The 452,345-nt window shown below is 41.8% G+C and overlaps 1 protein-coding gene and 1 pseudogene across 3 annotated transcripts; both read right to left on the reverse strand.

Annotated features, from left to right (window-relative positions):
- Nucleotides 1–121,945: 121,945 nt before the first annotated feature.
- On the reverse strand, nucleotides 121,946–450,148 carry Fer (FER tyrosine kinase). 3 transcript variants are annotated; one of them, XM_075952223.1, is made up of 20 exons: nucleotides 449,251–449,381; nucleotides 437,604–437,748; nucleotides 406,449–406,714; nucleotides 396,107–396,280; nucleotides 387,604–387,703; nucleotides 375,937–376,120; nucleotides 374,343–374,480; nucleotides 373,622–373,741; nucleotides 357,119–357,241; nucleotides 343,071–343,260; nucleotides 310,033–310,125; nucleotides 300,764–300,967; nucleotides 292,497–292,619; nucleotides 235,876–235,932; nucleotides 230,247–230,362; nucleotides 228,063–228,157; nucleotides 194,663–194,786; nucleotides 134,036–134,190; nucleotides 129,790–129,912; nucleotides 121,946–129,083 (listed from the first exon to the last, which is right to left on the reverse strand). In XM_075952223.1, exons 3-20 carry the CDS (start codon nucleotides 406,653–406,655, stop codon nucleotides 128,941–128,943), a joined length of 2,469 nt encoding a protein of 822 aa, XP_075808338.1. In that variant the 5' UTR covers nucleotides 406,656–406,714; nucleotides 437,604–437,748; nucleotides 449,251–449,381; the 3' UTR covers nucleotides 121,946–128,940. The 3 variants fall into 3 exon arrangements, with proteins under 3 accessions (XP_075808338.1, XP_075808339.1, XP_075808340.1); XM_075952224.1 differs by lacking the exon at nucleotides 437,604–437,748 and having other exon boundaries at nucleotides 126,916–129,083; nucleotides 449,251–449,332; XM_075952225.1 differs by lacking the exons at nucleotides 437,604–437,748; nucleotides 449,251–449,381 and adding an exon at nucleotides 450,082–450,148 and having other exon boundaries at nucleotides 128,796–129,083.
- LOC142836789 (nucleoside diphosphate kinase B pseudogene) lies at nucleotides 154,981–155,591 on the reverse strand (annotated as a pseudogene).
- Nucleotides 450,149–452,345: the final 2,197 nt, after the last annotated feature.

Consider the following 452,345-nt stretch of genomic DNA (forward strand, 5'->3'; position numbering starts at 1 on the left):
ATTTAATTTTACTAAAAGACCCGGATAATGCACTAAAAGTAATAGGAATTTGACCACTTGTTACGTGTTCTCATAGTCAGTTTTAATTTTTATAGTGAAAATTGGAGAAGAGGTTTTTTTATTTTTAAAAGGAAACTGAGCTGGTAGTGGTGCATGCCTTTAATCTCAGCACTCAGGAGGCAGAGGCAGGCAGACCTTTCTGAGTTCAAGGCCAGCCTGGTCTACAGCGTGAGTTCTAGGACAGGCTCCAAAGCTACACAGAGAAACCCTGTCTCAGAAAACCAAAAATAGACAGGGAAATTGCTCTTAAACTCATTGTCAGCAAGAGAAGGTTTGCCAGTCAATACAATTTCTTTTAACAGCATTTATTTATGACTCATTTTAAGCCCACTTTGCATTCTAACAGCTCGTGTTTACAACATACTACTGTTAGCCCGCGTGTAGACCTGTTGTTAATATTAACTGTTAGTAAGCCCGTGTGTAGCCCTGTTGTTAATATTAACTGTTAGTAAGCCCGTGTGTAGCCCTGTTGTTAATATTAACTGTTAGTAAGCCCGTGTGTAGCCCTGTTGTTAATATTAACTGTTAGTAAGCCCGTGTGTAGCCCTGTTGTTAATATTAACTGTTAGTAAGCCCGTGTGTAGCCCTGTTGTTAATATTAACTGTTAGTAAGCCCGTGTGTAGCCCTGTTGTTAATATTAACTGTTAGTAAGCCCGTGTGTAGCCCTGTTGTTAATACTTAACTGTTAGTAAGCCGGTGGGTAGCGTTGCTATCAATCTGAAAGGTTGGTGTTATTGTCGCCACCTTATAAACAAGTCCCAGAGAAGATCTAAGAGCCCTGGGTTTTCTACTTCACACCACTCCCTAGTCAGTGTTGGTTACTTAATTTTGTGAGATGTGAGCTGATTGGTTTTTTAATAAAATATTCTTACAAGGAAATATATCTTTACTGAGCCTTCTGATGGCTAGTCCTTGAAGTTACATTGCAATAAGTATAATGTAGAGATGATTAGAGATGCATGTAAATCATATACAGAGACTCTACTATGTTTTATGGAAGAGTTGAGCAGCTGAAGAATTTGGTATCCAGAGGCTGTCTTCTGTAGATAGAGAGATGACTGCATAACGCTAGTGCTGTGGCCATTTTTATACTGCTAACTAAAATTTTAGTGATGTCCTGGTTCATAAACCACATTTCTTGGTCACTTGAACGCTGGTGAGAACTTCCTGTTACCTAATAGCTGGGACTCAGTGTATTCCTTAGAGACTGTCTCTGGCCAAAGATGTGTAGCATCCTGTTGTCCGGTTAGCCAACCTGACTGAAAAAGAACACAGTAAACCTACCCCTTGAGTCGAGACTAAGGCCAGTCAGTAAGTGTGCTAACATACACTACAAATGGGACAGATGTCGGTGTGACCTGGGATGTTTTTTACAAGTTTCCCCATTTTCGTATATGTCGTATGTCTGTGTGCGGGCATGTGTGTCGCTGCACATGCACGCCCTCCACAGTTGCTCTCCCGTCTTTCTCATTGCAGCAGGGTCTCCTGTCAAACCCAGAGCTTGCTCGGTGGGAAGTCCATTCTTCAGCTGGAGGCGGGAACTCCAAGCCTGGTAGTTCAGTGTTCTGGGTTTGTTTTTCTTGAATCTCAGAGGTTTGGTTTAGTTTAGATTCACACTTAAAGTTAGTAGGGAGTGGGGAGCTTTCAAAGTCAGTCTTGTCTGGAAAGCAAAGTATTGTCTCAGCTGTGATCGTGTTGGAGAAAAGCAAAAATGGGATTTGGTTGCCACCCACATCTAAATTAAATAGCACCTGAAACATGTCTAGACTTTTAAAGTAATAGGTTTGTGGAAATAAAACATAGAACATGTCAAACGTCACCAAAGCCAACAGATTATTTGCATAACCTTACCTGAGTCATTTACTATATATGTACTGCATGCCTCGTCCATTGTTGGGAGAGGACTGCATGTAGCCCCAGCTCTTGGCCCCATGTAGTAGGATTTCATCTGTAAAAATTCTATTTTAGGGGGCTGGAGCACTGGCTGCTCTCTCAGAAGACCTAGGTTCAATTCCCAGCACCCACATGGCAGCTCACAACTGTATAACTCCAGGATCCAACACTGTCACACAGATGTGCATACGGCCCAAAACGTTAATGCACATAAAATTAAATAAATCAAAGAATTCTGTCTTGGTACCTAGTACTCAGGGCCTTAGAGGACGTTGTGTGGTTACCTGAGCTAGAAACAGCCGAAGTAGGGAGAGCAATTAAATGCTGTTTCTTTCCCCCAGGGGATGTTAACTACCAGCATACCTGCAGCTAAAGGACCCACTGCTAGGCCGGAGAGCTCTGGGGAGTTCCCATACACCCTCCACGAGCTGTGATGTCTCACAGCCCCAACGCGTAAAAAGATTTTATATTTTGGCAATGCAACAGAGAGAGGCCAGGGTTTCTTTTTATCTGGTGTGCCTTATTTTTTACTTTTCCCACTCCCCTTTGCTCTAAGACATTTTCATGTAAGCTAGACAGTATTCCTCTGGTGGGAACTGTGCAAGTTTGGGTGACCACAATCAGCAGTTCCCTACAGAGTGCCTCACCTAAAGGAGTAAACGCCTCTGAAATGGCTAGACTTCCTCCTCTGTGACTCTCACAGAGGGCCCAGGAAGCTGTATGGACACACACTGAGCCCCAGAGGAACTGATTGTGCAAGTGCATAGTCAGACTAGGACAGCCCCTGCTTGCTTCAGCCAAGCGCATCCCACAATGCAGTCAGAGTGGTCCTGTCAGCACGACCCTACAAAACCACAATGTTTCCACACATTACAGCCACAAGCCTTCTGCTTCAGTGAGGTCTCCCTTCCCCTGTCAGGAGCTCTGAAGGGTCCTAGATTCTAACAGAATATGTAAGACACTCGGACCAGTGACTGGTGACTGACTTCTCCGTCGCCTTTACCCCATCTGATCTCAAGGATGATGTCAAGCTTGTTGGCAGGAAGTGCTATCCTGTGCTTGCGTCACAACTGAGGAAATCATCTTAGGAAACCCCATTTTTCTGAGCTAGTTACTGACAAACATGCCCTAGAACATGGCATTATCGGCCTCTTCTAGATCAGGAAACAGATCTGTCGTCTGACCTAGGGGGAACAATGCATGCCTTTAAGACTGCTTCTACAAGGGTATCTTTGAAAGGACAGTACAGAACACAGCTACCCATGCTTGTTGCTCAGAAGACATCAAGAAACAAACCCCTGAGCAGGGATTCCCCAGTCACCAAACGCTACTAATGCAACAAAGGCCACAAGACCTACTGCAAGGGTGCTTGTCCAGGCAAGCCATAGTGAGAGAGGAACTGAGGCTGCGGGGATGGAGCTAGCCAAAAACGGACATCCTTATTATGACCCTTGCCTAAATCATTACCAGAAAGGATGGCCGAGTCTCGCTTAACTGTTTGATTGTTAAGAGCAGGAAAGTTGATAAAAATTACTTGTCATTAACATGGGGTGTATACACTGAGAATATTTTGGCATCATTTTTACATGTGTCGTCTTAGTTAATCCTAACAAAAATTTTTATATGTAGACTATCAGATGATCTCCAGAATGAACCAACAGATTATAGCAGTAGTCAATCAGTTATGTAGCCCTTGAAGGATTCCATCCTGGGCCGGTAACTTTTGTTGTATTTGTCTTCTGCCCCAGAAATCCACTCTGCCTGTCTCTATCCCAGGCAGCTTCTTCCTTGGTTAATGGATGTCCAGGGCCTCCTTGTCTCCAATAGCAGATACTAGGGGAGCCTGTGAGAGTTGCCAAAGCCGCTTGGCAGAAGGCATTTGTGTATTCTTGGACAGCTTTGTGCTTAGAACCAGTAAAAAATTAAGGACATAAATCACTGCTTCATTTTCTACTTTATGAAGGCAACAGTGGCTTGCTTGCCTAAGATCAGAGTCACAGAAAATTCTGGGTCTGGGACTTGAAACTGCAGCCTCTGACTGCAGTCATGTCTCTTAACACTGTCAAAAGCCCTCTGTACCCATTGGCATCCTCTGAGGAGTCTAGCGCCGCTGAGGTTAGGTCGGAAAAACAGAAGGGCTGCGGTCGGAGCTTGCACTCCTCCCACCCGTTCTGAGCTGAATTGGGAAGACGGACCGCACAGGAAGTCCCAGGTGATCGCTTTTTCTGCTTCCTTTCAGGTGTGTGTGTGGGGGCGGGGGGTAGCTTTAAGTTCAGAAGCTTGGGCGCGGAAACAAAGCCATTTCTCTCTAAGCGCTCGCTATTCAGCTGGCCCCTTATGGAAACAGAGGCACAGGATGGAATTTCAAGCTCTTTAAAAGACGACAACACTGATTAGTAATCCCTGGGAACTGTGATTGCTTCACAGTCCTGAAGTAGGAGCCCTGCTGAGTTGTTGTTGTTTTTTTTTTAAGAGACCAGGAAAGGAACTGTTTGCCTTGTAAGTTGCCTAGCAGCGTTCTCCAGAGTCCAGTTAACGTCGAGCTGCACCCACCCAAGGAGAATCTTCTTTTTACAAGGAGAAATGCAAATTAAGGGTTGTTCTGCAGGTCTGGGTTACAGGGGCGGGGCTAAAGGATCCTGCCAGCTGTTGGCTTCTTTCCCTCCTTCCCTCCTTCTACCCTTCACCAGCCTAACGTGCTGAGCCTCAATCCTAGCTATGCCTCTACTCAGGCCCCTGTGCCTGTTGCCTCCCCCAGGACAACAGGGACAGAAGGGATGTGTGTTTTCGGATTGTGAGGACTGTTATATGGACAATGTTCTTAGGAGTCTACCCAGGCTGGGGACACTTCCCTCCCTTAGGTTTCCTGTGATGGGACAGGGACACTTAGCCTACCCCTCATCTTCTGGGAAGCGGCCGACTTTGACAAGCACTGGAAGGCACACACCACCATGCTTGTCCCAGGTTCTCCTCCGCTCTCCCGAAGAGTGAGCCAGTGCCTCTGCCTCACAGTTTAGCCTGGCTGGAAATTCCAGAGCTTAATGTTGACCCATTTCCACCCTGACCACAGAGTTCTTGGGGCCTGGAATTGCTTCCTGCCCAGGGCGAGGGACCCACTGGGACGTCTGGGAGACAAATAGATAGGTCCCCTGGTCTGTCTCCCCTCAGGGTGTTCTTCATGCAGGATGACTTATCTCTGTTAACTCCAGCCCTCTCCTGTGCTGACGACACACGTGGGGAAGCCAGGGGCAGCCCACATGGGGAAGGATCACATGCTGTGAGATTCAGACCTGCACACTTAGCAAGTAGAGTATGAATAATTGCTCACATTTTCCTGCATAGTATGGATAAGGCTTGCAGAGGCAGCCATTATCAGCAAAGCACAGCGCACCTTCGATGGAGTCGTGGAAGCCGTTACTCAAAGGTAACGGTGATGTGGGGCTGTGAGTGATGATGTAGCCAGCATTAAATTGTCACACGACTGCAAGGGCAAGAAGGCTCGTGGTATTCCAAGATGAAGTGCACTTTTCTAAATTCACTGTGGGAAGTAGGAAATTAATCAGGAACTGTGCACCTAATAAAAAACATAAATAAATGGCACCTGGATTCCTGAGAGCAAGTGATGATAGCCTGGCCAGCATGAGAGCTCCTCCCATGTGCTGAGTCCGTAAATACAGCCACACAAACAGGAAGAAGTGTGGAGACACAAAGAGTGTGGAATGCCCTGAGGGGAGGAGCAGACACACAATAAACAGGGGCCCTGTAGTTAGAGCTCCTACGAGTAGCTAAGCAAAAGATGAGTGATGTGGGGTTCCCCTCTGTATGGTGTGGATACCATTGGTGAATAAAGAATCTGCTTTGAGCTTATAGCAGAGCAGGGCAGAACAGAGGTAGGCGGGGAAAACTAAACTGAATGCTGGGCTTAAAAAGGAGGAGTCAGGAAAAGCCAGTAGCCCCACTGGAGCCAGCTGGAATTTTAGCCGGTAAGCCACAGCCACGTGGCGATACACAGATTACTAGAAATGGGTTAAATTAAAATGTAAGAGTAGCCGATAAGAAGTTCGAGCTAATAGGCCAAGCAGTGATTTATGATACAGTTTCTGTGCAATTATTTCGGGTCTGAGCTGCTGGGCAGCCAAGAAACGAACAAGCAGTCTTATTACAACAGATGAGGTTAAAACAGCTGGATTAACAGCAGGTTTGGATTATGACATTTGCTGCTGTAATGGTTCTGTAGGTTTTTATCCTTTCCAGAGGAAGCGTGGTCTACCTTTAAACAGACATCCGGTTCACACCGCTGCCCAGCAGTGCTGGCTGGTCTCTTCTGTGCTGCCCCCCCCACCCCCCAATATGCTAAGTGGGCATTCTGAACAGGCTCTAGAAATGAGGCTCAGAAGTCTGCATTCAAATCAGGTTCCTGAAAGATTCTTATACACACTACAGTTTGGAGGAAGAGTGCTTAATTTCTCTGCCAAAGTCATTAGAAAACCTCCTCGGGATATGTGTGATCTTTCTTATTACTTGAAACAATCCACTGCAGTTATGCCGTGTGTTTGTATTTCAAAGACTCTAAACACAATAGGCTTTTTTTTTTTGGTCTAGAAATTTTCACTAATAGTTTGCTAAATTTTTTTTATAAGACACCCTAATAGACGTAGGCTGCCCTGTCAGGATTCTGAGTTTGTCCCCCACGTCCACCCCTTTGAATCCTGCCAGATTTGGGGCTTGGTGGTCTGAAAAGTCACTTTTCACTTCCTTGATCAGGGTGAGACAAAGTACAAGTGCTGGGTCTGTATAAAGGTTTTCAGTTTTCCTAAATCCTGAACACCCGGTTAGGATGTCAAAGTAACAGGACCCTCAGGGCGGCTGGGGATCTGCGCTAGAGAGATGGACTAGAGAGGCAGGACCCCTGAGATCCAGAGAATGCCCTGCCCTCCAGAATTCCACTCAGAGAAGAAACCAGGAGCTCAGACTTTGTCCCAGCCTCGGTTCATTTTACCTGGTTTCAAGATCTGTTTTTTAGAAGTCAAGAAATTGCCTGATCTTTTAGAAAAATAAGTAGGTTTCTAAACAATCAGGGTGTTCCAGCCTCCAGGCCAGGACACAGCTCCTTGGTTGCCTTTTTTTGGGGCTGGTGGGGGAGGTCATCAGGCTGGGACAAGTTTGACTTAGGAGAACCATGTCCCTCCCTGCTGTGCAGTCAGTGCCTGCTGTTGGTGTACCAGTCTCTGCTAAACCGGAACTCACAGCCCACGAACACAAACTTCTTTCACCCCCGCCCCCAGCCTGCGAGTAAACATAATTTATTTTAAGCAATAGATGAAGTACAAGTAAACATACTTTTTTAAATCTCGTGTTTTCCTTCATAATCATTTAAAATTTCTGCCCAGGATAAAATCATCACCCAGATTCTCACAGAACTCATGAATAACATTTAAATCCACTCTCCTAAGCAGCAGGGCCCCTGTTTAGCTAGTCCTCTAAACGCAAGCACACATTTATTTTCAAAGCTCTGAAAATGAATGATGGAGCAGCCTATGAGGTTGTCTTTTATGCAGCAGAGGAGAAAGACCTTTGAGGGTGAAGTTGCTCATGCTGCAAAGAGAGTCGAATTCACACGTAGGAGACCAAGGGCCCCATGAGGCTGGCTGCATGCGGCCATTCACAATGGGATGGTGTAATTGGTGTTGAGGTCCCAGCCTGGTCCTTCAATTGTGCCTAGACTAGCCAATAGAAGTCCTTCCTCAGGCTACTGATTCCCTCTCCCATTAAGGAAAGTCACTCCTACTAGACAACAATCTACTTTAAGGCATACAAGATCCCATAATCCCTTGCTGAGAAGCAGGGGTACAAAAGAGCACCGGGCCATTGGCCAGAAAACCTCTCCTTTTCTGTCTTTACAGAGCGTGACTTGTAACCCACACCAAATCTATGTCTATTTATTTATTTATTTATTTATTATGTATACAATATTCTGCCTCCATGTGTGCCTGCAGGCCAGAAGAGGGTGCCAGATTTCATTACAGATGGTTGTGAGCCACCATGTGGTTGCTGGGAATTGAACTCAGGACCTTTGGAAGAGCAGGCAATGCTCTTAACCACTGAGCCATCTCTCCAGCCCCAAATCTATGTCTTAAATTTACTTTAAAAATCTTTCCTTCCCGAACACTTTAGTGCCAAAATAAAGCCACCAAGAAGAGCAGCATGGCAGGAATGCAAGCCAGCGCAAGAGGCGTCCCCAGCTGGAGCTGGCACCCAGGCAGGGTGAGAAGATCCACAGGAGAGGTGCTTAGTATTCAAGCCCCCGCAGAGAGCGGCCTGCCACCGGGTGAGAAGGGCAATCGTTCCTGGGGCAGCCGGGTGGGTGCAAAGCCAAGGCTGGACTGAGGAACGTTCAGGCGAGCGCCTGGGGGAGGCAGAGGTTTAGGGCTGGCACAGTGCAGGGGTTTGATGAAATGCATGAATGTATTAATAATGATGTAGAATAGCGATTTTTTTTTCATTATCAGTCTCAGGTGTTGCAAATGCGGAGCAGGAGAAAACTAGAATAAGCCTTGGGGTGTTGAGATGGAAATAAATCGGTGTGAATTCATGATTTTCAGTAATATATATGCAAATATAGATTGTGTGTGTATGCGCGCGCACACACACACACACACACACACACACACACACACACACACGGAGTGTCTGCCTATGTTCACCGCGTTGCCTGGAGGCTGTGATGATTATAGCCTCTCAGAACCGTCTTCCATTGAACGGATTCAGGGTTTATTGAAGAAAAAGATGATTACACAGCTGGGTCAAGAAAACAAACCTGAACTTAACACTTCTTGGACTAGAAAAGGAAATGACCAAAGAATGAACTCTCATGCCATGAAGATAGCAAAAGTAGAGTTTGCAGACCAAGCTAAACAGTTAACAATAAACCATTAAAATAAAATAGTAGTCTATGCAGATATAGATGAATAAGTGGATAAATTAAGTTTAATGAATGAGATACTAAAACAATTTTTTAAAATTTCCCCTTCCACGCTCACCAGTTTCATAAGCATAAAGATAAACTTTACAACAAGAAGACCTGGCAGACATCCGCTGTGGTGCTCTGAATGAGAACGGCCCCATTAGAGAATGTATTTGGATGCTGGTGCTGGAAGAATTAGGAGGTGTGGCCTTGTTAGAGGTGATATGTCACTGGGGATGGGCTTTTCAGGTTTCCAAATCCCACACCGTTCCCAGTTAGCGCCGTCTCAGCTTCCAACTTGCAGGGAAGATGCACGCTCTCCGCTCCTGCTCCAGCACCACGCCTGCCACCTGCTGCCAGGCTCCTTGCCGTAATGGTCATGGACCAACCCCTGACACTGGAAGCAAGCCTCCAATTAAATGCTTTCTTTTATAAGTTGCCTTGGTCACAGTGTCTCTGTATACTTGAAGAATGATTAATAAAAACCCAAGAGACAGATATTGGGGTTCAACCTGAAGACCAGAAAAGCAAAGCAGTCAACCACTGGATCCTGCCTTCGGGAATCTCAGAATGAGACTGAGAGCTGTCTTCTCCTGTTTTATAATCCTCTCTAGGGGTGGGATTAAGGGTGTGCACCACTACCGCTTGGTTTCTATGGCAAACTAGTGTGGCGTCCGGGGTTAAAGGTGTGTGCCATTGATGCCTGGTCTGTAAGGCTGGCCACTGTGGTGGTTTACTTTTCTGACCTTCAGGCAAGCTTTCTTTATTAAAACACCAATGGAATGCCACTACACGTTCTCACGTGGTCACAGTGAAGAAGCACCGCAGTGAGACACTCAGAAATCCTGAGCCATGTGGTAGGGGCTGGCATGCAGCAAGGACTCTTGACCTTTCTGCTTAAGCCACACCATGGCCGTGTAACTATGAAGGAAACTGCAGGAAGTTCCAGCCCGAGGAAAGCCCTACAGGATGGCTGCCCTGGAATAAGAAATGGCATCAGACCAAAGGGACCCCAGCAACCGGAAACCCAGCGTGTGATTTGGAGCTGGACTCTTTGGCTCTGAAACCACGGTTGGGAGAATTGGTGCTCAGAGGGCTGAGGGTTCAATGCTAGGGTTGGACCAGCGGTGACTTCCCGATCGCTGACACTTGTGCTGTGGTTGTGTTGCTGAACGCCCCCATCTATTGGAAATGTGCACTTAAAAACATTCAGGAAGAATAGGACGGTTGGAAGTTACAAGTAGATCTAGACGGCCGGGCAATCTATGATGTACTCATACCTTTTGTGATTGACTCAAAGTTTGGAAATTAACAAAAAGTCTTTTTATCAATTCTCAACTTATCTTTAGCCATGTTTGACTGGACCACATTTAAAATTCAGAGAGGATATGTCACATCCTCGTGGAGGTTATTGGTATCATATTATTACTGAATAGCACAACCTCAAAGGGCTGGGATAGGGCTCAGGGCTAGAGTATTTGCCTAGAATCTTCGAGGTTCTGGGGCTGATTCTAATCCCCACAAAAAAGTTAAACATGTAAAACCGGATTACCAAACAGGGAAGAGCAGCCTAGCCACACTTTTCGTAATCCCACTTTTCCGAACTCTTGGCTGAAATTCAGAGTTCTCACACCACTTAAAAGCAAAGAGGAGTTGGGAGGCTGGAGAGATGTCTCTGTGGAGAAGATCAGGGTTCAGTTCCCAGCACACACGTTAGGCAACTCACACCCACCTGGTCTTTCACATCCATGGATCCAATTTGGCTTTCACCAGCACCCACGTGCACACACCACCCCTTGGCGCATTCACAAATTTAAAATATCAGCAGAACCCGATTTACACAGCAATTCAAGGGCTACAGTTTTAATCAAGATGTTTAGTAGGCTTTATTTCCCATAAATGTGCTCACCCTCCTGAGCGCCTTCCTAACTACCTCCCTAGCTCCCTGAGACTTTGGAAATGGTGACTAAAAAGATGGCTTTTGTGTAAATAAGAATGCATGTCCAGCTCTGCATGCCCAGCTCTGCATGCTTACCTCTGCATGTCCACCTCTGCACGCCTACCTCTGCCTACCTGTCTTTATCTGCCCACTCTGCATGCCCAGCTCTGCATGTCCACCTCTGCATGCTCACCTCTGCATGTCCACCTCTGCCTACCCGTCTTTATCTGCCCACTCTGCGTGCCCAGCTCTGCATGTCCACCTCTGCATGCTCACCTCTGCATGCTCACCTCTGCATGCTCACCTCTGCCTACCCTCCTCCATCTGCCCACTCTGCATGCCCAGCTCTGCATGCCCAGCTCTGCATGCTCACCTCTGCCTACCTGTCTTTATCTGCCCACTCTGCATGCCCAGCTCTGCATGCCCAGCTCTGCATGCCTAGCTCTGCATGTTCACCTCTGCATGCCCACCTCTGCATGTCCACCTCTGCCTACCTGTCTTTATCTGCCCACTCTGCATGCCCAGCTCTGCATGCCCAGCTCTGCATGCCCAGCTCTGCATGCCCAGCTCTGCATGCCCAGCTCTGCATGCCCACCTCTGCACGCCTACCTCTGCCTACCTGTCTTTATCTGCCCACTCTGCATGTCCACCTCTGCATGCTCACCTCTGCCTACCCTCCTCCATCTGCCCACCTCTGCATGCCCACCTCTGCTGGCACTGAACACAAGTCGATGCAAATGTGTTCCCTTGAACGATGAGACTTTTTCAACTTTATGTTAGGCGAGTATCATAAATTTGTTTAATATAGCTGCTGGCTCAGCATCTATTTTTAGACCTGACAGGAGTTATTTGAAACCCAGCCACACCTGGCCCCTTTGCCCCCCTGGAAACACCCGCTCCCTGAATGCAGATTTGGAATTGTGCCTGTCTGTGCCTCATCTCAGCCCCCAGCCAGCACACTCCACAGCTGTGGATCATGACAAGCCTAACGGCAGCACCAGAGCCTTGTTGAATAAACAGCTCCTCCTTTGGTCTGTGTTCTCCTGTCCCAGCTAATCCACAAGCCTGGGAAGCCTGAGGCGTGTGGATGCAAGGACAGGGACAGACATGGTTCCGGGGACCCTCCTATGCTCCCCACTATTGTGTGAGCTCCTTGTTGCCTGGACTCCTCATCAGTCCACAGTGGTACCCCCATTTCCTCTGGATCTCTAAGTGATAATTCTTGTCATTCCATGTATTTTGTTGTGATCCTCTGCCTGTGCAGACTAACACACTCACATCCAAATTCTCCCGGTCACAGCTCTCCTAAAGGAGCTAGTTTGGTATCTGAACTGGTCAGACAAGATCTGCAAAGGTGTGTACCCCTGTAAACAAGCTTCCTGAAACCGGAGTAAAGCTCAGGGATCCAGTACTTGCCTAGCCTGAGCATGGCCCTGGGTTCAAAACCAGCCTCAAGCAGGTTAATGGGTATTCCACACTAAGTTCGGTTAGCCTAAGGAACTGTCCAGTGGAAGGCACAAATGTCCAGAAGCATTTCCTGTTGGTGTGCAGGAGAGAGTATAGCCAGTCTTTAGTGAGAGACATCAAGACCAAATTAGAGAACAACCACAAAGAGAAACAGATGTGCTGGTACTGAAAGTGGTGGTGGTAGCTACTGGATACCCCCAGGAGGAAGGTGGAAATGGGTTAACTCTCGGATGTAATAAGAGAAACACGGGCTTGGGGGCGCAGAACAGGGTTTATTTGTTTGATTTGGGTTTGGGGCTTTTGGTGGTTGTTTTTTTCCTACCTTTGGATTGTCAATTAATTGTCCCTTAGCTGTGAAGATTCTGGTCATTGCCTCTAGTATCCACTCACCGTGTGTGTGTGTGTGTGTGTGTGTGTGACATGCTAGTGTCTATGCAAGTGTGTGGAGACCTGATGTCAACATTGCATGTCATTCCTTAGCCATCTGCCTCTTGTCTTTGAGACAGGGTCTCCTGATGGGACCGCATAATAGGCAGGCTAGCGAGTGAGTCCCAAGGACCACCATGCCTCTGCTTCCCCAGGACTAGAATTCTAAGCCCATGGCAACACCCCAGCTTCTTATGTGGGTGCTGGGGAACATACTCAGGTCCTCTTGCTTATGTGACAAGCATTTTACCAACTGAGCCATCTCTCCAGCCATTGGCACTTCCTTCCTGAGGACAGAAGCTCAATTTGTGCAGGGTGTACCGCTCCTAGTCTCTTTACCTCTGAGGTTATCACAAGGCATGAACAAGCACCTGCCTGTGAGAGCCGCTGAAGCTACACAGCAGTTGATGCTGTGGCATGAGTATTTTAAAGGACTGGACTGCCTGCTAGACGGTGGAAGCAAAGCTTGGACACATGGCACTTTCTCACTTACACCTCTGGCCCACATTTTGCCCCTAAACATTCTCCTCCCACTGTCTGAACTTCATGTTCTGTCAAAGGAGCCGGCTGAGTCACCTTTGGGTGTGGCTAATAAATAACCTGTTGGGTTGTCAGCACGGAGGAACCCAAGTGATTTTAATGAGAATGGGCTTATACTTTGTGGGAAGTGTAGGGGAGGAGTTAGAAATTCATTGGAAATTCTAGAAGCCCCTGGCCAGATCTGACCATCACAGTGGCCCCAGATTCCCAGACATCCCTGAGATCAGAAGGTGCAGCAAGTTTTCCCAGCTTACCAATGAGGAACAATCTTGTGAGACTCTAATTAATCTTTTAGGAATAAGCTCGGTTATCAACATTCTGCATCTTTAACACCATATAAAGCAAAGCTATCTGTGTTATCAAACAGTGAGTCCTTAATCTAAAAATCAATATTTGTAATAGATTTAATGAAAAATGTCTCTCAAGTTTATAAAAACACAATTAAAGCTTTCCTCCTGGCTGCTGGTCTGCGTTGACTGGGAATAGTGCCAGGATGAAATCTTCATGAGATCATTTTCCTCCAAACCCATCTAAGTTCATTTCCAGGTTGGATTTGCAGGTGGAGCCTACGTTTAACATCAGCAGGGTCCTTTGGAAAATTTCTCTTCCAAAGTCTCATTGCCCGGCACTAGGTCCCAGAGAGCAAGGGCGTAGAGCGCAAGGGCGTACACTCTTCAATCAAGTTCAAGGGCAGCAAATCATTGTTCAGTAGTCTCTGAGGGGTGCCCCGAGGTCAGGTGATTCAGCCAGCTGTGCAGGTGGTTTGTTATTTGCATCTGGTTTTTTTTTTTTTTGTTTTTGTTTTTGAAATTGAGCAAAGAGCAGCTGCCTGGTGCTCTTGGCCTGAAGTGTCTTCTCCAGAATCCCCGCAGCAGCTCTAAGCAAGGCGCCTGCAATTAGCATAGTTTAGCTCCAAGCAGCTCTAAACCAGGTGCTGTAATTAGCGGGCATAGTTTAGCTCCAAGCGCTTGGACGATGAGTCCAAGATGGCCATTAGCGGGACACACAGGCTTAGGTAGTGGGGTGGCCCGGGACCAGCTTGCTCCAGGAATAGCTGAGTCTAAGGCTTAGTGACGGCTCTAGAATTCAGTTTTCAGCTGTGTTTCTTCGCAGGCTCTTTCAAATGGCTATCAACTATCTGTTCCCTCCTCGAGATAACATCTACAGCTTCACCCTCACCACCCTTGTGAGGTTGAATTGAAAAAAGTTCAGCCATCTTCACCTAAGTCAGTAGGGTCACGGTCTGCTTTGGTCACATCCGGTCCCTTCCGAGGCATAGTGACTAAAGAGTGCTGTGACTCACGCTGTCCTGTGTTCACTCTAGGACAGAGTTCTATACACTGACAGTGGGGAAGGGACCCATTCAGTGGAAGACTCTGGCTATTGAACAAGGTGAATACTGGAAAGAAGCAAAGTACTCATTATCCACCATTATAAGATACCAAGAATCTGCAAATTTCCCCTGAGATTGTTAACTTCACTCTGATGTGATTTTTAATAAAAAAATATTATTTAGATTTATTTATTTTACTTTTGTAGGGCAAAAAGTCCAAGCTTATTTCTGGGTTCTGAAGACCCACCAATCTCTGAGCTTAAGAAAACCACCAACCCTTGAGCTTGAAAACCTTCCAGTCTCTAAGCCTGTACAAGCTCAGGACTTGAGATACTACCGATTCCCACCCTGGAAATCTCCACCCCCAGAAATGTTAAGTAAGCCTGCTCCCACTCAGCCTGGCATTGCACATCTATAATCCCAGCTCTCAGGAGGCTGAGGCAGGAGGATCATAAGTTCAAGGCCAGCCTGAGCTACATAGTAAAAGCCTGTCTCAAATCCCTCCTCACAAAAACAGCAGCTCATGAGTCAGGGCTTCTTAGTGCAGTGCTGTTGCGTGGATTTCCCACCATCCCATTTCTCACGAATTCATGAGTTTGAGATCTCTTGCGTCTATCAGATTCTAAAGACCCAGGGAAATGGACGGGATCCGTCCAAACAGCTTTTCTTTACTCCTCATCTGTTTGCGATTGTAAGAATGTCACAGTAAGGTTTCTGAGGAGCTGCTTCAGCACTTAGTGGTCAATGCACTTGCAGCTATGGTGATTTCAAAGTTCAGAAATCAATGGGTCTGCTCTTCACAGGAAACCGACTTGCTCTGTCCATATGTGTCGCTTCCTTTCCACCATGATACTTGCCATGATTCGATCACTACCGATTGCTAATACAGTATAGTAATAACTTAGTGGTGCTTCAAACCCTAAGCTTGAATAGTTTCTGCCATGCTCAGTGTCTCTGTCATAATCCACAGTTGAACACATATCATTAGATCTTGAGTACAGCCTTTGCCTCTCCTGAAGTGAGAAACAAACAAACAAACAAACAAAAAAACTTTAGTTTTTCCCAAAACAAGTTTCAAGGAGCTTCTGGGAAGTAGGCTGCCTGATAAAGCACAGGTATTTATTGATTTTAGCTTTGGCCATAGGTAATAGTTTGCAATCGTTTCCCTTTAGTCTGAGCCGATCTTCTATTTTGATTCCCAATGAGCAATCGGGGTGTGAACGCTAGAAGCAACATTAGAAACCTCATGAGTGTGTGCTTAGAAAGTGTGCACAGAGTCTGGCTCCCTGAAAGTTTTCTTAGGTTGGCATGTCAAAGACCGTCAAGGCCATAGAACTAGTTGGTGGCTTTGAGAGTCAGCCTTGGAGTGAGCTATGCCCTCCAAAAGAATGCTTAGAGGTCAGAGTTTGAAGAAAATTTCTTAAGGAGGCCCATGAAGTGCTGACATCTTTCTATTGAGCATAACACTCTTTATAACTGAGTTACAGTTTACATACATCAGATACACAGTTATTACCAAGGGGATCCTTGCTACTCAGGGTCCATTATCTAAGGTCTTTATTGACATGGTGAGGAGGTTGCTAAAAGAAAGATATTATCTAATGGGCCAATCATAATAGTATTCTCCAATAGCATAGTTTTATTGGTGTTGGTTCTCACAAATTAAATGAGTGGTTTTGTTTAGACTCCCAGAGTTCGTTAAAATAGCCACATGAAAATGACTGGCAAGCAAAACCATAAATTGTGTGACAGATGCAGGATTTCATGAGGTTTATGGATGTGGTGTTGGAGAGCTGCTCAAAACCACAGTGCTGAGCCCCTAACAAGCTGTTCCCTGCTAGAGTCTGACCAGAGATTGACTCGGGGCATGGGGACGTGAAAGCTTATAAGTTCCTGCTCCAAAAGCATATTCCCATGAGAAGGTTTTTAGGGAGGCCAGTGAGGGCAGGACACATTTCTGTTGCCTGTGATGCCCCCGATGTTCATGTTGTGAAGTCAAATATCAAGTGACACAGTTTTGTTTTTGTTGTTGTTGTTGAAATATAGTTTTGTTTTAAAGTGATGCCAAAATCTAAATGGGTTTTAATTTCATTATGCCATATCAAACTGTTTTGTTTTTATCATTTACTAAAAAATTCTGCTTTATATTTTAAAATGTATTTAAGTGGCCTTTTCTTTTTATCTTAGAGAGCATATTTTGTTTCATTCCAACTTTAAGAACCAGCCAACTGTTTGGTGTTGATTTTCAATTCTGTCTGGTTCTAAACCTTCAAGTTGCTTGAGGATTGCTGTTTTACAAATCTGCCTGTAGGACATATTTGGTCAGGATCAAAAAGATGTGTCGATAGTGACCCTTGGGGAGTAGAATTGTTGTGCTACAAATTGAGTAAATTTTGATTAACAGGAAACTTTTCTAAAAGTCCATGTATAGAAGAACTCAATATAATTTTTGAAAAATGGGAATGTCATTGAAACCAAAGGGCACAGGCATGAAATAGATGAGTTCCGGGTTATTTATGGAATGCCTCTTACAGATTGAATTTTATAAAGTCTTTTGTGGCTTGAATAATTTGTGACTATGTGGGTTTCTGTTCCTGGATATTTTAATCATTGATGAATCTGTAACATAAAACACTACTTGAGACATTTTCCTGCTATTCGTTCATTTAGGAAGGAATTATCAAATTAACCTTGACTCCTAGATTGTTGGGTTTATCCAGAGGAAGGGAGTGATTGTTCATTTGAACTTGGGATGTTGAGCAGTTTCTCACAGGCCTTTCCAGTGGCAATCAGACTCAAGGGTAGCCTTTAGCCACACTTCCTGCTCAGCTGGTCTGTCAACATCTCCACACTTTTTACCCCAAATGTTTCTTACTTTGAGTACCAGTGAAACAGGCATGTTGTCAGGGTGATCATGTAACTTACCCAAATTAGGATTCTTGAGATGGGCTCTTCTAATGATTGTCTTAGCAAACAAAGATCTGTGGCCATTGGAGGGGCTGTTGTTGGTCAGAGATTTTGGCTATTGTTGCTTTATTGCATGCACACTGGCCCTGAAGGCATCTTTGCCAACGGCTCACCCAGTACACACAGAAGAGTTGAGCTGAGTCCTTCGGAAACCAGACAGATCCCCAGCGCCTGGGCACTTATGTCTACTTATTCCATGTCCTTGGTGGTTAAAATATCTCCAAGAGGTCAAGAGTAAATGACATTCCAATGATGAAAAATGGGGTAAAGACTGTCTAAACAGGTGCATATGTGTGATCCAATGAAATAAGTGATCAAATGGGGACTTTAGCCATCTTGCAGCAAGTTTTGCTCCTTCATTAATAGTGAGGACCATTTCACTAAGACTGATGAGAAGGGAATGAAGCTTCCTGGTCCCCCATTTCTCCACACATAAAGATGATAATGGCCTTTCTCTGCTGGGGTTGCCACAAAGACCGAGACTGCTGATGTACCCACATTTAGTGCTAAAATTTGCTGTTTTAATGTGCACGTATTCTCTAAACTAGCTATTACATATGTCAGCTCTTCTTCACTAACACTTTGAGGGTGGGTCACAACACTTCCAGATCATAAAGTCTCAGGGGCTGGCTCCCCTTTCTCCTTTCTGCTTATCTAGGAAGTTCCAAGAGTTTCATCTGTGCTAACGTGAAAGGAAAGAGCATTTGTCTTATATTTCAGCCTCTCCATGAGGCCTCGGAATCACAACCATAAATTACACCAGCTATAATGGTGGTTTGAAAACTCACTGGACACGGAGTCGGAGGTGTGTATTTTATTTCTGCTTTGTTGGTGGAACAACTTGAATTTCTTTTTTTTCTGTAGTGAAATGTAAGTGAAAATAATACTTAGATGAGTTTGATGACTATTCAATACTATCCAGCTGATTTCTTCTGAGCCGGGGTTCATCCTTCCCACTTCATTCATTCCTTTGGTAACCATTTAAGCAGGCAATGGTCAAAGTATGGAATGACCCAGCATCTCATAAAATCATCAGAGGGTTCAACTCTCATGTAGAGAGAGTAAGTAACCAAGAGGAAGGGTCCTATAAGGAGGCTGGACAATGGATACAATACCGGTTGTCTTAGTTAGGGTTCCTATTGCTGTGAAGAGACACCATGACCACGAAACTCTTATAAAGGAAAATATTTAACTGGGACTGGTTTACAGCTTCAGAGTTTAGTCTGTTATTGTCATGGTGGAGGAATGGTGGCACATAGGCAGACAACAATGCTGGAGGAGCTTACACTTCTACATCCGGATACACCGGCAGCAGTAAGTGAATGTCATACAAGGCCTGGATTGGAACATTTTTTTACCTCAAAACCTGCCCCCTAGTGACACGCTTCTTCAATAAAGTCACACGTACTCCAGCAAGACCACACCTCCTAATAGTGCTGCTCCCTGTCAGCCTGTGGGGGCCATTTTTGCTCAAACTATCACACCAGGCAAGGCATTGGAGGTACCCGAGGCACTCCCTGTGTATGGAAATGTGGGGGGGCAGGCATTACAGGACACAGTCAGAAAATGATTCTCTGACAGAACAAGGCCTAATTTATGGAATCTAGGGGAAAAGGATACTAGACCAAGGGAACACATAACTTAACCTTAGGCAAAAGGAATAACCGTTAAAGAACAGAAGAAAATATCTAGCATAGTTGAAGAATAAGAAAGTGATCAGTCCTAAGAGGTCAACTGAAAGGGAAGAGTGGCCAGGTCATTTTCCTAATAATTTATGGAAATCATTAAAGAGTCTTAAACATGGATGGCATAAAGGTAGCACCCAACACAGACTCTCCCAACTGCAGACTCCATAGCAAGATACAGACGGCTCTTGTGAAAACACAGACCTGTTTTACAGCTCAGGCAGTATTAACTTCTGGTCATCTGGTAACACACGGGGATAGCACTGAAAAGTCTGCTCTAACCAGTGGGTGCCATTGCTAAATCCTTCAACGTTCTTACAATTGGCTTTTGGATTTTTTTTTCCCTTGAGACATTGTCTCTAGTTGAAGCTAATTTTGAAGACCTTCACTAACTATACAATCAAGGATGATCTTGAACTTCTGGTTTTCTTGTTTCTACCTCCTGGGGGTATACCACCACCCCCAGTTTATGTGATTGTGGGCATCAAATATGAGCCTCAAACATTGGGATTGTGTACATTAGGCAAACACTGTACCTACTCATATCAATCCATGTTCTTACAAGTAGAGCAATGGTTTTAAATCATAGATCTTCTACCACTGGATCTGTGATCTTCAATAGGATACTCCACCTTTTAGAATTTGATTTTCATACATAAAATGGGAAACCTAATACTCAGCAAAGTTTTATGGCTTCAGTGAGGTATATGTGATGTGCCTGACACATTGTAAATAAGCTATAAAAGTGGTATGTGTACTTAAACTTAGTATATAGTCCTGGAATTCATTGGGGAAAACAAAACCAACTTGCTATCCCAGTTGAGTCTTCCTGATTTCCCTATCTTGCAGATCGATCTTAAGTTCCACATGCAGTAGGCTCAGCCTGGCCTGGCCACTCGTGCCTGTGCTTCGGCCAACCTCTAGACTTCCACTAGGATCCACCATGCCTGCCATCACCAACAAGTCCCCATTGTGTCTCCTCCGACCCTTCCCCTGCTCAAACTTGCCACCTCTGCTCCAGGTCTACCCTGACCTAACCTACCTACATATCCTCTCTTCTTTCCCAAAATGCTTTGCTCAATCAGATGTAGAACTAACAGAAGTCCACATGTCCACATGTTACAGTACACTGAGGACACAAGCAACAACATCAAAATCAACAACACAATGACCACAGTTAACACATACTTTACAATAATAACTGTAAATACCAGTGATCTCAATTCTCCAACCCAAAGGTATAGTCTGGCTGAAAGGATCAAAAATCCATCTATCTGTTGTGTACAAGAAAAACACCTTTTCTTTAAAGATAGACACAGCTTTAGAGTAAAAGGATAAATTAAAGTATTCAAGTCAAATAGGACCAGGAAGCAAGTGAGCATCACTACTCTGAAAGCTGACAAATTAGACTTCAAAGAAAAACTAATAAGAGGAGGTAAAAATGGGCAATTCACTTGAATCAAGAGAACAATTAACCAAGAAGACATAACTATCCTAAACATATGTGCACTTAACCTCAGGGTGCCCAATTTCATAAAAATATACTACTTGATTTGAAGAAACTAATAAATCCAATAATAGTAGGTGATTCCAGGAGCACATTTTCCAATACACAGGTCATGTAGAGAAACAAAACAATAACAAAAATCAGAATTAATTGACCAAATAGAGTTAGACTTAACAGATATCTACAGAATATTCTATCCAAACACCAGCGGATACACATTCTACTTAGCAGCACATGGAACCTTTTTTTTTTATCACCTTCTAGGAGACAAAATTTTTTTTTTACAAATTTAAAAAAATTGAAATTACTCTTTGTATCCTATTTGACTGCAATGCAAGAAAACTTAAAAGCCATGACAGCAAACACATCTTTAGTCAATACACAAACTCATGGATGTTAAATAACACATTATTGGATAATGGATAAATAGGGTAAAGAAGAAATCAAGAAAGAAAGAAGAACTTCCTGGAACTAAATGAAAATAAAAATACATCACAACAAAAACCTCTGGAACTCATTAAAAGTAGTCCTATTAGGGAAATTTATGGCTCTTAGTGCTTACATTAAAAATTAAAAAAGAAATTGGTCAGTGGTGGCACACGTCATTAATCCCAACATTGGGGAGGCAGACGCAGGCAGGTCTCTGTAAATTCGAAGCCAGCTGGTCTACAGAATGAGTTCCAGGACAGCCAGGGCTACACAGAGAAATCCTGTCTTGAAAAACAAAGCAAAACAACAAAAATCAGAAAGAGTAAAAATAAATGACTTAATGATGTAACAAAGTTAGAAAATCAAAAATCTCTGTGGCTTTTCAGGAGTAATCTGTAATCACCAACAAGGCGATTTTCTTACTTCTTCAAACATTTTTTCGTAAGTTTCTACATTTGAATCAGATAGTAAAATGTCATCCATGTAATAGTAAACTGTAGATCAGGAAATTGCTTACACAGCATTTCCAATGGCTGATCTGCAAAGTAATAACACAGGATGGGGCTATTTAGTATTCTCTGTGGGAGAATCTTCTGTTGATATCTCTTAGCTGGCTGAGAATTATTACAAGTAGGTATTGTGAAGGCAAATTTTACTCTCTTTTTCTTGTAAAGGTATAGCGAAGAAACAATCTTTTAAAACAATAAGAGGACATCCTTCAGGCAAAGATAAGACAAAAGAATTCCAGACTGTAGAGAGTCCATTGGCTGAATCACCTTATTAACAGCTCTTAGATCTGTTACCATTCTCCATTTTCCAGATTTCTTTTTAACAACAAATACATGAGAACTCCAAGGGCTGGTTGGTTCTTCAATATGCTGAGTGTCTAGTTGCTTCTGTACCAGCTGTTCTAAAACCTGCAGTTTCTAGGTTGTCAAAGGCTACTACACAACCAATACAGGTTTGTCTATCAGCTATTTTAAAGGTAGGGCTGTTGTTACCTTTGAAAGATCAGCAAATGTTGTGCCCTGCTCTTGTACAACCTGAGTAGTTGATGACTGTTCTTTATATCTTGTAATATTTTCCCCAGAAACATATCCTAATTTATTGTTTGTTTCTGCGATTGGGGAATGTTAATCTAAGTATTCCATTGCTGTAACAAATTATATCCCTGAAAATTAACAGCTATGTTAGCCACATATGGTTTTACTATTCCTCTCTGTTCTTCTGTCCCTGCACATTCAACCCATCTCACACTCTGCTTTACCTGAAATAAAGTTCTGATACCTAAAGCCTGAACATCTACTGAAGAGGTCAATTTGGATGCCAAGATTTTGGTGAAATTAGTGTTACATCTACACCCATGACTACCAGACCTTCAATGACAGCATTATTTATTCTTATTTTTAATTTTGACCTTTGTTCATTTATACAAGTTTGCCAAAATATTCACTTTATGGTTTCTCCTAAATTTTGTATTCTTTCTTTTATAGCCATTCTATTTTCCAGAGCAGCATGGTTTCTTACAGTAGTTATTAGGTTCTTTAATTGATCAGGGAAGAAGTTTCCTCTATGATGGCAAAAAATGACTGAACTGGATTTGGCATACGGGCCTGTAAGTGGCTCCTCAAGGAGTTTGCTGATGAATATCCCTTGTTGACTTACATTCTTTAGTCCAATGCCTGCCTTCCCATACCTTCTTTATAATACAGAAGGGAGAGATTCTAAATGCATTATTCTTAGAAAAAAACATTGTTTCTAGAAATGACTTGTCTCCAGTCCCTTTTAAAGGGACCTTGTTTGCCACAATTGAAATACTTAACATTTTGATTTTTCTTGAAACCTCTGGGAATCACCTATTCTATCCAAGTGTCATCATGGTCATAATATTCGATATTAATTGTATTTCAGATCCCATCCTCCAAAGGTGGGATCTTGCCTTTAATGGCCTAATTATACTATTGCATTGAGAATTTGCATTTTCAAAATCCAGAGATTCAGTTATTATTTGTCTAGCTTCTGAATTTGGTATCATTCTGTTTACTGCTGCTCTCAACCTTTGTAAGAAATCTGTGGTTTCTTTTGGGCCCTGTGTGACTTTAGTAAATGACTCAATCTTTTTTCCTGCTTCTTCAATTCTGTTCAAGCATTCAAAGCTGCTGCACAGCATAAAGCCAGGTTGTGACCATCATATAGAGATTGCCTTTCTATAGTCCAGGAAGTTGATCTTGGGAATTTCCCTATCTCTAGCTATACTCTGTTATCCAATAGTCTTAGCACCTTCTCTGAATCAGGTACTCTACTGTAATTGTGGACCAGACTAATAAAACAGCTTTAACCAAGTCTATCCAGTCTTTATGCCATTTTTACAGGTGTAAGACAGAATCTCAGGGTTGACTTTAATTTGCATTTCTCTGATAGCTAAGGATGTTAAGCATTTCCTTAAGTGTCTTTCAGCCATTTTAGATTCCTCTGTTGAGAGTTCTCTATTTAGGTCTGTACTTCATTTTTTATTGGATTATTTGTTCTTTTGATGACCAATTTCTTCAGTTTTTTGTATATTTTGGAGATCAGCCTTTTGTCCAATGTGGGGTTGGTGAAGATCTTTTCCCATTCTGTAGGCTGCTGTTTTGTCTTGTTGACTGTGTCCTTTGCTTTACAGAAGCTTTTCAGTTTTAGGAGGTCCCATTTATTAATTGTTTCTCTCAGTGTCTGTACTATTGAAGTTATATTTAGGAAGTGGTCTCCTGTGTCAATGCATTCAAGTGTATTTCCCACTTTCTCTTCTATAAGGTTCATTGTGGCTGGCTTTATGTTGATGTCTTTGATTCATTTAGACTTGAGTTTGGTGCATGGTGATAGATATGGGTCTATTTTCATTCTTTTACATGTTGATATCCAGTTTTGCCAGAACCATTTGTTAAATATGCTTTCTTTTTTCCATTTTATATTTTTTTGCTTCTTTGTCAAAAATTAGGGGTTCATAGGTGTGTGGTTTAATATCTGGGTTTTTTATTCTGTTCCATTGGTCCTCCTGTCTGTTTTTATGCCAACACCAGGCTGTTTTCAGTAATGTAGCTCTGTAGTAGACTTTGAAGTCAGGGATTGTGATGCCTCCAAAAGTTCCTTTATTGTACAGGATTGTATTGGCTATCCTGTGTGTTTTGCTTTTCCATATGAAGTTGAGTATTGTTCTTTCAAGGTCTGTGAAGAATTTTGCTGGGATTTTGATGGGCATTGCATTGAATCTGTAGATTGCTTTTGATAAGATTGCCATTTTTACTATGTTAATTTTTCCTATCTGAGAGCATGGGAGATCTTTTCATTTTCTGGTATTGTCTTCAATTTCTTTCTTCAAACATTTAAAGTTCTTGTCATACAGGTCTTCCACTTGCTTGATTAGAGTTACTCCAAGATATTTTGTGCTATTTATGGCTATTGTAAAGGGTGATGTTTCTCTGATTTCCTTCTCAGCTCCTTTCTCATCCGTGTAAAGGAGGGCCTACTGTTTTTTGTTTTGTTTTGTTTTTTGTTGTTGTTGTTTTTTAGTTAATCTTCTATCCTGCTACATTACTGAAAGTGCTTATGAATTGTAGAAGTTTCTTGGTAGAATTTTTGGGGTTGCTTATGTAAACTATCATATTATCAGCAAATAGTGAGAGTTTGATTTTTTTCTGATTTGTATCCCCTTGATCTCCTTTTGTTGTCTTATTGCTCTAGCTAGGACCTCAAGAGCTATATTGAATAGATATGGAGAGAGTGAAAAACCTTGTCTTCTTCCTGATTTCAGTGGGATCACTGTGAGTTTCTGTCCATTTAGTTTGATGCTGGCTTGCTGTATATTGCCTTTATTATGTTTAGGTATGTCCCTTGTATCCCTGCTCTCTCTAAGACATTTATCATAAAGGGATGTTGTAGTTTGTCAAAGGATTTTACAGCATCTCATGAGATGATCATGAGTTTTTTGGGTTTTTTGTTTGTTTATATGGTGGATTACATTGACAGATTTTTGTATGTTGAACCATCCCTGCATCTCTGGGATGAAGCTGACTTGATCCTGGTGAATGATTTTTCTTATATGTTCTTGTATTCGATTTGCTAGTATTTTATTGAGTATTTTTGCATCAATATTCACGAGTGAGATTGGTCTGTAATTCTCTTTCTTAGTAATGTCTTTATGTAGTTTGGGTATTGGGGTAATTGTAGCTTCATAAAAAGAGTTTGGTAATGTTCCTTCTGTTTCTATTGTATGGAACAATTTGAGTAGTATTGGTATTAGTTCTTTTTCAGAAATCTTGTAGAATTCTGAGCTAAAACTATCTGGTACTAGGCTTTTTTTTGGTTGTGAGACTTTTGATGACTGTTTCTATTTGTTTAGCAGTTATAGGTCTATTTAATTTTCTTACCTGGCCTTGGTTTAATTTTGGTAAGTGATATTTATACAGAAAGTTGTCCATTTTCTTTATGTTTTCCAATTCTGTGAAGTACAGGTTTGTGAAGCATGACCTGATGATTCTCTGGATTTCCTGCATGTCTATTGTGTCCCTCCTTTTCATTTCTGATTTTGTGAATTTGGATATTCTCTCTCTGCCTTTCGGTTAGTCTGGTAAAGGCTTGTCTATTTTGTTGACTTTCTTGAAGATCCAACTCTTTGTCTCATTTATTCTTTGTATTGAAAAGCTCTCTCTTTCAACTAATTTCTTACTTGATGAATTCCCGATTTTCTCACCAAATCTGCCGCCAGTGATGGTGAAGACGTGAAGCTTATGACTGCTGTGTAGAACAGTAAAAGGCTGAATGGATTTGAAGGCAGCTACCCGAGTTTGGCAGCAGCCGGAGAAGTGGGTTCAGGGAAAGCCCGCCAGGAGAGAAGAAAGAAAAACCTAGCTGGTAGAACGGTAACTCCAGCCTATGCCGGTGGCTGTAAGGTCACAGGCAAATGGCTCTTTCATGAATTTGTACCACAAACTTTGGGTGCCAGATTTAGCATGAATAATAAAAACCCAGACATTGATATTGGGGTTCAATTGAAGATCAGAAAAAACAAAGCAGCCAGCTCTTATTTCTACCTCAGACTGAAATGGGCGATCCTGCCTCCACGAATGCTCAGACTGAGACTGAGACCTTTCTCCTACCACCTTTTATTCCTCTCTAGTGTTGGAATTAAAGGCGTGCACAACCACCGCCCGGCATCTCTCGTGTGACTGCTGGGATTATAGGTGTGTGCCACCGCTGCCTGGCTTGTATGACTGATTAGTGTGGCTGCTTCGTATTCAGATCTTTGGGAAAGCTTTATTTATTAAAACACAAATACTATACCACGATAGCTCCATTCAGAATAGCTAGGAAATAGAAACAACCTAAATATTATCTAACCGATGAATGTATAATGAAGAAGTGGTACATATGCATTATGAAATACTATTCAGCTGCAAAAAAAAATGAAGTCATGAAAACTGCAGGTAACCATATGAGACTAGAAAAGATTATATCAAGAGAGTGAGGTAACCCAGACTCAGAGAGAAAAATTACACATGTTCTATCTTATTGGAGGTTTCTAGCTCCAAATCTTTAGTCACTACAGACACCAGGAAAATAAAAAGGAATCGTTGCTGGGGAAGGGGAACTGGGAACATTTCCCATCCAACTCACCATAGTATCAAGAGGGTTAGTATGCACTGAGGTCAGTTTCTTTTCTGATGAAGCAAATTCTGAATTATTTGCATTATGAAGTCCAGCCTTCATAATATATAGGTGTATAGGTGGATTTGGATTTGCAAGCATGCACACATGCATGCATTCAGCCCCCCCCCAACACACACACGGATTAAACTACGACCATGCATGTGCTAATAGGCACTCTACCCCTGAGATACATCCCTAGAACCCCAGTGCACTTTTAACACACGAAAAGCATCTTTACCGATGTGTGTCGAGTCCATAAAGCAACAGGACCCAACTCGGAAGTTATTTACAGACATAAAAGAACACGGTGCTCTGGAAAGAACTGTAAATGCTTCACCGAGTTTCAGGAGAACGCTTTCTCTGGGAAATAAAATGTGATGTCTAACACAGCCACACAGCAATCCCAGACACGAAACATTCATCCCGGCGCTGTCGGTATGACCACGTAGCTGGCGTCCTTACTGGAAATGCAATGAGAACCCCAGACGGCGGCACCCAGACTTCAAGACTTCCCTCGTCACTCAGCAGGGTCTGACATGAACGTCTAACACATTATTGCCGTGGGAACATTTGGTTCCCCCAGGGCTGGGGACTTGTTCTCATGGCCTGATGTCTACTGGAGGATCCTGTGTGCATTCTCTCTTCTCTGCGAGACCCATTAGTGGAAAATTCCCAGCTCCTGCTCTTGGCCAGCGTTCACTCTATGACGGAATGGTTGCTCAACGCTGGGAATGCTTGGCGCTCCATCATTCTGGCGTGCAGCGTATGCTTTTGGCTCCGGTCTTTGTTGACCCTCTTAAAAGTACAGATTTCTGCGTCTGGGTCAGACTAATTTATGCCTCTGTAAACGTCTTACTTGGAGAAGCTGCTTGTTTTTTTAAAACAATTAAAGGTGGAGCAAACGTGATCGATCTTTAGGGGAAAGGAGTCCCTGGGCTAATGAAAATCAATCGGACAATGTTAATGTGGAAATGATTTCCAAAAATGGCCAGAGTGCTCTATCATATTAGACACCGACCTCGGAGGACATTAAGAAAATGTTACACACGTATGAGAGCACGGGGAGTCTTTTCTCAACCATGTTATTTTAGATGCAGACGAGCCGTCATTTCTCTTAGATTTATTTAATGACCCTAGTGCTCAGTATCCTACTTAATGGTGCTTATAGTTTCTGAGGGTGACAGGGCCACCAGAAATAGCCTCCTGGCCTGGATCCCTGGATCTCAGCGATGGGCCAAAGGGCCAGGCTGAGATCATTTGTCATCTTGCAGAAACCCCGCTGCTGGAATTGGAACCTCCCACTAGTCAGAAGAGAGGCCTCTTCCCTCTCCGGCCTCACCAGCCTGTGTCTTGCAAATGACACCTTCCCACGCGCGCAGGCCTCTTCTGACTTCAAAGTCCGCTATCTTCTTCTCACAGTTAAATTTCTCAGTCCTTTACCTTGCAATCAGTCCCTCAGCCCCAAAGCAGCCTGTGACCAGGCTCCACAGCCGCTCTTGTCCTTCTCCCTCCGATCCAACACCTGCTTCCAGGTCCCTGTGTCCCTTGAGGTCGCAACAACTTTTGCTGCGGCTGTCCCTTCCCCTCCTAGTTCGGGATTCCACCAGGAGGGTGCAGAAGCCGGCAGAGGTGAGAGGGTGAAGGTGAGAGATGCCACAGGAGGGAGAACCAGAGCAGAGGAAGGATTCAGAGGCCCAGGGCCCATCGCACTCCTCGCAATTCCGCCCAGGCGGATGCCCAGGGCTTCTTGCTACAGGGAGGACCAAGACTAGTTTTGCGGCTCCTCTCTGACCCCATTCACCTCCTCCAAGTTCTCAGTCAGAAAGGACGGCTTTCAAGGAACAGATGCAAAGAAAGACATTGTGCGTCCCTCTAAACGTCTGGAAAATCTCTCCCGTGTGATATTCTAAATCGGACGTAAGCTGTGTGGAGGTCAGGGTCAACCCCGGGTATCCTCTGCTCTCATTGTCTGCCTTGTCATTTGGAACGGTTCACATGACTTAGAACCTGGAGCTCACTGATGCTCCGCTAGCTGGCCAATTCCCGGTGGTTCTTCTGTCTCTGCGGTCAGTGCTGGGACTACAGGCATGTGCCCACCAAGACAGGTTTTTATGTGGGTACAAAAGATCCAGCCAAACTCAGGTCGTCATTTTTGTAGAGCAAGCCCATCACCAGGTAGACACCGAGCCGTCTCCCTAGACATATTGGTGATCTTTTTCAAACCAGTGGGATGGGGATGGGTCACTAGCTTTAGTGTTCTCCTTTCCCTTCACCCTGGATGAAGATCTAGGATCTTTCTACCTCACCACCCACACTGCTAGGACTGTATGTAAACGGTTAGAACCTTTGACTTAAAGGGGTTGTCTTGGCCTTGCTGGGATATTTTTCTGTACTGGGACACAGGAGTCACAGCTTCTATCCAACCAGCTTTTATGGTGCCTGCTGAGTCGCTGCTGTAGATTTGCTTGCTTCACAGTTTTCTGTTATTTCCCCCACAGAGCCTCTGGCATCTGTGGTCTGTCTCCACCCTGCTTTCTCCTAAGCCCTTTAGGAAGCTGTCTGTGACCGACCATTCCTGCCAGTGAGCAGAATGCTGTCCGTGAACAGATCTGTCCAGCGAGAGCTTTCCTCTCACATAGTCAAGCTCAGTCAGCATAGTTGAACCTCCAACCCGTCCTCACTCTGGTAAATTTCATTTTTCTTTCCTTGCTCTGCCTTCCGGGGTTGCACAGTGCACCTGCACAGTCCCCGAGAGTGGGGAGCATTCCACATGGCTGTCTTCGGTACCTGTGAGGGTTTCACAGGCCATCCATGGCAACCATCTCCAAATACGCCCTTTTCTTTCACAGTGAGAAAAACTAATTTTCCTCTTACTGAGAAAATCCTCAAGTCTTCTGTTGTGTACAGTGGCTCAAGTCCCGCCCTCCCCAGAGTCGCTGCCCACACTCTGCCTACACTCCTTTTTCTCAGGAGTGAAAAAGCCTCTGACCCTCCTCACAGTTCACAAGTTCCCCTTGAGGAATCTTGGCTCTGCTTCCCCAGTTCCCCCTGGGCTCACTCTTCCACTCTGCTCAAATGTTACCTGAGCCCCGACAGCCTTCGCGATCTGTCCCTGAATTCCCAGTGCCCCCAACCCTCGCTCTGTCCTCTTGCTCACACTGCTCATGATTCCATACTTCACCTACTGACTCTACTTCTTGGCTGTCGTTTCTACAGGGCAGGGGTCCGGATAACTTGGTGTATCCCAAGAGCCAAGAGAATTCGGAGTACATAAAAGGGGTCCCATCTATTCATTGCTGTATGAATAAATGAATAAAAGGACATAAGAACAGTTGTGCTCCCTGTAAGTAAAGGGAATGTTTCAGTGCCCAATGAGGTCTTTCCAGCTCTGTTTATCTTCCTGGTGATTTTCAAAGATCAGAGGAAAAGCTTGCGAGGGGGTGGTACAGGGGTTCAACTGTGAGAAATGTAACTGGGCCAAGATCACGGGGTGAGGTGGTCGTGGAGAGGAGGCCTTCACGATAGCCCCGGGACAGAAAATCAGTTGTGGGGGGTGTGGCTAAGGGGGCAGCATGCTTATATACGGTCCTACCAAGGAATTCTAAGGGAACTATCATCTCAAGCTCTAGGACTCTGAGCAGGCAACATGGATGCTGCTGCTGCTGCTGACCTTAGCTTAGCTGTGTGATTTTTCTTTTTTTATCTTGTCAGGAGAGCCCGAGCAAAAGATACAGGAGACCTCATAAATGTCCTTGATTCATAGAGGAGTCCACCTCAGGGAAAGAAAGAGCCAGTACAGTGCTAAGTGCAGCTGGAGACACAGGCGCGGAGACACAGGCGCGGCTCGGAACTGCTCTCCTGTTACAGTAAGCATGAGCGTCAGAGGCTTGTCCTCAGCGTGGTCCGGGCTGGAATTCCTCCTGGTCAGCTTTGCAAAGCTGGAATCAGGAGCAGTGGATTAAGCCCAGCATTCTAGAGCAGCCTCTCTGTGGTGCAGCTTCTTCTCTGTGCAGGTCTGTGCTACAGGGTGTGGGATGCCAGAACAGGGGACATGGTGATTGCCCTGACGCAGTTGCTAGGCTAGCGAGGAAGTCGGTATGTAATTAGAGAGTCTATTGACTATCCCTAAAGATGGCAAGAAGACCTACGCAATGAGAAATATTTTATTTGCTATGCCAAAGAAGCCCTATCAGAGATCAAACCAAATAGGTAAAAAGTTAGACTCTTAGTAGGGTGTGTAAGATTCGTTCCCAAGAGGAAGTCACACAGGCAATGTGATGGTTGGAACATGAAGGACCGGCCATAGACTCTGCATTGGGGACTTGGTAGCCAGCTGGCTGGCTTTGGGGAAGCGGCTGGATTCTGACTGCTCTAATCTAACGGGTAGGTTAATATCTTGATGGATCCATGACAGAATTATGTCACTGGGTGCTGATAGCAAGACTGTATCTGGAGGAAGTCAGTTGCCAGGGGCAGACCCATTGGGGGCTTTATCTTGTCCTGGCTCTTTCTGTATTCCCCTCTGTTTTTTGACCACCAGGGGGACATCATCCTCCCTAACCCCGCCTCCCTCTCCCCCCTCCCCCCCAGCCTCCAAGTTGTTTCTGTTGGTACTTTATCAGGATTGCAAGGTCTGGTACAAGCAAGACAAGAAGATCTTAGGACAAAAGAGAGAGAGAGAGAGAGAGAGAGAGAGAGAGAGAGAGAGAGAGAGAGAGAGAGAGAGAGAGATTTTCCATTTGGTTAAAGACCTAGAAACATATGTCAAGATCTGTAGGAGATAATGACAGAGAAAAATGTACGCTCAAACTAGGGAGGGCTTCGATGGAGACCCAGGCGTGAGGGTTTTTCCCCCTAGAAGCAGTGACAAGTTACTGGATGTTTATGAGCAAGCATATAAATGGTGCAGTTGTCTCCCAGCTACGGAGAAGTGAGGGGTTAGGGAGCCCTTCTGCTGTGAGGAAATAGTTCGGAATTCTTCTCAGGGCTCAACTACCATGCTGGGCATTGACATCTGAAGGAGAAATTGAATAGCACAGAACCCTGGCGACTCTTCCCTCCGCTTCAGCCTGCGTCATGTTTGGACCCCTCTAGACTCCCCTACGGCAGGGCGTGGCAGACTGCAGAGATGAAGAAAGCATCCCTTAGCCCAGGGGAAAAAGTCCAGTGTGTCAATTTATATTCCCTGAACAGGTTTCTCACCTTAAGTCATTCCTGAGCTTTCCAATTTATTTTGTGTTTGTTTTACATTAAGTCAAATGGCAAAAAAAAAAATCCACCCACAAAAAACCACAACTTTTAAAAAGAATAGACCAGTGAGTTAAAAAAAAAAACCTGAAGGGAACCTTCAATTATATTAAATATGACTAAAGGTGTTAAGTATGAAGACGCAATGATGGCGTCCTTTTGGGAACATGACATAGGGTATTATCTAATGTCTGGGACTCTTTGGAAACTAAATACAGGTGGTGACAACTTCGCTTCTGTGTGTGTCAGCCTAAGCCTGGTTCCTGCAGGGTACAAGGACGCGAGAGGAAAAAGCACTTTATAACTAATCCTCCATCATTTTTCAATTTCCAAATAAAAATTGGCTTTGGGCTCAGAAAGTAACATCGGAGAGATAAATCATTTTTAAGAAACATGGAATAGCTATTCATTTTTCCTTCCTTAATGTGGCAGACAATCTCGCTTTTAAAAGTGTATGTATAGTTTACAATTAAATTGTAGTGAGAACATTTGCTCTGCCCACGCTGACAGGAAAACGTGTTTCAGGGAACATGACATCTGTTTCCCTGGCCTTAATCCCCGTGGTTCCCTCTTCCCTCAGACAGCTCTACACACCTTGATGTAAGCCATGTGTTAATAACAGTGTGGCCCACGCCATCTTTCTGTCACTTACGGAACCATGTGGCGAATGTATTTAGCTATTCTTTGACTGCTCCGCCTCATATTAAACAACCAATCTATTCTCTGTCTGGTAAGAGCCACAGAACCGGCCCTCCTCTCTTAGCGTTACCTGGGACACAGGCTGCGGAGCTGTGTTTGAACAACATGAAGGTGTGGTTGCTGTGACTGACCTATCTACTACTTTGCTCTTGTTTTAACAGGTATTCTTAAAATTTTCTATATATTTTAATAAACTGTTGTGTATCCAGAAATATTTCATTCTTAAAAAGAATCCCATGTGCAATGCACACGTGTCTTTCCATCTACACACCAAGATGCGGAGATGACCATATTTCTCTGAAGACATTTAAATAGCACCTAGAACCCAGAACTTGGGCTGCACAGCAATCCGTCTCTGTGTCTATGTCCGTGTCAGAAGCTCCACCCGATTCCAAGCATGCACTCCCTTCTCTTCCCACGGAATGTCTTTGGAACGCTTCCACAAAGGCAGAAAGCAATGGTAACAGGCCCGAGCTCCGGTACAGTTTGCAGATACAAGCACAGCCTGTGTCCGTTGCTGAGAATTTATGGACTTGTTTTGACAGCTCTGTTCCTCTATAATGTGCAGGACATCCTTTATGTCATTATCACTGGACTCAGCTTTCCAGCACACTGCTCATGCATTAATTAGTCTACATCGAAGGCTCTGTTTACCCATCACCGTGGCTCTGACCTTCTATACGAATACTTTGGTGAGCGTACCGTAACCTGTATCCGAGAGGCATTTCTCCTGCCTCTCTTTCAGCTCTCACGTATTTTCTTGTTTCTTCTCTGTACTAGGACTTGAACAACCACCCCTGGGGCAGTAACATAACCAGCGATGTAGCCAGGAAGTGGAAATATTGATGTCTTCATCTCAGGATGCTGGAGAGAAGGGATTCAGGACAACAGGACACCCTGGGGGTGTGATGCTAGGGATGTATGCAGATACCTTCTATGTTTCACAGCAAGCTTGGCTCCGAGGAACCATATTGTAGATGCCCTTCAGCATCTAGGTAGCATCGAAAAGTTCTGCTGTCGAGAGAGAAGAGGAGCCTTTCCTGTGTCTGCTTACTAAAGGGAATGACCAAGGAAAAAGAGGGTGAAACGCGTCCTGCGTGGCCCATGGGAGTGGAATGTAAGCAAAGCCAAGCCCAAGAAACCAACACACCCGCTCCCCACCCCAGCAACAAGATGCAAGTCGCATCTGGAGCTGCCTGCCAGGATGAATGCCTTGAGGAGCTCGGGGGCAAACCATGGGCTTATTTTGTTTGGAAGCCAGATGCAGTTTAGAATCGCTTGGGGAAAATTCTAAGGACTGAAGATTCCTGGGCCTCACAGATTTAACTAATCATAATATCTAAGGTCAAACAGGCACTAAATTTGCCCTTTAAAAACTCCCCAGAGGGTTTAGCTATGGAACAGCGGGAACTACTTGGAACATAGAATTCTAAGAGTTTTGAAAGAGCCCAGAAGGTGTGGCCTGGTGGCAGAGCTTTTCTTAGCATTCATGAGACTCTGGTTTTAAGATTCCTGGGACAGCCACAGTAGCGCCTTTGTCCCCAGCTGCATCTGTTTTCCTAACTAAGGCTTTTTATTAGTTTGTTGTTTGCCTACATTTTGTTTTAAGTCAGGATCTCCCCACAGAGCGATCTCAATTCCTCCTGAGTCAACACAAAATAAATTTTGTTTAGCTGCAAAGCTAAGTCCCTTGTCACCGGAAGTTGTTTCATTTCAACGACACTGTTAGAAAAATAAACCTTCCTTGCAGGGACCTCCAGGACTGGGTGGCTTCCCATGTACTCTGAGTGCTCGGGCCTGATCCGAAACTCTCGGCTAACTACACCTGCCATCTCAACCGCTCTCCCAGCTCCGGCTTCACATCTCCAAGACAGAGCGAGTCTGGAAGCAGAGGCTAGTGAAGGCGGTCAAGCCTAGAGGGGTTCCAGCGCGCACACTTTGTTTCTGCCGTCGTTTGGTGTTGTCTACTCACCCCAGATGACAGATCAAAGTATAGATGCCACCCGAGTCCAACTTGCTGACCCGTGAGTTTTATTGGGTCAGGTAGGAGGATATGTGTGGGGGGTCACTTACAGGTGCAGAAATAACTCGCAGACAGCTGCGTCACCAAAACCCACCCCAGTAGAGGTGACAGCTCACCAAAGCTGGGAACTGGACTGAAACCTACAGACAGCTCCAACAGGCTGGAGAGCACCCCGTCTAGGGATGTTGGTTGAGCCATTCCCAGGCAGCTCAGCGGGACTTGGTGCCTTCCAGGCTGTTCCGTGGGTCTCTGCTCTTTCTGACAGCTAGGCTTGTCTCCTAGCCACTCTCTGCAGTCTTTACTGTTCATATACTTTTAGGGAGGGAGGGGCCTAGCAAATATGGTCAGTTTCAGGGACTTCCTGATGCTATTTTGAGTTATTTGCTTCCTGTCTTAAGTGTCTCACCTCCTTGGAAACATTCTGTCCTAACAAGTTTCCCTCCTAAGTGGAAGGTTTTATTCCAGGTGGACTGGCTCCACAACTGTATTTCTTTGAGAGGAAGGAATAGGAAGGGATTGATCTCTGTTTCGTTTATGCATTTGTTAACCACTGTCCCTCTCCAGAATGGGGCAGAATTGCCCTTGACTGACTCATGTAGCCACAATTAAAATCAGGAAAGTAATTGACTGTAAATGCCACTGATGAGCAAGAGATGCCCATGATCCCTTCTGGTGCTTTTCCTGTTCTCTGCAGAGACTTTGACAGTGAGGGAGGGAATGATCCATCCACCTGTCTGAGCTCAAGGTCCCTGCCCATCAAAGTGATGAGCCTTCAAGGGAGTGTGCAGTCTGGGAGCTGGGCTTGCCTGGGGAGACTGATTTGGTTTAGCCTCTTCTTGAAGCCTCAGAACCCCACCTGACTGCCTCAGCAGGAGATGGGGGGGGGTGTTGGAAGAGGACTGGGAAGGGGTTGGGAGTGATGGAGAGAATGAGTTGGTCAGAGTGCCAGCTGAGGAGGGCAGCTCACGGCCCCAAAACAACAGGTTCCCAGCGGCGGCCTGGGCGTCTTGCTTCTAGATCTGGGAACTGAAGACCCACCTGTACCAAACTGGCGACGGAGAGAAGCCTGGGCACCCCAAATCCTCCTCCGTGTGCCTTTGCCCCGATCTTAACTACCGACGTTCTCCTCTGTAGGCAAGTCACGTTTGCAAATGAAAACATCCCCTGGCTTTTGACTATAAAAATTCAATTTTTTGATCAGTTCCACAGTGGTACTTGACAGGGAATGTCCTATGTTCATGGACGTCGTTAGCCAATGATCAAGGTGGTGACCCGAAGCCAGGGGCAGAGAAGGAGCTGGGGGTACCAGGCTAGAGCTAGGCTGCCAGGTGGCCTTGACTAGGCCAGTCAAAAGCTTTTGGATCTGACATTCTAATCCAGACTTCAACAAGAGACAGTGGAGTGAATTTGAATGTCGCCCCCCCTCCCCGTCACCGCCACCTACCATCTAAATATGACAGACCAAATCTGAAGAGTTTTCAACACCCACAGCCTGGCAACCCAGAGTAAAAAAAAAAAAATACAAAAACCCTCCTGCACAATACACACTTAAAGGTATTATTTTTAGTTTCTCCCTTGAAGTGACATTTTCCTTTACTCATTAGAAACACTTAACTGTCAGCTGAGGTCCATGCCTGCGACAGTCTGTAGCTGCTACGAAACGGCTTGCTGAGCTAGCTCTTTGAGACAGAGGAGAGCCCCCATCCGAATGTGTTTGCCGGGAATGTAGGGAGCGGCACTGAAACACAGGGTGGGCCAAGCAGAACCTGCTCTCCTCGAGCATGCCGTGAGTTTCTGTGCTAGGCTGGCAGGCGCATAAATTCGTCTGATAAAGATACATTGTGCACCGTGAAGCTCATTGGTGTCTGTGGAGGGAAATGGCAGATCCAAACCAGATAACTTGAGTCGATTTAAAAAGGAAGATTTTATTTTTATGTGTACCAGTGTGTACTGCCTGCACAGTGTACATTTATGTGCACCATGTGTGCCTAGTAGAACCCTCGGGAGCCTGGCTCCTCTGCTAGAGCAGCACATATTTTAAATTGCAGAGCCATCAGCCCCCAGGGACGTCCGCTGTTTTGCAGATGTATTTATGACTGTACAGACAGTACTGGGAACGAGCAGGGAAAGCGTTTAGGGTAACCAGCCAGACCGAGGCCTGAGGTCAAATGGAGCAGATGTTGGAACTCAGGAGGCATCCCAAAGAGTATCCCCTAGCCGGGAGTTCCCTCTCTGCCCATCTTCCCATCTCCCACGTGTGCCTTTCATTGGCCTAATGCCACCAGAAGCCCAAAGGCAAGCATGGTGGCCTCAGCACCCTATCTCAGCACAAATGGCACAGATCCAAGTTTGTACAGGACGGGGATCCTACAGCTTTAGGAAGACATGCATCTAGCTGGCAAGGAGAATCTAGGAGCTGGGTGGTGGGCTGCTCTCGGTCATCTCGTGCTTCATCTCATCACTCGGCAAATGAGAGCGCTCAGGGAGCTGGGACAAAGCTTAAATGAAACATCAAAATAAAAGCTGAGCTGTGCGGAGCACGGCAGAGTGCCGCTGCGGCGGGAGCACGGAGGAGCAAGTCTCCAGGTATACTGCTCTGGAGAACGCGGGCTCCGGAGGAGAGAACCAAAGGATGTTAAGAAACCGGAGTGGAGAACTTCATGGCCATCCTGAAGTCTCACGTCCCACCAGCACCAGCCAAGGGAGGTGGTTTTTGTTTGGTTTGTTTGGTTTGGTCTTTTTCATTTGTTTGTTTTTAATTCTGACATTACCTGGAGGTAATCTCAGAGCAAATGCCCTGAGCCTTTAGCCTTTACAAGGGTCCCACCCCCTCTTCTACAGTGTTCTATAGTCTTGGGGGTGGCATGTTCTATAGATGTATCCATCCGCTACTGGGCTCCACAAGTCTTCGTCTTGACTTATTATAGTTTCCTGTAATGGTCTCCATCTAGAGGAGTCCTCTTGATAAGGGGTGAGGTCTACATTGATCTGTGGAAATAAGGGCAAATATTTAGAATGTAATTAGGGCTTATGCTGGTTTGGTCAAGTAGGGGATGTAGATTTTCCTCCAGGATCCATGACTTCACTAGCCCTGAGCAGTTGGCTAGGTTTCCAGTACCAGGCCTGGTTTCCCTCTTGTTGAGAAGGTCAGACATCCAATTAGAGATCTGTCTGTTACAGCCAAGGTATGCATGCCGCTACTGCACTGTTCGGGTCATTGTGCCATCGTGCTGGTCATTGTCGTGGTTCGTCTGTGTCAGAGCTGTGCAGGATGGTTGGTTATTTTCCTGTCTCATGCTCTCTCTGCACAATGTCAGCTGTGGATCTGTGGATTTGTTCCTGTCTGATGCGAAAAGAAGCTTCTCTGATGATGGCTGAGCTAAGGGACAGATCCATGAGGATAGCAAAAATACCATCAGGCGTCATTTTATTGCTACAGTTTTTTTTGTATGTTGTTTGCGTAAGCATTACAGCTCAGAAGGAAAGGTTTCCTGGCAGCCAGAAACCAAGAAATACCACAAAGTCACACCACGCAATAAACCTCACACAAGAGATTAATTGGAAGGGGAAAATTCAGGAGGTAGCTGCTGCCTCTGCGTGGGTGAGAAACAGCAGCAAACTGGCCAAAATACAGGGCTTATATAGAGTTCCTTGGGAAGTGGGTAGAACTTTTCAGGGTGGAGCTTTCTAGGGTGGAGATTAGTGGGGTGTCATGTCCAGAGATTAGATTTTTTTTACTCTGTAGGATGGGGACTGGGCCCAGCAAGTAGGGCAGTTAGAGTATTCTATGTGCGTTACCTGGTAGAAGACCTTGGGGGAAGAGGCTGGCCACTTGTGTAACTTGAGGGACTTACTGTTTGTTTTTGATTTATTTTTTGGTTTGGCTTTGATGTCTGGTTTTACCCTAGGTCTCCGAGCTACCTAATGTCTGGCTTCTAGTCACCCACACAGTGTCAGGTACGGATTCCATTTTGTGGAGTGGGCCTTAAGTCAAATCAAATATTGGCTGGTTATTCCCACAAGCCACCCTGGCAGCGGCATATCTTGTAGGCAGGTACCATTGTAGATGAAAGGGTTTGTAGATGGGTTGGTGTTTTTGTTTCTTCTTTGGTGGTATGCACCTCCTTGTACCAAAGACACTAAGTAGCACATAGGGATGAAGACTGTATGTAGGCATCAGGTCACCTTCTCCATGCTCAGTGAGTTGTGCAGGTGACGTCTTCAGCAATGGGTCCTTACTGTCAGTTTGTGGAGAGCAACCTATAGTATTGGCATCAACCTGGGTTGTTTGGGGGTTCCCATGGGACCACTTTGGCCAAGATTTCAACTGGATGTAGCTCGATCCTGCCCTGGAAGCTTCATTTGATGAAAAGAGATGGCCAGTTGGGGCTTTGTCTCTATCATTGCTCAACCTGGGTTGTTTGGGGGTTCCCATGGGACCACTTTGGCCAAGATTTCAATTGGATGTAGCTCGATCCTGCCCTGGAAGCTTCATTTGATGAAAAGAGATGGCCAGTTGGGGCTTTGTCTCTATCATTGCTTGGCAATTTCATTTAGATCACCTTCATATATGTACCATGCATTCTACTGTATTAGCTTTCCATATCACCCCTCAAATAACTGTTAACTTTAGCTGTCTTTTCCATAGTCCCTCATTTGTTCCCCTCTTCCCTCCCTCTCTCCACTTGGTCCTCTATTCCAGTCCCCTATCTATCTAAAGCTATTTATTCTATTTCCCTTTCCAAGGGAGATCTACCTGTCCCTCCTTCTCCAGTCCCTTATTCTATAGCTAACACCTGTGGTTCTGTGGCTTATGCCTGTAGGTGTTACAGCTCTGGAGGGAAAGGTGTCCTGGCCATCAGAAGCCAGGTGTTACCTAAAGCTCCGTTCTGGTGGGAGGTGGTTTCCATGCAGGAAAAAGTTGTTACTTCTCTGCCCTGCTCCACTCCAATGAAAGAAGGTCATTACCCAAACTACATTCAAGAGATTTCTTGGGAGGGAGGAATCCAGGAGAGTAACTTCCTTTTCCAGAGTAGAAAAAGGCAGCTCCCAGCTGAACAGGTACAGGGCTTGTGTAGGGCTTCTTACAGATGGAGTTTTTTCATGGTGGAGGTTTTCGGGGTGGGAATTGGTTAGATTTCAATTCCTGAGATTGACTGGATTTCATGCTCAGGGATTGGTTGGTTTCATGTTCAGGGACTGGCTGGTTTTCATGCTCAGAAATTAGTTGGTTTTTGTGCTAAGTTGATCAGGGGCAGGGTATGCTTCTTTGACTCTGGTTTCAGGACCAAAGTGTGGTTTTTTGGCTATCCCTTTTATCCTACAATAACTTAATTATCATTGACTAAGCAGCTGATATCCACATATAAAAAATACATACCATTTTTTTTCTGGGTTTGGGATACGTAACTCAAAATTTGTTGTTGTTGTTGTTGTTACATCCATTTTCCTGAGAATTTCTTTTCTTTTGGTTTTTCATTTTTTTAAAGACTGGGTTTCTCTGTGTAGCCCTGGCTGTCCTGGAACTTGCTCTGTAGACCATCCTGGCCTCAAACTTACAGAAGTCTGCCTGCCTCCCAAGTGATGGGTTTAAAGGTGTGTGCCACCACTCCCTGAATGAATTTCATTTTTTTAATGGCTAATTAATACTCCAATGTATAAATTAACGACAGTTTCTTTATCAGCTCATCTATAGAAGCCTGTTTCCAATTTTCTGGCTATTCTGAACAAAGCAGCAAAGAACATGGTTGAGCAAGTATCTCTGTGGTAGGATGGAATATTTTGAATTACGCCAAAGAGGAAATAGTTGGATCTTGAGGTAGATCAATTCCTATTTTCCTGAGATACCAACCACATTGATTTTCATAATGGCTATATAAATCTGCACTCCCACCAGCAATGGATGAGTGTTCCCCTTACTCCACATCATCTCCAGCATGAGCTGTCTGCCAATTGTTTTATTGGTCTTAGCCATTCTGATGGGTGTAAGGTGAAATCTCAGAGTAGTTTTGATTTGCATTTCCCTAATGACTAAGAATATTGAGCATTTCTTTAAGGGTTTCTTGGTCATTTGTGCTTCCTCTTTTGAGACCTCTCTGTTTAGATATTAGCCCTCTATTGAATGTTAACTGGGTAAAAAAAATATTTTCCTATTCTGGAGGCTACCACTTGCCTTGAATGATGGTGTCCTTTGCTGTGTACAAGGTTTTTGGTTTCACGAGGTCTTATTTATTAATCATTGATGTTAGTGCCAGCGTCGTGTTCTCTTCATAAAGTCTTTTCCTGTGCTAGTCAGTTCAAGGCTGCCTTCCACTCTCTCCTCTGTCAGGTTCAGTGCATGTGGTTTAATGTTGAGATCTTTGATTCATTTAGAGTTGAATTTTGTACAGGGTGATGAGTACAGATATATTTATTTTTTCAGGATTGTTTTTAACTATCCTGGGTTTTTGAACTTTCATGTGAAGCTAAAATTGTCCTTTCAAAATCTTTTTTTTTTCTGTGAAGAAGTATGTTAGAATTTTAATGAGGACTCTGTTGAATCTGTAGATTGCTTTTCTTAAGATGGCCATTTTTGCTATGTTAATCCTATCAATCCATGAGCGTGGGGGATCTTTCTATCTTCTTATATCTAAATCAATTTATTTCTTTAAGGACTTGAGTTTCTATCATACAAGTCTTTTACTTTCTTGGTTAAAATCACCAAAGGTTATACTTATCCCAAGATATTTTTTTATTATTTGAAGCTATTATGAAAGGTGTTGTTTCTTTCTCAGTTTATCATTTGTATGTAAGAGGGTTACTTTTTGTTTGTCTGTTTGTTTTTAGTTAATGTTGTATCCAGCTACTTTGATGAAAGTATTTATCAGCTGTAGGAGTTCCCCTGGTAAAATTTTTAGGCTCATTTAAGTAAACTATCAAATCTGCAAATAAATATACTTTAATATACTCCTTTCTAATTTATATCCCATTGATCTCCTTTAGCTGTCTTATTGCTGTAGCTAAGACTTCAAGTACTATATTGAGTAGATATGGACAGAGTGTACAAACTTTTTTGTTCCTGATTTTAGTGGACTTTCTTTGAATTCCTTTCCATTTAAATTGATGTTGGCTATGGGCTTGCTGTAAACCACCTTTAATATGTTGAAGTATACCCCTTGTACACCTATTCTCTCTGGGACTTTTATCATAAAGGGATGTTGGATTTTTTTCACTTTTTCTGCATCTAATGAGATGATTATGTGGTTTTTGTTTTACAATTTGTTTATATGATAGATTACACTTATCAATTTATGTGTGTTAAACCGTTTCTGCATCTCTAGGATGAAATCTACTCATCGTGGAGGATTCAGTTTGCAGTTATTTTATTGAGAATTTTTCCATCTATGTTCATAAGGGGAATTGTTCTGTAATTCTTCATTGTTGGGTTTTTATGTGGTTTGGGTATCAGAGTAATTGTGGCCTCATAAAATGAACCAGGCAATGTTACTTCTGTTTCTATGTTATGGGAGAGTTTGAGGAGTATTGGCATTAACTATCCTTTGAAAGTGTGGTAGAATTCTATGCTAAAATCATTTGACCCTGTTTTTTGGTTGTTGTATTTTGTTTCTTTTTATTTCTTTTTGCATGGGAACTTTTAATTACTGATTCTATTTCACCACAAGCTATAATTCTGTTTAAATTGCTTGTATGATCTTAGTTTAACTTTGGTAAGTGGTAAGTATTGAGAAAACTATCCATTTCCTTGGTATCTGTTCTTTTCATCTCTAATTTTGATATTCTCTATCCTATTTGCTTTCTAGTTAATTTGGATAAGGATTTGTCTGTCTTATTGAGATTTTCAAAGAACCAACTCTCTGCTTCATTGATTCTTTCTGGTTTTTTTGTTTGTTTGTTTGTTTCTATTTTATAGATTTCATCCCTGAGTTTGATTATTTGCTATATACTTATTTTTGGGTGTGATTTCTTCTCTTGTTCTAGAGCCTTCAGGTGTGCTGTTTAGTTACTAGTATGAGATCATGCCATTTTTTATGTAGACACTTAGTGCTATGAACTTACCTCTTAGAATCTCCTTCATTGTGCCCCAGAGGAGTGGGTATGCTGTGTATTCACTTTTATTTAATTCTAGAAAGTCTTTGATTTCTTTGTTAGTTTCTGTCTTTCTGTGTTTCTGCTGTTGTTAATATCTAGCTTTAATCCATGGTGGCCAGATAGAATGAAGAGTATTATTTCATTTTTTTTTATATCTTTTGAGACTTCTCTATGTCTGAGTATGTGGTCAGTCTTGGAGGAAGTTTCTTGAGGTGAGGTGCTGGAAAGAATATATATTCTTTTGTGTTTGAGTGAAATGTTCTATAAATGTCTGTTAGGTCTATTTGGTTTATAATGCCAGTTAACTACAGCATTTCTCTGTTTACAAACTTGGAGCCCTTGTGTTTGGTGTGTAGTTGTTTAGAATTGCAATGTCCTCTTGGTGGATTTTTTTTCTTTGATGAATATGTAGTGTTTTTCTTTATCTCTTCTGATTAGTTTTGGTTTGAAGTCTATTTTGTCGGATATTAAAATGGCTACACCAGCTTACTTCTTAGGTCTATCATCTTGAAATATCTTTTTCCATCTTTATTCTGATATAATATCTATCCTTGATGTTAAGGTATATTTCTTTAAACAGAAGGATGGATTCTGTTTTCACATCCATTTTGTTAGCCTGTGTCTTTTAATTGGGAAATTGAGACATTGATATTGAGAGATATCAATGAGCAGTGTTTTTTGATTGCTATTATTTTAGCTGATGCAGTGGTTGTAGTGGTGGTCCTCTCTCTCTCTCTCTCTCTCTCTCTCTCTCTCTCTCTCTCTCTCTCGTGTGTGTGTGTGTGTGTGTGTGTGTGTGTGTGGTATGTTTCCCATCTTTTGATTGGCTGGTCTGTGATTATTTATCCCTTGTTTTCCTGGATGTAGTTAATCTCCTTAGGTTGGAATTTTCCTTCTAGCACCTGGACTGGTTTTGTAGATAGATATTGCCTAAATCTTGTTTTATCATGGAATGTCTTATTTTCTCCACCAGTGCTGGCTAATTCCATCCAACTTAATACAGGCTAGAATCATCTGAGAGGAGGGAACCACAACCGAGAAAATGCCTCCACAGGATCAGGCTATAGGCAAACCTAAAGAGCATTTTCTTAATTAGTGGTTGATAAGTGAGTGTCCAGCCCACTGTGGGTGTTGCCATCCTTAGGCTGGTGGTCTTAGGTTCTATAAGAAAGCAGACTGAACAAGCCAGTAAGCAGCACCCCTCCCTGGCCTCTGCATAAGCTCCTGCCTCCAGGATCCTGCCCTGTTTGAGTTCTTGTCCTGATTTCCTTCAGTGATAGGCTACAGATGTGGAAACAGAAGCCAAATAAATCCCTTTTTCCCTGACGTGCTTTTGGTCATGGTGTTTTAAAGAAGCAAAAGTAACCCAAAATAAGACACCATCTATTGTGACTAAAATTTTTGCTGGGTATTGTAATCTGGGTTGGCTGGCATCTGTAGTCTTTTAGAGTCTGTAGCACATCTGTCTAAGCCCTTCTGGCTCTTAGTGGCTCCATTGAGAAATCAAGTGTTATTCTCGTCAGTCGGCCATATATTATTTGCTCTTTTCCCTTTCAGCGTTTAGTATTCTTTCTTGTTCTGTTTAGGGCTTTGATTATTATCTGCTGAGTGGACTTTCTTTTCTGGTCTGAACTTATTTTCCTTCCTCTGTTCTTACTATTCTTAGATTTGGTCTTTTCCTAGTGTTCCAGGTTTTTGTTTTTTTTTCAAATTTAACTTTTTTTTTGACCAATGTACCTACTTTTTCTATCATGTCTTTACTGCATCTCTTGTGTTCTGTTGGTGAGGGGTGAGGCTTGCCTTTGAGGTTCCCGCTTGTGTTCCTAAATCTTTCCTTTCCAGATTTTTCTAGGTTTGGGTTTTCTTTATTGATTCTATTTCTGCTTTCAGGTCTTGAGATGTTTTATTCATTTCCTTCCATGGTTTTTGTTTTCATAGGTTTCTTTAAGGAATTTACTCATTTCCTCTTTAAGGATCTTTCTCATATTCATAAAGACTATTTTAAGGTCTTTGTTTTGGGCTTCAACTGCTTTGCAGCTGTGGGAGGGTGCTGGACTTTCTTGGGGACATACTGTTCTGGCTGAGACTAGTCATGTTTTTACACTGGCATTTAAGCATCTGGGTTTGGGAAGATTGCAATTCTAGGTGCTGATACCTAGTCTTGTCTTTGTTGAGTGGGGGTTTTATTTCTTGGTTTCTTTTGCCCTCTCTGGTTCTAAGAGTGTGGTGTCTGTGTGCTGCCTGGCAAGAAATTCTTCTTGGACCCTGGTAGGTGTGGCCTTTGGGGATTCTGGATGAAATGTGTTTCTAGATACTGGGAGCTGACAAAATTCTGGAGGAATTTTCTCGATGGAGGCTGCCTCCTCTCTGATGACTCTAGCTTGTGCAAAGTTAACATAAAATGAGTCAGCACACTACAGGAGATCTGTGTCTCAACTACATTTTGAGTGTTTTCACCATAAAGAGGTGATCGGTGTTTGAGAATACTAATCTGTCTACTTTGACCATAAAAATGTATGTATGTTCAGAGGGCACCCTATTTGTTCCTGAAAATTTTTGTATTTATCAGCTAAGCATAACCACAAAATAAAGAAGTGGTGCAGTTCATTGAAAAACAAACTACAAGCCATTATTGGGTGCTTACTACATGTAAGATCCTTTGGGCTTATAATATGAAATTCTGCTTATCTCTTTAGTGTTTCCCGCTAAAGTAGGTATGACAAAGCATTTAAAAAAAATTCTCAAGGTGCCAAAGAACAAACTGGTGGTTATAGTAGTAGATTTTTAAGAAATAATATTTTCTAAAGCTTGCCATGAATGGGGTGGAGTGGAAAGAAAATTCTAGAAACAGCAAACAGGTTAGTGTTTGCCGGGGTAAGGAAATAGGAACTGGTGTGATTCTCAAGTAATGAGGTTCACAGCGATTTGTTCTGCTTCTTAATCTTGTTGGTGGTATTTACTTGGTTCTATGAATTTCTCAGAATTTATTCATCTGACTGTTAAAAGATTTAATTTTCCTGTAAGCAAATTATGCCTCAGTAAGCTTGCTTTAATGAAAGATGGAGGTTTGAGGTAGGGGGTAGGAGTGGAGGGTCAGAGGTTCATTAAGCAAGAAAATCCCCATACAGCCTCACCTGCAGGCCAGTCTGGTAGAAGCGATTTTCTTCAAATGAGGTTCTCTCCTAGATGACCATAGCGTGTGTCCCCATTGAGGAACGCTAACTAGCACAAATGTGGGCCAAAATGCAGGTTCACCCCTTTGGTTTTCTCTACAGTGATTTTGAGCTATTCCCTCCAAGTCATTCCTGTCACTGACAGGAAACAAATGGGAAAAAGTAAGTCATCTGAGTGCAACAGGAAGTCCCAGGTGTACTCAAATTGCTCTAGCCACTGCTGTGAGTGGATATGTCCCTCAGCTCTGCCCTACCTCAGACCTAGACCTAAGTTATGGGAGAAATATAAAATTTTATAGCAGTAATTCCCAACAAAAGTGCCAAGGCAGGTAGGCAAGCCAGCCAGGCAAGCCGTGGGCAGCAAGCCAGGAGGCCGCACCCCTCCGTGGCCTCTTCCCATGGGTTCATTTAGTCTGAAGTGTAGTTGAAGAGGGGCTCCTCCATTGATTTTTCTCTGTGGACAGTCTGTTTATTGCTGCGAGGGTATTAAGAAAGCCCTTATCTGGAACAATTGAAGAAAATTGCTCTAATACAGATCTCTTTTTTTTTTTTATTCATTTTGCCTTATCCGCTCAGGTGCTCCGAGGTTGGGCATGTTTCTATTAACAATTGCTGCATCCGTTTGGCGAACTGCCCTTCTATCATGGTACAATGACTGCTTTGTCTTCATGGAGTTTTACTTAAAGTCAACATATGTCAAATCCTTCCTGCTCTCTTTCTGTTTACATCTGCGTGGAATATCTGCTCCTTTGCTGTGTCCGTCTTTGTGTGGATAGAGTCCCTTCTAGACAGCATGCGTGATTGGGCACGCCATGCGTTTCAATCCATTCATCTACTCTGGTCTTAATAGAGTTGACGTGTAAGGAAATCATCAGCAGTAAGAACTTATATCTGCCGTTTTGCTAATTATTTGGGGATTATTTTGTAAATCATTTATTCCTTGATTATTCTCCTGTGTCTTTTTTATACGTAGATGATTTTATTGAAAATATGACTCAAGTCCTTGCTTTTTATTTTTTTGTATTTCTATTTTAGGCTTTTGCCTTGTTGCCACAAAGCTGCATAAACAGTTGAGTGGTCTATTTTATGTTAAGAACTTAACTTTGATTATACATAACTCTATATATCCACTTCATTCTGTCACACATTCTACATTTTGATACCACAGTTTACATATTCATACTGTATAACCCACGAAAATGTACTGTCTTAAAATATTTATTATTTTAAACATGTGTGTCACCTGCATGTATGTATATGCACCGCATGCATGCAGCACCCAAAGCAGTCAGAAAGGGCATCAGATCTCCTGAAATTGGAGTTATAGATGGTTGTGAGCCACCATGTGGGTGCTGGGAATGGAACCCTGGTCCTCTGCAAGAGCAGCAAGTCCCCTAAACACTGAGCCATCTCTCCAGCCCCCACAACAAATTATTGTAGCAATCATTTTTAGTAGCTTTATACTAGAGATGTGGGATTTGTATAGTATTATTGCTGTATTTGGGTATTCCAGCTCTGGCTGTGTTCTTAATACAGGAAAGTATGAAATTCATCGGGAAATGTCTTCATTTTACTAATTAGCATCCTTCTAATTAATTTTACTAATTAGAATCCATACAGAATTTCCCGAAGAGCCATTTTTATTTGCACATCTTTAGCCGTCCATTCCTTCTGAAGGCCGGGCTTGTGTCTCCTTCCTTCAGCACGGCGCTAGTCGCTTTTGTTGCTGTGACACACTTACAGGAAGAGAAGTTTATTTCATCTTCTGGTTTCAGAGCTGTTTCACCAAACCTGGGAAGGTGTGGTGGATGGCCCCATCCACTAAGGTGTGTGCGGCCATGGCTGTTCACATCCCAGTGGACCAGTGAGTAATGACTGGCTGGGACTGGATGCCAGACTTTGACTTTCACAGGGACTTCTACCCCTGTGATGTCATCTACCACATGGGCTTCTGCCCCTGTGATGTCATCCTAGCACCTGGGCTTCTGCTCCATGATGTCATCCTACCATCTGGGCTTCTGTCCCCATGATGGTGATGTCATCTACCACCTGGGCTTCTTCCCCCATGATGTCATCTACCACATGGGCTTCTGCCCCTGTGATGTCATCCTAGCACCTGGGCTTCTGCTCCATGATGTCATCCTACCATCTGGGCTTCTGTCCCCATGATGGTGATGTCATCTACCACCTGGGCTTCTTCCCCCATGATGTCATCCTAGCACCTGGGCTTCTGCCCCCATGATGTCATCTACCACCTGGGCTTCTTCCCCCATGATGTCATTTACCACCTGGGCATCTGCCCCCGTGATGTCATCTACCACCTGGGCATCTGCCCCCGTGATGTCATCTACCACCTGGGCTTCTGCCCCTGTGATGTCATCTACCACCTGGGCTTCTGCCCCTGTGATGTCATCTACCACCTGACCTCCATCCTTTCCCAGATAGTGCACCTGTCTTGGAAACAAGCTTCCAAAACACCAGCCTTGGCCAGGCAGTGGTGGTACAAGTCTTTAATCCCAGAACTCAGGTGGAAGAGGCAGGCTGATCTGAGTTAGAGGCCAGCATGGTCTACAGAGCAAGTTCCACGACAGCTAGGGCTGTTACACAAAGAAATCCTTTCTCAAAAACAAAACAAAACAAAACTATCACTAAGCTTGTGCATCCTCCATACATATGACTTGATGTTTTCCCTCGTGCGTATTTCAGGGTTTATTCTTATTGATTTTTAGGAGTTTGACTGCACTAAGGCTTGGTATAGTCTTTACTTGAAGTGAATCTATTTGAAGGCCTTTAACCTTTCATTTGTGGTTATTTTAAGCTTGCCCAAATTTAGATAGTTTTTCTACTCCTATTTTTAAAACGAACTTCTCCTGATTTCCCCCCAACACATTGACCTATTACTTGGATATTTGCATTTTTTATTGGGTCCCATAAATCTAATCTGCAGGCTTTCTTCATTTTTGTGTCTGATTCCACCTATATGTGTTTTCAAATAACCTGTTTTTGAGTGCTCAAATTCTATTGTGTGGTGGTTAATAGTGATTGTCAACTAATGAGATTTGGGGTCACCATAGAAGAGAATCTCTGGACGAGTAGTTTAGCTGAGGTGGGAAGGCACCCTCAGTGTGGCGGTGGCGCTCTTGGGCGACGGACCTGGACTGAAGAGAAGGAGAAAGCAGCTGAGCACCCGTGGCTCACTCCTCACTGCTTCCTGACTGCTGACGCAGTGTGAACAGCCACTTCCTGCTCCTTCCACCGTACCCCACTGCTTCAGTCAGGGTTTCTCCCGCGGCAACGAAACGCCATGGCCAAAAGCAAGTCAGAGAGCAAAGGATTGATTCAGCTTATGCTTCCACATGACTGTTCATCACTGAAGGAAGTCAGGACAGGAACTTAAACAGGGCAGGAACCTGGCAGTAGGAGCTGATGCAGAGGCCATGGAGGGGTGCTGCTTACTGCCTTGCTTCCTCATGGGCTTGCTCAGCCTGTTTTCTTATAGTAACCCAGGACCAGGGATGGCCCCACCCACAGTGGGCTGGGCCCTCTCCCATCAACCTAAGAAAATGCTCCACAGGTTTGCCTGCGGCACTGTTTTATGGAGGTATTTTCTCAGTTGAGGTTCTCTCCTCTCACGTGACTGTGACTTGCGTTAGTTCGTCATGGCACAAGCGATGGACTTAGCTTGTGTCAAATGTGCCATCCAGCACACTCACCAAAGAGCAAAGCGAGATACGAGTGCCACAGTTCGTTTCCTGCCTCGTATGGCTGCAGAGATCTATCGGTCTAATTGACCAGATCCGGCACTCGGGGCTTGCAATGCTGACTCTGTCCTGGGACAGACCTAAAGAGGAAACGTGTGGGCTAAACTGGCTATGGGCTGACTTGGAGCCTGGGATCACGGGCTTACCTGCTGTGGGTGGGTCTGTAGTCCTTGTCCACAGAAGCAGCCTGGAGCCAGGGTTGGGCATAAAAGGGGCTTCCATGTTGAGCTGTGTGTTAGGGTGTGCCTGAAGCCTGAAGCTGTAGATTTGGGGAGAGGTTGGGGTGTAAGGCCTCTGGATCCTGAACAGGGTCAAAGCCTGGACTGCTGGGATTGGCCTGGCTGTGGAATAGACTCAGCCCAAGTCTCCTGAGACTATGGGGTCTAGACAAGAAGCACGGCAAGCATTGGGGTTCAGTCCTAAGCCAAGGACCTGGAAGCTGGAGTTGTGAGGATTAGTCTGTGATTGTAGGGACGAGCCTTTTGAAAACTGAGATTCTGATACCTTGCATGGTGCGCAGGACAAGCTTAAGGTTAAAGGCTTAGCGTTGTCCTAGTTTTACTAGGGGTGAGCGTGAAAATGGAGAAGACCCGGAAACCAAGTGAGACAGATGTGACTGAAGTCTGGAGAGAAGTCCGGAGCACCAGGCTGGAGTCTGGAGAGAAGTCCGGAGCACCAGGCTGGAGTCTGGAGAGATGTCCGGAGCACCAGGCTGGAGTCTGGAGAGAAGTCCGGAGCACCAGGCTGGAGTCTGGAGAGAAGTCCGGAGCACCAGGCTGGAGTCTGGAGAGAAGTCCGGAGCACCAGGCTGGAGTCTGGAGAGAAGTCCGGAGCACCAGGCTGGAGTCTGGAGAGAAGTCCGGAGCACCAGGCTGGAGTCTGGAGAGAAGTCCGGAGCACCAGGCTGGAGTCTGGAGAGAAGTCCGCAGCACCAGGCTGGAGTCTGGAGAGATGTCCGGAGCACCAGGCTGGAGTCTGGAGAGAAGTCCGGAGCACCAGGCTGGAGTCTGGAGAGATGTCTGGAGCACCAGGCTGGAGTCTGGAGAGGAGTCTGGAGCACCAGGCTGGAGTCTGGAGAGAAGTCCGGAGCACCAGGCTGGAGTCTGGAGAGAAGTCTGGAGCACCAGGCTGGAGTCTGGAGAGAAGTCCGGAGCACCAGGCTGGAGTCTGGAGAGAAGTCCGGAGCACCAGGCTGGAGTCTGGAGAGATGTCCGGAGCACCAGGCTGGAGTCTGGAGAGAAGTCCGGAGCACCAGGCTGGAGTCTGGTGTCATGGAGTCCTGCCTGGTGTGGCATGACTCTGCCCGGGTGCTGGCCTCTACATCAGCTTATGCCTCCAGGTGTCTATGGGCACCCACTGCCTTCTCCCTCCTCCACCCAGAAGTTCTCTCACAATGTGCTGCACGGGCTCGGATAAGGGGAGCTAGGAAACTCCACCCCCCCCCCCACCTCTTATTTGTGCATCTTTTATTTTTTTCTGTGTAACATCTTGCTCTTGTAATTTTTGCCAAGTTCATATTAAGGTATTTTTGTAAACACAGTTGTGCAATTTGGTGTTTTTATGGGATGATACATATAGAAAATTCCTACTCCACCATTTTCTTGCTGGTTTTGCCCCAAACAGGTATTTGATTGAATAATTATAGACAACGCTAGCAAGGTTGATGTATTAAAAAAAAATCGAAGTTCATACATACTTCATCAGTCATTGTAAGGATTGATTGACAGATGACTTCCACGGTTTCTGGGACATAGTAAATAATACATATTAATGTTTAGAAGTATTATGTACCAATTAGGTGTCCTTGATCCAATCTTGAGTGCTCCTCTTTCACTTTAATATGTGAAATGGGGCTTTGGAGTAGAAAGCTGCTATTTCCTCTTCGTCCTCTCAAAGCCTGTGACTTTAGTCAGTATTAGTAAAAAATTAGACTAAGTGAGTGAGCTAAATCTAAGTAAAAAATAAACGAGATCGAGAAAATGAAAGAGGTCTATAAGAAGAAGGCAACAACTAGAAAACTTCCAGGCCCTTACCAAACCCCTCCCAAGTCAACTGGCTGTCTCACCTACTACTGAATAGAAGATCATCCTGTGTCCTTGGTTGTCTCCGACCCCTGGCTGGCACTGGAGAAGTCTAGTCAGACTGTAGTAAGAGTGTGTGCCAACTGCAGGTTAGACCAGCTCTAACACAGCCTAAGCCAAAGCCACACCCAGAAGCGGGTCCCATTTCCCCCTTAGAAGGCCATACTCCTCTCTGAATGTTGTCGGCTTCTCTCCAATGCACCCTCATGTCTTATACACCTACCTGGGAACTGTGGGCAACTAAGGACTTACATTCCCATTAAAGGTAGCACATGACATCAGTCTTGAAAGATGACATCAGTTAGTATTTTAGTACAGATCTTGATATTTAGTCAGATTGACAAGAAAGGAGGTGCACTATCTGCCTGCAGAAAGAAGTAGCTAGAAAGCAGTTAAAGTGGTTAGGACTTGCCGGTCTGTTTCCTGAGTAAAGCCTATAAGTTATGGAGACTCGAGACCCAGGAAGTCCTTGTCACACTCTAAGATAGAGATATGGACAGTTCAGAGAAGGAAGGAAAAGTGACAATCATATTTCTAACTGCAAACTCAGTGCTCAAAAATGGAATGAGAAGCATTTTTGCTTTGTTTTTTAAATAAAGTCAATGTATTCATGTGTGTCTGAAAAATAGAACTTTGAAGCAATAGAGAGCAAGCTGCTTTGTCCTGGCTGGGTCCTTCCAGCGGATGTTCTGCCTAAGCCAGTGCTCATGACCCTGAAGCTGTGGAAGACTAGGGCTCCAGTTCCCTTACAAGAGAGAAGTGTTCTCCATTCAGTGAGGTGCTGTCAGGAAGTTAGCCACCACCCTCCTGCTGGACAATGCCAGCGCCTACAGTCCCCTTTCCTGTCCCTTTATGACACAGGATAGTAATAACCCACATACTTGTCCATGACCTTTGTGCCACTGTTCCTAGAGTGTATACCCCAGGAACATGCCAGTCATTTCTGATGAATCTCTGCTAGGTATCTCACATGTGTCTAAATGTAAGGCTAAGCCGCAGGCAAGGAACGCACTGGGGAGGGGAACGCACTGGGGAGGCTTACTGAACTGTTTGGTGAACATGATTCACTAGACAGATGAGGCTTAAATATCTGTGAATTTAATAACAGCAGCGTTACCAACCTCATGACATCTGGACACCGCTGGCAGCAAAGTGAGGCTATGTTCCTAGAGAAGCTAGACATTCACCCAGGGGACACAAGAGCCCCACTGAAGCCCTAGGGTTGGCTCTAGGTGTGTGACACCAAGGACTTCAGGGAGAAACTGACCGATGCTGATTCAAGGACTAGAGATTGTATCTCCTGGCTTTGACTCACCTCATCAAGTACCTGCCAACTGCCACACTGCTTGCACTGAGATTGTAGCTTCTATTGTGTGTGTGTGTGTGTGTGTGTCTGTGTGTGAGTGTGTGTGTATCGGGAAGGGGTGTATGTCTTAAAATCCACTGGCCATAGAATGTGAGATTCATCTCCCTCGTAACATTTTATTTTGGCCTGTGAAGACGCTCTCTGCTGTTCTCTGGCCTGTGTCTTCTGATAAGAAGCCAGCCCGTAATTGGGTTGTTGTTCCTCTGGGTGTAGTTGTCATTTTCCTCCTGACCATGTCAAGATTTGCTCTTTATCTTTGGCTTTCAATGCTTGGAAGATTTGCCCCGAGGAAGTGGCCTGACAATATAATCCCCAGCGTTGTATTAAAGCACAAACCGCTGCCTCTTCCAGATAGGATAGACAAAAGGTCTGCCAGGCAAAGAAGTTTACAGAACACAGCCGTAAATCCTGGGCATATATACAAAGGGAGTGTGTGCCCATAGCGGCGGGAGCGGAAGCCGGGGGACTCTGCAAAGGACGTGAAGTCAGAGAGTCACGCGAGTAAGCCTCAGATGAGACTCAGTTGCAGGAAGACCGAGTGCCTACAACCAAATGAGAGACCTGAATGGGAACCACGCTAAAGAAAACACTGAGATGGCCAATAGGTACATGAAGGTGATCCATAGCCCTAGTCAAAAGTAGTGACCACATCAACAGTAAAATGTCCATTTCTAGGCAGATATTAAAACCAGGTTGGTACTGTGAGGCAACACCTAGTTTAAATGACGCTCAAGACACAGAACAATACAGTTTGCATTTTGTTGTTGTTGTTTAAGTTTAAAAGCTGGTAAAAAAAAAAAAAGGTTGGCAATACTAAATATCAGCTAGAGGTCCTCTCGCAGCTGCTGACGGGAGTGTGTAATGGAGACCACAGCAAGGCAGTGTTTTAAGGAGGTAAGTGAGCACTCGCCTTATGGCTCAGTCATTCGGCGACAGTTCCCACCCAAAAGAAACAACATACAACACGCATCCTGTGAAGCCATGTTTAAAAAAAAAAATAAGTGTTACTGCAGATAGTGGAAACTAGATACACCCTAAATAAGTGTCCCACAGGAAGCAGAAGACCACCTGTGGCATATCCATGTTCTGGAACGCTAGCAAGTACTAAGAGATAAAAATATTACTACATACAACAGCTTTAATGTGTTTTAAAAACTTGCTAAGTGAAAGAAGGCAAATACAGTCAGTCGCAAACACGGGAGTCCATTTATATGAAAACCTAGATAAGACAAAAGTGTGATGTCAGGATTAGGTCAGTGTTTGATGGGGCAGGGACAGGAAGAAGGTAGCTTGTCACTTGTATGTTGGTGTGTATGCATACGTGCACACAATGTGTGGAAACCCTAGACTGACATCTGGAACCTTCTAATTGCTCATTTTGTGAGGCAGGGTCTCTTGAGAAAACCCAGAGCTTGCTCAGGAGACCACACTGGTTAGCCAGTCTGTTTGAGGAGTCCCCTGTCTGCCTTATGGGACTGGAATTACAGGGCTGCTGCCCCAGCGTTTGGACTCTGTGGATCTGAACCCCAGTTCTGTTGTGTTCTGCTGTGTGCATGGCAAGCCCTTTAATCCCTGAGCTGTCTGCATAGCTCCCAAAGATCTTACATGGTCATCAGCAGAACACTAGTTTGGCTTTAGGCTCCATGGGTCCTAGTTTAGGCATGGCCAAGTATGAGCGTTGGCCTGCCTTGTTGCCTTTTTTAACCCTATTTTTCCAACAGTGAGAGAAGAGGACGTTATTCCACGCTCACTGGGTTGCTTAGAATTAGTCGCTGTAACGAACAGGCATGCTCTCGTCTCCTGTTATCTCTTAAGTCTTTTTTATTCTAGGAGAAATGAATTCTGTTGCTCCCTCTAGAGCCTTACCCTTGAGTGGTAGCCAGTGCTTCGGCTGGATAATTCTATCCGAAAGTGCACTTGTCTCTGTCTTAGGAAATTATAAGCCCTGAAGATACCACTGAATAACTGAGCTTTGGGTATTCGAAATAGAGCCAGATCGGTGTCTACTTGGTCGTCTGAAGATTTTGGATTTTTTACTTCTAGTGGGGGAAGCCCCAGGCACGACCATCAATATTTAGGGTCGTTTTTCTCAAAGCTGTGCTACTGGCTTAGAAAAGCGGAGCCCGGAAGTCCCTTGCCTTGTTCTTTGCCTATATTCCCATTTTATTCATTACCTTTTACACCTACTTCTTCTTTGTTATATAATACTCTCACAGGAAGAAAACAGTTACCTAATTTTTTGATAGATAATTTTAAGGGTATGTTTATATTACTTTCAATTTGAGATAGGAAAGCTAATATGTTTTATCTGAATCCAGCTAACATTGTGTGTTAGTACAATAAAGTACTATAAAGGCCATAAGCAAATTTAAATAAAGCCACAAAGCATTTGCTGGTTCTCTGGGCATCCACGTCTTGCAGAGCAGATTGTTTCGGGGGCTGGGCTCTTGGTGCAGCTGCCTGGATGTCCAGGCAGGAGATCTGTCTCCCCTCCCAGCAGGACCTGGGAGGCGTCTTATTTCTTATTTGCACTCAGATGCTTTTACTTCTGGCTGCAAGCCTAAGGCAGCTCCACAAAAATTCAAATTGGCATCACATTCTCCTACTCCTGTATGCAGCATGAGGTGTTGGACATACTTTTGATTTCTACTTAGAATTTCAGAATTGTTATTGCAATGAGTTAAATTGCATTTTCTCCTTTTGCAAGGTTGAGGTGAAAACTAATGACTTAGATAACAGGTTTCCTCCCCTCTGGTAATTAGAAAGACTTTAGCTTCATTATTTAATCTCCGGGGACAGGGTAAGTGATTGCACGGTATAAGTGAATACCAGTTTACAGGTCCACTTTAATTAAAAATTTTTACAGTATGAATGATTTGTTAAACAAATATTAACAACATAAATGCTTGAGGATGCAGGAACTGTTTTCGCCTTCTGCAAGATTAGTGCTGTGGCCCATGGAAATTCATCTTCTATCAAATCCAGACAAGGGGACATTGGTTTCTTTTTGGTGATGCCTGCATTCTCCTCTTCCTACCAATGAGGTCATTAGATGTGTTAGCAAAACACCCATCTGATGGGCATCCCACTTCGGTTTTGGCTCAAGAGAGTGAGAACTGACAGGTGCCGATGGGGCAAATGTATGCCACTGTCAGCCAGGAGTCTGATGTTTCCGGGGTCAGTCTATCATGAAATCCTCTAAGCACTTGGAGATAGATGGGTGTGCACCTGAACCGCCCCATTATTGAGCCTTGCCGCTGACAATTCTCTCAGGCGTGGGACTCTTGTGACTTCTGAGGACCTTGGAGAGAGGAAGGAGATTCCATCTAGCGTTGGTTTCAGTCAAGCATTTTAATCAGACCCAGGCAGATTAAATCTGTTCTGTGGGAGAGGAGGGTGCCAATTTAGCTGTTACTGGATCGATGAAGCCAGTCAGATTTTGAAAGGTTGCGCGTCTCCGATTAGAGAGCTGGTAATTGGGTAACTGTCTATGAGCAGGACAAGCCGGAGATGTATCGATCAAGAAAGGAAAAAGTCCGACTTGATTAACCTTCCAGGTGTCAATAAACCAAGGGCTGGTTTTAAGCGTAATTTCACTTGTGTTCTTCAGGAAGAGGCCAGCAATAGCCCAGACGGGGCCATGGATGAAGCGAGTTTTCCTAAACCAGGAACTTACCTTGACGCTCAGGAAAAGCGGGAAAGGATCAGGGTTTTCACCTCAGGCAAACGATGTTTCCTTCTGGAAGCAAATGTGCACAGACAGCGACGCGGGTCTCATACCCAGAAACACCTCACACCGCTCTCTCACTTTGTGGGGGCTTTCAGAACACTTCCTCAGCCCCAGGTCATCGGCGCCAGGCCTTCTACAAACTACACAGGGCAGAGCAGGCTGCCTGTCACACAGGCCCCAGCTGGGTGCCTCTGGGTTAGAAATAACAAGCGTGCACTTTTATTATCCAGTCTGCATTTTTTCTTTGATGCAGAGACTCTTTCTACACTGCCCCAGCTGTCCTGGAACTCACTCTGTAGACCAGGCTGGCCTCAGTCTCGCAGAGATCCGCCTGCCTCTGCCTCCTGAGTGCTGGGATTGACGGTGTACACCACCACATTTGGCCCAATGGATGTTTTTCAATTAACTCAGAAAGGAAATGGTTAGCATAGAAGTTTTTCATACAGGCTTCATTTTGGTCATTCTAGCCCACACATTCCCTCCCAGACTTTTCACTTGCTCTTCCTTGCTGTGTGTTTGGCACCTCTTCATCCCCACCCCCAGTGTCTTGGCTCTATTCCCCTCCTCACACCCCATGTCTTGGCTCTGTTGCCCTTCTCACCCCCTCCCTTAAAAAATCTCTCTTTTTCTAGTCTTGTGCTGGGAAACTCAGGTTCCCTTTTTTCAGGGTTCTTAGTCTTATTGATAAAATAAATTGGAAATTAACTCAGAAGGAAGCTTGAGACAATTTTACTAGCATTGGGGAGGAAAAATCACAGCACAGGTTAGGTGAAAATCCCAGCAGCTACCGGATGGAAAAGCCACGCCTTCTAAGTGAGGCATAGAATGAAACTGACGTCTTTATAACAAGGGGAAAGCGGGTTACCCCAATCCATGGCCCACATGCAAACCCACAAACAAGCCTCCTTCCAAACCCAAGGCCTGTGAGCCCACTTTGTGAACAGGCCACCAGTCCTGGATGAGCGTAGTTACCAGCCTGGTCAAAAAAGCCTCTCTTCACAGCACACAGAGACCACCACAGCTGGCTACAACTGGAAACAATGCAGAGATCAGATCATAGGGAGCCTGGCCCCAACACAGCTGTATCACAGCTCTGCAGCTCTGGCTTAGGGAACACTGAGGAAGAGGGGTGGAAAAACTCTAAGCGTCAAGAAGTCTACTGCGAAAGTCTTTCATAGAAATGGCTGCATGAACGAGACTGGAACAAGGGCAATATCAGTGCCCATGCTAACGTGGGAGGAGGAAAAGCTGCACCAGGTCTCGGAAAATTAACCTCTCCCCGGGGAGGAGTTCCCTTACTCGGTTTACAGTGCAAGGTTTCAGCCTTGAAATCATACGCACACAACCCAAATAGACTCAGCATGTTGTATGATATGTATGTATGTATCTATCTATCTATCTACATACATACATATATTTGTGAATACATATACAAGCATAGTTATACCTACCTGTGTGTGTATGTATGCACCAATAATGAGAAAGAGCCTATGGACTGGAGAGTATAGTGGAAAATGGGAGGGGCTGAGGTAGAGCGGGTGGTAGGGCCTGGAAGGAGGAAAAGGAGGGGAACGTGGTGCAACTGTATTTCAATTAAAGACACTTGATTTGTTTGTTTTTTAAGGGAAAGGAAGAGGTACTTCCAGGAATAGAAGTGGGCTAGGGAGCTGAGGAGCGAACCCTAAAAGCATCTGTCATACAACATATGATCTTTTACAGCCCCTCACACCCTCTTCCTGTTCGAACTTAAAAGGCCTTAGGGGGCAAGCTCTGTTTGTTAGATGATGCCAGGGTAAGGAAGCACTTCCGGTCTTCCCCTGCAAACTGGCATTGTTTGGGTTCATCTTGATGTAGCATTCTTCAATTCCTACTCTACTGCCACCATCTCATGGGCCCCTCCAAGTTTCCTGCTCAGTGCCCACATTCACTCGACCTAGACACAAATATGTAGCCTTTAGTGACTAGGGACTGCGCACGAGAGAGAATATATGTCTTGGTCTTTCCTCCTCGTTTGCATGCATCTGACAGAGGGCAGGAATGGAGAGAGAACCTATAGAATTGCCAGGTTGACAGGGCTTGGGGGTTCATAAGCCTCGAGTCCATCGATAGTCACCCCGTTCTGTGTGATCCTAGGTGACTGAAGGGAGAACACGAGTTTATTTCCATCGAAGTCCTGGGGACCCACCGGCCTGTGCTTGGCGAGGGCTTTCTTGCTGACCAAGGCCCCAAGCGGCACAGGAAGTGGAGCCATGCATCTCATTATTCTCTCTCAGGAGGCTTCACCTTGGCGACTCTTCTAACCATAAATACTTCCCAGAGGCCCTGCCTCTCAACCCTGCAGCTACGCGTCCACTCTCTTCAAACCTCACAGTGGGGATTAGCTCTTAACATGGGAACCCTTGGAGACTCCCTGAAGCTGGGAGGCAGCAGCAGTTAACTGTTTTCCATCGGGCAACTTGGTTGGCATTTTATTTTGACCCAAGACATAAAGACTTGGCCAGCACTTAGGGAAGCCCTCTCAGGCATCTGCCATTTGCCAGGGTACATTCTTGCACAGCTGAGTCCACAGACACAGCCATCTGGGATAGCAGCCATGCCCTTACCTCTGTTTACCATGGCCACCCCCAATCACTTCGATCCCAGTGGAGAATACAGCGATGGAGCTGAATGGTCACCGCCCACACAGCGCAGTCTCAAGTCCTGTGCCTTCAGGATGAGCCAGCTGCTCCCTGTGGATCACCCTGGCACTGTGAGGAGCTTGACCACAGTTCCTGACACCCGTGTTAAGTATTTTTCAGGGTCTTTTCTCTGTGGATCAAGCCTGCACAGCCCAGAACAAGGATACTGAGTGTCCCCACTGATACAACCTTTTCTAGAAAACCATTTTAAGTTTGTGTGCGTGGGTGCACACATCAATATTGCGTAGAAAGCAGCCAGATGAAAGCCAGTATGTACAACAGCTTCCATTCCTTCTCCCAGATGAGCCATTTCAGCTTCTGCTTATAAAACCCAGCCCTTTTAAGAAAAGCCTCAGGAATTTCTGGTACCCATTATAATTAGGTAATATGCTACATTCGTGACTCCAAGACTTGTGACCTCCGACTCTCAGGAGGTCCGGCATGCAGGAGAAGGCAGCTACCGGGAGAGGGTAGCTCCCCTGGCCGTCTGTGTAGAGAAGGGGTGTTCAGCCCTCCCATCTCTGGCCAATTCTTATGTTTGGGCTCAGAACCAATAGCACTGTCCAAGAATCATCGGGAAGCTGGTCTGGCTGCTGGATCAGGAGGAGATGGGGAAATGGGGACATGACTGCAGGAGAAGGAAGGTAGTCACAGGTGTCTGCGAAGTTCACCGGGGCACAGTTTGAGTCTGTCTAGTGATGAGCTCAGGCAAACACGATTTAGGAGCACGCCACCCACCGGAAGGGGTAGACGTGGAAGCCTAACTTCTATGCACTTGGCTCAGCAGTTATGGTTGAGTTGCCTCCCCAGCCCTCCCCAGCAAGACAGAGAACAGAATCCAAACATTCGTGGCCCTTCTTCTTGTAGAGCAGCTGTGACCTGTGTTGTCACTGAACTAGGTGCCAGTACCAACGGTAGGGGGGTTGGATGGACGCACGTTGTATGTCGTCAAAAACCAGGGAGCCGGCAGCTGACTCTGAGGCAGGCACTCTTCCAGGAGGTGCTTGCCTACCTGTGACAGCAGTCGTCTTGTGTCCTTTCCGTTCTCCTAGCAAATGTCACCAGCAGACTTTGGGAGCACCGTCCCTGTCATGTCTCCAAGGAGTTTTCCTTGGTTTGGGGGATGACTTTTCCTGTCCCTGAAGAGGGGATGGCTTATAGAAGAAGCGTTTTAAAATATTTGGGAGGCAGGAGTATCTGGAAGCTTCCTTACAGCTTCAGTAATGCAGGTTGAAGACCCTTCTTAATGCCGTAGGTCTTTGGAACTGAGAGAGATGAACTCCAAGGTTTTCGTCATTTTGTGTCTGTTCAAGCTCAGCTGTAGCAGCTTCTCATTGTGGCTATAACTTAAAGACTTAACGCTTTAACTGAGCTTCAGCTTCTCCCACGGTAAAATGGGCAGGTTTCACCAGCTACAGTTAAAGATGATGTCATATGTCACATGACACTCAACCACGTGACAGACACCCTGCATCTAACTCAGTCTCATCAGTCCTATGAAGTAGGTGTCCTTGCACCCCCATCAACTACAGAATAAAAAAGCAGAGTGAATTGTAGAAAGCAGGTATTTGGTGTTTCTCAAATAGTTACTATACTAAGCACCCAGAAGAAAATGCTGTCTTCATTGGTCCATCTGATAAGTGATGTGAACACTGCTCTCCGGGTTTTGTCAGGCAGGAGACTCATCCCTGGTCCCAGGGAACAACACAGCAAGGTCAGATCTGAGGTGGGTTGGGGTGGGAAAGGCAGTCAGCTTGGAGCGGCGGCTGGGGGTGTCTGAGTAGCTGCCTCGTGGCAAATAGTGTGCGCTCAGGCCTTGCGGTCCTTTGCTTTGGCTGGCTGGGGAGGGAATCTTTCTTTCTAACAGGGCATTGGCTCTGATTGATGGAGAGAGCCGCCTCTGCTAGGAGAAGCTGACAAAGGCAATTTACCGAAGGGTGCGCACAGGAGGAATTGAGCCATGCGCTGACAAGGCGCAGTCCCCGGGCCACTGCTGCATGGCAGACACTTGTCAGCTCACGGTGTAAATGTAGCAGCCACGTCGTTCCACTCTTCAGCTGGGCCCGAGATGGATGGTGAGCTCTGTGGAGGCCATCCATCACACAGGGAGAAAGCTATGTGGCACGAGTTTTCTGATCCTGCCAACACACTCCCTGGAGGAGTCGGGATGTGGGGTGTGCCAGTCAGCGCTCAGACAGTGGGACGTCCTTGGCTGTACCGAATGGTTCTTTACCCAGCATCCTCTGCTGCTTCTCTGAAGGGCAAGAAATGCTGAAGAGACTGACTCACTCACTAAAGAGATGGCCTCACTGACGTCAGGCCTCCTGGGAGCAGGGTCTGCCCTTTCTTCCCAACACGAGCATGAATCTATATGAAGAACAAACTCGAAAAGCTCATGGTCTCTCCTATACCCTGGTGCAGAGGTTTCCATCCCTATTGCCAGGGATGTAGAGACCACCGGTGAGGGAGCCTGAGGTCTGGGGGCCACCATGCCAGCTCCCTCAGTCCTCACGTTGGCTCAACCAGCAGACTCAAGGCTCACTGGAAGTATCTTTCCCATAGGACGTCAGAACACCTCCAAACACGTCTGAAGCAAATTTTGAATGAAGCAACAACCTTCCTGGTGCCACGCCTATAATATCCCTCCTGGTGCCACGCCTGGTGCCACGCCCCTCCTGGTGCCACGCCTACAATATCCCTCCTGGTGCCACGCCTACAATATCCCTCCTGGTGCCACGCCTACAATATCCCTCCTGGTGCCACGCCTACAATATCCCTCCTGGTGCCACGCCTGCAACGCCCCTCCTGGTGCCACGCCTGGTGCCACGCCTACAACGCCCCTCCTGGTGCCAATCCTGCAATACCCCTCCTAGTTCCACGCCTCTGGGAAGTTTTATTTAGTTTTGCTTCATTAGAGAAATTCTAGCCTTGACTCACAAAATAAAGGTTATTGTTTCTAAATGATCAAAACTCACCGTTTGAAAAACATTCTCCTACCGACCTTCTAGATCTAGTCTGCTGTATCTGTCTCCAGTGCCACCTGGCTGGCTCAAGAACTGGTCATCTTCTCCCTGGACAACCACACTGCCCACCCCAAGTCACTCTTTTCTTCCTATATCCCCAGGGGTGGCAGACGATGAGATTTTCTGTTAACCACGTGGACCTAACTGCACTGCTTAGATGCTCCGAATTCTCAAGTGACTCAGACGGTTTTTACAGCACCTCTGGGCCACCAAGGGAATGGCCTTCACTTCCCAGGCTTTGTCCCCAGCCGTTTCTTCTTTCCTTTCTTTAAGACAGTCCCACTTAAGGTCCAGGTCCTCGAATGTGTTGCACTCCATGTTGGACCGGGTCTTGTGTGTCATTCTTGTCTCTGTTTGAAGTCCCCCTTTCTTTCCTGTGCCTTTAGCAAGATGTCCCCAGTGAGAAGGAACAGTGCGGTATCAGAAATGCTTGGTACAACGCAGGAAGACTCCAAACGCTTAGCGTGTAGGAAGGAATATTGGAGGGACATTTTCACAGGCTCATGACTCACGTGCCCCACGTGCCTTAAGAGAGTGGAGAACACACGTCTTCACGGTAGGGTGGGTCTATACGTAGATGCTTCTGCCCAGTATCAAGTCTACGACTTCATGAGGCCTGAGCACCAAGCATTTAGCTGCCGAGAGCTAGCCTTTCCCTCTTCCATAGGACAGTCCTTTGCCAAAGTGGGGGCATTTACCTGAAACACCCCAGCAGCTGATCACTCTCCTCATCAGTCAGAGCCAATGACTGACTGAGAGGACTTCAGAGCCTCAGAGTGGCCCACCCTGCAGTTCCATCCATACTGGACATTCTCTGGACACCAAGCTCAATCCGGGGCTCAACCAACACTGTCTCTCTTCTGGCTCTCTGTCCTCTGCCCTCGCTGTCCTCTTGCGAGCATTTCCCAGTAAGCTAGTTCCTCAAGTAAGCTCACACAGGCTCTACAGCTAGGTCATGCGAACCCTGGCAGTTCAAGGCTCTAAAATGTACAAAGGAGACTGCCCTCTGAGGGCTGGTATGTAGGTAGGAGTCCCTGCCATTGAAGTGGCCTTCTTGGTATAAATGTGGATATTTACATAACTGGGTGATAGAGACTAAGGAGCTGCACTTACCCAAAGGCAAGGCTGGCATGATTTTTGTTATAGGCAAATAACAGACGGTCTAGCTTCATGTCAGAACATTGGGTTTCTTGTTGATGGCCGATTGGTCTAGCCTCTTGTCAGACCTTTGGGCTCCTTGTTGGTGGCCAATTGGTCTAGCCTCTTGTCAGACCTTTGGGCTCCTTGTTGGTGGCCAATTGGTCTAGCCTCTTGTCAGACCTTTGGGCTCCTTGTTGGTGGCCTATTGGTCTAACCTCTTGTCAGACCTTTGGGCTCCTTGTTGGTGGCAGAGTGGTTCTAGCTTCCTAGTTTCCTGGTACTACAATGAGCAGTCAACCCACAACAGCACTGTTGAGTTAATTAGCTGAACACACTCTGAACCTCCCAGACAGATGGTCGATTTACATTACCAGATCCACGGTCAAGGGCCCTCACTGATTCCTGTCTCTGGGATGGTTCATCCATCCAGTCTTCTATATGAGCAGATGTGGTACCTACTGGAGCAAGGACCTGATCATAAAATTCTAAGAATACCTTATACATTCTGCTCCTAACCATCTCCTAAGAGCCCGGCAGCTATTCACAAGATTAACTACACCGGAAGGGGGATGTGCCCAACCACTTAGTGAATTACTGGTCTTTGGCTCCCAGAATGGACTGCAGTCTGCGAATCAGAATGTGGCCATCAGCGGAAAAGGATGATTTGGCACACTTTCCTGTTTTGGTCCACCTCCATCTCACAGAGCATCTGATCACTCCATCCTGTTTCCAGGGTCGAATCGCGTGGTTCGAATAGATGCAATTAGTCAGAATGACTGTGCTGGCTCTGTCTGGTCAAGTAAGCTTAATTTTTTTTCAGATGGGACTAGAAAAAGGCCTCAGAATTGTCCCCAATTCACCAAAAATAAAAACAAAACAAGCCGGGCGTGCCTGTAACAGCACAGGGGAGGCATAAGCAGGAAGATTGTCAGTCTGAGACCACTCCGTCTTGAAGCATCTTGAAAATTAAATCAACGAAAATAGCAAAAAGTGGTGGTTCTGGAACACCAGCCATTTTAAGTGATATTGCCTGCCTCTGTGTGATCACAGTTGTTAGCTTTAGGCTCATCCCACAGATGAAAACCTCAAGTTGCAAAGAGGGTAGAAAGTGTGGTTCTGGAAAGCTCTCAGATCTAAGCCTTCATCGTCCTTCCCAGATATGTCTAGCAGCCAGGCTCTGGCTGTGGTGTGTGTGTGTGTGTATGTGTGTGTGCGCGCGCACGCGCGCGCATGTGTCTGGCCATGGAATAACTGTTTGTCAATCCCCAGCAGACAGTCCCTCAAGTATTTTACCCTGATTAGATTTCTAACAAGAGTACTGTTGAGGACTCCTCCCCCTAATCGACATCATTATCGTGGGACATTCTATTCCGCACTTGCCTTCTGCTTGAAGACTGATTATGGGGCCGGCAATGAATTGTGGCATAATCTTCGCTAATGCATAATTAATACATGCTGATTCAATTAGTCAGAACACCCCACACACAGTTTTTCTTGCTAAAAATTTACATTTATATTAGAAAATTTATAACGCTGTGAGAAGGGAATAAAAAAACAAAATCCCCCGGAGCTCTGGCAGCCCACTTCCCTTCCTCTTATCTGGTGTGTTGTCTCTAGGCACCTGATGGCTTCTCAGCTCTCAAGTGCTGCAGGGTGGAGACAGAGGCCCTGACTGCGGTGACTTGGCAAAGAGCTCATTTCTGGCAATTCAGCAATGAGCCTGTCCACCCAGACAGCCCTCGTTCACGCCCGTGCCCAAGGAGCTCTCTTGTCACGTTTCCAGTTCTTCCTGAGTGTCTCCTTGGCATGGCGTTTTCTTCTCTCACACACAGGGCACTCACCTCATACTCAGAGGTACAAGGCTGCCTGATCCATCTTTTAAAATCTTAATTGGCGGCCCCATTTCTGTGTAAGTTCTTTGACAATGTCATGTGTGTGTATATTGTATTCTGTTGCTCTTTCCCATACCCTATCTTCTTCTCCTCCCGCCATCAGCTTCTCCTGCCTACCGGGACCTCTTCCAGACTCATACTTGTTTTTATGCTGTGACTCATTTAGTTTAACCAAGCCCATCAGTGTGACCATGAGATTGGATGCATCCATTGGAACCTGGTAGGGTCACCAGTTGATGGCGGAGAGATTGGATGCTTAAAAGAAATCCCACACTAGCTCAGAAATGAGAGATAGATATTTGTTTAGGGGGAAAACTTACAAATCAGGATTCTCTGCTTGAACGGTAGATGGAGATGGGATCCAAAACAAACCAAACAAGCAAACGGGAATCGGGAGAGAAGAGAAGGGCATGACGTGCTTTGGTATCCGGGTAAATAGTGTATTCAGCCAAGCTGAATTCGGCAGGTAATTACAACCTTCCTGCACAACCAGTAGTATAGTTCTGAAGGAAACCCCTTCCCCTTCTTTCCCTGCCTTTATCAGTAGTAAATAGTTCAACGTTGAGGAATGGGATCCCAGAGGCCGTCCTCCACCTGTGCCCGGCAGATGGGCCATTATTGCTGGACTCGCTGCAGTCATCTGCAAATCTACTTGGTGTTCAAAGCATTTTCGCCTTGCCCAGAAGAGGGGGTTCCAGAGCCCTTCTCCCTGTCCTCCAGCTTTTACATGCTTTCTGTCCTCTCTTTCACAGTGTCCCCAAGCTTTGGAGTGGATGGTATACATGTCATGTCTAAGGATGACCACTCAACGGTCACCTATTCTCAGTACCTTGTGCAACTGAGTCTCTTCATTCGCTGCAGTTCATTGGGAAGACAGGATTCTCAGACTAACACGGAGTGGTGACTGTCTGTGGCTATAAATTTACCTGCTTAGAAGGTGGTTTGGGGCTAACATCAATTTAGATAAGCAACAGAATTAAGAGACCCCCTAGGGACTGTGACTTTCCAAACTACGGGTTTGTTTGAGTGAGTTTACAGTTCCGGCATGAATCTCCTCTTGTAGAGTCAGCCTCAAATCCAATCAGAAATGTGTCCAGCCAGAAATCTGTCCAGCCCATCCTTCTTGTTTCTGTTTCCTTCTTCCCACTTGCTATCTCCAGTTTTGTCAGCACCCGTTGTCTTAAAGCAGTCACTAGCACAGGCCGTAACAGAGAACTTGGGGTGCTCCCTATCATGACCCTTTGAAACTGTAGGCTGCCAGTCAAGCTTTTCTTCATAAATTGCTACGGTCATGCTGTCTTATCTCAGCAACAGAAAAATAATGAATACAGAAACTGGGACCAGGAGTGGGGTATTGTCATGACAGGCCGGATTATGTTGTTTTAAGTGGGGGCCTGTAGCACGAATTCTAATTGGCATTAATAATAAAAACCCAGAGTCAGATATAGGGGTTAATGCTGAAGATCAGAGAAGCAAAGCAGCCAACCACCAGAGAGTTCTTTCACCTCTACCAATACTCAGACCGAAGGGGCGATCCTGTCTCCAGACCGTCTCTTCAGGCTTCATCCTCAGACTGTCTCCACTAAACCTCAGACTGCAATGAGTTCCTGTCTCCTCCAGCCTTATATTCCTCTCTCTGCCCAGCCACATCACTCCTGTCTCCACCTCCCTGGTGCTGGGATTAAATGCGTGCTCCACCACTGCCCAGCTGTCTCCCAAATCCTGGGATTAAAAGGTGTGAGCCACCACTCCCTGGCCTCTAGTGGCTTGGCTCTGCACTCTGATCTTCAGACAAACTTTACTTGTTAAAACACAAACAAAATATCACTACAGGGGACATGGAAGGCTTTGGGACTTGGTCTAGAAAAGTGTTTGAACATTTTCTACGGGCTAAATGGGCCATCCTGGTATGAGCTTGGAAGAAAGTAGTGCTGTGAGCAATGCGGACTGTGGAGGACCAGCTCAAGGAGTTTTAGAGAGACACAGGGTTAGCACCCGGGCTGGAGACTGTTTTGTGATATTTTGGCAAACAATGTAGCTGCTTTCTGCCTTTGTCTTAAAGCTTTGACCAAGGCAAAATTGAAAAACAACAGGTTAGTAGGTGGAACAGATCTCAAGACAGCCTAATACTGGCTTTTTTTTTTTAGATCTATAATAAAAAAGAGCATTTAGGACACAAAGAAATACAAAGTGTCGGGGCTGGAGAGATGGCTCAGATGTTAAGAGCGCTAGCTGCTCTTTCAGAGGTCCTGAGTTCAATTCCCAGCACCCACATGGTGCCTCACAGCCATCTGTAATGAGATCTGGTGCCCTCTTCTGGCCTGCAGGCATACATGCAGGCAGACCACTATATACATAATAAATAAATAAATCATTTAAAAAAAAAAAGAAAAAGAAATACAAAGTATTTAGTTTTGAGCCAAAAAGAACTCTGGGAGATTTTAATGTTGTAGTCAAAGCTTGGGCTAAAATGATAGGAGAGACCCTGAGAAATGGATTAAAGGAAGGTGTACCCTCAGGTGAGACCCTACACAACTGCACTGCCAACTTGAAATAAGGAAATGCCTGAGGAAAAGCAACAACAAAGGAAAGTTTATGCAAATATGATTCAAGAAAGGGGGAGGGGGACTGCACTTGGCTGTTGATTCTGGTTTGGGAATCAGGAAGGATATGCAAATAAAGGGGTTGTGGAATCTTCCTCTGTGATTAAAGAGAGTTGTTGGGGCCAGGATGTGGCAGCTGGATCCCTCCATGAAGGCCCTGAGAGGCCATTGTGCGAGACTGTCCAAGTGAAACCTGGCTTGCACTGGAGACACCAGGACATTGGAGGCGCAGAGTCATGAGACAACTGTCAAAAAGGCCTGAAGAGAGAAACCCTGTCTCAAAAAACCAAAAAAAAAAACAAAAGAACAAAAAGGCCTGAAGACAGGGAGTGGAACCCAACTCCAGAAGGCTGGAGCTAGCAGACGTGTCTGACATCAGACATGGAGCCGCAGGATTTGGAGTTCCCCTGCTGGGTTCAGGTCTTAGCTTTGGTCCAGTATTTTCTCACTATATCCCCAGTCCTCCTTTTGGAATGGTAATGTATATTCTGAGACATTATATATATATATATATACATATATATATGTATATATATATATATGTTTTTTATTTTGTTTTTACTGAGCAGCAGGGCGTGGGTTTACAATTAAGAGAGTCCTGATGTGGGAGTGTCATATATCAATCTGTTGATTTCATTGGTTAAGCAATAAAGAAACTGCTTGGCCCTCATAGGTTAAAACATAGGTGGGTGGAGTAAACAGAACAGACTGCTGGGAGGAAGAGGAAGTGAGCTCAGACTCAACAGCTCTCCTCTCGGGAGCAGAGACACCATGCTCCCGCCATGCTCCCCCCTCACCTGGGCAGACACACGCGATGAAGCTCCGACCCAGGATGGATGTAGGCTAGAATCTTCCTGGTAAGTGCACCTAGCGGTGCTATGAAGATGATTAGAAATGGGCTAAATTAATATGTGAGAATTAGCCTAGAAGAGGCTGGATAGAAATGGGCCAAGCAGTGTTTAAAAGAATACAGTTTGTGTGTTGTTATTTCGGGTAAAGCTAGCCATGCGGGCAGCCGGGATGCTGGGGACGCAGCCACGCCACCCTTATTACTGCAGAGTGCCTTGGGTCTCAGAAGAGAGACTTTGGACTTTTAACTATGTTGGCACTGAAAGACTAGTGGGACTTTTGAAATTGCACTAAACACATTTTGCATTATGTTATGCCCACGGGCCTTTGGGGGGCAGGGAGTGGAATGTGGTAGCTGACAGGTAATGGCCCCTATAGGTCCCTAGTCTGTGGACTATTTGGGAAAGATTAGTAGGTGTGTCCTTGTTGGATGAGGTACATCACTAGGAACTGTACTTCCACCAGTAGCCTCTCAAAGGCTCTCTTTACTGTGCCAAGTCTCAATTTCTTTGCATGACCCCTTCAGTTCTGGGCCTTCAACTGCCAAGGAGGTTGCATTTTCACCAATGGCATCTCACAATGGCCAAGCCTCAGCTGATCTCCATGACTGTTTTATGCCTTCAAAACCGGTACAAAGTTCAGCTGCCAGCACAAAGAACAGCCTTGGCTCCATCTGGAACAAAGCTTGTGTGTGCTGCCAAGAGCAAACACTTCCTGGAAGATTTCACCTCAACAATGCTGGTCTCTTCTCAACCACTGCTAATTTCTTAGCTCCAGCTAACCAGCATCAAATGTCCCGGTAATGAAAAGATTTCACTTCAGTGTTGCCGATCTCGTATGAATTATGGCTGGCCCTTCATCCCAAGCTGACATAAATAACAAAATTTCAATTCAAATTTACAAACTTCACCAGGAGGTGGTGGCACATGCCTTTAATCCCAGGACTCAGGAGGCAGAGGCAGGCAGATGTCTGTGAGTTCAAAGTCAGCCTGGTCAACAGAGTGAGTTCCAGGACAGGCTCCAAAACTACACAGAGAAACCCTGTCTCGAAATACCAACCAACCAATCAAACAAAGAAACAAAAGAACAAAATAGCAAACAGGCACAATAGAATCTTTAAACTTCCCTCTGAAACTTCACAATCCAGGCCCCCATCTTCTTAATTGCTCTCCACATTCTTATCTTCCAGCCTCCTACTGGATAGCTCACTGAATTCTCAATACTTAATGGCATTTCTATCTCAAACTTCCAAAGTTCTTCCACAATCCATCCAAAGACATGGTCAGGTCACAGCAATACCTCACTCCTGGTACCAAGCTATCTTAGGGTTCCTTTTGCTGTGACAAAAACACCATGACCTAAAAACAAGTTAGGAGAAAAGTGTTTATTTATTGATATTGCTGTCTATCACTGAAGGAAGTCAGGACAGGAACTTAGACAGGGCAGGAATCTGGAGGCAGGAGCTGATATAGAAGCCATGGAGGGGTGTTGCTAACTGGCTTGCTCATCATGGCTTACTCAGCCTGCATTCTCCTAGAACCCAGGACCACCAGCCCAGGGGTGTTCTTACCCACAATGGGCTGTAGTACAACAATGACACAAAAAAATTTTATGTTGAACTAGGTTGAGAAATATTTTTATTATTTTATTGTTTTTTAAGTAACATACACACACACTTTAAGGAGCTTACAGAATAGCAGCTTTTATTCCAAAAATCCCTGGGCGGTTCCCCAAGCAGCTAGCGGCAGGGAAATGCCGGCGAGCCCCCAGTGGGCTCACAGAGCAATGGGGCAGTGTCGCCCCGGAGCTGCTGACGGCTGGTACTGGGTCCGCCACCTGAGCAGCGGCGGGCACGTGGGTAGGGACATGTGACAGACACATAGTATGAATCAGAACTGAACCTTTATTGCTTAGAGGAGAGAGAGAAAGAGAGAGACAGACAGAGACAGAGAGAGACACGTGTGTGCATGCCAAGAGGGGACAGTGAGAGAGATTCAAGATGGTGATGAGAGGTCAGGGGTCGCGGGAGGAGTAGGCATGGCTTGTCCCTTAAAGGGACCAGAGGCCAAAAGAATAACAGCAGCTATCATGGAGATAGCTGCTATCATATCATGCTAACTATGAATTTAGGAATAATTCTTGGATTAGTTGTTTTCATTTTATTGTGACAAAATTAACCAACAAAAGCAAACTTAAGGAAAGACAGGGTTTTTTTGCTGAGATTTCAATCTGTAGTGATGGGGAAAGCAAAGTCAATATTAATTAAGCAAATGCCTTATTTATTTCCTCAATTGAGGTTTCTTTCTTTCAGACAGCTATAGCATGTGTCAAGTTGGCATAAGACTAGCCAGCACAGTTATACTTAGCATAGGTTACATGTGATAGCATCCATGTACTAAATTTTCTGTAAGACTTTGGGCATGGGAACAGCTCGTTAGCCACCCTACAGAATGAGATCTAGAACATCTCAGAAGTTCCTGGAGCTTCCACCAGCCAGTTTCTCTTCTCCGTGGGTGACCACTTTCCAGTCTCTGTCACCATAAGTGATACTGTATGATGAAGGATGGTTCTCCATCTGTGATGTACACCGTCTTCTAACCAAGACTTTTGTATACAGCATATTGATACATGATGGATGGTTCCCCATCTGTGATGTACACCGTCTTCTAACCAAGACTTTTGTATACAGCATATTGATACATAATGGATGGTTCTCCATCTGTGATGTACACCGTCTTCTAACCAAGACTTTTGTATACAGCATATTGATACATAGTGAAGGATGGTTCTCCATCTGTGATGTACACCGTCTTCTAACCAAGACTTTTGTATACAGCATATTGAAGGATGGTTCTCCATCTGTGATGTACACCGTCTTCTAACCAAGACTTTTGTATACAGCATATTGATACATAGTGAAGGATGGTTCTCCATCTGTGATGTACACCGTCTTCTAACCAAGACTTTTGTATACAGCATATTGATACATAGTGAAGGATGGTTCTCCATCTGTGATGTACACCGTCTTCTAACCAAGACTTTTGTATACAGCATATTGATACATAGTGAAGGATGGTTCTCCATCTGTGATGTACACCGTCTTCTAACCAAGACTTTTGTATACAGCATATTGATACATAGTGAAGGATGGTTCTCCATCTGTGATGTACACCGTCTTCTAACCAAGACTTTTGTATACAGCATATTGATACAACTAGGGGGTCTCTTTGGTCATGGACCCTGTATTGATTTTCTATTAGAGTTGTAACAATTTGACATGAATTCAGTGGTGTAAGACAAGAAATCAGATATATACAGTCAGTCTTAGGGCTATGTTCCTTCCAGGAAGAATCTGTATTCTGCCCAGATTCTAACATATGCTATATTGTTCACAGTCCTTTCTTCTCTGTTAAAGGCTTTCTGGGTCTGTGTGTGTGGTTTTTTTATATATATAAGAACATCTATGTTTTAAGAACTCATAATTATATTGGACCCAGTAGGTAATCCAAAATAATCTTTCCATCACAATGCTGTAATTCTTAATTTCGAGTCCTTTTTAAATTTTACTCTTTTGCCACACAAGGTAACAAATTCACAGGCTCCGAGAATTAAATTGAAGACATCTCTGGGAGAGCATTACTCAGCTGAACGTAGCCTTTCCCTATTCCCTGTCATAAAGCTGTCCTCCTCATCTCCCTATTCCCTGTTATAAAGCTGTCCTCCTCATCTCCCTATTCCCTGTTATAAAGCTGTCCTCCTCATCTCCCTATTCCCTGTCATAAAGCTGTCCTCCTCATCTCCCTATTCCCTGTTATAAAGCTGTCCTCCTCATCTCCCTATTCCCTGTTATAAAGCTGTCCTCCTCATCTCCCTATTCCCTGTCATAAAGCTGTCCTCCTCATCTCCCTATTCCCTGTTATAAAGCTGTCCTCCTCATCTCCCTATTCCCTGTCATAAAGCTGTCCTCCTCATCTCCCTATTCCCTGTTATAAAGCTGTCCTCCTCATCTCCCTATTCCCTGTTATAAAGCTGTCCTCCTCGTCTGCGAACATTTTTTTTCCTGCAGGGGCTATTTGACAATATCTAGAGACATTTTTGACCGTCCCAATTGATGATGCTGAGGACAAGACTGCTGGTACACAGTCCTTAGTGTACAAGACAGCATCACACAATGAAGGATTATCCATCCCAAACGCCAGCAAGGCTGAGACCGAGAAACTCCTTTAAACTGAGCGCCTCGATCTTAAGGAGGTTTATGAATTGGCCGATAGGGAACACAGCTTTTGTCCTTAGGTGGATGTCTTCTCAAGGCTGTCTTTAGAGTCCTGAAGGGAAACGAATTTGGCCCTAGAGTTAATGCCAGCTAAACCAGAGGGGGAGGGGGTGAAAAGTGTGGGGGGAGGTGTGTGTGTGTGGTACAGGAGCAAGGTGGCCTCTCCTCCTCTACTCTTACATGTAAAGACTCTTTGGGACGGAGCTCCGAAAGAGCATCAGGGCATTCCAGAGACGAGGCAGTCGCATATGATTCGGGGCGTGTGAATCAAGCTAGAGAAAGACAATGAAAACAAATCCCCTAGACCCGGATGCACACAGACTCCTCACCCCACCACACAGGTTCAAGAATCATGAGCTAGAGATCAGCTGTAAATACGTAAAGCCGTGTGAATATTATTTAAAGTTTTGTCAAAGGTCACCAGAGCTATAAAATCAGAAACAGAACAAGGAGGAGAAAGCATTTTGTGCCCTGGTGTGATTCTGGTAGATTCTTTTTATTTCGGACTGGTGAACGTATTTGTAAATACTAAAACTGATTTAAAATATTTAAAAGATCCCAAATCCCTGTGATTGTCACTGTCCAGTACATCTTTATAAATGAGTCTCCCTTGCTTATAATTCTAGGAAAAGCTGAAGGCAACCCACATGTCAACAGCAGAGGACTTTAAGTACATTATGATATATCTGAGCCGCTGCATACTTATTAAAATAATGGCCTTATTGAAAACTAATGTAGAAATACAAAAAATGTGAGAAAATAATGTCAAATAAAACGTATGTATGCTTCATAAAATTACTGCTATTGAAAAAGGAGATCTCAAAAGGGTTACCCCAGTGACAATATCCCTTGTGTTAGCACCACGGGGACGCAGAAGATGCTTAATAACTGTTTCTATTCCCTTCGCCACCTCCCCTCTGCTCCACTTGTAAAGGCAGTGTTACGCTGGGAAGGCAGTTTCTCTTAAAAAGGGTAGGAATCCATTAGTTTTAGATGCCTGAGGAATGTGGAGGCTCACAGCCCTGGCTGCTGCTGTTTGGAGAGAGGCCTCTGAGGCTTCCGAAGCAGGAGATGGGAATTTACACAGGAGCAGCTTCTCAGCTTATCTTTCTTAATGGAAGGAAAGAAAGAAACTTAGATAAAACGTAGATGCTCCTGTGTGTGTGTGTGACTGTCTGTCTTTCTGTCTTTTATGTGAGTGCTGGTGTTACACAGTAGAATGTTACCACATTCAGGAAGATCAGTGTGGCACCGGCTACCAAGAGAAACTGAAGACCACTTGATCTGAACAAAGTCTAGGCTCTGACAGCCCTGTAATGGATTTGACAGAATAAAGACCAAAGATAATTAAACATAAGAATGAAAAAAAATCCACATTGATAATTCTTTTTATCAATGAAGGGCGAATATCAGACACTGAAGACTGATCCAGGACCAACCGTGCCTCCTGTCGTGTCTCTTGGTTTGATCTTACACTTGCTCATCTTGAGACAATGATGAGGCTTGGTGTCTGCCACTCCACTTCCTGAGCACCTGGTTAGGTTATCCTTTAGGAAACCAGCCTAGGTGAAAAGCCAAGCTGCCAGATTTGTCAAATATAGAGTAGCCCTTGAGGAAATCTTCAAAGAAATTAAATTGTTCATATTTGAATCTGGGCCCAAATTGTGGAGAATCCCAAAGAGAACAGGGTGAACTCACGGGCAAGGACTCAAGTGACATCAACGAGAGCACCTTGTGTGTCCCCACCAGGGAGCAGTGGCTGCAAGGCTGGACCCGATTGGGTCTGCCCTCCCGTGGACGTGGGACTTGACTGGGACCCTCTCCTTTGAAAGGAGGAGCCGCTGACCAGCTGTCACACACAGCAGTGGTCATTGCGTGTGAGTTGTCTGGAAAGCGGCATTTTCTTCCTCCCTTTGGGCTTTGTTCAGGTTTATTCGGGGAAACTACAAAAGAAGTGAACCACAGAATTTAGTGGTGATTATACAGGTCAAGGTAAAAAACCATTGTGGTAGCTGGTGGAGAGAGTCCTGTGCAGAGTTCAGAGGGGCCATAGACAGGACCCAGGAGGAAAGGGGTGGAGTAGGAGACCAGCCAACTGCAGGAGGATCCTGGGGGAGCGGGGACAGTTAGGATGAGAGGTATGCAGAGCTGGGAAGGAATTCAAATGGAGAGAACTCTAGCAAAGCATACCCAGCATTGTCTCCTACTGCCTGGCTACCAGCCCTGCCTGTGTGGACTGGATGCTGCCGGGTAAATACCTTCAAAATATCACTGAATGCCATCCCATCCATCCTGTATCTCCTGTCGTGTCTGACCTTTCCCCCCACTCAGACAGTAACTGGATCACTTGGGAGTGTTTGTCTCAGACAAGGGTTATTGCGGCAGAAAAAAGATAGGGAAGAAATACGGTTTAAAAATGAAGCTTCAGACACTTGGGTTCCAGAGGCAATCAGGAACTGAAAACTGGAGCTGAAGCTAAATGCTGGGAGTGTGTGGGCAATCATCAGGTACCACCCCTGCATCACGAGTGGGGACACAATACAGGTGTTTAGTGCAGGATGTTGGAGGGAGTCCTGGGCTGTTCCGCCAATCCTCTCCAAGAGGCAGTATGATAGAAACCTGTGTAACCGAGAGCATTTGAGGGCTTGGGGCCCTGCGCACCCCAGGCAGCTCTCGTGAATTTGTTGTGGCTCAGGAGACAATCCAGGGTATTGAGGGGGAACAGGCAGGTACAGTGTAATAACTGTTTGTATTTGTTTCATGTTGACACATTCAACAGCTTAAAATGCTGCTTGTTCACTAGCTCACAGTTCTGTTTTCTTGAGGCCTGGTACGGTCAGAGCTGGATGCTAGGCCCAACATCATGAGACAGATTTAAAGGGCCAGATGGCTAGGATGAGCCATTGCCTTGAGGCTCTGGGAGACACATACCCAGGCATTCTTGGCATATGCATGTGCGTTGTTGTAGTGCCTGATGTCATAGGACTACGGTCCAGAATGTTCCTTCTGGTGACCAGCCAGCGACCCTCTCAGGCCAGCCTTGAGGTCATTCCTGTTCCTTACAATGCATTCTCTTCCATTTTAACACTCTCAAATTCTACTTCTTTATCTGTGATGGATGGGTTTTCCGACAACAAAGCTGGTGCCCACTCGAAAGCCAGTTTGTTTGGGATGTCTGGTCTCCAGGATGCCTTTGCTGACTTTGTTTTGAGACAGGATGTCACACAGTCCAGGCAGACCTTGAACTTATACTATGTATCCAGGCAGACCTTGAACTTACTATGTATCCAAGGCTGGCATTACCACCTGATCTTCCTGCCTCCACCTGCCAAGTATTGGGATTACAATCGTGTGCCACCACACTGGCCTTATGCCATGTTAAGGATCAAACTCAGGGCCTAGGCATGCCAGCAAGCACTCTACCAGTGGAGCTTCATCTCCCAGCTCTCAGAGGGTCTTTATAGTAGCCCCAGGATGGGTATTTACTTGACTAACTAGGAGAAGGGGTGTGTGTGTGTGTGTATGTGTGTGTGTGTGTGCGTGTGTGCGTGCGCTCATGTAAGGAGCAGAGTATCCTAGGCCATCCTCCTCTTTAAGAATTCTGCCTCTCAAACTACAATTCTGGAGGACAGTCACATAATATTGATGCCATGAGCCCCTAAGAAGCATTGCAGGACAAAGGAAGAACACTGATCCCGTTCCTTCTATGTCATGGCCCCAGGAAGCAGGCACAGGGCATGCTAAGGTCATCTAGTCAGCTGAAACTGCCCCAAGAACAACATCTCTAGAATCTAGGGTCTCTGGGCTGTCCTCCTCTCCGCTGGGTCCTGGGCACCCTGCACCCAGTATGCAGAACTTCCCACAGTCCATCAGGCTCCTGGGGAAACTCGGGGCTCAAAGCCAGACTTTTGGGCGGGGCAGTGAAGGCCGCAGCTCTTCTAGGCTGCCTCTGGGCCCAGACCACAGGCAGAAATCAGACAAACGGTGCATGAGTCTCCACTTTCCTAGACAGGGGTCCTTCAGGGTATCACATCAAGGGGGTTCAGTTTTGTAAGGAGAGCTGTGCCAGGACGCAAGTGGTGCTCCTGGTCCCCCCCCCCCCCCCGACTTCTGCCCATTGCTCAGCTGGCAGCATCTCAGGACAGCCCCATCAGGTCTTTCTGGGCACTGGCTGCTAGCGCCAGCGTAGGGACTTGCAGCACATCTGCGTCTTCTTGCCAGCACTACAGGTCCAGGAGGTCCAAGCACCTGGAGATGGCACCAGGCTTGCCCGAGGGGAGGTGTCACCGGGACCGGCATGATGACTTTGCACGTTGTTGAGAAAAACTGTAGAGGTATATGAAAAATTCTGATGAAGGCCAGCCCTGCGAGCAGCTGTAACGCTTTCAGTGAAACCGAAACGCGAGCTTACTTTAAAAGTAAGTAATAGTATACCAAGATGCCCTGGGTCTCCGCGTCTGCTCCCTGCTTTCCCCTGAGTGAGCAGTCTGTGGAGGGGAAACTGGAGAGATTCACGGCCCCCAGGCGCTCTGGAGATGTAAGGAGCCTGAGCGGTGGAGGCCAGCCAGTGTTTGTTATCTTGTCATCAGAACTGATCCCAGATCCAGCGTCTTCCCTCCGTCTTCACTGCACCCTTCCGAAGCCAGGTGCTCCTGCAGTGATCCGCTGTACTTCTTACTTCCTTTCTGCCTATATTCTAATCATCCATCCATCTCCTGTAGCAGCTGTAAGATACATAAAACAGATCGCACAGCCCCAACAGCCCCCATAGACGCAACAGATCGGACCCTCTCCTGCCTTCTTCCCAGAGGATATAATCTGTCTCTACTATCTTGCATTGGGCTACTTTGATTGTTCCAAACCATGAACTGAACCTCTTTCTAGTAGCGCAATTTCTAATTAGTCTTAATAATAAAAACCTGGAGTGAGATATTAAGGGGTTAAAGCTGAAAGATAAGAGAAGCAGAGAAGCCAGTCACTAGTTCTCACCTCTACAAAATCCTCAGACCAAATGGGGTATCCTGTCTCTACAAGTCCTCAGACTGAATCCTGAGCTCCTGTCTCCTCCTGCCTTATACTCCTCTCTCTGCCCAGTGGTATCACTTCCTGTCTCCACCTGCCTAGCGCTGGGATTAAAAGTGTGAACCACCACCACTTAGCTTTGCTTCTCTTTTAGACTAAATCAATCTCGTATAGCCCAGAGTGGCCTTGAACTCACAGAGATCTATCTGCCTCTGTCTCCCGAGTACTAGGATTAAAGGCGTGTGCCACCATCATCTGGCCTTTATGGCTAACTAGTATGGCTCGCTCTGCACTCTGATCTTCAGGCAAGCTTTATTTGTTAAAGCACAAACAAAACATCACCATACTTTCTCACTCACGCTGCTATACCTTACTGTCTTCAACAATGTTTTTCTGCATATAGAAGCACAGTTTACACACAGTAAAATTATTTTGTCTCCTTAGATGCATATTTTAATTAATTTTGACAAATACATACTTACATAACCAATACTTCATGAGGTGTAAAATATTCTCATTATTTGCAAATGTCTCTCATACCAGGCTCCTCCCTTCTTGCTCTCTTTCCTTCCCTATAACAACAAATACTTTTGTCTTAAGTATTTTCTTTGCTTCTTTCACTTAGCACAATGCTCTAGAAAGAAAGCCATCCTTGCTTTCTATGCACCGCCTCTCATTCCCTTTTGTTAGAGTAGTAACCCATTAACACATGTGCCAAATTCACCATTCACTTTAAAGGGACGTTACAGCTGCTTCTAGTTTTCATTTTTATTAATATAAGGGTATAACTTTTCAGTATGACATTGAGGGAACATGCAATTTCATTTCTCTTGAATAAAAACTCTTATGGGCATCATTGCTGAAAATTATGATATGTGTAAATTTAGCATATTTTCTTAGGTGACGTACTAATTTTCATTGCTGCTAGCGGCGTTCACAGTTTTCAGTTGTTAGAAATTTCTGCTAGTCCTTTAAATTGCATATTGGAGTCTTAGATTTTTTTTGTTTGTATGAATGGGTGGGGACATGCATTCATGTGGAGGCCAGAGGACAGCTTTGAGCAGCTGCTTATTTCCTGCTGTATTTATGTCCATATTAGGATTCAAACTCAGGTTGTCGGGCAAGTGATTTACCTGCTGGGCCATCTCATTGGCCCTGGGAGTTGATAGGTTGTCTTCTATAGGTTGGTGTTGAGCTAGCTAGTTTTATGTCAACTTGACACAAGCTAAAGTTATCCCAGGGGAGGGAACCTCAATTGAGAAAATGCCTCCAGATTGGGTTGTATGCAGGCAATTTTCTTAATTAGTGATTGGTGAGGGGTGGTCCAGCCCTTTGTGTGTGGGGACATCCTTGGTCTGGTGGTCCTGGGTTTTATACAAAAATCAGGCTAAGCAAGCTTGAGAAACAAACCACTAAGCACCACCCTTCCATAGCCTCTGCATCAGGCCCTGCCCCCAGGTTCCTACCCTGCTTGGGTTCCTGTTCTGACTACCTGGGAGCACAAACCAACTAAACCCTTCCCTCCCCAAGTCGTCTTTGGTCCTAATGTTTCATCACAGCATTAGAAACCCCACGTCGGGTGTATATTTTACTTCATTTCCTTAATGACTGTTGATGTGGGTCTTGTCATTGGTTAAGTATCTCTTCAAATGTTTTACTCATATTTAGTGTGAGTATTGAATTATGAGGGCTCTTTGTGTATTCTGCAATATATCATTCATCTGGTGATCATTTCCCAAGTTCCTGTATCCTATGCTATCTGCTAGAAATTTAAATTTTACATTTTTACACCTACACACTGACTCCACTGTGAGCTGATTTGTGTGACTGAGGTAAGAGCTGCTGTTTATGGGACTTTTATTTGTTTGCAAACGGACGTTTACTTGCTGGCATCATTTACTGGGAGGCTGTTGTTTCCGTAATGAGTTCATGACATCATCGCTGAAAATTCAGTTAAGCTTGTGCGTGTGTGTGGGGCTCTCTCTAGACGCTAATCAGTCTACCCTATCCCATGGTTGTGATTAATGTTGCTGTGAAGGAGGACCTGGCAACCCACAGCGAGAGTGGCGTGATTTGTTCTCCATACAGAGCTGTTTTTGCTATTGTCAGTCCTGAGTTTTCGCATACAAATTTTATTCTCAATTCGTGGATCTTTCCCAGGAACGTCCCGTTGAGAGAGTGATTGAAGTTGTGTTAAATCCGTTAGGAAATGGAGTCTGTAGTTAAAATCCTCCCATAAAGAAAGACTTCAGGTCTAAATGACTTTGATGGTGAAATTTAACAAGCATTTTTTTTTAAAGTCATCAATTGAAAGCAGGATTTCCCAGAATATAAAAGAGGAGGGAATAGGTTCACACTCACCAAAAGGATGCCTAGTATTCAAAAACCACAATATTATAGAAGATAAAGGAAGCGAAGGGCCGATAGTCCTCAATGTAGACACAGAAACCCTTAATCAAATAGACGGTTTAATCTGGCCTTGAATCCTATTGTTTTCCCAAAGTGTCCTGAAGTGGGTGCAAATACCAGTGAGGGTCACCTCAAGACAGCTGGACAGCGGGGGTCCTGGTCAGTCCCTCAGGACTACAGCGGTCTCCATTTACTGCTCCTCACCTGTCAACTCTTCCAATATCACTGGGTGCGGAGTTAGGAAAGATGACTTAGAAGGTCACATCACACCATCCAATGTCAGTCACATTCCTTCCCTTTGTGCCTCTTCCTGACCCCCACCCTACTCTTTCCCATTCTTCACTTTTCATGTCAACTGCCCCACACTCCCTTCCCTTTACTATCTGCCAACTTCCTCCAGCTCCGTTCAGCCCGCCACTTCCCACGTGGCTGTCTCTTTCAAGGCCAGGAGCCTTGCTGGCTCACGTCTTAGACAACAAATATGTATATGTGTGTATGCATATATATAAATTATTGTATATGATTATATATTATATTATATGAAATATAATAATATGTATATATACTTCTCTATGTTAAAAGTTACCTTTTAACACTTCATCCAACACTCCCCTCCAGCCCCAGCCTGTGAGTGGTACTTGGTGCTCCCCTGATAGGAAAAACTGAGGCTGTGTTGGCTAACCTTATGTCAGCTTGACACAAGCTAGAATCACTTGAAAGGAAGAACCCTCAATTGAGAAAAATCCCTTCATAAGATCCAGCTGTAGGGCATTTTCTTCATTAATGATTGATGGGGGAGGGTTCAACCCATGGTGGATGGTGCTGTCCTTGGGCTGGTGGTCCTGGGTTCTATAGGAAAGCAGACTGAGCAAACCATGAGGAGCAAGCCAGTAAGCAGCTCCCCCGCCCCCCATGGGCTCTGCATCAGCACCTGCCTCCAGGTGCCTGCCCTGTTTGAGTTCCTGTCCTGACTTCCTTCACTGATGAACAGTAACTTGCTTTTTTGTCATGGTGTTCTATTGCAGTGATAGGAACCCTGACTAAGAGAGAGGCCATTAGGCAATCTTGCTGGAACGACTTCCTCAACTGGCCACAAGTTCGATGATGTTGGGACGCACAATCTCTGGAGGCAACAGTAGACATTCAGATCTGAACAATTTTCAACAAAGATCGGAATCTCTCTTCCATCATAGGTTAATGAAAACAAAGGCCGACCAGTGTAGTTCCCTTGTGACAGAGGGAACGCCTCTTCCTGGACGGTAGGACAGGTGGGTTTTCCAGAAACCCTTCAGCAAGAACAGGATTCCGGTGGTGGCGTATGCCTTTAATCCCAGCAGTTGGAGGCGGATCTCTGTGAGTTCGAGACCAGCCTGGTCTACAAGAGCTAGTTCCACGACAGGCTCCAAAACCACAGAGAAACCCTGTCTGGGGGGGAAAAAAAAGCAGGATTCACCAACCTCGGAGCGCCTTTCTCCGCCCACGCTGCCACTGTCAGTTATAACGAGCTGGTTTTCTTGGCTCTTACCTTAGAAGCTTGCGTTTTCTGCTAGCGTTGGGGAATATGAAAGCTGACTCGTTAGCTCACACTCGAGAAAGGGGGTGCATTATGAGGCAAGTACAGCTTTCCCCTTCTCAGCCTGAGGGGCTTCATGCTCCCTTCCCACCTCCCTTCATAGAGCTCCGCCCCTTTGGGCTTTTTGTTCTCTGAGCCCACCCGCCCTTCTTTCCCACCCCTGTTCCTAGCAGCACTGTAAAATCCCTCCTAGTTTAACTGAACGTTTCCCCTTTGCAGCCTTCTTTCTGCCCCTCACCACGCCAGCATCTGGAAAGACAAGCTTCCGTTCCTGTCCTCATGTCCTTAGCTCCTCCTGACTCCCAGGACCCTGGGCTTACTGACTTCGCACTGATACACTCTGGTGTTGTCCCTCAGGGCTTCCCGTTCTCAGAGTTGGGTGATGTTTTGGTTAATTTAGTGCCATAACTGGAGCTGGCCATGGTAGTTGAAGATCCTTGGTTTGGATGTCCTTTCTGGGTGCCTAGAAGATGGGGCTTTAGGTTTCTGCTGTGAGTGGATGTCAAGCAAGCTCAATGTCTGAATAAAAAGGCCAAGCAAGAGAGACACTACTCTGTGCTCTAAAAGCAGTGGGCTTGGACACGCTAGACTCTACACTCCCCCCCCCCCCTTCTGGATTTCAGGGTTTGGACTCAAAGAATAACTATGCCCATGGCTCTCTTTGGTTTCCAGCTGGCTGGCTGCAGCTCTGGCACTGAGCCTTTGTATATGAGCCAGCTCTCCATTGTAACTCTCTTGCTTGCCTCCTCTCTTGACTCTAGAGGGTGAATCTCCTTTCTTTCCTATGGCATACACCCGGACACGCAGATGTACTCACGCACACAGACACATATAAACACATACATACACAAAACACACATGCAGAGACACACAGACACTCACACATATACAGACAGACAGAAACACAGGCAGTAAAACACATATGCAGACAGACACACATATACACAGACATACAGACCTCTACATATTCAGACACAAATGCACTTAGGCATACATACAAAAGCATTCATGTGGATAGATACACATAGTCATACACAGACACAAACACAAGCAGATAGATGCAGACATACAAACACGTACATATACAGTCAGACACAGCCACACACAAATACAAAAATGCATGCGGAGAGACACAAACATGGGCAGGCACATAGGCCCAGAGACATACGCATACAGTCACATGTAGACACACACAGAGAATCACTAATTTGTTTGTTCGACTTCTCTGGAATATCTAAACTAATCTGGACAGGATCTGCATCCGTCAGAGCCTGCTGTGGTTTCTCCAGGTCCTGGAGTCCCTCCGCCTCAGTTTCCAGTCCCTCACCCAGATATAAGGGGCACTTTCAGCTACCACTGCGATAATTTTCTGTGTTAGTGGATAGGATACTCTCCCCAGGAGCTGTTCTTTCATTCTTCCCTCACTCCCACATTCCATCAAACCCCAGGTCAGTATCCCTGGCAGAAGAAGCCTTGCCAGCCTCTGGCTCAGTCAGGTTCCTAAGATCCCTCAGAGTCATTGAGTATTGTTAGTTCTTTCTTGTCCAGCTCAACATTGAAATTTTTTTTTTTAATGATGAGGACTTTTGCTGCAAGTTTTTCTCTCCCTAGCATCTAGGGCAGACCTTGGCTCATGTGGAGTGTCTGCAGTTCTTGGTTCAGTGAGGGAATAGTTGGTGATATTTCAGTCACTGAGAGAACATGGAGATGAGCTAATGCCCACAAAGAGAGGTGGGAAGAAACGTCAAGGGTCCTACATCCTCTGGTTTCTTTTTGCTAATCTATCTTTTAGCCTGTGGTGGGGCTGGTATTTTTGAAGAGAGAATAGTCATCTAAATTGTCTCCCTTGGGTGGGCTATGCTAAGGAACATTTGGAACCTGAAACCTCTCTAACCCACTGTACTGACTCCAGACTCCCTAGTCTCTAAGCCCCGGTGAGTTGTCTGTTAAGTTCCAGATCCTCAGACATCCTGAATCTACCAGAAAATGCAGTTCAAACTAGAGCTGATGCCTGAGCCCTCCTGGAGAGGCAGTTTGGGTCCTGGCCACAGACAGAAGGTTAGGAGGGCCCCAGTGTTTACGTTAGCTCCGTCTCTGGGCCGTGTTCTTTAGCATGCTGTGTAATCTCTCTATCTTCTTTGCCGCCTGCATAACCACGAAGTCACTGAATCCTATGACTAACCCACTCCCTTTATGACTGAGGATGGACAAAGCGCCCACGATGGCAGTCTTTGGGCTGTCTGGATGCTGAGAATTAATTCACAGTGAAATAGTTCTGTATTTCAGCAGTATGACATTTCTGGATTGCATTGCTAAGATCGGTGAGCAATACTATCTTCCTTCCCTTTCACATGGGCTTTCTGGAGCCCTCCTGTCCTCAACCCCAGGGGACTGCATGCCACCTAACTCAGTGGATCCCAGTTGTCATAAGCCCAACACTACAGATTGAAGCAGTCAGAAGAAGGGGGCACAGTGGTGGTGGTGGTGGTGGGGTTCCAGCAAAGCTGTGACTTGGGATTGGTGACCATACCTCTCAATCCTGCTACCTCAGCTTGGTCACACACGGTTCTCTCTTCATTGTCACCACCTCATAGGCTTCCTTCCCCTGCTTTGGTGCTGATGAGGCCATGATCTGAAGGTGTGGGTTCACTTAGGGACACAGACGTAAAGTAGGGTGACTCTTGTGGGTGTCAGCCCAGCACCTTGAAGACTCAGAAACAAGGTGTGTCCGTGAGAGTCTCCTGGGCTGGAACTGCTTCATCTAGATGGGGTAGGGTCTTAAGATTTGCCTCAAGCTGTATTGATATAAAACATTCCAATGATTTATTACTAGAAAGAGCATAAAAACTTAAACTCTATTCATTAAGTGAATTCATTAAAAAAAAAGCAGTGTTAGAAATTGAAGCCCGGGCTCTCAAGAAAAAGGTAGGGCACACCCTTTCCCTCAGAACTCCCCTGCACGCACCCCTCCCAGGACTTACAGAACATTCCAGTTGCTTTCCCTCAGAACCCCTCTGCACACACCCCTCCCAGGACTTATAGAACATTCCAGTTGCTTTCCCTCAGAACCCCTCTGCACTCACCCCTCCCGGAACCTGCAGAACATTCCAGTTGCTTTCCCTCAGAACCCCTCTGCACTCACCCCTCCCAGAACCTGCAGAACATTCCAGTTGCTTTCCCTCAGAACCCCTCTGCACTCACCCCTCCCAGAACCTGCAGAACATTCCAGTTGCTTTCCCTCAGAACCCCTCTGCACTCACCCCTCCCGGGACTTACAGAACATTCCAGTTGCTTTCCCTCAGAACCCCTCTGCACTCACCCCTCCCGGGACTTACAGAACATTCCAGTTGCTTTCCCTCAGAACCCCTCTGCACTCACCCCTCCCGGGACTTACAGAACATTCCAGTTGCTTTCCCTCAGAACCCCTCTGCACTCACCCCTCCCGGGACTTACAGAACATTCCAGTTGCTTTCCCTCAGAACCCCTCTGCACTCACCCTTCCCGGAACCTGCAGAACATTCCAGTTGCTTTCCCTCAGAACCCCTCTGCACTCACCCTTCCCGGAACCTGCAGAACATTCCAGTTGCTTTCCCTCAGAACCCCTCTGCACGCACCCCTCCCGGAACCTGCAGAACATTCCAGTTGTGAGCTGCGGTAGTTTTTCCTCTACTCCTTTTCTAGCTTCTGAGTGCCCAAAAAGAGAAAAGAGGAGGTAGGAAGTTTCCAGCATGCCTTCCCCCACCAGAGGAGATAGACGCGCTCCCCACACTTTCCTACTGCACCCCGTCCTTCTAACTTGGAGCGCACTTTGCTTTGATTCCTAAGCAAGCACTGGCTGTTGCGGCTTTACAAGCTGTATGTTTACTTCCGCTCAATATATGTCCGTCATATCTCCTGACGCTGGGCACTAACACATCTGAGATGACAAGCTTACGTGTCCCTTTCTATCACCCTGTTTATCTCATGTACACTTGTGTATGGTGATGGCATTACCCAACCCTTCTGGCTGTCTGAAACTATGGGGGTCTCCTAGACTTGCTAAGGGGGCACTCCTTCGGAGGGATACCGAGGTCAAAAGCAAGACCCAATTTTTTAACCTCATAATCTGAATTGCTAAAGTGTTTTCAAGTTGAAAGTATCCCATTCATAACAGATCTAAAAATGCAAATTTTATCTTAAAATGTGAAAATAAATCAAGAAAGTGAAATATGGTTCTGTCCAGAGCCTGAGGACAATGTTGAGTCAGCAAGAGGGGCCCGTGAGTATGTGCGACACAGACAGAGATTTGATGATGTCCAGTGTAAGGATGCAATCTGTCTTTATGTTCTTCCCACTGTGTGTGTGTGTGTGTGTGTGCTCGCGAGTGTGTGAGGGTGTGTGTGTATATGGTGTATGTCAACATAGCATATGGATGTACATATGTAGAGGTCAGAACAGAATTTCAAGGGTCTTCCTCTCTCTCTCTCTCTCTCTCTCTCTCTCTCTCCCTCCCTCCCTCCCTCCCTCCCTCCCTCCCTCCCTCCCTCCCTCTCTCTCTCTGACTTGTTGAGAGACAGGGCCCCGCATTGAGCTGGAATGTCAGTTTGGCTAGGTTGTCTGGCCAACAAGTTCCTGGGAGCCCCCTATCTCCACCTCCCAATGCTGGGGTGACAGGCATGCTCAGTGATGGCTAGATTCATACATGGGTGCTGGGAATTCAAACTGAAATTGTCTGAACCACCTTACACACAGAGCTATTTCAAAAGTCCCAGGACTTTTAAGTAGAGTGATGTGTCAATGAACGGAGAGTCAAGAGTTGTATCAGGCAACATACTGCCGGTTCTTGTGTGCCTTTGAGGAAAACAGCCTGTGCTTGATGGTTAGTGGGAAGACTATTTTTAAAATCTCAACACAAGGCCTTCCTGATCTTCATACTTTAATCTGTAGTAGGGTTCTTGACTGAGGATAAACAAGGCAGAGTTCTTATGAAATAGCTGATCCGCAGTCAAGCAGAAGGGGCAAGGACCTGGTTAAGGAGTTTGGTAGTTCTGAGACATTTCTCCTAGTGTGTGCACTATGCACTGCAGAAGTCGAGGTGATCTGAGGTGGGCTATGTGCAAGCTGACTCAAAAGAGGGACTCTGTTCATACAACATTCCAGAAAGTGAGGACGAAGGGGAAAGTGGCCTGGGGTGCCCAAATGACAGGCATTTGCATCCGGTCCGGATGGTGTTGCCATAGTCACAACCACTGGCTTAGTACTCATTTACTGTAAAATAGAAATTATTTTGTGAGTTTTATGGACTAGTTGCATTTTTATTACTACATGGTAAAATAAATACATACCTATAAGAATGATGAGCCATCTCAGTAGCTCTGTGTGACCAAGAGGCTCACACAGCACTGAGAGAAAATAGGAAATATTCCAAGAAGGCAGCAGGGGAGTACTGGGTGGCAGCAGCTTTAATATTTATGTATATATTTTAATATATAATTATAAGTACATATAAATATATTATATGTCCTAAGGTTTTTATTGCTGTGAAGAGATACCATGACCATGGCAACTCTTATGAATGAAGACATTTAATTGGGTGACTTATAGTTCAGAGGTTCAGTTCATCATGGTAGGCTGTGTGTAGGTAGATACAGTGCCGGAGAAGTAGCAGAAAGTTCTACATCTTGTAGGCAACAGGAAGTCAACTGAGATATTGGGTGTTATTCTGAGCATAGGAAACCTCAAAGCCTGCCCCACAGTGACACACTTGTAAGTGGAGACTGTGTTTTTATTTCCCAGCCACCCAGACCTGAATAATCACACAAAATTATATATATTAATTACAATATTTTTGGCCAATGGCTCAGGCATAGTCCTAGCTAGCTCTTACATCTAAACTTAACTCATTTCTATTATTTTATATTTTACCGCAAGGTTTGTGGTTTGTTACCTCACATTTTGCTTCTTGGGAGACTACATGGTGTCTCTCTGACTCTGCCTTCTTTCTCCCCGCATTCAGTTTAGTTTTCCTGTCATAGGTCAAAGTAGCTTCTTTATTAACAATGATAATAAAACATATTCATAGCATACAGAGGGAAACCCATGTCATCTCTCCTTTTCTGTCTAAATAAAAAGGAAAGTTTTAACTTTAACATAGTAAAATTGCATATAACAAAACAGGTATCAAACAAGAATTACAGTTATAATACTTAATCTATTTGTATCTGACAAAATTAAAGAAAGTATTCTATAATCTATTTTATCTTTGTGAGTCTAAAGTTTCAATCTAATTCATCTTTTATCATAACTAAGGAAAACTATAACTACAACTATCTGTCTTCAACTCCATCAAAGACCCCAGAAGGATATAATATTACCAAAGTAAGCAGAAAGTGTATTGTAAACAACTTCCAATTGCTTTGACAGAGCCATCTCACTGCCTGGAGACAGTCACCTGTCACCCAAAGTTCTTCTGCAACCTTGTGGCATCTGTCTTCAGACTACAGGCTGATAGTATCCAGCAGACTTTTCCATGAAGCAGGAAATTTGGAAAACTGTTTTGCCTATATTGACAGTTTATCTGTCACTTTCTTCTGTGTCCTGCAGAATATTTGGCAGGCTCTTTTATAAAGCAGGAACCCTGAAATACTGTCTCACCTTCTTTTGGCTAGCTCAGTAGTCATTTTTCTTTGGGTCCTGCATGTCCAGTTTATATGGCATACCATCAAGCAGTCCAGGCAAGAACAGTTTCTTGCCTAAAAGGCTTGCAAACTCCATAAGAGACTCTTTAATGCCCATCATCCTTTTGAAGTAGATTGGTGCTGCCAGGAATAGACATGTCTCACTGTCAAGAAAAGTCTAAGTTCTTAAAAATTTTAAATGAGCCAGGTGGTGGTGGCACATGCCTTTAATCCTAGTACTCAGGAGGCAGAGGCAGATAGATCTTTGTGAGTTTGAGGCCAGTCTGGTCTACAAGAGCTAGTTCTAGGACAGGCTTCAAAGATACAGAAAAACCCTTTCTCAAAAAAAAAACATTTTAAATGCCATATTCTGTACATCTTTGAAGTGATGAAGATTATCTGTCTAACTGAAATATCTCTGTATATCTAGAAAACCTAACTAACATGATTATAAGTTTGACTATTATAAATGACTATTTATTAATTTGCAAGTTTTAATTATACAATACATTTTTTTAACATTTTTTTATTGATAAAAGAAGAATAAAGAAAAAAAAACAAATTTCCACCTCCTCCCAGCCTCCCCTTTCCCTCCCCCTCCTCCCACTCTTCTCCCTCTCCTCCCACTCTTCTCCCTCTCCTCCCACCCCTCTCCCCTTCCCCCCACTCCTCTACCCCTCTCTCTCCAGTCCAAAGAGCAGTCAGGGTTCCCTGCCCTGTGGAAAGTCCTAGGTCCTCCCCCCTCCGTCCATATCTAGGAAGGTGAACATCCAGACTGGCTAGGCTCCCACCAAGCCAGCAGATTGCGAAGGATCAAAACTGCGTGCCATTGTCCTTGGCGTCTCATCAGCCCTCATTGTTCGTCATGATCAGAGAGTTCAGTTTTATCCCATGCTTTTTTTGGTAATAGTCCAGCTGGCCTTGGTGAGCTCCCAGTAGATCAGCTCCACTGTCTCAGTGGGTGGGTGCACCCCTCGTGGTCCTGACTTCCTTGCTCATGTTCTCCCTCCTTCTGCTCCTCATTGGGACCTTGGGAGCTCAGTCCAGTGCTCCAGTGTGGGTCTCTGTCTCTATCTCCATCCCTCGCCAGATGAAAGTTCTAAGATGATATGCAAGATATTCGTCAGTATTGCTCTAGGATGGGGTCATTTCAGGTTCCATATCCTCAGCTGCCCAAGGAACTAACTGGGGACCTCAGCTTGGGCTCCTGGGAGCCCCTCTAGGGTCAATTCTCCTGCCCACCCTAAAGTGGGTCCCTTAACTAAGGATTGTGGTTCCGTGCTCCCCTATCCAACCTTCCTTTGTCCCGATCCTCCTATTTCCCCAAGTCCCCCCTCCTTCCCTTCTACCTTTTCTCTCCCCATCTCCCCTTACCCCCTTCCCACCCCACCCCCAAGATCCCACTTTTCTCCCCGGCAATTTTGTCTACTTCCCTTATCCAAGAGGATAACGATAAGTTTTTCCTTGTGTTCACCTTCTTACTTAGCTTCTTTAGGTTCGCCAATTGTAGATTCTGTGACCCCTATTTATGGCTAGAAACCAATTACGAGTGAGTACATCCCATGTTCTTCTTTTTGGGCCTGGGATACCTCACTCAGGATAGTGTTTTCTATTTCCATCCATTTGCATGCAAAATTCGAGAAGTCATTGTTTTTTACCGCAGCGTAGTACTCTAGTGTGTATATATTCCATACTTTCTTCATCCATTCTTCCATTGAAGGGGATCTAGGTTGTTTCCAGGTTCTGGCTATTACAAATAATACTGCTATGAACATAGTTGAACAAATGCTTTTGACATGTGATAGAGCATCTCTTGGGTAAATTCCCAAGAGTGGTATTGCTGGGTCCAGGGGTAGGTTGATCCCGAATTTCCTGAGAAACCGAAACACTGACTTCCACAGTGGTTGCACAAGATTGCATTCCCACCAGCAATGGATGAGGGTACCCCTTCCTCCACAGCCTCTCCAGCAAAGGCTATCCTTGTTGTTTTTGACTTTAGCCATTCTGACAGGTGTAAGATGGTATCTCAAAGTTGTTTTGATTTGCATTTCCCTGATTGCTAAGGAAATTGAGCACGACCTTAAGTATCTTTTGGCCATTTGAACTTCTTCTGTTGAGAATTCTCTGTTCAGTTCAGTGCCCCATTTTTTAATTGGGTTAATTAGCATTTTAAAGTCTAGTTTCTTGAGTTCTCTATATATTTTGGAGATCAGACCTTTGTCTGTTGCGGGGTTGGTGAAGATCTTCTCCCAGTCAGTAGGTTCCCTTTGTGTCTTAGTGACAGTGTCCTTTGCTTTACAGAAGCTTCTCAGTTTTAGTAGGTCCCATTTATTCAGTGTTGCCCTTAATGCCTGTGCTTCTGGGGTTATACCTAAGAAGCGATCACCTGTGCCCATCTGTTGTAGGGTATTTCCCACTTTCTCTTCTATCAGGTTCAGTGTTTTCGGGCTGATAATGAGGTCTTTAATCCATTTGGACTTGAGTTTTGTGCACGGTGATAGATATGGGTCTATTTTCATTCTTCTACAGGTTGACATCCAGTTGTGCCAGCACCATTTGTTGAAGATGCTTTCTTTCTTCCATTGTATACTTTTAGCTCCTTTATCGAAAATGAGGTGTTCATAGGTTTGTGGGGTAAAATCCGGGTCTTCTATACGATTCCATTGGTCGACTTCTCTGTTTTTATGCCAGTACCACCCTGTTTTCATTACTGTAGCTCTGTAATAGAGTTTGAAGTCAGGGATGGTAATGCCTCCAGAATATCCTTTATTGTATAGGATTGTTTTGGCTATCCTGGGTTTTTTGTTTTTCCATATAAAGTTGATTATTGTCCTCTCCAGATCTGTAAAGAATTTTGATGGGATCTTGATGGGGATTGCATTGAATCTATAAATTGCCTTAGGTAGAATTGCCATTTTTACTATGTTGATCCTCCCAATCCAAGAGCAAGGGATGACCATCCATTTTTTGGTATCCTCATCAATTTCTTTCTTCAATGCCTTAAAGTTCTTGTCAAATAGATCTTTCACTTCCTTGGTTAGGTTTACCCCAAGATATTTTATGCTGTTTGTGGCTATCGTGAATGGAGAAGCTTCTCTGATTTCCCTCTCTGCTTCCATATCCTTTGTGTATAAGAGGGCGACTGATTTTTTGGAGTTGATCTTGTATCCTGCCACATTACTAAAGCTGTTTATCAGCTGTAAAAGTTCTTTGGTGGAGTTTTGGGGGTCGCTTATGTACACTATCATATCATCTGCGAATAACGAAAGTTTAACTTCTTCCTTTCCAATTCGAATCCCCTTGATCCCATTATGTTGTCTTATTGCTATTGCTAGAACTTCCAGCACTATATTGAAGAGGTATGGCGAAAGTGGACAGCCTTGTCGTGTTCCTGAGTTAAGCGGGATGGCTTTGAGTTTCTCTCCGTTTAATTTGATGTTAGCTGTCGGCTTGCTGTATATAGCTTTTATTATATTTAGGTATGACCCTTGTATCCCTAATCTCTCCAAGACTTTTAACATAAATGGATGTTGAATTTTGTCAAATGCTTTTTCAGCATCTAATGAAATGATCATATGGTTTTTTTCTTTCAGTTTATTTATATGCTGGATTACATTGATAGATTTTCGTATGTTGAACCAGCCCTGCATCTCAGGAATGAAGCCTACTTGATCATAGTGGATAATTTTTCGGATGTGTTCTTGGATTCGGTTTGCCAGTATTTTGTTGAGGATTTTTGCATCAATATTCATGAGTGAGATCGGCCTGTAATTCTCTTTCCTGGTTGAGTCTTTGTGTGGTTTTGGTATCAGAGTAACTGTAGCTTCATAAAAGGAATTTGGTAATGACCCTTCTGTTTCTATATTGTGAAATACATTAAGGAGTATAGGTATTAGGTCTTCTTGGAAGTTCTGGTAGAATTCCGCGTTGAAACCATCTGGTCCTGGGCTTTTTTTGGTAGGGAGGTTTTTGATAACCTCTTCTAATTCTTCGCGACTAACAGGTCTATTTAGATTGTTCACCTGGTCCTGATTTAACTTTGGTAAATGATATTTATCTAAGAAAGTATCCATTTCCTTTACATTTTCCAGTTTTGTGGCATATAGGCTTTTGTAGTAAGATCTAATGATTCTCTGAATTTCCTCTATGTCTGTGGTTATGTCCCCCTTTTCATTTCTGATCTTATTAATTTGCAAATTCCCTCTCTGCCGTTTGATTAGTTTGGATAGGGGTTTGTCAATCTTATTGATTTTCTCCAGGAACCAGCTTTTTGTTTCATTGATTCTTTGGATTGTTCTCTGTGTTTCTATTTTATTGATTTCAGCCCTCAGTTTGATTATTTCCAGTCTCCTACTCCTCCTAGGTGAGTCTGCTTCTTTTTTTTCTAGAGCTTTCAGGTGGGCTGTTAAGTCTCCAATGTGAGCTTTCTCTGTTTTCTTTAAGTGGGCACTAAGTGCTATGAACTTTCCTCTTAGGACTGCTTTCATAGTGTCCCATAAATTTGAGTATGTTGTTTCTTTATTTTCATTGAATTCCAGGAAGACTTTAATTTCTTTCTTTATTTCTTCCTTAATCCAGGTATGGTTCAGTAGTTGGCTGTTCAGTTTCCATGACTTTGTGGGCTTTCCGGGGGTAGCCTTGTTGTTGAATTCTAACTTTACTCCATGGTGATCTGATAAGACACAGGTGGTTAGTAATACTTTTTTGTAACTGTGGATGTTTGCTTTGTTACCAACTATGTGGTCAATTTTCGAGAAGGTTCCATGAGCTGCAGAGAAGAAGGTGTATTCTTTCCTATTTGGGTGGAATGTTCTATAGATGTCTGTTAAGTCCATTTGTTTCATTACCTCCATTAATTGTCTCATTTCTCTGCTAGGTTTCTGTCTGATTGACCTGTCCATTGGTGAGAGAGGAGTGTTGAAGTCTCCTACTATTAGTGTGTGCGGTTTGATGGCTGCCTTGAATTTTAGCAATGTTTCTTTTATGTACGTGGGTGCTTTTATATTAGGGGCATAGATGTTCAGGATTGAGACTTCATCCTGATGAACTGTTCCTGTTATGAATATAAAATGCCCCTCTCCATCTCTTCTGATTGATTTAAGTTTGAAGTCAACTTTGTTAGAGATTAGTATGGCCACACCTGCTTGTTTCTTAGGTCCATTTGCTTGATAGGCCTTTTCCCAACCCTTTACTCTGAGTAGGTGCCTGTCTTTGTGGTTGAGGTGTGTTTCTTGTAAACAGCAGAATGTTGGATCCTGTTTTCTTATCCAATCTCTTAGCCTGTGCCTTTTTATAGGTGAGTTGAGACCATTGACATTAAGTGATATTAATGACCAGTGGTTGTTAACTCCGGTCATTTTTTTTTAGTCGTAGAGTTTGTGTGTATCCCTTCTTTGGTTTGTGTTGATGAAGGGTCTCTAGATGCCTGAGTTATTGTGGTCATTATTGGACTCCTTGGTTAGTGGTTTTCCTTCTATTACTTTCTGTAAGGCTGGATTTGTGGCTGCATATTGTTTGAATTTGTTTTTATCCTGGAAAATTTTATTTTCTCCATTTATAGTGAACGAAAGCTTGGCTGGGTATAGTAATCTGGGCTTGCATCCATGGTCTCTCAGTTTCTGCAGTACATCTATCCAGGACCTTCTGGCTTTCATGGTTTCCATGGAAAAGTCAGGTGTAAGTCTGATAGGTTTACCTTTGTAAGTAATTTGGCCTTTTTCCTTTGCCGCTCTTAATATTTTTTCCTTATTCTGAATGCTTTGTGTTTTGATAATTATATGGCGAGGGGATGTTTTTTTTTGATCCAGCCTATTTGGTGTTCTGTATGCTTCTTGCACCTTCATAGGTATATCTTTCTTTAGGTTGGGAAAGTTTTCTTCTATAATTTTATTAAATATATTTTCTGAACCATTGAGCTGCACTTCTTCTCCTTCTTCTACTCCTATTATTCTTAGGTTTGGTCTTTTTATTGTGTCCCATATTTCCTGAATGTTTTGTGATGAGAGTTTGTTGGACTTGCTGTTTTCTTTGATCAGTGTGTTTATTTTCTCTATGGTATCTTCAGAATCTGAGAGTCTTTCTTCTATCTCTTGTATTCTGCTGGTTATGCTTGTTTCTGTAGTCTCTATTCGTTTACCTAGATTTTCCATGTCCAGCCGGCCCTCTGTTTGTGTTTTCTTCTTTGCCTCCATTTCAGTTTTCAAGTCTTGAACTGTTTCCATTATCTGTTTGATTGTTTTTCCTTGGTTTTCTAAGGTATCACTCACTGATTTATTCAATTCTTCAAACTTTCTGTTATATTTCTCATCCATTTCTATAAGGGCATTTTTTACATGCTGTTTAAGGGCGTCAATAACTTTCATGAAGTCAATCTTTTCTCCTTCTTGATTAAGGTGTTCATGTCCTTCCGTTGTGAGGTCGCTGGTTTCTGGTAGCTTCATGTTGCTTTTCAGTTTGTTGGGCGAATTCTTGCCTTGGCGTCTGCCCATCTCTTCTTCCAAATACTCCCTTATGGATCTTCTTTTACCAGATCAGGTCTCCTTGCCTACCCAACGCGGCCTCCCCAATGTTGGCTCTCCTGGCACCAAGGGATCAGGTCTCCGTGCCCAACCCTGGCTCGTCCCAATGCTGATTCTCCCCACTGCTGGTTCTCCTGGGGCCGAGAGATCAGGCCTCCATGCTGGTTGGGCAGCTCGCAAACAAAGCGCCTACCCTGCTGGGTGCAGGCAGGCCACAGAAGCAAAGGAACTGCAGCCCGCCTGGACGCAGAAGAGGGGGGGGGCGAAGGGGGGGGCTCTGGACGGAAGCTGGGTGGGCCAGGAAGAAAGAGGCAGTACCCAGGGAATATAGGTCCTGCAGAGAGCCCAAGAAAGACAGGAGGCCAAGGGGCCCCCTGAAATCCCTGTCCCTGGCTGGCGCAGCGGGCCAGAAACTCACCCCAACGCTGGTTCTCCTGGGGCCGAGAGATCAGGCCTCCGTGCTGGTTGGGCAGCTCGCAAACAAAGCGCCTACCCTCCTTGGTGCAGGCAGGCCACCGAAACAAAGGAAGTGCAGCCCGCCCGGCCGCCCCGAGGACTGGGACCCCGCTCCCAATGCCACGCGCCAAAAGAGGGCGGGGGGGGCAAGTGGGGAGGGCTCTGGACGGAAGCTGGGTGGGCCAGGAAGAAAGAGGCAGTAACCAGGGAATAGAGGTCCTGCAGAGAGCCCAAGAAAGACAGGAGGCCAAGGGACCCCCGAGATCCCTGTCCCTGGCTGGCGCCGCGGGCCAGAAACTCACCCCAACGCTGGTTCTCCTGGGGCCGAGAGATCAGGCCTCCGTGCTGGTTGGGCAGCTCGCAAACAAAGCGCCTACCCTCCTTGGTGCAGGCAGGCCACCGAAACAAAGGAAGTGCAGCCCGCCCGGCCGCCCCGAGGACTGGGACCCAGCTCCCAATGCCACGCGCCAAAAGAGGGCGGGGGGGGGCCAAGTGGGGAGGGCTCTGGACGGAAGCTGGGTGGGCCAGGAAGAAAGAGGCAGTAACCAGGGAATAGAGGTCCTGCAGAGAGCCCAAGAAAGACAGGAGGCCAAGGGACCCCCGAGATCCCTGTCCCTGGCTGGCGCCGCGGGCCAGAAACTCACCCCAAAGCTGGTTCTCCTGGCGCCGAGAGATCAGGCCTCCGTGCTGGTTGGGCAGCTCGCAAACAAAGCCACAATACATTTTTAAATGAGCTGTATAAACATAATACCTTAAACAAGAGTAGAAATATACATATAACAAAATTGACCTTAAATTTGTATTGTATCACTACAACAAGGTCTATATTCATTTCTATATCATATACCCCCACCTTTGTTTAGAAAGAGATTGACTGTGACCATTAAGCACTGATAATCAACTCCCTTTAAATGAAAATAAACATTTATAAATAACCTTTTTGGGAATTTGGGCATAGTTTCCTCCAAACTGATTCCTGCTGTTTGTTGGATAAAGTATTTTTAGGGCTCATGAAGACCTTTCTGGGACTCTTGTTCCATCAAACCACATTAGCCTGGAAGGAATCCACAGGTTCTCATCTTCTGTGAAAACAAACAGAACTTGTTTTCCAAAGTAACATATCCTTAGACTCAAATTTTGAAATCATGATACCTTTAAAATATGTGTGGTGGTTTAGTTTAGCAGTTCCCAGAATCAAATGTCTCTCTGTAGTCAAAAAAATTTAAAGAAAACACAATAACATACAGTATCTAGACTCTCTGTGTATTTTCCATCTTAATGTGGCCTCCCCCCCCCCCAGATTTCTCTTGTTTTTTTTTTTAATTTTTTGAGAAAGGGTTTCTTTCTGTGTATCTTTGACCATCCTGGAACGCACTCTGTAGACCAGGCTGGCCTTGAACTCACAGAGATCTACCTGCTTCTGCCTGCCAAGTTCTGGGATTAAAGGTGTGTGCCTGGCTACTCTATTTCTTTTTTAAGGACTTTATTCTTTTTCTTTTCTCTCCCAAGTCTACATATATTTTTAAACACACTGTAAATTTAGAGGTTTTTTTTTCATCTGAATCTGTCTTTACTGTATATCTCGATCTTTTTTTGAGCATATGAATCTTTAATCTGCTAAACGGCATGGCTAGGATTAAAGCAGCAGCTTTGGCAGCTGCTCTGCTCATTCCTTAGCTTTCTGAGAGTCTAGCTTCATTTCAGAGGTACTGGTGGGAACTGCTTTGCCATAACTCTGTGGAGTTTGTAGGTCCATGGCACCACCAAGAAGCCTGATGCTGGTTGCTCATAAACATTTAAGTGTTTAATGGCAGAGCCTCCTAAAAGACCTGTGAGGTTTTTGCTGCTAAAACTGAGCCAGGATGCCTCTCTTAAAGGAGCCACACCTCTGCTTGCTGCCAGCACATAGAGTCTACCAAAGGAAAGATGATTACCAAGAAGCTACACTTGACTTTGTTCTTGTCTTATAGAAAAAAAGTGTTCTCAGGCTTTATGTGGAAATTCTTGTCAAAGGTTTAGGTGCCATTTGTAGACGAAGACTGCACTTTAATTTCCCAGCCACCCAGACCCGAATAATCACACAAAAATCATATTAATTACAACACTGTTTGGCCAATGCCTCGGGCATATTCCTAGCTAGTTCTTACATATTAAATTAACCCATTTCTATTATTTTATATTTTACCACAAGGGTTGTGGTTTGTTACCTCACATTTTGCTTCCTGGGCAGCTACATGGTGTCTCCCTGAGTCTACCGTGTTTCTTCCTACATTCAGTTACATTTTCATGCCTAGCTATATTCTGCCTTGCCACAGGCCAAAGCAGCTTCTTTATTAACCAATCACGTTTCCTCCAACAAGGCCATACCCACCCCAACAAAGCCACACCTCTTAATAGTGTCTCTCCCTATGAGATTATGGTGCCAACTACATTCAAATTACCATATTACACACACACACACACACACACACACACACACACACACTCACACACACTGTGGACCATCCTCAGCAAAAGTACTTCTTGACAGGGTAGGAGGGCATGAGAATCTAGAAATATAAGTAAAGAATACAGAGATGCTTGAAGAATAACAGAACAGAAACCATAGAATAATACTGGGAGGGCATTTCAGCGATTGTTGAAATCGCCCACATTTATTTTTTTTTATAGCTCCTATACCCAATGTAAATGGGTTGAGAAGATAACAAAGGACTTTATTAACATGATACAAAGGATAATTCATACAGCCAATCACTTTATCACTCTGATATATCAAATCATTAGCATTTTGTTGTTCAGGTAGCCAAACTGGTCTAGATCACATATCCCGAGGGCTGCCCCTTCCCCAGGTGACCTCATAGTTACAAAAGAAGGAGCAGAAGTAGTTTGCATATCCTGACCATCTGTTAGGATTGAATGGAGCTATTTTAATGCCAAAGGTATTAAGCTATTACATTTTGAGTTGGGACTCCAAAATATTCTGGCCAATCATTTGAGTAACCTCCAACTCTCTGATGTCAGACAAGGTAGAAATGGGCCTACATTTTTGGAAAACAAAGTTTACTTTTCTCCATACCTATTTTTGTCTATATTATCTTTCATTAAATATATGTCTTTATAAATAATGCTTAAGCTTTCCACAATAAAACATAAATTTTCCTGAAGTAATCTTTAAAATTTCCAGGAAGAAGATGGGGCCCCACATCAATAATTCCACCTGTTTGGCATGATGTCATAATTCTGATAGCACTACTATCAGACTGGTTTTGGGTAGCAGCTGCTCAAGATGGATCCAACTTGGTTAGCTAAAATGGTACACTGTCTTACAATGTTCTGGCCAGAACTTCAAATAAAAACTTAAAAAAAAAACCTATTGACAACTCAGAGACAATTTACAATTATACCAGACAGTAATCTTAAAACTTAACCATCCTTTTAGTTTTACAAGGTCCCATAAAAAGAGCATTGTCCCCATGACAACTAAAAGTAATTTTAAAAGATGACATCCCCTTTCCCAACAAAGTTTGTCCTCAGGGTTAGAAACATCAATGAGGGGTTGATTATAAGTGATATAGGGTTGGGGATTGAGGTGAAAATTTTGTAGGCTCAGGGACCTCACTACAAAAAAGAAGAAATTGAATGGGATAATAGGTAGACTAGTGTGAACTTACTCACACTAATAATAATAGTGAGTAATAGAGTGAATACTTGTGAGCTATTATTTATAGACAATTTATGTTTGTATAAATTCTTGTATATTGATACAAATTCAAATTACATTTGCTATATTAAATATGTTCCTATTTCTCTTTATAATATTTGCACACCTGTAAAAAGTTATTTTGCCATATTGTATGCATGCATGTTTCTATCTCTGTTTAAGACATTTTGTATATTGATGTAATTTTAGGATATATTTATCATATTGCATTATACATTTCTACCTCTGATCAAGATACTTATGCATTGTTTAAATTTTGAGCCCATTGTTCTTATTTGCTGCATAGTTGTTTAAAGATTTTTTAATATTCTAATATAAAGTCTTAGTCTTTAAGTTATACAAGTATTAAGTATTATGGGTCAATAGTCATCCATGTTTGTCATACTAATAGTTAGACTAAATAGGTTCTTTAGATACATAGAGATTGTTTTCTGCATAGACATAGGTAATCTTCAAAGACTTCAAAGAACTGTAGGATATGGCATTTAAATAATTTAGGGTTCTGTTGACATAAGACACAGTTTTTCCTGGCAGCACTGATCTATTCCTGATAGAATGTTGAGCACCAAAGACACTCCACTTAGGGCTTGTTTTCTTCTTGGCAAAACTGGCCATTGGGCAAGAAGCTGCCCATGCCTCCACCACTGACAAATTACATGGTGTCTGGACAGGACAAGCAGGATACCAGAAACAAGACTGTCAAACCTTGCCAAGACAGAGTAAGACAGTTCTAAAAAATTTTCTTGCCTCTTAAAATGGTCTGTACTTTAGGCCTTAGCCAAAGTTGGTTGCTCCAATGTTGCAAATGAGACTTTGTGTGATTGCCCAGGTAGCCAGTTATCTCTGTCATTTATTATATATTTTGGAAGCTACTTGATTGTACTTCCTATTCACTCAAGTAATAATATTTCCCTTCTCAGGTCTTCAGTGGGGTTAAAGACTAGATAATAGTAGTTACTTTCCTCTCATGGTTTAGCCAAGCCATTTCTAATACAAGACTTAGACTCCTTAGGATAGAATGATTATTAAACTATTTAGCATATGTTTCTTAATATTGTTTACTCTGGTTATAATTCTAATTTTTATACTTGATATTGAGTCTTTTCATATATAGTTTTGTTTTGGATTTAAAACTTTCTCATTTAGACAAAAGGAGGAGTTTATGGGGAACTTCCTTCAGCCAATAGCCTTTGAGAGGTTGGACCAGGTTGTATGTGGCCATGTGGCCTGGTACCAAAAGTGCGCATGTGCCTGCTCTCTCTCTCTCTCTCTCTCTCTCTCTCTCTCTCTCTCTCTCTCTCTCTCTCTCTCTCTCTCCTCTCACCTGGATACTGGATTTGGTTCCTGTTCCTTGTTTGTAAAACAGGACTGTGATCGGTTAGTTTTCCCTGAATTATTACACTTCATCCTGAGTTAGTGTGGGATTAATTTATTTGTGTTCACGTACACACACACACACACACACACACACACACACAATACACAGTGCATTCAGCATATACTGTCTGGCTGTCTGGCCCTGTCCCAAATCATTAACACCGTGCTTGCTTAGAATGCTATCAGCTCAGGTATAACAGTGTTGCCTTCCTTGGAAGACCAATTGAGGATTCAAAGAACAAACAAACAAACAAACAAACAAAAACAAACACAAACCATGTGCAGCTCATCAGGATGGATATAGTCTTTCAAAACATATGTATTCTGGACTAATGAAAATATGGGTTCACATACTGGAAAGTTTAACAGTCACCTACAGATTTAAAAAAAATGCCAGCTTCAGAGAGTTTGGCTCATGAAGTGTGCTACTCCCCTTCCCCTGTCTGAGGACTCCACCAGTTCCCAGTCTATTTCTTCAGAGCAGGAGCACTCCCCAGGGACCAGAGATGGAGCTATAGGCTAGTGAATGGGCTGTGTAGCCATAGCTTAATTCAAATGACAGCATTTGCGTCCACTGTGGGTCTTTGGGAAGTGGTGTGTATGAACCATTTGGAAGGATATTCCTTATTCCTCATCCCTATTCAGGGTCAGTAAGGTACCTGAATGACAGAAACTGTTTAAGATTGTTTAATAAATCAAGAAAGAATAAATGAGAAGGGGAGGTGTTTCCAATATGCCACACATCACTCTCTATATTTTCTCTATACGATAAAGCCAGCATGATAGTCCTGTCACCCCCCCCCCCCCCCGAGCAAATGTCTTCTGAGGGTGTTACAGACGGCAGATCTGGGAACTTGAACATTGTCATATAGGAATCAGTGGACACCCTGAGCCTAGTTTGTCTAAGGGATCTTCAAGGACACAATAAATACAACCCACGATGGCCACCAGATCATCCTGTTTTGTAATAGCACCCTCTATGATACAGTGGGTAGATGCTATGACTTGAATATGGTTTTAAAAAAATGGGCTACCACTCTCTTCATTAGCTTCCTATGGAAAATGCCACCCCTGCTTTCAACTCATCTCTTAAGACTGTCCTCCCAGACTTGAGAGACACTGTCGCATTGACCAGCAGGAACCTGCTGTCTCTGGGAACTATGGGTGGCCCCAAGGCCACAGCCAGCAAAAGAGTGGGACCTCAGCGTTAGGACTCCAAGAAGATGAATTCTCCCCCCCCCGCCCCGCCCAGCTGCCCCAACCTGGGACTGCATCTTCTCCAGCTTCCTCTGACCTCACAGTCCTGGCTGACCTGAATGGAGGGAAGCCAGAAAGCCGCTGAGGTCAGGTCTCCTGGTAGAACATCGAGCTGATCAATGTGTGCTGTGTAAAGCCTTGGCGTTGACAGTAACTTGTAATGCAGTGATAAGAATGAGTAGAAAGGCCTTTACGCCAGGGCTGAAGCCAGACAGTTAAAATCTCCTTTAATTTTCACAGGACCCATCTGACTTAGACCCATAATTGACCCAGTTTTATAGACGTAGAAATGAATAGGAGGCTTGATCCCAGATACAGGTCAAGTCACTGCTTAGGACCAGGTTGGAGGCTCTGAGTTGTGTACTGTGAACCACATTGTCACAGAGCGTACATCAGGGTTTCTTAGCTTTTGAGAGACATTAGATATGGTGTGCACTGCTGGAATGATGTAATTGAGAGATGCAGGTGCGATCGTGCTGCAGTCTGCTTGGGGGCACATCTTCGGGTAGCTGGATTTGCAGTGGTTGTTGCCATGAAAGTGAATCCTGAACAAGAATCTATCACTGCCATGAGGACCAGCCTCCAGAAGCTCAGGGATTGGGGGGATCCCATGGAGTCAGCAAACTAATCTCTCAACTTGGCTTTTTTATCTGAGGGAGTAAAACTTAACTCTTTGTAACTGGTAAGGGGGCTAAATTTAGCTCTCTGAGACTGGCAAAAAAGGGAACACACGCATGCACGCAGGCTCACCCACACATACACACTCTTTCTCTCTTAGGGTCTATTCTCTATTTTCTGTTTTCTTTTCTTTTCTTACATCTATACAGATGTACCCCTTCTGTCTCTCTTGATGTCTTCCCTCTAACTAACTTTATTTTTCCCCTTACAGCTTATATACCTCAGCAAAATCTTCCAAGCAATACAAAAATTACAATGTGGTTACATTCAATTTTTCAAGTGAATGATTACAATGAATACAAGTAAAAAACAGCCTGTTTTCCATCTCCCTTACATGATTAAACGTTTTATGCATTACAGGTAAAAAAACAAGTTGTCTCAAGAACCCACATGCATTCATGTCCAAGCAACTTGTAGATTAGCAGAGTGTAAGAAAGCAAGGTACTTTCTTTCCTCAGCCAGTTCTTTTGCTGGTAGGCTGCATTTTGCAGTTACAAAGAAAGACCAATCATTGTATTACTTATCTCAAAAGGTAATCTTAGAAGAATCACAAACCTAAACTTTCATACATGAAAAACAAACAGCCATCTCTATTTTAAATCCTCAAGTGCATATCCACTCATCAATAGTTTTATATATATCAGGAAAGCAGGGCAGAACTGGGTACAAGGAATTAACCATCATCTTTGATCACCCACCAATCCTAGCAAGAAAGGCACACCAGCTAATAATAACTGGGCCGCTGTGTGTTTGTTCCCGGGCCTTGATGAGTCCCTCACTATGTGCCTATCTAAACTTCAGATACTTTCCCAAGGTTTTTCATCTCAAAGATATTAACACAAACATCTTAATCTAACCTTAAGTCATTTTTAAAGCTTTGTTTTAGCTATGATGCACATTGAAACCTATGTACACAACTCTAAACATGATTAAAACACTTGAGCCAGTTGGGCTTCTGGGACTCAACTGTTTCTCTTAATCATTAGCCTGAGCTATTGCCTGGTCCTCAAGAGAAATTCATGTATTCCAGTTATGTGACACTTCCTTGTTATCTTCTGTCCTCTGCAGCCACTGCTTTATCAAGGGTGGGACAACATCACATATTGCTTTTATGTATATTGGTTTTACCACTAAGCTAACCTTTATCATAATCTCTTACTATATTTATGAAAGACTCCTGATCATCAAAATTCTATTTAAACTAACACCATTATTGTTTAACTCATTGCATCAGTTAAATAGTACATCTGAGGAGGAAATCATCTTCATAATAATCCACAGGTAAAAATGCCCAGCAGAACAGAATATTTCCATGAGATAATAACATTATATTAAAGGCAGTGGGGATCTCCCTGCACCCATTCACACCAAGCCAGAGACTAGAGGAAAATGGTAGCAGCAAACATATAAAGACACAGCACATCAGCAGTAAGAGATGCTCTGGGGCCAAAGCCCTTGGAGCCGCTGGGAATTCACCCACCAGTGACTTCCATGCTGGTGTGCCAGTTCTCTGAAGTCAGCTGCTACTTGCTGCTCCTCTGGCATGGCCACCTGTAAGCAGAAGTTTTTGTTCCACCCTATCCTGCAGTCATTGAGTCCCAAAGAAACACACAGAGGCTTACCTTAATTACAAACTGTTGGCCTATTAGCTCAGGATTATTATTAACTAGCTCTTATAACTTAAATTAACCAGTAATTTATATCTATGTTTAGTCATGTGACTTGGTATCTTTTCTCAATGCAGCATTCTCATCTTGCTTCCTCTGCATCTGGTTAATATCTACAGACTGAGCCTTTCCTTTTCCCAGGATTCCCCTCATCTGGTGGCCCCGCCTATACTTCCTGCCTGGCTACTGGCCAATCAGTGTTTTATTAAACCAATACAAGTGACAAATCTTTACAGAGTAAAAGAGCATTTTCACACAGCAGCCACCAGCAAGACTCATCATGGACTAAGTAAAGGGTGGTCAGCTCTAAGTTCATTCCAAGATTGGAGTGAATGTGCCATGTCCACCCCCACCCCCTCACCACACACACTAGTTAGTGATTACAGTGATTTAGGGACAAAAGGCTAAGATCAATTGTTCTTTTCAATAATGTGCAATGTTTCAAGTAGGCATTATGATGTGCGGGCATAAGTACTTCTCCAGTTAGTGAACTATAAATACCTAACAGAGGCACCTGGTGCTTCTGATGGCCCTCAGGTTTCTGTGACAGCCATGAGACCACTAGAACTCTGGGGCACCTCTGTAGCCAGTGCTGGAAGGGCTGACTGATTCACCTTGCTCTTGAGGGCTGGGACAGGATCACAGGGCAGAGTTTTAGGAGGTCGGCCAAGTCACTCGAGGACTGTCTGCTTGTGGTCCCAACCCCATCTGTGACCATGGCCATGGGAAACTAGGCCTCTCAAGTGGTGAGGTCTTTGTTGAGGGAGATGACCCAGCAGAGGCTGGTCACTTGTGAACTACATGCCTTGGACAGCTTCTGTACTTGCATCAGGTAGGATCAGAAATGAAAGGGTCACCAAGAGCCCCACAGGCTCCCAGGACCCTGGGCCTCCACGTGTGGTCTCTAAGAGCCTGTACCTGAAGTTCAGCCCTCTCTGTTTGTCCTACAGGACTCTGGAGAACCTGAGAGCTGAAGACATTTTTAAACTTTTTCTTTCTTTACTCTTTGTGTCTTTCACATCATGCATCTCCATCCCATTCATTTCCTGTCCCTTCGTATCCCCCTTCTGTCCTTGCAACGTCCCCCCAAAATAAAATAAAATTTAGGAGAAAAGAAAAAGAAAAATCAATCTTGTCATGGAAGCTGGCGTGTGACACAGTGAGTCGTGCAGTAAATCCTCTTGTCCATACATTTTACTTCTGAGTGTTCATTGCAACGTCATCGATCTGGTTCGAGGCCCCTGGTTTCTGCTGTACGATCAATGCTGGGCTCTCGCTGGACTCCCTTTGGTTATCCGGCTGTCGCCCTGGGTCATGCAGATCCTTCAGCCTTGGGTCTGCAGGACCAGCTCTTTCACGTGCTTCAGTAGATCACAAATGGGCTGGATGTTGGGGTGGGCCAATTCATAGCCCTGGTTCTGGTTCTGGGTAGTGAGTTCCAGGCATTCTCAAGAGAATAGCCATGTTTACCCAAGTGCTGCCACTATTGGGAGGACCATCTACAGGATTTTGATGTAGCTGCTGGGGACCCAGACTTAGTCCTCGTGCCCCCCCTCCCCCCAGCCATTCCTTAGCCATTCTCAGCAAGTGCCTTTCACCCCTGTGGAAGGATGCGGTTCTATGCGTCATCTCCCAGTCACTGATACGGCATCGTTCTGGTAGGGTCTCCATTAGAAGGCTTACAGCGAGTTTATTCTTACAGCTCTAGAGGTTCAACATTTGGGGCTAAGGTGAAGCAGGTCATTCTTTCCAGCAGCGAAAGACAGTAGTCCTCGGAGAAGGTTCTTCCCACCTCATTTCAACCTAATTGTTCCTTTAAAGCCTCTGTCTCCAAAAACACCCAGGTTCTGAGATGATGATCTCAGGTCTAGTTAACACACCCTATAGTCTCCCTTTACATCCCACTCTCCGAAGGGGGCACAAGTCAGCCAGAGCAAAGCAGGCATGGAAGGACACTCACTTTCTGCCTCGGAGCCACACACAGTCCCAGAAAACTGATGTAACGCAAGACAGTGAAAGACCAAAAATGCTTCTGCCAGATCCCGTCAATCCTAAAATTCCCCAGGTAGAAGCGCTTAAAGAAACCAGTGCTGGCCAGGCCACGGTGGTGCACGCCTTTAACTCGGGAGTTAGAGGCAGGTGGATCTCTGTGAGTTCAAGGCCAGTCTGGTCTACAAGAGCTAGTTCCCGGACAGACTCCAAAGCTACAGAGAAACCCTGTCACAGAAAAACAAAACAAAACAAGAAACCAGTGCTGGAGACCTAGAGGAGAGCCCTGCCTCGATCCTCTGAGAACTCACCAGAGGTGCCTATTCAGTAAACAAAATTAAACATAGGCATCCACTTGTATATACAGTGGAAATCTTGGGGGAATCTGAGGAAGGAGAATGGGTACATTTCTGGAGCCTTGTGGGTGCCAAGTGCTCCCTCTGCCATTTTTACCCCATCAGGTAGATTTTGCAGATGGAGGCTCCAAGACCAGAATGCTGCTGGGTTCTGTGTCCAGTACTCCACAGAATGTGACAGAGTCATGATCTGAACGCAGATCTGCTCGCTCTGAAGGAGGGACACCTGCTCACGGTTTCCACCCAGAGCTGGCACTGGTTCCCCAAGCCTTGCTGGCTTTGCTGAGATCGCAGGCCCTCACAGCACTGCTAAAAGGGGAGGCCGGTGCAGGATGGGGGTGGTGGTCCTTGGGCCACAGGTGAGGGCTCAAACACCAGACCGCAGCAAGCTGGCCCTCTGTGGGGACAGTCCAAGCACTGCAGCGGCTTCTGCCCCTGCAAGGGACCTATGGCAACCCCTGGTGTGGTAAAAAGGCTCTTGGCAGGCCTTATTTGTGTTTGCGTTTTCTTTCTCTCCTAGTGATCTCTCTCCCTGAGGAAGCGGAGCCAGGATGGCGGTGTCAAGACCGGCTGATTCATTTTAAACACCTCGTTCTCCCTGGCAACCGGTTTCTAAACGCAGTCCCACTCAACGCCCCTTCTATTCCTGAAGTTTCCTCACTCCTTTCCACAGAGATTCAGTTTCATTAGTGATGTGAGCCGATAAAGACAGACAGCCCATCCGTGATTTTAAACTCGATGCTCTAATTTAATCTCTCCTTTGATGCCTGTCGTTTCCAGGCAGGGGAATCAGCTGGGTTGGCTTGGCGGCTGTTCATAGCTCTGATGTTTAGCTCGGGGGTCAACGTCTTTGCCCTTCCCCAACCTTTCCCGGGAGAAACCTATCAAAGCAACCATTCCTCTACCTGAGACAAATGCCTGCTCCGTACCCTTCAGATATTCTCATTTGGTAAATCTGTCAGCTTTCCTCAGACCTGCTCTGCAACAGACCTCGCGTAGCCCGGGTAGAGGGCACGCGCAGGCTGTGCCAGTCCAGGTGTGCGCCTCCCACCTCACGCTCCCTGTGTCGGCTGCAGGGCTGGGCAGCCTTTGAGGCTCTGTGTAGGTACTGGGGGAAGTTACCGGGGCAAATTAGTGTTATGACGTCACTCTCCACATCCTGTCATTGCTTCAGTTAGGCAAGTTCAGGTAAATTCTACAAGTTAGAAGTTCGTTCTTTCTTTCTTTCTTTCTTTCTTTCTTTCTTTCTTTCTTTCTTTCTTTCTTTCTTTCTCTTTCTTTTTTTGTGAGGAGTGCGTTTCGAGACAGGGTTTTTCTGTGTAACAATCCTAGCTGTCCAAGAAATAGTTCTGTAGACCAGGCTGGCCTTGAACTCAAGAGAGATTCGCCTGCCCCCGCCTCCTTAGTGCACGCGCCACCACCGCCCAGCATAAATTCTAGAAATTTCTAAGAAAGGTTTTTCACAGCAGCACTCTCGAAGATGGTTCTGGTGGGAGAAACCATCGGATAGCTGAAGGCAGGAAGCTCTTACATGAAAGTGTGTGCACATGACCCCGGCTATCCTGTGAAACTGTGGACCTTGCCCTAGGTGGGCACAGGGACCCTCTAGAGACGGCTTCCAGGTCATTCAGCACCGTCAGTCCTATTGACTGAGTGTTGGGGAAGGTTATGGCAAGGTTAGGAGCAGGCTCACTGGAGGCCTGTGTCACCAGGTTACAGGTGGGGAAGGAGTTCTGTCAGTTTGTTGTTAGACTTTCTCTCTCTCTCTCTCTCTCTCTCTCTCTCTCTCTCTCTCTCTCTCTCTCTCTCTCTCCCTTTCTTTCTTTTTGAGATAAGGGTTTCTCTGGAGCTTTGGAGCCTGTCCTGGAACTAGCTCTTGTAGACCAGGTTGACCTTGAACTCACAGAGATCCGCCTGCCTCTGCCTCCTGAGGGCTGGGATTAAAGGCAGTGTGCCAACACTGCTCGCTCCAGACAAATTTCTAAGGAGCTCAGACCCTTTGCCTTCTGTCCTAAGGCTTAAGGATGCACTCCCATCCTGGAACACAGGGAAAATGGAGAATGACGTCATCAGACTGTGAGCTTTCATTTCTTTATTGGGCCAAGGACTTGTCTTCTCTACAATTTGTTTTAAATATGGTGGTTGTGTCTAGGTATTGACATGAGCCTATGTATTCCTGCCCATATTTATCTTTCCAACATTTGTTTTGAACAATGTGGGCAACAACAAAAGTGTAGCCTTGAAGAAAAGAGGGAACACTTGTTCTTTTTCTCTTTTTTTATTAAGAATTTTTAAATATAATCTTTTCTCATTTTACATAGCTATGCCCTTTCCCACTCCCTCCCCTTCTCCCCATTCTTCCACCTTCCCCCCACCCCATCTCCCCATCCACTCCTCAGAAAGGTAAGGCTTCTCTTGGGGAGTCATCAAAGTCTGACACTTCACTTCGAGGCAAGAGCAAGCCCCATCCCCACCCCCCATATCTAGGCTGAGCAAGGTATCCCGCCAAAGAGAATGCTCTCCTATGTGCCAGTTCAAGCCCTAGCGATAAATACTGGCCTCACTGCCAGTGGCCCCACAGACTGTCCAAGCCTCACAGATGTCCCCTACATTCACCCACATTCAGTGGGCCTAATTTGGTCCTATGCAGGTTCACCTGCTACCAGTCCAGAGTCAGTGAGCTCTCACCAGCTCAGGTCAGCTGTTTCTGTGGGTATCACCATCATGGTCCTGACCCCTTTGCATGGTCCTGACCCCTTTGCTCATATTATCTCTCCTCCCTCTCTTGGGCTGGTCTCAGGTAGCTTGGCCCAGTGCTTCACTGTAGGTCTCTGTATCTGCTTCAATGGTTGCTGGAGGAAGGTTCTATGATAACAATTACAGGGGAAGGCCAATTTAGGTGTCCTCTCCTCTGCTTAGAGTCTTAGCTGGGGTCATCCTTGAGAATTTCTGAGAATTTCCCTAGTGTTGTTTCTCGATAGCCCTTTAATGGCTCCCTCAGTCAAGATATCTCTTTCCTTTCTCTCCCTCACTGTCCTTCATCTTTTTGAGCATCCCATTCCCTCATGTTCTCCTTTTCCTGCCCTTCCTCCCCTCCCCCTCCAAGCTTTCTTCTCCCCCCTCCTAATTTTTTTTTAGAGCAATAAGACAACGAAAGGAGAACAAAGGGATACAAGTTGGAAAAGAAGTCAAACTTCACTATTTGTAGATGATATGTTAGTATACATGTGACCCCAAAATTTCAATGAGGGAATGCCTATAGCTGATAAACAGTTTCAGGAATGTGGCAGGATACAGGATCTACTCAAAAAAAAAAAAAAATCAGGCCGGGCGATGGTGGCGCACACCTTTAATCCCAGCACTCGGGAGGCAGAGGCAGGCAGATCTCTGTGAGTTCGAGACCAGCCTGGTCTATAGAGCTAGTTCCAGGACAGTCTCCAAAGCCACAGAGAAACCCTGTCTCGAAAAAAACCAAAAAAAAAAAAAAAAAAAAGAGATCAGTAGCCTTCCTATATACAAATGACAAAGGTGCTGAGAAAGAAATCAGAGAAAGATCGCCCTTCACAATAGCTACAAATAACATAAAATATCTCAGGGTAACACTAGCCACAGAAGTGAAAGACCTGTTTGACAAGAACTTTAAGTCTCTGAAGAAAGAAATTGCAGAAGATATCAGGAAATGGAAAGATCTCCCATGCTCTTGGATAGGTAGGATAAACATAGTAAAAATGGCAATCCTACCAAAAGCAATCTACAGATTCAGGTCAATCTCTATCAAAATCCCAGGACAATTCTCCACAGACCTGGAAAGAGCAGTACTCAACTCCATATGGAAAAACAAAAAACTCAGACTAGTCTTTCATTTTCCTCTTGGTAGACACCTGGCATCCAGTATTTGTTCAATATAACACTCTGTAAACACTTGCTTCTTTTGGTTGATACATATTTTTATTAGTCTTAAGCAGATACCCAGGAGTGCAGCTGCTGGACTGTGCAGCTGGTGTGTATTTACTCTTACTCAGCACAGTCGAGTGTTTTCTAGCTTGGTCGCACACGTTTTTACAAGGCTACTGTCAAGGCCTGAGAGTTCCAGTTGCTTCACAGTCTTGCCAACATTTGATACTATCAAACATATTTATTTTTAGCATTCTGTTGACTATATGGTAGAATTTAATGATGGCCTTAATTTGTATGGCCTAATAAATAATGCTGAGGAGTATCTTTTTCATGATTTTGCCATTCACATTTATCTTTCTCTGCGAGTTATTCAGATCTTCCGTTTGGATCTCACCATTTAAAAAACTGGATTGTCTTGCATTATTGGGTATAGGACTTTATTTTACATGTAAGTTTTTAGATGTGTGTTTTGTTGTTTTGTGTTTTTTTCCTTCCGTTTTATGCTGTTTTATTCTTTTTTATTTTTTTCTTCCTTTTTGATTTTTCAAGACAAGATTTCTCTGTGTAGCACCAGCTGTCTTAGAACTCACTCTGTAGATCAGGCTGGCCTTGAACTCACAGAGATCCTCCTGCCTGAGTGCTTCCTTCCACTTTAATGGGTGGATTTGGCTAACTTGGATGGAATCAAATGCTCAATTTGTTAGTGTTGTATTTTGTATCTTGAATATTTGGACTGTTCCCCGATTCACAAACTTGTGTTTGCTTTTAAAATGTCTCTGTTTTCAGCTGTTACCTTAAAAGTATGATCATCTTAATTTTTTGAGTATCAGATGCAACAGCTGTCAAGTTCCTCTCTTTCTGTCATTTGTTTCCCTGTTTCTATTTCAGCAATTTCTTTTTGCATTTTATTATTTTGGTTCTTTGTTCAAAAAAATCAATTGAGTATGTAAGTTGTATCCACTTCTAGGCTCCATCACCATTGTCGGCTTTTCAGTCCCTATGCCAAGACTGCTACTGCAGGCTGGAGCTTCCTTTTTATCTCCTATGGGGTTGCTTTGGCTACTCCAGGACCTTTGGATTGCCATGCATATTCTGGCTTCCTGGTAGTGCTGTTCTGATACTTCAGAAAAGTGCAGGGAACCGCATGTGGGGGTTTAAATCAAAATATTCCCCACAGGCCCATAGGGTTAACATTATTAGAAAAGTGTGGCCTTGTTGGAGGAAGTGTGTCACTGGGGGGAGGGAGCATTGACTTTGAGGTCTCAGATGCTCAAGACCAGGCCCAGTGGCTCACTGTCTCTTCCTGCTACCCATAGCCCCAGATGCAGAACACTATCTCTCCAGCACCATGCCTGCCTGCATGCAGCCATGCCTCCTGCCATGATGATAATGGACTAAATCTCTGAACGGTAAGCCAGCCCCAATTAAATGTTGTCCTTTATAAGAGTTGCCGTGGTCATGATGTCTCTTCACAGCAATAGAAACCCTGACTAAGACAAGGGATCCGGTCAATTCATAGGAGAAAGTGTTCATAAGAGGTCTAGACACCGCATATCCATGGTCCATCCACTCTTCAGCCACTGCCCAGCCACTGCCAGGCCACTGATTGAAATCAGTCCAACCTTTTTAAATTTAGCTCTAGTCAGATTCTTGGGACAGAGGAAAAGCAGTCAGATTCTCTGTCAAAATATCATAAGAATGATCTCTGACTCAATTGCTAATATTGTTCCCCTCTGGAACCTCTTGAGCTCCGTCTCCCCAATCCACATTTCTCTCAGCACTGTCTTCCAAGCTCCTTGAGCTGTTAGAAACTGAAGACCAGAAAAGCAAAGCAGCCAGGCACTGGCTTTTAGCTCGACCTCAGTCCAAAAATGGTGATCCTGCCTCTGGGAAACCTCAGAATGAGACTGAGAGCTGTCTCCTCCCATTTTATAATCCTCTCTAGTTCTAGGATTAAGAGTATGCACCACTACTGCCTGGTTTCTATGGCAAGCTAGTGTGGCTACTGGAATTAAAGATGTGTGTCTTTGCTGCCTGGTCTGTAAGGCTGGCCAGTGTGGCTGTTTTACTTTTCTGATCCTCAGGCAAGCTTTATTTATTAAAATACAAATGAAATGCCACTATAGTTTCAGGCTCTAATCTAGGGTCCCATCTTGCATTTATCTGTCATTAGGTTTTATTATCTCTCACCAAAACCCTTTGTTATGATGAGTATAAGCTCTCTACACCAAATTTCATCAGGGTTTTGTTTTTAAATAAAGGGATATTGAATTGTATCAAACATTATTTTCTGCATCCTTTCAGATGATCTTTTGATTTTTCTGCATGTTTTGAGATGATTTTTATCCTTCATTTTATTTATTCATTATATATAATTATTTACATATATTTTATAATATATTGTCATATATTATATTTATCTACTCATTTGAAACAACCCTGAGACAGATACAAGTTGATCATGGTGAATATTCTGCTAGTATTTTGTTGAGGATCGTTTCATCTGTGTTCATCGAGTATATTTTCTTCTGTATTGTTCCTTTGAGGGTTTTTGTTGTTGTTGCTGTTTGTTTGGTAATTGATGATATTGGGCATTTTTGTGCCTTATTGGTCATTTGTAACTTTTTGACAAAATTTTGATTCAGATTCTTTTTTGTTTGTTTTTAAAGTTGGCTTGTTGGTATGACTAAAGAGGTCTAGAAGTTCTCTAGATATTCTAGAATCCAGACAAATGCTAAGTAGTTGTTTGTGAACACTTCCATCTTATCACTAGTTCAGTTTACTACAGGTGTCCTGCACAGAACAAATGTCTTAAATTTCAAGAGAATCCAAATTATACTTTTCTTTATGGATTGTAATTTTTGGCCCAATTCTATTTTCTTTTTTTGTCTAATCCAAGAGTACATTATTTTTTTCTATTTTTTTTTTCAAGACAGGGTTTCTCTATAGCTTTGGAGCCTGTCCTGGAACTAGCTCTTGTAGACCAGGCTGGCCTCGAACTCACAGAGATCTGCCTGCCTCTGCCTCCCGAGTGCTGGGATGAAAGGTGTGCGCCATCACCGTCCAGCTTCTTTTAGAATTTTTATGGTCTTTCTATATTATAATTCAATCTATAGTCCATTTGCATTTATCTTTACTTGGCAAATTGTAATGGCCAAAGGCAAAGGTTTTTGTATTAAGACACCCACCTTTTCTGGCTCAATTGTGATTGGTTATAGTTATACATGATGGGCTATTTTGAAATCAGAGCTTGGCCACACTGACCTGTTTTAGTTTTTATGAAAATGCAGTATGGTTTGGCTACTGCTATTGTAAGGTAAGTAGTACAAATCTTCTTTATTCCCTCTCAGAATATTTGGCTGTGCTGAGCCCACTGACTTTACACTGAAGATCTCTTCAGATTTTTATTGGAATTGAAACAAATCTATAGATCATCCAAGTTGAGGTGATATCTAGATAAGGAGAATTTTAACCCATAGGCATCCACTTTTCTTCATTAATTTCTCTTGGCAGTAGCCATTTTTTTTACTGTACCCTTTGTGTATATTTTTACATATTTTATTTATATATTTAACTAAAGAGTACAATGTTGGGGTACTACTACTATAATTAAAAAAAATTCTCCAGTTGTTGCTAGTATGCAGAACTCAGTTGATTGGTATGTTGTCCTTTCATCCTGCAACCCTGTCTAACTCTAATTATTTTAGAATCCTTTGGCAGGATGGGGAGTGTGGGGGGAGAATTTCTCAGTGCCTTTCACGTGGAGGACCAGTTGATGAGGTGATTTACTTCCGTCCCCCTCTCTTTATGACACCACTGTAGGGCAATGAGAGATTAGAACAGTGAGCGCAGGCTCTTGATCTTGGTGTGGGAAGCGTTCACTTTTATCACTAAACACCACGAGAGCTGTTCACAGGTGTGCTTCTTCAGCTGACGGCAGTGCTTCCTATTACTGTTTGATGATGTTCTCATCAAGGGGTGGTAAGCTTTGCCAAATATCTTATGGACCAATTTTCAACTGAAGCCCCCTTCCCTTCCCCCGCTCTAGTGACTGGGGCTTACGTAAACTGATGTAAAACTAGCAAAACTGACCTCTTGTCACCTTGACACAAACGCATCACTATTAAGTCACCTTTCCTTTCTTATTAATTCCCAAGGTCTCACATTAATGTGAAAACAATATAAAATATTCCAAATTTTAAAAGTCCCACAGTATTTAAAAATTCAAACACTTTAAAGTTAAGTTTTTTCGAATATTCAAACTTTCTTTTAAAATCCAAACTTTCGGAGTTGTGAAACTCCAAAATCTCTTTAAAATTTTAAAGTCTCTCAATTGAGCTCCTATTTCCCAGATAGAGTGGACTTTTTTATTTTTTATTATTTTGTGAGACAGGATTTCTCTTGTGTATTATCCTGGAACTCACTCTGTAGACCAGACTAGCCTCGAACTCACAGAGATCTGCCTGCCTCTGCCTCCCGAGTACTGGGATTAAGGTGTGTATCACCACTGCCTGGCCAGAATGGATATTTTATATATTTTATTAATTATCAGATTTAGTTTGTCTTTACTTTGGGGAAAGTTCATCTACAGTCATAGTGAAGATGAATTTGTAATTTCTTACCATTTCTTGTCTGACGTTCATCCATACTTTCTCATTAGATTGACTGGAGAGTCTTTCTCCTTTGCTTCTCCCTGGAAGGGGAACAACTGCCCCTGCAGAGTTCTACTGTGTATGTTTAGGTCTGGGAGTATTTGGTGGAAATATCTTTATTTTCTTATATTTATGTTTTAAACTTTCTACTCTAAAAGAGATAAAGATGTGCAAGAGCTTATGTGGGAGGAACTGGACAGGGTCATCCTGGGTGGGTTTGCATCACTTCTCTCGGAATCTGCTGAGACAGTCCTTAGAGCAGGCTCAGATTCCATTGCTTCCTCATGCATCCATGTGTGGTAGTATTTTATCATGTGCTCCAGCCTGCTAGTACCGAACTGCAGCATGGTCAAACTCCCACACATCCCAGACACCAGCTCCATCATTTCTGTGATGTAGTTGGAAGTTTCTGTCCTGCCCGATCCCGCAGCCGTTCAGTCCAATGGAAACAGACAGAGGCTTATATTAATTAAAAACTATTTGGCCTATTAGCTCAGGCTTATCAACTAGTTCTTACAACTTAAATTAACCCATAATTCTTATCTGTTTAAACTAGCCACATGGCTCGGTACCTTTTCTCAGTGAGGCTTTCTCATCTTACTTCCTCTGTGTTTGGTTGGTGACTTGTGCCTCTTCCTTTCTTCATCCCAGAATTTTCTTAGTCTGGTTGCCTGCCCATACTTCCTGCCTGGCTACTGTCCAATCATCATTTAATTAAACCAATACGAGTGACAAATCTTTACAGTGTACACAAGGATTAACCCACAGCAGTGTGACTTCCGTCAAGTGAAATCAGTGTGCATGCAACATTGGCCTTTTCACTGAACACACTTTCCTTGAGGCTTATATCAATTGTGTATCACTATTTTGCTCTTTTTATTTTTAGGGGGTAGGGGATGAATGAACAATGGTTGTCTTGACTGTTTACCTGTTGATGACATTTGCATGATTCTAGTTTGGGGTTATGGGGAAAAACCTGCTATAAACATTTGTTTAGAGTTCCGGCATGAGAAGAAATCTCTAGCTCCCTGGAAGACCGAAGGTTTTCTTACACTTACATGTCTGCATGTGTCTTGGTGCCTGTGCGTGGGTGTCAGGGGACAACTCACAAGAGTCATTGCTTTTCCGTCATTGGGTCCCACCGGTATTGGAGTTAGGCATCTGCCTTGCTGCCCTCAGGAAGATTTTAAACACCTGGCTTCAGTCCTACTCTCTGGAGTGTCTACTTCTTCTTGATTTTGCTTTGGTACATTAAGGTTTTTCTAGGACGTTGTCAATTCTGTTAAGCTTTTCATATTTGTCAGCATGAAGATTATAATCACTCATTTGTTCAATTGCTGTTTGTGTATTTGAATTGACCTTTTCATGATGAATATGGCTCATCCTTCTTCCTTCTTAGGAAATTTCATCAGGGGATGATTTTAAATGTGATATTTTAAGTCTCATCAGGACTCAGCTTTCTCCATCCTGTCGCTTGTTTCTGTGTCACCCTTATGCCAATTTATGGAAAATAGAACACATTTTAAACCTTTTTGTCCCCCACTGTACCTTTAAAATCTGTACAGTGACGTCTCCCAGTGACCTTGCTCTAGGATGGATATTCAGATACAACACAGGGCTCTCAGCAAGGGCACTATTGGCTTCTGAGGTCAGATAATTCTTTAATGGAAGGTTCTGGGATGTGTCCTGTAATCTGCTGAGCAGCATTCCTGGGCTGTGCCTAAGTTGCTAGCCAGTCAGTTCCCAGTTACAACACTGCCAAACATTCTAGGAGAGGGAGACAAAGCTGTTCATGACTCCAAAATTCATTGTTAGGAAACATTAAGCCCCAGAATCGCCATTTTTCTAATGGGTTCATTTGAATGCTCAGCTCATGCATTTTCAGCTTCATTTTCTATTGTAACCCTTTTGTTGTTTATTAAGTTTGGGATGTCATGAGATTTGGTGAAATTTATTTGCTAAACTAGCAAATTTCAGGTATCAGGTGTTTTTCCTGCTGCCCTTTTCAGTCGACCCTCTGCTCTACTATACCTGCTGATCGATCCTGTGACTTCTGGGCCTTCTAGCACAGCATCTGAAGAATGCGCATTTACAGCAGATGCAAGGTCACACTCACCTTCCTGGAACATCTGCTCTCCATAAGAAATTGTGGGGTGACTGAGGAAGGACCACAAGAAAGGGTGTGTAGGAGGGAGAAGGAAGGAATGGGAAGAGACCAAGGAAGGAAGAAAAGTGGTCTACTATTTCTGTGGTTACCAGAGCCACAAAGGGGAAGGCTGAATTTGATGTGGTTTATTTTTAGAAGCCCATGGAGTGACCTGGCTGGGGTTGATGGCAGTCCCTTCTCTTACTTGGTTGCCACTAGAGAAAGTTGCAGCCTAACACTGAGTTGTTCTGTGCAACATTGAGTTGTTCCCTGGGAGGCTAAGGCTATATGCAGCTCTCAATTGGGAGCTGCTTGTATCTAGGTCTGTCTGACCTGTTTGAAGTCCCTAAGACTATGACATACATATGACATGTCATACTATGACATCATTGACCAAATCCCCTCCTGCCTACTTCCTTTCATGAGACACTGATGTCCTGCTGTCTTCCTCAGTGTCATTTGGGCTACAGGAATGCATCATTGCTCTGATATTTGTCGGGGGGCACACGGGGAAGGGTGGGCAGACGCAGGGGTCACAAGGGGCTGCTGAGAGACAAGTGTGTTGTTAGAACCTATAGGTGTAAATCATTTATTGGCTTTTACTCAGTTCTCGAGGAAACATCTGGTAGGCTTTTAAGTGTTTTCAGGAGGAAGGCAAAAATCTCTGGATGTGGGATAAGATGAAGACCCACTGACAACTGGGACAGGTGGGCTAGAAGAATCTCTTCTAAAGCCACCAGCGCCTTAGCTCCCTGTGACATTTATTTTTCTACTGATTCTGATATTTGTATTCCATGGTAGATCAATTGGCCATTAACAATGTCTTCTCTATTGATCTTATCACCTCCCTGCCCAATGTCATCACTGCTTACCAGAGAGAGACTACAAAAGAAACAGATACCGGAACTACCTGATCCCTGAGCTGAGAATAGGCAAAAGGCTTAAAGTGAGCCACCAGCAACTCATTACAGGGTGTTTCTGTGTCTCAGCACTTCTGAATGGCCCTGGGTGAATGGCCGGCCTCCAGCTCTCTCACTACTAGGAGGTGGGGCTTAGTGGAAAGCAGTTAGGTCACCAGGGTATGAGTTTGAAGGAGTATGAGGACCCTAGATGATCATCTTTCTTGTTGCCATGATGTGATCAGGCCTTCTCTGCCAGACTTCTGTGATGATGTCCTGTGTCACAACAAGGCCAAGTCACCTGGGCCAAGTGACCACAGTAAAGGCTCTGAACAATGAACACAATAACCCTCTTTAGAGTTGCATCTCTTGACGTTTGTCAGAAAGCTGGCCCAGCAATAAGCAAAGGGTCAGAACTCACGCTGTAGAGCAATGATGGTTCAGGAATTCACCCCCACCCCCAAATGACCTCAGACTTTAGAGATCAGAGAATCTCAATGCTAGAAGGGGCCTTTGAGATCAGTGTTGTCAGGAGGCAACAGAAATGGAAAACTGTTGACAGAGGTGAAAGGGATTAGTTAGAAGGCCATCATGAGGCCATGTAGGGAGGTGAGCACCACAGCCAACAGAAGCTAGAGAACAAGGCTTGTGGATGGCAAAACCCAGGGCTGTAGAGCGCGCAGGAGCAGGAATCATAGGAAACGTTCTGTCCTGGAGACTGTGTGCTGCTGTCCTGCCTGTCAAGACTCAGTCTTGGGTTTCTGAGCTTTTTTAAAGTGCGGTGGGTGCTTGGAACTCCATTCTGATCAGAATTGTACCAGTTCCTGAGGTGGAAATTCCCAGGAGAATGTGCCAGCATAGATGGCGGGGAAATACCTGCTGAGGTTCATGGGGAGAGATGTCACACGATTTCAGGAATGCTCTTAATAGAAACGAGTTCTTGCTCCTGTATTTTCTACGAGCAACATCACAGCTGCCGAAGAGATCACTAGCCAAAGGGAGGGCACGGTGATGTGTAGGCTTCAAGTGCCACGGAAGCTCGGGATTTCCAGAGATGCTGCTCTTTCCTTATGGGGAATGGGATTCAGTCAGGAAGCCAGAGTGACAGGTGCACCTGGTCCTAACGAAGTCAAGAAAGGCAGAGCTGGTCCAGGATTCAGACAGAGATGCTGGGCAAGCAACTCAACTCCCACACAGACTGTGATGGGCTGTCAGAAGGTGCTCCAATCCAGAAACACCCAGAAGGCACTGGGTGCTGTAAGAGCAGTGAGGTCAGATGGGATGGGTGCTGTGCTTATCATAGAACACGGGCTGGCTTTATGTCAACTCAACACAAGTTAGAGAGAAACCTCAACTGAGGGAGTGCACCCACAAGATCAGGTTGCAGGCAGGGTATTTTCTTATTAATGGTTGATGGTCGAGAGGCCAGCTCATTGTGGTGGGGCCATCCCGGAACTGGTTGTCCTAGGTTCTATAAGACAGCAGGCTCAGCAAGCCATAGGCAACGAGTTTCCATGGCCTCTGCATCAGCTCCTGCCTCCAGGTCCTGCCCTGTTTGAACTCCTGTCCTGGCTCCCTTGCATGATGAACAGTGATGTGGAAGTGTAAGCCAAACAAACCCTTGCCTCCCAAGTTACCTTCGGTCATGGTGTTCCACTCCAGTTAATAGTAACACAAACTAAGACACCTAAGAAGCTGTGGGTTGCCCTGGGAACACAAAAGCAGTTACTTGGGGTAACTATTCAAGCTCAGGACTTAGGAGACAGGGCTTGGCTTAATGCAGACAAAGTAAGCGACAGAGAAAATATGGGATCAACCAAAACCTAGGTAAATAACAGGATGCAGTATTGAGATGGGCATGCAGAAGCCAAGCCCCGCACCAGAGCAAGCATGATGGACAGGTAGGTACCTGAGCTTCCTGCACTTCAGCGTGGTTCCAAGTATCGGCTCCAGCCACCTTTTCCCCCTAAATTCTCATGTTACAGCTAAACAAGTCATGTTGTAAAAAACAAAACAAAATCCCCCACAATACATTTAAGAAAATCCTGGCAAACTCCCGAAGCACACAGAAAACTCGGATTGCATTTCAATCTTGAGATCTCTACAGAAAGAGACGATTGGACTGGGGCAGCAGAGCCATCATCATCAGGACTGATGCGCTTAATTACGAGAAACCCAAAGCTAATAATTTCATGCAGTGCTACAGCCAGAGGAGCCTGGTTACCATGGAAACCTCACTTTCATTTTCTTCTTTCCTGAGCATATTTATGTGGTAGAGGAAGAGAAATGTAAACACGGCAGAAAGATCAAACAAGACACGGCACAGTTTGCTGTAAATATTTTACATTATTACAAGAACACAGTGAACAGGCCCTGCAGACCAATGGATGGGAACTGATCTCTGGCAGGAGAAAAGAAGGCTGTTCCCCTAAAATGGCCCAACTTTACAAAAATGGCGAGTCTGTTTTAAAAAAAATGTAGAAGGCAATTTTCAGAACATTCTGTAATATTAGCCAAAATTCAAAGTGTATTTCTTCTGAATGCAAAATATAACAAATAAATACATGTTAAAGACAGATGAGAGATACAAACGACCAAAGGTAGACAACCAACTGCTATACGCAAAGGTAGACAACCAACTGCTATACGCAAAGGTAGACAACCAACTGCTATACGCATAGCTGTCATCCACTTTCAGAATTGTTTACAAAGCCAGAAAAGCCACTGTGGCCCCTGAACATGTTTTATACTTGATATTTTCAGAAGCACCCTATTTCCAGTGTTTCTTTTATCCACTTCACAAATATATTATTTTTAAACAAAAAAGAGATTAAAGGTGCTTTAACCTGGTATTAAAATGGCCATACACTGGTGCCCAAGAAAACTGCGAACCGACCACAAAGCAGGGGTGCTTGGTTCACAATGACGCTTGCAGACAGGACACTTAGACAGCAGGTAGCTGAGGGCAGCCCTGCTCTCTCAACACTGAGTTCATCTCCAAGTAACAAGCAGAGAAAGCAACTCAGGAAACTGTATTTCTGCTCCTGCTCTCTGTGCTCCTGTGCAGGGAAAATGGGGGAGGAGGTTGAAAGCCCACAGTAGTTGCATGGCCCGGGCACCCATTGAGTGTGATGGTTTTTTTTTTTTTTTGTGCTCAGTTTGCTTGGATTCCTGAAGAAGTCAGAGTATTTGTGTGTCTCTGATGCTAACTTCCATTCTCTTGTATTCTCTTTAAACTTGATGTGGTTGCATAGTTAAGCTTTTGGAGAGTTCTGGCATTCTAGAGCACTTACCAAAGCACTCAGACCAGACTAAAATACTCAGGCACAAACTATGGCTCAAAGTCAACAGAGTGTGCACCAGCGTTCGTCCCCACTGTCCCCAGTTGCTCAGTCCTTTACACACCGAAACACAAACCTAAAACCTATGGGCAGTTAAACGTCTAGAGGTGTTTGAAGCAAGAAGCTGATTTGGCAGTCAGTCTTGGTGGTCTATGAAGGAGGATGGAGCTGTCCCACAAGAACTGTGCCCACAAGGACAGCTTGTATCATGTGATAAAGCTGGGCAACAGACACTATGTTAATGAAGTGAAATTCCAGCAGACAAAGGGTATTTTTTGTCTCTGGCCACTCTGACCCTGAATTTGAACTAAATGAGCTTCTTTTATGTTTGATTTGATGCTCGGAGTCACTTGGTTGTGAAGCCTACCTATAGTAGTAGCCTGTTGAAGCTGGAGGAGACTATCCCACTGGCAGTAAATAAAAAGCGAGTTCCGTTGGGATGTGTCCACATCCTGGGTACTGTGTCTGTGCAAGGCCCAGGGTCTGAGGAGTGATGGGAAATTCTCTCACAGTGGAACTGTGCTGTGCTTCGTGTTGCTCTTCTGATTTCTAGCATGGGACGTGCCCCGCAGCACCCCGTGGCTGATTTACCACAGCCCTCTGTGCTCTGGGTGAGGATCAAGCCTGCTACTGTGTTTGTACACGCTAACAAGTCCAGCATTATCTGAGGAGCTGGCAAGCAAGTTTTCCCCACCAAATTCTTTCTAAGAGGAAAACCCTTAGAAAAGAAGGGGCAGGGAATGGTGAGCTAACACAGAGTATCAATAACAGCTGTCTGAGTCCTCTTAGCCCTTAAGGGTTTGAACACAGGGGCTCACTGTTTGCCCTGCAGTGATTGTCAGGAAACTCCAACACCTCAGGGTGATTTCACAAGTGCTCCACAAGGAAAACAGGAACGGGGACTTAGACTTCCGGGCAACTTCTCTTTTCATTCTTGGGTTCTTGCTACGCTCACAGGTGCCTGAGGCGTGTCTCTTAAGGGGTTCTGTTGTTTGCTCTGGTGGCTACAGGCAGACACCTGGCTTCTTACGGGGCCAGTCTAGCATCTGCTGGGTGGCATTTACAGCCTACTTATCTGATGCTACAGAAATTCCTAACAGACAGGGAAAGTGGCAATGCCTGGTTTTCCAGGAAGGGAGGTCCTCTGGGAAGCTACGAGGAGAACTGATGTCTTCGTACAGTGTTCTGGGATATCTAGTAAGGCGCACTGGCTTACTTTGAACCCTCATTGTGCCCTCTTAGTTGAAGCTTTGGAAGACCACTTAACATGATGTAACTTGACTAACTTAGCTATTGCTCTTAAGAAGGATGCAGAGGACACCAAGTGAATTAGCCTGGAGTAGCGTGTGGATGTCCAGGGCGTTACTGTGGAGTATTCTGTTCCACTATTTCTTTGGGGGCAGGAGGTCAGCTTGCTAGCTCAAGACAATAAGGAACCTGGACATGCCCACAGTGGTCTTAATGTCCTTAGAAAAAGTCCCCAAGCCTTTGCCGGCAAGGCCGCTCATACAGCATACCTGCCGCCTAACGACGCCATCTCCACAGGTCGCCTCCTCTCATAGGCTCACTGTGCTTGGGCTTCTCAAAAGAGGCCTGCACTTCCTGTTAGGCAGGGAAGCCCTGAGAAGAACTCTTGGGTTTATAAGCCAACAATTAAGGCTTTTCTGTTCTGGTAAAGAGAAACATTGCAAAGCTGAAGATGAGAAAGGATAGTAGCCGGCAGTCAAAACCGAGTACGGCAAGCCGCAGCTCTTAGCCTTCCTGAGCCTGGCATGGCAGGAGGGAGGGGAAATATTCCGTGGCAGGTCTTTTGCTGTCACCCAGCACTCCAGGCCTCTGTGGAACGCCTGCATCTTACTGGCTAAACAGATGTTTGGGCACATAATCCTGAAGTTCAAAGAGAGATCTCGGTAGATATTTCTGCTTGAGGATTCTTACAAGTAAGGAAGCTAAACCTGCTATGTTACAGTTTTCTATTACTAAAGTGAAACCCAGAGACATCTGACAGTTTCCTGTAGACCCCACACTGAGCTGTGTGTGCTGTACACTCAGTTTCCCCATGCTTAGGAAATGGGCTCAATGCCCACCTCTGTAGCTTTGCAGGGAAAGCTGAGACCTGGGAGTGGGGCTGGGGCACAAGACAGACCAGAGTCTCCTGAAGCCCTTGGAGAAACTGTTCTAGAGGCTGAAGGGGTGTTATGTTTGGGACTGTCCATTAGGAGGCGGGTTCCCTGTTGCCTGGTCTTTGGGCATTTCCATGGGTCTCTGATGTTTTCACTACCCTCTGTCTTCCCAGATGCCTTTGCTGGATGCCCACTCCCTTACCCCACTGCACTGTGCTCGGCCTCAGAATGTTTCTATTTTTCTCCTTCCCTTAATTGTTACTAGTGTAAAGTCAACAAACATGGCTACTTTTCCAGCTTCCCCCACTGCTTTGTTTCCCTTCATACAGCCCAGCACAGCAGGGCCCCTCAGCAGGGAACTCCAGGAACCAGGGAGTTACTTACTAGTGGTCAAAGGTGTCACAAGATGACTTAAGCATGTTCTCATTTAGGACTTAGCTTCTACTGCATTAAAAAGCTATCTAATGAGACGTGAAGAACCCGTGGCCTTCGCCACGGATGTTTGAGCATTGATAACTAGTGCAAATGTAGAGGCTTTGGCTCCTCCCCCTCAGGACCCAGCACAGGGCAGCACGTGGAACGTCACGTGGCCAAGCAGTTCCTGCTGCAGGGAGTGGCCCTGGCTCTTTTGCAGCTTTGGGGCCGTTGATCTGTTCTAGGTTTGGTGGGAACAGTTTGACACCTGGCGGTTTCCTCAGGCTTCAAGGGGCATTGTCGGTCCTGTCCACTTTCTCCCGCTGCTCCAGGGAACTGGTTTTTTCCTGTTTTGCCTCCCTGCATGTCTAGGCAGCTCACTTACAGACCTGCTGCGCCCTGCTCATTGCTCTTGGGCACAGGTGTCTCGCCCGCCCCCCCCACTGTCCCAGAATCTTCACGCCTGTCAGGATAGAGTGGTTCTAATGCTAGTCCTGAATTTAATCTTTGAATCAGTAGAGGGCAGTGGGGTGGCTTGTGGAGGTGACAGTCATTTCTCAAACTGACTTAGGGCAGTGATATATAGTTGACTGACCATCTGTATTAGAATGTGACTTTCAAAGGGACATTTTACAGGAGCTTAATTTAAGTCTGTATCAGTAACTCACTGCAGGGTGAGCTTGCTGGCTTTTCAATCAGTTTCTTATACAGAAATGAGTGATACATAGTATACAGTCACACTTGACATGAAACTAGTAAGTCCAGAAAAATATAAAGTAAAAAAAAATCTGATTTAAAATAGTGATATTTAGAGTAAATCCGTTAATAAGAGGTAATAATTTTAATAGTAAACTCTCACGCCGCTTTAAGATGGATTTCATGTCATATGAAAGCTTTGATATCATCTACTGATGATAATGGCACATTAAGCGTCTCTGCAGCTCTCTCAGTTCTGTGCTAGTTTGTATGAGGGCTTGGATCTTCGTGACAATCGCATCTGCTGTCAAGAGACATGGAGGATGTCGACGGCGTGACAGGAGGGGGCTGGGAGGAAGAGGGCTCAGGCAGACAGCCCCTTTCAGATGTCACTCTTGCGTCAAGGACACACGGGATTAGGGGACCATGAAGGGTTATGCCTCACACTCCTCTGACCACGACACACTCCACAGATCTGTGCCTACAGCCGGTTTGCTCGCTCCCTGAGTCCCAGGGTGCAGCAAATATTGCAACTAAAATGCTTGCTTAACAACAGTCTTGGTCCCAGCACTGTAGAGTTGGTCAGGGGGGCTAGTGAACAGAAATGGGGCTCAGAAGGAAACTAATACAATCTCAGTCATAAAAATTCTGTTTCCCAAACAACCGTGCAGTGGAACCGCCTGTGAGATGCCCACTGCTGGCTCCGGGCTGTACTGATGTCTGTGAGGTGCCAGCTGTGATGGGAACTAACTCTACTGTCCCTGTTGTCTTGGAAAAAGGAGGAAGAAATCACAGGGCGCACGTCCCTGTGGACCTTGAAGCAGGAGGGGCTGGAAGAAAGCATCACATCACTTATGGTTTTCCCAAAAAAATGGCTTTGAGAAGAGAGCTTAGGCCACACAGGACATACAAGGATGCTGATTTGGCAGAAAAGTTCCCTTCTTTAAAAAACAGTGAACTACTCATTTCTTATGAAGGCTTCTTGTGATTCAAGGTAGGAAAAGGCAGGCAGAAAGTCAGCCTGCTCGGGTTTATGGCCTTCTCCTTCACGCCCAGACGGCCACACTGAAGGAGAGCAGGGTTACCAGCAACTCTTGGATAATCCATTAGTAAAATAAAGGCTTGAGGCCAGGCTCAAGCGTATCCACACTAGTGGGTAATTTTGGGCAGCACTGTTTACTATTATTATTTAACGAGACAAATCCTAGAATTTTGTGCATGTCTACAGCCTCTTTTCCCTAAATCAACTTGCAAATCAGAACTGTATTTATATGTGCACTTTTTCGGTATGGATTAGCCTCCTAAAGTACATAATTCCAATAATTATCAGTGACAGAAGGGATGAATAAATTATGCTTCGAGCATAACAAAATTAACAGTAAGAATGTTTTGCATAAGCTTTTCTTAATGCATGCGCCTATGTTAAATTTAATATTCTATACGACTGACATGATCCTGAAAGGCTCCCAGTGAGTTAATCTTAAACTGTACCTCTGCCTGTTCTGGGACAAAGAAGAAAATAGAATTTAAATGCTGCAGATGTCAAGATGTTTTGAAAAGCTTTTTTAATTTAAGCAAAGAGTTATGATGTGAATTGCAAATCCCAACAGCCTAGATGAGTGAAATTATCAATGCCATGTTCTCTTTCCAGCAGAATGCAAGGATTAAGCTTCGGGTCTTGTTCACAGAGTTAGAGCCAAGCCAGTCTCCTTTCCCTGGCTGGGAGAGCAGTGCTGAGAGGTGCTCCTTTCCTTTTCATAGACAAGAATTGTATTATAGGCGGATTGACTTGGAAATCCTGAAAGGGAACCTCTTATCTCCTTCTGAGGGCCGGCAGATGCCTGGAGAGCACAGCGCCGACTCTGAATTCTGGAGTCTGTGCTTGGTTTTCCATGGTGGGTGCCATTAAAAGCGAGCTCTGCTTTAGCAGTGTTTGACCTGCGGGACGCCGTGCTGTGCCAGGGCTGCTCTGTGTGGGGCAGCGTACTGCTGTGGGCAGGCGCACACGGCCTCTACTCTAGTCTGCGTATTTGAACTTTAAATGTGTAGAAAGTGAGCGAGGAGGCTGGAATGATGGGGACAGTCACACTCCTCTGCAGCGGCCTCCTCTGGAAGTTAGAGTCTGCTCTATGCTCTACGCTGCCCGGAAGGGAAGGGAGGGACTTGTCATCTCACAAGCTCTTCAACACAGGCCAAGGAACCCCTAAGGTGACGTCTGTCTGAACAGAGGCCTGAGGGCTTAGTGAAGACTTCTGCGCCACATCTTCCCCTGAGTGAGAGCACCTCCCAGACACACTGATCCTGAGACAACTGTGGACAGATCATGGGGCCGTTCCCTGGACACAGTTGAGATTCAGTTCAACCAAATCCTAGTTTTAACTGCTGTACACTTGATAGGTCAGAGAGACCTTTAATGATGAGCCTGCTTGCATACCTGTGAGCTATTAGGTTTCCGGGCACTGCCTTTAGGGCAAAGAGGAGACGGAAGTGTGGGCATCCCTAGGGCTTTTCTTCATCAAAAGTCCTTGATTTCTGACCCATCTATTTCATTCCTAGCCACAGTACTCTTCAGTAGGTGTATGCGGATGTGTCTGTGCATATGAACCATGGGTTCTGAAGGTTCAGAAACTGGTACAAAGAAAGGGACCTCCATTCTGGGACTGTCCCCTAGGACGAAGACACACGGTTATTATCAAGCTCCCCCTTCTGTGACTTCAGTATCTCTAAGAAAGCTTCCACTGGGCTCTAGGAGCTCCTGACACATTTCTTAGCCCTTGTTGGGAAATTCAGACCACAGACACAGTGTATTATAAAGGTGCAAATCTGGAAGGAAGGCCGGCTGTTTTGTCTTCTCCCTGTTGGGCACTGGCTAGTTGCTATTTTCCCAGCCTGCCATCCTGGTCACACATGTCTCTTGCCATCCCTGTCCTCTGCAGTCTCCTGCAGAAGCAGCTGCCTCCATCTTGCGTGCTCTCTGGGAATTTTCCACGCACTACTTTCTGCATCCTGGACTGAGGAGGGAAAAGACAATATAACACAGGGGTGTGATGCTCTCACTGGGCTTGTTCTGACAGGAAAGAAAAGAAAAACCCTAGGAGGTCCAAGTAATTCCCAATATATGATTATATTTATAGATACAATCTCGCCTTGGCAGAGGAGAAAGCCCACTGTGGTGGGAAGGCATCATGCGAGCGTGCGCTACCAACGCTGTTTATAGCACCGACTGAGGAGGGCCTGCGGCAGAAGCCCACGGGCTGTGCCTCAAGAAGACCTTGGAGGGACACCAATGGTCCTGGGCAGCAAAACACAGGCCTGTTATCTTCTCAGTTAGGCCTGTGCTTTTCTCTGCACAGTGGCCTCAAACGGTAGGGTTTTGTGTTAGCTAAGACGGCCCTGGGTAGGACTGTTTATTTCTTGAATAAATTTGCCTTTAACATATTTAAAGTGGAACAGACTTTTAAAAACCCAGTTAATAAAAACCATAACCTTCAAAGATGGCTGCAGTAAGGTGGTATAAAGTCAGGGTGGCTGAGGACAGAGTCCCATAGGTGGAGTCTGGCCCTTGCTGGCACTATGTGATTTTCTTCTTGATGGCAGTGAGCTCTTTGTGAAGGTCGCTGAACTTAGGGCGGTTCTCAGGCTTATAATCCCAACACTTCATCATGATTTTAAAAATCTCTTCTGGACAGTTCTGTGGGGCCGACATCCGGTATCCTGAAGATTCAGAAGAGGAGAGAACTCAGAGCCGGGGAAGATATGAACACTCACACAGGGCATTACGCTGTGTAACTGCCACCTGGGCCTGCCTGCCTCCGTCAGGGGGACCACGGCACTTCTTCAGAGCACAGCCTCTCTAAATCCCTTCTGGAAACTGAAGCCTTTCCCCTGGGGTACCACAGGGAACACAACACCACTCTAAGGCAGCCTGCCTTCCGTCACCTCAGTGGGGCAGGACAAAAGTGGTGTTCTCTCTCTCTCTAAAGTGGAGGGGCCCTGCCCACGGACACGATCTCATAAACTGTGATCGTGCAGGACTGGTATCTACAGAGTTCACACTGGAGAACTGCAATTAAGTTACAAAAACAAACTGCAAAAGAAAATAATGCTTTAAATAAGTTCACAGTTGTGTTGGCCATGTTCATAGATACACGTTCATGTTCATAGATACATGTTCACAGGTACATAGATACACCTATGGGACATGGGCTGGCTCGCAAGGCTCTGCCCTGTTCTACGGGAGCCATAGCACCCATGGTGTTTGGAAACAGACTACTCTGACATGTTCCTCCCTACAGCATTGCGACCCTTCCCTCCCAGATCTGGTGGCGGACACGCCATGGGCACCGCTGTCCTGGTGCCCATGAACCCAGATCATTGAGGCTGGTGGACATGAATGTGACACACCCAGGCCTTGGCTTACCTCTTTCCACCTGTTCCCGGGCCTGCTGGTTCGTCATTCCAGGGTACGGACAGACTCCTAGGCTGAAGGTCTCCCACAGGAGGACGCCAAAGCTCCACACGTCACTTTCAGAGCTGTATCTCCCTGAGAGGGAGGAAATGGTCATAGCCAGGTGAGTCAGCGGAACAGGAGGATAAGGGCTCGGCTCTGAGTGTCAACTGCATGCTAGCACAGCTAAGCCTCCAAAGGAATGTCACAGGTGCATCCATTCTTGGTACTTGTGTTAATTCCATGCCGAGCAATGTTAAGAATTAAATGGAGTCTTCAGGAGGCTGGTTTAATCAAATGACCTATAAAATGATTTTCTTCTTTTCCAAAAACAAAAATTCAGCCAGCATGCAGGTTTACTTCCCCTATGGTATCTGAATGAGGTGGTTGGTTTATATATAAAAATATAAATTTGCACACATCAGTCCCTAGGAAATTAAATAAGATGGAGCCCTACAATTTGGCCTTCTGCCTGCATCATTTTTTTCCCAATAAAATTACAAACAAACTTAAAGCAATAAGGAAAGTTTCTTAACTTCAATTTTTTTAAACTTATCACTGTTTACAGATATTCTTACATGTTTAAAGGTCTCATTTTCTCCACTGATAGTTTCATTTGCAGAAAATGCATTTCTCTGTGAGGTTTGAATAGAGCGGAAATTAACATAGCTGACTGATAAGAACAACTTCTATTACATGTTGCCTTGTTTTGTCAGAATATCATGCTGCACCTGTGGTGAGCTACGTGAGCTGAACTCTTAGATTTTTTGCCCTTTTGGTAGCCTTCAGTAGAAGCACAGAGATAAAATCCCACCAAAGATGCCTCTGGAGATGGATATGATATCAGGGAGGAGAAGCAGAAACATCCCTCCCCGTCTCCAAGACAATATGCACTTGTCCAACACTACATATGCGCACTGCCACAACCAAACTCCACCTGCAGTAATGATAAGGTTTTTTTGCTTTTTTAAAATAAGGTCACATGTAGCCTAGGCTTGCCATGTAGCTTAAGGCTGGCCTTCAAGTCCCGATCTCCCATGTCTACCTCTCCAGTGCTGGGATTACAGGCGGGTGTCACCATGTGCAGCTTGAGGGTTTCTTGACTCAGCATTTTCTCTCCCCCTGCTACCCCAGGATTTACAAATGCCACTCCTGGAAAATTGTAATCTTCCTCTAAACAGAGCGGCCTCTTCCGATCCTGAAGAAGGCAGATGGCTGGAACGTGCCTGTGCTGGGGTGGCTCTCAGACTGGACTCACTGAGCAGCTTCCCACTTCGGAGAAGGCCATTGTGGACATCCCTGTTCTGTTGGGTAGGAAAATTACTTTTCTTCTCTACACATCAAGTCTTTTCATGAAACTCATTCAGCGGCTAAAGGTTACGGCTAATTTGTAAAGAAGTGAAGATCTGGAGACACGTAGCTTATGTTGTCTCGTGGAGATCAAGAAAGGTGCTCTGTGTGTACACAGACCACACTTCAGAAAGCCTACGGAACCTGCCTGACATTCGAATCTGGTTTGGTGGATCATTTCAACACCACGGAGCGAGTCAGGGCAACATTTTGCTGCTGTCTTGCTGCACTGACCTCACAGTGCCTGTCTGGAGCAGAGGCACTACAGTTTGCACGACCACAGATGGGGAGACAGCTTGCCCAGGTCCTGTCGCTGAAAACATAACTAAGGAGAAAATGCATCTCCCTCTCATTCCAGACTCTCGGGAGTTCTATCACACCGAGAAGAGTTTCTCCTAGTTAAGCCGTGAGCTCCGCCATCACCCTAAACAATCAGGTGGCAAGTGGTTAACTTTTAAAATAATTTCTGAGACTATAATTACAGCATTTCTCCCTCTTTCCTTCACCCACACCTTCCTATATGCCTCCCCACTCCTCACCAGATTCAGGGCCTCTTTTCTCACTGTTATTGCATGCACATCTGTATGTGCACATACATCCATCTTCCTTAGTATGTCCCTGTTCAGTATATTATTATGTCACATGGATGCATGCTTTAGGGCTGACCATTTCACACTGGACAACCAATTGGTGTGCTCTTTTCTGGGGAAGACCCTCTCTCCCACTCCTTGCTGGAAAACTTTCCCAATAACTGGTAAGTAGGTGATGTTATTTCTTAGATAAGACGAGTATACTGCCTTTTCTTTATAAGCCTAGTACTTCTGTTGAAAACCAGACTGAGGACGGAGGAGTACAGTGTGAGTATGCTAGCATTTGATTGCTGGGGAGTGTTACGATTTGACTGTGAGATGTGCCTATAGGCCCATGTGTGATCCATTAGTCCCTGAGTGGCGGTGCTATTTGGGAAGGTAATCAATGAGGCCTTGTTGGAGGAAGTAGGTCACTGCGGGCAGCTGCTGTTGATTTAAAGTCAGGCCCTACTTTCCGTTCAATGTAACTACCGTGTCTTCCCTGCCATGACAGACTATGTCGCTCTATAAATACAAGTCAGAAATAAACTCCTCCTCCCATCGGTTCCTGTTGTCAAGGTGTCTGACCAAGCAATGAGAAAGTAACTAATCTAGACTGTCACAGATACACCGCTGAGAGGCGTTTGAGAACAAGACGAGAGCACAGAAAAAGTATCTGTCTCTGAAAGGAGAGTATATGGCTAGAGACAGGTGTGGGTAAGGGGCCTTTAACAATGCCTGATTCTTAAAAACATTTTAAATTAAGTAACAATAATGGCACAGCTGAATCCAACAGACCTAAGCCAAAGCTGCAAGAGGATCGCTTTGACCTTCCTGACTCTCCCTGGGAGATGGGAGCGCTATTGCAGCAGCCTGCAGCGAGAGCGAGGGAGGGACCAGTGAAGAGGAAGGGCTCCTAGGCATGAAGTAAGGAAAAACTTGAGGTGTAACAAGAAAGAAGGACTTTCATGAGATAACCCCCAGTCTGAGAACTAACAGAGCAATCAGGGTCGTCCTGAGGCTGTCTTTTTCGGGCATCTCCTGCTGGACTGGACACTAACTACTAACCTGCACTGTCGTTCACCTGTACAGTGTCTTCCTCCTCCCCACCCAACGGCATCGTACAGAATCTGTATCAAAGGCAAATGCTACCTCAGAGTCAACCTGAAGGCTTCCTACCTGTCCTTTTCACTTGAAATCCATCTGTCTGGCCCAAGTATCTGGAGCTAGTCCTCAGACTCCTAAGTACTTTAGTGAGGTCAGTATTCACTAAAGCACACTGTGACCAAGAGGTGGATTTTTACTCTCATAAGCACTCAAGCACAAGAAGAAAATCCAGGCACAAGGGCTTTTCACAAATATTTTGCACCTAACGAAAGACTCTGTACACATACGAATGTTATAGTCTTATCTTTCGTCCAGTGGTTTTTCCATGAGGAACAGCACCCAGCTCTGCGAAGACGCCTGTGGGAATGATGGGGTCCCTGAACTCTAAAGCTGGTGTAGATGACTAGGAAGCTCACAAGAGCTCCTCGTGCTGGCATGAGGCAACTGCCTCAGCCATGACAAATATCCAAGACAATTACACTCAAATCTTTACCTAGAAAAAAATCTGGTGGCTCCTCAAGACGTTAAACTAGTTCACACTCACATCCTGGGCTACTGGGTGCAGAAAACACTGTTCTGTGAAGTATAGTACCAACCATGACAGACACACTGACAACTTGCGGGCTGCCATGGACGGCCTTCCACACATTCACACGCATGTGTGCACTTCTCACAACAGAGATATGGAAAACTTTTCAGTGGACAAAAATAATAATAATTAAATAAATAAATGCCTGCTTTCATAGGAGACAATACCCACGTCTCTCTTTGCTCAAGATTTATGTAAACTCCAGGGACAGAGGCTGAGACCAGAATCCTGCGGAGGTAGATTGACACTATTTAACCTTAGATGAGATTATTGAACCAGTTATAAGACATTCAAACTAGCAGACCAGACCCTGCAACACTTCATGCAAGTATAAAAGTGTGCACATGCAATGTGCAGTGTTCTGAGGAACGGTGCATAACAAAGGGAATCGTTCTTTGAACACTCATTGGCTACTGAAACCTAGCAATCGCACAGGTATGAACCCTGGGGTCTGTGACTAAGAACAAGGTAAGAACATACACTGAATCTGGGTTGCCCTTCAAGCTCCAGGCTGGATTCTGTTCTACCCCAACCATGCCGTGGGTGCTTTGTGCTGATGCAGCCCACCTTCACTACCAACAGGAAAACTGGAGTCCGTTCATACCATAATTAAGAGCCTCGGGTGCTGTCCATTTAATCGGAATCTGCTTCAAGCCGGAAGATGAATATATTCCGCCGTCTTCTTGCCGAGACATTCCGAAATCACTGATTTTCAGAGTATTATTTTCCCCTACCAGGCAGTTTCTTGCAGCCAGGTCCCTGGGTTATAACAAGACACAGAGAACGCCCATTAAAACAAGTTGAGAGCCGCTTTCACATTTTGACTTCCACACTTTGCATTTTCACATCTGCAGTGTATCTATAATGAGGTTAAGAACGCTCGCGATTTACCAGGCTTCCCATCAATTCTGTCACAGGTAAAAATCACCCAGGAGAACATTTGCATATGGAGCAGGCCACATGCTAGTTTTCTAGGCATCAGCCAGATTTCCATTTAAATAGAAAAACTCAGATTCTCTGTTAAAAGAGGAAGCCACAGAGGTGAGGCTAAGAGAATCTGACATTGTTTTTATGTTGACCAGCTTCCCTAGGGCAGCACTGCCCAAGGGCTGCTGGGATAATGGACTGTTACCTGCTGTCCACAAAAGCAACTTGGTCACATGTGCTGCTGAGTGTGTGCAGCGTGGCTAGCGTGCCTGAGAAGTAGTGGCAGGTGGCTGCGGTAAAAGGCCATCTCCAGAGGTTCCCCGAAGAGGGGGAAAGGCTAAGGTGGTAAGAAAGTGGGCGAACCATTCTACTGCACCCGGGACAAACCAAACTGCATGGTGGCTCGGCTCGCTCTCCCTCATAGCTCTACTCTATCCACGGGATGTATCAGAGCTAACAGTGAAGTCCCTTCCCCAAGTCTAGTGAGGAGGGCATGCAGCAATCAGATCATATAGAAAGTCATGAGTGTTATCACCATAGGACAGGATCTATGGTGCGCGGATGTCAACGTGTGTAAAGGGACAGACTCACAAGAGGGAATCCTAGGTTAGACAGGCTTGTCCAAGGCCTCTTTGGTATTTACTCAAAGACCTGGAGAGTGTGTGTCAGTTAGGTACGGTCTGAAGGAAGGGTGTGTGTCACGTAGGTGTGGTCTGAAGGAAGGGTGTGTGTCAGTCAAGTTTGACGAAGACTTTCCTCCTAACATCCATTTCTTCCACTTTAGTACAGGAACCTAGAGTTTAGCTGAATGTCTGGCCATGTGGTTTAAAACATGAAGCTTTATAGTGTCTCCGGCAGTTAGGCGTGGCTGTGCTTTAGGTGCTGGCTGATGAAGTGGCAGCATAGGAATTCTCCACAGCGTTCACACAATTGTTTGAAAGCAAGGAGAGAGACTGTAGCTCTCTCCCCCTCCTTCTGCTAGCCTGAGCAGGGACAGGAAGAAAGGTGTGAGCAGAGAAGACCAGGAGCCTGGGATCACTTACGAGTTCCAGAGAGTTGCCAGCCATATTCTGTGCTTGGATTTGCTACATAGGAGAATTATTATGCTATTTAAATGGTTTTCATTTCTTAACTTTGTGTGTCGGTGTGTGTGTGTGTGTGTGTGTGTGTGTGTGTGTGTGTGTGTGTGTGAGATTATAAGCAAAATACAGTGGTGAACCTGGATTTAGATACCTTGAGTTGGAGAGATCTATGGGATGTCTCAGTGGAGGAGGGAGTAAGCAGCTGGCATATCAATTCTGAAGTCACAAGAGATATCAAAGAGACAGCTGTAGTTTTTAGATGGCATTTGAAGGTATGGGATTAGAAAAGCATGCACGGCCAGTGTAGAGAGACGGAAGGCAGCATCCAAAGATGACACCCTGGTCTAGGGAAGGGCCAAAAACAAAGGGGGCAGCACAGAGGCAGAGAAAGCCCTACCTCTCTGTTCAGTGGGGACTGCATTTCAAGGGGCAGTCGGCCGCTGTGGGTAATTCCAGGGCAGACTGTGAGCTGGTTACTGACTGGTCAACATGGACTAGGGCAATCTTAGAGACGCGGTGGCTGTAATAAGAGCGTGACCACAGCGGACAACGGAAGGGAGAAAAAGCAGCTAAAAGCTCTGCTGAGTACATCTGCCGTAGAGAGACAGAAGTAGAGAGGTCTACAGAAGGGCTTCAGCATGAGGGATGCCCCACCCTGCCCAGTGCAGAAGCCAGTGTATGTGTGCAGGCTGGGATATGATGCAGGGAAACGTGGCCGTCACAGATGCGAAGATCTTTCAAACCACACATGAATCCAGACACCTCTTGCATTCTCGATGTAGATTCCTAACGTTGAGACGTGTGTGGGACACAGGATGCTCAGAAACACTCTATGAGTGGGTACCCTCTCATATAAATGGTCCAGGATAAAGGCATCCCTTCTGGCTTTTCATTTTAAATTATCGTCTCCTGAGCAAATAGTTGGTTTTCTTTTCAACTGGTTCTTATATATGTGTTTTTGGAACACATATATAAGAATTAATTTTTGGAAGTCTTGAGTCATATTTAAAGTTGTTTTTTGAAATGAGGTCTCACTGGGCCCTGGCTGGCTTTGAAGCCATTTAGATCCTCCTGCCCCAGCATCCCAAGGTCAGTCCAGGCATACACTATCACGCCAGGTAAGTCTAATTTGCATCTTTAGCAAGAGACACATAAACATCCCACTGGTACCTAACAGTACCCAATTAACCTTACAATTACAGGCCACAATTATGACCAGAGAAATAGCATTTCCATTTTGGTAGGGAACTTGGCTGGCTGTCCTTACAGCCATTCACAAAGAAACGGGAAGCATTTCGCTCTGCTGATTTGCTGCGACTACTTTTATTCATCGGATCAAGACTCACAAGGAGAACCATGGAGGAAGCCCAAGTTAAAAACTGAATCTGACTCACTGCCCGGCTTTTAAATGTGGCAGCTCACCATGTGCTCCCACAGGGGGAGTTTCCTGCCAAAGCAAGTGACAGTGAATGGCTGGTTTATAATTCACTGCATCTGTAGTCACGATCTAGGCATGCTGTCCTGGGAACTCCAGGGCTTACCCACGGTTGGCTATAATACACCCCAGTCCACTACCTGTCTGTGTGGCCTTGGCATACTTGGCTGTGCTTTCCTCATCTAACAAACAGAACTTGGCAGGGCTAGGAGGGGTAACGCATACAAAGTGGCAGCATACGGTAAACACAGCATCAACTTTCAATAAGACACTTGGTATTGCCCTTGCTCATGAGTCAGTACTGCTACTGTTGAAACTACTGCTCTTACACGAGGCCCGGAACAACATGTGGAAATCATTCTGCAACCATGTCAATGTCAGAGTCTGTCATGGTCACAAAGGAATAGGGGCACTCCTGGAAACACAACTGGAGGAGACTATAGAACCACGGTGCAGAGATCTAATCAATGACGTTTCCACACTTTCACATCCTCTTGAGACAATGAAGAGTAAGAATGCCGAATCTCTCATGTGGGTGCAGGCCTGGCTCATCTGGTTTGGAAGGTGGCACTGTGGGTGTGCTGTCTCTGCAAGGCGTCCAGGCTGCACTGTGACGCTGCACACAGAGGAGGATCCAGAAGGGAACTGGAGCTTCGCTACTAACCAGGTTCAGATCAGGCCATGTTACGTCACTGCATCAGATCTCATGGCTCTCTCCTTTCCCTTTATCCTCTTCTGGGGATGAGGAGGACATGTTTTCTAGTACCTTCCTAACGGTCATCAGAAACAGTCTGTGGTTAGTAACACGGGATGATGTGTTGGAGATTTCTGAAAGGCTGTGGCTACCTTTAATTCAGGGGATTTACTGCAAACAACACAGCCTTTAAATCTGGATCCAGACAGTCTTCAAAACCCACACTTGTAACTTTGGTTCTGTCAAGGCAGTAAGCCCATAATGCAATGCATGCTGGTTATAACTAAAGCCTCCAGGTGAGCCAGACAAACACAAAGAGTTTTCGAGATTCATGCATACGGATTCCAGAGTGTGACAGAAACTTGGAAAGGCAGCACAGGAGTTCCCTCTCCGTTCTGTTGCTCTTCAGTGCATTTGCAGCATCCCTCAAAACAGGCACAGAGGAGGCACCTGAACTAGTTTCATAAACTCCACAGACGCCCATCTTTCTACCTAGATAAACTTGACAGCTACCAGGTAGCGCGCAGGGAAATGAGTGAAAAACCAGAGAGGCTCTCCTGACCCATGTGTGAGTGTGCATGCCTCAGCTGAAACCCTGAGTATCTGCTTTTGTGGGACATACCCACACTCACTGAAACTAAGGCTGATAGGCTTGGCTGCCTTAACAGCAACTGAAGGCAAAAGTTTCGTCTGAAGCAAACGATGTTTTGTGGCAATCATTTTGTTCTGCAGCATGCTATGGCACCACTACCACTCAGCTTCTTTCCTTTTTTAATTTTTTTAAAAGATATGTATCTTTTTTAAAAACATTAATTTATTATGCATATAGTGTTCTGTGTGCCTGCAAGCCAGAAAGGGGCATTGGCTCTCAGCTATACGTTAGCTCAGATTATGAGCTAACCCATGGTTGCTGGGAATTAAACTCAGGACCTCCAGAAGAACAGTCAATGCTCTTAACCTCTGAGCCATAAGACATAAGACATAAAAACAAAAGCAGAAAGGGTTAACCTTCAGAAAATATTAAAACAATCTCTACTCATGGACATATTTTCTTTAAACACAGAAGACTTCTGGTAACTTCTATGCCAGCAGATTTAAGCAGTACACTAATTTAGCAAGGTTTGGGTTACAGAAAGTATTCTATGCTGGTAACATAAATGCCACCCAATGCTTTTAACACAAAAACATCGTGATGGAAGGAGATCACCCAAATCTGCCGTAAATTTTGCACATGACAGTAGACACAAACTCATGAGCTGTTTCTTAGAGCAAACCAGGAAACAGGTGGACAAGGAGGGATGTCTCAGGATGTACGGGTGGCATCGGGGACCCATTCTGTTCCTGTCTGTACCAAAGGCCAGATTTAGATGGAAGAGATGGGTCAGCAACTGGCCAAAGAGGAGACACAACAGCTGTCGGGAAACACAGCCAAGTCCTCTCTTCACACAGGCAGGCGATGGGGATCCACAGCGGGACAGCAGGAGACGCTAGCTGGACAGCACAGCTGCAAACTCCATGCATTCTCCTTAGGAAACCACATTCCCACGGGGCTGTGGAGTCCCACAGCTCAGGAGGCAGGTGGATCTCTGTGAACTGGAGGCCAGTCTGGTCTACAAAATGAGTTTCAGGGCAGTCAGAGCTGTTACACAGAGAAACCCTGTCTCAAAAATCAAAACAAGAAAACCACATTCTTTAGTAGTTAAGAAGAACTGAAGATAGATGCTGGAAAAGCATCAGAATCAAATTTTCATAATCACTAATTTATCCCAAAGAGGGGAGAAGGGCCTGTCCTTGCATTTAGTTAGCTACTGTAGTTAATCTGGGAGGCTGAAGCTGTAGGAAATGGGCTCTCTGTGTAGACAGTGCGAGCTGTTTCCCATCATCTGTGCATGCACTGTGAAGGAACACTGGCTCTCTAGAGGTTATCTCTGGCATAAGGTTTAAACAAACTCTGACTGATGATTAAACCCCTTAATAGTCTAGTCCAGATGAAGAGGGGGAGTATTAAAAGGCATTGGTGAGGAGACAATGTTTAAATCCCTTTAGTTCACAGATACGCCAGATTTCCAAGGGTAATACCACGGAAATGTTTTAAGACATGCATTAGGGCCAGAAGCTATGGGAGGCTAGAATAACGGCGCTGTGAGGGCCATCTCCCCTGGTCACTTCAGCAAGTGTGACAGGGACTTCTATTTCTAAAACACACTTGGGAAGGAGATTTAAAACCTGCACTTCCCTCTTCTGAGACGGTAGAGGGAAATAGAACTTACTTTCTTAGGTAACAAAAACACAAATACCAGAATCAAACACAGTGTTAATCATTCACTAACAACAGAATTTAAACCGCTACCCAGAGCAGCACTGAAAAAAGTGACAAGACCATTCCTAACTGAGCAGCCACCATGGTAATGGCAGTCATTTATTTTGTGCTTTGTAACGTGACGGGTATCTCTGTCAACACTCAACTTCATGCATACTATGCTACATGCTAAATCCATTTTACAAACTTTTCCCCCAAAGCAATGATTTACTGTTAGGACTTCCAGATTAGGAGTTTGGAGAGTGGACATCTCATCCAGTGTTTTCCTAAATAAGTTGTTTAAGTTTATCTGTTACACATTATTCCCCTGGACTTTGGTGTAGTGATATTTTGTTTGTGTTTTAACTAATAAAAGCTTGCCTGAGATCTGAGTGCAGAGCTAAGCCACTAGAGGCCAGGGAGTGGTGGCACACACCTTTAATCCCCCGAACTCGGGGGACAGAGGCAGAGGGATAGCTCTTAGTTCAAGGCCACCCCTGGCTACACAAGAATTAATCTGTCTAAAAGAGAAACAGAGCTCACACAAAGGTGATCCCAGCAGCTGGGATCCCACACCTTTAATCCCAGCACTAGGGATGTGAAGACAGGAATGATATGGCTGAGCAAAGAGAGGAACATAAGGCGGGAGGAGACAGGAGCTGAGTGCAGTCTGAGGACAGGATCGCCCTTTTGGTCTGAGGATTCGGTAGAGGTAAAAGGTCTCTCTAGTGGCTGCCTGCACTGTTTCTCTGATCACTCAGATTTCATCCCGACTTTGGGTTTTATTATTAAGAACAATTAGAACTCGTGCTATGCTTTGGAGCTGAAAGCACCATTCTTTCCTGAGCACAAGACCACTGTGTAAAGGAAATTCTTTGCCCAACATCTATGTGGGCATGAGAGCCATATATTTTATGATGGTTGACAGAGGGCCATATATTTTATGATGGTTGACAGAAAGAGCATAACATGGTGGAAAGGCATTAAAAATCCAACAATATTTTGAAACTGATTTGTAATCTAGCAATGACAACAGTAAAACAGGTCGGCGTTTACATATATGTAAGCCACGCTATCTCAGATGCTGCTTCATGTACTCGTGGAAGATAAGCAGTGACTGGAGGGGTCAGAGGCTGGGGGTCCATTAGTGAGGACCAGGCTAAGGACACCATCTTCCCGTAACTGGGATGGTGTAGCAGACAGAAATGAGGGAAAGGTTTCCAGGTTACCAGTGCAATGAGCATCACAACCCAGCAAATGCCAGTCACTCTGGGGAGGCTGCGGTACAAGAAGGCCAAGAAACAGTGTTCATCTGCTCCCTGCCCTCCACTAAGCCTTCTCCAATCTCCCCGTCAGCACTGCAGCAGCCTCTTTCCACACTACCTCCATCTTTGCCGCTTGGTGTGGACTCAGCTTGGCTCTTTCTATCCCACCCCCACAGCCTTCCCTTCTAGTCCATCTCCATTTTGTGTGTGAGTATCTCACTTGTTGATATGTAGAAACACTTTCTACCAGAGACCCGTAGTGGACACACCAGGCAGGTGATTTCTCACTATCCTTCCTGTCCCCCATTAGGCTCTGTCCAGACTTTAGGTCCTGTAGCAGTCTGTTTGATGGAGCTCCTCCCCCTTCACCCCAACTCCATTCACGGGAGACTCCACTTCTTGGTGCAGACCCAGAGTCCCCACCTTTTCCATCCCTGTTTCTGAGACTCATTCTCTGTCCTGCTGTTGCCTCCACTCCCTAGGGACTCTGCCTCTTGGTGCCAACCCAACCCTTAGTTTGCTCCCGCAGCCCTGCAGCCTCTCCTCCACGTGCATCTCTATTCTGTTTCTGTCACCTGCAACAGCACTCTCTGCCAGAGACTTCACAACCACCACACTTTCCCAGGATCCAAGGGCAAAGAGCAACCAACAATGGAGCATACACCCAATACAGACAAGACCAGAGAGCAGAATCCAAGAACTCCATCATCATAACTGCAGATGCCTAGACCATGGGGCAAAAACACAAGCACGAACAGTCAAGACACTATAATTACCCTACTACAGGGCCCTGGGACGTGCCATAGATCGGAAGCCTAAGACAAGGATGTGAAAATAATGATTATGAATATGTTGAAGGACCTTAAAGGGAATATGAACAAACCACTTAAGACAATGAAAACACAAAGAAATAGTTCAATAAGATAATGAAGACAGTTTAAGATATGAAAGTAGAAATGAAATCACTACAGAAAGCCAAAATAAAACTGGAAATGAGAAATTCAGAAAGTCAAGCAAAAGCCTCAGAGGTTAGCCTATCCAAGAGCAGAAAACATGGAAACAAGTAGAAGAAATGGATACCTCAGTTATAGAAAACATTAAATCTAAAAAAACGTTAGGCATAAAACATAAAGGAAATCTAGGATAGTATGAAAAGCCAAATCTACAAATAATGGGGACACAGGAAAGAGAAGAAACCCAGGTCAAAAGCACAGAAATCAGTTTTAACAAAATAATAGAGAAAAATTTCCCAACCTAAAGAACAAGATGCCTATCATGGTATAAGAAGCATACGGAACGCCAAATAGAGAAGAGCAACAACAAAACCAAATCCATGCAGGTCGTATCCTTTGGTCTTTAGTGAAATTTACTTTTGCCAACTTTGAGGTCACAGTTATAAAAAGTGTTGAAAAGGCTTAAGGTGGACAACATGATTTTATGTTGCCTAAAGGATTTCCAAGAATTAGCAAAACTAATGACACCCAAACCACAAGATAAAACATTGTTGAATTCATGGTAGCATTCCACAGAAGTGCAGGGCTATGGTGGCCGACTACACAGTCACCACAGTGGCCAGGCAGATTTGGGAAGAACTCAGTAACAATACGCAATACCAAATCATTTTGGAACTATCAACTAGCATTAGGTCATTATTTAAAGGTGATGGTATTTCAAGCAAAGCGGATACATTTGCGAGGAAACTTCTGTTCTTGTGACTTTACTTTGGAATATATGTTCACAAGTCTGACATTACACATGCACGACACAAGACAACTGGAACAGACTATGAAGCCAGATGATGACAATGAGAAGTCATTGCTGGCTATGTGATTCGGGAATTCAAGAAGGAAACACTGGGTGATCTCTATGACTCTGAAGGCTTGAAGAATACTGAATACTGTGATTTCCTTGATATACACTAGAACCACTGAGCACACACTTCCAATTTACTTTGTGCCATTTCCATTAACTTTTTTAAAAAATATTTATTTATTGTGTATACAATATTCTGTCTGTATGCCTGAAGGCCAGAAGAGGGCGCCAGACCTCTTTACAGATGGTTGTGAGCCACCATGTGGTTGCTGGGAATTGAACTCAGGACCTTTGGAAGAGCAGGCAATGCTCTTAACCGCTGAGCCATCTCTCCAGCCCCCTTCCATTAACTTTTTAATCATAGAATTTAATCTCTATGTACACAACACAAGGCCCACATGAGTGTGGGGACGCATCAACAGATTACCCCATTACTCTGTGCTAGGTCCTTTGCTATACACTGCGCACAGGTAAGTTAATTCTCCCTTTCAAGGAGTTGCTTCTGTAAGAGGAAAAAAACTTGACTGCATCCATTACAAGCCTAGAAGTTACATGTTTGGAGGTAAGGTTGACAGGTAGACCCTTAAGAAAAGCACAGCATGGGAACCATGGCCAAGCAGTTTGTGAAGGATGTGACAAGAGAGTCCTTCAAGGCTCTGGACTCCAGGGTACCCTGTAGCTTCCACGTTTGTCTTCCTGAACACACAGATACCATGCAATGAAGTCTAAGGCATGTATGAATGTGTGTGTCTAATCCCTAACTTTCAGCCAGCATAAAGGTTCTAGTCAGTAGAACAGCCTTCATTATTATACTCTCCAGTGCAGCGGAGCCATGTTGACTCTGGAGAACAGGCCTAGCTAAGCTATTGACCCCGAATGGCAGAATAATAAGAATGGAAGTCGCTGTGGTGAACTGCTATGTTTTGGGGTGACAGGTCATGTAGTAATGAAGAATGAGACCATCTATTAATTAACAGCCGCAATTTCTACCACTTAGCAGGAACAGGCATGGCAGAGCTGGTGGCCAGAGAAATACCACTGCTCAAAAGGGGCCTTCCTTCTGTCTCAGCCGTACTACTGGCAAGTGGGCAGACATCTTTTCATGGTCCCACACTTCCTTTCTTATCTGGTTTCATCATGGGGTACATGATGGCTTTCTCTGCTCTAAACTCTACCAGCTATTAAAGCGTGACTTTTTGTAGACATACTGGCTGGAGCAGCTCTGTCCCAGCAAATGATACTCTGAGGGCATTTCTCCTTGTCTCACAGTCCTTCAGGACAAGTGATATAAAGAAAAAAAAAGAATATGTTATGTTTACACTTAACATAGAGAAGCCAGGTAATTTAGAACTAGACTCCTTAGAGGGAACTTTGGGGAATTTTGTTATCAGATTAAAACATATCACAATAGAGGACATGAAACAAGTCATCAATAAATGTTAATTATTGCATGCACATAGTTGGTAGCAAAAAAACCTGGAAAACAAACACTTCATAATAACTTCATGAAGAGATTTAGGGTTTTCAGGGGGCAAGGACAAAGAACTAGCTTTAGTGCATTCCTTCAAAAACTCACGTTTATTTGCTAGGCAGGGCAGGGAACAAAAGCAGACACAGAACAAAAGAGTTCACAGTCCTCGTCTGCGAGTTGGCGAATGAAGCACCATTAAGTATTACACAGAGGAGTTATTCAAGGACACGTTCCTTTTAATATAAAGAGGGAATCTGAAAAAGGGCCAGAGGAGAGAAGCAAAAAACCAGGAGCAAACAAGAGGATGCGATAGTCCTGCCTGCATTTGTTGGAAATGGTTCTGTGCTAGATGACTTCAGTAGCAGGAATGGGGGAGGGTTATGGAGTATGATGAACATGTCAAACTTGTTTCCTACTCACAAAGAGACAAAATTAGTACAGACTGTGGCAATATTACTTTCAGACAGCAGAACTTGAGGGAACCAAACCAAGCAAAATAAAAAGTACTGTTCTGTAATTCTAGAATGTAGAATTCACTACACAAGACATGCTAATGAGTTTAAGGAGAAATGCGGCAAAGAGTGAGAACAAGACCCAGGCACATCTGCACGAAGGTGAGAGAAAAGCAGTGCAGTCAGCACATGCATGCGATGCATGAACTGCTTCAGGAGGGGCATGCACAGGCCATGAACTGCTTCAGGAGGGGCATGCACAGGCCATGAACTGCTTCAGGAGGGGCATGCACAGGCCATGAACTGCTTCAGGAGGGGCATGCACAGGCCATGAACTGGCATGTTGGCCATAGCTCACAGATGAAGACAGTCTCAGAAGCGGGACAGTGGGGGCCAGAGACCTGCTTAGAGGCAAGGAGTAACTCAAATATCAGCGATGAAGGAACATGGAGGCCGCCTTTGAGTGTTTTATGAGGTCCTTCATATTAGGCCTGCGTTGAAACAGTCAGAGTAATCGCAGAACTACACTGCACCAGTGCCGTCTGATCATCCTGCAGGCAGCAGCAGCATTCTGAGTAGAAGTTCAGTTTACTTCACTGCTCAGTTTCTTTGAAACAGGAAACAGGCCTTAGGAGCAGATGTGTCTTTGAGAGAGAATGGGGGAGTTCTTCTAGCCTTTTCAGCTATTTTCTCGAAACCAATTATCTTTTTAAGGCTAGCTTGGGCAAGGTTAACACAGTGTAGATATACTGTGACTATTATTACAGGACCAAGTAAACAGCTGTTATGCAGGTAAGCCCCTGGCTTTACCACAGAGAGCCACTGTGACTCATTCTGTTTGCGATATAGCAATGCAAATATTACCAGACTACCATGAAATTATTGTCTATACCATATCAGGCACCTGGAACAGTATGTAATGGTTTTCCCTAAATTCTGAGTCATATTTATGAAAGGGTATAAAAAATAGTAAATGGAGTTAACATTTTAAAATTATTCATTGGTTAAAATAAAATGTAACTATATGCACCCAACTTTATTCTTTCTTTCAACAGTAAGAGAGCAGATGCTTATATTTATTCCACATCTCTCTAAAAACCATCTTCCAAAAAAAAAAGTCAGCAAAGACTTCACCCATAGTAACTAGTAATAACTCAGGAAGAGGAATAATGCTTTAGTTTTTCATAAAAATGAAAGGCTTCCTATTCTTAAGGTACTGTGACAAAGAAAAACTCCAAATCAAAAGAATCACACTTCTAAAAGGTAAAAAGCAAGAATTGGGTATGTAAATGCCCAGAGAGAATTTAGTTATCAGAGAACCAGCTGATAACTAAATACTTTTAGCTAGTCTGTTTCTGATTGCTATAGACTGATGTGTCTCCTGCCTGTGTATAAATGCTGATGTCCCAGCCCCCTGCACTGACAGCATGAGAGGACAGTCTTGGAGACACAACTGGGTCACAAGTGTGGAACCCTTATGAATGGAGTCAGTGCCCTTATAAAGACAGGGGACACAGTTTTTTTTTCTTTCTCTGCTCTCTACCTGAGAAGATGGTCACTTGGAAACCAGGAAGTGGGTCCTCACAGAGAGCAGACTTGCTGGGTACTCTGATCTCCGAATACTCACCTTATAAATGTGAGAAATTAATTTCTGGGATTTGAAACCCACCCAAGTCTATGGTCTTTGTTTCTGGCAGCCCAAACTAAGTCAGAGATTAAGAAAAGCAAGAAAATTCTGAAAAAAAAAGTCACAAAAATGGAGCAAGAAGTCATGAAAGGGGGACAGGACATAGAGGGGAAGAGAAAGCATTAAAAATGCTGGGCGTAGTTCATAGAGAGTGGGGTGACAATAATCAGAATGTATCATGTACAAGTACAAGACTGTCAAAGAATAAATTTAATAAAGGCTTTCAAAACCATGGGTCTACACTATATAGCAGGTAAGGGCAGAGTTCTTGCCCATAGGACATGTCAGTAAGGGTGAGCTCACAGACCCAGCAAGAATCCCCGGGCTTGTAAGATGCAGAGGAATGGCATGAGTTATAATTGGGAAGCACAGGTTCCTGCCCTTAGGTGGCTTACCTGTCCAAGGAAAAGATACCATGAGTCCACAGAGGGCGTGGGAGAAGGGGGTAAAGGGCAGGAAAACTTCCTGCTTGAGAAGAACCTTCCTGGCCTTAATATTCAGAACAGCTAACTGCAGAAGCAGTCTCTAGTCATGAGCAGAAAGCTGTAACCAAGCGAACACTTAACCCCTCAGAAACAACACAGTTGAAAGGGGAACTCAGGTCCAGGCAGCATGATGAACATGAGGTAGCCGCTCCTATTAGAGACTTACAAATTTTTATCTGTGCATTTGCTGTTTGGTGTTTCTGAGTTACAGATACCCCAAAGTCTCTAGAGACCCTAAAGAGACAGCACCGGTATGCACAAAATGCAAGGATAAAATAAGAGTCCATGATGGGTTTGCCTAGCTTCCACACATTGCCTTTATCAGTTTGAGCCCACTCCGAAATGGAAGTTCAGCTACTGCAGGCTTATTTTTATTTTAAACTCAGTCTGTCCAGAAAAATTCTCAGTGCTTTTATAGCTAAACAACTGGTCTGCCCTGAAACGTTTCTCTCTGCTGTCCTCTGTGATCCAGACAGGCAGCATCCTGGTTACAAAGACACTTTCAGAGGGTGCAGTGTGGCTCAAGAGCTACCAACCTTTGTCTCCACTGGCTTTAAAGAGAGGTAACATTAAAGGCAACAGAGACGAGCATAAACTGTCAAGACACAGAGATGATAGGAAGGACAGCTTAAGCCATGATTTTATTGAATTCATTTCACACAGAGAAGCAAGATTTAACAGCTCTGGCTGTGAATAGGTGAATTAGAGAAGGAATTCTGTACAGGGGCTGGTATTGTGCAGAGCAAGTGATTGTGTACTTCCAGAAGAGCACTCCTCTTCAGAAACATTTACGGAAAATGTTTGAAATTATCATGCACACGATGTTCCTTTAACTAAAGCTATATTTAGATCCCCAAACAGAGAGGAGGGAAAAGTGGACTGAACTGGCTCTGCTAATACCCAGCAGGCTCACAAATCCCTTCTCCGTGGGGCTGGAAGACACAATGTCTGCTAGGCACTCCGCAGTCCCACTGCTAACCTTTAACTTTAGGGGAGTCTACCCATGATGCCTCGTTTCCTGTTATCACAGTGACAGGAGCACGTGACGATACCAACTAATCATTAAATGTGTGATTTGAGGCAGAAAGATGCCACTCCTCCATTTCTTCCCTCTTGAGCTAGAACAAAGGGAAAATACTCATTCTATTTAATATTAATACACATTAATAACAGCCATGAGGAAATAAAAAGGCAGGTGAACGGGAAGAAGCCAAAGAGCTGCTAAGGTACAGATGATCTGCTCTGTGGATTAGTGGAACATCTACTTCTGTGCAGAGCCAGGATCAAAGGACTGAGGGAAGAGACAAGTCTAGGCTACTCACTATCTCTAGCCCATGACTTTCATTCATAATTTTGGCCTTCAAATGCCACTGAAGCTTGTATCTAAGTAAATGTGCTACTTTCAACAGCTTCCGTTTCAGTCATAATCCTTGCATTGCATTTTAGGAAAGAGGAATCTATGGGCAGGCTTTAGACTCTCTAGTGTTAACAACATTGTTGATTATACAACACTCCCTTCCTGACAATTCTTATCCTATGCTTTGGAAGTCAACGTCCATCTCTCCCTTGACACACCGTCTCCCTAATACGATGATGAGCTCTTTACAGGGAACAGCTGTGCACTTTGAGAATGACCATCAGCACTCATTCGCCCAGGAACCACTGTGATTTCTGTGTGTGCACAGGAGCTAGCCACGTGGGGTTTGATACATACGATTAAAATGTAAGGAAGAATGTGATAATGGGTTATAAAAGAAGAACAAGGTCCTGGCAGCAGGGCATATGAAGCTTATTCTCGAGGCTACTGTGGGTCACACCTGTAATTCTAATGCTGCGACTGAAGCAAGAGGATTGGCAGGACTTCGGGGCTATCCTGGGCTATGCAGTGAGTTCCAGGTCCATTTATGCTATAGGGTGCAACCCTGTCTCAAACATACAAAAGCACAGTCCAAAACTATTTCTGGTTGGTGAGTAGCAAGCAATCTATGAAGCAAGGAATAAGTTGAACATCTTGAAGGAAGAATATAGTTTAAAAAACTACTTTAGAAGTTAAAATAAATTTAAAATGGTTGAAATGATTCCAACTACTTTTTTTTTTTTTTTTTTTTTTTTTTTTTTTGTCATAGAAGCTCCACAAGTCTACTGTGAAAAAACTTGTAAATCCAAAACCGGGCAAAAAGTGAGGACAAAGAGGACAAAGGACAGCTCTCATGTAACTAGCTAGAAATAATGGCTGTTAATACTATGATGGGTGTGCCTGAGTTGTTTCTTCTACAGTTTGTCTTTTAAACTGTTTTAAAACAAGCATTCAGCACTGTCTGTTTACCCAGCAATATATTAACTCACATTTTCATAAGAACCATTCACCCAATAGTTACTGTTAATGCCATTTGGGGATTAATTTTGTAACTAAATTTTAGTGAGTATATTGGAATTCATGGACATATCCACATTTATTACAGGTATTTTTCATGGTAGCTTTTAATCTGAATATACCCAAAGGACTCTTTACCCTGCAGAAATACATTCATATTTAATTCTACTCCATTCACAATAGTATGGAAATAGAATCATCTTACATATCTATCAACAGGTAACTGGATAATGAAATTGTCATACACATATTCAATGAAATTTTATTTAGCTAAAAGGCAGTGGTTCTCAACCTGTGGGTCATGACCCCTTTGGGGGGAATCAAACACCCTTTCTAACACCAATAGGGGTTGCATACTGGATATCCTGCATATTGGATATTTACATTATGATTCATAACAGCAACAAAATTACAGTTATAAAACATCAATGAAACAATTTATAGTTGGGGGGTCACTACAACATGAGGAGCTGCATTAAAGTGTCTCAGCGTTAGGAAGGCTGAGAACCGCCACTGAAGTCATGAAACTTTGCAGGAAATGGGTGCAAGTGGGAGATACTATGTTAAGTGAAGTAACCCAGGTTCAGAGAGACAGTGCATGCTCTCTCTCACAAGCAGATCTGATCTTCTGATTTTTATATATGTGTATTTATGGGGGAGCCAATGTGGTGAAGGTCACAAGCTAGAAGGGGCCCACGAGAGGGGACGCCATGTTTTACAGGAAGGCTAGGATGAAATATTCATGCCATGAAGTGGAAGGAGGGACACTGAGGGCAGACCAAGAGTGAGACAGGGAGACAGGGGAGAGTAGATCAGCAAGCAGGGTCAACTGAAACAATGGACACATGAAAACATCACCGAGGAACATAGAACAGGCAGGATTTGAACCAGGTAAGAGAAGGTGAGGATACATGTGTGCAGATGGAATGTGGAGCCTCAGGCAAAGTGGGTACTCCAGCTTTGAGGGGGCCAGTGACGGCTCAAGCTGCCTGGAGACTGTGGAACACCAGCTGTTGTCAGAGGCACTCCAGCAGAACTGAGACGGAGAACACACTGAAGTGCAAGAACATGGTCGACTGAAGATGAACAGAGGCCATACATCTACCCGCCCAGAGATCTTCAGTCAAGTAGATCTGCCAACATTTTGTTTTCTAGTATGTTTCAGACTCACCTGTGTCTTTCTGTAAAATATAGGCTATTTGACAGAGAATGTTCTTTTAACTTTACCTTTACTTTCTGTCTTACTCTAGCTAGATTGTACCCACCCCCAAAGACTGATCCCAGCACCACTGCCTTTGCGAGCCCTCCTAGCTGCGTCACCACTGCACGCTGCAGCATTATCTCTCATGAACCTTTTGGATCTAGAACCTCAAGGCCTAAGCACATGACATGGTAGCTCTTAATTCACGCTTCATGAATAGATGCATGAGTTCCCAAGTTCCCAGCTTCCAAATGTCACCCAAATTAGGAACTAAAGGGAAATGAACCTAATACTAGAAAAATTCTCAGTAGGAACTAAAATCCATGATTTAATATAATGAAATTCCATAGAAACAAAGAGTCACTAAGGAAACGAGTCGATTGTTTCTAGAAGCCCAGTCTCGCAGTGGAAAATCTATCAAAGCTAACAGTACTGGGGCTCATTGGAGGACTCATTAGGGAGCTGTTTGAGATGCACGATATCAGGAAGAGAATAGCAGAACTCACTGCCTGTGATCAAATAAAACCACGAGCACTGTCCACTCCAGCAGAAGACTCCAGTGAGAAGATAAATGGTTTGCAAAATTACAGTTCAGACGTGACAGATCAAGGGGGACCGAATTTAAAACAGTGGAAATCTTACAGCCTTTTTCTATTGCTGATCATAGCAGTGAATCACATTTAAAATGTTTTCACAGAAATGGTTACTAAGAAAATCTATTTAGTACTGAACTGCCAGTAGATTTAAAAACCATAACAACATCTCAGAAGATAATAAAGACCTGATTTAATCTAATTGTGTGTATATTTTCAAGAGATTGAAGAATAGGAGGCCTATTGTACTGACTGGCTTGCACATGGAGGCAGTCTATACCAAGAGTCCTCTATTGTGACACAGTGTGCGCATACACAGCTCGGTCCTGTCTCCGTCCAGTGTAATTTACACACTCAATGTGTGGTCTAGTCTTGTCTTTTCAACTGACATTTCCCATATCAGCTGAACACAGAGGTCCTGCCTGAGTCCTGATTCCACTGCACAGACCACTTTTTATCTCCTCTCCTGATGTACTGTGATTTGATTTTGTCTTGTCTTCCTGTTATACACAGTCCTGGCCTGTAGGTAGCAGTTGGCTCTGATCTCCAAAACCCTTTCTGTAGTCTCTGAGGCATCAGGCCACTTTGACAATGTACTTTTGGTTTCTTTGGCCCAGATTTCTTGAAATATAATGTTGCATGAATTTTGGTCATGTTCTTTCTTCTGACTATAGGGGATGCATGTGCGATCTTGTACAGTGGTTGTTCTCAACTTTCCTAATGCTGCGACCCTTTAATACAGTTCCTCCTGTTGTGGTGACCCCAACTATAAGATTATTTTCATTGCTACTTCATAACTGTAATTTTGCTACTGTTGTGGACTGTAATGCAAATTGTTTTTTGAGACAGAGGTTTGCCAACGGGGTCGTGACCCACGGGTTGAGAACCACTGATGGGCTCCCTAATGGCTCTGCCTATCACCAACATGCTCATGTCTCCTAATTCTCTAGCGCTCACCGTGTGTTTATTTTACTCCATTCAACCTCACTTTGTGCCTTTTGGCTTATTTCTAAAGTGAGCTTCCTTCAGTCTGTGTCCATATTATAGAAAAAGCGATTCTTCTAAAATGTGAGTAACTTGATTATTGTAACTATAACATTAAATCCCTTAAAATATTTAAAGGAATTCTCATCATTTGGCTCAGTTTTTCATTACTTATTTTAAAAATATTATTATGTTGGTGTGTGTGTGTCTACAGGCATGCACATGCCATGGAGGTCAGACAATAACTGTCAGGGGTCACTCTCCCCTCTCCTAGGTGGCTCCAGGGCTGACCTCAGACTTGCCCATCTTCCCAGCTCACTGACTGGTTTACTTCTCCATTTCATTTGTCTTTTTTTAAAAATTTCTTCTATCCTCCACTAATTATAAATCCTGTTAACTGGATTGCCAACTAGAGTCTTTTTCATTATCTGGAAGAGAAGATTATAATGAGAAATGTCTTCAAATACTTAGGTAAATCTGGAATAAGCACAGCTTTTCTCCACTCTACCCACACAGGCACTCCCTCTCAAGATAGTGCACCACCCAACTCACAAAGATTCCCTTGACAAGATAGTGCACCACCCAACTCACAAAGACTCCCTTGACACATGCTTTCCCTCCTGTGGATTCCCACGTGATCAACAGTCCATTTTAGTGTTTTGTAAGAGTATCATCAGCCCAAGTTTTCAGGCTCTATGTCTTTACTCTCGCGACAAATCAATTATTTGCAGATTCCAATCCTCCCCAAGTCTTTAGATTTCTCAGAAGATTCCTGTCCTCTGGGTTATACTCTTCACATCAGTTAAGAAGCTCACTTCAAGTTCTTATGCTGTACCTACTATTCCTGAGCTCCAAGAACCTTAGTGATGTCGAGCGTCACCTCCCATGGACTGCTTCCCCCTCCCAATGTGCTTCCTCTCTCATTTCTGAGTCCACGGAGTCTTTACACTTTTACACCCTGACAGCAGTTTCCCTTCAACACACTGGAGCTGGAGATCTGCACTGGCAACAGGAGGGTGAGAACCATGACCTCGGAAGGGTTCCCCTGTTCTTCGGTTGTCAATATTTGGGTTAGTTCAGAAATGTTACAGCTGCCCCTGATACCTGCCGTGAAGGATAATGACAAAGCGTGTTTGTAGTTCCAATGGGAGCTTTTCAGGAAACCCGACTCTGACATAGATGACCCATTCTCGCAGGAGTATGTCTTAATTCTGATGAAAGGGAACCCATTCTTGTAGGGTTTTGCATTGTCCCCAAATACAGGTGTTTGTGTTCAACAGCTGTGCTCTTCCTAGTGTCTCAGACAATGGTTGTGAGAAAACATTTGTCAAAGTCATCAAGAAAAATCCCCACGGAAGAATGATCACTGGTCCCTGACTCTTGATTCTACTGTTTCCAGGTTAACTGTCCAAAACATTTAAAATGGGGAAGAGGAGGTTGTGACAGCAAAAGCAACTTTCCCAAGTCAAGAGCCAGCAGCTACTGGTTAAAAGCAGACCCTGGTCTGGGTCGGATACACATTCTCATTTAGGGGGCCACCTCGAGCCTCCTTTCCTTGTCTGTAACAAGGACAGCAGTGCTAACCTGCCGCAGAGTGAACTCGAAGTGGATATAATCCAGAGTCCCACTGGTAGACGGTGACTGTGGAGAGTCTCTGTGCATCATGCACTGCACCAATGATGCAGTTAGAAATGCAAGGGAACCTGGCGCTCTCTCCACTACCAACCCTGGGTCTTGAAGCAGATATGGATGGTATCCTGGACGGGCTAGCATATTTTATCAGCAAAAATACAACCATAAATCCAAACTTTGTTTGTTTTTATAAGGCATGTTTAAGATAAAAAAAAATCTCATGAAATCCTCTCCCATTCCAACTCAAATACCTCCCCCTAAGTATACACCCCAAGAAAATGTAACTAAATAATATTAGCGATCTCATTATAGGCAACCTTTAATTTATTTATTATCATTTTCATTTGTTTATTTTTTGAGACAATATCTTTCTATAGAGTTCTGTTAGCTCTGGAACTTGCTCTGTAGATCACGCTGGTCTCAAACTCACAGAGACCCACTTGCCTCTGCGTCCCACCCCCCAGCACTGGGATTAAAGAAGTATGCCATCATGCCTGGTTGGGCAAACATTTCCAATGAAATCTCAAACAGACGCCAGAATTTGTGGTTTTACTATAAAATCTGGTTCAATAATTCAGTTGAGAAATGTCTCATCAAATCTCTCCCCTCAGGGAAACTGGCAGAAAGAAGACCCAGAGGGGAAGTAGGACACCAGGGAAACAAAGTCTTCTATACTCAGCAGGACTGATACATGTATGAGCTCACAGAGAACGTGGCACCATGCACAGGGCTGTGTGAATCTGCACCAGGCGAGGTTCCAGCACTGAGAAGAGAAGTGGACAAGCCCCTGCCCCTAATCCAGAAGCTATGTCTAGTTGGTAACCACATGCATGAAAGGTCAGTTCTCTCCAATGGAGTCTCATTGGGGATGCAAACCACACTTAAAGGCGGGCCCCATGCCCTGCAGGAGATGGCAAAAGAAACTCAGGGGTGTCTTTGGAAGTTCTTTGTCTCACAAGAGTTTGAAACACCTTCTTTTTTTTAACCTTACAGGTTCTTTGCATATATAATATGGCTTCCAGTTTTGAGTTTTTAAGGGGATTCCCGTGTGTATGAGCATATGTCTATATGAACATGTGTATCTACATCTACATGCATATCTCATGCATTTTCTCTGGCTCTTTTTCTTCTGTTTCTTTGTTTTGTTCTATTCTAGTTTGTTTGTTTTGTTTAATTTAATTTTTTTTCCAGTTCCAAAGTCTTTATTGTTTTAGAAAAGATGATCCATTCTGTGGAATGAAGAGTTGTGCCCAGGGATCCATCAATAATGCTGAGAACTATCCATCTCTACTCATATACCCAGTCATGAGCACAAGACTTGCAGTCAACCAGTTCTTCAGGCTGAAACCATTTTCTGCACTTTGCACTGAATCACTGCCATGAATGATGTTCCTGCCAACTTGAATGCAAAAATCCCCTCGAATGGTGCCTGGCTTAGAGTCAGCTGGATTGGTCTCTCCCAGCATCATTTGGCCTGTCTTCACCACATTGAGCCCCTCCCAGACCATGGCCACCACGGGCCCCGAGTTCATGTACTTCACCAGCCCTGGGAAGAAAGGAAGGTCTTTCAGGTCAATGTAGTGCTGCTTCAGGAGTTCCTCAGAAGCCCGAAGGAACCCCTTCTGCTCGAAGCGCCTGATGATCTTGCCCACCAGGCCGCGCTGCACGCCATCTGGCTTGATGGCAATGAAGGTACGCTCGAGGTTGGCCATGGTCCGAAAGTTAGTTGGCTGGATGGCCGGTGTGGGCGATGAGCGATGGGAAGAAAGAGCCTGTTTAATTTAATTTTTAAAAAATTCTTTGAGATGCCTGTTTGTTACTAATAAGAGAGATAGAAAGGGTGGATTCTGATGAGAGGGAAGGTGGAAGGAATCTCAGAGGAGTTGGAAGAGGGGAAAGCATAATTAGAATATAATGTATGAAAACAATCTCTTTTCAATAAAAGAAAAAACACCCATGCCTACTGGACCATCTCTAAAGCATGAGAAAGAGGACCCTGTGAGCGATGTCACGCTACATCAGAGGATGCTTCCACAGCTCTTGAGACTACAATCTAGTCCTACTTCCATTGCTGGAGCCATCTCTCCTGGAGTCAAGCTCTTCAGTGATTTTCTGCCACAGCAAATGTCGCAATTTGCCAATGAAGGAAAATACAACCATTAATGGAAGCAAGGGAGAAATCACGCACTTCGCTGCACGTCCAAACTTAGCCTTTCTTCCCTTGTACCTGGGGTGGGGATCTGTAGTTTTTGTAGCAGTTTTCAGATTTACTAATCTATACATTTTCTTATTAGGCAGGCTCAGTTTTCATTGGTTTCTGCAGTGACAGAGCTCAGTATAACAATATGTAAAATAGAAAACCAAATTTTACATTTGAATTGAGTTGTTCTGCAACTGAGTCTAGCCTTCTATTTGACAGTGATATGAGAAAATGTTGCCTTGACACTGAAAATACAGATGTATGATTTTTAAAAATCTAAAACTTACATCAAAAATATCACACAGCAGAAAATAATTATTTCGTGAATTACAATAATTTTTTATTCGGCAAGACTATTTTAAACTATTTCAGACTATTTCCACCATCAAAGAGACAAAGAACTAGCTGAAGATAAGTTCTTCAAAATATTTATCTATAGTTTATTATTTTAGAGCTCATTACTTTGCATATATGATTATAGTTTATAAAATGCCATCTGGTTACTGAGCAATAATAATTCATGCTGTGAGTCTGGTAAGGATTTACCTGTACCAGAGAAATTTTCAACAAGTTCTACTTTTAAACATTTTAAAATATCACACACAAATGACTACTCCAACACCAGCAATACAACCAAGAAACTTCATCTTTAATCATGCCTCAGGTAATTTACAGGGCATGAGAATACTGAGGATGAGTGTGTGTACCGGGGCAGCAATCCCTTTAAGGAGATACTGGCTTCTCAGACCCTAAAATATATACTTATTATTTAAGAATTAGCCAGCAGACATTAAGAACGTCTATGCAGCGTTTGCTTGTCTTCTACTTAACAAACCAGGCTCATTCAGGCTAGTATGCATACTCTGGAGAGTGTTGTAAGTCTATGGTGAGGGGTAAAGGACATCAAATAAGCTTAATTTAGTGTCATAATAAGGTGATAAGATAGTAAGACGGGTGATCAAGCTCAGCCGAGAAACAGGGTTCCCTGGAGGAAATGTGACTGGTGACAGCAAGGTCCAGCCCAAGTGAAGACACACTTAAGGAGAAAGGATGGATGAGAGAAGCCTGCCCCTGGGAGATGAGGGACGGGCTGAACCACTGAACACAGCCAAGCTGGTCAGTCTCTTAGGTTCAGGGACTGTCTCACACACACTGTCTCAGGGACAGACTTTGGGCATTTGCCTCAAATTTAGGCATTATTAATGAGGTTATACATACTGTCGCATAGACAGCCTGCTGAGATTAAGGAATAAACATGTCACAACATTTATGCCCTTCCTTTTCTTTAAATACACAAGTAAAAAGAGAAAGTGATCTATTTAATTTATGTTGGCTTTTCGAGACCCTGACTGACCTTGGCTAGGTGGCATTCTTACCAATGGGTAAAACAGCCCCACCATGGGCTATCCTGTCTCCTAGGTCACACAACTTAATAAAACTTGGCCTTTCTCATCTTAGCATCTCAAAGCCATCTCATGTGGCTGCTGCTTCTCTGGTGTTGACACTTCCACCTACCAGAACACAGGAAGTGGACAATTAAGGAGGCAGCAGAGATCCACTTTAAGTATTTTGGCGAAGATAAAGGTGTAGTTACCTTAATGAAAAACTTGGTAAAACTCTGTTACACTTTTGGACACCTTTAAGCAGAGTGAAAGCAAGGTCACATGTTCCCCATGATTTAAGGAAATCACAGTGAGGACAACAAGGTGGTCTATGAGAGAGACGCCCGAGGGACTGTCTCGGCAGACTCTACTTACACTCACCTCAGAACTTGCCCCTTTCCTTCACTGCTGTTCCTGCTTCCAAGTCTCCTGTCTCCTCTCCCTGGTCTACACCCCCTCAACTTCTCTACTTTTCTTTTTCTTTATTTTTTTAATTATTTTTTATTTTTTGTTTTTTGTTTTTCGAGACAAGGTTTCTCTGTAGCTTTGGTGCCTGTCCTGGCTTCTAGCTCTTGTAGACCAGGCTGGCCTCGAACTCACAGAGATCCGCCTGCCTCTGCCTCCCGAGTGCTGGGATTAAAGGCGTGCGCCACCATCGCCCAGCTTCTCTAATTTTCTAATTCAAATCTGAGAACCTAAAAACCCAATTTATGAGACTTAAACTTGAAGTCAAAATAAAAATGCCTAAATGTTTCTTTACGCAAACTATCAGGGTGTCAGCGGGTGGCTTTTACGGCTTTATTTAGGTTTCAGCTATCTTTCACACATCTTTCCTATTTGTGTGTGTGTTTGAATGTGGGCGTGCACACAGGCAGCACACGTGCAGATGTCGGAGCACAAGCTCAGGTACCAGCCTTGTCTCCCACTCTGTTAGAGACAGGGCCTTGTATTTATTTGTTGTTGTGCATATCAGGCCTGCTGAGTCCTGAGTTTTTTGGGCATCTCCAGCCTCCAACTCCATCATTCAGAAAGAAAACCTGTGGAGGCCCAAAAATGTAACCCAATTTCCACTTTGTCTGAAGGTCAGAGAGTTTGAGGTTGCTCAAAGTTGTTGACAACAACCAGGGCTCCACAGCCTGACCTAGGGTGTAGTTACTTGGTCTTGGTCCTTTTGACATTAAGATGGTGCATACAGGTAGACCCACTACCCCCTGACCAAAGGTCAGAGAATTCAAGCATACTTCTGCTCCTACTTTTGAAATAAGAGGTTTGACTTTGGGAGTGGCTGCCTTCAAGGGTACCTGGTCTAGATAAAATGCCTTTTTTTTTTTATCATGGATTAATTGCTTGATGGCTCAAAGTACTGAAGCAAGTAGCTGTTCTAGTTGTTCTTTGTATCATGTTAAGGCAGTCTTTTGTCTTCTTCCCCCTGATGTATTGGGATATAAAAGAGCATGGATTTCAGTATTCACTGGAACTCCCTCCCTGTGTCCTGTGTTTCTATTTTATTATTTTCATCCACATCTTCTTACTCTTTCTTATTTTCTGATCCCCATGCCCCTACTCTGGTAAGTGGTATTTCTGTCAAAGCTGGTCTCCAACAGACACCAGGACTGCAGGTGTGTGCAACTGTATCTGGCTCTATGTGGGTTCTGGGGTCTCGAATCACGTCCTCCTGCTTGGACGGCAAGCACTTTACCCACCGGCCTATATCCCAGTGCTGATTTCTTCATTATTCTCCTGAGAGCTGGAGCTGCTAGAAAATTACCTTTCTGGTAAATTATATACTCTAAAACCTAAGTGCACCCAGTTATGGATTTCTCCATCATGCATATCATGCATTTCAACAACTATATGCACAACATGAAACCCTTTTAATACATAATTAAAGATGGATTGACTTTGTAATTAAAGATTTTATTTTCTTTTTGTATCACTAGGATTGAACACCTGGTCTTGTAAATATATGCAATTATTTACCTGGAATCTAAAAATAGATATGACTTTTGATATTTTGGAATTCCAAAATTTTCTCTCTAAAAACATATAAATTATCTATGTAGAATATACATGGCTGTGTGTACAAATTTATAAGATGCAAAATATCAAGAAAGTGGTATCTTATCTGAAAATTGCCTTGTCTTTTTCAGTTAAGACTAAAGTACGAAAATTTATCTTGCCAACAAATATTCTTACATTACAGGACTCCATTACTGAACAGACCATAATTTAAATAAAACACTTAATTCTTCTTTTATGAATAATGTTGCAATAGACATCTGTTCACACGTATCTTTTCATGTAGTTATCAGTTTTATAAAATAGATTCCTAGAAATAAAACAACGCAACAAAGTAGACACAAAGTTATGATTTCTGAGAATTACAGTATTAAGTGATTGCCAAAGAGGCTGCAGCTGGCACTGCAGTACTGGCGTATGTGCAGCTACTTTCCTTCTCGTCCACTGATTCATGCTATTCTTTTTCATTTTTATCATCTGCAGTTTTTTTAAAAAAAGATACCCAGTTTTTTAAAAAAAATTCGCATTTCTCTAATGACTTTTGGACTTAGCATGTTTCAAATATAATGTTATCTATATTAAATTCATGTTTATAAAGTTATACAATTATTTTTCCATGCACTAACCACACTGATTTATAAATCCTTATGAATCATAATTGTCATTTGCCACATACATTATATATTTCTCTAATATATTTTCTGAATTTCTTCATGGTGGTGTTGAAAACCTGTTTGTCTTTAATTATTCCTTTGCATATCACTGAATCTTCTGGTAACCTACCGGTTTCCCTCCTGACTCACCAGCTCTGAGGTAATGGTGCATACAGCATGGCAGCCTTTGTGCCAGTGCCACAGCTGCCATATGGGCCAGCACTGCACACACCACGGCTCACTCTGTCAATCCCGCATCTACTTCATGTAGACTCTAAGTCATTATCCAGTGTGTCACTTTTGAGAAAGACTCTCCGGCTCTAATTAGGCACAGATTGGGAAAATACCAAAAATTCATATTTTCGAGATTCTGAAAGAATGAAATTTACTGTTTATAGAAAGAACAAGGCAGGTAAAGTGATTATCATCCAAAATCTGGCTACAATAATAGAAATTCTGTCAATAATAAAGATTAGTAGTCAATAGTAGTATGGAAGTCAGTGACCTGGAAAGAAGGTATTTATTATCTCTGATGGCAGCTGGATTAGATCAGAGAATTTCTCATTGTGGTCCTGTGTGTAAAAGATCTGATCTCAGGTTTGAACCTCATTGCTAAGAAACATTTGGAAGCCAGTAAAAGATACTGAATTGGAAACCAATAAGAGATACTAAAAACAAAATTTATTTCACTATAAAATTCCAGTCTTCCTTTCTTGTTTAAACTCAAGTAAGGTAGAAAATTATGATTTACATTTTTCATAATTTTATTAAAATCCATTATTTAGTTCTGGTTAGCTAGTATGCCAACTGTACATGACTTAAAAATATATACCAAGATGTAAGTTTGCTTAATTTTCACTGTTATTTATAACAAGTTCTGTTTTATTTTAAAATAATCACATGCAGTTTATAAAATGTAGGGTCTATTTTCTAGCAATCAAATAGCTTTAATATTCAGCCCATCCAACTCAAGGCCTTAAAAAGCAAGAGGAAAACATTAACATACATTTCCTGAGCAATGCAGCATCAGTGACAGTAATAAAGTCCAGTAAGAACATCCTCTACGTACATGGACTTCCTTCCACAAATCTGGCCCTCCTGAGTAATCCCAGAAGTTTTATCTCACTGAACAAGGCCCTCCTAAGAAATCCCCCGGGTCTGAGTGGTAGATCTGCTTCCATGGAGAGATAGGTAAAGCTCAGATGGGTGGCTTAATCAGGAGGCTGGCATGTGAGGTGGGGGTGGGGGCTGGAGGGTGAGGCAAGTTCCTTCCAACTGATGGAAGGAAAAACTTTGAGAACACCAGGCACTGAAGCACTTGGCTGAAAGGTAAATTTAAGATCCCCAAATGAGATGAAATTTATAAGCTTTTCTTTTTCAAGCTATTGTTATAGAACTCGGCCAAGAGGAGGTTTTCACGGTCGAGAGATTTCAGTTGATTTCCTTTGGAGCCCTGGCGCAGGTCACCTTGTCCTCTAGAACACACCGAAGTGTCAGTGACTTCATACACATTCAACCCTAGAGTTGTCAGAAAGCTCACACGCAGGCAAAGGAAAAGGAGGCCTCTGTATATAGTTTCCTATAGTGGAGTTTGTGACATAGTTTTCAAACATTATCTAGGGGCTGGAGAGATGGCAGTGGTTGAGAACATGTCCATTCTTGCAGCATATCTGAGTTCAATCCTAGCACCCATGTCAGGTGGCTCACATCAGCTTGAAACTGTAGCTACAAGAGGGACCCAATGCCTCTGGCCTCCTATTCTGAGTATGTGCCCTGCTAATTCTGAGTATGTACATATACCCTTGTGGTCTTTTATCCTTCATCAGACCCCTAACGTAGGCTATGTGGCAATACGACATTGGTTTGTGGCTTTGTTCATTTTTTCCTATAGCACTAACCAGAACAAGAGTCATTTGGTATTCACCAGGTTGTCACGGGGTACAGTGAAATAACTCTGCATGTACACAGTACATCCAGATCGAAACAGGAGTTAGCATCACTGCTCCCTGAAGCGCTGTTAAAGTGTATAGTGATGCATATTTATGGGGGTGGTGTGATGCAGTACATGCATATAACATGCATGGGTCAGATCAACCTGTCCCCAGCATTCCTTTGTGTTTGGAGCAGCTGATTGCCTCTCCTTCCCTGTCTGCCTGTGCTTGGGTATTCCTGACTAACTTCCTCTGCCCCCTTTGGTCTTCTCAGGCTCCAGTCCTCACTCTTCTATTCAGAAACACCCAGTGTTGGAAATGATGTGGGATACTGTCTTTGTGGGGGGTAAATGTGCACACAAGTGCAGGTGACTAGAGACAGGCAGGCAGGATGGAGTCTACCTGGATGACAGACAGATGGGCTGTGGAGGGAGTGAACTCTGAGCTGAGGGAAAGATCTTTGAATTGACATGTTAGGAAGGTAATTTTTCTGGGATGAAATGTAGGTCAAATTTAAAAAGTTTTTATATTAGATATTTGTTAGGACTGATCTCAAATGTTTTGCCTATCCGTCCTTTAACTCGATACTCACAGGTTCGTTGGAGAAGGCATCTCCATCCCCTAGACTGGCGAAAAGAGAACTACATGTCTATACTGAGGCTCTCTGTTGCACAGGATAAACTTTATTTGTTCACTTTTCCGTGACTGTGGGTGGCTCTGGCTAGAGTAGCCAGCATCTCATTCCTTAATGAAACTCTTCCTGATATCCTGAGAAGGTTCCAAGTGCTGACTCTGGCTGTTCGGGGTATTTAGTGGAATGGCAGAGCTCCTAGAATTTGTCCTGACTGGGACCTCAGTCTTAATGAAAGGGGAGCATGTCACCCAGCATAGACAGATTCTTGCCTACAGCAGAGTGCCAGAAGTAATGCAATGTCACTGACTTAAAATCATCGCATTCTACCTTCAGTGACAGGACAACCCTATCCCACCCCACAAAACAAACAACAAATAAACAAAACCCCTCAACAATCCATTTCATTATCTGGCAATCAACTCACATAACATTAAAAAGACAAATATTTTAGGGTCTCATTATCTGGAACAGACTACAATCTATAATTCTAATATACTACATTTTTTTACTTTAAAACCAAACAATCAAATAAACGAACCTGAAACCCAATACTAGACTTCATAAAAGAGGCCAAGTAGAAAGGACAAAAGGACACCATGGCTGAGGACCACAGTGACAACAAGAACTTGCCTCCCCTCTCTTCTCCAACTGAATTTGCCTTCCGATTCCATAGGCTGACTCTTTCTCCAGCCCCCACTACCTGTAACACAGTGTGTGTTTGCCTGGAGTGTTCAGCAGTCTGCTGCACAGCACTAGCTCAGTGAACACTCATAAAGCTGTGTCATTCTTTGCAGAATCCTCAAGCATGGCTCTTTTAATTTCTTAAATAAATTTTATAATCCCTAAAACCACATTTATTCCATAAAACATCCTAGATCAGAGCCTGATTCTTTATGTAATTCCTACCCATATTTGCTCAGTAATTCAGCAGTCAAGCAATATATTCATCCTTGTCATTCACTGATGCCATAAAGAGAAGGGAGCTGGGTCATATTATTAGGCAAGCAGATATGGATCGGGTTTTTCAAATGCTCTAACACTAGTGATGCTCTTGCCACAGTTTTTAATCTGTTGGTAATTCCAGTATCAAGCATGAATTCCACGACCACCCAAAACAAAACAAGACCTTACTATGTAAATGACAGAACAAAAACAGATTGTATAGCTGTTGCTGGCATTCTATCTTCAATCTCCTAAAAAAGATCAAGGATGCTGTTTCTAAAACTATAGAGGAGGTGATAATTTTCAGTAGTAACAAATCAAGAAAAATGAACATTGGCCTCCAACTTCTGGTTGACATACTGAAGAGATGGCCATGAGGTTCAAGGCCTCTCCAGCTGATGTGCTTGGAGACATTTATGGTTTTAAAACCATAAATAAACTAAGAAGTAATGCACTCATCGCTGGAGTAGCACATAAAGGAACTGGTGTGATAGCTATGCCACAGGTCACAAACATATGGTGCTGTGCCTTGTAGGAGGATTCATCCTTACTGTTCTATACACAGGCATGGTTATGGAACACGATCTGGTCAGTGAAATGTGAGCTAGTCATAACTGTCACTTCTAGAAAACAGTTTTTAGGAGCTAGCATGTAGACTAGCAAGTTCTCTACCTCTGTTTATGGGAGAGATGGAGAGCGGTTTTTCTGTGTTCCTAAGTGAGTTCTGTGAAAGCTGGGCTTGGGAACCACACCTATAACCCAGTACCCAAGAGCGTCATTTTCATAGAGCAGCAGGCCAGAGGAGCTGAGCTCACACGAGACCCCTCTTCAACAGACAGACAACGAAGTACAGCTGGAAGCAAAGCTTCCTCCCAGCACACGGAGGAACAAAGGCCAACTACAAAGACTCTCAACACCAAAGATTTCATGCTATTTACTAATGAGTAAAAAATGATGACATTCTAATACAAAGTCAAAGCTTTTCTACCTTCTGGTATGGTTAGAGAATGGCGTCGCTTCCAGTTAGTCTATAGTACCAACTGTGGTTGTTCAGTTTTGTCATCAAAATCTTCAAATATTTTATAAAACTTGAAACTCTTATGAGGTTTTTCGTTCCTAATAAACAATCCTAATGCACGAAAAAGGGCATCACTAATATGGCTTATGAAAATTAAGAAAAGCGAAATTTGTATTATAAACTATAAATTGCTTACTCCTCCCCAGTGTCAGGGAGAATTCTCCACGTTACCTCTACAGACCACCCATCTGTCCTGGTTATGTTCCCTCCATTAGGTGTTATCCTTGAACAGACTTTGGTCTGCTCATAGCAACCACCAGACCCTACAACTTTTTCCAAGTCAGGAGAGGTGACATCACAGAGGTCCAGGGGTCCATGATGTTTTCTGTGCAAGCTAGAGGGCAAAGACGGGTTTTGAGAAGGGTGCTTTACCCTTAAGTCTCCACTTACTACAGCATACGGGACTTTTATGTTGGCCATGTGACAATCTCTTCCTTCCAATTCATTCTACCATCGGAGGGCTGGGATTCAAAGAGGCTCTGCTGGTCTATTATCCAGTGTCTTATGTTCGAAGATACATCTGAACTCTAAGACTGCCAGAGGGGCAGCACTGGACACCAAACCATTTGAACAAAGGTTTTAGTGTTTATATTTTCTTTCTGCTTGCTTAAAAATCATTAATAATTTTCTGATGGAAAATTAAAGGACCATGTTTGGTAGTTGCATGGTATTCTTGTTTTTTTGTTTTTTGTTTTTGTATTTAAAACAATGTCTGGGCTCTAGTAAAGAACTATATAATCCTACAAAGCTCTTTCCCATGTAATTTGAATAACATATTTGACCAAATGAAGCATAAGGAAGGTGACCTTCCAAGTGACAGCCTCGTTAGTTCCGCTCAAGACGCCACGATGTTGCTTCAGAGAATGTATTTTCTTTTCTGTCTTTATTTGTATTTGTGTAATTATCCAATATAATAGGAAGGCATACATAATTTTAGTCTATTACAGTAAAAAGTCTGTTATATTTCAGTCTACCCATTCTTTTCTGTCTAAAGCTTTATTGAAAACATTAAGAGCCATGAAAAGAATTCATTGCTTTTTAATGTAATATGCACATGGTTCTTTTGTGTGCACAGAAGAAAATATAGACTTACAATGTTAGTAACAAAACCCAGGCACTCTCACTGTCTACCCCACCAGCTCACATTTATAACAGAAATGTCTTGCTTCCTGTGCACTACAGATGTGTGCACTATAGACGAGTGCAACGTGAGCCTTTGCAGGGAGCAAGAGAAAAGTAATTTAGCCTTTATTTCTGATATGATTCGATTATACACTCACCAGCGAGCTAATGACTGACAGCTGCCTTCCCTCTTTAATTCAGTTTGTACACTGCAATCTACCCAGCACTGTGCAGGCCCTGTCCTTCAACTGGTTTCCCATCATCCTAACTGATATTCACTCTAGCCATTGTAATATGGAGAAGTTTTCAATCGATTTCTATCCCCGGGCCAATTCATCAGAATACTAAGCTTGAGAACACGTCAGCAAAATGTTTGTTCCCATGACAACGCAGCATACCAGAAGAACACTAGAGGTTTGCTTTCGTAATAAGGCATAGAGTTACCACGATTTTTATGCTGACTTACCAGAAAACTTCTAAATTGTAATAGGAGAAAACAGTGAAATAAGAACCAGTTCTGACATCTGAAAATGGAATAACAGTCAAGCTGTATTTCCTTAAAAATGCTACCTTGGTGATGTCTAATAGGACTATTTCTCTCTTTTAGCAAGCTTTCTGGGCTGTGAAGAATGAGAAGCTTTTGAAATGAGGTTGCAATAGGAACCTTCTGTAGGGTTGAAAGCAAGACAGAGATTCAGAAAATAACCCAAAGGGGGCCTGAAAGAGATTGTCGTTATGTTGAGAGAAAGCCTGGGCCTACTGGGTCCCTTTAAGTCCAATTTTTCACTGGCTCCCCTCTTTACAGATGCTGCTCTGGCCTCAGCCCTCACCCACTTACACCTACAAATCTCATCCTTTCCAGTGGATTCAATGGCCACCTAAGTATTGGCCAGTCTCTTTTATAGATTTCACCCCCACCCCAATATTTTATCTGGAGTCCATTCCTTTTCCTAGATGTTCTAGTAGGCACACCAGCTCAAGTACATCCTTCTGGTCCTGCTGCTGCTGACCCTCTCTGAGGTCCTCTAACACCCCAGGTCCCTCAGTCATGTTAACAAGATCTTCCCTCAGAGTCTGTGTGAGGCCTTTCCTCTCCTTTGCCCCAGTTCCCTAGGAACCTGCATTCACTTCTGATACAGTCCTGGAGGGCGACCACTTAGTCCTTCCTGAAACTCACGATGTGCCTGTCATAGGTCAGGCCAACTCTGAAGGGGCACGTGACCCCACAGCACCCAGTCTGTGAACATCAAGTGGAGCCTTCACAGGAAGGAACAACTGGAGAAATGAATAATTTTGACAGCAACATTAATTCAAGCAATAAAAATGAGTTTAGTGGAAAACTAAATCTAAGGCTTATAGTTGACAACAAGATCTTCAGTGAATGTTTCCTTTTCTTTCATTTAAAAATTAACGGACAAAAACAGAATGTAATGAAATAATTTAATATGCACTGTGTAAGGATTATCACCAAATAATTGCATGCTCTTCATCTTCTAGGCTACACCTTAGATACCCAGAGATTTTTATCTTGTTACTGGAAGTTGTACCTTCTTCCATGCCTATGGATTTCTCCTCTAACATCTTTTTACTCTCTTTGCTAATGTTTATATCAAGAAACATAAAACTACTAACACATAATACGGACTATGGAAATCTTAAGACCTGCAAGTGCCCCACGGTAACTCAGAGAGTGTTTTCCTTCCTCACCGAGCAGAAGTAGAGTTGTTCCCCCCCTCCCCATCTCTGGACTCCTTCCTTCCCCTGTGTGTGCTCTGCACTCGCTCCTCACCTGACATGCTTCCCTGTCCTCTCTGCATGTGGAGACACGCTTCCCCCTTCCCGGGGGACAGTGAGGATGCAGAGAACTAGTAAGGGGCACATCGATTAGGGTCTCCCCAGGGTTAAGGGTATCAGTTCGCCTTCAGAAGATGCTAGGCCACATCCTTCCCACGTTAGACAATTCACTAGCTACTAGAGCAGAGCCCAGACCACATGGGAAAGAGAACCAAACAGCCTTTGAGTCCCCATAAAACAGCAGTGGAATTAAAAACTGGCTTTGTTCATCTTCTGGGCTGCAGCCACAGGATAGCTCTAAAACTTGCCTTTTATGGGTCTCTAACCTCTCCACCACCATTATTTCTATTTTTGTTTGTGGCTCTTTTCTATCAGATGAGTTCTTCCTTCTGTGGATGAGAGAGTCACTACACTTCATGACAATTTTGAGGTCCTCCAGGGCCTTATTCTTTACAGTTAGAAGTTAGCCTTGTCTTAACCCTGATCCTTTCCCAAAAGCTAGGCCAAGGGTGACAACTTAGGAGAGGCTTTAGACATGAGCACAGAGAACGAGGTCTGGCAGGCAGACTCATCAGGACAACCCCAGTAAATCCCAGGGAGAGCATCCACTGAGAGGTGTTGAGCAATATTTGTACACTGTATGAAGACGTATTGCTGTGATTGGTAAAATAAAAAGCTGAACAGCTGATAGTGATATAGGAAGGATTGGCGGGATTTCTGGGGAGAGGGAGGAAGAGGAGGAATCTAGGCTGGTGAATCACACCAGCAAGATGTCAGAAAGACATGGGGGGAGTCAGACATACAGAAATGAAAGAAAGGTAAAAAGCCACACAGCAAAACAGATGATTAGAAACAGGTAAATTAAAGTTTTAAGAGCTAGTGGGACAAGCCTAAGCTAAGGTCAAGCTCTCATGATTAATAATAAGCCTCTGTGTTGTTTGTGAGCTGCTGGCCCAAAGCAAAATCTGACTACACATGGGCACACTGGTGCCTAGCCACAGAGTGAGAGATCGGTTTCGGTGCATTTCCTTTCCTTCTCCCAGACCTCCCCCATACATAAATGTACATGCACTTATGCACACGTGTGTGCACGCACACACACACAGTGTACATGCACTCACACACAAACTCAAACACACACACACACACACACACACACACACACACACACACACACACGCAAATTAGAATTAAAGTTAGCATGCCCAATTCTGCTGTGGAGAAAACATCCCTGCATGACCTAAGCTGGAATAAAAGGCTTCCTTCCGTCCCCATGTCTCTTTCCTTTACAAAGGCTCAAGAGAGCCTCAGTGAGCAGACTAGGCAATCTGCTTGTAGAAGACACAATTTACTTTCAAGGAAATGAAGGCTTTGCAAACAGTAGTTTTAAATAGACAGGTTGTACAGTCTGCATTACCTAATATTATATTAGGATTCCTTTTTGCTTCATATCGATGTCAAAATTATTTTACAATGATGACAAGTTCTTGAGGAAGTAATATTTATACAAATGTCACAGCGGTAACTGAGTTAAAGCTTGGACTAAAATCCATGTGTTTCCAGTATTATTGAAATACAATTTGATATATGCATAAACATGATTACAAGGAGAAAAAAAGGATCAGACTTGGAAGTCGATATTGAGGTCAAAGCCCTGGAAACACATGTTTTCTTACTCAAATTGTGTTCTTTCACTTACGCAACAGTGATGATTGCTTCCCTTGACTACTGTCAGAATCAGATGACAATCTACATATGAGAATAAACTGCAAGCTATAACCAGGTAAATTCAACTCTATCATTACTTTTGAGATCATTTTCTAGAGAAAATGTCTCAGACAGTAATACAATGAAACATTCCTGCTTTACATGTGATATGTATGTGTTACTGTCTTTCCATATATTTCCAAAACAGGAGGAAAGGCAGAATTAGAATACCTTTTAAAAACGTATATACCTTTTAAAACACTCACTTATAACGCTATCCTGCTCCCAGTTTACCTCAGTGTGGTTTGTGGTTGACAGGGATGCCCAGGCCACACAGCAGAGCTTCAGACATCTTCACATTCTTTTCCACGTTTGAGTGCATATTGTTTGCCTCTCTGTGCAGCAACAGAGAAAACCAGAAGGGAAAGGCAGAAGCAGAAACCCTGGGACAGCAGAAGCCCAGTGAGTCCCAGTGGTGAAAAATCAGACTAGTTTATAAAGGAAGGCATAAGCCAGGCTTGCAGTAGAACTGTCCCGAGCAATTCTGAAGAACAGCTCTAGAGTGCCCTTCTCAGAGTTCTTAAAAGGAATTATGAAGATCCTGTAGCTCATTGGCCCAAAGCTCTTGTTTCCCTCGCTCCAATCCTTTTCAAGATCGCACCTCCATCAAGGACACCCAAGCTCTTTCACAGGCTGTGAGTCTGAGCCACCTGGAATTGCCAAGACCAATCCCTTAAGGACTCACCCGCTGTGACAGTCACTTGGTGGTACTATGACTAGGCAGATGTTCATAATTAAGATGGAAGCCCCTGCTCTGTGAACCACACTATAAATCCTGAGCACTGTTTATATCTTCATACCTCTATTCTGCTCTAAGAGGAGTACTCTGAAATGAAGGCTAGGTGACTACAGACTTTTCTTTTACTGTTGATTGCAAATTAACAATTTACTTACAAGATAAAGAACTCCTTTCCAACAACATAGCTATTTCCTTTCCAGCAAAATCAGAACACATAAAAACTTACACTGTACATGCCCTCTGCAAATGAGTTAGATGGAAATCATTTTACAGATTATGTAATAATGAACATGGAAGATAAATGGATAGCTCTCCCCTGGGCTGTATTTATTTCATGCTATTGGTCTTTTTCAGTCAATGTCCCTATGCACCATGTACTAACTGAGGCTTCTGGAATTACAATGTTACCTGAGTTGGACTCAAGGGACCTATCTCCTGTGAATGGGGGCAATGGGGTTTTGTCCTTTTGCTCTACCTTGGGGTTTGGTGTTTTACAGGTCTAAGGAGAGCTGACTCCCTTGCTGGGGCACCAGAAGCTTCTATTACTCCTCCAACCTGTCCTTGATGCCTGATGGAGTTAAGGCCAGGACCTGGAATTCCACTGGAATAAAGAAGAATATGAGGCAGGAAGTATACTCTGTTACAGTCTAATCCCCCACCTATGAGAAGAGCAACTGCTATGTGATGAGCATGCAGGGGCTTAATCAAGCAAGGGCCTAAGCATGCAGGAGAGAATCTAAGCATGCAAGTGCCTAAGCATCCAGGAGAGAATCTAAGCCTGCAGGAGAGAATCTAAGCCTGCAGGAAAGAATCTAAGCCTGCAGGAGAGAATCTAAGCCTGCAGGAGAGAATCTAAGCCTGCAGGAGAGAATCTAAGCCTGCAGGAGAGAATCTAAGCCTGCAGGAGAGAATCTAAGCATGCAAGCATGCTTAAGGAAATGAATGATAAATATACTCCTATGGTAGCAACTTATTTATTTACTTTGTCTCCTTTACAAAAAGAAAAATAATTCTCACTTTGTTATAGCTTTCCTTTAGGTAAAGACTGAGGTGTCACATTCCATAACACCAAATGCAGCATTTGAGTTGGTATCAGGTGATAACTTTGATTTCTGGGTCTTTGCTAATTTTTAAGTTTCTAAAGTGGCCTGGCCTTGGCTCTCAATGTTGACAGCAGCATGCTGGGTTCAATCTTCAGAGAAGACTTAAATAATAGCAGCAACAACTATGCCAATTTCTGTATATTCACTGTGGACACATGCTTTAGTTAGGCACATTTGTTTCAGGTAATGCTTGGAATTACTTTATGACATTGGCAACACACTGAAAACTGAAGATGCTGGACAAGAAACAGAACCTGAATTCTAACTGGTCTGTGGCTCTGTCTTTCAGCCAAGCCATCTCAGTTTATACACTCTACTAAGTAGTGCCCATGACACTAACCAGCTCAACAAGTTCTTCAGCACTGACTAAAATACAACTAAGCTAAGTGTGTATCAGTTGCTTTTAGCAACTAAGACTATTTTTGTTTATTTATGGCATGTTTATTTTTCATACACATGTAGGATCATTTTGTAAAGCTCCCAATCCAAATTTTTCTTTCGATTTTGATAGAAAGCATATTAACAGTGTGATCCATGTGCTAATACAAACAGTACAGACCATTTTAGCCTGTACAATGTGAACTTTAGTACACTGGCATGTAAATACTCTGGTAGTTTACAATTAATTAGCCCATGGAAACTGCTTAATATTAACATGGGCACCTTATCACTTGCAGTCCCAACTCTGGAACACCCCACTCGAGCCTGAACAGTGTAAAATGGATGCTGTCTATAGGAAGGCAGGCACCACAAGTATGACAATGATTACGCTTTCTTTCTTGATTTTAATTCAGTAATTCTCAAATAGAAAGCAGAAAAGCATCACATTATTAATGAAACCAGGGAAAACAGATTAGAATCCCATACTGACATTTAAAGTGTTTACAAGGAGTGCCTTAATTAAGAAAAGTCTGTTGTTTTATATCCTCCCCAAAGCCACCTGGAAATAGTCAAAGATATTTTTAATCATGATTACAAGTAAAGATGTAGTTTGACTATGTAGTCACTTATAAACTTCCTGATTTAAGAATTGTATGCATGGCAGTTTTTCACGATAGTACAGTAAATACGTATGTGACCATGAGTGGGGAAAGAGGGGTGAGGCAGAGAGCGCTCCACTCATACTCAAGGCCGGGCTGGGGTGAGGCAGAGCGCGCTCCACTCATACTCAAGGCCAGGCTGGGGTGAGGCAGAGCACACTCCACTCATATTCAAGGCCAGGCTGGGGTGGGGCAGAGAGTGCTCCACTCATACTCAAGGCCGGGCTGGGGTGAGGCAGAGTGCTCCACTCATACTCAAGGCCGGGCTGGGGTGAGGCAGAGAGTGCTCCACTCATACTCAAGGCCAGGCTGGGGTGAGGCAGAGAGTGCTCCACTCATACTCAAGGCCAGGCTGGGGTGAGGCAGAGAGTGCTCCACTCATACTCAAGGCCAGGCTGGGGTGAGGCAGAGAGTGCTCCACTCATACTCAAGGCCGGGCTGGGGTGAGGCAGAGCGCTCTCCACTCATACTCAAGGCTGGGCTGGGGTGAGGCAGAGGCAGAGCGCGCTCCACTCATACTCAAGGCCGGGCTGGGGTGAGGCAGAGAGTGCTCCATTCATACTCAAGGCCAGGCTGGGGTGAGGCAGAGAGTGCTCCACTCATACTCAAGGTCGGGCTGCAGCCACTGCTGCTACTAGGATGCTCTTAGGGTTCACAGCAGCTTCAATGGCAAACTGCAGACCTGTGAAAACGTATTTACAGCATTGTTTATAAAACTAGGGAAGGTTAAAATAAAGCACAGAGGAAGTGGTACCGTTAAAGGCAGCGGTAGATATAGGAGGGTCTTCTATCTATCTGTGGCTTTCATTGGTTAATTAATAAAGAAAACTGCTTGGCCTGATAGGTTAGAACATAGGTAGGCAAGGAAGACAGAACAGAATTGTGGGAGAAAGAAAGCAGAGACAGGCAGATGCCATGAAGCTCTGGCCTGAGATGGACGTAGGTTAGAATCTTCCCGGTAAGCCACCACTTTATGGTGCCACACAGATTATTATAAACGGGTTAATCAAGATGTGAGAATTAGCCAATAAGAGGCTGGAACTAATGGGCCAGGCAGTGTTTAAATGAATACAGTTTCCGTGTAATTATTTCTGGGGCTAAGCTAGCCATGAGGGAGCCGGGCAGGACAAAAAGAGGCCTGCTCACCCTATCACTACAAGGGATGGTGATGGAGAGATGGCTCAGTAGTTAAGAGCACTGGCTGCTCTTCCAGAGGTCCGGGATCATTCTCAGCACTCTCAGGGCAGTTTTCAACTCCTGTTCCTAGGGAATTCACACCCTCACACAGACATACGTGCAGGCAAAACACCAAGGCACATAAAATAAATAAATTATAAAAAAATAAATGTTAAAAGGGGGGATGAGATGGTTGTATAAAATGTTATTTCCTCCTGCTGGCAATGGCCATTCATGACACTCAGTGACATATAAAATTACTAATAATTCTCAGCAACAAAAAATGCATGAATAATCTCCTTGAAATATAGCAACAATAGACAGGTACCACACATGAATCATTTTGGCATCCGTAGCTTTGGCACCCAACAGTTCCTTGTACACAGTACAGACTTAGGTACTCAATTATGATGGCTCTACCATGACATGGACTCTACTGCTAAGGGTCAAAAGTTGAAAAAAAGAGAAGCAAAGTTAGCAAGCACATAACTGGTACATAAAGATGAAGAGTTTAAAAATATTTCACACCTGGAGTTTCATACTATTATTAAACCATGCACTGACAATGACCTACAGTTTCCCAGAATGCCTATGTCTATGCTGGAAGGCAATGCACAACTAAAGCACATACAATTAATGCCACCAATAATGTCTACCACATCAAGAGAGATCACCTTAGGATTTCTCCATCATGGGAATGCAGTAGGCACCAACTGGCTTCCGTGTTGGAAGCCTCAAGACCTGCTAGGCTGGAACAGAATTGTTAGGGCCTTCCTTCTGTGCTGAGCACCATGGCAGCCCAGTCACACGGCTAACTCTTTGAGTTCTTACTGACATGACGACACTGGGCTATGTGAGACTTTCTTACTTGTATCCTGCTTGCTTCTACCCCAGCATGCGCCATATTAGTGGATATCAATTTGGTTCTTTACCTGACTTTATCTGTGTCCTCTACCCGACTATAAATCATACAACGATACGTGTAACACCTAGTGCTGTGCTTGGCACAACATAAACAGTTCAGTGAGAACCTGTTAGGTGGCTGATGGAGATCAGGGTTGAAAAAGTCTGTCCTTGCGCATGTGAGGAAGCACAGGCAATACATTCTTATTCATTAACCAGTCCTTCTGTAGATAGATGAAAAAGACAATTCAGCCTACAACTTTTTGTTGCTATCCGTGTTTGAGCTTTAAGAGGAACAGCGTGCAAAGCAACATGTCAAACTCCCATTTCCAAGCAGCGTGGTGTCTCCAGAAGCAGGCAGGAGACTCATCCTGTTCGTTTCAGCCCTTCCAAGAGGAATGGAAACTAAACCACACAAAGATTGAGCATGGAGACCATAGCCTCCACCCTCAATGCACATAAAATGGGGCATCGGTGACTGGGGAGGAGGAAGGTGAATGCCCTCTGTGTGTAAGCAGCCACCGCCAATTGCAACAGGAGTATTTAAAGACAACAGATGTGATTATCTCCAGGAGCATAACTGCAGTTTTCTGCAGAGAATCTGCTACAGGTCAAGGAGTAGAACCCAAAGTATCGTTTTGGAACCAACCCAATTACTGGAGGCAGCAGTAAAGAAGAACACTGAGAAAGGTATGAATTCTGAACACTGCAAAGGAAAAGAGCTGCCCCTGAGAGCTGTGGTGTCAGCCCTGACTGCTGCTCCTTTCCAGGGAGCCAGGGGTCCTGGAGAAAAGCAGACAATGCCTCAGAAACAGGCCTGGCTTAGGAGCAAAGCTGTGGTGTGCCGAGAATGCTGTCACTCTGAAACTCCTACCCTTAAGTAACAGAGTCATACAAGAGATTTACAAATGAAACATCGAGCATTTTAGAAGGATTAGAGAAAAAAAATTCAGTCTTCTGTTACTTAAACATTCTAGAACCACTGTTGTTACTGCTGCTGCTAAAATTGACTTAAGTTTCTAGACTGAGGCTGGCTAGACAGGGCAGTTAGGAAGGGCTTTCTAGCCAAACACGAGAAAGTAAAATACAGTGGTGTAAATCTATAATCCAAGTGCTCAGGCGGTAGAGATGGCAGATCCTGGGAACTCTGGCCAACCAGCACACCCTAAGCAGTAAGGCCCAGGTCCCTTGTCTCATAGAACAAGGCAGATGGTACCTGAGGGGAATAATGAGTTTGTCTTCTTGCCTCCACACGTGAGCAGATACACTCTCCTTCATATACACGCTGACACAGACACAGAAACACACACACAGACACACACACAACATTTGCACTGATTTTCATAGACGCTACAACGTGCTAGGCACCGTGCTGAGCACTTTACATTCAGTCTTCGCCAATAGTCTGCTCCCATCCTAATTATGCATGGGTTTGAGAAAGGGGAAGGAATGGGCTGAAATTCTCACTGAAAGTACAACCACCATAGGACGGAGTAAACTCAGTCCCTCAGGAAAACTCAGTAGACAGGGCTGGAGAGACGGCTCACCAGTTAAGAGCATATAATGGTCCTGCAGGAGACTCAGGCTCAGCTCCCAGCACCCATGTCTGGTGGCTAGTAACTGCTTCTAACTCCAGCGCCAGGAGACCCAAGGCCTCTGGTCTCGGTGAGCACATGAACTCATGTGACCACACACATGTAATTAAAAATAAAAGTACATCTTTAAGAGTTCTAGTAGACAGACTCATGTCTGTATGTATATAAACTGACTTTTTAATCATAATTTTTTTAGTGACTACATTATGATTGCATAATTATCCAGCAAATAGCTGACAATACACTTCAGTCCACCATATTATGTAAAGAGATCTAAAAATATGTAAGAGAAAAAGTACAGATAGTATTTCCAAACCTTGAGTTCCTGGGGGGGGGGGGCTGGGTCTTCAGGGTAAGAGAGGAATCCATTGCTATGGTGTGGGTCTGCAAGAGGAACACTTGGGAGGAGGAGATAGGAGGATCAGGAGTTCAAGTTCATCCTTGAGTATCTAATAAGCCTGGGCTGCACGGGAATTTTTACCAAAACAACAGTAGCAGCAACAACAGCAAAACTCAAAACACAACAATAAAGGTTTTTATGCTGTTCCAGGCCTCCCAGCTGAGAGCTCAGTTAGGAGCTTTTTATCTTTCAAGAATTTTAGAATTATTTTTAACTATGTGTATGTCTGTATGTGGATCTGTGCACGTGACTATAGTGCCTATAGACTGTGTGGGTCTGTGCATGCGAGTGTGCCGTCTCCAGAGCATGTGGGTTTGTGCAGGTGAGTGTACCATCTCCAGAGTGTGTGGGTTTGTGCAGGTGAGTGTACCATCTCCAGAATGTGTGGGTTTGTGCATGCGAGTGTACCATCTCCAGAGTGTGTGGGTTTGTGCAGGTGAGTGTGGTGTCTTCAGAAGCCATAGTCACCCCCTGAAGCTGGAGTTACAGGCAGTGGTGAGCTGCCTGACATGGGTGCTGGGAACTGATTGTGGATCCTCTGGAAGAGCAGTGCCCATTCTTAGCTACTAAATGAGCCATCTCCCAGGCCCTGGTTTCTGTTCTTCTTGGCCTTATATTTCTTTGCTAACACTGAGTTTTTAGGACCCAGACACTGGGATGTTTAATACATAGGTTAAGAATCTGAAACAAAGCAGCGGAGATAAGAATGTGAATTCAGCTCTCCCCTCCAACCCTTGAGTATTGAAGCTTCCGTCTCGACATGATGGAGCTGCACCATGAGCTGGGGAGCATCAGTAATGCTCACAGTCCCTCAAATAAAGGTAAAGACCCCATCTGTTAAGATGAAATGAAAGCTGGATGCTGGGACAAATTGTCTCACAGTAGGTCCCCTTCCAAGATCTCTGGTATTTATGACAGAAAGTAGCAAAATACTTTTTATCGTAAGCCTCCAAATTCCGCTCTCTTCTGTTCTTTGACCTTTGAGAAGAAAGCATCGTAACACACAGGGTTCTTACTGCTATTATTCGCTCTGCTTTAGTACTCTGACCTAATGAACAGTTTTTTACACACAAGAAGTAGAAAATGACATTATCCTTACAATTCTATTTGTCTGCACTCAAACTACGCGTTTGTCTTTACTTACAAAGGCAGTGCAAGAGCTCATGCAGGCAGCTACACGGGTAGCAATGATCACAGAAGGCTGGCAGCCTGCAGTCACAGCCATCGGTAGGGCAGGATACACACAGCTATTTCTCTGAGCGAGGCAGGCAGCAGCGTTTAAACACACGGTCATGCTGATGGGCAGTCTTAGAACTAGGAGTCTAATGCATTTGTGAACACTCTGGATGACAAACTGTCAAGTTGTGCTCACAGAGAGAATCAGAGTAATCCACGGACACCATCATTTTGTTTTGATCACCTTACAGAATTTCCCTTAAAAGGGGGAAACTGAAAACTCTGTGACGCGACAGGAACAGAGGAGCCTTCCACCAAGGTCACAGATCAAACGATTCTGGTATAGCTCTAAGTGGGCTCAGAAAGATGCTACTTATCAGCATCTACTAGTAAAGAAACTGGCAACAAATAACTTCACGGGTTCCCACCTCCCTAGTGAAGGCTAGACATTTTGGAAGTGTGAAGACCTCCCCAGAACACAGCTGCGGTCAGACTGAGGCGGTCAGGGGAACAGACGGTAACTCCTACAGGCCCAGGCAGACTATATTCTCTCATTTTTCGGACCATCCGAAGACATGTTTTCCTAAACTAAACCACTGCATCTAATTTCTTTGGCTTCTCAGTTTGCTCCATGTCACAGTCTGGGTGTCTTGGTGTGCCTCATATCTTCTTTTGGATGAAAGCCCTCTTGATGAAATTTTTTATACCAGAAATAAAATATGCTAATCACAAAGATGTTTAACATGGCTTGAAAAAAGAAGAGTGTGTGGGAAAAAAGGAAAAGACTTCACTAAAAAGTCTTCATTTTTTTTAATAAGAAAGGAAAAGTGACTAAAAATTTTAATAATTAGAGTATCAGAAATCAGTCATCAGAAGCTGACACTTCTGATTTTTCAAAAAAGAGCAGAGGACTCTTTCCTGGAAGAAGAATCCTACAAAATCTGTGTGGTTGAGCACTAATATGAAACTTACTGGCAGAAATGCTTGAAGGGCCAACAAGATAGCTTACTAGGTAAAAGAGTGTGCTGCCAACACTGATAACCCGACTTTAATCCCTGGATTCCACAGTGGAAGACAAGGAGAAGATGGGCTCTTGAACATTGCTCTATGATCTCCAGATATGATATGTGCTCATATCATCACACATGTGCCCATATCATCACACACGTGCCCATATCATCACACATGTGCCCATATCATCACACATGTGACCATATCATCACACATGTGCCCATATCATCACACATGTGCCCATATCATCACACATGTGCCCATATCATCACACATGTGCCCATATCATCACACATGTGCCCATATCATCACACATGTGCTCATATCATCACACACATACCCATATCATCACACATGTGCCCATATCATCACACATGTGCCCATATCATCACACATGTGCCCATATCATCACACATGTACCCATATCCATCACACATGTGCCCATATCATCACACATGTACCCATATCATCACATGTGCCCATATCATCACACATGTGCCCATAACATCACACATGTACCCATATCCATCACACATGTGCCCATAACATCACACATGTACCCATATCCATCACATACATACCCATATCCATCACACATGTGCCCATATCATCACACATGTACCCATATCATCACACATGTACCCATATCATCACACATGTGCCCATAACATCACACATGTACCCATATCATCACACACATACCCATATCCATCACACATGTGCCCATATCATCACACATGTGCTCATATCATCACACACATACCCATATCATCACACACGTGCCCATATCATCACACATGTACCCATATCATCACACATGTACCCATATCCATCACAAATGTACCCATATCATCACACATGTGCCCATATCATCACACACGTGCCCATATCATCACACATGTACCCATATCATCACACATGTACCCATATCCATCACACACGTACCCATATCCATCACACATGTACCCATATCATCACACATGTGCCCATAACATCACACATGTGCCCATATCATCACACATGTGCCCATATCATCACACATGTGCCCATATCATCACACATGTGCCCATATCATCACACATGTGCCCATATCATCACACATGTGCCCATATCATCACACATGTGCCCATACCCATCACACATGTGCCCATACCCATCACACATGTGCCCATATCATCACACATATGTCCATATCCATCACACATGTGCCCATATCATCACACATGTGCCCATATCATCACACATGTGCCCATATCATCACACATGTGACCATATCCATCACACATGTGCCATATCCATCACACATGTGCCCATATCCATCACACATGTGCCCATATCCATCACACATGTGCCCATATCCATCACACACGTGCCCATATCATCACACATGTGCCATATCCATCACACATGTGCCCATATCATCACACATGTGCCATATCCATCACACATGTGCCCATATCATCACACATGTGCCCATATCATCACACATGTGCCCATATCATCACACATGTACCCATATCATCACACATGTGCCCATATCATCACACATGTACCCATATCATCACACATGTGCCCATATCCATCACACATGTACCCATATACATCACACACGTGCCCATATCATCACACATGTACCCATATACATCACACATGAGCCCATGGACATCATACGTGTGCCCATAGTCATCACACACAGCTCCCATAGTCATCACACACATACCCATAGCCGTCACATGCATGTCCATAGCCATCACACATGTGCCCATAGTCATCACACAAGCACACACAAGCACACAAATAATAATTAAAATTTAAAAAAGAAATTCCTTCAAATAACTTTAATCTGACAGTTCTAAATTGGATAACCCAACATTTAAAAAACCCACCTTTATCACAAGTCTCAAAAAGCTCACAGACTGAGGAGCGTTTCCTATACCACTTGTTACTCAAATGTCACTCACTGCGTCGGGCCCAGACAAGTCCTTTTCCATGCATGACTATTCCGTACAGTTGAGTTTGGAGTTCGGGAGCCCAGGAGTCACCCCCACTCACCTTAGACAACTCATTAGTAACTGAGCCGATTCTACCAAACAATAATCTCAAATGAATGGATACCGTGATAGAACCCAGAACTTAAAATAATTCTTCACAGCATATTTTATATTTACCTCCTGGTTCGCCTGGATCGTAGGACTCTATCACTTCCCCTCTTCTCACTATGGAGCAGCCATGAAGGAGCTGCCTGGCATGATGCGGCATCTTGCCACAGACCCATGTGCAACAGTGCCATGGGCCGGAACCTCAAACTGTGAGCTCAAAGTACTTTCTTCTTTATAAGTGACTACGTCAGGTTTCTGCTGTGACTATGGCAAGATGACCAATACCAAAGACACAGAACACAGAAGCAACGGGGATGCAGCCCGTGGAGTAGGACTTGAGCGTAGTCTCAGGAAAATTAGATCCAATGCTTGAGAAGAGGCCATGATCCTCCTTTAAATGCTTCTAGTTCTCTTTCAGAACTTGTCATCTGACGGTATTTTAGGTGAGTGGCAGAGGGAAGACCTTGTGAAGCACAGACCTAGAATAGCTCAGCTCTGGCCCTGAAGATGAAGTTCTAGAGCAGGGATCCAGATGTCCACCTATTCTCTTCAGAGGCTTCAAGTGAAGCTCTATCTGTCCTCAGAAGCCACCAACTCTTGACATTCCCACATGAAAAACGGGAAACCAGCATTATTAAATGTTACCATTTTAATAAAGTTTACCTTTATACGCTGATATATCTGCAGTGCTATAATGATCCAGACAGGGTAAATGGAAACCAGTGAATGACAGCACTGGGAAACTCAAAAGAATTACCAATGTCAGTTTTAGTCTTCTGTGCGCTAAATGGCTTCTCAAAACTTTTTAAAAGATATATCTTTATGTGTATGAGTGTTTTGTCTGCATGTGTGTCTGGAGCCCATGGAGTTCAGAAGAGGACATCAGATGCCCTGAAATTGGATTTACAGATGATGTGAGCCACCATGTGAGTGCTGGGAACTGAACCAGGGTCTTTGGCAAGAGCAGCAGGTGCTCTAACTGCTGAGTCACCTCTCCAACCTGCCCACTGGCGTCTTCTCACTGCATCCACAGCAAATTACAAAAGACAAGGCCTTTCCTGGTCCACTGCATAGCAAGTCTCTGTATATTAGAGACAGTGGGAGGTAACATGTGAAGAATGCCACTCATGACTATGCACATACAGATCACTCTGCAGGGACAAACACTTTCATTCTTAGAACGTCACCTTCACTTAAGACACCACCAGGTGCCATTCTTAGGACTTATATATGTATATATTCTTTTTTTGGTATCTTGTTTAATTTATTCTCCAAGGTTTTCCTCTTGCATATTAAGGCATCCACCGCTTTAATAGCAGATCATATTTTGAGCATATTTTCTGGAGCAAACCAGGCAGATTTATTTTCCTTCCATATATCATAAAACATAAATATTAAGATCAAGATTCTTTTATGCTTAACCCTCATTTAATTGTCTGATGCATGAGTTACTACATGCCAGGCACTGTGCTTGGCAACAAGGATGTTCTTCAACATGAAGAGATCATGGTTCCGCCTCAAGAGGCTCGCAGGATGGACACAGAAAACCACAGTTTGAAGCACCTTAGAAGCAGTCCAGAGACAAGAGTTTCAGTAACATTCTTGGGTACATCTGAGCTGCACCCAGGGTTGAGAATGGGATCTCTTTTAACAGTGTTTGGAATTGGATCTCAGAATCTTTTTACAGACTATAAAAACTTCCCAAACTACCCAAAGCTTCATATTTTCTTGTTTTTTTTTTTTGTGTTTTGTTTTTTTTTTTTTTTTAGAAAATGAGAAAGGAATATATTTTGGTGGGCTTCTGTGATTGAAGGTCTGCTGACATTCTCATATGATAACTATACAGCAGGGGAACTTGGAACTGATCAAGACAAACAGCAGAAGACAGCACTCATTCTAGCAGAGGCAAATAGTCTGAAGCTGTTAACTGGGAAGATGAATCCTCGGAGTGTGATGTGGGAAGGTCATATGTCAATCTGTTGATTTCATTGGTTAATAAGAAACTGCCTTGGCCCATTTGATAGGCCAGCCCTTAGGTGGGTGGAGTAAACAGAACAGAATGCTGGGAGGAAATGAGGCAGATGCCATGCTGCTCCTCTCCAGGGCAGATGCGATGAAGCTCCAGCCCAAAATGGACATACACTAGAATCTTCCTGGTAAGCAACTACCTTGTGGTGCTACACAGATTATTAGATATGGGTTAAAGCAAGATATGAGAGTTAGCCAGTAAGAGACTAGAGCTAATGGGCCAAGCAGTGTTTAAATGAATACAATTTGTGTGTTGTTATTTCTGGGGCTAAGCTAGCCAAGTGGGAGCTGGGTGGGATGAAAAGCAGGCCTGCCCGCAGCTCCTTCTACAAGGCAGCATCACTGCAGAGCATCACAGGCACCCTCTTACCTCCCAGATACCACCCCCCCCATGGCTGCCTTTGAATGTTTGATCAGATGACTTCAGTTGAGCTCTGAAATGGCGATGCCATAAAAACACACTGGGGAAAAGTGAATTCTCCCTTTCCATAAAGAAATCTAGCAGGCACAGGCATGTCTGAAAAGGATTTTTCAACAACATAGCCTGTTTCTTCTAAGTAAATAAAGCCCTGCAAATGGAGATATAGAAATGTAAGAGTGAATGTATAAGCAGCCAAAAAGCTCTGGCATATGATCGGCCTGGGCCTGCTGGGCGGCCGCAGCCAAGGAAGGCCCTGAGTTGGCTGGCGTTGCTGCCAACCCAAGTTTCTGCCACAGTGACTGAGAGGGTGGGTGTCTGGAGAGGATACAGGAGGCCACACTCTTCTTACTTAAGCATGGTTCTCGTCTACACTTTCAATACATTATTCAAGTATTTTTTTTAAAACTAGAATATCTTTAGGCAAGTTTGTTCCTGTTCAAAATGTTTTCATTTTCCATCTTTTAAGATGCCCTGGCATCCAATCCTTCCTTGATGCCTGAATAGTGACTGAATGCTATAATCAATTAGATTTTGGAAAGACTTTTATGCCTCTTATTATGATTAAACCTGACAAGCACTAACTATAAGGTAGGTATTAGCAATCCTCTTAACAGATGACTAGAAAAACCTATGGAAGAAAGAAATATACTTTTTTTTCTTATTTCCTGATAAGTTTGTTTCTAAATTTGTTTTGTTATTATAGAAAAAAGGGAAAATGTTTCTATTTTAGAAAAACCAATATATGCTTCTCGAGATGTGGGAAAAAAAAATAGCCGGGGGCTGGAGAGATGGCTCAGAGGTTAAAAGCATTTACTGCTCTTCCAGAGGTCCTGAGTTCAATTCCCAGCAGCTACATGGTGGCTCACAACCATCTATAATAAGATCTGATGCTCTCTTTTGGTGTGCAAGAAATCATTCAGATAGAACACTGTATACATAATAAATAAAATAAATTTAAAAAAAAGAAAAAATAGCCATATAATCTACTGTTTTCCAGTTCTTGGTGCTGGAGAGGAGAATCAAGCAGCTCACTTATCTCATTGCTAGCTTGTTTCAAAGGTCACCAGGAGTTCTGGTGAAATACAACAAAGGTTTCAAAAAAGAATGATGTTAGTCTCTAGGTTTTTTCCTATGCCCCTCCCCCATACATTGATTTCTATGCATGGAACTTCTACAAATCTGTTTTTCTTAAATAATTCATTGGAATGGAATCTGAAAAATTTCTGAAGGCCATAAAATACATTTCCCTTTTGTTATTGAGGTGTTGTTCTTGTGGGAGTGGGAACTTACCAATACTAATACGATTTGTTTTAGGGCTCTAAAGGAAGCACTCAGCCATCAGAATGGTGATTTAAATAAGTCACATAAACATCATTATTTTGCTATCTGTAGACTGGTGGTACACTATCATCCTAAATTAAAAGTAATTTGATGCTGATTTTTTTTTAATTCTGAAGGCAAAATTAACTGTGAACTACAAAAATCATATGTCCACTTCTCATGGATTATCCTAGCATGTGTTCGTCTTTAAACTTGTCTTTCACTGACTAACTCAAAGCTTTGCTGCCTCAGTCCGCCATATGGTTCCCACTATTTTCACATGGCTACATCTAAATTAGACTTTCCCCCTGATATATATATATATATGGGTTATAAATATATATTTATATAGAAAAATATATACATAATATAAACTTGCACAACTAATAGCTTCAAATGTATTTTATGGGCATTCCACGTTCAACGTGTTACAAGTTAAACCTTAAACACAATGCTCTCTTGCCCACAAACAAAACATTGTCTTGTAGAGTTTCTAATAGAGCCCAAGTACTCAGCTGTACAACCCAGGGTATTGATTCCACTGTCGCTGTGTCTGTGAAAGCTTCCTTGCCTGCTGTGGAACAATGGTCTTTTATCCTGTCACTTGTATCACTTTTAATAAAACGCTGACTGGACAGTAGTCAGGCAGGAAGTATAGGTGGGGCCACCAGGAGAGGCAGGGCAACAAGAATTCTGGGAAGAGGGACGTGCAGTCGGCCATAGTGACCCAGCCACAGAGGAAGCAAGATGTGACTGCCTCACAGAATAAGGTACTGAGCCACGTGGCTAACATACACAAGCATAATGGGCTAATGTAAGTTATAAGAATTAGTAAATAAGAAGGCTGAGCTAATGGGCCAATCATTTTATAACTAATGTAGACCTTTGTGTCATTTCTTTGGGACTTAACGACTGTGGAAACCAGGCAGGACAGAAAACTCAGTCAACACTTGCCCAGTCATATCTCCCTTCAGCGTGGTCTTGGTTCTTCTAGGCCACAGTGATTTACAATAAACATGAATTCCCCTTTTGGAACACTACAGTGACTTCCCTAGCTCTGAGGGTCAAGACCAACTCTATGAACCGGCTCTATTTCATAGTTTCATGCTGCAAACCTTCAGATCAGATCTCAAGTCAGCAGTCAATCCAGTTCAGTCTGCTGCTCCTGTCCTCAGAGGCCAGGCTCCCCCTTCCCCTTCCCTCCCTGTAAGTTCCCTTCCCCTAATAAAATCCCTCCACGTGAACTCTGTCTCATGGTGTCTTTCTCTCGTGCCACTTTCTTCTAAATTACAACAGTGTGTACATACATACAGGCAGGCAAAGCACTCATATACATAAATTAGATAAATCTAAAACTTTTAATTAAAAAACACATGGATTTTTATTGGTATCATCTATGGAACTTTAGAAATCACAAAGAAAGACAAGAAAAAAGAATTTCATCAGTAAGAGTATATGATATCATAAAAGAAATACAGAAAGCTCAACATTCTGTTTGCATTAGAATATGTATTTGAGTATATATTTTTCATGAAAATTTTAATTTTCTTTACTTCACATGGTATACATTTGAGAAGAACCATATCTTATAATATGGGGAACTAGTGAGATGGCTCCGTCAGTAAACTGCCATGAGGACCTGAGTTTGGATTGCCAGTGCCCACTGAAAGCCATGCACTATGGTGTCCACCTGTAATCTATACCTGGTGATGCTGGCCAGCCAGTCTAGCTAATTAGTAGCTCTAGGTTCCCTGAAAGAGCCTGTCTCAAAAACCAAGCTAAGAGTAATAGAGGAAGACATCCAAACACCAACCTACAGCTTCCACATGCATCAACACCTACATTAAAACAACACATGCACACATGCATCCCAATATCACACATTCCAAGTTTTATAATAAAAAAATCGTAAGATAGCACAAGGCCATTTTTAAAAATGAGAAAATATTAAATTTCACATGAAGTATGTTTCATTTGGTTATAGACATTTGTAGATTATGTTAATGTCTTGCCTGTGATTTTTATAGGTCTTAAAATCACAGGTACAATTATTTTATCCATTTATTAAATTATGAGTAACTAGGAGTCTAATTTTAAAGAGGCAAAATGTAAAATTTAAGAATTTTACCCAGTGGGGACTAACATTCCTCATAGGCTTCTCTCATTGGTAAGGAACTAAGTTCTCTGTTTGAGCCACTGCTGCCTCCATAGGGAATGGGCTGGTCTCACATGGTCAGAGACTCAACGATGGTGCCTCCTATGCCACACTACACAACATCACATCTGCTCCTTAACAATTCTTTCAAAATACATGTCAGAAATGAACACTCTGGGAAAATTCTCAACTGCTGCCGCTTTCTCCATTGTGTAGCGACCATGGTCCCAGAGCACAGAGGACACAGCACACCCTATGCATCGCTGCTTTCTCCAGTGCACAACGACCTTGGTCCCAGAGCACAGAGGACACAGCACACACTATGCACAGCTGTAAAGCCTAGAGGCTATGTGCACCTTTGGTGACAGGATTTGGAGGAAGGCATGGACACTGTCATCTTATAAGTCTGGAATGATCACATTCAAACAATAAAAAATAAATAAATCTCATTGGCATTCCAAAAAGACATTTGGACTATGTGTGTATAATCTATACAGCTTGCCATTGGATAAGATTAATTCTTTCATCATCTACACAGTGTAAAGAAATGAAAAAAATACAACTGAAAGGTTAACATTTGTGAGTTAAACAATTATTTTATAGAGTCCTCAGTCATCTGATATCAATACTTTGGAACTTTTATTGACCAATTCATCCATCATATGTCAAAGTTTATTCCTATTCTGCTATATGAAAAGTGCTCATTTAAAATGTGCAAAGAACAAAAAACTAATAACCCAATACAAAATATTTAAAATTATCATCAAATGTCCGGGCTAGATAGTCATAAATGTGTACTCAGCTACTGTTTATCACACATCTCCTGTCAATCCTGTAGTTTTAGTTAACAAGAAGAGCAGAGGAAGGCCTCTAAACAACAGAGCGCAGAATGAAAGGAATTCAAGTTCTAGCTACTCAGAGCCGCAGTAACAAAGCGCCACGGCCCTGAGCATCTCTCTAAGATCCCACTGCACAGGCGTCTGCTGCTCTCGGCAGATCTAAGCCAGAGCATCCGACAAAGCGCCAATTGGCCTTTCGCCTCCCGTCTCTTATTGATCAAAGACCCTTTCCATAGAAGCCAGGAAAGTCTCACACAGACCTGTGAGACCAAGGACAAAACCAGAGCCGAAACTCACTATGAATCCATTCTTTAACCTCTAAGTGCCAGACGCTGTTGCAGGGTTTTGTATTTGTTTTTTGTTTGTTTTTTCTTTTTTAATCAGCTGAGAACACAAGTAAAAAATAAGGAAGTTTTCACTACATATTCTTATTACAGTTGTTGTTACATGTTTGCTGTTAGCACTACAGGTGCTAATTTCAATTTCCACACATGACCTCATGTTCCAGGCTGCTTTCAAAGCAAGGTATGCTGAAAGCATTGTATGAAATACCTCAGGTATTACATTTAAGTGTATATGAGATGCAAAAAGTTCTGTGCTTAGACATGGGTCTCACTTCAAGATATCCCAGCATGTATATGTACATAGTACAAAGTCTGCAGTACTCAGATCATGTGGACATGCTACGAAGTCTACAGTACTCAGATCATGTATATGTACATATTACAAAGTCCGCAGTACTCAGAACATGTATATGTACATATTACAAAGCCCGCAGTACTCAGAACATGTATCTGTACATATTACAAACCCTACAGTACTCAGAACATGTGGACATGCTACAAAGTCTGCAGTATCCAGGACATGTATATGAACACATTATGAAGTCTGCAGACAGAACATGTCTGGTACCCAGCCTTCCAAGGAATATTCAACTTGTCCAAAGCCTACTAAATACAACAAAAAAACAAACACAGTCACTGGAGTGATACGCACTCTGTCCAGGTAAAACACTAACTGTGTAGACTGTAGCTTCTTAAACTGATTCCACAAGCTTAGGGTATTTTAAATGACTATGGTGATAAAATAGTGCATATTATTATAATTAACATATTATATATCTATTATGCATACAAATATCAAATATTTACTGATAGTTCATAAAGAAGTTTATTTTTAAATACTTAGCATATGAATATCACAATTTTTAAAAATTAAGTAAAACTTTTACACTGAGAAAGATATTCTTGTTTATTTTTATTTTTAGTAATTAAATTTAATTAAGATTTACCAAGAATTAAATTTTTGCTGGGTGATAGTGGCATATGCTTTTTATCCCAGCACTTAGAAGGCAGAGGCAGGTGGATCTCTGTGAGTTCAGGGCTAGCCTGGTCAACAGAGTTCCAGGACAGCCAGGAACACACACAGAGAAACCCTGTCTCAAAAACCAAACCAAACCACAACAAAAAGAATTAAATCCTAGTTGAATGATTGATACTAAAGGACAACATTTTCATAGTTCATTGATGCTGTGATTTTGTCAATGATGAGAATATTGCTTCAAATAGATACAAAATGGAAGAAGTATGTTTAGAACAACTTCAAATATTTTAGAAGTGCTAACTCCAAGTAAAAATTCACATAGTAAATTTAAAATGCTACTCAAGCAGCAAATCAAGGAGCAATTTTTAAAAATCAAACATTCTAATGTAATCCAATCCAAAGATTAGCTAATTTGATCTTTCTAGGCTGAGAATGACAGTACGAAAAGTCAATATCTTTGTTTTCTGTAATTAAACCATTATGTTTCTAAATATATGTACGGTAAAAAGAGGATATTCATGACACAAGTCTTGAATCTGAGTCAAAGTGCTCCACACATTTGTTGTTGGTATGTGATGTGATGATGCGTGCAGTTCCAAATGTGTATATTGTGTGTTGAAGCCACCAGAGACGAAGACTCCAGAATGCATCTGACTTTGAACCGGGCTGTGCTGCTCCGGCTCAGTGACCTCCCACTGCTGTCACATTCTCAGTCGTTCCCACATTCGGCTCCATCCAAGAGGAAGTCAGAATGACCTTTATCTATCCTTTCCTGAACTGTTATTTAAAGGGCCTCTACTGAGCACAGGGTCATGGGGTGTGTGATGGGGCAGGTGCAATGTTATGTGTGCAGTGCTGATGGGGCCAGAAGAGCGTGTCCTATGCTCTGGAATTTGAGTTACAGATGGTTGGTGAGGTGGCGGTGGAAACTGAACTCTGGTCCTCTGAACCTGAGCAACAAGCAAGTCCTCATAACCACTGAGCCATCTCTCCTGCCTCCTAACTCTTCTTCAGGTAGACTATGCTCCCTCCTAGCCAGCAATAGATTATCACACCTCAGGGAGGTGGGAAGCTCTGCAGAGCTTTCCTGGTTATCCCAATACCACACAGTCCCCAAACAAACACCAACAGGTCATAGTATACATTCTTCATAACCCTTTCAAAGAACCTTGTGCATATCATCACAAGGTTGATTTTCTCTTTGCGTCATTATTTTGTTGTTACACCATCTGGAGTCAGGGACCACAACTGTCCCGTTGCACCACTGCACAGGTTAAGTGCCTCCATCTGTAAAGTACATTTTGCATCTTCCTTATTGAAAATTGGATAAGGTATTTTAGATTTCATAATTTTAGCATTTGAATATACATAATGGAGTATCTTGGGGGATAGGATCTAAATCTAAATGCAATATATTTTATATTTAACATATACCTTAATATATATTGCATGATAATAATTTTATAAATACATAAAACAAAGTTTCAAATGTGGGATTTTCCCACTGTGTCACTATGACGGTGCTCAAAGTTGTCCCGATTTGGAGCATTTTAGATCTCAGGTCCCCAGAGTAGGAAGACAACTGTACTGGAGACAAAGGGTGCGAGAAACCTGTCAGGAGTCCTAGGCATGGCCTGTCAGACTAATTTATAGAGCTGTTGCTTCATAACAAAAACCTTGCCTCAAAAAAACCAAAAAAAAAGGAAAGAAAAAAAGAATTACAATCATTTTAAATCACCCTTTTATTACTGATGATGATGAAATGGAATTAAGTAATATTCTCATACCTGTATGTAGATAAGATTTTTAACTAAAGCATGTAACAACAGAGGCTTATCCCTTCTAAATGTTCACAAATATCCAAGAATGGCAACGGTCAGCCAACTTTTAGGAATAAGTCAAAATAAAATCTTACAGTGAGGCCATCAGAAATAAAATCTGACAGTCCATTGCTGCTTATGTCGACTATGTCTTTAGTGACGTCACTTCTGGGTGAGTCATGGCTAATACCCTTTATGACATGGACAATGATCTGATAGCACCGTTCCTCAGTGGAGTTCAGACACAGCAGAAAAGAATTTCACACTGGCTTATGAAGTTATTAAAAAGAAAGTTGAATGATTAAAATCAGGCCCAAACAAACATGTTCAAGTCCCTATTGATGAGCAGAAACTGCTACAGCTAAAAACAGACTATCAAGAGAACTGTTGCAGAAGTTCATGGAAACCAAGGCAAACAAATTCCAAAGGCAGGCCATGTCTGAATGCTCTCTTACTTTCTCCACTGGATTTACAAACTTACTTTTCGTTCATGAAATATTATTTTGTGTTTTTTTTTGTAGCAACAAAGAAAGAGAGAGAGAGAGAGAGAGAGAGAGAGAGAGAGAGAGAGAGAGAGAGAGAGAGAGAGAGAGAGAGAAGGAGGGAAGGAGGGAGGGAGAGAAAAAGGGAAGGAAGAAAATATGTTGCTCAAATGTTAAAGAGAAATATTTGGCAGAGAGACAATTAGAAATACATTCATGTTCTGAGTTCTAACTTAGTCAATGAATCAGTGAACATGTAAACATTTGTTAAGTCATACAATTTGAAGCATATTGTGACTGTGGATGCCTTTCAGCACTGCCTTCTTGGCTTTCAAGGCCTTCGCTTTAGCTTCGGCTTTGGGAGGGGCAGGAGCTTCCTTCTTCGAGTGCTGAAAAGGCAGGCGTCCACAGCCACAAAAAGAAGATCCGCACATCACCCACTTTTCGGTGGCCCAAGACCCTGCGGCTACTAAGGCAGCCTAAATACCCCCGGAAGAGCGCGCCCAGGAGGAACAAGCTTGACCACTACCCATCATCAAATTCCCCCTGACCACCAAGTCAGCCATGAAGAAGATAGAAGACAACACACTTGTGTTCATTGTGGACGTCAAGGCCAACAAGCACCAGATCAAAGAGGCTGTGAAGAAACTCTACGACATTGATGTGGCCAAAGTCAACACCCTCATAAGGACCAATGGAGAGAAGGACTATGTTCGGTTGGCTCCTGATTATGATGCTCTGGATGTTGCCAACAAAATTGGGATCATCTAAACTGAGCCCAGCAGGCTAATTCTAAATATACACTTTTTCACCATAAAAAAAAAAAACAATTTGAAGCATATTATAAATTGCTGCTTGGATTTTATAATCTTCAATATGTATTTATTTTACCAATTTTTAAGATGTTAAAAATAATGAAAAAAGTTTTCATCATGGTTTATATTGCTTAAATTAATTTTTAAAATACCACGATTAGAAATTATTACAAAGGTAAAAACCCTTTATTGAAGTAAATACAACATATTTTGGGTATCTTTGATAATATGTACTGACTGCATTTTTAAGTATAAAGCAAGTTGATTCCACTGTAATACTACTTCTCCTGGAGAAATAGCTCTACACAAAGAATGATTTATTCTCTCAATACAATGCCATATATTGCTCTATTAAAATGAAAAGAAAAAGGAGTACATCTAAGTTTAAGAAGGAACCAAAACCATCTGCTGTGGATATGAAATTCTTCTAGTTCTCATGATAAGCATGGGAAATAAGAGATATATTAGAAGAATTCAATGGCTGTGATCACAGAAAAGTAATACACTGTTTCTGTATTATAGCTAGTGAAAATCATGTCAAAGACTAAGCATTAGAAATATATTTATGAGAATAAAAACAGAAGGTTACTGAATGCCAAGAATGACAAAATTGGGGCTTTTATGTTAATGATTATTATACATGGCTAATCAATTACCAATCTTTGTAGCAGATCCTGGATTTCTTCTTAACACATAGCCCAGAGAGCCAATGTAAATCACTGAAGTTTGGATTTAACTCTGAGACCTATTTATTACTCCGGCTCTCAGTGACATTGTTCAAGATGCTTGAGAGTGAAATCTTATCAGCTAGCGAACACATACCACTGCTATGACGAGTCATGCAGAGAATGGCTTTCAAAAACATGCAAAAATATGAAGCATATTAAAAGGGAAAAGGAAAAATAATATTACATCATATAATGATATGATTTAGACAGATGAACAAAATTAAATGCCATTGCCATCTGCAGTCTAGGATGGTTTTGATATGATGATTAACAAGCCATCCTCTTTCAGGGTAAGTCATCACTGCAAATAATATGAAATTAAAGCAATGGTTCCCTTAAATGCAGCATACCAAAAATTAAAGATCATTATAGGGCAAAGAGATTATAAGTTTATGGTCTGCTTGAATAACATGTTTCATTCAAGGCTACCCTGGAAAACAGTCAGACCCTGTTTCAAAATAAACAGTAGAAAGTAGTTGGGGATTTAACTCAGGGAAAGAGCACTTGTCTAGCACATGGGAGGCCTAGGTTTAACCCCCAGGATTGGTGGTGGGAGAAGAAGGACACAGCATATTACAAATGGTTCACAAATTATTAAAATAATATAATAATGTGTATTACTTAAGTCTTACTGCCATATATGCCTAACAGAGAAAACCCTAAGAGCCGCTACTGAAGAGAATGTGAAGAAATGTTTGATACATAAAATACCTAAAAATCTCAGAAAAAAATTGCAAATTTTCTCAAACTGTAAGAGCAAGACCTTTTATGATTTTAGACTTAGAGCTTGATTAATCTCTAGCTTGTCTAAACTTAAATGTTTGTTAGGGTTTATAAATTTCTACAGTGTGAGTTGGTACATATTTACATGAAGTTAGGCAGAAGCATAGAGGTATGGCTTAGTCATAGTCATCTTAGTTACTAAAAAAATATTGTCCACCCTGACATTTTTAAAGAGTAAATGCAATTGTTGAACAGTATTAAAACAGTGCTGTAGAGGTGAGTTTGGTGTAATTCCGTATTTTACAACCTCCCCACAATGTGGAATCAGCACTTGTAACACAGCACCAAGTCAAAGGCCGTGTAATGAGAGATTTCAGCCATAAGTGCAGCACAATAAAGGAACCAACAAGTAATGGTGTGGCAGCAGACCCCCCAGCTCACACAGTGTGGCGCACTGCTTCCTGCAGCTAAAACCTGCACGCACCAGCTCTCGACATCATTTTCCTCCTGCCCGCTTAACCACATCTGAGAAGTGGCACAGATTTTTCAACAGCTCTCAAGGTGTGCTACGTTCCATATTAAAGGTCACTCTCGGCTACAAACAGTTGAAACCAAAATCTAGGGGCAGCAGAGATGGCTCATGGGTCAAGAGCTTTACTGCTTTTATAGAGTTCCCAGCACATACGGTGGCTCGAAAACACTTGTAATTCAGCCCCAGGGGACTGGACACCCTCTTCTTACATGTAAAATAAAATTTAAAAAAACTTTAAAAAATAAAATAAAACCATAATCAGTAAAGTGGGAGGACCAAGCCACTACACAAAATTCAGAGATAAGTTTTCTAAAATTTCCTTTGAAATAATCATAAATATTTTGCCCTTGGCCAACTTTACAGTTAAGAATTATTGTTATAGCCTGATGTGGTGGCTCACCCCTTTAATTCCAGCACTCAGGAGGCAGAAGCAGGTGGTTTTCTACGAGTTTGAGGCTAATCTGGTCTACATGGCAAGGTCCTGGACAGCTGGGGTTACAGAGACCCTGTCTCAAACAAATAAGAACAAGAAAACAGCAATAGGAAGGAAAGAAATATTCTTAGAGAATTATGCTATTCCATGATTTTAGAAAATGGCAGCAACACATGAAACCACTTTCTGACTTCAGTGTAGGCCATGTCAGGCTATTTACAATTACAATAAAGCAAATGCTAACTACGAAGTTCAACCATTTTCTAATTAAGTACTTACCTCTAGTAAGGGATGAATCAAGTGTTTCTGGAAAACTGTCAAAGAAGGTTTCCACACAAAATGTAAAAAGCCACACATAGACTTTATGAAAGGAATTGACTGTAGTATGACAGAAAATGTGTTAGTTTTGCAGGGTTGTGGTAACAACAGTGAAACTTTCTCTAACAACTCCTTACCTGTGTATACAGTTTTTGCTCTCCAGATACAACATGCCAGCAGCGACATCCAAGGAAAACCTCACGAGCTGCTTGAGCTTCAGTTCATCCTTCCTCTTCCTCAGAAAGGACAGGAAATCACCTCCTGGAGAAATTGATGAAGAGAGACGAGATGAACTGTGACAAGAGTCATATGCCACATTTATTAGGAGGCTTGACAGCATGAGAAGCTTTTGTCCCAGTTTCTTATGTGAGGACAAAAGAAACGTGGAAACATCACATCCTGGGAAGCAGGTGCCATCACTCCTCTAGACACATCAAGTACCTTAAGTGTCTCAGTCAGGAACCACCAAACACATAAACGCAGTCAAAGACAAACTTATCCCTTTGCCACTGTGTGCACTGATTTACTTTATTGACATTTTAAAAAAAATTTTATCTGATACAATAACCAAAAAGCCTAAACAAAAACTCAAATGATATTAATTACTAGATTCAGGGACCTCTAAAAACTAAAACTTTAAAAACTAAGCCATGTTGTGAAACATCGCTTTATACTGTGTGAGTATATGCCTCAGTGAGCTGGACAGGATAAGGTTAGGTGTGAGAATGCTGGGAGGAAGAAGGGCAGGCAGATGCAGAGAGAGAGAGAGAGAGAGAGAGAGAGAGAGAGAGAGAGAGAGAGAGAGAGAGACAGAAAGACAGAGAGAGAGAGAGAGAGAGAGAGAGAGAGAGAGAGAGAGAGAGAAGCAAGATGGGCATGCTGTAATGAGAAAAGGTACCAAGACACAGGGCAAGCATAGATAAGAAATATGGGTTAATTTAAATGTAAGAGTTAGCTAGTATCAAGCCTGAGCATTTATAATTAATATTAAGGCTCCGAGTAGTTACTTGGGAGCAGCTTGGGGGACAGAAACTTCCGCCAACAAATGGCATTCCGACATGGGGCAGGAATTTCCACCTAAGACCTGACAAAGCTTCAAATCGGAATCTAAAAACACAAAAATGGAGTCACACTCAGTTTCTTGGTGTTACCAAGGTAGGCGCTGTTTGCTAGCAGCATGCAGAGGTGCAGCTCTTTTAAAAGAGAGCTTCTTGGCTCACTGCTAGCTGCAAAAAACAGGTGGCTATTTTAAGAAGACCTGCTACCAAATGCTTAAATAATGTTTATGAGCAGTGGGAGAAAGACTACTTGGTGGCTACAAGGGACCCAACATTTCCCAAGAGTTGGGGTAGTAAATGTGGCTCTTGTTGGTACCTGTATAATGAAGCTCAGCTCTCAGAGAACCAAGCAGGTCAGAGCCAGCAACCAAAACAGAGGTCCTAGCCATGCCTCTTACCAGTATAAAAGCTCATAGGTTCAGAAAAAGATTACAGATAAGTAGTAAAGTCAGATTCAGAACAACAACAAAAAGAAATCTCTAAATGGGCCACAGTGTGTTTAAAAATAAATAAAGATATGGTAGTTTTGGGAGAAAGAAGAGAAAGAGTATATACAGTCTTAGGTTAAAAAATATAGTTTTAAAATAATAAAATCCTTGCAAAAGTAACAATAAAAAATGAAGCCACATAAAGACAGAAAATACAGAGTCTGGATTCTGTATGCTATTGTGCTGTCTTTAGATTTTCTGATTGCTAATAAAGGAATGACAGCTGCTAAGACACACCGAATTATGAAAACTGCTGGATTAAAATACGTCTTGACTTCAAAATGTAAGTCAAAAGATATGTTACTTTGGAGAAGAAGTTATGCTTTTATTTCCATAGGAAATTAGATTTGTGGATTTTGTAGATTTGTTCAAAGTTAAAGATGATCAGGTTTGATCAAGGAAGACCCCCTCAAATACTGGCTACAGCCATAAAGAAATAACCTAGAAAAACTACAAAACAAGTAATACATATTTTATCTGCTGAAATATAAAACAAAAAAGCATTTTTGGCTGACTTGTGTATAACACACCGTCTATACTTATTTTAATACTGATATGGATATCACCTTTATGTATTTTTGATGGAGGAAGGTCATTTGGTTAAGTAATAAAGAAACTGATTGGCCTCATAGGTTAAAACATAGGTGGGAGGAGTAAACAGAAGAGAATGCTGGGAGGAAGAGGAAGTGAGCTCAGAGGTCATGCTCCTCTCTCCCAGGCAGACGCCATGAAGCAAGCTGCCACGTCAGACATGCTGAATCTTTCCCAGTAAGACTGATGCTACACAGATTATTAGAGATGGGTTGATCGGGATATGAGAATTAGCCTGTAAGGGCTAGAGTTAGTGGGCCAGGCAGAGTTTAAAAGAATACAGTTTCTGTGTAATTATTTTGGGGCATAAGCTAGCCATGTGGGTGGCCGGGTGCCGGGGACGCAGCCCGCCGCTCCTAACACAACAGAGGTTGGGGGCCAATTGAAGGCATAAGTCACAAACAATGCCACACCAGTTTGGAATTATGATTAATAGGGTGGTATTTATTTAAAGGGGAAAAAACTTACAGATCACCGTCCCAGACAACAGCCCTCTGCACAACCAGGAAGGGAGTCTAGTCGCCGGCAGAGCAGGAAGTGAAGAGAGAGGGGAGAGGGAAGTGGCTGCTTTTTTAAAGGGAGAGAGACCATGCCCCAATGGGCTGGTATCTCAGCGGCTATAGGCTGGAGCAGAAGGACCTCCCGCAACATATTTTAAGGTTAAGTATTTTATGAACAAGGGTACAAGACACCAATAATAATGGATCATCTAGGTGACCCAGTAGCACCAACATGAGGCAACTACGTCCACAAAAAAACTGAGAAAACTTCTAAAGAAATTCTAAATACAAAAGAACAAAGTTAAGCACAGCTTCTTAGTTCCTTCCTTTTTTCAGATAGGCTCTGTTTGCTGGCAGGAACACCTTTACGAAAAGACTTACTGACTCAGCATAAGAAACAGCAGCTTCCCAGTTTGGGCAGCATAAACTTTGGCTCTTGTAGGAGATCAAGCACTTGAAAGGGATTTGAGGGCAGTATGCTTCAAATTACTTGGTGGAAGCATGGTCAACTGGTTATCAGAGTTGAGGTGGTGAGGACAGCTCCCACCCAGAAGTCTCAGAGGCAGTGAATGGACCTCCAACATGTTGTACTGGGCAGAGTTGAAAGGCAAAGAAAGCAGCCTTAGTCCTAGCCATGCCACTTAGCATTTTAAGAAGCAGTCCTGGCCAGAAAAGGATTACAGATATTTAGTAAAGACAGATCCAGATGGAATTGACCTCTAAATGGGTCACAGTGTTAGATAAATGCACACTGGCTTGACAGAGAGAAGAAAAAGAGAACTGGCAGTTATGATATACAGATAGGCATAGGTTAAAGGGGTAAAGATAATAAAATAAATATTAAATTTGTAGGAAAAGTAATAGAGTAAAAAATAAGCCACTTAAAGATAGAATATACACAGAGAATCTGGATTATGTATATTATTGTGTTTTCTTTGAATTTTTTTGACTGTGAATGAGCTAAGAACAAAGAGACATTTCATTGTATGGGCTGCTAAACTGAAACAACATATATATTTTAAAGGTATCTTGACTTAAAAATTTGGGTCTAAGGATGTGCTGCATTGGAAAAGAGGTTCTGCTTTTATTTCCACAAAGGATAAGAACCTGCAAATTTCTTCCAGGCTAATGTGCTTTGATGAACCAAGACCTCCTCTAAGGTCTCCTTGAACCCCCAAAATTACTTTGCCTAACAAATGGCATGAAACAGTTTGGAGAAAACTATGCCTAAGTTCCCAAAATGATTGTTTATAAATGTTTGTTTACATTTAAAAAGGGATATGCTATAGAGATAAATATTTTGAATTGGTATGGATCTTGGTATACTGATACAAATTTAAGATCAATTTTGTTATATGTATATTTCTGCTCTTGATTAAGGTATTGTGTTTGTGCAGCTTATTTAAAATTGAAATGTATAATTAGGAAATACAGGTTAATAGTCATCTATACTAGTCAAGCTTATAGTCATGTTAGCTAAGTTTTCTAGATGCACAGAGATATATTTCAGATGGATAGTTATTCTTCAAATCTTTCAAAGAGCAACAGAATATGGCATTTAAAATTTTTTAGAACTCAGGACTTTTCATGACAATGAGACACATCTGCTCATGGCAGCACCAATCTACTTCAAGAAGATCATGGATATAGAAGAGGCTCATTATAAAGTCTGTTAGCCATTTGGGCAAGAAACTCCTCTTGCCTGAACTGCTTGGTGTTATTCTATATGAACTGGACATGCAGGACCCACAGAAATATGACTGCTAACTTGATTAAAAGCAAGACCATCCTTCTGGGTTCCTGCTTCATGAAAAGAGTCTGCTAGACATTCTGCAGGACACAGAAGAAAGCAACTGATGGACTTTGCCTGTATAGGGCAGAACAGATCTTCAAATTTCCTGTTTCAAGGAAAAGTCTACTGGATACTGTGGGCCTATAGGTTGAAGATTAGATACTCCAATGCTGCACTGGAACTTTGGGTGACTGTCCAGGAAGCAAAATGTCTGCCAATTCTAGAGTTTAAGGAAGTTGCTTACAATTGCACTTTCTATTAACTTAGGTAATAGTATATCTTTCTGGGATCTTTGATTAAGTTAAAGAACAGATAGTTATTGTTACTCATTTCCTTAGTTATGATGAAATATAGATTAGATATAAAACTTTAGACTCACAAAGAATAAATGATAAAGTATTTTCCTTAATTTGCCAAATATAAATAAACGATAACTGTATTGTTGTATGTAATCTTGCTATGTTAAAGTTAAAACCTTCCTTTTTATTTGTACAGAGAAGGAGAAATGGTGTGGGAAGTCCTTCTGTGTATGTGTTGCTTTTATTGGCGAAAGAATAAAGCTACTTTGGCCTACAGCAGGACAGCATAGGGTAATGTGGGAATTCCAAGCAGATAGAGGAGGAAAGAAGGTGGAGTCAGGGAGACGCCACATAACCTCCAAAGGAGACTGACATCAAGAAACCTTACAGGTAAAACACGAGCCTCTGGTAAAATATAAAATAATAGAAGTGGGTTAATTTAAAGTGTAAGAGTTAGTTAATATGAAGCCTAAGCTAATAGGCTAAGCAGTGCTGAGATTAATACAGTTTCTGTGTGATTATTCTGGATCTGGGTGACCAGGAAATGAACAAGCAGGCTCCGCCTATAATCCAGTATCCAGAACAGCTGCAAGGCACTAACTGAGATGATCCAGGCTCACAGACTACTCCAGCCAAGACCTAACAACTTGACTTTCTAAAGGTTCCCCAAAAGATTCTAGTACCCATGGACAACAGGAAGTTATCTAAAGAACCATGCCCACATTTCCAAAATATTGGCTATAAATGTTTGTTATTACTTAAGAGGAACTGGTTACAAGTTGTTATTGATAATGTTCAAAAAAACTAAACAAAGGAGATTATATTTCAAGCATTTCATTTGGAAAAAAAGAGGAATATAGAAATGATAGGATAAAACAGTAGATTACTGAATCTACTTTTAAACCAAAAAAAAAAACAACTACTAGTCTTACATATTTCACATTGGTATGTATTTTAGTATATTGATACAAATCTAAAGTTAATTTTGTTATACTGCTTGGGTATTTCTACTCTTGTTTGGAGTATTGTTTATATAACTCATTTAAAAATGCAATATACAATTAAATACAAATTAATAGTCATCTATAATAGTCAAACTTAGTCATATTAGGTATGTTTCCAAGCTTATACACAGATATATTTAGATATATAGATGGTCTTCAAATACTTCAAAGACCTACAGAATATGACATTTAATATGCTTAATAACCTAAGGCTTTTCATGACAATAAGCCACACCTACTCTGCTGTACCAATTTACTTCAGAGACGATAATGGGCACTGAAGAAACTTCATATGAGTTTGCTTTCCTTATGACCAAAACTAGCTATTCGGGCAAAAAAAAAAAAAACTACCCTTTCCTCAATTGCTGATAGTATACTGTTCAAATTGGACCAGGAGGACACAAAAGAAAGTGACTGCGAGACTTTGCTAAGGCAAGGTAGGACTGTCCTTCAAAATTCCCTGTTTCTTGAAAAAGTCTGTCAGAATCCCAGGCCTGCTGGCCAAAGTTGGATGCCCTAATGTTACAAAAGAGCTTTGAGTGACTGTCCAGGCAGCCAGATGCCCCTGTTATTAAGTAACATTTCACCCTTCTGGGGTTGACAGAATTGAAGACTAGAATAGTCATAGTTAAGTTTTCCTTAATTATGATGAAAGGTAAATTATGTATAAAACTTTAGAGTCATAAGGATAAGATTGATAATAGAATATTTCTCTAATTTGCCAAATACAAAAGGACTAGATATTTTAACTGCAATTCTTACTTGGTAATTCTTTTTGTTGTATATAATTTTACTATGTTAAAATAAAACCTTCCTTTTTAATTAGACAAAAGGGGGGAAATGCTGTGGAATAGTCCTTTACACTGTGTGGATATATGTCATTGTGATTGATTTAATAAAGAAGCTGACTGGCCAATAGCTGAACAAGATAATGTTCAGAGGAAGATACAAACAGAATGCTGGGAGGAAGAAGGGTGGAATATGCAGCTGTGAGCAGATGCAGAGAGAAGATAGGCATGCCATAATAAGAAAAGGTATCAAGCCATATGGCAAAGCATAGATAAGAAGTATGGGTTAATTTAAATATAAGAGTTAGCTAGTAACAAGCATGAGCTATTGGCTGAGCATTTGTAATTAATATTAAGCTTCTTAGAGGTTACTTTGGAATGGTTGGTGGGACAGAAACTTCTGCCAACATCATGTCTGTAAGAACAGGCATACACATAGACACAGATGTGTGCGCGCGCGCACGCACACACACACACAACACATATGCACACATGCTTACACACATGTACATACATACACAGCAGGCTCTGATTCTGACATGACTTTGTTATTCACCTACTATGCATGTTTTCATATCAAACAGATCCCACTGATCTTTCTGGCTGTTGGCCCAGCCTCCAACAGCTGAGCCATGTCTCCAGCCTCCACTGATGTCTTAGAAAAGCTTTTTAACCATCACAGTCTAAGACAAACATACTATGATCCAAACAGCAATTTAAAACTTAAAATCAATCTTATTTTATAAGTTAGAAAAAAGTTAAAGTGTTTTAACAATATATTTCCCTTATCTCAATAAATCTGAAATCTTTGAAATATGATAGTTTATAAGCAAATTTTTCTTTTAAATATTTAGTCAGAGCTGCAGAACTGCATTTGCTGAAGCAGAGCCAGGTTATCTCTTTCCTCTTCTCCTTCTGCTCTACCTGACAAATCGTTTCCCTGTAGACAAACGCAGTGTCTTGCACCTGCCAGGCAAATGCTCAGGCCCCACTCATTCTCAAGAGATGGCTAACATCGGTGGCTTCTTCTTTACTCTCTCTCTCTTTTCTTTCTCCTTTTTGTGAGGATTGTTTATAGTTTATGGCAATAAGCAGAACGTAAACTATGTTCGAACACATGATCTTGAAAACAACCATTTGCTTCCTCTCAGGCCTCTGTATTAAAGTCCAAATTGTAAGAAGGATTACTCCCTGGTTGCCCTTTCCTGGACCCCCTTCACACTCTGCTAAAGATTTAGATTTCCTTAAATAGAAAAACACTACAAGAGAAGAGTTAATGTTTTTTTTTCCTTTGGTGTGAACAACTGGAAAATAAACACCCACCTAAATCTTCTTAAAATTCCCCCTTTCTTATCTTAGTCACAAATTAAGTGTTACACATGTTTGGTGGGCCACTTAGAAATCAACAGGCTTTTTGTCTTTTAAAAAATAAACTTAAAAGGTAGATAATTCACCTTTTTTGTTCATTTTAAAAATTTGTTTGTATTATTTTAAGAATATATATTATTGTATATAATGCATAGCCACAGGCTACACAAATATCAAGTAAGATGAAGGGTTTGGTTTGCTCAGCAGTGGAGAGGAATCCCACTTTGTCACTCTGTTACGGTTAAGCACAGGGTCAGGGAGGAGCTGGGCACCATCTAGACAGAACCTATTATTTGAGATTGAGCTGTAGAGACTAAGAACTGGGAACCCCAAGAGAGGAGTCTTAGTTTTACCTGCATCAGTGCCAGAACAAGAGACTCCTAGGAGGAAGCTGAGGAACACAAGTGGAACAGAGATTAACACTGAAGCTGAAAAGTACAGGCTGTGGGAGGCTCTACTCAGCCTCCAAATGACATATTACAGCAAAGATGTCAACACTATAAAGCAAAGAACCCAATTAGAAGCTGTAACAGAAAAACACCAACTTACTCACGAAGGTAAATAAGTCAAAATAACCTCTCTCATCGATACTCTAAATGCAATACATCCATTTATTTCAAGTCCTGAAAGTAACAGCGAAGGATAAACAGCACAGACTTCTAAAAAAGTCATATGGAAGCCTACTATTTAGCTGGGGGCTTCACACCAGCTCCTGGCATGAGCTCTCTCCCCTGGGAGCTGCCTCAGTCCAAACTCCACCCCTGAGAATGCCAGCCAAATGGTGACCCCTCCCCGAGGAGGGTCAAGACCACTCTCACAGGCTATTTAAACTGTCCCTCAGAGAATGAACATGTGGTCTCAGGGTTTTGCGTGGTCTCCCCTTCTCTCTCTTTCTCTATCCATGTTTTCCCAGGGGCTACCCAGGGGCATCTTTTAATTCGATCTGATTTGGTTTGATTGGGGTTATTTGTGTCAGTGCAGAGGTTTGTTGGCCAGAAGAAAATACTTAACACCTACTACTGTAAAAGTTCCCTAAAATATACCTATATACATACATAAAAACAATTAAAACAGAGTTATTATGTAACAGGACAACATCATCTATACTAGACACCAGACACTAACAAATAAAAAGCACATATCTGAAGGTGATGAATGCAGAAAGGTGGCTAGGAGCAGGGAGAAGAGATGTCAAGGGACCAAGGGACGGGAGAGGAAAAGTAATGCAGTATCTGTGACAAAAGAGATGGGATATTTAAGAGGTAGATATGGGATGAACAAGAGAGAGGCAAGAAGGATGGGGGCCAGTTGTGGGAGGGTGATGAATTACAGCTGCAGAAAATGGTGAGCATGCATGAAAATGCCCCAAAGAAACCTACTACTTGATATGTTAACTAGGGAGAGAAAGAGGAGGGGGAGGGCTGGAGAGATGGCTCAGCAGCAGCTGCTCTTCCAGAGGACCTGGGTTAAATCCCCAGACCCAAATGAAGTTCATAACTCCAGTTCCAGGGGATCCAACACCCTCACAGAAATAAACTCAGGAAAAACACCAAATGCACAGGAAAAGAAAGAAGGAAAGGAGAGAGGGAAGGAAGGAGGAAGGAGGGAAGGAAGGAAGAGAAAGAAAGAGAGAAAAAAGAAATAGAAAAGAGCACTCAAAAGGAAAAAAGAGCCCTGAATTAGAAGGTAAACTCCCATGGAGCAGACCATGGTACTGAAGTTAGGGTAATCATAAAGCAGTTCAGTCTTGGGCCATATAATTCTTTCCTTGCACACTACTTACTTCTGCTAGTAAATAAGGAACCTGACACTTGCACAGTTTTTAGCTTTTACTGAGTATGTGTAGTACAGTATGTGGAGTTGCTTTATTATCATTTTCACTGAGTACAGAGTTCCAAAACCCTTTTAGATTTTGTGACATATACACACAATATTCATACATGTATTGTGATATATGTATATGATAGTGTACAGGGTGTGACATGTGTACATGTACTTACATATTTATACCTGAGTGCACATGGCATAGAGTACCACATTCTATGTAGTATACTGCATGTGATATATGTGTATACACGTACTTACATATTTACATCTGAATGCGCATGGCATAGAGTAACCACATTTATGGATGGAACATGACAGATGTGTGTTCATGTATTTACATATTTATATCTGAATGCACATGGCACAGAGGACCATACTTTATGGATGCAGCAAACATCTTGTGCTCAAAGTGGGCAAAAGAGGGTAAATAACTTCCATTTTACAGTTCTGTTATAGAAAGCTTGTGACTGCACTGCACAGTAAAGCAAGAGAGGATTATCTTCTTGAACTGGACAGTGATAATGAACTTATAAGAATATTTAATGAGTTTTCAACAGCAATGTTGTCTTACTCTGGAGGGACCGTGGCATGAAGAAATGGATGGATACTGAAATCACATTGTCTAGGTTTCATTAACCCATACAGCCTTGAGTACTCTACAATCTCTCTAAACTTTTACAAAATAGGCATCTAATACCATCTATTAATGAGAAAGAACTTACAGCAGCAAGCATGTCCTAGGATGCAGAACATACTAATAGTGGCTTACATTATTTTCATAAAGGAGCATGGAGCCACAGCAGCTGCACTGTGGGTTATGCATTTCCTCATTCACTGACATGTCCTTTTGTGAACCATGCCATCCTGTTTTAGATGGAATTAACCTCATCTTCAGCCATGATGGCAGTCTTAGACTGTAACCCATCCAATGATGTTTGTGCATCTTCCGAAGTGACTGACTAGTCCAGAGATTGGAGCACAGGTTCATCCAGCCCACTGAGAATCCAGACTGAGCTTAGAAGACAGAAACTGTTTTTGTTTTTGTTTTATTTCTAAAGAACCATCAGAAGTTTCAATAAAGTAATGCATAATCCAAAACTTTAGGATAAAGCATCTGGCATCTAAAATGTGTTACAGGAGCCAGGTGTATCAGCACACATGTGATTTTAGCAGAAAAAAGATAAGAATTAAGTATGAGACCCAACAGGGACACACAGTGACAGACTGTCTTGAAAAGGGAAGGGAAGTAGGAGAGAGAAGGGAAGAGGTGGGAAGGGAAGGGATGGAGAAGAGGCGTACAGAAGGGAGGGGAAAAGAAATAAAAGGAAGGATGGGAAAGGATAGGAGGGGAGGGAGGGGAAGGGAAGAAAAGGGAAGGGAAGTAGGAGAGTGATGTGGGAAGTCCTTCTGTCTGTGTATTGCTTTTATTGGTTAATGAATGAAGAAACTGCCTTGGCTTGTTGATAGGGGAAAACTAAACTGAATGCTGGGAGAAAGAAGGACAGAGTCAGAGAGATGCCATGTAGCCCTGCTGGAGACAGACACCAGAACTTTAGCAGATAAGCCACAGTCACATGGCAATACAGATTAACAGAAATGGGTTAAGTTAATATGTAAGAGTTAGCCAATAAGAAGCTAGAGCTAATGGGCCAAGAACTGACTTAATTAATACAGTTTCCCTGCGATTATTTCATGGCTAATAGGCTGGGAACAAACTAGCAGCATCCTTACTACAAATTGTGCTTGGTCAACAGAATGGTGCTCAATGTGTGGACAGCTACATTCACATAAAACCTGTGAGAACTTGGGAAGTAAGACACAAAATAACATTATTAAGCATGGCTTCTTGATAACAGCACTTTCTCAGGTGGGCTCTGCTTGCTAGAGGCAAGCACTCTCATTTAAGAGAGGCTTCCTGACTCTGCTTTAGCTGCAAAACCTTTCAGCTCTTTTAAGAGGTCCTGCCATGAGACACTTTAATGGTGTTGATGAAAAGCTGACTGCATACTTTTTGGTGGTAGCAGGGACCCTGAAACGCCATAGAGTTGTGGCAATAAACATGGCTCCAGTCAGTACCTCCAACATGAGGCTGGAATCTCAGAAAGCTAAGAAATGGGGTGGATCCAGCCATCAAAGTCGCGGCTTTAATCCTAGCCATATTGCTTAGCAAATTAAAAACTCATGTGGTCAGAAAAAGAGAGATAAAAAGTAAAGAGAGATTCAAAGATGAAAAATACCTCTAAATGGTTTACAGTGTGTTAAAGATATATGTAGGCTTGGGAGAGAAAAGAAAAAAAAAAGGAAAAAGTCCTTAAAATAAAACAGACAGTAGTTGGGTGTGATGGCACATACCTTTAATCCCAATGCTTGGGAGACAGAGGCAGGTAGATCTCAGTGAGTTCAAGGTGTGATAGTGCACAACTTTAAACCTAGCACGTGGGAGGCAGAGGCAGGTAGATCTCTGTGAGTTCAAGGACAGCCTGGTTTACAGAGTGAGTTCTAGGACAGCCAAAGATACACAGAGAAACTCTGTCTCAAAAAGCCAAAAAAAGGGGGCTAGAGAGATGACTCAGAGGTTAAGAGCATTGCCTGCTCTTCCAAAGGTCCTGAGTTCAATTCCCAGCAACTACATGGTGGCTCACAACCATCTGTAATGAGGTCTGGTGCCCTCTTCTGGCCTGCAGGCATACACACAAACGGAATAGTGTATACATAATAAATTAATTAAAAAATAAAAATAAGAGTTTAAAATAAAGCCACATAAAGATGAAAAATACAGAGAGTCTGGATACTGTGTGTTATTATGTTCTCTTTGAATTATTTGAATGCTGAGAAAGGAGCAACAGCTGCTAAAATATATTTGTTTATAAATGCTGCTGAATTAATCCAAGATAGATATTTTGAAAATACCTTGACATCAAAATTGAAGTCAAAAGGCATGTTACTTTGGAGAAGAGGTTTTGTTTTTGTTTCCACAGGAAATAAGGGGTTGTGGATTCATTCCGGGTTAAGCAAAATCAGGTTTGATCAAAGAAGATCCCCTGAGAAATCTCCAATAGGAGTGGATGGCCCAGATGTCTGAGTTTTATATCTAGAATAGACTCAAGATTGCTTCCTGAGATGATAAAGTATCTCAAGACTTGATCATAATTCAAAGTTTTATCTAGGTCCCCTTAAGATTATCAGTACCCCCAAACAGCAGAAAGTAGCCTGGAAAACTACGCTCACATTCCCCAAAAAATGGACTATGGATAATTTCCTTTGTTTAGAATATTGGTTACAAGTTGTTATGGATAATGGTCAGTAGAAAAGCCAAACAATGGATATGATTCAGAGTTTTCTTTTTTAAAGGGAGGAAGTACTGTGGGGCAATAGTCTTTTATCTTGTCACTTGTATTATTTTTAATAACATACCGATTGACCAGTAGCCAGGCAGGAAGTATAGGTGGGGCAATGGCAACCAGGCAGGAAGTTTAGGTGAGTTGACCAGGCAGGAAATAGAGGCGGGGCAATGAGAATGCTGGGAAGAGGGAAGTACAGTCTGTAGTTGTAACCCAGACACAGAGGAAGCAAGATGTGACTGCCTTTCCGAAAAAGGCACCTAGCCACATAGCGAACACAGACAAGAATTGTGGACTAATATAAGTTATAAGAATTAATAAGAAGCCTGAGATACTAGGCCATTCAGTTTATAATTAATGTAGATGTCTGTTTAATTTCTTTGGGAATTAACAACTGTGGGAACTGGGCAGGACAGAAAATTCAATCAACAGCAGAGGGGAGGGAAGGGAGGGGAGGAGAGAAGAGGGAGGGAGGGAGGGGAAAGAAGGGAAGGGAAGCGTAAAGCTAAAGAAAAAAAGAGAAAAAGGAAAGGAGAGGAAAGAAAACCAAATAAAAGACCATCCAACCACGCCACCAACCACAATTCAGAGTGCATTGAAGAAAGAGACTTTCTGACAAACTGAAGTCATTAGATCACATACTGTCTAGGAATCTCCCTGTCCCCTACAGATTTTGCAATAAAGGGATCTAAAAAATAGAGTTCTATAGTTCTGTACTATTAACTTAAAGGTGTTTAATGGGTACAATGACTTCATATTAGAAGGGTTATTCGACAATTAATGACAAAACATTCAACGCTTTGGACAAATAGAGCACTCAATCAAACAACTGCACACAAGGCTAGCATTTTCAGCATTATTCACAAGTATTTATAACACTCCATGACACAAAACTTGGATCTTACTGTTTTTCTGTTTGATGGAGCTCTGAGAAACTGACCATAATTAACCTAAACTCAGATCTTGTCAACAAGAATAACTTATCAGCCAGGCATGGTGGCATACACGGTTAACAGCAGCAGAGTCAGGCAGATCTCTGTGAATTCGAGGCCAGTCTGGTCTACAAAGAGGGTTTCAAAACAGCAAAGCTATACAGAGAAACCCTGTCTCAAACCCCTCACCCCAAAAGAATGACTTAATTTGTAATTGGAGAAGAAGGATTATCAAGGTGAGGCATTACCACTAATGACTAGTCAGGGAATCACAGAGAGATCTTAATTTTTTATCTGCAATTAACTTCAATGATTATTGCAGTTAATAGGTCAAATTCTAGGACAGTGAGGGATACACAGAGAAACCATGCCTTGAAAACTGAAACAAAATAAAAATAAAATCATTACTCAAGGCAAATATTAAATTGCAGAAGTATTTTGGGGGCTCTAATTAAGTGTGTGTGTGTCTGTGTGTGTGTGTGTGTAGGTCAGAGGTTGAAATGTGGTGCTTTCCTCTGTTGCTTCCTACCTTATTTTTGGAGGGAGTCTCCCTACCCCTGGAGCTTGCTGGTTCAGATAGACTGCCTTGCCAATGAGTTCCCAGCATCTACCCGTCTCTTTGTCCCCACTGTTGGGTCATGGCATGTACAAATATGTCCACCTTTTCACATGGGTGTTAGGGATCTGTACTCAGATGTTCATGGTTGCCGACTCTACCCACTGAGTCATCTCCTAGAATTCATTTTAAACATTTTTTTCTTTAACCATCAATGATGAGAAGCATGGATTTTTATAAAAAAAATAAGGAAAATCTAAACTGTAAGCATAAACTGTGAATGCTAATTCAAACCTGACTTCACGGATCACAGAATGAACAGGTGTTACAAGTGGACCATGAGGACGGGACCAGTGAACACAATGAAGGACATGGCTGTGTGCAGTGGTTTGAAGAAAAATAACCCCCAAAGGGAATGGCACAATTAGGAGGTGTGGCCTTGTTGGAGCTATGTGGTCTTGTTGGAGGAAGTGTGTCACTGTGGGGTTGGGCTCTGAGGTCTCATATATGCTCAAGCTATGCCTAGTGCCTCAGACCACTTCCGGTTGCCTGCAAGATGTAGGATTCTCAGCTACTACTCCAGCACCATGTCTGCCTGCATGCCTCCATGCCCCACAATGATGATAATGGACTGACCATTTGAACTGTACATGAGCCACCCCAAAGAAATGTTTTCCTTTATAAGAGCTGTAGTCTTGTTGTCTTCACAGCAACAGAAACCTAACTAAGACAGTGTGGCTCAGGAGGATGAAGCCGTGAGCACACTGAAGGCCATGTGCCTGTGCAGAGAAAAGGCTTAGCTGGAAGTGTGCACTGGCTGTGAAGTGAGGTGATCACAAGTTATCCTATGAACTATCCCTGGGAGTGCAGTAAAATGCTACATCTGCAGAAGCTCGGCATAAAAAGAGGTCTGTTTGTGGAAAAGGAAGATTACAAACTGAAAATCCAAAAGGCAAGTTCATGGACCTAGCAGGTTTCCTGGTTGCATTTTCTTCTGTTTGAAAGATTTACTGAACAGCTTGTTATAGACAACCGAAGTGAGCTCTGAAGAGCAGATCTGAGTATGTGGGCTTCTCTGGTAAGAAGTAGTCTTTAAATGAGGTTCCTAAAGGGCTCAGTTTTACTAGGACTGCAGAATAGCTGGAGCCTATCTCATTTGCAGATCAGCTGAGAACATACCCGACAGTACTTATGAGGCCGAGTCTATGAGATACTAGATGAGCACATTTCCCAGGATTTTTGAGCTACTGATTCAAGGGACAGCTACAGTTTTGAGAGGCATGACATAAACAGCCAGGAGAGACCCCTTAGTCAACTGTCACAGCCCTCAGAATGGCAGGTGATCCTTTGGAGGTAATCCACGGCAGCCTAGTTATGCTCCCGAACAGTGCATTGGATTTACTTGACTTATATCTTCAGGTAGTAATTCTGATATTACTACATTCTTAAAACAACAACAATAACAACAAAATGTTTGGGACCAAACCCAGCTTTTCAACTGCTTTTGTTAGTAAAGGCTTTCTAGAATCCAGTCCCATTCATCCCTTTATATACTAGGTGTGAATGGAGGCTTTTCTGATCCGTGGCAGAACTGCATCAGGGACTGTGTAGCGATTATGCCTCAAAATTTACTAGTGGGCTCCTTATGAAAAAGCCTGGCACCTGTGTTCTGAAGTTATCTACTTTCCACCTATATGCCACTTTTCTTTTGCACCAATACACTATAATTAAAAATCACTGACTGGGCAGTGGTGGTGCACACCTTTAATCCAAGCACTTGGGAGGCAGAGGCAGGCAGATCTATGTGTGTTTGAGGCCAGCCTGGTCTACAGAGAGAGTTCCAGGACAGCTGGGGATGTTACACAGAGAAACCCTGTCTTGAAAAACCCAAAAAACCACAACCAAAAATGAATACTTTTCAGTCAAGAGCAGGGAATATCTGTGTTAAATAAAATTCTAAACATAGATGTCTTTTCTCAGTTTTTGTATTTACTGTGATAAAACTGACATAATAAATTTACTCTTAACTTTTTAGTGACCAGTTCAATATCATGAACCCAGTGCACACTGTTGTTCAATTTTACATTACTAAAATTCTACATTTACTGATAGCCCTGTTCCTACCTTCAGGCAAGCTTGGTAATTGCCATCCAACACTTCATAGCATTTCTGTGACACCAAGGGCTTGCGATACCACCCTCATATATGTCCATTGTTGGCTCATTTCACTTACTGGAAAGCCCTCAAGCTCGTGCCTGCTGTGGCTTTTCTTTTCCAAGGCTGAAGAATACCCAAATTGGATGCATATGCCACATTTTCCTTATCTGTTCATGGGCATTAGATTTCTCCCATATCTTGACTATTCTGATAATGCTGAGACATATTTACAAAACTCTCTCCCAGTTCCTTTTTCCAATCTGTACTCAGAAGCAGATGACTGGGTCACATGATAGCTCTAAGTTTTTCAGTAGTCCATTTTACACAACAGCTTCTTTTTTTCCATCAGAAGTTTTTACAGTCCCATTAGCAGTGCACATGGTTCTTCTTCCCCCACATCCTCTCCAACACCTGCTGCCTTGTGACAGCTGCTATTCTAATGTGAAGAGCATGTCCTTGTGATTTGATTGGCATTCCCAGGTGATTTGTTACACCGAGTGGCACATATGCATGTTCACTTGTTTATCTTTGAAGAAATGGTTATTCAAATTCTACATGCATTTCTAAAAATCTGTTGTTATTCTGATCATTGAGAATGTCTTTCCTAATGATATAAATCCCTCATCTGGTATGTGTTTCAAACTCTCCCATGACTTCTTACGATGTTTCCCCTCTTAACTGTGTTCTATACTGGGCAGAGCGTTCAAGTCTGATACAGTCTTATTTCTCTGTTTGCTTATGATGTTGGTCACATTGAGAAACAACTCTTTACTCAAATGCCATGAAACTTTACGTTTTCAATACATCTTATAATTTCAGAGATAATTTCATATTTATATTTGGTTCTGTTGTGTTTCTATAACAATATTTCTCCTATTCTGGAGACTGAAGTCTAGTAGAACCAATGCTCTCAATATCTAAAGAGGAGGACATGGTCTCTGTTCCTAAGACTGTGCTTGGATGCTGTGCTCTTTAGACAGAGAACAGTGTCTCCTCAGAATGGGAATAACAGAAGGACAAAGAAACAGACAAAAATCACCAATACTGACTGAGAAAGTTTCACATTCTCATCACCAAATTTTTAATTTGCTCCAGTTATCAGTCTGGAAAATCTAAGTCCCAAATCATACCTAAATATCATGTCAATCACATTAACCCAAGTCAAGGCACACTTGTCACAAGGCAGCATCTGTGCTTGGTGTGAGACGGAACTAGAGAGCTGCTGCTACACCATGCAGGGAGCTGAGCTGTAGCAGGCATTCCATCATGTGCTTGGCTATTTTTACTCCTTTGGGGGCCAGCCCCCCAGTTCCATAATAAATACACACATGGAGACTTATTGTTTCTTATAAATGTCCAGCTTTAGCTTGGCTTTTTTCTACAACTTTTCTTAAATTATCCTGTCTACCCTTTGCTTCTGGGCTTTTATCTTTATCTTATATGTCTTTCTTTACGTCTTACTCCGTGGCTTGCTGTGTAGATGGGTGGTTGGCCCCTGTGTCCTCTCTTTCTTTTGTTGCTTCTTGTTCCTTTCTTGGTGTAGGAGGTCCTTCTGTTTGTCTATTGCTTTTAATGGTTAATTAATAAAGAAACTGCTTGGCCTGGTAGGGCAGAACTTAGTTAGACGGAGAAGACAGAAATGAATTCTGGGAGAAAAAAAGTAGAGTCAGAGAGCCGTCATGGAGCTGCCAGGTCAGACATGCCAAATCTTTCCTGGTAAGCCACAACCTCATGGTGATATACAGATTATTAGAAATGGGTTAAGTCAAGATGTGAGAATTAGCCAAAAAGAGGCTAGAGATAATGGGCTAGGCAATGTTTAAATGAATATAGTTTTTGTGTGATTATTTCGGGTGTAAGCTAGCCGGGTGGTTGGGATGACAAGCAGCCCACCCCTCCTGTTACAGAGTAGGGGCTGCCCCTCCTGTTACACTCCCTTCCCAGATTTCTCTTCCAAATTATTCTTTCTGCATGCCAGCCCTGCCTATCCCTTCTCCTGCCTCACTATTGGTCATTCAGCTCTTCATTAAGCCAATCAGGTATTTTAACTGGCAAAGTAACATAATGTCACGGAGTTAAACAAATGCAACATAAAAGAATGCAACACATCTTTGCATCATTAAAACAAATGTTCCACATCATAAACAAATATAACACATCTTAAAATAATATTTCATAACACCATCCCAAAGGGAGGAAGAGCCAAGAAGAAAGGGCAACTGTGTGCCTGCCCAGTAAGTTCACAACTCAACAGGGCAAATCAAAGCCAAAGTCTCAGGACTAAGAAACTTCTCTAACTCTGAACACACTGAGGGGCGTCTGGCTCCTAAGACCCCAGCAGCTCTGTCCCATGTTGGTTCTCACAGGCTGAAGCAGGGTTCTTAAAGCTCTCCCAGGCAAGCACAGCACGTTAGTGGCGTTATACTGTTGAGGGTGGCCATGGCCCCATGGCTTTTCTGGTACTGCTATATTGTGGGATTCTGTCACAGCCTTTCTTGGGACAATTGTCTAAAGACAGCCATGCCTCCCTCACATACATACTCTACCTATGGAACAAGTAGGACATGTTTACCAATGTTGATGGCCTAGACCTTCTGCAAGGATAGCTCTCAGAGACCACACTATACTCTTGCCCACTGAATGAGTACAGGTCTCAGGAAGTCTAGGCACACTGTACAAAGATTAATTTATTCTGATGTTTTTCTTAGGACAAGTACTTTCATGAAAAGGACTTTTCATAAAAGATTTGTTAATGTAGCAATATTCTAGTTAAATAAAAAAAATAAACCATATGCTTTTATGATTAATTTAAATAGGATTTTACTATATAATTTTACTCTGTAAATCCTCACTCCAATTTTGACAGTAATGAACAAGCTGTCCAATTTCTCTTGATTTCATTCATTACTGAGGAAATTGGGCTAGAATGACTGACCTCTCGGGTCCACTTCAATCAGTCAACAGAAGCAGGAATGTGGGGATTTACCAGGGGTCTGTATTCCCAGTTCTACTCTGAGCGCTTTGAATAAATACCATCTCACTGCCAGTTAAGCCTCCCATCCTCGTGGCCAGCTCTGTTTCCTACTGAAACTAGTGTGGTTGGGTCCATCTGAGAAACTTAGACTATTTTTTTCTGGTCATTCCAGCGTCTGAGAGTAATATTTTATTGGTCACACACTTTATTCTGTACATTCAACTCTTTGCTTCTGTTAGTGGGCCTTTATTGTTACATCTTAACCCTTCTCTTGCCCATATACTTCAAGATCAGTAAACAGCTTTCTTTATAGGTCTCAAAGTCTAGCAGACAATGGAATAATCTTGTTTTACAAATTGACAATTAACTTACTCCTCTTATACAGGTTTTCATAGTTTTTGTCAAAAACTCTATTACATTTTTATTTACTTATTATGTGTATATGTGGGGTTCAATGTACATGTGTCATGATATATAGGTAGAAGTCAGAGAACAATTTGTGGGATTGGTTCTCCCTTTCTACTACGCAGGTCCCAGGGATTGAACTAAGGTCATCAGGTTTGGTGGGAAGCACCTTTACCCCCTGAGCCAACCCTCGGTCCCATCAGACGTCCATTCTTTAAGCCTCATCTCCTTCCTCATTCAACAAAGGTAACTTACAATAATACTCTCAACACCTCCATTTTTACATAGAAAGCATTGCATTAATCCTTTGTATAATCTTTATATTAATTTATCATCTATGTGGCTTTTTCACATTCACACCCACAGAATATTCTATTGATCCTTCATCTCAGGAATTCAGAAAGTTCAGACTAGTGACTCACTCTGTACAACACCACATACACATAAATAAGCATCTAAAACTGTTTTCATTAATGTTCAGTGCCATAGTGAGGCCATCAAAAGAGTAACCTTTCCAGTTCCTGCAGGATTTTTTCTCATTGAGTACTGATTTTTGCCAAACCATGATAGGACTGTAAGTAAAATTAGACATCATATAAAATAATGTATTAGTGGAACTTCCTTTCCTAATTTGTTAAGGAGAGAAAATAACTCAATTTAAAAAAAAACTACTAAGCTACAACTTTGAACTCAGAGCACGATAAGGCAAAATACACTCGACTACACAGACAGGCTGACAAAAGCACACACGCTCTGAGCAGTTCGTATGTTGTCAGAAATAGTTCCCAGAGCAAGGGACAGAAAGGGGTGAGGATGAGAGAGACCGTGGTTGGCAGGGATTCTGCTATGCCACCTGACACTCAAGCTGTAGGGCTGTTTCTGCAGGGGAAGGGCTAATCCAAAACTCTGCAGAATCTAATATGACACAATACCGTTAGCCCCCCCCCCCCAAGGATTTCTTTCAAGTGGCTTTCCTTGGGTACCATGTTTCCCTATCTGACTACAATGATGTCAAGGTGGAACTGGGCTATAGCATCTGCACTGATATGCATTCCCTCTACAACAAGAACATTTATACGGCTTCCAACTACACAGACAGTATATTTTGTTACTGTTAAGAAGAATTAGGGGAAACAACAATTATTGCTATATTCTTCAATTCACTAAATAATTACAGTACTGTTAGGGTCCAGATGAACTGCAGTTCCTTTTTCTAAGCACAAACTCTGACCCAGATGTGACCTCAAGACTGCAGGAAGACTACACACCCAGATAAAGCCAGCAAGAATGTCCTCTGGAGCAAAACAGGTCACTGGGGCAGGGAAGCGTGAATAAAACAAATCAGGTAAGGGAGTCAAACAGAGTTTGCACAAACTCTGCTTGCAATACTATCGCTAGTAGCAAGCTAAACATACATAAACAGCAGTGGGAGAAACGAAAACTGCTCGTTCTTGACGTGAACCCAGAGCCTTGTGCTTCTGTCTCCCATTACGTTCTGCCTGTTGTTGCTGTTGTTAGTGTTGTTATCCCCTGCAAATGGCCACGATTTCATCCTGATTGGCAATCTAATACTCCAGGGAATACACGTATCACATTCTCTTCAGTCACTTATTGATTAATGAACAATGCTTTAGTTGATTACATCTCTTGGCATGTATCAACTTTGCTTCAATAAACAAAGGAATGCAGACATCTCTCAGAAAACATATTTCATTTTCTCTGGACACATGCCCAGTGTTAAGACGGCTGGGCCATCTGGTAGTTCTTCTTTTATTTTTCCAGTTATGAGAAACTTTTATACTTTAAGTATAAGGTTAAGTATGAGAAACTTTCATACTTAATGGCAAGATTTAACTTATAGGCTGAGACATTATCTCATTGAATGTTTGATTTGTATTTAGTAATGTTAAACATTTTTCATGAATTTTTGGCCATTTACGTATGATCGTTGGGAAATGATAATGTAGCTCTTAGGTGCTCATTTTAAAGCAAAAGAGCTTGTATGTATAATAAATGTGGTTCCCACAATATTAGTGACATTTAAATTAGAAGTGTGATGTGAACCACAAGTATCTTCACTGTTAGTTATTCATGAAGAGTTTGGTTTGTAACACAAGTGACACATTCAAAACTGATACTTTAGATGCTAAAAGGGGCCAGATGACACAAGTTCAGAAGGAATGAGCCTTTTACGTGGACAGAATCATACAGACCTGTTATGTGAAGGCTTCCACAGCTAAGCTCTACTTTCCTACGTTTCCAATGCAAAGGTTAACTTTTCACACCAGAAACATATTAGTAAATACCTTTGCACATATAATGTCTAATATATTTGTGTGTGTGTTCTGTAGTTATTTTGTAATTATTGGTGGAATAAAAAAAACCTAATTCTCTTTCTTACTTTCTGGGTTTTGTTTTGTTTTGGTTTTGAAACAGAGTTTCTCTGTACAACCTTGGTCCTCCTAGAACTTGCTTTATAGACGAGGCTGGCCTCAAACTCACAGAGATTCACCTGTGTCTGCCTCTCAAGTGCTGGGATTAAAAGCATGCATCACCACAATCCGGCTACTTTCTGGTTTTTAATTTGAAGGAATAAAAAAGAAATCCAAGTGTTAAAAGACTTTAAAAAGGTAAGTCTTCATATTGTTAAAGACACTAAGATGGAGACGTAGAATATTTAAAATATTTTTTATTTATTTTACTTTATGTGGATGAATGTTTTGCCTATATATATGATGGGCCTGGTGCCTGAAGAGTTCAGAAGAGGGTGTTGGATCCCCTGGAACTGGAGTTGCATACGGTTGTGAATCATCATGTTGGTGCACAGTCCTCTGTGAGGGCAAAAACTGTTCTTAACCACTGATCATCTCTTCAGTCCCAAGGACACAGTATATTGTCAAGTAATTCCTTTTCTAGGATCTTAATATGTTCTCAAGGACAATAGGAGTGAATACATGAGTTGTTAGAGACAGTCAGACACATCTGACTCAAAGAAAGGCCTATTCAAGTGTAGCCTCACCAGGGATATTATGTGGCTATTACCAACTACTGCCTCACAGAATGTGATGCCATTTGAATTTAACCTCTGTGGTACTTTTCCATCACCGGGTTCGGCTGAATCATGAGGAGAAAACAAAGTTGAACAAACTCTGGCTGGGAAAACAGTTAAGACACCCAGGTGTGAACCTTTCCTTCAAACTGTCAAGACTGAAAAACAAAACTGAGAAATTCCACCTAGAGGAGTGTAAGGGAATGACAACTACATACAGTGCTTCCTGCATTATAACCTGCAACAGAGGAAAGGCACTAATGCAAAGAATGTATTGATGCAACACAGTCACGTGAATTTAGCGCATTATAACTTACAAAAAACATACTTTAGAAGTTATGGTAAATGTTACCTTAAGTAACGCAGTCATAAACTGAAAACCAAACCAAAACAAAACAAAAAACCCAAATATTATCCTCTATATTTCTATCTGAATTTGATGAAATATATAGTGCTGTGGAATAACCCTCTTGCACACTATAAAGATTTGTCACTCAAACTGGTTTAATAAAACATTGATTGGTCAGTAGTCAGACAGGAAGAAATAGAGGTGGGGTGACCAAACTGAGGATGATGGGAAGGAGAAGGGCAGAGTTGGAGTTGCAAGCCAGACATGGAGAGATCAAGATGGGCATGCTGTACTGAGAAAATGTACTGCCAAGTGGCAGAGCATAAATAAGGAACATGGGTAAACTTAAAATATAAGAGCTAGGTAATAATGAGCCTGAGCTATTGGTTGAGCCTTTCTAAGTTATATTAAGCCTCTGTGTGGTAATTTGGGAAATGGCTGCTGGGTACTTGGGACTGAGAGACTCTGAGACAGGAAATTTCCACATACAATATAGTCCATGGAAAGCTGCTATTGTAATTCCACCATGTTTAAGCTTTCCTTAAATAGTCTAAAATGTTCATGCTTGCAAATAGACTGATTTATGTATTAGCAGCACCTGCTCTATTATATAACTATTGAAATGTCACTAATATTCTGATAGGAGTATCCAATCTTTTAACCCTGTGATATGACATCATCTTCTTCAAAGTTCAGGTAAGGGATCTGTGAAATTGAATGATGAAAAATATCGGAAAATTCTCACAGTATTTTTTAATTAAGATTTACAACTTGGTGTTGCACTACATTCAGAGCGATCTCTAACTGCATGTTTGGGCCTAGGTTGGAGAAGCCAAAGGGAGAAGAAAATAGAGTGTCCTCAGACCATCTGTAGCTATTTAACATCCTAGCTCAACCACCTGAGCTCAAATGCTTTGTAAACACTGACGGATTTCAAAAAAGCATGTACCACCTATCATGAATTATCTGGGCACATATGAATCTAATAGCCCAGCACACTGAAAATATAATCTATATTCAGTTTGTATGCCTTAGTTACTTTTCTGCTCTTGTGAAGAAACACCAAGATAGTGGCAATTCTTATAAAGGCAAACATTATCCTTGTCTTGTCCATTATCATCATGGCTGAAAGCAAGGCAGCATGCAGGCAGACAAGGAGCAGGAGAGGTAGCTGAGAGTTCTAGTTCCAGACTGGCAGGCAGCAGGAAGAAAAATGCCACAGTAGGCCTAGTTTGAGCATCCGAGACCTCAAAGTCCACCCCCACAGTGAAACACTTTCTCCAACAAGGCCACAGTGACTCCCCAAGGCCATACCTTCTAATAGAGTTACTTCCTATACGCAAATCATTCAAACACATGAGTCTGTGGGGGCCATTCCTATTTGAACGACTATAAGAGGAAGGGTTTATTTGGCTTACATATCCAGAATTATAGTCCCCTGAGGGAAGCCAAGTCAAGAACTCAAATAGGGCAGGAATCTGGAGACAGGAAATGATATAGAGGCCATGGAGCAGAGTTTATTCACTGGCTTGCTTCCCATGCTTGCTCAGCCTGCTTTCTTATAGAACCTAGGACCACCAGCCCAGGGATGGCTCCACACACAATAGGCTGAGTTCTTTGCCTTTAATTTACTAATGAAGAACACGCCCTACAGGCTTATCTACAGTCTGCAGCAGGCACTAGGCTGGACTGTCTTAGGCGAGTAATTCTCGTGCTGCACAGTCATTTCTTTAACACCACTCACAATGCTTTCACCCAATAGCACATTCTGCCATTTTCCAAGTTTGACACTGAAAAACACAGGCAAATTTAATCTCTCCAGCAAAGACTTCATTTCCTAAGGGGTTTATTGGGCACTCAATCTCAGCCACAGCTGTGTCTGGAATTGACATGTGCACCTATAAATAGTAAGAATGATAATCCATGTTAGTTCTACAGGAAGGGCAAATGAAGGTCAATAAGGCAATGACATTTCCACAGTGCCAGTGTTACAGTGGTTTCCAATATTGTTTCCTTATTTCCAATGACAAGAGGCTATATAACATTTAGCACAAAGTGCAACCCTCACAATGAATTTGTAGAGATAGATATTTCATGTTATATAGTATCTGAAAATCTATAAGGTAAAACAAGAAGAAACCAATGAGGAGACATTAAATATGATCAAAGAACTCCCGGGGAAAAGAGGAAAGAAAACACGAAATTTTTATAAGTAATTAACCTTGCTAGAGACAAGTTAAGCAGGAAGCAACTAGAATACCAAGGACATCCTTTAAGTTTTTTTCAAAGTTATCAAAGCGGACAACACAGTAAAAATATGCACATGCTATCCACCTGATACAGTAAAGTGGGCCTGGGGAACCTTGAGAATCTTCCACTGTATTTGTATGACACAGATGAACGTTCTACTCACATTATTTCCCTGGGCAGATGAAAAGGAAAGTGGGAACCTGTTCATTTCAAAGTAATTATCACCAATAGCTCAAACTGATAGACATCCTCACTCTGATCTTCAAGGCTCTGCTATGAACCCCATTCCTCCTGCACCTCATCTACTGATACTCTTACTTCATCTCCTCTTCTCCTCTGAATGCTCCAGAAGCCAGGGATGCTCAGCTGCTGAAACCCATCAGTGCCATCAGCTTTTCCTCAACTGTCTGGCCCACACCGAGGATTCTAACCCTGACAATTGTACACTTTCTATCCACCCCATGCACTGACTCCACTGCACACAGTCTACCTCCTGTCCTAGCAATAGGGGCATACTTCTTGTAGTGGAGGTGGTTTGGGTCAGTTTTCTTCTGGTCAAGGGGCATTCCACATTTGTCACACCATGGACATTCGGTAACTTTCTGTGAGGACGGCTGAGAGGTCAACAGAGGCCCTAGTTATAAGAGCATTTCAGTAACATCCACCTGAAAGAATACTAGTATTGCTCCATAAATATTAATATATAAAGTCCACGTCTTTGACAAAATTGATATTTTTCTTTGATATAGTTTCTGAATACACAGACACTATTTTACAAAGGGGTTAAAAACTACAGATAAAGATAAGAGGAGGTGCCCTGTTCTGCTTTTGAGCCTAAGTCCAGCCCAAGGCCTTAGAACAGTTCCAAGTGCAGTTCCAAGAACAGAGCAGCAAAAGCAACAGGACTGGACAGTATGTACACTGAAAACTTTGTACAGGTAGGACCAGTTAGGAGCAGCCATCATAGACTATGAGATCCCCTTTTCCCTTAGCTCCCACCTGAAACAGCATCACACCAGGCAAGGCTTGTCATTCCTTCACGAACAGGCTAACATGGGGACCGGAAGATTGACACTCTGCTCTTTGTTGTCAAGAACACTGTTTCAATGTCACTGCTAGAAGGCTACTTCTGCTGACAGGTAAATGGGTGTTCCAGCAGGAATGGTCAAGAAAAAACTGAAATGATCTCATATGCAGTCTGCTGAGTGTCTACCTTGTGTGACCCTCCACACCCCACTTCCTAACTTCCGATGAGGTCTGTCTCATCTATATGCACACACCATTATTATCCTGGAGGGCCATTGCCCTACACTCTTAGGTAGAGGCTAAGGCTAGAGAAACAGACAGCTTCTCCTACTCATATGTGCTTGAGTTTTTAATTTTAAATAAAAATTACCATATTAAAATGTAAGGAAGAACAGTATTGTAATAACATCGGCTACTGCTGAAAAGGGGCTTTCATCTGGTATCGACATGATAGTGTCTCAGTGAGTACCTACAGCATTTCAGTGAAAGCAAAGAAACACAGTTTTCACCTTTGCCTTGAATGCAGTCGTATTAAAAACAACTTCTGTTCAACTGAGTTTAAAGATTCCAATAATTGCAGCTCCCAACTGTCTCAATAACTGTTTCTTATCATTCCAGTAACAGAAATTCCCAGATTAATATGCACTGCATAGACTACTGGAGAAAACTATTTGCTGGCAAAATAGGCAAATGAAACTTCATTTTGTATGAAGGGTTTTTTAAATTTCAGCTAGTTTCATCAAAATTTATCAGTTTTTATTTGCATAAAAGTAAGTAGACTATAGGCCAGGTGGTGGTGGCGCACGCCTTTAATCCCAGCACTTGGGAGGCAGAGGTAGGTGGATCTCTGTGAGTTTGAGGCCAGCCTGGTCTACAAGAGCTAGTTCCAGGGCAGCTAGGAACTAAAGAACCCCTGTCTCAAAAAAAAAAATAAAAAATTGAAATGTCATTAATAAAGCAAGTTTTCTTATTTAAAATATTATTTGAAGCCTTGTTCATCTCTGGCAAGTCTCAGACTTCTCCAAGTATAATTACAAACACATAAAAATGATGCCTCTAAATGATAAAACTCATCAGCAAACTGAGGAACGCTTACATGTGCAGAAGGACGCAAATGTAGTCATAACTCCCACACTGCCCTTTCCATCAAGGATCTTCAAGTACCATTAAGTCCTTTTGAAAACAGGAGCTCAGAGCAAGGGTAGACAGGGAACACATCATGCTGCTCACCACGCCAGCCGCCTCCGCGAGGGCGCTGCCTACTCACAGGCACCCCCGCCGTGACAGAGCACAAAGCACATGAGTAATGAAAACGCACCCGGTGCTCTGCTGCAGTGTCCTCGGGAGCTGGTGCCCATGGCAACGCACCAGCATCGCTTCGTTAAGGCCCATTCCAGACACGCAATGCTTTTCTTCTTTTGATGTCTTTGGCATTTTACTCAACCTCTGGAAAACAACACCCACTAAAGAAGGGCGTGGTCACTAGAAGGGCTCTGCAGACTCAAGGAGACCAGGCAGGGGTGGGATGTCAGCAGGTCATTGTTAGAGCTGCTGACCTGTGTGAAGCTGGCCACTGTCAGCTATCTCATTGTGTTTGCGTTAGGCTGCCAGCAGCAAACAGTTGCAGGGGAGAAACAGGCTAGCAGATGCCATCTTACTGAAGTTGACTGCAATGTCTCGTGTTCTATCAAAAGTATCACCTGCGATACTAATAATGACAACTAGGCACACTCATACTTGGATTATAAAATTCAGTCAAATATGTAATTTACAGTATCAGTTAACAAGTAAAAGAATCATTTAGTCTTTAATCATTAGTCAAATTAAAATCTTCAGTGAACCAGTTTATATTAACATAGATTATCAAATTTATTCTACCATATACAAAAAAACATAAAACAAATTCCACTGAATTAGGATTTTGTTTATTTGTAACATTAAAAACTTCATGCCAATATGGTAGCTTATGCCTATAATTCCAGCACTCTAGAGGCAGAGGCAGAAGCAGGCATGTGTTAGTGAATATGAGGTCAATTTGATCTACAAAACAAGTACTAGGCTTGCCAGGGCTACATGGGGAAACCCTATCTCAAAACACCAAAAAATTAAAACATATAGACCAACTACAAGTTTTGTATGAACATTAATTTGAGCATTACTTTCCTGTCCTTTTTCTTGGCTACTGAAGAGTGATATTTAACTGGCAACTTTATGTAAGGAAACGTCTCTTCATACTTTCAGCTCTCTCTTAGCGAGTCAGGAGCCACGCTCCTTAGTCCTTGTCAGCTGGGTTTGCCCTTTCTCTATGAAGAGAGGAAGAAACAGATGTCAGGACCTAGTTACCAAGTAACCTGCAGCTGTCAGTGCCAGGGATTTCTCAGCTGACTTCATACCCATGAGGTCACATGACTGAAACTGATAATGTTAAAATCAAATGAAAACATTAAAGTTCAACATGAAGGAGAGTAAAATTCTTACTTTTTAAAATAATTTACTCCTTTGGCAAAAAAAAAATGTACTGAAACTTAGCTGCAGAAATTACAGAGCAGACTAATTAAAAGGAAGAATTCTGGCAACTGAAAGGTTTCTACAGAAGCTCAGAGGGGCTTATGAGATAGATGTTAATAACCATGTCTAAATTCCTAACCCCAAATACTCAGACGAAAGAAATGGAATGAACTCACTTTTGTCTTTTAAATCATACTATTAAACTGAGATATATTTTTATGATATCCAAAACTTTCATAAAACTCTACAATAATCCTAAGAGTATTAAAGGTGTAAGTCATCTTTATATTTAGTTAACTTTGTGAGTTTGTCAAAGGCCAAGTTTCTGTGTGACCTGAGAACCAATATTCCCTCACTTCAGGAAGATATGAATTCAAGAGAAGGGGTAGCCGCCAAACTCCAGTGAAGAGACCTTTAGGCCTTCCTAAACTGTTGTACTTGGTGGTCTAGTGTTAGAGCTGATGCCTGCTGTGCTCTCTGTGGCAGTGCAGATCTGACCAGACAAACAAGCAACAGCTTCCTGGACTCTACAGCATGCCTTAAGTCCATCATTTGTCAAAAGCCAAATCAAACCCATGCTTTCATTTGAGTTGTGAAATGGGGGTCTGATGTGGGAGTGTCATATATCAATCTGTTGATTTCATTGGTTAATTAATAAAGAAACTGCTTGGCCAGATAGGTTAGAACATAGGTGGGTGGAGTAAACAGAACAGAATGCTGGGAGGAAGAGGAAGTGAGGAAGATGCCATGCCGCTCCTCTCCAGGGCAGACACGATGAAGCAAGCCGCCAGGTCAGACATGCTGAATCTTTCCTGGTAAGACTGGTGCACACAGATTACTGAATACAGTAAAAGAATACAGTTTCCGTGTAATTATTTCTGGGTATAAGCTAGCCAGCCGGGAGCCGGGAGGCAGGAATGCAGCCCGCAGCTCCCACTACAGGGGTCATCTTATGGAAAGGCCTTCCTGCTCCTGTGGTTGCTTCCCACTGCTATTTAGAACTGAGCTTCAGTTGTATTTACCCAACAATCAGGAAGCAAGTAGGTAAAGTATTCATAACTCAAAAGACAATGTAAATGAAGACAGGGTCATCTTGGAATATCCACTTTAAACTGGAATTCTCAAATACATATTTGGCTTTACGATTCCAGAGGGATTATTTCTCTGACAAGGGCAGGGCCACTGAAATCTTTGCAGATACATTTCAGAAATGGTTTGCACACTGGACAGTTGCAAAGCGGTTACTAACCTTGTTTGAAATGGATACAATAGTACCATGGGTAGAACAAATGACAGCCATCAATCAAACTACTGGCAACTGTAAAATGTTAGGCAAAAGTATCATACACACACACACACACACACACACACACACACACACACACACGACACACGAAGCTGGAGAAAGGCTATTTAGGAGAATGAAGGGACCAATGAGGAATGGACAAGGGCAGGGAAGAGAAAGGGACGAATATAAGCAAGGTACAACAATACGTAGAAAAATGTCACACAAAAAAACATTACTTTGTATGCTAAGTAAAAAGTAAAACATAAAAGTAAAGTAATCTCACAATTATTCTAAGAATAAGACTTTAGAAAAAAATAAATATATGCTATGTGATGCTATTTTCACAAAGGTTTAAGAAATGCTAACCAACAGAACAGGCAGTGTGCCAGTGGCTGATTGGGGTGCTCCAGAAAAGCCAGGGAGGAACCACAGGGAGAAAACAGAGAACAGGAGGGTGTCAGATGTGTCCACTGCCTTGTTGGGGTAAAGGGTTCAAAGAATTATATACATGTCAATAAATAAATACTTTATACACACTAGTCTGTGCATCAAACATATCCCATTAAGTCAGTTTTTAAAAAGAAAGGAAAGAAAAAAATCATGGTTATAAGAAGTGAAGCTGTTTGGCTGTTATTTTCTCAAAAGTAAAGCGAGCTTCACTCTTTAAAGAAAAAGCCTAATAAGTTTTATGGCCAGGGATAAAAAAAAATCTTTCAAATTAAAATTAAAATTATAGAAAACATGCTTTTGTTACTATGAGCCTGAGAGTGTCCCCATTACTTTCCTAATGAGATTACATGTGACATTAATGAATGTGCTCCCTGGATATTATATAATGAACTGTGTCACTATTAGAAAGATCTGTATATGCTAATGACCTGATATTTTCCAAATGACTCAATCATGCTGCAGAATCATGCATGGACAAAAGACACATTTTAATTGCATATCAACCAATGAGCTTAATATAAACTTGCAAGGAAAGCTCATTAATAGTGTTTTAGATTCCACAACAAAACTAGTTTTTTAGAAAATGTAGCAAAATCTACCGTGGTAGGCAGGACAGAAAGATGGTGTCGCACACATGCCCCATTTTGATCCCAGGATACTATGAACATTAGATATCGCTCTCATACATATGTTCAGTCAGAGGGCAGAGCTGACCTTCTTCCAGGGCGATTATCTAAGTGGATTCAGTCTCATCACAACAAATCCCCAGCAGGTAAGGAAAATGTAAATCTGAGAAATCTAATACCCATGGAGTATCTGGCAGGCCAAACGTGGGAACCCCAGGCCATACAGACAGGACAGGAGTCTGCCAATACCGGAGCAATCCTGATAGGAGATCAGCCCCAAAAGTCCCCAGGTGAGAGCTAGGCCTCACATTTTAAAAAAGGCTTGAGAAACTCCAGTCAAGATTCAACTTCTAATGGACACTACGGTGAGGTAATAAAGGAGTTACTTTAAGCTCCTAGACGACAGGCATTTATTACGAGCTACACACTTGTCAATCAAAGCAGGCATCAAGTTGAATGAATCATACTGCTGAGTTTTATCTCCAAGGAAGTCCACAGGAGTGGAAAGTGCAAAGTGAAGAGAGGAAAGAAAAGAAAAAGGAAACAAGCAAAGAAAATATGCTAAAATACTGATCAGATAAACCACATAAATTTTACCAAGGGGAATGCTTTACAGTAATGCCAGCAGGAGGGTGGAAATGACTGGTAATTAGGAAACAATCACAAGTCAAATGGACAGAAAAAGTCAAGACACGAGCAGCACTGTGGCACAGAAAGAGCACAGCCTGCTGCCTCGAAGGCGTTCCCTTTCATAACGTGTGCAGAACAGCAGTGTATACTCGCCATTGCACCGCCATTCGTGTGCCTGGCTATTGTACACAACAACTCTCTTGGGCTTTATCCAGCTCATGTTTGCCATCCGAACCTGGCACCCATGCTAATGAGTTACTTTTCTTCAAGTTTGGCCTACTCCCAAATCTAGGCTTTTTTTTTTTTGGGTAGCATTTCTTGCTAACCAAGAGCTTCCTCTGTACCTACACAAATATCAGCATGCATTTATGCTTAAACATCCTATTCTAATAATAACTCTATGCTACTCAACCGTTCCTAAGTTTTTAGAATGTGCTTGTTCACATCCAGATCACAGACAGTTCCATTTTGATTAAGTTAGTGAGAATCTATGTGTGCTGCAGTTATGTTAACAGATGGAGTATTTCAGCCGCAGACTAAGTAGTGTGAAAAGACAGGATGCTAACCCAAACCAGTGGACGCATTCTACAGGCCGCATTGACCAGGGAATCTACAGAACTGGGTTACAGTTACTAATAATTTTCAAATTCCTTTTCTAAAATTTTTTAAATTTCTTCTTTTAAAATAAGTGAGGTAGGCACTAAAAGGGCCAAGCAAACACTTTTGGGTTATGAAGCACTGTAAACTGTTTATCTCTGTAATTGTCCAAAACAAGAGAACCAAGAAAAACCTTAAACAGACCATGTCAGTTTGAGGTTGCCCATGTTTGCCGCTATAAGTTGTTGAGGAGCTAGAGGCATGAAAGTGTCCTGAGAAGATCCCCAGCCTTGTGTTAGCATGAACACAACACATGGTTCACGAGTGGCCGTGAAAGAATGTGTGGAGATGGATTTCAAAATGACAGACAAGGACAAAACAGAAGATGGTTCCTGCAGTGCTATCGAGTCACACTAAGGCTCAGTTTTTCTAAGCACCTTTTACACATAAATATTATATATAACTGAACTCCATGTGTAACTACAGTCTAATAAATCTGTCTCAAAAATGTTGGCTTTTCAAGAAGCTATAAAAATATTGAGCATTTTTGTAGGCTTTGTTATCAGAAAAATGTCATACAAAACTCCTTGAAAACTTTACAAGGAAATATCAGAGACTGAACATAAAAATGCAATAAAACATGATATTAAAATGTCATCAAGTAAATCGCTCAAATAACATTACCTGGGACCAGTTCCATAATGATGTAGACAGGCTGTCTTTGTGTGCACACGCCTATAAGTTTGACAATATTGGGGTGATCATATTGCTTGAGAATTCTAGATGTGAAAAAAGTATATACATTTATCAGTTAAATAAAACAAAGTTTATTTATGATCATTACCATAATGTGTGCAATTAGAATAAACTTTAATCATAACACAATTTTTAAAATATCAGTATGACTTGAAAATACTGATAAGCTAAATGCCCATCAACAGGTATTGATAAATATGGGCAGCATAGCACAAGTGCAAATGAGCTGTTCATCCTTAAATACTTCTTTAAAAATTAGTACCCACTCCGATGCTTAATAATCAGGCTAATTAGGAACGACACATGGAATCTGCTTCAAAACATCTAGTCATCCTCAAATCATCCCACGCTGGCAAATGTTACAGACATCACTTCACTACATGAGAGGTTTCAGACAGCAAAAACAAGAGTTCTTAAAAAATGTCCTAATAGAAGTGTTCAATTAAGAGTTTCAACCGAGGCTGAGGCTCATTTGGTGTGGTCATTTGGAAAAGCACAGTATTTCAGTAGAGGTTGCACAGTAGGAGGACTTCAAGCATGGGTTAAAAACAGAACAGAACCCTTTTTACCCTGATATTATAACTCACTCCTCCGGGAAAACTGACACATTCTTTCATATGAAAATGAAAAAAAAATAACTAGAAAAAACATATTTCGTGCATACACAAATAAAGAACAAACTTTAAGTACAACATTTTAGATTTAAAATAATGATCCATAAATGAAAATAAACTAGGAAAAAAATATAGAGATAAAGAAAATACTAGCAATGACTTAGCAAAATTTCTAATAGAAATTAAAAGTCAAGTTTGAAGAATATTTGACTTTAATCCAAAATGTTGCTGGACGGTGGTGGTGCATGCCTTTAATCCCAGCACTCATGAGGCAGAGGCAAGTAGTTCTCTCTGTGTTTGACACCAGCCTGGTTTACAAAGAGAATTTCAGGACAGCCAGAGCTACAAAGAGAAACTCTGTCTTAAAAAAAAAATAAAACAACAAAATCAAAAACAAAACAAAACAACAACAACATCAAAAAACCAAAATGACATTTGTAATGTTGAAAGATGGTAATGAAGAAACTGCACAGAACAGCTATATGATGTAACTGATGCCAGAATAGCCAGCTATATACAGCTGATGGCTATGGAGGAATAGTCATAAGCTTTAGTGAACAGAACTTATATGTCTAATATCAAACTTCATAATTTCAGCTAAAAATAAATTAAACCTTTTAATTCACAAAGTAATCACAATTTTAAAAGAAACATGTTTTGAATCACTGTTAAGCAGCTGCTGACTGTCCACAGAATTTCCAATAATGCACATGAGAAGACTGCAACTCCATTCCTCAGACAGCACTTAAGGACTTAGTATTTACTCTATGGCCACAGACGTATTTAGACTATGACTGGAGATGTGCATGAAGACATCCACGCCATGAGCGTAGTTCCCTCACCCCGCTGTCTCCTGACCTCACCCATCCTTCCTTCATCTCCCACTCATACTTCTATTTCATTTACCCTGCTCAAATCATACTTTCATTTTTAAATATGCAATTGGTATAATTGATCTCATAAATAGGCACATTAGTTTTAGTTCTCTGCAGAACAGGGATAGGTAAGATGGACCATTCAATTTGAGTTAAGAATATAATATAGAGAAGAAAGTCACCTTAAAAAAGAACAGAAAAAGAAATCTGAGATTCTTGAGAAAGGAATCAAATGTATAATACCCAGAAAGAGTACAAGATACATAAATACAGCTAACGGTATATATGAGCTATGCAAATGTGAATACAGCATTACATATAAACACATGTGTGTAGTAAAATAAACAATGCTGCAGTGCTTTTAAGGACCTGGAGAACAATTGCACTACTGATGGTCCATTGCTACCATGCCTGACTAACTGGTCTCCAGGCTAGCTCAAACCAGAAACTGTTCCCTCACCATGAAAGTGCTCACTTCGGAAGGGCATAGAGGTGCTGACTTCCACATCGGCAAATCAGAGCTCAGGAGATGTTTTAAAACTTCCCTCATAGTGAATTTAATTCAACAAATTGATCAACAGTGAATTACAAATACAAACTTTATATTATTTTAAAGAACTCACTTGGCTTCCTGTAGAAACTTTATTTTTAGTTCCTGAGGAAGATCTTCCTTGCATGTTTTAACAGCGACAGCGGTTTTATCCTTCAGTGTGCCCTTATATACTTCACCAAAATTCCCCTGAAAAGGATAGAAGCATTGTTGGACATGCCTGACAACCCACAAATCTTTGCTAAAAATTCAAGAGAGCATAAAATGAAGTATTTTGAGTTAACTGTTTATTACTGTCTTCGGATCGCAGTGATTATGGGCAACAGTCCTCCACAGTGCCACAGGTTAATCTTCACTGGAGAAAACTTGGGTTCTTTTAATGCTTGGCTTTGGCAAAAGGAGAAGCCCACATTAACACCGCTGTAAGTACAGAGGGTTTCTCCCACCAACTTTACCCCTTAAGCACTCTACTTTATTAAATTATGATCAGTGTGATTAAAGATAAAGCAAAGATTCTGCGAGGGAACTGCTGGCATTGATCCACCCGTCAGGTCTGCTGCAGAAACAGGTTGTTGGCCAGGGCGGAAAGGAGGCTCACTCAAGCGTCAGTGTCACCAGTGGGGACCAGCACTGATCATGTTCCTCTACAGCTGGCGTCTACTTTGATACATAAGCCTTATAGTCGATGCATTTAGGAAGAGAAGAAATCCACAGTACAGGAAAGATCAATATGACTAACACCTTCTCAAAGAACTTGATTTTCAGTATTCCTTAGGTTCTTACTATAGGCTTTAAGTCGGAACTCTGTCCTCTGTTCTTAGGATTCCCAGCTTCGAGACTTTGTCACTGGGCTGTCTCCACTATCCCTCAGCATGGCTGTCACCCACGGAGAACACTCCCTTTGTTCACTGGCCCCTTGAACTCAAGTGTCACTGCCACCCCACCTGCTCTGACATGGCTAAAGCCCCGAGCCCTGCCACCACATCAACTGTAAACTCAGGACAAAAACCTCTGCGGCTCTTACTATGGCTTGGCCGCTTTTTTAGATTATTTGCAATCCCAGTCTTTCGGGTAACCAGTTTGTATTCTACTCTCTTTTCAACACTCCCCTCATTCTTAGCTGCTGCTGCTGCTGTTGCTTCGGAAACAAAAACAAAACAAAACAAACCCCAAAGTAAATCCAATGAAATCACTGGACTCTCAGTCACGTATCTGCCCGCCATCTTCCTCTCTGAGTCACAGATGAGACACAAAGTTTATGTGTGGACATCATGTGCTAATGTTGCACTGTGAGCATTTCACGTTGTCCTTTCCCAGCTACAGACGAACATGCCGTTCTTTCTCTTACAGAATAGCTGTCGATGTGGCTGCCACTGCTTTAGCGTCAGAGACGGAGTTACAGCCTCACTAATCTCAGGCCTCTCTTAAATCATTCTGACTGGGCTGCAACAAAACTGCCTAGCCATCACCACTAGCATTTGCAAACCCATGGTTACTTCTTAGTCAGGAGCTCCCCTGACTCCCCTCCAGCATCTGGCACCAACAGCAGTCTCCCTCCCTGTCTTAGCTTCTCCTAGTTTCTAATTAATAACAGCTCTGGTTTTCTGTCTTCCTAATTGATTGCCTTTTTCTTTTCTCTTTTTTTACACAACTTCCTTTGAGGACTGCTTTTTCTTCCCCTAGCCTCTTGGTGCTGGAATGACCAAGGCTCAGTCCTTACCCTCTTCTCTATCTAGGCCCGCACCCAACTACTCTATTTATATCTGCAATCGTCATCTTGTTTAACCTCAGCACTTGTTACTCAGCTGGCTTTCCTCACTGTCTTGTAGAAATCTAATAAAGTTGATGTGTCACACGCTTTTAACTTTGTTTCCAGAAACCTGCTCCACTTAGAGCTGGTCTCTCTCTTCTCTCTCTCTCTCTCTCTCTCTCTCTCTCTCTCTCTCTCTCTCTCTCTCTCTCTCTCTCTCTCTCTCTCTCAATCCCTACAACATCCATTAAGATACACAATTGGTCCAACTTCAAAATGCATCTAAATTTATTTCCTCCCAGCTGCGACCCCGCCCTAGCACCTGTTTTCACTCACCTAACTGCAGTTCTCACCTAAGGCCCAGAGCCACCTTCCCAAAGTAAATTACGCTGCTCTCCAGGAAGTCACGGGCCAGCTCCACACACACACCCACGCTGGGAGTCAAAGGTGTTAGGAAACCCAGGCAGGCCCTGAATCCAGTGCGTCCTCCTCACCTTGCTGACTTCCTCCTATAATTCCCTTTACTTGTTTGATCACAACCAAACTGAGTCTTTTCCTCGGCAGGTGAGTTCTGCACTGGCTAATCACTTTGTGTAACCCTCACTGGCAGCTGTCCACACAGCTTGGTAGTGGTTCCGGCAAGTTCTAATTCAAACGTAATCAGTAATAAGATATGCCTGGACTATTCCCTTTAAGAATGGCAACTCTGTCCAGTGCTCCAGTGTGGATCTCTGTCTCTATCTCCATCCCTCGCCAGATGAAGGTTCTATGGTGATATGAAGATATTCATCAGTATGGCTATAGGATAGGATCATTTCAGGTTCCCTATCCTCAGCTGCCCCAGGAACTAACTAGGGACCTCGCCTTGGGCACCTGGGAGCCCCTCTAGGTCCAAGTCTCTTGCCAACCCTAAGATGGCTCCCTTAACTAAGATATATGCTTCCCTGCTCCCCTATCCAACCTTCCTTTATCCCAATCATCCCGTTTCCCCAAGTTCTCCCCATCCTCCCCTTCTCACTTTTCTCTCCCCATCTCCCCTTTCCCCCCTCCCACCCCACCCCCAATATCCCGATTTTTTGCCTGGCAATCTTGTCTACTTCCCATACCCAGGAGGATAGCTATATGTTTTTCTTTGGGTTCACCTTCTTATCTAGCTTCTTTAGGATATCAAATTATAGACTCACTGACCTTTATTTATGGCTAGAACCCAATTATGAGTGAGTACATCCTGTGTTCATCTTTTTGGGTCTGGGTTACCTCACTCAGGATAGTATTTTCTATTTCCATCCATTTGCATGCAAAATTCGAGAAGTCATTGTTTTTTTACCGCTGAGTAGTACTCTAATGTGTATATATTCCACACTTTCTTCATCCATTCTTCCATTGAAGGACATCTAGGTTGTTTCCAGGTTCTGGCTATTACAAATAATGCTGCTATGAAGGGGTGCACCCACCCACGGAGACAGTGGTGCTGATCTATTGGGAGCTCACCAAGGCCAGCTGGACTGTGACTGAAAAAGCATGGGATAAAACCGGACTCTCTGAATATGGTGGACAATGAGGGCTGCTGAGAAGCCAAGGACAATGGCACTGGGTTTTGATCCTACTTCATGTTCTGGCTTTGTGGGAGCCTAGCCAGTTTGGATGTTCACCTTCCTAGACATGGACGGAGGGGGGCGGACCTTGGACTTTCCACAGGGCAGGGAACCCTGACTGCTCTTTAGACTGGAGAGGGAGGGGAAATGGAGTGGGGGGAGGGGGAGAGGAGAGGGAGGCTGGGAGGAGGTGGAAATTTTTTTTTCAATAAAAAAAATAAAAAAATTAAAAAAAAAAAAAGAATGGCAACTCTGACTAACATGCAACCCCAAGCCACCCCACTTTTTTCAGGACTCAGTGCCCTCTGACATAAAAGGTGTCTGTCTCGGTGCTTCACAGTTGCCGCCTTTCCCCTGCTGGTCAGAGCAGAAGCACTATAGAGACAAGGGATTTTTCTCTGCTTGTTGTACGTACACCATGCACCCAGGAGAGTGCGATACATCACGGGCATACGGTAAGTGTTGGGATGACTTAAATGCCAACTCTGGTTTAAGGCTATAGTTCTGAATGAAGAAGCTAATTTCTGCCATTACTTAACAATTACTACTGAAAAGTTTGGCTCTCTTTCTACTCATGCATTCTCAGCGTACAAAATATATTTTAAAAAGGTAGTAAGATATTAATGACAAATTATGTTCCAGTATTTTAAAACACTAAAGTTAAGCCAAATAATACCTCTTTAAAAGAATTTTCCTTAAAACATTTAAACTTGTTGAGACTTTCATGCCTAGTCATTAAAAAGTAAATATTCTATGATATGGCCTTAGTAAAAAAAGCCTGGTTACATAGAAAATTCCAGAACAGCCAGGGCCATACATGTCTCAAAACAAACAAATAAAAAATTAGAAGACTTTCCTGAATTAAAAATATTTTTGCTTAGTACTAAAAAATCTGTCCTTGTAAACATAGTCTACTTCAGTGTTTTAGTTTTGAAATTTATCATTTAACTGTTTTTTCAAGGAAATTAGTTTCTTTGTAATAACTTTGGACCAAACTGCTGCTATTGAATTACTCCAGCAATATTGTTACCACATTTAGGATTATATCCTTCTGAATTAGGAGAGCACCTCAGAGTAAGCAGAGCTGCTTCTTTTAGCTTAGGTTCTTGAAAATTAACTTACTAAAATGTATTAGCAAATAAAACCTGTTTTCCTGGTTTCCAGGTTTCCTGATGCTGCCATTTGGAAAAGGCACTTACACAGCAAGTGTTAAGAGTCCTACCAAGGGGAGGACTTCAGCAAGGAACTGCATGCTGATTGAAAACTGGAGGAAATGGTCAAGTTCACTTTTGAATAAAAATGGATCACTTAATACTTACTTAAAATGTCAGACCTCAGTTCACAGTTGAGTCTAGCACTGATCACACACAAATTATATAAAAGCTTACTAATAACAATATCTAAATTTTGCTTTATTTTTCACAGTGCATCAGGGAGCTAAGCTCAACTCAAATTTCACATAGAAATATCTACAAATAAGTCACTGACAAACTATTATTTATTCACTAGAACCTGAATAATAATGACTGACAGATCTGTGAAGAGTCTATTTGACTAGACTGCCTTTATCGTTGGAAATAATGCATTTCAATATGGACTGTGGCTTGGAGGAAACTTCAAACAAAATAGCAGGAAAAGGAACTTTCACTGTGTAAGACTCATCCTTACCCACCACTAACATAGCCAGTTACAAAATAGGTACTTGACAAAAGACACATCTTGCCCACCATATTTAGATAAACTTATACCTCTCCCAAATAAACATATTTCTTCTTCGTCCCTCATCTCTCCTGTGGGGGAGTGTACATGTTCCACAGCACACATGTAGGTAATATAGGCTCCTGGTATTGAACTCAGGTGGCCAGGCTTGAGGGAAGCACCTCTAACCCTACACCACGTTCCCAGCCCACATTATCTTTATGTTAGGATATTGCAGGGTTATGAACTTTCCTGATAGTCCAAGAAGCAACTTTTTCTTCTTTCTCTGAATTACTGAATACAACTGAAAGCAGAGTGACTATTGAAGGTCCGATGAAACTTTCACTACCTCACAGCTTCTTTCCTTCAATCAACAGTTTTTGGTTTTGATAAAACCATTATTACGGCTCTGACCTTCCAGGGAAAATATACACTATTATTAAAGATAAGAATCATCGTAAGCCTTTCGAAGATCATCACACCTCTATCTCAGGGAAAGTCAGAAGATTTCTAGGAGATACGGTACTATCTTCTTCTAGATTAATTAGTGTATATATGTACCTTGACATGTGACAGAATATTAAAAAATGCTTTGAACAGCAATGTGAAGTGCTCATGGTTAATATAAAATGTCTTATTTAGCTCAGCTGATTGCATACCTTGCCCAGTAGTGCTCCCAATGAAACATCTTCATGATTGAGAATCCATTTCTTATCCTACAGCAAAAATAGAGAAAAAGATGAATTGTTAATCTATGCAAGAATACAGTTGCTATAAATTCCTCTGAGGAAGGAAGTGCAAGCAACAGCATACTAAGAAGCTGTAACTGCAACATGGTACAAAATAGACTCAAGGAAGGTTACTGTACTGACAGATATTAAAATCAATACTGTAGCAAAATTCTTTCAGAAAGTGCAGCTTCAAAACAATGCAGCACCAACCCGGAAGTGATGCACAAGGTATGCTCTGTGCCTGCCACACAGCCATGACTGTTGCTATCTTAAAAAGCTGTGTGACAGTACATCAGAGTTCCACGTTTCCATGAAAACCTTCCAATTCTCACTCTCCTTTAAACACATCCTCTTCTATGGACCACATTCCTCACACTCTTAAGAGTTGCTTTTTAATGCATGTAAACATGATGACTTGCAGCTTTCTGTGACACTGCTTAGTCTCACATCTTCCAGCCTTTCCTGGGGCATAGCAACACAACAAGCATCAAGTACAATGTCACTAGGACGTGCAAGAGGAGAGGTGCCAACGCGCCATAGTAAAATGCTATCTCCTGTCTGAGCTGAGGGACCATGGAAGCGGCACACCAGTGTGTAAAAACATAACTACAAAAATCACACAAAACTATAATGCTAGAATGGTACACAGGGCCATATTTAAAGGAAGGAAGGGAAAAGTAAGGCAAGGGATAGGTTAGAGTGGAGAGAAAGTAAGGAAATGGAAAATGGAGGGGGGGTGAAGAAGGGGAGGCAGAAGTAGACTTCAATATTTTATTCATTATTTTGGTTTTTTACACTGTAGTAAAATTTTTCTATTAGATAGAAACATAATTATGACCTATAGTATGGGTCATAATAAGTAATCAAATATATTGAAGTAAAACTATAAGTGGTTTTAAAATGTCCTTTGACAACCATTTGAAGGACTCCATCTTTAGAAACATCATGTGACAAACATTCACCTATCACCCTCCGACAGACAAGTTACCACAGGCATTTGTTTTAAAGGGCAAGTTACATAAATAATATTTCAACCTAAATGTTAAGCTCAACTGATGGACATTAAGAGACCATATGGAAGGGGAACTGTGGGGCTATGTGAGGGTCCAACAGGCAACAACTGGAACTCACAGAACATGACTGGGGGCTGGCAGAGCCATGCCTGAGTGAGCCTTAGAGAGGCAAAGTCTCAAGGACTATGTGTCCTTAGGACCTCAAGCTCTGAGTGGTGCCTTCATGGTCAGCACGTCCCTCATTATGGATTGCATGTCTTTGGTTGGAAATTCGTCTCTTAGGGTCAGTTTCAAAAGTCCATGCTAGGCCCAGTCTTGCTCTCTCTCTACCCCACCTCAGAGCTACCATGCCTCACCACGATGATCAGAGATTAACCTTCTGAAACTGTGAGCAAGCCCCCAGTTACTTCCTAAGCTGTCATGGTCATGTTGCCTCCCTTCAGCAATAGGACAGTAACTAAGACACAAGACCTCTTCTCTAACAACTAAAACAAACTTGGAAATCATTTCTCAATACACTCAGTAACTATGCACACTAAGTAACCCAGTAACTAAATAATATACATCTACATAATCCATAGATTTTTTTTAAGGTCATGGAAAATTGGGTAAAAACTTAACTAAAAAACAAGAAAATTTATCAGAAATTGTGGAGTACAGCAAAAACAGTATTTAAAGGGAAATTTTAATACATCATAGGCATATTCGAAAACAAAAGAGTGCTCAAGTCAATGACTAAGATATTTACTTTAAAGATGCAACTAAAAGGAAACCCAATGCTAGAGGAAACAATACAACAGAAATCGTAATAATCTTTAAAGGTTCCAAAGCAATAGAGAACTCAGTGCACAAAGAACTGACTTAATGCCTGGCTGGCTCTGTCTCCAATCAGAGTTAAGACAGAATCTGACACACATACAAAGTTTCCAATAAAACCAGCCTGATTTCATGGCAAGATAACTGTAGTCAACAATAATTTCAAAGTCACTTAAAGATGCATTTAAATAATGTTAACTGCAAAAAAGGTTATCACTTTCTTTCTTGGATAAATGCAAGAAATATCTTTAAGCCAGGTGGTGGAGGCGCACACCTTTAATCCCAGCACTCGGGAGGCAGAGGCAGGCGGATCTCTGTGAGTTCGAGGCCAGCCTGGTCTACAAGAGCTAGTACCAGGACAGGAACCAAAAGCTAAGGAGAAACCCTGTTTCGAAAATTCAAAAAAAAAAGAAAGAAAGAAAGAAAGAAAGAAAGAAAGAAAGAAAGAAAGAAAGAAAGAAAGAAAGAAAGAAAAAAAAAAGAAATATCTTTAAGCCTCTTGACAGATGTCAGAGATGCCAGAAGTGTTTAAGGCTCCAATTCCTTAACTGGATCTTAAATGATTTCAGACCTATGTCTTCAGCATGGAGGAATCTAAGAGAACCAGCCAGGATCTGTTACAATACAATCTCTGGTCTGCGTGGACATGTGTCGTTCTGGTTGGTGGGTGCGTCACCTGGTCCACGGATCACTCCTTGGAAGGTGGACTCACCTTCATCTATGAACAAGATCACTTGGATAATTTGCCTTTTTTGAGATGCTATGATTCTCTTTCTTGGAATCCCCACTGGAGTGGAGTCCCCACAAGCCAAGCAGCCATGAAGTTTCAACTGGACTTGAACATGGAAACTGCCTTTCTGTGTCCTACGAAAGGTGTAACCTTTCCTTTCCCTGTCTGTTTCTTTCAGATGCTGGCCAGAACTTAAACGCGCTCTCTGGGCTTCCTTACTCTTCCTCGAAAGTTCTCCTGCTTTGCACGTGCTCCCTGTATGCCACTGTCTGACCTCCACGCTGCCTTAAACAGTATGCTTATTTTGTCTTTCTCTTCATCTTCCTTTTCCAGAAAGTTTCTGGATTTGAGTTTGCCTATCTTGGATGTTTTTATTTTAAACTCTACTGAGTTTGTCCTCCAAGTTGCTTAAGGTAATGAACAGATAACTACACTGATTAGCAAGACACAAGCATCTACAGTTCACCTGCAGCAAAGACCACAAGCTCACCTACCCTGGTGACTACCTGCTTCTTTTAAATCAACCAAGACTTCAAACGAAGAGAAGAGTCGGTAAGAGGGGCAACGCTACTGGAACTAAGTAACAACCTGCTTTTTATCAGCATTCGGTAGCTGCAGTTTCGGATAAAGTGTGGACTGAGAGGTGAACTCTCAGTCTGATCAATTGGATGGAGAGGCAGTCAACACACACCCCCAAAGGGGAGTTACCTAACACCTCCCTCAGGCAGTGGATAGAATATTCTTACCAAGGTTGATGAGTGGGTGAGAAAGGCAAAGAACCCTGGTTAGATGAAGACATTAAAGCTTCTCCCAAACCTCCGAGAGTGCATCAAGAAATTCAAAAGTAAAACTAGGAAACATGAGGTTAGGTAGTACAGGTAGAGAATAAACTGTTTCCGAAGGGGCGAGGCCCCTCACTTTTCTTTATTCCTACTAACCTCTTCTATCCATCTCTCTTTTTTTCTAAGCAAAGCCATACTCTGAAGTGACGGTCACAAAACCTTCCAACACATGCTGCCAAATAAAATGCTCCCCTATGTTCCTACTCTCTTCCTTTGTTGTTTGCTGTAAAGGGATGAGGGGCTTTCATAGCTTCCATCGGTCTACACAGAACAGAATGAACAGAGGGAGTGTGCTTCTGAGTCCTTCCAAACACAGAGAGAGTAGCTCTCTCTCCCACTTCACAAGCCTGTGACAAATGGGCTGGAGAGAACACAGCAGCCTAGAGCACGTGTTCTTGCAGAGGACCCAGGTTTGGGTCCTACCACACACATGCACTTCTCAAATCATCTGCAACTTCAGGCCGAGGGGTCTAATGCCCTCTTCTGGCCTTTCCAAACTACATGTGTGGTGCAGAGATTCATATTTAGGCAAATACCCATACATATGAAATAAGAATAAATCTTTATGAAAGATTATAATAAATTATGTCATCAACAAAGACAAAAACACAGAAAGTACAACGTGATACACAAAGCTGACACAGTTTCATATGGTCATCTGTTTGCTGGTGACCTATGGCCATATTAAAAACCCACAGACCTACATTCAAACTCTAATGATTATGCTTGTCTGAGATTGAAGTTTCTAGAGATGGCTTAGATATTAAATGTGTTTATAATATTAGGATACCATTCGTTTTGTGAGTTCATGAATATTAATGTGTTTTTATTATGGCAAAATAAATCATTATCCATTTTACTATTTATTAATTCTATCTCAACACCCAAAACTATGTTATTTTGAAACATACAATTCTTTTTGGTTTAAACTGGAGATTTTATTTTTAAAATATATTTTTTGTTTATTCTTTGAGAAATTCTTAAAGAGCCACTGGAAGTCAACTCGAAAATATACCATGTGCTTTATAGTATCTGCAAAGCAAAGGTCTTAAGAACTGCTAGGTTTAAGGTCACCTACACAGACATAAAGGTGATTAAAGCTTTCATTAAGTTCACCTGGACATGTTTCCACATACACTTGCTTGCTCAATCTAAGAAAATGCCCCTATTATATTGGCAACTACCTAGAAAGGAACTATTTCCTTGTTCTGTAGATGAGAAAACAGGCTGGGGAGGTGATGCTTGTCCAGGGTCCAAGCTACTAAGTGACAGAGCTGAAAAGTTTATCCCTTGTCCCTTCTCCTAGTACTCCAACGTCACTGTGCTCCAGAGGGCAGTCAGGGAATATAGCACTTCAGACTGAACACTGTGGTGAGTCTCAATCATAGTCCTAAGAACTCCATTACTAGCTGAACTGGAGGATCAAACAACTGCCTATGTGTGTGGACTGAATAAATACCATGACTCTTCTCCTATCCTGGGTGCCCATCTACACATATCATAGATGAATGTCATTTACAGAAAATCAATCATGCCCACCTATAGAATTACCCTAGGGGTGAACAATTTTCAGGCCTGAAGTCTCTCTTAGACCCATGACCATTATATCTAATGTAAAATGGATTTTAAAATAGCTTTTCATTTTATTAAAGAACTGGGAGATCAAGAAGCAGCCCTGAGAATCAAATTATCCTGAGCCAAGAACAGCGGTCTTGAGCAAGTTCTGGCTGGGAGATATAGCAATTCTGCCTAAAGCACACCTTGTATGATCTTCAGCAGTACACCTCAACTGACTCAATACAGCAAGCTTGTTTAAAACTTGCATTATACCCAGGCTTTTAGTTTGTAGGTGTGCTAGTCCCAAACAGAAAAGTCTCTAAGAGTAGTGCAGATTATTATCATGGGTCATTTTTCTTCAAGAAATAGTTGTCATGGCAATATTCCTCGGTATAGACTTTAAGATATAGCATTATTTGTATTAAAGTTAAATCTCCATAAATATGTTAGGAAAAAAACCTGCAGAGTCCATACTATCCACTTAATGTAGAGAGATGATAGTTTAAATAGTAGGTAAAGATAACTATACCTACTTTCACACAGAAAAGAAGCAACAGGAAATTCAAACTCAAAAGTTACATCAATCAAACATTAAGCTATATTTAACAGAGTTAACAGGTATGATTTAAGTTGTTACGCCAGCGAGTGTTTTTCTGGATCTGACTCTCTGCAGCTTCCATCTGTAAAACCCTGTCTACTCTAGGATGTACTGGAATCCTTCACTCTTCTGACTTGACCTCCGATGCCAGAACACTCTTGATAAGGAGGGTACCACTCCTTCTCTACCAAAATAAAACAGCAAAGACATGGGAAAAAGAAAAGCCCACTCTCCCATCCTCTTGTTTCACAAACCAGTACTGAATACTGCTACTGTCAACAGAAGATAATAGGACTTAAGAAAAAAAACCGTAACACTACAATACACAGTCACACTGTACCTTACAAACTATGCAAACACAAGATGAATTATGTGTCCCTGCAGGCCAGAAGATGGTACCAGATTTTATTACAGGTGGTTGTGAGACATCATGTTGTTGCTGGGAATTGAACTCAGGACCTCTGGAAGAGCAGTCAGTGCTCTTAATCATCGAGCCATCTCTCCAGTCCGAATTATTCCAGTTCTTACAAGGCTTATTACAGTGAGTGTTTACCAATGAGTCTATTACTGGAGCTACAAAGTATGCATCTCTTGTCTGCCACAGAACAGTGCAACACGTGTTTGAAGACAACATGGGTTTTCTAGGGATTGTTAAGCATTTCTTTTTTCAGTTTTAAAATACAGAGGGTTCAGAACAATTTGGAAGGATATATAGCAAACATTAAGTGTATCTGCACATGGATATATTATATAAAATATATATTATTAAATTGAAAGAAGTAACAGTATGTTGTGATATTCTTAACTGTCTAAAATACACATACCACACTGCGATATTTTGCTTATGTGAAGTCCAAAAATAGAGTTTTATTCTAAATCTTCAAATTTCACTTTTTGGGCTTCCCACAGGTCAGGGAACCCTTATTGCTCTTAGAGCAGATGAGGGAGGGTGACTTGATTGGGGGAGGGGGAGGGAAATGGGAGGCGGTTGCGGGGAGGAGGCAGAAATCCTTAATAAATAAATAAATTAATAAAAAAAAATTTCACTTTTTATTTGTAACATCCACTGGTACATTCACTGAACTTTTCATTATAATCAAGGGGACATACATACTTTCCTATTATGCGACATTTTATTTGGTAATTGTTAATGGAAAAACTGATTTTCTATGAAAAAATGGCAGGATACAGACATTTTCAACTTAATAAAATCTGTCCTTTTTCAGTTAACCCTTTAAATGACAAGTCTTTGGTCTCCGAGAGACGATTCAGAGATTAAGGTGTTTTACGTGTTTTTATGGGTGACTTTGCTGCAGCCTGTCTTTTGATAAGCCTTACTAATGGTGTCACCAGAGTCACCAAGAGTGGCCCTGATATTAATATTGATAAGTCTGTCCAAGTTTAGTAAGCATTCAGTAACAAATTGTTCTAAACTGTAGGTCAACCACAAAACCCATTTACAATATTAACAATACACACAGTAATCCTGAGAAGAAAAGGGAGTCTTTCCATTTGTCCAAACCCTGACACAGAACCACGGCTCATCTCCATCAGTGCAGCTGAGCATAACCACAGTCAGTAGTGATGCAGAGCTGGTGCTAAGCAGGGGTCACCATTATCACTTTAACAGCATATGTTTCAGTATTGCATGAAAATACAGCAAATCATGTTTTGAGTGGGTTTAAGAAACAAAACAAGAAACAAAATTGCAAATGTGACTTTTCAGGTTAATTCTCTGTATTGTAATTATCACATTTTCACAAGATGTGTAAGATGAAAAAATTTCTATCAGACACTCAAAAATTAAATTGGCTTGGTTAATTTTTCTATTGCTGTGTATTTAATGTTTCAGATACTCGTAATTTTTCTCATCCTTCAACAGAAGGTAACTACACTGACTAAAAGTCAAAGTGACGGATAATAATGAAATGGTCTGTGGCAGGATTAATAAGAGTGTCCAGGAATATATTTACTGTGGAATACTTGGGCACTAGAAACTAGGTGCTTCAGTAATTCTTACTTGGAGGATATGAGCTGAAGATTAAAGACTCCAGTGGCCATTTGAATACACGAGTTTACAATGTCCCTTCTAATAGTCTGGTGGTAACCAATATACACTTGCAGAGCTCTTTTGAAACCTCAAATCCACCCCCAATGACACACCTCCTCCAACAAGGTCACACTTCCTTCCTTCCCAAAGAGCTCCACTTACTGGGGACCAAGCAGTCGAACTGCGAGCCTATGGGAGTCATTCTCATTCAAACTGCAACAATCCAGCAGCCTGCATGGAACAAACTGTGGGCAGTGAGATGAAGCATGTGCCTCAGAATTACGCTCATCCAATGGCCATTTCCACCCGCTGCACGAGCCTGGACTCTGCCCCCACTTTCGGCAGGCTCAGCACTGGACGGTACCAAGCACTCCCCTGGGCTCTACAAGACTCTCTTTACAGCTATACTATCTTTATGTCCATGCAGATTCTTTACAAAAGCAGACTTTTAAATATAATGGCTCTTAATACTCATCAATCCACTGAAATGTAACTGGTAACAATTTCTAAACAGATACATGTGAGGTAAAAACTAAACTTGCAAACTATGCTAGAAACTGTTCCACTGCCACAAAACCATCCAAAAGACATCTTTTCTCCTCGATTTATTTATTTTTTGACTGATGGGTTGGTTGGTTTTTCAGGATGGAGTTTCTCTGTAATCCTGGCTGTCCTAGAACTCACTCTGCAGACCAGGATGGCTTCAAATTCAATGTACCTGCCTCTGCCTCCTGAATGATGAGATCTAAGGTATGGGCCGCCACTGCCTGGCTAGTTCTTTATTTTTATTTTATGTCATTTTATTTTATTTTTGAGATGGAGTCTCACTATGAAACCTTGTCTGGCCTGGAACTGGCTATGTAGACCAGGCTGTCCATAACTCTTAGGGATCTACCTGCCTCTGTCTCACAAGAGCAGGAATTAAAGGTGTGTGTTACTATGTTTGGTCTGACAATATATTTTTCAACAATGAATTAACTGAATATTTAGGATACTGAAAATCTGCTAACAGAGTGAAATTTCCCAATTAAATTCAATAGTCTAATTATTTTCATTTTCTTAGAAACAGAATTTAGAGTCAAAATTTAAAGCTAAGTTTTTGAATGTGATAAATCTTTATAAAACACACTTTGGGGAAAACAGTAATTAAATAAGAAAATATGAATGATTTTTCCCTTCAAATTTAAAGTCAGGAAAAGAAATTAGCTAGTTATTTTCACTTTTCTTATTTCACTTAAAAATTTCTTAGTTTACAAAAAAAGAAGAAACTTTAAAAAGCAGCAGAGAATTAGAAGTTGAAAGGTAAGCTAACCTCATCAACACAGCCCAGAGCAAACAACAATGAAAATGCCACTGTCAGCTCAAACCTTGGCTCTTAAAACTTTTGGCTTTTAGAAATTCCCTAGTTAGTACGGACAAAAGATAAAGAAGATGCTGGAAAACAAAGCAGTAAGAACTGAAATGTCTGACAAAGGAAAAGCTTCCACAGACAGCTGAGAGATTCTACAAAGTGTACTAAGACATCAGGCAACTTATGAATTAATTCTCTTGAGTGAAATTCTGTCTATCAATCTTTCTTGTAGTTCAACAGACACACTCACAGAGAGATAGAGAGACAGAGAATTAGCCATTGGTACTTGATTCATAGAAACTGGTTTAAAAGAAACTTAAAATTTTACTCATAAGATTCACTACAAACTACAACTTCAAAGTCCTTCAGCGCTTTTCCCAGAATCCCAAATAAAGCTGAACTGATAATGTGCCTTTAATACCAAGAGTGGGAGTAAAAAGAGATAAGGTTGACATGAACAGGAAAACAGAAACACAGGCAAGACACCATCCAAAACCACACTTCTACTACCGCAGTCAAGACAGTGGATTTCTTCTCCCCAGTCATGAGGCTGTGTCTAGTCCACGGACAACGCGTGGACCCTCCAGAGCGGCAGTTCTCAACCTGCGGGTCATGACCCCTTGAGGGGGTGTTGAACAACCCTTCCCCAGGGGTCACATCAAATATCTTGCATATCAGATATTTACACCAGGAGGATTCCTAACAGTAGCAAAATTAGTTATAAAGTAGCAATGAAAATAATTTTATGGCTGGAGTCACAGCAACATGAGGAACTGTATCAAAGGGTCACAACATTGGGAAGGTTGAGAACCACTTGCTCTAGAGTCAAAGAAACTAACAGAAAATCAATTTTTCACTGAACCATTTTGAAAACCAAGTTAATGTACAAGAGGTAAAAGCACGATTTAGAGTATTTCAGATTCTCCTGATTTATTCAAAGAGAGTAAATAAAATAGCATTCTGGACCACAAATGCCAACCAGGAGGCCATGCAAACACATGTCAAAGGGAGGTGAGCATGAACGCTGCTGCACACCAAGACAGAGATGGCACGGAAGAAGTGCGCAACAACCACAGCCAGACGCTAGGGAGAAGAGTTCAGGGTTCCAGCATGGACTCTGAAGGCTTCAGAAGAGCATAAACAGATGCTTTTCACTTCCCAGAAAGTTACCACACTAAGGATATATAAGGATATATATAATGGCTGTGCTTTAACCGCCAGAAATACTATACAGTATCTTTGGAAGAACACCACTGCACCATTCCGTGGAGTCCTGAAAGGAAAAAGGTAACCCATGTGGTGGGTTTAGAAAACAATGCACAAAGAACTTAAGAAACTGGACATCAAAATACCAAATAATCTAATTTAAAAATGGGGTACAGATCTAAACAGAGAATTGTCAACAGGAGAATCTCAAATGGCTGAGATACACTTAAAGAATTGCTCAACATCCTTAGCCATCAGGGAAATGCAAATCAAAAACAACTCTGAGATATCATCTTACAGCCTGTCAGAATGACTAAGATCAAAAACACTAATGACAGCCTATATTGGAGAGGATATGAAGTCAAAGGAACACTCTTCCACGGCTGTTGGGAGTGCAAACTTGTACAGCCACTTTGGAAATCAATATGGCTGTTTCTCAGAAAATTGGGAATCAATCTTCCTTAAGACCAAGTAATACCACTCTTGGGCATATACCCAAGGAATGCTCAGTCATCTACCAAGGACATTCGCTCAACTCTGTTCATAGCAGCATTATTTGTAATAACCAGAACCTGAAACAACCTAGAAACCCCTCAATTGAAGAATGGATAAAGAAAATGTGGTACATTTATACAATAGGGTACTACTCAGTGATAAATAACATCAGCAGAACTAGAAAAAAAAATCATCCTGAGTGAGGTAACTCAGACCCAGAAAGACAAACACATTATGTACTCACTCATAAATGGATATTAGCTGTAAAGTAAAGGATAACCAGGCTACAATCCACAGCCCTTAGTAACAAGAAGGGTCCGAAGAGGGACCCATGGATTTCCCTGGGAATGAAAATAGGAGAGATCTCCTGGATAAACAGGGGAGGAAGAAAGGGGGGTCAGAGCATGAGGAATGGGGCTGAGTGGATTAGGGGCAGAATGGAGGGGAAGAGTAATGAAAAGATGTCATGATGAAGGGAGGCATTTCAGGGTTAGGGAAAACCTGGTGCCAGGGAAACTCTGAGAAATCTATGGGGATGGCCCCTGCTAAGACTCCTAGCAATTGTGGATAGGGTGTCTGAACTAGCCATCTCCTGGGGTCAGATTGGTGACTACCCTAATTGTCACCAGAGCCTATATTCAGTAAATGACGGAAGCACAGGCAGAGATCCACACCAAGTGTTCGAGAGGAAGGGAGAATTGTACAAGCCAGGCAGGTCAAGGTCATGGCAGGGGAATCCACAGAGACAGCTGACCTGGGCTCATGGGAGCACAAGGACTCTAGACCAACAGTTAGTAGGCCTGCATGGGACCAACCTAGGCCCTCTGAAAGTGGGTGACAATTATGTAGCGTGGTCCATTATGTGGGCTCCAGCAGTGGGATCAGGAACTGTCCCTGGTGCTTGAACTAGATTTTGGGAGCCTATTCCCCATGCTGGGTTGCCTCACCAAGTCTGGATGCAGGGGAGGAGTTTGGTCCTGCCTCAACTTGATGCTCAACTTGATGTGCCATGCTTTGTTGATGCTCATGGGAGGCCTGCTCCTTTCTGAAAGGGGGTGGAGTAGATGGAAGGCAAGAGGCAGGGGTGGGGTGGGGAATGGGAGGAGAGGAGGGAAGGGAGGGGAAACTATGGTCACTATATGAAATAAATGAAAAAAAATAAAATTTTTTTAAAAAAGAAAATACTGCACAAGAGTATGGGTGGGGTAGAAAATGGTCACTGTTCTGCAATGACGGTTCTCTTTTCCCTTCTGTCCACATACGCTAACTGCAGAGTCTGTTCTCATCTACATAATTTCCAACAACTATCTCCTACCTTCTACACAACTGCCTCTGAGCTATAAGTCACAGAAACCATCAAACTTCACATCCTAGTGTTATTACTGCACTGGAGAGTGGTGTGTGGAACTGGGGAGAAGCAGAGACCAGCATCTTCCAGGGACAACCCAAATGCGTCAGAAGGTGTCTCATCCACTGTGAAGCTGGCTACAGTCTACACAAAACACTTTGGAATCAAAGTAACACTGGCATTGCTTCTCTAAGAAAGATCATCGCTAACAAGGTTAAGTGACGAACAGCACTGCATGGAAATGCCAGCCGAGGCGCGGCAGGAGGAACTGAGCACGGGGAAGGGCAGCACTGCATGGAAATGCCAGCCGAGGGGCGGCAGGAGGAACTGAGCACGGGGAAGGACAGCACTGCATGGAAATGCCAGCCGAGGGGCGGCAGGAGGAACTGAGCGATGGGAAAGGACAGCACTGCATGGAAATGCCAGCTAAGGCACAGCAGGAGGAACTGAGCGATGGGAAAGGACAGCACTGCATGGAAATGCCAGCTAAGGCACAGCAGGAGGAACTGAGCGATGGGAAAGGACAGCACTGCATGGAAATGCCAGCCGAGGGGCGGCAGGAGGAACTGAGCGACGGGAAAGGAGCCCAGACTCAGAGGAGGTAGTATTTACAACTGCCTTGTCCATGGCTCTAACTCTGAGAAGCTAAAGTAGAGGGTTGCAGACAGCCCGACAGTGAAGAGCAGGCACTACTTCCCCGTGGGAAATGGAGTTCTACTCCCCGCACTCATGCTGGGCACTACAAACCTGCAACTCCGCCTCCAAGGGACAGGATGGCCACTCACACACATGTCATAAACTCACACCTACACGTGTCATACACTCACACAGGCATTCACATATATACATGGGTGAAAATAAAAATATATCTTAAAAATAAAATGAGAAAATGTTTTTGGTAAACAAATATAAATATACTGAAATATTCTAAGCAAGTACACAAATATGGTAGAAGCAAAAAAGTTTTTAAAAGAGAAACTATACGGTGAAAAAACTAGGATTGTACCTTTCAACCTAGCCATACCTCTTAGTTATCCAAGCCTTGGAGGTGATTCACACAAGGCAGCCAAAGTGCTGTGAAAGCAGGAAGGAATTGGGATCTTAAGGAATCTGGGATAGCCTAGCAGCAAGATAACTTACATCCTATCATACGACAGAATAAAACGTGCGTGCATACACACACACACACACACACACACACACACACACACACACACAATATATATACAAGTCAGACCAGGTAAGCCGAGTCCTCAACACAAGCACAGCAACTGAGAACTTAACCCTACCAGGAAACAGGCTGCTAGGGGAAGGCTCTGGACAGAGAGACCTGGCCTGAGATCACTAGCCCTATCAAGGAGTACGAACTAAAAAGGGAGTGTGAACAACCCAAAGAGCAACCAATGCCCAAAAAGCCTGTCTCTGCAGACTGAGACCCTTTTCACCAAGAATAGTCTTAGGTTATGATTGCTGTGGTGAAACACCATGACCAAAGGCAAGTCAGGGAGGGAAGGCTTTATTTGGCTTACACTTTCTCATTACTGTTTATCATCCAAGGAAGTCAGCACAGGAACTCAAGCAGGTCAGGAACCTGGCAGCAGGAGCTGGTTCCGAGGCTATGGAGGGGTGCTGCTCACGAGCTTGTTCCTCTTACAGAACCCAGGACCACCAGCTCAGGGGTGGCCACATCCACAATGGGCTGGGCCCTCCCCATCAATCACTAATGAAGAAAATGCCCTACAGGCTTGTGTACAGGCCAATCTTGTGGAAGCTCTTGATTAGGTCTCCCCCTCTCAGATGAGTTGAACCAGCACAAGTACCTAGCAGCTCTGGCAGGAGAAATACTGCTATAAAATGCAGGTCAATCTGGGAAGGCTTTGTCTCCAAGGACCTGAGATTCCCATTGTGAGCTAGAGATAACAACAGAGAGAGAGAGAGAGAGAGAGAGAGAGAGAGAGAGAGAGAGAGAGAGAGAGAGAGAGAGAGAGAGAGAGAGAGAGGAAGAAGAAGAAGAAGAAGAAGAAGAAGAAGAAGAAGAAGAAGAAGAAGAAGAAGAAGAAGAAGAAGAAGAAGAAGAGAGAAGAAGAGAGGAGAGAAGAAGAGAGGAGAGAGGAGAGAGGAGAGAGAGGAGAGAGAGAGAGAGAGAGAGGAGAGAGAGAGAGAGAGAGAGAGAGAGAGAGAGAGAGAGAGAGAGAGAGAACACGAGCACTGGAGCAAGCTCTGAGGCAGCACCTCAACACTGTGAACAAGCTAGAAGCCAAGTGACTCCAACAAATCAGCTAAGCACAAACCATGACTAAGACGCAGAAACCTGAGGGCAGTGAAGCCCAAGGCGGATATTTAATGAACAGAAAGATTTCTTCAAAGGACTCAGGGTCTCCTAACACGATAGATCAGGAATTTGAATCAAGAAAAGCAAAATCCAAGAGAATCAATACTAACACGGATCAGATACCGGGATTATCTGACAGGAACTCAAAACCAATCACACAAAAATGCAGTTACTGGAAAGGTTATGGAAACAAGCGAGGTTATACAGGCTATCTTAACAACAGGGACAGAAGGTATTTGAAAGGAAACAGAACATTTCTCCCACAAACAAACAAATGAGATTAATTTTAAAATGAACTGGACTGGTTCAACAGGACAATCGAGGATAGTAATACTGAATTTAAGGACAAATAAACAGAATTTCCCCAACAGAGCAGCAAAGAGAAATGGCTGGGGACTAAGCTCCCGAGGCTTCAATACCAAGAACAGGCACTGGCATCACCAAAACTCTAAGAAGGGAGGAGGAAGATCAGAGCTAAAAGAGAAGCCAAGGACACGATGCTGAAACATCCCATGCGTGGTTAAAGACATCCAACAACCAAAGAGCTGACAGAACATCAAAGAAGATAAATCCAAATAGTGGCAAGACGTATAATCAAAGGCCGAAAACTGGAGCACAGTCTTAAAAGCAGCCACAGGTAAACGATGCTTGATCTGCAACACTGATCAAAGTTGTCATTCTTTCTACAACCAGCAAGCTTAGACAAGAATGGCACATTGTACTTCAAGTGCTAAAACAACAAATAACTGTTATGTTTGCTACATGTGGTCATACCATCTTTCAAGAATAAAAGGAGTATTAGAGCACTTTCATGTGAGAAAACCAAACAGGACATGAACAAAAACAAATCTTGGCTGAATTCTAGTATCTTCATCCTAGGCTGCAGGTAATTACTTCTGTACCAAAGAGACCCCAATGCAGCACACACTGGAGACAGTCAGAAGGTTAACCGAAATAGAAAAGGCAAACTATAAGACATTCGTGGGCTATTCTGCCCCTTTACAATTTTAAAGAATTTTATTATTTCTATCATCATCGTTATTAATTATTATTATTATTCGTGTGTGTAAACCTGTACACACATTTGTGGAAGTCAGAGGACGACTTTGTGAGGTTGGTTTTCTCCTTTCACCTTTACACGAGCTCTAGAGAGTAAAGCGGTCATGAGGCTCAACACGGCGCCCGTTTACCTGCTGAGCTATCTTGCATGTTTGATCTCGTTTTACTTCCACAGTAATTGTGTGACAAAAGGGGATGCAGCAGTTCAGCTTCACCATTCCCACTTAAATACGCAGTCATGTTGATGACGCTTGGTCACACTGAGAGCTCAACTACTGGAATGTTCACAAGTGACTGCATAATGTCTATCCAGACGTCTCACGCGGCACTTCACAATGAGCTGCCAGCATGTTTCCTGCAAACACACAGACTCAGGCTTTGGTACCTAGTAACTCACTGGGAGTCCTTACCATGCTTGGTTATATAGATGGAATAGGATTAGCTCTGCATAGCAACTCCAGCGGTGTTTCCTAAGCAATGCCATCACACAGCGCCATGCAGTTCAGACATAGAACATATGTCTCTACAATTGTAAGGCTGTGGAGAAACAAAGTTTCAACCTTTATCTGTCTAACTAAAGCTTGGGTCCACCAACCTCTCCCAAAGTGTAATCTGTTGAAAACGGCGATTATGACTCCTAAAGATTTAGAGGTGATCTCATCCAACTGTTGATTTCTAACAAACTGAGACACCATGGATTCCTCACTTCAGGTTTCACGTTTTTCATTCTAATGGTTCATAAACTTTGTTTCAAGTGAATGCTATGTAAAGTTATAATTTCTTCTTCATTCACCAGGATAACTAGATTAAACCCAATTAAAAAGTTTTACATTTTGCACATTCAGAGTTTGTACCAAAAAATAAAACCACAATAAAACTTTCAAGTTATAATAAAAATGCTTTATGAGGCTGGCAGAACTGAGTCAATTCTCTACGTCCCTGACAGAATCTACGACCAAAGAGGAAAAGCCCATACTCTCCCCATGCCCAATCAGCATGACTGCAGATGTAATCAAGAAAGACTCATTGGTTCTCACTAGGTAACATACAATAACTATTCTTCTTCCCCCACAGCAACATTGCCCATTTTCTACCAAATATAAGGAAATACTTTAAAATCGGCCACCAATAAAATCAGCCATTATTATAGCATTCTCTATTCTTGTGAAAACATTATGTTCTCATTACACCGTGCCACATGAATAGGTATAATAGCAGGCATAATAAACTGTAAAAATAACTGTAAATAAAGCCAAATTACAGCTTCAAAAGTTACAACCTAAATCATAGAATTAATTTTGTCTCACAGAGTCGCCATTTCCATAAAGTGAATGGAGTAGCGAATAAACAGCATGTCCTGCTAGGGACGGCCAGCCCCACTCCCCTCCGCTGCAGGGAACTCATCCTGCTTCTGGGTGGATGGCCACAGCTGCAGATGGTCATTATTTCTCATGCCAATCAACGCTGCCAAATCTCATTAGGATGGGGTGTGTTTCTTCTGAAGTTTTTCTTTAAGGTGCGTTTATGACCTTAAACAGTCATATTTGACAGTGCAAGGATCTAAATGAGAGGGCTTTACGCCACTATCTCACTTCAATTCAGATCCATTTCTCCAGGTAGCAAGCCCCCACAATGCTGAGGAATGAACTTAATCTGCCTGTACATATCTTCCCAAACACCGAATATTCAGATAAAGGGGGTTCGCTTTTACACAGGTAAATAGTTGTTTTTAAGAAACATTTTCATCCTTGTTTTAATCATTACTCAGCCTTAACTACAAGAAATTTTATGAATATAATTATATAACAGATTTCTAAGCAAAAGTCAATGCAATGTAAGTCTACCTTAAAAATGCAGCTATTCCTAATAATGAATATTAAAGTTTTGATAAATCATGCCATGATCAAATGTGTGCTACCAATCACCTAGTGCAGAATGATGGAGAGAAGGGGAGAAAGGATGGGTGGAAGGGGACGACCTTTTAAATATAGACTTAAAGTTTTAAAAATTACTTCATAATGTTTAACATCTGAAGCAAAAGACAATTTGTAAGCATATCAACAACAAGGCATTTTAGAGATTTTATTTTGAAGGGAGATGGCTTAAAAGTTGGTATAATTCCTGGGAGAAATAATTACAAAACACAGTAACACACAACGTGCGATGACCGTCAGGGGCTATAATTTTGTCCTTGTCACGCTGCGAAATAATTGCTACCCTTCCGCTCCTTCTCTACCCAGGTTTTCAGTCCACTGGCTGCACTGCCTGAGCACATTTGTTCCTCGCAGTCTCAGCCACAGCACATTCTGATCAGCTCTGTCATTAAAGCTACCAGGCTGCTTTAACAGGGAGAACCCTTCCCACAAGCAGGAGAAGCAAGCTGCTCTGCTGATCCCTCTGAGGAGCTTTAGCAACGGGGCGCTTGTTTACATGATCTATAAATCAATTCTGAATAATCCCCAAATTCTCTCCTCCCACACTGTTCTTATTAGGAAAGACTTACATCGCATAATACTTGGATGTGTGTGGCTTAGTTTTATCTATCTTTCTAGAATTTTAATTGTTCTTATTTTTAAATGACCACTCCAATTTCCTTATGATAAACGTCTGTTCCTATTAGCACAGGAAATGTGACAGCTCATACTCTTCCTTGTTCACCTTAACTTTAGGGTACCTTTCTTCTTAACTAAAGCTCTCAGAGCTAACACACAAAAACATTGCAAGGGAACTGCAGTTGATAAACAGAAACCAAGCTGACACATGCTCTTCCAGGCTGCAAGGAAATTATGCAAGTTCAAGAAACATATTATTTGCTCATAAATAATATGTAAATTTTATTTACATATTCAAACTGTAAATTAGGTAAAATATTTATTATGTAAGAAAGAAAATCAGCCAGATTCCCAGCACTCGGGAAGCAGAGGCAGGAGATCTTTGTGAGTTTGAGGCCAGCCTGGTCTACAGAGTGAGTTCCAGCACAATTTTAACTATTTAGAGAGAATGTGCATAAAAGTAAAAAAAAAAATAACAATGGGTTTACTTGTTTATTTCCTTTTTAACTTTGTCTTCAGACAATTAATACAGAAACGTTGATCTTATTGGTGGAGACTAAAACTATAGACAATTACTTGATTTTGTAAAGCACAAATTCAAAGCAAACATCTCTAAATGATGTCATGCTCAAAATAACTCTGAGGATCCATGTCATTTTCCTGACTTCCCTGAAAAGTTTTGGATCCAGTAGAATTCTTTTTCTCCTTCTCTGAAAAATACTTGCTGATAATTGACTATATATCCAATCATCATTGTGTGGATATGTTAAAACTACGTTGGGTGAGAAAATGGTTTATTTGGCCTACATGTCCTGATACTGAGGGAAGTCGGTAGAAACTCAAGGAGTAACAGGGAGTCAGAGGAAAGGAAGCTGTTTACTGACTGTTGTTCAGCTGACTTGCTTATTCAACCCAGGATCACCTGCTCAGTGGGACACCACCCACAGTGGGTTGGGCCCTCCCATTGGGTTGGGCCCTCCCACATCAATTATAAATCAAGAAAACGCTCTGAAATTCTCACAGGGAACAGAAACTAAGTCTAAGTTTAGGCCCCATGTCCAGTAATAGAAGGAAAACATAAAATGAACTCAATGGTAATTTTGTAAGTTTGCCTCATAATTCTTTCTTTCTCTGGGAATCTTTTTAAACCTTACAGGTCTTTTGTTTATATATTATGGTTTCTAATTTTGTGTTTGTATGGGATTTCTGTCTGTGTAAGTGAGTATGTGTGTCTCTGTGTCTATATGTGTTTCTTGTCCTTTAAATTGGGCTCGGTTTCCCCAGTTTATTTATTTATTTTTTATTTACCTGTTTGTTTCCTAATGAGAGAGAAAGAAAGGGTATAGACTTGGGGGTGAGTGGGAGGATCTGAGTGGAGTTGAGGGAGGGGAAGCCATGATCAGAATATATTGTACGGAAAAATGCTGTTCCACACATGTGCCCATCTGCCACTCTGATAAAGGCATTCCTGCTACTGAGGTTCTTTCAGCTGGAGACGCCTCTGTGTCACCTTGACAAAAACAACCAGCACATTAAAACTACATTTCAATTTACAGTGGATGAACTAGCAGACACCGTTAACTAAATGCTAAAGTTAGAGAGCACTATGGCCAGGGTGTGCTTCTTCATCACTATACAAAATAATGGTTCACTAAACAAGGCATTTTCATGCATGCATATCAATGTACTTGGCTAGTATCTCCCACCCTCTCCTATCTTGTCCGCCCAACTCCCTCATGATGGTTCCTTTTCCCCTACAAAGTGGGAATCTAAATTTTTGCAAATGAAAATCATGTGGGGGGGGGAGCTTTAAAAAACAAGGTTGTAAAGATCTTAAGTCCTGAATTTCTGGCTCTTCTGGGCTGGCAGAGGGCCCAAGAATTTATGTTTCTTATAAGGTCTCAAGAGCTGTTGATGCTAACTACTCTGGGGAGCCTAGTTAGCCAATATTAATATTTTAACATTAGGTTAGGAGAAAAACTAGCAGAGAGGATCCATTTATAAAATGTTCTCCATCGAGACATACAAACCCTTGCTTGTCTTTTGTAAATAAATCTATAATAGAGAATGTGAAGTCACCATATAATAGTTTTTCTTGGTATGATATTGATGGCATAACATGGAAAAGCTTCAAAGTTCAAATGGAATACATTGTAGCCTTTATATTAATTCAAAACCAAAATGTCTCCAAATATGGAGAAAAGGGACAAATTAAAAGAATTAAGTTTTCTTCATGTTAATATTGTTTTATCTTTTCCTGAGAAATATTACTAAATTGGCAGGGGTTAAGAAATAAGTTGCAGGACCTCTGTAAATACAGACATCTCATGGTGTCCTTTATGTGTTCCCTTGACAATCCTAAGTGAATATTTTCATCAAAATGACCTAAACAATTTTTAAGAAAATGTTCAGAATTCACAATTTTCAAAACAAATGAGCAAACAAGAAATGATATGTTAAACTCCATGACTATTTTGTCCCCAGTAACAATCTTGGGTTTGTAAAACACATGTAACATCTTTTTGACAAACCAAGTTTAGAAACAGTTTTCTTTCCGATCCTTACTGGCCCTAATCTCAGCACATGCCAAGAGCAATAGCAAACAAACCATCTCATTTCAGTTACATGTTAATGTCCACAAATGTCTAGTGACCTACAATAGCACACGCATGCCTGGTGACTTACAATAGCACACATATGTCTAGTGACCTACAATAGCACACCCATGTATAGTGACCTACAATAGCACACATATGTCTAGTGACCTATAATAGCACACCCATGTATAGTGACCTACAATAGCACACATATGTCTAGTGACCTATAATAGCACACATATGTCTAGTGACCTACAACAGCACACATATGTCTAGTGACCTACAATAGCACACCCATGTATAGTGACCTATAATAGCACACCCATGTATAGTGACCTACAATAGCACACCCATGTATAGTGACCTATAATAGCACACCCATGTATAGTGACCTACAATAGCACACATATGTCTAGTGACCTACAATAGCACACCCATGTATAGTGACCTACAATAGCACACATATGACTAGTGATCTATAATAGCACACCCATGTATAGTGACCTACAACAGCACACATATGTCTAGTGACCTACAATAGCACACCCATGTATAGTGACCTACAATAGCACACGCATTACTGTGCTGTTGGTGTGTTTGGGCTTCCACGACAAATACAACTGACAACAGAGACTTGATTCTCACAGTTTTGGAGGCGGCAACTCCAAGATCAATGCACCTCTACTGGATTAAGAGTTTACTCTTATCCTATAGCATCTTCTGAAAACCTTACCTCCCAATACATTAACAAGAGGAGCCAGGACAGCAATGTATGAATGGCGGGGTGCACCATTTACCCATTGTGCAACTTCATTTTTTAATGAAAAATCAGAATAAATTTGAAAAACAGATCTTTTAAAATATTTTAACTATGTATGTATATAATCTGTTGTGCCTGATGCACACATATGTGTGGGTCTGCATGGACACAGTATGGTACACATATGAAGGTCTAAGGGCAACCTTTGGGGCTTGGTCCTCCCTCACCTTCCACATTGTTTGAGACAGGGTCTCATCATCGTGTACGTCAGGTAGATGACTCCCAGGAAATTTCCTGCTTCTGCCTTCCGTATGTCATCATAGGAACACTGGGATTCTAGGTCGTTCTGAAGATTAAGCACAGCTCCTCCTGCTCGTGTAGGAAGGCTCCTTACTCACCAAGATAGCTGGCCTTCCAGATATTTCTCAAGTAAGAGGATTGAGGGGCTAAAATTGACTAAGTGTGTAATTGCACTGTTTACAGACTAACAACAGTAGCTTCTTCTCTGAAATGGAGTGGCCAATAATTACCAGTTTTATTAGTGATCTTAAAAAGCTATATGGTATAATCAAACAGATCAAAAGAGGATGCCTATGGTTTGAGTTGCCCTTGGTTACAGTAAGCCCAGCTTTCTACACACTTTGCCTTCACTCCACAGTCTTGTCGCTCAGGCTTAGCACAGCCTGCAAGGAGCAGCTAGTGCAGAGAAACTGTAACTGCTAAGACAATCTTGAGCTGCTCACAAGTCACTCCTCCACCACCTTCAAGTTTATCATCAGTTCTCAGAATTGAGATGGGCAAAGTGACTCAAAATTCATAGTATAGTATATGCTTCCCTACACTGGTCACCCTGTGCACACAAATATCTCAAGAATTAAATACGAACTGAGACAGTATATTCTTTCTCTGGTCAATGAAAAGGTGAACAACTCTTGCTACAAAGAGGAAAGCAACAACAAAAACCCAAACAAACACATTTGAGAAAAAAGCTCTTCTCTGTTTCTGGTGCCTTGGTTCCCTTCCTTGCTCAATTAGGGACCCTTAAGCCAAGTAAAAATCAGTCCTGCAGCATTCTCTCTCAGAAGCACCTAGGCCACAGACAGTCACAGACAAAACAGGACAAAGTGACTCATACAGGATAGATGTGTACAGGCAGAGAGAGGGTGGCTCTCGAGTATGGAGGGGAACAGGCAGGTAGGAAAAGGCATGCAACATACACAACGAAGGAAAAAATCTAAATAACACTGTTGTTCAAAATAAAAATGGAAAGAAACTATATTTCAGTTTAAACTGCATTTTCTCATGATTTTTCCTCACTTTGAATTACTGTTTATAAATGCAGCCCCCCCCCCCCAAGGCATGGTGTGCTCACACCTCCATGGTGCTCCTGTATCTCTGTTTATGTGAATATTGCCTTGACTATAATCATCTATTTGCCTGTCAGGCTCTACTGACAGACTAGGCTGCTTCAGGGCAGAGGCATGCCTGCTTCTGTAACCCTGACAGCGACAGCATAAGACATAGCCACAGTCCCCTGAGGAGGGAGTGAACCTGTGCTCCCTCCCTCCCTCCCTCCTTCCCTCCCTCCCTCCCTCCCTCCCTCCCTCCCTCCTTTCCTTCCTCCTTCCCTAACCACTTAAAATTCATCCAGAAGTCAATTTTAAAAGATAAGGTTATGCGATGCCGAGAACAACCGACAGGGCACAGCTTTGAAAAGCACGGGTGGCAGAGACTTAGGAGGGAAATGATGACGGCCCTGTGATGACTGCGAGGGCCAGCAGATGTTGCTTTGATGAAAATGCTGTATTGCTATGTTCCAGAATGAATGAGCTTATGAATTCATACATAAAAGATTTCAGATCTATACAACTGTCAAATACACAAACAACTTTTCCTGTAACTAAATGCAATCTGACATTAATTCTGCAGACAAGAATGTCCTTTTACATTAACATGGAATATTTGGAACGAACACTCTTTAAAAACCAATGAGTAACTTCAAGGACAATGATTACAGTGATGTCAGAAAATGCACGTAAAACACCACCATTCTTCCAATGGTAAGGAATTCCACTACACGTGATCAGCAAAGAAGTACGCAACAAGAATGTATGTCTGGTGTCTCCAGCTCTTGTCACTGACACATGGTGATATGGGTTTCTCATTTAATTTCATTATTTATCATACCCTCCTGGTCATTTCCAGAATCTATGATTATTAAAGTTTTTCTACTCTCAATTTTGGCAAAATCTAAAGGAAAAATAATTTACAATTCACAGAAACTGTACCGAGTGTCTTTTCCTAGCTCCAGTCTAAAGTCAAACACAGCTCTTCGGCAGTCTCACCAGTGTTGATGTTACACAGCACTGATGTGCAGAAGCACCACACAGGCCTCCATAACACAGCGTAAGAATGAAATTCACAGGGTTAAAAAAGGGGGGTTCACTTTGGAAAACTAAAAACAGAAATAAAAAGATGGAGGAGGAAACATAAGTACCTTCTAAAGCTAAACTAGCTGAGGATTTCAGAATTGGCCTAAAACTTGCCAGTCAGCTGGGGCCAAGGCTGCATCTCTGCTAAGGTGCACAAATGTGATAAAACTCACAATCCTGTAGCCACACTCCACACTTCATCGCAGTTGTTTAGAGCTTATAAACCATTAGTGTGACCGTTATTCTTACTAACTGAACTTGCAAACCATGTTTAAAGCAAACCTAGAGTCACATGATTATAGTCATCTTCATGATAAGCAGTAACAAATGTTATTCTGAACATGTGGAGTAGAAAATGTCGTGACACACGGGGGACCAAAGCTGGCTGCGGAGGAGCAGGCAAGGGGCAGGATAAAAGAACAGAGTCCAGGTAAAGAAAAGAACCAAGAGATTAGACATGAATGTGACTATCCAGGGGGCTGAAGAAAGCAGGGACTGGAGTCAGGGACGCGAGACTACCAGATTCTGTGGCCCATGGAAAGCTTGTCAGAGCTTCTTACTGCCATGGAAGTAGAGAGGCTGCTTGTCTGAAAGTACACAAAGACACAGCAGCACCAAATCTGAGTGCACACACACGTTTATTTGGTTTGACTTACTTGGAAATGAGGAAAAAGGTTAAGTCGACCTTGACTGCACAGAGACATGTTTATACTCAAAGAAATAAGGACATAATAAAGACCTGCTAAGAACAGGAAAGGAGAAAAATGCTATGCAAGGGGGTAGGGAATAAAATGTCTTGGGAGAACAGGATAATCAAGGGAAAAAGGACTCCCTCCTAACGTGAATTAAAGTACGGGGGAAATCAACAGGAATCTTAGGACCATAACAAAGCCTTTGACAAGAGGGCTTCTCCTAGAAATGATGCTCCCTTTCTCAGCAGCCATTGACAACCTGTAGTTCTTCACCTGGAGTTGGAGCCTTGTGAAATCTTCCTCTTGAACTCATTGATACATCAACTGGTATTATCACTGTGTAAATCTTAGTTAGACAACTACACTATTTAGAGATTGGTTCAACTCCCCTTTCATACATAGAAGGTAGTTGTCCTGACCCTCTGGCTCTTACAATTTTTTTTCCCTCCTCTCAACATGTTCCATGAGCTTTAGGTATAGAGATTGAATTGCAAATGTATCAATAGTTTCTCCACACCCAAGCGATTATCCCTAAACAAATATAACTAGAGCAACACTAAACGGACTTAGCAGGTTGTATTTACACATGCAGGTGTGTGTATGCCCTTGTGTGCACACCAGTGTGTGTGTGCATGCGTGTGTGTGTTAACAATTAGAATTTAAAAATAGGTCATGAATTTGAGAGGGTGGAACACAGGGGTAGTTGGAGAATGAAGAGGAAGGGGTAGAAATGATACAAATATAGTATTTATGAATAAAATATTCTTTAAAAATTAAATTAATTTTTTTGTAAAAAACGAAGAAAATCTAGTGCAAATGAGCTAATATGTGGAAAACAAAGACAACAACAAAGCTACCTAAGGTTTTTAAACCCTTTCTTCTTGAGTGCCTGTTTTTCCTTGGACACTAACATTAGTGGTGACTACATGTGGCTGTGTGGGATCCTATTTTAACTTAGACACGGTTTGATCTTCTCAGAGTCTCATAAAAGTTGTTTGTGCCCTACTTTACAAGTCCTCTGGAACAGAAGCTAGCTTTAAATTTGAAGAAAAAGGGCTTTAAAACAATACTAAGCATTAATGCATTTGAAAAATATGCTTGAGATGTCTTAATAAGTGATTATCTTTGTACATTCCAGGTCTTTAATAAAACATAAAAAATTAAGAATAGTGTAAAACTCATACATAATATTAAAATTTCTTTTGTATTTTGCATTAACTTTATTTTTGAAAAATAATCTTGGTTTATTGTCGCTAAAAATTTACATGTCTAAAAATCAAGAAACACTATAAAAAATAGTCAAAAGATTCAGGTCTCCACTATTAATGCTAAGACATAAAAGGGGCAGTTTTCTAAGGTTCATAGGCAGCATGTCTGTAGAAGCACATCTGATACCAAAATAAGGACAAAATAATAAAAATGGGTCAAGAGAACAGTCTCAGGCCTAGGTGAACCACTAGGCCAAAGGAGTACCCTTAGGAAGGTGCGTATGGTGATCTGAACGAAAATGATCCCCACAGACCCATAGGGAACAGCACTATTATGAAGTGTGGTCTTGTTGGAAGAAGTGTGTCGCTGGAAGTGGGCTTTGAAGTTTCAGATGCTCAAGCCAGGCCCAGTGTCTCTCTTCCTACTGCCTGAGGGTCTAGAGGTAGAACTCTCAGCTACCTCTCCAGCACCATGTTTGCCTGTGCCGTGACATGCTTTCCGACACAACGATAATGGACTAAACCCCTGAACTTTAAGCCAGCTCCAGTGAATTGTTTTTCCCTTATAAGAGATGTGTGGTCATTGTGTCTCTTCTCAGTAATAGGACACTGACTAAGACAGTGGACCCCTCTTACTCTATGCCAAAGAGATAGGAGGAATAATCCCCCTTTAATGAGATACTGTACTTTTTCATCCCAGAATCCCTATTACCCAGCGCAGTACCCTATGAGCCACCAGGAGGTTCAGCAAAATTGGCCTGTTTTTCTGGGCCTTGAGAAGAAAACTTTTCTTCTCTGTCTTTTTCTTTTGGATGTTGACCAGAACAGAAGTCTGCGTCTCATGCTTTGGGCTCCTTTCCTCTTTCTCCAAAGGTCCTCGACTGGCACCCAGCTGCACAGTAACCTCCATGCCAGCCTACACAGATGACCCCTGCCTGCCTTCTCTCCTCCAGAGAGCTGCCCTGGGACTCTTCTTCTAAACTCTAATAAAACTGTCTGTGAATTTCCATTTGTGTCTACTCTTAAATTCTTTTACTAACGAGACTGAGAACACCAAGAGTGGTTCCTCAACTTTCCCTGTATCGTCTGCACAGAGGATGATGTGATGGACTACGAACCAAGGCATGGAATTAGAAGGAAACATGAACAGGATAGTCCAACGATTCTGAGAAATACGGGATTGAAAACACAGACTATCCTAATTTATAAGTAGGATAGCAAACAAGGCAGTAGGATTAAAGCCAACCTTTAATCCCAGCACTTGGGAGGCAGAAGCAGGTGGATCTATGTAAGTTTAAGGCCAGTCTGGTTTCAAGAGTTCTAGGGCAGCCAAGGCTATACAAAAAAATCCTGTCTCAAAAAAACAAACAAAAAAAAATAGAAAAGTGTCTTTAGTATCCACACTACTGGCATTCAGTTAGGGAGACCCCACTTAAATGTGACCTGTTTCCCCTGTGTATAATCCTCACTTAGAACCTGAGCTAGACTGGAGTTCACTCTGAACAACAACAATGCGTAGCAGAAATAACACTACAAGATACAAGGCTGGAAGCTGAGCAGGCCCTGACGCTCCATCATCATCATCATCATCATCATCATCCTGGAACATTGCTCTCACATTGCAGGCATTAAGAACCTAACTGAAGGCAACCCTCAACAGTCCAACATGCAGGAGAGTGACTCCACTGTCCAGCCCCTCCTACCTGAATATCCTCCCTGCAGCCAGCACTTCCCCCACAACTCTGGCAAGCTCCTTACTCCCAGGTACACTTCATAAGAGTCTGAAGAACAGGTGTGTGACCTGCCTCCTAGCTGAATTGCTCCACTCCTCAGACCCTGATCCCTAAGGTACATCCCATATCTCTCCTACTTGCCCATAGTCCCAGCAGCTATACTGGAACCCAGGGCTCCATATTCTGGCTTACAACTTCAGAAGACTTAAGCTTTACTAGAGGCCAGGCTGGTTCGGGACCCCAGGTAAGACACCACCCATAGCCCACTTTAAAAACTGCCCAACAACCCCAGACTGCACCTCCTCGCCTGGGCTCCATATTCTGAAATATTTCTAATTTACCAGAGACCAGGCCGGATCTAGCGATCGCTACACTCAAAGCCCCAGAGGGGACACCCTACTGGACCTGAAGACTAGCCAGTCACCAGAACCCTAGGCCAGTTACCCCAGAATACCAGAGAGGAAACAGAAACCAAAGAACAAGACACCCATTCAACAAAGACAAACCCAGGAATCAATACCTAGACCTGTAGTCATCCCAAATCCAGATGCCTAAATGCCAATGTAAGAACATAATCAATAACATAAAGGGCAGTGTGGCACCACCAGAGTCCAGCTATCTTACGACAGCAAGAACAGAACATTCCAACATAGCTGGAGCAAAAGAAAATGACCTTAAAATAACTTTATGAAGATAACATATGTCCTTAAAGATGAAATAAAAAAAAGACCTTTAAGGAAACTGAGGGAAAGACAAAAAATTGTAGGAAATCAATCAATCCCTTAAATAATACCAAAAGAAAAACCCAAAAACCCAAGGCCTGAAAATGGAAATAAAAGCAATAAAGAAAACACAAACAGAAGGATTTCTAGAAATCTGGGTAAGTGAACAGGAATTACAGATGTAAGCATTATCAACAAAATACAAGAAATGGGAGAGATAATCTCAGGTATTTATAGAGGAAATAGAACCATCAATCAAAGAAAATGTTAAATCCAAAAATTCCTAACACAAAACATCCAGGAAATCTGGGACACTATGGAAAGACCAATCATCAACTTAGGCCATGAAACCTTATATGAACAAGTTCTACAGACCGCAATATATGGGCTGCCCATGGATGCTTCAGCATTGCCAGGGCATAAAAAAATAATAAAAATAAAAAGACCAGACCTAGTAATAATAGGAATAGGAGAAGGAGAAGAATCCCAGCTCAACAGCTATTTGCAGATGATATAATAGAATACATAAGTGACCCCAAAAGTTCTACCAGGGAGCTCCTACAGCTGATAAGCACCTTAAGTGAAGTGGCTGGATACAAGATCAACTAAACAAACAAACAAGAAATCATCAGCCTTCCTATATACAAATGATAAACGGGCCGTGGGAATGGGAAAAGAGGGAACTAAACACGAATTCCTCATCCCAAGCTTAAAAGGGAGACCCTGTCTCAAACAATTCTAAATAAACAAAACCAACCAACCAAAGAATCTCCCAAAATTTCTGTGAGAACTATTATCTCCAGAGATGTGCTACACACTGTTACAAACACTACAGTAAGTGAGAAACTACTATTTCAAGTAAAAGTAAATAGTGTAAAATTTTAAGAGACCTATTTCATCCATGTGTGCAAGACTCAAATTTTAATTCATTGATCTCTATCTTTCTATGATTTTCAAAATATAAAAATATCATCAAAGAAGACACATGGATCATAAATATATACATGACATGGCATGCAATATTATTAATTACTAAGGAAAATGCAAATTAAAACTATACTGATAGTGATAACTATGTGTCTACAAGAATGGTGAAAAGTAATTACCAATTTATTTAAAATTTTAAAACAGGAAAAATATTGGCACAAATTTGAAGTGTCTGGATTCTCATGCATTGTTGGTCAAAAGGAAAGCAGTAGAACACACTGGAAATAGTTTGACAGTGTCTTTTCTTTTTTTATACTATTTGTATTTATCTTAAAATTTCATGCCCATAACGTATTTTGTTATGTCTATCTCCTACTATTTACCTCCAGCTCCCCTAATTTCCCTCCCAAATTCATGTCATCATTTTATTGTTCTTAGTAACTCAGAGTCCATCTGTGACCATTGCAGAGTCATTTGAGATACCAGCTGCCATGTTCCCAAAGAAGAGTGATGCCCCACACAGCTACCCTGGTAGCTAGCTTGTTAGCAGTGTCTTGTAAAGTTAGTTAGACACACACTCACTAGACAGGCCACTAGTCCCTGCATGTGTATCAAGAAATGGAAAAAAAAAAAGCCGTGTTTACATAAGCCCTACAAAGAATGTTTTGGTAGATTAATTAATATCAAAATTGTTAACTATCCTTCAAAGGAGTTTCATAAAAACCATTAGGTACATCCATCCAAACACTGGGGTTTCACACAGAATAAAAGAAAATTAATAATTTGTGCAACAATGTAAAGGTTTATATCTCACTTTGTAAATGAATCAAACCCAAGATTTGATTTGCCACACACTCTTTGAGGTAATGCTTGGTCAATTCCAATATTCCTATACAGGGCATGATGGAACCTGTTTAATTTAACTGTGTTTTGGCACACAGTTATAGCCATTTGCCTACACTCCATAGAACTAAGCTACAAAAGTATTTTAATTTCACCTTTATACATTACTTTTTTAGTCTGACTGAAGTGATACACATTCTGCCTTTTCAAACAAAGTAACACTATAAAGGCTTACATATCCTGATACTTTTGACCAGCCATGGCCTCTCTTCCAAGCAATGCTGTTAGTGCATGTATCCCTGAAGCAGCCACCGCTAAAGGAGAGCACCGATGCAAGGAAAAGAATAGTGTCTTAAAGTGCATGTCAGATCCTGCGCGAAGGCCAGGGTTTCCTTACTTGTCTATACCTCTGAACTTGGTGTGCTCCCAAACTAACATTAGATTAGTATGTCAGAATATCCAAGACAGGCACTGCAGAGCGAAGTTTATTAATAGCAAAGTCAAGAGATTTGGGTAAGTTTTTGAATCAAAGAACTGAGCTCTGCCAAAGCTCTTCCTCTACAACCCTACTTTAGGATCACTATACTGCTTTGACAATCATTTGTTTTGTTTGTTTTTGTTTTTTCCAGACATGTTTTCTCTGTATAATAGCCCTGGCTGTCCTGCAACTTTTTTGTAGCAAAGTACTGCCAAATGTGTCAAACTTACAGAGATTGCCTGCTTCTATCTCCCAAGTGCTGAGATTAAAGGCGAGCACCACCACCACCTGGCCGCCTTAACAATTTTAAGCCTAAGTACAGTGCAGACAAGACGTTTTTTCCACATAAGTACTGTAATCATTAAACCAAGGTCAATTTTAGGGACATTTATACTGGAAAGTAAAAATAAAAGTAAATTTCTATAAAAAGGAAACTTTAATTATGTTTTTAACTAATCATAAATCACATGTAAGAATTCCCCTCCCCAACTTCCTATTTCAATAAGAGTTCTGCCAATAACAATACAAAAAGAACTACCAGAGAAAAGTTATGAAGTCCCTGTTCATCACTGGTGTACATTAAATAAAACCTTGCTTGCTGTTCAGTGAAAACTGTATAGCTGTCTGTATCCTGTGTCCCTATTACAGAGAAGTGCAAAGAGAATGTGGAATTGCAGTATCTCCCTAAAATGTAAAGCTACCATTCATGAAATCACCTATCCCCCTCTGCTTCATGAAGCTATTATAATAGGCATATTAGTACTTTCAAGTTCAAAAACAAACTGTGAGTTGTTCTTAGAATACAAACTCACCATCAACATTATTTAAAAATAAGAATTTTGAAATTTTACACTTGCTCTTTAAAAGTTAATAAATTACATTGTAAGAGTTCTGTCTTAAGTACTGTGGTTAATGCAGACAGTACTGAGTTATAGGGAAATGAATGTACTACGGTCTATCATGCATGGACACTTCCTCAGCATGCATACAGTGCAAGAGGGGGCAGGCCGCAGCCTTGCTCTTAAGGGATGTCTACTTCAAGGGCACCTGAATTCTGTACTTAGTGTGCCTTCATTTACATGCAAGAACATCTGTAACTTTTAAAGGATTCCCAGCAAAGCTTTCAAGCCTCTAAGAATTCTTTTCCAGTCAGCATAGCTTTCTGTAACCACTGGAGTTTAAGCGCCTTGTCAATGTGTATTTGTGTATGTGTGAGTACATACAGATATTGAAATTGCTCATGAACACATGATAGATGCTTTACATTTACGTGTCACAACATACCTAAATATATTATCCACCAGAAGTACATTACGTGAACACAATACATGGATATAGGAATTTGGCTACTCCATGTCCCAACCTACGTCTTCCTCCAGCTCCTCTTCTTTGCCCGGCTGAGCCAAGTCCCCTGCCCAGGTGTTCTCTGAGGACCTCTGGTGGATGGGCCTCTAGTCAGAGTTTCCTACAGGCTGCAAGGTGGAAGGAGGGCAGTACAGCTGCTTCTCTCCTCTTTCCCTCTGTGAAGTCCGAGCACACTGTACCTCTAGCCTTTGTGTCTAGACTTCCCAGTGTGGCTTTTCAGGGGCCGTGAGTCACCTCACACGTCAGCCCTTCTGTCAGTAGATCTCTCAGTAAACTTCCTCCTCAGTTAAGCCATTGGGAGCGAATTCTGTTTCTTGCCATTGCCACATATTCACATATACAAAGACATACCACCCACACATGTACAATATGGTACTGAGTATGGAAATGCGCCACTCACCTCTAAACTTCAAATGAAACAAAACCTTAAAATGGGCATCATTATTGTTTCATGAGATCAATACCAAACACATATTTTTGACTTTTAATTTCTTATGACTAATGCAAATACACACAATAGAAAATTCTTCAAAGAGTGATCAATGTGGGTAGGCTTTAAATGTAAAGTTCAAAATATTTTAAAATAACATTGGAATTGTTATTAGTAACCATGCTGTTTTATGGCGCTTCTATTCATTCAGCAACACACTGTATACATATTCTCACATTAGTTCAAAAAGTTCTTGATTCGTTATATAATTTGTTCACATGTAAATTGACAATTATTTCTCTGCTACATTTTGGACATTTGGACTATTTCCATTCTCTCACTATTATTTTCAGTGCTCTGACAGTTGTCAAGTTTATTTATAGTATTTGTTCACAAAGTATTCTATAATTGGGGTTATTAAAAAAAAGATATGACTACTTTGGCATTAATAATGACTGCTATTCAGTAAAGCATCCGAGAAGGTCAGGTGGTGCACACATGTAATCTCGGGGCCTAGAAAAGAGGATGTGAGTTTGGGCTAGCCTATTCCACACTGTGATACCCTGCTTCAAAGATAAAACAAAATGGCAGCATGCAGAGCGTAGTCACTAGTAATACGCGGCTACTGAGCAAGGGAAATGGGGAAAATAAACGTTTGAGTGGCCAGTGGAACTGCGGTACTAACTGCTGTCCAGCGTAACTCTGGCTTGGCTTCAGTCATCCCCACAGGTGAAAGCTTACATCTCCATCAGCAGAGGATAAGTGCAGTTCTTCATACTGTTTCTAGCAATGACATTTGTGCGTTCCTAACGCAAAATATCAGCCGGACAGGGAAAGTGACGCATAACTGTTCATATTTTATTTTATCTAATTTTGTAGGTTAGCATATAAAGAAATAGATTTCATCGCGGCATCTTCAAAGGTGTCATCAGCATATCTGTCCTTTGCAAGATGCTCTGATTTTTATTTTGTGTATATGTGTGCTAACCTGCATGTATGTTTGTGTGCCACCACATGCTTACAGTGCCCGGAGGTCAGAGAAAGTCACTGAATGCCCTGAAACTGAAGTTACAGACAGATGTGAGCTGCCATGTGGAACTGGGACCCAAACCCAAGTTCCCTGCAAGAGCATCAAGTGCTCTTAACTGCTGAACCACTTCTCTAGCCACATTATTAATGTTTTTAATATATAGCTCTTTGAATACTTGGGATATTATGTTTTCTATACATTGTTTTTTTCATAACTATTCTTTTTTCTTTGACTATTTTTCTAGTAGATAATGAGCTTCTTTATTTTAGAATAATTGTACTACATACATTAATAGAAATGCCTACTGTTTCTATGGCAAATAATTTTGAAATTGTTTTTATTATTTATTTTATGTGTATGGATGTTTTATCTGCATGATATCTATATACAACTTATGAGCAGTGTCCATGGAAGCCAGAGAAGAGCACCCATATCTGCTGGGATTAAAGTTGTAGACCACTGTTGAGCTGCCAGGTGGGGAGAAATGAATGCTGGTCCTCTCTAGAAGAGAGTGCTCTTAACCACTGTACCATCTCTCCTGTCTCTGATAAATAACATTTCCTTCTGATGCTTTCTCTTTTTCTTTTTCTTTTTTTGTGCTTAAATTGAACCTAGGAGCTCAGTGCATGATGGGAAAGCAGTCTATTATTGAGCATTATCTGGAATGTCTTTGTATTTTGTTTAGTATTTTGTATTTTGTCTTACTAAACTGACCAGGTAGACCTTAAACTTGGGAAATACCTACCTCTGCCATCCAATATCTGGGATTACAAGCCCGTGCCACCTAGCCTGACCTGATGTTGTTTTTGACAAGAAAAGTTTTATTTACTTCACATAAATTTATTGATCTTGATTTATGTTTACATGTTTATATCTAATTCTCATAAAACCTTGACATCAACTGATATGTAATTTATTCATCACTTTTATGGAAATGAAGGGTCAAGATTTAATAGTGAATTGGCAATTCTAAAGACTACCTTCTCCCCCAAACACAAGGCACTGGTCGGCGAAATAAAAGGAGATGGATCCAAAACAACTGTTCTGGATGCAGAAATCAAATCAGAAAACAATAGCAGGCATGGACACAAGGTAGGTGGGTCAAGACAGTTATAGCAAAGAGACTTCCTCCCCTTCCAAGAGGCACCCCAGCTTGAACCAGCATATACATGATTCATAAAGACATATAGGATATATGTATCCATATTCAACCTCTCTAGTAATCAGGGAGGTATAAAAACTTGTTGCTGGGGCAGGCGGGACTATGAACTAGCACTCAAATACTGGGAAAAAACTTGCTAGTAGCTAACAATATTAAGAAATTGTGGGCCCTTTCTTCTGTCAACTCTAGGTCCAGAAACATGTAATTAAAGAAGGTGTCACACACGCCTCACATCCACACAAAGGTGTTCTTTATGCACCGCTTATGTTCTTGAAAATTAAAAGCAAAACAAACAAATGTAAACATTCAAGGAAAGGAAACCAGTATGTTCAATGCACACGCACACATCGTGTTTGTTTTAATACTACTTGTAACAGAGAAGATATTAAATCAATCTACTATTCATCAACTACTGAATGAATAAAAATTCTTTTTTTATAGTCAGAATTATGATTGTAGAATATTAATCACCCATAAAGACAAATAAAACCCTGCCATTTATGGCAGTACAATGAGCTTGGGGATATTACAGTAAAATAATTAAAAAAATCACTTTCACTCAAATAAAAAGCTAAAAAGATTGAATTCACAGAACTAGAGAGTAACAGCGAAGAGTAGAAAAGTGGGGCTGGAGAGACGGCTCAACAGTTAAGACCACTGACTGCTCTTCCAGGGGACCCAGGTTCAGTTCTCAGCACCCACATGGCAGCTCACAACTGTCTGTAACCCCAAGATCTGACACCCTCACACAAACACACATGCAGACAGAACACCAATGCAAATAAAATAAAAAGATAATAAGAAAGAGCAGTTAAGCTGTCAAGTCATACACGAGAGCACAGAAGCTTGACCAACTAGATGCCAGCTGAAATACAACACACATGTGCACACACACACACAGACACACACACACATACTTAAATAGATATGACCAATTAATGCTGGCATTTAAACCCCTTATCACCAACTTCTCCTTCGCATTACTATACCAGTCATTTTCTTACTCTCAGTTTCTCATCACAAATAAGGGTACCATTCTACAGAAACTGATCTGAATACACATACATATTTACGTATTTATGTACATGAATACAAAAAAACTAACTCATAGCTAGTTTTAAAATACATACTTTATATAATTCTCAATAAAGCCTTACTATTTTCCCACATAAATAATATCGATAATTTAATATTAAAAATTGAGATTATTGTAATATTTTTCATAATCTCTATGCTAAAATATTAATATATGAGTGAAGATGTTATACACAATGTCATTGTAGAAAGATGTTAGTATAGAATCATATTTCATTTCAGCAATTTTCCACAGTAGAGAATTTCTGTAGAAAGATTTCAATTAAGCTTCATTTTCAAGATGCTAATGAGGATGACTCAGTTCTCTCTGTGAGGAGATAATCAGCCTCTTGGCTTTCTCTCTCATGTTCAGGGCTTACAAAGAAGCATCTTCTATGTCGGTTTCCAGGGACTATTACTTATCTCATCATTTTCAAGTCTGCCCAACCATTTCCTAAAATGTCTTCATCTATAATTTCTATATAAATACCTTGGTATGTGTTTCTTGGACCTGTATGAAGTGGCTAGTGTAAAGTAAAATATATGCATGTGCTTATATTCATCAACACTACTACATAATAGTTTCTACACTGAAATATTAATACATATGAGATGCGAGTTTAGATTTTTTTTTTTTAAAGACAGGGTCTCTCTACATAGTTCTGTGTTCTGGAACTCACTACATGAACCAGGCTGATCTCGAATTCACAAAGACCACCTGTCTCCGTCGTCTGAGTGCTGGGAATAAAGGCTCATGCCGTCATGCACAGCTGAGATAAGATAATTATACACAGTACTTTTTATTAACTTCTAAATCTACTTTTTGACAATTATTATCAATCAATTTTTTAAAGCTTCATTACAAGAGGCACAAAAAAATACAATGAGAACCATTAGGCTTAAACAAGTGAGTAAGAACATGTTTTTTCTTGTACTCTAACCTAAGCGATACAATTCCTTTAAAATACAACCCATAATATTGGCTTACTTTCAGTTACGACAATATTTTATCTCAATGCCTAAGCTAATTTTTATTTTATACTTTTACTATTAAGCTACTGTTACACAATTTGTTTATATATATATGTATATATATAAATAAAACAGAAGAATGCACTAAGTCTATAGCATAATCCAAATTGCCCCATTAATTATTTAATATTTAAAATAAGGGAAAATGAAGCACCATGAAGACACAAAAATATGGCCCATTCCTTGACCTTATGCTAACCACAGGAGCAGTGTGAACAAAGGACTAGTGCAGGCATGTGGAGACGGAGGACGAGTGACCTCCAAAGCAAACAGTACAAGCCTAGTGGTGACTCTTTCTTATTAGAGCTCTTATCCTCTCGTGTTCACTTTACATGGAATTCTTATGATGAGAGTGAAACAAAACCATATTCACAAAACAGCCCCTCAAGCACTTAATTTATCAAAAGCATTCTGTTGTCTTTTCCAATTCTGCTAAAACTTTACTTTAAAATGAACTCTATTGGGGGCTTGCTGATGAACCCTTAACTGGAGCAACGGTAAAGGCTGGGACAAGCAGGACTGTTTGAGCCAAGGAGTTCACAGCCAGCAAAACCAGCAGGCAAAACCTTGTCTCGAAGGGCCATAAAGATGGAAACAGGAAAAAGGGTTGTACGTGGGGTGACTAGTATGCCTGGCATGCACACAGCCTGGGATTCGGTAGCCATCACTAAACAAGAAAATGAGCGTCGGCTGTAGCTTCATTACAAATTACAATGGCTGGGGAACCATGTTTTATAATCAGCTGTGTCCTTTCCTTCTGAGCTACCAAGCTGGGTGTTTCCATTTAAGAGTTGAATTTTTAGCAAGCTTACTCTCATTTTATATGAGTTATTTCTAGCATGAGTGGAATTCCTTACTTGCTGTTATCATATTATCTTGGCCTTCTTTCTTTTGACATTTAGTGTATAATTAATTAAATAATCAAAATTGCTAATATTATTGTTTAAATTTTTCTATATGATTCTTAACTTGAAAATCTTGTCTTTATGCCCAAGAGCTTATAATGATTACACATTACTTTCTTCTTTATTAGATATGTTTGTAAAATTTTAATCAATTTTTAACGTAATACTTAAAGTGGTATCTCAATCATTGCATTACCAAATGGCTTTCTGCTCTTGAGAGATAATTCCCCTTCCAACTGATTTTTGATGCATCCTTCATTGTAGTCTCCCCACATTCTCTCAGAAAAACACTAATCTGTCACATTTGTGTGCTTTTAAGTGTAATAAGAAGATTTACTTATGTCTTGAGGTAAAAACATTTTCAGTACCTTGTTTTCTATATTTTCTTTTCTTTTTTTTATTGAGCTATGCATTTTTCTCTGCTCCCCTCCCTTCCCCCTCTCCCCTTCTATCCTCTCCTGTGAACCCCAAACTCCCAATTTACTCTGGGGATCTTACTTTTTCTCCTTCCTATGTAGATCCATGTATGTTGTCTAGGTTATCTTGGGTTGTAGACTATAAGTTTGTTTTTCTTAGCTTTATGTCTAAAAGTGACTTAGGAGTGAGTACATATTATATTAGTCTTCCTGGGATAGGGTTAACTCACTCAATACAGTTTATTCAAGATCCATCTATTTGCCTGCAAATTTCAAAATGTCATTATTTTTTACCACTGTGTAGTGCTCCATTGTGTAAATGTACCATATTTTCTTTATCCATTCTTTGGTTGAAGGGCATCTAGGTTGTTTCCAGGTTCTGGATATTACAAATAATGCTGCATTAAACATAGTTGAGAACATGTCCTTGTGATATGATTGAGCATCCTTTGGATATATACCCAAAAGTAGTATTGTTGGGTTTTGAGGTATATTGCTTTCTAATTTTTTGAGAAATTGCCATACTGATTGCCAAAGCAATGGTGCAAATTTGCACGCCCACTAGCAAGGCAGCAGGAGTGTTCTCCTTACCCCCACATCCTCTCTAGCATAAGCTGACATCAGTGTTTTGATCTTAGCCATTCTCACAGATGCAAGATGGAATCTCAGAGTTGTTTTGATTTGCATTTCTCTGATGCCTGAGGATATCTTCCAGCCATTTAATATTCATCTGTTGAGAGTTTTCTGTTCAGGTCTATACCCCATTTTTTATTGGATTATTTCTTCTTTTGATGTCAAGCTTCTTGAGTCCTCTGTCCAATGTGGGGTTGATGAAGATATTTTCCCATTCTGTAGGCTGCTGTTTTGTCTTGTTGACCATGTCCTGTAGTAATAAGGAGTGGCGGGGCTGCGTCCCCAACACCCCAGCCACCTGCTAAGCTAGCTTATGCCCGAAATAACAACACACAAACTGCTTGGCCCTTTAGCTCTAGCCCTTACTGGCTAATTCTGATATCCCGATCAACCCATCTCTAATAATCTGTGAGCACCGGTCTTAGTGAGCACCGGTCTTACTGGGAAGATTCTAGCCCATGTCCATCCTGGGTCAGAGCTTCATCGTGTGCATCTGCCTGGGAGCTGGGAGCATGGCATCTCTCTGAGGCGTCTGCTCCAGAGAGGAGAGCTGTGGAGTCTGAGCTCTCTTCCTCTTCCTCCCAGCATTCTGTTCTGTTTACTCCTCTCACCTATCTTCTAACCAATGAGAGCCAAGCAGTTTCTTTTTATTTAACCAATGACCTTCCTCCATCAATGTCCTTTGATTTACAGAAGCTTATCAGTTGCAGGTAGTCCCATTTTTATTGGTCTCAGTGTCTGTGCTACTGGGGTTATATTTAGGAAGTGGTCTCCTGTGTCAATGTGTTCAAATGTACTTCCCATTTTCTCTTCTATGAGGTTCAGTGTGGTTGGTTTTACATTGAGGTCTTTGATCCATTTGGACGAGTTTTGTTCATGACGATAGATATGGATCTATTTTCATTCTTCTACATGGTGATATCCAGTTATGCCAGCACCATTTATTAAATATACTCTTTTTTCCATTTATATTTTTTGCTTTTTTGCCAAAAATTAGGTGTTTGTAGGTGTATGGATTGATATCTGGGTCTTCTATTTGGTTCCATTGGTCCTTCTGTCTGATTTTATGCCAATACCAGGCTGTTTTCAGTATGTAGCTCTATAATAGTTTAAAGTCATTGATTGTGATACCTCCTTTATTCCCTTATGGTCCAGGACTGTTTTGGCTATTCTGGTTTTTTTTTTCTTTTTCCATATGAAGTTGAGTGCTGTTCTTTTAAGGTATGAGAAGAATTTTGCTGGGATTTTGATGGGTATTGCATTGAATCTGTAGATTGCTTTTGGTAAGATTGCCATTTTCACTATGTTAATTCTACCTACCCAAGAGCATGGGAGATCTTTTCATGTTCTAGTGTCTTCTTCAATTTCTTTATTCAAAGACTTAAAGTTCTTGTCAAACAGGACTTTCACTTGTTTAGATAGAGTTACTCTAAGATATTTTATATTCTTGTCTGTTTTGATTCATTTTAGTTTGAAGTCTATTTTGTTTGATATTAGGATAGCTATACCAGCTTGTTTCTTAGGTCCATTTGATTGGAAATTTTTTTTCCAACCCTTTACTCTGAGGTGATATCTGTTTTTGAGGTTGAGGTGTGTTTCTTCTATGCAGCAGAAGGATGGACTCTGTTTTCATATCCAATCTGTTAGCCTGTGTCTTTTTATAGGTGAGTTGAATCCATTTATATTAAGGGATATTAATGACCAGTGGCTGCTAGTACCTGTTATTTTAGTTTTTATTGTTGGTAATGTTATTGTGTGTGCTTTTCCCTTCTTTGGGATTTGCTGCTGTGAGATCACTTATTGTCTGTGAATTTGTGGGGGTAGTTGATTTCCTTTGGTTGGAGTTTTCCTTCTAGTACTTTATATAGGGCTGGATTTATACAGCCACGAATTTTTGGTGGTGCCATGTTGCTCTCTGTGGTGTTGAGTGTGTTCTTACTTTGTTGTCTATCCATCTTTTCCTCTGATTGATGTAATAGGGCTGTGTGTCTGGTGATCACTCCTCCAGGTGCCAATGGGTCCAAGGCTCAGATGGTTGCTCCTCCAGGTAGAGTCGGGGCTACTGCCTACTCCCAGAGGATGTTTGGGCCTTGGTTGCCTTCTCCCAGAGATTGCTTGCTTGTCTGCTCCCAGAATTCACTAGGGCCTTGTTTGTCTGCTCCTATAGGACGCTGAACACTCCCAGAGGTTGCTTGGGTGCTCAGAGTCACTGGAGCCTTCCTACTTGCTACTGCAGGTCACATGGGCCTTCTTACCTGCTCTCAGAGATTGCTCCAGTTTTCTATATTTTCAAATGTTTAGTCAATTCTCCACTGTGTTTTCATGTTTTAAATTTTAATCCCAAGCACATTTACAATTATACACACCATTGCCCAGTTGCAGTGGGGAATTTTATCTCATTATACTTTTATTTTTCTAATTGTTACCAATTTGAACAGTTGAGTAGCTTCTATACTCTAGTGAGTATGCCCTCAGTCCCCCTTCCCACATTCTCTCCATTTCTCCCTCTGCTAACGTGAACTCTCCACAAAGAGAAGGCTAAAAAAGGGCTGTGTAGGGAAGGAAAAAGGAGGGAGGAAACCATTTAGGGATCCTTTACCTGTGGGGAGATATTCAGCAAGTGTGGCAAGCAAAGAATACAGAGAAGCTCTGGTGGGACTGTTAGCTTATGAGATTTTTTTTCTTCTACATTTAAGTACCTACATTATATGCTTTAAAAAGAACAGGCACCAAGTCTGTTTTACATTGCATTGCTAGCAGCAAGTATACAAAAGGTTATCAACACTTGTTGACACAGCAAAAAATCATAAATGAAAGTAGGAAGGAAAAAGAAAAAGAAGAGGGAAGGAGAAAGGAAGGACAGGTGAGGAGACAGACAGAAGCTGACAGAAAAAGAGAACATAAGCCGACCAGGCAATTGAAGGTAGGTGTGTGTGTGCATCTGTGTCTATGTGTGTCTGTGTGTGTGTGTGTGTGTCAGTTTGCCTAGAGTAGAGTCTTCAACCTATGTCAAAATTAAACTGTTTTTAGAAGGATGCATTTTAGCAGATGTAGAAGGACTGGAAAATAGATTTTTATACTACCATTTATCTCCTGGTCCTTTGTGACCTTGATTCTGCTATTAAATTCTGAAGTGTCTAAAGTCACATTTTCCTGACAGGCTCCAATGGAGAACTCCAGTGTTTCCTCTGCTCTTAGCTTAGGAGTCCCAGATGACTCTGAAAGACTAATACCTGATGTGGGGAAGCAGTTGCTGAGAAATACTGTCATGTCAAAAAATACTCTGTTACAAGGTCACAAAGTTAATTTACTACCTTACATGTATTGTATACCTAGAATTCTATGAACCAATTGTCCAGATTTCAGTCAAAACTCAACTCAATTAAAAATTAATTAGATTTTACCTTGGGCTACAGCAAAGGCTGAGAGGCATTGTAAGGAGGCAGGCAGCCAAGTGGCGGCAGCAGTGCTGAGAAAGTGGCTGAAGCTTAAGAGCGAGTCTGCATCCGATGCATCGTCAGTGTGGAGACAAATTATTCAAGTCTGCATCCGATGCATCGTCGGTGTGGAGACAAATTATTCCTTACTCAGAAACGTGCACTGGAATACACAGTCACCTCCAACATCACTCTTAGCTCTGTACAAATTATCACAGCATCTCATCACCAACTCGATGATGTCATTCGGGAAATACTGACTGAACAGGAAATGCTAAATAACAGAATGGGATCAACGATAATGCTATCCTTCCCATCACTTACAGGCTAGGACATATCAATAACAGAAGAAAACAAGTAAATGCGAAAGCAAATGACATGTGTTCTACATGTACTACCTCACTTGAGTTGACAGAGCCAATGAGGCAGGATTGTCACTGTTATGAGCGAGAAAATGAGATTTGAGAATCTGAAAGTCTATCACTTAAAAAAGGGGGATATGTTGAGCAGGGGAATTAAAGTATGTTCAAATTATATGCTATATAGGAATAAGAAGTATTTCATTGAAGAAATAATACTTGGCTTTCTTGATCAGTAAAAATATAACATGTCAATCACAGGGTTATATTTCCAATTCTTAAATATGTAAGCTTCTATACCCTCTGTTTAAAAACCACCTCTGAATGACTCTGGCAAACATACAAGATGAAAAACAAAAACCACCTATAATCTTCATGCAGAATACTATTTTAAGTATCTTTCTTTTAAATTCCAATGAGACTGTGAAAATCAATTTTGGAACATCAACTTCTCCAAAAAGCCATAAAATAGGCATTTCTGCTTCACTGATTCCCTATCATTGTGATACTGTGAAATGATTAAAGTTTAAAGTGGTCATCGTTTATACTTCAAATAACGACGAGTCTCCCCCTGATAAAAAGTGAATTTCCTCCCCACCTTGTCTTTCCAAAGTTAAGGACATGTACTTTCACTATACTCCTGCTGTCTAAATCACAGGACCGGGTAATGAAGAGATTACAGGCTTGAGAGCCTTTTTTTCCTTTCCACGGAGGTTAGTCTGCATGGATGACCCTTCAACATTAACTGGCATCAGGACCACCCACAGGACCTGTTAGGATAGCTCAGCTCTTCTCCCAAAGTTCCTCCATCTGCAGGTTTGAGGGGGGAGCAGAAAGTAAAGTAACTGTTGTAACTGCCAAGTCTTTCACAGGTAACTAAGCTAGGGGTTCACAAATTTGTTAATTTATCTCAGTAACATCCCATCGTTATATAAGCCCCAGACTGATTTTTTACATCTCATTTTGTCATTTCGATCTATCACATGTCATCAGCACACTAACTAGCTTCCACAATGAAGCCACAATTACTTTTATAAAATACAAGTTTGATCATTATTCTTCCTAGAATGAAACCTTCCAAAACTTCCTATCACCCCCAAGACAAAGATACATAAAATAATAATCACGTTGCATTTCTCACGTCACTTCTACATTTACCGCTACTGTAGCGAACGGCAAACCATGATGGTCTAAAGCAGCACATGTTGGTTAGCTTACAATCCTGCAAGTCGAAGAAACAAACGTCAGTCTCCGGGGGAAAGTGAAGGGAGACCTCTGTTCGCTGTGAATGCCTAGGGTTAAGTGAGATGCTCTGCCTCAAGGGAATGAGGCAGAGTAATAGGGGAAGGCACCCGACATCTTTCTCTGAGCTCTCCATGTGGTAAATGGGCGCACATACTGCATACTTACATATATGTACTACACACATACATCAAACTCCATAGGCACACAGAAAAGAGAAATGGTCCTCATGTTTTCCAACTAATATGATTCAATGATTTCAAAAGATATATTTAAAAAGAGAAAACAATACCACTAGGAAGTATTTGAAAAATTCTACCTATTTGAGACCACCAGCTAGAAATTTCCCTATCAGTAAGACCACAGATTAAAGAGTCCATGGTTTACATATGAATGCCTATTACTATAAGACATGCATGATAGAAATAATAACTAACATTAGCTGAGGTTGATTCTGCTTTTCATCAATACAGCTAGTCCCCACTCGAGAGTCAATGACAACAAAATTATAGTTCCTTTTTACAGTGTTGTGAACTTTTTGTTCCATTTTTAATATATGTAATTTGTTACATAAAGTATAGAAGAAAAAATATAAAATTTCATTTTCCAAGGTTTATATATATATATACATATATATATATGAATAAAGCATTCTATTAAAAAAATCATTTGCAGTTATCTTTCTAATGCCCATGGTCTTTCTAATTTAAACACTCTTATTTAAATGCCATTAAAATTCTTAACATGCATATTTATTAGTCTTTGTAAAAGGGGATGTGAGACAAGTCTTTTGTGGTATGATTTAATTGTTCTCTTCAAGGACTGGGTAGAAGGTGAACATGAATTGAGTTAGCGAGATAAAACACCAAGGGCTCTTTGCCAGGGTAAAACAAGCTTGCCTGTTCTTGCATATCCTTATCATTTCACTCCTGAACTAGGCTAGTACAGAACAATATTACACATAATATTATATAAGACTGGGTCAACACTTTACTATCAGATAAAGAATCTCAATTAAAGTGTCAAATAAATTTTATTAAGCCAATTAAATATAGTTTACATTAGTCTAAGGTACAGAGAAGAGTAGTACGAGTTCATCAAACACACTTCTATCTGTATTTTAAAATGTACAATACCTTCTAAGAGGACTATAACTATACAATTATGAAACAATAACTTGCTATGTGAAAAAGTTTTTTTCTGTTGTTTTTTTCAGTTCTTGCAACTGAACTAGGGGTTTGGGGCTTGCCAGGTAAGCATTTACCACTGAGCAACATGCCCATTACCAAAACTTATATTATAAAAAAAGGAAAATGATAAATAAGAATTAAACTATTACATAAACAAAACTGAAGCTAAGCCTATGTTCCTTCCAAAGGAATCCCCCCCCTCATCTAACCAGAACAGTCAACGTTCTGACACTGTGAAGCAACATTATCATCTCAAAGCCCATACTCAAGGACAGAGCATCCAGTTACAACACACGCAGAAAGGCCATGTTTTAAGTTTATGGTTTTGTGAGACAGCTGGCGTCCGTGCCTACCCTCAGCCACGTGCTGCAGCACATGGCCAGCAGTTCACAAGGCAGACGCAAACAGGGATCCACTTTGGAAAAAGAAGGTTGAAATTCCCATGTTATATAATAATGTATATATAAAAAATGTCTATTTGTCATTTTATTTTTTCAAATATATCAAGATTTATTAAATTTCAGCATTATCTCAAAAATCCACCGGCTTCAAATATTTACTGTCACCTATGTATTGGGTTCTGGAAGATTGCCTAAAAACAAGCAAAAAATGCTTATTGCTCTCACAGAGCCTAACACATAGGTCACGTGGTTGCTGGGAATGGAATTCAGGCCTTGTATAAGAGCACTAAGTGATGTTTTACTCTTTTGGATTTTGGGAGGGTACCACATAGCTCCCAAATAAATCACACACAGAGGCTTACTCTCAGTTATGAATGCCCAGCCTTAGCTTGTTTCTTGCCAGCTTTTCTTAAATTATTCCAACTACCTTTTATCTCTGGGCTTTTATCTTTCTCTATTTCTGTATACCTTTCTCCATGGTTTGGGTGGCTGGGTGTAGCTGGGTGGCTGGCCCCTTCTTTTCTTACTCCTTGATCTCTTTGCTTGATCTTTCTTCCCAGATTTCTCCTATTGACTCTCTCTGCCTGCTGGCCCTGCCTATCCTTGCTTATTCCTCGCCATTGGATGTTCATCTCTTTATTAGCCCATCAGGTGCTTTAGACAGGCACTGCAACACAGCTTTACAGTTAAACAAATGTAGCAGAAACTAAAGTCACACACCTTAAAATAATATTCCCCAACAACTGGGTGAGTGCTCTTAACCACTGAGCCATCTCTCCAGCTCCCAGAGACCTTTTTTGCATTTTCTGAATGTAGGCATTCATAACTTGGAAAGGGAGGAAGTATAGAGATTGCAAATGTCTGAGTAATTTAGAACTAATCACTTGCATTTCACAAGTGTAACCCTCTGCTGTTTAGGCATGTGCTTAAAAGTTTAAAGTATTTAAAGCTAATTTCTTAATATTTTGATCATAAATCTGGAATTTTCTAACTTTTCTATTCTGTCCTATAAAAGTACAACACAGAGAAAAACTGCCAAGGTAAAGTATTTTTCACAATGCTGTATTTTACATTTTGCTCTTGCCTGTACTTGTCTGTGGCACTAAATGCAAGAGCCTAGTAGACTATCCCTGTCCTTATGCAGAATGCTGCTGAGACTGTTAGCAATAAAACCTGCCCAGAAAAAATTAAAATTCTTCATTCCTTTTCAATCCCAAAATTGTTTCTTCCCCTAGCATCTTTCAGGAAGTTACAGCTAAATTTCAAGCTCGGTCTACAATTTATATAGACCGTCAATAGTGTATGCTTTACACTTTAAACTATGAATTCCCATTGTTGCTTATTTTTTCATTGTACTGATAATGTGTTCCTACTCCTACTTAAACATCATGGTAACATAAGTTGGAATAGCTTTGCATGTTCAGAGTCAGACATGGCAAATGAAAATTGGGCTGCTGTTGTCTGACATACTAATGCATTGGTTAAACTCTCCAGGCAACTATACAAGCTGGCTGAGCTTCAACACTTTGGTGAGTTAGGTGGTATAGCTAGGCTATTCTTACGCTATACTCACTCCTGCTCATCCACCTGCAGCAAAATAGCACTGGGCACCATGTTTAATCCTGGATTCGAGGCTCTCCAAACCTGACTTCCAAGGGAACACTTCATGATGGTCAGCTTCCAAACCACCCACTTTGCTGGACTACTCTTGCCATCTTTACGAGCCCCAGAGACTCTGTACTCTAGATCATTCTTCTATCAAACAGCATCTCTCCTCCTCCGCATCTGACCCCAAACTGTGACCTGCTTCAAGTTCATCTTCAGTGAAGCATTTTAAGCCCCCCTTCTCATCTATATTCCTGAAACACATATTGTTATTTTTAAAATATTAATTAAAGCTTTATAAGTGTATCTCAAATTGAGGTTCACAAAATTACACTAAGACATTACAAAAGAAGAACACAGTTTTGTATGACTTCTTCCAATCTAGTTCTATAAATGTACCCTAAGACTCCTCATTTGTGTGTTCAGGGTCTCACTTCAACTTCCCCCTAAGGAAACTGAGATTAGTAACCAAACAACACTCTACTCTACAGTATTCTACTAACACTGCCACAGGATGAAGTTAGAGTTACGTTTTCATACGACAAAAATGACTTTTGACAGAAAGAAATTCAAGACTTTCTTGAACCCAGAACTGCTCAAAACACAAAGTAACATAAATCTTCTGCAACACCGGTAAACTTTTCAAGCTTATTTGTGTATGTATTTTATCTTATGAAAGTAAGAGAATACTAAAATACTGCTTTGCAGATGACTTTTTCCAAATTCTGTTTCACGAGCATCTGGTCCTGCTGGGTGTATTGTATAGAGGCGAGCATGCACGGCACCCATGCGTGTGACAGACAGAGTCAACAGGAGCTGCCGTCCTTGAGCACTGTCTTTTTATCTTCTCATGCATCTGCATTCACCTTCTGAAGCAGGCCATGCACTGTATTTCACTCAAAGCCTTGCTCAATTGTGACCTAAGGAAGTTTAGGGTTTGTGGAAAGCAGGCCACGCAGGGATTCCTCCCATCAAGTCATTATAGCTCACACTCTTACTTCTAGGACTAGTACATGCAGAATTAACTACAGGGTCTAAAAGCTTAAAAAGCAGATTCTAAAAGATAAGCCTTGAGCCATATAAACAATCATTTTCCTTTTGAACATAAAGCTATCTCAGGACATTTCAGTGACAAGTGGTTTGGTCTACTAAAGATCCAGCATGGCAGCCAAACCCCTCAGACAAGGGTAACAGCTGGTCATGTGACATCTTACAACAAGCCCTGGTGAACTAGAAAGGGCATGGCTAGCTTCACTTCATTGTCCCCATTAGCACAAGTAGACAGAAATCTTATTTTATCCCCTAGTTATCATGGCATACACATTCCTTTAACTGTTAACAAAAATAAGCAAAATATCCTAGAAAAATGTTATCAAAAGAAATGAAGGTAGATGTTGAACACATGGCCAAGAGTTCTTCCCCAATTACACTCCTATTTTTTAACAAGTCTCTCACTGACCCTGAGCCATTGGTCACACTAGAATGGCTAGCCTTCATGCCCTAGACATCCTCAGCCTTGCCAAACTGAGTCAGGCTGGGGATTCAAACTCAGGTCGTTATGTTCCATGTGCCGAGAACTCAAGAGATGGTCCACCTTCCCAGTCCAATTTTGGTCTTCATATTGTTCTAATAAAACATCTTCCTGGAAAGTTACAAATGCTTGACAGCAGATGCCACATCACAAGACTATTTTAGGTATTTGAATGTTGAGCAAGTAATACATTCAGAGGGCTAAGAATGTTGAAGATGTAAAATACGAGGCAGTGAGATGAATCAGTAGGCAGAAGCACTTACTACCAAGCACTTCCTCATGACCTGAGTTTGAGCCCTGGGACCCATACTGGGGAAAGACAGAACTCACTCTGGGAAGCTGTCCTCTATTTCACACAAGTACACTAAAATGTAATAATACATCATAAAATGTTGCTGATTTCTTTTACATCTCCCCTGCCCTTCACAAACATGTAAGTTCTAGCATTAGTTTTGTACGTGTGTATACACACACACATATATGTTGGCAATCAAACTCATGAATGTCAAAGAAAGCTCTATACCACAGCACTACAAACCCGCTCCGTATCTATATGATGAGTGTTTCTTGATCACATAGAAAATTCAGGCACATGATCTTAAAGGCCTTAATCTTCATACATGAGAGCAATGCAACATAAACTCTGATTTGTAGTGTTCTCCTTTTTAATTAATATACCAAGGAACTCTCTTTATTCAGAACACAGAAAACTCCCTAACAGAACTCCTTCAGACAGAGGACCGTGAATTATTTAGTTAGCCCCTAATAGTAAAAATTTCTATCTGCTGATGCCATGAACAATGTTGCAGTGACTAGCTAACACAATCCCACACATAAATAAATGTGACAAAGAGAGAAATTATGAGTTACTGCTGAGTCAAAGCTACATATTTTATAATTTTGACAAATTCTCCAAATTACCTTGTAGAAAGGGTTTTTCAGCTCATACTCTCCAAAGTAAATGATCAATGAGAGCCTTTGCTATGTCTACCAAGAAAATTAGATATTAAAGTCTGAGATTTAGATTAATATTCTAGATAGAAACAGCATTTGATTATAGCTTTAATTTTTCTTCATCTACTGAGAGTGGAGAATTATAATACCATTAAAAGGCACTGAAAGGTATTTCTAATTCTGAACTGTCTATTCACCTCTATTGCCAATTACTCTACTTGGCTGTTTGTCTTGTTTTCTCAATCACTAGCTTCTTTTTGTATACTGATGAGATCTAGAATGTTATGAAGTGAGTGTTTCTTGATCAGCAAATCTTTTATACGCAGACAGACTGCTTTTTAAAGCAGCACTGATACTTTCTTTTCGCAGCTTTGTAATTTTAAGCTTTCTTTTTATTCTTTTCTTCTGCGTTCCTTTGACTTAATTGTAGGTTTGCGTTTTCCTAATTTTTTATTCGGATGCCTGAGGCACTTTATTTATTTATTTGCTTGTTTGTTTTGGGGGTAAATATTTACAGCTCTGAATCACCTCTTAAATATTATGTAAATTTGTATCTTCCCCACTCCTTTCCCACATCCACAATAAATGAGGCACACAGCCTTAAATTCCAAGGAAATTCCTCACTTTCAGAAGCTTTTTGCCAGAGCTTGGTGAAATTCATAGTAATTATAACCAGTAATGAAGTAACACATGATATTTCAATGCATGATATTTCAATACATGTGTATATTACACAATGTTTAAATCAAGTTCCACATAACTCTTTCTTCAAATTTATCATTTATAATGGTGGAAAGAGTCAAAACACTTTCTCCGAACTTTAAGAAACATACAATATTTCATTATTAATGTTAATAACACTGCTGCCTAACACCTCACCAGGATATCTCATTCCTGCCTGTACCATACCCTACACTTCCTCCTCTATCTGTGGCCCTAATAAACACCACTCCATTGGCATCAGGCCCGCTCTTTTAATTTCCACATGACATGATGCATACTTATCTTAGTAGTATCATATTGTAGGCATTTTCTTTTATTCATTCATCAGTTAATGAATGCTTGGGTTGTTCCCATTACTTGGGAAAGTTGATTCATGCTGCAGTGAACATGGCAGTGAAGATATCTCTTGCATGTGCTTACTTCATGGTTTTGGGTTGCAAAACTAGTGAAGGAACTAAAGCAGCATATGCCAGTGTTACTTCTGACCTTCTGAAGACCCTTGGTAGTATTTTCCAAAATGCTTTTCCTAATTTACACTAATTCACCTAATTTAAGTGTGCTTCACACAACAGCCCTTCTGCATGAGAATACAGAATATACTTTTAAGATACATATGAACCATGTGTACTATATATGGAGTCTAATTTTAGGAAAACTTCAGTTCATGCTCTTTTTCCTTGTTCTCTTTATCACTACTCTATAGCTTCCAACAGGAACAAAGGGAAAATATGCATCATGTATCTATATTCATATAAAAAATCATATGAATCGAATTTCCTGTTTTCAACATGCCCCTAAGTCTACTTATATAGATGGCCTAATAATTACTTTATAGATGAAGGATACACAAAGGCCATATTTGTACTATGAACAGGAAGTCTTGCCTTTCAAGTGGGATAAGAATTTCCAAACGAAAATCTTTTAATCTCTCTCAGGTCTCTTCTGTCTCTTTCCATTACCTTTTAAATATTGGCAGAATAATTAAGAAATAAAACTCCCTACCAAATAACCACGCCCTTTTTCACTCTCACACACAACAACCCAACAACGACAATAAAAATAACAGTGTTTAAGAAGGTTTTAAATAGGATTACAAATATAATACCACTAAGAAAAATATATTGGTCACCAAGACTGGCTTTAAATTTTGAGGTGAACTAGTTTTTCTCTGAGACTCAAGGATGACACCCCAGCAAGTTCTGGAGAATAAACCTAGAGCTCCACAGAAGATGACCAACAGTGGTGACAGATTTACCGTAAGATGCTCTCTTTCTTTGCTCAAACCGAAGGCCCAAATGGAGATGTATGTATTTCTGGTGTATTCCTATAGAAATAGTGTGCGATTCTGTGTGTGCTTTTCCACTCTCAATAGGCTTAATTAATTTTTTTTTAAGGAATGGAATTGATTTTAAAGGGACTGAGAGATCCCTTAGTGGTTAAGAGTGGCATTATACTTCTCCCACAGAGCTCAGTTTGGTTCCCAGAACCTATGTGAGCCACCTCTAACTCGAGCTCCAGGTGACTGATACTGCTGTGCCCCATGGGCACTTGTTCCCAAAGACACACACCATAATTAAAAATAATAGAAATCAAACTTTAAAGGAGTCTTAAAGTAAGTAGAAGTGTGAACAGTATGAATTCTAGTTCAAAAAATTCCCACAAACTGGATTTTAACAACTATAAATGAAATCTGACATATTTAATCTTCTCATCTTCAAGAGTTAAAAACAGCATCTTTCCTTTCAAATTTTAAACACATAGCACCTTTTAAAACTCCCATCTAAATGATAGCATAGAAGAACTAACTGCAAACATACAGATAGCTTAAAAAACATTAGACAAGCATGGAATTTACTATTATGTATTTGGATGACTATATCAATACTTTTAAAAGTACCTTAAAATTTATTATTATTAAACATGAATTTTCTGTTTGAAGAGACTCACTATGAAACCTGATGAATGTTTCTGCTCAAAGTGAATGTCTTAAGGTATTCAACAAACAATTGGCATCTTAAAAATATACCTAGAAATTAAGTCAGTCTATCTGTGCCTATTTCCCAGCCTTGTTCTTGCACAGTTATTACCAGCATCCTGGCCCTACAGTTTATTCAAAGTGAACAGCATTATTTCCCAGAGAACATATATACATATGTTCATACACACCCCCACACCCAGAGAGAGAGAGAGAGAGAGAGAGAGAGAGAGAGAGAGAGAGAGAGAGAGAGAGAGAGAGAGAGAGAGAGAGAAGATAACCATCTAGGGAACAGACTGATGAAACATTTTGATGGGCTGGTGTCCATGCTACATTGTTAATGATTTTACTGTTACCTCTACTCTACATGTAACCACAAAGATAGCTCTTTGATTTTCACATCTCTACCTAAACTATACCAAGAAATCTTATTTGATCATAATATTTAAGTCAAGCCAGGCATGGTATTGAGGTGGAGATATAGAACCAGAAGTTTAAGTTCATTCTCAGCCACAGTGTGAGTTCAAGAACAGCATGTATCAAATCACTAAAAATTAAATTTTAAATGTTTTAAAAATGAAAAACAGTAGTTATTGCTTTCCATATACCACAGAGTACACAGCATCTAACCATACCCTCCCCACATTAGCTCTGTTACCGCCTTACTCTTTGGTTTTGGAGTCCTTACTCATGACAGGTCAGAATGCTGCTGAGCAGAGAGTGCACAGTAAGTAAATATTTCCTGTGCTGAACCATGAGCATTTTCCACTATTCTCTTTATTCAAATGTAAAATTACCTTAAAAACTACCCAGAGGATCCTAATAAATTAAGGAGTGTCAAGCCGGACGGTGGTGGTGCATGCCTTTAATCCCAGCACTCGGGAGGCAGAGGCAGGTGGATCTCTGGGAGTTCGAGGCCAGCCTGGTCTACAAGAGCTAGTTCCGGGACAGGCACCAAAGCTACCGAGAAACCCTGTCTCGAAAAACCAAAAAAAAAAAAAAAATTAAGGAGTGTCGGCACAGATGTAGGGAAAAGTCTCTGGTTTCACAAAAAAGCTAAACCAAGAAAACTCAACATACAAAAAACTTTGTCATAGCCACTATAAAAACATAACCTTAGACAGCAGCACTGGGAGACGTGGCAGCCGTCCGAGTCACCTGAAACAGCGCAGCGCCTCCCCTGGAGCCTCCCTCTGCTCCCAGGATGCTCTCTGATTTCACTGATCCCTCGATCTGCTGCACAGCCTCTCTTCTGGACATGAGTTGGTTATCGCAGTCATGGAAAAATGCACTACTTCATCAACATTATCTGCCTGTGAGATTTTGGCAATCCACACTAAAGTCTGGTAAACAGCCACAGTTATCAGATTCTGCCAGAAGGCAAGCACAGCCTACAGCTCAAGAAGCGGCTGTGCCTGGCTGACCGATGGTTATTCATGAACACTTGAGCTTTGAGACCAGACAGTTTCTTCTATAAAAGCTATATTGGAGAAAAACTAGCTTTACCCAATATAATAAACTTCTGAAGTGCCATTTAAATGCAAAAGTAGGTAAATTTTTACTTATATTTTCTCAAATTCTACATTGTATCTCAAAATTCGGCTCTGCTCAGCCTGATTTGCCTTTTATACAGACGTATAGGATTGAATATGTGGCTGGCTCTTTCCAATTTAGCATTATGTCAAAAGAAAAGAATCACTTTCCTTGACTCCACACTCACACTCCTTAAAATAAACAGTTCTTCCAGCTTCTACTAAAGTCTACGCTCCAATCCATGGTTAACAACACGGATTCAATCTCCAACACTGCCTCAGTCTGCTGTGTTATCCCACAGGTCCTTTGCCATGTAAAGCAATAGCTGCCCACTCATCATCCTGTCTGATGTTAAAAGCAACACAACATTGAATAGAGCTAATGACAAAACATATCCCATAGCAACACGGGAGGGGTACCGAAGATAATCCATATGGGGGGGTCAGCCAAGGGCTAGGGCTGTGCCTCCAGGGCTGGGTGTCTGCTAGGTTCTCAGGAGGCCCTGCACTAGATCCCAACAAAGGAAGGGAAGAGGATAAAGGTGGGGTGTTACTCGGAAGTCCTAGGAACTAACCGATGGAGTCAATCCTCTGACATTCACTGGAAGCTTACTCTGGTCTAGCACTCTTCCAGTACTAGGGAGGCATGGATTCTAAGTCAAACACAGTTTTGGCCTTCTAAAACTTACACTGCACTTGAGGGAGAGAAAATAATTAGAATGCATGATGTCTATAAAGGTGCATATACATAACCATTAGAAGTTAACCATGGAGAAATAAGAAAAGGAGGAGGGAACACCCGATGAGAATACACTATTTATGCAAGACAGAGAAGGGCACTTGGATGAAGTGCTTCATGAGAAGCAGCTAAACTAAGAAAGAAGAGGCCATGGAAGCCCACTGGGTTTGCTGCTTTAAGATGACAAATACGGGTGATCAGACGGTCCTACTTACAACAGTACTTCCCCTGTCCTAGACTCCTCCATGGGCTCTGTGAGGCAATGCAGGTGAGGAGCAGACGGGAAGGCACCCAGTCAATAATAGCATTATTATGTGGTAAAACTCAAGCAATTCTCCCATTCTAGTTGTCTAGTTTCCCTGCACTTGTGAGTGCAAAGAATAAAGATTAAAACATACTTTACTTACTGTAGGCATTACAGTAATAAAATTATATTTTCATGAATAGGAGAAAAATACATGGAAAACAAAAATTGCACCTAAACAAAATAATGCTCTCTATATAGGCTAAAAATAAAGTCTAGAGAGATGAAAATTATGTATTTTCTATCTAATTTTATATGGCATATTATATGGTCAAATATATTAACTTCTTACACATTTTAAATCAAGAAATAGATTCAGTAATAAGAATACAAATAACTTCTCAAAGGAAGATATATGGTGATAACACAACCATAACAAAATCCATATCAATTTCTTCTCCACTCATAACTGAAAATTGTCTTTCATAACTCTGTATTACAATTATCTTTAAAAAAGAGTAACATGATACTGTGAACCAAGGGTATAGCAATGTTTACAATAAACAGATACTAATGTTCATATTTCAAATACTAGGCCTTTATATCAGCCTAATAGGTAGATAAGTTTTTAAGTTTTTACCTCATAAAACCATCATTTATAGCTCTTTAACCTTCTACAGCTTCCAGCATTCACTTACTTGCATAGCTAGTGCTAGAAAATTATGGGATAATCAACTCCACAGTATTATAGATCTGACAGAAAAATAATAATTGACCATGTAATAGTCTAGAGAATCTAATCCATTACCTAAGTTCATTTCGTGGAAATTTTTATGCAGTGAGGGATGTAATTTTATTTGAAATTCTATATCCCTACTCAGGTGCAGGTCTGCAAGCTAATTTCTATCATGGATTTGATCTCTATTGTGGACCTGACTGAGCCTACAGATTGTGCAAATATTTGGCTGGCTTGTGAAGCCAAGCATCAAGATATGTATGAACAGTTTATTTTGTATTAGCCTAACATGGGTAAATATGTGTTTTAAATTGAGGTTGATTCATAATAGGAGACACTGGGACTGAAGTTCACACTGCTAATTAAGAACACAAAACTCTTGTCATCTAACTGCAGAAGCTGGTGTAGAAGACGTTAAAGGTAACCTTGGGCTTGTGGCTTCTGGGAAGTCGGGTGGAAGGAGGGAAGAACGAACTGAAGTTAGGTGTGATGAGATGAATTTGAAGTAAATGTTGGGGGATACACTGCAGGGGCAATACTGCGTTAGAACTGTATTTACTTTTTTGGATGTATTAATGGTAAAGTCCTGAGACTGATCACTCTAAACAGACATTATTTTCCAGACTGACAAGGGGAAAACACAGTAACTTTAAAATTTTTCCAATTATAACAGCATTCTTGGGACTGTCACTTTGAATTAAAACTGCTCATATTCATATATACATATATATATACATATATATATATATATATATATATATATATATATATACATACATACATACACACACACACACACACACACATACATACATATAATGGAAAGGGCTCCTGCCATACCCAACCCCATTCCCCAATACTCCAAGTGCTGAGCGGCTCATGGGGGCCACTGTTGTTGTGGTCCAGGTGCCTCAAGTGCTGGCTGGAACATGCCGATATTTCTCATGCCCATTTCTATCTCACACGTCTCGGAGCACATCAAAGAACTGAGTGATAGATCTTAGGGGTCAAAATGACCTAAAGCAACCTTTGACCTGGCTGCCCGGGAAGGAATGGTTTCTGAGAAGAGCAGCATAGCTTCAAACTGTCCCAAACTTGCGCTGCATTGTAAATCTCATACTCTAACCTCAAATTTGGACTAAACTCCTAATTGCTAGACGTGTTCTTTCATGTGTTCATCTTCAAATCTTTCGCTAGAACCTTTCAAAGCACGAATCTTACATCTTTCAAGATGAATTGGAAAAGAAAGAAATGAGACCATTATGTATCCTAGCAAATATTGAGCAGAAAGGCTATTCATCTTAATAAAACTAAAGCAGGTCTGTATTCCAGCTATGCCAGGAGTTAGTGGTATTCACAGAAGTGATTTATGCTGACTTTAACACATAACTTAAAAACTTTCTTCACTGTGAAAAGCGCTAATGAGTATTCTTTAAAAACACACACACACACAAAAAAAAAAACAAACAAACAAAAAATGGAGTTCAACATACCTTAGGAATAGGATTGAGAAGAACCACCCCAGACTTCTTGGTGATGACTTGTTTTGTTGAGAAGTGGTGATCTATAAGCTGAGGGATATTTGAAAACCCAGTGCCCTCAAATCGATACAGATTCTAGAGGGAGAACAACAAAGCAGAATTATTAGGAAGCCATTGTTTCAGAAAAAAACATCACCTTTATCCATGAGTCAAGTTCTATTTAAGGAGAGCTGTCAGTATACAGCAACATAAACATATTTAACAATGCTCAACCACACACTTGTTAGATAGTAAAAATTAAAAATAGACAGAAAAATGAAACTCTAGTCCACTGCCAAATCTTTTGACAGAAAAATTTTCAAACTACATATAACTCACATCATTATTATAGTATAAAGAGAGGATAACAGAATTGCATTTTACTAAAATGGTGACTAAGCAAACAAGCAGTTCACTCAAGTTTAGACATATGGAAGATGTTAGCATGTTTCTCCATGTATGCTCCATTCAATAAACGTTCAGTACCAAAAATACTGTCCAAAGTTTGAGGGTGCCTGATACAACAATAAATAACTTAATACCTAAAATCATTTTTATTTGCTAATATCATAGGTTTTTCTAAGACAGGACTCCAATGTAGTATTGGCCAATAAATAAAGATTCAAACATCACTCACACAAGAAATGAAGATAAAGAAATAAAGAGTATCAGTGCCAATGCCTTAGAGATCAGCAGGCTCAGAGCTTAACACCATTTTAGAAGAATTATTTTGTTATCGGAAATGCATGTGCCATGTGAACACAGCCAGAACTGGCTAGATTTACAGGCAGTTGGGAGCCTAATTGAACTCTGTCCTCCACACCTTAATTCCAGCACTTAGGAGGCAGAGGCAGGCGGATCTCTGTGAGTTCGAGGCCAGCCTGGTCTACAAGAGCTAGGTCCAGGACAGGCTCCAAAGTTGTCCTGTCTCCAAAAAAAAAAAAAAAGGCATATTCTCTCTTAATGACTGAGCCAGGTAAGAACATTTTTCTCACACTCTGTCATGTGATTCCTGGATTTCCTCTTTAAGTAGACCAGTAGTTAGGTATAAGAATCGACAGCAGTAAATACAGAAGGAATGCAGTAGCTGCACTTTTCAATGCCAGACGACTGTGATGCAAAGTACTAGAAGCTTCTGTGTGCTTCTTCCTTGGGCTTAACTGAACACACAGGAAGTATGCAGATACAGATGTAAATAAGCATTTTAAGATAACTATTAAGAAATTGAACTTTCTAATCTCATAAAACCAGAAAGGAGAAGCAGGGGTGACTGCTACCGGCTGAGAAAGAGTGTGTGAGAAACAGCAGGAAGCTGGATAAAACAGACTAAACTCCCACGGAAAGGGAGTTAGTTCCCCAGCACAGAGCAGTCGGGAGATGAGCCTGTGGAATATCATGGAAGTGCAGCATGCACTAACGACACCAAGCCCAACAACATTCCCGACAAATAAACGATTTCTACATCTTCCTCTTTCAATTTACTCTTAACACAGCAACTAGGGCATGTTGTCCCTAAGGATCTCTCCTTTGCTTTGCTTAAAAGTCTCTCTTCCCTCCACATAAGGACAAAGACGGATGCTAATCTGAGCTCACCACTGTCTCTCTACTTATCTCTCCTTGGATCATTAGTCTCCAGGCCCTGTAATTACCTTCTTGCTCTAAAATATGATATGCACTCCTTCCTCAGAGTGGTTTGCTACATGAATTAATTTATAAGACAGTCAGCCCCACAGGTAATATCTCCTTTACTGGCTTCTCTGCCAGGCTTTCATCAAATTATCTTTTCTGTGACGCTAACTCTGGCCACCTACACAATATACAATCTCCACTTTCACCTCCTAGTTTATCACCTTCTTTTCCTTATTGACATTTTCTCCTTAGAATGTATGACTATAATTCTTTGACCCTATCATCACATATATTTTATTTACTCTTAAAGGTATGTGCATACCCACAAAGAACAGAAGAGGGTGCTGGATTCCCACAAGCTGCAGTTACAGGTGGTTGTGAGACATTTAGCACAGATGCTGGGGGACTCCAACTAGGGTCCTCTGGGCTATCCCTCCAGCCCCAGTTTAACATACGTTTTTTATTATCTGTTTCCCTTCTAGAACGCAGGGATATTAGGCAACAAATTTGTTCACCTTCTGCTCAGTGTGATAGCCCTATGCTCCATATATGGCGTGACGTGTAGAAATAAATATATAGGAATGACATGAATGACTGCGTGTTGTAAAGGAGACAAAGTAGATAGCTTACAAACAAAAGAAAGTTCACACACTCATGAGCATTAGATATCAAAGTAAAATGTTTAATAATAAGTACTAAATTGAAGCCCATACAGAATGAAACTTCAAATCTACCATGATATATAAACTTCAGAGTAGTTATTGCCCTATCCTAATGATGGCTGCATGATTACTATATAATGGGAAAAAAATCCACTATACAGGATAAGTCACAAATTCAGAATTGTTGTGCAAAAAACATGTTGGCTTTTTATTGCACATGAAGACTCACAGCATGAATTTAAAACGTGGCTTAGAGCCTGGAGACTGCAATAATAAAGCTAAGTAATGCAGAGATATAATCACCTCAAAATGAACTTGATCAATATCTAATCTCTTTCCATTTCCTAATTTAAAAACACATGCTATTGGCCAAAGCTTTCTCCATATCTGAACTACAATGTGATACTTTCATTCACGGCTATGTCTGGAAACAGGGTACTCAGGAAGCAGCAAAGCCATCACTTGAAACTTTGCTCATTTCGTTATGGTTAGCACATAAAAAGTCTTCTATTTTGACATATATAAGGCATTGTTGTCAATTATGTTCTACCAACTATGCCATGAAAACCAGGACTTATTCCTATTTCAAATAATAACTCTGGACCACTGGACCTGTTGATGGACCGCTCCTCCTACTCTTCCCAACTTCTGTAGTGACCACTCAACGCTGGGCCCCCACACAGCTAGCGTCTTCCACTTGGATTCTTTCTCACGACAACATGATCCCAGCACACCCGTACTGTGAGCTATGACCGGATTTCAAACTTTTTGTGGCTGAACAGTATGCTGTGGTGCACACTCAACACCACCTTTTCTTTACCCAGCTATGGGACATTTAGGGTGACACTGACTATTCTGAATAGTGTAGGGGAAACAATGGAAATAGATCTTTTTAACATGTTCACCTCAACTAGCCATGTGATCCAAGGAAGAGGGCTTCTGGATCATGTCATTCTGTGCTCAGATTTTTGAGGAAGCTTCACAATGACCTTTATAACAGCTATGCTAATTAACATTTCAAACACATAAAGACCTCTTTTTTCCCCTTCATTTCCTCACAGTTTTTACTCTTAGTTTGTCTTCTGAAAACAGACATTTTCACAAGAACAACATGCTGTCTTGGTGGTTTTAATTTATATGATTACATATGTTGAACATCTTCCATGAATGACTGTTGCCATTTGTACTTCCTCTTCTAAGACAGAAATGTCACTGTGAAAGGGTGTTCACACCCTTGGACAAGGAACTACAGACAATAGGTGACGGTTGAGAGGGAGACCAGCCTCTCCCGGGGACGAGCCCTCTAGATGGCTGTCCAATACAAAGTGGTCAGGCCCAAACCACACACACATAAACAACAAGAAGACTTGGCAAGCTGTATTTATAGATTGCATACACAAGTGTATGTATGCATGAGTGCATGCATTTATCAGTTTGAGAAAGGAGGGAACATAGAAGGAGATGGAGAGAAAAGACTTGGGAGGGTCTGGAGGAAAGAAGGGGAAGGGAGAAAGTGATATAATTATATTCTCAATAAATTTTGTGAAAAATAGAAAATTGCTTAAAAGGCTATTCAGACCTTTCTTCTTTTTAAATTGGTTTATTCGGTTTTGTGCTATTGGCGTACTTGAATTCCTTACACATTGTGGGAATAACCTCTTCAGCTGTATAGTTTGAACATGCTCTCTTGATTCTCTTAATCTGCCTCTTTACTCTGTTGATGGCTTCCTTTTCGTGCAGAAGTTTTGCTAGTTTGACATAAACACAGCAAACAATCTTTTTGTAGTCTGTATTTGGGGACATATCAAAACACCACTTCCCAGGCCAGTATCTTAAAGCATTTCTCCTGTTTTCTTCTAGCAGCTTCAGAAGTTATGATTTTATGTATAAGCTTTAATAGATTTGATATTTGTTACTGTAAGAAAGAGCAGTTTCATTCTTATACATATGGGCATCTAATGTTCCCAACACCACTTACCTAACAGAGCCATGGTGTATACTTGACCCCAACAGAAATCAGCTGGTCACAATGTGTGGGTTGGTTTCTGCCTCTCTATTCTGCTCACTGGAATATAGTTTTGTTTTGTTTCAAGACAGGGTTTCTCTGTAGCTTCTTGGAGCCTGTCCTGGAACTCGCTCTGTAGACTAGGCTGGTCTCGAACTCACAGAGATCTGCCTGCCTCTGCCTCCCAAGTGCTGGGATTAAAAGTATGTACCACTACTGTCCAGCTGGTTCTTTCTGTTTTTAATGTCACTTTGATGACTACAACTTAAACGTACATTTTTAGGTCTGGTTATGTGATGCCCCAGCTTCTTTTTGCTCAAGACTGTTTTGGCTATCCAGGTTTATCTATAGTCTCTTATGAACTTTGAGATTATTTATCATAATTCTTTGCTGATAAGTCTGTATATCACATGGGGACATTTTAGTCATACTGATCTCCTTATGCATACAGGATATCTGTGTATATATCTGTATGATTTTCAGGATCCTTCATCCATGTTTTAAATTTTTCTTTTCCTTTCACTTGTCTGTTAAATTTGTGGTGAGTGCTTATGGTTGTTCAAAACGGAACTGTCATTTTCACTTTTGGGGGGATAGGTAGGTTTTCTCAGCATATAGAAATATGATCATCACTGAGACTTTCAGCTAAGATCAAGTGCATGCAGAAATACAAATGTGTTTGGGGTGCTGATTTGGATACTAAATTTTATAGAACTTATTAGTTCCAACAGGGTTTTTTTTTTTAATGTCTTTTAGAAATCTCTACACATGAAATCAGGTCATCTTTTAACAAGGGCAAATTGCTTTTTTTCTTTGTTATTCTGAATTTCCTTTATTTCTTTTTCTCTTGCCAATTGTTCTGGCAAGGGCTTTCCATCCTATGTTGACAAAAGGCAATGACAATGGGCAACCTTGTCTTTTCCAGAAGTTAGAAGGAAGCTCTCCATGACTTCTCCACTCGGTATGGCATTAGCTGTGGGTTTGCCATAATCACCTTCCCTGGGCTGCAGTTATTCTTTCCTCCCTGAACTGTGTAGGGTATTCTACCATGGATCAATTTTGAATTTTGTAAAATGCTTTTAGTGTCTACTTAAATTTCGCTCCCTATGTTTTTGCATTTGGCTCTGTTAATACATCAGCTATTTTACACTAAAGCATTCCTGCATCATTTGATCACAGCGAATGATCTTTTCCAATGTGCCATGAAATGCAGCTTGCCAGCATTTTACTTAACATTTTATGTCTATGTTCATACGTGGTATTGGTCTATAAATTTATTCTGAGATTGTTTCTTATCTAGTATAGGCATGTGTAAGTTTTTAAGGATTCTTTTTCAATTTTTTAAATACTCTGGGAAAACTGGCACTAGTCTTTTAAATATTGGTAGATTTTATAGGAATGCCTCAAGTGTTGGGTTTTTCTTTGATTAATTTGAAAAAGTGATTCAATGGCAATTTTACTAATAAATTTTTATTGTCATTTTAGTAAATATAATCATTTATTACTGATTCAATCTCAGGGCTCATAAAGGCTGAGACAGAAAAATCCCACGTTCATGGCTAGCCACGGTTACACAGTAAGACTCTGATTCAAACAACTGGGGGGGGGGATATGCATTATTCAAATTTGGTAACCTACATAGCACAGAATTTTCTGGTCTTCTAGATTTTCTTTTTATTCACGTATGGGGGAAGGGCATGGGTCTGTGTGAGGCAGAGAACAATTTTCAGGACTCAGTTTTCTTTCCACCACGTGAGTCCAACAGGCTTGGTGGCAAGTGCCTTTACCAGCTGAGCAATCTCACCAGCACTGATATTTTCCCTGTTGTTATACTTGTTCACAGTCCTTTCAAATGATCCTGTGTTTGTTGGTAATGTCGGCTGCAATGCCTTACACTCATTTCTGACACCGAGTACTGTTCTTCACTTAGCTAAAGGCTTTTTAAGTCTATCTTTTCCAAAAGCCAACATATTCCATTTGTCCTTGCATTTCCCAAGTATTCTATTTATCCCTGCTCCGATGTTTAACATTGCCTTGTACTGATTTGGTTCTTGGTTTTCTTTAGGAAGCACCAAAGGTCTCCAGCTAAAGTCTTGCTGCTGTTTTATGAATGTTTGTTGGTGCTGGTTGCTAAGAATTTCCCTTTGACAATGGTGTTTGCCATAGTCTGTAAGTTTTAGTGTAATGTATTTCCATTTGCCTCAAGAATCTTATACTTCTCATTTAATGTCTTCAGTGGCTTGTTTCCTCAAGACAGTGTCTGACTTCCAAGTATCTAATGCTGCTTCTAGAGTGTCCCCCATTGATGACTTCTAGATTTACACCAAAGTTCTCAGAAAGGAACTTTAAATTTTTTTAAAAATTGTTAAGATATTTTTCGTAGCTCAACATGTGACTTGTTCCAGAAAATGCTCAGGGTGCAGTTTAGACAATGGCTGTTAGATGTACTGCTCTAAAGTGTCTTAGGTTCATTGTGTCTGAACATGGGCTGACTCCAGTTTTCCTTTGCTGATTATCTAGTTAGATGATGTGGTCACTGATGAAGGCTGGGTATTGAATTCTGCCATTATTATATTACAGTCTATCTTTCCCTTAAGATTTATTAGTACCTCTTTTACATATTTATCTAACTACTAAATTTCATATGTTAAATACCACCTCTAATTTTGTGTTACTTTTATGTTGTTGCTGACTCATATGCTTAGTCCTAACATAATACTCAATAAATATTTCCTGAAAGAATGAACAAGAGAATAAACAATGCCATTATAGGAAGACTTTCAAAGTTTTATTTTAAAATAAATTTCATTTTAATTTTATTTATCATTGCCTGTCAATCTAAATTTCATGGCTCAGTCAACCCTAAGTTCAAACTGATATGTATGTAAGCTACTAAGTCCTTAAAATCCTACAGGTTCTGTTTATGTCATGGCTTAATCTTTCTATATTAACTAATATCACTCTTGTGCTGCAACAGAAACTCAAGCACTGTCAACAGGCATTTTCAAATGCAATTAATTTGAAATGATGGAGTGAAATACAATAAAAACAAGCAACAATTCTTCCATTTGCAAAAAATAGCCACTATAAATTTCTCAATCAGTAAAAGCAAAAATGTCAAAATTACTATTCATCTATTGAGTGCTTAATAAAGACAACATAACAGGGCATGGTTTGACAGTGGTTTGGCAAAACTTGGAGCCTACAAGATTGCACAATGCATAAATGCATTTGTTGCAAAGGTCTGGAGATCTGAGTCTGAGTCCCCAGAACCCACAGGTAGAAGGAAAGAAGTAACATCTGAGAGCTCTCATCTGACCTCCACATATGTGCATAGCAGCACCAGCCTTCCCCCCAACATGATACACACACAATAATCATAAACAACTTCTTAAAAGAAAGCAGTTTAGCAATTCTAAATGCTCAAAAAGTAAATTAGTTTTAGAATAACGTGAATATGTCATTTATATTTCTTTATAATTTTCTATTTATTGTTTATTAATATCAAATGGTATTATAAAAAACTGAAAAAGATCAATAATAAAAAAGTATTTCACTCAATAAAATATATCATAGTTTGAAACTAGCTACAGAAGTGCCTTCAAAAGTACACATTTCATAATCCTGTGTTTTACTATAGGAAGAAAAATACATGGTATTTACATTAATTTTATTTTTAATTTAAAATACGTTACTACTCAAATTCAACCTCCTATATATTTACATTTAAATTTAATTTTATTAACTTTTAAATATGATATTTTCTCATTATGATTTAAGATTTTAATCCATTTTAGAGCATCATATTTATGGATCTAAGAAGAAATTCCAATGTTAAACTTATAGTGTGGCAAGCATTTCTTATAGAGCATCCATCAGTACATTTCACGTATACCACAGTGGATTCCATCAGTAGATACCCAGGAAGTAGACCGGGAACGTACATCAACAAACTGGATGATGAAGTGCCTCCTCTGGCCATCTGAGTACACGGAAAGGACATATTCACCAGGTTTCCCATGGCTCTCGCGTACCAGGAAGTCTCCTTGCTGCCTCAGAAGCTCTTGGGCTTCTATCCTAGGGATTGCACCATGGTACCAGTCATGTTCCGCCAGGGGCTTCTCACTCATAGAGATCATGTCAGAGAGCTGAACAAATGTTTTAAAAACCAAGTTAGAAAAAAAAATTGTCCTAATAAAATTCACTGCAAGTAAAAATACTTATTACATATGATCTGATTTCATCAGTCAATTAAAAATTAAATGATAACACTTACTAAGGAAAATATCCTCTGAAGTACGAGGACCGAAGTCTAGCACAAAAACATGTCCTTCAATACTTTCTCTCCATCATGCACTGGAACATTAGTTTAAGGTTTGCAGTCCTACCCTTATTCCCCTTATCATAAAATCAATCTATTAAACAATATTTATCAATCAGAAAAATTAGGAAGTATATTCATAAAAATTTATAACAAACACATTAAACCTGCTTTTTCACTGAATTACTTAACTCTGGACTACTCAGGCTATGCACTGTACATAATGGTAGGCAGGAATGGGTCTCGGCTCAACCTCGAGCTGCCTGGCTAAGTACTCTCTCTCGCTCCTCCACCTTACTTCTGTTAAGCCACTACTCTGTCACAAGGTTGGCCTTGGTTTTGCAAAGCTATGCAGATAAATCCCTGGGGAAAGAAAATGAGCAGGATATAACACAACACAAGTGGAAATGATTGTAAGTCATGAAACAGAAGAAAAGCAAGTCACCTACTGTTTGAGGAGGTTACATGCTCATAATAAAGAGCAGAAATAAGCAAGGGCTAGCTATGATGCTGTGAAATTCCAGAAATTAGTGGTGATGAAATTAAACATGCTATGGTCACAATTTCTCTTGTATTCTAGTCATTCACAAGAACTAAACTGCCTTGTACTATTGGAGTATTTCATGGGTAAGGTATAACATTTTACACCAATTATTATGGTTCTCAGAATACAGTATTAAAGATCCCCATGAAAACATACCATAAGTTTGAAAAAATCAGGATCAATAATAAAATTACGGTTTGGATATAAAATGTCCTCCAAAAGCCCTGTGTTGAAGACTTTGTTGATGTCAGATGTCCTTCTGTATATGTGTTGCTTTTATTGGTTGATGAATAAAGTTGCTGCAGCCAATAGCTTAGCAGAGCAAAGTCAGCAAGAAATTTGAACAGAGATATATAGAAAGAGTAGGCAGAGTCAGAGAGACACCATGTAACCGCCAAAGGTGTATCATGCTGTCACCGGTAAGCCATGCCACTTAGCATTTTAAGAAAAGCTCCTGGTTAGAAAGTGGTTACAGATATGCAACAAAGACAGATTCAGACAAAAATAAACCTCTGAATGAGTCACAGTGTGTTTAAAAAAATGCACGTACGTTTGAGAGAGAGGAAAAGGAGTACAGACAGAAAGAGAAGTACAGACAGTTAAAGATTAAAGGAGCAAAGATAATAAAATAAATATTAAAAAGTAATAGAGTAAAGACAAATAAGTCATGTAAAGATGGAAAATACACAGAGTCTGGATTACGCATTTTACTGTGTTTTCTTTGAATTTTTTGACTGCAGAGAGACATTTGATTCTAGGGGCTGCTAAACTAAACCAACATAAAGATGTCTTGACTTCAAAATTTGAGTCTAAGGATGTTAATTTGGAAAAGAGATTCTGCTTTTGTTTCCATAGAAGATGAGAACCTGTGGATTCCTTCCAGACTAATGTGGTTTGATGAAACCAGACTCTCCCCCAAAATGTTTTTGCGAGCCCTAAAAATACTTCACCCAACAAACAGTAGGAAGTAGTTTGGAGAAAACTATGCCCAAATTCCAAAAATGATTGTTTATAAATGTTTATTTTCATTTAAATGGGGTTGGTTATAAGTGACTAATGGTCACAGTCAATCTCTAAAAGACGGGGGGATATGATATACAGAGATGAAATACTTTATATTGGTAGAGATTTTTGTTCTATTGATACAAACTTACAGTTGATTTTGTTACACTGTGTATATGTATTTCTGCTCTTGTTTATGGTATTGTGTTCATGCAGCTCATTTAAAAATGTAATGTATAATTAAAAATTACAGATTAATAGTCATTTATAATAGTCAAATTTATAGTCATGTTAATTAGGCCTTCTAGATATTTCAGTTACATAAATAATCTTCAACACTTCAAAGACCTACAGAAAATGACATTTAAAGGTTTTAAGAACTTAGACTTTTCTCAACAGTGAAACATGTCTGCTTCTGGCAGCACCAATAACTTCAAGAGGAAGATGGGCATCAAAGAGGCTCCTTATGGAGTTTGATAGCCATTTGGGCAAGAAACTGCTTTTGCCTGGACTACTTGATGGTATGCTATATAAACTGGACATGTAGGACCCACAGAAAAATGACTGCTAAACTTTCCAAAAGATGGGATGGCCCTTCAGGGTTCCTGCTTCAAAGAAGAAACTGCCAGACATTATGCAGGACACAGAAAAAAGCAACTGATGAACTTTGCCAGTACAAGACAGAACAGATCTTAAATTTCCTGCTTCATGGAAAAGTCTGCCAGATGCTATGGGCCTGAAGGCTGAATATGGATGCCCCAACATTACAGAAGAGCTTTGGGTGACTGTCCAGACAACAAGAGGTCTCTGTCATTTCTAAAAGTTTAGAAGTTGCTTACAATGCATTTCCTGTTTAATTAAGTAATAGTATATCCTTCTCGGGTCTTTGATAGAGTTGAAGACAAATAGTTATAGTTTTCCTTATTCACGATAAAAGATAAATTAAACATAAAACTTTAGACTCACAAAGATAGGATAGATGATAGAATATTTTCCTTAATTTGCCAAATAGTAAATGGGTTAAATATTGTAACTATAATTCCTGCTTGATAACTGTTTTGTATAATTTTACTATGTTAAAGTTAAAACCTTCCTTTTCAACTAGACAGAAAAAGGAGAGATGATGTGGGATATCCTTCTGTATATGTATTGCTTTATTGGTTGATGAATAAACCCAATTCAGCCAATGGCTTAGCAGAGTAAAGTCAGGCGGAAAATCTATACAGAGATATAGAAAGAGAGTAGGCAGAGTCAGAGAGATGCCATGTAACTGCCAAAGGAGTAACATGCTGTCACTAGTAAGCCACAGCCTCATTTCAATACACAGATTAATAGAAATAGGTTAATTTAAGATGTAACAGCTAGCTAGGAATATGCCTAAGCTATTGGCCAAAGTGTTACAATTAATACAGCTTCTGTGTGATTATTTAAGTCTGGGCATCTGGAAACCAATAAGCAGTCTCTGCTTACACTTTTTAATAGGCTCATGGTGAGTGGAGCCAAAGGAAAGAAGATAGACCGTGTGGTGGCATATCCTTGGAAAGGACCCACACACAGACTCCTTCATGGCTGGTAAACTCTGAGCATGTACTTCCTCCAAGAGCTGAAATGAGCCTCTCCCCCTCAGAGTCATTTATCTCACGTACTTTGTACCAGAAAAGGAAAGCTGAGTAAAAGATAAGTAAAAGGTAAGCATACAAACACCCACATAAAAGGATTTATAGGCTGATATTATGAACTTTATGATAACTAGGCAGTAAATGAAAACTAGTTCTGAAGATAGCTTTCACTAATCTGTACCACTGAAGAGGGCTAAAATACCATTACCCAAAATTCATCTTACTGGTGGCAAAAAGAAAATGTCCCAATCCAATAGGCCTCAAGCATATTTTACATTATGGTGATTGTTCTTCCATTTATGACACTTAAATTTTAAAAATATGTACATGATGTGACAATTTTTCGTAAGTATAGAAGGCCTTTTTACTTTTAGTGCCAACAACAATAAAAATAATAATATACAACAAACGAACCACGGGTGATCAAGTAGAGGGCACTACATTTAAAAATGAGTGTGAAATCTGTCCAAAGCACTTTGTGAACTGATACCAAGAGCTGATCCTTTCTAAAGAAGGTAATTAGAAAAACTGGATCTTTGTTTTCCATATTTATCACAATATATTTAATATAGTAAATCCAAGTTTGTTTGTTTGTTTGTTTATACTATAGTAGGAAACTATTTCTAAGTCTTTCCAACAGCAAAAGTGCCCAAAGATGAGGAATCCATATGATGTCATTCTCAGGGTCTTCCTGATGGAACAGTGGCAGAAGCAAGGATGCCACAGTCTGTTATCTCTCCCTCGTCAGTCGACTGCCCAGAAAAGCTGGGAGAGTATGGAGAATTCAGTAACTCTGAACGGATATGAGGTTCAACTAACATCAAAAAAGTTACTGATAGATTTGAAGATGAAATATGTTTGGCAGGGAAGGGGAATCATCTTGAGAGAATAACTCAGTTTTGTGCTTTGTATTCGGTGCTTAAGAAAACAGATTTATTTATAAAACGTGCCCCAGAATCAGTGACAGCACATTGTCACTAGCAGTCACTGGCAGTGTCACGGCACACACTTCAGCTAAAGTGTACGGAGATCACTGCAGTGATCACCATGTAGCCATACTTCAGCAGAATACAAGACGGTGACACTTCTGAACTAACACATGGAAGAACAGATGTGGGTTCAGACAAAAAAATTATACAAAATTAATTCCAATAAGCCCTTCTTGAAATTTATATATAATACAAGTAATTCAAAACTTGCGACTCAGAGAATAACTTTGATGTTCCTGAATATGACCACGCAGAAGAAATTAGCATATGGCTATACTAACATGAAACATTTATATTTCCTTGTTATTTTCTTTTTAACACTTTAAAAATGAAAACAGTAAATTAAGACCTTAAGAATAATATAAGACAACTGACGGTTAATATGTGTTAATATTTAATTTTAATTTGTCTTGTTATGGGAATAACAACATTATTCTAGACACAAAGATGAACACTGGAAACTACATGAGAACAATAACATTCCCCCCATGCTGGTGGTGGGAAGTTTGTATCATAATACTGATCCTGAACTAATAAACGCTTAAACATAGCTATAATATAGTTTTCAAGAAAAATGCAAACAAATGATTCTATATAAATAGAAGCACATGTATTTCACGTTCAAATTCTCATTCAAAGGTTCCCCTCATTTACAAGATTTCTCTGTATAACAGCCCTGACTGTCCTGGAACTCACTTTGTGATTAGGCTGGCCTCAAACTCAAGAGATCTGCCAAGTGCTGGGATTAAAGGTGTGCACCACCATGCCTATCTCAAAGGTTCTTAAAATTAAAATAATACTTATGTCAATACAGTAAATGACTTTTATAGAGACAGGATTGACTAATTTAAACCTTTTGATCTTTAAACAAAAATTCTTTGGATTAAACAACAATAACTTGGACTAAGACTTATAAGAATCTGATTTTAAATAATGTTTTTTCAAAGAGTGCTATAATTGGTGGGACATCATATAGATCAGAGGAGTAACACCAGTTCTCACATGATTGTGACAAGAAACAATAGGGCTGCTCAGCCACACATTAGAGCAATTCTATATAAAGAGAGCCTTGGAGGAAGGGCAATATTCCTGGTATGGTGGGAACAAGTCTCAGTAATTTCAATATGGTTTGAAAGCTTTCTAACTCAAATGAACCATTAAGACTGCAAGGATCTTGAAGAGGTGCAGCTAATACTGCTCAACACCTCTGTCTCTGGCTTCAGAAGCAGGGTCTGGCAAACAGTTCTCAGCGCAAAATGACAGTCTTGTGAAGATGGAAAAATACTGGATGAGGAGCTGGTCCCGGGCTCTGGGATATAAATGATGTATTATTTGGCTCCCTTCATATGCTGAAAAAGCACTTACTGGGAGCTGATATAAGATGTTAAAATGTGACCTTAACCAAACAATGGATAGTAATAGCTGACACATCAGAGCAATCCACAGTTGAGCCTAGTTCATCTCAGCTAGCTCCCTCATGTCCTTCCTTCTGTCAGGATCCAAATATCCCAATGGAGTGCTTTAAAGTTACCTCCATAATTTAACCATTCATTAAAAAGTATGCAGACTAACAGCCATGGCAGTTAAAAAAACTATTATGATAAATTTCATATATAAATGATATATATATATATGTCTTATTTTATCTAAAATTGAACTTTAAAAATTTGTCAGATGTGGTGGCACATGCTTTGAATCCCAGCACTAGGGAGGCAAAGCTCTGTGAGTTCAAGACCACGCTGGTCTACAACAGGACAGCCATGGCTGTTACACAGAGAAATCCTGTCTTGAAACCCACCACCCCCCTTTAAAAATTAAACAGTGATTCATAATTGCTGATTTCTAAATATTTTAAACAAATATGCTTTCAAATGGAGAAGAATGAACTTAGACCTCCACCCCTTTCCACATATAAAAGCAACTCCCCTTGTTTTAAGGCATATGTGAAGATCTGTGAAGGAAAAAGGATGAATATTTGCCATCATCTTGAGCTGGGCAGTGCTTTTTACATATAACATCAAAGTCAGAAAACGTAATGTGTTCTTCATCAAAACTAAACACTGTGCATGACACTATCACACACAAGAGAAAGAGAGAGAGATGGAGGAAGGGAGGGAAGGAGGGAGGGAGGGAGGGAGGGAGGGAGGGAGGGAGGGAGAGAGAAAGAAAGAGAGAGAGAGAAAGAGAAAGAAAGAAAGAAGAAAGAAAGAAGGCAAAAAACTTACAGGCTAAGAAAAAAAACATTTGTTTACTATACTATGTGTATAACAAATGAAATGTTTCCCCAAAATAATTTAAAACTCATACAACTCAACATCTACAAAAACCAAGCTTACTACTGTGGGTACAGTTCACTGAGAGAGTGCTTATGCAGCGCGCAAACCTGGGATCCAGGTTCAGCTCACAGACAGAGTGCTTATACAGCAAGCAAGCAAACCTGGGATCCAGGTTCAGTTCACAGACAGAGTGCTTATGCAGCGTGCAAACCTGGGATCCAGGTTCAGCTCACAGACAGAGTGCTTATACAGCAAGCAAGCAAACCTGGGATCCAGGTTCAGCTCACAGACAGAGTGCTTATACAGCAAGCAAGCAAACCTGGGATCCAGGTTCAGCTCACAGACAGAGTGCTTATACAGCAAGCAAGCAAACCTGGGATCCAGGTTCAGTTCACAGACAGAGTGCTTATGCAGCGCGCAAACCTGGGATCCAGGTTCAGCTCACAGACAGAGTGCTTATACAGCAAGCAAGCAAACCTGGGATCCAGGTTCAGCTCACAGACAAAGTGCTTATACAGCAAGCAAGCAAACCTGGGATCCAGGTTCAGCTCACAGACAGAGTGCTTATGCAGCGCGCAAACCTGGGATCCAGGTTCAGCTCACAGAGTGCTTATACAGCAAGCAAGCAAACCTGGGATCCAGGTTCAGTTCACAGACAGAGTGCTTATACAGCAAGCAAGCAAACCTGGGATCCAGGTTCAGCTCACAGACAGAGTGCTTATACAGCAAGCAAGCAAACCTGGGATCCAGGTTCAGTTCACAGACAGAGTGCTTATACAGCAAGCAAGCAAACCTGGAATCCAGGTTCAGCTCACAGACAGAGTGCTTATACAGCAAGCAAGCAAACCTGGGATCCAGGTTCAGCTCACAGACAGAGTGCTTATACAGCTAGCACGCAAACCTGGGATCCAGGTTCAGTTCACAGACAGAGTGCTTATACAGCAAGCACGCAAACCTGGGATCCAGGTTCAGTTCACAGTCAGAGTGCTTATACAGCATACACGCAAACCTGGGATCCAGGTTCAGTTCACAGACAGAGTGCCTAGCATACAGGAAAACCTGGGCTTAATCTGCAGACCATCAAAAGAAAGTACACAAAAAATTTTAAGCATGCAAAGATTGTAAATAGAATCATCTATAAAGAATATATAAATAGCAAATTAGCACATGAAAAATTTATTATTATTAGTCATTAGGAAATTAAAATAAAAATGACAATGACAAACCAGTCACTAGATGCTTGCAATTAAAACAAAACAGTAAAACAAAACAAAATCAGGAAAACAAGCATTGATAATTATGTGAAGAAATAGTGAGTTTCAGACATACATTGTTAGAAATGTAAATATCACTGCCAATATGGAAAGCAGACTGTTAAAATCTTAAATTTAGAATCCCTGTATGATTCAGTAATTCTACTGCTAGGTATATGACAAAGAAAAATGAACTCATAGTCACAAAGAATGAAAAATTTTCACAGTAAAAAGCCACAAAGTACAGTTTATATATAATGATAAAACTAATGTTTTATCATATGATGAAGAGGCAAAATGGTATAATAAATCTAAGTAATGAAATATAAATCTAAGCAATGAAATAGTATTCAGTCTTATAAAGAATTAAAGATTGTCACATAGTACAACATGAATGAACCTTTAAAATATTACAGTAATAGAATAAAACTAAATATAAAAAGCCTATTGCTGTATGACCCTTTGCAGGTGAAAGGCCCAGCAAGAGACCTAGTCACAAGGATATGCAGTATCAGGAGACAAGACAAGTGTGGAATTGAAGCTATCTTCACACTAATGTGTTTTAAGAACCCACACAGTAATAATAGCTATTATAAAAGTGCTGTTGCCCTAGACACCTGTTTACACTTTCATCTAGTGAGGCTCCAAACACATGAAAAGCCCCATCATTACAGACATGCAGTATAAGAAATCTCTAACGTGCTGGTCCCTTTCATTCATGCTGACCATAGCAATTTCAGTTAGTATAGCCCAGCAGGGCCTCACATCATCTCACATCTCCATCAGAAGTTAGAGTGTTATACTTTGAAAGAACCTTCACACAGCCTCCATCACACTATGCTGTGGAACCTGCTCTGTTTTTACCAACATTTCCTGTAGCTACTATCTTACTATGTCTAGTAAACTACGACAGTGGACTATGTATAGAAAATGTGTGTATAAATATGGCTTAATACTACCCAGTTTCCAGCATTCAACGGAGGCCTCAGAATGTCCACAAGCAGTAAGGAAGGTCCATTACAAAAAAGCTTTTTCTGTTTTTGTTATAAAAATTTTACTCAGTGGTATACTATATGCAACTGTAAACAGAGTCCAGTGCACAGAGAAAGTTGAATCTGCTCTGCTTTTCCTGTCTGTGAGCATAAACATATAACCCTGAAAGAAGCAAGACAGCGATCACTGGGGAAACACACAGTCAATCCTACTTACTGCTGATGAGCCCAGTACCGATTTTGGAGACCTAATTATTCCAGCAATTGAATGACGAATAGATTCAAATTTGGATAGCCTCTCCTTTCGTTCCTAAAAGGAGTAAGAAGCAGCCATTAGCAGTAGCAAACCATTCAGTGTTTACATTTTAACATTTAAGGTTTTTTTTAATAGCTTAGTTTTCTAAATATGTCAAATATAAACTTCCTGGCATAACCAACGCATGTAAAATTATAGCATTTTGCTCTTCTGGTCCCTTAATAAATGTCTTGATTTGGAAAAAGAACTATATAAGTCATTTAATTGTGAATCCTGTGTAAGCCAAGTTAAGTCTCCAAAAACCTCACTGATGGTGAGGGTCATGAAGGCAGTGACCAAGGGAGGGAGACCAGGTAAACAGTTAGGAAGGGGTAGCAGAACTCTCTCAGCAGCCAGCCAGCCTGTACTTCTCCTTCCAGGTATAGTTCTGAATATCACATATCACAGCAGAGAAACACCTTCTAAATTTTCAGATCTTCAGATCTACTTTACCACTGCAAATGAATGGAGAGTGAGTATAGAAAATGAGACTTAAAAGGAGAAGGAAAAAAGGAGGTATAGAGAAGAAAGGCTGGAAAGAGGAAGAACTGGCCTGTAGCCCAGGACTGGGTCACGTTCCAGCTACTGGCCAGCAGCAGACAGAGAACAAGAGCACTGGCCATAGGGCTATAGGCTGCAGCATCTCTACCGTTTCCTACCAGCAGGGAAGCTCAGTGCTAGCGTTCACTCCCTGTGTGTTCCCAGAATCCACTATTAATTTCTCAACTCCAGCGTGTCCCTGTCCACCTGCCCACCCTACTGTTTATACTTCTCCTAAGACCAGCAAGAAAATAGTTCTAACTAGCGTACAAACATATGAATATCAATCAATGGAAACAACTTAGCATAATCTTCTAATAGAACAGGAATTTCTCCTTTTTCAACATTACTTCACTAACTTAGGATCTCATAAAATCACTATTTGTAGATAAATATGATCACATATAAAACTGAAAAAAAAACCTTGCTTAGACTTACAAGGGACTAGAAGTTGGTACTTTGAACATATGCATAGTTAATATACTTCTAGAGAAACACATCATTCTCACCATACAAATGATGATCCCTTGGGAATGTGGGGAGTTGCTTGGTAGCTTTAACCCAACATGAGATGCACATTTAAACAGGATAGATAGATAGATAGATAGATAGATAGATAGATAGATAGATAGATAGATAGATAGATAGATAGATAGATAGACAGACAGACAGATAGATATAGAGATAGAGATGCTAGAAGGCCTGAGCGAAAGAGCACTGAAACACAAGAATATAGTGACCTTGGCAAAGCATGCCTGTCCTCCTCATCCTCAAATTGTTTGTATGTGTATGACTTGTTAACTCTTAAATCTATTTCTGATGCTTCAGAAGTCTGAAAAAGTAAATCTGATTTTAAAAGAAATAAAAAAAAAGAAACTATATAGCCAGGACTTAAGGCAGACTGCTGTTGAGCCAAGCAGGCATGCTGTGTGCAGGACCGAGCAGAGCATTCACGCTGAAGAACACGGCAGAGGCTGGGCCTTCTACTCTCCAAAGAAACCCGCGCTTTCTCCCCTTCCTTTCTGGATCTGCTCTGCGTAGCTGGAGAAGGCACCTCGTTGCTGCAGCCACTGACAGAAAGATGACATGAAAGTGCTAATGTCACCTGTATGGTGGTGACAGCGTCACAGGAAAGCAGCGAGCACTTCTACTGCGCCTGCGCACTTTTCCTCAGGCGGCTTTCTTCACTGGCATACTAGAGGAAGCGTTATTCCAGTGTGAGAGTACTCACAAGATACAACTGAAAAGTACACTGAGAAAGCAGAACCCAAAACTCTAATTTTCTCCAAATAAAGGTAAAAAAAAAATTCAGAAGAGAATTTTAAGTATGAAAAGCATTCTCAATGTATGAAATGACTAAATGTATTCATGTGGTAAACTGGGATGCCCACAGCATAACTGGACATCCTATCCTAGAAAAGGAAACCTTTCACTGAAACTCTGCAACATTTCCTGAAGAGGGTAATACGAGAATTATACCACGGCTTAGAACTGCATGATAAATAAATCCAGGTGTGAGGAGAAACTGACCTCCAAGCCCACTTTCCTGACATTACATCATACAGTACAAGAGTGCCACTGGCAAATGCAGACTTTCTAAAATCTAAAGGCACTATTTAGATAGACTGATCTGAAAATACATCAGTAATCACAGTAATACCATCTTATGATTTAAGGATGAGTAATCAAAATGCAAATAGGATTTACAAAGTATCCTAGCCAGTTACTGCTTACTGGGTGCCCATATTTCCAAGAGTAAAACATCAAATTCATTTTCTATGTCTTGTCTATGTAAGATCCAATATCAGCTTTAAATTAAAGTCTACCTAATAACACATCAGACTGTCCTGAATTTGACAGCTGATTTTCCTAGGCAAGAATTAAATGACTATCCAAAAGAAAATAAAAACGGAATTCTGTCTTCATTCCCAGTAGCTAGGGTGAAGTGTGCCTGCGCCAGGCTGCTGGAGGGGCAGTTCATCCACCTCCAGTGAGGACAAGATATGAAGTTTGCACAGGGGGCAGATCATCTGGCAAAGTGACAGCTCCTCCCAGTGGAGGAAGGCAGGAAAACAGGAGAGCACGAGACAGCACCTCATGTTACCAAGATTCTGATGAGAAAAAAAGCAGCCTTGACAGCCAAGTTCCACATGCAGAATGAGTTTCACACCTCGTTTAAGAATAGTTTTTAATAGTGTGAAATTAAATAAGTAAATTAATCAGATCTTGATGAGACACCCCCTCCTTCTCCTCCCACCCACCCACGTTTCACTGTTGACTTTATGTCAAAGAATTAAAAGGCTACTTACAGAAATTAAAGCTAAGAGGTTACCTTTTAAATCAATCATAGAAACAATGCCTAACTACATCTATAAATCTATATGCACACACATATATAACTAGACCATTTCATATTAACCATAAATTTATCTGTTATCAACCATTATTGATATCTTCAGCCTCTATAGGAAACAACACCTACATTCCCTAAAGCTTAGTCTTAACTTTCTGGGTTTCATGTGACTCAAGTTGTGCAGCAGGAGTGTCCTCTGCGGCCTGCTGAAGCGTGAGCAGAAGCACAAAGGGCAAGAATCACCGACTGGCAGAAACCAGAGGCTGCTGCGAAGAGAAATGACGACACTCACTAAAGCACACAGCAGTTCTCAAGCAAGGCCCTCGGAGAAGGGCTACGGTGGGAAACAGAAGGCTCTTCTACTGAAAGGGACGAAGACTCACTAAAGCACACAGCAGTTCTCAAGCAAGGCCCTGGGAGAAGGGCTACGGTGGGAAACAGAAGGCTCTTCTACTGAAAGGGACGAAGACTGCACATCTGGCCAAATGACTAGGCTGTTCTTGGCCTCCCCAGCAGTTGGAGAGAGGCTCAAGACTAGAAAACTCCTGCTACTGAGACCTCTGCCTGTGACTGTGACGCACTGCACGGTCCAATACAGCGCAAGAGTATCAGGCGCCAGGCGCTGCCCACGAAGGTCAGTCCTATTCCGTGCTCAGGGGCCTTCACACAGGCGCTGCCCACGAAGGACAGTCCTATTCCGTACAGGCGCTGCCCACGAACGTCAGTCCTATTCCGTGCCCAGGGGCTCTCACTGTCACTGCCCACGAAAGCCAGGTCTATTCCACACCCAGGGGCCCTCACACAGGCATGAGGGGAGGAGTCAACTTTCAAAGTGGCTATGGGAATACATTTTTGTTCATAATGTGTCATTAAAACAGTAACTCAATGCTATTTCCTGCAGACTTCTGTAATCAAGCCCAATCTCATGACATTCTCTGAAGAAACAACCTGCCCTAGAGGAACAGTAAAACCTGGAGCCCGAAGAATCAAGAGAAAGATGACAGCTATACTCAGAACCTTAGACCGAGAGCCAAAATTCTTAGGGACTTCTTAAGCAACGCAGACATGAAATCTGCAGGGATGTTGCTGAGAAATACCTGTGAGGACATTACACCACAGAGAAGATTGCCCGAGAAAGTCAGTGCTCACAATGACCATAATGTACAGGAAACACCTTAAATATCAGCACGTCCCTTTGGAAAAGGAATGCACTTACGCATAAGCAAATGACTCGATCTTATGCAGATCTTGATTTTTCTCTGAAGAATGAAAAATAGATGATTTTCTTTCAACAGGGTTTAGAATTTAAGTATTAAAAGAGTTTCAGGATGACTTGTTTGAGCAATTGGTTCACACTGAAGGTGCTGAGGCACTCAGTGCCCAGTCACCAAGTTGAGAATGCCATATTGTCCTCTGATGTTTGCATATTAAGGATATTATTTAAAAAAACACAGCCAACTTGATAAATCAAGTATCTTCATACCCACCAAAAACTAAATTAAGCCACAAATGTAGAAAAGGAAAGTGTGATGATTTTAAAAAGACATCATTGTAAAACAGCAGTGCTTGGGGCACTGAGAGCTAAGCTGTAAAATGTTACAATCATTTTTCTTACTTTCTTAAGTTTAAGCCAGCTGCACAAGAGGATGCTCCTGGGTAAGTCAGAGTGAAGAAGGCTCCCCTCCTACTTAACACCCAGATACAGTTCAAGCTCTACAGTGCTTTTCCTAAACGTGTAACCAAAATCCCTAATAATACTTCTCCTCCTCCTCTTCTTCTCTTTCTTCTATTATATTTAGAGCAAATTTAGATATACAGTAAGGTAGACATACAGAATGAAGAAACAGATTGCCATATTGCTCGCAGACTCCCCACATCAACTGACTTAGGCCAGGGTGACAGCACTGTCACTCAGAGTCCACAGCTGGGATGAGATGAGCTCTTCTCTGGGATACTCTGAGTTTTCAGCACTGCAGTATCAAACAGGAATGTGACTGCCAGAAACTCTGTGCTTGGCACATTCTCTCCTCCTCCCCAAGGCACTATGTAGAAACACGACCCACAAGTGTGAGCTGCTGCATTTCCACCTCCCTGGTCCCACAGCTCAAGTGCTGAGGGGCTCTGCTCTGGGTGTGTGTGTGTGTGTTTGTGTGTGTGTGTGTGTGTGTGTGTCTGTGTGTGTGTCTGTGTGTGTGTGTGTCTGTGTATATATATGTATGTATGTGTGTGTGTATATACATATATAAATTAATGTCTAGTTTCAATGTAACCAAGCTTTTGTTTTGAAAGCAAGGAAGGGCATAATAAAACATAAAATTCTTCTACTTTCCTTAAAGGACCATTGAAACAAGAAACACGAGAACCCAGAGTAGCCATGCTGTGTGAGCCATGTGTAATCAAGCACGTTATCAACGACGCCTACTCTCGAGGATTACCCACTTAACAAACTGTTCCCATCAGGTTAGAATACCCTCATCAAAAAAAAAAAAACTGAAGAAAAAGTTGAAATAAAAAGTTTGTGGAGGCAGTTCAAGACAGGGTTTCTCTGTGTCCTGGAACTCTACAGAGCAGGCTGGTCTCGATTGAACTCAGAGATCCACCTGCCTCTGCTTCCTGAGTGCTGGGATTAAAGGTGTGCACCACCACTGCCAGGCTGAAATAAAAATTTTAAATTAAAGATCATCTGATGTTTCTTCCCTACTTCTATAATGAACAATAATATGAAAAAATAGTATTATATACTTACTCACCTGTGGAGAGTGAAGGAAGGGATGGAAGAAGGGTGAGATGGAGAGAGGAAGAAAGGGACAGAGACGGAGCTGACCTGCCACCTGAAGCTGCTGGAACACAGCAGCCTAGACTCCAGCATTAGAGCATCTGGTGGTCGCAAGCACTGCTCTACTTTTTGTCTTTCCTCCTGCTCCAGTCTGCTCCCTGCCTCCATCAACATGCTTTATCTCCCCCAGCTTTCCTTCTGTGTCTGGTCTATTATTAACTAGCGCATCTAATGAATCCCACTTCTAATGTACTTTCCCAGCAATGCTATTTTTTATAGCAGCATATTGCTGCTGAAATGCTCCATCTTTTCACAGCATTGTCCATCCTTTGTATTGGATCCCTTGGTCTTTTTGTAATAGCTACAGCGCACGGACCATCTGGTCATTTCATTATCTGGGTCATCTCTTGTCTGTCTACGTTATAAATAATGAGTTACAAGTCTTTTAAGCATGTCATATATTCTTCCATTATATGCCAGAAAACTTGCATAAAAGAAAAGGAGTCTGAATTTCCTAGAGAAAAGAGCACAACTATTTACTGCTCTTGTTGTCAAACGTCTAAAGACACAGTAATGGCTACGAAGCAGGACCTGGACTGGTTATAATTTCATTGTGAATGACCAGCCCCTTATTCACATCACTAAGGAGCCACCTTTCAGACTCAAGTACCCACTGAGCCAGGGGTCACAGCCCCATGTGTTACAAAGCTCACAAGTTCAAATAAGTCCTTTCTTCTATAACTTGCCTTGGTGGAGTTTTATTAAAGCAATAGAAAACAACATATCTTACCTCAATAAAGACAGAGAAGGAAAAGAGGAAAAGAAGAGGTGAGGGAAAGCAGGGAAGGGAAGAGGGGGCACTAGGTAGGTACTGTTGTCCGACTCTGATCTGCCACGTGAGTCTAAACACTGCCATGACAAGTTTGTACAAACCTCATTGGGAGCCATGTGCTCATGCAGCTCCAGGCAGGACGGCAGTACTCAAAGGCCTTTCTTCTCTTTTGAAAGACTTGCCCCTTGCTGAACAGGCTCGCAGAGATTTCTTCCTTTGCTCAGCTGTCTGATAGATTCTTAAAAGCTATTACCGGTAGCCCACTGCCCTATTTTTCTTATTAGGAATCACCAGTGGTCTCGGAAGCTTTCCATATCCAATTACATTTGCATTTTCAAAAGAGAAGTCATCTATCAGTCACCATTTCACTCCCATTATGTATGAAACAAAGCAAGAATTAGACTCAGGGTCCTCACGAAGGCAGACACTAAAAAGCATTAATTTATCAAATAGAGTCTTCATTTTGAGGACACATAGCCAAGGGTACAGACTATATTCCTCAACTGATAATGTAAAGGATTAAAGGCCAAGCAGGCACAGGGCATATTATACGTAATCCCAGATCTAGGGACACGGGAGCACAAGGAGGAAGAGTTGGATGCCAGCCTGGGTGGCTAATAAGGCCTTTATTTTTAAGAAAGATAAAATGCCAAACATCTCATAAATTTTGGTTTCTGTTAGTTTGTGTTTTTCCCCCTTTGCTAACTGCTTTTGTGAGTAGGAAGACTCTCTCTCTCTTGGCATTGTGCTCACTGCAGAGGCTCCACAAGGACACTGTGAAGACTACTAAGTACATGTCTTATTTTTGTAAAGGTTTAAGTTTCCAGCTTTATCACAATGTCTCCTGGGTGCATTTGCTGCTTAGTATTCTGCTACAGCCCAGGCACCAATAATCCTCTTACCACTCAGCATTCCTTCCTGCTGCCACCAACTAATAATGGGGAACATTTGCAACTTCAAGGCTGCAGTCAAAATTGCAGTCATTAGAACAGAATCAGAAAAGGGAAGACATAAAAGAAAATCCTAAGGCAATAAAAACAAAATATAATAATAATAAATTTTAAATAAAGAAAGGTAGTGGGTTTTCCCCCCTTGACATTATCAGTTAATAATTTCCAACCGGGAGATATAGTTTAAAAAGAACTCAAAGGAACTCCCATCCCCAACCAAGAAGCTATCTCCAACTTACAATTACTTGCAATGGAGAAAATGTTTTTTTCTAGTGGAGTTTTACTGGGCATACAAACCACACTTAAGAGCAGGTCTCATGCCCAGCAGTAAATGGCCAACATAAAAAGAACTCAGTGGTGTTTCTGTAGATAATTTTTGCTTTGTTTGTGCGTTTTAAAATCTTATTTGTCTTTTGCTTATATATTATTGTTTCCAGTTTTGTGTTTTCATGGATGTGTGTGTATCTGTATGCACACATGCACGTCTATGTATTTCTTGCACCTTTTATTTTTTTAACTCTGGTTTGTTTGTTTTTTATTTGCTTACTTGTTTTCTAAAGAAAGAGAAAGAAGGCATAGAGTTGAATGGGTGGGAGGGGGATAGGACACAGAAGGGTTGAAGGAGGGAAACTGGTCAGAATATATTGTATGGGAAGAACACTCTGAGTAAAACAGCTGCAGCCGGGAGCTGGACAGAGGACTTTAAGAAAGAAGGAGAGAACTTGGTCAAGCTCTGAATGCCCATCTCCCCTAACCCGCCTAGGAAACCTGGTCACACTCTGGGACAGTTTCACCTCCTGCCTGAGAACCTCAGAATCAATTGAGTACAGCAGAAGGAGGAACTCACAAACAAAATCAGAACAATACTCGATGGCATAGTTGGAAGTTCTGCATATCTTCAGATATAAGGGTAGATTAACTCTTTTATGATTAACCTGACTTAGGTTAATTAATTACATCAATACAAAACTACTAACCCAGCATGCTTCCTTGGAATGTGCAATTGTAATTACAGAGTTCCAATAAGCAATTACAAATGTGTATTCTCATGTTCACTGAAGCACTTTCAAAATACCAAGAATCAATCTAAGTGTCCACAATGGATGAGTGGATGAGGAAAATGTGTATGTCCACAGTGTAATAAATACTATCCAGCCATAGAGAAAAAATTCAAGTCTGGAGATGGCTCAGTGGGTACAGGTGCTTGCTACACAAACAGGAGGCCCTGATTTCAGTTGTCCAGATCACACATGAAGAGCCAGGTTTGACAACCTGGTAACTCCACCTGTAATCCCCGAACTGGCAGAAGCAGAGTCAGGAAGGGCTGAAATAGTGCTGGCCAAGCAGCCTAGCAAAATTGGCAAGGGATTCAAAACCATCAAAGGTGGCAGTAAGGCACGTGACAAGGCACCCGACGTCAGGTACAGATGTATTTTCCACACACAAGTCTCAATTATTTTCTAAAAATTTTGTTCCAATTCCTTGAGTGAAGACTTTTAGGCAATCTAAAATTCAATTGAAATGTCTTTTTCAAAAAGAAATGCAATGCACCCCCCCCCCCAAAAAAATGTTTCTTTACTTGTTCTAAGAGCAATGCAAAGATGAAATGGCTAATTACCAGCAATGCTGCATGAGCTGGCAAACTCCAGAGGAATGGGAATGATGCTCGGCTCAGGGAACAAGTGCTGTCACACGTCCTTACTTCTGCAAGTGTAAGTGAGCACTTGTTTCCTTACCTTGCTTCTGAGCACCACAGCACAGAGACAGCCATATAAGCAAACAGAGAAGGGTGGGGTCCATCAAAACTTTATTTAGGGACATAGAAACCTGATCATTATAATTTTTAAATGTCACAATATATTTTTTCTTTTGATTTTTACAAACATAAAATAATAGAAACAATTTGTGACAGGTAGTCACTGCATACAGGCCAGGTTTGGTACGCAGGCCATGATGTTCTACCAGTAATGTGTCATTTAAGTTATATAATCTGACACAGAGACTATACGAAGAATGACTAACAAGATTTAGAACTCAGAGTAAGGTTCACATTCCCAGCCTACCACTTCTCCTTCCTAACTATATAACTCTGGCCAAGTTGTCTATCCCCTCTCTTCACCAGTTTTCTTTTGTGTAATCTCGGAATAATACTAGCGATTATTAGGAAGGTAGGGCATTGCCAAACAAGACTGTGGTAAGGTTCAAACATGATACACAAAGGAATTAGTGATACTAATTCATACATCAAGTAACTCGCGAACCCTATCTGAATATGAGTAACTACCGTTCTACTGATGTCATAATCAACACAAGAAAAATTTCATCAGTTGAAAGTATCAACTATTGGATATAAAAACCACCTATGTCCAACTTACCATAAACAGGTTTAAAAAATAACATACTAAACAAAATTGGTTTAGTGTAATATTGCAGGCCTGAAATTCTGATATGTTTACAGTCCACCTCTGAATTACAGCCAAAGCCAGGATTAGAATATATATCCTTATATATGTACATATACATGCGCACACACACATGCGCGCGCGCACACACACGCACACACACACGGGTCTAAAACCCCACTGTCTACTTTATTATCAGAGCAATGATGTGGGCATTTATAAACCAAACTGCAAACACAATTTCTTCCTGAATGATGGAGGATAAAAGTGAAGCACACAAACAACAAAATTAAGGGTAAAAATTAAGGCTGCTGAGTGCCAGGCAATTATGATGGTTCCAGGAGAGGTGCAGCACTTGGGAGGCTGAGGCAGGAGAATGAGTTTGAGGTCATACTGCGTACATAGAAAATTCATAGCCAGCCCGAGAAACAAGAAGCCCTGTCTCAAAGAAAGAAAAGTAAGCTGTCTACACACAAGACCTTTGGTAAAACATTTAATATTCCTGGGACTCCTGGGATAAATAATCATAAAATACCTCATAGACAAAGTAGAAGGACCAGCTTTAAACAAAGGTAAGGATCTCTCCTCCAAGAGCTCCACATGTTAAGTTCTTTGTTGATAACAGAAGAAAAGACAGAAACACAGTGGCTTGGATGGTGCTCCCCACAAAGATGTCTCCCAGAAACCTGTGGGTTCTGAGGGTGGGAGGAGGTACAGATACCATGATGAGACTATCCTAGATGATTCGGGTTCCTTGAAACCCAATGACAGACACCATCAGATGACAACAGACAGAAAAGCTGGTAAGGCTATGCAAAGGAACAGACTGGCAAATTCTGTCATAATTCAAAGAACAATAAGGATTCCAGGAGCTACCAGAAGCTAGGAGAGAAGTACTGGCAGGTTCCCTGCAGACACAGAAGGAACCAGTCACACAGCATGCTGGGGCTTCAGACTAACCCAACAGTGGCAGGAATTTCTCTTCTCTGTCAAGTTTGTAGTGATTTATTATGCTGTCAAGAACATTAATATAAGGTGACAAAGAATAATCATTTCATATTTGTCTTATAAAGCAATACCTGGCATTCTAACGCTACAAAAAATCACCCTTTATAACAAAGCAGAAAAACTGGTTAAATATGACATTGTTCTCACAAAGTCTATACAACAAAATTAATAAAAATATGTGTGTGTGCATGCATGTGGAATTTGTCTTTCTTTTCCATATTTTAAAAACTCATCTCTAGCAGAAACAACACCATGCCTTAAAATTTACTGTCAACAATATGTTGCAATTCCAAAAACATATTTTCTCAGCAGGAGCCTTGATTATGCCAAGAAACCATGTAGCAATATTCACAATCAACCACAAGGTCACTGAGTTTTCATATGCCTACAGCACAGGACAAAGAAAACGGGTTCTTTTCTCTGCTTTGCCCACATCATTTGCAGAGAAATCAGCAAGGTTTGAGGCCTCCGATATCTTAGGGTCTAATACTGTTTCTGACAATCTGTCATCAGGAAAAAAAAAGGACATTGAAAGGAACCAAAGGCTAAGAAGGTGCAAGGCTGGGTGGGCTCAATTGCCAGCAGCACGGGCAAGAATGAATGAATGAATGAATGAATGAATGAACGAACGAACGAAAAAAAAGCAGCCAACTACCAAACCAAAAATAAGTAGGGAAATATTTGCATATGCAGATAAAATATTACTAAAAAGATCAACATTGAAAATTGAGTACAGAAATTCCTACACAATAATTTCTCTCTCACCTACTGCAATAAAACTCCATAAAATGAGCAGCAGAATGGACCTCCTGTATTTAAGTTTCCCTTCTTCAGTATTTGATCACATAAAACATGGGAAACTGGAGGTGAAATCTGTCCCTCAGAATGCTTGCAAAGATGACAGCTCTGACTCCACTCTCCTCTGTACTGCCACACGCTCAGAGTGTCTCCAGAGTCAATCAAATGATCAACATCAGTAAGTCATTCAAAACTTTAAGAGGTCGGGGAGGTAGAAGTGCTTTAGTTCTTATCCTGAAAACATTTAATGATGACTCATATTCTGTATAAAAAACTATGGCATATTTATACCTATAATGATCTTCAATTCTACAATTCAAAAATATGAGAAAAATAGAAAGAGAACTATGAGTCTAATTATAAGAATTATAATTATGAGGATTACAAGAAGTGGGATGCTGCCACACACACAGGAAGGATGCTGCCACTATAAGAAGGACACACACACACACACACACACACACACACACAGGAAGGACCACTTTGTCCTGGAATGGCGAAATAATGGATTAGAAAGGGCTGCTAACCAAACAACAGCAGCAATAAAAAAATGACAACATCAAGAATGGCTGCACACATCTGCAAGGCCAACATTTAGGAGGTCACCCAGCAAGAGAACTGCCAGTGCAAGGCCACCCCTGGCTACATATGGAGAGTCTGTCTCAAAAAGAAACAATCAAAAAAGATAAAACACGAAGAAGGGAGGCCTTTGAATAGTAACCTAAAAAAACTTGGATTCACATTCCAGAAATGTTATTCAATGCCTTCTACATCCATTAACTCTCAAAGTAGTTCAGAGAGTCACCCAATGATTTAAGTACTGTCAAATGAGTAAAACTGAGGAGCATCACTGCTAATGATTTAAAGGTAACGTTAAAGAGGACAGCCATAGTGTGCCACCTGAAGTCTCAAGAATAAACAAACAACAAAATCTCTGATCTGCTTAGAAAACAGCTGATGCTGAAGGTGGTGAGCATTTCCTGAGCGCTGATGATGCACCAAGCGCAAGCTCCACTGCGCTGTGCTGCCTTGTGCTGCCCTTCGGCATTCTACAGCCCCATGTATCAGGTCCTGCTAACACCTTCTTCTCACAGATCAGAAAACCAAAGATTACAGAGTGCTTAAATAACTTCTCCAAGAACATAATAATGAGTTCTTATTTGCAATACTGGTTCTCACATTAAAATCTAAAGTGTACTACAAATTCAAAATTCCTTCCCATACTGATGTGTTGACAAGATTATACTACAAGTTTAAATATCAACTTCACCGATTCAAAAGTATACAAAGAATATATAGATATATAGAATATTCTTTTGAGGCCTACAAAGATATAAAATAGTTGCAAGTGTTTCAGAAGACAGGGATGTACAGTTTGTTTTATGAAGGAATCTGTTAGAAGATATGCCCAAATGAAGCATTGTGTTTAGTTCCAAGATAAGTTATGTTTAAATTCTATTCAAGTTTTAAGATTTCTGTTAACTATGCCATGTTCCTAAGGCGATATGATGCCTAACTCTATTCTAAATAACTACCCTCTACCCACAGAAAAATACATTTCTTCCCCCTCATCAAAGAAGTTTCTTTTTGTAGATGGAGACTACTACAGAGATCCACAGCTGGTCAAATTACAGAGAACAGGTTACTGTTGAGTACTCAACCCAACTAGCGCTTCTACAAAGCACCACCTTCCATATATGGCTCAGAGAACATTTTGGAAGACAAGGCAGAAAAATTTTAATAGTCTGCTATTGGACAGTGTTTTCAAGACATGGCAAAAAGCTGTACCTGGGAAATCTCAACAATATGGTTGTCTAAAGATGACCTGAATAAGCCAGGCGATGGTGGCGCACGCCTTTAATCCCAGCACTCCAGAGGCAGAGGCAGGCGGATCTCTGTGAGTTTGAGACCAGCCTGGTCTACAGAGCTAGTTCCAGGACAGGCTCCAAAGCCACAGAAAAACGCTGTCTCGAAAAATGAAAAAGAAAAGAAGACCTGAATAATGACAACATCAATCCCATTGTTAGATGAAGAGCTACAGGTGATCAGTCGCTGCTGAGAGACACAGTTTTCTTCAGGAATGAGCCCCCGATAGGGTTATCCGATCCCAAGTAATCATCACTAAATCCATATACGTAGGTACAATATTAAATGGAATCAGTATGTTGTACATATACATGCATGTGTGTGTGTGTGATAATAATAATTAGATGAGAAGTCATAGATTTAAGAGGGAGTATAAAAACACAAAAAAAAATTAGGAGAAGAGGGAGGAGTGAAAAGGATGTAAATACAGTACTCATATATGAAATTCTTTTTTTAAAAAAAATGCTTATTCCTAAAAATTTAAACATAGCTAAACAAGTCTTTCTCATGCAGTGAAACAGCCTAAGCATACAAATCAGAGCTGATGGTATTTTCTGAAGAGGAACAAGAGCCTAAGCGCTTTCTCCAACCCTTTTAAAAAGGAAGGGAGGCCTAGAGTTGACGCAGCTTACTGCTCTTTCAGAGAACCCAAGTTTGAGTCCAGCACCAACATGGAGTCACAATAACCTACAACCAGTTCCAGAGAATTCAACGCCCTCTTCTGGTCAGAATAAACTGCTTGCATATGATACACATAAACTCATACAGACATCCATACATATGCATAAATAAAAATAAAGAATTATTTGGAGGAGGGCACGAAAAGCAGGCCTGCAGCTCCTTCTACAGAATTAAAGAAAGGGGGGAAGTGCAGAGTTTAAACTTGCACATCCCTAGTTCTTTAAACTAAAAACATCCCTCAGTAAAAATCATTTTTAGATCAATGGGCATAGAAATTAACATTCTTCATGGGCCTTCCACATCAATGCTTACATAATCTTGAATAACTACTGTGGTAGTTTGATAAGAATGGTTCCCATGACTCATATATTTAGATGCTGAGCTATTAGGTAATGGCGGTATCTGAGAAGAATTAGGACTAGGAGGTGTGGCCTTGTTGGAGTAATCGCATCACTGAGGGTGGGCTTTGAAACCTCGAAGACCCAGTCTCTCCCTCCCTCTCCCTTCCCCCTTTCCTCTTCCCCTCCTTCTCTCTCTTCCTGTGAATCAAGACGTAGCTCTAAGTGATAAAATTTCTCTAGCACCATACTGCCATGCCTGCTGCCATGCTCCCCACCATAATAATGGATTAACTTCTGAAACTGTAAGCAAGCCCCCAATTAAATGCTTTCTGTAGTCTTAGCCATTGTGTCTATTCACAGCAATAAGACAGTGACTAAGACAGGTACAGATGATGAAGGGAAGTAGGAGGAAGAGGAAGGAGAAGAAGCAACAGCAGTAGCCCACTGTTTAATGAATGAAGATGAAGTAACGGAAGTTTAAAACATTACATCTGCAAGGAGAAAGTTAATGGAACACAATCCATATCTACAATCACTGTGCCAGAATAAGAAAGGAAGCATGAATAGGGAAAAATGAACATTCTCTCTTAAAAAGGAAGTTTGTTTATCAAAATGACATTTCAGAGACTATACTTTTAAAAAGACTGAAATGGAAAGCTGGATGAGGATAAGTAGTGGAGCTAAAATCCCAACCAAGACTGGCTCTCAAATATACCCTTCAGTATCGATATGCTACTACAGTAGAAAGGAAAGCAGATGGTGAGCAACAGCGGTGGAAAGTGCTGTGTTTGACCAGACTGGCCCCACGTCCCAGGGTGTCTGTAGTTCTGATTAGCAGAACAACTACTACCTAAAATTAGCTCTTGCCAACTACTGTGTGTTACTGGTAATTTAAAACATGGCTGGATACATGACAAAGATAGCACCAGAGTGACCAAAGCCATACATCTGACAAAAAGAAGGGGAAGAGTGACTCTCAATACAAACCCTCAGTCAGCCCAGACACTGCTGGTGTCACCCTGGACACATGAGACATGGACAAGACGGAGAGGATGCCAAGTGTTCAAAAGGGGACTTACAGGCTTAAAAGCCCAAACTCTCACATTCAGGTCAGGATTAGCTAATAACCACAGATAAAGCATTGTGGTTAGGGATGAAATTTCACAGAGATGTGAGTTGAATATGTATTTACACTGTTGTGCTGTTGGAACATTTCGTTTCAGTGTGCATTTCTATGCTTAATATCTGTCTGAAGATGGTTGCCTAGCACCATTAACATGAAAAGCTTTGTCCTACTTTCTCTACAAAAAACACATAAAACTATAAAATGCTATTTTTAAATTTCCACTCTGTTTTTTAAATGTAGTAAAACTTATACAAAAGAAAATAAAAACAACTTCAAAAATTATATTTTAAATCAATTTCAACATACAAAGAACAAAATAGAAATATAAAATATCAAACAAAGATGAAAGATTATACAAAAATGAGGAGTAAAAAACAAGAATTAATTTTTAATGCTAAAGAGAGAGTTATACATGTTAGCTACTTAAAATATTAATACCTTGGAAGTCATAGATATTATACAATGATAGATTGTATAGGACAATCTCAAAGGATTTTCTATCCTCTAATTTTAATGAATACACAAATTGAGATACCATAAAACCTGTACACATAGTAATGATTTATAAATTTATGAACAGTATTGACTAATGACAAGACACTTAGATAGACTACGATAACCCAAATATTCCATTGAGTAACATTAAGAGAGAAACTGTGCATCTATTTTTATTCTTTCCAAAGATGATTTAAAAAAAAACAATAGGCAGTTATATGATCATTGAACATTTTTTTTTTGTATTTCCATTCTTATTTCAAAGTCAGAATTTGTTTTTCCTAACACAGAAAACATGGGGGAAAAAAACAGTCTAAAATATCAGGGCCTTAATTAGGAAATGCAAAAAGTTTGAACTAAAAACAAGTCAACAAAATGTTCATAAAGCCCCTTAAGAACACAGCAGATGTGGTATAGGTATAGAACACTATTCCTACGGTCCACAGAAATTATATGCTACACAGTAAAAAATTAACCTCTAAGTGCTGGTCTATAAAATGGCACCGAGCTACAGTCATGTACTGTGAGAAGCTTCCCAGTTCTTGTCCCTGATTATCTAATACATTTGTTCAAGAAAAAGCATTACCCTCCTTTAGTCACAGAAATTGAAAACAAAGTTTCTATTGTGCTTGGTAGGCAATAAAGACTGAAACCTCGAAAAGAGAAGTTTGGACATCATTGCAAATTTTAAACTGAATTGTGTTTCTGCACAAAGTGTACTCTCTTCTCATGGATCAGAAAGGCTGATTTCCTCTCAAATCTGAGAGGTGAAGAGAGAAACAAATTAAATGAATAATGAAGATTAGCACCACCCCCATATCCTTGGCTGGGTATCTGAATAATATTAGTGTTAAAATAAAGCAAGAAAAATAATTTTCCCAGTTGGAGCACTGACATTACTAACAACGCCGATGCACTCTAGGACTATTGGGCAATGTCCGGGCCCTGGTACTGGCCGAACCCCTTCCTCCTTACCTGATATTTCTGAATTTCTGATGAGGAAGGTTCAGAGCTCAGCGAGACAGCACACCTTTTACAGTACTTGGGGTCACCATCGGGTTCCAGCTGACCCTCACAATGGGAACACTCCTCTCTCTGCTCCATCTCAAATCTTAGCTAGAACTACTAATGGTGTGCCCACAGAAGTCAATGTGTTCACAGATCTTCCTGTCTGAGACAAAAGCAAGATAGAAAAGGCACAGCCCTTGAGCTCCTATTGCACAGTGTCTCCCTCTGTTGTCGGGAACTGCACCAATCAGCCCTGGATCAAAGGGACCATTAAGCCCAGGGATGTTGGGAGTTTTGCTTTATTTTCTTGTCTTTTGTTTCGTTCAGGTGGGAGTCCACATGCACTATATAAAAACCCACTAGCTAAGAAACAGGTCACATTCTTAATCAATCATTTGAATGAAGTAACTTATTTTCTTCCTCCACAACATGCAGAAGTTGTCCCACTGAAGAGCTGCCATTTCAAAATCCCAGGAACTAAGCACACTTCCAAGTATGTCTAGAAAGGAAGTGCTGCTTTAAACTGCCTCCTACATTTTTATTTTATTGAAGTATAACTCTCTAATACTGTGTAATTCTTCTAATCAAATGTAAAAGAATCTAAATTATGTCCAGATGATCACCAATGTCTCATCAGATACCGAATTTCTTTATAGCGAGAATATACTGAGCTACTTAATACCCAGTGAGGCAGTAGGGCTGGGCAGAAGGGTGCCGGGCTACTCCAAGCCATCAATGTGTAGACTGCACAGAAGGCTCTTTGGGCAGTCTGTGCTAGGAAGTGTGAAGTCTGTGGGAAAGCACTCCATGCAGCACTTAGACGCCACACACTGTGCTTCCAAGCTCACTGTGGGACATCCTCCTCGTGTTGCTGGATGTGCTCAGTCTCCCTGTGCAGCCCTGACTGGCTGCATGTTTGTAATCCTATTGCTTCCACCACCAGAGTGCTGCGTTTCCATGTGTGCATCACCACCCCTGGCCAGAGCAGGATCGTGAGTGGGATAAAGTTCCTAAGACGTTGTGGAAACAAAACAGGAAACGCTTTAAAGGCCAGAGACCTAGTAGATAGGCCGTGGCTTTAAAACTTTCTTGGATTCCAAGTTGGACAGAAACATTTCTCCTTTAATCGTTCTATTGTTTCCAATTTAATGCACTTAAAAGAATTGAGGCGAGGCTGAGTAGCATGTGCTTGCCACCTCACCATCCAGTAGAAGGTGAAAGAAATGCAAGTTCAAGGCCAGCCTGTGTTATACTGTGAAAGCCTATGTCAATCAAAGCAGAAAGTCTCATCTTTGTCCAATTTGTGCTATCTTTGAGTCCAGTTAACTTTGTCATACATAAAAACCACTCATGTTTATATCATGCCTATCAAAAACCCCTCATTTTGCATTCAAATAACAATTCCATAAAGTTTCTCACTGGTAAATAACAGTAGGCATGGGATAAAAGGTTCTTATGAGCTAGCATTGTCCTGGCCATTTTACGAGGATCGTTCCACTGAACTTCACACTGGCCCTATGACACAGGTTCTATTTCACATCAGAGTTTACAGGTGCTCGAGCCGAGGCACACAGAGGTTGTCTAACTTCCCAATGTGTATCCAAGTCAGGAACAAAATCCAAAGAACTCTAGGACAGAGCCTGTGCATTTTAAACTCTGTTTCTTGAGTTAGGCCCCTTACCCACAGCACTCTTCCCAGAAAGTAGTCTCCCGACACACTTTACCAGTTCACTAAGTCTCTTCTGCCTAAGTGCGGATAAACTCAGGAACAACACTAATGCTTCTTAATATTCTTTGTGGGTCTCACATTTTTTAGCTCATTTTAAACAAGTAATTTTGACTTCTATATCTGAATAAATTTACTTACATTTTCCTATCTTTGCAGCTTATTTACAGCTTGGTTCTATTCATTTATTCTTTCAGTATTCAGTGAGGATTTACTGGGTGCCAGGCACTCACCCAGGCTCCCAAAATCACAAAATTTTAAATCTGCAAGCAATCTTGAAGATAAAAATAAATGAAAATTAATATTTATAGTCAAAAACTAAAAATCTAAAGCAGCTATATCTGATTCTTAGTTTATCCCCGGAAATAAGTTAAATCTGTTATTTCCCTTTGCATCATATATACCATTGGTTTTGCTTTCTAAAAGTATTTAAAAATCACTTGATATTGCTAGGCAGACCCTATTTCAGATCACATATAAAGAGAATAATAATATGGACAAAGTATTAGTTCCCAGTAGCTGAAAAAAAAGCCCATAGATGTAATGAGTCAAGAATCTATAATTTCATATTTCTGAAGGTTAAACATCCTTTTCTCTTTAAATCTAAACCTGTTTGGGGGCCATGCCAAAGGTGTATTTCCCATTCCAATGGGAACGTAACACACTATAACTGTCAATAAATATTCCTGTTGCTCTCCTTTCTAAAGCCCAAGGTAGATACCGTTGCCATCACAGAGGCTGCAAACAGTCGGGCAGGAGTCTGCTATGTCCTCTCCACCCCCTCCCCCCCGAAAAGATATATATAGCCATCCAATGGCTTTTTGTTACCGGAAATTCTAGCAGCCTGTCCAATATTTGAAAAATATTTATTTGCTGAATCTATATAGCAAGCAAAGGCCTATATACAAGGCCGAGCTAGCAGAAGTAAATACAACGAAAGTGTCTATTTTCACAAACTAAATTTGGGCATAGATAGGTATTATTGAGGAGAAAATACAAAATAGAAACACACCCTAAACAAATGAGTTAATACATATATCAATACACATACTAGTTTTTAAGCCATGGAAAAATACTAAGAGATGTTGTCTATTTTATTAGTCAAAAAAAGAGTAGCTATAGTCACTGTTGTAGTAATTAATGATAAAGATATCAGGAGCTGGTACCATATTTTTTAAAAAAAAGACAAAAAGCAGCAGGGTAAACAATGAGGGTAGGGTGTAAAAGGCCATAAGTGAACGCATGATAGCAACGTAGTAGAGAAATCCCTTAAAGGAATGGCCTTTGAAATGCAAATTAAAAACTATTTTGAGATCCCAGTCAGATGGCTAAGAAAAGAAAGAAGTGAAGACAAACGGTGGTAAAGATGAACAGAACCATGCACTGTTGGTGGGATGGCAAACGTGCCAATACTAGGAAAATCAGTGTGGCGGTTCATCCAAAAACTAGAAATGGATCTGCCCTATGACCCAACTACACACTTCTGGACATACATTCAAAGGACTCTGTCCTCCTATGGAGACTCCTGCTCATCCATGTCCATCACTGCTCTGTTCATAACAGCCAGGAACTGGAAACAGCCTCCAACTACTGAACAATGAAAATTCCTATGCGCTATAACATTTTATTCAACTGTAAAGAAAAATGAAACTGCAGGTAATGGATATAATAGGAAAAAATATACTGAGTGATATAATCTAGACCCACTCATATGTGGACCTTAGTGTCAAATCTTTGAATTTAGTTGTTGTTCCTGCTGTTTTTACCTTGCAATATCTGTAGAATCCAGGAAACAAGAGAGGACTAACTGGTGGGGAGGGAAAAGATCTTACAGAGGGGGAACAGTAGAGCATATGTGGAGGGGGAAGGAGGACATTGAGAAGGTTTAGGTGGAGAAATGAAGAGTAGGGTAGAAAATGGAGGGTAACTAACACTAAAAGTGTTTGGGAAATCCATGTGGAAAGCTATAAGCTTCTTACATATTATTTTTCATATAAAAGAGTTTCATGGAAATTACACAGAGGCCACAGAAGTCAATGCCAAGTATCAGATACTTCCCCTTAAATTGTTGGTCAGGAGTGAACTGGAGATACTCCCCAAAACAGGTTGTTGGTATTGTTCTTCGATGCCCACGAGAACATGATGGTCTAGTCACAGGACATGGAGAAGTCAAGTCCACACTGCCTATGAAGCTTCTTCCCTGCCACACAAGGTGCTTTTCAAGGCAGCTGAAGGCGAAAGGCCACCAAAGTCTTACCCAGCTTTGAACCCTGAAAGTTACAATAACCACTGGCATGGCAAGGTACGGCCGTAGGTGCAACAGTGGCTCAAATGCTATGGGAATAACCACCTGCTTTCTGACTGGACTTAAGGTCTGCTCCATGGGGGAAACACTCGTCAGATACTGTAAATCTGGCCAGGAATGGCTAAGAATGCTAGGAGTAAATCAACTATCATTATCTTGTTAAGTCTAGTATTAAATGCTTTCTGTATTTGTATCCCTACACACATAGATTACAGCTTCCAGACTTCATCAGAGAAGTTGCTATGTATAGTGGACAGCAACAAATGCAGAAAATCAGAGTTGGTGCAGGTGCAGAGAATAAGTGTCTATGGAATACACAGCCCTAAATGGGATATCTCTGTCATGCCCACTCCTGCAAATACTCAGGGGAGAAGAGGCAGAAAGAATCTGAGCTAGAGGATGGCAGAAAAACAGTGTCTTCTGGACTGCTGCTCTCATGACCTCTTGGCAGCTCTGGCTGCCTGTACAGACCTGCACAAGATCTAGCTAGCCCACACCCCAGCACAGAGAGCCTGGGGGGGCCATTAGTCTCAAAACAACCTGGGAGTCCACTAACAACAGTTGATGGCTACAGAGAGAGGGAGAGTCAGGGTTTTTGTTAAGAGTGTGCTCCGTGGGGTGTGGATCTCTCCTGCTGATCACCTACACCCTTAACCATACAAATAGAAGCAATACAAACTAGACTAGGTGAGTTCAAAAAAAAAAAAAGGACATGAAGTTGAGTGGAGCTGGGAGGTGGTTCTGTGAGGAGTTAGTGGGAGGAGTAAGGAAAACAGGATCAAAATGTGTTGAATGCATGTAGGAGATTCTCAAAGAATAAAACATATTTAAAAATATATATACACACACACAAAGAATATCCTAAGAATTAAAATAATAAAAACTCTAGGCAAGAATAAAGAGCAAAGATACATCAAGGAAGAAAAATGAGAATCTCTGTGTAGTCAAAGCACAACAGACTAGAAAGGCACAGTGTGGCCAGTGAGGAAGAGTGGGTGGGTGTTCATGGGAGTTGTTACTCAGACAAAATCATGTGGTTGAGGATGCAGTAAGGAATGTGAAGTTTACTAGTTACAGAGGTGCCATTGGGGGATCACAGGCAGAAGAAATTTAACAGCTCATTCACACAATGAGATCACTCTAAATAAGAAATAAAATGTCAGAAGGGCAAAGGAGCTAGCTCACAGGTAGACTGGCAAGGAGCTCAGACCAAGTTCATGGTGAGCTCTACCTAGGTCATCATAATGGAGATACCGACAGGGGTTTAGGCTGGAGTGGAATATGCAGGAATGTAATGGGAACGTGCTTACGGAGTGCACAGGAGACTTGTAGAAGCCTGAATACTGAGTGACTCTCCCATTTGGATTTTGGTTTCAACAGCTGATTGAGGTGACAGGTTATCCTATTTACATAGAAATGACAGCATGTCTGAGTGGCAGAATCCATTTTTGGCAACACATATGTAAGCTCTCAGTTCAATTACAGAATAAAATGTTCAAGTTCTATGCCAGTGTTTATAAATTAAGCTTATTAAAAGTGCCTTCTTCGTGAAAGAAACAGTCATACCTTATATATTGACATTAGATAAAATAAAGAATTTAAAATAAGAATAAAACATGTATCTTCATGCTATACAACTACATAGTAACGTAGTGGCCTTTGGCAGGCACGATAAAAACAGAAAGCCTCCACATACATTTCAAAACAAAAATGCATTTGCTTTATTTCTTCTAAGTAAGGTGCCAGGCTATGTCAATTACAGATGTTGGTTTTCTGACACTGAGCTCCCCCTGCTGGTTATTCCCCACCTTGAGTCATGCACCATTAAAAAGCAACCAGTTTAACAAGAATGTAGCCTCCAACATTAAGTGAAAAAATTAGGAGAGGCTACGGTAACATTGTCTTTTATTTATAGTCACAATTTGGTGAACTTACCCATACGCGAGGAACTGAATTAAACATTTTTACATATTACTTTATTAAACTTTAAAAACAATTTTGTGGTGTTTCCAGAACTTGCCACTTCTAATGAGCAATGAATCTTATTGCAGAGAGGCTACATGCCAAACCTGTGGTCACAGAGGTGAGATGGATTTTCAGACTCTTGGGCGACAAACTTGGTCTACCGGTTTAACAACAAAGACCTGGGAAAATGTAACTCTAAATCAGAAAACTGATGCGCTTCCGCTCTCCTCAGATTTAGAAAATCTTTTGACCTCTCAGTTAGACTGCTGGAATGAAATGTTGCTATCTGCCTAGCAAACTGGCCATCACATGGCAAAGAGTCACCAAGGGTGGGAGCAATGTTCTTATCAACTTCACTTAAATCACTTAAATTCTAACACAGGAGACTATTTCTTTAGTGCTAACGAAGCAAAATGTCTATCTAATAAATTCTTTGAAAATTTAAATATTTCAACTGTGATAGATACCAAAAAATCTTTTATGGGATTCCTAACAGTGGGAGAGGGTATCTCTGACTCTTTTGCTCCTACTGTGTTGCATCCAGTTCTGATATGAGAGTTCGTGCCCTGCTTGATTGATACCCCTGGGAGGCCTGTTCTTTCCTTAAGGGAAACAGATATGGGATATCCTTCTGTAGATGCGTTGCTTTTATTGGTTAATGAATAAAGCTGTTCTGGCCAATGGCTTAGCAGAATAAAGCCAGGAGGAAACTCTAAACAGAGAAAGAGAGAGTATGAGTTGAAGGAATCATCATGTATCTGCCAAAGGAGAAAGACGTCAGAACATTACCACACAGCCTCATGGTGATACACAGATTGCTAAGGGAGTAGAGGCTGTGGTTGGGGTATATTGTAGCAGAGAAGAATAAACTGAAAGAAAGAAATAAAAGAACGAGAGAAAGAAAAAACTTTACTTCCAAAATGAAACATGTCTTCATTAAATATCAAAAATTTCAGTATTCTGAAATTATATCCTTAAAATCTGTATCAGGATTAATTTTCTATAAAGGCAGCATAGAAAATTATAAGGTGAAACTGATAATAACTAAATATAAAAAATGAGACATTAATAAGTAAAATATATCATAAAACTGTAAGCCAAAGTTGAAGAATAAGACTGAAATTTTCCACCCAACACACCATCAGTAACAATATTTTTAATCCTAACAAAGGGAAAATTAAAATAATTTTATAGAAAATGGTTCACAAACACAATTATTTTTAATATGAAACATTCCCAACAATTATAAAAATGAGATGTTCATTTTTTTTAAAGATAAGGAACTGACTAGTGAATGCTTTGTTATATATAGATCTATCCTCAAACAAGTATAAAATATCTATTATCCATTGCATACTCAAACTTCAGCTAAGAGAGTGATGCTGAAACAAAATATGAGATTTTGGTTGGTTTTAGTTTTCTTTTGAGACAAGATTGTGTCTAGCTATGTAGCTGGCCTTGAATTCACAGTATCACCGCTTCAGTCTCCAGAGTAGCTGGGAGTATCAGCAAATGCACTGCACCCAGCCTAAAAGGAAACACTTCAAACACATCCATGCTGCCCACTTTAAGTGAAGTCAGTTGACAGGTGCGCTCTTGCCCCTACAGAACTGATTCTGGTGTCATGGCCTCCTCTTCTCCCGAGGGATTCTGGATTCTATGTTAGATGGTTTTCTGAATCACATTCCTACATTAGCTGTTGTACAGTCATCAAGGGTCCCATAGTATGTGCTTGACAGTGGTCACACAGTGTCAGCGTGCAAGCATCTGGTATACATCTAATTAAGGCTAAATATAATGAAAAATACTTTTACTGCACTATGAATTGCCTTCTTTTATATGACTTCATCTTACATTTTACTTTTACCTTTGAGATGCTTACAAAGTAATTGCTCAAGAGGCTCAGGAGTAGAAGCTACACATACAGGGCATGGTCTACAAACAGTTTTTATATGGTCTTCATATCTTGTTACAATCTCAACTTTCCTGGTTGTAATTTTATATTTTGCTGAATTTTACTGTCTTTAGCTACCTGGGATGGTCTGTGGAATAAGGCAGGGGTGAGAGTTAACTAACAGCACTCACAGCCTTGTAATGGTATGCTCCTTACGGTCAGAGCGACCAGAGGTCTGACTAAGCATCTGAAGCTGTGGCATGCCTCCTGTGATCTTTAGACTCCTACAGTTGTTCCACTGGGCTGCCGTTCTCAGAAATAATAAAGCTGAGCAGTGGGCATCAGCACTTTCACACCTCCAGTCAATCAGCTAATGGACTCCATGCAAAATGAGATCGACGCTGGAACATCCCCTGTATTCTAATCCCAAATCAAATTGTACAGCTTGCTTGGCACAAAGGCAACTGTTTCTGGCTCAAAGTGGGAAAGAGGCAATATTCCCACAAATCAGCCAAGAAGCCCATAAGAAATGACACAGTTAAATTAGACTTTCATATTCCTATGGTGAGCAAAAGGCCAGCACTTTTCACGATACGGCAGACCTTGCTTGCTTTATTCTCTATCTACCCAAAACCTGAAGAACTTGCACTAATTATCCTGTCAGCATAAAAATATAGTACGACTTCCAAAATAGAAACAATTATGATTTAATTCCAAAGTACAACTTTCTAAATTATAATGAGCAACCACTAAATTAAAATGAAACCTCTAAATTGTATGCTGTCATCAAATGCTAGAAAGTGTGTAGGCATTCATTTCTGTTTTTCTGCCGTGAAAAACCTGAATCAACTTGTCTGTACAGCTATATCCATATAATCTTCATTTCTAAAACACAGGAAGCCTCATGGCTTCCCTCCTAACATAAGCTGTCTGGCTGAATACATTTTATCATACTAACACAAGTACACAAACGAAAGGGGACAGTAAATATTCACTGCATCGTATCGGGAAAGATGGCCAAAAGGTCTAATCCCATATTTACCTAATCTTATTAGCTATAATACAAGAATCAAATCCTTAAAAAGATAAAATGATACTTAAATTGATTACAATTAAAGTCTACATATTTTATTATACACAAAGTCAGAATAAAATGTATATCAGTACTTTCGTGATGATCTGAATTCAGCTCTAGCCATTCAAGCATGAGTGAACAACAGGAGATTCATAAAGCAATTTTCCTCTCGCCTGTACTAGGGTTTGATCAATATAAAAAATATTGAATGCTTTATAATTAATAAAATTGGAAAGGGCTTTTAACATCAAAATATACAGACATTTTTAATAGTTAAATACTGCTAGCATAAGCTGCAGGTAAATACCAATGATGTAATTTACAACAAACTAAAGTAACCGTATATAGAGTCTATACTCATTGGTAGCACTCCTTAGCCCCATAAAGGCCACAATAAATTAAAACATTTCAGATTTCTTTTTTCTTTCTACTTTCCTTTCTGTTGCTGCAATACGAACCTTGTGACCAAAAGCAACTTAGGAGAAGAAAATATGTGTTTGGCTTACACTTCCAAGATAAAATCCAACACGGAGGGAAAGGAGGGCAGACACTGCAGCAGTAACCTGAAGCAGAAAGCATGAAGGGAGGTGCCTGGTGACCCCCTCCTTGGTCACGGGCTGAGGATCACGCTCAGCTAGATTCTTCAGAGTCTATGACCACCTGTGCAGTGGGCTGAATTTGTCAGCATCTAATAATAATGAAGACAATCCCCACAGTCCCATCTGACATAGGCAAAGCCCAGGCTCAGGCATCCCTCTTGGATGGCCCCAGGTTGTATAAAACTAAAAAAGGATCCTAAATTATTGTGTATATTTTCCACTTCATTTTATCCTATTAAACACTTCCCAATAAAAGCTTTTGGGATACAACAATACTTTAGTATCAACTGAATAATTCCATAGAAACAGATTTTATTAAAATAGCAATTTATTCCTTGATATAAAACTTGAACCAAACCAACTAAATTTTCTTAAATACGTAATTCACAAATTGTTGCCATGGGGTAGAGTATATTGAACCATAAAGCAAAATTTTGACACCTGTAAGTAAACCCTTTGATAACATTTAACAGTTGTAATTGAGACTGTAAACAGTCAGTGCCTATTGCCTATAAAGTCGTACCGTCTGCACTTACAGTTCAACAATGTAACAAATTAAAGTTTGTGGGGAGGGATTAATAAGAATCAAAAACCTGGAGAGCAGAGGAGGGAAGACAAACGGGTCGTAAGATAGAGCCCGGTCTCAAGCAAGACCTGTGGGAGAAGAGGCTGAGAAGAGGAAATGAGGAGCACTCTATAGTCCCAGCTGTCCTTGCCCTCGTCCTCACAGCCTCTATTAGATTTTCTTTACCTACCTCCAGCTTCAGCGTTCTCTGCGTCTCTGTACCACCTATCTTCCTCCCTTTGCTCTAGCAACTTTCTTTCGCTCACCATTTCCTGTACAAGTACTTACGTATATTTTTCCTTTGTCTTCTTTCTTAATTTCTCTTTAATGTCTATGAGACAAAGGACTGGGCTGAAATGAAACCTTTTCCTCCAAAACTGAACTTTAATTTGTACCACGCAATTTATCTTCTACAGAGTTTGCTGCAGAGTAAGAACAGTGTTCGGTTTCATAACAAACATGCCTATCTTTTGTTTTTGTTTGATTTTTATTTTGCTTACTTTGCTTTGTTGCTGCTGTTGTTCTGCGAGAGGGGACCTTGCTATGTAAGCAGACCTGCCTGCCTTCGACTCACGGTGTTCCTGACTCAGCCTCCTAGACGCTGGATCACAGGGCTTCACCACACCCGATTTACGCCTAATGTTTTAAGAGGAACCAAATAGAGAAAAAAACGAGACAATTAACTAAAACAGGACTATTTGGAAAGACTAAGCCTAGTGACTCACAGGAACTAAACTTCTCCAATGACAGCTAAAGTTCTGCCTTGATCACTGTCACTGTATCCAGTCTCATTTGTCCCCTTTATCCCCTCTGATCTCTGTACAGATGCCACTTTTTCAGGGGAGTCTTCCTTGACCTCTCTACACACATATTGTTCACACCCATCTACTGCCACTAGTTGCTGCATTTTTCCCAAAGAATTCCCCCCGAGACATACTCTGTGTTTAATTGCTTATATGTTGTCTCTACCAATGAGAAAAAGACCCTGGCGGCGCTATGGTAGTTTGAATGAGAAATGGCCCATACCTCATACAGCTGGCCCCAGGTGGTGACACTGTTTTGAGGGTTTGTACCTGGCCTCACTTCCTGCTCACTCTGCAGGAGTCCCGTGTGAGGATGAGAATGTGACCAGGCAGCTCCTGTCCATGCCTTCCCTGCCAAGACCTCCCTCTCTTGAACTGCTAGCTAAAGCAAACCTTTTCTCCCAGTGTTGCTGTCGTATGGGTTTTCCCTCACAGTAACAGAAAAGCAGCCGATACAAGCACACGAAATGATGTTTCTTGCTCGTGTCTGTGCTCTACGGCTCCACACCGGCACTAAGAGGCTGCTCTCGCTTCACTTCTTTTGCTGTGATAGAATGTCCTCACAGAAAGCGGCTCTGGAGAAAGGAGGCTTAGCTCTGCTCATGGGTCCAGACTTCGCCCATTACTGCCGAACACTGCAGAGAGCTGGAGGGAGCTGGAGGGAGCTGGCCACACCACGTCCATGCTCAGCAGTGAGACATGAATGCACACACGTTCACTTGTTTGCTAGCTTACTTGGCTCAATCTTTCCACTCATATAGTCCAGGAACCCCTTCCAAGGGAATGGTGCCAGCCACAACGGGACAGATTGCCCCAGAACAAATATCTAAGACCGTCCCTCACAGACATGCTCAACCCAATGAAGACAATCCATCACTGAGAGTCTCTTCTCAGGATTTTCTAGATCACATCAAGTTGAAAACTAAAAGCAACCATCATAACACCTGACCATCAATAAATACCTACTTATTGAATGAATAAGTAGAAAAAGAATCACTGTGTATACACTATTATAAAATTAATTCTATGATTCATTTCATAAAACAAGCAAAGTGTATGCATCAGACAGCATCGTATGTTCTTCCATTTATGTAAAAAAGAACAGGAGGCATATAATTTACATGCATGCTTCTATTTGCAGATAATGCTCCAGAAAATTACTTCTGAGGAAGAGAATTAGGGAATAAGTAAGGAACTCAGACCCATGTACAAGCTCACGTGCAAATACTGCTATTTAAAGGCATTACAGGAGATTTTTGCTTTATCAGGTAGGAACACACAGCATAATCCTTCATAAATCTAACTCAATCTTACAGAGAGTATATACTAGCGAACACATAAACGAACTAAGATGCAACTCTCAAAAAGAATAAAGTAGAGCTACTTATTTTACAGTGCTTTCAATATATAAAATAAATTTATACTTATTACCTCTTTTCAGTAGCTATGGAATGGAAAACTCGGAAGTTTAAGGAGCCTGACTATACTTACAGCTCAGACAGAAAAGCCACTCAGTCTTCTGAGTCCTGGTCTGGCACTCTTCTCAGTATACCATATTCGGTGAGCAAGGCTCAAAATGAAGATTTATATCAATGATTGAAAGAAAATGTACCTCACAATGATAAAGATGAAACTCTCAACAGCACTGTCAATAGGCTTTGATTAATCTTAGAGCTGTTTAGTGTTCTAGGCATAAGACTGAAACATCAGACACTGCTGTGAAAAACACTACTGAGTCCTAGTGACAGGCAATCCTTATGAAGTCAGATATTTCACAGGCTAAAATGTAGCATAACAAGACTGTTACTACTGCTGTTCAACTAAGAACAGCTACTCAATATGTGCAGAGAAGATAAATACATGTGTGTCTCCGTCTATCAAAGGGCTTTACACGAAACGTTAATTTCGGAAATATCAAAGTGAAGCCAGTTCTCTTACAGGAGAGTGAAACATGTTTTAGAAGTAGGAAGGCCTTCTGTGGCCGCCTTCATCTCTAGACACACAGACCTGACATCCGAGTGGCCTTTCATCAAGGTCACTGGATTTGGTCCAAAGCTGTCATGAAATAAAACAAACAGGTAATCTGGGAAGAAAAGGAAGTATAATTCCTCAATTCAACAGATACTGAAATAAAGCTTATTATATTCACTACTAGACTAGACAATAATAAACAAACTAAAGAGAAGCCTTTGATATACAAACAGTAACGCCAGCAGCTTGTATTTACTTGGATATCAGAAAATTCTGATGTTTGCAGAACTCTACAAGGGGACTTCTAACCTGACTCGGACGCTACAGTGTTCTCATCTCAAGAGCCAGAACTGAGGCACAATACAAATAAGTTATCCTCTTGGCTATGGGAAGTAGACAAAATTGCCGGGGAGAAAATTGGGATCTTGGGGGTGGGGTGGGATGGGGGTAAGGGGAGATGGGGAGAGAAAAGGGAGAAGGGGAGAATGGGGGGAACTTGGGGAAAAAGGAGGATTGGGATAAAGGAAGGTTGGATAGGGGAGCACGGAAGCACAATTCTTAGTTAAGGGAGCCACCTTAGGGTTGGCAAGAGACTTGAACCTAGAGTGGCTCCCAGGAGCCCAAGCCGAGGTCCCCAGTTAGTTCCTTGGGCAGCTGAGGATAGGGAACCTGAAATGACCCTAGCCTATAGCAATACTGACGAATATCTTGCATATCATCATAGAACCTTCATCTGGTGATGGATGGAGATAGAGACAGAGACCCACACTGGAGCACTGGACTGAGCTCCCAAGGTCCCAATGAGGAGCAGAAGGAGGGAGAACATGAGCAAAGAAGTCGGGACCACGAGGGGTGCACCCACCCACTGAGACAGTGGAGCTGATCTACTGGGAGCTCACCAAGGCCAGCTGGACTGTGACTGAAAAAGCATGGGTTAAAACTGGACTCTCTGAACATGGCGAACTGAACATGGCGAACAATGAGGGCTGATGAGAAGCCAAGGACAATGGCACGGGTTTTGATCCTACGCAATGTGCTGGCTTTGTGGGAGCCTAGCCAGTTTGGATGTTCACCTTCCTAGATATGGACAGAGGGGGGAGGACCTAGGACTTACCACAGGGCAGGGAACCCTGACTGCTCTTTGGACTAGAGAGGGAGGGGGAGAGGAGTGGGAGGAGGGGGAGAAGGGTGGGAAGAGGGGGAGAAGGGTGGGAAGAGGGGGAGGGAAATGGGAGGCTGGGAGGAGGTGGAAACTTGTTTTTTTTTCTTCCTTTTCTCAATAAAAAAAATAAAAAAAACAAAAAAAAAAACAAATAAGTCCTCGGTTCACCAAGAAGCTGCCCTTTGCATTGCCCAAACAGTATCCTTTGTGTTAATGTCTCCTACTTTCAGAAGGGAGTGTGAGAGGAGGAGAAACAGGTATATAGATAGGTAGGCAGAAAGGTACAGATAAATGATAGATAGAAAGATAGACAGACAGACAACAGCTGTATTTAAATCTGGATCTAGCACACGAGAGAAAATATGACGCTGTCTCTTCTTTTCCCCCATGTCCCTTCTTGTCCTTCTGCCCCTTAGGCCCCTTTCCCCTCACACACAGTCTAACTTATTTTATAATGCTATTCATAAAACAATGTTTAAGTAGCCATTTGGGGGAAAAACATTTAAGCCTTATAATTTTTATTTTCAACTATTGAAAATATATAACTATTAGCTGAAAAAAGTCAAAGAATGCAAAAATTTCACCAAACAAGTGGGAGTATTAACAACAAGAGCTGTGCCAGAAGTATTCCTTCCTCATAAATATACTGCAAAACATTTCATTGGCATCAATTTGTGGGATTGCTTAAGTAATTTGTAAAATATTAACCTATTATTTTAAACTACATATAATATAGAGTGTTCCTTTTGAAAACCTGATAAATTTTTAAATGAAGGCCTTACTAAATTTTCATTTTGGTTTACTTTGATTTGAGATGGAGTTCTCTATGGTCCCATGATGTCTACACTTGCCGTCATCTTGCTGGAGTCTCTCAAGTAAGAAATGGATAGAAGGGCATTCCACTACCACCTGACAAAATTTTAATTTTTAGATAAAAATTTAGTAAAGGCATTGTTTCAATGTGTATATAAGATATTTATAATCACTATTTCAGTTACTGAAGACAATAAACTGGGCAGAACTATTTTAAACAAGCAAGGCAGTGTCACTGGTTACAAATCACACAGATGAGGGAAGAAAAGAAAGGTAGGTAGGTAGGTAGGTAGGTAGGTAGGTAGGTAGGTAGGTAAGTAGATAGATAGATAGATAGATAGATAGATAGATAGATAGATAGATCGATCTAATAGAAATGGACGGACAGATAGAGTAATATATACTAGCCATTGAGCAGATAATCAAACTAAAATTAAACAGAATTTTAAGTTTGCAAATCTGAACAAACTAGGAATAAAAGAATTTAAGCTAGGTCATTCTTTTGTACTGTGGAAGAAAGCAAACACACTGTCGATCTAAGGCAAACAGGTTCATGGTTGTGGAGAAAGAGTCAAGGCACGGCTTTCTCCTCATTCTTACTTCCATCTTTAAATGATACCCTACCTTCCTGCTGCCTCCCAGGAATAAAAACAACTGCAATCTGTCCTTTCAGCTTTGAAGGCAAGAGAAGCGCTCTCTGTCCTCTGACTCTATGGGTGGCTCCTGAAGTGCTCTCCAGGTGACCTGAAGTGACTGACAGCTAAGCCTATTCTGCACTTACAAATAAGTTCAATAGAACCTGCATGCTAACAAGAGTGATGTTTGTTGCAGCAAACCAGAATTAGTTTTGTACTCACTTATTACCCAGACACTTCTCTGTCAGCACCGGATGGCTCTAGAGCTTACCATTGATGTGACCGATCGCGCATCTTCTTCGTAATTCACCACAGGAGGCGGTTCTTTCCCATCATTTTCTTGTACTTTTTGCTCCAATAATTCTTTCTGTGCTGCACACTTTGCCTCAGTGCATCTCAACTGCTGGACTGACTGTTTCAACTCTTCAAGTGCCTGTTTTTGCCCCAGAAGAAGCACAATGCTACAACAGAATAAAATAAATAGACATTATTTCAACTCAAGAAGTAAAAGCATTAATGGAAAAGTGTGTGTGTGTGTGTGTGTGTGTGTGTGTGTGTGTGTGTGTGTATGTGTGTGTGTCTGGGTCTGTGTTTATCTGTATATGTGTATGTGTGTATATGTGTGTGTCTGTGAGGACATGTGTGTATGTGTGCCAAGATGTGTGTGTCTGTGTGGATATGTGTATGTATGTGTCTGTCTACATGTGTCTGTGTGTATATTTGTGTGCCTGTGTCTATGTGTGTCTATATGTGTGCCTATATGTCTATGTGTGCGTATGTGTGTATATGCATGTGTGTTTCTGTGTGTGTGCAGATTATGCTTTTGTAAGCTTTCATTTTCCTCTACAGAACTCCTTCAGAATCATAAAGAAATGAAAACAGATTTTAATAGCAGGATTAAGAAAATGCAAATAGGTCATTCAAGACACTTTCAAATAAATAATGTCACCTATTATCTTTTAGACATAAACTATCTACCTCACCAAGAGTTCAGTTTAGGAATACAGACCGTAAACTGACTGAAAAAGAAATGACAAACTTAAAATATTACGCTAATTTCAAATCTCAAGAATTAAATACTTAAAGTATGACATGTTCCTGGGTAAAATTAATAAAATTAATTTTATTAATTAGTTAATTCACACTTAACTGTGGGTATATTGTAAAGTGTGTGTTTTAAGTCTGGAAAGTTGGCACAGCAGGAATTCCGACTTGATCATGACAATGTGAGCCAAGTCTACAAATCTCCCCACTCCTTCTTTAGGGAGCTTGTACTCAGGGCTTACACAATAGGAACTACAAGCTTATGGGCCCAAAACAAGGCCACCAGAAAGAAGAAACCATGCTGGCAGGAATGTCTACCCCATACCTTAAAAATAAGTGCACTGTGGTAAATTATTAGTAGTACCGGACGACAGATTGGAAATCAGGGAATGCTCCAGAATTAGATAGCAAGGTAACCGACTTAAAGTCAGAACATCACCAGAATAAATACAGAGAGATATAACCACACTAAGCTATTGAGTTGCATCTTGTGCTGTTTTGAGAGCTCAGTCCCAATCTGACTGAGCAGGGCACAACCTCAGCGACCATAGTAAAAATGTTGGTCTCTTCAATAACAGTTCAAGGAATTTCAGGGAAAATGTGAAGATGGGGAAAACAGAACTTACAGAGCATTTGCAGGAGACCTAGAAATGTCCAGAAGACAGACTGCTCTAAACAGCAGAATTTAATAAGTGATAATTACCATGAACATCATCATCATTCAGCAAATCTGTGACCTATTTTTAAAATCTATATAGATTTCTTGGTAAATTCATGCTGGCTTGCGTATTAGTTGGTAATTGATTTTTTGCAATAAGTTGGCACTTCTGCTTCTCAGAAAATCCATTCAGAGAATGTTAATTATTAAGACAATCATTTTGAGAGAAAAATATTAGGAGACCTAGGAAAAGATTATACTTATTATATTTTTTAAACTTTGTGCTTCCTAACACACAGACCAAAAGCAAAGTACCACAGAAACCACAATGACTATGACAACAGTACAAGAAGTAATTCTAAATATAACAAGAAAGATGTCATAGTATATTTTCATACACCTAGAAGATTACTCAAAAAAATGATTTATCACATGTATACAAAATTATTTGATATACTTAAAAGCAATACTCTAAAAGCACTGGATCAGTAGTTTTACATAAAGGCTAACAGAAAATGCAAAAGAAAATAGCTAAAAAAGCGCAATTGTCCAGGGTAAGAGAAAGGAAAATAAGCTTTGCAATAAAGAAATATAAAATTATATATATATATGATAATAGTTGCAAAAAGTAAACGTTAACCAAATAGCCAAATAAAGAAAATTATCAGTGTATTTATGGAAACAAACTCACACGGACTAGGGTAGCAGGTGCAGAGTTGTAAAGATTTAAGCCAGACAGGGTCCCAGATAGGAGGAAATGGACATGGGTTCATCCATAGCTAAAAAGCAATCTGTAATTGGTACCCATTTGTAAAGGAAAAATTAATTTTCTCTAATAAAATTCCACTGGGTATACTAATCACTAAAAGAGGACAAAACAATAGTAAAGATGTCTGAAAAAGTCATTATCAACTACCTAAAAAAAACTATAATACACATCAGTCTATGAATATATATGTATAGCTTTAAAAAAATTTCCACATCTGGGCTGACCATGCTTCCTCCAAAAGCTGAAGACCACCTAACAAAAACTAACACCAGGCACAAGAAGCCCTCTTTTTAGTTGCTGCTCAGGGTTGTCCAGGAGACTCTGAAAACATACAACTTTTACTGCCCTTGATTGCCCCGCAAAATGCACTTCAGACCAGGGCCCAGAAGTCCCTGAGATGGAACTGACTTGAATGTTTTTTCCCTGAAGACTAGCTCTCAGGGTACCTGAAGGCACGAGGCAAGCTTCCAAAGGAGTGGGACAACCAATCTTACCAATCTCTAATGCTGATGAACTACATCAACAACCAGCATGGTACAATAATCCCAAGAGTGCACTAGCAGCATGCATAACTTGGCAGTAATCAACAGTTCTCTAACTGGACTTCAGATCCGTTCAATAAGAGGAAAACCATGAGTGATCCTGGAAACCTAGTCAACTACCCTGGGTGAGTGAAGTAATAGATCTTGGAAGAGAACCTACAACCAACACTTTACTAAACCAACACAATCCCTAATTATATTCTAAATATTTGCCCTTATACCCTCAGATAAGTGCAGGCCCCACCCCTCATCAAAGAAACTTCTTTTTGGAACAAACAGATACCATTACTGAAAACTACAACCAATAAAAATGCAGAGTCATGGAGTCAAGTATGAATGGATAAGCTCATGGACCACTGGGGAAGAGGATAAAAAGAAGACAAGAGCCAGAGGATCGGAAAGTTCACAGTAAGATTGTGTCTCCTAGTAGTGACAGAAGCTACACCCATAAATACTCACCAACATGAACTGAACAAGGACAATAATAGACACACCAAAGTCAACTAAGGTAAAATCCCGTGAGGTTTCAATCCTATACAAAGAACTACAGGAAACTAAACAATGTTGTTATGAATAGACAAAATAGTCTTCTCTAGGGAAGAGCACACCAGTTGGTTGACCAATACCAAATATCAAGCCTGAAAACATATACACATAATAAATATTATACAGACTGAGTGGTTATGTTTAGGAATATATATATATATATATATATATATATATATATATATTCATGTAAGAAAAAATAATGAAAAAAGAGGCCATGAATTTAAAAGAGATAAAAAGGGAGGGTTCTGAGGGAAGAAAAGGGGAGGGTGAATAATATAAGTTATAATCTCAAAAAAATAAAAAATAATTCAACCATAATAAAAATAAAGCAAGCAATTTAAAGAATAAGAAAAAATTAGGCAGGTATTTCAATATAAAAGCTACAGAGATGACAAAATGGAACATGAAAGGATGATCTACATTAGTCATTATGAAAATAAATATTACAATGATCAGATGTCTTTAAGAATGGCCTGAATGAAAACCATTAATGTTTTACCATATTTCAACCTTTGGTCCCCAGAACTGGGAGAGAGGAAGTATGTGCTGTTTTTATTGTGTTTACTACAGCAGCTCAAGAAAGAATGAAAGCGCCTGAAGGAACTCCGAGGAATTATGCTATGAGTTAAAAGTCAGTCCCCGAAAGTTACACACAATATGACTCCAGTTGGGTAAGAAATCAAATCTGCAAAAAGGAAGGTGGATTTGTAGCAATCAAGGACACACAGGGCAGAGGACAGGATGGCTATAGTCAAGGACACACGGAGAGGACAGAGGACAGGATGACTACAGTCAAGAACACACGGACAGGGCAGAGGACAGGATGACTACAGTCAAGGACACACGGAGAGGACAGAGGACAGGATGACTACAGTCAAGGACACACGGAGAGGACAGAGGACAGGATGGCTACAGTCAAGGGCACATGGAGAGGGCAGAGGTCAGGATGACTACAGTCAAGGGCACATGGAGAGGGCAGAGGTCAGGATGACTACAGTCAAGGGCACACGGAGAGGGCAGAGGTCAGGATGACTACAGTCAAGGACACATGGAGAGGGCAGAGAACAGCAGGGCTACAGTCAAGGACACACGGAGAGGACAGAGGACAGGATGACTACAGTCAAGGACACACGGAGAGGGCAGAGGTCAGGATGACTACAGTCAAGGACACACGGAGAGGGCAGAGGACAGGATGACTACAGTCAAGGACACACGGAGAGGACAGAGGTCAGGATGACTACAGTCAAGAACACACGGAGAGGGCAGAGGACAGAATGACTACAGTCAAGGACACACGGAGAGGGCAGAGGACAGAATGACTACAGTCAAGGACACACGGAGAGGGCAGAGGACAGGATGACTACAGTCAAGGACACACGGAGAGGACAGAGGACAGGATGGCTACAGTCAAGGACACACGGAGAGGACAGAGGTCAGGATGGCTACCGTCAAGGGCACACGGAGAGGGCAGAGGACAGGATGACTACAGTCAAGGACACACGGAGAGGGCAGAGGACAGGATGACTACAGTCAAGGACACACGGAGAGGACAGAGGTCAGGATGACTACAGGCAAGGACACATGGAGAGGGCAGAGGTCAGGATGACTACAGTCAAGGACACACGGAGAGGGCAGAGGACAGGATGACTACAGTCAAGGACACACGGAGAGGGCAGAGGACAGGATGACTACAGTCAAGGGCACACGGAGAGGGCAGAGGACAGGATGACTACAGTCAAGGACACACGGAGAGGACAGAGGACAGGATGGCTATAGTCAAGGGCACATGGAGAGGGCAGAGGTCAGGATGACTACAGTCAAGGACACATGGAGAGGGCAGAGGACAGCAGGGCTACAGTCAAGGACACACGGAGAGGACAGAGGACAGGATGACTACAGTCAAGGACACACGGAGAGGGCAGAGGTCAGGATGACTACAGTCAAGGGCACATGGAGAGGACAGAGGTCAGGATGACTACAGTCAAGGACACACAGGGCAGAGGACAGGATGACTACAGTCAAGGACACACGGAGAGGGCAGAGGACAGGATGACTACAGTCAAGGACACACGGAGAGGGCAGAGGTCAGGATGGCTACAGTCAAGGACACACAGGGCAGAGGACAGGATGACTACAGTCAAGGACACACGGAGAGGGCAGAGGACAGGATGACTACAGTCAAGGACACACGGAGAGGGCAGAGGACAGGATGGCTACAGTCAAGGACACACGGAGAGGGCAGAGGTCAGGATGACTACAGTCAAGGACACACAGAGAGGACAGAGGTCAGGATGACTACAGTCAAGGGCACACAGAGAGGGCAGAGGTCAGGATGACTACCGTCAAGGACACACGGAGAGGGCAGAGGACAGCAGGGCTACAGTCAAGGACACACGGAGAGGGCAGAGGACAGGATGACTACAGTCAAGGACACATGGAGAGGGCAGAGGTCAGGATGACTACAGTCAAGGACACACGGAGAGGGCAGAGGACAGCAGGGCTACAGTCAAGGGTACACGGAGAGGGCAGAGGACAGGATGACTACAGTCAAGGGCACACGGAGAGGGCAGAGGACAGGATGACTACAGTCAAGGACACACGGAGAGGGCAGAGGACAGGATGACTACAGTCAAGGGCACATGGAGAGGACAGAGGTCAGGATGACTACAGTCAAGGGCACACGGAGAGGGCAGAGGTCAGGATGACTACCGTCAAGGGCACACGGAGAGGGCAGAGGACAGGATGGCTATAGTCAAGGGCACATGGAGAGGGCAGAGGTCAGGATGACTACCGTCAAGGACACACGGAGAGGGCAGAGGACAGCAGGGCTACAGTCAAGGACACACGGAGAGGGCAGAGGACAGCAGGGCTACAGTCAAGGACACATGGAGAGGGCAGAGGTCAGGATGACTACAGTCAAGAACACACGGAGAGGGCAGAGGACAGGATGACTACAGTCAAGGACACACGGAGAGGACAGAGGACAGGATGACTACAGTCAAGAACACATGGAGAGGGCAGAGGACAGGATGACTACAGTCAAGGACACACGGAGAGGGCAGAGGACAGGATGACTACAGTCAAGGACACACGGAGAGGACAGAGGACAGGATGACTACAGTCAAGGACACACGGAGAGGGCAGAGGTCAGGATGACTACAGTCAAGGGCACATGGAGAGGACAGAGGTCAGGATGACTACAGTCAAGGACACACAGGGCAGAGGACAGGATGACTACAGTCAAGGACACACGGAGAGGGCAGAGGACAGGATGACTACAGTCAAGGACACACGGAGAGGGCAGAGGTCAGGATGGCTACAGTCAAGGACACACAGGGCAGAGGACAGGATGACTACAGTCAAGGACACACGGAGAGGGCAGAGGACAGGATGACTACAGTCAAGGACACACGGAGAGGGCAGAGGACAGGATGGCTACAGTCAAGGACACACGGAGAGGGCAGAGGTCAGGATGACTACAGTCAAGGACACACAGAGAGGACAGAGGTCAGGATGACTACAGTCAAGGGCACACAGAGAGGGCAGAGGTCAGGATGACTACCGTCAAGGACACACGGAGAGGGCAGAGGACAGCAGGGCTACAGTCAAGGACACACGGAGAGGGCAGAGGACAGGATGACTACAGTCAAGGACACATGGAGAGGGCAGAGGTCAGGATGACTACAGTCAAGGACACACGGAGAGGGCAGAGGACAGCAGGGCTACAGTCAAGGGTACACGGAGAGGGCAGAGGACAGGATGACTACAGTCAAGGGCACACGGAGAGGGCAGAGGACAGGATGACTACAGTCAAGGACACACAGGGCAGAGGACAGGATGACTACAGTCAAGGGCACATGGAGAGGACAGAGGACAGGATGGCTATAGTCAAGGGCACATGGAGAGGGCAGAGGTCAGGATGACTACCGTCAAGGACACACGGAGAGGGCAGAGGACAGCAGGGCTACAGTCAAGGACACACGGAGAGGGCAGAGGACAGCAGGGCTACAGTCAAGGACACATGGAGAGGGCAGAGGTCAGGATGACTACAGTCAAGGACACACGGAGAGGGCAGAGGTCAGGATGACTACAGTCAAGGGCACATGGAGAGGGCAGAGGACAGGATGACTACAGTCAAGGACACACGGAGAGGACAGAGGTCAGGATGGCTACAGTCAAGAACACACGGAGAGGGCAGAGGACAGGATGACTACAGTCAAGGACACACGGAGAGGACAGAGGACAGGATGACTACAGTCAAGGACACACGGAGAGGACAGAGGACAGGATGGCTACAGTCAAGGACACACGGAGAGGGCAGAGGTCAGGATGACTACAGTCAAGGGCACACGGAGAGGGCAGAGGACAGGATGGCTACAGTCAAGGAGACACGGAGAGGACAGAGGACAGCAGGGCTACAGTCAAGGACACATGGAGAGGGCAGAGGACAGGATGACTACAGTCAAGGACACACGGAGAGGGCAGAGGACAGGATGACTACAGTCAAGGACACATGGAGAGGACAGAGGACAGAATGGCTACAGTCAAGGACACACGGAGAGGGCAGAGGTCAGGATGACTACAGTCAAGGACACACAGGGCAGAGGACAGGATGGCTACCGTCAAAGGCACATGGAGAGGACAGAGGACAGCAGGGCTACAGTCAAGGGCACACGGAGAGGACAGAGGACAGGATGACTATAGTCAAGGGCACACGGAGAGGGCAGAGGTCAGTCAAGGACACACGGAGAGGGCAGAGGACAGCAGGGCTACAGTCAAGGACACACGGAGAGGGCAGAGGTCAGGATGGCTACAGTCAAGGACACACGGAGAGGGCAGAGGACAGGATGACTACAGTCAAGAACACACGGAGAGGGCAGAGGACAGGATGACTACAGTCAAGGACACACGGAGAGGACAGAGGACAGGATGACTACAGTCAAGGGCACATGGAGAGGGCAGAGGACAGGATGACTACCGTCAAGGACACACGGAGAGGGCAGAGGACAGGATGACTACAGTCAAGGACACACGGAGAGGACAGAGGACAGGATGACTACAGTCAAGGGCACATGGAGAGGGCAGAGGTCAGGATGACTACAGTCAAGGGCACACGGAGAGGGCAGAGGACAGGATGACTACAGTCAAGGACACATGGAGAGGACAGAGGACAGGATGACTACAGTCAAGGGCACATGGAGAGGGCAGAGGTCAGGATGACTACCGTCAAGGACACACGGAGAGGGCAGAGGACAGGATGACTACAGTCAAGGACACACGGAGAGGGCAGAGGACAGGATGACTACAGTCAAGGACACATGGAGAGGACAGAGGACAGGATGACTACAGTCAAGGGCACATGGAGAGGGCAGAGGTCAGGATGACTACCGTCAAGGACACACGGAGAGGGCAGAGGACAGGATGACTACAGTCAAGGGCACATGGAGAGGGCAGAGGTCAGGATGACTACAGTCAAGGGAACACGGAGAGGGCAGAGGACAGAGGTCAGGATGGCTACAGTCAAGGGCACATGGAGAGGGCGGCATGGCATGAAAAACCTACAGCCTAGGTCTCTGCATACAGCTTATAACGAGGGCTACCTGGTTCTAAAAGTAAGAAACAAATCAAACGATACAGCACAACTGCTACCTCCTAGTGCCTGGGTCCCAGGCACTCCCGGTTCCAACATAATCTAGGGATACACTTTTAAATCTTCCCTTCAGAAGCTGTGGCTACTGGGAAGTTAGAGACACATATCTAATCCAAAGATTTAATTTAAGACCATCCATACTATATGATGAGGACAAAATAATAATTCTATTAAGTAGAAATTCAATAGGATTCTATTATTTAGAAATAATTTAAGAATATGAACATATAATAAACATTTTAGTATTTCTGAAAAAATATAATTTTATTGTTTTATTACTTTTAAGTAACAAAGTATCTGAAGATAATAAAATATTACAAAAATAAAAATAATGCTCTCTCTAAAATATACAGTCTCACTATGTAGCCCAGGTTGGACATTTATGAACACCCCTAGCCTTAAAAATAATTATAAGTTCATGTTTTAAACTAGAGCAAAATTTATCCTCATTACATATGTGTATTTATAGAAAGAGATATCTATATCTATATGTAGATGAAGGGGTGGATAGATGAGAGATAGATAGATGTGGATGGCACAAACTAAGGACTTACCCAGGAAATACTGAAATATTATGGGAAAAAACATAAATGTATCACCATACAGTCCTATTCAGAACATTTGTTTAATAAAATATTTTAACATATAAATATGGAGGCAAGGTTCAGTCCACCAATTTCTCAGTCAAGGACAGTCAGCAGTAACTGTTTGGGCATCTAAATAGACTTCAAATTTTAATACTGTACGCTGAAGCTAACAGTAAGAACTCAGGATAATGAAGGCTACGTGACCGGGCTCGCTACGACTCAGCCCTGAAAGCCCGGTCAGGCTAACCCTTCTAACTCCTAAAAGTTCTATTAGCCTGTGGGGCCTCTGCGGAAGTCGGGTGAAATCCGAGGCCAGCTCCACCCCTACCTGTGGGTACCTCTGTTCCAGGGTGCCCTACCTAGACCGGCCTCGGTACAGGACTGGCATGTACCATGTACGTACGGCCCCTGGGCTGAGCTGCTAGAGGCCGAAGCTGCGGCTGAACGCCCTGGCTCTACAGCAGCCAATGCTGCGGGGCCATTAACGGCACACGCCCTCACGCACGTGTGACGAGGCGCCAGCACCGCGGACTGGAGGTGGTGAGATTTTCAAAGAGAAAAACAAAATAGGGGTGCCAAGGAGGAAAGAAGAAACAATGCAGAAAAACCTGATCTGGGCCAAAGAAAAGAAAACTCTCATGGTCCACGGTGAATAAAGACTGCAAAACAGAACAGCCAGTCCCACCCAAACTTGGGCAAAACTGTTATGAGGAAAGATTTCGGAGAAAGCTTGTACTTCCTTCTAGGTGGATATTTTTGTACAGAAAAAGCAATTTGGTGATCGGAGACTTCAAAAAGCACAGGAAAGACAGCAGCCAAGTCAGACATGATTCAGTGGTCCGGAAAGACAGCTGCCCTACTCCAGACATGGGTAATCGCTGAGATTCTTATTTCTGCAGTAATGGGACAAAGGCTAGATCTATGTGGGTTGAAAACTAAGTGGTAATTGGGAAATGGATGGGAACTGCTCCTAGAATGAGTTCAAACTCAGAAACGAGAAAGCAAAGGGTAAAATGGGGGAAATATTGGGGTACAAGTGAGTGACAGCACAGCACTGCCTGGCAGATGTCAGCTGAGTACTGTGCCCAGCACCTCAGAGATGGGAGGTGGAATGGGGGTGGGGAGGAGACTTGAAGACTGGTGGTTCTGGGGTCAACGCTGAAAAGGTGAGTATAAGGACCCAGCTGGAAGGAAGAAAAAGGTAAATATCTAAAATAACACAAATTTTCTGAGAAAATAAAAGATGGCAATACTTTAAAAATCTCACAAGAAATGACACAGAAGGGTACATTGTACTGTAAAAAAAGATGGGCATTAGGATGGGTGCTGAGGGGAAAGATGTGGATTTCAGGTATCTAGTTAATGCTTGGGAGTTTTCTGTGATACAGAAGTCCATCAGCTGACTATAATAAAGGAAGTGGGAAGATTGAAAATTTAATCAAAGTAGAGAATATCTGAGAAGTTATACCAAAAAATAAAAGCTAGTGTAGATAAGAGAGACCTAACACATCACAAAACCCTCGAGAGCTTTGAAATCTGAAAGCAGCAGTGAGAGTTTGAGGGCGATAAGTTTATGTTGCAGTCAGAACTGGGAAGACCACGCAGACAACCAACCATGTTGTGGTTTCCCGTCATCACGGCTGACGATCAGTAAAAAGGATAATGCACAAGCTAAAGAGAGGTGCCGCTGTTCCAGTGCCCTCCGTGCAATCATCAGAGCATGAGCTCCAATCCCAAGCACCCACAGAAAAGCCAGGTGTCTTTCTGTGCATCTGTAGCCTCAGTGCTAGATAGGACGCAGGAAGCCAGGAGGTTTCCTGGAGCACAACGGTCAGCCAGCATACCCAAATGAATGGGCTCAGGGTGGTTCAGTGAAAGAGCCTGACTCAAAAAACAAAAAACCCACAAATGAAATGGAGATATTCAGGATAACCAACATTAAACTTTGGTTCCACATGCATACACATATATGCTTGCATACACACACACACACACACACACACACACACAGAGAGAGAGAGAGAGAGAGAGAGAGAGAGAGAGAGAGAGAGAGAGAGAGAGAGAGAGACAGAATAAAATAAAAGACAACGGGCTTAGGAAGATGGCTCAATTAGTAAAGTTCTTACACAGAAGCATGAGTGCCTGAGTTCAATCCCAGCACCCACAGAAACAGGTTATTGCTATTGCTCTTGGTGACCCCACTGAAACTTGATAATATGACCCTATTGCTAAAGACAACACCTACCCTGATCACAGAACATGAAGAAATCAGGCTGGTACTGACCTAAAAGCTTCCTTTCTGCTGGCTAGGTTTCACAGTGCAATATCATACATTGGGGGCTATTAGAGAAGAAAACCTACCAACAGTCTGACACAGCCCTAAACTGTGCAAACTACAGGAATGACCGACAAGACATGATAACCATGTGAGCAACAGTGGCAGGAATGCTATGGGGGTAATCAACAACTTTTAATCATACTTAATTAAGGCCTGTCCTACAGAAGGAAACTCATCCCTGGAACTATGATCAAGAGCAAGAACCTGTGGCTGATGAGGTTACAGGCATGACTACTATTAGTCTACAACAGGCATAGAATTAAAATGACCCCTAAATTTGTATCCTTATACTCATAGATGAGTATAACTCTCACCCTTCACCAGAGAAGCTTCATTATGCAGTGGACGGCTGTTATAGAGAGATGAACGAGCCAAAGTATGCAGAATTACATGACCATGCTCAGTCCTCAATGGGACATCTAGGTCACACACTTTTCTCCATAAGGCTCAGAGAATACTGTAGAAGAGGGAGTGAGAAGTCAGGAAAGACGGCTGCAAAGTTATGTCCTTTGGACACTCATGACATCACTGCAGCCATGGCTGACAGCACGAGACCTGCACAAGGTCAAGCCCGTCAATATTCCAGCTCGGTAAGGAGCCATGGGCAACTGCAGAGAAGGGAAGAAGGCAGTCTTTGGCAGCAGTGTGGTAGGATGTCCATGTTCCACTGGGTGGCGCCCTACACCCACGTGCATACCAACAGCACTAAGTGAGTGGATGTGAGGGAGAGAAGGGGAGAAGAAGAAAAAGAACAACAAAACAGGAAGTTGGGTGGATAGGGTGGTGTGGGAAGAGTCAAAGAGGAAGCAACAAATGTGGATATAATCTAAACAAATAGTATTCATGCATACAAGTACTAAAAAATAAATTAAAAATTAAAAGCCTCAAAAGCTTTACAAGCACCTATAACCCCACTGATAGGAACCCAAGAGAATCCTGGGGGTTGTTAGCCAGCCAATCTAGTCGAATCATCAAGTTCCAACCCAATGAGACCCTGCCTTTAAAAATAAGGTGGAGAGCAATTGAGGCAGACACTTGACATCAAATTATGGTCTCCATACATGTTCTTGTACCTGCACACATAAGCAAGTACACACATCTACCAAAAGATACAGATACACACATTCTTGTACCTTCACACATAGGAGAGTACACATATCTAACACACACTCTTGGACCTGCATGCATAGCGGAGTACACACATCTACTAAAAGACAGAAATGTATTAATACAAGTAAAATCAAAAGACCCAGAACGATATTTCAAGTCAGAAATCAGCTAGACAAATACCAGGAAAGCAAGAATAACAAAGTAAACTGAAGCTGATTACTATATGCAAAGTAGATCAGTGTGTTCTAATTAATTTATCTGATGCCTTTTAACACAACAGCAGTCAATTTCTAGATAACACTTCTCTGAATCCTTTTAAAAAGGGATTTACAATAAGTCTCACAAAAAAATAAATGTTGAGCAACAAAGATAGCTTTTAACAAAGGATTCTTCATGAGGTAATGCAAACTGTTAAAACATTAAGACATCTGATCGTGGCATTTTATTTACAAATCCAATACCACTTTTCTAGAACACATCTGCCTTAGTTAAGGTTTCTAATGCTGTGATGAAACACCATGACCTAAATCTTGGAGAAGAAAGGGTTTATTCTGCTGACATTTCCAGGTAACAGTCCATCACTGAGGAAAGTCAGGGAAAGAACTCAAGCAGGGCAGAAACCTGGAGGCAGAAGCTGAAGCAGAGGCCATGGAGGAACACTGATTATAGGCTTGTTCTGCATGACTTCCTCAGTTTGTTTTCTTATCGTACCCTGGCCCAGTAGCCCAGGGGTGGCACTGTCCACAGAGAGATAGGCCATTGGACATCAATCACTAATCAAGAAAATGCACCACAGGCTTGCCCACAGATCAATCGCAGATGAGGCTGCCTCTTCTCAGATGACTCTAGTTTGTATCAAGTTCACATGAAACTAGCTGTTAAATATCACATTTTTCAAAAATACAAAAACAGCTCTCCAGAGTCATATGATATAACTACACAAAATTCCACTGTTTTAAAATGAAAACTTCCATTTCTGGAAATGCTATATCCACACCAGCATGTAGCAAGTATTTTTGCAAAAATACATGCTTTCGCCTCTACTCTTTCAGACGGTATCTCTGGTACTCACTCAGACTTCTTTTCACAGGTCTCAGAAGATTCTTCAATCCTCTTCTCCAGCTCCAGGACAGCCTCCTCCTTGTGTAAAAGCATCTGCTGTGTCTGCGTGAGCTCTTCTGCTAAAGTCTTCAACCTGGAAGGAGAAGTCACCATTATCAATAACACACTAAATACGCTCATCTGCATATGCCCATCTCTCAGTGTGGCCATGAGGTGCTATCTGGAGAAGGCGCCTATCCTTAGGAACCAAACTACTCAAGGTATCACAACACTTAAGACACTCACAAGTCAGAGACCCTGGGGCTACTCTGCCATGTGGCGGGGACAAAGTGGGGGATGCCATGAGTCACAGCTGTAGAATGGGGGCTATTCTGTTATAACCCTAAGAAAAGGTTTAAACAACAGCGTAAGAACCACAGAGGGAACAGTAGTCAGGGTGTCCGGCTCTCAAAGAACGACAGCAGCTGCCCGTGTCAGCTTGGCCACATCTGAGGAAGGAAAGGAAGGCTGCCACATTCCTATGCTCTCCCCATTCCCTACATGAGCCCAGCCAGAACTTCCTCCCCCAATCCTTCAGGCATTGTGCTATATTTTGGACATTACCATGCCCTCTGGGTTCACAAATTAGGGGGTCTCTGGAGTGACTAGTCCATGAACATCTCAAGATAATGGGGGTGTGGTACAAATACGGTAAGCCTATGGAGTGAGTGAACACAGACAACCCTGCTAAAACAGCATGTCCTCGGAATGCCCAGCAGAACTCCTACAGCAGGCCTGCCATGCCACCCACTAGTTTCCAGTCATTAAATAGTCCAGAAGCTTCTCCAGTCCAAGAACCTTGACAACAGGACTTTCAAACACTTTCATGTTGTTCAATATTTTTCTTGCTTTTTATATAATTGCATTTATTTTTCATTGGTTTTCCCTCTCTTTGACATATCTTCTCTCACAAATCATTCATCCATTTCTTCCCTTGCTTTATCTTATTAATTTTTAACATTTCAGAGTCTATATTATTTTTGCCCTTCTTTTCTATTCTCATCAGTAATGTAGCTGTTGTTCTTAACTGGTTCACAGTATTTCTATATCTGATTTGAACCTATATAGTCACTGTGCCTTGCTTTTCTCCTTCTTCGACACCACTGGGGATTGAGGCCAGCACCTCAAAGACTTTGGGGAGGGGGCTTTGCTGCTAGCTACATACACACCATCCCAGTTGAGAGAAACTGTCCTTTATTCTCTACCCACGACCTAATCACAGGCAAACCTTTCCAGATATTACAGATAAAGGACACCACAACCCCCAGCTGCTAATCCAGCTCCAAGAAACCACAACTGGAAGGAGCCTCGAGTCCTGTGCCCAGACAGTCAGCACTTAGCAACAGCAGAGTGACAAATGACAGGAGGAATGGCACCTACAAAGGATTTCATATGGACCGTCCCCATTCCCTGGAGCACACCCTGCTAACTAGGGGGAATGAGCCAGAGTGCCCCATCTGTAGACCATTCTTTATAGCATCATACATATATGAAATACCATAGCCAAACTGCAATATTATAATGTATGCTAATAATAACATTAAAAAGTGTAAGAGAGACATTCTTTACATTTATACATCCCTACAGATGTATAAATTGAAACATAGGAGCTCAAGAAACATGAAAAACAGCCAGCAATTGTTCTCCAAAAGTCCCTGATTTCATAGCAAATTACTCCAAAAATGTCTAAATGAATGATATGTAGACAAAGAATTCAAAAGACTGATTTTAAAAATGATCGATGAATTTAAAGAGGATACAAATAAACAGTTGACTAAATTAAGGAACGTAATATAGAACATGAAAGAACAATTCATTAATGAGAATCTGAAAAAGAACCAAACAGTTATACTGAAAATTAAAGGCTCAATTAATCAATTAAAAAAAAACTCAAATCTTAATCTATAGACTGATCAAATAGTGAAAGACTACTTAGGCCTGAAAAAATGTCACTATATTCAGATAATAAAAAAAATGTAAAATAAACAGAATGGGCTAGCAAGATGGTCAGAAGGTAAAGACACTTAGGGACCTGACTTGGCCTCAAGAATCTATACCACATGTCTTAGGGCTTCCATCACTGGGGAAAAACAAACAAACAACAACAACAAAAACCATGAATGACCAAAAAGCAAGCTGGGGAAGAAAGGGTTTATTTGGCTTATGTTTCAACATTGCTATTCATCACTGAAGAAAGTCAGGGCAGGATTCCAAAAGCAGGAGCTGATCCAGAGGCAGAGGCCATGGAGAGGAGCTGCTTACTGACTTGCTTGTCATATTTTGCTCAGCCCACCTTCTTTTACACTTGATCTTAGCCAAAAGGCCGAGAAGCGATCCCACCTTCTTTTAGAACCCAGCACCAGCAGCCCAGAGATGGCACCACCCTCCATGGGCTGTGCTCTCCCTCAATGATACTGATTGACAAAATACCTTACAGCTGGGTCTCAAGGAGGCATTTCCTCAGCTGAGGCTCCTTCCTCTGATGACTCTAACTTGTGTCAAACTGGCACACAAAAACAGCCAGTACAACCGACCCCTTTTCAACTTGACACAAACACATCACTAGTAAGCCACATCCTTTCCTTTCTTATTCATCCCCAAGATCTCACATTAAAATCATAAATAATTTTAAAAATCCTCCAATCTTAAAAATTCAGTCCTTAAAATTTCAATCTTTTTAAAATATCCAATCTCTTTTAAAAGTCCAAATCTTTTATCTGTGGACTCCTTTAAAATCAAAATTAAATATCTTCTTTAAGACAGAAGAACCAGGGCACTGTCACAATCTTACCCAAACAAAACTAAACTCCAGGAGTATAAATAACTCAATATCCAACTATCTGGGCTCCACTCTCGATCTTCTAGACTCCAGCAAAGGGCCTGAGTCGCTTCTCCAGCTCCGCTCTCCGCAGCACACACAGCTTGTCTTCAAGGCACCGGCTGCCTCCACTCCACTGCTGCTGCTGTTCCTGATGGTTCTGGCATCTCTAAAATGTGGGGGTCCCTTGCTGCAAATGGACTGCACTTTCACCAATAACCTCTCATAGGTTCTCTTCATGGTGCCAAGCCTCAACTTTTTTGCTGACCCCTTCAGTCCTGGGCCTTCACCTGCCACTGAGGCTGCACCTTCACCAATGGCCTCTCCTGTTCTCTCACAGTGCCCAGCCTCAGCTGCTCTCCATGACCCCTTCATCCCTCCAAAACTAGTACCACCTCGGTGACTCTTACACATACCAAGTCCGCTGCCAGCATGAGGCACAACCCTGGCTGTCCCTGGAACACAGCTTCTCTGTGCTCTCAGGAATCACTTCCCAGAAGATTTCACTTCAGTGATGCTGGTCTCTTCTTAAACACTGCTAATTTCTCAGCTCTAGCTGACCAGCATCAAGTATCCCAGCAAAGCAAAATTTTGCTTTAGTAGCTCTGGTATGTAATTAATCGCAACTAATTCTTCATTCCCATCTAATCAGAACCACAGAGTCTTAATTCAAAATAACAAATAAGCTGGCCATGCAACATCAGAATAGTAAAGAGCAATTCGATAATGAGATTCTGAAGCAGAACCAAACAGTAATGCTGAAAATTGAAATCTCAATGAATCAAATAAAAATCTCATTTCAAATCTTCATCTGTAGACTGAATCAAGTAGTGAAAAACTACTTAGGCTTGAAAATGTATCACTATATTCAGATAATGAAAAAGAAAACAAAGAAGTAAAATAAACAGAATGGGCCAGCAGGAAAAGGCCATGGAGGAGAAAAGCAAACAGCTGGAAGGAGAAGGAACTGAAGCAGACGGGAGCTCTGCCAGTCCCCTCTCTCATGCTCTTGGCTTTCTCCTCTACAGCCCTTTCCTATCTCTTCTGTTCTCTAATTCCTCCTCTTCTCAATCACTCAGCTAAGCAGCTCTTTACTGAAGACAGTTCTTGCCTCAGCAACTCTCTGAAACACTAGGGAAGTAACAAGAAATAAACGACCTCAGGAAACTAAACTTTTACTACACAGATTTCAAAGCAAGAGAGACAAGACTGAAAAGAATGAAATTATTAAATTATTTGAAGAAAGCCTTTCATTTCCACTAGTCCTCTTTAAAAAAATAAAACCCAGAGTAAATGAATTAAGTGAAGGAGAGAAGGAGAAATATATTTTAGCAATTACAGTTTACACAGCAATAAGATAGCAAATGGAAGAGCTCCTTCGTCATAATGCCATTATATAGGCTTTATGTGCAAACACAACAGGAACAATTTAAAGGGTTTACTCTGTATTTTTAAATGATGCAGTATTATAAAATAAACCAGTTAGTATCTAAAAACAACACAGGGAGACATAATTAGCATTTGACTGTTTTTAATATGCACTTAAATTCATATGATCCTCACAATAAAGTATTATTACCTTCATTTATACCTGGGAAACTAAGGCATAAAAAATATGAGGATTTTGGCAACAGTCATATCGCTGATAGATATAAAGGCTGGTATTAGTGCCCAAGCAGCATAAATACTGAATCCCTCCTCTTAACTACTCTGTCTGTCTTAAGGAATTCTACCTATCAGAAATTGTTGTTTATAATAATTATGTAAACACAGAAATACATAAAGGCAACAATACAAACATGTTTACTGAGGTCCTATTCATAAACGCAATAACCAAAGCTGACTATATTATGGCGCTAATGATATTTTTCTGATTTTATAAGCTTCAGGACCCACAAAACCTGGATCCAAACAACTAAAAACAACCTAAATGTCTATCAATAAAAAGCTGAGTCACTATTGTGCAATGAAGCCTGGATCCAAAGTAAATATTTTCTCACTTTAAGTTGATTTTTCACATGTTGTATGTACTCTAAGCAATATTCATTTTCAATAAAACCTTAAAATACAAAAAGGAAAAAAAGCTGAGTCAGATAAATTACATAACTCAGGAGTATTAGAACACTGACATTAATAATGGTCCATAGCTCTGTATGCAAACCACTTTTCCTGTGTAAGTAGCTTCTGCCCTTCCCTGACAGTCCTCCAACCTCCACCACTTGCAACCCCACAAGCCTAGGTTCAGACGTGGGTCCATGAACTTTCTTCATTTGTGAACTCCCTTTGCCTAGCTGAGACCCAGAACCACCCTCCGTAAGCCACCTTTGTCTGGCCCAGCTAAGCAGATGGCTCACCAGTTTTACTTGCCCTGGCTCAGACAGAACATGTGCACTGCCCATCTAAGGAAGGCCAGATTATCACATCAGCCCCAAGCAAAGGAAGAAGTACACATGAGCAGGTCACATCACAGAAACAAAAACAACATGAATGGCTAGAACCGCACGTCTCCCATCAAACCCACTAGTCCTATAGATGTGTATTCGATTGAGAACTACCTATATGAACCCCAGGACACAGCATTTAAAAGAACAACCATAAACTTTATCAAAAACTTCAAGAAATTTAAAACTGACATAAATAAAGACTTGATTGAACTGTAAGAGGATAACAATAAACACCTAAGTGATTTCCAAGAAAATATAAATATGCATCTGGATGAATACGGAGGATAAATCAGGATTTGAAAACTGAATTCAATGTAGAGATTGGAGCATTGAAGAAAATGCAAGCCAAAATAAAGACAGACTGAAAACTCAATATCCCAGTTAGAAAACTCAAGGGAAAGCCTTTTTAAGTATAATGAATCAGGCAGAAGTTAAAATATCAGGACTCAAAGACAAAGTAAAGGTTCTAAAAAGAAATAAACAAAGAAAATGAAAAATATTTAAAGCACAGGATAGAATCATAAAGGAAATGTGAGACACCATCAAAGAAACAAATCTTTGAATTACAGTCAAAAGAGGGGAAAGAATCCCAAGACAATGGCTTTAACAAGATCAGAGAAAATTTCCCAAAACAAAGACATACTGACAGACACAAGCACATAAAATGCCAACTAGACAAGACCAGAAAGGAAACACCCAACAGCATCTCAGAAACACTGAATAAACAAAGAAAAAACTCTTCAAAAAGTTGCAAGAAAAATAACACAAGTCGCATATAAAGGAAAAAAAAAACCATCAGAATAACACGTGATTTCCCAGGGGAAACTATGAGAGGCAGAAAAGCATGGAGCAGTACATTCCAGTCCTAAAAGACCACAGCAGCTGACATCAACCACTGTACCCAGCAACACTACCTACCACAGTTCAAGGAGAGAAAAAACTTCTCATGACCCCAATAACCTAAAAACAATTCATTTAAGAGCAAAGAAAGAAAGACTGGAAAGTGTTCTTAACTGAAGAGAGAAGCACAATCAGGAGACTCTAGAAAACAAAGTCAAGTAAACCTCAACAGATAGAAAAAATAAAAAATATAAATAAATAAATAAATAAATCCTGAAATAACCCCATATATTTCAACGGATCACCATTGCTTAAAATTAGAATTCATTTTCTTTTAATTTTTTTTTAGAAAAAAATTAGAATTTAACAGCAACACTAATTCCAGAAAGCCCGCGAACACATGGAAATTAAACAATGCTCACCTGAATAATCAATGGGTCAAGGAAGAAATTAAAGACTTTCTAAAATTCAATGAAAATGACCACACAACATACCCAAATTTATGGGACACAATGAAAGCAGTATTAAGAAGAAAGGTCAAGCACTAAATGCCCACATAAAGAACTCCCATACTAATGAGTTAACAGAACACCTGAAAACTCTACTACAAAAAGAAGTAAACTCACCCAGGAGAACTAGATTGCAGGCAATAATCAAATTGAGAGCTGAAATCAACAAAATAGAAACAAAGAAAACAATACAAAGAATTAATGAGACAAAGATTTGGTTCTTCAAGAAAAGCAACCCAATAAACAAAACTTTATACAAACTAACCAAAAGGCAGAGAGAGAATATTCAAATTAACAAAGTCAGAAATGAAAAGGGGTACATAACAACAGACACAGAGGAAATCCAGAAAATCATTAGGTCATATTTCAAAACCTGTACTCCACAAAATTGGAAACAGATGATAAATAGGCTGAGAAAGAAACCAGAGAAACATCACCATCCTTTACAATAGCTGCAAATAAGCATAAAATATCTCAGAGTAACTGTAACCAAACAAGTGGAAAACTTGTATGACAAGAACTTTAAATCTTTGAAGAAAGAAATTGAAGACACCAGAAAGTGGAAAGATCTCCCATGCTCTTGGGTAGGAAGAATTAACATAATAAGAATGGCAATCTTACCAAAAGCAATCTACAGATTCAATGCAATGCCCAGCAAAATTCTTCACAGACCTAGAAAGAACAGTACTCAACTTCATATGGAAAAGCAAAAAAATCCAGGGTAGCCAAAACAATCCTATACAATAAAAGAACTTCTGGAGGCATCACAATCCCTGACTTCACACTCTACTACAGAGCTACAGTACTGAAAACAGCCTGATATTGGCATAAGAACAGACAGGAGGACCAATGGGACCGAATAGAAGACCCAGATATCAATCCACACACCTACAAACACCTGACTTTTGACAAAGAAGCAAAAAAAAAAAAAATCAAATGGAAAAAAGAAAGCATCTTCAACAAATGGCCCTGGTATAACTGGATATCAACATGTAGCACAATGAAAATAGATTCATATCTAGCACCATGCATAAAACTCAAGTCCAAATGGATCAAAGACCTCAACATAAAGTCAACCACACTGAGTATCTTTTGGGTATATGCCCAAAAGTGGTATTGCTGGGTCTTGAGGAAAGCTGTTTCCTAATTTTCTGAGAAATCGCCATACTGATATCCAAAGGAGTTTGCACTCCCACCAGCAATGCAAGAGTGTTCCCTTTACCCCACATCCTCTACAGCATAAGTTGTCATCAGTTTTTGATCTTGATCATTCTTATAGGTGTAAGATGGAATCTCAGAGTTGTTTTGATTTATATTATTCTGATGGCTAAGGATGCTGAACATTTCCTTAAATGTCTTTCAGCCATTTTAGATTCCTCTGTTGAGAGTTCTGTTTATGTCTGTACCCCATTTTTAACTGGATTATTTGTTCATTTGATGACCAATTTCTTGAGTTCTTTGTATATTCTGGAGATCAGCCCTCTGTCTGATGTGGGGTTGGTGAAGGTCTTTTCCCATTCTGTAGGCTGCCATTTTATCTTGTTGACCGTGTGCTCAACTATGTCCACAGAAGCATTGTTTGTCATAGCCAGAACCTGGACACAACCTAAATACCCCTCGGCTGAAGAATGGGTAAGGAAAATGTGGTACATTTACACAATGGAGTACTACACAGCAGAAAAAAAATGACATCTTGAAAATTGAAGGCAAATGGGTAGATCTAGAAAACACCATATTAAGTGAGGTAACCCAGACCCAGAAGGACAAATATCACATGTACTCACTCATAAGTGGCTTTTAGACATAAAGCAAAGAAAATCCAGCCTAAAAATCACAATCCCAGAGAATCTAGACAACAATGAGGACCCTATGAGAGACATACATGGATCTAATTAATCTACTTGGGAAGTTGAAAGTAGAAAAAGACAAGATCTGAGTAAATTGGGAGCATGGGGACCATGTGAGAGAGTAGAAGGGAAGGAGAAATGGAGGGAGGGGTGTGGAGAGAAATATATAGCTCAATATAAACAATTAAAAAAAAAGAGATAAACTCTGTCTTGAAAAAAGGAGTATCCCAAAGGATACTCAGTGTGGTTGACTTTATGTTGAGGTCTTTGATCCATTTGGACTTGAATTTTATGCGTGGTGCTAGATATGAATCTATTTTCATTGTGCTACATGTTGATATTAGAATAGATCCCTTAATTCTAATTAAGGGATCAATTAATCAGGAAAATATAACAATACTGAACATATGCACAAAGTTTGCCATACCAAATTTCATCTTGGAAAAAAAAATCATACTAGTGGAATTAAATATACAGATTAACAAATCCAATAATAGCAATGTCAAAAGGTGGGGACTTTATCCAATACAGCCATTCTTGGAGAAACTGTTTCAGCACAAACATTCTGGTGTTCCTGCTCTAAGATGCTTTCCACCCTTTCTTTCCATGTTCCCTTTGCCACAGATGCTGTAGCTGTGATGCGGATGTCTCTGTTGGCGCCGTGCTCACCACCGTCTGTTGGATTCTATATGTCCAGCTGTGGTTTTCTGGAATGACCCCCATTTGCTATAAAGACAGGCTTTGATGAAAGATGATAGCTACTCGCATCTGTGGTTATAAGGATAAGATTTGGGATATAGTAAGAAATCATGATGGTCTGGCAAAGTGACGACAGTAGATTCTTGTCTCAGGTCCAGGACCCCACTATCTCTGGGAAGTGAGCTAAGTTTCTAGCACTAGGCATGATTTTTCTCTTACTGAGTGGGACTTAATCCCGCTGGATAGCTTTGACTACCACCCAAGTATGATTGCTCCCTTTTGCACCTCTATGCATTTCTTGTCACGCAGGTAATTGTCCTGGAACATAGATGCTGCATCTGGATGAGACTAGTTTCTTCCTGTTCAAAGTAGTTTAAGTTGTGTTTCTGAAACCATGGAAGCTAGACTTCAGGAAAAGACTTCCAGGTCAGATCCAGCAGTAATTACCTGAGCGCTGTGTCCTCAATATACACTCTTCAGCAGCAGTCGCCTTAAGAAGCACCCATGATTACACTGATAATCTATATTGGTTTAGAAGTCACTTGGACTACACTGACCAACCATGAGAAAGGGGGTATTTTGTTTTGTTTTTTTTTTTCTGACAGGTAGAGGGGTTTTGTCAGGTCCTGGTTACATGGAAATGCAAGCTCCATCCATCATTTTCAAACTGCCCTATGAGAGGAGAAGTAGGCAAGGTTTAACTTCCTGAAGATGGGGAGTGGTGTTTTTGTTAATCTGTGGCTCTTGCACAGATCACTGTCAACTGTGTTAACTTCTTTTAAGATTAATGTGCATGCGTGTGCGTGTGTGTGTGCGTGTGTATACATTCTATATACTGTGTATAATTTTAGGTACATATAAACTACGATCCTATGAGGCTTTTATAAAACCTCATTCTTGGTGTTATTTGTCCCTCACTCCTTCCCAGTTGGAGTCCTCTCCTTATTATTCTGCTTCTTTCTTCTCTATCACTTGTATCCTGCTATCCCTCCCCATCCCCCAACCAAGGGCTTATACGTCACTGGTTTCTGTGGTTACTGCATGTTCTACACTCACATCTGGGTTTTTGGAGCTAGGCACCACAAAATGGGACCTCCTGAAACTAAGAAGCTTCTGTAAAGCAAAGGACACTGTCACTAAGACAAAAAGGCAACCTACTGACTGGGAGAAGATCTTCACCAACCCCGCAACAGACAAAGGTCTGATCTCCAAAATATATAGAAAACTCAAGAAACTAGACTTTAAAATGCTAATTATCCCAATTAAAAAATGGGGCACTGAACTGAACAGAGAATTCTCAACAGAAGAAGTTCAAATGGCCAAAAGACACTTAAGGTCATGCTCAACCTCCTTAGCGATCAGGGAAATGCAAATCAAAACAACTTTAAGATACCATCTTATACCCGTCAGAATGGCTAAAATAAAAAAACACCAATGATAGCCTCTGCTGGAGAAATTGTGGAGTAAGGGGTACACTCATCCATGCTGGTGAGAATGCAAACTTGTGCAACCACTTTGGAAATCAGTGTTTCGGTTTCTCAGGAAATTCGGAATCAACCTACCTCAGGACCCAGCAATACCACTCTTGGGAATATAACCAAGAGAGGCCCTATCATATTACAAAAGCATTTGTTCAACTATGTTCATAGCAACATTGTTTGTAATAGCCAGAACCTGGAAACAACCTAGATGCCCTTCAATGGAAGAATGGATGAAGAAAGTGTGGAATATATACATACTAGAGTACTATTCAGCAGTAAAAAACAATGACATCTTGAATTTTGCATGCAAATAGATGGAAATTGAAAACACTATCCTGAGTGAGGTAACCCAGACCCAAAAAAATGAACATGGGATGTACTCACTCATAAGTGGTTTCTAGCCATAAATAAAGGACATTGAGCCTATAATTTGTGATCCTAGAGAAGCTAAATAAAAAGGTGAACCCAAAGAAAAACATATAGTCAGCCTCCTGGATATTGGAAGTGGACAAGATTGCCGGGCAAAAATTGGGAACTTGGGGGTGGGGTGGGATGGGGGTAAGGGGAAATGGGAAGAGAAAACACAGATGACTTCCTATCTGATTTTCATGTATATCCTCTTGTAAGGTTTTATAAATTTTAATATCTGTATGTATTAATTGCATTTTTTCCAGCTATGGAGGGGTTTGAAACCAGAGCCTTGCTCATGAAAAGGAAGGGAGAAATGTAATTATAGTCTTAAAAATAAAATAAAAAATATTTGTGTCATGATATAAAAAAACCTTCATAAAATCTTTTGGTGCTACAACTACATTTTAAAGAGATATCGGAAACATGATACTTAAGCCAATTCAACCCTTTTCAGTTTTTGAAAAAATAATCTAACGTCATAATTAAAACAATAGTATTGGAAATTTAATGTAATAAAAAATTGTATGTAAGTTTTAAAATCCTGTTGTCCACAACAGGCATTTTAGAAGTGTTTACCTTTTCATACTAGTCAATCTTTAAATATTGTCCAGTTAGATTAGGAGATACCTAGATAGCAGAGTACTTGTTTAACATGAGCTTGCTTAATATGTGTTTGTGTGTGTGTGTGTGTGTGTGTTATATTCCTAAATATGCCCTGTTCGGTACATATGTTATTTGTATGTATGTTTTCAGAGCTACCCACTTAGGACTGGCTAACGAATGGGTGTGCCGTTCCCTGGAGAGACCACCCCTCCTGTTCCCAGCTTTTCCTCAGTTGCCTATAGATCTTTGGTAGAGTTGGGGCCTTGTGGGTTTTCCTCTGTCTACTCTGTCATGTTCATTGGTGTCCTTGAAATCTTCGAACCTTTCTCAAGATGAACAAAAGATGGTTCCTAAATAACCAAGCAGTCAGACGTTTCTGTTGAATGTTTCAAACTCAGCTCAACCTCCTCTACTTCCAAGCCAACAAATCCAACTATTTCTTTTAAACCGTGTGTTTTCCTCAAGCTATCCTAGCACCTGCCTTCTAATTCTTTGACATTTTCCCAAAGCTTTCAAGTCACCAATTTCAAAAATATTCCTTGAATACAGCCTGACAAAATTTTAGCTATGTCTAATTAGAGATCAGTCATTAACAAAACAGTCCACAGTACCGAAAGGTCAGTTATCTGAAAACCATTTGCTCTTCTTTTTTGACACAATAGGCATCTACTGGTAACAAAAATGAAATGCTGTATGCAGTACATCAAGATGTGTGGCACTCAAAATGGTGCACATCCACTAACTGTGTCACTGTGACTTATACTGTGGGCCACATATACTTGCTGTCACGATGCAACTACCTGATTCTGTTGATGTGAAATCACCCACAGATGGCAGATAAATGAACATGGTTGTGCACTAATAAAACTTTACTTGTGTACTCTGATGCTCAAGTTTCACACAGTTTTCATGTACCACAAAAATAATGTTTTTGATATTTTCAACATTTTAAACTATTAATCCTACTCTTAGTTCATAGGCTCTACAAAAACAAAATGGACCTGATTCTCAAGTTCTATAAATACATTGCTAACCTGGGTTCCACAAGATCCAAAAGAATTACCTCTCTACATATTACTATTTCTCAGTGAGGGGACTATGTTTATATTCTATTAGAAAAGCTAAATATGTTGTGATCCTAAATTCTCTTTAAAATTTACTGAAAAACACAAAGCCTAGGGATTAGGCCTTACTTTAGATCAAAAGATTCAGCACTTTACACAATCTTGTAGAATTTTAATGTCATAATTGATAGGCATTAGCATACTAAAGAGACTTTGCTAAAGATTGGAAAATACCACCAAAAGAAATAAAAGCCTTAACCTTAGCGCTGGTATTAATCACAATTACTTTTTGGATGGCTTTTATCAGATATTCACATTTGTCTTAGTTAGGGTTTCTATTGCTGTGATGAAACACCATGACCAAAAAGAAAGTTGTGGAGGAAAGGGTTCATTTAGGTCACACTTCCACATTGCTGTTCATCACTGAAGGAATTCAAGACAAGAATTCAAACAGGGCAGGATCCCAAAGGCAGGAGCTGATGCAAAAACCATGGGGGTGTGGTACACTTGGCTTGCTGTCACATGGCTTGCTTAGCCTGCTCTGTTATAAAAGCCAGGATCAAGCCCAGGAATGGCACCACCCACAGTGGACTCGGTTCTCTCCCATAGATCACTAATTGAGAAAATGTCTTACACCTGGATCTCATGGAGGCATTTCCTCAACTGAGCCTCCTTCTTCTCTGATGACTCTAGCTTGTGTCAGGTTGACACATAAAACCAGCCAGTACAACATCGTTTGGAAATAACTTCTGATCTTTAATTCCCTACAAACAACTGCTTCTCACCTCCATGGACAGAGGTAATACTATGTAGAATGGTAAAGCAGGACTGCCTTCAAGTTCCTGCCTTGACTTCCCTCAATGACGATCACAACCTGAACTTGTAAGCTAAACAAGCCCTCCCTGCCTCAAAGCAGCTTTTAGTCAGGGTATCTGTCACAACTACAGAAAGTAAACTAGAATAGTAGTAGACGTCTTGCCTAACACACCGAAGCCCTTGATTTGAACCTTAGCACTGCAAAATACACATACATAAAGACACAAACACACATACACATGTCTGTCTATCTTCTATTCATACCTTGAATAGATCCACTTCAGTGAAATGTGGATAAAGTTTTACCTAGTTAAGAAATAAGCAACTAATCTACTACATTATCACAGAATTATTATCTTTAATTTACTGGGTGTGGGGGGGGTCAAGGTTTCATCATTGAATTAATAAATAGTGATGTGTTGAGATAACTAATTCTATTCTCATTGTACTCTGAAAGCCAATAAAACAAATCATTTGGCCACAAAATCTCTGCTCACAAGCTCTTAACAGGTAGCTATTTTTAAAATCACCACATTATTTTCCAGCATCTATATTTTCTTTCTATTTACTGTTCATTAAAATAAATGATCAATTTTGTACTAACTTCTTGGGAGTATTAATCTTGTAACTTTAAATATACCATAAAACACATTGATGAATAGTTACGGGGGAGCAAGGTAGCAATAACAAAAACTCAGGAGCAATGGATACTACTTCTTTAACATGGGGCACATGAATTAAGGAATGGGATGTCATACCCGTATGTTCTACCAATCATTCTGTGTTGTAAGAGAATCATGTGCTCACTATCATTCACAGCAGGGTTCTCAACCTCAACACTACTGAAACAGTTGTCAGAAATTCTTTTTCCTAAGAGGCTGCCCTTTACACGACAGAATGCTCAGCAGCATCCCTACCTAATGTTCCCAGTTGACAAATGTCCCAAGGAGGACAAATACAGTCCAGATAAGAACTACTACTTACAGATGACTTATACTGAAACATCCATGGGCAATTCAAGTTAGAGGTACAGGTAGAGGTCATAAACATCCTGTGGAACAGCTCCAACCCACTGTTAGGAAAACCTCTCTAATGTAGGGGACACCATGCCTTCAACTCCCTCATCATTCTGATGCAGGGACACCATGCCCTCAACCCCCTCATCATTCTGATGCAGGGACACCATGCCTTCAACCCCCTCATCATTCTGATGCAGGGACACCATGCCCTCAACCCCCTCATCATTCTGATGCAGGGACACCATGCCCTCAACCCCCTCATCATCTGATGCAGGGACACCATGCCCTCAACCCCCTCATCATTCTGATGCAGGGACACCATGCCCTCAACCCCCTCATCATTCTGATGCAGGGACACCATGCCCTCAACTCCCATTCTGATGCAGGGACACCATGCCCTCAACCCCCTCATCATTCTGATGCAGGGACACCATGCCCTCAACCCCCTCATCATCTGATGCAGGGACACCATGCCCTCAACCCCCTCATCATTCTGATGCAGGGACACCATGCCCTCAACCCCCTCATCATTCTGATGCAGGGACACCATGCCCTCAACCCCCTCATCATTCTGATGCAGGGACACCATGCCCTCAACTCCCTCATCATTCTGATGCAGGGCCACCATGCCCTCAACTCCCTCATCATTCTGATGCAGGGCCACCATGCCCTCAACCCCCTCATCATTCTGATGTAGAAGACACCAAGCCCTCAACTCCATCATCATCTGATGCAGAAGACACCCACATATTCATCTCCTTCAACAGTAATCAGTCCTCTATGATAATCAAGGCTTCATTGTGAACATGTGTCTTGTGGAACAGAATGTGTTAGTTCCTTCAATTCTATTTGGACAGCTTTAAATATTCCAGCTCCCTTCCTAAGGACTAATCCTATAATCCTCCCAATATATTATCTGCACCACTGTACAGTATTTCTGAATAATACATTAATTATATCCATGAGGACTTTTGTCTGACTCATTAGAGGGAAATTTTAACAAGTAAAATAATATAGCATGCCAAGAAAAGAATATCTACTACTTTTAATTCCAACACAAGGATAAACATACATAATGCCTAGCAAAAAATGCTTCTAATCTCCAAACACAATCATGAGAGAGCTTAAATATTTAAGAACATAGGGTCTTAATCATGTTTTCACAACTCACAAAGTACTTTAAATTGCCTTAAATATTTGAAGAGTACTAAAAAAATTAGGATTTCTCAAAACTCTCACAAATTTACACAAAATCAAGATGGCAAAAAAGCTTATTTAATAATTTGTAATTGAATATACTCTTGCTTCACAAAAAAAGAATTCAATCAAGAGTAACGTTTTAGTCTAAATGTTGTGATATCAATGATTCCTACCCTCTCACATTTAGTGCCCACATTGCCAAGATGGCTCTGAGACTAAATATTGAGAATAAAATAAAAGTATTTATAAAATTTTAAAAGAATAAAGCATCATTCTAGTATACTGGCAACCAGTGGAAAATTAATGCAACATCACAATGAAATTCAGATTTTTAAAACTACTAAAATTAGTGATAACAATGAGGAAAAATAATGTTTCCCAAAATACGTCATCTGGGGCTTAGCTGGCTGAGTGCTGTGTGGTATACAAAAAGACCCATGTTCCATGTCAAGCGCCCCACAGAGAAGCCCACATGATGGTACACCCTATATTCACAGCACTGAGAGGCACAGACAAGGAAGTCCAATGCTGATGCCCAGCAAGCAGAGACTGACAAGCAAGCTTCCAGTTCAGTGAGAGACTCAAGACAGTGAGGCCCAGAACAATGAGGGAGCACGCTCAAGCTTTAATCCCTGAACACTGGGGACTAAAGCTGCTGAGATACAGTAGCTCTAAGGCAGTGGTAACACCCACCTTACACAGTTAGATTTTCTAAGTACTCACATCACTTGCAAACTGTCTGCAGTTAAATTATTCCACATGATCTCATTTGCCTGGAGGTTTTCATTTTCTTCTAATAAGGAAGTATCAAATTCGATTTCTTGTTCTTTAGCAGCTGTTGTTCTAGTAAAGTATGCCAAATAAGTCTAATCAATATTAATATACAATCATAATCTATCTCAGTGCATACCAAAAGCAAAATATTTAATATTATTCTAAATTATGCTAACAAAGTAACCAAATAGTATAACTTAGAGAAAACCCTAGGCATTAATTATCTAGTCATGTAACCTGAGTCTTAATTTCTTCATTTGTAGAATATACATACACATTAAGTCAGTTTATCCCCATAACAATTTTTTTAAAGTATAAAACAAGTTGCATGCAAGGGAAAGTAACTGATGCCTCAGTAAAATTAATATACATATAAGCTCATACTGTTATTTATTATGTAAATGTCAAGAAAATACAATTTCATAAGTTAAATATGGATTTAAATAATGGCATATCAATTCAAAGCCTTAAATATAATTTTATAAATTAGTTACCAACTTTAAGACTTTAAAAATAAAAGTAAAAAAATAAAACTTTAAGTCTTTTAAAAATAAAAGTAAATTCATATAAAATAAACTGCTCTAATAATATTATTTCTTAAGTTCATTAAATATTCAATTATGAAAAATGTTATCTTCATAAACAGCTTAAAAGAATGAAACTACCATACCTGTGAACATCTATAAAATTATTATATTCTGTGCTAGGGTCTATCTGTTCGACGGACATCTGAATCTCTTTATGAACATTCACTATTTCCTCTGTAACAAGACTGGTTATCTGGCTATATTCATCAAATATACCTTTTCTGAAAGCAAAAATAAAATTATACATTTTAATATTTCGTCAAGAGAAACACAGACCCAGAAAGAACAATAAACATAAGAACGATAAATATAGGAAACACAATATCGTTGTCTTCTGAGTGGTGGTTTTGTGCACCACCTTATTTCACACACATGGAACATGAAGGGACTATGTAACGGTGCCACAATGTGAACACACCATTTCCAATTCCAGTATGTATTTGATATGTCCAAAAGGCAGGGACAGCCAGTACTAATAACTTTCTATTCTTCAATATTCTTATAAAACACTGGATTCTCTGTAAGACACTCCTCAAATGTCTCATTCCCCTCTTAGACCTGGGGATGTATAGATATATATAAGTAAGATAGATAAGCAAATAGATGTATCTTAGTTCAACTTTGGTGGCTTCTGTCTCTTCTCCTGACCTCCAATCTGCAGCAAAAGTTTCATCAAGGTTATTAGCTTGTTCTAATTAAAGAGAAAGGAAAAGAATTCTGTCACACAGCCCAGATCCCTACTTTTAAGGGTTGTGCTTTATAAATACTGGTTATTATACCAAAGCAAGTATGGCAAATAAACCCATTCTGCATATACCCAAATAAACAAAACACAGGATTTGTCTGTTTTCTAAAATAATTACTTATGAATCAAAATCATTACTTATAAGCTCCCCCTGTATGTTACCTCAATTAAGTTTATTTTGTTTCTTTGGTTGGTTGTTTTTTAAGACAGGGTGTGTGTGTGTGTGTGTGTGTGTGTGTGTGTGTGTGTGTGTGTGTGTGTGTGTGTATCCCTGGATAGATAGGAGCTGAGCTCACTATGTAGACCAGGCTGGCTTCAAAACTCACAGAGATCTGTGCTGACAAACGTCTCTGACAGCTGGGACTAAGGTTCTGCATGACCATACCCAACTAACTGCTTCGTTTCAATAGAAAAATAGTGTTAGGGACAAAAACATTTAAATTGAATCATAAAAAAATTCCCACATATATTTTCAGTGAAAGAAAACTGAATCTAAAGGTTTGCAAAATTCTCAACCAGGAAATAAAGGAAGAAACGTCCATTAAATATGGGCCATCATCTTCTGGTCCTATATACAGGACAGTACATATGTGCATGTGACCTATTAACTGCGGTGCACTAGTGAGTCCTTAAAAGGGAGGAAACTTGGCCCACATATACATTCCCAAGCAGGTATTCACTGCACACACCATTTTTCATTTAAACACACAGCTAACTGGAACAGCAAAGTAATGACAAATAAAATATATTGAGGTCTATCCTTCAGGCATGCCAGGTCATGTGTATAAGCGAAGGAACACAAGTAAAACGCAAAACAAAGTTACATGGGTCTGAGGTGTCCAGGGGCTGCATAATTATAAGTTTCTAAAGCGTGGGAGAAACGCTGACTCTTATTTGGAAGGGACGCATGATAAACAGGAAATGTATCTTACAGTGCCTTTATCATTTCTTCTTGCATCTTCTGCACAGAGTCCAGCAGCAGAGGAAGTGTGGTGTCATAGTACTGACTCTGATGGAGCTGGGCGCCCTTCAGGGCCAGCACATACTGATTGTGCAGCATGTGGAGCTTCATCGTGGCTTTGTCATAGCGCTCCTTGGCCTTTTCTGTCTCCTTCCCTGAGGAAAACATTGAAGACAGCAAAGAGATAAGCATTATCTTCACTGTGTGCAATCCAGAAAGCTGTTATTTCCCACATTTAATAAAAAACCAACTGTGCTGACTATGTACTGTGTGAAGAGAGCTGCTCTGCCAAGGACTGCTTGTCAGTACTCGGCACAGAGTTCCTGTGCAACCCATGCTCAGTCAAAGTCAGCACACACCAATACAGAGATCCGACCCTCCTTTTCAAAGGCACTCACAGCACGTGGGGACAGCTGCTCACATATCAGGTCACATGAGAATATGTACACAGGAAAACATGCAGATGTCAAAACTGAAAGCTGTGTCTAATAATCTATAGACAAGAATGCTCTGAGGAGGCTTGTAGAGAAAACAAAGATAACAAACAATACAGCCTCCCTCATGGTGAATATTATCAACTGGACACTTCTGTGTCGGAGGTTAGGGATCCAGGTTTGAAGGAGTCCTTCATGAAGAGCATGGTAAACTGAAGACGACTTGGAAAGAATAAACAATGTGGAAGAGGTAGGCAGAGAGAAAGTCAAGTTCAGGAAAATGAAGACAGACTCTTCAGAGGTAGGACAACTTGGCAATTAAGCAGAGACATATAATGTGGGAGATAACTGGAAAATACTGATAAATGTCATGAATCACAAACTTTTGTGGTTCTTTATTATAGAAATTACTTAAAATATTTATATATTGCCAACATAAGTAAATGAATATATCCATTAATACAATTTTAAGCAAGTCACAGATTTTTGGTACAAATTGAGTAAATATGACATCAATTTAAATTAAAGATTTTTTAAAATATTTATTAATTTCTTCCCTTCTTCAAAGGAAATTCTTCAAATAAAATCCTACCCTAGAAAGAGACCTTACATTGTCTTTTAAGTTGTGTGTGTGTGTGTATCTGTGTGTCTGTGTGACTGCCATGTCTGGGGGGTGCTCATGGAGGCCAGAGAAGGACGTCAGATCCTGAATGTGGGGTGAGCCACATGCTGTGGGCGCTGGGAGCAGAGCTCTGGTCCTCCAGAAGAGCAGCAAGTGCTCTTCTATTAACCACTGACCTCTCTGCAGCCCCATAGCAAGATTTTTACTAAGAGAAGCTTTTCTTTGCTGCTAATCTGTTAAGGTTCTCAGTAATTACCTGCTGTTATCACCTGTTTGAGAATCTCTCCAGTCCCATTGAAAAAAGCAAAGGGTGAGGTTTTTGCAGAGACTTGGACACGGCTCCTACCGCTATTCCCAGGAAGAGAGGATGCAGTGAGAAGTGCAATCCCTTGCATCTCTCGCACCCCCTCTAACTATGAGGACAGGAACATAAGATGGAAGAACATAAGGGCCAAAGGATGGGCAGAAGCACTGTGAAACGCTGCCTTCGATCACAACAAGGCTGTCCACACAGGAGCCACAGCAGCTATGGCTTCCTGCACAAAATCCAGACAAGTTAAAAATCCAGTCTGGGGAGGCAGTCCTGAGGCCCCGCCCACAGTGAGGACCCTTTGGCAGCTGAGGCCGCTGTGGGAAGAAGTCACTTCTTCTTGAGCATGTTGCACTAAGACCTTGCCCACGCCCCAGTGGTTAATTCCACACCTATGTGTATAAGGGCATTAGTGTATGTGGGCATCACACTATACTCAATGGGTTGTGATCTCAAAGAAAAAGAAAAACAGAAAAGGCAGGATGGCAATGTGTTGGTGGGCTGCGGGAGAGTTGAATGTGTTAAGAGAGTGGATGTGTTCAAGACACTTCATACACATGTATCAATTAGTCAAAGAATATATTAAATGTCTAAATATCTACTAAAAATACAAAGGAAACCACCCTTCCTTTAGATTAGTATGCTTCTATGACCCACAAATCTGAATTGCCCAAATACCAAAACCACTACAGACCTCTCTTAAAAAGATGAGCAGAATTATTTTACAAAGGAAGTCCAGCCCCACCAATAGCTAGATCTGATGCGGAAGAATTTCAATAACTGCATAAATTATTTTACAAAATGTTAACCCTAGTGCTGTATTTCTCTGAGTTGGGGGTGGCAGAAAAGAGTAATTCAATTCTAATAAAAAATTAAACTGCAAAAGAATAGAATTTTTATATTATTTGACTGCAATAAGATAAGACATTTTATGTCATGAATCAGTATGGTACTCATACAGATTAAAAACACTATAACTTAATATAAAAAAACTCTTATTCCTATCCAGTTACCTTTGTTCTTTGTTTTTTGTTTTGTTTTTAATTCCATCCTATTTAAAATTTAGATTTGAAGAATGTTTATCATAATCCAATGAACATTTTACCTCAGTTATACTAAATCCTTAAAAGAAGTTTTAACTCCAGAGTATGTCCTTGGAATGATCTTATTACTTGCAATCAAATCATTTCAAATTTAATTGTAAATAATTTTTAACATCCCAATGAATTTATTCTCTCACAGAATAACTGAGAATAGCATATATACAGTATTTCTACCCATGAATACTAGAATTAGCATCCTTCTTGCAGAAATAAAGTTCACTGAAAGTCCTAGGTCAATCAATTGCCCTGGAACTTCCTCTAAACAATGACTGCTTGTTCCTCCCACGCACAGGAGTGAACAGTCAAAGCCCAAGACCTCCACCTGCCCAGTCTTGGCTAGAAGCTACGTGGCACTACCGCCTGGGTGAGCGTGTAATGCACTGGCACCTGCCGCACAGGTTACAGGGCTGCTATTCTTCCTGTGCCCACTTCAATGTTTATGTTGGTTTGCTAGCTTGATACTTGAAATTAAACAATTTAATTCTGACAACACAATTCACGGGACTATGTACAATTATCTAGAATAGTTTAAGCCAAAAGATCCCTTCCACAGTCTACATGTTCATAAGAACACAACAGTTACCGATTAAGAGTATCTGAGTATTGTGGTATAATCTGACACTTATTTGTACTTTAAAAGTCCTGATGAGTGAACCCAACTAATTCCACACTTACTGTCCCCATTTCTGAATTATTGTGTGGGACTTTTTTTTTTACTTTAACTCTAGAATTCCTAATTCATGCTTAATTTTTTCCTAACTTCAGAAGTCATATCTCCACACATACATTTTCACTGCGACATTTAAACCATCCATCTGTTTCCTTATTTTCACAGATTTTAAACTGCACACTACACATCTGATATTCTATCTGGTGTAGAATGACTCAATAAATACACAGCACTCACTCACAAAGTGTTAATAATACAAAATAAAAGCAAACTTAATTTCACAGCTGCTTCTTTTTTCTGATTTAGGTGTATTATATCAGCAACAACCTAAATAGGAACATTATGGTCAAAATCTTAGTTACCAACTTCTTACTGACAGTCATGAATAAAACTTAAAAAATAAGCTGCCTTTGAAGGCATTAATAATCCATTACATTAACATAAGAATTCTTCAATAACACCTTGAGGTCTAAAACAGTATTTGAAGCTATAGTCTAGAAGGGTTCTGGGCAGAAAGTGCACTGCCTCTACCCACACGACTCCCTCTGGTTGTAAAGCATGCTTGTGGCAGACACATGACTACCAGGCCATCTACTACACCCTCCCCTACAGGTACAGACTTCTGAAGACCTGCTTCTCTATGGCACTTTTATAGATGTGTTTTACAAATAAATATCTACAGTCACACCAAAACCATGTAAGTAAACCCCAAATCTATAGTATATAGAACACAACATGGGCACTAGACAGGGTAAGGAGATTTGTGCAACACGGAAGAAAGGAGGATTATTAGGGAAGATGAACAACAGTAGAAGGGAGGCAGAGGAAATGGGGGGAGTGGGCAGGGAGAGCAAGAGCAAAGTACAGTGATAAATATGCATGAAATATCACAGTAAAGACCACTAATATGTACTATACCTAAAACTGAACAAAGACAAGATTAAAAATTGTTAATTCTTTCACTTAACAGAATTATTGTTTAAACAGAAGCACCACCTGACGCGTTTCTAGCTAGATCACTGGCATACTTTCTAAGATAGTTTAAAATTAATCACACACAAGATTAAAGGTGATCTGAAGCGCACAGGTGAACAAGCTGTTGTTCACAGGCCTCTGTTGTTGTGCGTGTTTCCTGAACTGATGAGAGGCGCTGAAGCAACAGAGGAATTATTCTATGTGTCAATTAACAGGGAGGAAAACATCCAATTTTTCCTCCTCCATGTAATGAAATTCACAGAGAGATTGAATTATAATTCTTTCACCACTACTTGTTGATGAATCTGTCTAATGTTTTGTAATAACAGAGTGTGTATACAACATGTCATGCCATAAACAGTATTATGAAGCTGGAAAAACTCAATTATGTAAGGCTGACATTTATGAGAGACAAGCTACACTACTCATTAAGCTCATCTAGAAAGTCAAGCACTGGTACTATAAACTTCTGAATTGATTACCATTTCTTGAATAGTATGGTACAAACTCCCTGATAATAAGTAAGAAGTGATGACTTTCCCAAACAAAGCAACTATGTGCTACTTTATCTGCTTTGATTTGAATAATTATAAGCATTTTGTCATCTTATATTGAAAATGGCTGTGCTGTCCTACAAGCCCAGATGGCAATGCTCAGCATTTAAGTTAAAGAAGAGAGACATGTCCCTCTCCCTTATCCAAGTACTAAAATGTACCTTGAATGACCAGCCCATGAGGGTTCATGTGCTAAAGCTTTGGTCCCCGATGTGTTCTGGCTGAGACAGTGGCACCTGCTCTGTAGCATCCAGTCTTTTATCCTTTCTCTCCTTCTGAGCTCATGATGTCAGCAGTTTGTTCTACCATGAGCCACCCAAAGCAATGGTGATATCTGATGTTGGGCAGGAAACTCCAGGACCATGAGCTCAATAAACTTGTTTTCTTTGAAGTTATTACAGTTACTGTGAGGATTAAGGTGGCACATGCTTCTTTCCCCTCAGTAAAGTTAGGGTTTTATTTCCCTTTGTAATCACTTTGTAATTAACTTTGCCATGTTAATATGGTGTCACACATCTGCTATGGGAGGAACTTTCTGGATGCTGTGAATATGTATTCCTCTCACTGGATAACAACAAAAGCTGTTTGACCAATATTCAGGCAGAATAAGGTTAGGTGGAACAATCAAACTGAGAACTCAGATGAGGAGGGCGAAGTCAGGAGAGATGTCTGTCAAACAAGTGGGACAAACAGAAAATAAGATAACAAGTCATGAGCATCGTGGTAAAATAGAGATTAACAGAAATGGGTAAATTTAAGATGTAAAAGCTAATTAGTAATAGTTTGAGTTATAGGCCAAACAGTTTGTAATTAATATATGTCAGGAACCCTTGTCCCAAAGATGATAGCAGGGATCATTGTCCTAAGAATGTTTGCAGAAAGCCCCACTACCTTGAGAGCTGTTTGCTGATGGAACCTGCCTCACATCCCAACTATCTTGATAGCAGGGACCATTGTCCTAAGAATGTTTGCAGAGAGCCCCCATATCCCAATCACCTTGAGAGCTGTGTTGACCAGGTGTGCTGACTACTGATCTTTGCTACCCTGGCAAAACCCCCCACCCCAAACCAAATTCCTCATCCAAGGGCTATAAAAGCCGCAACCATTACGCTAATAAACTAAGACTTTGACAACAGATCTTGCTTGGTCTCGTTCCTCTCTCTCACCCATGTTCTTTCAAGTAGTGCCTCTTCAGACCCTGGAATAACTGGACCTGCTGAAAGGGTACAAATATAAGTTTCTGTGTGATTATTTGGGACTAGGCAGCTGGAAATGGAAGCGCTGCCTGAGTTTACACATCCAATTCTTACCCACTTGGTTTTCCATCTCTTCGTTATTATTAATCCTCTTCACATTACTGTATAATCTGCTGTCTACTGCTCCTGTCATCAAGGCTGTAATGTGCTCGATGGAGAAAACACTCATATTGGATAATCTCTGTTTAATCACAAATTATAGTGCTACTAGTTGTAATGATGATAACTATACACTAAACAAGGTGTCATGCTACACATATAATAAAGATATATATTCCCAGGTTATGGAAAATGTGATCTTGCTTGTATAAATTAAACCTTTTCCTCCCCTAACAACTCATTAACTAGTTCAATGTTTTCAGTGACTTCACAAAATATAACTACCATAAATAACAAGAATGAACTGTCAGAGCCAAAGAGATGGTCCAGCAGTTAAGAACTGCTCTCTGGAGGACCTCAATTTGGTCGTCAGCACTCACTTGGTGGTTCACAACTGCCTGGAACTCCAGTTCCAGAGGATCTGATATTCTCTTCTGATCTCACAAGACCCCTGTATGTGTGCGCACAGGCAGGTTCCTATAAGTCTACCAGAACGATCTTGTTAACACGCTGGTTCGCATTACTTCCCTGCTCAGTCTCCCAACAGCATGGCATTCACTTAGAGGAAGAACCAGAGTATTTAGCTGTTATGGCCTGAAATACCCCACAGCTCTCATGCCACCTGCTCTTCTCATCAATCCATGTCTTTCTTCAGCAGTCAGTGCAATTAAATATGAGTAGGCTAGCCCCTCTACCTAGAGTCCTCTTCGTCTAGAACAACACTTGGTGGGTTCCCTTACTGCCTTTACCTCTTATTAAATGGTTACTTTTCCATAAGACTTACCTAATGGTCTTACCCCTCAAACTCCTATCTATGTTTCATCTTTCCCCACCATACTAATCATTATTTAATTTTTAAGAGATTTTTCATTCAACATATATGAGTGTTTTCCTGTGTGTACGTGTGTGTACTGTGTACGTGTGTGCACTGTGTACATCCCAATTGCCCACAGAGGCCAGAAGAGGGTGCTAGATCTGAAACTGGAGTTAACAGACAGTTGTAAATAGTTATGTGGGTGCTGGAAACAGAACCTGGCTGCGCTACTGGAGCAGCAAATGTTCGTCGTTGCTGAGACATTTCTCCAGCCCCTATTTAATATGCTTCAGATACCTGCTAATTACCTGTGTTCTGCTTGAAAATCTAAGTCTCATGGAGACTTCAAAATCCAGTACCTAGCAAACAGGAAGAAATGAATAAATAGTTCTACTGTGTATGTGTATGAACATACAATTTATGACGGTGTATGCAAGTGTGCATGTGTGTGTTCCCATGTGTAATTGTTGTGCCCTTGTGGGTGTATTTGTTCCCATGTGTATGTGTGTGGAGGCCAAAATAAGACATGTGTTGTTCTCCTTATTACTTTCCATCTTCTTCCTCATTAAACCTGGAGGTCACTGTTCTTAGACAGTCTGGCTGACCACCAAGCCGCAGTATGCTCCTGCCTCTGCCCCACCAGTGCTAGCTTGTAAGTCAGTAGCAATACTCAGTTTCTTACGCAGATGCTCGGATCTGAACTTACATTCTTAAGTTCTTATGTATAGAGCCATATTTCTAGTCCAAAGAGACTGTTCTTAATGCATGAATTTAAAAGCTCTTTCTAAAAATTAAATGTAAATCTAAATGGATTTTTAACTTTATAATTAAAGGAATATTACAATTTGCCATCTGCTGTTTAGTGTATACTATCTAATATTAGCTTCTGATGCTCTTTCTCTCCCTCTCTCTCTCTCTCATAACTCAAGTCCAAAAACTAACATATCTAAATAGCTTCACAAATGTAGACAAAAATGAGTTAAAGGAAGTAACTTCTCTTACTATTTTCCTGTGTGTCACTCAGATATACAAAAGAAGGCAGGAACAAATGACTGCATTTCACGTCATATAGAAAGCATAAATAAAGCACACAGCACTTCTATCTCGGCCTTTAAGGGGTCTATCTTAGCAGTCACTGCATGTCTGCACAGCTCTAGCGCAATGCAGATCGGGTTACTAAGAGTGTCTGCTCTCTTTACCTTGTGAGGTTCCAGTCATGTTAAACTTCCCGCGGTGGAAAGCTCAGGCCATGAGTGAGCGTCTGATGTGCCATCTACTGATGAGTAGGATTTTAAAAGCTCCCACTTTCAGGCTTTTAACAAAAGTGGGGATCAGGAAGAGTCAGTCTGGCTTTCCCCTGGGATGAAATTCAACTTCATAGCAGAAAGGATGCTTCTGTCTCACAGTTTTGTTCTGTGCTTAGCTTGTCCCATTGTTTGTGGTCTTGGGGGAAAGGACACCATGAAGAGGGAGCAAGAGGGGGAAGAGGAGCCGGGGACAGTCCCCATGTACACATTCCAACTTCACTGGGACCAACTTCCTCCCAATGGGAGCTGAACTAGGAATCCATCAATGAATTAGTGCACTGATGAGGTCACAGTCCTCAGGATCCAATAACTTCCCAAAGCCTAATGACTGGCAGCCGAACCTTAAGACTCTAGAGGACATTTCAGAGGGCACCCATAATTTGAACTATAGCAAATAACATATCCAAAATGCATTTCAGACATCAGGAGAGTCAAGATGATACAAATTAGAATTCCAGAATATTTTCTAGAAGACTTCCATCTATCACTCATACATGACTCTAATATATAAATGCTGTAATCAAATGATGGCTGTCTATTTAGTGAATTCTTTGATGAAATCAAATAAGAGACTTTACAAAGTCTTGCTCATTTTCTTAAAGTTTAGATTATTTAAACACAAATTTAACCATCTGTCTCAAAGCTGGACTCATTCCAAACTGGTTTTCATGATTAAAGTATTCTAAAGAAATAACTCAAAGATCTAATCAATTTTAATTGGCTATAAAATATTACAGAACTATTCATAATGCATGAAGAGGCAATTTAAGAAAATGTACTTCCCAATTACAGAAAAATTTCCTTTTGAATGAGATCTGAAGCTACTGCCTCCAGTTCCAGCAACAGGTGCCTCTTATTTGGTCTGCATAGGATACGGATGACCATGGGCGTGCCAATCCTGAGCACGCTATCATCCCTCAAAGAGAACAGATAATGGGGAGCAAGGGGGGCTGTTTCCCCCCTCATAATAAAAGAGAGTGATAAGATCCTCCTGGCCTTCCTAAACTGACGCTACTGGGCTGGTGTGACCTAATTCTGCGTCCTTTCCTTGATGCGGACGGGAGATGAAGCAGAAGCGTTCATGCTTACACTCACGCAAGAGGAGGCTACACGAGCGTGACTACTTTTAGCTGGGTAAATATACAACTCGAGTCATTCTAGCCACCAGTCAATTCGGGAGGCTGCAACCAAATACATAATTAGTAAGCAATTTGTTTAAATATCTTTTCTCGTTTCTTCATTATATCCTCAAGTAAACTATAAAACTTCCAACAAAACCATATTTAAGTTCACTTTATTTAATACCATCTGCTTCAATATGGCAATACCTAAATTTTGTGAAATTAGAATTCATGACATTTATTATTTTGTGAGAGAGGTTGGGTTTTTTTTTGTTTTTTGTTTTTTGGGGTTTTTTTTTTTTTGAGACAGGGTTTCTCTGTATAGCTTTGGAGCCTGTCCTGAGCTTGGAGACTAGGCTGGCCTCGAACTCACAGATATCCACTTGCCTCTGCCTCCTGAGTGCTGGGATTAAAGGCATGTGCCACCACCACCGGCCAATGACATTTATTCTTATAACAATTTTTTAGGGATTGGAGAGATGGCTCAGGGGTTAAAAGAATTTGTTTCTCTTTCAAAGAAACTCAGGTTGGGTTCCCAACACACACATATGGTGGCTCACAACCACCCCTAACTCTCGTCGCAGGGAATCCAATGCCCTCTTCTGAACCCTGTCACCAGACACACATATGGTATACATACCTATACATAGGCAAAACACTCATACACATAATATAAAATTTTAAAACCCCTTTTTAACTAGTTTTTAAAGTATGCTACATCTAGAATTTTAAGTGTCTAAACATAAAAATACAGGTGAAATTGATGTATATTTCCATAGCATGAACATATGGGAAAAACAGTGGGTTCAAAATATTTGAGAACAAATAGACAACTCTCAATACAAATGAGAGAAGAACGTGTGGGTTACTAACCATCTAAAAGTTAGGGTAAAGTGCTTTTGTCTTCCATTTTCACTAATAACGTTTTATGAACTCTTGCTAGTCATTGGAAAAAGAAAAACTAACAAGTTTGCAGAAACTGAAATCACACGGTCCTGGTTTCAACTAGTCTTCCATCATAAACTTAGACTGAGTAAATGTGTGTCTTTGAGAGTTTCTCAGGGTTTAGGGGCTCACTCAGGAGTGGTAAAGCACTTACTCCAGGTTCTATCTACAGCACAACAAAGAGAGAAAGGAAGAAAAGGGGAAGATGGAGAAAAGGGGAGAGAGGGACAGAGGGAGGGATTGGGGGACAGAGGAAAGGAGGAAGGGAAGGAGGAATAGAGGCGGGAAATGGAGAGACAGAGGGAGGACGAAGGGAGGGAGGCAATTAAAAGCATTGACTTCAGAAATTCTCATTGGCTTGCTACTATAGTGTTTTACCAGGCTCAAAAAGAATCACCTATGAATTTCTGTAAGGCAAGCATTAACAAAAACAAAAACTATTTAAAACACCACAACAAATTTTTGTGTTTAAACAAAACAAATCCACATCATTAAAAACAGGTATCTAAGAGTATTGATGAACTTCGTTTCCTTACTAGTCATTCTCTACTGGACAGGAAAGCCATGTGAAGGGGTAGTACAGCTGAAGAAGTGACAGTCATTCAAGCTGTCACTGGCTCTGGGTGGGGTCTCACATGGATGTTTATAACGCAATTAACAAGCCGGAGAGGCCTGGCTGAGGACAAAGCAGTCAACTTTCCCAAGTTAACTACGCAGATAGACTGAGAAAGAAAATAGCACTGGGGGCAGGAGAGATGGCTAAGCATCCAAAAGAATGCTTTCTGAGGACCTAAAGTATTCTTTAAAATAGCAAAGGAATAATGACTATGTATATGAAACAAGAAAAAAAACTCCAAATTAATAAGAACATGCCAATCTCAAAATAGTTAAGATGAACAAAAATACATAATGAATCTATTTTCTTTATAAAGGGCTCCTGAGATTGAACAGGAAACAGAATAAGGATTGGTAGGGATGGGATGGAGAAGAGAGTGAGCAAGAGACATAGAAGGTAGGTAAAAAACATGAAAATTAAGCGATAATGACAGTGTTAAGCCATAAAACGATTTTTCTGTTTTAATGCTATAAGCAAAAAGGTTAGAAAAGACTTCTAAACAGAGAACACTACTTTTCTAATCTAATACTCTAATTAAATAAGTAAATTGAATGCAAGAGAGATGTACATATTCCTTGCTTCCTTTACAAACACTACATAACAGCTAATGTGAACTAATCACAATCACTCTGAAGCTCTTAAAACACAAAAAAGGGAATTTGCAGCAGCTCAACAACCAGTCTATTTTGATATATTTTGAGATTTTAGAATGTAAATTGCTCGAAATTGGATAATTCTACTCTACAAAGAAACCTATCAGCCGACCAGAACAGAAACCATCACAGTATACACTCTTCCTGGTGCTGCCATACCTTTGGCTAAAGCTTCTTTATATTTCTCTTTGGCAGAATTCATTTCTTTTATTAATTGTCGATAGCTGGATTTTAATTTCTCCAATTCTGTCTTTGTGACCTGTCAAGGAAACAATATGTAGAAAAACTTTTAAGTGTTTACATTTAAATGAGTCAACAGTTTACATTCTGAAGATTGGATGATGCATATTTTAAGGCCAATAGGAAACAAGTAATCTTTGCTGGAAAAAAAAACAGACAATAAACTAAAACTCAGCTTTAAAATCCATGATCAATTCAATATGACATACAAACGCAAACTTCCTTTAAAAGACAAATCAAGAATAACACGCCACTAGGAGACTCGCAGCAACCTCCCTGATCCTATGGCTCTTACAATCTTCCGTCCCCATCTTCCACAATGAACGTTGAGTCTTAGTGTTCTTGAGCCAGAAGTGTTCTGCAGCACATAATGTAAATTTATTAAGGAGAAGCAAAAAAAGCATTTCCAGGAGCGAGGTGGTCCATGTACCAATGGTCAGCCACGAAAATATACACTCAAGTAATATTATATAAAACAGTTTAGTTTACATTTGGAAGTGTGTGTGTGTGTGTGTGTGTGTTGTGTGTGGGTGCAAAATAACAATTAAAGAATAAAGAGACCATGAATTTGAAATTGAAAGAGACCTGGGAGGTATATATTGGAGAGTTCAGAGAAAGGAAAGGCAAGGGAGAAATGCTGTAATCATATTATAATCTCAAAATTTAAAAAGTAGAAAAAAGAATAACATAATAATCATTGCAGAGGTCCAAAAAAATGTGAGCCTATTTCCACGCTGACCAAAGGTCAAAGAGTTGGAACTTACTCCTTCAAGGTTATTGTGTTTCTACCTCAAACAAAGGTCCCACATAGATTTAGAACAGAGTTCTGCTCTCTCAAGGTTATTGTCAACAGGTGTGGCTAATATCTAGACCTTATATTTGAGGAATAGAGAAGTAGATATATTTCTACCTCAAACAAAAGTCTGTGGATCCAACTAAGTTTCTACCCCTTATGGAGATAACATTAGATTCCACCCAGAGAGTGGTTTGACTACACAATGTTTTGGTCTAGGGTATGAGCTTGACTTGTTTTGTTCTAGTAACAAAATGTTTAACTATAGATGTAGCCCACAACCTTCAACTGATCTGTTCATTTCCTTATATCATGTTAATGCGTTTTTTTTGTCTTACTCCTACCTTTTGGGGTTAGCAATTGAAAATTAAATGCAGGTGATTTCAGTACTCACTAGACCTCCCTCCCGGTACTATTTTATATTTTCTTTTTATTATTTTCACACATGTTTTCATATACTTTACTAATATTTCTAAATCCCCACGCTCCTACCCTGGCAAAAGGTGTTTTTGTCCTAACAAATCATCTATAATCCAAAGGCTAAGAAATCAATCTTCAGTGTGAAAAAATATGATCTATGCCTTTAAAATTAACTTCAATTTTTGCAGCTATACATGTGACTAAAGGCGTCTAGAATATACAAAGGACAGTAAGAAAACAAAACAAACAACCTATTCAATAAATGGCCTGAGGAAATGAAATGAATGGGCAGTTAGCAAAGGTGAAGCACAAATGGCCAATAAGCACAAAAAACTGCTGAGTCACCAAAGGAATACAAATCCAAACTACATGGAGGGTACTGCTCCCTGCACCATGGCCCAACTACTGAGAGAGACTCTTTATGTCTCCTAACAAATCTGCGTTTCCACCTTGCCCCAGTCAGAAGGCAGTCTTTAAGAAAACAAGAGCAAATGATGCTTCGGATGTGGACCACAGGGAACACTTACACACTGCTGATAAAACTAAGCCAGTCCAGCTGCTAAGGAAACATTATGGAGGTTTCCCAAAACAACAGAAATTCTCTACCATATGACCCACATATACTATTCCTGAATATTTGCCCAAAGGACTCCTACTCAACATAACACGAAGATACCTGCACATCAATGTTTGCTGTGAAACAATTCGGCTCAACAGAAGCACAGTGGTAAACAAGAACAAAGAAATGGGTAAGGAAATGTGGTATATATACAAAATGAAATTCTTTTCAGCCAGAAAGAAAGATGAAGTCATGCTATCTACACAGGGAAACGGGTGTCAACCAGAGACAACCATATTAAGCAAATTAAGACACATTCCAAATAATAAGCATCATGTTTTCTCACATTTGTACTTCCTAAACTTTACACAGCCATGTGAAATCACTTATGCACATATTCAAAAAGTAGAAATGAAAGTAGAAGTAAAATTGTCTAAAAGAAAAAAATGGAGAAAGAATATGAGAATGGGAAAGGAGGGAAGTGAAGAATATGTTTGACATGTATAAAATTTGTCCATAATTTAAAAATAATAATGATAATAATAAAGATAATTTTACCTCTTGTAAAAATTTAAAAGCAAAGAAAAAAGCATAATTGTTAAGATTATTTATTTTATATGCATATGTGAGTGCTTATATGTGCATAAGTGTACCGCATGCATGTCTAGTGCTTGCAGAGATCAGATGGCACCAGATGCCCTAGAACTAGAGCTATGGACAGTCATGAACTGAAATGTGAGCGCTGGTCACCGAACTGAGCTCTCTGGGAGAGCAGCCAGTGCTCTTACCGCTGAGCTAACTCTTCAGCCACAAAAACGTTTTAATTATACAAAATAACTGATTTATTAAACAACAGGAAAAATCTAAAGGAAAAGTAAGAGAATGTATTCTAAATTTCCTTTAAAACAATAAATTAATTTTCTCTATCCAGATGTATTTTCTGTGAGTAAAGAATACTAAAAAAAAAAAAAGGAACTTTAAATTGTATGTTAGTAGCTCTAATAAATTTGTTTTTAAGTGTTGGTACTGCTATATTCTTCATAGTTTAGCATCTCTGAGACAAGAAAGCATTCCATTTGCAGAGACAGTGACTGTTTGCCAGGCAACAGTCAGCACAATGGTCAGTTCAAGCTTGAAGAACTGAGTTACTAATTATAGATAATTATCTTGACCCTGTTGTCAAAATGAATTCTAATACGAGACAAAGGCAATCATGACTCCTAGTCATCTGAAAATCTTCTAATATACCTAAGACTAAAAAAATGGATAGCATAAAAAACTTGCAAAAGAGTGTATAATGCTATATATGAGAGACCTCGGAGACTCCACCAGAAACTAGAGCTGATAAACTTTCAGCAAAGTGGAAGCATAAAACATAACACAAATATCAGCAACCTTCCTGTATACCAACAACAAACATACCAAAAAAGGAATTAGTGGGAACTCCCAATATACACTACACGAATGTAAAAGGGAGCAGCAACTATGGAAGCCAGTCCAGAGGTTTCTCAGAAAACTAAAAACGTAACTATCATCCAAGGTAAATACGCCACTCCTTGCCATACTCCCAAAGGACTCTATATCCTACTACACAAGTACTTGCACATCAAGGTTTATTGCTATTCGATTAAAAACAGTTAGGAAATGAAATCAGCCTAGGTGTCCACCAACCAATGAATGGATCATGTAAAATGTGGTACATATAAATAATAGAATTTATTGCACTATAAGTAAAACTAATTATAAAATTTTCAGGAAAATGAATAGAATGGGTGGTATGGGAGAATTGTTTGTATTCTGTCGATCATGTTATAAATAAACGCTGATTGGCCAGGCAAGAAATATAGGCAGGAAAACCAGACAGGAAATAGAAATGATGTAATGAGAACAGGAGAATTCTAAGAAGGAGGAAGTTTATTCCTCCCACTCCTGCCCAGACCACCAAAGCAGCAGGATGTGATCTGCCCCACTAAAAAAGGTACTGAGCCACATGGCTAACATAGAACAGAAAAATGGGTTAACCAAGATGTGAAAGTTAGCCAGTGAGAGGCTAGAGCTAATGGGCCAATCAGCTTATAGTTTATGGAGACCTATGTGTGATTTTCTTTGTGGCTAAACAGTTGTGGGGAACCGGGCAGGTCAGAAAACACAAAAAAAACAGGCCCCCCCTCATGTTACAAATGGAAAAGTATTATATTGAGATAACCCAGGCACAGTACATCAAATGTTGCATGTCATTTTTCAAGGATATCATAATTTCAATTTTTTAGATTTGTTTAATTTAGAATGTCTGAAGAGATTAGGAAGTTACACGTAGATCCTGTGGAGGACTTATTAACAGGTAGGAATAATAGAATACATGAGAGATGAAAGTAAAGGGAGGAAATAGTAGGTTTAAACAAGGCTTAAGGAAGAGTTATCAACAACGATGGGTTGGAGGAATAAAGATGACTACATGGCAGGGAAAGGGTTAACCAAAGTAAGGGTATATAAATGAATCATATGGAAACCTACTACTTTATTAGTTAAATAAGACAGAGAGAGAGAGAGAGAGAGAGAGAGAGAGAGAGAGAGAGAGAGAGAGAGAGAGAGAGAGAGAACAGAGACAGATTGAATGGAAGCACCTTGCATGGGTAGATAAAGGGTAGAAGCCATAGGCTTTTCAACAAAATCCCAATACTGGGTATGGAATGCCTCCCTACAAGTGGTTGGCCATGAAGGTACCAGAGGCCCCCAAAACAATACAGGATATTTCCATTTCTCCTAAATGACAAAATTCTCCTGCAGATGACACCACACTCTTTGGTTATGGGACATAGGGGAATCAAGCTGGAATGAGCTGCACACTCAGACCCTGTCAGCTAGCTTTCATAGTATAGGAAGGGGCTGTGCAAGCAGCTGAGAAAGAAATGCTACCGAGGGTGTAAAGCAACTGTGGACCTTACATGCTACAACACTGACCCACCAGGCAAATATCCCCACTGCTGCTCCAGTGATGCGGCTGTTATGGAGATAGCCAACTCCACTCTTGCAGGAGAGAGTTCATGCTTCATACAACAGACCTGATCAAAGCCTACGTGGCTGGGAAGGTCACAGACTCTAGGAGTGAGTGCATATAAAAATAGTGTTTACACCTGTGGACTAAAGCTGCCCCAGCTTTGGTCAGGGAAGCTGCTTTTGCAGTGTGCGGTAATTAAGCACAGAATCAAGGTGCTGAAAAGTGATTGCCGAGTGCACAGCCCTCTAAGGCATGTCTCCATCACACTTTCTGAGGTTCAGGGAACATCTCAGAAGATAGTACAGGAGAAAATGTGGGAGCCAGATGGCGGGAGCAGGGCACAAAGAACTGTCCTCTGAACAAGCATGGCCACTGCACGCACCACTCCAGCAGCAGTGTTACTTGCATGGGGCCGACACAGGACTGGACCTGTCAACGTTCAGTCATGGATGAGGGAAGGGCTCTTGGAGCCCAGTTCCCCCGAGAGGAGCTACTAGAAGTCGACAGCTGCTGGGGAATAGGAAGTCATTGTCTTCAGTGGTACAGCCGGGGTAACCAGTTCTCACCATGCCCATGTTGGTGCCCAAGTTAAACTCAAACTCAGTGGGTCAAAAACAAAAGGAACTGAGTAGAAGGTGGGCTTCCTGGGAGGAGAGGACTAGGTAGGGAAGGTTGGGGAGTCTGGGGTGTTGAGTGGGACCAGACTGTATTATACACAAGCACTTAAGTCTCAAAAAATACAATGATGTTTTTTAAAAAACTTGCAAAAAAGAGCACTAGCAATTTTCAAGGAAATGTCAGTGTTTTAAAAGAAATTACATCCACCAATGATCTTGATGACACAGGTGGCATTCTGTGCATAAATAAAAAGCAAAAATTCAACAACTAAGAGGTAAATATAAATGAATTCAAATCACTATCCTTTCAAGAAAAAAATACTGCTTAATTTTTTAAGCTGTTCAAGAACTGATTCATTATTTTGCAAACTAAAAAACTGATTAAAAGTATTTATTTGGCTTTTCCCTATTCATACTGAATTCTAGGGTATACAATCAGTTACAAAAAGATTCTTCTTTTTTTTTTCCTTTGAGACATGATCTTTCTACATGGTCCTGGATGTCCTGGAACTCCCTGTGTAGACCAGGCTGGCCTGGAACTCACAGAGATCTACCTGCCTCTGCCTCCCAAGGCTGAAATTAAAAGCACAGGCCACCACACCACCCACCCTACTCCCCAAATTTTACTTAACAGGAAATTGTTAAATAGCTTTAAGAATAAAAGATGTAAAAGACTTTCTATTGTAAAAAGATCAATAAAATACTAGCCCTTGTGGTTGGAGAGATGGTTTAGTCAGTAAAATGCTTGCCATGAAAGCACAACATGTGAGTTCCAATCCCAGAACCCGTGTAAAAGCCAGGCATGGAGCATGTGCCTGTAACTCCAGCCCTGGGAGGAGGGGCAGAGACAAAGGATCCCGGAAGTACACAGGCTAGCTAGTGTGCCTGAAATGGCAAGCCTGGGCTCACTGAAAGGCCCTGTCTCAAAAAAATCACCCTGGAGAATAACTGAAGACACCTGATATCTATCTCTAACCTACCCAAGCACACGCGAACGCATACAACATGCACACAGTGCACACACACAACACATAAACAACACACATGCTTATACACAACACACTCACACTTGCCCTAAGCACAAAACATCAATCAGTAGTTTCTGAGGCCACTAGATAAAAGAGTTAAGAGGGAAATCTGACAGATGAGACGCCAACAACTGTGGAACTAATTAGTAAGGTTTAATATCATAAAAAGAAAAACAAGCCGATATGAAGCAACAGGAAATCTACACGACACTCACAATCTACACGACGCTCACAATCTACACGAAATCTACACGACACTCACGATCTACACGATATCTACACGACGCTCACAATCTACACGAAATCTACACGACGCTCACAATCTACATGAAATCTACACGACGCTCACAATCTACACGAAATCTACACGACACTCACGATCTACACGAAATCTACACGACACTCACAATCTACACGAAATCTACACGACACTCACGATCTACACGAAATCTACACGATGCTCACAATCAATACGAAATCTACACGACACTCACAATCTACACGAAATCTACACGACGCTCACAATCTACACGAAATCTACACAACGCTTACAATCTACACGAAATCTACACAACGCTTACAATCTACATGAAATTTACACGACGCTTACAATCTACAAGAAATCTACACGACACTCACAATCTACACGAAATCTACACTTACAATCTATCTGACCAAACAAAGCTTCTAGGCCTAGTTAATTTCAAGTTTACAGGAAAATAAGCAGATGAAAGGATGGGTTTTCTGAGGTGTTTATCAAAAACTTCATAATCGAGCTGTGTGGTAGTGCATGTCTTTAACCCCAGCACTTGGGGGCAGACGCAGGCAGAGCTCTGTAAGTACAAGGCCAGCCTGCTCTACAGAGGGAGTTCCAAACCAGCTAAGACTACATAGTGAGACCCTATCTCAAACAAACAAAAAGAATGAAAGAAAAATTCAAAATTGAAGGAATTCAATTGCATATAGCAAATTATCTAATTCCTTTAGTTAGTAAATGTTAGTTTTCAAAAAATAAACAGGAAGACCAACCTGTGGACTGAAACGCAATTATTCAAATACAACTCATGTCTCAGACTAGATCCTGACTAAAATAAACCATTTGAAACCACTTAATGTGCAAGTATTTAAACACTGGATATTTAGTAATACTGACTTCTGACATTTTTAAGTGGATTAATGAAAATGTTCTTATTTTCAAAAGGAATCCTTTTATTACAAACATACACTCAAATGTTTTGGGACAAAATGATATTGAGGTTTCCTTTAAATGAACCAATAGGAGGAAGCATGAGACCACATAAACAAAAGAGGGGTAGTGACCTGAGGGACAGCTAGAGGGGACTGTGCTGCTCTTCTGTTTGGACAATCAAAGCTCTGCAATAAATGTTAAGAAATTACCCAGAAGAGACAAAATCTAAATGCAAAAAACTCAGGAATACACTAAGTTATTACTAATACAAGGAAATATATACATATTTAATTTTTATATAAGCTAAAAGCAATTTCTTTTAATTCTTTTCTAAGTTTTTTTTTTATTTCATGTATGTTGACAATTTTGCTGCCATATCTGTATACTGTGTGCTTGCAATGCTCACAGAAGCCAAAAGAGGGCGTCCGATCCCCTTGGACTGGAGTTACAGATGGTCGTGAGCTGTTAAGTGGGTGATGGAAAAGCAACCAGTGTTTTAACTACTGAGCCATCTCTCCAGCCCTAAAATCTATTTCAGCAAACAAAAAATACATATTCCAAGTTACTACAAGATCTCTGAGACAGAGCATGATGATTGCTCTTTGTTGGTGGTGAAATGATATCTTACAATCATTTCAAGCAATACAATACAATATTAATATTGTAAAATGCAATATTCTGTACACAGTAAAGTATTACTTACTGAACACACCAAACATTTCTTGTCAGGAAATGACAATTTTAAGGCCAAACAGGACAAAACATTAACATAAGTTCTAAACGAAACTCATGAGAACACCAACTAGAGCCAGACCAACCTTGATCATCTCCGCCTCTATTTGCTGGTGAATGCCTACGTAGCTCTTCTTCACCTGCTGCTTGTCCTTGATCATCATGGTGAGCCGGTGCAAGGGCCCAGAGTTCAGGTCCTCAGCGTGGGTCTTCATTATCCTACTTAGCTGCTCCGTCTGCTGAATCATCAGTAGCCAAGACTTTAAAAATAATAAAGAAAATTAGCAGTTTCCATTTAACTATGATTATATGATTATGTTCAAAAGTTATAAATGTTTACTTTATAACAGCCTTTACATTATAAACAGCAGGTTTCTGTAAAACTGCACAATGAACTATGATCTGTAGTCAACATCTTCAAGAACAAATGCTTCAGATGTCAATGAGAGCCTATGCAGAATACTGTAATGTACATGAAACATGATATATGGCCTATGAACTCATCATTTTTCCTTTCAAATATGCAAATATGGCAGCTAACCTGCTCTTGATACCACAAAATAGTTTAAAACTCAAGTCTCACTTCCTTTGAGATCTAAAACTTAACAAGCTGCACATGGTAGCTCATGTCTGTAATCTCAGCACAGAAAGGAGAGGAATATGAACTATCACAGGGTTGAGGCCAACACGAACTACATAATGAGTTCCAGACCAGCTTGAACTACATTGTGGAATCCTGCCTCAAAACTAACAAAAAAAACTGATGTAATCAATTCATTAACATCTCTTTAATTAGTTACTTTTAATTGAATATTTAATTAAATATTTATGTATTAAAACCCATAGAACAACAGAACATAATTACTGTCTTAAAACATAAATAGCAATAATAGCTTGTATAATTATCTTTTTTATCTGGCATTTTTATCGTAAAAATATATTGAGAAAAGGCATGTGGCATGTATAGAAAATTAAAGCAATAGTAATTAAATAAGCTAAGCGCAAGAATTCCATGTTCTTGTCCTGCCTTCCAAAAACAAAAATATTCTCTAAAACACTGTAAACATTTTTTTTTAATTTTGGTGAGTCTATATATGAGTGCTGGCAGCCTAGGGGGAAGCCATGTTGAAGCCAATATTAAAGACTATACAACTAAGTCAGGTTGCCCTACGTGCCCATGGAGGTGCATCCTGTGTTGCCCGATACCCCACTGCACACTGCCCACCTCACACGTCCCTCAACACCTCCCAATACCTCACCACACTGCCCACCTCACATGGCCCTCAACACCTTCTAATACCCCACTGCACTGCCCACCTCACACGGCTCTCAACACCTTCTAATACCCCACTGCACTGCCCACCTCACACGGCCCTCAACACCTTCTAATACCCCACTGCACTGCCCACCTCACATGGCCCTCAACACCTTCTAATACCCCACTGCACTGCCCACCTCACACGGCCCTCAACACCTCCCAATACCTCACTGCACTGCCCACCTCACACGGCCCTCAACACCTCCCAATACCCCACTACACTGCCCACCTCACACGGCCCTCAACACCTCCCAATACCTCACTGCACTGCCCACCTCACACGGCCCTCAACACCTCCCAATACCTCACTGCACTGCCCACCTCACACGGCCCTCAACACCTCCCAATACCTCACTGCACACTGCCCACCTCACACGGCCCTCAACACCTCCCAATACCTCACTGCACTGCCCACCTCACACGGCCCTCAACACCTCCCAATACCTCACTGCACTGCCCACCTCACACGGCCCTCAACACCTCCCAATACCTCACCACACTGCCCACCTCACACGGCCCTCAACACCTCCCAATACCCCACTGCACACTGCCCACCTCACACGGCCCTCAACACCTCCCAATACCTCACTGCACTGCCCACCTCACACGGCCCTCAACACCTCCCAATACCTCACCACACTGCTCACCTCACACGGCCCTCAACACCTTCTAATACCCCACTGCACTGCCCACCTCACACGGCCCTCAACACCTCCCAATACCTCACCACACTGCTCACCTCACACGGCCCTCAACACCTTCTAATACCCCACTGCACTGCCCACCTCACACGGCCCTCAACACCTTCTAATACCTCACCACACTGCTCACCTCACACGGCCCTCAACACCTTCTAATACCCCACTGCACTGCCCACCTCACACGGCCCTCAACACCTCCCAATACCTCACTGCACTGCCCACCTCACACGGCCCTCAACACCTCCCAATACCTCACTGCACACTGCCCACCTCACACGGCCCTCAACACCTCCCAATACCCCACTACACTGCCCACCTCACACGGCCCTCAACACCTTCTAATACCCCACTGCACTGCCCACCTCACACGGCCCTCAACACCTTCTAATACCCCACTGCACTGCCCACCTCACACGGCCCTCAACACCTTCTAATACCTCACCACACTGCCCACCTCACACGGCCCTCAACACCTCCCAATACCTCACCACACTGCCCACCTCACACGGCCCTCAACACCTCCCAATACCCCACCACACTGCCCACCTCACACGGCCCTCAACACCTCCCAATACCCCACTACACTGCCCACCTCACGTAGGGAGTGGCACTATTAGGAGGTATGTCTTTGTTGGAGTGGGTGTGGCACTGGAGGAAGAGTGCCACTGTGGGAGTGGGTTTTGAGGTCTCCTATGCTTAAGCTAGACCAAGTTCAGTTCATTTCCTGTTGTCTGTGGATCAAGATGTAGAACTCTCAGCTTCTCCAGCACCATGGTCATGGTGTCTTTTTATATCAATAGAAACCCTAAGATAGGAGGGAAAAAAGAAGGAAAGAGAGGGGAAGGGAAGTAAAGAAAAGAAGAAAAGTTCTATTAAATAACCACTGTTTTCTTCTTTTTAAAAAAAAATATTTATTTATTATGCATACAATATTCTGTCTGCGTGTATGCCTGCAGGACAAAGAGGGCACCAGACCCCATTACAGATGGTTGTGAGCCACCATGTGGTTGCTGGGAATTGAACTCAGGACCTTTGGAAGAGCAGGCAATGCTTTTAACCTCTGAGCCATCTCTCCAGCCCCACTGTTTTCGTCTTTCAAGTCCTGTGCACCACACAAGAGAAAAAAAGCGAACAAAAAAAAAAAATCTGATGGTCTCCATCATTTATCCAACCTCACTCCTTCTAAAGCCAACCTCTGTGGTCCAACTCTCAGCACCTCACACTGTGTGGATCATGGTCCCATATGGAGTGCTGTCACTGAATGTGGGGTTTGACTGCACACACGTGCACATGCACACACAAGCACACACAAGCACACATCAGCTACCTTGTAGCATGATTACAACCAAGTGAAGAAGTCTTTCTAGGTCAATCCATGTCATTCTTGACATGGCATGCTTTGTTACAAAGCAGCAGAGGTGAAAATCAAAGAGACTTCTCACTATAGTTTTGTTTTTAACTAACTAAAAATAATGGTAACCCTTTAGAATCCCCATTAAAAGAGGAATTAAGAAACAAAACATCTTATGATGGAAGCAATCTAAATCCAACATTGGATAATTCAGAACCAGACCAAGTTAAGATAGAGATACTGATAGCACACACATTCCGTGCTCCAGAAAAACAAAATACTAACCTATTTTTTTTAATTTTATAACATCATTCAGAATTTGCAATAATATGGTTAAAATACTCACATAAAACTACTTTTACCTGAACTCTGTGATTTTAAAATATTTATGTACTTTTTATTCTCTTTTGTAAAAATAAGATTTACCTAAAAATGAATGTACCATTTTTAAATTACAGCTTAAAAATGATTCCATTTAGAAAATTTTCCTTCTCCCCAACTATCGAAAAGAGGTTAGTTGCATGTACTAAATACAATCCCAGCAGTATAAAATAATCAATATAAATGAGAAAATGACAGTTTTGTGCTTTGGAAACCCACAGAGATCAACAGTATCAATTATCCTGAAATGGCAATATAATATTTAAAAAGTAAGCTGCATGCTCAGCTTATTAAAAACAAAAACTACACACAGGAGAAAACGTACTCCTTTTGGGGCTGGAGATGGCTCAGCAGATGGGAGCACTGGCTGTTCTTCCAGAAGACCCAGGCTGGATTCCCAGCACCCACATTATGGCTCACAACCAGTTGTAATTCAGGTCCATGCAATCTCAAGCCAGTTCCAGGGGAGCTCTGCCCTCTTCTGGCCACTATGAACACTGTATACACATGGTGCAAAAAAAAAAAAAATACAAGCAGCTAGAACACCCATGCACATAATTTTCTTTTAATTTTTTAAGAAAATGTACACCTGTCAGAAAAGCGCATGTCCTTTCTCGCCCTCCACCTTTGAACGAGCAGACATGTGGTGAGAGGAATCAGTTCCCAACACAAACAGTTATGTAAGTGTTATACCAAAAGTATGCATTCTAAGACACTGAGTCAAAGAACCAGCTACTCCTGGGCCTATAATTACAGCACAGCATTGAAAACAGTAAACAAGATGACTCAAGCTTGAAAAATACCTAAATAATAGCTGTCGAAACAGCTTTGTGCTATAGATTATATCCTCCAAGTACGTGCTTGCTTTCCTCTTGGTTGAATTTTTTCTCAAAAATTCAACATTAAAATTCCATGAAGAATGCATAGTTTCTGCACTACACAATAACTCAAAATAAATGATCCTCTGAAACAACAGCTTTTATTTAAGCTTGCCTGTTATATAAGGAAAATGCTGGAGTCTCTAAGTCCTTGGGGGATACAAAAAGCCAGAAAGCAACTCATTAAATTTCCCTAAAACAGAGTTTTCAAAGATTCAACTCCAAGTACAAAGGAATCTTTAGATGTGCCCCACTCATAAAAAAAACCCCTCTGCATTTTCTTTAAATATTGGTCTGCCTGCTCCAAATGGTCTCTAACCTGGCTATAGTCAAAACTAACTGAGCCTTTTGGAAACATCAGTTTAGGGAGTCTATGACCAGAATTCAGCAAGCTTCTGAGACCTCTGTCATGGGGTCAAACCTCCCTGAGAAATTCCACCGTACAAAACCTGTTGTAACAAAGCATTTGTGTCACCAACAATCTCTTCACTGTACAAAAGTATACACTAAAAGTCACAGGGTTTACAGATGTGTTAGGAGGATAGTATTCAAAGCATTAATCAAGGATGCATTTAAAAATACAGCAACTTCGTACAGCTTCACATATATTAAGGGATTAAGAAGTACACTACAATAAACATGGCACTTTCTCTTGAAAAGCCTAGCAATATACCCGTGAAAGTAGGTTTTAGAAGGATTATTCCCATGAGTTCCTGGAAGTGGTAGAAAAGACTATCTTATGAGAAAAGCAAGCTGCAGTACTACATGCAGACAAGTTTGGCTCATAATAAAAGAGGAAACAACGGCAGCCAGCAAAGGACTGTGGTGCATGTCTGAAATGTGTCCTAAGCAACTTGGTTCAACTGGGTACCATTCATAAATTAGCCTAGTGCTTCCTCACTTCTGTACATTAGGAAAATACTCATGAGGTTCAACTTGTGCCTTTAATACATCACTTCAGTTATAACAAATTCACATTTCAAATCAAATGGTATAGAAGAACTAACTCTATCTCCTGAGAATTATAATATAAATTATATACTATTATATATAACAAATATATTACATGCACGATGTTTGTATCATGTGACTCTAGATCATCAAAAAATTTTAGGGTAGTAAATGAGTACTCCTAATATTTCTATCTACTTTGTATTAAAAAGATTAAGTCAATATCTCCCTTCAAATAAATTGTATTGAGGATTACTTATGTCATATAATGTACAGAAACAGAGTTGAACATACTACACAGCTGGAATTTTAATGACCAACAAAACATAAAGTAAAATTGACCTTCTGTATAGAGTAAAACAAAAGAAGTAAAATGGTTACAGTAGCGGAAAGATTGCTCAGTGGTTAAGTCTTTGCTACTCTTGCAGAACATCAAAGTTTGGATGCTAGCACCCACACTGAATGGCTCACAAACATCTGTAACTCCGGCTCCAAGGGACCTATCTCCCCCTTCTGGACTCTGTGGGTTCCTGCATACAATGTGCAAATATACACACATATCCACGAGAAACACACATACATATGCACATAAATAAAAATATAACCGTTTCTAAAAAATAAAATAACGGGGGCTGGAGAGATGGCTCAGAGGTTAAGAGCATTGCCTGCTCTTCCAAAGGTCCTGAGTTCAATTCCCAGGAACCACATGGTGGCTCACAACCATCTTTAATGGGGTCTGGTGCCCTCTTCTGGCCTGCAGACATACACACAGACAGACTATTGTATATATAAAAAATAAATATTAAAAAAAAATAAAATAAAATAGCAGCCAGGTGGTGGTGGCGCACACCTTTAATCCTAGCACTCGGGAGGCAGAGGTAGGCAGATCTCTGTGAATTCAAGGCCAGCCTGGTCTACAGAGTGAGATCCAGGACAGGCTCCCAAGCTACAAAAAAAAAAAAAAAACTGTCATGAAAAAAACAAAATAAAATAGCTATTAAACACATGGAAAAGGTAGTTAATTACTCTTTTAGAGAAATACATGATAGAACTGTAGTATATTTCATTTAGTATTATATTTCCTGTTTATGTTTTAAGCTAAAGTTTACTGAAAAGACAAAAACTAACTGAAAGGACTGATTCCAGACTTAATTTTGGGTCAAGGTAAGAAAAGCAACATTTTTCAGAAAAGGCCATTACTGGAACAGTGGACAAGAGCTGGAGGCTTGGGAGATGGCTCAACGGATAAATGCTTATCACACAGACATGAAGACAACTGGAACTCAGATTCCCAGGACCCACATAAAGCCAGTCAGCTGTGGATTCTGGCCTGTAATGCCAACTCTGGGTAGAAAGAGGACTGCTGGGGAAAGCTGGCTATTTAGACCAGGTCGGGGTGTCATGTTTGTTACTGAAGGGGCTATGTGGTGGGTCGGAGGACAACCAATAGGAGTTGCTTCTCTCCTTTCTACCTTACTGAGGTAGGTCTCCTCACTTCTACTGTTTGCCTCCAGGTGACTATCATGCCTCCGCCTCCCATCTCACGGTGGATTATAGAAGCACATGACCTCACTCAGTTTTTCATAGGGCCTCCAGGATGGAAGTCACATTGTTAGACTGCACAGCAAGAGCTTTTAACCACTGAGCCATCTCACCAGACCAGGAAATTTATTTTTAACAATGTTTAAACAGAAACATGTATTATGACTGAACTATTATAATTTGACTCATTATATAGCAGAAAACACATGCACAAATATTTGGGAACAAAGGGACATAATGCATCCTTAAGTACCTCATAAATTGTTACACTTTCTGTAACAGTAGAGAAATGTGTATTAATTTATCCACTTACTTAAAATGATAGCTAGACAAACATATAAAATAAGCACTCAAGGGACACTAGTCAGCAGTAAAAAAAAACAAAGCAATGATTCCTCAGAGACTATAAATCATGATCTAAGCCCTAACATTACTACGGCTGACTTGATTTAAAAAAAAAAAAAAGTCTAGGTCACAAGTAAGCAAAACCCCAGTAATGTCCAGTTGAGAAGAGTGACTTCAGGACACAAAAGGGCCAAAAAAAAAAAAAAAAAAACTTACAGATTAGCAGAACTCATGGTCACCTAGAGAAAGAACACAGACAAAACATTATAAAAGAGAGCTGGACACAGAGAGAAAACTCTGGAGACCTACACAGACTCTTCCTCAATAGCAGAGGTGAATACTGGACAGCTTGAATGTGTGAGAAAACCACTAAGACCTAAAAAGCAACCACCCAAAAAAAGATCGCAAGAAACCAGTTGAGAACGTACAGGGCCACAACTCACGATAGTGTCCCAAAGTCAGAATTTTTGTTTTTATAATAAATACACACGCTTTTGTATTAAGAATGATCTTGCTATGTAGAGAAGATAAAGTGATCAGAAATCAAATCAATCACAGCTGGACCTAACAAATGTGAAAACAAGAAACCAGAGGATCACACTGTCTGCAAGTGGTTCAGCTGCATCCCAAAGCAAAGCTCAAAAATATGGAGGGACAACAAACACACCTAACAAGATAAAAAGTACTGGCCGTGACGCCTGGAAGCTATTCAAGGATTATTAAACAGACAATACAGGAAAGAGCCACTAAAATGAGGAGAAAAGCTAAGCCAGAGGCTGGGGGTGAATACACAGCCCAGTGGCAGCAGGCTTGCCTAATACACAAAGCCCTGGGTCTGAACCCAGCACTGCATAGGGAAGGGGAGAACAGGAAAGACATAAAAGTGGCCCACATGATAGAACAACAGGATAACCAGAGAGCTACCATGATTACATCCTGTCCATCAAGGAAACTAGAAGAAACAAACATATTGAGTAGAAACATGGAGACACAAGAAAGACTGACTGAAAAGGATACTTATGATTAACTCATTATTAACATGGGACCTACACATAATCATCAGAGAAGTCAGGGCCATGATGAGCAATCCCATGTGTCTTTTTAATTCACTGAGTGTAATTCTGTAACTGGTGAGTGACAGACATTTGCTTTTATTCTTAAGCACATGGCTATGCAGTTTTTCCGTGTCTTTAACTTAAGAGACTGGCCTTTTCCTACTGTGTATTCTAAGTGTCTTGGTTGAGAGTCACTGGGTCATGAACCATTCCTTTATCTTTTTTGCTCTTGCTAAAACTACCTCTTGTTTTCATCTCATGATTGTATGTTTTGTCACCTAATTGGAGAAACTGTAGAGAGCAAGCGTGACTTATTAGCTTCCCAAGTACTGTCTACTACAGACTTCAAAAAGTTGGGGAAAAGGTCTTAGAACTTTGAATGTTTTCATCAAAAAGAAATACATGATTGGAGAAACAGGGTTTTTTGATGTGGGAGTGTCATATATCAATCTGTTGATTTCATTGGTTAATTAATAAAGAAACTGCTTGGCCTGATAGGTTAGAACATAGGTGGGTGGAGTAGACAGAACAGAATGCTGGGAAGAGAGGAAGTTAGGCAGAGGCCATGCTGCTCCTCTCCAGGGCAGATGAAGCTCCGACCCAAGATGGACGTAGGCAAGAATCTTCCTGGTAAGTCACCACCTCGTGGTGCTACACACATTAATAGAAATGGGCCAGGCAGTGTTTAAAAGAATACAGCTTCTATGTTATTATTTCGGGGCATAAGCTAGCCAGGCAGGAACGCATCCCACCGCTCCTTTCAACAGTTTTCAATAATATTTTTATTAATTCCTTGAGAATGTCATACCATGTACTGTGATCATATTTAGCCCCCAATTCTTCTCAGTGACCATCTCAGGTGTCACCTCCCCACCCACCCAACTTAATTTTTTTAACCAACGTTCAGTTTGTGTTGCCCACCTGCCCTAAGGAGTGGGACCTGCCTGGAATGTGATCTACTACTTACCAGAGATCATACAATTTAAGAAAAGTGACTAGTTCAATCTATTTAAATATTATTAAACATTACACAATGTACAAAAGGTCTCAAAACATTACTTAGTACTACATGAATATTCATCCACTAAAAATAAATTTAAGGCTGGGCATGATGGTTTACACTTTTAATCTCAGAAGTTGGGAGGCAGAAGCAAGTATATCTCTTGTGAGTTTAAGGCCAGCCTGGTCTACATAGTGAGTTTCAGGACAGCCAGGGCTATGTAGAGAGACCCTGCCTCAAAAAAAACAAAAACAAAAATTAATTAATTTTAGTTTGAGAAAAACAATCAATTAAAGGGGGTAAATAAATTAAAAAATAAAGGAAGATGGAACAAGGAGAAAATGAATGTTAAAATAGTAAACTGAACTATATTTAATAATATCAAATAATCACATTAAATTATATTGTAAACTAAAAGGATATTAAAGTGAGCATATAAACATTTACAGGAGATAGGAACTGGGGAGAGCCCTCAGTGAGTAAATGCGGTGAAAGTCTGATACAAATCCCTACACCCACATAAAAAAGCCAGACATGACCACATGTGCCTATAATCCCATTGTTTTAAGGCAGCTATAGGTGGATCCCAGGAGTCTGCTGCCCAGACAGTCTACCCCTAGCCTAGTCCTTGAGTTAGGGACTTTCCACTTTGGTGGAAAGCCACAGAAGACAGCCAATGTCCTCCTCCAGTCTCCAAGTGCAGTGCTCAGGTGTGTGCATTTGCACACACACATATCTCCACATACATGCAAACATCATATTTGTAACATTTAGAGGAAGCAGATAAAAGAGCAGTAAGAGAAACTTTAGAACACACGTTGGCATGGGTACGCTTGTTCTATAGTACGATCCATTTGTTCTGAAGACAACTATGTTGCTACACAGAACAAGTAAAATCACTCTTACCTTGGACACATTACTGACATAATTCACCTGCACGGTACTTTCTTTATCAACTTGATTACAAAGATTCTGTAAAGTATATGCATATTCCTTATCGCTTTTTATTCTCAGAGCCATAAATTTCTTCACTGTTTCCAGCAGCCGTAATTCCCAGTCTTGCAACTTTAACACAGCTTCCTGTGAGTTCCTCAGGTCACTCCCAAATCCCATTTTGTAAGGTACTGCTTGTCCTCTATACCGCACAAGTGGGCCTGCTAGTCAGCACATATCTGTGGGCATAAACATAAGAAGTCTCAATTAGAAGGAAATTAGTCCACAAAGCAAAAGCATGGTCTATTGTTTTAATTTAAGAGTTTTAAAAAAAAAATGACAATTAGACGTCTTCCCCCAAAGATCAGGAAGAAATCAAGAATGTGCACTTGTGCTGTTGCATTGAAAGTTCCAGGCACTGTAATGACACCGTAAAATAAATGATAACTAGGAAAGGGGCTGAAGAGATGATACAGCGCTTAGAGTGTACACTGTTCTTCCAGAGGACCCGAGTCCAGTTCTCAACAACAGCTCTCATAACAGTCTACACTACAACTCAGGGGACTCGACACCTCCGACTCCTCAGGTACCTGCATTACACACACATACCCGCACATAGGGACACACATATGCACAAAATGAAAATTAAAAATGATGAGACTAGACAAGGAAGAAGTGAAGTGGTTTCCACTTGCAGATGCACCACTTCACACAGAGAGAGAGTCTGGTATGTTACCAAGCATGACTGATGGAGAGGATGCCTATGTCTCCTCCCCAGCTGATGACCTATTCAAAGGTGGTGGAAACTCTAGAGGGAGCCTCAGTAGGCAGGGACGTCACTGGAAGGCGACCCTTACTGATTTTTCCTGGTTCTGTTCTTTCTGTCCGATTCCCAGTTTCCAAGGTGAGAAGCTGCTACCATGGTATACTCCACACCAAAACCTCAGAAACAGTCAAAGGACCATGGAAGGAAATCCATGAAACTGAGTAAACCCGCTTCATTTACATGGCTTTTCTCACACATTTGATCATGCAACATGACACTCACTAACATACTCCATGCAAGCCCAGAGTTTAAAAAGTCAATCTAATGTCCACATATGAGCAACAATCAACCAGAAAATTAAATTAAAAATAAATTCCAATGCTGGGCAGTGATAGCACATGCCACTAATCCCAGCACTTGGGAGGCAGTGGCTAGCAGATCTCTACGAGTTCAAGGTCAGCCTAGTCTACAGAGTGAATTCTAGGACAGCCAGGGCAACACAGAGAAACCCTGTCTCATAAAAACAGAGAGGGGAAAAAAATCAATGCCACTTACAAAAACATTAAAAAAAAGAATAAAACAATTGGGAACAAATCATTTTTACTGCAAACTTGTGTTCTTCAAAATAAAAAGCTGATATAAATGAGATCCTAAAAGGTTCAAAGGTGAAAGAATTAGTGTTAAGAAAGCAAGAGACTTCAGTTTGATCTCTACATTTGACATAAGCTATACTGAAAACATATTGTAGGTGAAAGAAATTAAGATACAAAAGATCACATATTGCATACTTCTATTTACAGGGCATGTGGAAAATAGACCAATTAGAGATATAAACTAGATTTGGGGCTGTCTGGGGCTAGTGAATGTGGAGAGAATGGAGGCTGAGACCTGAGAGGTACACTCGACGGTGACGGCAGCACAGCTCTGGGAGCCAGCTAAAAACGACTCAGCGGCACACTTCCACCAGGTGAATTCTTCAGGATGTGAGGGCTCTGTTTTAGGTATGCTTGGTGCATCTCAAGGCCAGATGTGTTGGGATTTAATCTCCAAGGAGAGGTAATAAAAGGTGGAAAGTTAATCCCACTGTGGTACTTAGCAGGAGGGCCTCTGGGAGATGATCAGGATGAAGTTGTTAGCATACAGCCCCGTGACTGAATCCTGATAGCAACAGCTCTACAAGACGGAAAGAACCCAGAAATTACTCTTTGCTGCCTCTCTCTCCTCACTCCTCTCTTCTCTTTCTCTCCCCCTACCCTCACACACACACACACACACACACACACACACACACACACACACACACCCTCTTACTCCTTGAAATAGTCTCTTGGGTCTCTGGCAGTAAGGTCACCCCAGATGTGACTCACTGACCTTGCATCTCCACACCCTCAGCCCAAACGATCCCATCTTGTTTATAAAGTTACTCTGTCCATATTACAATGCGATTGGTGATAGAAAATGGACTAGAACTCAAACGGTAACTCAAAACAGTTATTTAAAACTAAGACATAACTTAAGGTATAAGCCAGCTATCATAAACCTCCCTAAGATATTCTCCTTGTTTATTGTAAACCCTAAAAACTATTGTAAAATTTATTTTGCCCTCCAGTTCATCTCTCCAGCAGTGACTCTTTCAAACAGGCAGAAGAAATGTGAACCATGCCTTCCCTTTCCAGTTCTGGTTCGTCCGCTGTTTCGTTGCTATGGTAGTGGCTCTTCGTTCATTTGTGTGGTGCTGGAAATTGAAGCCCAGGCCTCGCACATGCTAGGCAAGTGCTCTCTCCCACTGAGCTACAGTCCCAACCACAGATTCTGTTTCCAGTTAAGGACAGTGACACCATCTGAACTACACAGATACAAAATGAGATTTCTCTCTCTAACTTCATTTGCTTCATCTAAAGACATGTCAAAAATTATTGTCCTCAAAGTAGAAAATAACTTACAATTGTTCCCCAACTGAAAAAATGTTCAATTGTATTAACTATAAAGTAATTAGAAAAATATTTATGAATTTTAAGAAACTCCTTGCTAAAATTTCCAACGCAGCAATCAAGACTGAGTGGTCCTTAGCAAAAGACGTAACAACAGAGGGACGAACTTATTCACCTGAGGGCCAAACAGGATGATTCCAGGCTTCTGGCCCCAGACATCAGGTTTAAAACAATGGCTTTGGGCCTGGGATTGGCTCAGTGGTAGAGCATTTTCTAGTATGCAAAGCCCATGGCTCAATCTCCAGGGCCACAGTAAAAAATTCAATCATTTGTGGGGCACAGAAACTGACAATGATTTTTTGTTGCTGCTGTTGCTATTTTTAACTGTAGCTGGTGAAAACATACTCCTCACCCCATGTTCAGTTAAAAGGATAAAGACATTTTTGAAGGAAGAAATGTTGAGAATATTTTAATCTCTAAAAAATACACTAATCTTAAAATTGTGATTAGATTTAGTCCTAACGTGGCATAAATACCAACTCCGCTTCTTTTCTTTTCTTTTTTTTTTTTTTTTTCGAAACAGGGTTTCTCCGTAGCTTTTGGTTCCTGTCCTGGAACTAGCTCTTGTAGACCAGGCTGGCCTCGAACTCCCAGAGATCCGCCTGCCTCTGCCTCCCGAGTGCTGGGATTAAAGGCGTGCGCCACCACCGCCCGGCCCAACTCCGCTTCTAAATACATCTTGAAAAGCATTTTATTTCTGCTATCAGAAGCTTCAAAAAATTATGTAGAGCTCAGAAATCTGGCATAATCTGGGAAATGTTCCTGCCTATGTTAAAAGCTTATTTATGTTTATTAATATTCTAGGTCAGAATATATATATATATGTATATATATGTATATGTGTATATATATATACACACACACACACACACACACACCTCTCTTTAGGCAAAAATGAAATAAAAATATTTTTAAAATAAGTCAAGTCCATAAAAAATTAACTGTCTAATTGTTGGACTGTATGACATAGCAAATGCTTAAGGAATTAACTAACAGACCAATAAACTACATATAACTACCCTATTAATTACAAATCACATACACATACATATATGACTAGTGTTTGCATTAACACCAAACTACAGTACCCTAAAACAGTCACCAGTGGGCAGTGATTAAGTAGAGTGCAAACCAGCCCATGGTTCACCTTCTCTACCAGGAATGGTCAAGTCAAGCAGAAGGAATCAGCTAGAGAGACCCTGTCATAGCTAGCAATCCATTCAGGAATGTGATAGTACATGCTTATGAAAACTTCTCTTACATTCTGACACTGGAACTTTTTCTGGGCTCACAGCCAAGGTCATAATATTCACTAAGATCACATAGACTTAGCCTGATGTCCTACTGTGTGCTCAACCTGTTTAACCTGCTGTAGCTTCCTATGTAATCTACTTTTACAACCTAAACTAATGCGTACCTGTAATCTTAAATTATGTATTCTTCCATGCACCTGACCGAGATCAATGAATGTGTGTGTATATATATATGTGTATGGGGGTTTTTTTTGTAAAAAAAAAAAATTATTTTTTTAAAAACAATCTTTTCTCATTTTACATACCTATCCCAGTTCCCACTCCCTCCCCTGCTCTCACCCCACCCTTTCCTCCCATTCTACCCCCATCCATCACTCCTCAGAAAGGATAAGACTTCCTACGGGGAGACAGAGAAGTCTAACATTTCACTTCAAGCAAGCCTAAGGCCCTCCTCCCACCATATCTATGCTGAGCAAGGTAACCCTACAAAAAGAGTGTGCTTCTAGATGCCAGATCAATCACTAAGGATAAATCCTGGTCCCACTGCCAGTGGCCCCAAAGACTGCCCAAGCCTCACAACTGTATCCCACATAGTGGGCCTCATTTGGTCCTATACAGGTTTCACTGTATACCAGTCCAGAGTCAGTGAGCTCTCACTAGCTCAGATCAGCTGTTTCAGTCATGACCCCTTTGCTCATATTATCGCTCCTCCCTCTCTTGTATTGGTCTCCAGCTCAGGCCAGAGCTTAGCTGTGGCTCTCTGCATCTGCTTCCTTCAGTGACTGGATGAAGGGTTCTATGATGACATTTAAGTAGTCATCAATATGATTACAGGGGAAGGCCAGTTCAGGCACCCTCTCCACTATTGCTTAGGGTCTTAGCTGATGTCATCCTTGTGGATTCCTGAGGATTTCCCTAGTGCCAGGTTTCTTGTTAGCACCACAATGGCTCTCTCAGTCAAGATATCTCCATCTCGATGGGGATTGCATTGAATCTATAAATTGCCTTTGGTAGAACATTGGTTTCTAGCCATAAATAAGGGTCACAGAGTCTACAATTGGTGATCCTAAAAAAGCTAAGTAAGAAGGTGAACCAAAAAAAACATATAGTTATCCTCTTGGCTATGGAAAGTAGACAAAATTGCTGGGTAGAAAATTCGGATCTTGGGGGTGGGGTGGGATGGGGGTAAGGGGAGACGGGGAGAGAAAAGGGAGAAGGGGAGGATGGGAGGAACTTGGGGAAAAAGGAGAATTGGGATAAAGGAAGGTTGGATAGGGGAGCAGGGAAGCACAATTCTTAGTTAAGGGAGCCACCTTTGGGTTGGCAAGAGACTTGAACCTAGAGTGGCTCCCAGGAGCCCAATCCGAGGTCCCCAGTTAGTTCCTTGGGCAGCTGAGGATAGGGAACCTGAAATGACCCTAGCCTATAGCAATACTGACGAATATCTTGCATATCATCATAGAACCTTCATCTGGTGATGGATGGAGATAGAGACAGAGACCCACACTGGAGCACTGGACTGAGCTCCCAAGGTCCCAATGAGGAGCAGAAGGAGGGAGAACATGAGCAAAGAAGTCGGGACCACGAGGGGTGCACCCACCCACTGAGACAGTGGAGCTGATCTACTGGGAGCTCACCAAGGCCAGCTGGACTGTGACTGAAAAAGCATGGGTTAAAACTGGACTCTCTGAACATGGCGAACAATGAGGGCTGATGAGAAGCCAAGGACAATGGCACGGGGTTTTGATCCTACGCAATGTGATGGCTTTGTGGGAGCCTAGCCAGTTCGGATGTTCACCTTCCTAGATATGGACGGAGGGGGGAGGACCTAGGACTTACCACAGGGCAGGGAACCCTGACAGCTCTTTGGACTGGAGAGGGAGGGGGAGAGGAGTGGGAGGAGGGGGAGAAGGGTGGGAGGAGGGGGACAAGGGTAGGAGGAGGGGGAGGGAAATGGGAGGCTGGGAGGAGGTGGAAACTTGTTTTCTTTTTCCTTTTCTCAATAAAAAAGAAAAAGAAAAAAAAAAAGATATGTCCATCTCAACCATTCTGTTCCCTCATGTTCCCCTCCTCCTTACCCTTCTATCCCTCACTCCCAATTTTCTCAGGAGATCGTGTCTAATTCCCCTTCCCAGGGGGATCCATGTATGTCTCTCTTGTGGACCACAGGCTGCTTATCCTTTGTTTTACGTCTAATACATACCATGTGTGTCTATCTGGGTCTGAGTTACCTAACTCAGGACGGTTTCTTCTAGTTCCATCCATTTGCATGCAAATTTTAAGATGTCATTGTTTTCTACCGTTGTGTAAATGTACCACATTTTCTTTACCTATTCTTCAGTCAAGGGGCACCTGGGTTGTTTCCAGGTTCTGACTATTACAAACAATGCTGCTATAAACACAGTTGAGCAAATGTCCTTGGTATGAGTGTGCATCTTTTGGGTACATGCCCAGGAGTAGTACCGCTGGGTCCTGAGGGAGACTGATTAAGGCAATCATTTGCTACCACAGCTGGAAACCAAACTTATACAACAAATATCCACCATAAATGTTGGAAGCAGCCTATGGATATTGCTTGGTAAGCATGTGCTTACAATAACGCTTGTTATCTGACTCAGTTGGGGTCAGTAACTTAATTGCTTGCAAAACTGTTAAGAATTTCTGTCCAGTACCCCCATTCCTTTCCCATGTGATGCTTCCTGTGCTGTTCAATAACGACAGAACAAAGCTCTTCCTTAGGAACGGGTCCTATACAAATGTCAATACAAACGACAGACAGATGAAAGACACTGGGAGAGGACTAGAGAATTCAAACCTGGGTTCACCCCGGGGTCAAATTAAAATAGGGGAATGACTAAGTGATCTTTCCTTGCTGTGACACCAGCACATCTGGGGCCTCTGAGGGCATCTTCAATGTGTCTGAATGACACACAGGAACTTTCGTACTCTCAGGCCTGAGGGACTCCTTCCTCATTCAGAGAAACCAGAACAAGCAGGACAGGAAGGAAGGAAGGACCCAGCTTTTACACAAAGTACAATCCAAGAACCCACATGTCTTCCCCATCCTGAAGACACCAGGTAAGCAGAATGTGGTAAGAAAACGCCAGCACACCCTCCCCCTACAACAGGCATCCATGACTTGACCTCGGAAAGAAAATTCTGTCTTCTCAGGTAGCACAAGTAGGAACCACCAGGAACCCATGAGTTACCAAATAAACCAAGGAAAGAGAAATAACAGTGTAAAAAAACTAAACCATCACTGGAATAGTGTCCCATAAAAGCAGACTAAGATCTGCATGCTAAAAAATTAAACAAGGTAACTACTTATGAAAATAAGAGATTAAAGTGGTTCCCAAGTCTAACATAACACATAAATTATACAGGGTTCAATCAAAAAAAAATACACCAAAAAAAAACCACTATTTTAATGGGAAAAGATAAGTAATACTAGCACCAAGACAAATAGGGCACCAGCATAACAAGTTAAGCATTTTAAAGCAGCTACAGTAAAAACACTTAGCAACAAAATATTAACTCTCTTGAAACAACTGTAAAAATACAAGACTTAACCAAGTTAGACAAGCTGTAAGAATAATCAGATAGAAATTATAAAAGGAAAAAATGCAAATTTAAAATGTCCTCACTGATCCACAGTACACTGAGATGACAGAAGCCACTGTTGGTGAGTATTAGAAAAGAACAGAGTCCATCCAACCAAACTAACAGAGAAAACGGGGGAGGGGGGGACACAGAGACCTAGCAACACTCCCAAAAAAAATACAACTCTTCCTTCATCAGAGAGCAAGGAGAAAGAAAGGTAATGAAACAATATTGTAGAAAATACAGCCAAACCTGCTTAAACACACATACGCACAAACACACACACTCGGAAGCCTGCTCGCATAACTATTTAAGACGGAAGCCAAAACTGCATGGTATTGGTGTCAGGGGCAGACAATAACAGAAAATAACCTCAAAATAGACTTGACTATGCTTAACAGACTTCCAGGAGAGTTAAATGAGAAATCACTGGCCTTTCAACCCTAACCCAACACCTTATTAAAGAACTAAAAGCAATCATGGACTTAAGTGATAAAGTATAAACAGATTTACTGATAAATTACAGATTAATAGAAAAAATGAAATCTTCAGGATCTAAAGAAAGAGAGAATACTTAGGTACGACACCAAATCCACAATCCAAAAGAAGAAAATATCCAAAAGTAACATCTTTTACTCTGTGAAAGCCCAAGTAACCAGTTCGAAAACACAGCTTCTGAAGGAGATAAGAGAAACTGGAGTCAGTAACCCATCCTATAAAGAAAAAGGCTACTGAGAAAGTTAAAAACACCTCTTAGACCCATAAAAGAAATGATGTCACTATGCACGCTACATCCCCTTGACTGTGGAGACAGACAAGTTAAAAACGTCAACTCCTACAAGAGCAGATTCCCACAAGCAGGCTGTGAGAGTGAGGAACTGCTGAAGCTCAATGTGGACATGTGGGAGGTAGAGCCTAGTGTACATATGACATCTCTCTATTGTTATTTCTCATGACTTAAAAGTAATCCATACACATATACACTATATATGCAAATATATGAATATGCAAGCCACGACAACTGGTGAAAACGAGGCCATGAATTTGAAGGAAAGCAGGGAAGGGATATGAGAGGACTTAAAGGGAGAAATGCTGCAATTAAATCATAATCTCACAAATTAAAAAGCAATTCATAATTACATCAATAAAAATTTTAAATTTTCAAAATGCCCAGCCCTTAATATTAGGTATGGAGGTACACCCCGATAATACTAGCACTGGAGAGAGTTAGCAGCAAGCAAAAAAAGAAAGAGAGAGAGAGGGAGGAAGAGAGGGAGGGAGGGAGGGAGGGAGGGAGGGAGGGAGGGAGGGAGGGAAGGAGGGAGAGAGAGAGAGAAAGAGAGAGAGAGAGAAGGAAGGAAGGAAGGAAGGAAGGAAGGAAGGAAGGAAGGAAGGAAGGAAGGAAGGAAGGAAAGATCCTCAAACTATAGTTCATAATATGGGGCGGGAGCTCACAAAATCATCCATATTGTTCTAGAAGTAATACAAAAAGGTATGGGAGAAAATTGTATTATCAATAATTACAGAGTGGGGTGTATACAGTGTTCAATTGAAATATACGTTAGAAACAAGCAGGTAAATTCTCTCTTCCATACCCACCATCTCCATCACTGAGGAAAGTGACTTGTACGTGGGAGACAAGAGAAATCTATAACGTGAATTAACTGGCTGGGGCTCCACAGCACTGCACCAGCATCTCCAGTGCCCAGCAATCTATACTTTTTATTACTTACTTTTCTCAACATTGCAAACAAACGCCCGACAAAAGCGATTTAAGGCAGTAAGGTTTATTTTGGCTGCAGTTCAGAAGAATGCAGTCCATCTTGGTGGGAATGGCAAAGCAGCGAGAACAGCTCCGTATGTGGGGGCCGATCAGGAAGCAGAGAGAAAGGAATGCCAGCGTTCAGATGGCTCCTCCCCTGTTCATTTTTCCTCAGATCAGGGCCTCCTCCCACGCAGTAGCGCTGTTCACATTCACCATATGTCTTCCTTAACTTAAACCTCACTGGGAACTCCCTCAAAGACATACCCAGAGCTGACTCTCCTTGGGTGAGTCAAATCAGTAAGATTACAATGAAGACTAACCATCACACAGTAAGACTGGCATTAATCTTAGTAGCATTTATAATGTTAGGTATTAGGTATTAATTTATAACCACACCCTACAGGTTAAAGTCCTTTTGTCCTGGTAATCAATACAATTTCCATCTTCCATAACAGTCACACAATTTTAAAACTTACTTATGGTGCTAGCTAGCTTTAATTGTCAATTTGACAAAGCCAAAAGTCACATAAAAAGGGAGTCTCACTGAGGAATTGCCTGGATCGGATTTGCTAATAAACAGCATATGTGCAGGAGATTTTCTTGGTTCTCTACTGATGTGGGAGGGCCCAGCCACTGTGGAGCACCACACCCTGGGCAGGTATAAGAAAGCTAGCTGAGCATGGCCTGCAAGCTAGCAAAGTTCTCCACGGTTTCTGCTTGAGTTCCTGCACTGACTTCCCTCTATGATGGGCCTGTAAGCCTATATACTGAAATAAATCCTTTTCCTCCTACAAGTCCTTCTGGTCATTGTGTTTATCACAGCAACAGGAGGAAACCACAACATCTGGGTTCCTAAAATCTGCCCCGATCTGTCACGCCTCTGTGGCCTTGGAGATGTCGTTCCCCCAATCTAAATGTCTTTCTATTCACATCTACCTGGAAAGTCTTCAGCAACCAAATCCGAAAGCTGTATTCTCTGGGATGTCTGCCCGGCCAACACTGAGCAGCCCGTCTTTAGAACAGGAACTGGGCGTGGCTATCTTTAGCAGACCGCGTACTACAACACGCTTTAACTCCTTATCCAGTCTATGTCTTCCATTAAACTGTGTACTATCTCAAAAAGAATTCAGATGTTTCATTTTTATACCATGGGGATTAGGTTGTTACAGAGAATAGAAATCTTTATAATTAAGGGGCTGGAGTCCTAGCTCAGAAATTAAGAGCATGCCCACACACAGAGGATTCCTCCCAGCCACCAGGTGGCTTACAATTCCGCGGAACTTTAGCTCCAGGGAACCAGACACCTCTGCCCTCTGCCCTCTGCCCGCCATGACATCTACACTTAAACTCTCATATACATAGACACATAATTTAAACTTTTCTTAAAGAAAAATATTTATATAATTAGTGGATATCAATTATAAACCAGGCAGTGACAGGACATTATACAAAAGTACATGTATGTTGTTATCAAACTAATTTAAAAAAACAAAAACAAAAACAGGTCTCTTGTAGCCCAGACTGCCCCTAACCTTGCTATACAGCTGAGAATGATCTTGGCCATCCATCTGACGCCCGCCTCTATTTCTCTATTTGCAGAGCTGTTTTCACATGCATGTGGTACGCTCAGTTCCATGATGCTGGGGATTAAACCCAGGGCTTCATGCACACCAGGTAAGTATGCTACCAACTAAGCTACATCCTCACCCCAACGCCATCTCTTTGTAAGAAACAAGCTTATAAAAAGTTAAACTAACATAAACCTTACTAAATTGCTAGCTATTTGGGTTTATTTAACCTATCTTATTTATTGGTCTTCAACTTGAGACTGCATTTTGTCACAAACAGTGATTGAATTAAAAATTTTAAAGAATCATAAAAATGCTGTTTTCTAAAATTAGAAGTTTAATTTTCATAGAATATATCCACATATATGGATTTCATGAACAGAATGAAAATTATTAAACAGCAAAGTGTAAAACGGATAGTTTCTTTGCAAGATGACAAAATTCCTATGGTATTATCTTATTAACACAGATATACACAAGTATCTGTCCTAAAATGCATCCTGTTTCTCAATTTTTGGCTCTATAACTTTTACATTCTGCAAATGCCAAGATAGAAATAGTGTTTCTTCTGGGCATGATGAGATATACTGTAGTAATCCCAGCACTTGGGAGTTTGAGGTAGAGAATAAGAAGTTCAAGGTTATCCTCAACTTCATAGCAAGTTTGAGACCAGCCTGAGGTACATATTGCAAAAGAAGAAACTGAAGGAGGGGAGAAGAAGAGGAGGAATTAAGAATGAATGAAAGAATGAATGGATACTGTGGTTTTATTTATTTATTCATGTATTTATATATTTGAGACAGGGTCTTACTATGTAGTTCTGGCTGTCCTGGAACCCACTGTGTAGGCCAGGCTGGCCTCAAACTCACAGAGATCCTGTCTCTGACTCCCAAGAGTTGGGGTTAAAGATGTGTACTACTATTCCTGGTGAATAATGGTTTATTAATAGCATAAAGAAAGTTTAACCTATACTGAGTATTCTCTCTCAAATTGGGGAAACACAAATCTTTTATTGTTAAAAAAAAAAAAGTGTTTTTCCTTTATCTAAGATTGTTAAAGAGATCCAATGACGTCCACCACTGGAGGTTGCAAATAAGTTAGTGAAATTATGTAATAAAAGTATGGGCAGTGAGACAGCTCAGCACAAGGGAACTTGCTGTTCAAGCCTGATGAGCTGAGCTCAGATCCCAAAACCCGCGGAAAAGCTGGGCATGGGAGCACAACCATCTGTGTTTCCTATGGGACATGGGAAGACGACTCTCCAGGAGCTCTAAGGAGAGTGAGGGGACACGGGCAGCAGTAACAAAAGACACCTGCCCCAAGCAAGACTTAGAAGCTGAGGACTGACACCCGGAGTCCTATAAGAATTATCCAAATCACTATACAACTCACACTGACAGTATCATCAAAACGTCTGTACAGTGATAACATGAAATAGCCAGATGGCTAAAACAGAAAAAGGAATGATCTCAACGTTTCTCAGCTTTTATGTGCTCCTAGCAGTAAGACTGAGACAAAGCCATACTGAGCAAGCAAGCAATAGCTATAGTTACAAACTCAAAATTAGCTCTGCATGAACAAAGTAAAGTCCCTTTTCCAAAGCACTCCAATAGACAGAATCATAACTGTTGTGGAATATTCCTTTACACGGTATGTCACTGTGATTGGTTTAATATAAGGCTGAATGCCCAATAGCTAGGCGGGATTTTTAGGGCAGAGAGAACACTGGGAAGAAAACAGAGTCTCCAATCAGACACAGAGGAAGCATAACATGTAGGAGATGAAGTAACGAGCCGTGAGCCACGTGACAGTACGTAAATTAATAGAAATGGGTTAAGTTATAAGAGCTAGTTAGAAACAAGTCTGAGCTAACAGCCAAGCTTTCATAATTAAGATTCGTGTGCTTATTTGGAAGCTGACTGGTAGGACAAAGAAAGACTAGCTTCACAAAACCACAAAGACAGTGCCATTTACTGCTAATTACTACGTCACGTCAAGGACAAAATACTGTGCCTTAAATTTCTGCTAAGCTTTCCGTCTGAAAATGATGTTTCCAGGTCAATTTAAAGACAAAGTTAAATTCAAGTGAAACAGCTCTGGCCAGAACTGCTTTAGTGGATGACAATCTCCCCCCGAGAAGGCTAACCAAACGGAGAATGTATTTGCTCTTCATCTGACTGTCATATCAGTGTGTCAAGAAATCTACACCAAGTAGCAACACCTGCAACTGAAGAGAGCAGAAATTTTTAAAGGAATTAATATAAGTCAATAGGCATATATTGTGTAACCACAAGAAATAATTATTAGGGACATAAAGGTACATAAAACCTGCAATACAGCCTTCAAACAAATTACAGTGAACGAAAACAAGGTCACAGCAATGACAATCCAACTGAGATTCAAAAGTCACTCAGGAAGCCTATATTGAGCACCTATCTGTCACATTTCTTAGTGGCAAAAACACTGAGATGAATAAGGTTACAGAAACAGAGACAAATGGATGACAAATAATTCAATGGTGTACACACAAACACAGGTTTTAATAAACAAGGATAATAATAAAGATAAATAATAAAGATCAGCCTTACTACCAGGCAGTTATAACACACACTTTAACCCCAGCAGACACACTAGCTGCCATAGAAACTGATGATGCATGCCTTTAATCCCAGCCCTAAAGAGGAATATAAAACAGGAGGAGAGAGCTCTCAGTCTCAGTCTCATTCTGAGATTCCTGGAGTCAAAATCGCCATTTCAGACTGAGGTCAAAGTAAGAGTCAGTGACTTGCTGTTTTGCTTTTGGGGTCTTCAGGTTGAACCCAAATTTCTCTAAGTTTTTATTAATCGTACTTCATTCCTCCAACCCATAGAAAGGTGTGTGTGACTGAATATAAAAATATGTGCTACAGACATTAAGGGCAACATTGAATAAATGGGACCTACTAAAACTGAGAAGCTTCTGTAAAGCAAAGGACACTGTCACTAAGACACAAAGGCAACCTACTGACTGGGAGAAGATCTTCACCAACCCCGCAACAGACAAAGGTCTGATCTCCAAAATATATAGAGAACTCAAGAAACTAGACTTTAAAATGCTAATTAATCCAATTAAAAAATGGGGCGCTGAACTGAACAGAGAATTCTCAACAGAAGAAGTTCAAATGGCCAAAAGACACTTAAGGTCATGCTCAACCTCCTTAGCGATCAGGGAAATGCAAATCAAAACAACTTTGAGATATCATCTTACACCTGTAAGATTGGCTAAAGTCAAAAACACCAAGGATAGCCTTTGCTGGAGAGGCTGTGGAGGAAGGGGTACCCTCATCCATTGCTGGTGGGAATGCAATCTTGTGCAACCACTGTGGAAGTCAGTGTTTCGGTTTCTCAGGAAATTCGGGATCAACCTACCCCTGGACCCAGCAATACCACTCTTGGGAATTTACCCAAGAGATGCTCTATCACATGTCAAAAGCATTTGTTCAACTATGTTCATAGCAGTATTATTTGTAATAGCCAGAACCTGGAAACAACCTAGATGCCCTTCAATGGAAGAATGGATGAAGAAAGTATGGAATATATACACACTAGAGTACTACGCTGCGGTAAAAAACAATGACTTCTCGAATTTTGCATGCAAATGGATGGAAATAGAAAACACTATCCTGAGTGAGGTATCCCAGACCCAAAAAGATGAACATGGGATGTACTCACTCATAATTGGTTTCTAGCCATAAATAGGGTTCACGGAGTCTACAATAGGCAAATCTAAAGAAGCTAAGTAAGAAGGTGAACCCAAGGAAAAATATATAGTTATCCTCTTGGATAAGGGAAGTAGACAAAATTGCCGGGGAGAAAAGTGGGATCTTGGGGATGGGGTGGGATGGGGGTTAGGGGAGATGGGGAGAGAAAAGGTAGAAGGGAAGGAGGGGAGACTTGGGGAAACAGGAGGATCGGGATAAAGGAAGGTTGGATAGGGGAGCACGGAACCACAATTCTTAGTTAAGGGACCCACTTTAGGGTGGGCAGGAGACTTGACCCTAGAGTGGCTCCCAGGTGCCCAAGCTGAGGTCCCCAGTTAGTTCCCTGGGCAGCTGAGGATAGGGAACCTGAAATGACCCTACCCTAGAGCAATACTGACGAATATATTGCATATCATCCTAGAACTTGCATCTGGCGATGGATGGAGATAGAGACAGAGACCCACACTGGAGCACTGGACTGAGCTCCCAAGGTCCCAATGAGGAGCAGAAGGAGTGAGAACATGAGCAAAGATGTCGGGACCACGAGGAGTGCACCCACCCACTGAGACAGTGGAGATGATCTACTGGGAGCTCACCAAGGCCAGCTGGACTGTTACCAAAAAAAGCATGGGATAAAACTGGACTCTCGGAACATGGCGAACAATGAAGGCTGATGAGACGCCAAGGACAATGGCACGCGGTTTTGATCTACGCAATGTGCTGGCTTGGTGGGAGCCTAGCCAGTCTGGAAGCTCACCTTCCTAGATATGGATGGAGGGGGGAGGACCTAGGACTTACCACAGGGCAGGGAACCCTGACAGCTCTTTGGACTGGAAAGGGAGGGGGAGAGGAATGGGGGGAAGGGGAGAGGGGTGGGAGGAGGGGGAGAAGAGTGGGAGGAGGGGGAGAAGAGTGGGAGGAGGGGGAGAAGAGTGGGAGGAGGGGGAGAAGAGTGGGAGGAGGGGGAGAAGAGTGGGAGGAGGGGGAGAAGAGTGGGAGGGGGGGAGAAGAGTGGGAGGAGGGGGAGGGAAATGGGAGGCTGGTGGGAGGAGGTGGAAATTTGTTTTTTTTTCTTTTCTTTATTCTCCTTTTATCAATAAAAAAATTAAAAAAAATATGTGCTATGAAAAGACAGAGTAGATACCAACACAGTTAAGTACAAGGCACAAAAATCTTATGGGAAAAATGGATCTGGAGGCACAGATCAGTAGAAGAGCACATGGATGAGGTCCTGAGTCCAGTTCCTGGAGAGAGGGAGGAAGGGAAGAAGAAAGGAAGAAATGGGGATAGAAAAGCCAAAGGAAGGAAGTCTTTTTACTAACCCATCCGGGGATGCTAACAAGAGCAGTATGAAAGTAGAGTCTCTTTATCTCTTTACATAAGTCTCTTTATATCTTTACATAAGAAGTAGCTTTGGAAAAGGAAGTGCTAGGCTCAACCCTAACATCCGCCAATGGTATAAAACATACTTTATCTTGAGAGCTCGATTTTCTTTTCTTTCAGATGGAGATGGCATGTACCTATTATGCAGAGCTTTGTGGGGGTCAACCAGACAGGAAGTAGAGGCAGGGCAATGAGAACAGGAGTATTCTGGGAAGCAGGAAGCTCTCTCCACAGTTTTGCCCAGACCACCAGAGAGGCAAGATGTAAGCTGCCCCACTGAGAAAGGTATTGAGCTGTGTGGCTAACATAGATAAAAATAATGGACTAACATAAGTTATAAGAGCTAACAAGTAGCCTGAGATAATGGGTTAATCAGTTTATAATCTTATGGAGTCCTCTGTGTGATTTTCTCTGGGGCTCACTGGCTATGGAGTACCGGGCTGGACAGAAACCCCACCAAGCAGGCCCCTTCATGTTACAAATATGTATGAGTATTTTGTCTGTATGATGTTTGTACAGAAAGTACATGCAGTACTCACAGAGACTTGAGGGGGGCACTAGACTAGAGTATAGACGACAAGAGCCACCAAGTGGATACTGGGAATTGAATCTCCAGGAAGGCAGCCACTGCTCCTAACCACTGAGCATCTCTCCAGCCCCAAGTAATTAAGAAGGTAAAATTAAGTGCTCAAATATAGCTCAGTAGTACAATGCTTGCCTAGCATGCATAAGGCCCTATGTTCAATTTGAAATACCACAGATAAGAAGTAAGTAGAAAGAGAGATAGGGAAGCCAAAAAGATGGCTCAGTTAAAGATACTTACTTGCGTGCAAGCTTGTCAACCTGAATTCAATCCCTAAAATCCACATGGTACAATAAAGGAAATGACTCCTGCAACACGACTCCTTATCTCCACAGGTGCACCACGGTACACATGCAGGCACACACACAAATAAACAAAATTTAAATGGTGTTTTTAAAGGAGAGAAAGAGAGAAACTTTGACATTCTTAGGCATAAGAAGGTATGGCTGTGGCAGAAGGAGAGACTCCAATCTTGCTTATTGCCTATTACCTATGACCTCCACATGCACATGGTGGCACATATGGCCACCTCAAATATATAACATAAAAATGTTTGGTAAGGCATGACTAATAAACACTTTTAGCAACTAATAATGTGAATTATAGCAAAACCAACCAATTTCAGAGAGAAAATTATATGCTATTTGTTGAGATCTGAATATGATCTGCCCGTCATGGACTTACATGTTTGAACACTTGATTCCTAGCTGGCCACACAGCTTTTGAAGGCTGTGTAACTTTAAAACGTAGAATCTTACTGGAGGAATTTATTACTGGAAGCAAACATTGAAATTTTATAGCCTGGTCCTACATCCTATTCACTCTTCTACTTTCTGACTACAGATGCAGCATGACCAGCTACCTCCCACACCTGCTACAATGGACTGTATCATTCAAACTGTAAGCCACAATAAGCCATTACTTCTTATCAGATCTGGTCACAGCAAAAATAAAAGTAACTGGGGGCTGGAGAGATAACTCAGCAGTTAAGAGCACTGGCTGCTCTTCCAGAGGACCCAGGTTCACTTCACAATTCACAGCACCCACATGGTAGCTCACTCATTTGTAACTCCCAGTCCCAGATCTTATTTCTTCCAGCCTCCACGGGTGCTAGGTACACATGTGGTGCACACCCACACTCACAGAATAAATTCATTTTTTAAATGTGAAGTAACTAACATACCACTCACATTAAGATTATAGATGAGAGCAAATATGCAAGCAGCTTATCAGGAAATATTCTAGCACCTAGAGTAAAGGGAGCTGTCCTAGAAGCCAGCTGTAGCCTCCTTCTTTAGCGATGAACCTCTACCATCTTAACCATGTGCAGAACTTTGGTGTAGTAATAAGAGCGGCGGGGCTATGTCCCCAAAACCCCGGCCGCCTGCCCTGTCCGGCTAGCTTTACCCGAAATAATTACACAGACACTGTATTCTTTTAAACACTGCTCTGGCCCATTTCTAATCATCTGTGTAGCGCCCCTAGGTGCGCTTACCGGGAAGATTCTAGCCTAAGTCCATCCTGGGTTGGAGCTTCATAGCGTGCGTCTTCCCTGGAGCAGGTAGCATGGCGTCTCTCTGAAGGCGTCTGCTCCGGAGAGGAGAGCTGTGGAGTCTGACCTCACTTCCTCTTCCTCCCGGCATTCTGTTCTGTTTACTCCACCCACCTAAGGGTGGGCCTATCCAATGGGCCTAGCAGTTTCTTTATTGCTTAGCTAATGAAATCAACAGATATGACACTCCCACATCACTTCCCCTTTTTCTGTTTAAACAAAAAAGGAAGGCTTTAACCTTAACATAGCAAAATTACATATAACAAAACAGTTATCAAGTAAAAGTTACATCAGAAACATTTATACATATAACAAAATTGACCGTAAATCTCTATCAATAAAGCAAAATCTATACTAATGCAAATTATTCATGTCTATATCATATCCCCCTTTAAATGTAAAAGAACATTTTATAAACCATATTTGGGAACATGGGCGCAGTTTTTTCTCTCCAAACTGCTTCCTGCTGAATGGGGGCGTCGTTAATTAGGTCTTTCTTGGTATAACCTGTGTGCTAGTTTCATCTCAGTTGGCAGTTGAGCAAAGCAATTTTCTGAAGATGTTCACAGCAAACCTTCAGGAGGACGTGGTCCATCATACCAAATTGGAATAGAAGAAATGAACAGGGTCTCATCCTCTGTGAAAACAAAAGCAGAATCTCTTTTCCAAAGTATCATATCCTTAGATCCAAATTCTGAAATCGTAATACCCTTATATCCATTCTGGTTTAGCTTGGCAGCCCAGGTAATGAAATGTCTCTCTGTACTTAGCTCCTTCACAGTCAAAAATTTTAAAGAAAACACAATAATACAAAGAATCCAGACTCTCTGTGAATTTTTCATTTTTACGCGGCTTATTTTTATTTATATCTATAACTATCTGTACTCTGTCTCTTTAAAGACTTTACTTTTACTTTTTTCTTTTTAAACCATTAACTTTATTCTCTATATTCTTTTTCTTCTCTCTCCCAAGCCAACGTACATTCATCCAACAGTGTTATTTATTTAGTGGTCTGAATCTGTCCTATTGTGAATCTGCAATTTTTTACTATCCAGGAGCACTTTTGATTTGCGCCTTTAAATCACTAGGCGCTTAAGAATCTAAGCTGAGACATTCCTAAGTTAACTTTTTGCTTTTTGAGCGTACATCTGTAGACCAGGCTGTCTTTGAACTCTCAGAGATCCGCCTGTCTCTGCCTCCCAGGCATTGGGATTAAAGGTGTTTGCTACTACACCTTGAACTCACAGAGATCTGTTCGTCTCTGCCTTCTAGGCACTGGGATTAAAGGCGTGTGCTACCACACCTTGAAGTCACAGAGGTCTATCTCCCTCTGCCTCCCAAGTGTTGGGATTAAAGGTGTGTACTAAGACACACAACAACTCTCTTCCTGTTTTTGTTTTTTGCTTTAAGAACTTTAACTTTCAGCTTGCATATATTTTTAACACACAGTAAACCATTTAGAAATTTTCTTTGTCTCTGAATCTCTCTTTACTGTATATCTCTCTTTGTTTTTCTGACCACATGAGTCTTTAATTTACCAAGCAATATCAGTAGGACTAAAGGCATGGCTTTGCCAGCTAGATCCAGTCCATTCCTTAGCTTTCCAGCCTCATGGCTGGTATACAGGCTGCAGCCATGTTTATAGCATTTCAAGGTCCCTGCCAGCCAGCAAGCTACAACAGACAACACTCAAGTCCTCTCTCGGTAGCCGGCCCTCCTACCTCAAACAGTCAGAGTTTGCCCTGGCAGGATGGCCCAGAAAGCCGGCATTTTTAAATGGCGCAGCTTTTTCCTGCTACGGCTGAAAACCGAAAAGCATGCATTCAGCTTTTCGTCAACACCATTTAAGTGTTTCGTGGCAGGACCTCTTAATGAGCTGCAGGGATTTGCAGCTGAAGCTGAGTCAGGAAAATTTCAAAATGGAGGACGTACCATTTTGTGCTAGCTCTGGGGCTACCAGGTAGGAGCAGCACTCAGCACTTTAATTCTGAGACTGAGCGTGCAGCACAGAAATTCTTTTCATCCAAGTAACATCCAAATCTGACACGCAGAGCACTGCGCAGTCTGAAAACACGTCCCTGTATGGCGGCAGGAATCCGCCATGCTCTTCCGCCTGCCTAAGCCTGATTCTGCCTTCTGCCCAGGAGCAGGCGGGGAGCTCTGAGTCATCTTCACGGTCTCAGAGCACTCTCCTTCCGATCCCAAGCGGGAACACAAACATAAAGCCAGAGTTTGCACTGGCGGCACAGCCCCGGGAAGCCACACTTTAAAATAAAGCAGCTTTTTTTCTGCTGCTGTTGCTGAATCAGGAAATCTCTCTACAGCACGCCACCAACAAACAGCAAAAATCTGTGTTAAATGCTCTCTCCCTTATTTTTAAGCCTTCTCAGGTTTTTTAAGTGGGTTTAGTTAGCCACACGTCTGGGCGTCACTTTGGTGCGGAATATTCACTCATACTGTTATAGACTAAACTGATTAAGCAAAATCAACCTTGGGTCAGAAGGCAGAGCCAGCAACTAGCTGACAGAAAGTAGTCATAGAGAGTCAGAGGGCATCCAGAAAATGGACAAAGAGACACAGGAAGTGGTAGGGAGTATAGAGGTCTTTTTTGGTTTGGTGGAGCAAAAGGATGCTCTCTTGCTGGGTCATCAGCTAAAGAGGAAAGTCAGTTGGTTGCTTCTCAGTCACTCTGAGCTAGTAGGTTTTCACCCTAGGATCTGACTCCTGAGTCTTACTGATAAATAGAACCATAGGGATTTAAAAATTATATTTGGCAGCAGCAAGAGGCGTTTCCAGCTGGGCCTTGGTGGGACAGTGACCGCGGAGCTGCAGTCAGTAGCTGAAACAGCAGTAGATTCGGTGTATGATGGAGGAGAGTCATCTGTTTTGTGTTGATTTCATTGGTTAAATAAAGAAACTGCCTTGGCCCTTTAATAGGACAAAAAATTAGGTAGGCGGAGCAGACCGAACAGGATTCTGGGAGAAAGAAAGCCGAGTCAGTCAGTCGCCATGATTCACTGGTTAAAAAATAAAGAAACTGCCTTGGCCCATTTTATTGGTTAGAACATAGGTGGGTGGAGTAAACAGAACAAAATGCTGGGAGGAAGAGGAAGTGAGCTCAGAGGCCATGCTCCGCTCTCCCGGGCAGACGCACGCGATGAAGCAAGCCACCAGGTCAAACATGCTGAATCTTTCCCGGTAAGACCGGTGCTACTGAGATTATTAGAGATGGGTTGATCAGGATGTGAGAATTAGCCTGTAAGGGCTAGAGTTAATGGGCCAAGCAGTGTTTAAAAGAATACAGTTTCCATGTAATTATTTCGGGTAAAGCTAGCCGGTGGCGGGAGCTGGGTGGCGTAATGCAACCCACAGCTCTTATTACAAGTTATGATAAAAAATAAAATAGATATAAATATTGTAACTGTAATTCTTGCTTTATAACTGTTTTGTTATATGTAATCTTACTATGTTAAAATGAAAGCCTTTCTTTTTTTTGCTTAAACAGAAAAAGGGGAAGTGATGGAGGAGAGTCATCTGTTTTGTGTTGATTTCATTTAGTTCATTTAATAAAATATTAAGAAGTTAAAAAAATAAAAAATAAAGAAACTGCCTTGGCCCTTTAATAGGACAGAAAATTAGGTAGGTGGAGTAGACTGAACAGGATTCTGGGAGAAAGAAAGCCGAGTCAGGCAGTCGCCATGATTCTCCTCTCTGAGATGGATGCCCCTTAGACTCGTCCCGGTAAGCCACACTCAAGTGGCAATATGGATATTAGAAATGGGTTAGATCAATATGTAAGAGCTAGCCAATAAGAGGTTATAACTAATGGGCCAGGCAGTGTTTAAAAGAATACAGTTTCTGTGTAATTATTTCGGGTAAAGCTAGCTGGGAGCCAGGCGGCGGGAAGTGGCCTGCTGCTCCAACAACAGAGTGGCGCCCAGTTATTTCAGGTGTAAAGCTAGCCGGGTGGCAGGAATGCAGCCCCGCAGCTCCTTACTACAGGTGTACCCGCAGTGCCAGTGAAAAAACAATAGAACTCAGTATTCAGTAAACTCTGCTGCATGGCAACTTCCTGACATAAAGCCCTCCTCCATCCTAGAAGGAAGGCCATGAAGACACAGGAAGCTGTAAAGGAGGGTAAAATATTCCATCCTACAAGGGCATTCCAAAGACATAGGTGTTCTAAAGGAAGGTGAAACATCCCGCTCTGCAAGAACGCTCATTAAATTCACAAAGTAGACAACTCACAGGATTCAGAAAGTACCTGAAACTAATCAGAGTCACAAGGCCCACTCACTGAACACATATGGGCAGTAAGGGCTGCTGAGAGACACTGTGAGACAAGCTGATGTGCCTAGAAAAGGTACAGACAAGACAACCTAGGAGAAGCACAGACCAGACCAGATACCTGGAAGGGGATCAAACTGAGCTCCCTGGAACGGACACTGCCTACGGTTGTGCAGTGCACTCCAGGTTCCAGATTTCATGAGATGTCACCCATGCCGGCGTGAGCTTTTGGTGATGCAGCTGATTCTGAGTCATTTCTGCCCTGGTAAGCGACTCCAATAAAACACAGTGGCTGACAAAGTGGACTTTGGTGGTATCCATACTTTGGTAGGTTACTGGTTCCCTGTCTGGGGTGAGCAGATATGCGTTCATGTCTCCCCAGGAACAGTGTCACACAACACTCTCAGCTTTAGCTGGGGGTTCTTGTTCAGTGATCAGTAAGCAAGCCTGGCCTAAAATCTGACCTACCTACTAGCACCACATAAGGACAGGCAGAATCTATCTTATGTGCTTCAATGGCTACAACTTTTGGGTGTGCTCCTGGTTAAGTTGTAAGAAGTTTGATAACCCTGAATGCCTGGGCTGGAGGAGTGGAAGATCAAGAGACCAGAGACCTGTATCTTTCAGATATATGACTCCAAGTCAAAAGTATCAAGTCCTGGAGCTCCTTCCTCACAAATGTGAGAAATTTAACAGGGCCACTTAGAAGCACTTATACATGTAAATCTCAATTCCAGCTAAAGTTGGATGCCAATAACTTTAATTTTCTTCCCTTGTCTCCTTTCTTTGGACTAAGAATCAGTCTTTGACAACTCAAATAGAGGGCATAGCACCAGAATTAACCAACAAGCATTCTTTACCTGGCTCCTCTATCCGTATCTAAATAGGATGAAGTGGCTCCCCTTTCTCCGCAGGCTCCATTTTCAGAGCCCTTTTCTACTTAAGCTAGTCCTCTGGTTGACACGTGGTTCCCAACCCTAGCAGAAAAAGACACTGTAACTGGTGAGACCCAAAGGAACAATAAAATGCCTCTAGATTCAAATGTAACCATTTCAAGACTCCTTTATTCCATGATCATCAATTCATTTTAGCATCGGCTATTACTGCCTAGAAAGGGTTCTTTTCTTGTTTTGTTCAAACTGGGTAGAGCAAAAGAGGGAAACACGTCACAGACTTTTAAAGCTATACAGAGCAGCCCCTCTCCTTGCTCAAATTCCCTTTCTTCTCAATCAAACATGTTTTTTCCCATCTTTGAAAAATTCTACCTAAGAGCTAGGGACATGGTTCAGTGGCTAAAGGGCTTGTTCAGCAAGCACAAAGCCCCAAGTTCAATCTCCAGGATTTTATAAACCTGGTACAATCGCACAAACATGTAATCCTAGCACTTGGGAGGCAGAGGCAGGAGGATCAGACATTGAAGGTCAGCCTTGGCTATATAGCAAACTCAAGGGCAGTTAAAGGCACATGAGACCCTTTCTCAAACCCAAACCAAATAAACCAAACAAAAAGGGTATGGAATGATGCTTAAAAGTCGCCTGTAAATGCCTCCCACGAAGTTTAAGGAAGATCAATAAAAATCTGTGAAATCCCAAAGCTAGTAAAGGAGTGTTCCCTAGGTGAAGGCTCTAGCCAGGGAGAAAAAAAATACATAAATCTTGTCAAACTGCGCCACGCTCTGGTTGTGTCTACTGACTTGCCTATATGAGATTTACACTTCAATCTGCTTTATACTCCAAATGGTGCGCCTTTGTCAGAGACATATGCTTAAGCTACCACTGCCTCATGATAGTCGGTTTCTAGACACACATTACTAGACAGAAGCTTAGGCAACAGTTAAAAGGTGGAGGATGAATAATGAGGGCCTTAAGCAGAGTTCTCATTTAATTTCAAAAGCTAGTGCAGTAAGTCGAATATAAATCTCCTAGCTTTCTTTTCTTAACTTGATACAACCAAATGAAAAACGTAACTCAGCTAATATATGCTTAAAATTTGAATGATATTTTGAAAAGAAAAAAATACTTGGACTCTTTTATCTCCTACAACCTCAGAGAATTAGAAGCAAAAGGCAAATTGCAAAGTTTTAGGTAGATAACATTCTTAAAAACCAGATAATTCCCAAAACAGCCATCAAGTAAATTTGTGTCTTCAAACTCTAACTAACCCTTAAGTGAAAAACCAGATCACCAACAACAAAGAGGCAAATAGCAAAGTGGGGGACTATTTAACAGAGGAGAACAAAGAGTCATAAGAACCAAATGGAATGCATGAAACCTGACTGAATCCTGCATTAATAAAACTCCAGAGAAAACTTCGCAAGGATAATTGGTGTGGGCTGACTACAGAACGTCACACAACACTGCTGTGGTTTGGATGGACACAAAAGTCCCCCAAAATTCCCTGTGTTGGTCTGAATGTAGAGGCTGGACAGTGGGGGAGTGCAGGAAACGCTGTCCTCTGGATGTGACACGGCTGTGGTACTGAAGAACTCACAGTACCTGTGATTATCTACAGAAGACCTGTACAAGATGAGGCAGTCAACAACCCACCATAGACAGTGGAGGGACTTGTGAGGCAGTCAAGGGTTAGGGGGACAGAGTACCATTTTCTTCCATAGTACATCCATGTGCAGTTGCCAAAACTCCAGAAAATACATCCTAACCAGTGCAAGAAATACTGCCTAAACTCAGAAGGTCACAGAAGCAGAGTTCTGAAAGTGGGAGGAGTACTTGTCGGGGAGGGATGAGGATGAGAGAGGATGAGAGAAAGAATGTAAAAATGACCAATACGTCAAGTGCATATAAGGAGTTGTCAAAGAATGATATGTTTTTTAAAAACACCTGGAAAAAGTGTGAGATTTTAATCATTTTGTGGGCAAATGTAATTAAATTTTTAATATATATATATATATATATATATATATATATATATATATATGAATAGAATACTATCCAGCTGAAAAGAAAAATAAAATCATGTGTAACAGGAAGGCCGCTCATTTGCTCCTGGCCACTTAGCCCCAAAATAACAACACAGAAACTATATTAATTAAAACACTGTTTGGTCCATTGGCTCTAATTTCTTATTGGCTAACTCTTACATCTTAGTTTAACCCATTTTTATTAATCTGTATATCGACACATGACAGTGGCTTACCGGCAAAGATTTAGCATGTCTTACTCTGGTGGTGGCTCTGTAATGGCTCTCCCTGACTCTGCTTTTTTTCTCCCAAAATTTAGCTTTGTCTTCCCTGATTACCTAAGTTCTTTCTGCCCTATGTAGAAGGTAAGTCCCTATTGCTGAAGACATCACATACTTCAAACAGAGACCCCAGAGTCCCAGCTGGAATTGACCTGCAAACTTTCTCCCTGAGGTCTAGCTTTTATGGTACCAGAAGGCACCATGCATGCTTCCAAGAAGGAAAGCTACCAACCATACTACCCATGTATGGTGTCTATTAATCATAACAACAACAAGTATGGCATACTAACTCTAGGGGTAGAGTAGAGTCACACATACCTTGGCAATAACCAGCAGCTCTCTAATTAGACTCAGAATCTGCTCAACAAGAGGGAAATTGTACCTGGTACTAGAAACCTAGCAACTACCCACGGCTAGTGAAGTCAGTTTGACCTACAACTGCCACTTTACTGAACTACCACAACCCCTGACTACATTCTAAATATTTGTGCTATACCCATTGACAAGTGTAGTCTTAGCCCCTCAACAAGGAAACTTCTCTTTACAACTGATGGAGACCATTACAGAAAACCACAACAAGTCAAAATGCAGTCGTAGAGCCCAGTCCCAGTGGATACAGCTATAAAACATCCCCACATCTAAGGCTCTGGGCACATTGTGCAAATGGAACAGAAAGACCGTAAGAGTCAGAGGATGAGGGAGTTTGCTGTGAGACTGTGTCTCCTAGAAACAGCAGAAGGTACACCCGTAAAGTCTCACCAACATGACTGCCTAAACATGAGCTGAACAAGGACAACAACAGACATGCCAAAGTGGATGAAAGAAAGCCCACAAGGCCTCAACCCTGCAGAACTACGAGCAACCAAAGAATGCAGAAAGCAGAAGATTAGTCTTCCCCCAGAGAAGAGCACACTAATTGGCTATATCCAATACCAAATGATCAGCCCTAAAAACATATATATAAATAATGTTATACGGCCTGCACAGGTTATATTTATGTATTTAATAATATATATGCATATACATGTATGAAATGGCAATCTACTGAAAAAGAGGCCATGAATTTAAAAGAGAGCAAGGAGTGATATATGGGAGGGCTTAGATGAAGGAAAGGGAAGGGGAAATGATATAATTACATTATAATATCAAAAAATAATAATTATAAATAAAACTCTTTGGCTCTCAAACAAACAAAAATCTACATTGGCATTCAACCTCCAAGGTGATACAGGAAGAGATGAGTGGGTTCCCCACAAGGACAAGCCTGATGCTCACTAAAAACAGGCTTCAGGGAAAAGCTCCCCACCCTTCCATCTGCGATTTGAAGAAACTCAAAACAGTGTGAAATATGAGGAACAAGCCTTCATCCACTGCCAAACCTGCCAGCACACCTTGATACAGCATTTCCAAACCTCCAGAAACGTGATTACCCAATTGTTGTTGTTCATACTTTACCTAGTACAAGGTGTTCATTACAGCATCACAAATAGATTAAGACAAACATAAAATGTACTTCTTAATTAATGTTAAATTTTATATTTGACCTCAACTGTATGATTATATAGGAAAATTATCCTTATCTGCAGGATCTGTATACTAACGATTTTAGTTACGGTGTTTTTGTTTTGTTTGTTTTTTGAGACAAGTTTTCTCTGTGTAGCTCTTGCTGTCCTTGAACTCATTCTATAGACCAGACCAGGCTGGCTTTGAAGTCAGAGATCCACCTGCCTCTGTCCCAAGTGTTAGGATCAAAGACATGCACCACAATGCCTGACTTTAGTTATGATGTCCTACTATACTTTCAAACTACATAAATATGTAAAGAATGAAAACGCACCAATGTTAGAGGGAATCTAAATGACAAGCAATAGACCCACATTCATTGTCCTGCATCTTCAGTTTTTCTGCAGCAAGACGCACTGTCAAAATGAAACACTAAAGCAGAAGACAGAATGAGAAGAACCCAGTGTTACTGAGGCATGGGGAAGAAGACCAGACCAGCCTTCAAATTCCTGAGAGTCAGCTGGTCAGGTCACACAGTTGCTTTAGGGTCAAGGAGAGGTTTGGGTAAGCTCCAACGGTACAAATCAGCACTTAAGTCCCCATATTCTGCCCTAATCTCTCAACTTTACAACTCAAATATAAAAAGGCCAGAAAGATGGCTGCTCTTACAAAGGACCTGAGTTTTGTCCCCAGCACCAATGCTGTTACTCCAGTTGCAGGAATCCAATGCCCTCTCCTGAAGGCCATGGGCACCTGTGCTCACACTCAAACACACGCACACACACAGGCACACAAGCACATAAAAACTCATATGCGTGCACACACATATATGCACACACAGTTTCTTTTTTCTTTTCACCTTAAAAATAAATTTTAAGAAAATAACCACACGAAAATAGAAAAACTTATAGGCCAATAGGACAAAAAGTAAGATTCAAGACATCTAATCAAATGTCTCTTACACAGGGACAAACAACAAACATTAACTCTTTTTTTTTTTTTTTTTTTTTTTGGTTTTTCGAGACTGGGTTTCTCTGTGGCTTTGGAGCCTATCCTGGAACTAGCTCTGTAGACCAGGCTGGTCTCGAACTCACAGAGATCCGCCTACCTCTGCCTCCCGAGTGCTGGGATTAAAGGCGTGCTCCACCAAAACACCTAAAAGCCCTTTCCAAGGGGCAGAGTTAAGAGCACTCTTCCTTCCAGAGGACCGCGGGGACTCACAACCATCTGCAACTCCAGTTCCAGAAGATCTGACACCCTCTCCTAACCTCTGTGGGCAGCAGGCATGCATACAGTGCACATGCCTACATGAATGCAGGCAAACCATGCACACACATAAAATAAATTTTTTTAAAAAATTAATCCTTCAGAAAGGAAACAAAGGAAGATATGGCTGGTAATAAATTCATAAGAAACAAACACAAAGTCTATTTATTTTAATAACTACTAAAGTTCAGTTTTCACCTCAGGTATCAGTATAAAAATGCTTTGATGAGAGAACCCGTGTTCAACACTCTTGCACCCACATGACATCCCACAACTATCTGTAACTCCAGTTCCAGGGGATCCAATGTTCCCTTCCAACCTCTTCAGGTACTTCACACAGATATACACAAGCCAAACACCCATACACAAGAAATTTTTTTAAAAAATTAAATAAATGAAATCTTCCATGAGTCTACACAAGTTAGATACATTCAAGTAAGCTTAATATTGTGTGTGTGTGTGTGTCTGTCTGTGTGTGTTAACACAATAATGGAAAATCTTCAAACTAAAATACTAACCAGAACATTGGGGAACATCCTAGGAAGATTTCCTACTGGTGAAAAGAAAGACCTCTTTTTTAAGAGAGAGCAAAGTAAAGCCACTTACGATATAAAAGTAAAGACCAGTTACTTTCGCTTCCATAAATTTCCTGAAGTCATATGCTAGTGAACCCATAATTAGATGTCATATGGGGCTCTAGAGGCCCACTGAGAAGTTGGAGGCTCACTCTCAGATGACCACAGTGGGTGAGGGTGGGCTAGCTCAGGCAAAGAGACAGCTGATTTCCTAAGGTAAGGAGCCATCTGAAGAGCCTGCTAGTGACATGGGGAGATGAGATATGACGTGCTTTCTTTTTTCTCTCTCTTTTCTTTCCTTCCATCAAGACTCACAGGACTTTGAGTTTCTTGGGTGTAAAAGGGAATAAAATAAAATTCAAAGATGAACAGTTTTTTTGTTTGTTTGAATTTAAATACCACTTAAATGACTGGTATGACTAAGCAGAAGACAGAAAAAAATTACCATAGGATTAGGTATTATACAAAAATGAACTTAACAGAAAATAACAGATAGACATGCTAGGATAAAACACAGGTTCTCACTATGTAGCCCTGGCTGGCCTGAAAATTGCTAGAGACCAAGCAGATCTCAAGCTCAGAGCAATCCACCTGCCTCTGTCTCCTGAGTGCTTAGATGTGCACCACCATAACCAGCCTATTTGTAATACATACTAGTTAATGCTTTATAAAGCTTTTCCCCAACAATGAGTATTATATGCCTTTTAATTAATTATTAATTTAATTTCAAATCACTTCAGTGATGTGGGATGTACTTCTGTATGTGTGTTGCTTTTATTGGGTGATGAATAAAGCTGTTTCGGCCAATGGATTAGCAGAGTAAAGCCAGGCAGGAAATCTTGAACAGAGATATACAGAGTAGGCAGAGAGATTCAAGGAGACTTCATGTAGCTGCTGAAGAAAAAAGACACCAAAACATTACTCATAAGTCACAGCCTCATGACAAACACATTAGTAGACATGGGTTAATTTAAGATATAAGAGCTAGCTAGGAATATGCCTGAGCCATTGGCTCAGTGTTGCAATTAATAGTTTTGTGTGATGATTCACATCTGGGTGGCCAGGAAATGAAAGCACAGTCTCAGTTTACACTTCAGAGTCTTTCTAGAAACAGAATGCAGAAATATAGAAAACAGAACAAAGAATGAGATTTTCAATAGGAAAAGCATGTTGACCCTTGGGATATCAGTATGGCGATTTCTCAGAAAATTATCAAATAACCTTCCTCAAGACCCAGTAATACCACTTTTGAGTATATATCCAAAGAATGCTCAATCATGCCACAAGGACATGTGCTCAACTATGTTCATAGCAGCTTTGTTTATCATAGCCAGAACCTGGAAACAACCTAAATGCCCCTCAACCAAAGAATGGATAAGGAAACCGTGGTACATTTACACAATGGAGTACTACACAGCAGAAAAAAATAGCGACAGCTTGAATTTTGCAGGCAAATGGATGGAGACAGAAAACATCATATTGAGCCAGGTAACCCAAACACAGAAAGACAATTATCACATGTACTCACTCATAAATGGTTTTTAAACATAAAGCAAAGAAAACCAACCTACAAATCACAATCCCAGAGAACCTAGACAACAATGAGGACCCTAAGAGAGACATACATGGATCTAATCTACAGGGAAGGAGAAAAAGACAAAATTTCCTGAGTAAATTGGGAGCATGGGGACCATGGTAGAAGGTTAAAGAAAAGGGGAGAGGCAGGGAGGGGAGCAAAGAAAAAATATATAGTTCAATAAAATCAATATAAAAGTAAAGCATGCTGAGTTTGGTGTCAGGCATTTGAAAATATAGGACTGATAGGCACACAGGCTGAAAAGGCAATATGGATATAGAGATTCTGCCAATCAAAAGTATTAGTGGAAAAAACTAATCTGATCACAAGTGCCACATGCAAAATGTATTAAATGACAAGCAAAAATAAATTACACATGAAATGGTAGTAGCCTTCTGAAGTATAATAATCTAATATAAAGAGCACTAAAATGTTAACACAAAACTATTACAGACAGGTTCAGAGGCCAAACCAAAAATCAAAATCATTAGCAATTTACTAAGAACAGTAAAGTAATCCTACCTTACTACTACCATTGATGGCCATGTCTTAGCTAAAGGAGCAGGTCCATGGTGAGGAATTACACATTAAGGATGAAGAAGACACTTGAGAAAGTGTGCAGTGAAGTCTCACAGCAGTGACCATAGGTCTAGCCAAAAGAACTGGGCTGTAAGAAGAAAGGTAAGGAGTCAGAAGTACTCATCACAGAGGAGAGAGATAAATACGTACATCTGAAGTGCAGTGAGGTTCGTATTAGAATCTAATGGCCACTTTTTCCCCTTCACCACATAAGACAACCACATGGACCTAACTTGCCTGCCCACCGCTTTCTCCCTTTTCTCTCCTTCCATAGTTGCCCAGATGCTTACCCCTTTCTTTGACATGCAACCCACCTAGTCCCAGCTCTGAAGAGCCTGTTTTTGGTTTTCTCCATTTTCAAAGCATAAAACTAACTTCAAGCTGGAAGCACAGCAGAAACAGTGAGGTACTACCCTTATTTAAAAATGCTACATGTGGTGAGGTTAAATCCCAGGCAGCCCCACCCCTAGACAAAGAACTACATGCAAGTAACACCTACAGAGAAAGAGTCTTCCTTAGTAAGAGCTACCTAATTTATTACCCAACACCAAGTGGTCAGCCCAGAAATCATGTACATACATGCAAGAGTAAACAGACCCAACAGGTTGTGTTTGTGTTTATATATTTGTGCATGTGCATACAGGTGTGCACACACACACACACACACATGCACACTATTTGATCAGATTTGATCAAATATAATCAAAGAAAACAGGTCATGAATTTGAGAGGAAGTAAGGGGAGGCTAAGGAAAGGTTGGAGGGATGAAAGAGAAAGGGCAAAATGATATAACTATATTTTAACTACAAAAAACTGGAGTGAAAAGCCACAGTCAGAAGTAGTAATTAGGTATGCAAAAGATGACAAAGGGTTAATGAAAACTTTCCCAACAAAGACATGTTTTCTGTCTCAAATGCTTTAGAACATATTCATTGATTTGGCAAGTTTTATCTCAATTCTTGGAAACTAAGAGGCCTCTTGGTTGTGGTCTTTCCTTTATCACTGATGTCCAGTTATAGTGATCCCTCTGAATTCACATGGATTAGTCCTGGGACCCCTGCAGATGCTCAGGTCCTTTATATAAAACAGCACAGAGCAGGGGAGTGGGTTCCACCAAAAAAAAACCCACGCTAACATGCCAGCCTACTTGAGTTCGTACTGCCAGGACACATCCAGAGAGATAAAATGGGAGGCAGACGGCAGACTACAAAAAAGCGTGAGAGTCAGCGAGCCTGGAGAGCCCAGCATAGCTTGGCAGAACAAGAGAGACCTTGCCTCAAACCAAACAATGCAAACACCAACTCCTCCAAGTTGTCCTCTGACCTCCATATGCACCCCACCACATGTACACATGACAACAGCTTTAAGTAAAAATAAAACAGATGTGGCATAGTATTGCATAAAAACTGCCCACATCATCCTAAATACGTTAAGCCCTCTCTAGGTTACTAATACATATTACAGTATAAATGTGATGTATCAGTCGGTACACAATATACAGTATTTTGGAGGAATAAGGACAAGAAAAGAACAAACCTGTGCATCACAACATAAACACGTTTTTAATATGACATCTTGGAGCAATAACTGCCTGAATGTGGCCACGCAAACATCTGTACGAATACAAGGACCGTATTACATGCTCTACAACCTTGTAACTTTCTTCTCTTCTGCCTCATAGAAACCTTGTGTGTCTAACCCTCGATTTCTAGTCTATAATCCTCTGTCCTCTCTCTCTTCTCCTCATCCCCACCCCACATGAGCGCGCGCGCGTGCGTGTGTGCGTGCGTGTGACAAGTGTGGAAGCCAGAGGACAACTGGCTAACTTTGCGGAGTTGGCTCTCTCCTTCCACCTCCACGTGGGTCCTAGCGGTTGAACTTTGGTCATCAGGCGAGCACAGCAAACGCTTTTCACCCACTGAGCCATCTCTCTGGCCCATCTTATTTTTTTTTAATTTTATTTATTTATTTATTTACTGCCATTCCCCTTAACTTTAATAAGACCCAATGGCATTTCACACATGTCACCAGAAACATCTGCCTTCCTTCCAGTCAGGAAACCAACACCAGTCACATGCTCCAAGTCTTCCCCTCTCCCAGTGATCTCCCCATCTCCAAAGATACCTTCACTGCCTCCAAACACTTTATTTCTTCTAGATTTGGCATGGTTCTCGATGCTAACGTGACTGCAAATCTAACCTCCGCAGAATTTAAAATGTCATTAAATCCCTCTTCTTCCATTAAACTGTAAATGAGGGAAGGAATTTCTATCTTGTTAATGTCCTGCACACCACAGCTGAGACACAGCAGCCGCCAAGCGAGTGTAACTGAATGAGCTCCATCATAAAGTGAATTACAGTTCTCTCTGATGAGTACATAGTGGCAGAAAGTAAGGCTTCTGAATGAGTTCCTGTAGGTGGCAAAATGTATAACTGAAAATATTTAAATAGGAATTTTAGTCATCACTTCTTTTATATTCTTTCAGAAAAGCACACAAGTTATACCATAGCAATATAGTATATATTATTAGGTCAGAAGACAACTTGCAGAAACAGGGGCTCTTCCAGCATATGGACTCCTGGGATTGAACTCAGGACCTTTACCAGATGAGTCATTTCACTGGCTCTCATTTTTTATGTTTCTCTCCTTTTTTTCTTTTAGATTTTATTTTTTTATTTTTTTTTTAATTTTTAGGTAAGGTCTCTCTGTGTCGCCATAGTTGGCCTGGAACACACTCTATAGACCAGAATGGCCTCAAACTTTCTGAGGTTCGCCTGCCTCTGAGATCCACCCGCCTCTGAGATCCGCCTGCCTCTGAGATCTGCCTGCCTCTGAGATCCGCCTGCCTCTGAGATCTGCCTGCCTCTGACTCCTGGGTGCTGAAACTGACAATGAATGCCACCAAGCCCAGTATACATTTATTTATGTGTATATACACAAGTCTGTGTGTATGCCACATATGGACAAGTCCCCAAGAGGGCCAGAAGGGGCATTGGATGCCTGGAAGATGGAGTCACAAGCAGTTAGGAGTCACCTGACATTGGTTCTGGGAACTGAACTCAAATTCTCAGGAAAAGCAAGTGTTCCTAATCTCTCCTATTCCCATTTTAAATATTTCTATGGAATCAAATGCAGCAAGTGTATACCAATGTATACACTGTATAAGTAATTAGTTCCTTTCCAAATATATCCCCAAATCAGAGTAATCCACTCAGTTTTTAATATTTAAATGTTTGACTCTCTTGCCAGTGCTATAACTGGGTTATTTAGAATTTCACGTTTTCATCTTTTGCTGTGGTATGGTCATGCTCAACACACTACATGGAACAGAGAAAACTATTCAACTGGATCCAGGCTCAATATTGAGCAGACAAATGTTTCCTCAAGACAGCCAGTCAAAGCACCAATGTGGTTTCTCTTAATCTCTAGCTAAGTCTTCTCTATAATTTTTCTGTGGAAAAGCATTTTCATTAATATTGAAGTGGATTCATTTCAAAATGAATTACTGATGATGTGTTCAAGCAGGACTTTATTATACTATAGATTTGTGAAGAAATGGGGTTCTTTGTGTTGCTTCATATGCATTATCATCGTTACCAGAACCCAGCCAGGATTCCCACAGGACAACTGGACACGGATGAGTCCTCTATGGCACCCCATTATCTTCCCCACTGACTGACTTGTGTGATGCCACAGGTCCTCATCTCTCACACACTCAGACCAAATGGAATTCCCATTTCTCAATGTGTTTTTCTTCACAGATGGGGATTAGGTGGGGCCAGAGCAGCACTTGGGGGAAGAATGTAGGAGAAGCAAAGGTACAATGATACCCACAAAAGGACAATGTTTAAAGTAGAGATGGTATCTCCCTAAGGAGAAAGAGCAGTTTAGAATATCTTTATTCCAGCCCTCTCTCCGGGAATGCAAATCCACTGACTACACATGCAGCCACCCAGCCCTATCATATAATCTGTCAAAAACGACAGGACGAGGAAACACCGCTGTGACATGCCTCTGGCTACTATTTTTGCTGCAATTAACTCTAGGTAGGGCTCTGATATAGGACTTGTTAGTATATGAATCTGAACTCTAACGGGCTTGTGCTGGTGAGATGGTTTAGGGGGTAAGAACAGCTGTTCTGCAAGCATGAGAACCTGAGTTTGAATCCCCATACCCTGTGTAAAACAGCTAGGCAGGCTGGTCCACGTCTGTAGCTTCAGCACTGTGGGGCAGAGATGGGCAGAACCGCAAAGCTCACTGCCCGACCAGCCTACACTAGACAGCTTCAGTTCAGTGGCAGACCCTGTCTCAAGGCAATAAGGCAGAGGGCGATACAGAAAGACACCCCATGTCCTGCTGTGGTGTCCACATGTGTCTCTCAGGTGTACACATAGGCACACCCACATGCATGTACCTCAGCGACACACCCAGAGACAGACCCACAACTATAGCAAACTAGCACTGGATGGCAGGCCAAGATGAACAGCAAACTAGCGTTCTCACTTCCTACAATGATACAGAAGACAAATAACTGTTTTAATTACTATTTCACTCAAATATGTGCTGACAACTATTAGCCATGTGACAAAAAAACAGACCAAAAATCCTGCCTCCATGGAGATTATACTTTAAAAAGGAAAATCAAAAATATTTTTAAAAATAAATTTTAAACTAGCTGTGACAATCGCTACAGAGAAGAAACTCAGTTAAGAAGCTTTGGAGAGGTAGACTAATGGTAACATAACAGAGACCCGAAGAAGATAAAGATAGGAGTTATACCTACAGACAGGAGTTATACCAAGACCTGGAGAAAAAGCACTGCAGGCCAAGGGGGAGAGAATACAGAGTCTCTGTTTAAAGCGCAGCAAGGAGGCCTGTGTGTAGAGAATGGTGGAGAGAATAAAAATCTTAGCAAAGGTCCTGCAGCAAAGAGACAAGGACCACAAACTGTGGCTCATCTGCAGAGCCTGTGCTGCCCCCTGAAGACTGCGGGAAGGGCCAGCTTCTCGAATGGATGAAAGGCTGCTCTGGAGAGCTGCACACCAACAGTCTCTCTAGGAGTCATGCGAAAGAAAAATGATGCTCAACTAGGATGAAGGAAGTGGAGGTGTAAGAATTAGATTTCAGAATGGTTTTGAAGCAAGAAAGAATATGTTGAATGATTGTGTAGGAGACATTAAAGAAAACGAACTAAGGATTACTTCAAAGATTAGGGTTTAAGCAAAATAACGATGGTGCTGCCACTTTGGGGAGTATGGTTTCATAATATGACGTCTGTCATCTGAGTTCACAAATCACCTTGGCACTCTCCTTTGTGCACAGTGTGATGCTACCAAAAGAGCCCCCACCAGCCAAGTGCGGGAAATCCTCCCAAGCTGCACAGGAAGAACACAGACAGACCTCAGACACACTCAGCCTCACGGAGAGAACGGATTCGATCCCTACGACATCAGCAAGCCCGCAAGCACTGAGTGTCACAGAACTCAAGCACCAGCCTAACTCTGTGACAAGCAGGAAGCTTTGGAAGCCAGAAATGCTCTCTTGCCTTGCAACCTCCCAGACACCAGCATATAGGAATCCTTACCTATGTATAAACTGCAGAATGCAGAGTTCCCTAGCTCTCACTTTAAAATAAAAAAGTAATACTTAATAAAGTCAATGACTATGACTCTATTGAATCATCAAAAGTTTGAAGAGACAGCTTAAGTTTTTTTAATAAAATTTATTTCCTCTTACAGAAGTAGATCCTTAAATTTGCAAATGTTTCAAGAAATGACTTTATCAAATGCCAAAATTCTACAGGACTTAAAATTTTTGTTCAATATTCATTTCTAACCATCCTTCTCTGTAAAATGACTGATTAAAAGCATTCTCAAAAAACATAAAGCACACCTTTAATCCCAGGACAGAGGAGGCTAAGGCAGGCCAATCTCCGTTTGAGGCCAGCATGGTCTACATGGTGAGAAACACATCTCAGAAACTTAAAACTAAATTTTAAAAGAAGTAAGTGCACTCCCATTTGAGCAATGTAATTTTACAGACACTCCTTTGACTGGGCCAATGTAAGGAGCATTTTAAGGTACTAAGTGCCTAGTATATAAAGACTCCTAAAACAGTTACACTGCAGAGACAGTTTTCACCATAAAACTAATTGCCATTTTTCTATAATTGATGCCATTTAAAACAAATACTGTAGTGTTTTCAGTCAAGTGCTTTTTGCTGCTGGCTAACATTTGCTGCAACTTTTAAATGTTGGATTCTTCATTATCAATTACACAAAATCAGCATAATAGCATTTTCTATTATATTACAAGAACAACCAGAAAACACGGGACAGACTTTCATTTAAGGAAAGAGGAATTCCCTTGATCGCAACAATAAAATGGCAAGGTTTGTCTCAAGCATTTGTCACAGATAAGTCATAGACATTTCTGATGACTTTTTTCAATACTTAAAGTAAATCCAAGTTTGTCCCTCTAGTGATAAGACTGTAACACCGCCATTCTGATAAACCTGAGTGGGAAAGGAAGACTAAATCACAGCTGGCATCTAGAAACCACACTAGACTGTCACACATGCAAACATCTTGTACTTGGATGAGGAAAAAACATGGAGAATCACTAACTTAATCAAAACGTGTGCAGCAGGATGGGACAGTCACTGCCACATAGTTCAACTAAGGCCTAGTGGAGGGCTTACTCAGTGCACCCAACATCCACAAGCTGTCTGCGCATTTAAACTGTTTTCTTTTAAAAACTAGAATCCCATAATTAAACAGTTTAAACTTTAAACAGACTAAGTGAATGAGATCCAAAGTGGGAGTGCTAATAAGTAATTTAAGAAAATCAAATTTAGTTGGGCGGTGGTGGCGCATGCCTTTAATCCCAGCACTTGGGAGGCAGAGGCAGGCGGATCTCTGTGAGTTCAAGGCCAGCCTGGTCTGTGAGGTCAAGGCTCATTCCGTGACAGGCACCAAAACTACAGAGAAACCCTGTCTCAAAAAGCCTAAATAAATAAATAAAATTTACCTTCTCTCTATGGATTTTAATTCAATACTTTCAAATGAAAGGAATTTACAGCACACTCAACCAACAACAAATGGCATCCTAAAGCTAAAGAAAATATTTTAAGAATTGAAACTATTGATCTGATAAGGGGGAGGGGGAACAGTCCTTAGGGAAGAGAGAGGAAGGTAAATACAAGAAGAAGGAGGGAGGCAAAATAATATGGATGGCTGAAAAAGTCACAAAGAATTAAACTATTAACTACTAAAAAACTATAATGCACATAATTCAGTGTGTGTGTGTGTGTGTGTGTGTAGTTTTAATGAACTTTTTTCATCTGGGATTACAGATGAAAAAAGAGCCAAAGACCACCTAACAAAAGCCAAAATCCCCAATACCAAAAATAAGAAGCCCTCTTTTAATTGTTAGCTAAGACTGTCAGAGCTCTTGGTTACACCCGAGAGGTGGAAGAGGCTACCCCTATGCACTTCAGAATCAGGATCCAGAGGCCCTGATCTGAGAAACTGATCTGAGTGCCCCTTCCCTGAGGACCAGCTTTGCTGGTACCAGAAGGTGCTTGCCCACATTCTCTGTGTTCTCCTCCCTCCTCACATCTCTTTCTCTTTCTCTCTCTCTCTCTCTCTCTCTCTCTCTCTCTCTCTCTCTCTCTCTCTCTTTTCTTTCTCCCTCTCTCCCTCTCTCTCGCCCTCACTTTTTCTTTCTCCCTCCCCCCTCGCCCCCATCACCTTCTGAAGCTGTAAGCAAGACCCCAGTTAAATGCTTTCTTTTATAAGAGTTGCCTTGGTCATGGCATGTCTTCAGTGAAAGAGTTCGAACTAAGACAGAACCATCCTGCTAACACCAGAACAGATGAAAAGTGATGTAAAGAACTGAACACAAAAGCTGAGCACTTCCTAACTTCAGGCATTTTTACTTACATTGTCTCCTTTTCTCTGCATAACTACTGTATGAGGTAATTCTATCTTACTCGTTTAATAGAAGAGGAAACTATGATTTGATGATATTAAGTAATTTGTCCAAGATCCCACAAAAGAGAAACTGGAGCTGAAGCCCAAGTTATATGGCTTCAAAATAAACCGTTCTTCTTTTCACTGCACTTTCCCAACCTGGCAGGGAACTCTGTCATTAAAATTTCCAGACTTTTAATTAATACTTACAGAGGAAAGAGATAATATCAAGCTTATAATGGATGGTAATCATATAGACTGAATATTAGTCATAGTTTTATAACTACAGATGAAGATTTGAGAAATAATTATAAGTCATGCATGATGTTACATTCTTTAAAGCTGAATATGTAAGGCCCCTAGAATGGGGATATTTTTCTTAAAATTTATTTTCTTAGAAAGGTACTAAGTAAACTTCAGTTTACTTATATAATTTTGAATTTCCAAAGCTTTTGACGACCCCATAATGTGGTAGTCATACATCAGTAACCACAAGCATTATTACCGTGCTTGTTCCGACAGAGTAAGAAAAAAGCAGCTACTTTATTCTGATTTCTCTGTTTTAGCTCTAATATATCCTCTATTCTGTTTTTCCCCAGATCCGGAAGCGGCTAAGTTAGGGTAGCCAAGCCTCAAACTCAGGAACTCTCTAACACAGATGCAGATGTAGATACACTGGACGGTATACACCAGACTGTCATAACTGACAGTGTAGATACACTGGACGGTATACACCAGACTGTCATAACTGACAGTGTAGATACACTGGACGGTATACACCAGACTGTCATAACTGACAGTATCGTGTGGCACACGGCAAATTTCGGTTATTTCCAGGACAGTAACTATGATAGAATTCCTTTTCTTCTCTGTATCTTCTCAACTGACTTTGCAGAACTCATCCTGGTAACCAGATGAAAACGGGACTAAGAAGAGTAAGGAGGCGGAGAGGCGGGGAAAGCGGCACTCTGGTGCAAACCTAGGAGAGGCAGGGAAAGCGGCACTCTGGTGCAAACCTAGCATGCGAGTCACCATTGCCAAGTTAGCTGAATTCACTCCAGTCCAGAACTGTGTCCTTGTTCTGATGGATACACCACAATAAATATGCCCCAAAACAATCAAAATCTTACCCATTTGTAAATTCTGATAACTACCTCTTAAATATTTTAGAAATTAAGTGTGTACAAAGATAGGTATAAAGTCTTTCTGAAATTTAAAAGGTCACAAATATTTAAGAAAAATTTCCCTAAGACTCAAAAGCTACAATTACTATATGTATATAAATGAATGCCATTTCCACTTCTGTTCTGAAGTTCTGTGTTAAGATCGTCCATCATTAACCCTATGACACAACACTGAAGAGAGTTGAAGTCCTGCTGAAACACTAGTGAACCTAGTGAACAAGGTTACTCGGTATCCACGTAGTTATTTTCTTAAGCTGCATTTGCAAATCCTTTTCCATCACAAAATACATTCTTCCAAAACAACATGCATAAGATTGGTCCAATTTATTCAGTTACATCATCAAAACACTGAATAAGCGATCATTCCTTGGTTCTCACTCCAAAAGATGTACATCATGGTGCAAAACTGCCATCTACTAACATAAAGCCAAGCTTAGAACAGAACGCTGGTGTCTATGACAAGTTTGCAGGCTATCTTTCCTGTGACTACCACAATGACATTGCTCATCTCGGCATAGATACAAAGATCTGTCTTTCCACACCTCCCAAACACACTGAGTAGTGCTTCGTGGAACTAAACTACTACTGCCTTTTTCCTGCTACTATTTAGTTTTACTATTTCCACTTATAAACAAGGACCTTACAATATTTTGATCTTCTATACAGTTATGTTAACTTTTCCAATCTGACCTTTTCAGTTCCTCTGCTGTTAATATTTATTATGGAACAGCTATTAAAAGGGACTGCGGCCACATTAAACAAGCACACCTCACTTTTTCTAACTTTTGACAGGAGCAGAAAAGACAGTGAATCTGAAGAGTTTACAGGCAAGTTAGAGCGACATGGCAACCAAGAATGAAATTCGAGTATCTCGTCCAGAAATGCCTGGACTACTTCTCCCACGCCAATGACATCTACCTTTGAAGCAGAGCAGACGCTGCATTTACAGGACACTACATAATCTCAGCTAGTGTATATTAATACTGTCAATGCAGAAAAGAAACAGATCTTCGCCAAAGGTCTTTTATGGAAGAAAACCGAAAGTGTTTCCAAGAATGCCTATGTACTCTCTTAAAACATCTCTGGGACCTTTGAAAACCCTTAACTCGAGGGCTATCAGAAAATCTTTTCTTGGCTGTAAAATACACTCAACCTTTAATATCCTGTGGCTCTTCCACTACCATCATTAATCCTGAGGAGCTGTGTATACAAACAGTCCCTGCACCCGACAATGCATTTTGCAATACTATTTTCCCCTTTAATCCTGTTCCCATTTCACATATGGAGCACAAAATTTTTAGACATCAACCACTAAAATAGTGTCGGCCTTATCTTCAATTTTTTTTAAATCCTACTTTAATATGCAGCAACTTCAGGTGAATTTTTCTTAAAACGCCTGAAAACTTCTTTACAAGCTGGAGTAGCATATGCTTGAGAGATGGTGAGACTACTGTGAATATGTAAGTTTCTTCAGAAGGCGAAATGGTCAGTTTCATTGTACTGACATCACAAGGTGCATGAAAATGAAAGGCTGACCTACCCTTCGCAAATTTAGGTTGCAATGGCATCCCCAACGATATCACAAATGTAGAGTACCAAATCGACCACCTCATGGAAACTTAGAGCTGAACTCTAACTCTTCTGAAAAGCGTCCTCGCTCTTACCAAAACTAACCTCATGTTTCAGAGAGCTGTTCCTAGGAGGACACAAGGGTGCCTCCAGACACCTCAGACCCCTCAACAGCCCCTGGGGCAAAAAAAAAAATCACCCCTGACTGCGACTTCACACCAGGAGTCTAGATCTGGTTCAGACTCCTGAAGGGCAGCCCTGAACGAGAGGGGCAATGGGACATGAAGCTGGACAAGAGGCGAGACAGGGTTAGTGGGTCCCGATGTGAAGGGGCTACGGGGACACGAGGGGCTGGGTACTCCAGAACAGGGCGACCAGGGGAGGAGCCCACAAGAGTTCTGGGCACCGTGAGAGAACGGCGATGAGCGCCAGTAGGGAGCGGGTGCGGACTCGCAGCGCCGCAGCCCCCAACCCCGCCCCACGCCCCGCAGACCCGCGACCCGCGACGGGGCGGGGCCAGGCGCCCGCCACGGCCGGCACCGCCCCCTCAGCCTCCGGGTGCGGGCGGGTGGGAGGGGCGGGCCTGGCGGGCCGGGTGAGCAGCCGGACCAAAGCCCAACCCGGAATGTTCCGTCGCGGGGAGGATGGGGCGAGTGACCCCGCAGCCCCGGGCGGGGTCGGAGCCGGCTGAGGGCGGAGGAAGAGCCTCCGAGCAGCCCTCGCCCGCTGGGCCAAAGCCCGGCGCCCCGCTGCGGGCGGGGACGGTTGCCCCCGGTGCTGAGCTCGCCTTCCGGCCTCCTTCCCACCTCCCGGGGCGTTGCCCGGGGCAACAGTGCCTACCGACAGCGGTGTGAAACGCACCTACCTAGAACCTGACAAGCAGGAGCCCCTCAGACCCGGGAGCCAGTCGCCACCCGGCGTCACGGGGGCTGCCCCAGCCAATAGACGCCGCCGTCTCGAACCTCTACAGCCAATCCCGCTACACTCCGGTCTCCGGGCACCCTGAGTCCTTAGCCAATGAGCAAGGGCGAGGGGCGGGCGCTGCCGCCGGTCCCAACCCCCTCCCCTACTACCTCCCAGGAGGCGGGCGCGGCCCATTGGCCCGGGCCCGCGAGGGGCGGGGCTTAGCGGGTGGGAAGCGGGCTGGGGTTGCGGGCGCGGAGGCGTGGGCCGCGGCCGCCGCCCTGTGGGCCGCTTCTCGGCGGGGCTGGTCCTAGCGGCTCTCCCTCTTTGAGGAGCCCGGTTCTCCGAGCCCAGCTATCGGGATGGGCACAGAGGCAGAGGTGGCCTGACAGGAAACTCGGGGAGGTTCGCAGGGCCGAAAGCCGGGAAATGGCCTGGCCGGGTGATAAGCTGAGGCCGCCGGGAAGGGTCAGCCCCGCGCTCCGGCCGGAAAGGAGGCGTGCCTAGACGTGGAGCGCCCGCGGGGTACGGGCGGGTGCGGCGTCTCCTCCCCACCCCGAGCGGGCTCGGCACCGGACTGTCCCTCTACCTTCCCGCGCTTTGCTTGCGTATGCTGTAACGTGGATTCCTTTAAAGCGGCTTTGCATTTCTGCAGCGCGCTCAGCACTAGTCTCTTCTCACTCCTGTGCTCCCGGTGCCTGCGACGCTGACGATCTGAGAGGCTTCTGGGCACATGGATGCTGTTGCAAGGTGTTAGGCGGGTCCCGGGAGCGGTCCCCTCCAACGTACTTACCTCTAGGAAAGTCTGGAAAGCGAGAACTCAGACTGCTCGGCTCTTCCAATGAGGGCCGTTTTCCGAAGCTCTCTTCGGCAATTTGGTGCAAAATGAGTAATGTGGACAGAACAGATCTTACTAGGTGATCTGGAGCTCTGTGATAGGTGTTACTCGTCACTGAGCGTCACTCCCGTATTGCTGTAGCACGCTTTTTAAGGCAGTGTATCCTGTACGTGAGCTCAGCCACATTGGTTGCGAGCAGCAAGTCTAACAACTTCATTTCCACTCCCACCCTTAAAACCTTTGAGTTAGATGAGAGCCAAAGAAGAAAGATGAATACTTTTCATTCTAAATGGTTATTCACTTAAGTCCGTTACAGAGCCCAAGAAACCAAACATACTGTAAGGACACACAGATGTTTACGCCTTCCTGTTCAAATGGATGAGATTCTTTCCCCTTTTTCTCAGAGAACAATTATTAAGTAGTCTTATCAGATCCATGATCCAGGGATATCTTCCTCAAGAACTTGGAAGATACAGGGGTGTGAGTCAGTGTTCGAGCACTTAAAACCCTGGTTGAACCCCACTAAGAGTAGGGGAACCCCCTACCTGGGGACAACAAACAAACCTGGGAACCAGTATCTCTCAAAGTTCAAAGACACCAGCAGAAATAGCCTCCTATCTCCCAGTTTCTATGAAACACTAGAACTCTAAATTGCAAAACTACCTCGGGCATAAGGATTACCATTCTTCTTAAAGTACAGATGGCACCCCAACAATCCACTATAGATGTGACAAATAGTACCAGGTTCTCTTACCTGATTACTAGTCATTGCTCATTATGAAAATCTAATAATGGGTTGTATCTGCTCGTCTACAGAAAAGGGAGAAATTCATGTCTTAATCTCTTGGGTAATGCCTTGGATATGTATCACATTCTGATTTAATGCCTATTTGACAATAAAGGTGCTTTCCACAATAAAAGTGCTTTCCTTCTCTTACATTATTTTATCAATGAACTCCAAATTAAAAATGATGTTTTCTATGTATTTATGTAGTTCTGTAGTTAAATACATAAATAGCCTCCTAAAATGCAAGCTAATTTTCTATAAGCATGGATTGCTGTATGCATATGTCAGTGTGGGTGAAATAAATAAATTATGTATGTATTAAATAGTTTGTAAAAATCATATAACTTTTGACACTGCTTTACCAAGCACACCTTTTCCAAGAACCTTAGGCTTCCCATCTTTATAAAAAGATCTAAATGTAGATGATGTGGCTGGTGAGTTACTAGTGCACACACCTATATATGAGAATGGAATGCACTTTCCCAAAAAGCAGTAAAAACCTTTTCGGTTCTATAATTATCTATTCTAATCCCAGCGATACACTCAAGAAGTCTAAGTTGTCTGCCCTGTGTCAGGCATCATGTTAAAAAGTGCAACTTTGCAATTTAAAAAACAATTAGTCATCAGGTATATAAACCACAGTTAAATTTGGCAAAAAGAAAGAGAGAGAAGGGAGGGAGGGAGGGAGGGGAAATAGCACTCCTGGTTTTACTGGTTTTCCCTATAATATAATCACTTTGCATTACAACATATTTAACAAATACTTTTTTTCCACTTCCAAAAATTCTGAGCAAATTTCCTTGTACAATCTTGTGACTATAGGATATGAAGGAAAATAATTTCCTTTCACGGCCGTCATAAAATTCTAGTTATCCTGCAGTTGGCGCAACTAACGTAGGACTTAATAGATCCATTTTCTTCCACTGAAATTTAGATCTGTACCAGGAACTGCCACAGTTTGTGAAATGCCACAGCACTGCCTAGCTGTAACAAACAAGTCCTCGGTGTATTATTTGTACAGATTAAATACCAAATTTTTATATTTTAATGAAGTGACTTTCCTGGCGAAAAAACCTATATAATGTGAACATGAAAACTAGGTAATTGGTTTTAATTTCTAATTAAATTTTACTCTTTAATTTCTAATTAAATTTTACTTTTTAACTCTTTACTTTTAGTTAATATCATTCCTCACCCTATCTCCCTCTCGCTTTCCTGTTTAAAATTTTCTCAAGGACTTGAGGGATCTTGGCTGTGTGCCAGCGTAGTTCAGTGAGGGCCACTTCTGTAACCTTTGCTCCTTCTCTTCTCCGTCTCTCAGCCGGTTCCTTTCATCTATAACTGTTCCCTAGTTCACTTTTTAGACCTAACCACTTGCACACACCACTCCTAAAGCAGATGTAGTGATAAGGAGGACAGAAGAAAAAAATGA

The sequence above is a fragment of the Microtus pennsylvanicus genome, chromosome 17 (assembly GCF_037038515.1).
Source record: "Microtus pennsylvanicus isolate mMicPen1 chromosome 17, mMicPen1.hap1, whole genome shotgun sequence".
Classification (NCBI taxonomy): domain Eukaryota; kingdom Metazoa; phylum Chordata; class Mammalia; order Rodentia; family Cricetidae; genus Microtus; species Microtus pennsylvanicus.

Coding starts and splice junctions, on each gene's coding strand:
- Fer (XM_075952223.1), bottom strand. CDS start 406,655: ATGGGATTTGGGAGTGACCTGAGGAACTCACAGGAAGCTGTGTTAAAG. Junction 310,126..343,070: donor CGCGATCGGTCACATCAATG/GTAAGCTCTAGA, acceptor TACTCCTTTTAG/GAACGAAAGGAGAGGCTATC. Junction 228,158..230,246: donor AAGTTTCTACAGGAAGCCAA/GTGAGTTCTTTA, acceptor TTTCACATCTAG/AATTCTCAAGCAATATGATC.